We start from the raw sequence: 576,716 nt of genomic DNA, 5'->3' as shown, positions 1-576,716 counted from the left end.
AATAGGTTGTGTTTTTACTGCGGCGATTCTGCTCATGTTATTTCTGATTGCCCTAAGCGTACTGAGAGAATCGCTAGTTCTGTTGCCATCAGTACTATACAACCTAAATTTCTGTTATCTGTGACCTTGATCTGCTCATTATCATCATTTCCTGTCATGGCGTTTGTGGATTCAGGCGCCGCTCTGAACTTGATGGACTTGGAATTTGCCAGACGTTGTGGTTTTCCCTTGCAGCCTTTGCAGAACCCTATTCCTTTGAGGGGCATTGATGCTACACCGTTGGCTAAAATTAAACCTCAGTTTTGGAGTTTTGGGGTTGTCAGGGGGTTCATGATCAGGTTTCTTTGATGTCAATTTCCTCTTCCCCCTCTGCTGAAGTTCCTGAGTTTTTGTCAGACTTTCAGGATGTATTTGATGAGCCCAAGTCCAGTTCCCTTCCACCGCATAGGGACTGTGATTGTGCTATTGACTTGATTCCAGGTTGTAAGTTCCCTAAGGGTCGACTTTTCAACCTGTCTGTGCCTGAAGATGCCGCCATGCAGAGCTATATTAAGGAGTGTTTGGAGAAAGGGCATATTCGGCCATCTTCTTCACCATTGGGAGCGGGGTTTTTTTTTGTTGCCAAGAAGGATGGATCCTTGAGACCCTGTATTGATTATCGCCTCTTGAATAAGATCACGGTTAAATTTCAATATCCCTTGCCTTTGCTTACTGATTTGTTTGCTAGGATTAAGGGGTCTAGCTGGTTTACTAAGATTGACCTTCGAGGGGCATATAATCTTATTCGTATCAAGCAGGGTGACGAATGGAAAATTGCATTTAATACACCTGAAGGCCATTTTGAATACCTTGTGATGCCATTCGGACTCTCTAATGCCCCATCTGTGTTCCAATCCTTCATGCATGATATCTTTCGGAGTTATCTTGATAAATTCATGGTTGTATATTTGGATGATATTTTGATTTTTTCCAATGATTGGGAGTCTCATGTGAAACAGGTCAGGATGGTATTTCAGATCTTCCGTAATAATGCTTTGCTTGTGAAGGGGTCAAAGTGCCTCTTTGGAGTGCAGAAGGTTTCTTTTTTGGGTTTCATTTTTTCTCCCTCATCTATAGAAATGGATCCGGTTAAGGTTCAGGCCATTCATGATTGGATTCAGCCCACATCTGTGAAGAGCCTTCAGAAATTCTTGGGCTTTGCTAATTTTTATCATCGTTTCATTGCCAACTTCTCCAGTGTGGTTAAACCTCTAACCGATTTGACCAAGAAAGGCGCTGATGTGACGAATTGGTCCTCCCCGGCTGTTTCTGCCTTTCAGGAGCTTAAACGCCGATTTACTTCTGCCCCTGTGTTGCGTCAGCCAGATGTTTCTCTTCCATTTCAGGTTGAGGTTGACGCGTCTGAGATTGGGGCAGGGGCCATTTTGTCTCAGAGGAATTCTGATGGTTCCTTGATGAAACTGTGTGCCTTCTTTTCTCGGAAGTTTTCGCCTGCGGAACGCAATTATGATGTCGGCAATCGGGAGTTGTTGGCTATGAAGTGGGCATTTGAGGAGTGGCGACATTGGCTTGAGGGCGCCAAGCACCGTATTGTGGTCCTGACCGATCATAAGAATCTGATTTACCTCGAGTCTGCCAAACGGCTGAATCCTAGACAGGCTCGATGGTCCCTGTTTTTCTCCCGTTTTGATTTTGTGGTCTCGTACATTCCTGGTACTAAGAATGTTAAGGCGGATGCCCTCTCTAGGAGTTTTTTGCCTGATTCCCCTGGGGTTCTTGAGCCGGTCGGCATTTTGAAGGAAGGGGTGATTCTTTCTGCCATTTCCCCTGATTTGCGACGGGTTCTTCAGGAATTTCAGGCTGATAAGCCTGACGGCTGTCCTGTGGGGAAACTGTTTGTTCCTGATAGATGGACTACTAAAGTGATTTCTGAGGTTCATTGTTCTGTGTTGGCTGGCCATCCTGGGATTTTTGGTACCAGAGATTTGGTTAGTAGGTCCTTTTGGTGGCCTTCTTTGTCGCGGGATGTGCGTTCTTTTGTGCAGTCCTGTGGGATTTGTGCGCGGGCTAAGCCTTGCTGTTCCCGCGCTAGTGGGTTGCTTTTGCCATTACCGGTCCCCGAGAGGCCCTGGACACATATTTCTATGGATTTTATTTCCGATCTTCCTGTTTCCCAAAGAATGTTGGTTATCTGGGTTGTCTGTGACCGATTTTCTAAGATGGTTCATTTGGTGCCTTTGCCTAAATTGCCTTCTTCTTCTGATTTGGTTCCGTTGTTTTTTCAGCATATGGTGTGTTTGCATGGTATTCCGGAGAATATTGTGTCCGACAGAGGTTCCCAGTTTGTTTCTAGGTTTTGGCGGGCCTTTTGTGCCAAGCTGGGCATTGATTTGTCTTTTTCTTCTGCATTTCATCCTAAGACAAATGGCCAGACTGAGCGAACTAATCAGACCTTGGAGACCTATTTGAGATGCTTTGTGTCTGCTGATCAGGATGATTGGGTGGCTTTTCTGCCATTGGCCGAGTTTGCCCTTAATTTAATCTGGCTAGTTCGGCTACTTTGGTTTTGCCTTTTTTTTGTAATTTTGGTTTTCATCCTCGTTTTTCTTCTGGGCAGGTTGAGCCTTCTGACCTTCCTGGTGTGGATTCTGTGGTTGACAGGTTGCAGCAGATTTGGGCTTATGTGGTGGACAATTTGGTGCTGTCTCAGGAGGAGGCTCAACGTTTTGCTAATCGTCGTCGGTGTGTTGGTTCTCGGCTTCGGGTTGGTGATCTGGTTTGGTTATCTTCCCGTCATGTTCCTATGAAGGTTTTTTCCCCTAAGTTTAAGCCTCGATTTATTAGTTCTTATAGGATTTCTGAGATTATTAATCCGGTGTCCTTTCGCCTGGCGCTTCCGGCCTCGTTTGCTATTCATTATGTTTTCCATAAATCTTTGTTGCGGAAATATGTGGAGCCCGTTGTTCCCTCTGTTGATCCTCTGGCCCCTGTATTGGTCGATGGGGAGTTGGAATATGTTGTTGAGAAGATTTTGGATTCTCGTTTTTCGAGGCGGAAGCTTCAGTACCTTGTCAAGTGGAAGGTTTATGGCCAGGATGATAATTATTGGGTTTCTGCCTCTGATGTCCATGCCGTTGATTTGGTTCGTGCCTTTCATCTGGCTCATCCTGATCGGCCTGGGGGCTCTGGTGAGGGTTCGGTGACCCCTCCTCAAGGGGGTACTGTTGTGAATTCAGCTTTTGGGCTCCCTCCGGTGGTTGTAGAGGGTAATGCAGTTGTGCCTGGATTGCAGGAGTGGACATATGTTTCTACTAATTGCAGGACTGACTGGGGTACATAGCTTTGCCTGATCCTTTAATCAGTGCCAGTTGTCCATTGTTCTTGAAGGATTCACTTCCCTGCTGGTCTCTCCAGTTTGCTGTGTTTTTCTACAAATATAAGTCCTGGCTTTGTTTTTTCTGTCTACCTGCAGTGGACCTTATAGTTCTGTGCATTTTCATATTTTTGTCTTGTCCAGCTTGGTCTGTGAAGGATTTTTTGCAGTCTAGCTATTTCTCTGGAGATGCAGATATACCCCCCATGTCTTTAGTCAGATGTGGTGATCCGTATTTTCTGTGGTGGATATTTTCTAGTGTTTTTGTACTGACCGCATAGTACTCTGTTCTATTCTTTCTTTTTAGCTAGTATGGCCTCCTATGCTAAAATCTGATTTCATATCTGCGTATGTTATTTCCCTCTCCTCTCACAGTCAATATTTGTGGGGGGCTATCTATCCTTTGGGGATTTTCTCTGAGGCAAGATAGGTTTCCTGTTTCTGTCTTTAGGGGTAGTTAGATCTTAGGCTGTGCCGAGGGGTCTAGGGAGAGTTAGGTACCCCCCACGGCTGCTTTTAGTTGCGCTGCTAGGTTCAGGGTTTGCGGTCAGTACAGGGACCACCTTCTCCAGAGTACGTCTCATGCTGCTCCAAGGCCACCAGATCATAACAGCTACCTGTAATTCACATACTACTTTTTTGGAGTGCCAAACAGAGACTCCATTCTTCTGCTCAATGAGGTATCCAGAGATGACTACACAGAGCACCATTAGTACTTGCCAGTCCCAGCTTCTCAGCTGCTGCCACTCCTCTCTGTGTGTGGCTGCCACCATACAGTTAGGCTGCTTTCACACATCAGTTTTTTGCCGTCAATCACAATCCGGCAAATTTTGAAAAAACGGATCCGGCAAAAGTTGCCGCCAGATCCATTTTTTTCTCATAGACTTGTATTAGTGATGGATTGCGATGGATGGCCTCATGTTTCATCTGTTTATCGCCGGATCTGTCGAAAATTGGTTCTCCGGCAGCCGGAGAAAACGGACATAGTAACATTTTTTGTGTCCGTTGAAAAAACCGGATAGCAACGGATCCGTCGCCGTCTGTCATTTTCTAGAATGGAAGCCTATGGCGCCGGATCCATCAAATCCAGCCACAGATTCTGTTTTTTTTTTTAAATGAGCATGCTCTGATTTGTTTAGGATCCAAGTAGCTGGATCAGCTAGTCAGATCCGTCGAAAAAGCGGATCTGTTGCATCAGTTTTCGCAATCTGCGACGGATCCATTTTTTTCAACATTCGACGGATTGTGACTGGCAGCCTTAACCTGTCAGACAAGCATTTTTCTGTCCTTTTGGCTGGGGGCCACACAGAATGGCATTGTGGGCCGCATGTGTCTCCTGGGCTGCAGATTGTGCACCTCTGATCTATTATTAAGAGGTTAAACAATCCCACTAAAATAAACCAAACTGTGACTATTAACACCAAAGTAGCAATAACAAATTGAACACATCGGAAGAAAATTACAAATTTGGTACTTAGCCCACTCTAACAAAAACCACGATTAGGGAGAAAAAGAGGGGCAACAATGAACTGCCTGCATTCAGAAGCGGACACAAGCCAATCCAAACTGCATCTATTTATTCATTCAGTTTGCTCTACTCCAGGATATGCAGCCACATTGTCACGTTTGATTTGTCTTCGTAGGGTGCGTTTACATTAGACGATCTGCTGCGTTAACCAACTACAGATCAGTTGTTTATCGGCAATCATATAATCGCCTGTTTATGCAGGCGGAACACATTTATATGCGCGCTGAACGATCAGTAATAGCAATGACTGCGACTGACTCCTGTTGACTTCTATCTCTGTGGAGATAATCAACTATCAGCAATTAATCTACAATACAAATGTATCCTGTTCTCTGTTGCCTCATATCTCTTTCTTTCAAAGTGCAGTTATTTCTTACCATTTACTTAATCATGAAGTCGCATCTGACTTCAAATTAATTACTTTGATTCCAGTTGATCTCAGTCCATTCGAATGCTGTGTAGAATATATTAAGAGCAGAATTAAAACCACAGTGAGCAGTTCTGCTTTCTACGATTGTCCTTATAGTGTCCTTGGTTTTAGGTTATGTTCTGTTATAGGCACCATGCACATTAGATAAAAGTCAATACATCTAATGTTTATGGGGGCTTCCCAACTTTCCCCTGACAAATAACATCAAGGTAATGAAGGATCTGACCTTTGGACCTAACCACCTTTAGGTCAGAGCAGACATGACAATGGGTATCCGTGACTCCTGTGAGCTCTAATGTAAAACCCTTTACCTTACCTTATGACACCCCCGGTATAACGGCCACCTCCCCCTTTTCCTGCGGCAAAAGAATACCCCCTATTAAAACACACGACAATTAGGTTGGATTAATTGGCCACAGCAGCCGTTTTTTTAACATTTAACATACAACAATATTATAACAATAAACCCCGGAAGTGGATGATCCTCGAAGCCTGAAACATGTATTGAACATTTTCCAGCCAACCGTCCCACCTATTTTGGCCTTATATCCGCCTTACCCCCAGCCGCTATGCACCAGCTCGGAGGCAAACTCCACCCGCCAGGCCAAAACCGCCCACCTGTTTGTGGGTCCCCTAATAATCCCCTCCACGGGATTATCTATACCCCTTTTACCATTTCAAATCACCCCGGGGAGTCCAGGACCTATTGAGATCCCCCCCCATCAATCCGCCATTTTCCACTCCCACCAACTTCGAGGACCACCACCCCCTGCCATGCTGCCGCGACAGAAGATATTCCATACGTAAACCTACATAAGTACATTCATAATGTTAAGAACCCTAGCTCTGACCTCGTACTAACAACAGTTGATTCTAACTTTAAAACCTTAACTACAAAGGGAGGGAGGGTGGGTGGGAGCTTCTCTTCTCTGGCTGGTGAGTACCCAAATGATTGCCCCTCTCACGTGGCCACCCACTTTTATAAAGTCCCCCCCTGCCCTGTCTCCGACCCCTCCTTCCTTTTCAAATTCAAAAAACTCCGTCCCTCCCCTCAGCTCCTGTTAACCCTATAACCCCCAACCTTCCTATGAGCTCCCTATTGTCCCACGTCACCCTGTCATGGCGGCCTCCCCCAAGGGCCAGAGGCCCAGTACGGCCTTTCTTGAATTGCTACCATAGGCTGTGGCCATCTCATAAACACACAGACGGTCTCAGCATAAAGGGATCCCTTGTATGGAGGAGTGGAGAAATAGCTATCAGTTAAACTATTGTTCACCCAGTAGATGTATAGTATGAATGGCCATGTAAGGATGTAAATGGTCGCGTAGTCGATGGGAGGTATGTTCACCCAGAAGATGTATAGTATGAATGGCCATGTAAGGAGGCTAATGGCCACGTAGTCGATGGAGGTATGTCTCACAGAGATGGCTGCGCTCTGTGATGTAACTCGGAGTATCTAATTTAGTGCACGTAAGCACTAAGAGGTTCGTTTGGTACACCTGGGACTGGGTTGCGGGTAGCTATGAGAGATGGGCGGGTCTGGCTACCCACATACCTTACCTCTGGGTGTAGTTACAGCCTATATAATGGAGGCTGTTATTTGGCGCATGGTTCAGATCAAGTCTGAGAACTGGACACTAACCAAGCCTGTGTACCCACAGGCCTGACGGAGCATAGCTCTGTTTCGGACATTGTCACTTTGTTTTGCCTGACCTAAAGGCTCTTTATTTTCTGTTTGTGCTTCTGGGGTTTATGAAGTAATAAATCCCCAGGAAAATTTAAAAGGAACGAGCTTCCTGTTTTCCTCCCATCGCAGCCAAGTGAGTAAAACCCCTACAGGCCAGCTTTAATAATCTGTGTCATGTACATACTTCTCAGCACTTGACATGGGTGCGACTCCAAGGAGTTAATCCATCTCCACTCACGCAAGCTTGCACTCAGGCTGCAAATTAAGTATAAATCACATCTCAACACATTGCTGACACCATGCAACAAACAATCAGGGTGATGAACCCCCAAAATACACAATACCATCCAACGGTAAAAAGGCCAAACACTCTCTAAAAGGCTATGGATTCTTTAGAGCATGCAAGCACCACATTTCTTAACATTTTTTGGCTTTATTATAGAAAGGTCAGTGCTTATGTTACGCCCAAAGGTGGCACGTGGGTCGTGGACCAACTATGCCACAGATCGGACCTACCCTGAAGGAGCATAACTAAGCAGCTACCTTGGTGTTCACTGGAGCTTCTATTGGTGAGGTCATACTTGTGTGGCAGATAGCAGCTGCTAGGTGCCATTCCAGGGCAGCATCCGGCAGTAGCAGCTGACATTAAGGGTCTAAGCCATTAATCCAGACTTCTAGACAGGCAGGACGGCCACTTTGGACAGATTCAGACTGTTCAGACAGGACGACCACTTGGGACAGGTTCAGACTGGGCAGACAGGACGGTCACTTGGGACAGGTTTAGACTGAGCAGACAGGATGGACATTTGTGACAGATTCAGACTGGGCAGACAGGACGGCCACTTTGGACAGGTTCAAACTGTGCAGATGCAGTTCCCCAGGGTCCTGGTCATTGCAGTAATGTCATTTTCCTCTAGGGGAGAGTTATATTACGTTTGGAGGCAAAAAAGGACAACTGAATCCCGGTATCACAAACATGCAACACATTTCACACTCCAGGCCACCAGGGGGAGCTCTGCTCCTATTTATTAGGGCACTCTTCACACTTAGGTAAAACTGGTTGCCTGTGGAGGAAGTTAGTTAGTTTTTGGCTGAGCTTTACTCAGGTATTTGGTCCCTGGCAGCGGTGGGATCCTGTCAGAGATCGAGACAGAAGGACACGGAGCTGTGCATGCCCTGAGAGCTGCAGCTTCTAGAAAGAGACACTGAAGGAGAACTGTATTGCAGAGAGGGTGAAAAAAGTTGTAGCAAAGGAGTGGAATCCAGGAGGGGAACAGCCCTACACAGGCTGCCTCCTTCTGAGGCACAGGATCCCGGTAGCCAGAACACTGAGGGAGCAATGATCCTTTATGCCTTGCTCCAGAGACCGGCAGGAGAGCTAATTTCATGTTACCAGTCCGCCCCTACACCCAGGAGGCAAGGTGGCACCCCTTAGAGGCTGGGGCATGCTAGGGTCCCTGTAAAATGCCTCAAGCCACCTGTCATACGGGTTTGTCCTATCCATCTGGGGACAGAGAGAGACATAACATCTACAACATCTGTGAGGACCTTATGAGAAGCTTAGCAGTAAAGGACTACAATACCATGGCGCTAGAGGAAGGCTACTGATTTCTACCTGGACAAGGGGACTCTGGACTTGCCTCCAAACCAGCCGGACTCTGTCTGCCCTGTGATCTGGTGCTCTGGACTGTGGATGCTGAAGCCTTCAGTAAAGATAAAGAGACTGCAACCTTGTGTCCTCGTTCTTCACTGCGCCTCTCACCATCCAGCATCTACACACTGGGAAGCCCTGGGGACATACATCACCTGTGGGAAGGTATACCATCTAGCTGCCATAACATCACCCCAGGGGACCCTTTAAAGCAGCGTCGGTCACCCTGACCGAATACCACAGGTGGTGTCATGAACATTTCCCCTTTAAAGACCTTTCCCTTTTACACGGACATCCCAGGGCCATGGACCGGGTCAGCCACCGTGACATCCCCCTATGAACCAAAGGACCCGGTACCGAGTACCCCGCTGCCCTTGGGGAGCTCCACAGGCAGGATGATCACTTGAGACAGGTTGAGGCACATAGGTCTCTGGTTACAGTTCAGGTACGGCCGATGTGGCCACGGGGTACAGATTTCAAGGATACAGGAAACAAGGACAACCTATACTAGACTAATGGGACACAGGATATGGGAATATTTATAACAGACTATGGACGGGGGACCTGGCAACATACAGTTGCACTTACCAAATCACCTAACCATAACCATAGGGGCTGCTCGGGCACCTCCCTATTGGGGAGGGTACCCTTTATACAAGATGTCTCCCAGATATTGGGTATGAGACACCTTGCTGGTGTTTACTTTAACAAAGTGCCTCCCAGTTCTCAGCTGGGGGCATTTTTCCATGTGTGTGTGCTACCCCTTAAGAGTAAGGGAGCGTGCGCACGCGCTTACTAGGCACATCGCCGAGAACTGCAGTGTGCACTTAAACCATGAAGCAGGAGCACGCCGGGGCCAGTGCTGTGAGTAATCCGGCGTCCCTGAATGGAGGGAGAAGTGAACCCCATGCAGAGGCGCTGGCAGATGCGCTACAGCTTTTAAGAAAAATGAGTAAACGATCAAATAAGCAACATATATTGTAAATATATAAAATAAATATAAAATATCAAGCGAAAATAAAAGCAAATACCTAAAGGTTTCAATCTATAGACGCTCTTCTGTTTCTGTGTTAGGGTCTATAACTTGATGAAGTAAAAATGGACTGGTCATATGGAGCACAAGCGACACAGTTCAGCTAGTATTAAAAAGTCTTCATTTAATATTAACACAATGCGTTTCAACGGAATAGTTCCGTCTTCTTTAGGTGGCAGTTATCACCTGAAGATCTGCCACCTGAAGAAGACGGAACTATTCCGTTGAAATGCATTGTGGAAATATTAAATTAAGACTTTTTAATACCAGCTGAACTGTGTCGCTCGCGCTCCATATGACCTGTCCATTTTTACTTCATCCAGTCTTATCCTCTTCTGAGGCTTCCGGCCGAAGCTGCAGCCATTTCATAGCTGTAACTGGTCAGTCAATCTCAGCAATGACCCAGCCATAGGCAGGATCTAACAGTCTATCTACCTACAGTATGTAATATCACAAGTCTCATGCATTGCAGTACCTCTGCATTGCAATGCATGAGACCAGTGATCAGACTAATAAAAGTTAATATCCCATAGAGGGTCTAAGTAAAAAAAACGTTGAAAAAATTCTTATAAAACTCCCCACAAAATTTAGAACAAAAAATATTACACCAATAAATGCACATATTTACCGGTATATAAAAACAAAAATAAACCAAAAATACACATGCTTTGTATTGGCATATCCAGAACTACCCGATTTATAAACCTGTCACACTAGTCATTCCTTACAGTGAATGTCGTAAAAATGAAAATGTGGCAAAAAACTATGCTTTTTCATCATACCACTGGAAAAAAGTAAAATAAAAAGCAATAAAAAAACTATATAAATAAAAATAGTATGAAAGCAACATCTTGTTTTGCAAAAAACAAGTTCCCATAAAGTTCCATCAACACAAAAATAAAAAAGTTATAGCTCTCAGAATATAATGATGCAAAAACAATATTTTTTCTATAAAATTGTTTCTATTGTGTAGAAGCGACAAAACATATAAAATGATATAAATGTGGTATCGTTGTAATTATACTGACCCGAAAAATAAAGCTGCTTTATCACTTTTACCACATGGTGAATGGCATTACAAAATAAATAATAATAATCTTTGAGTTGCTGGCTTTTGTTAATGCTGTGTCAGAATAGAAAGTGATCCAAAAAACCTAGCCCTCATATGACTCTGTTGGCTAAAATATAGAAAAATTATAGGTTTCAAAATTTGGCGATGCAAAAACTTGTCTTAATAATAAAAAAAACAACAACTTTTTTTAGTGTGTGACAGCAGCCAAACAGAGAAACATGATTTATATCTGGTATCACTGTAATTGCACAGATCCAAAGAATAAAGTCATCTAGTCACTTATACTGCACAAGAAACAACATAAAAAAAAATAAAAAAATAAAACCAATTCTTCACCTGCTGTTGATCTGTTCATTCTGCCTCCCAAAGATCACAGTAAGGCTTTATACTGCGCTCTACTCTGAGCGCTTTCATCAGGGTTTCCATGTAAATCTCTGAATTACATGATTCAGATGGAAGATTCCCTGTAATGAGACAAATGTAGTCACTTTGGACTGTGACTATGTGGGGGCTCATATTGTATATAGGAGGTTATGTTGGGTCTCATACTTTATATAGGAGGTTATGTGAGTTTCCACATAGTATATAGTAGGCTATGTGAGGGTTCATACTGTATATTGGATTCTAAGTGAGGACTCATACTGTATATAGGAGGCTATGTGGGCTCATACTATATATAGGTGACTATGTGAGGCTCATACTGTATGTAGGGGCAGTGTGAGTGCTCATACTGTATACTGGGGCTGTGTTGATTTGTGCAAATCCTATGGACAATTAATCCCTATTCCCCACAGCGCTGTTACATGCAGTTTACCATATACAATCTGTCTGAAGAAGATCCTTTCGACCGAAACGTCACTGTTTTTGGATTGCTTTGCTAATAAATCTGATACTATTTTTCTGCAACTCGATGAGTGCCAGATTCTCTGTTCATTAGATTTGTCATCTGTTAACTGAAATATAGTGGGTGTTCACATTACTGGTAGCACAAAGGCTATAGAAAAATGATACGGCTCCCACCAAATGAAATCAATAAAAATCTAAGCTCCCAAATCCAAATCCTCCTCCTGAGCCCGTGTGCATTAACCGCAGTTAGCTTCCACATATTTGTCTTTACTGTAGCGAGGAGGGCTCACTTAATTTACATGGTCCATGTCTCCAGAAGCACGAGCTGGGCACAATGTATGGGCACTACAATGTACTGGGCACTACAATGGCATATTTGCATTTTCACTCAGCAACATCTATTTCTGCTTGTTTCTGGAAAACACCATTTGAGTCAAAATAATCACTACACCTGTAGATGAATTCCCAGTGGGGTGCAATTTACAAATTGGGATCAATTGAGGGAGGTTTCTGCTCTTCTGGTACTTAGGGGTTCTGTACATGGGGTTTGCAAACTATTCTATGAAAATTTGTTCTCCAAGAGTCAAATAGCCCTCAATCCCTCCCGAGTCATGCCCTCTGGCCAAACAGTACAGTACAGCCATATATGGGGTTGTGCATAGTGTTGAGCATTCCGATACTGCAAATATCGGGTATCGGCCGATATTTGCGGTATCGAAATTCCGATACTGAGTTCCGATAGTTTAGCAATATCGGATACCAGAATCGGAAGTTCCCATAATGCAAAGAGCCAGTTTCATTTAATTTAGCCAATGAGGAATGATTAAAGTGTGGGCACATCCTGTTCTGCATGGTAGGCATGTAACTACTCGCATGGCTGTGAGTGTCTGCTGAAATGATGTCATGATGCACTATAAAAGTCGCCGCCGCCATTTTGGGTTAACTCTGCTGTGAATTCAGTTAGGGACAGGACGCTGTGTTCTGACTGAGGGCCAGTTCTGAGATAGCGATTTGCTTCATTGTGCTTTACCCAGGCTAATTTAGCAACCGCAGTGTGAGAACCTTGTTTTTGCCTTGCAGCGCTGTTCACAGCTGTCTGCAAGGTCTGTTGTATGAGTGCAGCTCACGCTGGTGTCTGTAGCCACTGCTGGTTGTAGTCAGCTCAGCGTGCGTCACTGCCTCATACTGTTCAATTGTCCTTTTTTGCATTAGTGCTGCCTGCAGCACATTTTTCCTGTTTTTCTCCTATTAGTGGGTTTCCATCCGTATCCTGCTAGATTGTGGAAAAACACTATATAGGATTACATAGAGGAGCTTTTTTTGGCCTTACAGCACCGTTCACGGCTGTCTGTACGGTTTGTGTGTGAGGGCAGCTCACTCTGTAGTCTGTTCTGCGAAAAAAACAAAAAGTTAATAAAGTTCACCAAACACTCCACTTTACAGTTGTGTAGGCCACGTTAGCTCATATTAAAGTTTAGTCCACACTTTAGAAAATTAGTGTTTCTTATACCTGTTAGGAGCTGTTCATGAATAAGCACACTAAGCCCTTAGTACTTGTTACAACTGGTCCGGTCTCTGTACCTTTGCAGGGTTCCTGTCAGTAATCTTGCTCTGTGCTGGCTCCGAGATGTCAGGCTGCAGCTTCCCCTCCTCCTCCCTCTCCTGCTTCCTGGCGTGCTTCCAGCAGCTTCTCTGGTAGAGTGTTAAGAGCACACGCGCGCTCGTTCCCAGTCTCTTAAAGAGACAGCGCGCATTTTTAAAATATGCTTCTAGCCAATGGTGTGTTATCCTTTGCTATTTCTAGCTTCTCCACCATAGGGAGGGCACCGGAGCAACAAGTATCCATTGTTGTTTACTTCCGGTTCCTGTCTGCATGTGCTCCTGTTTCTGAAGTGCTTTCGCTTGTACTCCGCTTATACTGTCTGTTTCCACAGAACTTCAGCTACCAGTTACCCGGCGATCCTGGACTATGACTGTTCTATCTACGCAATCCCGTCTCGTTCTGCCAATCCGCCATTATCATCTCCGGACAACGCCAGTACCTTTGGAACCAGCTTCTACCCGTACATCCGGTATCATCCGGTTAGCTCTACATCTCCTGCTAACCCTGCTTGTCCGATTGTCCCGCTGGGACAGATGCCACGAGTCCGGGGTCTAACTGGAGGTAGTACCTGTGTCCTCCAGGCTTCCCAGTCTGTCCCTGTTTGAGGGGACTTACTACGGGTGTCTGGGGCTCACGTAGTCACGCCCCCTTCGGAGCCCCCCGGACTGTGGTCCCGAGGTTCCACATTAATCCTAAATAAAAATGAATGTGAACTTCAACTCCTATGTTTATCAGTATACCGAGATGAAGAAGGCAGGCAGTAAGGCATGTGGTCGTGGGCGTGGAGCAGGGAGAGGACGTGGGGATTCTGTGCCTGCTGCGGGCACCGGTGACTCATCATCCCCCCGTTTCAGCAGGGAACAGTCCTTCATGCGCAGCTTTGTAGGAGATTGCCGAACCCCGCTGCTGCGAGATGATCAAATTGAAGGCATTGTCGGATGGATGGCAGTTAACGCATCGACTTCAATTAGTGCCACATCCTCTCAGGCACAGAGCACTGAAGAGCACCCATCTGTCTCTTCACCACCTGCCAAATTGCCCAGGCAGTCAGATAGCCCAGGACAGGAGCCATCTCTACTTCTGTTCTCTGAATCTCTTGGCTTGGAAAGAGGGGGCCAGCCAAGCAGCATTCGAGAAATGGAAGAAGAGGCAGTATGCAGTGATGCCCAACAGCTTTGTCACTCTGAATCTGAAGAGGTGGGTGGGCCAGTGCCTCCAGTTAGCACACCTCAGTACACATCTGATGATGAGACTCAGGTGCCACTTTATGGTGCGTACTGTGCTGCCGAGACTACCCAAGAGAAGCAGTTGTTGGAAGAGGATAGTGTAGATGATGGGGTCCTTGATCCATCATGGCGTGAGGTACAGGAAGGTGGTGGGAACAGCTCTGAGGAATAGATTTCCCGAACGGCCCAAAGAGGGAGAGGGAGGGGGAAGACTGCGTTGCCTGTAGCCTCCACTTCGGCACCCATTAGGAGCATGCCTCTTCCAAAAGCCAAAACGGGTGCTCCCAAGACTTGCAGTGCCTGGTCCTTTTTTGACACAGTTGCAGATGACATTTGCTTTTGTCAAATGCAAGCTGTGTCATCATAAAGTCAAAAGAGGGAAAAGTGTCAGCGACCTCAATACCACAAATATGTGGAAACATGTGCGGACCAAGCACGTGGTAGAGTTACAAAAAAACACTGACCTAGGCCAACCAACAGTGGCACCTACCACCTCTTCAGCTCGTGTTGTTGCCTCTTCCTCCAGCTCACACACAGCTGGTTCGGCTTCCTCACAGGATCGCCATGGAAGAACCTCTGGCACTGTTGTCGAGAGACCCAGTGTAATTCCACCCACAGCACCACGTTCCCAGTCATCCTCACACTCTCAGCCCAGTCTACAGCCATCGGTAGCACAGGCAAGGGAGAAAAGGCAGCCATTCTCGGCAAACCACCCCCAAGCACAGGCTCTGAATGCTAGCATTGCAAAACTACTGTCCCTTGAAATGCTGTCATTAAGTCTGATGGAGACTGACACCTTCCGTAACTTGAGGGCATTGGCAGTCCCACAATACAACGTTCCCAGCCGCTTTTATTTCAGCAGGCAAGCCGTCCCTGCCATGCAAAAGCATGTGGAGGGAAACATTAAACATGAGCTACTAAACGCCGTCAGTAGCAAGGTCCACCTCACCACAGATGCGTGGACCAGTCACCATGGACAGGGATGATACCTTTCCCTCACTGCCCATTGGGTCATTGTTTTGGAGCCAGGTACAGATCTTGCGAGTGGCACTGTACGTGTTGTCATAAAAAAAAGAAGAGAATGTCCAGCTCCACCGAATCCGTAAAACAGAGTTTTCTTTATTCACAAACTTTAAGCATAGAGGATACAGACTTCAGGACGAACCATATGGGTAAGAATCTCAACGCGTTTCTGGAGACTAAGCTCCCTTAATCATGATGCATGGCCATGAATCCCAGCCCCGCAGTGTGAATAAATCAGAAGACACTGCGGGGCGGGATCTCGGGCAGCGCGCCCACACAGGTGCAGTCAGCCTGACAACAAATGATGTCAGAAGACAGACAGCGCTAACTGCGCATGCCCAAGGGATAACCTAACAGCGCAGGCTTCGAGACAGATTCAAACAATGCTCAGGAGGTGGCGCACGGTGCCAAGGGGTTATGAATGACAGCTGTGCCCCATCTGATTTGGAAGGAAAGTCCCACCTCCAGGACTTTCACGGTATGAGGGGACACATTTTATAAGTGTTTAGTACAGCGTGTGCAAGGTGCATAACTGAAAGAGCCACCTTTTCCATGTGCAGCATTACTGCTGCACAAGGTGGCTCCTTCAGTTACAAACGTCTGGTGGGGTTAAAGGTTCCCTTTCATATTGCTCCAATTAGGCCTCGGTCTACACTCTGCTTCTCCTGGATTCCCTGGGCTCCAACACCGCCAGTTGCTGCCCCGGAAGTGCTGTTGGCACAGTCAACAGTTGCTCCTCTGTTATTGGGGTTCAGTAATGCCAGCTATTCCCCTGCTGTGTGTGCGGCAAGTTCTCCTGCTCCCTCCACACTAAGACTACAACAGATATTAAATTTGCTCCAATTAGGCCTCTGCCTACACTCTGCTTCTAGCATTGACCCTGGGCTCCAACACCGCCAGTTGCTGCCCAGAAGTGCTGTCTGCACAGTCAACAGTTGCTCCTCTGTTATTGGGGTTCAGTAACGCCAGCTGCTCCCCTGCTGTGTGTGCGGCAAGTTCTCCTGCCAGTTTCTTGCATTAACCCTGGGCTCCAACACTGCCAGTTGCTGCCCGGAAGTGCTGTCCGCACAGTCAACAGTTGCTCATCTGTTATTGGGGTTCAGTAACGCCAGCTGCTCCCCTGCTGTGTGTATGGCAAGTTCTCCTGCCAGTTTCTTGCATTGTCCCTGGGCTCCAACACTGCCAGTTGCTGCCCGGAAGTGCTGTCCGCACAGCCAACGGTTGCTCATCTGTTAGTGGGGTTCAGTAATGACAGCTGTTCCCCTGCGTGTGAGCGGCAAGTTCTCCTGCTCTCTCCACACTAAGACTACAACAGATATTAAATTTGCTCCAATTAGGCCTCGGCCTACACTCTGCTTTTAGCATTGACACTGGGCTCCAACACCACCAGTTGCTGCCCGGAAGTGCTGTCCGCACAGTCAACAGTTGCTCTTCTGTTATTGGGGTTCAGTAATGCCAGCTTCTCCTCTGCTGTGTGTGCGGCAAGTTCTCCTGCCAGTTTCTTGCATTGACCCTGGGCTCCAACACCGCCAGTTGCTGCTCGGAAGTGCCATCTGCACAGTCAACACTTGCTGCCGTGTTATTTGGGTTCAGTAACGTCAGCTGATCCCCAGCTGTGTATCCGGCAATTGCTCCTGCTCCCTCCACACTCACACTACTACAGAAATTAAAGGGAACCTGTCCCCCCCAGGCGTTTGTAACTGAAAGAGTCACCTTGTGCAGCACTAATGCTGCATATGGACAAGGTGGCTCTTTTAGTTATTCTCCTTGCACACGCTGAACTAAACACTTATAAAATGTGCCCCCTAATACCTGAAAGTCCCGGAGGTGGGACTTTCCTTCCTAATCACACGCAGCACAGCCATCATTCATACCCCCTTGGTGCTGGGCGCCGCCCCCTCAGCACTGTTTGAATCTGTCCCGGAGCCTGCGCTGTTATGTTATCCCTTGACCATGCGCAGTTAGCGCTACCCATCTTCTGACATCATTTGATGTCAGGCTGACTGCGCCTCTGCGGTCGCGCTGCCCGAGAACCTGCCCCGCAGTGTCTTCTGATTTATGCACACTGCGGGGCTGGGATTCAAGGGCATGCGCAGTCCATATCTTCGCCTCTCACTCATCTCCTTCCGCCTTCTTCAGACTGTGCGGCGTCACAGCCGTGGCATGTGATTAGGGATCAGCTGACGCCGAACAGTCTGAAGAAGGCGGAAGGAGAAGAGTGAGAGGCAAAGATATGCACTGCGCAAGGCCATGAATCCCAGCCCCGCAGTGTGAATAAATCAGAAGACACTGTGGGGCTGGGATTCATGGGCATGCTCAGTGCATATCTTCGCATCTCACTCATCTCCTTCCGCCTTCTTCAGACCAGCGGCGTCACGGCCGTGGCATGTGATTAGGGATCAGCTGACGCCGCACAGTCTGAGAAGGTGGAAGGAGATGAGTGAGAGGCGAAGATATGCACTGCGCATGCCCATGAATCACGGCCCCGCAGTGTGAATAAATCAGAAGACACTGTGGGGCTGGGATTCATGGGCATGCACAGTGCATATCTTCGCCTCTCAGTCATCTCCTTCCACCTTCTTCAGACTGTGCGGCGTCATGGCCGTGGCATGTGATTAGGGATCAGCTGACGCCGCACAGTCTGAAGAAGACGGAAGGAGGTGAGTGAGAGGCGAAGATATGCACTGCGCATGCCCATGAATCCTGGTCCCGCAGTGTGAATAAATCAGAAGACACTGCGGGGCGGGGTCTCGGGCAGCGCGACCGCACAGGCACAGTCAGCCTGACATCAAATGATGTCAGAAGACGGGCAGTGCTAACTGCGCATAGCCCAGGGATAAGATAACAGCGCAGGCTCTGGGACAGGAACAAACAACGCTCAGGAGGCTGCGCCCGGCGCCAAGGGGGTATGAATGACGGCTGTGCTGCGTCTCATTAAGAAGGAAAGTCCCGCCTCCGGGACGGTTTCAAGGTATGAGGGGCCACATTTTATAAGTGTTTAGTTCAGCGTGTGCAAGGAGCATAATTAAAAGAGCCACCTTTTCCTTGTGCAGCATTACTGCTGCACAAGATGGCTCTTTTAGTTGCAAACGCCTGGGGTGTTAAAGGTTCCCTTTCAACTTTCTCCAATTAGGCCTCAGCCTACACTCTGTTTCTCATGTAATCCCTGGTCTCCAACACTGCCAGTTGCTGCTCAGAAGTGTCTTTGGCACAGGTACTCCCTCCTGACCAGCCTGGCTCCAGCATGCCAGCTGTTTCCGGGTAGTGTCAAGGTCAATTTGCCTCCAATACATTGTCCTGTCATGTTGCGGTCGGGTTAGCCGACTCTATGGTGCCTGCAGTTTAGGTGCTTCCTATGTGGGCTGCGGGAACTGGCAAACAAGGCTGGTTCCATATTGCCAATAGGACAAGCTCCCCCTGTAGGACTGTGGGTTTTCGGTAACTACGGCCGGCTCGCGGCCTAGCAATTTTTTTTTTCCTGTGGACCTTCTGCTGCCTATCTGAGTTCCAGCACCATTAGCTGGTTCTTAGGAAGACAATCTTGAATAGGTCCCCCTGGTTACAGTACCGTCAGCTGGTTGTGGGCAGAGCCTTTGGCTTAGGTACCTGTTATGATCCGGTGACCTTGGAGCTGCATGAGAACTTTCACTGGAGAAAGTGGCCACTATACTGACCGCAACCCTGAACTTAACACCGCAACTAGAAGTAGCCGTGGAGTGTACCTAACACACCTAGACATCTCGTCACAGCCGGAGGACTAAATTCCCCTAAAGATGGAAATCGGAATACTATCTTGCCTCAGAGAAAATCCCCAAAGGATAGACAGCCCCCCACAAATATTGGCGGTGAGTCGGAGAGGAAAAAACATACACAGGCAGAAAAAACAGGATTTAGCACAGGAGGCCACTCTAGCTAGATAGGACAGGATAGGACAGAGTTCTGTGCGGTCAGTATTGACACCCTTCAAAAAATCCACAGCAGGATATACAAAAACTTCCTACATCTAATTAAAGATGTAGGAGCGTATATCTGCAACTCCAGTGAATCCTACAAACAGAGCAGGAATAAACTGAAACAAGCACACAACAGTGTGCTACAGATACAAAAACAAAACACTTATCTTTGCTGAAATTGGCAGCTAAGCAGGTGAGGCCAGGCTGAGATCCAATACTTCCAAAGAAACATTGACAACTGGCCAGGGCTAAAGGATCCAGCACACCTACATATCCCAGTCAGAATTGTAATTATTCGATACACCTGGCCAGGACTGCGAGTCAGAGACAACTGCATTCCCAACAACAACCACTGGAGGGAACCCAAGAGCAGAGTTCACAACAGTACCCCCCCCTTGAGGAGGGGTCACTGAACCCTCACCAGGGCCCCCAGGACGATCAGGACGAGCCAGATGAAAGGCACGGACCAAATCAGCAGCATGGACATCAGAGGCAAAAACCCAAGAATTATCCTCCTGGCCATAACCCTTCCATTTGACCAGGTACTGAAGCTTCCGCCTCGAAAAACGGGAATCTAAAATCTTCTCAACAACATATTCCAACTCCCCATCAACCAAAACAGGGGCCGGAGGATCAATAGAGGGAACAACGGGCTCCACATATTTCCGCAATAAAGATCTATAGAAGACATTATGGATAGCAAAAGAGGCCGGAAGCGCCAGACGAAAAGACACCGGATTAATAATCTCAGAAATCCTATAAGGACCAATAAACCGAGGCTTAAACTTAGGAGAAGAAACCTTCATAGGAACATGACGGGAAGACAACCAAACCAGATCCCCAACCCGAAGCCGGGAACCAACACACCGACGACGGTTAGCAAAACGCTGAGCCTCCTCCTGAGACAACACCAAATTGTCCACCACATGAGCCCAAATCTGTTGCAACCTGTCAACCACAGAATCCACACCAGGACAGTCAGAAGGCTCAATCTGCCCAGAAGAAAACCGAGGATGAAAACCAAAATTACAAAAGAAAGGCGAAACCAAAGTAGCCGAACTAGCCGGATTATTAAGGGCAAACTCGGCCAATGGCAAAAAAGCCACCCAATCATTCTGATCAGCAGACACAAAGCATCTCAAATAAGTCTCCAAAGTCTGATTAGTTCGCTCGGTCTGGCCGTTTGTCTGAGGATGAAATGCAGAAGAAAAAGACAAATCAATGCCCAGCTTGGCACAAAAGACCCGCCAAAACCTAGAAACAAACTGGGAACCTCTGTCGGACACAATATTCTCCGGAATACCATGCAAACGGACCACATGCTGAAAAAACAACGGAACCAAATCAGAAGAAGAAGGCAATTTAGGCAAAGGCACCAAATGAACCATCTTAGAGAATCGGTCACAAACAACCCAGATAACCGACATCCTCTGGGAAACAGGAAGATCGGAAATAAAATCCATAGAAATATGCGTCCAGGGCCTCTCAGGGACCGGCAATGGCAAAAGCAACCCACTAGCACGGGAGCAACAAGGCTTGGCCCGCGCACAAGTCCCACAGGACTGCACAAAAGAACGCATATCACGCGACAAAGAAGGCCGCCAAAAGGACCTACCAACCAAGTCTCTGGTACCAAAAATGCCAGGATGACCAGCCAACACGGAACAGTGAACCTCAAAAATCACTCTACTAGTCCATCTGTCAGGAACAAACAGTTTCCCCACAGGACAACGGTCAGGTTTGTCAGCCTGAAATTCCCGAAGAACCCGTCGTAAATCAGGAGAAATGGCAGAAAGGACCACCCCTTCTTTCAGAATACCGACCGGTTCCAAGACCTCAGGAGAATCAGGCAAAAAACTCCTAGAGAGGGCATCAGCCTTAATATTCTTAGAACCCGGAAGGTACGAGACCACGAAATCAAAACGAGAAAAAAACAAGGACCATCGAGCCTGTCTAGGATTCAACCGTTTGGCAGACTCGAGGTAAATCAGATTCTTATGATCGGTCAAGACCACAATACGGTGCTTAGCTCCCTCAAGCCAATGTCGCCACTCCTGAAACTCCCACTTCATAGCCAACAACTCCCGATTGCCGACATCATAATTGCGTTCAGCAGGCGAAAACTTACGGGAAAAGAAGGTACACGGTTTCATTAAGGAACCAACAGGATCCCTCTGAGACAAAACAGCCCCTGCCCCAATCTCAGAAGCGTCAACCTCAACCTGAAACGGAAGAGAAACATCCGGTTGACGCAACACAGGAGCAGAAGTAAAACGACGTTTAAGTTCCTGAAAGGCAGAGACAGCCGCAGGGGACCAATTCGCCACATCAGCGCCCTTCTTCGTCAAATCAGTCAAGGGTTTAGCCACGCTGGAAAATCTAGCAATGAAACGGCGATAAAAATTAGCAAAACCCAAAAATTTCTGAAGGCTCTTCACGGATGTGGGCTGAATCCAATCATGAATGGCCTGAACCTTAACCGGATCCATCTCTATAGACGAGGGAGAAAAAATAAAGCCCAAAAAGGAAACCTTCTGCACCCCAAAAAGACACTTAGACCCTTTCACAAACAAGGCATTGTCACGAAGGATCTGAAATACCATCCTGACCTGCTGCAATCATCGGAAAAAATCAAAATATCGTCCAAATACACAATCAGGAATTTATCAAGATAATCCCGGAAGATATCATGCATGAAGGACTGAAAAATAGATGGAGCATTAGAGAGTCTGAATGGCATCACAAGTTATTCAAAATGGCCCTCAGGCGTGTTCAACGCAGTTTTCCATTCATCACCCTGCTTAATACGAACAAGATTATAAGCCCCCGAAGGTCAATCTTAGTAAACCAACTAGCTCCCTTAATCCTAGCAAACAAATCGGAAAGCAAAGGTAAAGGATATTGAAACTTGACCGTGATCTTATTCAAGAGGCGATAATCAATACAGGGTCTTAAGGAACCATCTTTTTTAGCAACAAAAAAGAACCCTGCTCCCAATGGTGAAGAAGATGGCCGAATATGCCCTTTCTCCAAAGACTCCTTAATATAGCTCCGCATGGCGGCATGTTCAGGTACAGACAGGTTGAAAAGTCGGCCCTTAGGAAACTTACAGCCTGGAATCAAGTCAATAGCACAATCGCAGTCCCTGTGTGGTGGAAGGAAACTGGACTTGGGATCATCGAATACATCCTGAAAATCAGACAAAAACTCTGGAATTTCAGAAGAGGAAGAAGGGGCGATAGACATCAGAGGAACATCATTATGAACCCCCTGACAACCCCAACTAGTCACAGACATGGACTTCCAATCCAAAACAGGATTATGTATCTGCAACCATGGAAAACCCAGCACAATAGCATCATGCAAATTATGCAACACCAGAAATCGACAATCTTCCTGATGGGCTGGCGCCATGCGCATGGTCACCTGTGTCCAAAACTGGGGCTTATTTTTAGCGAAGGGTGTAGCATCAATGCCCCTTAAAGGAATAGGGTTCTGCAAAGGCTGCAAGGGAAAACCCCAACGCCTGGCAAACTCAAAGTCCATTAAATTCAAGGCGGTGCCTGAATCCACAAACGCCATGACAGAAAATGATGACAATGAACAGATCAAGGACACAGATAACAGAAATTTAGGTTGTACAGTACTGATGGTAAATGAACTGGCGATCCTCTTAGTCCGCTTAGGGCAGACAGAAATGACATGGAAAGCGTCGCCACAATAACAACATAACCTATTGAGACGTCTGAAACCTTGTCATTCTGTTTTAGACAATCCTATCACACTGCGTAGGCTCAGGAATTTGCTCTGAGGATAACGCCATAGCGCGCACAGTTCTGCGCTCCCACAAGCGCCGGTCAATCTGAATGGCCAGAGACATAGAATCACTCAGATTGGAGGGTGTGGGAAACCCCACCATAACATCTTTAACGGATTCAGAAAGACCCTTTCTGAAAATTGCCGCCAAAGCATCATTATTTAATTTAGTCAATACAGACCATTTTCTGAATTTCTGACAATACAATTCTGCCGCCTCTTGACCCTGAGACAGGGCCAACAAGGTCTTCTCAGCTTGATCCACCAAATTAGGTTCATCATACAGTAATCCTAATGCCTGAAAGAAGGAGTCTACATTAAGCAAAGCAGGATCCCCAGATTCCAGGGAAAATGCCCAATCCTGTGGATCACCACGCAGCAGGGAAATGATGATTTTAACTTGTTGAATGGAATCACCGGAGGATCGAGGTTTCAATGCAAAAAACAGTTTACAGTTGTTTTTAAAACTCAAAAATTTGGACCTGTCACCAAAAAACAAATCAGGAGTAGGTATCTTCGGTTCTAAAGCAGGAGTCTGAACTATGTAATCAGAAATACCCTGTACTCTAGCAGCAAGCTGGTCTATACGAGAAGCTAATTCCTGAACATTCATGCTAGCACAAGGCTCTTCAGCCACCCAGAGATAAAGAGGGAGGAGAAGACAAAACAGACTGGAGAAAAAAAAAATGGCTCAAGATCTTTCCTCCCTTCTTCTGAGATGCAATTAACTCATTTTTGGCCAGTTGTACTGTTATGATCCGGTGACCTTGGAGCTGCATGAGAACTTTCACTGGAGAAAGTGGCCACTATACTGACCGCAACCCTGAACTTAACACCGCAACTAGAAGTAGCCGTGGAGTGTACCTAACACACCTAGACACCTCGTCACAGCCGAAGGACTAAATTCCCCTAAAGATGGAAATCGGAGTACTATCTTGCCTCAGAGAAAATCCCCAAAGGATAGACAGCCCCCCACAAATATTGGCGGTGAGTCGGAGAGGAAAAAACATACACAGGCAGAAAAAACAGGATTTAGCACAGGAGGCCACTCTAGCTAGATAGGACAGGATAGGACAGAGTTCTGTGTGGTCAGTATTAAAACCCTTCAAAAAATCCACAGCATGATTTACAAAAACTTCCTACATCTAATTAAAGATGTAGGAGCGTATATCTGCAACTCCAGTGAATCCTACAAACAGAGCAGGAATAAACTGAAACAAGCACACAACAGTGTGCCACAGATACAAAAACAAAACACTTATCTTTGCTGAAATTGGCAGCTAAGCAGGTGAGGTCAGGCTGAGATCCAATACTTCCAAAGAAACATTGACAAATGGCCAGGGCTAAAGGATCCAGCACACCTAAATATCCCAGTCAGAATTGTAATTATCCGATACACCTGGCCAGGACTGCGAGTCAGAGACAACTGCATTCCCACCAACAACCACTGGAGGGAACCCAAGAGCAGAATTCACAACAGGTACCTCCTTCTGGGTATCCGAGTTCCACCAACATCTGGTGGTCCTTGGTAGTGCTTTCTGGCACAGGTACCGCCTGCTTAGTAACCGGGTTCCAGTACCGTCAGCTGGTCCTCAGTAGTTCCATTGGCTCTTTTACCTTCAGCTACCCATCCGGATTCCAGTACCGTCAGCTGGTTCTCAGCAGTGTCTTTGGCTTAGGTGCCTCCTTCTGGGTATCATAGTTCCACCAACGTCAGGTGGTCCTTGGTAGTGCTTTCTGGCACGGGTACCTCCTGCTTAGTAACCGGGTTCCAGTAACGTCAGCTGGTCCTCGGTAGTTCCATCGGCTCTTGGACCTTCGGGTAGCCATCCGGGTTCCAATACCGTCAGCTGGTTCTCGGCAGTTGCTCAGCCTTCTTGTACCTTCTGCTACATTTCCAAGTTCAAAACCCTAAAGACGACGACCCTGAAGACCACCCCGAAGAAGACGATGACCCCGGAGACGACGACCCTGGAGACGACGACCCCAGAGACGACGACCCTGGAGACGACGACCCTGAAGACCACCCCAAAGAAGACGACCCCGGAGACGACTGTTGTGAATTCTGTTGTCGAACTCCCTCCTGTGGTCGTGAGTGGTACTTCAGCGAGTTCTGTCTATGGGCTCCCTCTGGTGGCTATGAGTGAAGCTGCTGTTTCTGAGGTTCCTTACACAGGTGACGTGGGTTGTCCTTTGGTTGGCTGCTCTATTTAACTCCTCTCAGATCGTTACTCCATGCCAGCTGTCAATGTTTTTGCATTTGTTCAGTTCGCTCCTGGATCTCTCTGGTGACCTGCCTTCTCCTGCAGAAGCTAAGTTCCTGATAGTCATTATTTGTTCACTGTTTTCTTGTCCAGCTGGTTATCATGATTTTGTCTTGCTAGCTGGAAGCTCTGGGATGCAGAGTGGTCCCTCCGCACCGTGAGTCGGTGCGGAGGTCTTTTTAGCACACTTTGCGTGGTCTTTTGTAGGTTTTTGTGCTGATCGCAAAGTTACCTTTCCTATCCTCTGTCTATTTAGTAAGTCTGGCCTCCCTTTGCTGAAACCTGTTTCATCTCTGCGTTTGTGACTTTCATCTTTACTCACAGTCAATATATGTGGGGGGCTTCCTTTACCTTTGGGGAGTTTCTCTGAGGCAAGGTAGGCTTTATTTTCTATCTCTAGGGCTAGATAGTTCTTAGGCTGTGACGAGGCGCCTAGGTCTGGCCAGGAGCGCTCCACGGCTATTTTTAGTGTGTGTGATAGGATTAGGGCTTGCGGTCAGCAGAGCTCCCACATCCCAGAGCTCGTCCTGTATGAGGTTTAACTATCAGGTCATTCCGGGTGCTCCTAACCACCAGGTCATAACAGACGACGACCCTGTAGACGACGACTCTGAAGACCGAGAAGCAGAAGAACAAGAAGCTGCAGAACAAAGAGCAGAAGAACATTAAGCATAAGACTAAAAATCAGAGCAAAAGATATTATCTAAATTATAAGCAGAAGAAGACTAAGCAGTGTATGGGGGTGAGTCCTTTCCTCCTTGTGGTGCCCCTGGAAAAAGCCTGCTGCTGCAGGCCAAACTGAACGTGGACAAATCCTGTTGTAACTCTTTTGTGACGGGCAGAAAGGAAGGTGTAATCTTCAAACTTTTATAGATAACAACTACAGGAATGCCTGTCACAAATAAGAATATGATGAAGAAGAAGAATATGAAGAAGATGAAGAAGTAGAATATGAAGAAGAATAATAGTTACTAAAACAACATTTTAGTAGAAAAAAATATTTTTACATTTTCACGGCCCAATGTTATACAATTCTGTGAAATACCTGTGGGTTTAAAATGCTCACTACACCCCTAGAGGAATTCTTCGAGAGGTTTTCAAAATGGGGTCACTTGTAGGGTTTTCTGCTGTTCTGGAACCTTGGCGGTTCCCCAAATGTGACATGACATCCTCAATCTATTCCAGCAATTTTGCATTCCACAAATCAATTAGCTTCGAAGCTCTGCCCAAACAACAGTTTCTGAGCACATATTGAATATCTCTATACTTAGGAGAAATTGCACAGCAAATTATGTGATCCATTTTCTCCTCTTACCTTTGTAAAAAATGAAAAATTTGGGACTAAAACAACATTTCTAGGGAAAAAAAATAATTTTGGCATTTTCAAGGTCCAAAGTTTTAAAATGCCGCAAAGCACTTGTGGGTTCAAGATGCTCAGCACTCCTCTAGATAAATTCCTTAAGGGGTGTAGATTCCAAAGGGCATCACTTATGGGGAGTTTCCACTGTTTAGGCACATCAGGAGCTTTGCAAACATGACATGGCGTCCGCGATCTATTCCAGACAAAAGTCAAATAGTGCTCTTTCCCTTCCTAGCTCTGCTGTGTGCTCAAACAGTCGTATTGTGCCACATATGGGGTATCGGTGTACTCAGGAGAAATTGCCAACAAATTGTATGGTCCATTTTGAAAATGAAATATTTGGGGCTAGAGCAACAGTTTCATGGGAAAAATGTATTTTTCCATTTTCATGGCTTATCAACTCATTATCAAATTCTGTGAAGCACCTTTGGGTTCAAGGTGCTCACCACAACTGTAGATAAATTCTTTGGGGATGTAGTTTGCATAATGGGGTAACTTGTTGGGGGTTTCCACTGTTTAGGCACATCAGGGGCTCTGCAAACGTGACATGGCATCCGCTTTCCATTCTAGCCAATTTTGCTCTCGAAAAGTCAAATGGTGCTCATTACCTTCCGTGCCCTTAAGTGCCAGAAGAACAGCATCCCCTCTCAAGTGACCCCATTTTGGAAACTACACTCTTCTGGGAATATGTGTACAGGTGTAGCGATGTTTTGACTCCATGGGTGTTTTCCCAAAACAAGCAGCAGTGGATATTGCGAAGTGAAAATTGTATATCTCCCATTGTAATTCCCAGTACGTTGTAGTGCTTATACAATGTAATGCCCATAGATTGTGCCCAGCTCATGCTTCTGGAGACAGGAACCCTGTAAATCAGGTGGGCTTTCATCGGTACAGAAATGCCAAATATGTGGGTTTCCACGGTTTAGGCACATTAGGGGCTCTGCAAATGCGACATGATGTCCGCTATCTATTCAAAACAATTTTTGCACTCTAAAAGTTAAATGGTACTCTATCCCTTCCGAACCCTGTTGTACCCCCAAACAGGAGTTTTCCACCACATATGGGGTATCGGTGAACTCAGGAGAAATTGCACAACAAATTGTGTGGCTCATTTTCTCCCCACACCCTTGTGAAAATGAATAATCTGGGGCTAAAGCAAAATTTTTGTACAATTTCCAATTTTTCCTTCCATATTATTTTGATTCATGTGATGCACCTAAAAGTTAAGCATACTTCTTGAATGTAGTTTTGAGCACTTTGAGGAGTGCAGTTTTTAAAATGGTGTCACTTTTGGGTATTTTCTGTCACATAGCCCCTCAAAGTCACTTTAAATATGCTGCTGTCACCTTTCTAACTTCCTAACAAAAGAATTATGTTTAACCCCATAGTGACCGAGCCAATTTGGTACTTAATGACAAAGCCAATTTTTACAATTCTGACCACTGTCACTTTATGAGGTTATAGCTCTGGAACGTTTCAACGTATCCCACTGATTCTGAGAATGTTTTTACGAGACATATTGTACTTCATGATAGTGGTAAAATTTCTTTGATATAAGTTGTGTTTATTTATGAAAAAAATGGAAATTTGGCAAAAAAATTGAAAATTTTGCAATTTTAAAACTTTTAATTCTTGCACACTTAAATCAGAGAGTGGTGTCACACAAAATAGTTAATAAATAACATTTCCTACATGTCTATTTTACATCAGCACAATTTTGGAAACTTTTTTTTGGTAGGATGCTATAAGGGTTAAAAGTTAACCAGCAATTTCTCATTTTTCCAACAAAATTTTTTTAGAGACCACCTCACATTTGAAGTGAGTTTGGGGGGCAATATAACAGAAAATACCCAAAAGTAACACCATTCTAAAAAGCGCACCCCTAAAGGTGCGCAAAACCACATTCAAGAAGTTTATTAACTCTTCAGGTGCTTCACGAGAACTAAAGCAATGTGGAAGGAAAAAATGAACATTTTACTCTTTTCACAATAAACAATACAATTTCTCCTGAGTATGCCGATAACCCATATGTGGGAAAATGCCACTGTTTGGGTGTATGACAGGGCTCAGAAGGGAGGTAACAACATTTGACTTTTTGAACACAAAATTGGCTGGAAAAATTGGCTGGAATCAAAGGTGGTGCCATGTCACGTTTGAAGACCCCCTGATGTACCTTAACAGTGGAACCCCCTCAATTCTAACTCCAACCCTAACCCCAACACACCCCTAACCCTAACCACAACCTAACCCCAACACACCCCTAACCCTAATCTCAACCCTAACCACAAACCTAACCCTAACACACCCCTAACCCTAATCCCAACCCTAACCGTAATCCCAACCATAACCACAACCATAACTTTAGCCCAACCCTAACTATAGCACAACCCTAATCCTAGCCCCAATAATAACCCTAGCCCCAAACCTAACCCTAGCCTGTTCCTAACCCTAGCCCAACCCTAACCCTAAGTTTAGCCCAACCCTAACCCTAACTTTAGCCAAACCCTAACCCTAACGTTAGCCCAACTCACTTTAGCCCAACTCTAACCCTAATGAAAAATTGGAAATAAATACATTTTTTTATTGGGTGCCCAAGTAAAAGGGATAGTTTTTAAAGGGAGTTTGTAATGCAATAAAAGTTCGTGACGCCACCTGTGGTTCTGGGTGAGAGGTGACCGACGCTGCTTAAAGGGGTCCTCTTGGGGTGATGGTGCTACAGCAAAGATGGTGTCACTTCCCACAGGTGAAGCGGGGTCTCCAGGGCTCCCTGTGTTCTTGGCAGGGATGGTGAATGCCGGCAAATAAATGGAGGACACAGGGTTGCAGTCTTTATCTGGTTTATTGATGTTGAACAGCCTCAGTCCAGGGTACCGGCAACAGGTGTCGATGGAGTCCAGGCAGCCTGAAGACAAGAGGAAATCCCTCTGCCAGGTCAGTTTGGGAGCCTTCCACTTTGCACTAATTACTAGTCCCTTGCTGCCTGTAGTGTCCTGACAAGGTCCTCGGTTATTCTCTGTCCTGGGACAGTCCCTGCATGATAGGTAACTTGAGCTGTTCCCTTGGGGTCTCTGTACACGGTGACTCTGGGCTCTAATTGTTGCTGTACCTCAGGTATTATGTGGGCAAGTCACTTTCAGCTTCTTGCCCCCCGGTTCTGCTGTGGGACTAGTAGTTGCACACAGCCTCGGGCTCACGGTGCACGGTTTCTGCACTCAGCTTAGAGGGGCCCAATCGCAGCCCTCCTCATGCTCTTAAGTTCTCCTGTGTTCGTTCACTGTCTCTTGTCTGCACCAGACTACTAACTCCTCCTCCACACCAGAATGTATATAGGGAAGTTCTCTCAGGGTTCAAAGCTCCCCCTTCTGGCCTGTAGTCAGAATGTGTTGAATGTACAGCTTACCTGCCAAAGGGACTCCTCCTGTCTCCAGGCATGGCATCACCTTCCCCGAGAGGAAGGCATTATCACTGTGGTAACTGAACCCCTGGGGTGCCACATGATCACATCAGAGAAGAGAGAAATTAAATGGAAAATCAGATTTTTTTTGCGGTCGTCGTTATACCATTAATAACGGCGATCGCAACACTGGGGTCGGTGAAAACTGACCCGGATCATGTTCTCTGGCAGAGGTGTGTCTAGGATTTCTGGCACGAATTCAGTTTGGCGCCCCCCCAGAACATATGCAATTTGCACACTTAGTCATGTACCCACGAGCTCCTCTCCCTAATGTTCAGTGAAAAACTGAGAGAAGCAGGAAGAGAAGCTCATTGTCACAGGACCATAAGTATGAAAGTCACATATGAGTGAAGTGTCCATGTGACGACTACTGGAACCTGCATGCTTCTGAATTCTAACAACTAATGCACTGCACACTTTTAGGATTCTCTCTTGCCGGTGGACAGTCATGTCAGCACAAGCATGCGATTTGTATGCTTCTGACCACATTCCAACTAGACATGCCCGGCCTCACTCAGTTCTTTTCATTGAGTGAGGCCACACATGTCTAGTCAGCATGTGACCACATGTATATAAATCGCCAGCGTGAGAGAATCCTGACATTTACATCCAGGTACCTTATAGATGATGTTGTCTCTGGAGCCATTCTTCTTTTCTTCATCTTGTCCAGATCCCATGATGCTTTTTCTCATCCACAGCTTGTCTCTGCAGACTTACATCTTCTCCGCTCTTTTGCGGAAAATCTCCACATGATGCCCTTAAAGATAAAAGTGTCATTATAATAATGCTCCTGAATAATAAATTGCCCCTCACTATATTGTCTGCACAAAATATGACCTCACACTGTCCCTCTTATGGTACATGCTCTTTACACTGACCTCTCCTTTCCATACCGGCCCCCATTTTCACACTGTCCTCTCACACTGTATCCCCCCTATAGGGCCCAGTATTTATACTGTACTCTATCATCACACTCCCCCTTCCTGGTATACTGTCCCCTCCTGGCTGTGCCCTTACACTGTCCCCTCATGCTACCCATGCCCACATCCCAACACCCTCACTCCCCGTACTCTGTCCACATATGTTTTTCACATCGCTACTCATACTGTGTCTGCATACATTCCCCCGTTTGCTCCCCAAACTGTCTGCCCCCATCCCCCATACTGTTTCCTCATATATGCCCCCCATTCCCCTGTACTGTTTCCTCATACATGCCCCCCATTCACCTGTACTGTTTCCTCACACATGCCCCCATCTCCCCCTTTGCTCTTCATTTTGTGTCCTCAAATCCCCCCCACACATTAAATCCCCCCATCCCCACTCCAAATATCACCCCACACATTAAACACCCCAATCCCCATGACAGATCTCCCCCACAAATTAAATCCCCCTATGCCCACTCCAAATATCACCCCACACATTAAATCCCCCATCCTCACTCCAAATTCCTCCCACACATATTAAATCCCCCATCCCCACTCCAAATCGCCCCCACACATTAAATACCCCCATCCCCTTGACAAATCTCCCCCACACATTAAACACCCCCATCCCCATGACAAATCTCCCCCCACACACATTCAATCCCCCATCTCCACTCCAATTCTCCCCACACACAATAAATCCCCCATCTCCACTCATATTAAATCTCCCCATCCAATAATAAATCCCCCCATCCCCACTCACATTAAATCTCCCCCCCACAATAAATCCCACCATACCCACTCACATTAAATCCCCCCCACAATATATCCCTCATTCCCACTCACATTAAATCCCCCCCTATCCCTGCACCTTCAGTGTCTTCAGCTCCACTTGAGCACTTTCCACCGATCTGCGTCTCTGACTCTGCTCTTCAGCGCAGGCGAGTGACGTCAGCAGCGTGATCACATGACCTGATCACGCTGCTGGCGTCGCTCTTACCCGGCAATCAGAGCTTCAATTGTACTCGCATCTCAGATGCAGTACAATTGAACACTGGGAGCCGGCGCGCTGCAGCTTCTCTGTGCTGGCTCTCAGCTTGACAGTTGGGACAGAGAACAGCAGACTCCCAGTCCGGGGGGCAGCAGAAAGCAGCCACCGGGAGAGACACTGCGGACCGCTGCTTTAGGTGGCCCGACTGCGCCCCCCTGCCGGCTGCGCCCGGGGCTCATGCCCCGGCTGCCCCCCTAGATACGCCACTGTTCTCTGGGGTCTCAGCTACCCATGGTAGCCGAGACCCCAGAGAAATTCTGACTCTGGGGAGCAATATATACTTATTTCTCAGCACCGTTAAAAAGCGTCGCTGAGGCATAAGTAACCGTAACTGCCGCCGTTAAAAGTCTTATCGGCTGTCGTTAAGGGGTTAAAAAATATTATTGTAAAGTAGACACATGGCAAATGTTAATTATAAACAATTTTTTGTGTGGTAAAACTATCTGGTTTGAGGGCATAAAAATATAAAATTTGAAAATTATGAAATTTTCAAATTTTTTGTCAAATTTTCGATATTTTCATAAATAAATACAAATCATATAGACCAAAATTTCCAGTAACATGAAGTACAACATGTCACAAAAAAACAATCTCAGAATCATATTTATAGTGTTGACCTTTATTTTTCAAGACTTCTAAAATTTGCGCTGGTAAACTGGATATCAGGACCAAATCATGACTGTTGGCAACTAGTGATGAGCAAACGTACTCGCCACTACTCGGTACTTGCCCGAAGATCACTATGCTCGGTGTACTCGGCGAGCACCAAGAATTTCCGGGATTATTCGGTGAGAGCTCGAGTCTCCGCCCTGCAATTCTGGCACTCTTTATAGCGCCAATGACAATGCAGGAATTGTCAGCCATGCACTGTAATGTCGCAGCCATCTTTGTTGTGGTATTGCAGTGATTGGCTGGCCGCACAGCGTCATCAGGTTTATAAGAAAACTGGCGCCGCCCTGCTCGCCGCATTCTGCTCCGGACTTAGCGAGTGTAGGGAGAGCTGCTGCTAAGATAGGGTCAGAATCGTCCTGTTAATAGTTAGTGTAGGTCTGTAACTGTTCGGTTCTCAGCTCCTGTGAAACCAACAGTCCTTTTTAAGGCTAATTTGCGGGTCCTGAGATTTCAGCGCTAGGTAGGCAGGGGAGTCTATGTGCACATATCCACATCAGTGCAAGGCCTGCAGGCACTGTATGTGAGTACATAGCTCTCACTACATACCTCCAAAAGCTCCATTACTGTCTGCTGCTGCTGCTTATTTACTATATACCTAGCTGCAGTTTTGTTTTTTTAACTTCACCGAAACCCCCCCAGTCTGTTATGTCTTTGTTTGAAAAATCATATTTTCGCAGGCATACATAGCATAGTTCTGTGGGCTAGCCTTGTTCAAAAAAATTTTTTTCTAAAATTCACCAAAAACAATTTATACAGTCTATGTCAGGCTGAGTCCTGGTGTATGTGTGTTTGAAAAATCGTATTTTTGCAGGCATACGTAGCATAATTCTGTGTGCTAGCCTTGTTCTACTCTTTTTTTTTTTTTATTCACCAAAAAGCCAAAAAAAATGTAATACAGTCTATTATGTCAGGCTGAGGCCTGGTGTTTCTGTGTTTGAAAAATCGTATTTCCGCAGGCATATGTAGCATAGTTCTGTGTGCTAGCCTTGTTCAAATTGTTTTCTTAAATTCACCAAAAACCAAAAAATAATTTATACAGTCTATTTCAAGTCCTGGTGTATCTGTGTTTGAAAAATCTTATTTTCGCAGGCATACGTAGCATAATTATGTGTGCTCGCCTTGAACTACTCTTTTTTTTTTCTTATAAATTCACCAAAAAGCAAAAAAAAATTAATACAGTCTGTCATGTCAGGCTGAGGCATGGTGTTCCTATGTTTGAAAAATCGTATTTCCGCAGGCATATGTAGCACATTTCTGTGTGTTAGCCTTGTTCTACTCTTTCTTTCTTTTTTATTTGTTTTTTTAAATTCATAGTTTCGTAGGCATACGTGGCATAGTTCTGTGTGCTAGCCTTGTTCTACTCTTTCTTTTTTTTATTTGTTTTTGCAAATTCACCGAAAACCAAATACATATTTAATGCAGTCTGTTATGTCATGCTGAGGCCTGCTGTTTCTGTGTTTGAAAAATTGCAGTTCCGCAAGCATATGTAGCATAGTTCTGTGTGCTAGCCTTGTGCTACTCTTTTTTTTTTTCTTTAAATTCACCAAAAGCAAAAAAAAAATTTTATTCAGTCTGTTATGTCAGGCTGAGGCTTGGTGTTTCTGTGTTTGAAAAATTGCAGCTTTGCAGGCATACTGATCAGATATGATTTAGCTCCAAATAAATACATTTGTGTTGAGCTTTTGAAATAGTGCAGTAGTCCATTTAACATGGGCAAGGCAAGGGGAAAGGGACAGGGAAGTGGACATGATGCTGATGGTGCATGCAGAGGACGAGGATGTGGCCAAGTTAAAAGTGGGACACAACAAAGACCCACATCTTCTCACTCGATCTTCCTGTCCCAGGTGCTAGGGGACCGCAGCACACCACTATTGAAGCCAGAGCAGTGGCAAATGGTTGTGGTTGGATAATGGATAATGCTTCCAGTCACTTGGCCACCACCACCACCACCATATCTTCCACACAGTCAAGTCTGAGCAGCCATGAGTGTGGACCGGATATTCCTCACCCTGATCCTCCTTCCTCCCACCATGCTGAGTGCCCTGAGACAACTGATCCCACACTTGGACATTCCAAAGAGCTGTTCAGTTTTCCCTTTCAAGATTCCAGACTCTCAGCCAGTCAACTTGAAGTGGGGCTAGATGGGATCGCATGTAGCGATGCCCAAAGCTTTGAACAGCTCCGCGGCTGCGGAGAATATACTCTGATGACATGGAATTTGAGAAACAGGCACTAATCTTGAAAGAGAGATTCATTGAACGTGGCTATAGCCGACGATCAATTAAAAGGGGCTATAATAGGGCTAAAAACACCATCCGGCATCAAGCATTATATGGTACGAAACCGCAGAAATCTAACCAGAAGGTGAGATTTATCACACAATATAATGGTCAAACAGAAATGATGAGATCACAATTAGTGAGATCGTGGGGAATTCTGAAAGCTGATCCTATTTTGTCACAATATGTGGGTGATAGACCCAACATTACATATCGCAGGTCAAAGACTTTGGGTGACTATTTGGTGAAGAGTCACTACAAATTTGAACCAACAACTACTACCTTCTTGGCTAACACTAAACGTCCATCTGGTTGTAGAGCTTGCGGCAAATGTGTAGCCTGCCCCAACATAGTAAGAGCTGAAACTTTTGTTAATTCCAGTGGGACTATCACCTTTAAAATTAAACATGCCATAACATGCGCATCAAAGGCTGTGATTTACTATGCCACATGCCCATGTTCTTTAATCTACATAGGCATGACAACCAGACAATTTAAAGTGCGATTTTGGGAACATGTACGTGGGATACAGGCTGCAAGAGAGGTTGAAGACATATCAGAATTAAAAACTATCCCGAAACATTTCAGGATTCATCATAACTGTGATCCATCTGGTTTAAAATTCATAGGTATTGATACCATTGTATTAAACGAGCGGGGTGGTAAAATTGGCAAACCACTTGCAAAAATGGAGACCAAATGAATCTGGACTCTAAATACAGTGTCACCCAAGGGACTGAATGAGAATTTGAGCTTTGTTCCCTTCTTGTAAACCACCAGTGTATATTTTAATAATTGTATATTTCTGTGCTATTGTAAATTCTTAGGCCTTTTTATATATTTTTTTAAACGATTTTATTATTTTTTATGTTTAACACATATCTTTTCTTATTTTACTGTTCTACTTACCTTATCATGCAACTCACTCTTGATTCCTTGTTGTGATGGTGTCGTGTGAATCGTATCTTTGGATCGGATTCTTGTGATTGGAAGAATCGGACTTCTTACGGATCAAACATGATGCTCTGTGTATTGATAATAGCTATATGGAAAATTTTGTATAATTAATTTTTATTGTTTGATACCTGTACCATAGTCTTTGGTACATTATTGACCACTATTATCATTTATTATATCTTATAGCATAATGTTTCGATATGTAATCTAATATCATCATTTTTCCAGTTTAATGTGCATATTTATCACTGTATATATTTTTTCTTTATATTTTTTCTTTATTTTTAGTTATTTGTATTTTTTCTTTTTTTCTGTATGTATACAGGATTTCTCTTTATATATGCTATATGTGTTTTTTTTATATATATATATGTAAAATATATCTGACCCATTAATAATTAATATATATCATATCCCCTCTAATCCTTTGTGAATTTGGGCATGAGTATCGATGATACAGTTTATATTTATATACATAAGTACACTCTTTATGTTTATATATGTTTTTTCATTCTGAGTGCTAGTATACAGGTCCCATCCAGAGGTAAAATGTGATCAAGACATAGTTAGCGTTATTATAGGTTTATCTTCTATCCTCCCTAGACTCCGTCCCTGGTTGTGCGCATGCCCAGTCTGCGGTTTGGAGCTCTGCCGCACCACGTCTCCGTGTACTTGGTAACATCGGGTACTCAGCCCCCGTACGTCCGGTCACGTAACGCGGGTGCCGGAAACTCCTGATCTGCTTGACCGCACATGCGCCGGCTATACCCGGGCCGCAGCATTAGGTGAAAGGATTATATATAAGGCTCCATCTTACAATAGCCACCCCCTGACGAAGGATTAAAGATCCAAAACACGCGTCGGGGTGCGCAATTATGGGACGTGGCTGACCCTGTTAATAAGGTAGTTATTGTGTATCTCCCTATTTTTTGCACCTTGCACTTTTGTTTGGTGTGTTCTTGAGCGGTTCTAGCTGCACTTTAATTGCAGGTTGCACATTGCACTTTGTACTCCACATTGCCACACATGTGGACACGTGGACATGCTGTATTAACATACACATATGTTAATATATAAGGCAATTCCTGGTACTTGCCTCCTTGCACATGATATATTGCAGTTTGCACATTTTACTACTTGCACTTCATATTTATATGAGGGATTTTCTTTTTCCTTTTCACATTATTTGATTATAGTATAGCACTAGTATATAATAAATAGCATATATAATTTTTTATATACATGGTTTTTTTTATATTTTTTTTGTATATATTTTTTTATACACACTATAATAGGGAAGCACTACTCCTATCTATATATATAATTGCCTAAGGGTTTTTCCGTCTGTCTGTCTGTCTGTCTGTCCTGGAAATCCCGCGTCTCTGATTGGTCGAGGCCGCTAGGCCTCGACCAATCAGCGACGGGCACAGCGACGATGATGTCATAAAGGATGTAGACATCCCGCGTCTCTGATTGGTCGAGGCCGCTAGGCCTCAACCAATCAGCAATGGGCACAGCGACGATGATGTCATAATGGTTGCCATGGCGACGATGATGTCATAAAGGTTGCCTCGACCAATCAGCGACGGGCACAGCGACAATGATGTCATAATGGTTGCCATGGCGACGATGATGTCATAAAGGTTGCCTCGACCAATCAGCGACGGGCACAGTCTGCCGCGAATTCTGGAATCATCATTGTCCATATACTACGGGGACATGCATATTCTAGAATACCCGATGCGTTAGAATGGGGCCACAATCTAGTGTATATATATATATATATATATATATATATATACAAACTGGGTCAGCCTTTACCATTTATTTTATATCTGATTTTAATTATGTGTAATTTTTAGTCCTGTTGTGCGCACAACTGTTGTATTTAATTAGCTATTCATATATAATAAAGGCATTTTATATCTACTTCTTGCTTGGTGGTTTTTCTGGGTATTTCCATATACTGGTTGTGTTTGCTTCCTCCAAAGCTTTGAACAGCTACGGTCACACGAAGGCGATGGTGGGAAAGTGTCAAAAGAGGTGGACGATGATGAGACACAATTGCCAGAAAGTCATGAGGAGGAGCAGGGTGCGGATGTGGAAGACGAGGTGGTGGATGACATAGTGACTGACCCAACCTGGCAGGAGGACATGCAGAGCGAGGACAGAAGCAGACATGGGGAAGGAGGCATATCACCCCAACAGGCAGGAAGAAGCAGTGTGGTGGCCACAGACAGAAGGTGTGCATCCGTTCCCCGTAACACCAACATGAGGAAAGTTGCCATTCCAACTGTTAGACCATCCCGAGTCTGGTTATTTTTTAAAGATTCTGCCAATAACCCCAAACAGGCCATTTGCAGCACCTGCCATGCCTGCATCAGGGGTAGCAAAACTACTAGCCTGACCACCACCAGCATGATCAGGCACATGGCAGCAAAGCACCCGACTTTATGGGCCGAACCCCAGGCTCCAGGAACACTGTCTGCAGGTGACACCACTGCTTCTTTCACTGTTTTGCATAGAAGCCAATCCCCAGTCCACCGTGCATGTGAAGATGCCTCTAGCCCTGCACCTGTGGTTGCCCACAGTCAAGCAGCACCATCATCAAGCCCGTCCACGTCCTTGTCCCAGCACAGCCTTCAGTTGTTTATACCCCAGTCATTGGAACGCAAGAGGAAATACCCAGCCAACCCCCCACAGACCACAGTCCTAAATTCTAACATTTCTCTTCTGCTTGTGCTCAAAATGTTGCCTTTTAGGCTCGTTGAGACGGAAGCTTTCCACAACCTGATGGTGAGGGCCATGCCAAGGTACTCGGTCCCCTGTCGCCACTATTCTTCCCGGTATGCCGTACCGGCATTACACCAGCGTGTGTCCCACAACATTACCCGTGCTTCAACAATGCTGTTACTGGGAAAGTCCACCTAACCACGGACACATGGACAAATGCTTATGGCCAGGGATGGTACATCTCACTGACGGCACACTGGGATAACATACTGGAAGCCGGGACCCAGTCAGACCTTGGGATGGAACACAGCCTCCCCATGCCGAGGATTGCGGGCCCTACGTCAATCAGGGTTGCCCCAACAGTGTACAGCTACTGCATCTCCTCCTCCTCTGCCTCCATCTCTGAAATCAACACATCAGTCAGAAGCTGGAAGCACTGCCTCAACCAAGTGGTAACAGGCTGTGCTGAAGCTAGTCTGCATAGGTGACAAACTGCACAATGCAGAAGAGTTGTGGACAGCGCTGAAAGAGCAGTCAGATATTTGGATGACACCGCTGAACCTACAGCCAGGCATGTTTGTGTGTGACAATGGCCGGAACCTGGTGGCGGCTCTGAGGCAAGGTGAGCTCACACATGTACCTTGCTTGGCCCATGTGCTTAACCTCATGGTTCAACGATTTCTGAAAAGCTACCCGGAGCTGTCGGATCTGCTAGTGAAAGTACGCCATCTGTCTGTCCAGTTTAGAAAGTCAGCTACAGCTTCAGCCGCCTTTGCCGTGCTTCAGCAACATTTACAGCTTATAGCTCACACCGACTGGTGTGTTATGCCCCGCACTCTACGCTGCATATGTTGGAAAGGATTTGTGAGCAGAAGAGGGCAGTTGTTGACTACCAACATCAACAAGGCCGTCGATATTCAGTTCAGACTCCACAAAGGACTGCACCAAGATGATGAGCGGCGATGATGCCATAATTAGCATCACCATCCCGCTTCTCAGTATTCTAAAAACCTCTCTGCTCACAATTAAAGGGGATGCATTGCAGGCAGAGCACGAGGACATGGATCAAGGAACCATACAGGGGGATTACACACAGCCCAGCCTCATGTCTTCACAACGTGGATTGGTAGGCAATGAGGAGGAGGAAGAACAGGAGCTACTTTCATGCGCTATAGACGGTACTACAAGCACAGCTGTCATACCGTGTGTTCAGCGGGGATGGCCTGAGAACAGGGAGGAGTAGGATGAGGATGAGGCAGAGGAGGAAAGCATGGTTAGTCGTCCTGTTGGTGAGGACACAGAAGTCTTGCCTGTTAGCAGTCTGGCACGCATGGCTGACTTTATGTTGCGCTGCGTTTCACGTGACCCTCGCATTATAAAAATTTTTGGTGACACTCATTACTGGTTAGTGACACTTCTAGACCCACGTTACAAGGAGAACTTTCAATCTCATCTGCCAGAGGCAGACAGGTGTACTAAAATATTACAGTACCAGCAGAGGGCCCTTATAGCAGAATTACTTAGAATATTCCCATGTGAGAACGCTGGCAGCAGATGTCAGAGTTTGTTGTACAACCAAGGAGTTCAAGCGAGAGAGACAGAAGTACAATCTAGCTCAGGCAGGGGAGGAATGGCAAAGTTCTGGGACAGTTTTCTCAGACCCTCCCATCGTGCCGGCACAGAGCCAAGAGGTGCTGTCACAAGAAGGGCAATATTTGGGAAGATGCTGAGGGAGTACCTTCCAGATCGTACAAACGTCCTCCAGGATTCCTCTGTGCCTTTTAATTATTGGGTATCCAAGCTGGACACATGGCATGAACTGGCTCTCTACGCCTTTGAGGTCCTGGCCTGGCCTGCTGCTAACATTCTGTCAGAGCGGGTTTTTAGTGCCGCTGGTTGAATTATAACAGATAAGCGCATCCGCCTGTCAACTGAAAATGCTGACAGGCTGACTTATAAAAATGAACAAAGGCTGGATTGGGCAAGACTTCTGTACACCACCAAGTGAAAACAGCGAAACATAACCTCTAATACATTCTCTTTTTTTGGGGAGGTGTATTCTCATGCATCTTTTGACAACCACACATGGGTATACGCTTCCAGATTTGGTCTATTTGTTGTAATCCTCCTCTTTATCCTCATCGTCATCATCTACAACCAGTAGAACACCAGGGTAAACGGATTCCGTGATGCCAAAGTCACAATTTTTTTTTTTTTGCAAGGGTGTTTTTAGGATGCCTGTCACTAATTAGAAACCAAAACAAATGTTACTCCCACAGGGGAAAATGTCATAAAAAAGAGATGTACAACAACTATTATTCCGATTTATTCTTATATTATCCATTTTCCCTTTCTCTTGACAGTCCTCTAATAAGGTAGTGTATACTTCTAAAATAGAAAATTATTCAAGGACTTTTATATTATACTAGCTATTGAACCCGTTCTACGCCCGGGTGGCGAGCATTTATATTGGTATATGGTCTCCATCCTGGTATGTGCTGCTCCATCCTGCGTCCCCATCCTGTCATGTGCTGCTCCATCCTGCGTCCCCATCCTGTCAGGTGCTGCTCCCATCCTGCGCCCCCATCCTGTCATGTGCTGCTCCCATCCTGCACCCCCGTTCTGTCATGTGCTGCTGCCATCCTGCACCCCCGTTCTGTCATGTGCTGCTCCCATCCTGCGCCCCTATCCTGTCATGTGTTGCTCCCATCCTGCGCCCCCATTCTGTCATGTGCTGCTGCCATCCTGCACCCCCATTCTGTCATGTGCTGCTTCCATCCTGCACCCCCGTTCTGTCATGTGCTGCTTCCATCCTGCACCCCCGTTCTGTCATGTGCTGCTTCCATCCTGCACCCCCATTCTGTCATGTGCTGCTGCCATCCTGCACCCCCGTTCTGTCATGTGCTGCTTCCATCCTGCACCCCGTTCTGTCATGTGCTGCTGCTATCCTGCACCCCCGTTCTGTCATGTGCTGCTGCCATCCTGCACCCCCGTTCTGTCATGTGCTACCCCCATCCTGCGCCACCATTCTATAATTTGCTGCTCCCATCCATATGCCCCATACGCTGCTCCATAAAGGTTTATGGCCCCCATAAGATGCTCCATATTATATGCCCCGTACACTGCTCCATAAAGGTTTATGGCCCCCATAAGATGCTCCATAGTATATGCCCCCGTACACTGCTCCATAAAGGTTTATGTCCCCCATAAGATGCTCCATAGTATATGCCCCCGTACACTGCTCCATAAAGGTTTATGGCCCCCATAAGATGCTCCATAGTATATGCCCCCGTACACTGCTCCATTATGGTTGATGGCCCCCATAAGATGCTCCATAGTATATGCCCCGTATGCTGCTGCGATATATAAAAAAAATACCATACTCACCTATCGTCGCTGGGCGCCAAGTGCTGGGGGGCCTGAGCAGGCAGGGACACCGGCGCGCTGTGGGGGTCAGGTGCCGGAGTCGCCGCTAGCTCAGGCCCCCCAGCACTTGCTATATTCACCTGTCTATCCCGTTCCAGCGCTGCGCACCGCTCCATGTTCCGGGTCCTCTGGTTGTGACTGTTCAGTCAGAGGGCGGCGCGCATTAAGCAGAGGACCCGGAAGATGGAGCGGCGCGCAGCGCTGGAACGGGACAGACAGGTGAATATAGCTATACATACTTACCCTCCTGCCACGTCCTTCCTCTCCGTTGGAGATCGCGGTGTGCGTTCAGTGCTTACGCATACCGTGATCTCCTGGGAGCGTCACTCTGTGGGGTCCAGACTGCGCCGGCGATTGCGCTTGCGCAGTCTATAAAGGCTTCGGACAGAGTGACGCTCCCAGCGTTATATTATAGATTTTTATTTATAGCCATCTTTGAGCTGTTGCTAGGGACAAACATATCTGGCTTCAAATCTATGAACCTGTGTTCGCCCCTCCCTTTTGTTATTTACTTTCATCGGTGGATCCACATTTTTTATTTCTTTGCTTGATTTCATTATGATTTATCTTTATGTCTCCTCATTCTCCACCACTAGATCACCAGGCTTAATGTCTTCTGTGCCGCTACATGTAGTCCAAGTTTTGATAAGGGTGTATTTTTTTTTAAAATGTATACGCCTTGGGGAAATGTTTGCAGGCCATGCACTGCGTGTATGGGCATTACAAGTCTAGGAGACACACTCCTTTACCTTGGGCCTAGTTTTTAATGAGGCCTTCAGCAATGTCTTCTCATTCTCCACAACTAGATCACCACGCTGAACGTGTTCTGTGCTGTTATAGGCAGCCCATTTTTTGGCAAGGGTGTCTATGATGCCCATAGTATATTTTAAAAAAATGTATCCCCCTTGGGGAAATGTTTGTCAGCCCATGCACTGCGTGTATGGGCATTACAAGTCTAGGAGACACACTCCTTTACATTGAGCCTAGTTTTCAATGAGGCCTCCAGCAATGTCTCCTCATTCTCCACCACTAGATCACCAGGCTTAACGTCTTCTGTGCCGCTACAGGCAGTCCATTTTTTGGCAAGGGTGTCTATGATGCCCATAGTATATTTTTTTAAAATGTACCCTCCATGGGGAAATGATTTTGGGGTTCCCTTCAGATCATAGGCATGCCACAATGAAAGCTTGCTCTCTTCCCTTTAGACCACTATCATAGTTCTTCTACACAAACAGAACACACTACAGGTGGAGCCCACGACTTGTCCTGATCACCTAGTTTTACACCAAAGTGTGCATAATACTGCGGCGCCCCAGTGTCCTGGTCGTTGCAGTGATGTCATTATCCTTTCAGGGGAGAAGTGATGTCATGTCTGAAGGCAATGAAAGACAACCACATTCAGGTATCACACACATGCAACATGTTCACACTCCAGACCAGAAGGGGGAGCTCTAAGCCTGTTTAGGGTGAGCTCCCCTACTTACATCCTGATCTGGAGGGAAAAGGAGTTCAGTTCCTGTCAGGCAGACAGAAGGAGAGGAGCTCTGCTGGCATGACGTGCTGCAACTCCTGGGAAAAGACACTAAAAGGTGAACATACTGCAGAGAGTGTGCAGGAGAGCAGAGCACAAGAGAGCAATACCAGAGGGAGATCAGCCAGGAACAAGCTGCTCCTTTCTGAGGCGCAGAAGCCGGTAGCCAGGAACACCGAGGGAGCAACTGTCTCTAAGCCTTGCTCCAGAGACCGGCAGGACAGTCAATTCCAAGTTGGCTGCCCGACCTTAAATCTAAGAAGACACGGTGGCAACTTGTGGGGGTCGGGCATCTCTAGGGTCCCTATAAACAAGCCTCAGGCCATCAGTCATATGGGTTTGTCCTATCCACACCATTTGGGGGACAGAGAGGAAGAAATAACATCTAGAATATCTACAAGAGTTGTGAGGACCTTATCGAGAAGCTCAGCAGGAAGGTACTACAACACACAGGCGCTAGAAGGAAGGCTACTGATTTCCATCTGGATAAGGGGACTCTGGAATTGCCTTCAGACTGACCGGACTCTGCCTGCCCTGTCATCTGGCGCTCTGGGCTGAGGATACCATCTGAAGTCTTCAGTAAACAAGGTAAAAGACTGCAAACCTGTCTTCTCGTTCTTTACTGCACCTTGCCCATATATAAACTCTTTTACTGGATACCCCTGAGGGCCACGGACCGGGTCAGCCACCATGACATCCCCCGAACCACAGGACCTGGTGCCGAGTACCCCATTGCCCTACTCTGGGGGCGATCCATTTTGGCATCACGAACAGGATGCACTCAAGCCTGAAAAATCGGGTCATGTGTGCCTAAGAACTGTGATTTGCTTAAAGACTGTGTTGCAAAAATTGCCGCCAAAATCCGCCATTGCCGCGCCGTGTGGAGTGCGAGGGGAGAAGTCATACCTTCATGGGTGGAGCCAGCCAAAAAGAGCGCGAAGCAAGAAGACGGGTGCCGTGCTGCTGCCTGAAAAGCCAGAAGTGGAGACGCCGTGCAGCAGAGCCGCTAGAAGAGACGCTGCAAACTGCCAATTCCGGAGAGGAGCCCCGACTTCCACCAGGTTAGTAGAGGGGAGGAATGGCCATGTCCGATACGGGAAGGGAAGTAGCGGCGGTCGCAGCCGCAGACCTGGAAGCGCCTCCAGGCCCCGCAATAGACGCAGCCGCAGGCCTTGTACCGTCGCAGGGTCTCACAGAGCTTGCCGCTTCCATCAGCCAGCCGGACACCACCACGGCTACAGCGGCCATAATGCCCTTCTCCATGCCATGCATCCCTGGTGCAGCCTGGCTCCTTCGATACTCTGGAGAATCGCATACATTAACTGACTTTAAAGAAGGGATCTGCAGCCTGCTTGAGGCTGACAGAGCCTCAGAAGGTTCACATGGTAACGGGCCAACTGTTTGGAGCGGCTCTGAGAGGGGTGAAGTCCTGGCCCGCTGCGGATAAAGGGAGCGTGCAGCAGGTGTTTGCAAAGCTTAAAACCACCTTTGACACCCGCACCGCTACAGAAATTAAATTGATGTTCTACGGTCGCAAGCAGAGGCCGCAGGATAGCTTACGGGACTATGCCCTTAATCTCCAGGAGGCACTGCGGGCAATCAAACAGGATGATCCAAATGGCATGCAAGATGAGGATAAACTCTTAAAGGAGTGGTTCATCGAGGGACTCCTGTGCAATAACCAAAGGGCCCAACTGCACCTCTGGCCATGCAGAATCCTGACCTGACCTTTGCGCAATTTAAGGACAAGGCCATCCAAGTGCTACAGGAGTGACAGCCCAGCCGTGCAGTACTTCCTAGGCATCAAGCCCTCACGAACCACCAGGAGGTGGCGCCAGATCCTCAAGTTTCTGCTGAGGCCCATGCCCAGATCCTGGAAGACGATTCCCCTGCAGGACTACGCCTCCAGATGCAGGAGCTGGCCAAGAGCGTTGCTGCCTTAGCTCGGACCGTGCAGTCCCTACAGGAGGCCCCCAAGGAGAAGATCCAGCTGGCTTCCAGACCGGAGGATGTTCCCTGGCGACGACAGAGGAGGATCCCGCCGACCAGAGGCAGAGATGACAATCGCTTTCATCAGGATGGACGACCCATCTGCCGCCACTGCAACCAGGCAGGCCACATTGCAAGGTACTGTCATTTAAACGAGCAATCCCTGGGGCAGAGGGCCAACCCCCAGGAGTAGGATGACCAGGCCCGCAAAACTGGAGAGCCAAGTACATTGGAGGACGATCTGTTCTCCCCATTGTGATCGACGGTATCCCCATGAACGCTCTGTTGGACACCGGTTCTCAGGTGACAACTATGCCTTACATCCTTTATAAACGTTATTGGGAGGACACCGACATTACTCGTGGCCCTGATGATGATTTTACCATAGTAGCCAGTAACGGTCAGCCATTGCCACAAGTGGGGTACAAAGAGGTCACCATTAAAGTAGGGCGGGTAGAATTGAAGGCCCAAGGAATTCTGATTGTTGATATTGACCGACGTGAATGTAACCCCATGATGACCATTGGTACTAATGTCATAGAAAATTGTCTTGCAGGGGTTATTGTCTTGTTACGGCAGGTGGCAGAAACAGCTGGTTACAGTGAACAACGTGCCCTGCAGAAAGAAATCCGAGCTCTAATGCAGAGACAACAGGTAGAACTAACTGGTGGAGAAATTGGCCGTGTCACACTGAGTGATTCAATCCCCATTACAATACCCCCCAGGAGTGAAATGTTAATATGGTGTCGGGCAGCAATAGGCCTCAGAGGTAAAGATTACCAAGCCCTGGTAGAACCTGTGTATTCAGATAGTAGGCCCACCCTCCTGACAGCCAGAGGGGGGGTTGAAGTCCGCAAGGGGAGGGTGCCAGTACGTGTCCTTAACTGTGGAGAGGAAGAGGTCCACCTAATCAAATTTGCCACACTTGCCAAATTGTTTGCTGTTGATAATAATGTGATACAGGCAACAGAACTAGTGTTGAGCATTCCGATACCGCAAGTATCGGGTATCGGCCGATATTTGCGGTATCGGAATTCCGATACCGAATTCCGATACTTACCGCGTATCAGATACCGGAATCGGAAGTTCCCAGAATTCAAACTGAACGCATCAGCCAATGAGGAATGATTGGAAGTGTGGGCACATCCTGTTTAGCATGGTGGGCATGTAAGTACTGGCAAGGCTGTGATTGGCTGCTGAAATGATGTCACTCTGCACTATAAAAAACGCTGCCGCCATTTTGCGCTCACTCTGCTGTGATTTCAGTTAGGGACAGGACGCTGTGTTCTAACTGAGGGCCAGTTGAGCTAGCTAATTGCTTTATTTTCCTTTCCAAAGGCTAATTTAGCAAAACGCTGTGTGTTCTTCACTGTTCACCTTGCTCTTGCCTTGCAGCGCTGTTTTAACAGCGTTCTGCAAGGTCTCTGTGTGTGTGTGTGTGTGCAGCTCACTCTGTAGTCTGTGTGCAGCCATATACCCGGTTGTATTCAGCTCAGGGGGGGTTCACACTGCCTCACACAGTTGTCCTTTTTTGCTCATAGTGCAGCCTGCTGCACATTTTTTCTCAAATTTCCTATTAGTGTTTTTCCACCAGTCTCCAGCTAAATTGTGGAAAAACACTACATAGGATAACCTAGAGGGGGGTTTTTGGGCCTTGCAGCGCCGTTTACGGCTGTCTGCACGGTCTCCGTGTGAGCCCTGCTCGCCCTGTAGTCTGTGTGCAGCCATAGCCGGTTGGATTCAGCTCAGGGTTCGTTACTGGCTCATACCTTGAGAAAAATTTTCCTTTTTTTCAAATAGTGCAGCCTGTTTAAAAAATTTTTTAAAAAATCCCTATTAGTGTTTTTCCACCCGTCTCCAGCTAAATTGTGGAAAAACACTACATAGGATAACCTAGAGGGGGTTTTTGGGCCTTGCAGCGCCGTTTACGGCTGTCTGCACGGTCTCCGTGTGAGCCCAGCTCGCCCTGTAGTCTGTGTGCAGCCTTAGCCGGTTGGATTCAGCTCAGGGTTCGTTACTGGCTCATACCTTGAGAAAAATTTTCCTTTTTTTCAAATAGTGCAGCCTGTTTAAAATTTAAAAAAAAAATTCCTATTAGTGTTTTTCCACCCGTCTCCAGCTAAATAGTGGAAAAACACTACATAGGATAACCTAGAGGGGGTTTATTGGGCCTTGCAGCGCCGTTTACGGCTATCTGCACGGTCTCTGTGTGAGCGCAGCTCGCCCTGTAGTCTGTGTGCAGCTATAGCCGGTTGGATTCAGCTCAGGGTGCGTTACTGCCTCATACCTTGAAAAACAATTTCCTTTTTTTCAAATAGTGCAGCCTGTTTAAAATTAAAAAAAAAAATTCCTATTAGTGTCTTTCCACCCGTCTCCAGCTAAATAGTGGAAAAACACTACATAGGATAACCTAGAGGAGGGTTTTTTGGCCTTGCAGCGCCGTTTACGGCTGTCTGCACGGTCTCCGTGTGATTTAAACTAGCTCTGTAGCCCGATCTGCACAAAAAAAAAAGTAAAGTTCACCAAACACAACTTAACACTTGTGTAGGCCACATTTGAAAAATAATAAAGTTTAGTCCACACTTTACAACATTAGTGTTTCTTACACCTGTTAGGAGGAGCATTTCAGGAATAAGCACACTAAGGCCTTAGTACTTTTCTGCTTATCTTTATCTGTCAACCAAGATGAAGAGGGCAGGGAGTAAGGCACGTGGGCGTGGGCGCGGAGCAGGGAGAGGAGCAGGGAGAGGACATGGTGATTCTGTGCCTGCTGCGGGCACTCAGTTTCAGCAGGGAACAGTCCTTCATGCGCAGCTTTGTCGGAGAGCGCCGTGCACCGCTGCTGCGTGAAGACCAAATTGAAGCCGTTGTCGGGTGGATGGCAGCTAACGCCTCGGCATCGACTTCAGTTAGTGCCACATCCTCTCAGGCACAGAGCACTGGAGAGCAGCCATCTGTCTCTTCACCACCTGCCAAATTGGCCAGGCAGTCAGAGAGCCCAGGACAGGAGCCGTCTCTACTTCTGTTCTCTGAATCTCTTGGCTTGGAAACAGGGGGCCAGCCAAGCAGCATTGGAGAAATGGAAGAAGAGGCAGTGTGCAGTGATGCCCAACAGCTTTTTCTCTCTGACTCTGAAGAGGCAGGTGGGCCAGTGCCTCCGGTGACCACAGCGCAGTACGCATCTGATGATGAAACTCAGGTGCCGCTTTCTGATGCGTACTGTGCTGCCGAGACTACCCAGGAGGAGCAGTTGGTGGCAGAGGGTAGTGGAGATGATGAGGTCCTTGACCCATCGTGGCGTGAGGAACAGGAAGGTGGTGGGAGCAGCTCTGAGGAAGAGCTTCCCCTTACGGGCCAAAGAGGGAGAGGGAGGGGGAAGACTGCGGAGCCTGTAGCCTCCACTTTGGCACCCGTTAGGAGCCTGTCTCTTTCCAAAGCCAAAAAGGGCGCTCCCAAGACTTGCAGTGCCTGGTCCTTTTTTGACACAGTTGCAGATGACATTTGTTTTGTCAAATGCAAGCTGTGTCATCAGAAAGTAAAAAGAGGGAAAAATGTCAGCAACCTCAATACCACAAATATGTGGAAACATGTGCGGACCAGGCACGCGGTGGAGTTACAGAAACAGACTGAAGATGTAGGCCAACCAACAGCGGCAGCTACCACCTCTTCAGCTCGTGTTGCCTCTTCCTCCAGCTCACGCACAGCTGGTTTGGCTTCCTCCCAGGATCGCCATGGAAGAACCTCTGGCACTGTTGTGCAGAGACCTTGTGTAATTCCACCCACAGCACCACCTTCCCAGTCATCCTCACACTCCCAGTCTACTCTACAGCCATCGGTAGTACAGGCATGGGAGAAAAGGCGGGCATTCTCGGCCAACCACCCCCGAGCACAGGCTCTGAATGCAGGCATTGCCAAACTGTTGTCCCTGGAAATGCTCTCGTTCAGGCTGGTGGAGACTGACAGCTTCCATGACTTGATGGCATTGGCAGTCCCACAGTACAAGGTGCCCAGCCGCTTTTACTTCAGCAGGCAGGCTGTCCCTGCCCTGCACAGGCATGTTGAGGCAAACATAAAACATGCGCTACTGAACGCCGTCAGTAGCAAGGTCCACCTCACCACCGATGCGTGGACCAGTCAGCATGGACAGGGGCGATACGTTTCCCTCACTGCCCATTGGGTTAATGTTGTTGAGCCAGGTACAGATCGTGCGAGTGGCGCAGGACGTGTCCTGCCCACTCCAAGGATTGCAGGAATCCAGTCTGTACGCATCGACTCCTCCTCTTACACCAGTTCCTCAGATTCCTCTCTGCAGGATCCGTCACAGTCCACCTCCACATGGACCCGTGAACGTTTACCTATGACCGACATGAGCACAGCCGTGGCCAAACGTCAGCAGGCCGTCTTGAAACTAGTTTCATTGGGGCATCGAAGCCACACAGCGCAGGAGCTCTGGAATGCCATCAAGCAGGAGAGCGATGTGTGGTTACTGCCAGCGAATCTCCAGCCAGGCATGGTAGTGTGTGACAATGGCCGAAATCTGGTGGCAGCTTTGGCCCTTGGCAACCTCACTCACATCCCATGTCTGGCACATGTGCTCAATTTGGTTGTGCAGAGTTTTCTGAGGGACTATCCGGATCTTGATGCCCTGCTGCACAAGGTCCGCCTAGAGTGTGCTCACTTGCGGCGTTCCAGCTTGGCCAGATCCCGCATTGCTGCTCTGCAGCGCCGATTCCGCCTTCCGGAACACCGCATCATATGTGACCTACCTACCCGGTGGAATTCCACGTTACATATGTTGGAGCGGTTGTGTGAGCAGCAGCAAGCAGTTATGGAGTACCAGCTGCATCAGGCGCAAAGAAGTCGCAGTCAGCGCCGATCAGACTTCACAACCACAGAGTGGGCCACTATGAAGGACATCTGCCAGGTTTTGCATCCTTTTGATTATTCCACGCGGATGGCAAGTGCAGATGATGCACTAGTCAGCATGACTGTCCCCCTTATCTGCCTGCTTCAGCAAACTTTGCAAGGGTTAAGGGATGATGTTGTGGAAGAGGTGGAGGATGAGGAGTCACCTTTTCCATCAGCTTCTGGAGAGTCAGCGCCACGTGGTTCCTCACAAAGGGGTACGCAGGGGCCAATTTGTGAGGAGGATGAGGAGGAGTCAATGGAGGAGGAAGAGCTCCGTCCAGAGGAGGGAGCAACACAATTGTCCAGTGGTCAGTGTGTACAGCGAGGGTGGGGTGATGACGAGCGGGCAGAGATCATGTCTCAAGCAGGGGACAGCGTTTCTGGGCCAGTTGGCACTCTGCAGCACATGGTGGATTTCATGCTGCAGTGCCTGAGAAACGACCGCCGCATCGACCACATTCTCAACATGCCTGATTATTGGGTGTTCACCCTCCTCGATCCTCGCTACCGGGACAACGTCCAAAACCTCATCCCAGCGTTGACCCGGGAGCGTAAATTGCGGGAGTACCACGACACACTGGTGAATTCCATCATCTTCTCCTGTCCAACTGAGAGGAGTGCTGCTAGTGCTTTACAAAGCAGCTCAGTGCGTCGAGGCAGTGGGGGAGGCTCTGCCCAAAGAGGGAGCAGAAGCAGTGCCTCTGCCCAAGGCAAGCCCAGTATGGCACAACTCTGGCACACTTTTGTGTGCCCGCCCCAAATGTCTACACCATCACCGGCGGCTCCAGTCAGCAGTAGGCAACGGTTCCGTCAGATGGTGACAGACTACATGGCTTGCCCTCTTACTGTACTCCCAGACGGCTCTTCCCCGTTCAAGTTTTGGGTCTCTAAGCTGGATACATGGCCAGAGCTAAGCCAGTATGCATTGGAGGTGCTGGCTTGCCCTGCGGCTAGTGTCTTATCGGAACGTGTCTTTAGTGCCGCAGGTGGTGTACTAACAGACCGTCGCATGCGACTGTCCTCCGATAACGTTGACCGGCTTACTTTCTTGAAAATGAACCAGGCCTGGATCTCGCAGGAATTTGCCACTCCTCTGCCTGATTAAGTAATTGGGTGTCATCCAGGTCTCCTGCTGTGTTCATCTTTCTACCACCTGAACTGCTATTCCTGGGCTCCAACACCGCCAGTTGCGGCTCAGAAGTGCAGGCTGCACAGTAAAAACATACGACCCAGTGTTATTGGGTTTCAGTAACGTCAGCTGATCCCCAGCTGTGTAGCCGGCAATGTGTCCTGCGACCGCCACGCTGGCACAACAACCTAAATGTAAGGGAACCTGTCCCCCCCCTGTTGTTTGCTACTGAAAGAGCCATCTTGTGCAGCAGTAACGCTGCACAAGGAAAAGGTAGCTCTTTTGGTTTAGCTCCTTGCACACGCAGAACTTAACACTTATAAAATGTGTTCACTGATACCGTTATACCGTCCCGGAGCTGGGACTTTCCTTCATTCCTACCCCCTTCGTGCCATGCGCTGCCTCCTCAGCGTTGTTTTAAGCTGTCACAGAGCCTGCGCTGTTCTGTTATCCCTTGGGCATGCCCTATTTGCGCTGCCTGTCTTCTGACTTAATTTGGTGTCAGGCTGGCTGCGCCTGTGCGGCCGCGCTGCCCGAGATCCCGCCTCGCAGTGTCTTCTGATTGAGTCACACTGCGGGCCTGGGATCCATGGGCATGTGCAGTGCATATACTAGCCTCTCACTCCCCTTCTTCACGCTTCTTCAGACTAGGCGGCGTCAGCTGATCCCTAATAGCATGCCACGGCCGTGACGCCACACAGTCTGAAGAAGCAGGAAGGAGGTGAGTGAGAGGCGATGATATGCACTGCGCATGCCCATGGATCCAAGGCCCGCAGTGGGATTACGTTAGACGAGACTGCGAGGTGGGATCTGGAGCAGCGTGGACGCACAGGCACTGACAGCCTGACACCAAATTATGTCAGAAGAAAGGCAGCGCTAATTGGGCATGGCCAAGGGCTAACAGAACAGCGCAGGCTCCGTGACAGCTTAAAACAACGCTGAGGAGGCAGCGCACGGCACCAAGGGGATAGGAATGACAGCTGTGCTGTGTCCCATTACGAAGGAAATTTGCACCTCCGGGACGGTTGAACGGTATAAGGGGACACATTTTTAGTGTTTACTTCAGTGTTTGCAAGGAGCATAATTAAAAGAGCAACCTTTTCCTTTTGCATCCTTAGTGCTGCACAAGATGGCTCTTTCAGCTACAAACGTCTTGGGGGGGTTAAAGGTTCCCTTTCAACTTGCTCCAATGAGGCTTCGGCCTACACTCTGTTCCTCTGCTCCTCCTGCTGACCCTGGGCTCTAACACCGCCAGTTGGTGCCTGGAAGTGCTGTGTGCACAGTTAACAGTCGCTCCTCTGTTATTGGGGTTCAGTAACGTCAGCTGATCCCCAGCTGTGTGTGCGGCAATACCTCCAATCTGCTCCTCCTGCTGTCCCTGGGCTCCAACACCGCCAGTTGGTGCCTGGAAGTGCTGTGTGCACAGTTAACAGTCGCTCCTCTGTTATTGGGTTCAGTAACGTCAGCTGATCCCCAGCTGTGTGTGCGGCAATACCTCCAATCTGCTCCTCCTGCTGTCCCTGGGCTCCAACACCGCCAGTTGGTGCCTGGAAGTGCTGTGTGCACAGTTAACAGTCGCTCCTCTGTTATTGGGGTTCAGTAACGTCTGCTGACGTTACTGAACCCCAATAACAGAGGAGCGACTGTTGACTGTGCAGACAGCACTTCCAGGCACCAACTGGCGGTGTTAGAGCCCAGGGACAGCAGGAGGAGCAGATTGGAGGTATTGCCGCACACACAGCTGGGGATCAGCTGACGTTACTGATCCCCAGCTGTGTGTGCGGCAATACCTCCAATCTGCTCCTCCTGCTGTCCCTGGGCTCCAACACCGCCAGTTGGTGCCTGGAAGTGCTGTGTGCACAGTTAACAGTCGCTCCTCTGTTATTGGGGTTCAGTAACGTCAGCTGATCCCCAGCTGTGTGTGCGGCAATACCTCCAATCTGCTCCTCCTGCTGTCCCTGGGCTCTAACACCGCCAGTTGGTGCCTGGAAGTGCTGTCTGCACAGTCAACAGTCGCTCCTCTGTTATTGGGGTTCAGTAACGTCAGCTGATCCCCAGCTGTGTATCTGGCAACGTGTCATGCGACCGCCACGCTGGCACACCTAAAATGTAAGGGGACCTGTCCCCCCCCCCCCTAGGCGTTTGTTACTGAAAGAGCCACCATGTGCAGCACTAATACTGCACAAGGGAAAGGTCGCTCTTGAAATTATGCTCCTTGCAAACGCTGAACTACACACTCATGTAATGTGTCCCCTCACACCGTCCAACCGTCCCGGAGGTTGGACTTTCCTTTGTAACGTGACGCAGCACAGCCGTCATTGCTACCCCCTTGCCACCGTGCGCTGGCTCCTTAGCGTTGTTTGATTCCGTCATGGACCCTGCGCTGTTATGTTATCCCTTGGCCATGCACAGTTTGCGCTGCCCGTCCTCTGACATCATTTGTTGTCGTCCTGGCTGCGCCTGTGCGTCCACGCTGCCCGAAATCCCACCTCGCAGTGTCGTCTAATGTGATCCCACAGTGGGCCTGGTATCCATGGCCATGCGCAGTGCATATACTAGCCTCTCACTCCCCTTCTTCACGCTTCTTCAGACTAGGCGGCGTCAGCTGATCTCTAATAGCATGCCACGGCCGTGACGCCGCACAGTCTGAAGAAGCAGGAAGGAGGTGAGTGAGAGGCGATGATATGCACTGCGCATGCCCATGGATCCCTGGCCCGCAGTGGGACTACATTAGATGACACTGCAAGGTTGGATCTCGGGCAGCTTGGACGCACAGGCACTGCCAGCCTGACACCTACATGATGTCAGAAGACGGGCACCGCTAACTGTGCATGGCCAAGGGATAACATTACAGCGCGGGCTCTGTGACAGAACCAAACAACGTTGAGGAGGTGGCGCACGGCACCAAGGGGGTTGGAATGACGGCTTTGCTGTGTCACATTACAAAGGAAAGTCCCACTTCCGGGACGGTTTGACAGTGTGAGGGGACACATTATATGAGTGTGTACTTCAGCGTTTGCAAGGAGCATAATTTTCGGAGCCACCATTTTCCATGTGCAGTATTACTGCTGTACAAGATGGCTCTTTCAGCAACAAATGCCTGGAGGGGGGGTTAAAGGTTCCCTTTCAACTTGCTCCACTGCAGGCTTCGGCCTACACTCTGCTCCTCTTTGATTCCCTGGGTTTCAACACTGTCAGTTGCCACCTGGAAGTGTTGTCTACACAGAAAAAACACTAGGTGATGTGTCAGTGGGGTTCAGCACCGCCAGCTGTTCCCCTGCTGTGTAGTCGGCAACGTGTCCAGCACAAGCCACGCTGGCACAACAGAACAAAAGCTGCCACCAGTGCAGGCTTCAGCCTACACTCTGCTCCTCTCCTCCTCCTGCTGACCCTGGGCTTAAACACCGCTAGTTTTTGCCCGGAAGTGCTAGCTGCACAGAGAAAAACACCAGCCAATGTGTTAGTGGGGTTCAGCACCGCCAGCTGTTCCCCTGCTGTGTAGCCGGCAACGTGACCTGCAAACGCCACGCAGGCACATGAACTGAAATTAAAGGGAACCTGGCCCCACCCCCCCAGGTGTTTCTATGTATAACAGCCACCTAGTACAGCAGTACTGCTGCATTTGTACAAGGTGGCTGTTTTTTTATCCTTGCCCACGTAGAATTAAACACGTAAAATATGTGTTTCATTACAGACCATTACAATGTCCCTGAGGTGTGACTTTCCTTTCTAATGATACGCAGCACCACCCTTGTTAGCGCTGCCCGTCTTTTGACATCATTGATTAGCTGGCTGCGCCTGTGCGTCTGCCCTGCTCGAAACAACGCCCCTCGGTGTCTTATTTTTTTGGACAACGAGGATGTGATTGATGGGCATGTGCAGTGCATATGTTTGCCTGTGTTCACTCATCTCCTTCCGCCTTCTTCAGACTGGGTGGCCTCATGACCACGGCATGCGATAAGGGATCAGATGAGGCCGCCCAGTCTGAAGCAGGTGTAAGGACATGTGTGAGCGGCAAACATATTTACTGCACAAGGCCACGAATCCCAGCCACGCAGTGTGATTTTTAGAAAACACACTGTGGGTCTGGGATTCATGTCCATCGCTAACCGCATCGGCCGACATGAAATGAGGTCAGAAGACAGGAAGCGCTCACAGCGCATGGCCAAGGGATAACAAGAGCGCAGACTCCTGTACAGCAAATAACAACGCTCAGGAAGCTGCACCAAGGTGTTATTTTCGACACCTGTGCTGCTTTTCTTTACAAAGAAAAGTCACGCCTCCACTACTGTTTTACAGTAGAATGGGCTAAATAGTGTACGTGTTTTATTCAGCGTGTGCAAGGAGAAAAATTAAGAGAGCAACCTTTTACTTGTGCAGCATTAATGATGCACAAGGTGTGGCTCTTGTACCTTGCAACACCTGAGGGGGGGTTAAAGGTTACCTTTGAAATTGGTTCAACTAGGCTTCGGCCTACACTCTGCTCCTCTCCTCCTCCTGCTGACCCTGGGCTCTAACACCGCCAGTTTTTGCCCGGACGTGCTAGCTGCACAGAGAAAAACACCAGTCAATGTGTTAGTGGGGTTCAGCACCGCCAGCTGTTCCCCAGCTGTGTAGCCGGCAACGTGACCTGCAAACGCCACGCAGGCACAACAGAACAAAAGCTGCCACCAGTGCAGGCTTCGGCCTACACTCTGCTCCTCTCCTCCTCCTGCTGACCCTGGGCTCTAACACCGCCAGTTTTTGCCCGGACGTGCTAGCTGCACAGAGAAAAACACCAGTCAATGTGTTAGTGGGGTTCAGCACCGCCAGCTGTTCCCCTGCTGTGTAGCCTGCATCGTGTCCAGCACAAGCCACGCTGGCACAACAGAACAAAAGCTGCCACCAGTGCTGGCTTCGGCCTACACTCTGCTCCTCTCCTCCTCCTGCTGACCCTGGGCTCTAACAACGCTAGTTTTTGCCCGGAATTGCTAGCTGCACAGAGAAAAACACCAGCCAATGTGTTAGTGGGGTTCAGCACCGCCAGCTGTTCCCCTGCTGTGTAGCCGGCAACGTGACCTGCAAACGCCACGCAGGCACATGAACTGAAATTAAAGGGAACCTGGCCCCACCCCCCCAGGTGTTTCTATGTATAACAGCCACCTAGTACAGCAGTACTGCTGCATTTGTACAAGGTGGCTGTTTTTTTATCCTTGCCCACGTAGAATTAAACACGTAAAATATGTGTCTCATTACAGACCATTACAATGTCCCTGAGGTGTGACTTTCCTTTTTAATGACACGCACCACCCCCCTTGGTAGCGCTGCCCGTCTTCTGACATCATTGGTTGGCTGCCTGTGCCTGTGCGTCCGCCCTGCCCGACACAACCCCCCTCGTTTCATATATTTTGGCTGCGAGGGTGTGATTGATGGGCATGTGCAGTGCATATGTTCGCCTGTCTTAACTCATCTCCTTCCGCCTTCTTCAGACTGTGCGGCCTCCTGGCCGTGGTAGGCGATAAGGGATCAGCTGAGGCCGCCCAGTCTGAAGCAGGTGTAAGGACATGTGTGAGCGGCAAACATATTTACTGCACAAGGCCACGAATCCCAGCCACGCAGTGTTATTTTTTGAAAAACACACTGTGGGCCTGGGATTCATATCCATTGCTAACCGCAACGGCCAACATGAAATGAGGTGAGAAGACAGGCAGCGCTCACAGCGCATGGCCAAGGGATCACAATAGCGCAGACTCCTGTACAGCTAATAACAACGCTCAGGAATCTGCGCCCACCACCTAGGTGTGAATTTTGACACCTGTGTTGCGTCTCCTTAAAAAAACAAGTCACGCCTCCACTACTGTTTGACAGTATAATGGGCTAAATAGTCTACGTGTTTTATTCAGCGTGTGCAAGGAACAAACTAAATAGAGCAACCTTTTACTTGTGCAGCATTAATGCTGCACAAGGTGTGGCTCTTGTACCTTGCAACACCTGAGGGGGGTTAAAGGTTACCTTTGAAATTGGTTCAACTAGGCTTCGGCCTACACTCTGCTCCTCTCCTCTTCCTGCTGACCCTGGGCTCTAACACCGCTAGTTTTTGCCCGGAAATGCGAGCTTCACAGAGAAAAACACCAGCCAATGTGTTAGTGGGGTTCAGCAACGCCAGCTGTTCCCCTGCTGTGTAGCCGGCATCGTGTCCAGCACAAGCCACGCTGGCACAACCGACCAAAAGCTGCCACCAGTGCAGGCTTCGGCCTACACTTTGCTCCTCTCCTCCTCCTGCTGACCCTGGGCTCTAACACCGCCAGTTTTTGCCCGGACATGCGAGCTGCACAGAGAAAAACACCAGTCAATGTGTCAGTGGGGTTCAGCACCGCCAGCTGTTCCCCTGCTGTGTAGCCTGCATCGTGTCCAGCACAAGCCACGCTGCCACAACTGACCAAAAGCTGCCACCAGTGCTGGCTTCGGCCTACACTCTGCTCCTCTCCTCCTCCTGCTGACCCTGGGCTCTAACAACGCTAGATTTTGCCCGGAATTGCTAGCTGCACAGAGAAAAACACCAGCGAATGTGTTAGTGGGGTTCAGCACCGCCAGCTGTTCCCCTGCTGTGTAGCCGGCAACGTGACCTGCAAACGCCACGCAGGCACATGAACTGAAATTGAAGTGAGCCTGCCCCCCACCCCCAGGTGTTTCTATGTATAACAGCCACCTTGTACAGCAGTACTGCTGCATTTGTACAAGGTGGCTGACTTTTTCTCCTTGCCCACGTGGAACTCAACACGTAAAAAGTGTGTCTCATTAGAGACCATTACAATGTCCCTGAGGTGTGACTTTCCTTTTTAATGACACGCAGCACCCCCATTGTTAGCGCTGCCCGTCTTCAGACATCATTGGTTGGCTGGCTGTGCCTGTGCGTCCGCCCTGCCCGACACAACGCCCCTCGTTGTCTCATATATTTTGACTGCGAGGGTGTGATTGATGGGCACGAGCAGTGCATATGTTCGCCTGTCTTCACTCCCCTCCTTCTTCAGACTGTGCGGCCTCATGGCCGTGGCAGGCAATAAGGGATCAGCTGAGGCCGCCCAGTCTGAAGCAGGTGTAAGGACATGTGTGAGCGGCGAACATATTTACTGCACAAGGCCACGAATCCCAGCACCGCAGTGTGACTTTATGGAAAGGCACTGTGGGTCTGGGATTTATGGCCATCGTTAACCGCACCGGCCAACATGAAATGAGGTCATAAGACGGCCTGCACTAACAGGGTATTGCCAAGGGATAACACAAGAGTGCACTCTCCTGTACTGCAAATAACAACGGTAAGGAGTCTGCGCCCAGCACCTAGGTGTAAATTTTGACACCTGTGCTGCGTCTTCTTCAAAAGAAAAGTCACGCCTCCACTACTGTTTGACAGTATAAAGGGCTAAATAGTGTACGTGTTTTATTCAGCGTGTGCAAGGAGCAAAATGAAGAGAGCAACCTTAGACTTGTGCAGAATTAATGCTGTTCAAGGTGTTGCTCTTGTACCTTGCAACACCTGAGGGGGGGTTAAAGGTTTCCTTTGAAATTGGTTCAACTAGGCTTCGGCCTACACTCTGCTCCTCTCCTCCTCCTGCTGACCCTGGGCTCTAACACCGCCAGTTTTTGCCCGGACGTACTAGCTGCACAGAGAAAAACACCAGTCAATGTGTTAGTGGGGTTCAGCACCGCCAGCTGTTCTCCAGCTGTGTAGCCGGCAACGTGACCTGCAAACGCCACGCAGGCACAACAGAACAAAAGCTGCCACCAGTGCAGGCTTCGGCCTACACTCTGCTCCTCTCCTCCTCCTGCTGACCCTGGGCTCTAACACCGCTAGTTTTTGCCCGGAAATGCGAGCTTCACAGAGAAAAACACCAGCCAATGTGTTAGTGGGGTTCAGCACCGCCAGCTGTTCCCCTGCTGTGTAGCCGGCATCGTGTCCAGCACAAGCCACGCTGGCACAACCGACCAAAAGCTGCCACCAGTGCAGGCTTCGGCCTACACTTTGCTCCTCTCCTCCTCCTGCTGACCCTGGGCTCTAACACAGCTAGTTTTTGCCCGGAAATGCGAGCTTCACAGAGAAAAACAACAGCCAATATGTTAGTGGGGTTCAGCACCGCCAGCTGTCCCCCTGCTGTGTAGCTGGCAACGTGTCCTGCAAACGCCACGCAGGCACATGAACTGAAATTGAAGGAAGCCTGCCCCCCACCCCCAGGTGTTTCTATGTATAACAGCCACCTTGTACAGCAGTACTGCTGCATTTGTACAAGGTGGCTGACTTTTTCTCCTTGCCCACGTGGAACTCAACACGTACAAAATGTGTCTCATTGAGACCATTCAACTGTCCCTGAGGTGTGACTTTCCTTTCTAATGATACGCAGCACCACCCTTGGTAGCGCTGCCCGTCTTCTGACATCATTGGTTGGCTGCCTGTGCGTCCCCCCTGCCCAACACAACGCCCCTCGTTGTCTCATATATTTTGGCTGCGAGGGTGTTATTGATGGGCATGTGCAGTGCATATGTTCGCCTGTCTTAACTCATCTCCTTCCGCCTTCTTCAGACTGTGCGGCCTCATGGCCGCGGCATGCGATAAGGGATCAGATGAGGCCGCCCAGTCTGAAGTAGGTGTAAGGACATGTGTGAGCGGCAAACATATTAACTGCACAAGGGCACGAATCCCAGCCACGCAGTGTGATTTTTTCCAAACACACTGTGGGTCTGGGATTCATGTCCACCGCTAACCGCATCGGCCAACATGAAATGAGGTCAGAAGACAGGAAGCGCTCACAGCGCATGGCCAAGGGATAACAAGAGCGCAGACTCCTGTACAGCAAATAACAACGCTCAGGAAGCTGCGCCCATGCACCAAGGTGTTATTTTCGACACCTGGGCTGCTTTTCTTTAAAAAGACAAGTCACGCCTCCACTACTGTTTTACAGTAGAATGGGCTAAATAGTCTACGTGTTTTATTCAGCGTGTGCAAGGAGCAAAATTAATAGAGCAACCTTTTACTTGTGCAGCACTAATGCTGCACGAGGTGTGGCTCTTGTACCTTGCAACACCTGAGGGGGGTTAAAGGTTACCTTTGAAATTGGTTCAACTAGGCTTCGGCCTACACTCTGCTCCTCTCCTCCTCCTGCTGACCCTGGGCTCTAACACCGCCAGTTTTTGCCCGGACGTGCTAGCTGCACAGAGAAAAACACCAGCCAATGTGTTAGTGGGGTTCAGCACCGCCAGCTGTTCCCCTGCTGTGTAGCCGGCAACGTGACCTGCAAATGCCACGCAGGCACATGAACTGAAATTAAAGGGACCCTGCCACCCACCACAAGGTGTTTCTATGTATAACAGCCACCTTGTACAGCAGTACTGCTGCATTTGTACAAGGTGGCTGACTTTGTCTACTTGCCCACGTTTAATTAAACACGTAAAAAATGTGTCTCATTACAGACCATTACAATGTCCCTGAGGTGTGACTTTCCTTTTTAATGACACGCAGCAACCCCCTTGTTAGCGCTGCCCGTCTTCTGACATCTTTGGTTGGCTGGCTGCGGCTGTGCGTCCGCCCTGCCTGAAACCACGCTCCTCGTTGTCTTGCTTATTTTGACTGCGAGGGTGTGATTGATGGGCACGAGCAGTGAATATCTTCGCCTGTCTTTACTCATCTCCTTCCGCCTTCTTCATAATGTGCGGCCTCATGGGCGCGGCATGCGAGAAGGGATCAGATGAGGCCGCCCAGTCTGATGCAGGTGTAAGCACATGAGGGACAGGCGACAAAATTTACTGCACAAGGTCACGAATCCCAGCTCTGCAGTGTGACTTTATTAAAAGACACTGCGGGTCTGGGTTTCATGGCCATCGCTAACCGCACCGGCCAACATGAAATGAGGTGAGAAGACAGGCATCGCTCACAGCGCATGGCCAAGGGATAACAAGAGCGCAGACTCCTGTACAGCAAATAACTACGCTCAGGAATCTTCGCCCAGCACCTAGGTGTAAATTTTGACACCTGTGCTGCATCTCCTTAAAAAGACAAGTCACGCCTCCACTACTTTTTGACAGTATAATGGGCCAAATAGTGTACGTGTTTTATTCAGCGTGTGCAAGGAGCAAACTAAATAGAGCAACCTTTTACTTGTGCAGCATTAATGCTGCACAAGGTGTGGCTCTTGTACCTTGCAACACCTGAGGGGGGGTTAAAGGTTACCTTTGAAATTGGTTCAACTAGGCTTCGGCCTACACTCTGCTCCTCTCCTCCTCCTGCTGACCCTGGGCTCATAACACCGCCAGTTTTAGCCTGGAAGTGCTAGCTGCACAGAGAAAAACACCAGCCAATGTGTTTGGGGGGTTCAGCACCGCCAGCTGTTCCCCAGCTGTGTAGCCGGCAACGTGCCCTGCAAACGCCATGCAGGCACATGAACTGAAATTGAAGGGAGCCTGCCCCCCACCCCCAGGTGTTTCTATGTATAACAGCCACCTTGTTTAGCAGTACTGCTGCATTTGTACAAGGTGGCTGACTTTTTCTCCTTGCCCACGTGGAACTCAACACGTACAAAATGTGTCTCATTGAGACCATTCCACTGTCCCTGAGGTGTGACTTTCCTTTGTAATGATACGCAGCACCCCCCTTGGTAGCGCTTCCCGTCTTTTGACATCATGGTTAGCTGGCTGCGCCTGTGCATCCGCCCTGCGTGAAACAACGCCCCTCGTTGTCTTATTTATTTTGTCAGCGAGGGTGTGGTTTATGGGCACGAGCAGTGCATATGTTCGCCTGTCGTCACTCATCTCCTTCCGCCTTCTTCAGACTGTGCGGCCTCCTGGCCGCGGCATGCGAAAAGGGATCAGCAGAGGCCGCCCAGTCTGAAGCAGGTGTAAGGACGTGTGTGAGCGTCGAAAATATTTACTGCTCAAGGCCACGAATCCCAGCACCGCAGTGTGACTTTATGAAAAGGCAGTGTGGGTCTGGGATTTATGGCCATCGTTAACCGCAGCGGCCAACATGAAATGAGGTCATAAGATGGGCAGCGCTAACAGGGCATTGCCAAGGGATAACACAAGAGCGCAGACTCCTGTACAGCAAAAAACAACGCTAAGGAAGCTGCGCCAAGCACAAAGGCGTTATTTGGGACACCTATGCTGCGTCTCCTTAAAAATACAAGTCACGCCTCAACTACAGTTTGACTGTAGAATGGGCTAAATTGTGTACGTGTTGCATTCAGCGTGTGCAAGTACACAAATTAATAGAGCAACCTTTTCTTGTGCAGCATTAATGCTGCACAAGGTGTGGCTCTTGTACTTTGTAACACCTGAGGGGGGGTTAAAGGTTACCTTTGAAATTGGTTCAACTAGGCTTCGGCCTACACTCTGCTCCTCTCCTCCTCCTGCTGACCCTGGGCTGTAACAACGCTAGTTTTTGCCCGGAAGTGCTAGCTGCACAGAGAAAAACACCAGCCAATGTGTTAGTGGGGTTCAGCACCGCCTGCTGTTCCCCCACTGTGTAGCCGGCAAAGTGTCCTGCAAACGCAACGCAGACACAAAGCTGACTCCAGTGCAGGCTTCGGCCTACACTCTGCTCCCCCTGCTTACCCTTTGCTCCAACACCGCTAGTTAGGGCTGTAGGAAGACAATGTTTGATAGGCAAAGCATCCGGGTTCCAGCACCGCAAGCTGGTTCTCGGCAGTGTTTTTGTCACAGGTACTCCCTCATGCCAAGCCTGGTTTCAGCACCGTCAGCTGTTTCCGGGTTGTGTCAAGCTCACTGAGACGCCTATGCTTGCCCCATCGTGGTGCGGTCGGGTTAGCCAACTCCAGGGTGCCTCCAGTTTAGGAGCTTCCTATGTGGGCTGCGTGAACTGGTAGTCAAGGCTGGTTCTGTAGTGCCAGTAGGCCCAGCTCCCCCTGTAGGACTGTTGGGGTTCGGTAACTGCGGCTGCCTCGCGGCCTAGCTGTTCTCTCCTCTCCTGTGGACCTTCGGGTCCACCACCTGGTTCCAGCACCGTCAGCTGGTTCCGGGCCGAGCCATTGGCTTAGGTGCCTCCTCCTGGGTATCCGAGTTCCGCCAACGCCAGGCGGTCCTTGGTAGTGCTTTTAAGCGCGGGCACCTACAGCTTAGTAACCGGGTTCCAGCACCGTCAGCTGGTCCTCGGTGCCATTGGCTCTTGCACACTGGGGCAACGCATCCGGGTTCCAGCACCGCCAGCTGGTTTTCGGCAGTGTTCTTGTCACAGGTACTCCCTCGTGCCAAGCCTGGTTTCAGCACCGTCAGCTGTTTCCGGGTTGTGTCAAGCTCACTGAGACGCCTATGCTTGCCCCGTCGTGGTGCGGTCGGGTTAGCCAACTCCAGGGTGCCTCCAGTTTAGGAGCTTCCTATGTGGGCTCCGTGAACTGGTAGTCAAGGCTGGTTCTGTAGTGCCAGTAGGCCCAGCTCCCCTGTAGGACTGTTGGGGTTCGGTAACTGCGGCTGCCTCGCGGCCTAGCTGTTCTCTCCTCTCCTGTGGGCCTTGGGGTCCACCACCTGGCTCCAGCACCGTCAGCTGGTTCCGGGCCGAGCCTTTGGCTTAGGTGCCTCCTCCTGGGTATCCGAGTTCCGCCAACGCCAGGCGGTCCTTGGTAGTGCTTTTAAGCGCGGGCACCTACAGCTTAGTAACCGGGTTCCAGCACCGTCAGCTGGTCCTCGGTGCCATTGGCTCTTGCACACTGGGGCAACGCATCCGGGTTCCAGCACCGCCAGCTGGTTCTCGGCAGTGTTCTTGTCACAGGTACTCCCTCATGCCAAGCCTGGTTTCAGCACCGTCAGCTGTTTCCGGGTTGTGTCAAGCTCACTGAGACGCCTATGCTTGCCCCGTCGTGGTGCGGTCGGGTTAGCCAACTCCAGGGTGCCTCCAGTTTAGGAGCTTCCTATGTGGGCTGCGTGAACTGGTAGTCAAGGCTGGTTCTGTAGTGCCAGTAGGCCCAGCTCCCCCTGTAGGACTGTTGGGGTTCGGTAACTGCGGCTGCCTCGCGGCCTAGCTGTTCTCTCCTCTCCTGTGGGCCTTGGGGTCCACCACCTGGCTCCAGCACCGTCAGCTGGTTCCGGGCCGAGCCTTTGGCTTAGGTGCCTCCTCCTGGGTATCCGAGTTCCGCCAATGCCAGGCGGTCCTTGGTAGTGCTTTTAAGCGCGGGCACCTACAGCTTAGTAACCGGGTTCCAGCACCGTCAGCTGGTCCTCGGTGCCATTGGCTCTTGCACACTGGGGCAACGCATCCGGGTTCCAGCACCGCCAGCTGGTTCTCGGCAGTGTTCTTGTCACAGGTACTCCCTCGTGCCAAGCCTGGTTTCAGCACCGTCAGCTGTTTCCGGGTTGTGTCAAGCTCACTGAGACGCCTATGCTTGCCCCGTCGTGGTGCGGTCGGGTTAGCCAACTCCAGGGTGCCTCCAGTTTAGGAGCTTCCTATGTGGGCTGCGTGAACTGGTAGTCAAGGCTGGTTCTGTAGTGCCAGTAGGCCCAGCTCCCCCTGTAGGACTGTTGGGGTTCGGTAACTGCGGCTGCCTCGCGGCCTAGCTGTTCTCTCCTCTCCTGTGGGCCTTGGGGTCCACCACCTGGCTCCAGCACCGTCAGCTGGTTCCGGGCCGAGCCTTTGGCTTAGGTGCCTCCTCCTGGGTATCCGAGTTCCGCCAATGCCAGGCGGTCCTTGGTAGTGCTTTTAAGCGCGGGCACCTACAGCTTAGTAACCGGGTTCCAGCACCGTCAGCTGGTCCTCGGTGCCATTGGCTCTTGCACACTGGGGCAACGCATCCGGGTTCCAGCACCGCCAGCTGGTTCTCGGCAGTGTTCTTGTCACAGGTACTCCCTCGTGCCAAGCCTGGTTTCAGCACCGTCAGCTGTTTCCGGGTTGTGTCAAGCTCACTGAGACGCCTATGCTTGCCCCGTCGTGGTGCGGTCGGGTTAGCCAACTCCAGGGTGCCTCCAGTTTAGGAGCTTCCTATGTGGGCTGCGTGAACTGGTAGTCAAGGCTGGTTCTGTAGTGCCAGTAGGCCCAGCTCCCCCTGTAGGACTGTTGGGGTTCGGTAACTGCGGCTGCCTCGCGGCCTAGCTGTTCTCTCCTCTCCTGTGGGCCTTAGGGTCCACCACCTGGCTCCAGCACCGTCAGCTGGTTCCGGGCCGAGCCTTTGGCTTAGGTGCCTCCTCCTGGGTATCCGAGTTCCGCCAACGCCAGGCGGTCCTTGGTAGTGCTTTTTAGCGCGGGCACCTACAGCTTAGTAACCGGGTTCCAGCACCGTCAGCTGGTCCTCGGTGCCATTGGCTCTTGCACACTGGGGCAACGCATCCGGGTTCCAGCACCGTCAGCTGGTTCTCGGCAGTGTTCTTTTCACAGGTACTCCCTCATGCCAAGCCTGGTTTCAGCACCGTCAGCTGTTTCCGGGTTGTGTCAAGCTCACTGAGACGCCTATGCTTGCCCCGTCGTGGTGCGGTCGGGTTAGCCAACTCCAGGGTGCCTCCAGTTTAGGAGCTTCCTATGTGGGCTGCGTGAACTGGTAGTCAAGGCTGGTTCTGTAGTGCCAGTAGGCCCAGCTCCCCCTATAGGACTGTTGGGGTTCGGTAACTGCGGCTGCCTCGCGGCCTAGCTGTTCTCTCCTCTCCTGTGGGCCTTGGGGTCCACCACCTGGCTCCAGCACCGTCAGCTGGTTCCGGGCCGAGCCTTTGGCTTAGGTGCCTCCTCCTGGGTATCCGAGTTCCGCCAACGCCAGGCGGTCCTTGGTAGTGCTTTTAAGCGCGGGCACCTACAGCTTAGTAACCGGGTTCCAGCACCGTCAGCTGGTCCTCGGTGCCATTGGCTCTTGCACACTGGGGCAACGCATCCGGGTTCCAGCACCGCCAGCTGGTTCTCGGCAGTGTTCTTGTCACAGGTACTCCCTCATGCCAAGCCTGGTTTCAGCACCGTCAGCTGTTTCCGGGTTGTGTCAAGCTCACTGAGACGCCTATGCTTGCCCCGTCGTGGTGCGGTCGGGTTAGCCAACTCCAGGGTGCCTCCAGTTTAGGAGCTTCCTATGTGGGCTGCGTGAACTGGTAGTCAAGGCTGGTTCTGTAGTGCCAGTAGGCCCAGCTCCCCCTGTAGGACTGTTGGGGTTCGGTAACTGCGGCTGCCTCGCGGCCTAGCTGTTCTCTCCTCTCCTGTGGACCTTCGGGTCCACCACCTGGTTCCAGCACCGTCAGCTGGTTCCGGGCTGAGCCTTTGGCTTAGGTGCCTCCTCCTGGGTATCCGAGTTCCGCCAACGCCAGGCGGTCCTTGGTAGTGCTTTTAAGAGCGGGCACCTACAGCTTAGTAACCGGGTTCCAGCACCGTCAGCTGGTCCTCGGTGCCATTGGCTCTTGCACACTGGGGCAACGCATCCGGGTTCCAGCACCGCCAGCTGGTTCTCGGCAGTGTTCTTGTCACAGGTACTCCCTCGTGCCAAGCCCGGTTTCAGCACCGTCAGCTGTTTCCGGGTTGTGTCAAGCTCACTGAGACGCCTATGCTTGCCCCGTCGTGATGCGGTCGGGTTAGCCAACTCCAGGGTGCCTCCAGTTTAGGAGCTTCCTATGTGGGCTGCGTGAACTGGTAGTCAAGGCTGGTTCTGTAGTGCCAGTAGGCCCAGCTCCCCCTGTAGGACTGTTGGGGTTCGGTAACTGCGGCTGCCTCGCGGCCTAGCTGTTCTCTCCTCTCCTGTGGGCCTTGGGGTCCACCACCTGGCTCCAGCACCGTCAGCTGGTTCCGGGCCGAGCCATTGGCTTAGGTGCCTCCTCCTGGGTATCCGAGTTCCGCCAACGCCAGGCGGTCCTTGGTAGTGCTTTTAAGAGCGGGCACCTACAGCTTAGTAACCGGGTTCCAGCACCGTCAGCTGGTCCTCGGTGCCATTGGCTCTTGCACACTGGGGCAACGCATCCGGGTTCCAGCACCGCCAGCTGGTTCTCGGCAGTGTTCTTGTCACAGGTACTCCCTCGTGCCAAGCCCGGTTTCAGCACCGTCAGCTGTTTCCGGGTTGTGTCAAGCTCACTGAGACGCCTATGCTTGCCCCGTCGTGATGCGGTCGGGTTAGCCAACTCCAGGGTGCCTCCAGTTTAGGAGCTTCCTATGTGGGCTGCGTGAACTGGTAGTCAAGGCTGGTTCTGTAGTGCCAGTAGGCCCAGCTCCCCCTGTAGGACTGTTGGGGTTCGGTAACTGCGGCTGCCTCGCGGCCTAGCTGTTCTCTCCTCTCCTGTGGGCCTTGGGGTCCACCACCTGGCTCCAGCACCGTCAGCTGGTTCCGGGCCGAGCCTTTGGCTTAGGTGCCTCCTCCTGGGTATCCGAGTTCCGCCAACGCCAGGCGGTCCTTGGTAGTGCTTTTAAGCGCGGGCACCTACAGCTTAGTAACCGGGTTCCAGCACCGTCAGCTGGTCCTCGGTGCCATTGGCTCTTGCACACTGGGGCAACGCATCCGGGTTCCAGCACCGCCAGCTGGTTCTCGGCAGTGTTCTTGTCACAGGTACTCCCTCGTGCCAAGCCTGGTTTCAGCACCGTAAGCTGTTTCTGGGTTGTGTCAAGCTCACTGAGACGCCTATGCTTGCCCCGTCGTGGTGCGGTCGGGTTAGCCAACTCCAGGGTGCCTCCAGTTTAGGAGCTTCCTATGTGGGCTGCGTGAACTGGTAGTCAAGGCTGGTTCTGTAGTGCCAGTAGGCCCAGCTCCCCCTGTAGGACTGTTGGGGTTCGGTAACTGCGGCTGCCTCGCGGCCTAGCTGTTCTCTCCTCTCCTGTGGGCCTTGGGGTCCACCACCTGGCTCCAGCACCGTCAGCTGGTTCCGGGCCGAGCCTTTGGCTTAGGTGCCTCCTCCTGGGTATCCGAGTTCCGCCAACGCCAGGCGGTCCTTGGTAGTGCTTTTAAGCGCGGGCACCTACAGCTTAGTAACCGGGTTCCAGCACCGTCAGCTGGTCCTCGGTGCCATTGGCTCTTGCACACTGGGGCAACGCATCCGGGTTCCAGCACCGCCAGCTGGTTCTCGGCAGTATTCTTGTCACAGGTACTCCCTCGTGCCAAGCCTGGTTTCAGCACCGTAAGCTGTTTCCGGGTTGTGTCAAGCTCACTGAGACGCCTATGCTTGCCCCGTCGTGGTGCGGTCGGGTTAGCCAACTCCAGGGTGCCTCCAGTTTAGGAGCTTCCTATGTGGGCTGCGTGAACTGGTAGTCAAGGCTGGTTCTGTAGTGCCAGTAGGCCCAGCTCCCCCTGTAGGACTGTTGGGGTTCGGTAACTGCGGCTGCCTCGCGGCCTAGCTGTTCTCTCCTCTCCTGTGGGCCTTCGGGTCCACCACCTGGTTCCAGCACCGTCAGCTGGTTCTCGGCAGTGTCTTTTGCTCTTGTACCTTCTGCTCCCCATCCTGGTTCCAGTACCGTCAGCTGGTTCCGGGCAGAGCCTTTGGCTTAGGTGCCTCCTTCTGGGTATCCAAGTTCCACCAACGTCAGGTGGTCCTTGGTAGTGCTTTCAGGCACGGGTACCTCCTGCTTAGTAACCGGGTTCCAGTAACGTCAGCTGGTCCTCGGTAGTTCCATTGGCTCTTGGACCTTCGGCTACCCATCCGGGTTCCAGTACCGTCAGCTGGTTCTCGGCAGTGTCTTTTGCTCTTGTACCTTCTGCTCCCCATCCTGGTTCCAGTAACGTCAGCTGGTTCCGGGCAGAGCCTTTGGCTTAGGTGCCTCCTTCTGGGTATCCGAGTTCCGCCAACGTCAGGCGGTCCTTGGTAGTGCTTTTTAGCACGGGTACCTCCTGCTTAGTAACCGGGTTCCAGTAACGTCAGCTGGTCCTCGGTAGTTCCATAGGCTCTTGAACCTTCGGGTAGCCATCCGAGTTCCAGTTCCTTCAGCTGGTTCTTGGCATTTTCTCAGCCTTCTTGTACCTTCTGCTACATTTCCAAGTTGAAGACCCTAAAGTCGACGACCCGGAAGACCACCCCGATGACGACGACGACGACCCGGAAGACCACCCCGATGACGACGACGACGACGACGGCGGAGGCGACGACGACGGCGGAGATGACGACACTGGAGACGACGACCCTGGAGACGACGACATGGAAGACCGAGAAGCAGAAGAACAAGAGGCTGCAGAACAAAGAGCAGAAGAACATTAAGCATATGACTTAATATCAGAGCAAAAGATATTATCTAAATTATATGCAGAAGAAGACTAAGCAGTGTATGGGGGTGAGTCCGTTCCTCCTCGTGGTGCCCCTGGATAAAGCCTGATGCTGCAGGCCAAACTGAACGCGGACAAATGTAACTTTTGTGACTGGCAGAACGGAAGGTGTAATCTTCAAACTTTTATAGATAACAACTACGGGAAATGAGAATATGATGAAGAAGTAGAATAGGAAGAATAATAACAGTGGAATAAAAAGAATATGTAGAATAGGAAGAATAATAATAGTTGAATAAAATGAATATGAAGAATGTAATAAAAAAAAAAAAAAAAAGGTAAAGGATGAAGAAGAAGATGAATAAGGTGAAGAAGAAGTTGATGTCAAAGATGCTGATGATGATGATGAAGATGAAAGTGTGGGAAAAGTAAAAAAAAAAAAGAAAAAAAAGAAGGGGAAGGGCGTGGAATAGTGAAACATCAATATCTGACAAAATAAAAATAAAAATTTACATAGTCAATATCTTTGTCACTCCGTACGTCTTAAAACAAAAAAAAAAAAACATGCTATTCTATTTGATTGGGATAAACCTCTATGACTTGAATGTCTTCGCCACCTCCCCAAATACATCCGGCATTATTCTTAGTTGTTTTCCTTCATGTAGAATGAACTTACAAGGCAAGAAAGGGTTTATTTTAATTCCGATATTTTGGTCCCATTGACTTGCATTGGGATCGGGTATCGGTATCGGCGATATCCGATATTTTTTGAATATCGGCCAATCCTATCCGATACCGATACTTTCCGATATCGGAAGGTATCGCTCAACACTAAACAGAACCCTTGTCCCGTCCAACCAGGCGGAGGACAATGGCTCTGCAGGACAAACGGAAGATTGGTGTCAGGAATTACACGTGGGCACTGACTACCCCATCGCACCAAAAACAAGGGGCTTACAGGGTGGTTCATGAGTATGAGCGATTATTCAGCAAGCACCCCCAGGTGCAGGTAAAAGGGATTCAACATCATATCCCCACGGGAAATCATCCGCCCATTAAAGAGAGATACGGTCCTGTACCCCCAGCTCATTATCAGTGTGCCAAAGACTTGTTGCGAGAGATGAAGAAGGCTGGGGTATTTAGAGACAGTTGTAGCCCCTGGGCAGCCCATTAGTCCTCGTCAGGAAGAAGGATGGCACGATGAGGATGTGTGTTGATTATAGGCAGATAAACCGCATTACACACAAAGATGAATACCCACTGCCTAGAATAGAAGAGTCATTAGCTGCTTTAAAATCTGCTAACTACTTCTCCACCTTAGACCTCACCAGTGGGTACTGGCAGGTTCCCGTAGCGGAGGAGGACAAGGAAAAGACGGCCTTTACCATGCCAATGGGTCTCTGTGAGTTTAACTACATGCCGTTCAGACTGTGCAACGCCCCAGGAACGGTCCAGAGGATGATGGAGTGTTGTCTGGGACACAATAATTTCGAAACCGTCCTGCTGTACTTGGATGATGTCATCGTCTTCTCCAAAACCTATGAGGACCACCTGAAGCACCTGGCAGAGGTGTTCAAAGCTCTGTCCAACTTTGGCCTAAAGGGAAAACCAACCAAATGTCATCTATTAAAGCCCAAAGTGCAGTACCTGGGCCATGTGGTGAGTGCCGAAGGAGTCGCCCCATCCCTGACAAGGTCACTGTGATCAGAGACTGGCAGAAGCCCAGCAACCTCCATGAAATCCGGCAGTTCCTTGGGTTAGTAGGCTACTACAGAAGATTCATCAAGGACTTCACCAAGAAAGCCGCGTCATTGCAAGACCTGTTAGTGGGCCAATCCAAGAAAACCAAGGGTAAGAATACCCCATTTGACTGGAACGACGGACTGGAGGGATCCATCACTTGTTTGAGGTTGGTGCTGATGGCAGAAGAGGTACTGGCCTACCCTGAATATGACCAACCGTTTGTGCTGTATACGGATGCCAGCAACATGGGACTGGGAGCCGTATTGTCCCAGGTCCAGAAAGGCAAAGAGAGGGTAATTGCTTATGCCAGCAGGAAACTTCGTCCCACTGAAAGGAACCCTGACAACTACAGTTCCTTTAAGCTGGAGTTCCTCGCCATCGTTTGGGCAGTGACGGAGAGGTTTAAGCACTACCTGGCCTCAGCAAAATTCACCATCTTCACGGACAACAATCCACTGACACGCTTGGACACAGCAAAACTTGGTGCCTTGGAGCAGGTTGTCCAATTATAATTTCACCATCAAGTACAGGGCAGGGCACAAGAAGGCGAATGCCGATGCATTGTCCAGGATGCCCAACTTGCCAGAAACGGGAGAAGACTCGGAAGCACTCGAAGAAATAGAGTTGCCAGCTTTCCATCGCCCCAAGGCCACTCAGTATTCCCATCATGTGAGGAACGGGCGCAGGAACAGGGAGGACGCCATGCTGAATCCCCTGCCCCACCATGGATGGGCAGAGACCCAGGACAGTGACCCCGCGGTCCGTCGGATGAAAGAACTCCTGACGCAGGCAGGTTCACACCCTGGCCTGGATGATCCACAAGAGACGCAACAACTGTGGAAGGGGAGAGGCAAGCTGTTTATCTACAATGGTAAGCTGTGCCGAAGAAGCATCGACCCATGCATCCATGAGTTGGTATGGCAGATAGTAGTCCCAAAGCAAGATGCGCCAATGGTTCTAGAAGCGTACCACGATGGAGCAGGACACTTCGGATGGAGGAAGTTGGAGAGTCTACTTTGTGGAAGGTTCTACTGGGTTGGCATGAAGAAACCCATTGAAAAGTGGTGCCGAGAGTGTGGCCCATGTAGCCTACGCAGGAAGGACCGTGACAGCCAAAGGGCTCCTCTACAGCCCATCATCACCAAACGACCGCTCGAACTGATCGCGCTAGATCATGTGAAGCTAACACCAAGCCGGTCAGGCTATGTCTACGACCTAACCATCGTGGACCACTACTCTATATTTCTGGTAGTTGTGCCTGTCAAAGATCTGACAGCAAGGACAGCAGCCAAAGCCTTCCAGCAGTACTTCTGTAGACAGCATGGGTACCCGGAAAAGGTACTGACTGATCAAGGACCAGCCTTTGAAGCAGAAGTGTTCCAGGAATTCTGCAATTTATACGGGTGTAAAAAGATCAGAACGACGCCGTATCACCCACAAACCAACGGAATGTACGAAAAGATGAACCAAGTGGTAATCAACTTACTGAAGACCTTGCCTGTGGAGGAACGGAACTTATGGCCAGCAAAGTTGCCTGACTTGGTAGACATGTACAACCACATCCCAGTGAATTCCACCAACTGTACCCCAGCATACATGATGAGAAGAAGATCCAGCAAATTACCTGTTGATCTAGACATGGGGGTCCTTACCCCAGAAGATACCTCGCCAGATGCAGATTAGGATACAGAAAGACAGCAAAGGTATCGCAACGTACAGGAATGCGTGGAAAGAAGTCTAGCCCAAGCCAGACAAAAACAAGAAAGGGACTACAACCAGCATGCTCCTGCAATTGCCTTGTCACCAAGTGAATAGAGTTGAGCAACCTTGACCTTTTTAGAGTCGAGCCGGGTTTCGCGAAACCCGACTATCTCAAAAGTCGGGTCGAGTGAAATCGGCCGATTATGACGTAAAGTCGGGATCGACCGAAACACGAAACCCAATGCAAGTCAATGGGGCAGCATAGTCGGCAGTGAGTGGGGGCCAGGAAAACACCTAGAGTGCCCATTTTAATGTCAAAACCATCCATTCTTCTTAATGAAGCTTGTCAAGCGTAATTTACCTTATAATAATTGGAAGGCATTTGAAATTGGGGGTCATTTGGCTAAAGTTGTGGTGGGTAGGGCTGGTTCAAGTAATTAGTGGGCCCAGGAAATCTGGACCACGTCACGGCAGTGGAGCAGGGAGAGGTGAGTATTTCAACTTTGCAAGTGCTGTGAACCTGGGGGGGCCCACTCGTTGGCATTGGCACTGGCACAGGGCCCCTCAAAGTACAGCGGTGTGTTTGCACGGCGGGGGCGCCTCCCACCGGCAGCAACACTTTTGCGTACCATGAGAGGCCCTGTGCCAGTGACGTCGCCAACTAGTATTCCTCCCCCCACCTGATGAAGGAACCTGCACTTTCATCTGCACCTTCCTGTTTGTCCCCGTGTAAGGTGGTATGGTATGCGGGAAGGGGGACCTGACTTTCAGCAGGGTCACAATCTTGCAGTGTAGCGTGCACGGGAAATGTTGCGTTATGGGTCAATGTACCAGCAGACTCATCTATCACTGGCTGGGCAATGGGCAGGATGAGGAGGAAACACAGATATAGGCCCAAAGAATAAAGTGGGCTAAATGCAGTTCAAAATTGGTAACACAGGACTAATCAGGGGGCATTGCAGTGGAGGACAACTGGAATGAGAGGCTGACACAGAGAGTAGGCCCAAATCAGTAAGTAGTCGAAATGCAGTTCAAAATTGGCAACAGTAGTAAACAGGCGGCACAGCTTTGTTCAGTGGAGGAGAACAGCAAGGAGTGGCAGACACCGATAGTAGGCCCCAACCCAACTAGTAGGCCAAATGCAGTCTAACATTAACAACTACTTAACGAGCGCCTGAAAACGGAATTTCAGGACAGGAAACCAGGAGAACAGCAAGGAGCGGCAGACACCGATAGTAGGCCCCAAACCAACTAGTACGCCAAATGCAGTTGTTCCGTTTAACGACAATTTAATGAGAGCCTGAAGATAGAAGTTCAGGAAAGGCAACCTGGAGAACACCTTGGAGTGGAACACACCATCTCTCTACACCCCATACCCAATTTGTAGGTCTAATGCAGCGTAGTTTCCAACAACTACTAAACGAGAGCATGATGATCGAAGCATTGGCGAGGAAACCTGGGGAACACCTTGGAGTGGAACATACCATCTCTCTACACCCCATACCCAATTTGTAGGCCTAATGCAGCGTAGTTTCCAACAACTACTAAACGAGAGCATGATGATCGAAGCATTGGCGAGGAAACCTGGGGAACACCTTGGAGTGGAACACACCATCTCTCTACAGTGGAACACACCATCTCTCTACACCCCATACCCAATTTGTAGGCCTAATGCAGCGTAGTTTCCAACAACTACTAAACGAGAGCCGGAAGATCGAAGCTCAGGAAAGGCAACCTGGAGAACACCTTGGAGTGGAACACACCATCTCTCTACACCCCATACCCAATTTGTAGGCCTAATGCAGCGTAGTTTCCAACAACTACTAAACGAGAGCCGGAAGATCGAAGCAATGGAGAGGAAACCTGGGGAACACCTTGGAGTGTAACACACCATCTCTCTACACCCCATACCCAATTTGTAGGCCTAATGCAGCGTAGTTTCCAACAACTACTAAACGAGAGCATGAAGATCGAAGCAATGGAGAGGAAACCTGGGGAACACCTTGGAGTGGAACACACCATCTCTCTACACCCCATACCCAATTTGTAGGCCTAATGCAGCGTAGTTTCCAACAACTACTAAACGAGAGCCGGAAGATCGAAGCAATGGAGAGGAAACCTGGGGAACACCTTGGAGTGGAACACACCATCTCTCTACACCCCATACCCAATTTGTAGGCCTAATGCAGCGTAGTTTCCAACAACTACTAAACGAGAGCATGAAGATCGAAGCAATGGAGAGGAAACCTGTGGAACACCTTGGAGTGGAACACACCATCTCTCTACACCCCATAACCAATTTGTAGGCCTAATGCAGCGCAGTTTCCAACAACTACTAAACGAGAGCATGATGATCGAAGCATTGGCGAGGAAACCTGGGGAACACCTTGGAGTGGAACACACCATCTCTCTACAGTGGAACACACCATCTCTCTACACCCCATACCCAATTTGTAGGCCTAATGCAGCGTAGTTTCCAACAACTACTAAACGAGAGCATGATGATCGAAGCATTGGCGAGGAAACCTGGGGAACACCTTGGAGTGGAACACACCATCTCTCTACAGTGGAACACACCATCTCTCTACACCCCATACCCAATTTGTAGGCCTAATGCAGCGTAGTTTCCAACAACTACTAAACAAGAGCCGGAAGATCGAAGCTCAGGAAAGGCAACCTGGGGAACACCTTGGAGTGGAACACACCATCTCTCTACACCCCATACCCAATTTGTAGGCCCAATGCAGCGTAGTTTCCAACAACTACTAAACGAGAGCCGGAAGATCGAAGCTCAGGAAAGGCAACCTGGGGAACACCTTGGAGTGTAACAAACCCTCTCTCTACACTACGGAAGGGCTGATTCTTAGGAAGGAAGGCTGTCGGAAAGAAGCAGGGCGCGTCCGAGGGTGATTATATTCTTATTAGGTATATACTCACCCTCGGACGCGCCCTGCTTCTTTATTTGTAATGAATGTTTATTTGCAATGTGGTTTTGACTTACTCTATTTTTTTGGTAAATAATGATTTTATTATTTTCATTGTTTTGCATCTTCTTGGCAATAATATAAAGAAGACGCGACAGGACAACACTCGGTGGATGCCATATCTGTGTTTAAAATTGAAAAAACCTTTCAGTTAACTACTTGCAGGAGAAAGTTATTGTAGCTGGTGGCCATTTTTAGTACTGTACCAGATTTTTGTTGTATGTGTTTGTTTTTAATGTTAAAATGTCTGCATTTGATATCTCTCCAGTATTTTCTTTTTTATAAGCAAAATACTTATTTTTATATTTTCTGATGTTGGTTCCAGGGGTACACGGGCAGCAGTGGTGTGGTCAGTGGAGGCCTAGTGGAAGGAGTGACCGCAGACAGGCATCGAAGACCTAAAATAATAACACATGGCTGTAGGCAATTTTAAATTGGTTCCAGGGGTACACGGGCAGCAGTGGTGTGGTCAGTGGAGGCCTAGTGGAAGGAGTGACCGCAGACAGGCATCGAAGGCCTAAAATAATAACACATGGCTGTAGGCAATTTTACATTGGTTCCAGGGATACACGGGCAGCAGTGGTGTGGTCAGTGGAGGCCTAGTGGAAGGAGTCACCGCAGACAGGCATCGAAGGCCTAAAATAATAACACATGGCTGTAGGCAATTTTAAATTGGTTACAGGGGTACACGGGCAGCAGTGGTGTGGTCAGTGGAGGCCTAGTGGAAGGAGTGACCACAGACAGGCATCGAAGGCCTAACATAACAAAAATGTCAATACAATGGTATTGTCAGTGGCAGGCATTGAAGGATGTCAGCGCATAGACTAAACATTGGTGGAGCTGTGAGATAATTTTGCAAGTGGTAGAGCACTGTTTGAGCTGGGGTGGGGGGAAACTGTCTTGTGGCCGGCGGTACAGGCCCAGGGCCCCTCATATTACAACGGTGTGTCTGACGTTGGGTGCGCACCACCACCGCCAGAGACACTTTATTGTACTAGGAGGGACCCAGTGGCAGTGCCGTCGACCAAAAGCGGGCTCACCCACCTCTTCAGACAAACTGCACTCTCACGGGTGCTGTCGCCAAGTGTCGATACCACGGCCCCGTGTGGGGAGTTTGGCCATTTAGTGAGGTGTAAACATGTCGTATGCTGGACAATCAGGTGCAGAAAATTACGAGATTGGAAAAGGCATTCAGAATAGTCCACAGGCAAGACCTTTTCATAGGAAAGCTAGGTGTCAGCCGGGCAAGGTGGGGCAAAAGATTTCGAAATCCAGTTGTGGTTCATTTTAATGAAGGTTAGATCATCTACATTTTGGGTAGCCAGACGAGTCCTTTTTTCTGTTAGTATTGAACCTGCAGCACTGAATACTCTTTCTGATAGGACACTAGCTGCCGGGCAAGCAAGCTCCTGCAATGCATATTCTGCCAATTCTGGCCAGGTGTCTAATTTTGATGCCCAGTAATCAAATGGGAATGACGGTTGAGGGAGAACATCGATAAGGGATGAAAAATAGTTTGTAACCATACTGGACAAATGTTGTCTCCTGTCACTTTGAATTGATGCTGCAGTACCTGTCCTGTCTGCGGTCATAGCAAAATCACTCCACAACCTGGTCAGAAAACCCCTCTGGCCAACGCCACTTCTGATTTCTGCCCCTCTAACTCCTCTGGTCTGCTGGCCCCTGCAGCTCGTGTGAGAACGATCACGGGTGCTGTGTGCAGGGAATGCCAGAAGCAAACGGTCAACAAGAGTTGATTGTTTGGTTGCTAATATTAGTTCCAAGTTCTCATGTGGCATTATATTTTGCAATTTGCCTTTATAGCGAGGATCAAGGAGGCAGGCCAACCAGTAATCGTCATCATTCATCATTTTAGTTATGCGTGTGTCCCTTTTGAGGATACGTAAGGCATAATCCGCCATGTGGGCCAAAGTTCCAGTTCTCAAATCTGCGGTTGTGCTTGGTTGAGGGGCAGTTTCAGGCAAATCCACGTCACTTGTGTCCCTCAAAAAACCAGAACCCGGCCTTGCCGCGCCACCAATTTCCAGTGGCCCCGGAAAAGCTTCCTCATTAAAAATATAATCATCCCCATCATCCTCCTCGTCCTCCTCCTCCTCTTCGCCCGCTACCTCGTCCTGTACACTGCCCTGGCCAGACAATGGCTGACTGTCATCAAGGCTTTCCTCTTCCTCAGCTGCAGATGCCTGATCCTTTATGTGCGTCAAACTTTGCATCAGCAGACGCATTAGGGGGATGCTCATGCTTATTATGGCGTTGTCTGCACTAACCAGCCGTGTGCATTCCTCAAAACACTGAAGGACTTGACACATGTCTTGAATCTTCGACCACTGCACACCTGACAACTCCATGTCTGCCATCCTACTGCCTGCCCGTGTATGTGTATCCTCCCACAAAAACATAACAGCCCGCCTCTGTTCACACAGTCTCTGAAGCATGTGCAGTGTTGAGTTCCACCTTGTTGCAACGTCTATGATTAGGCGATGCTGGGGAAGGTTCAAAGAACGCTGATAGGTCTGCATATGGCTGGAGTGTACGGGCGAACGGCGGATATGTGAGCAAAATCCACGCACTTTGAGGAGCAGGTCGGATAACCCCGGATAACTTTTCAGGAAGCACTGCACCACCAGGTTTAAGGTGTGAGCCAGGCAAGGAATGTGTTTCAGTTGGGAAAGGGAGATGGCAGCCATGAAATTCCTTCCGTTATCACTCACTACCTTGCCTGCCTCAAGATCTACAGTGCCCAGCCACGACTGCGTTTCTTTCTGCAAGAACTCGGACAGAACTTCCGCGGTGTGTCTGTTGTCGCCCAAACACTTCATAGCCAATACAGCCTGCTGACGTTTGCCAGTAGCTGCCCCATAATGGGAGACCTGGTGTGCAACAGTGGCAGCTGCGGATGGAGTGGTTGTGCGACTGCGGTCTGTGGACGAGCTCTCGCTTCTGCAGGAGGACGAAGAGGAGGAGGAGGGGGTGCGAACGGCTACAGCCAATTGTTTCCTAGACCGTGGGCTAGGCAGAACTGTCCCAAACTTGCTGTCCCCTGTGGACCCTGCATCCACCACATTTACCCAGTGTGCCGTGATGGACACGTAACGTCCCTGGCCATGCCTACTGGTCCATGCATCTGTTGTCAGGTGCACCTTTGTGCTCACAGATTGCCTGAGTGCATGGACGATGCGCTCTTTAACATGCTGGTGGAGGGCTGGGATGGCTTTTCTGGAAAAAAAGTGTCAACTGGGTAGCTCGTAGCGTGGTACAGCGTAGTCCATCAGGGCTTTGAAAGCTTCGCTTTCAACTAACCGGTAGGGCATCATCTCTAACGAGATTAGTCTAGCTATGTGTGCGTTCAAACCCTGTGTACGCGGATGCGAGGCTAAGTACTTCCTTTTTCTAACCATAGTCTCATGTAGGGTGAGCTGGACTGGAGAGCTGGAGATCGTGGAACTAGCGGGGGTGCCGGTGGACATGGCAGACTGAGAGACGGTGGGAGATGGTATTGTTGCCACCGGTGCCCTAGATGCAGTGTTTCCTACTACGAAACTGGTGATTCCCTGACCCTGACTGCTTTGGCCTGGCAAAGAAACCTGCACAGATACTGCAGGTGGTGCGGAAAATGGTGGCCCTACACTGCCGGAAGGGATGTTGCGTTGCTGACTAGCTTCATTGGCCGAGGGTGCTACAACCTTAAGGGACGTTTGGTAGTTAGTCCAGGCTTGCAAATGCATGGTGGTTAAATGTCTATGCATGCAACTTGTAGTGAGACTTTTCAGATTCTGTCCTCTGCTTAAGGTAGTTGAACATTTTTGACAGATGACTTTGCGCTGATCAATTGGATGTTGTTTAAAAAAATGCCAGACTGCACTCTTTCTAGCATCGGATACCTTTTCAGGCATTGCAGACTGAGCTTTAACCAGATGGCCACGCTGTCCTCCAACAGGTTTTGGCTTTGCCACGCGTTTTGGGCAAGATACGGGCCCGGCAGATGGAACCTGTTGCGATGTTGATGCCTGCTGCGGCCCCTCCTCCTCCGCTTCAGAACTGCTGCCGCCTGCACCCTGTTCCCCCAATGGCTGCCAATCGGGGTCAAGAACTGGGTCATCTATTACCTCTTCTTGTAGCTCGTGTGCAACTTCGTCTGTGTCACCGTGTCGGTCGGTGGTATAGCGTTCGTGATGGGGCAACATAGTCTCATCAGGGTCTGATTCTTGATCAGCACCCTGCGAGGGCAATGTTGTGGTCTGAGTCAAAGGACCAGCATAGTAGTCTGGCTGTGGCTGTGCATCAGTGCACTCCATGTCAGATTCAACTTGTAATGGGCATGGACTGTTAACTGCTTCACTTTCTAAGCCAGGGACGGTATGTGTAAAGAGCTCCATGGAGTAACCCGTTGTGTCGCCTGCTGCATTCTTCTCTGTTGTTGTTTTTGCTGAAGAGGACAAGGAAGCGACTTGTCCCTGACCGTGAACATCCACTAACGACGCGCTGCTTTGACATTTACCAGTTTCACGAGAGGAGGCAAAAGAGCTAGAGGCTGAGTCAGCAAGATAAGCCAAAACTTGCTCTTGCTGCTCCGGCTTTAAAAGCGGTTTTCCTACTCCCAGAAAAGGGAGCGTTCGAGGCCTTGTGTAGCCAGACGACGAACCTGGCTCCACAGCTCCAGACTTAGGTGCAATATTTTTTTTCCCGCGACCAGCTGATGCTCCACCACTACCACTACCCTCATTACCAGCTGACAATGAACGCCCCCGGCCACGACCTCTTCCACCATACTTCCTCATTGTTTTAAAAACGTAAACAAACTAACGGTATTTGTTGCTGTCACACAAATTACACGGTGAGCTATAACTTCAGTATGATTTAGCTACCCCTTTACAGGTGAGTGAGACCACAACGAAAATCAGGCACAATGTTACACACTCTGTTGTTGGTGGCAACAAATGAGAGCGATGCCACACACGCAGGACTGTCACTGAAGCACAAATGTAAATATTAATCTCCCACTGATTTGATTTTTTTTTTTTTTTAAGGGAGACTTTAGGGAAAAAAAATAATAGAATAAAATGATTTTTTCAGGAAGAATTTAGAAACCAAATAAAATAAAATGATTTTTTCAGGGAGAATTTAGAAAACAAATAAAACAAAAAAAGGCTTTCTATGGCCCACTGAGTGAGAGATGACGCACACAGGAGTCAGGAGTGGCACACAAGCCCAGAGGCCAATATTTATCTCCCACTGATTGATGTAGTGATTTCTTCAGGTAGATTTTGGAACCCAAATCAAGCTAAAAAAATAATAGGCTTTCTATGGCCCACAATTGGAGAGAGAGAGAGAGATGGCACACCCAGGAGTCAAGACTGGCACACAAGCAGAAAGGGCAATATTTATCTCCCACTGATTTGTTTTTTTTTTTTTTTTTTCAGGGAGACTTTATGAAAAAAAAAATTAGAATAAAATGATTTTTTCAGGAAGAATTTAGAAACCAAATAAAATAAAATGATTTTTTCAGGGAGAATTTAGAAAACAAATAAAACAAAAAAAGGCTTTCTATGGCCCACTGAGTGAGAGATGACGCACACAGGAGTCAGGAGTGGCACACAAGCCCAGAGGCCAATATTTATCTCCCACTGATTGATGTAGTGATTTTTTCAGGTAGATTTTGGAACCCAAATCAAGCTAAAAAAATAATAGGCTTTCTATGGCCCACAATTGGAGAGAGAGAGAGAGATGGCACACCCAGGAGTCAAGACTGGCACACAAGCAGAAAGGGCAATATTAATCTCCCACTGATTTGTTTTTTTTTGTTTTTTTTTTCAGGGAGACTTTAGGAAAAAAAAAAAATAGAATAAAATGATTTTTTCAGGAAGAATTTAGAAACCAAAGAAAATAAAATGATTTTTTCAGGGAGAATTTAGAAAACAAATAAAACAAAAAAAGGCTTTCTATGGCCCACTGAGTGAGAGATGACGCACACAGGAGTCAGGAGTGGCACACAAGCCCAGAGGCCAATATTTATCTCCCACTTTTTTTTTTTTGTTCCAGGGAAAATTTATAAACCCAATAAAAAAAATAATAAATAGGCTTTCTATGGCCCACTATCTGAGAGACAGAGAGAGATGGCACGCTTAGGACTGGCACACAAGCCCAAAGGCCAATATTAATCTCCCTTTTTTTTTTAAGGGAGAATTTATAAAACCAAAAAAAAAAAAAAATAGGCTTTCTATGGCCCACTATTTGTGAGAGAGATGGCACGCTCAGGACTGGCACACAAGCCCAGAGGCCAATATTAATCTCCCACTTTTTTTTTTTTTTCCAGGGAAAATTTATAAACCCAATAAAAAAAATAAAAAATAAATAGGCTTTCTATGACCCACTATCTGAGAGAGAGAGATGGCACGCTTAGGACTGGCACACAAGCCCAAAGGCCAATATTAATCTCCCACTGATTGATTTATTGACTTTTTCAGGTAGAATTTAGAACCCAAATAAAGCAAAAAAAAAAAAAAAATGGGCTTTCTATGGCCCACTGAGTGAGTAATGATGCACACAGGAGTCAGGAGTGGCACACAAGCCCTGAGGCCAATATTTTTCTCCCACTGATTGATGTAGTGATTTTTTCAGGTAGATTTTAGAACCAAAATCAAGCAAAAAAATAAATAGGCTTTCTATGGCCCACTGAGTGAGTGATGATGCACACAGGAGTCAAGAGTGGCACACAAGCCCTGAGGCCAATATTTTTCTCCCACTGATTGATGTAGTGATTTTTTCAGGTAGATTTTATAACCCAAATCAAGCAAAAAAATAAATAGGCTTTCTATGGCCCACTGAGTGAGAGATGACACAGACAGGGATGGCACTCTAGCAGAAATGTCAATCTTAATCTCCCACAAAAAAACAAAACAAAACAGGGAGTGTCCTTCAATTACTATCTCCCTGCAGTAATCTCAGCCAGGTATGGCAGGCAGCAATAAGGAGTGGACTGATGCACAAATTAAATAAAAAGTGTGTACAAACCAAAAAGATAGCTGTGCAGAAAGGAAGGAACAAGAGGATTTGTGCTTTGAAAAAAGCACTTGGTTTGCACAGCGGCGTACACACAGCAATGCAGCTATCAGGGAGCCTTCTAGGGCAGCCCAATGAGCTACAGCGCTGAGGGGGAAAAAAAAAAAAATGTAGCTTCCACTGTCCCTGCACACCGAAGGTGGTGTTGGGCAGTGGAAATCGCTACAGCACAAGCGGTTTGGTGGTTAATGGACCCTGCCTAACGCTATCCCTGCTTCTGACGAAGCGGCAGCAACCTCTCCCTAAGCTCAGATCAGCAGCAGTAACATGGCGGTCGGCGGGAACTCCCCTTTATAGCCCCTGTGACGCCGCAGACAGCAAGCCAATCACTGCAATGCCCTTCTCTAAGATGGTGGGGACCAGGACCTATGTTATCACGCTGCCCACACTCTGCGTTTACCTTCATTGGCTGAGAAATGGCGCTTTTCGCGTCATTGAAATGCGACTTTGGCGCGAAAGTCGCGTACCGCATGGCCGACCCCGCACAGGGGTCGGATCGGGTTTCATGAAACCCGACTTTGCCAAAAGTCGGCGACTTTTGAAAATGAACGACCCGTTTCGCTCAACCCTACAAGTGAACAGGTGCTCAAACGGAAAAGGAGACTACACAAACTTGACGGCCAATGGGAAGCAGAACCATATACCATCCTGCCATCCAACTTTGACAATACAAAGGTCTGTCTCATCAGCAAAGATGGAGGAGAAACTTCGACAGCAGTATCCAGAGACCACCTCAAAGTATGCCCTGACAAGTTGAGAGATAGAGAAACAGATCCAAGAATATCTCCACCCGTGGAAGAGGAGAAGGTGATACACACTGTTCTTGGAGATTTTCCCCAGTCTTGGACTCAAATAAATCAGGCCATCGTGGTACCTGTTTTGACGTTTCGTCAGCCGAAGCCGCCGGAACCAACTGTGATGCCAGATCATCTTGAGCCAAGAGAGACTCTTCACCAACAGATTCCAACAGCCAATGTGATCCCAGCCGTAACTCAACAACAGCAGACTCCAACAGAGGACGCCATGCCAATAGTTGAATCGGCAAGTCCACTCTCTGCTATCAGTGAATCTGCCATGCCTGCAGTTAATAGAAGCAGTCCTGAGAGCTCCAGCATACCAGTGCTACCTAGACTCACTAGACGTGTAGCCAAAAGACAGTGCAGTACACCAGCGTTAGCAAGCACAGCAGACCCTGTTAGGTCATTAGCAACCCCTGTACTGCGGAGGTCTACACGTAGCACTAAAAATCAAACCCCAATTCGCTACAAAACTTGGAAATACTAATGGTTGCTGCTGTTTGTTTGAAAATGTCTGTATATATATATATACAGTGGGGCAAAAAAGTATTTAGTCAGTCAGCAATAGTGCAAGTTCCACCACTTAAAAAGATGAGAGGCATCTGTAATTTACATCATAGGTAGACCTCAACTATGGGAGACAAACTGAGAAAAAAAAATCCAGAAAATCACATTGTCTGTTTTTTTAACATTTTATTTGCATATTATGGTGGAAAATAAGTATTTGGTCAGAAACAAAATTTCATCTCAATACTTTGTAATATATCCTTTGGTGGCAATGACAGAGGTCAAACGTTTTCTGTAAGTCTTCACAAGGTTGCCACACACTGTTGTTGGTATGTTGGCCCATTCCTCCATGCAGATCTCCTCTAGAGCAGTGATGTTTTTGGCTTTTCGCTTGGCAACACGGACTTTCAACTCCCTCCAAAGGTTTTCTATAGGGTTGAGATCTGGAGACTGGCTAGGCCACTCCAGGACCTTGAAATGCTTCTTAGGAAGCCACTCCTTCGTTGCCCTGGCGGTGTGCTTTGGATCATTGTCATGTTGAAAGACCCAGCCACGTTTCATCTTCAATGCCCTTGCTGATGGAAGGAGGTTTGCACTCAAAATCTCACGATGCATGGCCCCATTCATTCTTTCATGTACCCGGATCAGTCGTCCTGGCCCCTTTGCAGAGAAACAGCCCCAAAGCATGATGTTTCCACCACCATGCTTTACAGTAGGTATGGTGTTTGATGGATGCAACTCAGTATTCTTTTTCCTCCAAGCACGACAAGTTGTGTTTCTACCAAACAGTTCCAGTTTGGTTTCATCAGACCATAGGACATTCTCCCAAAACTCCTCTGGATCATCCAAATGCTCTCTAGCAAACTTCAGACGGGCCCGGACATGTACTGGCTTAAGCAGTGGGACACGTCTGGCACTGCAGGATCTGAGTCCATGGTGGCGTAGTGTGTTACTTATGGTAGGCCTTGTTACATTGGTCCCAGCTCTCTGCAGTTCATTCACTAGGTCCCCCCGCGTGGTTCTGGGATTTTTGCTCACCGTTCTTGTGATCATTCTGACCCCACGGGGTGGGATTTTGCGTGGAGCCCCAGATCGAGGGAGATTATCAGTGGTCTTGTATGTCTTCCATTTTCTAATTATTGCTCCCACTGTTGATTTCTTCACTCCAAGCTGGTTGGCTATTGCAGATTCAGTCTTCCCAGCCTGGTGCAGGGCTACAATTTTGTTTCTGGAGTCCTTTGACAGCTCTTTGGTCTTCACCATAGTGGCGTTTGGAGTCAGACTGTTTGAGGGTGTGCACAGGTGTCTTTTTATACTGATAACAAGTTTAAACAGGTGCCATTACTACAGGTAATGAGTGGAGGAAAGAGGAGACTCTTAAAGAAGAAGTTACAGGTCTGTGAGAGCCAGAAATCTTGATTGTTTGTTTCTGACCAAATACTTATTTTCTACCATAATATGCAAATAAAATGTTAAAAAAACAGACAATGTGATTTTCTGGATTTTTTTTTCTCAGTTTGTCTCCCATAGTTGAGGTCTACCTATGATGTAAATTACAGACGCCTCTCATCTTTTTAAGTGGTGGAACTTGCACTATTGCTGACTGACTAAATACTTTTTTGCCCCACTGTATATATATATATATATCTTTGTTACAGGTTTAAAGTGGACAATGGAGTAATGGACAGTGAATTACTCAAAAACTTTCATTATACTTTTAAAAGGGATCCCTTTGTTTACCCGGGATCCTTATTGTTTCAAGTTTGCACTCACTGAACTGGGAGTCATGAACTGTGCATGACCAAATTTTTGCAACATTCAAGTGTCCTCAATTCCCATAATGGGAAGCATCACTTTTGCACAAGTTGCATTTCAAAATTGTATGTCTTTTGCTAACATGTATTGTTGTTCTTCTTTTCCCAGTCCCGGAGTACTGGATTTAACAGGGGGGGGAGTGCGGCGCCCCAGTTTCCTGGTCGTCGCAGTGATGTCATTATCCTTTCAGGGGAGAAGTGATGGCATGTCTGAAGGCAATGAAAGACAACCACATTCAGGTAACACACACATGAAACATGTTCACACTCCAGACCAGAAGGGGGAGCTCTAAGCCTGTTTAGGGTGAGCTCCCCTACTTACATCCTGATCTGGAGGGAAATGGAGTTCAGTTCCTGTCAGGCAGACAGAAGGAGAAGAGCTCTGCTGGCATGACGTGCTGCAACTCCTGGGAAAAGACACTAAAATGTGAACATACTGCAGAGAGTGTGCAGGAGAGCAGAGCACAGGAGAGCAATACCAGAGGGAGATCAGCCAGGAACAAGCTGCTCCTTTCTGAGGTGCAGAAGCCGGTAGCCAGGAACACCGAGGGAGCAACAATCTCTAAGCCTTGCTCCAGAGACCGGCAGGACAGTCAATTCCAAGTTGGCTGCCCGACCTTAAACCTAAGAAGACACGGTGGCAACTTGTGGGGGTCGGGGCATGTCTAGGGTCCCTATAAACAAGCCTCAGGCCATCAGTCATACGGGTTTGTCCTATCCACACCATCTGGGGGACAGAGAGGAAGAAATAACATCTAGAATATCTACAAGAGTTGTGAGGACCTTACCGAGAAGCTCAGCAGGAAGGTACTACAACACAAAACAAACAGGCTCTCTATGCATGTGTAATGACTGTGGAAGCTCGGTTAAGAAAATCTTCTCTGCCCACAGCAGCCAATCGTAGCACTGCGTCCATTAATTTCTAACCTAATCTAATTACATCAAAATCATCCACCAAAGGTCACCCAAAGGAGTCAACATTCGGTGCAAAAAAAAAGCCTATGGAGTTAATGTTTGTTTAAAAACCTGTACGTGATTGAATTTTTTAAATATTTTTACTGAGTTCAGCGATTGCAAATATAGAAAAATCACTTATTACTTTTCAAACAAATTTACCCTTGCAGACCTGTGTAATTGTTTGTTAGCGGCGTTTCTTGTAAGCGTTTTCCCACATATTTGATGCATTTTAGGATCAGAATTTGAGTTTTTAATGCGTTTTAATACTACAATACTTTGATTCTGAGCTTAAATATGTAAAATCGCTTTTTTTCTCTTGTGTTTTTTTCAGTCTCCACATAAAAAATTCTAAAACTGCACAGCTCAGCAGCGTCTTTGGACGTAGCGAGGGCAAAGTTTTAATGAAATGAGATTTGGGTCTACACCCTGCAGTCTTAGGCGTCTTCTGAATGTCCCTCACTGCCACTGTCCCTTTGACATCTCCTCCTGCCAGGGGAGAAAGAAATGGTAAGTGGGCGTAGATTGGAGTGTAACTAGGGTCGTGGCCAAAATTGCCATACCAAACTACGTGCACCACATAATCTATCACTGGCTGGGCAATGGGCAGGATGAGGAGGAAACACAGATATAGGCCCAAAGAATAAAGTGGGCTAAATGCAGTTCAAAATTGGTAACACAGGACTAATCAGGGGGCATTGCAGTGGAGGACAACTGGAATGAGAGGCTGACACAGAGAGTAGGCCCAAATCAGTAAGTAGTCGAAATGCAGTTCAAAATTGGCAACAGTAGTAAACAGGCGGCACAGCTTTGTTCAGTGGAGGAGAACAGCAAGGAGTGGCAGACACCGATAGTAGGCCCCAACCCAACTAGTAGGCCAAATGCAGTCTAACATTAACTACTTAACGAGCGCCTGAAAACGGAATTTCAGGACAGGAAACCAGGAGAACAGCAAGGAGCGGCAGACACCGATAGTAGGCCCCAAACCAACTAGTACGCCAAATGCAGTTGTTCCGTTTAACCACAATTTAATGAGAGCCTGAAGATAGAAGTTCAGGAAAGGCAACCTGGAGAACACCTTGGAGTGGAACACACCATCTCTCTACACCCCATACCCAATTTGTAGGCCTAATGCAGCGTAGTTTCCAACAACTACTAAACGAGAGCATGATGATCGAAGCATTGGCGAGGAAACCTTGGGAACACCTTGGAGTGGAACACACCATCTCTCTACAGTGGAACACACCATCTCTCTACACCCCATACCCAATTTGTAGGCCTAATGCAGCGTAGTTTCCAACAACTACTAAACGAGAGCCGGAAGATCGAAGCAATGGAGACGAAACCTGGGGAACACCTTGGAGTGTAACACACCATCTCTCTACACCCCATACCCAATTTGTAGGCCTAATGCAGCGTAGTTTCCAACAACTACTAAACGAGAGCCGGAAGATCGAAGCTCAGGAAAGGCAACCTGGAGAACACCTTGGAGTGGAACACACCATCTCTCTACACCCCATACCCAATTTGTAGGCCTAATGCAGCGTAGTTTCCAACAACTACTAAACGAGAGCCGGAAGATCGAAGCAATGGAGAGGAAACCTGGGGAACACCTTGGAGTGTAACACACCATCTCTCTACACCCCATACCCAATTTGTAGGCCTAATGCAACGTAGTTTCCAACAACTACTAAACGAGAGCCGGAAGATCGAAGCAATGGAGAGGAAACCTGGGGAACACCTTGGAGTGGAACACACCATCTCTCTACAGTGGAACACACCATCTCTCTACACCCCATACCCAATTTGTAGGCCTAATGCAGCGTAGTTTCCAACAACTACTAAACGAGAGCCGGAAGATCGAAGCTCAGGAAAGGCAACCTGGGGAACACCTTGGAGTGTAACAAACCCTCTCTCTACACCACGGAAGGGCTGATTCTTAGGAAGGAAGGCTGTCGGAAAGAAGCAGGGCGCGTCCGAGGGTGATTATATTCTTATTAGGTATATACTCACCCTCGGACGCGCCCTGCTTCTTTATTTGTAATGAATGTTTATTTGCAATGTGGTTTTGACTTACTCTATTTTTTTGGTAAATAATGATTTTATTATTTTCATTGTTTTGCATCTTCTTGGCAATAATATAAAGAAGACGCGACAGGACAACACTCGGTGGATGCCATATCTGTGTTTAAAATTGAAAAAACCTTTCAGTTAACTACTTGCAGGAGAAAGTTATTGTAGCTGGTGGCCATTTTTAGTACTGTACCAGATTTTTGTTGTATGTGTTTGTTTTTAATGTTAAAATGTCTGCATTTGATATCTCTCCAGTATTTTCTTTTTTATAAGCAAAATACTTATTTTTATATTTTCTGATGTTGGTTCCAGGGGTACACGGGCAGCAGTGGTGTGGTCAGTGGAGGCCTAGTGGAAGGAGTGACCGCAGACAGGCATCGAAGGCCTAAAATAATAACACATGGCTGTAGGCAATTTTAAATTGGTTACAGGGGTACACGGGCAGCAGTGGTGTGGTCAGTTGAGGCCTAGTGGAAGGAGTGACCGCAGACAGGCATCGAAGGCCTAAAATAATAACACATGGCTGTAGGCAATTTTAAATTGGTTCCAGGGGTACACGGGCAGCAGTGGTGTGGTCAGTGGAGGCCTAGTGGAAGGAGTGACCACAGACAGGCATCGAAGGCCTAAAATAATAACACATGGCTGTAGGCAATTTTAAATTGGTTACAGGGGTACACGGGCAGCAGTGGTGTGGTCAGTGGATGCCTAGTGGAAGGAGTGACCGCAGACAGGCATCGAAGGCCTAAAATAATAACACATGGCTGTAGGCAATTTTAAATTGGTTCCAGGGGTACACGGGCAGCAGTGGTGTGGTCAGTGGAGGCCTAGTGGAAGGAGTGACCACAGACAGGCATCGAAGGCCTAACATAACAAAAATGTCAATACAATGGTATTGTCAGTGGCAGGCATTGAAGGATGTCAGCGCATAGACTAAACATTGGTGGAGCTGTGAGATAATTTTGCAAGTGGTAGAGCACTGTTTGAGCTGGGGTGGGGGGAAACTGTCTTGTGGCCGGCGGTACAGGCCCAGGGCCCCTCATATTACAACGGTGTGTCTGACGTTGGGTGCGCACCACCACCGCCAGAGACACTTTATTGTACTAGGAGGGACCCAGTGGCAGTGCCGTCGACCAAAAGCGGGCTCACCCACCTCTTCAGACAAACTGCACTCTCACGGGTGCTGTCGCCAAGTGTCGATACCACGGCCCCGTGTGGGGAGTTTGGCCATTTAGTGAGGTGTAAACATGTCGTATGCTGGACAATCAGGTGCAGAAAATTACGAGATTGGAAAAGGCATTCAGAATAGTCCACAGGCAAGACCTTTTCATAGGAAAGCTAGGTGTCAGCCGGGCAAGGTGGGGCAAAAGATTTCGAAATCCAGTTGTGGTTCATTTTAATGAAGGTTAGATCATCTACATTTTGGGTAGCCAGACGAGTCCTTTTTTCTGTTAGTATTGAACCTGAAGCACTGAATACTCTTTCTGATAGGACACTAGCTGCCGGGCAAGCAAGCTCCTGCAATGCATATTCTGCCAATTCTGGCCAGGTGTCTAATTTTGATGCCCAGTAATCAAATGGGAATGACGGTTGAGGGAGAACATCGATAAGGGATGAAAAATAGTTTGTAACCATACTGGACAAATGTTGTCTCCTGTCACTTTGAATTGATGCTGCAGTACCTGTCCTGTCTGCGGTCATAGCAAAATCACTCTACAACCTGGTCAGAAAACCCCTCTGGCCAACGCCACTTCTGATTTCTGCCCCTCTAACTCCTCTGGTCTGCTGGCCCCTGCAGCTCGTGTGAGAACGATCACGGGCGCTGTGTGCAGGGAATGCCAGAAGCAAACGGTCAACAAGAGTTGATTGTTTGGTTGCTAATATTAGTTCCAAGTTCTCATGTGGCATTATATTTTGCAATTTGCCTTTATAGCGAGGATCAAGGAGGCAGGCCAACCAGTAATCGTCATCATTCATCATTTTAGTTATGCGTGTGTCCCTTTTGAGGATACGTAAGGCATAATCCGCCATGTGGGCCAAAGTTCCAGTTCTCAAATCTGCGGTTGTGCTTGGTTGAGGGGCAGTTTCAGGCAAATCCACGTCACTTGTGTCCCTCAAAAAACCAGAACCCGGCCTTGCCGCGCCACCAATTTCCAGTGGCCCCGGAAAAGCTTCCTCATTAAAAATATAATCATCCCCATCATCCTCCTCGTCCTCCTCCTCCTCTTCGCCCGCTACCTCGTCCTGTACACTGCCCTGGCCAGACAATGGCTGACTGTCATCAAGGCTTTCCTCTTCCTCAGCTGCAGACGCCTGATCCTTTATGTGCGTCAAACTTTGCATCAGCAGACGCATTAGGGGGATGCTCATGCTTATTATGGCGTTGTCTGCACTAACCAGCCGTGTGCATTCCTCAAAACACTGAAGGACTTGACACATGTCTTGAATCTTCGACCACTGCACACCTGACAACTCCATGTCTGCCATCCTACTGCCTGCCCGTGTATGTGTATCCTCCCACAAAAACATAACAGCCCGCCTCTGTTCACACAGTCTCTGAAGCATGTGCAGTGTTGAGTTCCACCTTGTTGCAACGTCTATGATTAGGCGATGCTGGGGAAGGTTCAAAGAACGCTGATAGGTCTGCATACGGCTGGAGTGTACGGGCGAACGGCGGATATGTGAGCAAAGTCCACGCACTTTGAGGAGCAGGTCGGATAACCCCGGATAACTTTTCAGGAAGCACTGCACCACCAGGTTTAAGGTGTGAGCCAGGCAAGGAATGTGTTTCAGTTGGGAAAGGGAGATGGCAGCCATGAAATTCCTTCCGTTATCACTCACTACCTTGCCTGCCTCAAGATCTACAGTGCCCAGCCACGACTGCGTTTCTTTCTGCAAGAACTCGGACAGAACTTCCGCGGTGTGTCTGTTGTCGCCCAAACACTTCATAGCCAATACAGCCTGCTGACGTTTGCCAGTAGCTGCCCCATAATGGGAGACCTGGTGTGCAACAGTGGCAGCTGCGGATGGAGTGGTTGTGCGACTGCGGTCTGTGGACGAGCTCTCGCTTCTGCAGGAGGACGAAGAGGAGGAGGAGGGGGTGCAAACGGCTACAGCCAATTGTTTCCTAGACCGTGGGCTAGGCAGAACTGTCCCAAACTTGCTGTCCCCTGTGGACCCTGCATCCACCACATTTACCCAGTGTGCCGTGATGGACACGTAACGTCCCTGGCCATGCCTACTGGTCCATGCATCTGTTGTCAGGTGCACCTTTGTGCTCACAGATTGCCTGAGTGCATGGACGATGCGCTCTTTAACATGCTGGTGGAGGGCTGGGATGGCTTTTCTGGAAAAAAAGTGTCGACTGGGTAGCTCGTAGCGTGGTACAGCGTAGTCCATCAGGGCTTTGAAAGCTTCGCTTTCAACTAACCGGTAGGGCATCATCTCTAACGAGATTAGTCTAGCTATGTGTGCGTTCAAACCCTGTGTACGCGGATGCGAGGCTAAGTACTTCCTTTTTCTAACCATAGTCTCATGTAGGGTGAGCTGGACTGGAGAGCTGGAGATCGTGGAACTAGCGGGGGTGCCGGTGGACATGGCAGACTGAGAGACGGTGGAAGATGGTATTGTTGCCACCGGTGCCCTAGATGCAGTGTTTCCTACTACGAAACTGGTGATTCCCTGACCCTGATGGCTTTGGCCTGGCAAAGAAACCTGCACAGATACTGCAGGTGGTGCGGAAAATGGTGGCCCTACACTGCCGGAAGGGATGTTGCGTTGCTGACTAGCTTCATTGGCCGAGGGTGCTACAACCTTAAGGGACGTTTGGTAGTTAGTCCAGGCTTGCAAATGCATGGTAGTTAAATGTCTATGCATGCAACTTGTATTGAGACTTTTCAGATTCTGTCCTCTGCTTAAGGTAGTTGAACATTTTTGACAGATGACTTTGCGCTGATCAATTGGATGTTGTTTAAAAAAATGCCAGACTGCACTCTTTCTAGCATCGGATACCTTTTCAGGCATTGCAGACTGAGCTTTAACCGGATGGCCACGCTGTCCTCCAACAGGTTTTAGCTTTGCCACGCGTTTTGGGCAAGATACGGGCCCGGCAGATGGAACCTGTTGCGATGTTGATGCCTGCTGCGGCCCCTCCTCCTCCGCTTCAGAACTGCTGCCGCCTGCACCCTGTTCCCCCAATGGCTGCCAATCGGGGTCAAGAACTGGGTCATCTATTACCTCTTCTTGTAGCTCGTGTGCAACTTCGTCTGTGTCACCGTGTCGGTCGGTGGTATAGCGTTCGTGATGGGGCAACATAGTCTCATCAGGGTCTGATTCTTGATCAGCACCCTGCGAGGGCAATGTTGTGGTCTGAGTCAAAGGACCAGCATAGTAGTCTGGCTGTGGCTGTGCATCAGTGCACTCCATGTCAGATTCAACTTGTAATGGGCATGGACTGTTAACTGCTTCACTTTCTAAGCCAGGGACGGTATGTGTAAAGAGCTCCATGGAGTAACCCGTTGTGTCGCCTGCTGCATTCTTCTCTGTTGTTGTTTTTGCTGAAGAGGACAAGGAAGCGACTTGTCCCTGACCGTGAACATCCACTAACGACGCGCTGCTTTGACATTTACCAGTTTCACGAGAGGAGGCAAAAGAGCTAGAGGCTGAGTCAGCAAGATAAGCCAAAACTTGCTCTTGCTGCTCCGGCTTTAAAAGCGGTTTTCCTACTCCCAGAAAAGGGAGCGTTCGAGGCCTTGTGTAGCCAGACGACGAACCTGGCTCCACAGCTCCAGACTTAGGTGCAATATTTTTTTCCCACGACCAGCTGATGCTCCACCACTACCACTACCCTCATTACCAGCTGACAATGAACGCCCCCGGCCACGACCTCTTCCACCATACTTCCTCATTGTTTTAAAAACGTAAACAAACTAACGGTATTTGTTGCTGTCACACAAATTACACGGTGAGCTATAACTTCAGTATGATTTAGCTACCCCTTTACAGGTGAGTGAGACCACAACGAAAATCAGGCACAATGTTACACACTCTGTTGTTGGTGGCAACAAATGAGAGAGATGCCACACACGCAGGACTGTCACTGAAGCACAAATGTAAATATTAATCTCCCACTGATTTGATTTTTTTTTTTTTTCAGGGAGACTTTAGGAAAAAAAAAAAATAGAATAAAATGATTTTTTCAGGAAGAATTTAGAAACCAAAGAAAATAAAATGATTTTCTCAGGGAGAATTTAGAAAACAAATAAAACAAAAAAAGGCTTTCTATGGCCCACTGAGTGAGAGATGACGCACACAGGAGTCAGGAGTGGCACACAAGCCCAGAGGCCAATATTTATCTCCCACTGATTGATGTAGTGGTTTTTTCAGGTAGATTTTGGAACCCAAATCAAGCTAAAAAAAATAATAGGCCTTCTATGGCCCACAATTGGAGAGAGAGAGAGAGATGGCACACCCAGGAGTCAAGACTGGCACACAAGCAGAAAGGGCAATATTAATCTCCCACTGATTTGTTTTTGTTTTTTTTTTTTTCAGGGAGACTTTAGGAAAAAAAAAAAAGAATAAAATGATTTTTTCAGGAAGAATTTAGAAACCAAAGAAAATAAAATGATTTTTTCAGGGAGAATTTAGAAAACAAATAAAACAAAAAAAGGCTTTCTATGGCCCACTGAGTGAGAGATGACGCACACAGGAGTCAGGAGTGGCACACAAGCCCAGAGGCCAATATTTATCTCCCACTTTTTTTTTTTTGTTCCAGGGAAAATTTATAAACCCAATAAAAAAAATAATAAATAGGCTTTCTATGGCCCACTATCTGAGAGACAGAGAGAGATGGCACGCTTAGGACTGGCACACAAGCCCAAAGGCCAATATTAATCTCCCTTTTTTTTTAAGGGAGAATTTATAAAACCAAAAAAAAAAAAATAAATAGGCTTTCTATGGCCCACTATTTGTGAGAGAGATGGCACGCTCAGGACTGGCACACAAGCCCAGAGGCCAATATTAATCTCCCACTTTTTTTTTTTTTTCCAGGGAAAATTTATAAACCCAATAAAAAAAAAATAAATAAATAGGCTTTCTATGACCCACTATCTGAGAGAGAGAGATGGCACGCTTAGGACTGGCACACAAGCCCAAAGGCCAATATTAATCTCCCACTGATTGATTTATTGATTTTTTCAGGTAGAATTTAGAACCCAAATAAAGCAAAAAAAAAAAAAAAATGGGCTTTCTATGGCCCACTGAGTGAGTGATGATGCACACAGGAGTCAGGAGTGGCACACAAGCCCTGAGGCCAATATTTTTCTCCCACTGATTGATGTAGTGATTTTTTCAGGTAGATTTTAGAACCAAAATCAAGCAAAAAAATAAATAGGCTTTCTATGGCCCACTGAGTGAGTGATGATGCACACAGGAGTCAAGAGTGGCACACAAGCCCTGAGGCCAATATTTTTCTCCCACTGATTGATGTAGTGATTTTTTCAGGTAGATTTTATAACCCAAATCAAGCAAAAAAATAAATAGGCTTTCTATGGCCCACTGAGTGAGAGATGACACAGACAGGGATGGCACTCTAGCAGAAATGTCAATCTTAATCTCCCACAAAAAAAAAAAAAAACAACAGGGAGTGTCCTTCAATTACTATCTCCCTGCAGTAATCTCAGCCAGGTATGGCAGGCAGCAATAAGGAGTGGACTGATGCACAAATTAAATAAAACGTGTGTACAAACCAAAAAGATAGCTGTGCAGAAAGGAAGGAACAAGAGGATTTGTGCTTTGAAAAAAGCAGTTGGTTTGCACAGCGGCGTACACACAGCAATGCAGCTATCAGGGAGCCTTCTAGGGCAGCCCAATGAGCTACAGCGCTGAGGGGAAAAAAAAAAAAAAATGTAGCTTCCACTGTCCCTGCACACCGAAGGTGGTGTTGGGCAGTGGAAATCGCTACAGCACAAGCGGTTTGGTGGTTAATGGACCCTGCCTAACGCTATCCCTGCTTCTGACGAAGCGGCAGCAACCTCTCCCTAAGCTCAGATCAGCAGCAGTAACATGGCGGTCGGCGGGAACTCCCCTTTATAGCCCCTGTGACGCCGCAGACAGCAAGCCAATCACTGCAATGCCCTTCTCTAAGATGGTGGGGACCAGGACCTATGTCATCACGCTGCCCACACTCTGCGTTTACCTTCATTGGCTGAGAAATGGCGCTTTTCGCGTCATTGAAACGCGACTTTGGCGCGAAAGTCGCGTACCGCATGGCCGACCCCGCACAGGGGTCGGATCGGGTTTCATGAAACCCGACTTTGCCAAAAGTCGGCGACTTTTGAAAATGAACGACCCGTTTCGCTCAACCCTACTCTGCACCTTTATGGCCCCATAGGTGCTCCTTATAATGCTGTGCCCCATATATGCTCTGCACCTTTATGGCCCCATAGGTGCTCCTTATAATGCTGTGCCCCTTATATGCTCTGCACCTTTATGGCCCCATAGATGCTCCTTATAATGCTGTGCCCCATATATGCTCTGCACCTTTATGGCCCCATGGGTGCTCCTTATAATGCTGTGCCCCATATATGCTCTGCACCTTTATGGCCCCATAGATGCTCCTTAGAATGCTGCTGGTGCTGCCATAAAAAAAAAAAAATCACATACTCACCTCTCTTCTCAGGACGCCGGCGCTTTCAATAATTACCTGCTCCTCTGCGGCTCCGTCTCCAGCACTGACGCTCAGCAGAGGGCGCGCACTGACTACGTCACAGCGCCCTCTAACCTGAGCGTCATTGCTAGAGGACGCTGCAGCCGGAGCCGGAGCGAGGAGCAGGTAATTATAGCGCTGCGCTCCCCTTACCTGCTGCGGCGCGGTCCCTGCAGTCCCTGGCTTCTCCGGCGCTGCAGCTTCTTCCTGTAATTGAGCGGTCACATGGCACCGATCATTTACAGCAATGAATATGCGGCTCCTCCCCTATGGGGGTGGAGCTGCCTATTCATTTCTGTAATGAGCGGTGCCATGTGACCGCTCAGTGCAGGAAGAATCTGCAGCGCCGGAGAAGCCAGGGACTGCAGGGACCACGCTGGGAGCAGGTAAGTATGATTACACAGCCCCCGCTCCCCCTCCCCTGCTGACACCCGGGTATATGACTCGAGTATAAGCCGAGAGAGGGACTTTCAGCCCAAAAAAATGGGCTGAAAATCTCGGCTTATACTCGAGTATATACGGTATTATTCTGCCCTGCAGAGCATCTCACGTATACCTGCATACTATCCCCCTGTTCTGCAGAGCATTTAACCTATATCTCTTTGCTATTCTCTGTCCTGCAGAGCATCTCACCTATAATTCTATATTATTCTTCTGCCCTGCAGAGCATCTCACGTATACCTGCATACTATCCCCCTGTCCTGCAGAGCATTTAACCTATATCTCTTTGCTATTCTCTGTCCTGCAGAGCATCTCACCTATAATACTATATTATTATTCTGCCCTGCAGAGCATCTCACGTATACCTGCATACTATCCCCCTGTTCAGCAGAGCATTTAACCTATATCTCGTTGCTATTCTCTGTCCTGCAGAGCATCACACCTATAATTATTTATTATTATTCTGGCCTGCAGAGCATCTCATGTATACATGCATATACTATCCCCCCTGTCCTACAGAGCATTTAATCTATAATTCAGCCTATGGGCAATTTTCTGTGGGCATTCTTCACCTTGCACCTCAAATATCATGGATCTGAAACTTTGTGATGCTACATTTGGCAATTTTCTGTGTGGGCAATTTTCCGTGTGGGCAATTTTCGATATGGGCAATTTTCTGTGTGGGCAATTTTCCATGTGGGCAATTTTCCGTGTGGGTAATTTTCAGTGTGGGCAATTTTCCGTGTGGGCAATTTTCCATGTGGGCAATTTTCCATGTGGGCAATTTTCCTGTGGGCATTTTTCCTGTGGGTATTTTTCTGGTCACCTAGGGACACATACGGCAGCAGCGGCTCAGTATTGGTGTATCAGCAGGATGAGGAGTTTGTGCAGGTTGGTAATAGATGGTAATGGGGCTGGAATGTGAGAAGTGAAACGTGTCTTTATTTTAATCTCTGTGTCACGATTGGACTGGCGAGTAAACTGGGACCAGGGACACCTTTCCTGGCCCTAGCTCTAGGGGGCGCCCTAACTCGCCTTGTTCCCCGGCATACCTCAGATGGCGAGGATGTCAGGGCCTCCGCCCTTGCCCTGTCTCCTGACTGCCGCCCTGCGTCTGTCCCCCTCCCCACCCGGGGAAGAGAGGCGCTACCGTGTACAACAGTACACCAACCCGACAAACAGGGAAACAAAGACAAGTGTAAAAAGAAAACTCCACTCACACAAAATATGCTCTCACAAATAACAGAGGTATCCACCATGGTGTGAAGGACGGGGAGGGTAAATAAGGCAGGTAAGGATGAGGAATTTTCCAAAACAAACCATACAACTATCGCACAATAAATTCCTCCAGCTATCCAAACACCAGCTCCTCACTACTCCAGGTCTATCAAGCAAGTGCTATCTCACACAAGGATCTGGTCAGAAGGCCTAGCTTTTATAGGAGAGAGGAGTGGCTAACCGAGCACAGCTGAAAGCAGGAATTTCCATATGGCCTATTAACCCCTGTCCTGCTGAAAGAAAACAAAACACCTTTAATACACAGGAGAAGTGCTTCTTCTCAGCAAAGAAGCAGAAGCTGTCAGACGCCGTGGTCTTCTGGTACTGCTCTGTCACGGTAACTTCGTGACAGTACCCTCCCTTCTATGAGGGGCCTCCGGAACCTCAGGACCTGGTTTATCTGGGTGGGCCGCATGAAGGGCCCGAACCAGTCTGGTCGCATGAACGTCGGAAGCTGGAACCCACATCCTCTCCTCAGGACCGTACCCCTTCCAATGTACCATGTATTGAAGTGACCGACGAACAAGACGATAATCTAAGACCTTGGCTATCTGGAACTCCAGATTACCATCTACAATGACAAGAGAAGGTGGCAGAGGTGAAGATCCCGCAGATGCCACGCACTTCTTGAGAAGAGAACGGTGAAACACATTTTGGATTTTAAAAGTAGGTGGCAGAGCAAGGCGGAATGCTACCGGATTGACGATGGCTAGGATCTTATAAGGACCAATAAACCTGGGACCTAATTTCCAAGATGGAACCTTTAGCTTAATGTTCCTTGAGGACAGCCACACCAAGTCACCAACACTCAGGTCCGGACCCACCAAACGTCTCAGATCAGCCACACTCTTATATTTGGAGCCCATCTTTTGCAAATTATTAATCACCCCCTGCCAAATCGTAGAAATAGAAGAAGAGAACCGTTCCTCCTCCGGTAAACCAGAAGGGCAAATACCATTGAACAAACTAAACTGCGGATGAAACCCATATGCCCCAAAAAATGGGGACTTACCAGTTGATTCCTGACAGCGATTATTAACTGCAAATTCAGCCAACGGTAAGTAGGCCACCCAGTCCTCCTGATTCTCAGATACAAAACATCTAAGATATGTCTCTAAATTCTGATTAACCCGTTCAGTCTGTCCGTTAGACTGTGGGTGAAACGCTGAAGAAAAAGACAAATGGATCCCCAGACGAGTGCAAAATGCCCTCCAGAATTTGGAGATAAACTGCACCCCTCGATCAGAACCAATATCCGTAGGAATCCCATGCAGTCTTATTATTTCCCTGACGAAGATTTGTGCCAGAGTCTTGGCATTAGGCAAAGCTGGCAAAGCAATAAAATGAGACATTTTACTGAACCTGTCCACCACCACCAGGATTACAGTGTTCCCTGCAGACACAGGTAGATCCGTAATAAAATCGACCGACAAATGAGTCTAAGGTCTGCTGGGAATCTCCAAAGGTAGGAGAACCCCTGACGGACGAGTATGTGAAGTCTTAGAACGCGCACAGATATTGCAGGCGGCGACATACTCCTGAACATCCTTATATGCACCTGGCCACCAAAAACTAAAAGTAAGTAGATCCGCAGTAGCCTTAATCCCTGGATATCCAGCTAGCACCGTATCATGATGTTCACTGAGGACTCTAAGATGGAGATTGACTGGTACAAACAGTTTAACAAGAGGACAGGTAGCAGGGGCGTCCCCCTGAGCGTCCGCAACCTCTTTCAAGATTGGAGCATGAGCATATGGACGCCATTACTACCCCTTTTTGTAGTATAGGTACCGGTTTTCACTTATCGCCTCCCCCAGGAAAGCAACGGGACAAAGCATCTGCCTTAACATTTTTGCTTCCCGGCCTGAAAGTAACAAAAAAGTTAAATCTGGTAAAGAACAAAGCCCATCTTGCCTGATGAGGTGTAAGACGTTTTGCTGACTCCAAGTAAACCAGATTCTTATGGTCAGTGATCACCATCACAGGGTGAACCGCTCCTTCCAAGAAATGACACCACTCCTCAAATGCCCTTTTGATAGCTAAGAGTTCCCTATTACCAATATCATAGTTTCTCTCAGCTGGCGACAGTTTTTTAGAAAAGTAAGCGCATGGTTGCCATTTACCAGGAGATGCACCTTGTGATAATACAGCCCCCACTCCCACCTCGGATGCATCCACCTCCACAATGAATGGCTGAGTGACATCAGGCTGAATAAGAATCGTCGCAGAACCAAAACACCCTTTCAAAGTGTCAAATGCCTCACTGGCAGGACTGGACCACTTGGAGAAGTCCGTCCCTTTTTTAGTCATATCAGTGAGCGGTTCAGCTAGTACTGAAAAGTTCTTTATGAATTTACGGTAGTAATTGGCAAAACCCAAAAACCTTTGTAGGGCCTTCAAATCCTCAGGATGATCCCATTCCAATACCGTCCGGACTTTCGCCGGATCCATGCGAAAACCGGTGGCAGATAATACATATCCAAGGAAAGGGATCTCCTCAACCGAGAACATGCACTTTTCAGGTTTGACATACAATTTATTGTCACAAAGTATCTGTAGGACTTGTCTGACATGTTGCTGGTGTGACTCAAGGTCAGGTGAGTACACAAGAATGTCATCCAGGTAGATAACAACAAACCTGCATACAAGATGACTAAAGATGTCATTAATAAAGTGCTGGAAGACAGCGGGCGCGTTCGTCAACCCAAAAGGCATCACTAGATTCTCGTAGTGTCCTTCTGGCGTATTGAAAGCAGTCTTCCACTCATCACCCTCCTTAATGCGGATGAGATTGTACGCCCCCCTGAGGTCCATTTTAGAGAACCGTTTTGCCCCAACAATTTGATTAAAAAGGTAAGGTATAAGAAGTAGTGGATATGGATCACGGACCGTGATAGCATTAAGTTCCCGGAAATCCAGGCAAGGACGTAACCCGCCATCCTTCTTCTTTACGAAAAAAAACCCTGCAGCAAGGGGTGAAGAGGAAGGTCGGATATGGCCCATAGCCAGACTTTCTGTAATATAGTCCTTCCTGGCCTGCCTTTCTGGACCTGAGATGTTATAGAGTCTGCTCTTGGGTAGCTTGGCACCAGATTGATGGCACAATCATAAGGATGATGTGGGGGAAGCTCTTGGCTCCCCTGCACAGAAAACACATCCACGAAGTCTGACAGGTAATGGGGCACAGACTGGGTATCCACCCTTGCCAACCGGGTACCCAAACAGTGTCCTTGACAGTATGTACTCCACTTTACCACTTCCTGTGTCTGCCAATCAATTACTGGATTGTGCAGAGCGAGCCAAGGAAGTCCCAGTACCACAGGGGAAGGCAGTCCCTCAAGCACATAACATTTTAACACCTCAGAGTGTATGGCCCCTACCTGTAGCCGTAAGTCATGGACTACCTGAGTGAAGTGCCCCTGTCTTAGAGGACCAGATTCAATAGTTATTATGGGTATAGGTCTGGACAAGGTTTGTGAGACAAGGCCTTGGTCCCGGACGAACCCTGCGTCGACCAAATTAAACCCCGCCCCACTGTTCAAGAAGGCGGACACGTCAACCTTATTTTCACCCACATATAAAATAGCTGGAAGGAAAAAATGAGTCTTTCCCACAGAGGTTATGAGTACACCCGAGTTGCCTACCTCCCCGCAACCCGGGCTCTCTAGTTTTCCGACGGTTGTTTAAACGAGTGATGGGTAGGGCATGTGCTCACAAAATGACCTTTCTTGCCACAACAAAAGCACACTCCTGTTATGGCTGGCAATCAGGCAACACAGCGTGCAGTAATCAGCGCACATACAGAGATCTGGCAATAACCAAAAACAATAGGACGAGCTCTGAGACGTGGAATCTCTGTAGACTGCAGTACCTGATCTATCCTCACACAACTGGAAGCAGCAGTGGATTGCGCCTATCACTACCTATGCAACTCGGCACTGCCTGAGGAGCTGACTAGCCTGAAGATAGAAATACAAGCCTGACTTACCTCAGAGAAATACCCCAAAGGAATAGGCAGCCCCCCACATATAATGACTGTTAGCAAGATGAAAAGACAAACGTAGGAATGAAATAGATTCAGCAAAGTGAGGCCCGATATTCTAGACAGAGCGAGGATAGCAAAGAGAACTATGCAGTCTACAAAAAACCCTAAAACGAAAACCACGCAAAGGGGCAAAAAGACCCACCGTGCCGAACTAACAGCACGGCGGTGCACCCCTTTGCTTCTCAGAGCTTCCAGCAAAAGTTAATAGCAAGCTGGACAGAAAAAAACAGAAAACAAACCAGAAGCACTTATCTAGCAGAGCAGCAGGCCCAAGGAAAGATGCAGTAGCTCAGATCCAACACTGGAACATTGACAAGGAGCAAGGAAGACAGACTCAGGTGGAGCTAAATAGCAAGGCAGCCAATGAGCTCACCAAAACACCTGAGGGAGGAAGCCCAGAGACTGCAATACCACTTGTGACCACAGAAGTGAACTCAGCCACAGAATTCACAACAGTACCCCCCCCTTGAGGAGGGGTCACCGAACCCTCACCAGAACCCCCAGGCCGACCAGGATGAGCCACATAAAAGGCACGAACAAGATCTGGGGCATGGACATCAGAGGCAAAAACCCAGGAATTATCTTCCTGAGCATAACCCTTCCATTTGACCAGATACTGGAGTTTCCGTCTAGAGACACGAGAATCCAAAATCTTCTCCACAATATACTCCAATTCCCCCTCCACCAAAACAGGGGCAGGAGGCTCCACAGATGGAACCATAGGTGCCACGTATCTCCTCAACAACGACCTATGGAATACATTATGTATGGAAAAGGAGTCTGGGAGGGTCAGACGAAAAGACACCGGATTGAGAATCTCAGAAATCCTATACGGACCAATAAAACGAGGTTTAAATTTAGGAGAGGAAACCTTCATAGGTATATGACGAGAAGATAACCAAACCAGATCCCCAACACGAAGTCGGGGTCCCACACGGCGTCTGCGATTAGCGAAAAGCTGAGCCTTCTCCTGGGACAAGGTCAAATTGTCCACTACCTGAGTCCAGATCTGCTGCAACCTGTCCACCACATAATCCACACCAGGACAGTCCGAAGACTCAACCTGTCCTGAAGAGAAACGAGGATGGAACCCAGAATTGCAGAAAAATGGAGAGACCAAGGTAGCCGAGCTGGCCCGATTATTAAGGGCGAACTCAGCCAACGGCAAAAATGACACCCAATCATCCTGGTCAGCGGAAACAAAACATCTCAGATATGTTTCCAAGGTCTGATTGGTTCGTTCGGTCTGGCCATTAGTCTGAGGATGGAAGGCCGAGGAAAAAGATAGGTCAATGCCCATCCTACCACAAAAGGCTCGCCAGAACCTCGAGACAAACTGGGAACCTCTGTCAGAAACAATATTCTCAGGAATGCCATGTAAACGAACCACATGCTGGAAGAACAAAGGCACCAAATCAGAGGAGGAAGGCAATTTAACCAAGGGCACCAGATGGACCATTTTAGAAAAGCGATCACAGACCACCCAAATGACAGACATCTTTTGAGAAACGGGAAGGTCAGAAATGAAATCCATCGAAATATGTGTCCAAGGCCTCTTCGGGACCGGCAAGGGCAAAAGCAACCCACTGGCACGTGAACAGCAGGGCTTAGCCCTAGCACAAATTCCACAGGACTGCACAAAAGCACGCACATCCCGTGACAGAGATGGCCACCAGAAGGATCTAGCAACCAACTCCCTGGTACCAAAGATTCCTGGATGACCGGCCAGCACCGAACAATGAAGTTCAGAGATAACTTTACTAGTCCACCTATCAGGGACGAACAGTTTCTCGGCCGGACAACGATCAGGTTTATTAGCCTGAAATTTCTGCAACACTCTCCGCAAATCAGGGGAGATGGCAGACACAATGACTCCTTCCTTGAGGATACTCGCCGGCTCAGATAACCCCGGAGAGTCGGGCACAAAACTCCTAGACAGAGCATCCGCCTTCACATTTTTAGAGCCCGGAAGGTATGAAATCACAAAATCAAAACGAGCAAAAAATAACGACCAACGGGCCTGTCTAGGATTCAAGCGCTTGGCAGACTCAAGATAAGTAAGGTTCTTATGATCAGTCAAAACCACCACGCGATGCTTAGCACCCTCAAGCCAATGACGCCACTCCTCGAATGCCCACTTCATGGCCAGCAACTCTCGGTTGCCCACATCATAATTACGCTCAGCAGCAGAAAATTTCCTGGAAAAGAAAGCACATGGTTTGAACACTGAGCAACCAGAACCTCTCTGTGACAAAACCGCCCCTGCACCAATCTCAGAAGCATCAACCTCGACCTGGAACGGAAGAGAAACATCAGGTTGACACAACACAGGGGCACAGCAAAAACGACGCTTCAACTCCTGAAAAGCTTCCACGGCAGCAGAAGACCAATTAACCAAATCAGCACCCTTCTTGGTCAAATCGGTCAATGGTCTGGCAATGCTAGAAAAATTACAGATGAAGCGACGATAAAAATTAGCAAAGCCCAGGAATTTCTGCAAACTTTTTAGAGATGTCGGCTGAGTCCAATCCTGGATGGCCTGAACCTTAACCGGATCCATCTCGATAGTAGAAGGGGAAAAGATGAACCCCAAAAATGAAACTTTCTGCACACCGAAGAGACACTTTGATCCCTTCACGAACAAGGAATTAGCACGCAGTACCTGGAAAACCATTCTGACTTGCTTCACATGAGACTCCCAATCATCTGAGAAGATCAAAATGTCATCCAAGTAAACAATCAAGAATTTATCCAGATACTCACGGAAAATGTCATGCATAAAAGACTGAAAAACAGATGGAGCATTGGCAAGTCCGAACGGCATCACCAGATACTCAAAATGACCCTCGGGCGTATTAAACGCCGTTTTCCATTCATCTCCCTGCCTGATTCTCACCAGATTATACGCACCACGAAGATCAATCTTAGTAAACCAACTAGCCCCCTTAATCCGAGCAAACAAGTCAGAAATCAATGGCAAGGGATACTGAAACTTAACAGTGATCTTATTAAGAAGGCGGTAATCAATACACGGTCTTAGCGAACCATCCTTCTTGGCTACAAAAAAGAACCCTGCTCCCAATGGTGACGACGATGGGCGAATATGTCCCTTCTCCAGGGACTCCTTCACATAACTGCGCATAGCGGTGTGTTCAGGTACGGACAAATTAAATAAACGACCCTTAGGGAATTTACTACCAGGAATCAAATCGATAGCACAATCACAATTCCTATGCGGAGGTAGGGCATCAGACTTGGACTCTTCAAATACATCCTGAAAGTCCGACAAGAACTCTGGGATGTCAGAAGGAATGGATGACGAAATAGACAAAAATGGAACATCACCATGTACTCCCTGACAACCCCAGCTGGTTACCGACATAGAGTTCCAATCCAATACTGGATTATGGGTTTGTAGCCATGGCAACCCCAACACGACCACATCATGCAAATTATGCAGTACCAGAAAGCGAATAACTTCCTGATGTGCAGGAGCCATGCACATGGTCAGCTGGGCCCAGTACTGAGGCTTATTCTTGGCCAGAGGTGTAGCATCAATTCCTCTCAACGGAATAGGACACCGCAAAGGCTCCAAGAAAAATCCACAACGTTTAGCATAATCCAAATCCATCAGATTCAGGGCAGCGCCTGAATCCACAAACGCCATGACAGAATATGATGACAAAGAGCACATTAAGGTAATGGACAAAAGGAATTTGGACTGTACAGTACCAATAACGGCAGAGCTATCGAACCGCCTAGTGCGTTTAGGACAATTAGAAATAGCATGAGTAGAATCACCACAATAGAAACACAGTCTGTTCAGACGTCTGTGTTCTTGCCGTTCTACTTTAGTCATAGTCCTGTCGCACTGCATAGGCTCAGGCTTACTCTCAGGCAGTACCGCCAGATGGTGCACAGATTTACGCTCGCGCAAGCGACGACCGATCTGAATGGCCAAGGACATAGACTCATTCAAACCAGCAGGCATAGGAAATCCCACCATTACATCCTTAAGAGCTTCAGAGAGACCCTTTCTGAACAAAGCCGCTAGTGCAGATTCATTCCACAGAGTGAGTACTGACCACTTCCTAAATTTCTGACAATATACTTCTATATCATCCTGACCCTGGCATAAAGCCAGCAGATTTTTCTCAGCTTGATCCACTGAATTAGGCTCATCGTAAAGCAATCCCAGCGCCTGGAAAAATGCATCAACATTACTCAATGCAGAATCTCCTGGTGCAAGAGAAAACGCCCAGTCCTGTGGGTCGCCGCGCAAAAAATAAATAATAATCAAAACCTGTTGAATAGGATTACCAGAAGAATGAGGTTTCAAGGCCAAAAATAGCTTACAATTATTTCTGAAGCTCAGGAACTTAGTTCTGTCACCAAAAAACAAATCAGGAATCGGAATTCTTGGTTCTAGCATCGATTTCTGATCAATAGTATCTTGAATCTTTTGTACATTTACAACGAGATTATCCATTGAGGAGCACAGAGCCTGAATATCCATGTCCACAGCTGTGTCCTGAAGCACTCTAATGTCTAGGGGAAAAAAAAGACTGAAGACAGAGCTAAGAAAAAAAAATGATGTCAGGATTTCTTTTTTCCCTCTATTGGAAATCATTGAATGGCTCCTTGTACTGTTATGGCTGGCAATCAGGCAACACAGCGTGCAGTAATCAGCGCACATACAGAGATCTGGCAATAACCAAAAACAATAGGACGAGCTCTGAGACGTGGAATCTCTGTAGACTGCAGTACCTGATCTATCCTCACACAACTGGAAGCAGCAGTGGATTGCGCCTATCACTACCTATGCAACTCGGCACTGCCTGAGGAGCTGACTAGCCTGAAGATAGAAATACAAGCCTGACTTACCTCAGAGAAATACCCCAAAGGAATAGGCAGCCCCCCACATATAATGACTGTTAGCAAGATGAAAAGACAAACGTAGGAATGAAATAGATTCAGCAAAGTGAGGCCCGATATTCTAGACAGAGCGAGGATAGCAAAGAGAACTATGCAGTCTACAAAAAACCCTAAAACGAAAACCACGCAAAGGGGCAAAAAGACCCACCGTGCCGAACTAACAGCACGGCGGTGCACCCCTTTGCTTCTCAGAGCTTCCAGCAAAAGTTAATAGCAAGCTGGACAGAAAAAAACAGAAAACAAACCAGAAGCACTTATCTAGCAGAGCAGCAGGCCCAAGGAAAGATGCAGTAGCTCAGATCCAACACTGGAACATTGACAAGGAGCAAGGAAGACAGACTCAGGTGGAGCTAAATAGCAAGGCAGCCAACGAGCTCACCAAAACACCTGAGGGAGGAAGCCCAGAGACTGCAATACCACTTGTGACCACAGAAGTGAACTCAGCCACAGAATTCACAACACACTCCCCCCTTACGTCGAATTAATGCAAGTTTGCTAGGTTGGGATGTTGCACCCATTTTCATGGGTTCCACAGTAGAATCAGTACTGGTCACACTCAAACTTGGACCTCCTGGCCCCAGAGGTGTCTCCCTATGCCTCTGGCGAAGACGACGATCAACCCGGATCGCCAGAGACATGGCCGCCTCAAGGGAATCCGGAGTCTCATAGAGAGCTAAAGCATCCCTTACTCTTATGGAGAGACCCTTGCAGAACTGACTACGGAGGGCCGGGTCATTCCACCTAGTGTCGGTGGCCCACCGCCGGAACTCGGAGCAGTATTCCTCGGCCTGACGGTCTCCTTGCTGAAGTTGGCACAGAGATGACTCAGCCAAGGAGACACGATCAGGATCATCATACACTAAGCCCAAAGCCTGGAAGAAGCCCTCTACTGACTGAAGTGACTGTGAGTCAGATGGAAGAGAGAATGCCCATGCTTGCGGGTCCCCCTGTAGGAGCGAGATAACAATCCCCACCCGTTGCTCCTCTGTACCCGAGGATACCGGATGCAGCCGAAAATAAAGTTTGCAGGCTTCCCGGAACACAACAAACTTGTCCCGCCCTCCGGAGAACCTGTCTGGCAGCGCGACCTTGGGCTCCACAATGGTTTGTTTGGAACGCGAGATCCCCACACCAGACGTAACAGAGTGCTGTGAAACCACCGTGTGTAAATCCGCCACCTCCAGACTGAGCTGCTGCTACTGCCCTGTCAGCGCTGTAATAGGATCCATATCAGATCAGAAAATGCTTTCGGGTCTGAGATAATGTCACGATTGGACTGGCGAGTAGGGTTGAGCGACTTTTACTTTTATAGGATCGGGTCGGGTTTCACGAAACCCGACTTTCTCAAAAGTCGGGTCGAGTGATCTCGGCCGATCCTATAGAAAAGTCGGGGTCGGGGTCGGCCGAAACACGAAACCCAATGCAGTGCAATGGGATACTATGGTTCCCAGGGTCTGAAGGCCTCGACCAATCAGAGACATGGGATTTCCAGGACAGACAGACAGACAGAAAAACCCTTAGACAATTATATATATAGATTATCTTCAGTAACAGCGCAGTCATCTGCGGAGGTTCTCCTCCACTGTTAGGGTGCGTATAGTTGTATTAGGGTGCGCTACCCAGCTGTCCGATTTTACTCTGCTGGTTATAAAAATTATGCGGAAGCCCACGACATTTTTTGCAAGTAATTTATTTATTTAAAAATAAAAAAACGTGCAGAAAAAACACACACAAAGCACTAACTATGCACAAGCACAAATTAAAAAAAAAAATAACTTGCAATTTTATTTCATATACAAAGATTATCACTAACAAAATGCATAAAAGGAATTGCCTGATAAGACACCCCTTTTACTAACCCCATCAGCTTCCAGACTCTTTTGGTTTGGCGATCTTCAACCTTCTGTTCCCCTATATCTTCCCCTATTCTAACTGATGCAATTTTCACAAACAAGAGGAAGCCTCGCTGCTCTCCTCTGCACCAGCAACTCTCCCTTTTCTTATAGCCCTTCAAATTGAAAAGAAAATAACACTGTTTTCTATAGCGTAACCGGTATAGTAAAAAGACCAGTTTGTGCAATTGTGTAGTCTACTCACCTGTTTAGATTGTGCCAAACGAGTAGAATACTATGCTTGTTTCAACACAGCCTTAGAAGTTAAAGTATATGACATAAAATGCATATTATAAAACAGGAAAGATAAATATCTTGGTACCGTGTTAGCCAGTAGATAGAAAAATATTTAGAATTGATGAATAAACCAGAGTAGTCTCGAAAGCTTGCAATTTGTTACCATCTTTTCAGTTAGCCATTAAAAGGTATCAACCACTGAGGACTCTCAATTCTAAATATTTTTCTATTATAAAACAGTAACTTGACAATAAAATTAAGTTTTTGCCAGAAGATGGCACCAACGAGCCAGTTTAGTAAAATAAGTTTTGCAATATGGGACAGAATAGGATATACAAGGACAAAAAAAAGTGCGGAATTAGTGAGCTTAATTTTAAGTTTTTGGATTGTTTCCTTATCTAGTTTTTCAATAAATAATCAATATATACAGCTCACACTGCATATACCTCTGATACTAAAGCACAAGTGCTTAAATGGAACCTGTCTTGTGGAAAAACATTATTAACCTGCAGATATGGGGTTAATCTGCAGGTTAATAATGTTCTGAAAATGCCCAGCTCCGGCAATTAGACCCTCGCTGAAGGAAATTAACTTTATTCCCTCCGGCAAGGTTGGGTTTTCAGTCACTGGGGTGGCGCCAGCCCGGGTTCAGTCTCCACTGTGTATAGTAAGCGGTGTCTGTAATCACTCCCCTGGCACTGAAAATGGCACCATAGAATGAGCGGTGACTGAACCCGCATAGGCACCACCCCCACTGAAAACCGAATGCTACCGGTGGGAATAAAGTTATTTTCCTGCTGGCAGTGGGGCTCTAGGTGTGTGAGTGGGGCAGGCTCAGAACACTATTGACCTGCAGATTAACCCCATATTTGCAGATTAATAGAATTTTCACGTGATAAGTTAACAAAAGTATCGGGTAATTAGCTAGTAATAAATACAAAAAGAATTCCAGTTAAAATATAACTGTTAACCTCTTTCCGACATCGAGCGTAGTAGTACGCCAATGTCAGGGTCCCTCCCTTTGATGTGGGCTCCGGCGTTGAGCCCACATCTTTTCTGGCACATATCAGCTGTTTTGAACACCAGACATGTGCCGCTAACAGCTTCGGGAGGAATCACAATCCTCCCGCGGCTTCTAACCTGTTAAATGCCGCTTCAAACTCTGACAGTGGCATCTAACGCACGCAAGCAAGCCGGAAATCCCGCCCATCAGTGCCCGTATCACATGACCGCGGGTCGCCAATGGGTTGGCTTGACAACCAGAGGTCTCCAGCAGACCTCTATGGTTGTCACTGCCGGATTGCTATGAACATTGCCCTGTGGTGGGCGCTCATAGCAAGTCAGCAATTCTGCTACATAGAAGCGATCTGATCATCGCCTGTGTGTAGCAGAGGCTATCAGGTTATGGCAGCTTCTAGTCTCCCATGGAGTTAAAAAAAATGTTTTTAAAAATGTGGTGAAATATGCTGTGGTGAAATATGTGTATATATATATATCTATATATATATCTATATGTGTGTAGTGACATATGTCTAGGGTTATATGTGTGACTAGTGATAATGTAACACATGTCCTGAAGGCAAGTCGCACCTAGGTGTTAATAGGTACTTCCTTGGGACTAGTAGAAATTCTGTCTCCATATCACACCAGGAGGTCTAGATAGAGCCAAGAAGGTGGTAACATTTGGCACCTCTGAGGTCTTGGAGGGGAGATGCTAAATTGCAGCCTGAGGTGATCTATTCCTGGGAACCTGGTCACAAGTGTCTCAAGAGGAAAATAATATATATTCATTAGTAGAGCGGCCGTGGCCAATCAACAAGCCAGCAATTATGATATTAACTTGAGGGGCCGGTCTAGAAACCTGACCTCAGACCAAAGTTATAAATTTAGGCTGCAGACAGATAATTGTGTTCACATGTGAGGGCAGCCGAGAAGCTGGTGTGATCCAATCTACATCATCCTACCCTCAGGGAGCAGAAGGCAACTACCAGTTAGATAATTTTTGCAAGTTTCTCCTCTTTATTTTAATACTGTTTTGCACAAGTTGTATGTCTTTTTATTATCACATTTTTATACCCTTTTCTTATTGTAAGCATTGAACCTTTTGTTATTAAAGTATAAAACGTTAACAAGTTGAACCTTGAATGTTCTAAAAGAATCCAGAGCCTAAGGTGTGTGAGCCTTATGAGTGATAGACATATTTTTATTAGTATTATTATTAGTCCGGGACTCATCACCCGTGTATTCGGTGAGTGGTGGCAGCATGTATGAGCGGGTGTGTGGCCTGGGATGGTGTTTGATTTATGCTCCCATTACAGCATAGGACAGAGGTTGAATGCTGGACTGAGAGTGGGGAGATAGATTAACCCTTGCAGGCACAACCCCCAAGTCACGTGTGAGAGCAGGCATGTGACGAATAAGTGAGATCATGGAGTAGGGATCAGTGACAAAAAATATAAAAAAAAATTAAAAAAATATAAAAGTTCGAATCACCCCCCTCTTGCCCCATCCAAAGGTAAACAATAAAAGAAAATCCAACATACACATATTTGGTATCGCCACGTTCCGAATTACCCGATCAATATAAAAAAAGAATTAACCCAAATCGCTAAACAGCATAACGAGACAAAAAGTGAAAACTCCAGAATTAGGTTTTTTGGTCGCAGCAACATTACATTAAAATGCAATAACGGGCGATCAAGAGATCGTATCTGCACCAAAATGTTATCTTTAAAAATGTTTGCTCGGTGCGCAAAATATAAGCCCTCACCCAACCCGAGATCACGAAAAATGGAGACACTACAGGTATCGGAACATGGCACAATTTTTTCTTTTTTTTTAACGAACGTTTGAATTTTTTTCTCCACTGTAGTGCAGTGCTCACTGAATGTATTGAGGGACACTCAATTAGCAGCGGGATTCAGGCACACAGAAACAATTTTTCCACTTAACCAGTCCATGCGTTTTATTATACCATCATAAACCACTGTAGGCCATGTTTACACATCACAGATTTAACTTAAAGTCCACTCTCAACTGCGGTTGTGTCCGCACAGTTCATTAACTGACCCTTGTCAGTGCACACAGTCTCCCATGCTCAGGGTAACCTGCTTGGCAGTGTTGCAGGCTTCACAGGCTGGCATCACATGGGTCCTGACTTCCAGAGAAGCTGCCTTACTAGGATCACCAACTCGTACTATGACTTGTTTGACAAGCAAGCTCACATCCGACAGTTCCAGACCCACAGAAGAACGGTAGCTTCCCCCCAACACAGATAGCAGTCCCGGACTCTGCAAGCACATACACTTCCAGGGAAGCTGCCTTCATGGGATCACTGACCCGTACTATGTCTTGCTCGACAAGCTCACACCGTCAGTTCCAGAACCACAGAAGGACGGTAGCTTCCACCAAAGCAGATAGCCATCAAGGAGTCTCAGGCACATGCCTCCTCCATGTGCCTTCCAGGAAACCTGTACCTGTTTCAGGACCTTCCAACACAGAGACCATGTGACCAATCCACAGTCTCATTATAAAGTATGAGACTCACCCATTGATGGGTGGTGTGTGGTTAGTAAGACCCGCCCAGCTCTCCAACTAACCCTGCAAGCCCAGCCCCTTATACACTAAGCAAGGCTCGTGGAACTACAAGTACAAGAGAAACCTTCCAGGACCTCCTCCTCTGCGACACATACTGACCATTCACAACAATGGCGGTCACTGTCTCAAACAACAAACAATTGTGGAATTACACTTTTTTGTAATTTCACCTCACTTGGATTTTTTTTCCCGTTTTCCAGTACATGATATGGTAAAATCAGTAATGTCATTCAAAACTACAACTCGTCCAGCAAAAAACAAGCCCTCACATGGCCATATAGAAGGAAAAATAAAAAAAAGTTATGGCTCTGGGAAGAAGGGGAGCAAAAAATGAAAATGCAAAGAAGAAAATACCTCAGGTCAGGGGCGTAGGGGTTAATAGTCTCATTAAAAATAATTCATAAAATAGAATATCACAAGACAAAGAATTGAACCCCAATGTGGAAAATGCACTAAAAACTGGCTATTAAAGATAAAGCCAAAATTTATAGAAATTCGGGGTACTGGTTATGTAGTTCATCCTAAATGACCACTATACAGTTTCCATTCCTTGCTGCAGAGGTTGGCACCCTACCTTGGATGCAATACGGCCTCATCGATGGCTATTGAGGTGTTTGGTGGGCAGTTACCCACATAAATTAAAGGGAACCTGTCACCCCCAAAATCGAGGATGAGGTAAGTATTCTGGAATGCTGTAGATAAGCCCCCGATGTATCCTAAAAGATGAGAAAAAAAGGTTAGATCATACTCACCTGGGCGGGCCCCCCATCTTTATAGGATGACATCCTCTTCTGGTCTTCACGCTGCGGCTCCGGTGCGGGCGTACTTTGTCTGCCCTGTTGAGGGCAGAGCAAAGTACTGCAGTGCGCAGGTGCCGGGAAAGGTCAGAGAGGCCCAGAGCCGCAGCGTGAAGACCAGACGAGGACTTCATCTGATGAAGATAGGAGGTGCCGGACCCGGACCAGCAGCGGGAACACCCCTGGGTGAGTATAACCTAACGTCTTTTTCTCATCTTTTAGGATACATCGGGGGCTTATATACAGCATTCCAGAATGCTGTAGATAAGCCCCTGATGCTGGTGGGCTTACCCCACCCTCGATTTTGGGGGTGACAGGTTCCCTTTAATGATGAACCATTTCTACCAAGAAAAATACCGTACAGGACAAATAACAGATCATAGATACCAGTGGGACCCAGAGATTGAATAGAGCATGACAGACCAAAAGACAATTGCAAACTATGGATAATCAAACATGATATCTATTCATATTCAAGTCCAATAAACATGGCTTACAAAGACACATTGACAGGGCATATAAGATATGATCATATTAATTCAGCCTCAGTCAGGTAAAATAGCCTCTAAGAATAGGTACTGTAGATACCACAACAAATGATAGACACTAATAAAAAAGTATTATGCTTCAACAGTATTTATATGTACGTATAGTACACTGGAATCTATCTCACCATAGAGCATCTCTAAGTAAGTGTTCCTACCTTATAGCGAAGGTTGGCACACTAGCTTGGTCGCAATATGGTGCCCCAGCTCAACAACGGCTGCCCCTGATGGATAAACTATTTTATAGGAAAAATAATTATTTTTACATTGTATTTTTATAACTTTTTTTATTTTTCCTTCCATGCAAAAAAGAAAAAAGATGTGGAACTCACCAAGTAGTGTTGCGGTAAAAGTCCTTTATTTGCTCATATATGGCTTGAGGACATTAGGCGGAGACGGCAGGGAAAATCTTTTATTTTTCCCCTGATGGAGCTGTATGATGGCTTGTTCTTTGAGGGACAAGATGGCTTTTTCAGCATTACCATGTTTATTTATATTTGTATTTCTGATCGAGTTTTATTCCAACTTTTTTCGGTGGCTATGATGATAAAGCATTTTTTTTTGCCTTGTTTTTTTATGGTGTTCACTAAAGGGGTTAACTAGAGGGACAGATTCATAGGTCGAGTTGTTCCGGACGCGGCGATACCAAATATCTGTACTTTTATTGTTAATATTTTGTTTAATAAAAATATTTATTTATGGGTAAAATATATTTTGATTTTATACAATTTTTACAATTTTTTTTCAATTTTTTTTTAAACTTTCTTTAACTTTTTTTACTTTGTCCCACTATGGGACTTTCATTTTTGCAGGCTGATCACTTGTATAGCATAGGGATGCAGCAGCATCCCTATGCTATCCAAACTGTCAGTGCTGCACTGACAAAATTGCTGGTTATGCTCTGAGCATGATCGAGGAACTTTACTAGCTCTGGTGATCTGGATGTCATGACGACATCGGGTCACCATGGCAACCATCGGGGACCCCCGCAATGACGTCATGCGGTCTCCGATCCAAAGGCAGAGGGGCTGCCTTCCCTCTGCCTGCTCCCGAAATGCTGATACAGATTTAAATCGCAGCATTTAGGGGGTTATAGTGCCAAGATCGGTGCAGGACCACTCCTGGCACTGAGTGCCAGGTGTCAGCTGTCAGAATCAGCTGACACCCGGCAGTGATCGCGAGCGCACAACCTCTGTGAGTGCAAAATCACCCAGACTTTTCCAGATGTCCCAGGTCACGGGTGGGAAAGTGGTTAAAACAAAAAATTTGAAGAAAAAAATGAACACAAATTGTTACTCAGTGCTATTATTTTTTCCTACAAGAAAATTGGACGTCACTAACGCTGCGATGTCCGCTACTCTACTTATAGAAAAAAATCTCACGTTGTAAACATTGATCAGCAAAATTGATCAGAGCACTTCGATCGAGGGAGGTGCACACGTTAGTGTTGCAAAAAAAAAAAGTGTACCAAAAATTGAGCACAGATGCTCAGCGGAGAATGCAATCGGGTTGTGGAAATGAGACGCGCACACGTAAAAGGCACAAAAACAGTGTGACAAAAATGGAATTGGGGATGGGGGCTGGAGAAGGGATTTGGAACTGCTGCTGCGATCACAGATGAATCACACAGCAGAAAGCAAAGTAGACAATACAGAAGATCAGACGATTGTACGAGAATCGCATTTCCCACCAATAAACTCTCTCAGTTAACACACAGGTGGCATTCAACTGCTATGCATGCCAGACCTGAGGGAATTATGGGATGCAGAGGTGCAATCGTTATTTTGAATGAACTCTTTTGGTGCCGACTGTAGTCAGTACCTATTCATCAGTCAATCAACGCCAAAACGGTTAATAAACAGAGGTCACATTGTAATCACCCATCCATTTTGGCAGCTGTGATTGACCCTGCAGTAAATAAATAAATAGCAATAGTGCATGAATATAACATGAGGTACTTAGTTAACATAATTGTGATTAAAAATTCCACTGCGTCAAGGTGACTCTATTCAGGACGGTCCTAAACCAGTAGCATTAAAACCTTATCATATGTCATATGACGTAATTGTGAATAAGGGCTGAGCAGGACCAACACCCCGACTAATGGACACCCTGCCATGTAGCGCTATATAAAAGTAAAAAACTTGAGACAGGGATGAAGGTTGACTTTCCAGCCGGATGACCCTAAACATACCGCCAGAGCTGCAATGGAATGGTTTAGATCAAAGCATATTCATATATGTGTGTGAATGGCCCAGTCACAGTCCAGACCTAAACCCCCATTGAAAATCTGTGGCATGATTTCATAATTGTTGTGTACAGACGCCTCCATCCAATCTCACTGAGAAAGAGTGAGTGTGCAAAGAAGATTAGGAAAAATTGACAGCTTCTAGATGTGCAAAGCTGGTAGAGAGAAACCCCAAAAGACTTACAGCAGTAATTGCAGCGAAAAATGGTCCTACAAATGCATGTCACAATTTTAAGATTTATATATGTAAAATAATTAGAAAACCATGTACCATTTCCTTTAAACTTCACAAATACTAACTACCGTATATACACGAGTATAAGCCGATAATTTCAGCCCATTTTTTTTAGGCTGAAATTGCCTCTCTCAGCTTATACTCGAGTCATTCCCAGGGGTCAGCAGGGAAGGGGGAGCGGCAGCTGTCTAATAATACTCACCTGTTCCTGGCGCGGTCCCTGGTTCTCCGGGCGCTGACAGCTTCTTCCTGTATTGAGCGGTCACATGGTACCGCTCATTACAGTAATGAATATGGACCTGACTCCACTCCCATAGGGGTGGAGCCGCATATTCATTAATGTAATGAGCGGTACCGGTGACCGCTCAATACAGGAAGAAGCTGTCAGCGCCTGGAGAACCAGGGACCTGCAGGGACCGCACCAGGAACAGGTGAGTATAACGGGGGCATATTCACCTGTCCCATGTTCCATCGTCGGCGCGGCTCCATCTTCCGTGTCCTCTGCAGTGACGCTCAGGTCAGAGGACGCGATGACGCGATTAGTGGGCGCACCGCCCTCTACCTGAACAGTCAGTGCAGAGGACGCGGAAGACACAGCGGCGCAGAAGGTGGAACGGGAAAGGTGAGTATAGCAAGTGCCGGGGGCCTGAGCGACGAGAGGGGAGCATGTGATTTTTATTTTTTTATCGCAGCAACAGCATATGGGGCAAATATCTCTTTGGAGCATCTTATGGGGTCATGTGCAGCATTATATGGGGCAAATATTTCTATGGAGCATCTTATGGGGCCATGTGCAGCATTATATGGGGGCAAATATCTCTATGGATCATCTAATGGATCCATAATCAGCATTTGTGCAGCATTATATGGGGCAAATGTCTGTATGGAGCATCGTATGGGGCCATAATCAACATTTGTGCAACATTATATGGGGCATATTTTAATATGGAGCATCTTATGGGGCCCATCGTGAACTGTATGGAGCATTATATGGGGCCCATCATGAACTATATGGAGCATTATATGGGGCTCCTGATTCAATATGGATATTCAAAAACACTTAACCTACTGATGTCTCAATTAATTTTACTTTTATTGGTACCTATTTTTATTTTTGACATTTACTGGTAGCTGCTGCATTTTCCACCCTAGGCTTATACTCGAGTCGTTAAGTTTTCCCAGTTTTTTGTGGCAAAATTAGGGGTCTCGGCTTATACTCTGGTCGGCTTATACTCAAGTACTGTATATACTTTGTGTTGATATATCATATAAAAATAAGATCTCAATAAAAAAAAACATTTAAGTTTGTGGGTGTAACATAAAAAAATGTGGAAAAGTTCCTGGGGTATGAATACTTATTAAAGGTAGTATATTATATATATATACTGCTCAAAAAAAATAAAGGGAACACTAAAATCCCACATCCTAGATATCACCCACTTTTTTGGGCTGAAAGTCCTCCTCTCGGCTTATATTTGAGTCATACCCAGGGGTCAGCAGGGAAGGGGGAGCGGGGGCTGTCTAATTATACTCACCTACTCCTGGCGCGGTCCCTCCAGGTCCCCGACTTCCCAGCTTCTTCCTGTACTGAGCGGTCACATGGTACCGCTCATTACAGTAATGAATATGCGGCTCCACCTCCCATAGGGGTGGAGCTGCATAGGGAGGTGGAGCCGCATATTCATTACTGTAATGAGCGGTAACGGTGACCGCTCAATACAGGAAGAAGCTGCGAGGAAGCAGGGACTGCACCGCGCCAGGAGCAGGTGTGGGGAGCGCTGCGCTGCACTGCGCGATATTCACCTGCTCCTCGTTCCGGGCGCCGCTCCGTCTTCAGCGTCTTCTGCAGTGACGCTCAGGTCAGAGGGCGCGGTGACGTGGTTAGTGCACGCCCTCTGCCTGAATGTCAGTGCAGAAGATGCGGACGATGTAGCGGAGCCGGAACAAAGTCAGGTGAATATTGAAAGTGTCTGAGCGACGGAGAGGTGAGTATGTGATTTTTTTTTTTATCGCAGCAACAGCAAATGGGGCAAGTGTCTGTATGGAGCATCTATGGGGCCATAACGTTTGTACAGCACTATATGGCGCAAGTTTCTGTATGGGGCCATAACGTTTGTGCAGCACTATATGGGGCAAGTGTCTGTATGGAGTATCTTATGGGGCCATAATCAACGTTTGTGCAGCTCTATATGGGGCAAGTGTCTGTATGGGGCCATAACGTTTGGCAGCACTATATGGGGCATGTCTGTATGGGACCATAACGTTTTTGCAACACTGTATGGGGCAAGTGTCTGTATGGGGCCATGTTTGTGCAGCACTATATGGGGCAAGTGTCTGTATGGGGCCAAAATGTTTGTGCAGCACTATATGAGGCAACTGTCTGTTTGGGGCCATAATCAACGTTTGTGCAGCATTATATGGGGGCAAATATCTTTATGGAGCATCTTAAGGGGCCATAATCAACATTTGTGCAGCATTATATTGGGCAAATGTGTCTATGGAGAATCTTATGGGGCCATCTGTTGTGAATTCTGTGGCAGAGTTCACTCCTGTGGTCACAAGTGGTACTTCGGCTGATTCTCTCTGGGATCTTCCGTTTGTGGAGGAAAGTGGTACTGCAGCTTCTGAGTTTTCTCCCTCAGGTGATCTGGTGAGCTCGTTAGCTTCTTCTCTACTTAACTCCACCTGATGCTTTGATCCATGCTTCCTGTCAATGTTCCAGTGTTGGACTGGTTTTTTCCCTGGATCATTCCTGTGGCCTGCTGCTCTGCAAAGCTAAGTTTTGCTTTTGTTATTTTGTTGCTATTTTTCAGTCCAGCTTGCTTTATTGGTTTTTTCTCGCCTGCTGGAAGCTCTGAGACGCAGAGGGACGACCTCCGTACCGTTAGTCGGTGCGGAGGGTCTTTTTGTCCCCTCTGCGTGGTTATTTATAGGTTTTTGTGCTGACCGCAAAGTTATCTTCCCTATCCTCGTTCTATTCAGCTAGTCGGGCCTCACTTTGCTAAATCTGTTTCATCTCTATGTTTGTGTTTTCATCTTACTCACAGTCATTATATGTGGGGGGCTGCCTTTTCCTTTGGGGAATTTCTCTGAGGCAAGGTAGGCTTATTTTTCTATCTTCAGGAATAGCTAGTTTCTCAGGCTGTGACGAGGCGCCTAGGTTCTGGTCAGGAGTGCTCCACGGCTGCCTTTAGTGTGGTTTGATAGGATCAGGGATTGCGGTCTGCAGAGTTCCCACGTCTCAGAGCTCGTTCTTTAATTTTGGGTGTTTGTCAGATCACTGTATGTGTTCTGACCGCTATGTCCATTGTGTTACTGAATTGGTTAACATAACAGCCATCATAAACTTTATGGAGCATTATATGGTTGCTCTGATTCAATATGGATATTCAAAAACACTTAACCTACTGATATCTCAATTAATTTTAATTTTATTGGCACCTATTTTTACTTTTGACATTTACCGGTAGCTGCTGCATTTCCCACCCTAAACTTATACTTGAGTCATTAAGTTTTCCCAGTTTTTTGTGGCAAAATTAGGGGGGTCAGCTTATACTCTGGTCGGCTTATACTCGAGTATATACGGTAAATATTCCAGTTGTAAATCTTTATTCATTACATAGTGGAATGTGTTGAGGACATTAAAACCTAAAAATTATCAACGTAAATCACAACTAATGACAACTATTATCCCATGGAGGTCTGGAGCTGGAATGATGATCAAAATCAAAGTGGAAAATGAAGTTACAGGCTGATCCAGCTTGTGGAAATGCCTCAAGGCAAGGAAATGATGCTCAGTAGTGTGTGTGGCCTCCACGTGCCTGTATGACCTCCCTACAATGCCTGGGCATGCTCCTGATGAGGCGGTGGACGGTCTCCTGAGGGATCTCCTCCCAGACCTGGACTAAAGCACCCACCAACTCCTGGACAGTCTGTGTTGCAAAGTGACGTTGGTGGATGGTGCGAGACAAGATGTTCCAGATGTGCTCAATCGGATTCAGGTCTGGTGAATGGCCGGGCCAGTCCAAAGCTTCAATTTCTTCATCTTGCAGGAACTGCTGACACATTCCAGCCACATGAGGTCTGGCAAAGTCCTGCATTAGGAGGAACCCAGAGCCAACCGCACCAGCATACGGCCTCACAATGGGCCTGAGGATCTCATCTCGGTACCTAATGGCAGTCAGGTACCTCTGGCAAGCACATGGAGGGCTGTGAGGACCTCCAAAGAAATGCCACCCCACACCATTACTGACCCACTGCCAAATCGGACATGCTGAAGGATGTTACAGGCAGCAGATCACTTTCCACAGCGTCTCTAGACTCAGTCACATCTGTCACATGTGCTCAGTGTGAACCTGCTTTCATCTGTGAGGACACAGGGCACCAGTGGTGAATTTGCCAATCCTGGTGTTCTGTGGCAAATGCCAAACGTCCTGCACGGTGTTGGGCTGTGAGCACAACCCCCATCTGTGGACTTCGGGCACTCAGACCATCCTCATGGAGTCAGTTGCTAACCGTTTGTGCAGACATGCACATATGTGGAGTTCTGGAGGTCATTTTGCAGGGCTTTGGCAGTGCTCCTCCTGTTCCTCCTTGCACAAAGGCTGAGGTAGCAGTCCTGCTGCTGGGTTGTTGCCCTCCTACGGCCCCCTCCACGTCTCCTGGTGTACTAGCCTGCCTCATAGTAAAGCCTCCTGCCTCTGGATACTACACTGACAGACACAAAAAACCTTCATGCCACAACTCGCATTGATGTACCATCCTGGATGAGCTACACTACTTGAGCCACTTGTGTGGCCATCTCATGCTACCACGAGTGTGAATGCACAACCAACATTCAAAAGTGACCAAAACATCAGCCAGAAAGCATTGGTACTGAGATGTGGTCTGTGGTCCCCACCTGCAGAACTCCTTTATTGAGTGTGTCTTGATAATTGCCAATAATTTCCATCTGTTGTCTATTCCATTTGCACAACAGCATGTGAAACTGATTGTCAAACAGTGTTGCTTCCTAAGTGGACAGTTTGATTTCACAGAAGTTTGATTTACTTGGAATTATATTCTGTTGATTAAGTGTTCCCTTATATATAATATGATAATAGGCCAAGTGGCCAGATAACTTAGTTCAATAAAATAAAGTCCAAAAGTGGCTAAGGTAATAGTGCAGGTATAAGTATTAAATAATAAATAGAAAGGAAACCTAAGTGAAAATGGATAGAAGCCCCAAAGCGCCTTTCGCGTTAGCTTCTTAAAAGTCTTCTTGATAGTGATTTCTTTCTTGGATGGATGGATCTCTGTGTCTCGCATAGCTTTGATTACTTTTTTTAATTTTATCTATGCCATGTCGTCTGACTAATTATAAATAAAGACTGTTATTTTATTTGGATCTTTAATACACAAATTATATATATATATATATATATATATATATATATATATATATATATATATATATATATATATATATATATATATATATATATATATATATATATATATATACACATATATATATATATACACATATATATATATATACACATATATATATATACACATATATATATATACACATATATATATATACACACACACACACACACACACACACACAGTTACGTCCTCGTATGTTTGGACAAACATTTTTATAATTTTGGTTGTGGACATTACCACAATGAATTTTTTAATTTTAACCAAAACAAATCAGATGCAGTTGAAGTTCAGACTTTCAGCTTTCATTTGAGGGTATCTACATTAAAATTGGATGAAGGGTTTAGGAGTTTCAGCTCCTTAACATGTGCCACCCTGTTTTTAAAGGGACCAAAAGTAATTGGACAATTGACTCCAAGGCTATTTCATGGACAGGTATGGGCAATCCCTTCGTTATGTAATTCTTAACTAAGCAGATAAAAGGCCTGGAGTTGATTTTAGATATGGGGCTTGCTTTTTGAAGGTTTTGCTGTAAAGCAAACATGCGGTCAAAGGAGCTCTCCATGCAGGCGAAACAAGCCATCCTTAAGCTGCGAAAGCAGAAAAAAACCCATCCAAGAAATTGCTACAATATTAGGAGTGCCAAAATCTACAGTTTGGTACATCCTGAGAAAGAAAGAAAGCACTGGTGAACTCATCAATGCAAAAAGACCTGGGCGCCCACGGAAGACAACAGTGGTGAATAATCGCAGAATAATCTGCATGGAGAAGAGAAACCCCTTCACAACAGCCAACCAAGTGAACAACACTCTCCAGGAGGTAGGCGTATCAATATCCAAATCTACCATAAAGAGAAGACTGCATGAAAGTAAATACAGAGGGTTCACTGCATGGTGCAAGCCACTCATAAGCATCAAGAACAAAAAGGCTAGACTGGACTTTGCTAAAAAAAAAAATCTAAAAAAGCCAGCACAGTTCTGGAAGAACATTCAGAGCCATACTGTGTGCTCAGATCCAGCCAAATGCAGCGAAACTGATTGGTCGTCGTTTCATACTACAGATGGACAATGACCCAAAACATAAAGCCAAAGCAACCCAGGAGTTTATTAAAGCAAAGAAGTGGAATATTCTTGAATGGCTAAGTCAGTCACCTGATCTCAACCCAATTGAGCAGCATTTCACTTGTTAAAGACTAAACTTCAGACAGAAAGGCCCACAAACAAACAGCAACTGAAAACCACCGCAGTGAAGGCCTGGCAGAGCATCAAAAAGGAGCAAACACAGCGTCTGGTGATGTCCATGGGTTCAAGACTTCAGGCAGTCATTGCCAACAAAGGGTTTTCAACCAAGTACTAGAAATGGACATTTTATTTAAAATTATTTAACCCCTTAGTGACAGAGCCAATTTGGCACTTAATGACCGGGCCAATTTTTGCAATTCTGACCACTGTCACTTTATGAGGTTATAACTCTGGAACGCTTCAATGGATCCCGCTGATTCTGAGAATGTTTTTTCGTGACATATTGTACTTCATGTTAGTGGTAACATTTCTTCGATATTACTTGCGATTATTTATGAAAAAAACGGAAATATGGCGAAAATTTTTAAAATTTTGCAATTTTCAAACTTTGTATTTTTATGCCCTTAAATCAGAGAGATATGTCACGAAAAATAGTTAATAAATAACATTTCCCACATGTCTACTTTACATCAGCACAATTTTGGAAACAAATTTTTTTTTTGTTAGGGAGTTATAAGGGTTAAAAGTTGACCAGCAATTTCTCATTTTTACAACACCATTTTTTTTTAGGGACCACATCACATTTGAAGTCATTTTGAGGGGTCTATATGATAGAAAATAATGAAGTGTGACACCATTCTAAAAACTACACCCCCCAAGGTTCTCAAAAACACATTCAAGAAGTTTATTAACCCTTTACGTGCTTCACAGGAACTGAAACAATGTGGAAGGAAAAAATGAACATTTAACTTTTTTTTGCAAACATCTTAATTCAGAACCATTTTTTTTATTTTCACAAGTGTAAAAACAGAAAGGTAACCATAAATTTTGTTATGCAATTTCTCCTGAATACGCCAATACCCCATATGTGGGGGTAAACCACTTTTTGGGCGCACCGCAGAACTTAGAAGTGAAGGAGCGCCGTTTGACTTTTTGAATGCAGAATTGGCTGGAATTGAGATCGGACACCATGCCACGTTTAGAGAGCCCCTGATGTGCCTAAACAGTGGAAACCCCCCACAAGTGACACCATTTTGGAAACTAGACCCCTTAAGGAACTTATCTAGATGTGTGGTGAGCACTTTGAACCCCCAAGTGCTTCACAGAAGTTTATAACGTAGAGCCGTGAAAATAAAAAATCGCTTTTGTTTACACAAAAATGATCTTTTCGCCCACAAATTTTTATTTTTACAAGGGTAACAGGAGAAATTAGACCACAAAAGTTGTTGTGCGATTTCTCCTGAATACGTCGATACCCCATATGTGAGGGTAAACCACTGTTTGGGCGCACCGCAGAGCTTGGAAGTGAAGGAGCGCCGTTTTACTTTTTCAATGTAGAATTGGCTGGAATTGAGATTGGACGCCATGTCGCGTTTGGAGAGCCCCTGATGTGCCTAAACAGTAGAAATCCCCCACAAGTGACCCCATTTTGGAAACTAGACCCCCCATGGAACTTATCTAGATGTGTGGTGAGAACTTTGAATGCCCAAGTGCTTCACAGAAGTTTATAATGCAGAGTTGTGAAAATAAAAAATATTTTTTTTTTCCACAAAAAAGATTTTTTAGCCCCCAAGTTTTTATTTTCACAAGGGTAACAGGAGAAATTGGACCACTAAAGCTGTTGTCCAATTTATCCTGAGTATGCTGATGCCCCATATGTGGGGGTAAACCACTGGGCGCACGGCAGAGCTCGGAAGGGAAGGAGCACCGTTTTGGAATGCAGACTTAGATAGAATGGTCTGTGGGCGTTATGTTGCGTTTGCAGAGCCCCTGATGTACCTAAACAGTAGTAACCCCCCACAAGTGACCCCGTTTTGGAAACTAGACCCCCCCAAGGAACTTATATAGATGTGTGGTGAGAACTTTGAATGCCCAAGTGCTTCACAGAAGTTTATAATGCAGAGTCATAAAAAAATATATATATATATTTTTCCACAAAAAGGATTTTGTAGCCCCCAAGTTTTTATTTTCACAGGGGTAACAAGAGAAATTGGACCCCAGAAGTTGTTGTCCAATTTATCCCGAGTATGCTGATGCCAAATATGTGGGGGTAACCCACTGTTTGGGCGCACGGCAGAGCTCAGAAGGGAGGGAGCACCATTTGACTTTTTGAGCGCAAAATTGGCTGTCGTGTTTGGAGACCCCCAGATGTACCTAAACAGTGGAAACCCCCCAATTCTAGCTCCAACCCGATCCATAATCCTAATCACTAACCCTAACGATAATCCCAACCCTTACCCCAAAACAACCCTAATGTCAACCCTAACCATAACCCTAATCAAAACCCTAAATCCAACACACCCCTAATCCTAATCTCAACACTAACCTCAAACCTAACCCTAATCCCAATACACCCCTAATCACAACCCTAACCTTAAGCCTAATCCCAAACCTAACCCTAATCCCAGGCGTAACCCTAATGCCAACCCTAACCCCAATACCAACCCTAATCCAAACCCTAACCCTAATCCCAACTCTAACCCTAACTTTAGCCCCAACCCTAACCCTAGCCCTAAGGCTACTTTCACACTTGCGTCGTTTGGCATCCGTCGCAATCCGTCATTTTGGACAAGAAACGGATCCTGCAAATGTGCCCGCAGGATGCGTTTTTTGCCCATAGACTTGTATTGCCGACGGATCGTGACGGATGGCCACACGTCGCGTCCGTAGTGCACTGGATCAGTGTTTTGGCGGACCGTCAGCACAAAAAAAGTTCAATGTAACGTTTTTTTGTACGTCGCATCCGCCATTTCTGACCGCGCTTGCGTGGCCGTAACTCCGCCCTCTCCTCCCCAGGACATAGATTGGGCAGCGGATGCGTTGAAAAACGACATCCGCTGCCCACGTTGTGCACAATTTTCACAACGTGCGCCGGTATGTCGGGCCGATGCATTGCGACGGCCCCGTACCGACGTAAGTGTGAAAGAAGCCTAACCCTAAATTTAGCGCCAACCCTAACTCTAAATTTAGCCCCAACCCTAACCCTAAATTTAGCCCTAACCCTAACCCTAACCCTAGCCCTACCCCTAACCCTAGCCCTACCCCTAATTTTAGCCCCAACTGCTCTTCTCCTGCCGGCCGGCAGATGGAGACAGATGGCGGGCGCACTGCACATGTGCCCGCCATTTTCTTTTGCCCAGAAGATGCCGGCGGCCAGGAGGAGCAGCAGGAGGATCCAGGGACACAGGTGAGTATGATAGGGTCCCCGAATCCCCCTATTTCTCTGTCCTCTGATGTGCGATCACATCAGAGGACAGAGAATTACACTTAGCTTTTTTTTTTTTTTTGCGGTCGCCGGTAAACAGTTAATTACCGGCGATCGCAAAACAGGGGTCGCTAAAACCGACTCCCGATCATGCTCTTTGGGGTCTCGGCTACCCCCGGCAGCCGAGACCCCAAAGATTCTCGCGGGGCCGGCCGGCGGGCGCACTGCGCATGCGCCAGCCATTTTCAAGATGGCGGCGCCCACCGGGAGCCACGAGGACCATCGGGGGAGATAGGTAAGTATTGGGGGGCTACCTGGGACCCCTTTTCTCTATCCTCCGATGTGCGATCACATCGGAGGATAGAGAAATTAAAAAGAGATCGCGTTTTTTTTTGCGATCGCCGGTAAACGGTTAATTACCGGCGATCGCAAATGCGGGGTGGGTTTAAAAAAACCCCGAATCATGTTCTCTGGGGTCTCGGCTAACCCCGGCAGCCAAGACCCCGGAGAAAATCCGACTCTGGGGGGCGCTATTTACTTTTTCCACAGCGCCGTTAATTAACGGCGCTGTGGGTTAAGTACCCTTAGCGACCGCCGTTAAGGGGTTAATCTGTCCAATTACTTTTGGTCCCTTTAAAAACAGGGTGGCACATGTTAAGAAGCTGAAACTCCAAAACCCTTCATTCAATTTTAATGTGGATACCCTCAAATGAAAGCTGAAAGTCTGAAATTCAACTGCATCTGAATTGTTTTGTTTAAATTTCTTTGTGGTATTGTCTATAACCAAAATTATAAAAAGTTTTCTCTGTCCAAATATATACGGACGTAACTGTATATATCTATCTATCTATCTGTATATATATATATACAGGTCCTTCTCAAAAAATTAGCATATAGTGTTAAATTTCATTATTTACCATAATGTAATGATTACAATTAAACTTTCATATATTATAGATTCATTATCCACCAACTGAAATTTGTCAGGTCTTTTATTGTTTTAATACTGATGATTTTGGCATACAACTCCTGATAACCCAAAAAACCTGTCTCAATAAATTAGCATATCAAGAAAAGGTTCTCTAAACGACCTATTACCCTAATCTTCTGAATCAACTAATTAACTCTAAACACATGCAAAAGATACCTGAGGCTTTTATAAACTCCCTGCCTGGTTCATTACTCAAAACCCCCATCATGGGTAAGACTAGCGACCTGACAGATGTCAAGAAGGCCATCATTGACACCCTCAAGCAAGAGGGTAAGACCCAGAAAGAAATTTCTCAACAAATAGGCTGTTCCCAGAGTGCTGTATCAAGGCACCTCAATGGTAAGTCTGTTGGAAGGAAACAATGTGGCAGAAAACGCTGTACAACGAGAAGAGGAGACCGGACCCTGAGGAAGATTGTGGAGAAGGACCGATTCCAGACCTTGGGGAACCTGAGGAAGCAGTGGACTGAGTCTGGTGTGGAAACATCCAGAGCCACCGTGCACAGGCGTGTGCAGGAAATGGGCTACAGGTGCCGCATTCCCCAGGTAAAGCCACTTTTGAACCATAAACAGCGGCAGAGGCGCCTGACCTGGGCTACAGAGAAGCAGCACTGGACTGTTGCTAAGTGGTCCCAAGTACTTTTTTCTGATGAAAGCAAATTTTGCATGTCATTCGGAAATCAAGGTGCCAGAGTCTGGAGGAAGACTGGGGAGAAGGAAATGCCAAAATGCCTGAAGTCCAGTGTCAAGTACCCACAGTCAGTGATGGTGTGGGGTGCCATGTCAGCTGCTGGTGTTGGTCCACTGTGTTTCATCAAGGGCAGGGTCAATGCAGCTAGCTATCAGGAGATTTTGGAGCACTTCATGCTTCCATCGGCTGAAATGCTTTATGGAGATGAAGATTTCATTTTTCAGCACGACCTGGCACCTGCTCACAGTGCCAAAACCACTGGTAAATGGTTTACTGACCATGGTATTACTGTGCTCAATTGGCCTGCCAACTCTCCTGACCTGAACCCCATAGAGAATCTGTGGGATATTGTGAAGAGAAAGTTGAGAGACGCAAGACCCAACACTCTGGATGAGCTTAAGGCCGCTATTGAAGCATCCTGGGCCTCCATAACATCTCAGCAGTGTCACAGGCTGATTGCCTCCATGCCACGCCGCATTGAAGCAGTCATTTCTGCCAAAGGATTCCCGACCAAGTATTGAGTGCATAACTGAACATTATTATTTGATGGTTTTTTTGTTTGTTATTAAAAAACACTTTTATTTGATTGGATGGGTGAAATATGCTAATTTATTGAGACAGGTTTTTTGGGTTATCAGGAGTTGTATGCCAAAATCATCAGTATTAAAACAATAAAAGACCTGACAAATTTCAGTTGGTGGATAATGAATCTATAATATATGAAAGTTTAATTGTAATCATTACATTATGGTAAATAATGAAATTTAACACTATATGCTAATTTTTTGAGAAGGACCTGTATATATATGTTTTACAATATTTGTACCTGCGCTTAGCCTAACCGAATACTATAGTAGACATACACGATGGGTGGTTACCTGGTTGGTAGAAGGTTAGTGGTGAGTCAGTCTATGGGCGTGTATGGCAAATCTGAGATTGCTTGTGTGAAGGGACTGGAATGGGAAGCGGTACACAAATAAATAACAATATCAAAATATATAGATAAGATCACAAGTACTGAGCCACTAGAAATAGGATAATATCAATAAAAGCAAAAGCAAAATAAAGTGAACTATATGGGACTATTAAGTACCTATATAGTGAATCACTTATGTAGAGCTATAAAACGGGGGGCTAGTGAACTAACACCCTGGGAAGTGCATAACCTGACGGAAGAAAAAAGGTCACTAATATATATCTGTGTCTCCAGTTAGTGCACTAGATACAAAACAAGTGGGGATCCGGTACTTGTCATGTAACTAATCATGGGAAGAAACCAGGTGGAGTTGTACTTAGAATGTCCGTACACTCTTAGCAATACTGGCAGACAAAGTCGTTGTACTTAGCTTAGGTAAGCGCTGTCTTTGGAAGTTCTCAGGCGGCTAGTGCAGGCGCCGTCCCGGCCGGTGACGGACGCTCGCACGGCCTGTGTTGAATCCTATGCGATGCTGTGCAGGACCTGCGGTGACGTTCGGGTCACGTGCTCGTTCATCACGTGGTGCCCCTAGTGGTGCTACGGTGCGCTGTGGGAGCCAAAAACAACGCGTTTCGGAAATACTTCGGTTTCCTTCATCAGGGTATTTATTTACCGACAAAGAAAACTTGATGCACTTAAACTTTTGACCTGCTGCATATCTGATATAGCAAATTAAAGCGGAAATATATCCATGTCTAATTGATTGCTGTAAGATGTGAACAAAGTAGAGTGCCCACATTTACTATAAATGTATTTAGACTAAATGTACTGTATATGAACTTTGGACTCAACTTTATCTCTCTGTGTAATCATGCAATGTACTGTATATTGGGAAATTTATAATAAAGAATTAAATTATATAAAATACAGAACAATGTTTCAGGTTATTTTTTTTATTGTTAATTGCATTCAAAATGTACAATTAAATTCACTAAGTCCAAACCAATTTGAATAGAAAAAAGTGCTCATTTTAGATAAAATTTCTTACAAGACTGAGTGTTCACCTAAGATTTAAGAAACGGCCAATGTAGAATAGAAACTATGTCATCATTTATTTTATAGTTAGCAGTCTACGAGACGGACAGTTTTCAAACTTTTACATGTTATAAAGTGTTAAAGGCTCAGAAAAACAACACCCTTTGTGTCCATGTACAAAAACTATCAGAAAAGGACAATAAACAATTAAACAGTAAATCTACAGTACAAAATCTCTGCCGCGCTCATCCCATGCAGCTTCATAAATATCGGGTATTATCGCACAGTCACAAACACTGACGTCTCACAAACCAAATCCACATTTTATTTATCCCACTGTTTTTTTGCTACATGATAAATGGATTTTTCTAGAGAATATTTTTAATCAGGTAACACAAATGTAAGAATGAAAAAAATGCATAAAATCTAACAAGATGCACAACAATATACTGTTTATAGACTGTGGAATGATTAGGTGGGCTTTGCTTGTATTATTATGCATAGTAATGGGAACACACAAATCACTATATAGCTGTACGGTCCATGTGCAATAAGAGAGCTGGTAGGTTTCCTACAAAATTAATTCCCCTATCTGGGAAAATACAAATAAATTATCTCAAAATTTGCTCCATTGATTCCTAAATATTAAAAGTGAAGTCCAAGTGACAAAGGCAGCATATCAAGCCAAAACTTTAAAGGGAACCTGTCATCTGATTTATGCTGCCGAAACCACAAGCAGCATGAATTCAGAGCTCATCGGCACGATTGCACCCTAGTATATTTTACTCTGAAACATATATATGATGATTCAGAGGGAGTATACTTTAAAGAGGCTGTCCACTACATTTACACTGATGGCCTATCCATAGGATTGGTCATCAATGTCTGATCGGCGGGGGTCTGGCACCCCCACCAATCAGTTGTTATTGGTGGCGGTGGCCGCAGACTGGAAGTACTCACTTGCGGAGCTGGCAGTCTACTTGCAGTGTCCACCACAGGGTACTGTACATCCACCTCCTATACAAATCAATAGGAGGTGAATGTGCTGTAACGAACCCTCGGACACTACAAGTAGAAGTCCAGATCCGCAAGTAAGTACTTCTGGACTGTGGCCACCGATAACAACTGATCGGCGGAGAGTCAGGTGCCAGAACGGCAGCCAATCAGACATTAATGACCCAACCTAAAGATAGGCCATCAATGTGAAAGTAGTGGACAGCCTTAACCCCTTCATGACCTTGGGATTTTCCATCTTTCAGTGTTCGTTTTTCGCTCCCCTCCTTCCCAGGGCCATAACTTTTTTTATTTTTCAGTCAATATGGCCATGTGAGGGCTTATTTTTTGCGGGACGAGTTGTACTTTTGAACAGCATTATTGGTTTTGCCATGATGTGTACTAGAAAATGAGAAAAAAAATACCAAGTGCGGTGAAATTGCAAAAAAGTGCAATCCCATGCGTGCTTTTTTGCTAGGTTCACTAAATGCTAAAACTAACCTGCCATCATGATTCTCGAGGGCAGTACGAGTTCATGGACACCAAACATGTCTAGGTTATTTTTTATCCAAGCGGTAAAAAAAATTCCAAACTTTGCTATAAAAAAAAAGAAATTGCGCCATGTTCCGATACCCGTGGCGTCTCCATTTTTTGTGATCTGGGGTCGGTTGAGGGCTTATTTTTTGCGTGCCGAGCTGACGTTGTTTTTGATACCATTTTGGTGCAGATCACCCATTATTGCATTTTAATGCAATGTTGCAGCGACCAAAAAAACATAATTTTGACGTTTCTAATTTTTTTCTTGCTATGCCATTTAGCGATCAGGTTAATCCTTTTTTTTATTGATAGATGGGGCGATCATCAGATCGCTCCTATGTAGCTTAATTACAGGCTTGCTATGAGCGCCGACCACAGGGTGGCGCTCACAGCAAACCGGCATCAGTAACCATAGAGGACCTCTATGGTTACTATCATGATGCATCGCTGACCCCCGATTATGTGACGGGGGTCGGCGATGCGCGCATTTCCGGAAGCGGTAGTTAAATGCCGCTGTCAGCGTTTGACAGCGGCATTTAACTAGTTAATAGCTCTGGGTGGATCGCGATTCCACTCGCCGCTATTACGCGCACATGTCAGCTGTTCAAAACAGCTGACATGTCGCGGCTTTGATGTGGGCTCACCGCTGGAGCCCACGTCATAGAAGGGGATCTGACTTCGGACGCACTATCCCGTCCGAGGTCAGAAAGGGGTTAAAGCATCTAGCCGAGAACCATAGCAAGAATAGTCTGACTCGAATAGTCCGACTCTGCCACTGGCCGGATCATCCCAGTGCTGCTAGAGGTGATTTACAGGTCCATATGTACACAAGAATCATGTGAAAGTTATGGCATTTCAAATGGCAATGATGTTTCAAAGAACAATTAATAAATATAAAGTCTCATTCAGACGCCTTGTTTTCATGTACATGCATTTGCGAATAGAGCACGCACTCGTTATAGGCTTTTTTTTTTTTGCATATACATAAACAGAGACAACTCCAGTTCTGAACCAAGTCATGGATCAAAATAAATCACCCATCCATACAAGTCCATAGGTCCATTTTTAATATTGTAATGGATAGGAGAACTTTTGTACATGTCTTTTTTCACATATTTCTTTTAAGCATATGAGAAAATCAGATATGACACACTGATGGTAAAAACTGACAGACGGACCGAACACTGATGGAAATCTGATGCGATCACATGAAAATTAGGCAGTTTGAATGAGGCCTAAGTCTTAATACAAGATTTGTGCTTGTTAATGCATATATACTTTAAAGTTCATATGGTATTTACCCTAGTGTTACATACCACTGATACGGTTTTTAATTTGGTACCAATTTCTGTTAATGCTACAACCTCCTTAGTGCCTCCAGGGAAGATGCTGGGAGCCCAGGAGCCTCCCTACCTACTGGTTGAGAACCAGTATAAATAATATAGTATTGTAAAACATCATTTTAAGATGTCACATGGCATATCTCATGCCAAAATGCATAAATCCCTGCAAGAAAATAATTTCTATTGACTGTAAAATGTAATTAGGAAAAATAGATCAATGTGCCTTCAAGGGTTATCTGTGACTTTTATATTGATGGCCTATCCTTAGGATAGATCACTAATATCTGATTAGTGGGGTGCTCAGTTGTGGAGCCGAACTACACTGTTAATTGCATAGTGGCTACAGCTGGGTACTGCCCTCATGCCCCTTATTGATTGGAATAGGGAGCGTATGTGGAGTACCCGATCATGGCCACTATGAAGTTGATGGAATTGTGCAGCTCCACAACTGAGCATGTCTGGCTACCGCAGGCACCGGGAGTAGCTGATCGCTGAGAGTGCCAGATGTCGCAACCCCACCGATAGGATATTGCTGAATTATTCGATGGATAGACCATCAATGTAAAAGGACAACCATGTTCATGAAAGTAAGTTGCATAGATAAAATTGGAAACTGAAAAGTTGGCTTAGTGTTTGCACCAAGATTGGAAATAATCCCTAGTTGGGGATCTTGGTACATGTACAAACCCTTCAAGTCTTCATTTATTTATTTTGGCTTCAACTTCACAAGTTGATTTCAACTCACATTAAAATCATGGGAAACAGAGATTAGGTAATATGCCTAAGTGCTGCACAAAGGCAATTCTATTTTCTAACAGTCTGGTTCACACAACAGCCATGGCTCTACAAAGGCCTATTTATTAAAACATCCTCTTACAATTATAATTACCAATCTTGCTCTGGGAGAACAAGTTAATGTTATTTTTTGTGTTGTCTGATTGTTTCTGTTTGTCACAGTAATTTTTCCGTGCTTTTACCATTAGACATAAATTACTATGTAGCACACAATCTTCTCTGATAAGGCTGGATGTTGTTAGCATTTAGGACATTACCCAAGAAAGTTAAATATCCAGGTTTTTCTAATGATATGGTTGTCAAAGTTGCTTGAAGTTACTTTTGCCATTAAACATCCGATGTAAAATATTGTGGGAAAAGAAAGAAAACAACACATCGTGTATAAGCTCCGTGTCATGTACTAGTCTGGAATTGGATATCAGGAATGCTGGGGTTTCACAAATAAAGGATTTCAATGATCCCCAGATCATCATGCGAAATAAATGCTTAATTATACCAATTATTTTTATCAAACTGTGTAGACGACATCAATGCTATAACTTTTTTCAACCATTTTTTTATTTCATTTTTAACTCTTTATGTGCGTGTTTGTGGGATAAACATTTATAGACATGCATGTGCAGGTTTTAATCATTTCCAACAATGAACTTTAGACTTCCATGTTTTGACTTTGTCGGTTGTTCTACTTGAGGGTCTTGAAGAGGACCGGTCACTGGATTTTTAAAAAATAAACGGAGTAGCTCCACTAATTTTACTGCTCCACTGATTCAGGAACAGTTTTTCTTTTTCTTTTATACTCCTTCATTTCAAAGTTAGGCCCCACACAAATAATGCTGCAAATTTTTCCTTCATCCAAGTGGGCATATACCACAGGACTTCTATGTGGTTATTTGCTTTTCCTCCTTTGATGTTGGCCAATCAAAACTCGGCTACACCCACAAAGAAATTCTGATGGCCTACGCCCAACTGGCCGAAGGGAAAACTTCCATCATTATTACCGGAGAACAGAACTTTGGAACGGGTTAGGGTTACAGAGAATAAAGACTCCCAGAATCAGTAGAGCCGCGGCAATTGGTCGTGGTAGTCAGTTTAAATTATTCCAGTGAATGGTTCACTATTAAGGTCACTCAGGAAAGTGTTCATCTGAGCTATGGATCTACAGAAACAGAGGGAAGACACTTCATTGGTGCAGAGATCTCAAGTAATGAAAGTGTGATAAGGCATGTAGAAACGTCATCTGCGAGGTGTGGTTTTACCTATTTTTTTGTGACATGGACGCGTACACCTAGAACACTTTGTAAATCTGCAATTTATGACAGGTACCAAAACAGAGAAACTATTCTGAATATTCTTCTCCCAGGGTGAAGCAATCCATTACATTTCAAACTTCACAAAACCTGTTTGGCATAACCCACCTAAAAGGGGTTATTATAAGGTCAAATTATTTGGTAAAATTATGAACAATGGGATGAACCTGTTGTCAGTAATAAATATCATATACAGTAATTAAAAAGAAAGCTGATGAAAACAGTAAAATAAAATATTACTTTTTCAACCAGAACTAAAACCAAGACATATCTCCAATCCTTGTCCATGCAATCCAGTATGAATAGATGTGTAGTCCATATAAAAACCTCTACAGTCACACAGAAGTACCCACAACAAAAAAAAATATTCATGTGAGTATTAAATCAAGACACAGTAGATGGTAGGCCATAGGAGAACCACGGTCTTTGCTGATGGACATCTTCTATAAGATGTAAGACTCATAAGAAAAATTCTTGGACGTCATGTTCTTCAAGATGTATGTCACTGAACAGAATCTTCATTGATCCACCGACTGATTTATGCCTGGAGAAATAAAAATATTTTTCATCACCTTACTTTTGGCTATAATAGCTTATAAATACATGGAAAGAAAATTATACAACTGCCAGCTTGGGAATTCTGGGTTAGTAAATGCATAATGAAAAACATACATAATGATATTAAAGTAAATCTTTTTTGGAGATATTTTCTATTTAAATTTGGAGAAAAATGAGACAAAGCTGTACAGCCCTGAGAGCGCACAAAATACTGTACTATGATCATGTTGCCTTCAAATTAGAACGATGAACTATGTCAAATATAATGTGATTATAAAAAGCAGGGTGAAAAGAAGTGAAAAATAGGAATCATTAGACTCATCTGTTTGCCAGAGCTGAGATTGTCTACAACAATGTGACCCCAATGCTTTTCACATACAGCATTTTAACGGGAGCTCCCATGTGGTTAGGGCCAATCGGACTGAACATTTAGTACTGAATTTTTTGGCATACTACAGAAAATTGTTGGGGATCTCGAGCAGGGGAGGACCACCTAAAATCCTTATTGTCAGTAGAACATTCTAAAAATATAGCTGTGTGAATTGGACAAGTTTTAAATGGACAGCCATTTAAACAAATTATTCCAGAATTCTTTCCATAATATTGTAAAGTTGAGATTGGATTTTTAGTGATCTCACAATAGAGGACACAATGGAGGACTTTTAAAATCAGTCTTTTAAAAGAGAGCCATAAACTCACTGCAAACTGTGGAAGATACTCCTCCAAATATGGACTATTTTTTAATAATGAAAGGAAGGTTGAACTTGATGGCCCTAGGTGTTTTTTCAACCTATGTAACTATTTAATATATGACCCCATCCCTCTCAACTTCTCATAGACCTTCAAGGGCTCTGCACATAATTATTCTCACATTGCCTCATAATTAGTGATGATGTGTATATACTCGTTACTTGAGATTTTTCGAGCACGCTTCGGGGGTCCTCCGAGTATTTGTAAGTGCTCGGAGATTTAGTTTTCCTTGCAACAGCTGAATGATTTACATCTGTAGCCAGCATAAGTACATGTGGGGATTCCCTAGCAACCAGGCAACCCCCACATGCACTTATGCTGGCTAACAGATGTAAATCATTCAGCTGCGGAGATGAAAATTAAATCTCCGAGCACTTACAAATACTCGGAGGACACCCGAGCGTGCTCGGGAAATCACGAGTAACGAGTATATTCACTCATCACTGCTCATAATGTCACCTCGATTGTAGAGGAAGGCTTTCTAATTGGAACGTTTTGAATGTAATACAAAAATAAGAAAGTAGGCAATAGTTATTACATTGATTGCTATTGCTATTTCACGGACATAGACTTTGACTTGCCATGAGAGATCGAGAACATGTAGCCGTAGCATGGGTCAACAGAACTGGCATTACTGCTTGCTTTAACATTTTTTGGCTTTGGTTTGCAAACAAAAACCAAAAAATTATGCTATTCTAAAAGTTTCATAAACTGGACAAAATAATGAAAATTAGTTTTGAAAAGTCGAACTCCAAACAATTTTGCAGCTGTCAGATGTCTAAGCAGACAGCAAATGTGCTGAGCATGCAGCAAACACATGTACAAGATCTTGGCCTATTTATGTAGTCTACAGCTGCGTGAAGAGTGACGGTCTACATGACCTCCGCTTTTTACTAATGATGTCAATGTATAAAAAAGAGAAATGATAAACCTACAGATAAAGTATAAGTTATTTATAATGATAAGAATGACCGCTACAGTAATTCTTTGCAATAATAATAGCAGAAATGCTCATGTGAATGTAATATGTCAAGATATAACCATAAGACAAGCTTTCTGCATTAATTTTGGCAAGGTAGAGATATATTGGTCAAGCACCAGAATAGATGACTGCAGATGTCAGTTTTGTTTTTTCTCAATAGGAATGACGGATCACGCATTGTACATACACCAAACACATTAAACGGTCTCATCCGTATGCTTCTCAGCTGTTCCCAAAAGGTTCAGACAGATGTATTCAGCAGAAAGTACATTCTAGGACATTTTAGGAAATTGACAAATGGGGTGTAGTCAAAACCAGGAAATATATACAGTAGATAGATAGATAGATAGATAGATAGATAGATAGATAGATATAGATAAAAAGTAATGTACAAAAAAGGTATAAATGACCATTCCTGCTGACAGCTGCTTTAATCCCAAAGTGGAAACTTGACCCTGATTACAATAGTTCTGCAGATACACCCGATACAAGAAAATTCCTGCTGCCAGTCAGCCAATGCACCTAAAAATTTGCAAATAGCACCTCACTACAGTAACAATTAGGGTGGTCTTCTACAGCCCATATAAACAGTGCCATACATTGCCCAAATGAATAGTGCAATATTGTGCCACTATAAACATTGCTATAAAGTTCCAACTTTAATAGTGCTATAAAGTGTGCGCACTGACTGTCATACAGTATACACCCTCCCAGTATTGCCCCTTTAATGATCTGTCCTAGTTATCATTTTGTTATTTTTATGCTATAGACCTCATCTAGTCAATGGTTTGTGTAAGCACAAAGAAAGATTCAATATCAATAGTCAGGTCACAGCAAAAAAAAGTGCTCACCAAAAAACTAATACCTTTTAAAATATACCTTTTAATTTTAACCAATTAAAACAGTCACAGCAAACAAATAGTAACGCCTTATAATTATCTTGGACATTGGTCCTACCCTGGAGTTTGGTACTATCACCCCCTACCCCCTTCTTTGTGCCCCTATCACCCATTTCCATTTATGCACTGGTAGACATTGTCAGTTTAGCTGTGGTGAAAGGACCAGACGTGGCCTCAGGCTATCTTGGATAGTTCTTTTCTTGGTACATCTTTAAATAGTGAATTACAGGGTGAATCTAGAGGTAGCCATCGTTGAGCGGGGGTGCCAATTTGCGTTCAAGGTAGGATGCCAACCTCGTGGTAAGGTAGGGGTTTACTAGGGAATATCAGGGTTACCGAGGCTTTATCGTGGTTCCCCTAGCATACCATTATACTTATTCTGACATTTTTAGCCTCGTAAGGCGTTACTATTGTTTGTTTGATTTGTCTGGTTAAATTGGTTAAAATTAAAAGGTATATTTTAAAGGTATTAGTTTTTGTGCGAGCACACCAGCCTCCATCTGAAAATGGGCCCATGGTTTGTGCTTGCGCAGGTCAACCAATGTGTGTGGCCTGTTCAGTCTATGACCCCAAATCTCCTTAGCAGATGCCACTTCAGCCCAGGTCGACCACAACTTTGTTTTTGTAATATGATAAAAGATGACTATAATTATAGAAAAAGGGGACAGCCAGTTATACAAAACTTCCCTTGTTAAAATAAAAAATGTTTGTGATCAGGAAGGAAATGGTTCCCTCTAAAGACTTCATGCTTTCCCTTGATCCATATTGCCATTCAAAGTACTTACGATGTATCTATTTTCTCTACAAATGGTAAGGTATTATGTTATATCACTGATCAGCTAATGGTTATTTATCCCAAAATGATTTACTGAAAAGGCTGCCTGTTTCCGTGAAGATATGTCATCACTTTAAGATCAGTGGGGGTTTGAGAATAGAGGGTCCATACTGATGATCTAGAACTGAATTGAATATGGCTGGACTGTTCCTTCCCACACAGCAGGTTGTTCCCAGGATTAGATTCCCACCAATAAAGCCAGCAGCTATATATGTCATCACTTTATACACTGGGAATACCCCTTTAATAATAAAGCTATTGTAAATCTATTTTTCTTTTACATATTATAAACCATAACCATACATGCAGTCAACTCTCCATCACACCAAGACGACACATCTAACTTGTCTTTATAACATATCTTTATAACATAAATTCTCCCAAATGACTTTGTGGGTGGGTATGGTTGCCATGGACTATCTATTTTAAGGGGGCTATGTGGGGGCTCATACTGTATATAGGGGGATGTCAGCATACTTAATTCTGCTCAATTTTAAGTCATACAATTAATATTCCAATTATAATTAATATGTTAATACAAATATTGAGTACAATTTCAGCCTATTGGTGCAGCGTACACAAGTCATGGTCTCTCAATTGGCCCCTTGGGAAAATTAATCTCCCACCTCAGCTGTATTATGTATAGCGCAATGTTATGTATAGTGCTGTACATTAAATAAAAATTACACAGCAGATGTGCACCAGAGCACCTGTATATTATTCACATGACCTATCAAAGGGGATCATGTGACATGTCGCGTGATACATCGGGTACCTCGGGGGGGCGGCACGACTTCTACTCTGCCCGATGCCCTCACTATCTTAATCCACCCCTGCTTATAAGGGCTGGTTCACATGTATGTTAGGAAATTCCATTTTTCTTTCCATGTTTAGGAAAATACAAGTGAAATTATCCCTTTTTGCAACGTGACGTAACTATGTCACCATTAGGCCTCCTTCACATGTCCGTGTTTCGGTACGGTGTTGTATCTGTTTTTTTTACTGATACCATGTATACTCATTATAACCTATGGGGCTATTTAAGTTTATGCTATTAACCTGCTGATTAACCCCATATCTGTAGGTTAAAAGCGTTTTTTCAGCTGACAGGTTCCTTTAACATTGAATGTATAGGAGAAGCTTTGTAATTTCATTTTCCGTATCCATACTGGAAAAACACAGATGACACACATTTTTAAAAACGTACTCACAAATGGGTGATAAAAAATAAAAACGGATGGTCAAAATGGAGTCTATAAAAGCACATATGTGTGGCAGAGACATGTGAAGAGGGCCCAAGTATGCACTTGTATGTAGCAGGTTTAGGAGCTGAACCCGCTCCGTACTGAGCAGATATTGGCTCTTATTCATAGCCGGTATCTGCCTGTAACAGCAGTAATTAGAGCTTACCTCGGTTGCAGCTGTTTTAAAGCAGATATCTGGAACTTTATTAAAAAAAGAAAAAAATATATATGCCTAAGCTCTAACAGGCAGGTAGTTGCTACCTAAATGCCTATTGTCTGGCACAGAGCGGTCCCAGACTGTTCCTGCCTGCAATTCAGCAGCTTCCATCGTGTCAGAGTGGCGACTTCTTTTCCTCTCTGCTCTGTTGAACGGACGGGATTACCGTTGTCATTCAACAGCTGGCTCTCCGCTTTCTAACTGGGGGAGCCGGCTGTCAATCAGCATGACGACAACTGTTGTGAATTCCGCTCTTGGGCTCCCTCCGGTGGTTGTAAGTGGCACTTTTGTGAGTTCTGCTCTTGGGCTCCCTCTTGTGGTTTCAAGTGGTATGGCTGCTCCTTGGAGTTAGCTGTCATCAGCTGCCTCCACTTATCGTCTCTTCTGCTCGGCTATTTAGGCCTGGCTGTTCCTTCAGCCAGTGCCACTTGTAAATGGTTCCTGGTTGGATTCACATCTCTTTTGATTTCCCTGTTATCCTGACCAGTTCAGCAAAGCTAAGTTTTTGCTTGCGCTTTTATGTTCACAGATTGTGGACTTACCGTTCAGTGCTTTCTATGTTTGTCCAGCGTTATCAGTATGAATTAATTCTGTCTTGTTGGAAGCTCTGGGAAGCAGATTTACCCTCCACACCTTTAGTCAGGTGTGGAGATTTTTTTTGTAAACTCTGTGTGGATTTTTGTAGTGTTTTATACTGACCGCACAGTATTCCATCCTGTCCTATCTATCAAGCTAGACTGGCCTCCTGTGCTCATCCTGGTTTCATTCTGTATATGTCTTTTTCCTCTCCACTCACAGTCATTATTTGTGGGGGGCTAATCTATCCTTTGGGGATTTTCTCTGAGGCAAGATAGTTTTCCTGCTTCTGTCTTTAGGGGTAGTTAGCTCTTAGGCTGTGACGAGATGCCTAGGGAGAGTTAGGAGCATTCCACGGCTACTTCTAGTGTTGTGTTGAGCTTAGGGACTGCGGTCAGTACAGTTACCACTTCCCTCAGAGCTCGTTCCATGTTGCTCCTAGACCACCGCATCATAACAGACAACAGTCTGTCAATCACCATGATGACAGCAGTCTTTCAATGTCAAAAGTGCAAAAAGGAAAAAAAGCCGCCGCTCTGTTGACGGGATGGAAGCCGCTGAGTCGCAGGCAGGAGCGCGCTCTGTGACGATGAAGAATGCTGTTGGGCACAACAGGCAGGTAGACAGCAACTAGTGTTGATCAATCAGAAAGAAAACGGCAATCCTGCCCGTTCAACAGAGCAGAGAGAAAAAGAAGCTGATGCTCCATTGACATGATGGAAGCCTGTGAATCGCAGGTAGGAGCCATCTGTGACTGCTCTGTGTTGCACAGCAGGCAGGCTTGTACCAACTAACTATTAACCTATAAAGAAATCCTAATGAGAAAATAAAGAACCTAAAACAAATATGGGGATCGAGGGAATATCTACATGTAAAGCTTGAATAGATACAATACTATGCCAGAAAGGAGTCTCAAAGAAAACTAGGATAAATAAAGCAATATCAAATTTATCAAATTTTTTTATTACAAATATACAATAATCATAATAGTAGGTGAGATGGACAGCTAAAACAATAGATAAAGGGGGGAGACTCGTCTCCATCCAAGGGCCACACAGCCCAGGTAGGTGCTGCAGCAAAAGCAGGTGCAACTGACCAGTTCCAGCCAGTGAGCCATGTAACACAGGGTATAGGAACCCACATACAGCAGTTGCTATGGACCATTCCACAATTACACAGCAGTAAATAAAAGGTAAACAGTATGACCCAACTAGGGACACTAGGGTAAAAATCTAGTAATGCAATTGAGTAACTAGAGTATAAAGTGGAAAAAACCCCAGTGTCTTCAAATCACTCCTTGAGGCCGGGGTCACACTTGCGAGTGTGATGCGAGGAACTCGCGCGAGTCTCTCGCATCAATACCCGGCACTGCCGCCGGCACGCGGGACTGGAGTTTGCGGCTGCGTGTATTTCTATGCATCCACACGCTCCGGTCTGGTGGGGTGTTTAAGGCAGACAAGCTTACATGTAAGTAAGAGAGCCAAACAAATAGTCAAGCTCTTAAGATTTATCATAAAGTAGAATGTAAAGAATGAACAGAAATACTGACATGACAGATTGCTGTTAGGTAAGCATACCTTGTGACATGAGGTCAGTGCCTGGGTGTGTGGCCAGAGATGAGGGGAGCGAATTATACACACCCCTACTTAGGCTCCACCGTTCTTATCCCACACCACGCCTCCAGATGAAGCTATCCCAGGTGAAACGGGCATTGAGGCACTTCCCTCATCTCTGGCCACACACCCAGGCATTGACATCATGTCACAAAGTATATGCTTACCTAACAGCAATCTGTCATGTCGGTATTTCTTTTTACCAAAAAACCAAGGAGAAAGTTTCGACCCAGTATTCTTAATGTTTCAAGTAGACACATGAACATGTAACCAAAACAAACTACTTGAAAATATAACCAACAAGGAAATTATAATAAAAACATAATATTTTATTAAATATAAAGACACTAACAAACAAAAACACAGACAATCGGAGGAGGCACAAAATTGCATATATAATAATTCTGTACAAGGACCACTAGTAACAATATATATAACTAGCTATTGAACCCGTTCTACGCCCGGGTGGCGAGCATTTATATTGGTATATTGTCTCCATCATGGTATGTGCTGCTCCATCCTGCGTCCCCATCCTGTCATGTGCTGCTCCATCCTGCATCCCCATCCTGTCATGCGCTGCTCCATTCTGCGTCCCCATCCTGTCATGCGCTGCTCCATCCTGCGTCCCCATCCTGTCATGCACTGCTCCATCCTGCGTTCCCTTTCCTGTCATGCGCTGCTCCCATCCTGCGTCCCCATCCTGTCATGCGCTGCTCCCATCCTGCGTCCCCATCCTGTCATGCGCTGCTCCCATCCTGTGATGCGCTGCTCCCATCCTGCGTCCCCATCCTGTCATGTGCTGCTCCATCCTGCGTCCCCATCCTGTGATGCGCTGCTCCCATCCTGCGTCCCCATCCTGTCATGTGCTGCTCCATCCTGCGTCCCCATCCTGTCATGTGCTGCTCCATCCTGCGTCCCCATCCTGTCATGCGCTGCTCCATCATGCGTCCCCATCCTGTCATGCGCTGCTGCATCCTGCGTCCCCATCCTGTCATGCGCTGCTGCATCCTGCGTCCCCATCCTGTCATGCGCTGCTGCATCCTGCGTCCCCATCCTTATATCCTGCTCCATCCTGCGTCCCCAATCTTATGTGCTGCTCCATCCTGCGTCCCCATCCTTATGTGCTGCTGCAACCTGCGTCCCCATCCTTATGTGCTGCTCCATCCTGCGTCCCCATCCTTATTTCCTGCTCCATCCTGCGTCCCCATCCTTATGTGCTGCTCCTTCCTGCGTCCCCATCCTTATGTGCTGCTGCATCCTGCGTCCCCATCCTTATGTGCTGCTCCATCCTGCGTCCCCATCCTTATGTGCTGCTCCATCCTGCGTCCCCATCCTTATGTGCTGCTCCATCCTGCGTCCCCATCCTTATGTGCTGCTCCATCCTGCGTCCCCATCCTTATGTGCTGCTGCATCCTGCGTCCCCATCCTTATGTCCTGCTCCATCCTGCGTCCCCATCCTTATGTGCTGCTCCATCCTGCATCCCCATCCTTATGTGCTGCTCCATCCTGCGTCCCCATCCTTATGTTCTGCTCCATCCTGCGTCCCCATCCTTATGTGCTGCTCCATCCTGCGTCCCCATCCTTATGTCCTGCTCCATCCTGCGTCCCCATCCTTATGTGCTGCTCCATCCTGCGTCCCCATCCTTATGTGCTGCTCCATCCTGCGTCCCCATCCTTATGTGCTGCTCCATCCTGCGTCCCCATCCTTATGTCCTGCTCCATCCTGCGTCCCCATCCTTATGTGCTGCTCCATCCTGCGTCCCCATCCTTATGTGCTGCTCCATCCTGCGTCCCCATCCTTATGTGCTGCTCCATCCTGCGTCCCCATCCTTATGTCCTGCTCCATCCTGCGTCCCCATCCTTATGTGCTGCTCCATCCTGCGTCCCCATCCTTATGTGCTGCTGCATCCTGCGTCCCCATCCTTATGTGCTGCTCCATCCTGCGTCCCCATCCTTATATCCTGCTCCATCCTGCGTCCCCAATCTTATGTGCTGCTCCATCCTGCGTCCCCATCCTTATGTGCTGCTGCAACCTGCGTCCCCATCCTTATGTGCTGCTCCATCCTGCGTCCCCATCCTTATTTCCTGCTCCATCCTGCGTCCCCATCCTTATGTGCTGCTCCATCCTGCGTCCCCATCCTTATGTGCTGCTGCATCCTGCGTCCCCATCCTTATGTGCTGCTCCATCCTGCGTCCCCATCCTTATGTGCTGCTCCATCCTGCGTCCCCATCCTTATGTGCTGCTGCATCCTGCGTCCCCATCCTTATGTCCTGCTCCATCCTGCGTCCCCATCCTTATGTGCTGCTCCATCCTGCGTCCCCATCCTTATGTGCTGCTCCATCCTGCGTCCCCATCCTTATGTGCTGCTCCATCCTGCGTCCCCATCCTTATGTCCTGCTCCATCCTGCGTCCCCATCCTTATGTCCTGCTCCATCCTGCGTCCCCATACTGCCTCTGACCCGCTCGGCGCCGAGTGCTGGGGGGCCTGAGCAGGCGGGGACACCGGCGCGCTGTGGGGGGTCAGGTGCCGGTATCGCCGCCAGCTCAGGCCCCCCCAGCACTTACTATACTCACCTGTCCGGCGTTCCATCGCTGAGCGCCGCCATCTTCCCGGTCTCCTGGCTGTGACTGTTCAGTCAGAGGGCGGCGCCGGCGCGCATTAAGCGCGTCATCGCGCCCTCTGAACTGAAGGCCACAGACCGAAGACCGGGAAGATGGCGCCGCTCAGCGATGGAACGGGGACAGGTGAATATAGGCCGATACTCACCCTCCTGGCGGTCCCTGCTTCTGCGGTGGAGATCGCGGTGTGTTTTCAGTGTGAACGCACACCGCGATCTCCCGGGAGCGTCGCTCTGTGAGGCCCAGACTGCGCCGGCGCTTGCGCTTGCACAGTCTATAGAGGCTTCGGACAGAGTGACGCTCCCAGCGTTATATTATAGATGTATAGTAGTATTATATCCTTTCTTTTTTTGCTCAACAAATGTATATGAGACACGGCAGGGAACCACTATAAAAATAGGAAACAATATATAATAAGGTGCACTGTGCATAGTGCTGATAGCAATATCGGTGATTATATAAGGTATAATACCTATAGCGTATCCATATATTAATTTCTATAAAGTACAAGAAATCTAAAGTGCATTGTATATGTTTCCTTGTTGGTTATATTTTCAAGTAGTTTGTTTTGGTTACATGTTGGTATTTCTGTTCATTCTTTGCATTCTACTTCATGATCAGATCTTAGGAGCTTGACTATTTGTTTGGCTCTCTTACTTACATGTAAACTTGCCTGCCTTAAACACCCACCATGGTAATTGTGACCCATAAGGAGTGACTTGAAGACACTGGGTTTTTTCCACTAATTACACTAGTTACTCAATTGCATTATTAATTATTATATTTTTACCCTAGTGTCCCTAGTTGGGTCATACGGTTTACCTTTTATTTACTGCTGGGTAATTGTGCAATGGCCCATAGCAACTGCTCTATGTGGGTTCCTATACCCTGTGTTACATGGCTCACTGGATAGAACTGTTCAGTTGCACCTGCTTTTGCTGCAGCACCTACCTGGGCTGTGTGGCCCTTGGAGAGAGACGAGTCTCCTTAAGGGGGGTTTCACTTCCATCACCCTTCCCCCTTTTTCTATTATTTTAGCTGTCCATCTCACATACTATACTATCTGATATTGCTTTATCTATCCTAGTTTTCTTTGAGTCTCCTTTCTGGCCTAATATTGTATCTATTCGAGCTTTACATCTAGCTATTCCCTTGATACCCATATTTGTTTTAGGTTCTATGGTAGAAACTACCTGACTGTTAGTGCATAGGCACAATATTTTTTCACAAAGTCTCGGATATCCCCTTCAAGTTTTCAAAAGCTCTTGTGAGTCACTGACAGCAACAATTATTGCGATGACCGGTGCATGTACTCATCAGTTCCCATCAGCTCCCCTGACACAGTTGCGGGTTGCTGATGGGTTGCCATGTGTTGCTGCCATGTTGGTCATCCTATAAAGCCCAGCTGAAGGCTGGAGCTACTAGGAAGATCTCAAAATCAAAGTGCTGGGAAGTTATCACTGCACGCTCACTTTGCTGACTGGAACAGCTTCTAAACTGCCACTATGACTGGGAAAGAGTGGCGGCAGGGAGAATAAAACGCAATTTTCTCAGTGTAGCCAACACTTTTCCAGTAAGCCAACTAACCAGGCTTTAAACTCTACTTACCGGCACATTGACCCTACATCTGCAGATAGATAGTATTTCTAAAGGTGACAAGTTAACTTTTAAGAGGTATAAAAACTCTTGCAGAACTTCACTGACTCTTAACATTGTGTAATGTGTACGCATATGGAGCAGTGATGTGATGAGCGCAGAGAGTATGGAAACAGCCGTACCCTTAAACAGAATCTGAAAATATTTTTTGACGATGAAAATAATGTTTACAAAAGTCCAAAAAAAGAAACAAAGTATACCCGCACTGCTGTCATTCGCGATCACCTATCAGCGTTTTTTTTTTTCTTTTGCTTTTGAATGTTTACAAAAGGTTTTTCTTTTTTTTTTTTTTTTTTAAATATGGTGTTCAAAAAAATGCCCCACTAGGAAACTTTTGTATATGTAGTGAGCTGGGTTCTGGAACTGTATCTATGTAGTAAGCTTGGTTTTGCTCCCGTATCTATGCAGTAAGATTGGTTATGTTCCCATATCTATTAAGATCCGTTATGGCACCATATCTAAGCAGTAAGTTTGGTTCTGGTACCATATCTATGCAGTAAGCTTGGCTCTGTTACTGTATCTATGTAGGAGACCTGGTTCTGTTGCTGTATCCATGTAGTAGACTTAGCACATTTCTGTTCCCATAGCTCTGTATGGATCACTGAAATCAATCTTAAACACATGTGATAATTAGTTTTCCAGGTGATTCTAATTAAAGAAAAACTACTTAAAAATGATGTTCCACATTATTAAGCAGGCCACAGGTTTCAAGCAATATGGGAAATAAAAAGGATCTCTCTGCTGCTGAAAAGTGTTAAATAGTGCAATGCCTTGGACAAGGTATGAAAACATTAGATATTTCAGGAAAACTTAAGAGTGATCATCATACTGTGAAGGGATTTGTGACTGAAACAGAGCACAGACAGAGTTCATGCAGATAAAGGCATAATGAGGAAGATTGCTGCCAGACAAATTCATTGGATTAAGAGCAGTTGCCAAAATACCGTTACAAAGCAGCAAACAGTTATTTGAGGCTGCTGGTGCTTCTGGAATCCTTCGAACTTTAAGGTGTAGGATCCTTCAAAGGCCTGCTCTGGTGCATAAACCTACTATTCGGCCCCCCCTAAACAGTGATCACAAGCAGAAAAGGTTGCAGTGGGCCCAGACATACATGAAGACTAATTTTCAAACAGTCTTGTTTACTGATGAGTGTCGAGCAACCCTGGATGGTCCAGATGGATGGAGCAGTGGATGGTTAGTGGATGGCCACCATGTCCCACCAAGGCTGCAACGTCAGCAAGGAGGTGGAGGAGTCATGTTTTAGGCAGGAATCATGGGGAAACAGCTGGTAGGGCCCTTTAAGGTTCCTAAAGGTGTGAAAATGACCTATGCAAAGTATATAGAGTTTCTGACTGACAACTTTCTTCCATGGTATAAAAAGCAGAAACGTGCCTTCGGGAGCAAAATCATCTTCATGCATGACAATGCACCATCTCATGCTGCAAAGAATGCCTCTGAGCCATTGGCTGCTATGGGCATAAAAAGGAGATAAACTCATGGTGTGGCCTGAACCCTATAGAGTTGACCTCAACCCTATAGAGAACCTTTGGAGTATGATCAAGCAAAAGATCTATGAGGGTGGGAGGCAGTTCACATCAAGACAGCAGCTCTGGGAGGCGATTCTGACTTCATGCAAAGAAATACAAGCAGAAACTCTACAAAAACTCAAGTTCAATGGATGCAAGAATTGCACCTTTGCTGCTTTAATGCAGCGGCCAGAGATAAGCTGGCCAAAGGTGGGACACCGCAACTTGAGGGCCATTGACCACTCCTGCCGGTGATTCAGCTGCTACATGTCAGCAGAGCAATCTTAGACCACTCTGTTCCTGCAGAGATCAGATCAGCGCAGCACACATCAGGCAGGTATTAGCAGCTATCTGCCTGTTAGCTCTTAAGCATATAGTAAAAAAGTTAAATAGTCCTGGATAACCCCTTTAATTTGGAGAGATTACGAAACGAATACTAGATCTGACTGACAGTCTACAGTCCTACTATTAACCCCAGAAACCTAGACCTGTGGAGAAGCTTCCATGGCCTCTTTTGGCTGCGTCTTCATGTATAACATTTCTAGAGGTCTCAGAACCACTTAATAACAGGGTTAGAACATGCCATTCATTCCAGGGAGAGACAAATTTTGTCAGTGGTTAATTTGCTAATAAAATGTTATTTCCTTCCATTAGTCTAGACCTGGAACACCCAGTTTGTAGAGAATTGCTAACCCTGTGGATATGCTTGGGATTTCTTTTTAGGAAGATCTGCAAATTTTCATGTTGTACAGTAATGAAGTTGTGTATCCCCCACACGACGCCTGCGGTGGAGTTTATTTCCACAATGGGGCGGCTTATCTGTTAATAATAAGGGAAAAACAATGTACGAATGCTGGACTGTGGTATGGGAATCCCCAATTTTTTATATCATCAGATTCCATGGCTCTACCACTGGAAAGACACATTGGAGCACTATGCTGCTGTTCCTAATTAGCCATTAGTCAGGAATTGTCACCACATCCTAATATCTTACATATTTGTGACATTTTGTAAAAAAAAAACAAGCATATTTTCCTTTTTTTTGGTGTCAAAGAATACCGAATACATATGGAACTGACAGTAAGGATCACTCAGCTGCCATGTCTTCCGTGTTACCAGGAGTCATAATGGACACACAGAGAATTGACCACAAGTGGCTAAAAAACCGGACGGCCGCATGTGCCTGGATCTGGATTCACACTAATGCCTAAAAGCCGCATTATCCTGCAGGTAGTTATTAGTCACAGTTTACCTAGGAGACTATACGGGCCTAGGACCTTGAGGATACAATGCTTATTACCTTAATTATTTTTCAACTCAATTCAAAAGAATACAGCAAAGTGGAAGCTAACCGGCTCCCGTTTTGCTGTATTTTGGGGAACTGAGTTTGAAATTTGTGCCAGAAAAACATTTTTGGAAAATTCATAAAGAATTAGATGAAATACAAATTAATCTGCTCAGCTCTAGTACAAACAACATTCAATGGACACCATTCTGTTCTGCCGCTCCTTTGTTCCTGCCCTACAGCAAATATGTTGGACCGGTATGTCATCTAGTTGATCTGTGTGCCTCAAGTCTTCTGTCCAGCAAACGTTTCATATTTTTACTGCAAATCTGGAGAAGGACCAGGATGTTCGTCTAAATAGTGGACTGTAAAATGATGATAAAGTAAAAATGGTATTCATGGTTCCTACGGGCCTATAATACACAACTGTAGGATCTAGGGTCCTGATTCATAACGATTGGCATCATTCACGCTGGTCTTGATGAGGGGGCATGTAGGAGTTAGGCGCTCCCGATTCATTAACAAACTCACGCCTCTAAATGAATCAGGAGCATCTTAAGAGTGGTGAGTGCCTCCATGAGTCTCAGCACAAATCTTCTTCTGGCGTTATATAATATGTTCCATATATCGTCACTAATTAGAGGAGCGGGTGTCATCTGCCCCTGTTTCAACCAAGCTCTGCCCATTTTCGTGAAGCTAGCCAAAACTGGAGTGAAAAGGACAAATATCCACAATATTCTTGTGCAACCTTGCGTCTGCAAAAATGTTGGCGCAAAAGCTTTGATATATCGGGCCGATGTGTACTTCCATTTGTAAGCTTGTATGAATCACTGTATTCTTCAGCCATACTTCTAGGGGAGTGATATGGCATGCCTTGGAAGATGCCATTTTATTGTCTTACAAACAGGGTAAAAAAACTCTAAGGGGCAAATAACAGTTTCTACTGAAACATGTACAAATGACGACGCGTTTCAAAGTCGGACTGGGTTCTTCTTCAGGTGCCTACATGCAAAAATCACATAGAAAAGATGCAATATTTAAAGAAAAACACACCAGGGATCTATACGAGATATATAGCATGTTTATGTTTTCTATGTGGCCCCATCCCTGATGCCTTTATCCTTTATATCTTGCATCTTTTCTACTAGTGTGTTCTGTACAATATAAGGTTAGTGGGCTAACTACCTATTATCAGCCCTGTGTCCGTGGGTTATGTGCGATGTGGCCGGGTGTTTTTTTTATCCTTTACAGATAAATATAAAATTAGAGTCACATGGAAGAGGGCTCACAACACAAGTTGGGGTACTGATCCATAACACACATACACATCTCCTTTCTATCCGTGTGACACATGCTTGTTTACTGTATGTCAATGTCTCAGCTACAGCCATTAGACTTTCTACACTGAGATTTACTTGTTTAATTCATGGATTTAATAAAAATGCAGAATTTAATGAAATCCACTTGCTTTAATTAAAATAAACATTAGCAGGCTCAGCAAAGCTCATGGAAAAAAAGTGAAGGACCAAAGTAAATAACTGAAAATAGCAACACCAAAAGGTTTAAATTACCAAAATAGTGCTGCCAAATCGAACGGTAATTATGTTCAAATTATTACGCAAGTACGACCTCCCAACACCATGGATCCGAACACAACATGCCTGGATTCATAATACTGCAATTGTCCAAAACAACAATTTGTACGACCACAGCAGTGAAGTTTTAACTAAAGTACTACCGGTTCCTGTAATAATGATTATCTATTTTATCAAGTCACTTAAAGGGAATATCAGTCATTCAGGCCACCCAATCCACAGGCAGAGCAAGTCAGAGACTGTCGTCAGGTATGGTTTTATCGAAAACGCTCCGGAGTTTCAAACAAAAAATAAATTGAAGGGCCGGCTGGGGACTAAAGCGGGCGACGAGACTAGTTTGCTGTGACCCCTGCATGGATTGCCTCCTGCTCTGCTGCAGGTGATTGGCAGTACATACAGAAAGACCTGTCAAGCAACTAGAGCATTGTGGAATGAAGCCGTCCAGAGGTCACACTAGTTCCTAAGGTTCCTGGCCGGCCCATCAAACTATGTTTTCTCTGAAATGCCGTGAAGTTTCAAAGAAAAAGACACACCATCAGGGCGAAACACACACCATCAGAACCTTAGGGCGATGACTGAGTTTTTGCAATTAAAAGGTTTGTCTCAAATATCAGCACAGAATAGGTTTTAAATGCTTGATCACTGTAGGTCTATAGGCTGGGACCCCCATTTGTCCAGAGAACAGGGGTCCTCTTAGTAAATTAACCACTAATGAGCATGTGCTACCACTGCTCCTTTAAAGGGTTATTCCCAACATTTAAAGTTTTCCAACAGGATAGGTGACAATTTGAAGATGAGATTGGTAGAAGTCAGATCTTAAAGGGAAACCTGTCACCATGAAAATGCGGTCCTATCTGCAGTCATCATAATATAGAGCAGGGGGAGGTGAGTGCACTGATGTATAGCACTGTGAGAAAAGATTCAATATAATTTGTGCTTTGATCTTTTAATCTGCTCTTTCTGCCATTTTTGATCCATGGGCAGTCCCATCAGTGACTGACAGGTTTCACAGGTAGCTGTCAGTCACTGATAGGACCAACCATGGACAGAAAACCCCAGAAAGAGCAGAGGATTAAATGAGTAAAACACAGGTTATACAGAATATTTGATCACAACACTCTATCTCACCTCCCCCTGCTCTACAACATGCTGCCTGCAGATTGGACTGTACTTACATGATGACAGTTTATCTTTAAACGTCCTGTTAGAATGGGGAATCTACTATATAATTGTCTAAGGGTCACTTCCGTCTGTCTGTCCATCTGTCTTTCACGGTTATTCATTCGCTGATTGGTCTCGCCAGCTGCCTGTCATGGCTGCCGCGACCAATCAGCGACGGGCACAGTCCGGAAGAAAATGGTCGCTCCTTCCTCCCTGCAGTCAGTGCCTGTCGCCCGCATACTCCCCTCCGGTCACCGCTAACACAGGGTTAATGCCGGCGGTAACGGACCTCGTTATGCCACGGGTAACGCACTCCGTTACCGCCGCTATTAACCTTGTGTGTCCCCAACTTTTTACTATTAACGCTGCCTATGCGGCATCAATAGTAAAAAATGTAATGTTAAAAATAATAATAATAATCAAAAAAAAAAACCTGCTATACTTACCCTCCGTAGTCGCTCGTATCGGCCGCCATCTTCCGTTGCAGGTTTTGGTGGCAAAGATGGTATGGGAGAAGGACCTGCCATGACGTCACGGTCATGTGACCGCGACATCATCACAGGCCCTGCGCGAGAAGGACCTGCCATGACGTCACGGTCATGTGACCACGACGTCATCACAGGCCCTGCGCGCCTGCGCTAGAAAGACCTGCCATGACGTCACCGTCATGTGAATGTGACGTCATCACAGGTCCTGCGCTCATACCAACCCTGGGACCGGAAGCTGCTGTGGACTACAAGGGGCCCTCAGAAAGGTGAGTATATGTTTATTTTTTATTTTTTAACCTGTGACAAACCTGGCTGGGCAATATACTACGTAGCTGGGCAATATACTACATGGCTCTGTGCTGTATACTACTTCGCTGTGCAATATACTACGTGGCTCTGTGCTGTATACTACGTGGCTCTGTGCTGTATACTACGTCACTGGGCAATATACTACGTGGCTGCGCAATATACTACGTCACTAGGCAATATACTACGTAACTGGGCAATATACTATGTGGCTGGGCAATATACTACGTCACTGGGCAATATACTACATGGTTGGGCAATATACTACGTCACTGGACAATATACTACGTGACTGGGCAATATACTACGTGACTGGGCAATATACTACGTGACTCGGCATTATACTACGTGGCTGGGCAATATACTACGTGGCTGGGCAATATACTACGAGGCTGGGCAATATACTACGTGGCTGGGCAATATACTACGTGGCTGTGCAATATACTACGTGGCTGGGCAATATACTATGTCGCTGGGCAATATACTACGTCGCTGGGCAATATACTACGTGGCTGGGCAATATACTACGTGGTTGGGCAATATACTACGTGACTGCAATATACTACATGGCTGGGCAATATACTACGTGGACTGTGCAATATACTACGTGGACATGCATATTCTAGAATACCCGATGCGTTAGAATCGGACTACCATCTAGTATATATATATATATATATATATATATATATATATATATATATATATATATATATATATATATATATATATATATATATATATATATATATATATATATATACACCGTATATATATATATATATATTCCTAGGAAATAAATCACAGTGTGCATAGCCAAGTACAATGCCTATATCTGGCAGTCCCATAGAGAATGAAATGACTGGCAATGCTCCATTCCAATGGGGTATTTGCGACACCTTCTACTATAAGTGAAATAGGTGATAACACCTTTGGAGAGGTGACATCTTTAAATTTTATATATTGTATAACTTCTGGAGAGTTAATGGAGAAGTGGCCCAAATGCTAACTAATGCTCCATTCACACAGGGAACTTTGGGGCCCTCATTGTCTCCACTTGGTGGTGTCCAAGTAATAAGATTCCTAGGCATCATAGATTTATCACCAATCCTGTGGACAGTTGATATATGTAATTTATGAGATAACCTCCGACTCTTCAATTTCCCTGACTTGCGACTCCAACTCCACAGCACTGATCACTACTGAGCAGGTACATAAAGTGCAGCACAGATTCATCTCAACTAAAAGCAGAGCTCCTTAGATCAGGAACAGATATTTGTAGGACATTTCATAACTTTCCCAAATTATTTTACAGCACATCCTGCTTCGTACTACCGTACCAAAAAATAAATATATTTTAGAAGTCAAATTCGGTCCATTTTATATCGACTCCAAGGCCCTGCTTTCCATACCATCGATTTTCATGGGTCTACCACAGAAAAAAATGAATTTTTTGGCCCAGACTCATCAAGACCAGCAACTGTCTTGCCAGTTTTGATGAGGTGGCGTGTTGGAGCAGACGCTCTTGATTCCTTAATAGTTGCACTTGTCAATGAAACAGGCGAGGTGTGTAGTGGGTTGAGCCTCTGTGTGCATCTTAGCACAAATCCACAATTCCAGTGCCTGCCGGAGCAAGTTTTGTGGTGTGGTAAATGCCGCTTGAATGTGACGAGCGGTGGGGAGGGAGGAGGGACATATGACCTGTCCAGCCCCAGCTACGAAAAAGTCCCATTTGATTGCGCATTTTGGCGACACTTAGGGAGCAAACATTAAACCCAAGAGATCAAACTACATATCAGCTATAATATACGGTGCATAATGCTTGGCCTATTTTCTGATACTACTTTGCTCGCAATCACTGTGGGGCCCATCCCATCACTCCTATACATTTGTCATACATAGATATCTGAGTGTGCAGCACTTTCTCACTGGCAGTGATATTTCCGATCCATAGATCTAGATAATAAATCACAGAGGCCATTCCAAGGCTGAGTAGTAAATATAGGTGTAGGCCCAGCATGGTCATCACCTCAGCAGCCTTCCCGCCATAAATCTAGATTGCGCAGTACTATGAAATGTGTACTGCACTAAGGCAAAGAATGTAACACCTTCCTTCCCATCGTATAGGAGACTATAAATTCACCACTGACACACCATAAATGTAAACAGAATTTTAGAAGAAAAAACGTTGATTTTCCGGGCTCAGACTATACAAGATTGAGGCTTTTGGAGGTGACTTTCCCACACATGACAGGAAATGTAGTTTCCATACACATCATCTGTTAAATGACTCCTGCTCAACAGAGACTACATGCAATGCCAAGACGGAGCATGCGGCAAGATGGATTTATGAGAAGTCCTCTCTCTTTATAGGAGGCTTACCAGTGCAGCCAAAAGTGCATCGCTCGAGCTGTCAGCGGGATAGAGCATTAGATGTATGATGTTACTTGTAGTGATAAAGCTTGGAAAAACCTACAAAGTTAATTTACATCTCTAGTAAAGAAAAGAATGCAAGAAACAGAAAAAAGCAGTAGAGGAAAGAAAAAAAAAAACCACCACCAGCACCACATACCATGCATGATTAGGAACGAGGTCCTCAAGAAATGGCCTAGAGGACAGTTTTGCAGAGCAGGTGCAAGGCTCCTGGGAAAGTTCAATATACAGGTCAGTACATGCAACGTGCAACATGCTTATATATACCACAGTTACAGGACATTGAAGTAATTGTGTATACAGGCATATATAAACGTATATGACCTAAACTTAAAGGGATAGTCGGAGTTTTACCACTGGATGCACTGGGAAGGTGTCCTTGTTTTTTGGTTTCCATTTGTGCTACCTTCGCTTCACTGGATATCTATGAGATAGCTAGGGTAGTCAAAGAGCTGGCAAGAATTTACGGAGCACATTAATAGGAGCAAAGTGCAGTTGTATCACATTTCTTCGTGACACTACAACACTAGCACTGTGTGCACTCTTACTGATCACTCCTGCTTATTAAATCTGCAACATCAATGCCTGGAGCTGTGCCTGAGAAAAGCAAAACAATGCGGGTATAAAAGAGGCACACAGTGAATATAGAGCAAATAAGCAAATATAATTGCAATCAGATAAGGACAAAACACAGTTAAAACTACTTAACATGTATAGTAAGAATTTCCCCTTAAAAAATCATAGAGGGGATATAACGGAGCCAAAAATAACTGCAAGAGATAATAATTTGTCCAATGTATAAGGCTACTATACTATAAGCTATTATAGCTATGAAAAGATAGATAGCAAATACCGGCCTGCAGCGTACCAGAACATATCGGGCCTTCAATGTCAGTGTCAGGGAGTGATAAAAGTGTGTGCACTTTACAGTAAGCAGTGACCGTAACCACTCCTTGCACCACCCTAATGACTGGAAAAAATGTCACAGGGAGAATGCAAGTTCATTTTCTCCCTGTAGCTGCTGCTCCAATAAGGCAGCATTTTGATGCTATTTAACTGCAGATTAACCCTAGATCTGCAAGTAAATAGCGTTTCTGGACATGACAGGTTCCCGATAAACCCACCTGTACTATGATCACTTGTGAATAATTATGTATTTAACCTTTTATATGATGTTTGATATCCTGAGAAGTAAGAGTAAGAGAATGCTGTAACCCTGTCATAGTTTACCCCAAATACATGCAGGCATGCAATAATATAAAGAAAATCCTAGACACATGGAGGAATATAGGCATGACAAGGTACGATCCAAGGGTTTTTTGGAAGTCTTGTAATGTGAAAGCTAAGATTTACCATCACTTTATGATCAGAGGAGATTCAATCTGTAGGATCCTTCTCTGATCCGGAGAATGAAGGGCACTCGTGTAGGGAAAAACAGTGAAAGTTATGCTGAACTAAACTAGCTCTACAACTCCTTTATTCTCAAGACTGGTGGGAGTCCAAAAAGTAAGACTCTCACTGGCCATAAATATATGAAATATTCTATCAATATGCCATGACATTACAAGATAAGATTTGGTCCTTGAAGAATGGGGGAAGTACCATGGTTCCTTTACAAGCACTAAAATCACTCCTAAATCATCTCATCAAGGAAAGTAATTGTTCAGCTAATAAGATAATTGAGCTACAAATGGTTTGTTATTCAATGTAATAAATTCTGGAAAAAAAATTCCAATACAGGAACTAGTGCGTATACAATGACCTTGTTAAAACAAAACATTAATTGATCTTATGTTATTACTTACATTTTTGCTTTTTCCTTTTGTATTGTTCAAAGGTGACGCCTTTGTATCTCCTGCTTTTCTGCCTAATGAGGAAAATGACAGTGAAGTTGATGACGATGAAGTTTTCACAGGATTTGCAGAATGAGTATTATTATTGTTGTTTTGATTTCCACTGAAAGTCTCCATTATTGATCGAAAAGCACCAAACGGTTTTTTATGCTGCTCCCCGACGTCTCCATTAGATTGGGACTTTTGTGTCTTTCCGCCATCTTTCTCTTTAACGTCATTGGGATCTACTTCAGTCTGTTCCACTTGAACAATAGGGTCCTCAAAAGTTACCCTGAGTTTCAGATTTTGGGAAGTCCTGCGTTTTGAAGAAGGAGATTTTAAAGCACTTTTAGGGCTTGTTGTCTTTTGTGCTGAAGAAGAACTTGAGTCTGTTGAACCGGAAGACTGAAGTATGCTTCCCGTTTGGTACTGAGGTTCACAGTCTGGGTCACTACTTTCTGATGTTGGTGATGGACTATGGCCATCCACAGATTTAGATTTTAACCCTAAAACAAACCGTCGTCCTGCAGTGTTTGACTGTGTATGCTTTTTTATCATCAGCTGGAGAGCTTCAGAATTCTCCACGTTTTCCACTATAGGCTGTGGCCTTGGCTTATCAGCTTTTCTAATGGGTGTATGCTTTTGATCTTCTGAGTTATTGGAGTCTGTATCAGACTCGCTGAGAGACCTTTGCATAAGTTGCCGTAATCGAGCAAGCTTAAACTCTCTTTTCTCCAGCGGGATCCGTTTACCACTCCTGGATGATGTCCCATCCTGGAACTCCAGTGATAATTTTTCAGGACTAGAAACATTGTCTGCCAAGTCTTTTCCTAACAAGTGCCGCAAAATCTTATCAGACTCTTCATCTAGTGCTCTACACCTGAGTCTGCTGGGAGCAGATGTGCTTAGTGACTGATAGCTGTCGTGAAGGCCATTTAGTTTATTTTTCTGTGTAACATCATCTAATTCAAGTGACTTCCCCGGGAGACTGTCTGAAGCTGGGGACGATGGAGAACTGTGAAAAGAGAATCTAATGAATGCAAAGAACAGTCATTCTGAAAAACAAAGCCATAACAGCAAGGCCCTGATTCATCAAATCGTTTTCACCAGAATTCTGTTCTAAAACGGTTTGAAATCTTGAAAGTTTTTAGCGCAATTTGCAGTTGCAAAAAAAATATTGGCAACATATCTTTTACACACCCGTCTTGGCCATGACAGGCAATTTTTAAAAAATTAGCTGGAGCTTTAAAGTGAGAAGGCTTAGCATAACGCAGTCAGATGATTCATTATAATTTACACCAAAGTGGCGTAAATTATAACGAAAGTGCACTTCTGTCTCACTGCAGTAGATTGATTGCAGTGGTGCAAGTTAGCTGAAAGATGTGCCAAATTCATTAGGAGACACACACCTCTTAATTAATTTGTCTCATCTTATATGCTAAGTAATCTGAAGACAGCAGGTGATAGAGGCTGAAACACAGAATTCAGGGATGTGTCACTTGTGAAAGAGCGCACTATTGTTTACTAACTGTGAAGGATTCATCAATAAGAGCTTAACATTGCTGGACTACATTAGTTTGGCAACGCCCCCTACCCCTGTGATAAGCAGCTCACTGTCTACAGACTATGTACATACAGAGCCTGGAGTGGGCGGGGGCAGCTTTCTCAGCTCTGCTTCATTCTAAATCTAAAAGCTCTGGCTGTGTCAGAACTGCTGCACAAAGTAAACTAAGTGATACACTGTTGCATTCAGCTTCTCTTTTCCTAAATTATGAAGCTCTCAGATGAGGTGGCAAAAAACAGATGACAGATTCCCTTTTATCCAGCATACTATACATCAAAACAGTGCAAAAAGTTAGTCTAGATGAATTGAGGCCTTCTTTTAAAGGGCATTTAGGATATTTTTATGCATTACAGAATATATATTTGTTATAATAAAATTCTCATACACAAGCAGAAAAAAGGCAGAACCTAGCCTGCAAGGATTTCCAGTTCCCCATCTTCTATCCATGATCAGGGTCTAGATACAGGAGGGAAGGAGGTGCCTACTACAACGACACCCCATTGAACATCCAAAATAGAGAAACCAGAGTTAAAAATGACACCCAGCTTCTGCTGCTTGATAGGTACACATCAGTATTGTAAATGGAGGTACAAGTTACTCCTCTCACCAAAAATGTCACACTATGGTCTGATAATGGATTTGTAGTGAAAGTAGTGAATCTAATTTCTTCTTGGCTGGAATCTAAAACAACACGTGCCCTAAAATTAACATTATCTATTCTGTGTTCACAAAATTCGACTTTGCCAGAAGACAATATTGTTTGGGGTCCATGTGCTCAGACCTCTATACTCCTCATCACCTAATGGGAGGATGCAGTGCTCCACTTACAAGAGAAGCTTTCACGTAATAGACTATAAAAGCCCATCAACCTCTATCTCAAGTGTAAACTAACAAAGCTGCATATCTAGCCTAAATCTAAGTGATTGTAAGGTGATGTCTTGGCAATACCTCCATGATCTGACATTATTTGAGATTTTGGAATGAATAGCGTATAATACCACATTTCTCCTCCATCGGCCACCTACAGCTTCTCAGGTTTCAGTTAGGCTACTTTCACACTAGCGTCGGAATCTCCCCGTCACAATGCGTCAGGCAGAGATTCCGACGCTAGCGTTTAACGCACTGCACAATGGAGGCAGCGGATGCATTTCTCCGGCGCATCCGCTGCCCCATTGTAAGGTGCAGGGAGGTGGGGGCAGGGAGGTAACGTTTTTTGCTCCCGGCAGTCCGCCACAACACGGCGCAACCGTCGCACGACGGTTGCGACGTGTGGCAAAGCGTCGCAATGCGTCGCTAATGTTAATCTATTGGGCAAAAACGTATCCTGCAAACAACTTTGCAGGATGCGTTTTTTGCCATAAACGACGCATTGCGACATCTGGCAAAAAACGCCAGTGTGAAAGTAGCCTTACTGGACTGCGATCTGCTGATCATCAACAGGTCCTCATTAGAGAAGTGATTGTCTAGATAGAACAACCACTTTCACTGTAGAAATACGATATGTACCTCAAAATACATAGCTTTTAAAAAGTTACATCTTACGTTACTATTTAGCTGTGAAAAGTAAAATGTTCTCAAAATATAGAGCTGTTTTTGGTCATTTAAATCTAATTAATGAGTAGATGACAGGTTTGGCACCATGTCATGATAAGGAGTTGTGATACTGTGAAGTTCTTGAAGTAACAGTTCTTTAAGGGAGAACATAAATGATGAAAACCTTCTATTCCTAAAAATATTTCATGAATATGATTTACAAAATTAAATATATTAAAGTAGCAGTCTAGTGATTAAAAAAATACCAGTCTTAGTGCCCCAATGAATATATACAGATTGTTTTATTTTTTTTAGGTATTAATTTCTATCTCAAAACTCAGGAATTCCTTTTCCTCAGGTAGGACATATGATCTTATGGTGAGGTGACCCTTCTGGAATTTAATGGCATTACATTCTCTAAAGAGGGCTGCCATCGCAGTCACTAGAAGTTCATATATGATGAAAGTGCATGAAATGAACCACTGAAGTTCTCAACATGCAGTGACTGAAACTCCTATCACAGTTGCTGATGGTGACTAGACAGCTCCTGTCACAGACTTATAATGTAGGAGATCACAACTCAGCTTGCATGACTGTATACTTGTGATCTATTAGCTTTATTTAGAAAAGTTTAGGAGGCACAGGAGGCAAATCACTGATTCTAGTTGCCCAACTGATGCGTTGCTGATGTATCATGGTATTTACAGCAGGAGACAAAGGAGTAAAATGCACATTGGGAATCAAGATGGAGACTGAAGAACAGAGGAGGCTGAACTACATGTAAGTGCACAATATACAGCAGTAGTGCAGAGTGTGACAATCAAACGGTGGGGTGAGGGCAGAGATGGCTGGACTGTTCAGAATTTTTTTTATGTGTGTCCATTAACTTAATTTCTGATCTATAAAGAATAGGCTATTATACTAGAATTAGAAAATTCTTTCAAACATTGCAGCTTTGCCACCTTGCTGCAAAGCTTATGACCTCAGGTTACATTCTGTTAATGGGTTTTCCCTACACCTATAGCTTGCTTTGTGGTGGGAAATGTATATTCATCAAGTACAGATCTGTTCTGTAGCTTACTGATTATATTACACTGTAGCATGTTTGACGATGAGGTCCTTAGCTGATCACCATCACATAATAATGGTGTGCTACGATGGAAAGGCTTCTCCTGCATGAACGCATTACACAAATAGTCCGTGTATTACAAGAGCCGTAAGTGAATTTCAAGATGTGAAATCCTAGCCTGTGATAATGTACACATAATGCGCAAGACTTTGTGAATGAGGTAAAAATAAAACTAAGCACAGATCAATATTTGAGTATATAGCATTTGAGAACTCATCTATTATTCACAGCTCATAAAATATATACACTTCACCTCAAAGGGCCAAAGAATTGACAAATCAATCCAAAAATGTTAATTATTATAATACAAGTATTCATTTAAACATACCATGGCCAATGCATGACACCATTACGACTTTGGTTTAGGACCATTGTGATGAGTTTGTTTTCCAATGGATCCTGATAGACATGGGAGAACCAAGCTGACTATATCACAGTCTGATAAAGTTTAAAGGAGTTTTCCAGCCTTAGGCTACAAGTCTGCAGACTTGTGAATCGCTGCACGCTATGAGGATTCTATGGAACCAGCGGTGGACGCATGACAGCAAGTATGTGTTTTGCAAACATGTGGTCGCATGCTGACCAGATGGGCGCTACCTCGCTCAATGCAGTGTACTGAGCAGGGCCGGACCAAGTCTAGTCGGACTGTGGCCAGAAGTATGCAAATGACATAGTAAGACCACATGATCACCGTCTGCCTACAGTACCAGCATCGAAAAATCCTTAGACCATGTAGACCGTACAATGCGAGGATTCACAAGTCTGCAGTCACAGAGTGATAGCAGACTTGTAACCAAAGGCCGGACAACCGCTTCAAGTATTTTTAACTCAAAAATAACGAAAACATAACCCACAATGGACCCGCCAAACAATAGAGATGAAAGCTACAAAGTGAAAATGACAGCTTGAATTTGGCATTCTGGTACCTGGGGGATGTTGGCAGAGACCTCTGGGCTTCTAATAGTTGTTGGAGATGTGTCTGTAAAGTGATCCGCTCTGTTGTCTGCCTGTAATGAAAAGACCATGTTGGTTCTTGTAAAAAAAACAAACATTTTATTTGCAATTACTCATCCAATATATCTACAATGGAAAGAGAAGCTGCAATGGCAACCAGACTCCAGTCTGCTGGACACAGGTCCATCATGTCACCCTTCTTCTAGGTTTGCTTTCTGCATACCATGGACTAGAATTCACAGACTGCATGCCTGGCTGTATGGTAATGGCACGGATGATTGACCTCCGTGGTGTCTCCGCAGCTCCTCTACATGCATTTACATATTTGGGGGCAGTGTTCTGGATCACTGCGTTGAGAAACACGTGATGGTGTCTCCACGGTGTTGGATGTTTTGGTCTCCACAAGGTCAATCATCCGTGCCTTTATAGACTTTCTACTAGGCACTGCTCCTGATAGCCAGTTTCCTACTCCACACTGATGAGGGGCAAAAACCCCGAAACAGCTGTCTGTGGATGGATACCATGCTTGGCATAGGTGGCTTTCCTTTATTGGATGTTTTCCTTTATTGGATACTGCCCTTCCCGGGGAAAGGCCTGGCTATTCACTGCCTGCGTTGAGAAACACGCAATGGTGTCTCCGCAGCTCCTCTACATGCATTGGCCATATGGTAACACATTACCATAAGTTTGAATTGGAATATTTTCCCACATAACAGATTTAGAACAGAAATTTCTAAGAACAAAATGGAAATCTTGGAAAAAAGTTTGGCTAAATGTTAACAATTTTAATTACTCATGAATGTTTTTTATTAATTTATTTTTATCACCTACGGTAAATCATTTGTACTATATAGAAATCCTTATGACAGAATATAAAATGTTAGAGCTTATGCAGTCTGTCAGTAGGATCAACCCTCGGGGACATCTATATGGGCATGTGGGTCATAGGAAGCGCAATAAAATGGTACCTTGATATCTGCAATTTGATGTCTTATTTCAGAGAAATCCTTGTTTTTCTTATATGTAAATATGCTGTTAAGATCTATGGGCTGGACACTGGTTTATATGAGAATCTGCCTCCAGAGCTTAAATGAAAATGAAATGTTAAAAGAAACAGGGCATTACCACAGTGAGACATGTAGATCAGGAGAGCGTGCTGTCAGTCATTACATGTCTTACATTGGTAATGCCCTCTTTCATTTAAAATCAGATCTGGAGGCGGAGTCTCATGCAGATCATCTTAACAGCTCATTTACATTAAAAAAAACATTGATTTCTCTGGAATAAGACATCAGATCTCAGATATCAAGGTATCATTTTATTCAGCTTCCTATGACCTACATGCCCATATAGACGGCTTAGGAAGGATAATAATCTTTATTTTTATATAGCGCTAACATATTCCGCAGCGCTTTCCAGTTTGCAGGATGGAAGGATGATCCTACTAACAGATTGTCTTTAAAGAACTTCAAATTGAAAAATTCTTCCACTGGTTTTGCAGCTAAAATCCCTCTTATCTATATTCTAGATTGGCTATGGCAGGCCAGATAGTAATGTATTTTAGTAATTACGGTACTTCTACCAAGACCTTGTATCCCCAGTCCATGTAAACAATATTTCACATTCATTCTATGGAAAGCTTCCTAGCTTCTAAGAAACCTATTAACTTCAAACTGTTTTAGGTATCTCAGATTACAGCTGGCTGTAAATTACTACTTTGCCACACACTCTGATTTTTATCTTGTGTTTGGCTACAGAATACCATGTAAGCAATGGTTCTCAAGAAAGCCTGATTAACCTCTTCCCACCACGGGCATGTTTTCACTTTTATTTTCTCCACACCTATATAAATATTTGCGCCAAAATAACTGGAGCACATAAAATCAATCCAGAGCATGGGGGAAGAAGGTACTGGAGTACATTTGTGACATTTTCATTGTTGATGAATCAGCCAAAAAACTTCTGGAAAATAAAAACGAAGCCCACAATGACCATCATAAAAAACAACAACAATCAAGTGAACATATTCAGGCTGTGTTCACACATTGCATTTTTGCTGAGTTTTTATGCAAATTTATGCAAATTAAAGCTCTGTTTCACAGTACCAGCAAAATATGAAAAGCAAACCTAAAACTAGACAAAACGAGGCAAAAATCTAATAATGAATTGGGCACTAAATAGTTTACTGCTACCCCCCCCCCCCAAATAAAAAAAAAGAATAAATAATAATGTTCACAAAAAATTCTATTTGGCTAAATTTTGTAGTTTTTTCCTACATCTGCCTAAGTTAACTGGGGTCAGGAAACTGCAATTGTAAACTGTCAACTATTTTAAAGGCTATAAAAAGAAAAAAAGAAACTCATTTCACTTTTCACATTTTATTGCCTTCATTACCACCGCATGCCTATTGGGACAATTTGGGTCATACTCAAAAAGGCCATATAATAGCTAAAAACACATGGAACACAAACTTGTTGCGGGACCCCTTTATGTAAAATACATCCAAGCAATTGACCCCCCCCGTAGATAAGACGATAAGACGTAGAAAATCGTATCTCTGGTGTTTCCGATGGATGATCTCAGGTGTCCCGCACAGGCAATAGTTCTCAAGTAGATCTCCCGCTCTTACAAAAACACAGAATGGAAAGACATCTTGTAATTGTAACCTTGCTTACTCTTTAAGTTGCTTGGTCAGCTTGACAACTTGTGATGCCAATGACATGCAAGTCTCCACCACCACCAAGTAGCGGGAGCACATGCTGTGGCCTTGATGTTCAGCACTTTGAGATGGTTTCTCTCCAGCATGATTCTGAATGGTGACATTTGCTCCATATTCAACTAATGTCTGAAAAAAATAACATGAACAATTTAGATTGTCTTACAATATAGGATTTATTTTTCTACGAAAAATGATTTATTTTTACCAATTACACATATACTTCTACTGCCACCATCTACTCCAGCATCCATGTGTTAAAACCTTTGATCTTTATATCCTCAATATTTCCATTCTGACCACATGTATTGAGTAAAAGTGGAGAAATATTCACACCTCATCAGAGATGTGGCACTTCAAACATACTGCCCATCAAGGCACTAAAAACTATATATGAGCTAATAAAAAAATATATATATAAAAAAAAACAAATGAACAATTATGCTGTCAAAAGAGAGTATTTGCTATCTAAGCCATTTTTTTTTTGCATGAAAAACATCAGTTTATGATATTTGGCACCAAACATAAAGCATCTGAAATGTTGGCTCTTCCATTTCATATTAATGTATATTTTAGAGGACAGCTAGTGTTTTAGACAGTGCCAAAACTTGACTCATTACATTCAGACAACCTTTTGGCATTGGCTTTGGTACACGCTCAAAGATTTCGGCTTTTGATATGTTTTCAATTATAGAACACAGAAGAAAGAAATGTAGTAGGTGCTCCTCTCAACCGGTCTGAGGCTACCCATGAACTGCTTCTCTTTTGGGCTCAAGCTTCCCTGCCCCACTTTTTGTTGTGTGGAACTGACTTTATAAATAGAATTAAGAGAATTAAATTGAGATGTAATAAGACAATGTCTATTAGAGACATAAGGCGACATATAGAAGAGTAATTTTCTTAAAGGGGTTGTCCGGGACCTTAACATTGATGGCAACCCCATCAATCAGTTGCTTCTGGTGACGGCTGCCTGAAGTGCTCAGTTACGGAGCTGAGCAGCACAACTCCGTCAACTGTATAGTGGCCGCGGCCAGGTACTGCACATCCGCAACCTATTTGAACCAATAGGGGGTGAATTACAGTACCCGACCATGGCTACTATTCCATTGACGGACCCATGCAGCTCTGTACCCCAACCAATCAGACATTAAAGGGAACCTGTCACCCCCAAAATCAAAGGTGAGCTAAGCCCACCAGCATTAGGGGCTTATCTACAGCATTCTGGAATAATGTAGATAAGCCCCTGATGCATCCTAAAAGATCAGAAAAAGAGGTTAGATTATACTCACCCAGGGGCGGTCCCGCTGTGGTCCGGTCTGATAGGCGACGCGGTCCGGGGCCTCACATCTTCTTACGATGACGTCCTCTTCTTGTCTTCACGCTGCGGCTCCGGCTCCGGCGCAGAGCCGTACCTCTTGTGAAGACAAGAAGAGGACGTCATCTGATGAAGATAGGAGGCGCCGGACCGGACCGCGACACCCAGCGCAGCGGGAACGCCCCTGGGTGAGTATAATCTAACCTCTTTTTCACATATTTTAGGATACATCGGGGGCTTATCTACAGCATTACAGAATGCTGTAGATAAGCCCCTGATGCCGATGGGCTTAGCTCACCTTCGATTTTTGTGGTGACAGGTTCCCATTAATTACCTATCCTGAGGACAGGCCATCAATGTTAAAGTCCTGGACAACCTCTTTAATGACCAAAGTTAGGGCAAAAAGGATGACTGATGTCAAACTTTTACATGAAATACTTTTGCTGCTGTCCCAAGTAACTGTATGAGCAAACCTATGAAGATACAGAATATTCACAGTCACCATACAGAACAGATATTATCTATCATCTGTTTGTACCCAAATCTGCCTGTATGTTTGGATCCCAGGGCCGGGACATGGGGTAGGCAAGGTGGGCACCTGCCTAGGGTGCTAGCTTCTGCCTACCGGGGATGGGCACATTGAAGAAAAAATTGCTTAATGTTTGTGGTCACCCAGCATCTTCCTGCGGCCGCAGACATTCAGCATAGTGACCCCTCTCTCTTCCTGCGCCCTTGCCATTGCTCCCTTCCCGCAATTGATTGTATTCGCGTCAGTCAGATGTGAATACAATTGCTATGTGCGCTGCCCAGGACAGGAGCAGAGGAGCTGTCATCTCCCCTGACAGCAAGATGCAGGCCAGCAAGATTTTTTTTATTTTTCAAACCAAACTATATGTCTAACTAAAACAAAAAAAAGGCATATTATCCACAGTCATGCTACACCGCAGGCGCCGCCTGCTTGATGAATGTGATTTTTCAAACCATATTACATACAGTATGTAAAATACGGGACAGATCACCAAAGGATCACTGACCTATCATAAGCCATCAGCATGGATACCTAATCAGAGCACCACATAAAGCTCCCCCCACAAGCTGCCCCGGAGCACGGGCATATCACTACCTGAAAACTGCAAATAAAGATTAAACTACATTGTAATCAGTATAACAGCGCCAACCTGACACTGTCTGTAGTTTACTATGCACAATCCTGCTGATAGCTTCACTTTAAAGGGGTTTTCTATTTTTCATTGAAGTCAGTCAGAGCCAATCACTGAGCTCAGTGTCTCTCAAACCTTTAGTGTGCACCTTGCTGTATGAAATCATACTATGTAGCTCTGCAAAAGAGTCCAGCAACTTCTTTACATGGCCAGTCTGTTCTTCCCTTACGGAGACATCTGTGACTGACTGATATGCAGGTAAGACTGAAGAGCTGTGCTAGATCTGAAGCGTTTGTCACTCCAGCTTTATCCACTGCCTCCTCCTCCTGCTGACGGCTCCTTTGCGTGACGTCATATAGCATAGAGGCTGCCAGTCAAGCGGAGGAGAAGCCAGTGCTGGGCGGGCAATAGAGCTGGAGTGACAGAAACTTCAGAACTACAGACTCATTTGCATATCAATTAAACTTCTGATTTCTTAGCAATGGAGGAATGGACTGGCCATGTAAAGATATTGCTGGACCTGTCTTTGAAAGAGCTACACAAGCATATAACAAGTTTGGGGGGTGAGATCCTGCCGACAGACTCCCTTTGATATTTACTGAATTTCTCACAAGTCACAATCACAGGACGAGCTCCAGGTAACGAGAAGTTGGAAATGTCAGTTCTCCGTCTTACCTGCACACAGCCCAGATACCCATTCTGAGATGCTATATTCACTGCGCTGTTCCCACATCTGTCGGTTTCATCCAGAGAAATCCCTTGCTCTTGCATAAATTGAAGAAGCCACAATAGTATTTTTTCCTATGAAGGAAATCATGAAAGACAGTTCTCAGTTAATAGAGCTCATTTCGAGAGCAATGCTATGGAACAGAGGTATATTGGCAGAGGGAATGAGGCAATGTTTTATGAAGCCACTTAACAACTGTTATCCATTAAAGATTCGGCATTTCATATCCCCTCTGGTAGATGCATCAAGCTGCAGTAAAGCGGGAATGGCTTCTGCAGACGTCTCCACACTGCTGAGGGATCGGAACAGAAAGAGGCTTTTGTCGGGTCGGGATAAGAGTCTTACGCTTGACTTGTAATCTGTCAGGTACAGTGCAAAAACCGCAGGTCTCATATATACTGCTCATTAGTTTACTTCTACATGGACTCTACATGCATTTGGGGCATACTTTAAAGGGAATATCTTAACAAATTTTTGCTAGCCCACCTGAAAGCAGCATGATTTAGTGACGGAGACCTTGATTCCAGCAATAGATCACTTATTGGGCTGCTGTTTATAGTTTTGATAAAATCACTGTTTTATCTACTACAGATTTACCAGTTCTCTAAATGCCGAGATCTCTATACACCGGTCCACACTACTGAGTGACGGTTTTCTGTGTTTACTGTGCATAGGCAGACAGCTGCCAATCAGTGGAGGGGGCGGGGTTATACAGAGCTGATGAATATGTAGTACTACAAGCAGCAGGCTTACTAGTCATCTAGTGATAATCCCCTACTGACAAAAATGTGATTTTATCAAAACTACAGGAAGCAGCCCAGTAGGTTGCACATCGCTGGAATCAGGGATTCTGCCCTTACATTATGCTGCCTTTAGATTACACAGCAAAAACCTGGTGATTCCCCTGAATCACAAGCAATATTGGTGCAAACACAGGGATATATGCAAATTTATAGGATATGGAGATGTCTTCCTTTATCTTCTTTTCAGATCTACTCCATCATGTGTGATTCCAGCATAAAGGAGGACATACACATCAGATGGCCAAACACTTGTTCCCTCCCAAGCACGCATGACGTGGCCAAGGGAATATGAGGTCTGTATATGGGGAGATTAATAAGCCGTCACCAGATACCTCTATCATCAGCTTACCTCCAGGGAGAACAATGGAATCAGGGGTTAAAATCCAACATGCCTGATCCTTCTCTCCACAGAGGACATCATCTGGGAAAGTCAGGATACCCCATGCACATCAGTGTATGAAGGCCTTTAGTATCTATTCATACTATGTGGTCACATTGACATTTTTTAAGTTTTCTTAAATCTCCAAGGACATACTGATCAGGAAATTAGATTGCAAGCTCCAATGGGGTCAGTGATGATAATGTCAGTACAGCGCTGCAGAATATTAACTGCTTTATAAATAATAATAAAATTGCGGCAAAATTATAACGTTTTCCACAAATTAAGGAAAATTGCAGCTAAAACCAATATGACTGCAAATGAAGCACACGCTTATTATTTTACTGAACAACAAATATCAAAGCGCTTCAGCTTCAGCGCTCAGCGCTTTCAGGAGAGGTGACGACGTCAAGCCATGATCAACAAAATCATGGCGACAAGCTTGTGTTATTTCTGCAGCAGGAGAACATTATAAACTCAAGCATCATAATATAAACGATACAACTAGAAATGGGGCAAGAAAGGTTAATGGTGCAGGACAAATAGGTACAAAAATGGGAATAACTGGCAAATCATCTGGCCTGGGCCAAAATCTCCTGGAAGATATCAGAATTTGGGAAGACAGAAAATGGGTCATAGAAAGGAAGGGAAGGTAGGAAAGAAGGTGTGAATAATAAATAATAATCTTTATTTTTATATAGCGCTAACATATTCCGCAGCGCTTTACAGTTTGCACACATTATCATCGTTGTCCCCATTGGGGCTCACAATCTAAATTTCCTATCAGTATGTCTTTGGAATGTGGGAGGAAACCGGAGTACCCGGAGGAAACCCACGCAAACACGGGGAGAAAATACAAACTCTTTGCAGATGTTGTCCAGGGTGGGGCTTGAACCCAGGACTCCAGTGCTGCAAGGCTGCAGTGCAATCAGGAAATGTGCGCGGATGTGGGTGGTCACACAAAGGGGGCATGGCTACAGCAAAAAAACATTCCCCAACCAAATGGAGACTCTAAACAGTTGCCAAATATGACAGATACCTTGATTAGGTATATAAAGATCTTGCGGCAACAGACATGGTGACTCCTAGTCTATGCCACCTTCCTCTTGACAAGTGTAAAGTATGGTTAGCTAGGTAATGGTGGGCCGAACTATTATTCACCAATAATTAAATTATGGAACAAATTTGCCATTACATTTATTGAGTCTAGGAACTACATAATATACCTCACTTCAGGGGAGAGATCACGGCACCTGAGCTGCACTTGCGGAAATGAAAATAAAATGAAGTGTTTCAGCGCCGGACTGGCGCCTTTTCAAGGTAAAAAACATGTGATTAAGGTAGAAAAGAAAAATACATTGAAAAAGGCGCCAGTCTGGCACCAAAGCGTGTTGGTTAATAAAAACTTTTATTTTATACCATCAAGGATTCTTCTTTTTCGGAAGCGCAGCACAAGTACCGTGATATTTCCACTAAAGTAAATTGCTATCTGGAAGAATTTTTTCTCCAGCCAAGGGGCTGTATCCGTGGATCCCAAGGCCCTTATTATTATTATTTATATAGCACCATTAATTCCATGGTGCTGTACATGAGAAAGGGGTTACATCAAAATACAAATATCACTTACAGTAAGCAAACTAACAATGACAGACTGATACAGAGGGGAGAGGACCCTGCCCTTGCGGGCTTACATTCTACAGGATTATGGGGAAGGAGACAGTAGGTCAGGGGTTGCAGTAGCTCCAATGGTGTTTGGGTGGCCGTGTGATCATTACAGGTTGTAGGCCTTCTTGAAGTTTCTTGGGTTTTCAGGTTTCTTTTGAAGGATCCAAATGTGGTGGATAATCGGACGTGTTGGGGCACAGAATTCCAGAGGATGAGGGATATTCGGGAGATGTCTTGGTGGAGATTGGGTCAAGAGTAAATAAGTGTGGAGGAGAGAAGGAGGTTTTGGGAGGACCGAAGATTACATGAGGTAAGATATTGAGAGATTAGTTTGGAAATATACGGAGGAGAAAGGTTATGGATGGCTTTGTAGGTCAGTGTTAGTAATTTAAACTGGATATGCTGGGAAATTGGGAGCTAGTGAAGGGAATTGCAAAGAGGGGAAGCAGGAGTGTAGCAAGGAGAGAGTTTAATTAGTCGGGCAACAGAGTTAAGGACGGACTGGAGGGGTGCGAGAGTGTTAGAAGGTAGGCCACAGAGGAGGATGTTGCAGTAGTTGAGGCGGTAGATGATTAGGGCATGCATGTGGGTTGAGGAAAGGATGGATTCTGGAAATATTTTTGAGCTGGTGGCGACAGGAGGTGGCTAGAGCATTGATGTGCGGTTTGAAGAACAGGGCAGAGTCAAGCATTACTCCGAGGCAGCGGATTTCGGGGACAGGGGAAAGTGTGATTTCATTTATTTTGATAGCTAGATCAGGGAAGATATGTGAGATGGAGGAAAGATAATTCGTTCAGATTTGTCCACGTTGAGCTTGAGAAAGCGAGAGGAGAAGGAGGATAAGGCTGATAGACACTATGGGATTCTGGAGAGCAGAGAGGTGACATCTTTGCCAGAGGTAGATCTGAGTGTCGTCAGCATATAGATGGTACTGGAAGCCATAGGACTTTATGAGTTGTCCCAGGCCAAGTGTATAGATTGAGAAGAGTAAGAGTCCCAGGACAGAGCCTTGAGGGACGAGATGAAGAGGTAGTATGGGAGTAGGAAACACTAAATGTGCAGTTGGTAAGGTATGAGGAGATCCAAGATAGGGCAAGGTATTTGACCCCAAAGGAAGAGAAGATCTGTAGTAGGAGGCAGTGGTCAATTGTGTCGAAGGCAGAGGACAGATCTAGGAGGAGGAGTATAGAGAATTGTCTGTTAGGTTTGGCTGTAAGTAGGTCGTTAGTAATTTTGGTCAAGGCAGTCTCAGTGGAATGGTGGGGACAGAAGTCAGATTGTAGGTTGTTGAAGGGATAGTTAGATGCAGAGGGAGAGGAAAGTTCTGTGTCGACGTGCTGCTCAAGGAGTTTGGAAGCAAATGGGAGCAAAGGTATGGGGCGATAGCTAGACATAGCGTTTGGGTCAAGGGATGGCTTTTTGAGGATAGATGTGATTGTGGCATCTTTGAATGCAGTGGGGAAGGTACCAGAAGTTAGTGATAGGTTGAAGAGATGGGTTAGGGATGGGATTAGTTTGGTCGTCAGGTAGGTGAGGAGGTGGGATGGGATGGGGTCAAGCGCACAGGTGGTGAGGTGTGATTTGGAGAGAAGATGAGCAAGCTCCCCTTCAGTGATTTTGGAGAGGGAAGTTAAGGGGTTAGGGCATTGTTCTGGTATACAAAAGGGTTGTGGTGGTTTGTTATCAAAGACTTGCCTTGTTTGGTCTATCTTATTTTTGAAGTGTGTGGCAAAGTCCTCGGCAGAGATTAGGGAACTCGGAGGAGGCAGTGGTGGGCGGAGGAGGGAGTAAAAAGTGTTGAACAACTGTTTAAGGTTCTGGGATAAAGTAGATAAGAGAGATGCAAAATAGGCCTGTTTAGCAGAGGTGAGAGCTGATTTGAATGTGAGTGTTGCTTGTTTGAGTGCAGTGAAATCATCTTGCGAATGCGTTTTTTTCCAACGCCTTTCTGCAATTCTGGATACTTGCTGAAGCTTTTTAGTGATGTTATTGTGCCAGGGTTGTCTATTGATTTGTCACACTCTGCTATGCATGACAGGGGCAACCGAGTCGATGGCTGATGCAAGAGTGGCATTGTAGAAACTAGTGGCAGTGTCTGCGTCATGAAGTGAGGATATGGGTGCCAGTGGTAGGATAGTCAGAGAGCGTGTGGGTGTCAAGGTGTGCAAGGTTTCTGCGGGGGTGTGCATGTTGCTGGACCTGGGTGACAGGTGAGGAAGACAGGAAGACAGGGATGAGAAAGTGAGTAGATGATGGTCAGATGGAGGGAGAGGGGAGGTTGTGAAGTTAGATAGGGAGCAGAGACGGGTGAAGACCAGGTCTAATGGATGTCCGTCTGCATGGGTGGCTGAGGAGGACCACTGAGTAAGTCCAAAAGATGTAGTAAGGGACAGGAGTTTGGAGGCTGCTGACTGGTGGGTGTTAATGGGGATGTTGAAGTTACCCATGATGATGGTGGGAATGTCAACAGACCGAAAGTGAAGGAGCCAGGTGGTGAATTGGTCAATAAAGGCATTGGTCAGGCCCGGCCCCGGAGGTCGATATATTATGGCCATTTGGAGGATCTAGAGGGAGTAGATGCGGACAGAGTGGACTTCAAAAGAGGGGAGGATAAGGCAGGGTAGAGGTGGTATTGGGTTAAAAGTACAGTTGGAAGAAAGGAGAAGGCCCACTCCTCCACCATGTCTGTTGCCAGGGCAAGGAGTATGGGTGAAGTGGAGGCCACCGTAACAAAGTGCAGCAGGGGAGGCTGTGTCGGAGGGTGTCAGCCGTGTTTGATGCCCAGAAAGGAAAAATTACGAGAGGTAAAGAGGTCGTGAATCACGTGGAGTTTATTATTAGTGTGGTGTCCCTCACAACCATCCCAGGTGAGCACCACCATCACTCTCACCCTCTCTCACTTCTCTTGCAGTATTGCCAGATTGTGCGCTTCCGTCCTAACCAGACTCTAGCATATAATATGTCTCAACGTACATACTGTAGCTAAGGATATTTATATATCAATGAGATCAATTAATTAAAAAAACAACAAAATAAATCTTGTAGCATCTAACCATAACGACTTTTATCTGACCCCGCAGCTGAGGGTTTGGATTTTGTGCAGTCATTTTCAAAAGTTGCCCTTTAAACCAATGTAGATCACTGGGATAATGACAGAGATATTTGAGCTGTCACTGCTGGGTATGTAGGCTGTGACTATGAGGAGGGGTTTCTATTATTCTATTAGACTTGTACAATCCGGCAGCTTAGAGCAATTATTCAGTCTCACCAGGAGAATACGAGTGCTGTGTAATGTACTGACTGTATGTGATGATGGATCTCACCGACAGTCGCCGTACTGCATTTCTTCATTATTTTTTACACTTCACTAGCATTCATGCATTTATTCAGTTGTTTTGGTCAACGTTGATCACCAACTCAGAGGCACAATAATGCATGATGTATTTTCTACACATAGTACCTGCCCACAGTTGAAGTAACAATATTGCACCTCATCGTTCGGCGTCAGCGATCTGAAGTGTATGGGGGAAGCATGACATATTGATCACCTTTCTTTACGGCGGGTTTTCAATTTCAGTTAGGTGAGGTCCGATACCTGCACCTCCAGCAATCAGCTTTAGCGGTGGCTGGATGTGTACGCTGCACAGAGCCGTAATAGCACAGCTCCCGCCAATGTGGTAGTGGCTGTACCCTGGTACTGCAGCTCAGCTCCCACGAAAGTGAATGGTCCAAGAATGGCAATTACATAATGTTTGGAGTTGTGCTGTTTAAACTCTGTATAATGTATATATAAGTCCTAAAAATAGGCCATTAATATCAAAGCACTGAAAATCTCTTTTAAACCAGAGATAATCATTTACGTGTTATGTCTGTATATTTTCCCTTTTGGCATTAATGTGGCGCTGACATATTTCTGAAAGCAGAATGATATAAAGAATATGATACGATGTATACAAATGAGAGATATTTTCGTATTCCAATATTCCAGTTTCTCACCTGACCATAACTGGCTGCATAATGGATAAGGCTTGGGTGATCCTTCGAGCAACTTAGCTCAGCAATGGCTTCTGTTTCACTAACCATCCATCGAACACACTCCAGTTGACCCGTCTGAACAAAGAAAAATGAAATGCTCTGAAACATTTTAAAATATTACTTTTCATTCTAAATGCCATTATGTACAGGACAGCTTGACTAAATACACTTCAGCAACACTGATTTTTATATGTCTTATTTCTACTAGAATTTTTGCCAGAACTCACATATCATAAAACATTACCTACTGTTAAGGAATTGCAACCGTAAGGGCTTGCACCCAGACTGAAGAGTGCATCTGTTTCACTAGTTTAGTCTGTCCATATCAAAAGGGGAAATGAATAAAATACACTTCTGTTGTCCTAGCAAAAGGTTAGGTAAAGATAGCTTATAAGAGATGAATGCATTTTTTCACTTACATGAAACATTTAAATTAGAATGTGGTAATGTTTTTTTCTTTAAGGAGTAAAACCTTCTTGTGCAAAAATGGCATTTCCTGTAGATATAAATGTACGAGATAGGATACCCCACTTGGCTTGAAGGTGCGTGACCCAAGGGTTCAAAGAATGCCAGTCTATGAGGTTTTCCTTGAAAGGGTTGTCCAACTTTAGGATACAAGTCTGCAGTCATTCTATTCTCTGTTGCCGATGATTTGCCTACTTCCGGCCACATTCCAACTAGACTTGTCTGGCCTTGCTGAATACACTTGCATTGAGCGAGTCTGCAACCGTCTAGTCAGCACATGACCTCATGTACGCAAATCACATACTTGCGGTCACGTGCCAGCCGTTCCTGATGCCATCACCAGAGAATCCTCACAGCACACAAAACATGCACTGTGAAAGTTCACAAGCTTGGAGGCACGTAGAAAAGTAGAGTGACTGCAGACTTGTATCCTAAAACTAAGACTACTAGAAAACTTTGATCTGATGCTGCAATTACGCTACCTAGTGTCCATCTTCTTGCTAATTTAACAAAGGTAACATTATATTAAGAAAAAGCACAAAAAGCAGGGGACAGAAGGACGGTAGTATGACTTCAGGATCAGACTACTATGCTTTGTTTGTAGTCTGTTACCATGGTGACACAAAGGTTTTCCTAAAACCTGTGGTTATTTTTAAAGAAGAGTAATTGCAAAGTTGCTTTATTTTTTAATAATAAAAAACGGATCTAAATGTGTTCACGCCATAATTCGTTATGCTGAAATCTAAGGGTCTTTCCTGTAAGATTTGATGCACTATAAACGCCACCAACCACCAAAATATTATCTCTTGGCTTTATTTCTTTCAAGAACAATGAAAAAAGCTTTTGCAAATGGTGGAAAATATTATTGTTAATGACACAGAAATTATCTCTTGTTATGTAGGATAACGAATCTCCTTGCATAAATGTAAAAAAAAAAGTCAGTGAATTTGGTTTCGCAAATAACACGCTTGCATCATTTTGTATTTATTATCATAAATAAAAAGATAACAACATACACAAGTTTCACTTTTTCACAATGTGGCACCCCATGATCACGATAGTCAGCACCCTCCTACATGGAGATGTTGATAGTCTATCTTTTTCAGTATTTTGACTTTTCCTGTAGGATTACATTACGTACTGTGGAAACAATCCTTCAGTCTCCTAAGCAATTGTTACATTCTGAATCCTAATTGTTCTTGACCAGTTGGGCATTTGGAATAATATGATAGATGGTCCCTAAGAGAATATCTGATGAAATCTAGCCTAGGTGTCCATCCCAGGTGAGCTGTCCGGAAAACAAAATATAGTCAAATGAGTAATTTGAGGTTTCTTTTTCCATACTGCTACCCCAGAGTGGATGACAAATTCCGGTAGTTTGGTAGTTAGTATCACATACACAGGGAAAGGGTAGCAACTTTGAACGTTATATTTTCTTTCAAGTGAACCGCACGGAGCACTGGTTTGGATAAGCTGGTTGAGCCTTGGTTTACTATGACCATAGGAGGTAATGATTCGGATATGTTGGGTCACAGCAGTTATTCCTGTTTTTGTACCATGCGGAAACTGCAGAGTGCTTAAAATACACATCATTAATAAAAATCGCCAGCTTTTAAATACTCAAGTGCTTCAATTATAAATACGCAAGTGAACCAATTTGTAGTACTAATATTTAATAATGTTCCATTAATCAGTCATCCACAGACGTATGGAAAAAACCCCATAAATAAAACGAGTAAATTCCCTTTTTAAAATAGGTTGATAGCTCCAAAAGAGTCTTTTCCCCAAAAAACAAATCCCAAGTAGTGCTGCATCTACAGCACTCACTAACCTCCGCATGTGTTTGCTCGCTTTAGCGCCTTTCTTTTTTGGAAATTGCACCCACAGTAGATCCTGAGAAAATTGGAACAATTTCAATAGGAAACACATAGGAAGCAGGGGGAATAAAAGGGGTAAAACAGAGACAGGTTTCTCTTGTGGGGAAATCAACGTATTATTCAAGAAGGGATAAACTACTTTAGCTTATACAGACATATTCTGTATAAAAAGGTTATATATACATGGCTTGGTGCCAGATTAATTAATTGTTCAGATTATTACGAAAATATGATTTTATGCATTGGAAGACAGGTATAGTTTTGTTATTATAAATTATTACTTAACAGTAATACTTTAAGCACTCTGGACTTTCCAGTCATAGTCTTGTGATACTTTTGGAAAAGCAGATTATTATGAGGGAACCTCCAGATAAAGTTTTCCTATTTGAGGAACCCCTCTAACGACCTTGCAAAATAATAAAGACATCACTGAATGAACTGTGGAATTTTTATTATAAGAAGGCCCGTATTTGGCATTTCTGCTGGCTTAGGCACTAAGTGGTAATGCCCCCTATTGGTAAGTCAGACAAAGGCCTTGTGCAGCCATCAGTGTTACATGTACAAATTCTATCCATATTTTTCATGGCTACAACAGGTAGCCATTATGGTCTGTGGGGCACTTCACATATCCGTGTTTTTCTCATGGCGATATGTACCCGTTTTTTTTTTACAGTACAACATTTGAAAAGTGCTAATACAAGTCTATTGGTTCAGAAAAAAACACATATCACATGGATAGTAACAGTATACAGTCTGTGTGCTGCCTGTGATTACATTGCAAAGTCTAGGAGAAACTTTATCATTTATTTATTCATCTGTGAAAACCACTGACGTTAAGTGATGGTAAAAACAGACACATGGACCACATACTGATGATTGGTGGTAAAAACGGGCACACGGATCATATACTGATGATTGATGGCAAAAATGGGCACACGGATCACATACTGATGATTGATAGTAAAAACAGACACACGGACCACATACTGATGACTGATGGTAAAAACAGACACATGGACCACATACTGATGACTGATGGTAAAAACAGACACATGGACCACATACTGATGATTGGTGGTAAAAACGGGCACACGGATCATATACTGATGATTGATGGCAAAAATGGGCACACGGATCACATACTGATGACTGATGGTAAAAACAGACACATGGACCACATACTGATGACTGATGGTAAAAACAGACACATGGACCACATACTGATGATTGGTGGCAAAAATGGGCACACGGATCACATACTGATGATTGATAGTAAAAACAGACACACGGACCACATACTGATGATTGATGGTAAAACCAGGTATGCGGCCCCATCAGCGCATATCACTGAAAGCTGTTTTGTGGAGGTTTAGATCTAAGCTCCAACAGAGCCACTGAACACTTACACTGAAGAGGCTGTCAAGCATCCGAAGAACGAGCAAAATGTTAGTCCATTCAATGAAATAAGTTCTAAGCTTGCTTAAGGAGGTTGTCCACTACTTTAGCATTGATGACCTACCCTTAGAATAGGTCATCAATGTCTGATCGATGGGGGGTGCAACACCTGGCACCCCCATTGATCAACTTTTCTTGATGTCAGTTGCGGCTGGATTTGCTCAGTTACGGCGCTACACAACTCCGTCTACTGCAGAGGCGTAGCTAGGGTTTTGTTTCAGGGGAGGCGAAGCTTCTGAGTGGGCCCCTAACCAGGTAACCTTGATTACAACTCGGTGATGCGCCCTAATAGTGGAGGAGAACCTCAGCAGATGACTGCGCTATTACTGAAGATAATCTCTATACAAAGACCAACATGGATATTACCACCATATGGTCAGTGGTAGATACCAGCCCTACAGAACATAGATTACAGTACAGTTACAGATAATGTCTTACCGCTGACATTCTTTATGATGGAATCGTTCACTTTTCCCATCTGGCCCAGAACGACATGACAGCTTCTCCAGCCAGGACTCGGCTGCAGAGAAAACAACAAAGACACATTTCACTTCTCACATTCCAGCCCCATCATCATCTATTCCCAACCTGCACAAAATCCTCATCCTGCTGATATCACAATACTGAGCCGCTGCTGCCATATGTGTCCCTATTACTGCCCCTGATACCCCAATACTGAGCAGCTGCTGCCGTATGTCCCTATTACTGCACCTGATACCCCAATACTGAGCCGCTGCTGCCGTATGTGTCCCTATTACTGCACCTGCTGTGTGGTTCTGTGTGCCCTCTAAATTTTAAAGCACCCCTCTATAATATAGTAATGCTGGGCGCAAGTGCTCCAGAAAACAGTGCCCATATTTTGTCCCCTAGAAAGTAATATTGCCATGTGTGCTCCTTTGACAGTCACAGTAACCTGAGTTCCCCTATAACAGTAAGTGCCCACTTTACATTTAATAATGTCCCGAGTCTGCCTCCTGTACAGCTCCCCTATACACAGTATGATGATCTCTAATACACAGTATACTAACCCTTTAGTAGCCTTCAAACTGTTTGATGGCTCCAACACTGTAATCCCCACACTGTATGATGCCCCTCTAGATAGCCTCTTTATAGTATAATGCACCAGATAGTCCTCAATATAGTATAATGTACCAGATCGATCGTCCTCAATATAGTATAATGCACTCCCCATAGGCAGACTCTATAGTATAAGGCAGCACCCCATAGGCAGACCCTTAAGTATAAGGTAGCACCCCGCAGGCAGACCCTGTAGTATAAAGCAACACCCCTATAGACAGACCCTGTAGTATAAGACAGTACCCCCATAGGCACATCCTGTAGTATAACACAGCACCCCCCCATAGGTAGACCCTGTAGTATAAGGTAGACCCCCCCATAGGCAGACCTTGTATTAGGCAGACCCCCCATGGTCAGACCCTGTAGTATTAGGCAGACCCTCCCATAGGCAAACCCTGTAGCATTAGGCAGACCCCCCATATGCAGACCCTGTAGTATTAGGCAGACCCCCATAGGCAGACCCTGTAGTATTAGGATGACCCCCATAGGCAGACCTTGTAGTATTAGGCATACCCCCATGGTCAGACCCTGTAGTATTAGGCAGACCCTCCCATAGGCAGACCCTGTAGCATTAGGTAGAGTCCCATATGCAGACCCTGTAGTATTAGGCAGACCACCATAGTCAGACCCTGTAGTATAAGGCAGACCCTGTAGTATTAGGCTGACCCCCCATAGGCAGACCTTGTAGTATTAGGAAGACCCCCCCATGGTCAGACCCTGTAGTATTAGGCAGACCCTCCCATAGTCAGACCCTGTAGCATTAGGCAGACCCCCATATGCAGACCCTGTAGTATAAGGCAGACCCTGTAGTATTAGGCAGACCCCCCATAGGCAGACCCTGTAGTATAAGGCAGACCCCCCACAGGCAGACCCCGTAGTATTAGGCAGACACCCCATAGGCAGACCCTGCAGTATTAGGCAGACCTCCCCCCATAGGCAGACCCTGTAGCATTAGGCAGATTCTGTAGTATTAGGCAGACCCTGTAGTATAAGGCAGACCCTATAGTATAAGGCAGACCCCCCATAGGCAGACCAGGTAGTATTAGGCAGACCCCCCATAGGCAGACCCTGTAGTATTAAGCAGACCCCCCCATAGGCAGATCCTGTATTATAAGGCAGCATCCCTTAAAAAAACAAATACTCACCTCTCTTCTTCCTGGTTCCTGTGCTGCTCTGAGCTCCCGCTTGCCTCCTGACAGCGGGCGCCAGGCAGTGATGTCATCGCGCCCTCTGTCAGCATCGCCGATGTCAGACGCTGACAGGGGGATGATGGAGGAAGGAGCATAGCGCTCCTTCCCTCATCATTGAGGTCAGCTGTATCGGCTAAATGCCGGTACAGCTGACCCTGCAATGACAGGCGGGAAGGTCCACTGCTGGCACCGGACCCCCCCCCCCCCGCCTGCTCAGGGGCCCCATAGCGGCCGGCGGCAGAGCAGGGAGATCAATTCTCCCTGCTCTGCCGCAGAAAGCAACTGTATCGGCGTGCTGCGCGCGACGATACAGTTACAGTAGCGTAGCTCCAGATGGGCCCCCTCTGAGCACTGGGCCCGGGGTGCCCGCACCCTCTTCCCCCCCAGTAGCTACGCTACTGATCTACTGTAAAGTGGCCAAGTACTACACAACTGCCCCTGCGCTGTGCAGCTCCGTAACTAAGCAGTTCTGGCCGCCAACACAGAGAACAGCTGATCGCACCCCCACTGATCAGACACTAACCACCTATCCTAAGGATAGGTAATCAATATTGAAGTAGTGGACAACCTCTTTAAATATCATTCTCGGCCGCAAATACTTCTGTATAAACGTGCTGCCGATAACAATCCCTTTTTTACAATATGTGCATAGAAGGAGCATATTAAAGGAGATGTCAAGATTTTTCCACGTCATACACGTGAACTGAGGGAGGCAACGCACGTCTAGTTGGAATGTGGCCGGAAGTATGCATATCTCATACTTGTGGTCACATGACCAACTTCTCTCACCACCGGTACTGAAGTCTGCAGTCACAGCCTATTAAATACAATGCAAAAATTAACGATCCATCAGCACAATGTTAAATTTCAGAGATGTTGCTAAAATTATTTACAAAGTTTTGGAACATTTTGTTTGAGAATTTGCACACTTGAAACAACGGAAACTTTCTGTAGAGTTATGTCTGCAATGTATTTTTCAGACAAGTCATACAATTAAGTTATGGCTTCCATTTTATGACACTAACATTTATTGGGAGAAGCTCTGTGGTTGCTGAAATATTGACGTCTCCCAGTTACATGACTGCATCCTATGACTAGTAATACAACTAATCAATTATTAATATTGGGCTTAGGTCAAAATTTGTATAATAAAAAAGCAGAATATGTTAGCTGCACGGGCTGTATGTAGTCTTAGATGTATGTTTTATGTATTCTTTCCAAATGATTATGCTTTATTTACGACTGGAAGGTGTCTTAGAGAATTCCCTCTTTACTCTTTTTCCAAATATATTTAATCTTTCTTGAACCAGACAGACTCCACATTGGAAACCATCCAAAATAAAAAAAAAGTTCATCGTGACTGAACCTTATGGCAAAAGCATTAGAAAACCTGTCAGTCTGCACACGCTTGGGGTTATGAATCAAGCCCGTAAAGTAGACGTTTCTCCACTAAAATGACTTCAGACACCATTTATAAACAACATATTTTGCTTCTGCACATTTTTAATAGTTTGACATGAGTTGAAATACGGGATATATGTAAAGTTCATGGAATAAAGCAACCGTGGCATGTAAATTCAGCATCGAGCTAAGGTCGGGTTCCTATTTGCATCTCCCTTTTTTTTTTGCTTTATCATGGAAATCTAAAATTGTTGGCAATGCCACATCCATCTCACACAATAACGTTTTCCATAGAACTTTGTGGTGTATCTACCCGCTCTTGTTCCTCCTGGAAAATTCCATGAATCAATTTATTCATCTATTAACAGGAGGAATAATACATCAACTGTACAATTAATGGGCCCCGATTCATCAAAACAATGTTGCCAGAATTCTAGCATAAATTGCTTTGAAAATTTGAAAAGAACTTGAACTAAAGCAAAACTTGAGCCTTTTGGCATCTTCATGACAGTTTCTCTGAAAATAGGTGGAGCTGGGGGCAGGACATAGGCCTGGTGGGGGATTGACACCACAGCTTGTCAAATTCAATATGAACTATGGCGTTCCCTACACCAGAAATGTTACTCCAGTCACCAACTGGAGTAAGATTTGTGGCGAGGCGCATGGCAGCACGCCTCACTTGTTGGAGACTCCGGATTCAAGAAGTGGTGCTTCTAACTCCACCTTGCACCCTTACCAAGACCGACAAGAACATTTCTGATATTGATGAATCAGGGACAAAGATTAAGCTTTTACTAACTAAAACCCTCTCTTTAGAGGTGGTACCACATCATTTTTAACAGATTTCTGCCTTGATTAATCTTAATTTTGCGCTTTCATTTTTTCCCTCTATCTTTCAGGAGCCGTAACTTTTTATTGCTTGATATAGCCACAGGTCGGCTTGATATTTTGCAGAACAAGTTGTAGTTTTTAATGGCAGCATTAACTTAACCAAAGAATGTACTAAAAACAGGAACAAATCGAAATTGGGTAAAATGGTGAAAAAAAAACTTCATTCTGTCATTGTTATTCTGGAGTTTCAATACTAACAGAAAATGTTATTTTGCAGGTCAGTATGATCGCAAATGTGTACAGTTATTTAAAAAAAAAAAAAGGAATAATTGAAAAAAAACTTGGCTTGAATTACCATAAATTGTAATTTTTTTTCACTTTTGGATGGATGGACCCATCAGTGTAAAGGATTATTTTTAGGGTGAAGTAAGGTATGGGCAGCAGCATATGGGTGGCTCAGTGGTTAGCACCGTTGCTTTGCAGCGCTGGGATCCTGGGTTCAAATCTTACCAAGGACAACATCTATAAGGAGCCTGTATGCTCTCCTCATGTTTGCATGGGTTTCCTCTGGTTTCCTCCCAAAGACATAATGATAAAGAATCTAGATTGTGAGGCTCAAAGGGTACAGTGATGATAATGAATGAACTTCAGAGAACAGAGAATGAACTTCAATCCAATATTGCAGCCAGCGGGTAAGGAAAGGGTGAATCAAACACCCAAAAACCCCGCCCCTATGGCTGAAAATTGTTGCCTCCAAATTCAGGTGACAGAGTCCATTTAAGTGGCTTGGTAGTGAGAGAAATCCCTTCAACAACAACCAGGGCTAGCTCCAATCGCTGCTGTTTTGTTTTGGGCAGGTCCTGCTCCTGAGCTCGCTCTGTGCATCTGCACCAACACACACTCAATACTGTGTGTTTCTTTACAAATAATTGCAAGGCAATTTAAATGGTTGGCAATGTTAGGTCATTGTCAATTGTAGCTTAAGCTCAGTGGTGTGTTTACTCTGTTCTCTGTATTCTGATCTTTTGTTGCCAGACCTTGCATTAGCTCTCTTTTTGTCTTATCACTTTGTCTTTGATGTATCTTTCTGGCTTATGACCCTGGACCTCTGGACCACTCTGCCTCATGGCTATTCCATGAATAGTGACTAGCGTCAAACAGGCATAAATTTTAGTAACCTTGTCGGGTCATGGGATGTCTACCCACTATCCCTAAGCCCCAATACTTTTTTGAAAAAATGAGAGTGATGGCAAATCGTAAAAAAAAAATTTGTGCTGGGATATTATTTATTGGGACTTATTAATATATATTATTAGCCTTTTAGTTCTCCTTATGCACAAGTTAGTGCACAAATATCGCGTTCTCTTAATGCCAATTGATAGAGGGTCATGTGACCAGACCTGTCCACCAACCTTCATAGGCTACTGTCACACTAGCGTCGTACGACGCACGTCGCAATGCGTCGTTTTGGAGAAAAAAACACATCCTGCAAAGTTGTCTGCAGGATGCGTTTTTTCCCCATAGACTAACATTAGCGACGCATTGCCACACGTCGCAAACATCGTGCGACGGTTGCGTCGTGTTGTGGCGAACCGTCGGAACAAAAAAACGTTGCTTGCAACTTTTTTTGTGCATCGTGTCTGCCATTTCCGACCGCGCATGCGTGGCCGTAACTCCGCCCCCTCCATCCCGCAACTCACAATAGGGCAGCGGATGCGTTGTAATAATGCATCCGCTGCTCCCGTTGTGCTGCGTTGTCACAGGATGCGTCAGTACGTTGGCACGACGCACTACGACGGGCCGACGCTAGTGTGAAAGTAGCCTTAAATTGAATGTAGGAAAGTCTTTCAATTGGATGACACTGTAGGATGAGTCTGATCACATGACCCTCTAGCAGAAGGAGGTACTAATTAGCAGGTAGCATTTTACAAAGATCAAAGGTGAACCTGTAGTACCTATATCTTACAGTACAATACTTGTTTTCAGACCTATGTGGCCTGAAGGTCTTTTAAAGGGAGAAACAAAATGTATATAATCAATACTTGACATAAAAGAACCTCATGGAGCATAAAGTATGTTGGCGCCAGCCCTGGAGGACAGGAGGAAACTTCATTCCAATTCTCTAGTGTTATAGAAAAACAAATCATATTTTTCAGTAAAAGGAACATTGCTAAGCTTATTCATACAAAAAGTAAAATTAGTGGAGATTAAATCTTTGAAGACCTAACTGCAAAATATTTTATGTAACTATTTTTGCTAGGGCTATAAATTCAGAATTGCTAATTGCAGTTTTTATTAACATCACACACTGTAGAAGAAATCTGCCACCAACGTAGTTTCATGACGTATTAGGAAACACAACTGTGTAATTAAAAACAGTACATAAATGTGGTGTAAAGAACTCAACACGAGAAGGCTACTAAATGCAATGCTTTCAATATGGTTTTCCTTTTACATAATAGCAAACACAAAGAAATGGTCAGTGTATTAAGATTACTATTTTTTTTTTATTTCTTTTTTTAAAAAGGTTGTCCAGTGAAAACAAGACATCAAACAAGTCGATCGCTGGGTATCCAACCGCTGGGACTAGGACAGATTGGCAGAATGGAGATGTTTTATCCTCCTTCGAATGAAGTGGCACTGTGCACGATCGACCATCGCTTCATTCATTCTTTATGGGGCTGCTGATCAATGCTCTTGGCTCTCTAAGGCTACTTTCACACTAGCGTCGTTCGACGCACGTCACAATGCGTCGTTTTGAAGAAGAAACGCATCCTGCAAAGTTGCCTGCAGGATGCGTTTTTTCTCCATAGACTTTCATTAGCGACGCATTGCGACGGATTGCCACACGTTGCATCCATCGTGCAACGGATGCGACGTGTTTTTGCAGTCGGTCGGGACAAAAAACGCTGCTTAAAACTTTTTTTGTCCGTCGGGTCCGCTTTTTCCGACAGCGCATGCGCGGCCGGAACTCCGTCCCCTCCTCCCCGGACTTTACAATGGGGCAGCGGATGCGTTGTAAAACTGCATCCGCTGCCCACATTGTGATTTTACTTCACAGCATGCGTCAGTACGTCGGCCCGATGCACTGCGACGGGCCCGTATCGATGCTAGTGTGAAAGTAGCCTTAAGCAGCCCCATAGATAATGAATGGAGTGGTAGTTGGAGGTGCGACCTTTTATTTTTTAATGGGGATAAAAACTCTTCGTTCTGCCAGGTCCCAGCAGTGGTACATCCACAAATCAGCAAGTTATCACTGATCCTGTGGATAGGATCTGCAATCTTGTTTTCACTTTACAACCTCTAAGTTAGAAATTTTCAACTTGTAATTGTAGTCAATTTACTAATTTGTGGGTGGCTATTAGTTATGAGCAAATATACTCGTTGCTCGGGTTTTCACGAGCACGCTCGGGTGGTCTCTGGGTATTTGTTAGTGTTTGGAGATTTAGTTTTCCTTGCCTCAGCTAGATGATTTGCGACTACTAGACTGCTTGATTACATGTGGGGAATCCCTAGCAATCAGGCAACCCCCACATGTACTTAGGCTGGCTAACAGATGTAAATCAAGCAGCTGAATAAACAAAAACTAAATCTCTGAACACTAACAAATACTCGGAGACCACCCGAGCGTGCTCGTGAAAACCTGAGCAACGAGTATATTTGCTCATCACTAATGGTAATCCATCAAGGTGTTCAAGCATGTTAATCACTGAAGTGTTATTCAAATCAGTCTAGAAAAAAATCTGTGCTGTGTTTATGGCAATGTGGATTACCTATTGCAGATGACTGGAAAGCGTCATAGAGGCATAGGAACACTTCCTTACAAATAATAGTTTATTTTATTTCAGTTCATGAGTGTCTGGCACTCCGCTAAACTAGCACTCTTATAATGAACTACATTGCACAGTGCATGATTTCTCGTTTATAACTAGAATAATGGATTTTCCAATTCTATAAAATTGATAGCCTATCCTTACATAAGGCCAAAAATATTAAATGGGTGAGGATCTGATTCGCGGCATCTCCACTGATCTGCTGTTTGCATGTGCAGTGGCGCTATTGTGAGTGCCATATCTTTTTAATTGTTCTTTATTGTTGACACCGCAGAAACCTGAACACCGTACATTTAGTAGAGGCTTTGCGGGGTAATGCACTTTTGTCTTATTGACTTAGTAAATGTACAAATGCATCAAATGGGTACTGTGATGACACATTTATTCTTAATCATTCAGAAGTATTATTTCACTAGGTTCAGGGGCATGAGCTATTGTTCATATGAGACTGAAAGTAGAATTGTCAATTGAATTGATTATTGTTCAATGGCTGCTGCAACTTTAGCATTGTTCTACTATCCTTGGGAAACAAAGACACAGGATAATTGAACAATTGTTGTTAATATTTTGATTACGCATTGTTGCTCTGCAAATATGAAGGACAAACTATGCATGTTATTTGATCACTGGAGCAATGAGAAATAACCTACTTCCACCTTCCCCCAATCCTGTGGAGAAATGCCTGAATGAGAGCTGTGAACCATATAAGGAGGCTCTGTGTTATGTTTGCTAATGACAGGTGTTATGAAGGCAATCCAGAAACACAGTGTGCTTAGCGATCAGAGCGCACACAGTGATCTGACAAATACCCAAAAATACAAGAACGAGCTCTGAGACGTGGAAACTCTGTAGACTGCACACCTGATCCTATCCTAAACACAACTAAAAGCGGCTGTGGATTGCGCCTAACAACTACCTAGGCAACTCGGCACAGCCTAAGAAACTAGCTAGCCTGAAGATAGAAAAATAGGCCTGACTTGCCCCAGAGAAATTCCCCAAAGGAAAAGGCAGCCCCCCACATATAATGACTGTGAGTAAGATGAAAAGACAAAACGTAGGGATGAAATAGATTCAGCAAAGTGGGGCCCGATATTCTAGGACAGAGCGAGGACAGTAAAGCGAACTTTGCAGTCTACAAAAAACCCTAAAGCAAAACCACGCAAAGGGGGCAAAAAAACCCACCGTGCCGAACTAACGGCACGGCGGTACACCCTTTGCGTCTCAGAGCTTCCAGCAAAACAAAAGACAAGCTGGACAGAAAAAAAGCAACAAAAAAGCAAAAGGCACTTAGCTATACAGAGCAGCAGGTCACAGGAACAATCAGGAGAAGCTCAGATCCAACACTGAAACATTGAGAAGGAGCAAGGATAGCAGCATCAGGCGGAGTTAAGTAATGAAGCAGTTAACGAGCTCACCAGAACACCTGAGGGAGGAAGCTCAGAAGCTGCAGTACCACTTGTGACCACAGGAGTGAATTCAGCCACAGAATTCACAACAGCTCTGCCTCTGTTTTGAGAGACTTTACTTGACAGCAGTCATGGCATCATGGCTCCAACTGAAAAAATACAGAGATGCTCCATGGAACATCTCTGAACCTTCATAGACGTTTCGAGAATCCAGGTTGGGACAATCAGGTCACCTGGCCACGTTCCTCAATGGACTGTCAGCTTCCTAAGATTGTTGTTACCTCCTCTCTGTGGGTGCCAGTCACTGGTGTGGGCACTCAGCCCCGGAAGGAAATTACTGAAGTTGCAGCTGTTGTAATCCAGGCGAGTCAAAGGTGAGATTCTAATTTGCACCACCTTGGGTATTTGCTTGGACTGTGCTATATATTATTGTCTATTGGTGGTTCAATAAATTATTGCCACACTCTTCTACCCTCACCCTGTGTTGTCTGAGTAGTATTATGCCTACAGAAAAGGAGAGTGGGGGTTCAGTGGGATGAGCCCTGGACCGTGCGTTCTCGGGTCAGCGGACGAGAGCACCAACTGACCCCCATGTCTTCACAGGTACCAAGAGTTGAAGAACCACCAATCTAATATATTGTAGGCTGGCTACAAATAATCTAGTTCTGAAAGCCTCCTTAAAAATATGCCAAATTTCAGATATGATATTCTGAGATATAGAATGTTAGAGTGTAGGTGCCACACAGGAAAAGTCTCATAGAAAGCTTTTCTGCTGGTCTTTCCTCCATTTCTTCTACGCTGTATTATCTAATGTTTTCATATTTTTTTAAAAATGTTATTATGTTTACGCTTCCCCTTATTCAAAAGAAGAGATGTAAGCTTGGTGTTAAGGGTGTAATGTCACAAAATCTACACATTGGTGTACCCATTTGACCAATTATTCTGCTTACTACATTCATGATGGACTGAACCAGTTAACCAATCACTAAAGAGATACAGAGAAATGTTCAGTGACTGGATTATTTGGCAGGATCAAAAGCAAGGAAAGGACAAAGATATAATTATATAATTTTACAGATGAAGGAAAACTATTTTTTCCTAGTTTCAGGAGTGTTGACACATTGTTTCAGAGCTCTACAGTCTACTCTACACCATCACAATGGACAGACTAAATATGAAATATCAAACAGGAGATTGCCACAAATACTGTGATGTAAGTCATGGACCTGGTTAGCATGCCTTGTGCGTTATATACTGTAGAATAGCAGTAATATAGCAGAAATATACGAGTTTCATTTATTTTCTACTCCTTTCATAAGTTCTTTGGTTTATAGGGGTTTTATTAGGGAATGGCAGGTCTCCAATAACTTAAGTAATGCAGAAAATCAAATGTCAACACTTTAAATGGAGGTGATCGTTTTTTATTGGACTAAGTTAAAGAATCTGTTTTCAAAAGGCACAGTTTGGTAAAAATCCCCCATATTATTTAAGTCAAAAGTAAATATACACTTGCTAAGTTGTAAAACATATGAGAGTTAGGTGAAATGTTTGGCCTTATTTCTAATTATTACATCCATGCAATAACCAAAGTCCCAACTAAGCATTTTTAGAAAAGATTGCTGCTACATTTAAAAGGCAATACTAATGTAATTTGTGATGATTAACATAGGGGTGTAGCTATGGCAGGTGCTGGGGTAGAAGTAACACTGGAGCAAAGGTGCCTGAAGAAGCCTAAAGTCCCCTCTGTTACATAAATTACTAATAAGTTCTCTACTGTTGGGGAGGACAACACTACAGATTTCACAGGAGACAATGTTCAGAATCAGGAGAAAAATAAATAGCAAATGGGTCACTGCTTCTTTGTATTTGATTTGACAGGTGACATCCTTAAAAATCTGGTTTTTTTTAATATTTCTGTGAAAGTCAGTGCACTTTGGAGCAGAACCAGAAACTTCATAATACAAAGACATTTGATACTACACAAAAACAAAGGATCCAATCAATTTAGAAGAAGACTGGTCTCACATAATTACAATATGCCATTTCTACGGCTCTGGGACTCCAGCAAACCAGAAATGGAGAAACCATCGAACAGTGTTGAACCCTACCAGGAGTGGTTGACCTACTGAAATGTCACCAAGAACACAATAGCTTTGAATCCAGGAGATCAGAAAAGAACAAAGGCAAACACCAAAAGAACTGGAGACCTCACTTGTCTCAGTTAAGGTCAATGTACAGGATTCTGTGAGAAGCAAGACAATGGGCAAAAATGCCATCCATGGAAGAATTGCAAGACACAACCCACTGTCAGTCAAAAACAATACAAAGGATACTTTCGCATTTGCTAAAAAAACAACTAGATAACAACAAGACTTAGGACACGTAACATCTGGAGTAAAGCAGTCCACCATATGAACACCACAGTTAGACATGGACATTGTAGTGTGATGGTGTGGGGCTGCTCTCTATAGGAAAGACCTGTAGGAGAAGGTATGCCGGACAGGTCATGACCTAAAGCTCAAGTGCAATTGAGCTATGCAGAAAGGCAGAGATCACACATGCGAGAAACACGTCCGTGTCTCGCATGTGAAATCCAAGCTCTGGTGCCGGCACTTGGGAGCGGAGCGTGCGGCCGCATAGGAACACATGGAGCCGCACGCTCCGCTCTGGAGTGCCGGCGCCAGAGCTTGGATTTCACATGCGAGACACGGACGTGTTTCTCGCATGTGTGATCCCGGCCTAAGACATTACCACTGCAGGACTCAGAAGCAAAAAAAGAAAAGGGTTTTGGGGAAGCTCAGAACAAAACCCTCACTTGTATTGAGAAACTGTGGCAAGAACCTAAAAGGGCAGTATATGTCTGAAAACCCTCAAATGTAGCCAAATAATAATCAGTAAAGGGATGGATTATTTAAAAGATGAATTTTGTGGTTACTTGTTTTATCTTATACTAAAATTAATTGGAAGATCTGAGACATTTAGATATCGCAAGAATGGAAGAGACTGAGCGAGGAGCAAATATTCTTATACAGTGCTGTAAAAAAAGTATGTAGATGACATCACGACAACTAAAATAAAAAATAAGAATTTACAGTTTCATAAAAGAATCTTCTTGAACATTAGACAGAATGTGAGATTAGATAGGAACATATTCAGACTATCAATAATTGATAAAACATTTGGTATACCTCAGAGATAAGGGGTGTCTTATGCCAGCGCTGATTTTATGATCCAGCCTTTGCTTTCAGTCGGATGTTAAAACTGCAGATCGGCCATCCCTGCTTTCCACGTTCGCCCACGACTGTAATGTTATTTTGCTTCACTGACACAAACACTTACATGTTTTTTCCTTATCTTGACTATTACCTTTATTGCCAATCCAGCAGGCGTCAGCGTTTCTTCATTCCTCTCACTTAAGCAATCTTCCCCCATAAGTGAGGTGAGATGCTGCAAACACTCGGCATGTCCATAGGATGCTGCAATGTGCAGAAGATTATTTCCATTTTCATCATGGATTTGGTCTAAATTATCTACAGCAATGTGGGGCTGTGGAGAGAAAAGGACGAATATCAGTCAGCAAGGATTTACTAGCCATGTTCTCAAAAGTCAAGATTAGCTCTAAAACACAACATTGTGATATGTTCTGGAAAGTAAAGACAATGGCCTTGGGTCAAGGGATAACGTTATAAGACAGCAGCATTTCTTTATATATTTCTCAGTTTACTTTGTAACATAAGACACAACAGAGCAGGAGGAAGTTAGGTAAGTAGTGCTGGGATGTTAATTTGTAATTTTTTTGAGTTTGTGTTTTTTCTCTTTAAGCCTAACATATGTACATTCTCTTAAATATATATATTTTTTTTAACAAACTTATGATGGATATTGGTTTTTTACAGCAATTAGTCAAAATCCATGTTTAGCTGCCCTGCTGCAGTGAAGAAAATGGTAACAGAACTCTGGATGGTTACTTTGAACAATAAGAGCATATTAGGGGAATGTTACTAGAAACCCGTTCACTGAAAAGGGAATCTGTCAGCTGAATAAAATGACACCTTGAAATCTGCGATCTGATATCTTATTCCAGAGAAATCCATGTTTTTATTACAGGTAAATCAACTGTTAAGATCTAGGGGCCGGACACTGATCACGCTGAGAATCTGCCTCCAGAGCTTGTTGTAAATGAAAGGGCCATTACCAATGTGATACTTAATGACTGACAGTCTGCTCTCCTGATCTACATGTCTCACAATGGTGACGTCCCTTTTAATTTAAAATAAGCTCTGGAGGCAGATTTTCTGAGAGATCTGTGTCCAGCCCATAGATCTTAGCAACTCATTTATACATTAAGAAAAATGTAGATTTGTCTGAAATAAAACATCAGATACAAGAAATCAAGGTATCGTGTTATTCATCTTTTTAGAGCCAGACTCTAAGCGGTTTGGGCATCATGGATCACGTGACAGGTTCCCTTTAATTCTATGCTGTCTGCTTCTCCACATTTGACAGTCCTGGACATTTTCAGCTCAGGCATGCAGCACAACACAATTTGCTGTCCATCTTGTTCACCATAAATGCAAGATAACTGGTATCTCAGCTAGATAAGCTACACAAACTGTGACATCCAAAGTGACAAAAAGCAGCGGCTGCTTTAACAACAGGATGGCATTTGGCCAAAATTACATAGTTAATGTTACTATTGAACGTTTAATTCCAGTAATTCTTGAACATCACTTTAATTATGGTAATCAAAGTGAATACAGCTCCTTGTATAAATGTAGATAATAATAATTCAGAATTGTATTACCTCTATTATATTTACAGCTTAATTAAAAATAAAATTATTTTAATTTAATAGCAAATGGGTTGTCATTTGGTCTCCATCACCATTATGTAGGTTCTTGGTATTGCCCTTCTAACTCATACATTATTGACTTTACAGTATAAGGTGACATGTTTACATCCCTTTGATATAATCCCAAGGCACGGTGAAATGTTTGATGGAGGTACAAAAGGTGGTAGCGATGTGCTGAAGATGAGGACAGAGGTGCACTTCTATCCAGCAGCATTAATCCCATCTACCTACTATTGTCTTCCTTCCACTACTTGTCTGTTCTGATCCCAAATCACAGCAAATAAAAAAACATAAGCAAGTGTTCTTATAAGTGCCATACCTTCAGTGGCTTATTATCCAGAAGATCATTCAGTTATATACATGCACACTCAGCTCACCGGAATGTGTATGTGTTTTCAATCAGCAATGAAAAGCTCCTGCAAAACTCCTCTGGGGCTGGCTTAATCCCCTTAAAGGGAACCTGCCATGTAAAAAATTAATCTGCAGATATGAGGGTAATCATCAAGTTAATAGCGTTCTGAAGCTGCCCAGTGCCTGCCTTGAGAGCCCCGCCGCTGGCAGGAAATAAGCTTTATTCCTACCGATAGCGGCATGTTCTGCCCCACTACAACCATGCATTGAGCTCTTTGTCTACTTAAAGTACTCTATGTATCAGAAGTATGAGCTGGTAATATATTACCCTAGAAAGAAATCAAATTTGGTGCTTAAAAGGGGTGCCCACTCCTCGGATAACCCATTCTTAAATACTATATTCCCCTTTGTAAAATAAAAACACCACATACTCTCCTCCTGTACCAGCACTATTCCAGCCATGTAATAGTCGCATGACATGGTTATACCACATGAACACTGCCAATTAGCGGCCGCTGACGGACTACAGGGCTCACACTTCTCCCAGACGTCCGAGTTTAATCCAAGGGAGAACAGCAGCTGAATAGCGCCCGCTAGTGGGGGAGGGGAGTATATGATGTTTTTATTTTACAAGGGGGAATACAGCATTTAAGAAGTGGTTGTTCAAGTAGAAGAATGCTCCTTTAAGATTATTTCGACAGTGGTCAATGTTCTACTTTATCTCGTCAAATAACTTTCTCTTAAGAAACCAAACATAAAAAAGTGCAATAAATACCACTGGTGAGCCTGAATTCGTCATCAATAATCAAACCTTTCGCTAGTGAAGTCTAAAGAATGAGGATAAATGAGAGTCCCCTGTGGGCAAAAGTGTGGGAAAACTCCAGCTATATGCCGAGAAATGTATAGAGAGGAATTCATAAAGGTTAATGTCTAGTTATGAGAAATGCTACAATGGTATCACACATGAAAAAATAGCACCTCACGCTGTGAGTTCATAGACTGAGAATTACATGTCTGAAACAAATCACCACTCCTGACAGGCAAAGAATAAGTCTTTTCAATCAATTCTTGTAACATGATGAAAACTGTGTGAGTTCTGGATGTGAAATAAATGACTGCTGGAGTAATAATCTACTGGATGGCATGAACCCATGAAGGACAGAAAAGAGAAGAGAGACAGACACGTGTAACACAAGAATAAGGCTCAATGTCATCACATTGGCAGTTCCTGGTGACAGACATAATGGGAGGACAAAGCGTAAAACAACCTTAGGTTGATCGAGTACAGTACATTAGATACTAACTCATAAGTATCAAGCCACAGATACCCCACTGCCGTTCCTTCTCTGCTCCAAACCTTACTATAGAGGGAGAGGTGGGAGCAGGGGCGGACATATCATTGGTGCAACCTGTGCGGCCTGTGTTAACTTGACACACTTGCCCACACTAACACCACTACCATCACAAGCTCGCTTCGCAACAACAGTGGCTGATGCATAACACTCTCCTTGAGGCCTCCAAAATCGTTGGCGGCCATCATTTCTGCTCAACGTGAATTAACTTTCATAAGTGAACCGCACTGAGGCATACTGGTCCCTTCTCAGCATAGATTAAGCCTGAGCCTGGTCGTGTGGCCAGGTACCCTTGCAGGTCATCTAGCACAAAGACCATGCTGATGTAAATGGTCCTGAATGGTCTGATGTGACAATTGGTTGCCTCTCACCTCTCTTATATGTGCCTTGAGTTGTGTGGTATTCATCAACCACTTAAGAAGGGCACTGTTCACAATGAAGAGGTCATAAGTGTGGGATTTGGCCAAAGGACCTTCACTTCTGTACCTTTCTGTGACTCTTCCAGCCTCTCTGTGCCTCTGTTGCAACCTTCTGATTATACTGACCCTTTAAGCTCAGTTACCACTTCCACCTAAAAACATCTTGCTAGAAGCCTTGCAATGGATAGGTACTGTTGAACAATTGTTGGTGTCATCTTGGTCTCATGATGTCAAAATGTGAGCAGCATGATGTGGAGGATTGTTTAATACCAATTCTAATTGAAACTCAACATTTATTGGGCAATTTATCGATCAAACATTTGTTATGAATTTTGTCATTAAGCTCTTTGTTAGAAAACAGCAAATTGCACAAAAAGTACTAAAAAACCATAGTAACATAGTTTTTAAGGTTGAAGGAAGACTTTAAGTCCATCTAGTTCAACCCATAGCCTAACCTAACATGCCCCAATATGTTGATCCAGAGGAAGGCAAAAAAAACCCATGTGGCAAAGAGTAAGCTCCACATTGGGGAAAAAAATTCCTTCCCGACTCCACATACGGCAATCAGACTAGTTCCCTGGATCAACGCCCTATCAAGGAATCTAGTATATATACCCTGTAACATTATACTTTTCAAGAAAGGCATCCAGTCCCCTCTTAAATTTAAGTAATGAATCACTCATTACAACATCATACGGCAGAGAGTTCCATAGTCTCACAGCTCTTACGGTAAAGAATCCGCGTCTGTTATTATGCTTAAACTTTCTTTCCTCCAGATGCAGAGGATGCCCCCTTGTCCCTGTCGCAGGTCTATGATTAAAAAGATCATCAGAAAGGTCTTTATACTGTCCCCTCATATATTTATACATTAAAATAAGATCACCCCTTAGTCTTCGTTTTTCCAAACTAAATAGCCCCAAGTGTAATAACCTATCTTGGTATTGCAGACCCCCCAGTCCTCTAATAACCTTGGTCGCTCTTCTCTGCACCCGCTCCAGTTCAGCTATGTCTTTCTTATACACTGGAGACCAGAACTGTACACAGTATTCTAAGTGTGGTCGAATTAGTGACTTGTATAGAGGTAAAATGATGTTCTCCTCATGAGCATCTATGCCTCTTTTAATGCATCCCATTATTTTATTTGCCTTTGTAGCAGCTGCCTGACACTGGCCACTTAACATGAGTTTGTCATCCACCCATACTCCCAGGTCTTTTTCGTTTGTTTTGCCCAGAGTTTTAGAACTAAGCACATAATTATACATCTTATTACTTCTACCCAAGTGCATGACCTTACATTTATTCCCATTAAAGCTCATTTGCCATTTATCAGCCCAAGCTTCTAGTTTACATAAATCATCCTGTAATATAAAATTGTCCTCCTCTGTATTGATTACCCTGCAGAGTTTAGTATCATCTGCAAATATTGAAATTCCACTCTGTATGCCCCCTATAAGATAATTATTAAATATGCTAAAAAGAAGAGGGCCCAATACTGACCCCTGTGGTACCCCACTGCTAACCGCGACCCAGTCCGAGTGTGCTCCATTAATAACCACCCTTTGTTTCCTATCCCTGAGCCAGCTCTTAACCCACTTACACATATTTTCCCCTATCCCCATTATTCTCATTTTATGTATCAACTTTGTGTGACACCGTATCAAAAGCTTTTGAAAAGTCCATATACACTACGTCCACTGGGTTCCCTTGGTCCAGTCCGGAACTTACCTCTTCATAGAAATTGATGAGATTAGTCGAACAATTGGACATGTGTATTCAAAAGTTTTAAGACTTTCACATTCACCGGAAAGGTTAGAGTGCATTTTAGGATCATCCTGAAATTTCACCCGAAAGCCAAATAGCTTTAACTTTTTGTGAGTAGTGTATATAATATTTTACATGGATATGGTATGCAGATGACCACAGCAGACAATTGATGCCCTCAATGGTTACACCTGGATGAGTCACAAAACGGCTGAGTACAGTGATTGGATGCATCAGTTATGTGCATGTAGGCAACAAAGTTTACCAATGGAGCCAGTGGAAGAGTGGCATTAGAATTACAGACCCCGTTAAAGATTTGGTGAAATAATTGACCATCATATAATTTAGGAGGTCTTTAGATAAAAAAGTGAGGCAATGGGTACACGTTAGACTGCAGTTGCAGTGACCAGTTTAGAATTTTTGGCCATCCGGTTTTAACAGTCCCTGTATACAGGTCTCCTCATAAACCAAGAATGATGATCTGGCTAAAGCTCTTTGGAAATGTTCTTGTCTACGGCTGAATTATACTGTGACAAGTAACCACAAGCATGCCAGAACTCTGGAGCCATCCTGGGACAAAAAGAATAACATTTTAAGAAGAGACTGGTTATTTTCACTAAGCTCTGGAGAAAAGATTATGTCTAATCAAATGGTGATGTAGAAAATGTTCTCAGTCAAACGATTGTAAAGCAAACGCAGAATGACTGGGTACAGACAGGATCATGGCTCATTTGTAAAATATATAATGCTCTGTCTGGCTGACCACTGTTACTTCTTTATCATATTTTAAAGAAAAACATACCAGCCATATAACCAAGATGATATTCGATTGCACATAAGGAGTTATAAAATACCTGGAATGTGCCTAGGGACTCATCTTTTTCCAAAGTCATTTTCTCATTCTAGCTAAGTCTCTAATAATGAAAATCGCATAGTAAAGAATTATAGGATGCCCATGTGGTGCAGAGCGGAGTATTAGTCTTCAGTTCTGGTTCATGGATTTTACATCATCACCTCATGCTACTCAACAATTTTACCACCTTCATTTCATGGTACACACTACATGAAGAGATTGGGATTAGAATATAATATATGAAAGCACATTATTACCAGAAAATAGAAGAGAAAAAAATATGATATGATTATGCTATGTATATGATTATACTGGTATAAGATCCACAAGGTGAGTACATTTAGCACAAGTGTTTGTGACGGGAGCATCCGGACCACCAGGGTTGTAATAAACTGAACCCCAATCACTATAAAACTCTACAGAATTCTATTCTCGGTTTTGGTGATACAACTTTCATACTTTCCCAATAGTTTATGTACTTATGATCAACAACTGTTATCACTATAGAGAGTTGGCAATATCATGCGTTATCAGATTATAACTCACCAGGCTTTATACCCACAACCATCTTCGTATATGTCAGAATCTCCTAGCGTTCAAAAGCATGGCCATAAACTTTACTTGAAAAATTGGCAAACATATTCCAAAATGTGTCCTTTTAGCACGTTGTGTAGGGGCATATCAAGGTCATCTGTATTTAAAGAAGCACTCCCATAAAACTTTTTGTCCTCTTAATACATTGCATTCATCACATTATACAGCATGGTGTACATACAATTGTTCATTTTGCCTTTCAACCTACATAATTCTTCTCTTTGCTCTATGAAGAAATAGTCTCTTGTCCCTGCAGTTATCAACCAGTTCTTCAATTCCTGACCCAGCTGCTCTGCTCCTCCCGCTGCAGAGAAGATTCACTAAACCATCTCAGACAGATGTCTGTCCAGCCTCTGAGGACTTCTATTGAAGGAGAAATTACCTTCTCTCGTGGAAGCCTGTTCCAGTCATTGATCACCCTATTTGACAAAAAGTTTTTTCTAATACCTAATCTATATCTTCTCCAGTGGCGGATTATAATGAGGTCAATCTGAGCGGTAGCCCAGGGCCCCCCACACCACTGGGCTCAGATTGACCTCGGCCGCCATCAGGGCATTACTCCCCTGACTGGCGTATGTGCCCGGTAGGCAGAGGGGGCCCGCATCGGGCCACGTCTCATCTGCTCATCGGGCCCCCCTTACAGGCGCTGCGGCAGTAAGGCTATTGATGTATGGGTCCGCACGTCAATAGTTAACAGCCGCTAGCCAATCGGAGGCTGGCAGCTAATGTGTGCCGCAGCGTGCACGTCGCCGGCGTCTTACGTCATTGTCAGCCGCCGGCGAGTGCGCGCTTCACCTGAGTGGGGGAGGACGCTGGACACGATGGGGGCAATATGCTGGACACACTGAGGGCAGAGATGCTGGACACATTGGGGCAGAGATGCTGGACACATTGGGGGCAGAGATGCTGGACACATTGGGGCAGAGATGCTGGAGACATGGGCAGAATGTAGCTACGGGGCATGACTGGAGACACGGGGAAGTAGAAAGACATGGGGCAGGATTGGAGACAGATCGTGCAGGATCATGGGGCAGGATGGATACGATGGAGACTGATGGGGCAGAAACATGGGGCCAGGATGAGGGATATTATTATTACCATAGGGGCTAATTAAGGGATATTATTACTGCAGTGATATATTTATTTTATTATTTGAGGACACTGTTTTAAATGGGGGGGCGGTCCTGTTACTGTGTAGAGTGACACTATGTCACCTATTTTTCTTCATGTGGTGTAATGTAGAAGTTAGAAAAAATTAAGTAATGTGTTCTGCAAGCGGAGCTCGAGATAACTGTTATTTCTTGCAGAGAAGAGTCCTCTACACTGCGACACCTATTCAGATATTTGTAAACCGCTGATAAGTCTTCTCTTAGCCTTCTTTTTTGAAAGCTAAATATTCCCAGATCCTTTAACTGTTCCTCGGAGGACATACTTTGCAGTCTGCTCAACATCCTGGTAGCTCTTCTCTAACCTCCAGTTTTTCAATGTCTTTGTTTGGACACAGTGTTCCAGATGCGGCCTGACCAAGGAGATGTAGAGGGGGATTATTACTTCACATGATTTAAATTATGTTTCTCTTAATACAGCCTAGAACTGTGTTTGCATATTTTGCTGCTGCTTCACACTGTTGACTCATGTGCAATCTGTGATCTATTAGTCTACCCTAGTCTTTTTTACACGTGCTGTTTGTTTAATTCTATTCCCTCCATTCTGTAGATGTAATTTTCATTCTTCTTGCCCAGATGTAAAATCTTGCATTTCTCCCTGCTAAATACCGTTTTAATAGTCCCTGCCCATTGTTCAAGCTTATCCAGATCCGTCTGAATCCTTTCTCTGTCTTCTCTAGCATTACAGTATATCACAAAAGTGAGAACACCCCTCATATGTTTGTAAATATTGGAGGGGATCATGCTGTGTTTCAGTATGTCACAGTAAATGTTGGCACTCTTTTTCTCTCAATAAACTGTAGCCAAAGCCAGCAGCACTCATGCAGCCCTAAATCATGGCACTCCCAACACCATGCTTGACAGTAGGCAAGATACACTTGTCTTTGGTATCTGTTTTCCGCCACACATGCTTGACACTATCTGAAAAAAATAAGCTCATCTTGCTCTCATCAGACCACAGGACATGGTTTCAGTAACCCATGTTCTTACTCTGCTTGTCTTCAGCAAAGTGTTTGCGGGCTTGTTTGTGCATCATCTTTAGAAGAGGCTTCCTTCTTGGATGATAGCCATGCAGACCAATTTGATGCAGTGTGTGACGTGTTGGCTGAGCACTGACAGGCGGATCCCCCACCCATTTAACCTCTGCCTCAATGATAGAAGCACACATACGTCTATTTTGAAAAGACAACCTTTGAAAAATGATGCTGATCATGTGCACTCAACTTCTTTGGTCGACCATGGCAAAGCCAGTTACAGTATGAGTGGCACCTGCATTGTTAACGGACCTCACATATCAGACAATAGCATCCCTCAACTTGTGAAAATTCATCAGCTGTTGACTGTACACTATAGCTGACACCTTACTGTATCAGGCTTGACTGGTGTTGGCATCAACCATGGATTTATAACCCATTAGATGCAGCTGTCAATAGTGACTACGGTATGTAAATAGTTAACCGAGTGTGGGCACTCCCTCCTTAACCCCATTGGCATCCTGAGATCATCATTTTGTGGTTCTGATGTTTGCCATGGCAATTCACGGCCAAATAACGGCCTTAGAGTCTGCCGGCTACAGTAACCTGTTCAGAAGTTAGCAACATTTAGGTGGTAAAAATAATATTTTTCCTTCCTAGCATGCTACTTTGTATTAATTCTTGAAAAGCACCCGAATGGTAAAAAAACTACCTGACAGCAATTTTGAATACCTTGAGGGGTGCGGTTTATAAAATGGAGTCACTCTTGGGGATATTATGAATATAGGTTCGTCAAAGTCACTTCAAAGCTGAATAAGTCACTAAAAAAGTAAGTTTTGTAAAAATTGCTGCTACAGTTTTAAACCTAGCATCCTAACAAAATAAAAGGATACCATATTTTGCAGCTTATAAGACGCACCAGATGATAAGACGCATCCAAAATTTTGAGGAGAAAAATACTTTTTTTTAATAAAATGGTGGTGCTTCTTACAATCCATGCGTCTTATTGCTTACTGGGAGTGGTGGCTGCGGTGAAGCAGGGTCCCAGTGTTGCTGCTGGAGGAGGCAAGATTGAAGCCTTGCTGCAGGCTGCCGATGTGCGGCACTGACAGTGTCCGGTGGCGCGGGGGCTCCACCGACATTTTGTGAAAGGCCAGAGCCCCCGCGCTTCCATGGTTTACTATGTGTGGACTCTGGAAAAATGGCTGCCGGGGTAGCGCACGCGCAGATGGAGATCTTGGCGTTGAGATCTCACTCTCCACTCTTGCCTCCTCAACCAGCGACTCTGGGACCCTGCTCCACCATGGCCGGTAAGGTATATCCGCATTATGAGATGCACCCCCATTTCCCCAAAAAAAATTTGGGGAAAAAGTGCATCTTCTAATCCAAAAAATTATTTATTCAAAGTTTGAAAATTGCAAATGTTTTTAATTTTTTGACAAACTTCTGATAGGTTTATAAATAAATTCAGAAAATATCAAGTTTACTATTAACATATATTAACATAAAGAACAATGTGTCATGAAAAAACAATCTCAAAATAAATTAAATCTGTTGAAGCGTTCAAGAGTTATTACCATATAAAGTGACAATGGTCAGATTTGAAAAATTTGGCCTGGTCACTAAGGGGTAAACTGCTGTATGGTTTTGGCCACTGTGCTGCAGCTCAGTTTCAGGGTGTTGGCAATCTTCTTATTGCCTAGGTCATCTTTATGGAGAGCAACAATTCTGTTTTTTAGATCCTCAGAAAGTTCTTTGCCATGAGGTGCCATGTTGAACTTGCAATGACCAGTATGAGAGCATGTGAGATCGATAACACCAAATTTACCATACCTGCTCCCCATTCACACCTGAGAACTTGTAACGCTAATGAGTCATATGGCACCAGGTATGGAAAATGGCTAAGTTGGCACAATTTGGCCATTTTCACTTAGGGGTGTAGTCACTTTTACTACCAGCGATTTAGACATTGGCTGTGTGTTCAGTTATATAAAGGGCACACCAATTTTACACTGCTATACAAGCTGTACACTGACTAATTTACATTGTATTAAAGTGGCATATCTTCAGTGTTGTCCCATGAAAAGATATTACAAAATAATTACAAAAATGTGAGAGGTGTACTCATTCTTGTGATATACTGTAGCTATCCCTCCTAGCTATGCATCGTCTGCAAATTTGATTAGTTTACCTTTCTTTCCTTTATCTAGATCATTTATAAAATTGGTGAATAACACTGGGGCCAGAACACAGGCTTGTGGTAACCCACTTTAAAACACTCTTCCAACTGGATGTGCAACTATTTTTGACCACTCTTTGAGTCCAATCACTGAGCCAATTATGAATCTCCCTAATCGTAGCCTTGTCAATCCCATACGCAGTCACTTTTTCAATACGGATAGTATGAGATACTTTATCAAATACTTTGCTGAAGTCTGTATACTTGTATTCTATATCTACCGCATTTCCCTGATCCACCCAGTCAGTGATTTCACCACAGAAGGAAATTAGATTAGTCTGGCATGACTTGTTTGCTACAAACCTATGCTGGGTCTGGTAATTACTGTACTCTTATCCAAGTACATACATACATGCCATTTAATAATTTACTCAAAGATCTTTCCTGGTATAGAAGAAAGGCCCAGTGCCTGTAATTTCCAGGCTCCATGTTCTTTCCTTTTTTGAAGCTAGGGACAACATTTGCCCTTCTCCAATATTCTGGGACTTCTGTTCTCCTGGGTTTTTTAAAGATTCTGGCTAGTGGCACTGCAATTTCCTCTGCTAACGCGGTCTGTAACCTAGGATGTAATTCATCTGGATCAGGAGAATTAAATTAATATAAATTAGTTAAGTGCTCCCTCACCATCTCTCTGTTTAAAGTTAGTGTGGATTCTTTTATTCCTTCAATAGCACAGTGTAGATCAGTTAATGTTACATTTGCTTTCTTATATGCAAAATAAGATTCAAAATTGACCTCCTGTTTCTACATAGTGCTCAGGATTCATCTAGTCAGCCAGTGTTTAAGCATGTGATGTCATAAACCTAATGGAAAAGAAAATAACTAACTGGGTAGAAGGTAAAAATGAGCAATTGTAAGTACACAGTGCTACGTAATATGATGATTGTACTATATTAAGAGAATACAAATTTTGATGGGAGTGCTTCTTTAAAGGGGTAGTCGAGTCTAAAATGAAACGTCTGCAGTCACGCTGTGTGACTGCAGACTTGTGAATCCTCCCAGCACTCTGTGCTGCGAGGAGTCACCATTGTCTGTCCTGGGAATGGTGGTCAAATATGCGATATGCATACTGCAGGGCAGAACCAGTCTGGTGGGCGTGGACTCGGTCTATGCATGTGCGTGAACTGGGAAGATTCATAAATCTGCAGTCACACAGAGTGACTGCAGACTTTTCATTTTAGACTCGACTACTTCTTTACGTGTTCAGTTAATTTTAATTGTATAAAAAAGTTACCTTTTGGGATCTGTTTGTTTTCATTTCCGATAAGTAGCAGACCCATGCAACTGTATAAACATAACCGCATACCTACAGACATATGATTAGTGGGACACTAAAATGTCTAAAGCAGTGGTTGGCAATTGATTTTCCCAAAGGGCCACATGAGGCTGTGACAGTTTTGGTGGGCTGAACCAATAGGCTGAAATCAATTCTGCTAAATATCAACATATGAATCATAATTATTATTTTATATTATTAGTATCACTTAAAAGGGATATCCAGAACTTGTTTTTTTTAAAAAGGTGCCTAATCACTAACAGTCATCTAGTTGCTAACAGAGGCCTGTTGTACCTGCCTGTTGTACCTGGCGCCGGTCATTGACCGCTGCTGATAAAGATTCAGCAGCTCCTTGTCAAAAGAGCGGAGGTTTCTCTTCCTGTTGACAGGACGGGACTACTGGTGTCATACTGATTGACAGCCGGCTTCTCCCGGTTAGGCAGCAGAGAGTCGTTTGTCAATTAGCATAACACCAGTTGTCCCACCCTGTCAACAGGAAAAGAAACCAAAGCTCTGTTGATGTGATGTCAGCGGAAGTCTGTGACCACTCTGTGTCGGTGGGGAATGGCACCGTGCACAACAGATAGGTAGCTTAGGTACAAATTTTTTTTAAAGTCCCAGATATACCCTTTATTATTGATCAGAACTAAAGGGACCCTGTAATGTAAAGTAATGCTATTAACCTGCAGATATGGCGCTAATCTACAGGCTAATAGCATTCTGACATTGTTCGGCCATGGCACTAAGAGCCCCGCTGCCGGTAGAAAATAATCTTTATTCACCCAGGCAGCATTTGGCTTCCATCAACAGGAGTGAGGCTGGCATGGTTCCAGTTACCGCTGTATCTCAGTATGGTGGCTGTAACTGTGCCCCAGGATGGCCCTAATGATGAGCCTGCTGTCAGTCAGTGCTGTAAGTGTGGTTCCAGCCACCCCTCTCTATACATACAGCGGTGACTGAAGCCGCGCTGGCCCACCACTATGACTAGAAGCTGAACGATGCTGGTGGGAAAAAAATTAATATGCTCCTGGCAGTGCGGCTCTCAATGTGGCAGCCGAATGGTGTCAGAACGCTGTTAACCTGCAGATTAATTCAATATCTACAGGCTAATAGCATTAGTTTACACAACAGGTTCCCTTTATGTAAGTTAACATTCCCCTACACACCCTAGGAGCCTGCACATAGCCCCACTATATATCATATGAACCTACACACAGCCCGCCTATATAAATTTATAGTATGAGCCCCCACATAGCCCCTCTATATACAGTATGAGCACCCACAGTGCCCCCACAGTATGAGCCCCCCACACAGCCTCCTATACATCGGAGGAGCCCCCACATAGCTTCTCCATATACAATGAGCCCTCACATTGCCCACTAAATACAGTATGAGCCCCCACATAGCCCCTCTATATACAGTATGAGCACCCACAGTGCCCCCACAGTATGAGCCCCCCCACACAGCGTCCTATACATCGGAGGAGCCCCCACATAGCTTCTCCATATACAATGAGCCCTCACATTGCACACTAAATACAGTATGGGCCCCCACATAGCCCCAATATACAGTATGGGCCCCCACATAGCCCCAATATAAAGTATGCATTCCGCATAGCCTCTTTTATACAGTATGAGCCCCCGCATAGCCTCTCTATATTCAGTATGAGCCTTCACATAGCCTCCCTATATTCAGTATGAGCCCTCATACAACCTCCCTATATTCAGTATGAGCCCTTACATAGCCTCCCTATACACTGTGGCGACCAAAAATGTTTATTTTTTTTTTTTAAAGTGTGATCACTTTGCAGTCTGGTTGTTGTGATGTTATTTTCCTGGTGATTTTAGTAAACTGGAAGCAAACGGTTGTCAGCTATAAGGATGAAAATTGTGTATGATATTATTTTATCCCTTTATGTGTTAGTTTTCAACATTTGCTGGGCAAAATGTTTTGCATATTTTGTCATGGGTAGTTGTATTTTGCCTAAAATGTTTTTTGTTTGTTTGTGTGCTCATCAATTAAAACATAGCAAAAGACAAAGCTAAATTTATCACCAGCTATCAGGAAGTGTATTATCGAAAAGTGAAATGGCAAAAGCCAAAAAGAGATAGCCATGGAATTCAACAACTCTCAGAGTCAAGCGTATAATAAAGCATATAATAGTGTATATAGTCAAGCGTATATATAATAAGGAAAGAAAAACAAGGTTATGCAACAGCTGACAAACCTAGATGTGGACAACCACAGAGAATGGTGATCTACGGTGAACTCCGTGACTTTTTCTCACAGTGTTGAGGTGACTGCAGTTCAGCACCGGCTGGGAACACAGCAGCTCATTCCTCAGTCGTTATCAGACTGGATGGGTGCATCTTGGCACCGTCCAGGTTGAAAACTATTAATCCCCAAACATGGATTATGGTGTGGGACAGAACGACGGACAGGTGAGGGATAAGGTTGTTTTTTTTTTTTGTTTTGTTACAGGAGACCATGACTTCAATGGAATGGGCGTTAGGTGAGTATAAATGTTTTTGTTATTTTTAAAAATGTAAAAGTGTGCTTTGTTTTTATTTCAAATAAAAGACTGTATTGTGTCTTTATTTATCATATAACTATAGAATTAGTAATGGATAGGTGTCTAATAGACTCCTCTCCATTACTAAGAAGTGGGCTTGAGGTCACTGGACAATACAAAAGGTAACATTAACCCCACAAATATGAACCCCTCTTGCCACTGCTACAGATCAAGTGGGAAGAGCCGGGCAAAGCTGGTTATCAAAAATACAGAAAAACCCACTTGGAGTTTTCATTCATTCATTCATTCGTTCATTTATTCATTTATTTAGTGCAAGCAGCTGAGGAATACTCGCATCAGCCACCACCTCTCACTATTATTAGCAGCAGTAGGTGTAGGCTGATGGGAGTAGTAGTTACATCAGCTTCCACCTGCTCTCACTGTTATCAGTTGAATATAATTCTCAACATTCTCCCCTGCTAGCGCTGATCGCAGCACGAGCAGGGGAGAATGATGAGAGTGGACTTCAACACCTGGCGCCATGGAACAATGCTTTCAATACCGCTGCTTCCCAGGTGCCGGTATGTGTCACACTGATGACACATGGATGTCCACCACACGTAACGGACACACTGATGTGTGAAACAGGCCTTATACTTTGACGCTAATCCAAATCATCATAAAAATCTGCAAAGACTTGGTCAACTCTACACATCACACATCTGAACAGATATCTGGGACGTATAATGTAAACCCTTTTTCATTAGAGCTCGTTCCAAGTCTTTACTTGTATGAATACAATGCTCAAAAAGATTACGGAAGTCTTCATAACATCCTACTTAGTTACTGGGAACATGTACAAACTCTGGTGTGAGCCCCTCCATAGGTGCTGTAAACACCACTACTACTATTAGAGTCCAATAGACATCTCATCTTAGTGTTCTTAATAATAATAATTTTTATTTATATAGCGCCAACATATTCCGCAGTTCTTCTAAAATAATTCCAAGAAATAGTTGGTACAGCACAAAAAAATGATCAGCTAAACCACCAGGAGGATCTGTCACTAGATTTCATAATATAAACAGCAGACATTACTACAATGTCGTAGACCTGATGAAGCTGGCATACTAACTTTCAAAATTCAAGGCAGATTTCTTGTACAATACCCTTTGTACAATTTTTTCAGATATTACCGCTGTGGTTAGTAAAATAATAATTTCAGGAGTCTATCAGGAGGGAATCTTTTCCAAACAAAATTATACAGCCCTTCTGATATGACTTTTCATATCAAGTACACGAGCCAACAGATCTAAGAGATCCATTTAAAAATATATGCTGTTTGTATTGTAAAACCTGGTGACGGATCTACTTTAATGCAATTAATATATAATGGAAGACACCGTAATTGTTTAAATAAAGGCCCAATCAGACAAGCATGTTTTCAGTCTGTGTGCTGCTGTGTGTGGTCCGTCCTACACATGACCAGCACACGAATAAAAAACCACTCTCATAAATAAAGTGCTAGTGCACACGGGCCCTTTTCCTCATTGATTGATGGTCAGTGTGGAAAAATCGCATCATCCACTATTCTTAATATTAGGACTGTGAGCCTGGACTAACACTAGAAAACAGCTGTTAGCTTCTATTCACACCATGTTGGCGACACTTTGACAGACAATGTATTTTGCAGTATTGTTTTGGGTGGGGAAAGGGGGCTGAAAGCCTGGACATAAATTATGTATAAAGTATTTACATACTAAGTCTTTTGCATCGGGGCTTTTAAGGGTCAGTAATGTTTTAGCAAAAAAGCAGGAACCTGTAGTTATAATGTAATTTTCAGTTCTTTTTATCCATATGCCTTTCAACTGAACTTAAAAAACTCCTGGACAAGGTTTCAAAACCTCTAGAATATTTAAAAGAAGGGTAATTAAAAATCTATTTTATAAAATGCCATATAAATACTACAAAACAAAACCAGAAACTACTGCATTATGAACATCAAGGTTTTTCTCTGAAACACTGCGCGTTTCAAAGAGCATAATTCACAGCATGGCCTAGGTGACTAGTCCAAAAGGCAGGTCTTGGCCAGCTTCTCCCCACCTGCTCATCGAGTCTGACAGGTCTCATCATACATATATACAGTAAGAGACCTGTCAGGTTCGCCAAGAGGGAGGAGAGAAGCCAGTGCAATCCTGCCTTTTGGACTAGTCACCTTGTTCCCGGCAACACTTTGGTCTACGTTTATACTGTCAGTGGTTGGGGCAGCATGAAGCATCTGATAGGTTCCATTTAACTAATTCACCCAAAATGTGGAGTGACTGTAGTCCTACAAATAGGGAAAATATATACTTATCAGCTCTATAATGATGAAGAACCAATGTGGTTCGAAAGGCATAATCCACATGATTTTAATCACTTTTCTATTTTTTCACCATGTTTTTCAAGATTTTGGAATAAGTATGACTTTTACATTTTTTTCTGGGATTCTTATCTTGACTATGGTTCCGATTTCAGCAACCTGCAGTCACACCTATATTTTTCTGTATTAGAACCCGCTCACACTGCCATACTTTTGATCCACATAACATCCACATATTTTCACATGGTTTACCTCGATTACAACCAAATTTATGGCTAGGTGAATACACAATCAGTGTTCCCATGGGACTGGAAAAAATCCTTGCCTGTGCTGTAGGAAACAAGCCTGCAGAGATGTATGGATGGACTGTCAGTTGCAGAAGTCTCTGGAACACATCTGTCCTTTCACTTTAAACACACGTCACTGTGCATGTGTAGTTTTGGTAGAACTACAAGAACCATCATCTCCGTATTAGAAGTACAAGTCACATTATTTTCTGTACAACTAGCCAGCAGCTTTCTCACTAAGGACGTCATTCTGTAATGATGTAAATCTGCTCATTAAAGCAGAGTTTTCAGTAATCTGCTTCTTCAGTAACTTTCGATGGTCACCATAGCAGATGCTATGTAACGCTTTGCATGGGCCGCGGGACATTTCAGACTTTGTGTTCAGCTCCTGTCTGTGAATGGTTGCTACAAAAAGCTGGCAAAGAAAACTGCAGAATACTAATGAAGGCAAGAGAGTGTTCCCACGGTGAGCCAGTGACAAAAAGCTGATTGGAACCAGGCGAGCTGCAGGGCTTGGCGACAAATTAAAGAGTTAACACATTGTAAAGCAAGCGATGTACCCTAATACTTCCAATTCTTTACTTCTGCTAATAGACTGGGCATATACATTCAGTTATATAGCAAGAACGTTCATGGCAAAGCAGCATTGTCCTGTGTTGTATAAGCAGTCATTACCATCACTATGCAGCATGCAGTGACCGAAATACAGCTCCGTACGTGAGGAAATCAATGGCCGATCTGACCTGGTCTAATTGATTCATTATGTACTCACCAGTAAGGATATCTGTCCTTCTTTCACAATATTCAAAATGCTCTTGATTTTTTTCATGTCTTCTCCTTCTGAGTGATTCCAGTTCGCATTACCGTTTATGCCATCCAGTTGGGAGTCTGTCCCCGGCAGGTGAAATGCCCGGAGCTGGCAGTTAGGCATGGTCTTTTCAAGCTTCTGAGCATGGGAATCAGACAGAGCTCTATTCAGAAAGCTCTTGTTATGGTATTCAGCTTCATGGACCGAGCTGCACTGAATGTTAGACTGTGAAAGCTCTAATCCCCCAGATGAATGCCTGCTCTGATCAAGGATGGTAGCCAGAGTCGAGTTTTTAACCGGAGACAATACACAAAACTGAGTGGCATTTGGCGTCAGGTTCTCCAGGTTGCCCATAGAACCATTTTTGGCCTTAGACAATGGATATATGCTGGAACTCCTTTTTTCTGATGCTACTTTGGTAAACAAAGTTAATGGTTGGTTGGATTTGATGTAAGGCACATCCAAAATTTCATCCATATCAAGGTCATAATGTTCCAGCTCGCCAAGCAAAACGTTTGACTCGATGCTCTTACACTTAAATTCATCATCATCTCCAGGAGGGCCATCTTTTCCTGGATCACAGTTTTTCTCATTTTCTTCTTTTTCTTCTTTTTGATCATCACTTTCATTGAGTTTTGGACTCTCTGGCTGATGCTTCAATGGAGAAACCCTTTTAACGGGTCGAAATTTACTGTACACATCTGCAATCCCTGTTGGCTTCTGTGTGTTGCCAATAAGAGAAGACACTCCGCAGTTCCAGTTTGCATTGGGCACTGAAAGGTTAGAAAAAAAAACAGTGTAAAAAAAAAGATAGATGTCTTTAAAACAGAAGAAGCACGAATATCAATCCATTTTTCATTTTTTGACCAGATCTATGCTGTCACCTTTCCTGCAGAATTACCGTACCTGCTTCTTCAAACCTGATGGATGATAGTTCTTCATCATTACTCTATTTGCAGATCTCATTTTCATTGTGTAGCAGCCTTTCCATAAAGGTTAATTTATCACTAATTAGTCAATCAATTTTTAGGCATTTTTAGTAGAATATTTTTTACTAGGTTAACATTTACATGATTTAAATAAAAAGTTTTTCTTTACATACATATCATTAACTGTAATTTCTACAGGTTTTTTTCCACATATCTTTGAAAACTTTTTTCCGAGGCAATATGTTGTGGTGATTTAACCTGTTTACACCAGCTACGTCCCAAGCTTCAATGCAATCTGTTTGTAGAAAATGTATAGAAAAAAGTACCATCAAAAGGGCATAGCAGTTCCCGCCATATGTAGTGATCATTGTTGGCTTGCTGCCTACTAGTTACACCCATACTATTACATCAGGCGGTCTGCCTAGACGCACTTAAATGACATTTTTCAGTGGCTAAGCCAAAGTAAATATATTTGTATTGTAGTGTAAGTGTCGTAATATACTCACCGATTGCATCTACTCCGGCAACCAGCGCCACTTTGGTCTTCCTCTGAGTAATGTGACAGGTGTTCCGACTTTCTGGATCACACTGCGCTCTTCGCAACCCAGAAGTGGCTTTTAAAATGTAAACTTAAGGAGCATCAGAATGAGACTCCATAGGCTTAAACTGTAAAGTTGACTACTGGCTCACACAGATCTCAGTGTGATCCGGCAAGTCAGAATAGCCATCACATGACTGAGAAAAGGACTGGAGCGGCGCTACACCAAATTACTGATGCTTCAAAAACAGCATTCCAGCGGAGTTGAAATTTTTGGCCAAATATGTAACCTTACAGCAAGCATCAAGTGCATTTCTGTACCTGCACATTTAGCCGTTCTCAACACACGTAATGCTGATTGGCCAATGCCCTTGTATATTAAAAAATGATGCCAACCTCTAATAAATTGTGTGTACAAAAGTATTCTCAAGAAAAGTAAATGTAACATTATATGGCAACCAGTCAAAAGAATTTTCTTTGATGCAATGCATGGCTACACCAGGTCAACTAAAGTTGAAGCCTAAGGTCAGAGTTACACTATTGTACAACATGCCATCACCTGATGAAGGCGGCATTCAGCTGCCGAAACGCATTGTGTGTTCAGCATTTTAATAAAGGTTTGTACATTTTTTAACCCCCTGTCCTTATCCATATGCCCAGCTCTCCGCCTGACCGCACATTCTACTACATCTAGATGGCAGGCTGGTAAAATGGTGCCGTTCAAAAGTACAACTTGTCTCGCAAAAAATTAGACCTCACATGGCCACATTGACGGAAAAATAAAAAAGTTATGCCTCTGGGAAGGAGGGGAGCAAAAAACGAAAACGTAAAACCGAACAAAGATCCGGGGGATAAGGGGTTAACATTGGTCCAAGTGCAATCTGATTTTTTTATCGGATTGCACTCATCCATTTTACTCGTAGATGACTAGGAGCCCTTATAGAACAGCTCTATTATTGAACAAAAAAGGGTCCTTCTCCTCTGTGATGTCCAAATGTCCGAACAAAGAACGTGAAAAGGGGTTGCGATTCTGAAACAACCTCTTCAATAAATGTAACTTGCCATGTTAAGCTGTGTTTTGTTTTTAAATCATTTTAGCTTGTACCCGGAACCCTAGACATTGATACTTCTATTCTGTGTGCAAATCTGACCTCTGGAGTTTATATACTTTCCAGCAGGTGGCTGCAGTTTGCATAGACATTTGTGATACAATGAGCTTTAAGGTGCATTTAATGACCCATAATTGATCATTTCCTGACTTTTGAACTTCTGACCTTGTGCAAGTTTATTAATGCAGATTCAGTAGGAAAACCTTCTCGTATATCCTCTCATGTATTATGCATAGCTCAATGAGGTGCCTCAAAGAAAAAATGAAACCTGACATAGAAGGCGCTACAGTCAAATATTCTTGCTAAAGTGATAATGAAATGCCATGTTATTAATATCATAACAATATAGAGAAATTAAAATTGTATAACCCTCACATTAGGTTTATTAGCAAAATTTACAAACTTTCTACTGTTTGCAATAATCCACTCAAACAAGAACAATTTAAAGAGAATCTGTCAGCAGGTTGGGGAACGGAGACAGCTGAGGAGCTGCAGAATCACAGACAGGGAGGAGAAAACCCCATGTATAGTCCGGCCCATGTGCACCAAAATCGAATTAGCAGAAAACTAGTGATTAAAGAAGAACAAAGATGGATTTCCTTTCTAAATGTATCACTATAATCTGTATTACAGTACCATCACAGACATGTCTTTACTTTACATTACAAAATCATGCCGACTGGATCTCTTTAAATTGCTTAGCACAACTAAAAGTGGTTTCTCCAAAACAAAGAGTCTGCTACTTACAGAAGGAAAGACATTTTCTCCTAGGATTTCCTAAGGCTATGTGCACACGCAGTTTTGAGCTCTGCGGATTTTTCCGCAGCGGATTTGACAAATCCGCAGGTAAAAGGCACTGCGCTTTACCTGCGGATTTACCGCGGATTTTGTGCGGATTCCACCTGCGGTTTTACACCTGCGGATTACTATTATGGAGCAGGTGTAAAGCGCTGCGGAATCCGCACAAAGAATTGACATGCTGCGGAATGTAACCGGCAGCCTTTCCGTACAGTTTTTTCCACTGCATGGGCACTGCGGATTGCGTTTTCCATAGGTTTACATCGCACTGTAAACGCATGGAAAGCTGCTGTGAATCCGCATAAAAATCCACAACGTGTGCACATAGCCTAATAATTAATCGAATCTGACTTGCCCTCTATACGCTTTTAGGTTTCCAATGCCAAAGGACACAAAGTAGCCACAGAACATCACTGAGCCACCATCATGCTTCTCTGTAGGCAAGATGTTTATTTTATTTGACTCAGTTATATAGCGCCATTATTTACAGAGTGCTTTACAGACATTATCATTACTGTCTCCACAGCCTCACAATCTGAATTCCCTGCCAGTATATATTTAAAGTGTGGAAGGAAACTGGAGTACCCAGAGGAAACCCATGCAAACAAGGGGAGGACATACAAAATCCTTGCAGATGTGGTCTTTGGTGGGACTTCATCATAGGACCCCAGTGCTGTAAGGCTACACTGCAAACCACTGAGCCTCTCTGCTGACAACTTTCTTTTCAGCATATGTCTCATTCTTAATCCTCCAGACAAAATTCAGATTTACCGGCCTGAAAAGTTGCAGTTTTGTTTCGTCGCTCGACAAAACAGAATCCCAAAATTATTGTGGCTTATTTTTATGGTTTGGAGAAATATTTTTGCTTTTTAAGTTCGGGGTTTTAAACCTTAAGCGTTTAGTATGCAATTTACTGTGCAAACTGAAACCTTAGTATCTGCTGCAACCAGATCAAGCTTCAGGCCTTTTACAGTAACTTGAGATTTTTTGATCACTGCCTCCTCAGGAATTGGCTTCCCCTCTCTGCAACATTTATGAATGTAGCAAGTGTTCCTTTAACCCCTTCCCGACCTGTGACACAGCGTATGCGTCATGAAAGTCGGTGCCAATCCGACCTGTGACGCATATGCTGTGTCACAGAAAGATCGCGTCCCTGCAGATCGGGTGAAAGGGTTAACTCCCATTTCACCCAATCTGCAGGGACAGGGGGAGTGGTAGTTTAGCCCAGGGGGGGTGGCTTCACCCCCCCGTGGCTACGATCGCTCTGATTGGCAGTTTCACTTTCAACAGCCAATCAGAGCGATTTGTAATATTTCACCTAAAAAACTGGTGAAATATTACAATCCAGCCATGGCCGATGCTGCAATACCATCGGCCATGGCTGGAAATACTAATGTGCCCCCACCCCACCCCACCGATCTGTGCAGCGCTCCCCTCCGTCCTGTGCTCCGCTCCCCCGTCCTCCTGTCCGCTCCCCCCGTGCTCCAGTCAACCCCCCCGCACTCCGATCACCCCCCCCCGCACAGCGATCCCCCCCGTGCTCCGATCACCCCCCTAACAGCGATCCCCCACCCCGTGCTCCAATCCACCCGCACTCACACCGATCCTCATCCGTGCTCCGACGCCCCCCACCCCGTGCTCCGACGCCTCCCCCCCGTGCTCCGACGCCCCCCACCCCCGTGCTCCGACGCCCCCCCCCCAGTGCTCCGACGCCCCCCCGTGCCCTGATCTCCCCCCCCCCTTATACTTACCAAGCCTGCCGGTGTCCGTCTTCTTTCCTGGGCGCTGCCATCTTCCAAAATGGCGGGCGCATGTGCAGTGCGCCCGCCGAATCTGCCGGCCGGCAGATTCGTTCCAGAGTGAATTTTGATCACTGAGATATAACCTATCTCAGTGATCAAAATAAAAAAATAGTAAATGACCCCCCCCCTTTGACACCCCCATAGGTAGAGACAATAAAAAAAATAAAGAATTTTTTTTTTTCACTAAGGTTGGAGTTAGAACTAGGGGTAGGGTTAGGGGTAGGGTTAGGGTTAGGGGTAGGGTTAGGGGTAGGGTTAGGGCTAGGGTTAGGGTTCGGGATATGCACACGTATTCTGGTCCTCTGCGGATTTTTCCGCAGAGGATTTGATAAATCCGCAGTGCTAAACCGCTGTGGATTTACCGCGGTTTTTCTGCGCATTTCACTGCGGTTTTACAACTGCGATTTTCTATTGGAGCAGTTGTAAAACCGCTGTGGAATCCGCAGAAAGAAGTGACATGCTGCAGAATGTAAACCGCTGCGTTTCCGTGCTGTTTTTCTGCAGCATGTGTACAGCGATTTTTGTTTCCCATAGGTTTACATTGAACTGTAAACTCATGGGAAACTGCTGCGGATCCGCAGCGTTTTCCGCAGCGTGTGCACATACCTTTAGAATTAGGCTATGTGCACACGGTGGCTGAGGATTCACAGCGAATTGGCCGCTGCGGATTCGCAGCAGTGTTCCATCAGGTTTACAGTACCATGTAAACATATGGAAAACCAAATCCGCTGTGCCCATGGTGCGGAAAATACCGCGCGGAAACGCTGTGTTGTATTTTCCGCAGCATGTCAATTCTTTGTGCGGATTCCGCAGCGTTTTACACCTGTTCCTCAATAGGAATCCACAGGTGAAATCCGCACAAAAAACACTGGAAATCCGCGGTAAATCCGCAGGTAAAACGCAGTGCCTTTTACCCGCGCATTTTTCAAAAATGGTGCTGAAAAATCTCATACGAATCCGCAACGTTGGCACATAGCCTTAGGGTTGGGTTGGAATTAGGGTTGTGGTTAGGGGTGTGTTGGGGTTAGGGTTGTGATTAGGGTTACGGCTACAGTTGGGATAAGGTTTAGGGGTGTGTTGGAGTTAGAATTGAGGGGTTTCCACTGTTTAGGCACATCAGGGGGTCTCCAAACGCAACATGGCGCCACCATTGATTCCAGCCAATCTTGTATTCAAAAAGTCAAATGGTGCTCCCTCACTTCCGAGCCCCGACGTGTGCCCAAACAGTGGTTTACCCCCACATATGGGGTACCAGCATACTCAGGACAAACTGCGCAACAATTACTGGGGTCCAATTTCTCCTGTTACCCTTGAGAAAATAAAAAATTGCTTGCTAAAACATAATTTTTGAGGAAAGAAAAATGATTTTTTATTTTCATGGCTCTGCGTTGTAAACGTCTGTGAAGCACTTGGGGGTTCAAAGTGCTCAGCACATATCTAGATAAGTTCCTTTGGGGGTCTAGTTTCCAAAATGGGGTCACTTGTGGGGGGTTTCTACTGTTTAGGCACACCAGGGGCTCTGCAAACGCAACGTGACGCCCGCAGACCATTCCATCAAAGTCTGCATTTCAAAAGTCACTACTTCCCTTCTGAGCCCCGACGTGTGCCCAAACAGTGGTTTACCCCCACACAAGGGGTATCGGCGTACTCAGGAGAAACTGGACAACAACTTTTGTGGTCCAATTTCTCCTGTAACCCTTGGGAAAATAAAAAATTCTGGGCTAAAAAATTATTTTTGAGGAGAGAAAACGTATTTATTATTTTCACGGCTCTGTGTTATGAACTTCTGTGAAGCACTTGGGGGTTGAAACTGCTCACCACATATCTAGATAATTTCATTTCGGGGTCTAGTTTCTTGTGGGGGGTTTCTACTGTTTAGTCACATCAGGGGCTCTGCAAACGCAACGTGATGCCCGTAGAGCATTCCATCAAAGTCTGTATTTCAAAACGTCACTACTTCACTTCCGAGCCCCGGCAAGTGCCCAAATAGTAGTTTACCCCCACATGTGGGGTATCACCGTACTCAGGAGAAACTGGACAACAAATATTGGGGTCAAATTTCTCCTGTTACCCTTGGGAAAATTAAAAAATTCTGGGCTAAAAAATTATTTTTGAGGAAAGAAAACGTATTTATTATTTTCACTGCTCTGTGTTATGAACTTCTGTGAAGCACTTGGGGGTTCAAAGTGCTCACCTCACATCTAGATAAATTCCTTTCGGGGTCTAGTTTCCAAAATGGGGTTACTTGTGGGGGGTTTCTACTGTTTAGCCACATCAGGGGCTCTGCAAACGCAACGTGACGCCCGCAGAGCATTCCATCAAAGTCTGCATTTCAAAACGTCACTACTTCACTTCCGAGCCCCAGCATGTGCCTAAACAGTGGTTTACCCCCACATATGGGGTATCAGCATACTCAGGAGAAACTGGACAGCAACTTTTGGGGTCAAACTTCTCCTGTTACCCTTGGGAAAATAAAAAATTGCGGGCTAAAAAATCATTTTTGAGAAAAGAAATTTTTTATTTTATTTTCATGGCTCTGCGTTATAAACTTCTGTGAAGCACTTGAGGGTTCAAAGTGCTCACCACACATCTAGATTAGTTCCTTTGGGGGTCTAGTATCCAAAATGGGGTCATTTGTGGGGGATCTCCAATGTTTAGGCACATAGGGGCTCTCCAAACGTGACATGGTGTCCGCTAATGATTGGAGCTAAATTTCCATTTAAAAAGCCAAATGGCGTGCCTTCCCTTCTGAGCCCTGCCGTGCGCCCAAACAGTGGTTTACCCCCACATATGGGGTATCTGCGTACTCAGGACAAACTGGACAACAACATTTGGGGTCCAATTTCTCCTATTACCATTGGCAAAATAGGAAATTCCAGGCTAAAAAATCATTTTTGAGAAAAGAAAAATTATTTTTTATTTTCATGGCTCTGCATTATAAACTTCTGTGAAGCACCTGGGGGTTCAAAGTGCTCAGTATGCATCTAGATAAGTTCCTTGGGGGGTCTAGTTTCCAAAATGGGGTCACTTGTGGGGGAGCTTCAATGCATAGGCACACAGGGGCTCTCCAAATGCGACATTGTGTCCGCTAACAATTGGAGCTAATTTTCCATTCAAAAAGTCAAAAGGCGCGCCTTCCCTTCCGAGCCCTGCCGTGTGCCCAAACAGTGGTTTACCCCCACATATGAGGTATCGGCGTACTCGGGAGAAATTGCTCAACAAATTTTAGGATCCATTTTATCCTATTGCCCATGTGAAAATAAAAAAATTGAGGCGAAAAGAAATTTTTTGTGAAAAAAAAGTACTTTTTCATTTTTACGGATCAATTTGTGAAGCACCTGAGGGTTTAAAGTGCTCACTAGGCATCTAGATAAGTTCCTTGGGGGGTCCAGTTTCCAAAATGGGGTCACTTGTGGGGGAGCTCCAATGTTTAGGCACACAGGGTCTCTCCAAACGCGACATGGTGTCCGCTAACGATGGAGATAATTTTTCATTCAAAAAGTGAAATGGCGCTCCTTCCCCTCCGAGCCTTACCATGTGCCCAAACAGTGGTTTACCCCCACATGTGAGGTATAGGTGTACTCAGGAGAAATTGACCAACAAATTTTACGATCCATTTTATCCTGTTGTCCATCTGAAAATGAAAAAATTGAGGCGAAAATAATTTTTTTGTGAAAAAAAAGTACTTTTTCATTTTTACAGATCAATTTGTGAAGCACCTGGGGGTTTAAAGGGCTCACTATGAATCTAGATAAGTTCCTTGGGGCGTCTAGTTTCCAAAATGGGGTCACTTGTGGGGAAGCTCCAATGTTTAGGCACACGGGGGCTCTCCAAACGTGACATGGTGTCCGCTAAAGAGTACAGCCAATTTTTCATTCAAAAAGTCAAATGGCGCTCCTTCCCTTCCAAGCCCTGCCGTGCGCCCAAACAGTGGTTTACCCCCACATATGAGGTATCAGCGTACTCAGGACAAATTGGACAACAACTTTCGTTGTTCAGTTTCTCCTTTTACCATTGGGAAAATAAAAAAATTGTTGCTGAAAAATCATTTTTGTGACTAAAAAGTTAAATGTTCATTTTTTCCTTCCATGTTGCTTCTGCTGCTGTGAAGCACCTGAAGGGTTAATAAACTTCTTGAATGTGGTTTTGTGCACCTTGAGGGGTGCAGTTTTTAGAATGGTGTCACTTTTGGGTATTTTCAGCCATATAGACCCCTCAAACTGACTTCAAATGTGAGGTGGTCCCTAAAAAAAATGGTTTTGTAAATTTCGTTGTAAAAATGAGAAATCGCTGGTCAAATTTTAACCCTTATAACTTCCTAGCAAAAAAAAATTTTGTTTCCAAAATTGTGCTGATGTAAAGTAGACGTGTGGGAAATGTTATTTATTAACTATTTTGTGTCACATAACTCTCTGGTTTAACAGAATAAAATTTCAAAATGTGAAAATTGCGAAATTTTCAAAATTTTCGCCAAATTTCCGTTTTTATCACAATTAAACACAGAATTTATTGACCTAAATTTACCACTAACATGAAGCCCAATATGTCACGAAAAAACCATCTCAGAACCGCTAGGATCCATTGAAGCGTTCCTGAGTTATTACCTCATAAAGGGACACTGGTCAGAATTGCAAAAAACGGCAAGGTCTTTAAGGTCAAAATAGGCTGGGTCATGAAGGGGTTAAGTATGAACATGCAAGTTTTTTTATGATATTTGTTTCAGAATCCCAGTGCATTCTCGGATACTCAAACGAAGTGTCATGAGGAGGAAGAGGCTGCAGTCATCAGTGATGTTCATTTCAGGGGCTGGGCTAGTTCTTGCACAATAAGAGCGTGCACTCTGTTGCCGGCTCAAATCAGCAGTAACAAACCGGCAACAGAGCAATGTCAGAATACCCAGAATGCAGAGATCAGTGATGCCCCCGCAAGTCATACCACTAGTCTCTGCAAGCCGGGTATTCTGACAATACACATTATTGCCAGCTAGTTACTGCTGATCTGAGCCCGCAACAGAGCGCGCACTGTCATTTTGTTTAGTTGGGGAAGCTAGCAAAGGATAGGGAATATTTAATTCAAGTACATTAGAAAACAGAATAGATTATGGGACTATATAGATTGGGATTTAGAATGAAAATAAATAATAATAATCTTTATTTTTATATAGCGCTAACATATTCCGCAGCGCTTTACAAGTTGCACACATTATCATCGCTGACCCCGTTGGGGCTCACAATCTAAATTTCCTATCAGTATGTCTTTGGAATGTGGGAGGAAACTGGAGTACCCGGAGGAAACCCACGCAAACACGGAGAGAACATACAAAGATGTTGTCCTTGGTGGGGTTTGAACCCAGGACTCCAGCGCTGCAAGGCTGCTGTGCTAACCACTGCGCCACCGTGCTGCCCCTGTCTTACTTTGGACTTCGGCCCAACCCTTTACGGTCTCTGACAGGACTCTGAACATTTTTTATTACCTTTTGTGCATTACTGCCCTTTTCCAAGATCATCTTTGGTCTCATGTGCACTCTGTCTTCCTGCTATATAACTCCACCCCAGCCTTTAGTCTGTGCTAGAGTATTCTGCCTTGCATCCAGCTTCGGACCCTGGTGGCTTCCTGGCTTTGTACCTGCTCCTATGAATGAACCTGTGTGGTGATCCTGCTACTCAGCTCTGAGTTTCTGCTGCATACACTGGTTTCCAGTAATCCTCCTCCATCTGGCTGCTTGTGTTTGTTTCCATCTGCATTTGCTGGACATGTAAGGCTACGTTCACATTGGCGTTCCGCCAATGTGCGTCGCTGTTGCGCCGGCGACGCAGCGGCGACGCGCCCCTATGTTTAACATAGGGGACGCGTGTGTTGTTTTGGTGGCGTTTTTGTCACGTGCGTCGTTTCCGACGCTAGCGTCGGACGCAAGAAAACGCTACATTGTAGCATTTTCTGTGCGTCCGATTTTCGTCAAAAACGACGCACGCGTCGCAAAACGCGCGCGTTTTTGCGCGCGTTTGCGCGCGTTTTTACGTGCGTCGCGCGTTGCGTCGCCGACGCAGGGCGGCGCAACGCTAGTGTGAACCCTACCTAAGCTGTTGCTGCTCTGCTTAAACCTGAGATTATCACCCAGGCCTTCCTGGTTGAGCCAAGACATTATTTGAACTGGCTTATAAGTATATCTATCTGTGTTTGGACTAAACAAAGACTTACTCATGTCAAGTATCCTCAAGTACAACGGTGCATCATAGACTTTCTGCTTGATTGCGTTTTCCTCTAAAGTTCCTATAGACTGTTAAGCTGCATTTAATATTTACACCAAATGTTGTGGACTTGAGTTTTTCTCTGCACCTGTTTGAATCACCGTGTGATAATATAGACTTTACCACTTATAAAACTGTGTCCTGTATTTGTCTTGTTCCAAGCAAAGAGTCTCCTGAGTTATCCCCTATAATCATTACAGTCTCCCTACACATTCGATAAAAGTCAGATGAACCCAAAACAGGCATGGCCTACTATCTAATGAGTATGGGGGCTTCCCAACTGACCCCAGACAAATTACATCAGGGGACAGAAGTATCTGGTCTGTTGAGATAAACTGCTGACAGAATGACAGAAGCTCTCTTGGAACAATAAAGCACAGAAAGTGTCACAGAGTTACAGTGACAGAGCAGTGCCAGAAGACCGCAGCGTCTGATGGCTCCTGCTTTGCCGCTGAGAAGAAGCACTTCTCTGGTTTATTAAATGTGTTTGTTTTCTTTCAGCAGCACAGGGGTTAATCGGCCATGTGGAAATCCCTGCATTCAGCTGTACTCGGTTAGCCACTCTTCTCTCCTATAGAAGCTAGGACTTCTGGCCAGGTCGTTGTCTGAGTTAGCACTTGCTACATAGATCTGGAGAGTGAGGAGCTGGTGTTTGGAGAGCTGGAGGAGTTTACTGTTGCTTGGTTTGCACACTTGGAAATTCCTCATTCTTACCTGCCTTATTTTCTTCCCCCCTTCCTTCACACCTTGGTGAATACCTCTCTTATTTGTGAGAGTATATTTTGTGTGAGTGGAATTTTCTTTTACCCTTGTCTTTGTTCCCCTTTCTGTCGGGTGGGTGTACTGTGGTACACGGTAGTGTCTCTCTCTTCCCTGGGTGGGGGAAGGGGACAGGGCTGCAACTAGGAGATAGGGCAAGGGTGGAGGCTCCGGTATCCTCGCCATCTGAGGTATCCCGGGGAAGAGGGCGAGCTAGGGCCAGGAAAGGTGCCCCTGGTCCCAGTTTACTCGCTAGTCCTATCGTGACAGAAAGGATGAGTGTTTCTGTCCATGTTGCAGTCATAAGAGATACAGCAGCTGCTGGCCAAATGATAGTTCGTCAGTTGGCCATCTAATGTGTGTGGCCAGCTTTAGTCATATTTTTAACAAGTAATCAAATGTCACAGTCAACTATCTTCTTAGCCAGTCCAGGTATTTGATGTGCTTTACTATAGACATACCTGATGCAACTAATGAAACCCTTGATTAGCTGCATCAGTTGTGTTCAAGACAACACCTAATTTGCAATTATGTGCTCTTATGATGGATTATATTCCGAAGGTGTAATAATTATGAGGCTGCAGTAGTCATTAAAAGTGTCATTTTGAGTAGAATTTGTAGAAGCTACTTTTTATATTAGTTGTATTAAGCCATTTGAAATATTCTTGTTTGATTGGTTTATTGCAGCAGGTTTGTACATTTATTAAACCTACCGTAACTTTCACTGGGGGGGGCATAAATAATTTTGACTGTATATATTCATAATATAGTTGTATATATACAGTATAGTAAGAATACAGACCTCTAAAGTCCTGTATAGCCATTGTGATGCAGTGACCCCTGTGACAGCTAGGGTGCGCTGTGAGTGCTCCTTGGGATGTGCATGGAGGCATATCTATTGTGATAATCGTGGTGAAACAGTGACTGGCTGTGTTGTGAATGGCCGATATGTGTCGCAGAGGGAGTCTGCGTGGTAAGTCTGATGCAATGTTGTTGTTCTGGGACCTGTAGTCCCTCAAGAGTGTGTATATGTATGGTGCAGTTGTTATGGAGACTTACTAGGCTAGTTGTGTGAGATGGGTGGGACAAACTAGCCAATCATCAAAACTCCCACCCAGGGGAGTGGTTAAGGGTATATAATGTGGCCAGGGTGTGGGTCACATGTTCCTGTGTGGTTCCAGTGGAAAGTCCTGGAGAGCCTGTTTGTTGGGATGTCCTGGGAGTAGGACCGGATCCCTGAATAGCACACTAAACAACCTGATGTCCTGGGAGTAGGAGTCCTGAAGAGCACATGGTGGGGTTTTGGACTTGCTAGTGGTCTGGGGTGTTGGTCCGACGTCCTGAATAGCATCTGGACAGGTCATATGCCTGGGGTATTGGACTGATGTCCTGAATAGCACCTGGACAGGTTATATGCCTGGGGTGTTGGACGAGGTCCTGAATAGTACCTGGACAGGTCATATGCCTGGGGTGTTGGACGAGGTCCTGAATAGCACCTGGACAGGTCACATGCTGGTGTGTTGCATTTCCTGGGAGTAGGAGTCCTGAATAGCACATGGTGGGGCTTTGGACTTGCTAGTGGCCTGGGGTGTTGGTCTGACGTCCTGAATAGCATCTGGACAGGTCATATGCCTGGGGTATTGGACTGACGTCCTGAATAGCACCTGGACAGGTTATATGCCTGGGGTGTTGGACCAGGTCCTGAATAGTACCTGGACAGGTCATATGCCTGGGGTGTTGGACGAGGTCCTGAATAGCACCTGTACAGGTCACATGTGCGGTTCATGTTAGGAGGAGACGCCAGTGTGTTGGATTTCCTGGGAGTAGGAATCCTGAATAGCACACTGGGCAACCTGTGTTGGAAGACCTGGGAGTAGGTTTCCTGAAGAGCACATGCTGGTGTTTTGGGAGGTCCTGGGACTAGGACCGGATCCCTGAATAGAGCACAGAAAGACTATGATTCTGGATGGTCTATGTGGGGAAGCTACCGTCCTTCGGTGGGTCTGGACTGACTAAGGTTTTGCCCAGGCAGGTTGGTGATCTCTGTGAGGCAGTTTTCCCGGAGGAGTGGACTGACAAGGAGTCAGCAGGTGGAGCAGGAGCTCCCGTCAGGTACCTATACAGACTGTTGGTGCTTGTAATGTTCTAAGAACTGTGTGGTCTTCCACGGTGACTGAACGGAGTGATGTTCGGCGTGTTTAGAGACCGCAACCCAGTGTCATATGCGCTGTATGTGACTTGGGACATTGGTGAAGTGTACGGCGTACGGACACCCATGGTAACTGGGCGAAATGTGAGGTCCAGCATGTTTAGTGTCTGTGAGACAAAGCCGTAAATGAAGTGTTTAAGACAAAGCTGCAAGTTAATATCACCAGTTGGTGTCTGTTGTGTTTGATGAAATGTATAATGTGAACTGTGCGCAACCCGGTTTATGACACTTATAGACTGTGCTTAAGCGGAAAATCGTGCCTGACTACGTTAATCCCGTGCCAAGCGAGTGTCCCCCAATACACTTAGTGAGAGCAATCTTACACCATAGAGTTTAATGATTATTATTATTTATTTATATAGCACCATTAATTCCATGGTGCTGTACATGAGAAAAGGGGTTATGTACAGGGTTATAGACAGATAATGATTAAATACTATTTAGATTTTTTATAGTTCCAATTAAATTGAATTTAACTGTAATTGTCGTAAGGTAGCCTAAGTGATACCTATATGCAGGCAATCATTTATCATTTCATTAGGCTATAGAAGAAGCAATATCACAGCGCTCTTTGCTCACCGTGTCGCTGTCACATTTCCTTTAGCGCTCTCAACATCTATTATCTCCCCATCCAACACAATCCGCTCCATTCCGATGAAGGTCCAGGTTGTTGGATCGAAACATACATATATACATATATATATATATATATATATATATATATAATATATAATTGCCTAGAATACTACTTCCTGCAATTTGTGCCAACTTCCTGTCCGGAGCTAATGTCCGGAGCTAATGTCCGGAGATAAGTGACGTCAACAGTGTCCAGTGTCTGATTGGTTGCCGCCTGCTGCGAGCGACCAATCAGAAACGTGCCGTACTGTGACACACTCCGCCCGCCATTTTGGTGTGATTTTTGAATTTTTACCTCACAGCAAGTTTCTACTGCGTGGAGGCGGGCCCAGTGACGTTGCTCTTCAAGCTCCTGCCGAATTTCGTCAAAAAAATGATAATACCATTTACCAAAACTATATATATTTAGTTGTGAAGTGGTTCAGTGACATTTTCACACCAATTTTGAACTTTTGTTTGGTGTTTTCTCCATATACTGCCTATTATTTTTGTTCTTTCTTACTATTATTTATTAATTGTATTATTCTTACATTTGAATAAAGTATATATGGATTCTAGACTCCCGATTCTTTAGAATCGGGCTGCCATCTAGTAGATATATAATGTCCTGGACTGACCGGATTGTAAATAAAACTTCATTCTTGCTATAAAACCTGTGGAGTACCAAGTTCTACTTACATAAAGAAATAAAAAGGATACTTGTTGGGCGTGCCATAATATCCCGAGTAGGGCAAAGATTTTACATTCTTCATGGCCCAATGAAATGATAAAATTCTGGCGGCTTACAGACATAACTAAGGGGAAGCTTAGGAACTTAACACAAATAGAGTAATAACTCAATGTAATTGGAACTTTATAAATCTGGATAGCATTTCATCATTAAACTCTATGGAATGTAGGATTCTGTGCCTTTACCTCTATAAAGATGTATTAAGAAATCCAGCAGTATAGGACATAAAAATGAAACAATGTACAGAGTTACTATTACTGCAATATAAATCATAGTATATAAATATTTAAATCAATAAAGACAGAATAACACAAAGTCCCAGTGATAGTGAAAATATATTCATTACCTACATACTGCAGTCGTATTTTGCAATATGGCATAGGGAAACCACTCACACCAGTGCTTGAGCTAAGATGAGCTTGCACAATAAATTTTCCCATATATTTTACAGAAAGCATTTAGCCCAAGCACGTTTTCAGGTAGAAACTTAGATAAAGAGTGTTCAGCATTTTCTGATACAAGGAATACCCTCAGATTGTACCACTAAGTGCTGCATTAAGACTTAACCCCTTTCTGCCATTAGACGTACTATTGCGTCCATGTGGGGTGGGCTTTACTTCCCAAGGACGCAATAGTACGTCATATGCGATCGGCAGCGCTCACGGGGGGAGCGCCGCCGATCGCGGCCGGGTGTCAGCTGTTTATCGCAGCTGACATCCGGCACTATGTGCCAGGAGCGGTCACGGACCGCCCCCGGTACATTAACCCCCGGCACACCGCGATCAAAGATGATCGCGATGTGCCGGCGGTGCAGGGAAGCACCGCGCAGGGAGGGGGCTCCCTGCGGGCTTCCCTGAGCCCCCCGCAGCAACGCGATGTGATCGCGTTGCTGCGAGGGTCTCACCTCCCTCCCTGCTCCCTCCAGCCCCGGATCCAAGATGGCCGCGGATCCGGGTCCTGCAGGGAGGGAGGTGGCTTCACAGAGCCTGCTCAGAGCAGGCACTGTGAAGCAGCCTGCACTCCTATCAGATCAGTGATCTGACAGAGTGCTGTGCAAACTGTCAGATCACTGATCTGTGATGTCCCCCCCTGGGACAAAGTAAAAAAGTAAAAAAAAAAAATTTCAAATGTGTAAAAAAAATAAAAAAAAATATTCCAAAATAATGAAAAAAAAAAATATATATTATTCCCATAAATACATTTCTTTATCTAAATAAAAAAAAAAAAACAATAAAAGTACACATATTTAGTATCGCCGCGTCCATAACGGCCCGACCTATAAAACTGGCCCACTAGTTAACCCCTTCAGTAAACACCGTAAGAAAAAAAAAAAAAAAACGAGGCAAAAAACAACGCTTTATTATCATACCGCCGAACAAAAAGTGGAATAACCCGCGATCAAAAAGACAGATATAACTAACCATGGTACCGCTGAAAGCGTCATCTTGTCCCGCAAAAAACGAGCCGCCATACAGCATCATCAGCAAAAAAATAAAAAAGTTATAGTCCTGAGAATAAAGTGATGCAAAAATAATTATTTTTTCTATAAAATAGTTTTTATCGTATAAAAGCGCCAAAACATAAAAAAATGATATAAATGAGATATCGCTGTAATCGTACTGACCCGAAGAATAAAACTGCTTCATCAATTTTACCAAACGCGGAACGGTATAAACGCCTCCCCCAAAAGAAATTCATGAATAGCTGGTTTTTGGTCATTCTGCCTCACAAAAATCGGAATAAAAAGCGATCAAAAAATGTCACGTGCCCGAAAATGTTACCAATAAAAACATCAACTCGTCCCGCAAAAAACAAGACCTCACATGACTCTGTGGACCAAAATATAGAAAAATTATAGCTCTCAAAATGTGGTAACGCAAAAAATATTTTTTGCAATAAAAAGCGTCTTTCAGTGTGTGACGGCTGCCAATCATAAAAATCCGCTAAAAAACCCGCTATAAAAGTAAATCAAACCCCCCTTCATCACCCCCTTAGTTAGGGAAAAATTTAAAAAATGTATTTATTTCCATTTTCCCATTAGGGCTAGGGTTAGAGTTAGGGCTAGGGTTAGGGCTAGGGCTAGGGTTAGGGCTAGGGTTAGGGTTAGGTTTAGGGCTAGGGTTAGGGTTAGGGTTAGGGTTAGGGCTAGGGTTAGGGCTAGGGTTAGGGTTAGGGCTAGGGTTAGGGCTAGGGTTAGGGTTAGCGCTAGGGTTAGGGTTAGGGTTAGGGCTAGGGTTAGGGCTAGGGTTAGGGCTAGGGTTAGGGTTAGGGCTAGGGCTAGGGCTACAGTTTGGGTTGGGGCTAAAGTTACAGTTAGGGTTTAGATTACATTTACGGTTGGGAATAGGGTTGGGATTAGGGTTAGGGGTGTGTCAGGGTTAGAGGTGTGGTTAGGGTTACTGTTGGGATTAGGGTTAGGGATGTGTTTGGATTAGGGTTTCAGTTATAATTGGGGGGTTTCCACTGTTTAGGCACATCAGGGGCTCTCCAAACACGACATGGCGTCCGATCTCAATTCCAGCCAATTCTGCGTTGAAAAAGTAAAACCGTGCTTCTTCCCTTCCGAGCTCTCCTGTGTGCCCAAACAGGGGTTTACCCCAACATATGGGGTATCAGCGTACTCAGGACAAATAGGACAACAACTTTTGGGGTCCAATTTCTCCTGTTACCCTTGGGAAAATACAAAACTCGGGGCTAAAACATTTTTTGTGGGAAAAAAAAAGATTTTTTATTTTCACGGCTCTGCGTTATAAACTGTAGTGAAACACTTGGGGGTTCAAAGTTCTCACAACACATCTAGATTAGTTCCCTGGGGGGTCTAGTTTCCAATATGGGGTCACTTGTGGGGGGTTTCTACTGTTTAGGTACATTAGGGGTTCTGCAAACGCAATGTGACGTCTGCAGACCATTCCATCTAAGTCTGCATTCCAAATGGCGCTCCTTCCCTTCCGAGCTCTGCCATGCGCTCAAACGGTGGTTTCCCCCAACATACGGGGTATCAGCGTACTCAGGACAAATTGGACAACAACTTTTGGGGTCGAATTTCTCCTCTTACCCTCGGGAAAATACAAAACTGGGGGCTAAAAAATAATTTTGGGGGGAAAAAATTTTTGTTTTATTTTTACGGCTCTCCATTATAAACTTCTGTGAAGCCCTTGGTGGGTCAAAGCGCTCAGCACACATCTAGATAAGTTCCTAAGGGGGTCTACTTTCCAAAATGGTGTCACTTGTGGGGGGTTTCTACTGTTTAGGTACATTAGGGGCTCTGCAAACGCAATGTGACACCTGCAGACCATTCCATCTAAGTCTGCATTCAAATGGCACTCCTTCCCTTCTGAGCCCTCCCATGTGCCCAAACAGTGGTTCCCCCCACATATGGTGTATCATCGCACTCAGGACAAATTGGGCAACAAATTTTGGGGTCCAATTTCTCCTGTTACCCTCAGGAAAATACAAAACTGGGGGCTAAAAAATAATTTTTGTGGGAAAAAAATTTTGTTTTATTTTTACGGCTCTGCATTATAAACTTCTGTGAAGCACTTGGTGGGTCAAAGTGCTCACCACACCTCTAGATAAGTTCCTTAGGGGGTCTACTTTCCAAAATGGTGTCATTTGTGGGGGGTTTCAATGTTTAGGCACATCAGTGGCTCTTCAAACGCAACATGGCGTCCCATCTCAATTCCTGTCAATTTTGCTTTGAAAAGTCAAACGGCGCTCCTTCCCTTCCGAGCTCTCCCATCCACCCAAACAGTGGTTTACCCCCACATATGGGGTATCAGCGTACTCAGGACAAATTGTACAACAACTTTTGGGGTCCAATTTCTTCTCTTACCCTTGGGAAAATAAAAAATTGGGGGCAAAAAGATAATTTTTGTGAAAAAATATGATTTTTTATTTTTACGGTTCTACATTATAAACTTCTGTGAAGCACTTGGTGGGTCAAAGTGCTCACCACACCTCTAGATAAGTTCCTTAGGGGGTCTACTTTCCAAAATGGTGTCACTTGTGGGGGGTTTCAATGTTTAGGCACATCAGTGGCTCTTCAAACGCAACATGAGGTCCCATCTCAATTCCTGTCAATTTTGCATTGAAAAGTCAAACGGCGCTCCTTCCCTTCCGAGCTCTCCCATCCGCCCAAACAGTGGTTTACCCCCACATATGGGCTATCAGCGTACTCAGGACAAATTGTACAACAACTTTTGGGGTCCAATTTCTTCTCTTACCCTTGGGAAAATAAAAAATTGGGGGCGAAAAGATAATTTTTGTGAAAAAATATGATTTTTTATTTTTACGGTTCTACATTATAAACTTCTGTGAAGAACTTGTTGGGTCAAAGTGCTCACCACACCTCTAGATAAGTTCCTTAGGGGGTCTACTTTCCAAAATGGTGTCACTTGTGGGGGGTTTCAATGTTTAGCCACATCAGGGGCTCTCCAAACGAAACATGGCGTCCCATCTCAATTCCAGTCAATTTTGCATTGAAAGTCAAATGGCACTCCTTCGCTTCCGAGCTCTGCCATGCGCCCAAACAGTGGTTTACCCCCACATGTGGGGTATTGGCATACTCAGGACAAATTGTACAACAATGTTTGGGGTCCATTTTCTCCTGTTACCCTTGGTAAAATAAAACAAATTGGAGCTGAATTAAATTTTTTGTGAAAAAAAGTTAAATGTTCATTTTTATTTAAACATTCAAAAAATTCCTGTGAAGCACCAGAAGGGTTAATAAACTTCTTGAATATGGTTTTGAGCACCTTGAGGGGTGTAGTTTTTAGAATGGTGTCACACTTGGGAATTTTCTATCATATAGACCCCTCAAAATGACTTCAAATGAGATGTGGTCCCTAAAATAAAATGGTGTTGTAGAAATGAGAAATTGCTGGTCAACTTTTAACCCTTATAACTCCCTAACAAAAAAAAATTTTGTTTCCAAAATTGTGCTGATGTAAAGTAGACATGTGGGAAATGTTATTTATTAAGTATTTTGTGTGACATATCTCTGTGATTTAATTGCATAAAAATTCAAAGTTGGAAAATTGCGAAATTTTCATAATTTTCGCCAAATTTCCGTTTTTTTCACAAATAAACGCAGGTACTATCAAATAATTTTTACCATTGTCATGAAGTACAATATGTCACGAGAAAACAATGTCAGAATCACCAGGATCCATTGAAGCGTTCCAGAGTTATAACCTCATAAAGGGACAGTGGTCAGAATTGTAAAAATTGGCCCGGTCATTAACGTGCAAACCACCCTTGGGGGTAAAGGGGTTAAAGGAGATCTATCACAATGTTTTTGCTGTCACATCTGAGAGCAACATGATGTAGGGATAGAGACCCTGATTCCAGCGATGTGTCACTTACCAAGCTGCTTGCTGTTAATTTGATAAAATCACAATTTTCTCTGCTGCCGATCTAGGAGTTGCACGAATGCTGAGCTCTGTATAACCCTGCTCACACCACTGATTGACAGCTTTTTGCCCTTATATAGAGTGCATAGAAAGCTGCCAATCAGTGGTGAGTTATATAGAGCTAATTAAAATAGAGGACTACCTGCCAGCATGTGTACTAGTACTAGTGATAATCTCCTGCTAATAAAACAGACATTTCATCAACGCTACAGCAAGCAGCCCAGTAAGTGACATATCACTAGAATAAGAGTCTCTGTCTCTACATTATGCTGCGTTCTAATTAGGTGGCAAAAACCTAGTAACAGATTCCCTTTAAAAGAGTCATCCCATTAGATCAACTTCTAGAAAATCGACATTATATGCCATAAAGTGTCAATTAAGAGGGTCACTTGTTTTTCACTCTAAAGATGAGTCGAGGTAATTACATTGAAGGGACGACTATATCTGGGTCCTGATGGATGGGGGCTTCATAGAATGGCAATGCATGTCGCATGCAGACCCTGGAGTGCAGTATGTGCACCACTGATCTAGAGGGTACAAGCCTAAACTCACATGGATTAATTCAAACCACTGGCCACTCATCTACAGGACACAAACCTAAACCACTGGCCACTCATCTACAGGACACAAGCCTAGACCACTGGCCACTCATCTACAGGACAAAAGCCTAAACCACTGGCCACTCATGTATAGGGCACAAGCCTAAACCACTGGCCACTCATCTACAGGGCACAAGCCTTAACCACTGGCCACTCATCTACAGGGCACAAGCCTAAACCACTGGCCACTCATCTACAGGGCACAAGCCTTAACCACTGGCCACTCATCTACAGGGCACAAGCCTAAACCACTGGCCACTCTTGTATAGGACACAAGCCTAAACCACTGGCCACTCATGTATAGGGCACAAGCCTAAACCACTGGTCACTCATCTACAGGGCAAAAGCCTAAACTACTGGTCACTCATCTTCAGGACACAAGCCTAAACCACTGGCCACTTATCTACAGGGCACAAGCTTAAACCACTGGCCACTCATCTACAGGGCACAAGCCCAAACCACTGGCCACTCATCTACAGGGCACAAGCCCAAACCACTGGCCACTCATCTACAGGACACAACCCTAAACCACTGGTCACTCGTCTACAGGACACAAGCCTAAACCACTGGCCCCTCATCTACAGGACACAAGCCTAAACCACTGGCCACTCATTTACAGGACACAAGCCTAAACCACTGGCCACTCATTTACAGGACACAAGCCTAAACCACTGGCCACTCATTTACAGGACACAAGCCTAAACAATTGGCCACTCATCTACAGGACACAAGCCTAAACCATTGGCCACTCATCTACAGGACACAAGCCTAAACCACTGGCCACTCATCTACAAGATATAAGCCTAAACCACTGGCCACTCGTCTACAGGACACAAGCCTAAACCACTGGCCACTCATCTACAGGACACAAGCCTAAACCACTGGCCACTCATCTACAAGATATAAGCCTAAACCACTGGCCCCTCATCTACAGGACACAAGCCTAAACCACTGGCCACTCATTTACAGGACACAAGCCTAAACCACTGGCCACTCATTTACAGGACACAAGCCTAAACAATTGGCCACTCATCTACAGGACACAAGCCTAAACCATTGGCCACTCATCTACAGGACACAAGCCTAAACCACTGGCCACTCATCTACAAGATATAAGCCTAAACCACTGGCCACTCGTCTACAGGACACAAGCCTAAACTACTGATCTAGATGGCACAAGCCTAAATCCATATGGATTGATTCAAACCACTGGCCACTGACCTCCAAGATAGCAGTGCAAATCGCTGTGTCTCTATTATCTTTGAGGATGCAATATGTAATGCTAGAGGAGATGCTTAGAGGCCATAACTTCAGAATGTAAACGACTGTATGGAGTCAGGTTACAACTGGTATTAATTCTGTACTGATAATATAATATACGGTATGTGGCAGTAAAGATAACACTCAAACAGTGCTTATCTTAGGAGAAAACCTACTTCTAAAATATAGCACTCACAGTTATGAAGAAAACAGCAGGAGACTCTTGAAAAGCTTAAACTCATAAATATGTTAATATCACTGCCAAGAACTGGGCAGATTGAACTTTTCCACTGACTATACATAATAACACAGCTCAGAGTAGAAGATCCTGTACCACTGATGCCTTACAACTCACAAATCTATTCGTGCACTGTCAGCCCAATGTCTCCCCAGGAAACAAAATGTGCTGACCAAAGCGGACAGTTTGGTTTTTCGAAGATCTAAATTCCAAAGCTTCAACCTAATAAGATCCAAACAAGTTGCATTTTGAATTTCCATCTATAAAATTGAAATGAATGGGTTAGAAAGGAAGATTAATCCAGATGGGTCACTGAAATACCACAAAATTTGAGACATACTGTACATTTTCTTTACATTATACTGTATTCTGGGTCACTACAGAAATATGTAATAATGAGGGCAGACTCTGCCTTCATGGTTCTGGAGTAGGCAATTTCACCTTTAAATGCAAATACATTTCTAGGGTTGTCTCTGGAGTCCCAATTTGTTGACCCAAGGATGCCGGATGCGATGCCAGAGTTCGCTTTCTATAAGATGCAAGAACTTAACATTGTGAATTGAGTACAATTGTTTTGCAGATATATTTTACACTCTAAAAATAATGAAAAACAAAGTATTTTTTTCTGATCCGCAAGACTAGAAGACCCCTTTAACCTGGACTCACTATGCGCATGACTACATGTAAGCACTATGCCTCTCAGGGCAGTGACTTGCTTTGAGGTATAAGCAGAGAGGCATTCAGACTTATAGAAAGTACTAGCTATTGAACCCGTTCTACGCCCGAGTGGCTAGCATCTATATTGGTATATGGTCTCCATCCTGGTATGTGCTGCTCCATCCTGCGTTCCCATCCTGTCATGTGTTGCACCCATCTTGCGCCCCCATTCTGTCATGTGTTGCACCCATCCTGCGTCCCCATTCTGACATGTTCTGCACCCATCCTGCGCCTCCATTCTGTCATTTGCTGCTCCCATCCTGTCATGTGCTGCTCCCATCCTGTGCCCCCGTTCTGTCATGTGCTGCTCCCATCCTGCGCCCCCATTCTGTCATGTGCTGCTGCCATCCTGCGCCCGTTCTGTCATGTGCTGCTGCCATCCTGCGCCCGTTCTGTCATGTGCTGCTGCCATCCTGCGCCCGTTCTGTCATGTGCTGCTGCCATCCTGCGCCCGTTCTGTCATGTGCTGCTGCCATCCTGCGCCCGTTCTGTCATGTGCTGCTGCCATCCTGCGCCCGTTCTGTCATGTGCTGCTGCCATCTTGCGCCCCCATTCTGTCATGTGCTGCTCCCATCTTGCGCCCCCGTTCTGTCATGTGCTGCTCCCATCCTGCGCCCCTGTTCTGTCATGTGCTGCTGCCATCCTGCGCCCGTTCTGTCATGTGCTGCTGCCATCCTGCGCCCGTTCTGTCATGTGCTGCTGCCATCCTGCGCCCCCGTTCTGTCATGTGCTGCTCCCATCCTGCGCCACCATTGTATTATATGCCCCCATAAGATGCTCCATTATATATGCCCCGTATGCTGCTGCCATATATATAAAAAAAAAAAAAAAAATACCATACTCACCTATCGTCGCTGGGCGCCGAGTGCTGGGGGGCCTGAGCAGATGGGGACACCGGCGCGCTGTGGGGGTCAGGTGCCGGAGTCACGGCTAGCTCAGGCCCCCAGCACTTGCTATACTCACCTGTCTGTCCCGTTCCACCGCTGCGCGCCGCCATCTTCCCGGTCCTCTGGCTATGACTGTTCAGTCAGAGGGCGGCGCCGGCGCGCATTAAGCGCGTCATCGCGCCCTCTGAACTGGGAACGTCACAGCAGAGGAGCCGGGAGACGGAGCCGCATGCAGCGCTGGAACGGGGGACAGGTGAATATACTTACCCTCCTGGCGGTCCCTGACTCTCCGGTGGAGATCGCGGTGTGCGTTCAGTGTTTACGCATACCGCGATCTCCTGGGAGCGTCACTCTGTGAGGCCCAGACTGCGCCGGCGCTTGCGCAGTCTATAAAGGCTTCGGACAGAGTGATGCTCCCAGCGTTATATTATAGATATGATGTCTGTATGCTGCTATCCCCAACATTTCCAAGGAGAATGGTGCAAAGTTGTTACTCATGGAGGGGATGAATGCTTAGCATAGAAATTCGGAGCCTTCTATGAGTGAAGAGCTACCCTTAAAATGTTATTCCCAAAATCACAATGGGGTCCTACAATAATATACAAATAGTCCTCAATACTGATGTTGCAACACCAAGAAGGAAAAGTCGAGGTATGCAAGTCACAGGATCGACAGATATGTTAATCATATGCAAATTATATATTATTCAGTGTCAGGTAAAACTCATGCTACTACATGCCTTGACAGGCTATCAATGAGGTCATTAATGGTTGCAGAGGAAGGTTCTGCCATAGCCATTTCTCCAACCAGGCCTCATTTTGCTCGTGCTACTGTGAGCAGCCTGTGTGGCCCCCAATGTCCGGCCATGGCCTAAGGGTCGGCCTGCAGTGACTTCGGACTAGTCTACCGTTGAGCACATAAGGAACATCATTGATTGGCAATTACAAAGAGCTGCCAGCAACGGATACTGACGATCTCTGTGACCAAGTGCATTCAGCGAGGCAGAACTTTCCTCAAATCCTCAAAACCATTCATATTCTCACTGATAACATGTCAAGGTGTGTAATTGAATGAATTTCTGCATATGGCGAATCGAGATGTTTCTAAAATGTTGTTTGCATTTTTTAGTATTTTTCAATATTTGCATATAATTAACATGTCTATTGATCCAGTGATTTCCAAAATTCCTCAACTTTTTTTCTTGGTATTGCAATTTCATTGTTGAGGAGTGAATATATTTATTCATTTATACTGTATCTCATTTTAATAATCTACCCAATTTGCACATATTACCCTGTAAAGAAGCCCCTCACAACTCTATTTACCCTCCAGCTGACATTAGACCCATCTATAGCTCCAGATCTCTTGGTGGAGCATGCGCAGCGCAGTCTCAGCTAGATTCCTGTATAGCTCTGCTGTGCCTCCTCCACTGACAGATGTATTGTCTACGTTTCATACACATCTATGCATTGCATGATCCTGTGTAGTATTCTTCCAGATCAATTTATTCTACTGCTAAACACAAAAATATGGCATGGTTAAAATACAGTTATCATCAGTTATTGTTTTATCAGTGATGTTCACTAAAGAAAAAGCAAATAAATTACACAACTTCTCCTAAACACTGCAAGGTTAATCATGGCCAGTGCACAAATTCAACACTGATGCCGCCCAAATACTGCCCATGATATTCACTGACTCCCAGGGACTGATTAAGACTAGTGCTGCACACGTCAGTTTTTATAAAGGGGAATGGTAAAGTGGGATGCACCAAATTAATTAAAAGGTGAACACCCCTTATTGAATTCGGTGCAACTTCTCACTGGCGTGTGCCTCCATGCACCTTGCCTGAGAGACTGGAGTAACATTTCTGGCATACAGTCATGGCCAAAAGTATTGACACCCCTGCAATTCTGTCAGATAATACTCAGTTTCTTCCTGAAAATGATTGCAAACACAAATTCTTTGGTATTATTATCTTCATTTAATTTGTCTTAAATGAAAAAACACAAAAGAGAATGAAGCAAAAAGCAAAACATTGATCATTTCACACAAAACTCCAAAAATGGGCCAGACAAAAGTATTGGCACCCTCAGCCTAATACTTGTAATACTTGGTTGCACAACCTTTAGCCAAAATAACTGCGACCAACCGCTTCCGGTAACCATCAATGAGTTTCTTACAATGCTCTGCTGGAATTTTAGACCATTCTTCTTTGGCAAACTGCTCCAGGTCCCTGATATTTGAAGGGTGCCTTCTCCAAACTGCCATTGTTAGATCTCTCCACAGGTGTTCTATAGGATTCAGGTCTGAACTCATTGCTGGCCACCTTACAAGTCTCCAGTGCTTTCTCTCAAACCATTTTCTAGTGCTTTTTGAAGTGTGTTTAGGTCATTGTCCTGCTGGAAGACCCATGACCTCTGAGGGAGACCTAGCTTTCTCACATTGGGCCCTACATTATGCTGCAAAATTTGTTGGTAGTCTTCAGACTTCATAATGCCATGCACATGGTCAAGCAGTCCAGTGCCAGAGGCAGCAAAGCAACCCCAAAACATCAGGGAACCTCCACCATGTTTGACTGTAGGGACCGTGTTCTTTTCTTTGAATGCCTCTTTTTTTCTCCTGTAAACTCTATGTTGATGCCTTTGCCCAAAAAGCTCTACTTTTGTCTCATCTGACCAGAGAACATTCTTCCAAATCGTTTTAGGCTTTTTCATGTAAGTTTTGGCAAACTCCAGCCTGGCTTTTTTATGTCGCGGGGTAAGAAGTGGGATCTTCCTGGGTCTCCTACCATACAGTCCCTTTTCATTCAGACGCCGACGTATAGTATGGGTTGACACTGTTGTACCCTCGGACTGCAGGGCAGCTTGAACTTGTTTGGATGTTAGTCGAGGTTATTTATCCAACATCTGCACAATCTTGCGTTGAAATCTCTTGTCAATTTTTATTTTCCGTCCACATCTAGGGAGGTTAGCCACAGTGCCATGGGCTTTAAACTTCTTGATGACACTGCGCACGGTAGACACAGGAACATTCAGGTCTTTGGAGATGGACTTGTAGCCCTGAGATTGCTCATGCTTCCTCACAATTTGGTTTCTCAAGTCCTCAGACAGTTCTTTAGTCTTCTTTCTTTTCTCCATGCTCAATGTGGTACACACAAGGACACAGGACAGAGGTTGAGTCAACTTTAATCCATGTCAACTGGCTGCAAGTGTGATTTAGTTATTGCCAACACCTGTTAGGTGCCACAGGTAAGTTACAGGTGCTGTTAATTACACAAATTAGAGAAGCATCACATGATTTTTCGAACAGTGCCAATACTTTTGTCCACCCCCTTTTTTATGTTTGGTGTGGAATTATATCCAATTTGGCTTTAGGACAATTCTTTTTGTGTTTTTTCATTTAAGACAAATTAAATGAAGATAATAATACCAAACAATTTGTGTTTGCAATCATTTTCAGGAAGAAAATGAGTATTATCTGACAAAATTGCAGGGGTGTCAATATTTTGGCCATGACTGTAAGTAATGGTGTAAGATCTGATGAATTTAGCAGCCAGACACAACCATGCCCCATTCTGCCCATGCCAAATTCACTTTTAGACTTGTATGAATATTTTTTTGACTTTGTCGTTTTCACAGCTTTGCATTGTAGAAATATTTTGTGACTTTCCCAGTGTTTTACTCCCGAAAGCTGACGAAAACACTTTGATGAATTGGTCTCAGACTTATATGGGTAAATTTGATCTGTGACTCCATTCTAAAATGGACATGTTGCCTATATTTTTTATAGACCACTCGGTCTGGAAAAAAAACAAGGACATGTCAACAGCACCATACACAGGAATGAGTACATCTTCTATCCACGAAAAGCAGTGATAGAACACATACGTGACTCACAGACATCTGAAAGAGGTCTTCGAGAAAGCATATATGTCTGATGTAGGAGCTCATCTCGGATTCATGCTGCTCGTGGTTTTGGCAGAATGACTCAGTTGACCAGTTCCCTTCAATTTACAGTCAATCAGAAGATTCTCCGTTCAGCCCAAAACTAATTTTTGGAACGAATGTTTACCGTATAAGGAGGGAATAGAAATGAATAGAAAGTTGAAAGCTTTTTTGAGTAGTCTTATACTGACTCTCTCAAACATTAGAGAACCAAAACCACAACGGTTTAATTCCACATTGTTTATTTATATTGCTAATAATTTTCCTTCATATAAACCGATACCTTCCAGCAGACAATATTTATTTAGTACTAGGGCTTGCAGCTGGGAAGCCTCACCCTCAATTACACAAGAAATATGAAAGTAAGAAAAATTACACCCGGAATCATTGCAACTCACACTACACTAATACATTAATATATAGCTGATAATGACAATAATAGCAGTATTAATATTGATAGATTAGCACGAAGCAGGGTACGGACTGCAGTATTACCGTGGGATCAGACTACACAGTTTGTTCAATGTCTCTTATGGGGTCGTGTCATAAAATATAGTATCAATAACAGGGTTTATTTTCTTTTTTCCATGTTTTTCGTACAATTTGTTTTACATTTTTTAGAATATTTCTGAACTGGAATTTTTAAAGGACCATCTGACTATCAGTGGTACTACTAAGGCTCTATGCACACATTCGTTTTGCAGGGCTTTCTAATGAGAACCTAAGCAGAAGCTCCAAATTTCTGAAGATCTTTGAGATTTGGAGGAGCATTTGGAGATTTTCTACTCAGGTTCGGCTCATTTTGTGCTCCAAAAACTCTTTGAAAAATTAAGTGTGCACATAGCCTTAAGGTATGTGCACACAGCGTCTTTAGTTGAAGTCTGCCTGGAATCTGCCTGAAAAAATGACCCAAAAGTGGTCCATAGGATGAATATAATGCACAACCATGTCAAAACGACATTGCTGTGCACATGTTCTGTCTCCTGTCACTTGTTTCAACAGCTTCAGAGTTTGGAAAACCTGGATCGGTTAAAAAAATTGACATGCTCATTCTTTGGGTGGCTTCACCTAAGAAGCTGCCCACTCTCAATACTTAACAGTACTAAGTGAGAGCCGCCAAAGGTTTTCTGAAGCACCTTCACCTAGGAGAACTTGGTGCCTGAGCCGTTGTCTGAATGAAATACCCTTACGCTGGTTTCACATGTGTATAAGAGTCACCAACCACAACTGGCCTCATAAGTGGATGATCTATAAGGAAATGTCACTGTACAGTGGTCAAATATGGTGCTAATGTCGTCCCATAGCGCTATGCACACCACCATATTTTGTCCCTACATTGTCTTGCCAAAAGCAATTCATGAATTTGGTGTGAGCTGAGCCTAAACCAGGTCTTCTGTAAATGTGGTTGCTCTTTGTGTCACGATTACACCATATAAATTAAACTACAGTATAACATCTTCGCCCTGTGGCCTCCAGCACAGACAGAAGTATGTGACTCATTGGAGAAGAAAGCATTTAATTAGCTCATTTACGTCTGTAACTGGTAACTGAATACATTCTACCGCTGAGACACAATCCCACACGAAATGCCGGCTATGTTACTGATCCTCCTTCTTCATACCCACTTATATTTTTTTTTACAATTTTGTTTCTTCATTTTATGGAAATCGTTATATTTTTTTGAACATTTGACATCGTCACCTTTAACAATGATCAAATTTCTGCCAGTTTTCGAGATCAAAGCAAAGTCTGTCCAGACGAGAACTAGAAGATGGAATTTACTGTACATAGGCTTCCAGTGGATCATGATTTATGGAATAAAACTTATTTTACATGGCATACATACAGATATGTTAGTGGCAGAGTAAGAATAATAAACCATTGTCAGACATCTTTATTTAATGTTATTATCAGAGACCATTTTCAATTTCAGAACTTGCATAAAAGTGCGAAGTTGGGGATTTTTTCCACATTACGAAACCTCAGGGAATTTTCTGCCCTTAAAGAGAACCGATCAGCAGCGCAAAAATGCTGGCAGGGAGGGATGGATTGGAGAAGGGGAGATCTGCACAAACATACAGTTTGGATTATTTTTCATGTCTATGTGCAATAGGGGCAGACCACAGAGCAGCAATTATCTCCATTGTGGGTATTTACAGCAGCTTCTAAGCTTCTTTGTGCTGCTGCTCCACCTCATGAAGACGTGATTGATGATGAATCTTCTTAGGACACGTTTCTCACAAACACAACTTTAAGTTCAACAATCTTGAAACCTACTCAAACTTTTTCTAGTGTTAGGCATCTCAGGTAATTTTTTTGACATATAAGAAAATCCTTGCAATGTAGTTCTGCTCTTTTTAAAAGTATCTATTAGATGCTGGGACCAACGTCTCCGCTGAGCAGGCTCCACTGCGGCTGGAGAAGAATGGGACCGCAGCAGAGATGGTTCGAGATTTCCCATGTGCAGAGGCGGGAACTTGACCCCTAACATACAGAGTGTCATTGCTGAATTAGGGAATTCAATCAGGAAACCTCTTTCTCCATGATCTTTTTAAAAGTAGTTGTCAGGATGTAGGTCATGAGTAGTAGATCTGTGGGGGGTCAGACTCCTGACATATCCACTGATCATGATCAGCTATTTTTTTGCTCCGGCGGTAGCTACATGTACACAGTTAGAATAAAGCTACGCTCAGCAGTTCCTTTCAATCTGTAGGCTGCTTCAGCACAGCTTCCATGCTAAAGAATAAGAGCTTTGCTGTAGGATCCGACAACGGCCGGCAATAGCCATCACACTTTGAATAGATCTGCTGTTATCACCGAAAAAGAGTGTTTAGAAATAATATATAAGGATGGCTGAAGTAGAAAAGAAAGAAACACATAATTGAAATATACCTTTACAGAAGACACAATTTTGCTATAGATGAAATGTAAAACATTGCAAATAAAGTTACAGGATGGCTGTGCCAACTAATTTTCGTTTTAGGGTATATTCACACGTGGTTGAAATTGGGATCGTCTGTAGAAATCCATGTGCTTGGAATTGAAAAACTTAAGTCAGATGAATAGAACAGAAATTCAATCGCAGACATTCTGCAGCACATTAGGAACTTGTGATTACAACCTTGGAAATACACAAAAATACCCGGCGGAATACAAAGGATACTATGAAGGGATGTTCATGGCCACAAACAAAAAAAATCTAGCACTTTGAGATCAATTTGGGAGATGTTTGGGCGCCAACCTCCTCCTAACCCCCCCGAGCTTTGTTACAAGAATGCCCCCTGCTGCTAGTTTCACTACTAATTACAGCAGTCAGTTTAAGGGTACCGTCACACTATACGATTTACCTACGATCACGACCAGCGATATGACCTGGCCGTGATCGTAGGTAAATCGTAGTGTGGTCGCTGGGGAGCTGTCACACAGACAGCTCTCCAGCGACCAACGATGCCGAGGTCCCCGGGTAACCAGGGTAAACATCGGGTTACTAAGCGCAGGACCGCGCTTAGTAACCCGATGTTTACCCTGGTTACCAGCGTAAAAAAAAACAAACAGCACATACTTACATTCTGGTGTCCGTCAGGTCCCTTGCCGTCTCTGCTTCCCGCACTCAGTGACTGCCGGCCGTAAAGTGAAAGTACACGTCACCGCTGTGCTCTGCTTTCACTTTACGGCCGGCAGTCACAGTGCGGGAAGCAGACGGCAAGGGACCTGACGGACACCAGAATGTAAGTATGTGCGTTTTTTTTTTTTGTTTGTTTTACGCTTGTAACCAGGGTAAACATCGGGTTACTAAGCGCGGCCCTGCGCTTAGTTACCCGATGTTTACCCTGGTTACAAGCGAACGCATCGCTAGATCGCATCGCTAGATCGGTGTCACACACACCGATCTAGCGATGACAGCGGGAGATCCAGCGACGAAAGAAAGTTCTAAACGATCTGCTACGACGTACGATTCTCAGCAGGATCCCTGATCGCTGCTGCGTGTCAGACACAGCGATATCGTAACAATATCGCTGGAACGTCACGAATCGTACCGTCGTAGCGATCGAAATGGCAGTGTGTGACGGTACCCTAAGAGTTCATCTCCAGACCTATGTAATATGTGGTGTTTCAGGATAATGCCCCTAATCAGTGCATTGTAAGAGATTTGATTTGGCTAGGTGAGAGGCTCTGGACTGGGGTCTAAGAACACTGTGTCTGCAAATTGAGATTCTGGTTTTGTTTTTATCCCAAGTCATATTGCAAGGCTTGTTAATGAGTGGATACTGCCAATTTTTGGGTGGCGGTAAAGTTGTAGTCCTCTTCCTCTCTGAAGAGACAATTTGCATACTTAATTTCCCAGAGGAGTATAAATGACTTATAGGTCTCCTCACTCTGACATGCCAGGCTTGTCTTGTCCCTCTTCACAAGAAGAAATGTTAACCCTTAGACACCAGACCTATATAAAAAAAAAAGGCATATGCAGTCTGGGAATTAGGGAAAAAACCTTGAGTGCCTAGCATTGGTGTAGAAAATACTCATTAAATACACCAGAAATATGCCATGTCATCAAGGTCTGAATGGTCAACTAGTTAAATTCTTTTTCACTTCTGTCCAGCCTCTCTATTCACTGCCAGCGTGCCACAGACCTCATCTGGTACCTAGCTGTACATGAACTGCATTGTGCCACCCATCCAAGTCATCTGTAAGTAGAGTTGCTGCACAGCACCTGCCCCTCAGATCATCACTAGAATATTTTAGGAATTTGAACATTACAAGCTGAATATGTAATTTTCCAAATGGGAAAATATTTGGTTCATTGAAACTGAGTAACCCGTTTCAAGTATTTTAGTGAATGACAAACCACATATGGCTATATATGCATGAGCTAGAATAAGCTATTACAGCTGGATATGCCAGCGTCTACACCTGGGGGAAACCAAGCCAATATTTATTGGAATTATTCATTTTATTTAAAGAAGCTTTCCCATAGAATAAAGTGATGGTTTGTAACTTTCTGATCAGTGAGGCCGACGTCTACCCTCTCTAGGTAGGGTTGTAACTGCTCTGTACGACTGGGAAACACCAGATAGTAAGGCAGAAACAGACTTTCCATTGTAAGATCAATACGTTTAATGAGAGATGTAAAGATTAATAGGAAAAACAACAACCGTGTCTGTAATTTATGGGCTCTTCTGGGACACGTCTCAGTGAATGGGCCCCTCTGACATCCACATTACATCATATGTAGTATTTGCATTTGGCACATAAGGAATTTTACGTTCGTTTGACTTTTGATTGTTTGCGGTTACATCAAAGTATAGATGACGGAAGTACATGACATTTCCCATGGAACACAGTTAATGAAAATGCATGATTTACTTGCTCTTCAGTTGTCAGCAGACACTTTGGCCTTTACGTCTGATCTGACATATCTGTACACCCTCAGCCCGCCCTCCCCTGAGGGCTCCCACAACCATTATACACAATATTAATATTAGAACCTACATCTCTACCGACAGGCAACCAGAGATCTGTGATCACATCCGAACAGGGATGACGTCTGCATGAAGCTAGTATGTACTCCCCACATTTGTGTAGGTTTATTTCCACGCTCCAAAAATACACTCAGAGTTTATGCAAAATTGCCTTTAGGGTATGTGCATACGATAAGGATTTGCGTAAGACATTTCTGCCTCTTGGTAGGAAAAGCACTGCATAAAAAGCACAGGTTGTGGTCGCATTTTTGATGCAAAAAAACTGAAAGAATTGACATGCTGCAGCTTTAAATCTGCAAGGAAAAGAAGAAGAAATGTGTTCAAGAGATTTCACAAATCTCGTTCACTTTGTTGGGACAGTAAAATGCCTTGCTTTTCACAGAAAAAATGTCCCGGCATAAAAACCCTGAAAAAATGCAACGTATGAACTGATCTTAGGCAGCTCAACTTGAACTGGACTTTGACCATTACAGAACCCTGGTGATGGGGTCACAGATGTCCTGTTTCCGACATATTCAGAGGTCCGCTGTTTTTTCCATCTTGTGCGGTATTAAAAGGACAGAGGGAACGGAGGCCAGAACTGATTCTATAGATCCAAGTCATCCAATGCCTCAATTGTTGTGCCAGATGAGTCTTGGAGATGGATCAGAAAGCATTGTGTGCACAGCCAGTCATCAGTTGTGACCAGTTCAGGCATAAAACCACTGGCCAGACAACTGATAGAAGTGAACAGAGTCTAAAGGTAGCCATAATTGGACAATTTTTTTCACGGACTTATTAGTATTCTTAAAACCACAATACACATTAGACAAGTCAGTTGACCCAGCTGATATCAATGGAATTGGCCACCCATCTAATGTGTATTTGGGCCTCCCAACTCTCCACAGACAAATGATGCCGAAGAAGAGAAGGTCCTGACCTGCTGGATTTCCACTGAGTGATCCTGATCCCTGGTAGATGAGGAGTCTGGCAACAAACTCTCATAGAAAACACAGGAGGGCTTGACTGAGCCAAGCATTTCTGTGGGGATGTAGCTGTCGGCTGAACGATTAGGAACATAACGTGTATGGGAGCCTTTAACCAAACCAACCAATGGACAAGTAAAGAAGAATGAAGATGACCAAGATCAATCTTTACTGGCGCCAATCATCATCTTCAGCCTGATTCTGAGCCATAGAGGAAGATATACAGTACCTTTCTTCACATGATACATATTAGTAATATCAGTCTCCAGAAGTGTCACAGCTCAGGAAGTAGATAAATGAAGGTAACAAGAAACGTTGAGCATCCTACAAGATGTGCACAGATGCCTATGCTTCATGTTCTCCTGAGAAAAATGGAAATCACTCTTTTTCGCTTGTCCAGTACAGAGACACCATTGTGCCCATTTATTCATGTCTTATATAAGATTCCAGGTTCTTGGTCTCCACTTTTATGTAACTTCTATTTACATGTGAAATTTTTTCCAAGTGATACAGGGGAATGAACACCATATGCTCCCCAGCTGTTTTATTCTGACAGGAGCCATTAAAGGCAAAGCATGGAAATGAATTCTGTCTAAGCCTTATGAAAACACTTCTATCTGCACAATGGTCTAACCAGCAGGGAAGGCTCGGCTACACGTTCAGCCTCTTGTCAGCCGTGTAGACATGGGTCTGCTGTTCTGGCTTATAACCCGGACCTGAACTTAACTATCCAAACTTTTTTTGTGCTACTGTTTATTTACGGCATTGTTTGTTTGGAGGGTTGTGATGGATCCGCTCTACTGCACATGATGGAGTATTGTCTCTGTACCAAAATTAGATAAAAAAAATGAATTATGGAAATTGAGCCCAATATTCTTGCATCACAATTTTGACTGATGAATTGAGTCATTTCTTAGAAACCGTATTTTTGGGACTATGGGGCATCCAACATTTGCTCAACAGAAAAAAATGGAGGGGGTTATTGGTGGAGATGGTACAGTGACTAATGTTAGAGGCCTACACAGGTTTAATTATCTCAACATAGGGTTAAACCCCCTTTACCTGCCCGATACCTTGCTGGAGATATAGGTTATGGTTTTGACTGGCAGGTGGGCAGCAAACAGAACCACTGGGGATCAGACCCCACACCTACTCATTTGTAATCACAGCAGCTCTCTGATGCTGGTGCAGGTGTTTTTGTGATGGTTACATAGTGTTTTTTTGGAAACTGCCTCCCTGATGACACTTCTTTGCTTTCCAATCACAGGGATTACATATCAGTGAGGCAAAGCAGCAGCTGCATATCTCACAGGTGATCTGGAAGCAAGGTTGCAAGTGGCAAGGGCTCCTTCTAGCAGAGATAGCAACGGCAAGATGGCAGTGCGAGTCACCAGAAGAAACGCCGATGATCTGAAAAGAACCCACACAGTTCCCAAACAGAAGAGCCCAAGGGAATCACTGGGTAGAGTGTTTATGTGTCGCTCTCTGCCCGATCACTAAGGAGGAGGTTGGATGGGTCTGGCAATGTAAGGCCCCCCTGACTGCACACTTTTCAGGAGGATTTTTATGGTATACATGTTTTTAGAAAACTAGGTAGCAATTTTTTATATCTTCCACTGAGGTTTTAACCCAGCTTTGCTAAAGTCATTCTCTAAGACAAGAAACTTAAAAGGGTAATTTCAGAATGACAGACACTCATATGCACTATTAGGGCGTATGGACATGGTAGAGGAGAGTTTCCATTGTGAACCAGCGCAGGTATCTGCTAATGGCAAATTTGGTTCTGACGGACACAAGCGGTCCATATATTGCATGGTAAATAGTTCCTACCTGTAATACTACATTGTTTCCTGTAGTGGTCGCCACTGGGGAAATAAGTGGTTCTATTTGACATGTGACTTTAATGTCCATTCCAGCGGCTCACCTGCCCGTCTCGGGGAGCTAGAAATATGCTCGTCTAGACTGCTCCACTGATGATTTAGATTACAGTAATTCCCTCTTGTAAACACTTCCCTCGTGTTGGCACTGGAATGATTAACATTAATAAAAGCAGTCATAATGTTTGCTTATGTTCCGTGTCACGTTAAGCCTCTGCTTTTTGCTGCATAATTTATGCGCTGAAGTAATTGATATCTTAATAATCTCTTACAGCCTAGGATTTATGCGCTCATCGATCTGTCCTTTATAAATAGATTTGCTATTTCTAAGTTTAAAGTGAATGTGCACCCTTATTAATTTATAGAAGTTTAAAACCCGGGCAAATTAATTTCCTAATATATCTTTATAATACTCGGATCCAGGGCGCTTCAGAGACACGATATGCATTGCTGCCACTAGAGGGAGCTTACACGCTAACTGTATACATTAAAGCAGGGGTGGGGAACATCAGGCCCTCGGGCGATTTACAGCCCTTGATGACCTTTTATCCCCATGGCAGAGGTCTGGGATCCGCATTGCTTGGGCCAGAAGCAGTATTTTGTTCTTGCTCTGTGGGCACACGCTAGCATCGCTCACTAATGAATACAGAGGCCGTGTGCCATAAAAGATTACGTCCTGACACCAGGGCCAGCGTCAGGACGTACCTCGTGGGCGGAGTTAGCATGCAATTTGTACGGCCCCCAAAGGATGGTATAAATATCCAAATGGCCCTGGCCAGAAAAAAAAGATTCCCCACCCCTGTATTAAAGGAAACATGTCGGCAGCACTACCCCCTACAAGCAGAGGTAGAATCTCTCCTCACCAATACCAGCCTGTTTATTGTCTCTGCTGTCAATCACAAAAAGGGGGGCAGAGTAAAAAGCAGCCATAGACTGCAAGGGCACTGATTCGCCCACCAGTGTACTTACAGACCTATTTTGCATTTCAATAAATGCCAATTCTTGGTGCAACAGTGCAGGGGATGGTGGTGTAAGTTTTACCGTGCCTTATTCTGCACTGCCTCCATAGGGATAGACAGATTCTATTTAAAATCTATATTAAATAGTGTGTGATAAGCGTATAGGCTCCTTCTAGTGGTGGCGTCAGGCTTATGTAGAGCTATATTGTTTATATGCAGAGAATTTGGAGCTCTATATGACAGTAAATGGGCTCTGATCGCCATAAAAATGAATTAGAGAGGACATGTCACCAAATCACAGTTGTCCAGTTTTGTACTGGGATTCAAGCTTGAGGAGGCTAATTTGCATATTCCAGGTGCCTTCTGGGAAAAGCGAAGAGTCTCCCTAAGCTAGAAGATCGTTGCGTACAGCCGGGACCAGCTGCTTGGAAAGAATCACCAAACCAGGGATTCAAGCTTGAGGAGGCTAATTTGCATATTCCAGGTGACTTCTGGGAAAAGCGAAGAGTCTCCCTAAGCTAGAAGATCGTTGGGTACAGCCGGGACCAGCTGCTTGGAAAGAATCACCAAACCAGGGATTCAAGCTTGAGGAGGCTAATTTGCATATTCCAGGTGCCTTCTGGGAAAAGCGAAGAGTCTCCCTAAGCTAGAAGATCGTTGCGTACAGCCGGGACCAGCTGCTTGGAAAGAATCACCAAACCAGGGATTCAAGCTTGAGGAGGCTAATTTGCATATTCCAGGTGCCTTCTGGGAAAAGCGAAGAGTCTCCCTAAGCTAGAAGATCATTGGGTACAGCCGGGACCAGCTGCTTGGAAAGAATCACCAAACCAGGGATTCAAGCTTGAGGAGGCTAATTTGCATATTCCAGGTGCCTTCTGGGAAAAGCGAAGAGTCTCCCTAAGCTAGAAGATCGTTGCGTACAGCCGGGACCAGCTGCTTGGAAAGAATCACCGAACCAGGGATTCAAGCTTGAGGAGGCTAATTTGCATATTCCAGGTGCCTTCTGGGAAAAGCGAAGAGTCTCCCTAAGCTAGAAGATCGTTGGGTACAGCCGGGACCAGCTGCTTGGAAAGAATCACCAAACCAGGGATTCAAGCTTGAGGAGGCTAATTTGCATATTCCAGGTGCCTTCTGGGAAAAGCGAAGAGTCTCCCTAAGCTAGAAGATCGTTGGGTACAGCCGGGACCAGCTGCTTGGAAAGAATCACCAAACCGCGCGCCGCGAATTTTTGCCTGTAGGACATTATTGCAAGAGAGCTTGGCTGAGTAGATTACACAAGAAGGAAAACACACAGCAAGTCAGCAGGATCTAGGAGCAACATGGCAGATGTGACAACCTACATGGTGAGCTGCAGCATGTGCTACATGTTCACAGATCGACCAGAAGAAGAATTAAATTTCACCTGTCAGAAGTGTAGACTAGTGGCCCTTTTAGAAGAAAAGGTGCGGGGTCTGGAAGAAAGAATAGCAACTTTGAAACTCATCAAAGAGAATGAAGACTTTCTAGACAGAACAGAAGCATCTCTACTGGTCACAGAAGGTGAAAAAAGTGTCAGAGAACCTCCAAAAGCAGATGAGTGGAAGCATGTGACCAAAAGAAGCAAGAAGACCATGGAGAAATCACCAACCACACAACTGAAGAACCGATATCAAATCTTTGTAGAGGATGAAGATGGCACACCTAAGGATGAAGCAATACCAGCAAGCAAAAAAGAAAAGGGCACACAGCAACAAGTGACAGCAAAAAGTACAGCCAAGAAGCAACGAAGAGTGGTGGTGGTGGGAGACTCACTACTGAGAGGCACAGAAGCAGCCATCTGCAGATCGGACATAACTGCAAGAGAAGTATGCTGCCTTCCAGGTGCGATGATCAAGGATGTGACCGATAGGATACCAAAGCTCTTCAACTCCAAGGACGTCCACCCATTTCTTCTGATACATGTTGGCACCAGTGACACGGCAAGGAAGGACCTACCGACAATCTGCAAAGACTTTGAAGAGTTGGGGAAGAAAGTAAAGGAACTGGATGCACAGGTAGTTTTTTCTTCTATCCTTCCAGTAGACGGGCATGGCACCAGGAGATGGAACAGGATCCTTGATGCAAACAACTGGCTAAGACGATGGTGCAGACAACAAGGATTCGGATTCCTGGACCACGGTGTGAATTACTTGTACGATGGACTCCTCGCCAGAGACGGACTACACCTCAACAAACCTGGGAAACACACATTCGCCAGAAGACTCGCTACACTCATCAGGAGGGCGTTAAACTAGAAGAAGAGGGGACGGGAAGAAAAACATTAGACTTGAACAAAGAAGATCCAGGAAAACATACTCAGAAGGGAGGTAAGAACATTTCTAAAACAATCCACAGCGAGGAGATTGGAACAAAACAAAATCCTCTAAACTGCATGCTCGCAAACGCCAGAAGCCTGACAAACAAGATGGAAGAACTAGAAGCAGAAATATCTACAGGTAACTTTGACATAGTGGGAATAACCGAGACATGGTTAGATGAAAGCTATGACTGGGCAGTTAACTTACAGGGTTACAGTCTGTTTAGAAAGGATCGTAAAAATCGGAGAGGAGGAGGGGTTTGTCTCTATGTAAAGTCTTGTCTAAAGTCCACTTTAAGGGAGGATATTAGCGAAGGAAATGAGGATGTCGAGTCCATATGGGTCGAAATTCATGGAGGGAAAAATGGTAACAAAATTCTCATTGGGGTCTGTTACAAACCCCCAAATATAACAGAAACCATGGAAAGTCTACTTCTAAAGCAGATAGATGAAGCTGCAACCCATAATGAGGTCCTGGTTATGGGGGACTTTAACTACCCGGATATTAACTGGGAAACAGAAACCTGTGAAACCCATAAAGGCAACAGGTTTCTGCTAATAACCAAGAAAAATTATCTTTCACAATTGGTGCAGAATCCAACCAGAGGAGCAGCACTTTTAGACCTAATACTATCTAATAGACCTGACAGAATAACAAATCTGCAGGTGGTCGGGCATCTAGGAAATAGCGACCACAATATTGTACAGTTTCACCTGTCTTTCACTAGGGGGACTTGTCAGGGAGTCACAAAAACACTGAACTTTAGGAAGGCAAAGTTTGACCAGCTTAGAGATGCCCTTAATCTGGTAGACTGGGACAATATCCTCAGAAATAAGAATACAGATAATAAATGGGAAATGTTTAAGAACATCCTAAATAGGCAGTGTAAGCGGTTTATACCTTGTGGGAATAAAAGGACTAGAAATAGGAAAAACCCAATGTGGCTAAACAAAGAAGTAAGACAGGCAATTAACAGTAAAAAGAAAGCATTTGCACTACTAAGGCAGGATGGCACCATTGAAGCTCTAAAAAACTATAGGGAGAAAAATACTTTATCTAAAAAACTAATTAAAGCTGCCAAAAAGGAAACAGAGAAGCACATTGCTAAGGAGAGTAAAACTAATCCCAAACTGTTCTTCAACTATATCAATAGTAAAAGAATAAAAACTGAAAATGTAGGCCCCTTAAAAAATAGTGAGGAAAGAATGGTTGTAGATGACGAGGAAAAAGCTAACATATTAAACACCTTCTTCTCCACGGTATTCACGGTGGAAAATGAAATGCTAGGTGAAATCCCAAGAAACAATGAAAACCCTATATTAAGGGTCACCAATCTAACCCAAGAAGAGGTGCGAAACCGGCTAAATAAGATTAAAATAGATAAATCTCCGGGTCCGGATGGCATACACCCACGAGTACTAAGAGAACTAAGTAATGTAATAGATAAACCATTATTTCTTATTTTTAGGGACTCTATAGCGACAGGGTCTGTTCCGCAGGATTGGCGCATAGCAAATGTGGTGCCAATATTCAAAAAGGGCTCTAAAAGTGAACCTGGAAATTATAGGCCAGTAAGTCTAACCTCTATTGTTGGTAAAATATTTGAAGGGTTTCTGAGGGATGTTATTCTGGATTATCTCAATGAGAATAACTGTTTAACTCCATATCAGCATGGGTTTATGAGAAATCGCTCCTGTCAAACCAATCTAATCAGTTTTTATGAAGAGGTAAGCTATAGGCTGGACCACGGTGAGTCATTGGACGTGGTATATCTCGATTTTTCCAAAGCGTTTGATACCGTGCCGCACAAGAGGTTGGTACACAAAATGAGAATGCTTGGTCTGGGGAAAATTGTGTGTAAATAGGTTAGTAACTGGCTTAGTGATAGAAAGCAGAGGGTGGTTATAAATGGTATAGTCTCTAACTGGGTCGCTGTGACCAGTGGGGTACCGCAGGGGTCAGTATTGGGACCTGTTCTCTTCAACATATTCATTAATGATCTGGTAGAAGGTTTACACAGTAAAATATCGATATTTGCAGATGATACAAAACTATGTAAAGCAGTTAATACAAGAGAAGATAGTATTCTGCTACAGATGGATCTGGATAAGTTGGAAACTTGGGCTGAAAGGTGGCAGATGAGGTTTAACAATGATAAATGTAAGGTTATACACATGGGAAGAAGGAATCAATGTCACCATTACACACTGAATGGGAAACCACTGGGTAAATCTGACAGGGAGAAGGACTTGGGGATCCTAGTTAATGATAAACTTACCTGGAGCAGCCAGTGCCAGGCAGCAGCTGCCAAGGCAAACAGGATCATGGGGTGCATTAAAAGAGGTCTGGATACACATGATGAGAGCATTATACTGCCTCTGTACAAATCCCTAGTTAGACCGCACATGGAGTACTGTGTCCAGTTTTGGGCACCGGTGCTCAGGAAGGATATAATGGAACTAGAGAGAGTACAAAGGAGGGCAACAAAATTAATAAAGGGGATGGGAGAACTACAATACCCAGATAGATTAGCGAAATTAGGATTATTTAGTCTAGAAAAAAGACGACTGAGGGGCGATCTAATAACCATGTATAAGTATATAAGGGGACAATACAAATATCTCGCTGAGGATCTGTTTATACCAAGGAAGGTGACGGGCACAAGGGGGCATTCTTTGCGTCTGGAGGAGAGAAGGTTTTTCCACCAACATAGAAGAGGATTCTTTACTGTTAGGGCAGTGAGAATCTGGAATTGCTTGCCTGAGGAGGTGGTGATGGCGAACTCAGTCGAGGGGTTCAAGAGAGGCCTGGATGTCTTCCTGGAGCAGAACAATATTGTATCATACAATTAGGTTCTGTAGAAGGACGTAGATCTGGGGATTTATTATGATGGAATATAGGCTGAACTGGATGGACAAATGTCTTTTTTCGGCCTTACTAACTATGTTACTATGTTACTATGTACTTTTTTCCCCTTCGCTGACCCGAGTGTGCCGGAATGGCATGGGGAATATTACTCGTCTGCACACAAGATGGAGCGATTCTACAGAACTGTCAAATGAAGATTATGTATGATGGGATTAGATGCGTCTGGTTTAATGGACAGATTTGGATAAGAAGAATTAGCATGAGGCAGAGTCCAAGTATTTGAGTCGAGATAATGGGCTGTTTGTTTGTACTGAGAGTCTCCGCACACATTTATTACGCATTCATGCATCATTCCCCCTTACAGTGTTTACTAGTCAGATAGTTTTCATGATGCCCTAATCCTTCTAGATTAAGTGAGGTCTGACACAAAAGAAAAACTCATTTTTCTACTCTATAGCTCTTGGAAATGGCGATAAATTATGACTAATCTGCAGACGGCTGATATGTCACCTCACGTATTGTGTTCTTAAACATTTTTTGAACAAAGGGAGCAGAAATAGTTTGTTTCTTCTCTAAGAAAAGACAACGCAACGTACATAGATAAGATTCATAAGTAGGGATTAAACATTACAGCAAAGCTGACAACATATGTATACAAGGCTTTGTTCACACTGTTGTCAAGTCCTCTTTCTACTATGGATCTGTATTGTAGGGAAGAGACCCTGATTCCAGTGATGTGTCACTTTCTGCACTGCTTGCTGTCATTTTGATAAAATCACTGTTTTCTCCGCTGCAGATCAAGCAGTTCTCTAAATGCAGAGCTCTGTATAACCCCGCCCACACCACTGATTGGGAGCTTTCTGCCTATGCACAGTGTACACAGAAACCGTCAATCAGTGAAAGGGATTGGCATGTTATATAGAGTTCATGAACATGGAGGACTACCTGGCAGCAGATTTACTAGTCCTCTACTGATAAAATCACCATTTTATCAGCTGGAGATTATCAAAACTCCAGCAAACAGCCCAGTAAGTGGCACATTGCTGGAATCAAAGTCTCTGCCTCTACATTCGCTGCTCTCAGATTAAGTGCCAAAAACCTGGTGACAGATTCCCTTTAAGAAATACCACTGAGTTATAACATAAGTATTTGGAAATTTGCGCCTGTAGTACACGATTAATTGAATATGTATAAAATGCTTGCGATTTGGGCTGAGGCATCAAGAGTTATACCCTGGGGCAATTTTAGTACAAAGTGCAATACAGATACTATACACAGCAGCTATAAGGAATCAAAGGACATGGCATCAAGTCTCTCCGGCGATTCACTTCATCGCTTGGGGTTCCTATAAGCCGGGACAGAGACCGTGGCAGTGGCTACAGCTTAATACGTCCTTTCCCACAGCTGTTCTCGGCACATATGAGCCCCCACTACCACTGCTCAGCGAAATAGATGATGGCTTAACCTGAAAGATTCTGACCATTCAATTATCTGAATTTCTAAAACTTTATCCTTCAGCTTTTACGTGAATTGTATTTGCTGGATACAGGCCCCTCTGGAACAGCGAGTCGGTCTCTACCGACCCTGACACACCGTACATATTCATCCCAGTTCTTCAAGTTAACAGAAGGTAGAAATGAAGAAGGAAAAAGAAGAGTGACAGTAAGGAGATAAAACATCTGAAGGAGTAAGTAATTCTACGTGTACCGACTGCTGACTGCTCCCATTACATACTACAAAGACATACATCTGCATCTTCTGTTCTTAGCACGCACAATAAAGGCTAAAATATGATATCTGTCATCAACTTAAATGATTCAATGCACAACACAAAGAATGATAATAATCGTATCCATTGTTGCCAAAATATTTACCCTTATTAATGTCCTTGGCTGACCCACATCTTGAAGACAGCACAAGATATTGCGGAGAATCTTTCTCCTTCTCGAGGATAATTAACGACCGCGGACGTTTTTTGCTCATTGGAGACCTCTGAAGGTGACACCCTGTGAAAGCTGATGAGCACACAGGGCGAGAAGTGTGCAGGATGGACGGTGATCTCGGCTAGGATCTTCTATTTACCATCTCCACTTGACTAATATCCAACGTTAAGAGGAATCTTTCAGGTAATACCTCTCTGCTGTCAGTTCCCAATATAGTCTGTGCTTGGGGGGATCTAACAACCTCCTTTACACAACTGCCTATAATTCCAGTGACTGTGGGTGCGGTGAAAAGCAGGTTATGTGAACGAAAAAAAAAATCCAGAACTGCTGACTTGCAAACTACTTGATATACTATTACAGTAGTTACATACTTCAGAGCTGTACAAAGCATCACAAGCTGTTCTCAACCAACTGGTCAAAAATGCAGATGAAAAATAAATATAGGTCACCTACTCCATGACAGGTTTTTACTCCAAGAGGCCTCAAAATATCTCAGTGGTGGTAAGAATAGGTGGGAAGGATGAAAGAACCCTATCACTGGAGAAGAAACTCTATCCTTGCATGTGTAAACAATTAAATTAGGTTTAACGAGGTTGGCTACTACTTGTACATTGATGACTTGACCTTGGGATAGGTCATCAATGTCTGATCGGTTGGGGTCCGACAGACGGCACTCCCGCCAATCAACTGTGATCGATGTTAGCCTCCGGCTGGAAGTACTCGCTTGCCCATCTGCTTTGTCTGCTTGTGGTGGCCAGGGCTTGGTACTGCATATCCACCTCACATTCAAAGCAATAGGAGGCGGATGTGTAGTACCCTGCGGAAGCCACTCAAGTAGATGGAGCAGCTCGGCAAGTGAGTGACGACACCGATAATAGCTATGAGTGCTGGGTGTTGAACCCTGGCCAATCAGACACCGATGACCTATCCTAAGGATAGGTATCAATGTAAAAGTAGTGGACAACCTCTTTAAAAAAAATCCCCAGAATTTGCAATAGCATTGGCCTGCATTGCCTTGAGCTTACCTTTGGGGTCAGGCTGTCAGTAATCTAACATCCTTGATCAACTGATTGTGGATCCCATTGATAATTTAGTGGTTCAGTTTCCAGCAGTATCACATTCATGGTAAACTGGAAAACTTCAAAACCATGAAAGTGCAATAATCTTACCCAGCTAATACAGGAGGAATTTAGGAGTTAGAACCCCATATGCGATATGTCCTAGTGACTTGTCAAAAGTTGTGTTTGCGGCCAGAATGCTGAAACCCCTAACAATTGCTGGAACGATGGCGCAGAAGACTGAGTGCAGTGCTCCTTCAGCTTTTCTCTTGATCATCTAGGCCAGGGGTCCCCAACTCCAGTCCTCAAGGCCCACCAACAGGTCATGTTTTCAGGATTTCCTTTGCATTGCACAGGTGATGCAATTATTACCTGGGCAAGACTAAGGAAATCCTGAAAACATGACATGTTGGTGGGCCTTGAGGACTGGAGTTGGGGACCCCTGATCTAGGCAGCTTCAGAACTGCAAACCTCTTTGCTTGGATCTCCAAGGAGAACAAATGTTGATCAAAACCAAAAGGGTACAAGGCAGAGCTGAGGGTTTATGCTATGTCTTTCCAGCAATCACTGGAAGTCTCTATGACAAAAGTTTGTTTTGATGCAGAAAACAGAAAAAAGGTAATGTCAGCTCACCGTTGAAGTACATTGAAAAGCAGCGTGTATGGAACCACAAGCCAACCATTCGTGTTAGCAAATGTGAGAAAAGAGGAAAAGTTGCAGCTTCTGATAAAATTTGAAATATAATCTTCATTCCATCGAAATCAGTTAAAAAATTGTGGACAGGATGGTCAGCAAGTAACACATTGCCACCATCCTGTCCACAATTTTTTAACTGATTTCGATGGAATAAAGATTATATTTGATATTTTACCGGAAGCTGGAACTTTTCCTCTTTTCTCATATCAAAAGTCTACATGACATCAAATGTTTAACTAAATTGCAGGTAACTTTTAAGTAAAGATGGCTTACAAAAACATGGAAAGAGGGAATAAAATAATAATGCCCCATTAAGGGCGAATTCAAACATAGGAAATATGTAGCAATTTACAATTCAAAGCCCGGCTATGTACAATGGAAACCCTGATATGCCTTATGCTCATTATGTTGAGAAATTCAGCAGATTTTCATTGTGGATTTCACACACTGTGGATCTGTAGAAAAATTTTCACGCATGAATTGTTTCACATATCTGATATTCACAGTCTGAGTACGGATTGGGAGGACCTGACCAGCTGCGGGATCGAGAGGTCCTGACCGGCTGCAAGATTGGGAGGTCCTGACCGGCTGCAGGTCTCCTGCTCTTAACTCATCACTTTCATAGGCATATATGGGACTACAAAGCTAGGAGCAGGAGACTTGTGAGCAGTCTGGATACTGCAGTCCATACGCAGACCGTGAAAGTCAGATGTGTGAAACCGGTCCAGCAAGTATGCTACGTAGTCAGTATAGATTTACAGAATTTTTCCAATGTATGTGGACTTCGCCTTATAAGCCTCAATAATTCTTTTTAATGATTACTAGCTGAATAACCCGGCGTTGTCTGGGCATAGTAAATATCTGTGGTTAGTTATAGCACTTCACTTCTCTTATTTTCCCATCATGCTTCTCATTTTCCCTCTCACATCTTTCATTTTCCCCTAACACTTGTCATTTTGACCTCCCATCTGTCATTTTCCGATCACTCCACTATTTTCCCTCACTCCTCTCATTTTGTACTCACACCTTTTCATTTTCACCTCACACCTCTCATTTTCCCCTCAGTATATACATGTTTGTCATCTCCCTTATATATAGTATACACCTGTATGTCATCTCCTGTATATAGTATATACCTGTATGTCATCTCCTCTGTAAATAGTATATACCTGCTGTATGTCATCTCCCCCTGTATATTGTACATACCTATGTGTCATCTCCTCCTGTATATAGTATATACTTGTATGTTATCTCCAGTATATAGTATATACCTGTATGTCATCTCCCCTGTATACAGTATATACCTGCTGTATGTCATCTCCTCTTCTATATACCTATGTGCCAGCTCCTCTTTTATATAGTATATACCTGTATGTCATCTCCTCCTGTATATAGTATATACGTGTGTCATCTCCTCCTGTATATAGTATATACCTGTATGTCATCTCCTATATATAATATATACCTGTATGTCATCTCCTCCTGTATATAGTATATACCTGTAAGTCATCTCCTCCTGTATATAGTATATACCTGTGTGTCATCTGCTCCTGCATATAGTATAACCTGCAAGTCAACTCCTCCTGTATATAGTATATATCTGTGTGTCATCTGCTCCTGTATATAGTATATACCTGTGTGTCATCTCCTCCTGTATATAGTATGTACCTGTATGTCATCTCCTCCTGTATTAGACCTCGTACACAAGTTATTTGGTCAGTATTTTTACCTCAGTATTTGTAAGCTAAATTGGCAGCCTGATAAATCTCCAGCCAACAGGAAACTCTCCCGCCTGGCAGTATATATTAGCTCACACATACACATAATAGACAGGTCATGTGACCAGCTGCCGTATTTCCTATACGGCACATTTGTTGCTCTTGTAATTTGTCTGCTTATTAATCAGATTTAAATTTTTGAAGGATAATACCAGACTTGTGTGTGTTTTAGGGCGAGTTTCATGTGTCAAGTTGTGTGTTGAGTTGTGTGTGGCGACATGCGTGTAGCGACTTTTGTGAGAGGAGTTGTGTGGCGACATGCGTGTAGCAATTTTTTGTGTGTCGAGTTGCACGTCACGGGTTAGTGTGGCAAGTTGTGTGCAGCAAGTTTTGCGCATGGTGAGTTTTGCGCGTGGCGAGTTTTATGTGTGGTGCGTTTTGAGTATGTGCAAGTTTTGTGTGAGGCAACTTTTGCATGTGTTGCAACTTTTGTGCATGTGGCAATTGTTCCACGTGTGCAAGCTTTGTGTGTGGCGAGTTTTCCACGTGTGGCTAGTTTTGCGTGAGCCTAGTTTTGCATGTGGCGAGTTTTGCATGTGGCGAATTTTGCGCGTGGTGAGTTTTGAACGGTGACTTTTGTGTTTCGAATTTTATGTGGCGAGGTTGGTGTATGTGTGGTGAAATGTGTGCTGAGGGTAGTATACGTGTTCAAGCACGTGATAGTGTGTGGCGCATTTTGTGTGTGTGTTCATATCGCCATGTGTGGCGAGTATGCCATGTTGGGGCCCCACCTTAGCAACTGTATGCTATATACTCTTTGGCGCCATCACTCTCATTCTTTAAGTCCCCCTTGTTCACATCTGGTAGCTGTCAATTTGCCTCCAACACTTTTCCTTTCACTTTTTCCCATTATGTAGATAGGGGCAAAATTGTTTGGTGAATTGAAAAGCACGGGGTTAAAATTTCGCCTCACAACATAGCCTATGACACTCTCGGGGTCCAGATGTGTGACTGTGCAAAATTTTGTGGCTGTAGCTGCGACGGTGCAGATGCCAATCGCGGACAGGCACACATACATACACACACACACACACACACACACACACATTCAGCTTTATATATTAGACTAGCTGAAGAGCCCGGCGTTGCCTGGGCATAGTAAATATCTGTGGTTAGTTATAGCACCTCACTTTTCTTATTTTCCCCCTCACATCTCTCATTTTCTTCCTCACACCTCTCATTTTCCCCCTCACTCCTCTTATTTTCCCCCTCACTCCTCTCATTCCCCCTAACACTTGTCATTTCGACCTCACATCTGTCATTTTCCGATCACTCCACTATTTTCCCTCACTCCTCTCATTTTGCACTCAACTCTCATTTTCACCTCACACCTCATTTTCCACTCAGTATATACATGTTTGTCATCTCCCATATATAGTATTACACCTGTATGTCATCTCCTGTATATAGTATATACCTGTATGTCATCTCCCCTGTAAATAGTATATACCTGCTGTATGCCATCTCCTCCTGTATATTGTATATACCTATGTGTCATCTCCTCCTGTATATAGTATATACCTGTATGTCATCTCTTCTGTATATAGTATATAGCGACTTGTGGGAGATGAGTTTTGTGTGGTGACAAGTGTGTAGCAATTTTTTGTGTGTCGAGCTGCATGTGACAGGTTAGTGTAGCAAGTTGTGTGCAGCGAGTTTTGCACATGGCGAATTTTGCGCGTGGCAAGTTTTTTGTGAGGTGCGTTTTGAGTATGTGCAAGTTTTGTGTGAGGCAACTTTTGCATGTGTTGCAATTTTTGTGCATGTGGCAATTTTTCCGCGTGTGCAAGTTTTGCGTGTGGCGAGTTTTCCATGAGGTGAGTTTTGCACGTGTGGCGAGTTTTGCGTGAGCCTAGTTTTGCATGTGGCGAATTTTGCGCGTGGCGAGTTTTGAGCGGTGACTTTTATGTGGCGAGGTTGGTGTATGTGTGGTGAAATGTTGAGGGTGGTATATGTGTTCAAGCACGTGGTAGTGTGTGGCGCATTTTGTGTGTGTGTTCATATCCCCGTGTGTGGTGAGTATCCCATGTTGGGGCCCCACCTTAGCAACTGTACGATATATACTCTTTGGCGCCATCGCTCTCATTCTTTAAATCCCCTTTGTTCACATCTGGCAGCTGTCAATTTTCCTCCAACACTTTTCCTTTCACTTTTTATGTAGATAGGGGCAAACTTGTTTGGTGAATTGGAAAGTGCGGGGTTAAAATTTCTCCTCACAACGTAGCCTATGACGCTCTCGGGGTCCAGACATGTGACTGTACACAATTTTGTGGCTGTAGCTGTGACGGTGCAGATACCAATCCCGGACATACACACATACATACACACACATTCAGCTTTATATATTGGATTGATGTATACAACATTGATCACTAAGCTTACCTGATCTATCGTCATTCTGGACTTCACATCTCCGGCATAGTTCTGGAATTGTCTTCAGGGATGTTATGGAATACTGGGGAAGATAAAACAACATGGATTACACTCAACAATGCAAGTTGGTGCAAAAACAAGTTCCCAGGGCTAAGTTACTGCTTTAAATTGTAAATGCAATTTCCAGCTTTTTGTGTGGGTGGATGGGATTTGTAACCATCCAAACTCACATTAAGAATTAACATTGTGCGAGCCAGGCTAGTTAGCATACGATGTAACAAAAGGGAGACTCAGGAAGCAAGAGCCAACTTCTTTAAACATTACTCGGAGCCTGGTTATTTTTGCTCCCACAAGTTTACATCAAGTTACATGACACTGTATATACAAAATAGTATAATTTCAGAGAAATTAAGTTAGTCCAATAAAACAGCATCATCTAAACCATATGCAGGATGAATGAGAGGACTAGTAGTATTTCGGCACAAAACAAATATAGGCTATAACAATGGCTTCCTGCTCAGAACTAGAACAATATTTCTTATGCACAATCCTGTAATTTCTTTTGTGCCTTGTATGACTTTATACCTACAAGATCTGTGTGGACGACTAAGTGAGCAATAAGTGAGTAATAAGTGAGTAATAAGTGAGTAACAAGTGACAATTGCTACAACAGATTTAATGTATGTTATGCAACAAAGTAACAACTTCTTAGTGTTTCACATTTCTCAGTTTCAACTTTTTCTTTAAGAAAGAGGCAGCCGCTAAACATTCTTCTTAGTACAAATTTTATATCCAAAATTCATATATTAAGAAAATGATTTTAAGGATACAATTACGCACCTTACTTTTGGATTATCAGACTTTGAATTTTAGGCCTTGCACACGTTAAGTTAGTCTTACATTTCACATAAAGGCTGTGAAAGGCTCCTGTTGTAAATATGAAACATATCCATATGGCTCTATTGACTATTGTGAAAAGTGTCTTATAAGTTTCAGGTCAAGTATTTTAGCATAGGAGTCTATGAACAATTCGAAATTTCACAGTAAACTAATAAATGTAGTTTCTCCAAAAACAATAATTAAATCTCTGAGTGACTAATCCAATTGGAGTAGTCAGTGAAAGTCTATGAACAATGTACACCACTATATGCTTATACAGTGACATACACACTAGCATACTGTTAGAAGTAAAAATGGGGCAATATTCTCAACTGAGAGCTCCTTCACATGTCAGTGATGGCTCTTGTGCACACAAAAGGTCTGAGTTTCATTCGGATAACCAGTGTTTATCATCAGCATTTGATCCGTTTCAATACTTTTTTTTTGGCTAAAAAAAAAACCTGGTGGAGGGATCTGAACCTTCTTCTATCAAACAGTTGTTGAAAAACGGAAGCACAGAGATGGCGTCCGAGCACATTGGCAAGTTGGAGCTGACACTTGGTGCAATATTGGACAAGTCTCTCTGCTTTTCTGGACTATTTGGTCATAGCAAATAAACAAACACTTGACTACCCCATAGACTATCATAGGTACGAAAGCTATCTGTGAAAAACAGGCATAGCATTTGTCCAAAGAACCTGATGTGTAAAGCAGGCCTTACCATGTATGAGTGACAGACTGCCTCATAGAGGAGAAACCATTGCCATTTATAATAATGGAGTCTTTGTGTTTGTCCTAGCATGCCCCAAGCCCCAGGTGCGACTGCAAACTTTGCATTCCCTATACTTACATCCCTGTGGTCATGCGAACCTCTATCCATGTCAGGTCATTCTTTCTAATTTCATATGACATCACTGACCTGTTATATTTATAGTACAGAGTAAATTAATTTGGGTCAAGATGGCGCATGTAGAACCAGCCACAAAGATTGGCATATCTGAGAATACACTATTTCCTGAGACCCCCAGGTGGTTGAAGCCCCAATTTGGCCCTGAGTGCACTCTTTGTCGTCTAACACACATAAAAAAAACCCAACATGAATTAATTTTACATTTCTATACACCTTTAAATGGCAAAGAGCACCATAATGAAACCAATGCATAGGAATAAGTATGACCATCTGAGGGATATTTCCCCGATCAAGTGAGGAGGCTACGCCTCTGTATACGTTAGAGGACCTACATGGCTCTAGGCAATAATTAAAAGCACACAAAGTAGCCACTAAGTTTACTTTAGGAATCTGAAAGTGGTAGTCACTCCCGAAATATTAACAGACCCAGCGTCTCCACATTTTCACTCACAACCTTGTTATATAAACATTAAGTAATATTCGGCTGATCAATTATGGACACAAATTAAAATTCCTTACCAACCACACTCTGAAAGGCCAAGAGTGAAAACGTACTCTCCACTTCTAGATGTCATAACGAATATGCCAACCAAAAACAAATGTGGAAAAAATCAAACAGTGCAGCAACTGGAACAATGAGTAGATTTTACAAATAAAATATTTATAGCACATTGTGAAATAAAAGAGTAAAGCTGTGGCGAGCAACCACCAGCTCAACCACATTAAAGATGTTGCTATTAATATGAGCGTCTTGGTGCCAGCTTGGATTAGTGTCTCTTTGTTCTGTTTTCCCCATAGCAAAAATTCTTTGAAAGATTATTTGGTTGCATTTTTTGTAGTTTCCATTTCCGACTTTGCTCAAATCTGTTGGTTTAAGGTTATGATTTCTAAACACAACTGCTGAATAAATGATGACATTTTTTCCTATCTACAACACTTTACTAAAGGCCAATATGAAAAGTCATAACGCATAAAGCCTTTAACTTATGACAGCATTCTGGATCCATGTAGTATGGCCTATACATTGACTTTGTATGGCCGGAGACACACTAGCATTTGTGAAATTGATCCGATTTTGTTTCCGAAAAATCGGATGAGTGTCATATGTCATGCAGTGCCATGCATTTTTCATGCAAGTACAATCCGATTTTTTAACAATTATGTACACATAGTTTTCAAAGGAGACATTCTTATATATATATATATATATATATATATATATATATATATATATATATATATATATATATATATATATATATATATGTGTATGTATATATACAGTTAGGGCCAGAAATATTTGGACAGTGGCACAAGTTTTGTTATTTTAGCTGTTTACAAAAACATGTTCAGAAATACAATTATATATATAATATGGGCTGAAAGTGCACACTCCCAGCTGCAATATGATAGTTTCCACATCCAAATCAGAGAAAGGGTTTAGGAATCATAGCTCTGTAATGCATAGCGTCCTCTTTTTCAAGGGACCAAAAGTAATTGGACAATGGACTCTAAGGGCTGCAATTAACTCTGAAGGTGTCTCCCTCGTTAACCTGTAATCAATGAAGTAGTTAAAAGGTCAGGGGTGGATTCCAGGTGTGTGGTTTTGCATTTGGAAGCTGTTGCTGTGAGCAGACAACATGCGGTCAAAGGAACTCTCAATTGAGGTGAAGCAGAACATCCTGAGGCTGAAAAAAAAGAAAAAATCCATCAGAGAGATAGCAGACATGCTTGGAGTAGCAAAATCAACAGTTGGGTACATTCTGAGAAAAAAAGGAATTGACTGGTGAGCTTGGGAACTCAAAAAGGCCTGGGCGTCCACGGATGACAACAGTGGTGGATGATCGCCGCATACTTAATTTGGTGAAGAAGAACCCGTTCACAACATCAACTGAAGTCCAGAACACTCTCAGTGAAGTAGGTGTATCTGTCTCTAAGTCAACAGTAAAGAGAAGACTCCATGACAGTAAATACAAAGGGTTCACATCTAGATGCAAACCATTCATCAATACCAAAAATAGACAGGCCAGAGTTAAATTTGCAGAAAAACACCTCAAGAAGCCAGCTCAGTTCTGGAAAAGTATTCTATGGACAGATGAGACAAAGATCAACCTGTACCAGAATGATGGGAAGAAAAAAGTTTGGAGAAGAAAGGGAACGGAACATGATTCAAGGCACACCACATCCTCTGTAAAACATGGTGGAGGCAACGTGATGGCATGGGCATGCATGGCTTTCAATGGCACTGGGTCACTTGTGTTTATTGATGACATAAGAGCAGACAAGAGTAGCCGGATGAATTCTGAAGTGTACCGGGATATACTTTCAGCCCAGATTCAGCCAAATGCTGCAAAGTTGATTGGACGGCGCTTCATAGTACAGATGGACAATGACAACAAGCATACATCCAAAACTACCCAGGAGTTCATGAGTGCCAAAAAGTGGAACATTCTGCAATGGCCAAGTCAATCTCCAGATCTAAACCCAATTGAGCATGCATTTCACTTGCTCAAATCCAGACTTAAGACGGAAAGACCCACAAACAAGCAAGACCTGAAGGCTGCAGCTGTAAAGGCCTGGCAAAGCATTAAGAAGGAGGAAACCCAGCGTTTGGTGATGTCCATGGGTTCCAGACTTAAGGCAGTGATTGCCTCCAAAGGATTTGCAACAAAATATTGAAAATAAAAATATTTTGTTTGGGTTATGTTTATTTGTCCAATTACTTTTGACCTCCTAAAATGTGGAGTGTTTGTAAAGAAATGTGTACAATTCCTACATTTTCTATCAGATATTTTTGTTCAACCCTTCAAATTAAACGTTACAATCTTCACTTGAATTCTGTTGTAGAGGTTTCATTTCAAATCCAATGTGGTGGCATGCAGAGCCCAACTCGCGAAAATTGTGTCACTGTCCAAATATTTCTGGCCCTAGCTGTATATATTAGATAGATATATATACAGAAAGTTAGGTATAAATATGTGAGTGATACTTATTTTCCACCATAACTTGCAAAATAAATCTTGCCAAATCAGACAAGATGATTTTCTGGATTTGTTTTGTCATTTTGACTCTCACAGTTGTGGTCTACCTATGATGTCCATTACAGGCCTCTCACCTTTTTAAGTGGGAGAACTTGCACAATTGTGGGCTGACTAAATACCATACTTTTTTTCCCCCACTGTATATATTTTTTTTATGTCTTGGCGCTTCTACACAATGAAAAGTATTTTAAAAATAGTTTTGCATCACTTTATTTTCAGAGCTATAACCTTTAGATGGAGCTTTCTGGCGGGTTGTTTTATTCGGGACAAGATTATATTTTCAGAGATACCATTTTCATTTACATTTGACTTTTTTAATACGTTTTATTCAGCGGTATAATGAAAAATCATCATTTTTTTCCTACTTTTTTATGGTGTTCACTGAAGAGCTTAACTAGTGGGACAGTTTTAGAAGTCAAGTCGTTCCGGCCACGGCATTGCCAAAATATGTGTACTTTGTTTATTTTTGTTTTTACATACATTTACGTATTTATTGGATTCATATTTCTTGTTTTTGAATTCTTTATTTTTTTATATTTTTACAATTTAGTAAAACTTTTTTTTTACCTTGTCCCAGTATGGGACATCAACTTTCCCTGCCCTGATTGCTCATCTAATACTTTGCAATGTTTTTGCATTGCAGAGTTTAGATTAGTGTATGGCAAACAGGGAGGAGGTGTGCTTACAAGCCACTGTGTCTGGGTGACCGCACTGTCAACTTTTGGCCCAAGGTTACCATGGAGACTATCAGCACAATGTGTCTAATATAAGAAAATCAACCATCAGCACTCAGCTTGGAGGATGCACGCTCCAAAGTCCAAGGATCCAATCGGACCAAGTAATCACAAATAGAAAAGAAGAGCAGCATCCATACCGGGTGATAGAGATCCAAGAAACGATTTATTCTGCCATCAAAGGTTACAACGTTTCGGCCATGGTGGCCTTTGTCAAGTGCACACAATCTCAGTAATGGCCATCTTTAAATAGTGTGGAGCCCACATGGGCACCAATCACCATCAAGGGGCGGCCTTTATTAAATATACATAAACATAAAAAATTAGTGCATAAATCACTATCGACATCTAATCACAGACCCAATAATACCCCAATCACATAACCCATAACAGAAAATATATACAGAAACAGTACAAAAAACATAACATCCCTTCACAGGCCAATAGCTGTGTTCGTTGCTCCGTTGTCATGGTGAGGCTTCATCCAATCATATACATTTGATAGGGCAAACCCCTTCCTTGTCCAATCACCAAGCATTAGAGAAAAGGGCGCAAAGTCTATGGCCCTCCAATGATAACCAACCTGCAGGAGAAAATCCGCATGGCCATAGAACGCCGGCGCATGCGCACGAAGCACACCACACGGCCGATCATGTGACCGCCCCGTGGTGCCGCCCAGCGCGCACGCGCTAGAAATCACAGGCCAGGCGCCGGCGCCGGAGAGAGAAGGCACAGCGAACACCACATGGCCGACACCGGAGACAACACAGCGTATCAGCGCCAGGGTCTCCGGTCCGCCCACATGCGACACTGCGCCTGCGCTCCCAGGACAACCGCAAACATAGCCAAATCCATGGCAACTACATTCCCTGCTAACAATCAATGGTTACATAGCAATTCTGACAGACAAGGAACACAGGGAGGAAAAAACACCCAAAAAGAAGGGAGAATTTACACAATGACAGCCTCCGTCTGTTCCCAGGGTGCCAAATCACAGACTTATCTGTAAAAGAAGAAGGGAAAAAAGGGGGGAAAAAAGGGGGGGGGAAGGGGAAAAGGGATAAAAAGAGGAGAAGAAATATCAAAATTAATAAAATTTGCAAAAATTGCAAAAATAGCACACAATTAAAAATACACAGAGAGGAAACACATCCATTGAACATGCAAGAGGTTTGAGTGCTGTCGGTGTGGCGCTATCGGGCTCGGACGTGCCCCCGGATTGTGCACAGTTGGTCCTCACACTGCTGGAGTTCATCCTCGGGAGGAATTTTTTCCTCTTTGGGGATGAGTACTACCAGCAGTTACGGGGTACCGCCATGGGGTCCAATGTGGCCCCCACTTATGCTAACATCTACATGGCGGTACTCGAGGACCAACATCTGTACAGATCCATCTTCTGGCGGCACGTCCGGGCCTGGTGGCGCTACATCGATGACATTTTTTGTGTATGGGAAGTGTTGTGAATTCTGTGGCTGAGTTCACTTCTGTGGTCACAAGTGGTATTGCAGTCTCTGGGCTTCCTCCCTCAGGTGTTTTGGTGAGCTCGTTGGCTGCCTTGCTATTTAGCTCCACCTGAGTCTGTCTTCCTTGCTCCTTGTCAATGTTCCAGTGTTGGATCTGAGCTACTGCATCTTTCCTTGGGCCTGCTGCTCTGCTAGATAAGTGCTTCTAGTTTGTTTTCTGTTTTTTCTGTCCAGCTTGCTATTAAAGGGACTCTGTCACCTGAATTTGGCGGGACTGGTTTTGGGTCATATGGGCGGAGTTTTCGGGTGTTTGATTCACCCTTTCCTTACCCGCTGGCTGCATGCTGGCTGCAATATTGGATTGAAGTTCATTCTCTGTCCTCCATAGTACACGCCTGCGCAAAGCAATCTTGCCTTGTGCAGGCGTGTACTATGGAGGACAGAGAATGAACTTCAATCCAATATTGCAGCCAGCATGCAGCCAGCGGGTAAGGAAAGGGTGAATCAAACACCCGAAAACTCCGCCCATATGACCCAAAACCAGTCCCGCCAAATTCAGGTGACAGGTTCCCTTTAACTTTTGCTGGAAGCTCTGAGAAGCAAAGGGGTGCACCGCCGTGCTGTTAGTTCGGCACGGTGGGTCTTTTTGCCCCTTTGCGTGGTTTTCGTTTTAGGGTTTTTTGTAGACTGCATAGTTCTCTTTGCTATCCTCGCTCTGTCTAGAATATCGGGCCTCACTTTGCTGAATCTATTTCATTCCTACGTTTGTCTTTTCATCTTGCTAACAGTCATTATATGTGGGGGGCTGCCTATTCCTTTGGGGTATTTCTCTGAGGCAAGTCAGGCTTGTATTTCTATCTTCAGGCTAGTCAGCTCCTCAGGCAGTGCCGAGTTGCATAGGTAGTGATAGGCGCAATCCACTGCTGTTTATAGTTGTGTGAGGATAGATCAGGTACTGCAGTCTACAGAGATTCCACGTCTCAGAGCTCGTCCTATTGTTTTTGGTTATTGCCAGATCTCTGTATGTGCGCTGATTACTGCACGCTGTGTTGCCTGATTGCCAGCCATAACAGTACAAGGAGCCACACCAATGATTCCCAATAGAGGGAAAAAAGAAATCCTGACATCATTTTTTTTTTCTTAGCTTTGTCTTCAGTCTTTTTTTTCCCCTAGACATTAGAGTGCTTCAGGACACAGCTGTGGACATGGATATTCAGGCTCTGTGCTCCTCAATGGATAATCTCGTTGTAAATGTACAAAAGATTCAAGATACTATTGATCAGAAATCGATGCTAGAACCAAGAATTCCGATTCCTGATTTGTTTTTTGGTGACAGAACTAAGTTCCTGAGCTTCAGAAATAATTGTAAGCTATTTTTGGCCTTGAAACCTCATTCTTCTGGTAATCCTATTCAACAGGTTTTGATTATTATTTCTTTTTTGCGCGGCGACCCACAGGACTGGGCGTTTTCTCTTGCACCAGGAGATTCTGCATTGAGTAATGTTGATGCATTTTTCCAGGCGCTGGGATTGCTTTACGATGAGCCTAATTCAGTGGATCAGGCTGAGAAAAATCTGCTGGCTTTATGCCAGGGTCAGGATGATGTAGAAGTATATTGTCAGAAATTTAGGAAGTGGTCAGTACTCACTCTGTGGAATGAATCTGCACTAGCGGCTTTGTTCAGAAAGGGTCTCTCTGAAGCTCTTAAGGATGTAATGGTGGGATTTCCTATGCCTGCTGGTTTGAATGAGTCTATGTCCTTGGCCATTCAGATCGGTCGTCGCTTGCGCGAGCGTAAATCTGTGCACCATCTGGCGGTATTGTCTGAGAGTAAATTTGAGCCTATGCAGTGCGACAGGACTATGACTAAAGTAGAACGGCAAGAACACAGACGTCTGAACAGACTGTGTTTCTATTGTGGTGATTCTACTCATGCTATTTCTAATTGTCCTAAACGCACTAGGCGGTTCGATAGCTCTGCCGTTATTGGTACTGTACAGTCCAAATTCCTTTTGTCCATTACCTTAATGTGCTCTTTGTCATCGTATTCTGTCATGGCGTTTGTGGATTCAGGCGCTGCCCTGAATCTGATGGATTTGGATTATGCTAAACGTTGTGGATTTTTCTTGGAGCCTTTGCGGTGTCCTATTCCGTTGAGAGGAATTGATGCTACACCTTTGGCCAAGAATAAGCCTCAGTACTGGGCCCAGCTGACCATGTGCATGGCTCCTGCACATCAGGAAGTTATTCGCTTTCTGGTACTGCATAATTTGCATGATGTGGTCGTGTTGGGGTTGCCATGGCTGCAAACCCATAATCCAGTATTGGATTGGAACTCTATGTCGGTAACCAGCTGGGGTTGTCAGGGAGTACATGGTGATGTTCCATTTTTGTCTATTTCGTCATCCATTCCTTCTGACATCCCAGAGTTCTTGTCGGACTTTCAGGATGTATTTGAAGAGTCCAAGTCTGATGCCCTACCTCCGCATAGGAATTGTGATTGTGCTACCGATTTGATTCCTGGTAGTAAATTCCCTAAGGGTCATTTATTTAATTTGTCCGTACCTGAACACACCGCTATGCGCAGTTATGTGAAGGAGTCCCTGGAGAAGGGACATATTCGCCCATCGTCGTCACCATTGGGAGCAGGGTTCTTTTTTGTAGCCAAGAAGGATGGTTCGCTAAGACCGTGTATTGATTACCGCCTTCTTAATAAGATCACTGTTAAGTTTCAGTATCCCTTGCCATTGATTTCTGACTTGTTTGCTCGGATTAAGGGGGCTAGTTGGTTTACTAAGATTGATCTTCGTGGTGCGTATAATCTGGTGAGAATCAGGCAGGGAGATGAATGGAAAACGGCATTTAATACGCCCGAGGGTCATTTTGAGTATCTGGTGATGCCGTTCGGACTTGCCAATGCTCCATCTGTTTTTCAGTCTTTTATGCATGACATTTTCCGTGAGTATCTGGATAAATTCTTGATTGTTTACTTGGATGACATTTTGATCTTCTCAGATGATTGGGAGTCTCATGTGAAGCAAGTCAGAATGGTTTTCCAGGTACTGCGTGCTAATTCCTTGTTCGTGAAGGGATCAAAGTGTCTCTTCGGTGTGCAGAAAGTTTCATTTTTGGGGTTCATCTTTTCCCCTTCTACTATCGAGATGGATCCGGTTAAGGTTCAGGCCATCCAGGATTGGACTCAGCCGACATCTCTAAAAAGTCTGCAGAAATTCCTGGGCTTTGCTAATTTTTATCGTCGCTTCATCTGTAATTTTTCTAGCATTGCCAGACCATTGACCGATTTGACCAAGAAGGGTGCTGATTTGGTTAATTGGTCTTCTGCTGCCGTGGAAGCTTTTCAGGAGTTGAAGCGTCGTTTTTGCTGTGCCCCTGTGTTGTGTCAACCTGATGTTTCTCTTCCGTTCCAGGTCGAGGTTGATGCTTCTGAGATTGGTGCAGGGGCGGTTTTGTCACAGAGAGGTTCTGGTTGCTCAGTGTTCAAACCATGTGCTTTCTTTTCCAGGAAATTTTCTGCTGCTGAGCGTAATTATGATGTGGGCAACCGAGAGTTGCTGGCCATGAAGTGGGCATTCGAGGAGTGGCGTCATTGGCTTGAGGGTGCTAAGCATCGCGTGGTGGTTTTGACTGATCATAAGAACCTTACTTATCTTGAGTCTGCCAAGCGCTTGAATCCTAGACAGGCCCGTTGGTCGTTGTTTTTTGCTCGTTTTGATTTTGTGATTTCATACCTTCCGGGCTCTAAAAATGTGAAGGCGGATGCTCTGTCTAGGAGTTTTGTGCCCGACTCTCCGGGGTTATCTGAGCCGGCGAGTATCCTCAAGGAAGGAGTCATTGTGTCTGCCATCTCCCCTGATTTGCGGAGAGTGTTGCAGAAATTTCAGGCTAATAAACCTGATCGTTGTCCGGCCGAGAAACTGTTCGTCCCTGATAGGTGGACTAGTAAAGTTATCTCTGAACTTCATTGTTCGGTGCTGGCCGGTCATCCAGGAATCTTTGGTACCAGGGAGTTGGTTGCTAGATCCTTCTGGTGGCCGTCTCTGTCACGGGATGTGCGTGCTTTTGTGCAGTCCTGTGGAATTTGTGCTAGGGCTAAGCCCTGCTGTTCACGTGCCAGTGGGTTGCTTTTGCCCTTGCCGGTCCCGAAGAGGCCTTGGACACATATTTCTATGGATTTCATTTCTGACCTTCCCGTTTCTCAAAAAATGTCGGTCATTTGGGTGGTCTGTGATCGCTTTTCTAAAATGGTCCATCTGGTGCCCTTGGTTAAATTGCCTTCCTCCTCTGATTTGGTGCCTTTGTTCTTCCAGCATGTGGTTCGTTTGCATGGCATTCCTGAGAATATTGTTTCTGACAGAGGTTCCCAGTTTGTCTCGAGGTTCTGGCGAGCCTTTTGTGGTAGGATGGGCATTGACCTATCTTTCTCCTCGGCCTTCCATCCTCAGACTAATGGCCAGACCGAACGAACCAATCAGACCTTGGAAACATATCTGAGATGTTTTGTTTCCGCTGACCAGGATGATTGGGTGTCATTTTTGCCGTTGGCTGAGTTCGCCCTTAATAATCGGGCCAGCTCGGCTACCTTGGTCTCTCCATTTTTCTGCAATTCTGGGTTCCATCCTCGTTTCTCTTCAGGACAGGTTGAGTCTTCGGACTGTCCTGGTGTGGATTCTGTGGTGGACAGGTTGCAGCAGATCTGGACTCAGGTAGTGGACAATTTGACCTTGTCCCAGGAGAAGGCTCAGCTTTTCGCTAATCGCAGACGCCGTGTGGGATCCCGACTTCGTGTTGGGGATCTGGTTTGGTTATCTTCTCGTCATATTCCTATGAAGGTTTCCTCTCCTAAATTTAAACCTCGTTTTATTGGTCCGTATAGGATTTCTGAGATTCTCAATCCGGTGTCTTTTCGTCTGACCCTCCCAGACTCCTTTTCCATACATAATGTATTCCATAGGTCGTTGTTGAGGAGATACGTGGCACCTATGGTTCCATCTGTGGAGCCTCCTGCCCCTGTTTTGGTGGAGGGGGAATTGGAGTATATTGTGGAGAAGATTTTGGATTCTCGTGTCTCTAGACGGAAACTCCAGTATCTGGTCAAATGGAAGGGTTATGCTCAGGAAGATAATTCCTGGGTTTTTGCCTCTGATGTCCATGTCCCAGATCTTGTTCGTGCCTTTCATATGGCTCATCCTGGTCGGCCTGGGGGTTCTGGTGAGGGTTCGGTGACCCCTCCTCAAGGGGGGGGTACTGTTGTGAATTCTGTGGCTGAGTTCACTTCTGTGGTCACAAGTGGTATTGCAGTCTCTGGGCTTCCTCCCTCAGGTGTTTTGGTGAGCTCGTTGGCTGCCTTGCTATTTAGCTCCACCTGAGTCTGTCTTCCTTGCTCCTTGTCAATGTTCCAGTGTTGGATCTGAGCTACTGCATCTTTCCTTGGGCCTGCTGCTCTGCTAGATAAGTGCTTCTAGTTTGTTTTCTGTTTTTTCTGTCCAGCTTGCTATTAACTTTTGCTGGAAGCTCTGAGAAGCAAAGGGGTGCACCGCCGTGCTGTTAGTTCGGCACGGTGGGTCTTTTTGCCCCTTTGCGTGGTTTTCGTTTTAGGGTTTTTTGTAGACTGCATAGTTCTCTTTGCTATCCTCGCTCTGTCTAGAATATCGGGCCTCACTTTGCTGAATCTATTTCATTCCTACGTTTGTCTTTTCATCTTGCTAACAGTCATTATATGTGGGGGGCTGCCTATTCCTTTGGGGTATTTCTCTAAGGCAAGTCAGGCTTGTATTTCTATCTTCAGGCTAGTCAGCTCCTCAGGCAGTGCCGAGTTGCATAGGTAGTGATAGGCGCAATCCACTGCTGCTTATAGTTGTGTGAGGATAGATCAGGTACTGCAGTCTACAGAGATTCCACGTCTCAGAGCTCGTCCTATTGTTTTTGGTTATTGCCAGATCTCTGTATGTGCGCTGATTACTGCACGCTGTGTTGCCTGATTGCCAGCCATAACAGGGAAGGTAGCCACGAGTGCCTCCTGGACTTCTTGGCGGAACTTAATGGTATACACCCGGAGTTAAAATTCACAATGACTTGTTCGGTTGACCAGGTAGAATTTTGGACACTTTGGTCTATAAAAAAGATGATAAACTTTGGACTGATTTATTTACAAAAGTGACTGACAGGAACAGTCTTTTGTGTTATGATAGCTACCATCCAAGACGTATGATGGACTCATTACCTTGGAGCCAGCTGATTCGGGTACGAAGAATAGTTACTGACACAGAGATGTGTGACACAGGACTTGACGAAATGTGTAATAAATTTATTCAGAGAGGGTATCCAAAGGTGAAGGTGTTGGGTTATAGGGACAAGGCGACCAGATTGACTAATGATGACCTACAGACACATAACATGAGGGATAAACCAAAATGAGTGCCGTTTGTCTCTACGTATTGTCCAGCCAGTAATGGTATTGCCAATATTCTCAATAAACATTGGGGGATATTACATAGGGGTTTGCCCCACATTCAAGATTTTAGTCCACGCCCTATATTGTCGTATAGACGAGGGCGTAACTTGAGAGATCGTTTGGTGAAATCCGATATTGGGCCAGGCAAAGTTACCATCCAGGCGACATTTTGTCCTCCTCGGATGGGTAACTTTCCCTGTCTCAATTGTGCTTGCTGTGGAAATATGCTTAAGGGTGACAGCTTTTGTCACCCTCGTACTGGTAAAAAATTTATGATTAACGAACGGTACACATGTTCATCAAAATTTGTTATCTATTTAATAGTGTGCCCATGTGGACTAATGTACGTTGGTGAAACAACGAGAGAAATAAGAACAAGGATAAGTAAGCACAAGAGTACGATACGTACAAACTTACAGGATTTACCAATTCCAAAACATTTTAGTGAATGTAGACATTCCATCAATCAGCTGCGTTTTAGAGTCATTGATGGGGTTCCTGCTCTGAGGAGAGGGGGTGACAGGACACTCAAATTGAAACAGAAGGAGTTGAGGTGGATCTCAGTATTAGAGACGCTACAGCCCAAAGGCCTTAATGTAGATTATAACCTACAGATTTGCGTGACATAGTTGAATAACATAGTTGAATAGATGGATATCTGATATATGAGGTAGGTTGTAGATTTAATCTCAATTAATGATGTTCTTGCTCACCCGTACTCATTTAGGGTATGTGTTTCCTCTCTGTGTATTTTTAATTGTGTGCTATTTTTGCAATTTTTGCAAATTTTATTAATTTTGATATTTCTTCTCCTCTTTTTATCCCTTTTCCCCTCCCCCCCCCTTTTTTCCCTTCTTCTTCTACAGATAAGTCTGTGATTTGGCACCCTGGGAACAGACGGAGGCTGTCATTGTGTAAATTCTCCCTTCTTTTTGGGTGTTTTTTCCTCCCTGTGTTCCTTGTCTGTCAGAATTGCTATGTAACCATTGTTTGTTAGCAGGGAATGTAGTTGCCATGGATTTGGCTATGTTTGCGGTTATCCTGGGAGCGCAGGCGCAGTGTCGCATGTGGGCGGACCGGAGACCCTGGCGCTGATACGCTGTGTTGTCTCCGGTGTCGGCCATGTGGTGTTCGCTGTGCCTTCTCTCTCCGGCGCCGGCGCCTGGCCTGTGATTTCTAGCGCGTGCGCGCTGGGCGGCACCACGGGGTGGTCACATGATCGGCCGTGTGGTGTGCTTCGTGCGCATGCGCCGGCGTTCTATGGCCATGTGGATTTTCTCCTGCAGGTTGGTTATCATTGGAGGGCCATAGACTTTGTGCCCTTTTCTCTAATGCTTGGTGATTGGACAAGGAAGGGGTTTGCCCTATCAAATGTATATGATTGGATGAAGCCTCACCATGACAACGGAGCAACGAACACAGCTATTGGCCTGTGAAGGGATGTTATGTTTTTTGTACTGTTTCTGTATATATTTTCTGTTATGGGTTATGTGATTGGGGTATTATTGGGTCTGTGATTAGATGTCGATAGTGATTTATGCACTAATTTTTTATGTTTATGTATATTTAATAAAGGCCGCCCCTTGATGGTGATTGGTGCCCATGTGGGCTCCACACTATTTAAAGATGGCCATTACTGAGATTGTGTGTACCTGACAAAGGCCACCATGGCCGAAACGTTGTAACCTTTGTTGGCAGAATAAATCGTTTCTTGGATCTCTATCACCCGGTATGGATGCTGCTCTTCTTTTCTATTTATCAGCACAATGTGATCACAATCGTGTTGTGTCGATTGGAGCAGAGAGGGAGCTCCCTCTCTGTGCCATGCAAACTGATGTCACAGTCACTATTGACAGCGGCTTTAGAGGGGTTAAAAGTCCATATTCGGCGCTAGCACGGATAATGGGCGTTGCACCAGGGTGTCAGCTCTCCAATAGCACAGACACCCTCTTTTGATCACGGCAGTGCTCCGAGCAAGCCCGCAAAATCGTCACACCGTACATGTACAGTGGTTTGCCTAAATCACGCAGTGCCATATGGTGGCAGATGTCGTGAAGGGGTTAAAAGAAAATGACAAATAGCCACTCTGCTATAAAGGCGCAACTGATGGAGGGCTGCAGTGATAGTTGACTTTGTGGAACTTTCTCCCATCTCCCTACTGCATCTCTGGAGCTCAGCCACAGTGATTTCAGGCTCTTCTTTACTTCTCACCAAGGCTCTTCTCCCAAGATTGCTCAGTTTGGCTGGACGGTCAGGTCTAGGAAGACTTCTGGTGGTCCCAAACTTCTTCCACTTAAGGATTATGGAGGCCACTGTGCTCTTAGGAACCTTGAGTACTGCAGAAATTCTGTTGTAACCTTGACCAGATCTGTACCTAAAAAGAGGACTTGAAAATCCTCCAAAAATCTATAACAAACACCAAGAAAAGGCAAAGACGCTTACCTGTTAGTGCATTTGTTTTGAGGCCTGGACAGGTAAGCGTCTCAGATCTGTGCCTTGCCACAATTCTGTCTCTGAGCTCCTTGGCCAGTTCCTTTGATCTCATGATTCTCATTTGGTCTGACATGCACTGTGAGCTGTGAGGTCTTATATAGACAGGTGTGTGCCTTTCCAAATCAAATCCTATCAGTTTAATTAAACACAGCTGGCCTCCATTGAAGGCATAGAACCATCTCAAGGAGGATCACAAGGAAATGGACAGCATGTGACTTAAATATGAGTGTCCGAGCAAAGGGTCTGAATACTTACAGTTAGGTCCATATATATTTGGACAGAGACAACATTTTTCTAATTTTAGTTATAGACATTACCACAATGAATTTTAAACAAAACAATTCAGCTGCAGTTGAAGTTCAGACTTTCAGCTTTCATTTGAGGGTATCCACATTAAAATTGGATGAAGGGTTTAGTAGTTTCAGCTCCTTAACATGTGCCACCCTGTTTTTAAAGGGACCAAAAGTAATTGGACAGATTCAATAATTTTAAATAAAATGTTCATTTTTAGTACTTGGTTGAAAATCCTTTGTTGGCAATGACTGCCTGACGTCTTGAACTCATGGACATCACCAGACGCTGTGATTCTTCCTTTTTGATGCTCTGCCAGGCCTTCACTGCGGTGGTTTTCAGTTGCTGTTTGTTTGTGGGCCTTTCTATCTGAAGTTTAGTCTTTAACAAGTGAAATGCATGCTCAACTGGGTTGAGATCAGGTGACTGACTTGGTCATTCAAGAATATTCCACTTCTTTGCTTTAATAAACTCCTGGGTTGCTTTGGCTTTATGTTTTGGGTCATTGTCCATCTGTAGTATGAAACGACGACCAAGCAGTTTGGCTGCATTTGGCTGGATCTGAGCACACAGTATGTCTCTGAATACCTCAAAATTCATTCGGCTGCTTCTGACCTGTGTCACATCATCAATAAACACTAGTGACCCAGTGCCACTGGCAGCCATGCATGCCCAAGCCATCACACTGCCTCTGCCGGGTTTTACAGATGATGTGGTATGCTTTGGATCATGAGCTGTACCACGCCTTCGCCATACTTTTCTCTTTCCATCATTCTGGTAGAGGTAGATCTTGGTTTCATCTGTCCAAAGAATGTTCTTCCAGAACTGTGCTGGCTTTTTTAGATGTTTTTTAGCAAAGTCCAGTCTAACCTTTTTGTTCTTGATGCTTATGAGTGGCTTGCACCTTGCAGTGAACCCTCTGTATTTACTTTCATGCCGTCTTCTCTTTATGGTAGATTTGGATATTGATATGCCGACCTCCTGGAGAGTGTTGTTCACTTGGTTGGCTCTTGTGAAGGGGTTTCTCTTCACCATGGAGATTATTCTGCGATCATCCACCACTGTTGTCTTCCGTGGGCGCCCAGGTCTTTTTGCATTGATGAGTTCACCAGTGCTTTCTTTCTTTCTCAGGATGTACCAAACTGTAGATTTTGCCACTCCTAATATTGTAGCAATTTCTCGGATGGGTTTTTTCTGTTTTCGCAGCTTAAAGATGGCTTGTTTCACCTGCATGGAGAGCTCCTTTGACCGCATGTTTACTTCACAGCAAAACCTTCCAAATGCAAGCACCACACCTCAAATCAACTCCAGGCCTTTTATCTGCTTAATTGAGAATGACATAAAGAAGGGATTGCCCACACCTGTCCATGAAATAGCCTTGGAGTCAATTGTCCAATTACTTTTGGTCCCTTTAAAAACAGGGTGGCACATGTTAAGGAGCTGAAACTCCTAAACCCTTCATCCAATTTTAATGTAGATACCCTCAAATGAAAGCTGAAAGTCTGAACTTCAACTGCATCTGAATTGTTTTGTTTAAAATTCATTGTGGTAATGTCTATAACCAAAATTAGAAAAATGTTGTCTCTGTCCAAATATTTATGGACCTAACTGTATGACCATGTGATATTTCAGTTTTTCTTTTTTATTAAATTTGCAAAAATATCTACATTTTTGTTTGTTTTTTCAGTCAAGATGGGGTGCAGATTGTACATTATGAGAAAAAAATTAACTTTTTTGAATTTACCAAATGGCTGCAATGAAACAGAGTGAAAAATTTAAAAGGGTCTGAATACTTTCCGGCAACAGATCGGCTAGCGTTTGGCTTCTTTAGCACCTAGAGATCAGCTGTGATCACCGGTGGATTTGGGGTCTTAACTCAAACTGGCATTTCAAAACAGAGCTCTCTGATCTCACTTCTGAAATCTAGCACTGACCGCCAATGTAGCACACATCAAAGTGCTTCAAAATGGTTCAATGTTCTAAGTTATTTTCCCTACACCCAGTAGAATAATAAATATGCACAAAACTAATCAATTATGTTGCTTAAACAGAGAATGCTGCAACCAAGCAAGTGCCCATGAAACACATACTCATTCTTGTTATACTGACACCACAAATGTGGGGGCATCTCCCCAGTAAGACCCAACTCACAGTTTGGGAAGAATTCTTCTAAGCCACGGCAAACAACCGGACAATGCTAATGCAATCTGACTAAATATGAAGTCTATTTGGCCCTTACCCATCACCAGCTTGTTGTCTTTCTGTGATCTATACAATATTTTATTCTTCTCTAACTAGATAAAAAATTTCCAAAATGGACACATTGACTTCAGCATTTTAACTTTGCATTTCAGATGACCTGCAGATTTCAACTTCATCGTTCCAAAGTCAAGAAAAATAAATAAATACACAAGTCGTGAAATTTTTATCAAAACCTTACGGCATATTTTTCAGGTTCATCTAGGGAACTTCGGGATTTTGGCCTGGAGTTGCTCCTATTACTAGAATGTCTGCCAGCAGCAAATGATCTGATGATATCACTAACTGTGTGTCTGTGCAGTAACCATGTATCCGAGCGTTTCCCAGCACTGCAAGCTTCCTTTCACTAGGTGATACATCAAGCACTTGTACACCAATACGATGTCTTTTGGCCACGGGCCTTACTATATTTTTATATGAAACTTCTTTACATGCTGTAACTCTCAAAATGCAAAACTGCTACATAATAAATAGACATATGTTAAAGTTGGACGTATAGTCAGTAGGTCTCCTGGGGAAGGACTCCTATCATTGATGCTAACACTACAGCTGGCCATAGTGTCCACCTTTAGGCTATGTGCACACGTTGCGGATTTGTCGTAGGAATTTCTGGTGCGGATTCTGCCTCTCCTGGCATTAAACGCACCTGCGGATTTGTCGCGTTTGTGCGGTTCCGCGGCGTTTTTTGTGCATTTTTGCTGCGTTTTTTACCCCTGCGGTTTTCTATAATGGAATGGGAACAAAAACGCTGCAGATTCACAAAAAAGAAGTGACATGCTACTTCTTTTAAACCGCAGCGGTTCCGCAGCGGATTTTCCGCAAAGTGTGCACAGCATTTTTTTTTTCTCATTGATTTACATTGTACTGTAAATCAATCGCGGATCTGCAGCTTTTCTGCACTGCAAAAAATGCTGCGGATCCGCAGAGAATCCGCAAAGTGTGCACAGACCCTTACAACACACTTTTAATGGAGTCTGTCAGCACAAAACGACTGTTCAAACCAAGCACAGGTGCTTGATGCACCGTTGAACTGGCCAAACAGTTAAATGCAGCTTCCCACTTTGTTTTCCTTTTCCATTTATCTCCACACTTTTCTGGCTTAGGCCTCTTTCACACATCAGTGTCTCCGGTACGTGTACTGACAGTTTTCTCACGTACCGGAGACACTGACACACGTAGACCCATTCAAATGAATGGGTCTATGCACATGTCTCCGTGTGCAAAACACGGAGACATGTCCACTTTTCTCCGGCAGCACGTACTGCAATACGTTCCGCAGACATGCACATAGAGAACAGTGTGCACTCTCCTCCGTGTGCACGTACCGCCCGCAGGACAGAGCGCTACAGTAAGCGCTGTCCCCCCTGTGGTGCTGAAGCCGGCATTCATTCCTTCTCCCCAGCAGCGTTCGCTGGAGAGAAGGAATGAAAAATCAAGTTTTTGGGGGTTTTTTTGTGTTAAAAATAAAGTTTGTGGTTCCCCTTCCGCCTCCCATCCCCTGTGCGCCCGCCCGCTTGCCGAGAAATACTCACCCAGCTCCTGCGATGTATGCTCTCAGCGCTGGCAGCAGGTCCTATGTGAGCGGTCACATGGTACCGCTCATTACAGTGATGAATATGCGCATAGGTACTGAGCCTTGCTTGTCCACTGCCAGAGATCCAATATTTGGGGTAAGGACATACGCATAACTAGAACGATTTTTGTCAGGTCACCTATATCAAACCCAACAGTCGTGGATTTAAGGTACTATGTTGAATACTCTCTGCACTGTTTTGAATGGCCTGAACAACATGCATGTATACCTCAGTAATCGGGTTTGCACGTGTATCCAAATACTTGAGAAAAAGCAGGAGGGGTGCACCCAAAATCATCTCAAAAGTTCAGATGATCTTCTGCATTGTCTCCATGGGAGCACAGTTGTAAAGTCCATGGGAGCACAGTTGTGAACGTCCATGGGAGCACAGTTGTGAACGTCCATGGGAGCACAGTTGTGAACGTCCATGGGAGCACAGTTGTGAACGTCCATGGGAGCACAGTTGTGAACGTCCATGGGAGCACAGTTGTGAACGTCCATGGGAGCACAGTTGTGAACGTCCATGGGAGCACAGTTGTGAACGTCCATGGGAGCACAGTTGTGAACGTCCATAGGAGCACAGTTGTGAACGTCCATGGGAGCACAGTTGTGAACGTCCATGGGAGCACAGTTGTGAACGTCCATGGGAGCACAGTTGTGAACGTCCATGGGAGCACAGTTGTGAACTCCATGGGAGCACAGTTGTGAAGTGCATTGGAACACACTTGTGAAGTCCATGGGAGCACAGTTGTGAAGTTCATGGGAGCACAGTTGTGAATTCCATGGGAGCACAGTTGTGAAGTCAATTGGAACACGGTTGTGAAGTCCATGGGAGCACGGTTGTGAAGTCCATGGGAGCACAGTTGTGAAGTCCATTGGAACACAGTTGTGAAGTCCATGGGAGCACAGTTGTGAAGTCCATGGGAGCACAGTTGTGAAGTCCATGGGAGCACAGTTGTGAAGTCCATGGGAGCACAGTTGTGAAGTCCATGGGAGCACAGTTGTGAAGTCCATGGGAGCACGGTTGTGAAGTCAATTGGAACACGGTTGTGAAGTCCATGGGAGCACAGTTGTGAAGTCCATGGGAGCTCAGTTGTGAAGTCCATTGGAACACAGTTGTGAAGTCCATGGGAGCACAGTTGTGAAGTCCATGGGAGCACAGTTGTGAAGTCCATTGGAACACAGTTGTGAACTCCATGGGAGCACAGTTGTGAAGTCCATGGGAGCACAGTTGTGAAGTCCATGGGAGCACGGTTGTGAAGTCAATTGGAACACGGTTGTGAAGTCCATGGGAGCACAGTTGTGAAGTCCATGGGAGCTCAGTTGTGAAGTCCATTGGAACACAGTTGTGAACTCCATGGGAGCACAGTTGTGAAGTCCATGGGAGCACAGTTGTGAAGTCCATGGGAGCACAGTTGTGAACTCCATGGGAGCACAGTTGTGAAGTCCATGGGAACACAGTTGTGAAGTCCATTGGAACACAGTTGTGAACTCCATGGGAGCACAGTTGTGAAGTCCATGGGAGCACAGTTGTGAAGTCCATGGGAGCACGGTTGTGAAGTCAATTGGAACACGGTTGTGAAGTCCATGGGAGCACAGTTGTGAAGTCCATGGGAGCACGGTTGTGAAGTCAATTGGAACACGGTTGTGAAGTCCATGGGAGCACAGTTGTGAAGTCCATGGGAGCTCAGTTGTGAAGTCCATTGGAACACAGTTGTGAAGTCCATGGGAGCACAGTTGTGAAGTCCATTGGAACACAGTTGTGAACTCCATTGGAACACAGTTGTGAACTCCATGGGAGCACAGTTGTGAACTCCATGGGAGCACAGTTGTGAAGTGCATTGGAACACACTTGTGAAGTCCATTGGAACACAGTTGTGAACGTCCATGGGAGCACAGTTGTGAACTCCATGGGAGCACAGTTGTGAAGTGCATTGGAACACACTTGTGAAGTCCATGGGAGCACAGTTGTGAAGTCCATGGGAGCACAGTTGTGAAGTCCATGGGAGCACAGTTGTGAAGTCCATGGGAGCACGGTTGTGAAGTCAATTGAACACGGTTGTGAAGTCCATGGGAGCACAGTTGTGAAGTCCATGGGAGCACGGTTGTGAAGTCAATTGGAACACGGTTGTGAAGTCCATGGGAGCACAGTTGTGAAGTCCATGGGAGCTCAGTTGTGAAGTCCATTGGAACACAGTTGTGAAGTCCATGGGAGCACAGTTGTGAACTCCATTGGAACACAGTTGTGAACTCCATTGGAACACAGTTGTGAACTCCATGGGAGCACAGTTGTGAACTCCATGGGAGCACAGTTGTGAAGTCCATGGGAGCACAGTTGTGAAGTCCATTGGAACACAGTTGTGAAGTCCATTGGAACACAGTTGTGAAGAACACAGTCTACATGTGATCTAAAAGCCTCATTCATCATACGCATTATTTGGTAAAATAATGAGCTCTATTGGAAGAGGGATTCCCTATAACCCCAGATTTGCCTCTCTCATAGCATTGAAGAATATTTTTTTTGAGTGTTAATCTTTTTTGTGCATGTAAAACAACAGATGGCTGAAGAATTCCCCTTGCTTTTAGACAACCTGATAGTTTACAGGTCCAAGTGTGTTTTTATAATGGCAGGGATCATGTGAGAATGTTATAGCAGCAATTACTTTATGTTACAAAGCGACTCTCCCATCCAGAATGATGTTGAGTTACAGAGCAGTGGTTTGATACTTGTATGTGCTACGACAGTCTTCTACCTGGGAACAATAGCCACAATGTATGTAGAGAGGAAGTTGTAGAAAGTGATGTGTCAATTGAAGGAAAAAGGAAACCATTCTGAGCTCAGAAAATAGCTTTCCTGCCTACATTTTTGTGGGAAACATTTAGTGTTAAGGTCAATACAGCACTAAAAAACCCTTCTCCTATAACCTCTGTGTTCCCACCAGCACATTTTCTGATCAGTAGTGCTCATTAGAAATACTGCGTGCGCTCATTTATTTCCTCTTGGAACAATTTTAAACAAGACTATAAAACAATATATTAATGTGGTTCTGTATAACCAATAAAAATACACAATGCCCTCCGAAATGAGAAAACATCTGCAAGATCAACACAGCCAAGAGCAACATAATAACTTAAAGGGGTTGTCCGGGATTATAAAATTATGACTGCCTTTTTCCTAAAACAGCACCACCCTTGCCTACAGGTTGTGTGTGGTATTGCAGCTCGGCATCACTCCCTTCAATGGAGGTGAGCTGCAAGACCAAACACAACCTGTAGAGAGGAGTGGCACTGTTTCCGGTAGAAGGCAGCCATTTTTTGTTATAATTCTGAAGAACTATTTTAATTCAAAATGAGACTAACTTTCACTGTCATCTTAAAAGAAACATTACTAATTTTATATGCCTTAAACACTTCATATCAGCACCATAACTATAGCTGATAATTTTTCTGTTCTTCCACAAGTGGAAAAAAATTGCAAATAATTATCAACATTAATCAGAAAATTAAATTCACATTTACTAATTTACTCACTGTGAATCAAATGAGCCCAAAGAATAATAAACAGACAAGTCATGAAGGGGTTAAAAAAACAAATCATCATAGTCATCTAACCCCTCACTTGTCCCTGCTGACACAGGTCCTCAACGTTCCCTCACTGTCTTTTTTGGAAGACAGTATAGAGGAGTGGGTGGCCTGGGGGACAGGCAGGGAAATGTGGTGACAGGCACAGGTATGGGGGCAGGGGTGTACAGATTTTTGGTGTATTTTTAATCCCTTCCAGACAATATGAGTCCAAGCAAAATGGTGACCAGCTGGCTGCCATTTTGTTGGATTCACATGACTTGCATTTTCCCCAAAATTTGGATTCCCTTGAATGAGTGAATTTTGGGTCCACTGATAATAGCTAACACACATTTGGGGGGTTAGTAAGGAGGATGAATGGCTGAAGGATCGGACTGTGCAGGGTTTGTAGAAGGCCCGCAATGATAACGACACATAGGCCTGCATAGGAACTGCACATACATAATAATAACATTTTTTTAATTGTTTAACTATTCCCAAAGATGCATTTTTTTAATTGTACTGAAGAAATTAACATAGGTTTATACGCAATAGATTACATGCACACTGGGCAGATTAGATGTGAATTTTCTGGGTGGATTTTGTGACCCCGCCATTCTGGCCTACATTGCATTCATTGATTAGGGGTTTCCTGAATATTTAACTACCTTATCATTTTCGTCTGCACCTCTTTGCTCTGCATGCTATGTTGGCAGAGTGTTCCTCTGGGGTGGACATATCACCATTGCAGCCAGTGCAGCTGCTCCAGAGCCCGGAGGTGGAGGAGACCATCTGACACCAGCGACTATTTCAGCTGCATATGCATCACTGGACGAACAGGTCAGCAGATGACATCGGCGAGACTGTGCTTGGGGGCGCATGGCAGTGACGTGATGCGCAACGGTGAGGAGGACACCAGAGTCAGCTGCCATCTCCTGCACGGGCTGAAGAAGATGAGCCCACGCATCGTGGGAGCATGGGGGAGGGCAAGTAGTATTGTTTTTCTTTTTGAATGCATTGGAGATAACAGGGCCCATTATTCCAGGATGGGGCACATTAAAACAGGATGGGGCAAATTATAACAGGATGGGGCAAATTGTAACAGGATGGGTCACATTATAACAGGATGGGTCACATTATAACAGGATGGGGCACATTATACCAGGATGGGGCACATTATACCAGGATGGGACACATTATAACAGGATGAGGCACATTATAACAGGATGGGGCACATTATACCAGGATGGGGCACATTATAACAGGATGGGGCACATTATACCAGGATGGGGCACATTATACCAGGATGGGGCACATTATACCATGATGGGGCACATTATAACAGGATAGGGCACATTATACCAGGATGGGGCACATTATAACAGGATGGGGCACATTATAACAGGATGGGGCACATTATACCAGGATGGGGCACATTATACCATGATGGGGCACATTATAACAGGATAGGGCACATTATACCAGGATGGGGCACATTATAACAGGATAGGGCACATTATACCAGGATGGGGCACATTATACCAGGATGGGACACATTATAACAGGATGAGGCACATTATAACAGGATGGGGCACATTATAACAGGATGGGGCACATTATACCAGGATGGGGCACATTATAACAGGATGGGGCACATTATACCAGGATGGGGCACATTATAACAGGATGGGGCACATTATACCATGATGGGGCACATTATAACAGGATAGGGCACATTATACCAGGATGGGGCACATTATAACAGGATGGGGCACATTATACCAGGATAGGGCACATTATCAAAGGAAGGGGACCACAATGGGGAATCAGGATAGTGCATATCATACCAGGAAGAGGATGGGGAACATTATACCAGGCTAGGGAACCAGTAAGGTGCATATTATACCAGGAAGAAGACGTGAAAGCAGAACATTATACCAGGCTGGGGAACCAGTAATGTGCATATTATATCAGGAAGAGGACGAGGATGGAGAACATTTTACCAGGCTGGTGCATATTAAATCAGGAAAGGGAACCAGGATGGGGTTCATTACACTAGGAAGAGGACCAGAAAGGGGGACTATATCATAGGAAAGGGACCAGGATGGGGCACATTATATTAGGAAGGAGGCCAGGATGGGAGACCTGATACCAAGAATGGGCTTAGTATGGGGGACAATATTACTGGAAGGGGCATCCCTTATAACGTACCAACCTCTCTAGTTATGTATGGGGTGGTACCTAATTACATGCTATCCTCTGTTATGTACAGTACAGCGCTATCCCATTATTATATATCATCTCTAGTCAAGTAGAGCACGGTCACTTACATCACGTAGGTATTCTTGTTATTTCTGTTATTCACAGCACCTTGTCGTTATTACATAGAATCCTTTCTTGTTAGATATAAAATGACTGCTGATGGAGCAGCATCTGACTAGAAGCCCAGTCCATCAGCTGCATTCATCATAAAAAAAGATTTCTCATGCTCCATCAGCCATCATTTCAGTTTATATCTAAAACACAGCACAGTATGTAATAAAGGGTACTTATAAATAACAAAAATAACCAGAGAATCCAAAATGTAAGGAACGGTGCTGTACACAATAAGAGAGGGCATATTGTCATAAAGGACAGTAATATACATAAAGAAAGGAGACTATGTATTATGGCCTTTTATGGCAGCTAAGCTAAGATTTTATATATATATATATATATATATATATATATATATATATATATATATATATATACACAGTATAATATATATATATATATATATATATATATATATATATATATATATATATATATATATATATATATATATATATCTTAGCTTAGCTGCCATAAAAGGAGGGGAGCCCAAACACTTTTCTTGCGCAGGGGCTCTAAGGTGTCAATGTCCACCCCTGGTGTTCCCTATGACTGTTCAATGCAGTTTATGGATATGCTGATAAAGTGGTCAAACTATGAAATGTTCTACCCTGTGAGGGTGATGGCAGATACTATGTCATATATAAGGTGGTCTGGGGGTAAAAAATGACTGTGAAAGTGAAGTAGAACATGGAGATCGCACCATTAGGGTATGCGCACACAGCGTCGGTTAGACACGGGTGCAGCCGCCGAGATTTCCTAGGCAATGCCACTACAGGATACCACCGGCAGTCCTATTCCTGCAGCGGCTATGCAAAGGTTCTTGCGGCGGCTCTGACGCTACAGTTTTTCACGCTATACTGCTTCACTCACACTGTAAAGGGCGCATCTTGAGGCAAGGTGCCTCTTATCAACAGGTGATTTACTATTCTCTGGATACAGTGATATTAGCAAATCCTATACTAGGAATATGCGTTCACTCACACTAGCTGAGTGCTGTGATAATTTATCGGATAGTGCTCAGCTTAATGTTATTTTATGGGGTAGTGCAGATCTGCCATTATTTTTTCATGCCGATTCAGGACGCAAAAACAATTACTGCATCCGAGAATCGGATCGCTTCTCACCCATACAATTCTATGGGGGCGTATGACACACACCGGACTGTACTTGGATGCACAACAACAATTACACAGCAATGTTTGCAGTTTGGACCCAACACTACGGTATGGATGCATGGATAACGTATGGTATGTGCGGCGTATGTGGTCACACATCAGCGCTTGTGCTCTCTGGCATGCCAACAAGACTCATGTAATGGCCCTCCAAAATCACTTCTACTGATGGTCTGCAGGCAACCGGGTCTGACACTGCCTGTGAGTGATACAGCCAGGCTGCATGTCTGAGTCTGAGCAGGTAGCAGGACTAACAGAACCAGGATCTAGTATACAAGATTAAGTGCTGACGCTCAGCAATGTGTCCCTATGTGCCACTGTGCACTGCCATTATGTGGCTGAAATGAAAGTATATGTAATGGCAGCGGCAATCTGATCCTGGGGGAATTATTTATTACTAGATGGTGGCCCGATCCTAACGCATCGGGTATTCTAGAATATGCATGTCCACGTAGTATATTGCCCAGCGATGTAGTATATTGCACAGCCACATAGTATATTGCCCAGGCACGTAGTATATTGCCTAGCCACATAGTACATTGCAGAGCGACGGAGTATACAGCACAGAGCCCCGTAGTATAGATACTTAAAGAAATAAAAAACATATACTCACCTTCCGAAGGCCCGTTGAAGTCCTGCTATACTCACCATCCGCCGCCTTTCCCGCTCCTCGGGACGCTCCCGGGACCGCTCCATTGCAAGCGTCAGCTTCCGGTCCCAGGGCTGGTATGAGCAGGACCTGTGATGACGTCACGGTCACATGACAGTGACGTCACGGCAGGTCCTTGTCGCACACTAGCCCTGGGGCCGGAAGCTGCCACTTGCAATGGAGCGATCCCGGGAGCGTCCCGAGGAGCGGGAAAGGCGGCGGATGGTGAGTATAGCAGGTTTTTTGTTTTTTTTATTATGTTTAACATGACATATTTTTACTATTTATGCTGCATAGGCAGCATCAATAGTAAATAGTTGGGGACACACAGGGTTAATAGCAGCTGTAACGGAGTGCGTTACACCGCGGTCCGTTACCGCTGCCATTAACCCTGTGTGAGCGGTGAGTGGACGGGATTATGGAACGGGCGCCGGGCAGTGAGTGCAGAGGAGTAGGGGAGGGACTAATCGGGCTGTGCCCGTCGCTGATTGGTCGCGGCAGCCATGACAGGCAGCTGCCGAGATCAATCAGCGAATGAATAACTGACAGAAGGACAGACAGACAGACGGAAGTGACCCTTAGACAATTATATAGTAGATACCACAAAGGGAAGTAATTATTATTAGGGAAGAGCAGTATGTACTTGTACTTGCAGTGTGGGGCCATATTACTGGAAGGTATGTATATGTGTACACCCCCCGAGGACACGTTATGATTTACTGCAATGGTTATACGTGATCATACTCTGCGGGGAGGAGGGCATATTATACTGCAAGGTGTCAGCGTTCATACGTGTGTGTGTGTATATATATGTATGTGTAACAGTATGCTTATGAGTGTATTTCTTTGTGTACAGGGGCGCCAATGTGGTTATTAGGTGTCTCTATGAATAAATAGACGGGGGAACCTAGAGTGACAATACATGGCAAATAGGCATTTTTGTGTTTGACTTTTTCCTTTTCTGATGTTTTTTTTATAAAATAAAAATACACCTAATGCTATTTTCTTAGGCTATGAAGGATAGCACCCTGATCAAGCATGGACAAGGATCAATTCTGCACAGGGCACCAATCAGCCTAAGGCCAGCAATGACAGTACCAATCAGCTTAAGGCCAGCAATGACAGTAAGTAACCGATATATGCATGCATTTGTGTGAGGAGTGAAAAATATTGCAAAAAAATCAAAACTACTAAAATAAGGAATGACATCTACAGTAGCAAAGAACAGCCAATGCTGTAACAAATACGAACCAAGAGATCCTTATCAGAGCTCACGATCTAAAGAAGTGAAAAGTGACAACATCTGGAATGTATGAACATTTGGATTTAATACATTTATGTATTTTTTCCATTACACAAACTATGTAACCATATAACACACAGGATGAATATATAACCAGATCTACTTACAGATATATCATCGCTGAAATCGATCTCATCCAAATCGAGGTACTCCGGAGCTTCCATTATATGTCAATGATCATTTTTAGATGAAGAGTTACTTGGTCCTGTTATGAGAAAAATGAAACGCATGAGAGGAAGCCATGCCTAAACTGCCTAAGAGAGGCAGGAATATGCCCCTTGCTGAGTGTTAATAGTGTCATCAAACAGAGAAAAAGGATCAATGCTTGTGTCGGAGCCAAATAGTTTTTCTTTGGGCTGTTAAAAACAAATTAGAGCACAACTTAATTGAGCAGAACACAGCAATGTTGTTAGGCTGGATGAAAGACTTGTTAGAAAGCTATTACATTGCTAAGTATTTTAACAACCTCATCAAGTTTCACTCCAAGTCCTCGAGACATTTCTGACACCCAGAGAACTGACCATGTAGTGCGATTTATGTCCAGAATCTTTGCATTATGCTGATTTGGAACGTCTTCAAAGTAATGCTGCATAATGGATTTATTTGGGCTTCCTGGAAATAAACCCCACAGCGGTGTAACTGCAGCTTATAGATCCCATTAAGGCCTTATTTCATTCTGGGCATTGCCGTATGTACTGACTGCGGTAGTACAAAGCGCAGCATCTGCAAGGAGTTTGTATGTTCTCCCTTCCTTGTGTGGGTTTCCTCAGGGTATTCTGGTTTCCTCCCATACTCCAAAGACATACTGATAGGGAATTTAGGTTGTGAGCGCCAATGGGGACAGCGATACTGATTTATGTAGAGACCTGTGGAATTAATGGTGCTATATAAGCAAGTAAAATAAATCAGTGTCCATATAGGTTTGTATAACAGAACCATATTGATACAGGAAAGATATATCTTTGTACCGTGTTAGCCAATAGATAGAAAAATATTTAGAATTGTGGTTGATAAAAGGTATCAGCCACTGAGGACTCTCAATTCGAAATATTTTTCTAACAGAACCATAGGCACTTACTGCCATATACAACCCTATTAGCAAAGCTACCATCATATTGCCACATGTACTTTGTTTTAGGCTACTTTCACACTTCCGTCGTTTAGGGGCCGTCGCAATGCGTCGTTCTGTGCAAAAAAACGCATCCTGCAAAGTTGCCCGCAGGATGCGTTTTTTGCACATAGAATTGTATTACCAACGCATCGCGACGTATGGACACACGTTCCATACGTCGTGCACTGGAAGCGTCAGTATTTGGGGGACCGTCGGACTTTCAAGGGAACGTTTTTTCGTACGTCGGGTCCTGCAATTCCCACCACGCATGCGCGGCCGGAACTCCGCCCCCTTTTTCCTGGGACCAATTTCTTTGGAGTACACCAATACCTTACATGTAATCGGGACCTTCCCAACCTCGACATATGGATATGTCTAAGGTTGTGAAGAAGTTAATGAACAGGGGTGCAGAGCGGGTGCAGAGGACAAGCATTAAGGTGATCGTAATCTTAGGCTGAGTTCATATTGTGCTTTGCCGCCTGTTTAGAAGCTTCCATCTAAACACCCAAAAAACTATTCAGACATCCCCTTCAAACACACACTGGGTACAATTCTTCAAGACTGGCAAAGTGCATGCTTGCGCTCCACCAGTCTTGCTGGAGTAGAAGGCACCAAAGTCGTTACGGGATGCACGCTACTTAATGAATTTGGCACCTCTTCTCATTGGTTTGCACTTCCGTGCGCCGTGCCTAAAAAGCTACTCCAGTCACTTTTGACTAATTTCGGCGGAGATTATTCAAATTAGCATGAAAACGGTAAAAGTTGCAATTTTTGTTTTACACAACTTCCTTTTTTTAACTTGTCACCTACCCTTTTTTGAGCTGGCAGTTACGTCTTAGCAGCATTCTAGAAGCATTATATGTGCAGGTACTTCCTTTCCCTGTCATTCCTTTATGTACTGTATCTGCCATTTTCCAATCTGTTACTTTAAACTGAAATCCTCCTCATCTGTCTGTGTCATTATATTGCTGCTAAAGACATATTACACTTACTTTATAATTCTTAAAAGGGATGATTTGCAGATTGTCTATTACATTATCTATCATGAGACCAAGTTGTCTAAAAGTACAGTGACCATTTATCATTACATGTAAATTTGACCTGTTGTCCTACTTTTCAAATATTTTACCACTGAGCTATTAATTTCCAGACTCCTCTTCTTTCTCCTTCGGTTACGTCCCCATGGACAGGAATCGGTAGCGCTTTGGATGCAGCACATATCCGCTCTGTCCAAAGCACTGCCGGCTTTTGAACGCAGGTGATTCTGCATGCGTTCATTGAACCGTGCGGAATCATCGCATCCAATATAATGTATGGGTGACATTTATCTTGCAGAGACGGATAAATAGACATGCTGCGGTCTGGAAAGCCGCGCAGCATGTCCGTCCGGGAATCCGGAGGCATAGGTGCATGCATAGTGGGGATGGGATTTCATGAAATCCCATCCACTATGCTGTAACATCTGGATGCTGTGGCTTGGACGCTGCAGATGTACGCAGCATCCAACCCGCAGCGTTTAGTAACCATGGGAACGCAACCTAAGATGGACATAACACTCGTGTAAAGCAGCACAAAAGGCAAACATAGTTCTAGGATGTATTAAGAGAAGCATAGAGTCTAGATCACATGAAGAAATTATCCCCCTCTACTCCTTGGTCAGACCTCATCTGGAATACTGTGTGCAGTTCTGGGCACCACATTTAAAAAAAAAAACATATCGAAAAGCTGGTGCAAGTTCAGACAAGAGCTACCAGGATGGTGAGCGGACTGCAAACTATGTCTCACGAGGAACCGTGAAAGGATCTGGTTACGTTTTGTTTGCAAAAAGAAGGCTATAAGGAGACTTCATAGCGGTCTACAAATATCTCAAGGGCTGTCACATTGTAGAAGGATCATCTCATTTGCACAAGGAAAGACTAGAAGCAATAAGATGAAACTGAATGGATGAAATACAGATTAGATATTAGAAAAAACTTTTTGACAGTTAGGGTGATCAATGAGTGGAATAGGCTGCTACAAGAGGTGGTGAGTTCTCCTTCCATGGAAGTCTTCAAACAGAGGCTGGACAGACATCTATCTGAGATGGTTTAGTGAATCCTGCATTGAGCAGGGGCTGGACAAGATGACCCTGGAGGTCCCTTCCAACTCTACCATTCTAGGATTCTAGGATTCCTCTTACTAAGCATGTGGTGCACCTGTAATCTGAGATACTCACCCCGCTCTGAGATTAGCCAGCACATCTCATACAGAGTCCAAGTATCAGGTTTTCAATGGCAAAAAAGAAGTGAAAAGGATGTCAGCAGGTACATATATTCTACATTTCACAGCTAGTTTGATTATATATCTGATAGATAAAACCTGAGGGTTGCATTAGTCATTAATCAGTAGAAATCTCAGCATCAATGTTCTGTTCTGTCTGTCTATAAGGTCTTCCTCATCTGCCTATTATGCTATGCCCAAGGCCCTACTTATTGTCTTTTCCAAACCTGTTTTTCAGGCTACTTACGCATATAAATTAAATTGCAAAAAAGGAATAATATTTTGACAGCTAACATTTCTTGGCTTCTGCACCTAACAAACATACGTAAATTAAAGCATATTTAGCAAAAGCCATGAAATAGTCAGCTATTCTGTACATCCATGTGCTCCAAGCTAAAAACATCTTGTCAAAACAAAACGACTAATGAGCCAAATCACAAGGAAGCCATAGCTCATATCAAGCTCGTCAATATGTCAGAGGCAATTCATTACAACAGTTCATTTACTCAATGCTACACATGTACCCATTCGACAAAAAGATCATTTTGCATTCTCGGCTCCGCTGCAGCCATGAACTATTCTCCGAGGATGACTATAATGGATATATCAGATTAGGTCCAGAGTGGAAGTACGTTAACAGCACAGGGTATTGCTTCCGTTCTCGGACAATGGTAATAAACCACTGGGCACACATCCTTCACAGACACAAATGCCAGTGTTCATGGTCTTGTATTGTGACAGCTATGAAATATGTGCAGCTTCAGTATTTCCAGCAGAAAGGTGAGGATTATGAAATACTACATAGCTTCAGGAGCCAGCAGTCAGCATCTGATGTGTGACAGATGGTTTGTCCACATAGAGATGATCTAATGAATCCTACTGAGAAAACCAAGAAAAACGTACAAGGGAGTAACAATGGCAGTGCAGAGGTGGCATTCACACCTGAGCACTTTGTCTATGAGGGTCATAGGAGTCCCCTACAAGGTCAAGACACAGTGATGCTATAATGGTATTGGACAATAATCATTTATTACTGAAGGCGCTATCTCACAATAGAAATGTGCATCATTTTAAACTGAATATAGGCAAATAGCCCCTGCAGAGAGGAAGACGACGGAAACTAGAGTGCCCCCTCCTGGATGAAGCAATCCTAGAAGTCAATATCAAACTTTTAACATGTCTTGACACATGGCTTAGGTTAAGAAGCCAAAGTAGACACTCTGTTTGCAGACACGTGTTTTGGGCAGTTGCTCCTCATCAGTGCAAAGCAGGAGATCTGATTTGGTTGAGTGATAGGCTTCTGACGAGGAGTATAAGTGGTAATGTTATAGACAGTGCATATACAGTAAACAATACTGAAGGACCACAGTGGCAGAAACACCCAGATCTTTGTTAGCTGAACTACAGTGATGATGGGCTGACTATTAACACAGTACTCAGAAGCCATAACCTCACTGATGATGGCAGCACAGTTAGCATGTGACCGATGAGGCAAGTGATTGGCTGCAGCAGTCATGTGTGGATAGTCAGCATATCTCCAGGACAGATAAAGGCTGGCTGGAAGACATGACTGGAGTTTAAGGGTATGTTCACACATTCCTGATTTCCATCCTTTTTTTTTCAGGACTGAAACCGCAGCTCTTTGCAGAAAACGCAGGTCCTTTTTTTGGTGCTTTTTTGGTGCTTTTTTTGATGCGTTTTTTTGATGCGTTTTTTTATGCAGTTTTCTTTGCAGAGTCTGTGTGTTTTCTAGGAAGTTTTTTAGGGTTAAAATGGCTGAAAATACCCTAACCCTACCCCTAACCCTACCCCTACCCCTAACCCTAACCCAACCTTAGTGGAAAAAAAAAAATTCTTAATTTTTTTATTGTCCCTACCTATGGGGGTGACAAAGGGGGGGGGGGGGTGTCATTTACTATTTTTTTTATTTTGATCACTGAGATATAACCTATCTCAGTGATCAAAATGCACTTTGGAACGAATCTGCCGGCCGGCAGATTCGGCGGGTGCACTGCGCATGCGCCCGCCATTTTGCAAGATGGCGTCGCCCAGGGAGAAGACGGCCGGACGGACAACGGGAGGCCGGGTAAGTATAAGGGGGGGAGATTAGGGCACGGGGGGGGCATCGGAGCACGGGGGGGGGGGCATCGGAGCACGGTGGGGGGCATCGGAGCATGGGGGGGTGGGATCGGGGCAGCCACACTCCGCCCACGCACTTCCGCCCGCTTCCCCGCACTTCCTGCTGCAGCGGTTCGGCACCACAAACCGCAATAAAACCCGCAGATATATTTTTGATCTGCGGGTTTTACTGCGGGTTTGACCTCACAATGGAGGTCTATGGGTGCAGAACCGCTGCGGCTCCGAAAAAAGAAGTGACATGGTACTTCTTTTTTACCGCGGCTATTCAGCGCGGCTTTTTTTCCCGATTCCCGCATCATGTGCACAGTGGTTCCTGTTTTCTATAGGGTACATTGTACTGTACCCTGCATGGAAAACAGCTGCGGAACCGCAGCGGCAAAAACGCTGCGGTTCCGCAGAAAAAAACGCACTGTGTGAACATGGCCTAAATGGTGGGGAAATTCAAGGGTGAGTATATCTTTATTTCACAATGCACCCCTGGGTGAGAATATCTTTATTTCACAATGCACCCCTGGGTGAGAATATCTTTATTTCACAATGCCCCCCTGTTTAATTTCATGTAAATACTTAAAACCCTGTTTTCCATCTCCAATGACAATTTATTTTAACTTACCTAAAATATACCCTGTCAATTTTAAGCACATTTTCTAAACTTTAAACATTATGCATTATTGATTTAATAGAAATTATTTTTATTAACAACCATTTTCTTTTTAGACAATTACTTTACTGTAATTTTGTTTATGGAAAAGAAACAGCGCCACATATATTTCTGTGGCCTATCTCCTTCAGCAATTCTTTGTGTGTATAGCCTAGAGTAAGAACAGGTATTTGGGACCGTTACAACATAATATGTGGTATTACATGGGAGAACAGGGAAGATATTACAAGAATTACAAAATTTGTCTTACTCAACAGAATTTCTGTCATTGTCATTGATTTAAAAGTCTCCTTGATTATCTTCCAGATGTGCCTTTTCTGGGGTGGCTGGGGGCAGATGTTTTTAGCCAGGGGGGGGGGGGGGGGGGGCAATAACCATGGACCCTCTCCAGGCTATTAATATCTGCCCTCAGTCACTGGCTTTACTACTCTGGCGGAGAAAATTGTGCGGGAGCCCACGCCAATTTTTTCCGCCATTTAACCCCTTATTTTACTAGCTAGAACGGCCAAATTTTGCATAGACACACTACTAACATTACTAATCAGTTTAATACGGCAGATAGGAGCAGGGGCATAGAGAATAATTGTGCCGTATTTTTTGCGAGTTTTACGGACGTAGTTTCTGCGCTCTTACGTCCGTAAAACTCGCAAGTGTGACGCCGGCCTGAGTGTGGGGAAATCGAAGAGCCATTAACATGTTTTGGTGGAAGGAGGTTGAGAAGATGGTAAGAAAAATGATAACTTCAGTGTCTTCTGTGGGGAGTTTCAGAAAGTGGTGGAAATGAAGGATAGAGGGAGAGAGTTGAGTTTGTAAAGACATATTTGGCAGATGGAATTCTGGACAAAAGAGGTAAATTTAAGTGTCATTAGCATAAAGAAGTTCCGAAAAACCACAAGACCCTCTAAGATGCCTTAGGATAAAGGTATAGCAGGAAAACAGTAGGAGCATCAGGATAGATCTCTGAGAGACACCAACAGGGCCAAGTACTGTATGTACCGTAACACTGTGCTCAAGGAAGAGGACAGGTCTAGGAGGAGCACACAGTAATGTTGTGAGTGAGGCTTTGGCACATAGCAGATACTTAGTGACTTAATGTTTTGGAATCTCAAGCCAAATTGCAGCCCATTGAAGAGATAGAAGAATGTAATTGGGGAGGTTGGTTCAAGGTAGACTTTTCTTTTTTTTTTTTTTTTTTTTAAAGGCAAATAAGGACTAACTGCCAAAAAAAGGGTTAGTTGAAGGAAGGATTTTTAAAGATGGTGTGGCGATATCATACTTAAAGGAAGAAGGTGCTACTGTTTGTGGTAAGAAATGATAGTGAAAAAATGGGTTAATGCTCGCCACTAATGAGGAGCGAGAATGCTCGTTATTCGGGTTTCCTGAGCATGCTCGGGTGGTCTCTGAGTATTTTGGGCGTGCTTGGAGATTTAGTTTGTGTCACCGCAGCTGCATGATTTGTGGCTGCTAGACAGCCTGAATACATGTGGGGATTGTCTGTTTGTTAGGGAATCCCCACATGTATTCAGGCTTTCTAGCAGCCGCAAATCATGCAGCTGCGTGTACATAAACTAAATCTACGAGCACGCCCCAAATACTCGGAGACCACCCAAGCATGCTCGGAAAACCCGAGTAACGAGCATGCTCGCTCATCACTACTCTCCACCATAGGATTGAGAAGATGTAGAATGGATCACTGTCATGTGCAGATAATGATAATAATAATCTATATTTATATAGCGCCAACATATTCCGCAGTGCTTTACAGTTTAACAGTTTCAAACACAACAGTCATAGGTAACAACGTTAACAATACAATAATTAAAGCAAAATAAGACGACCCTGCTCGTGAGAGCCTACAATCTTCAATGAGGTGGGGGAGATACAAGAGAAAAAGCAAAACAAAGATCATGCCCACATATATAGGAACACCTCGACATATGAGAATATCAAAGTTGAATTTTATTAGCAAACCTCAGGCAATATATATACACATGTGAAGAAAAACAACACACAATACAATTAAAAGCACTTAAAAGCAGCACGGGAGAAGTCTTGGAGTCGGGAGTGGGAGAGATAATAAGATGTAATTGGGAGAGAAGGTTGGAAAGCTTTTCATTGGTAATGGTGAAGGAGTGTGCTAATAAAGAAAATCTCCGATGGTTCTGACTCATGTTCGGTTATTAAACTACTAGGTGGCGCAGTGGTTAGCACTGCAGCACTGGAGTCCTGGGTTCAAACCCCACCAAGGACAACAACTGCAAAGAGTTTGTATGTTCTCTCCGTGTTGGCGTGGGTTTCCTCCGGGTACTCCGGTTTCCTCCCACATTCCAAAGACATACTGGTAGGGAATTTAGATTGTGAGCCCCAACGGGGACAGTGATGATATTGTGTGCAAACTGTAAAGCGCTGCGGAATATGTTAGCGCTATATAAAAATAAAGATTATTATTATTATTATTAGGCCTATGTGGATTCGGTCATACTGGAACAAGTAGTTTCACAACAGCTAGGGGTTTTAGGTTGCAGAAGTCTATTGTGTCTATTATATATTGGAAACAAGACAAGTCAATGGTTGATCCTGTTAGAAAATGCAAATCTGAACATGGCATTAAATGCTACAGCTAGACAGCCAGAGAAAGACATATTGCCTTCTTCTGGCATAAAGTATTTCCATTACTGAAACCCAGGAGCACACAAAGTACACAGGACTATGAGAGACTACATTATTTCATGAGTTCAGAGACTTTGCATTAATATTGCGTTTGCCAATGACTCATCCAGGTGAAGCTGAGTTGACCGCCAGCTGCAGAGGAAAGAAAGCAAAACTCAGAGGTTGGGTTTCTATAAGGAAGGAAAAGGAACTGTTTGTGGCTGAAATAGAGAAGCATAACCCTGACTGAAGAATGTACTGAGGATCTTTAATTCCATTTCAGATTAAGAAAGCACTAAGATTTAAATTGTTCAGGAAACAGAAGAAACAGTCATCAAGGATGATGAAATCATAAAAAACGAGGAAAAGAGAACAAAGTGGACATCCAGAAAACCCATTTTAAAGTGTCGCTCACTGTCAGTAGCAAAGCATACAAGCTTAATAATATGAAAAATATATACAGTGGGGCAAAAAAGTATTTAGTCAGTCAGCAATAGTGCAAGTTCCACCACTTAAAAAGATGAGAGGCGTCTGTAATTTACATCGTAGGTAGACCTCAACTATGGGAGACAAACTGAGAAAAAAAATCTAGAAAATCACATTGTCTGTTTTTTTTAACAATTTATTTGCATATTATGGTGGAAAATAAGTATTTGGTCAGAAACAAACAATCAAGATTTCTGGATCTCACAGACCTGTAACTTCTTCTTTAAGAGTCTCCTCTTTCCTCCACTCATTACCTGTAGTAATGGCACCTGTTTAAACTTGTTATCAGTATAAAAAGACACCTGTGCACACCCTCAAACAGTCTGACTCCAAACTCCACTGTGGTGAAGACCAAAGAGCTGTCAAAGGACTCCAGAAACAAAATTGTAGCCCTGCACCAGGCTGGGAAGACTGAATCTGCAATAGCCAACCAGCTTGGAGTGAAGAAATCAACAGTGGGAGCAATAATTAGAAAATGGAAGACATACAAGACCACTGATAATCTCCCTCGATCTGGGGCTCCACGCAAAATCCCACCCTGTGGGGTCAGAATGATCACAAGAACGGTGAGCAAAAATCCCAGAACCACGCGGGGGGACCTAGTGAATGAACTGCAGAGAGCTGGGACCAATGTAACAAGGCCTACCATAAGTAACACACTACGCCACCATGGACTCAGATCCTGCAGTGCCAGACGTGTCCCACTGCTTAAGCCAGTACATGTCCGGGCCCGTCTGAAGTTTGCTAGAGAGCATTTGGATGATCCAGAGGAGTTTTGGGAGAATGTCCTATGGTCTGATGAAACCAAACTGGAACTGTTTGGTAGAAACACAACTTGTCGTGTTTGGAGGAAAAAGAATACTGAGTTGCATCCATCAAACACCATACCTACTGTAAAGCATGGTGGTGGAAACATCATGCTTTGGAGCTGTTTCTCTGCCAAGGGGCCAGGACGACTGATCCGGGTACATGAAAGAATGAATGGGGCCATGTATCGTGAGATTTTGAATGCAAACCTCCTTCCATCAGCAAGGGCATTGAAGATGAAACGTGGCTGGGTCTTTCAACATGACAATGATCCAAAGCACATCGCCAGGGCAACGAAGGAGTGGCTTCGTAAGAAGCATTTCAAGGTCCTGGAGTGGCCTAGCCAGTCTCCAGATCTCAACCCTATAGAAAATCTTTGGAGGGAGTTGAAAGTCCGTGTTGCCAAGCGAAAAGCCAAAAACATCACTGCTCTAGAGGAGATCTGCATGGAGGAATGGGCCAACATACCAACAACAGTGTGTGGCAACCTTGTGAAGACTTACAGAAAACATTTGACCTCTGTCATTGCCAACAAAGGATATATTACAAAGTATTGAGATGAAATTTTGTATCTGACCAAATACTTATTTTCCACCATAATATGCAAATAAATTGTTAAAAAAACAGACAATGTGATTTTCTGGATTTTTTTTTCTCAGTTTGTCTCCCATAGTTGAGGTCTACTTATGATGTAAATTACAGACGCCTCTCATCTTTTTAAGTGGTGGAACTTGCACTATTGCTGACTGACTAAATACTTTTTTGCCCCACTGTATATGCTGCAGTACACTATATCCTCTGGCTCCCATACATGTCGTAAATTACTTTCAAATGGAAAGCCATTTGCCATCACAATCAATGCGGATTTAAAATTGGCTCCTCCAGGTCTAAAAGTGGGTCCCAATGTATTTTTGTAATTCCCGATTACCATAGCGTCTATACCTAGAATTGTAGCATTTAAAAGGAACCTGTCATAAGGTTTTCATCATCCGGCACCACATTTTGTTCTCTCTAATTAACATTTTAACAATCCATTCCTCTCACCCCCGCAGAACTATTAACCTCCAAAAATGATCGCTGAACAGTCCTCTCAATATATGCTAGCCAGCATCATGAGCACCCCAATCTGAGAACCTGCTGTAAGACTGCTAACCCAGCCCCTACTGCTTTGATTGATGGTGCTAGTATCACTTTTGTCATCCGTCAAAGGCTGAGGGACTGGGTTAGTAGGCTGATAGCAGGCGCACAGGAAGGCTCGTCATTAACTAGCATATAGTGAAAGCAATGGTCGAAGATCATTTCTGGAGGTATGTAGGGCTGCAGGGTTGTAAGGGATGGACTGGTGGGAAGCTAACTAGAAGGCACAAAACAATGGCGGCAATTTAGAAGCAGGAAACTTAATGACAGAACCACTTTAACTTTCTAGTGGTGTGGAGGCAAGTAGGCAATGTGAAGCTCTGTATCAAATAAAGGAAAACCTATAATACTATGTTACAAAATTAATCACCACCACACAATGTTGGATCTAAAAATGACAGTCTTGTAAAATATGCCAATTCACTTTAAGGGCTTCAGTCACATATTGGTGTGAAAAAAAATGGACAAAGATATAATTGTGTCCAGTCTGTTGTTTTCACTGACCCATTCTTTAAAATGTGCTAGTTTAGTCCACAAATCGGACCCAAGTACGACACGTCTTCAATGTATACAGAATATTGAAAAATAAAACAGTTCTTTTCGGGGACCCTACGTGGTGGTGCCCGGTGGTTTTACACCTCCTCAGAACTGCAACAAAATGCTCTTTCTGTATGAGCATGGACATATTCTCCACTAGAAATCTGTGGCATGATTTATATTCCGCATGGAACAGCCACACAGAATGACAATAAACCTTGTTCAGATTGGCAGAGATAACCTTGGATTTTTTTAATTTTTGGATTCATAGATTCCTTGCAAAATGCATGGCCCATAGGCAAATCCAAAACATGTGACTGTGGAGACACGGGGATCAGCGGGTGCTGTAGTCTGCAGGCTCGAGACTGCATGGACCAGGTATCATCCCATTGAACGCCCACTCTGCTTTTACCGTGGGCATAATACGACTAGAGGGTGGCCCGATTCTAACGCATGTTACGCTCACGCCCTGACTGGTGGGCGTGAGCTCGGGGGTTTTGTGGCCCCACTGTGCCACAAACCAGACTACCCTGGAAGAGGCGTGACTATAACAGCTGCCTGGGTTTTCACTAGAGCCTCTGATGGTGAGGACAGGCTTGTGCAGCAGGCAGCTGCCAGGTGCTACTCCAGGGTGGTGTCTGGCTGTGGCTGCTGATCCCACTTGGGAGACAGGAACACCAGGATTGGTGCGGGCATTAGGCAGGACTGGCAGAAGAGCACGGCTGGAACATAGACGAGTAGGCTGGCACGGCTGAGACAGGGCTGGCAGAGACACGGCAGAGAACTCAGGGCTGGCAGAGACACGGCAGGAAACAGGACTGGCTAGGACAGCAGGAACACAGGACTGGAAGGCAGGGCAGGAACGGCAGGACTGGCAGGAACACAGGATTGGGAGGCACGGCAGAGAACACAGGACTGGTTGATGTGGTATATGAAGGAACAGGTAAGGGCCTGTTCACACTGGACGTGCAGGTACAGATATGTAGTTTGGAACACAGGGCTGGCAGAGACACGGCAGAGAACACAGGGCTTGCTAGGACGGCAGGAGACACAGGACTGACTTAGGACGGCAAGAGACAGGACTGGCTAGGACGGCAGGAAACACAGGACTAGCTGATGAGATATTAGAATCAGGCTGCACTCAGATGACACCCGAGTGCAGTCCAATTGTGAGTGAGATGAAGGAGCAGGTAGGGATATATAGTTTGGAGGAACAGGTAGGGACCTGTTCACACAGGAGAGGAGTGAAAGACTTCAGATAGGAATGGAAAAGCACCAAGCGGTAGCGTAGCGACAAAAGCTGAGCAGAGCCACAAAGAATGTGGAGAGAAGCTGCAGCAAGAGATACTGAAGAAGCTAAGCAAAGTGGAACCGCAAGGATTGCAGAGAGGAACTGCAGCAAGAAGTTTCTGCAGCAACGGGAGCGGAGCAGAGTAAGACGGAGCAGAACCGCAGAAGTGCGGAGCAGCGGTAAAGCCACCAAGATGCAGAGCAGGCAGAGCCGCAAGAGTGCGGAGTGTAAGCAGACTGGGAACACAAGGAAAGACACAGCAGGGAAGGAAGCCACACACAAGGAGACCGAGATAAGACTAAGTACAGACAAGGCTATGGAACAAGACACAAGGACAAAGACACAGGGACAAAGACACAGGGACCAGGATATACTGCCTCCTGGAGGGCAGACAAAGATCAAGGCAAATGCACAGAGAAAAGCCTCCAGAGAGGGAGTAACATAGAGCTAGACCTGGCAAACTCAGAAGCAAAACACTAACTGAGCAAACACATTGCACAGGCCCAGACCACAGGGTGGAGCTGCCCTATATACAGGAGGCCTCTTGGCAATTGGCCAGAAGCACCTTAGGGAGGTGCACACAGTCTCAATAAGAATCCGGAGTGGCTGGCGCCGCCCCCCTATGCACATGGCCAGGAAGTGTACACAGAGCAGGCCGCCATGAAGCACATGGCATGGAACCAGCAGCAGACAGATCTCACAGCATGGCACTGGGTGAGTGAGTAGATGTAGCAGGCAGGTGGGGAATGGAAGGCCATGCAGTGATGCCGACAGGGTTGTTACAACGCATCGGGCCTTCTAGAATATGTATGTAGTTTATTTATGAAGTTTTCAGAATAATGCAATTTATACACAGGATTCGGCCAGCCGGGCGCAAACAATTAGCGAAGCGTGGTTCAAATTCCGCGCCAATTCACGGGCGGACTGCGACTGTTGCTGATTGTTCGCGGCCGGGCGTGACCAGTCAGTAAAGCCGGGGCCGGCTCCAGGTTTTTGAGGGCCCCGGGCGAAAGAGTCTCAGTGGGTCCCCCTCTTTAACACACACCACGATTCATGATGCACAGATACAGCAGAGAAATATAGCACAGCCAAGTAGCATATAACACAGCCCACGTAGTATAATGCCCAGCCACATAGTATATAGCACAGCCCACGTATTAAATAGCAGACACGTAGTATATTGCCCAGCCACTTAGTATATTGCCCAGCGACGTAGTATGTTGCCCAGCCACGTAGCCCAGCCACGTAGTATATTGCCCAGCCACGTAGTATATTGCCCAGCCACGTAGTATATTGCCCAGACACATAGTAAATTGCCCAGACACGTAGTATATTGCCCAGACACGTAGTATATTGCCCAGACACGTAGTATATTGCCCAGACACGTAGTATATTGCCCAGACACGTAGTATATTGCCCAGACACGTAGTATATTGCCCAGACACGTAGTATATTGCCCAGACACGTAGTATATTGCCCAGACACGTAGTATATTGCCCAGACACGTAGTATATTGCCCAGACACGTAGTATATTGCCCAGACACGTAGTATATTGCCCAGACACGTAGTATATTGCACAGCCACGTAGTATATTGCACAGCCACGTAGTATATAGCACAGAGATGTAGTATATAACACAGACGTAGTATATAACACAGGCCACGTAGTATAGAGCACAGCGATGTAGTATATTGCCCAGCCACGTAATATATACCACAGCCACGTAGTATAAAGCACAGCCCACATAGTATACAACACAGCCCACATAGTATATAGCACAGAGATGTAGTATATAACACAGTCCATGCAGTACATAGCACAGCTCAAATAGTATATAGCACAGCCCACATAGTATACAACACAGCCCACATAATATATAGCAATGTGGGCACCATATCTCTGTAAAAAAAAAAAAAAGAATTGAAATAAAAAATAGTTATTTTTAACATTAGATCTTTTTACTATTGATGCTGCATAGGCAGCATCAATAGTAAAAAGTAGGTCACACAGGGTTAATAGCAGCGTTAACGGAGTGCGTTACACCGCGGCATAACGCGGTCCGTTAGCGCTGCCATTAACCTTGTGTGAGCGCTCATTTCGCTGATTGGTTGCACCGGCTGGGCGTGACCAATCAGCGACGAAGCGTGATTTAAATTCCGTGCCAATGTCATGGATTGGTCGTGCGGGCTGGGCGCGACCAATCAGCGAAGCGGGATTTAAATCCCATGGCAATGTCGCTGATTTGTCGCGCCGGCTGGGCACGAGCCATCAGCGAAGCGTGATTTAAATCCCACGGCAAAGTTGCTGATTGATCTCTCCGGCTGAGCGCGACCAATAAGCGAAGCGTGATTTAAATCCCGCGGCAATGTCGCAGCTGGCTGGCTGCGACAAATCAGCGAAGCGGTGGGACCGGAGCATTGCGAGCTGCAGGAAAAGCTGCTGCGGAGGCGACAGAAGGTGAGTATATAATGATTTATTTTTTTTTAAATTATTTTTAACATTAGATCTTTTACTATTGATGCTGCAGCATCAATAGTAAAAAGTTGGTCACACAGGGTTAATAGCAGTGTTAACGGAGTGCGTTACACCGCGGCATAATGCGGTCCGTTAACGCTGCCATTAACCCTGTGTGAGCGCTGAGTGGAGGGGAGTATGGAGCGGGCACTGACTGCGGGGAGTAAGGAGCGGCCATTTTGCTGCCGGACTGTGCCCGTCGTTGATTGGTCGTAGCTGTTTTGCCGTGACCAATCAGCGACTTGGGATTTCCGTGACAGACAGAAAGACAGAAGGACAGACAGAAAGACGGAAGTGACCCTTAGACAATTATATAGTAGATGTTGCAAAATCACAGAGTCTCACCCTTTCGCTGACTTGCTGGTATTAAAACCAGCTGTGACTTCCATGGCCGACCTCTCCTGCTTTTATCCCTCTCTTGTTAACTCCTCCCCCACCCTCCCCTTCTGCTGCCGGGCGCTGATCAGATACTTGATGGCTCATTTTTTGGCAGCAGAGAACTGATCAATGACACAAATCATTCATCAGCATCTGTGATTGCTTTTGGCCAGGACTTTTTTCCCCTGTCCATTTCCACTCATACCTCTTTGCACCACCTGCGTGCGTGCATCCTGCAGCCACTGAGCTGCTGATCAGTGATGCACATCACTGATCAGTGCATGTTCACTTTTGGCCAAGACCTTTTTTTTCCCCCCTTTTTGTACCACATCCGTGCGTGTGTCCTCTTTCTTTTACTCTAATAACAAAATAACACAGTCTGCACCAAACACTCACACAGAGACACATCACAATAAAATTTGGTTATTTTACACACACACATGAAAATATGTCCCACTCGTCCCAATCACGGTATTGAGCTGATGAGACATACACTTTCCTTTCTTCCGACACTGATTGTGAGGGAGGGGATGCCACCTTTTTTTTATTTTTCCTTGTACTCCTCCTCTTCCTCAAGTGATAATGAACCGTTATGCAGACTCCCCAGGACAGCAAATGAGCCAATGTCCACCATTGGTGACCCACTATGGACCTCACCTCCTGAAGATTGAGCCACAGAGTCCTGATTTTGTGGCACAATTACTAATTCAATTTGACACTACCGCCAAACAGAAATAGACCATTTCAAAGTATTTCTGTTAGGATTTTGTAAACCTCATGCTGGCTAAGACTAATCTGTAGTCCCAACAGTTTTTGCCACAAAACCACCCTTCATCATTTTCTAACTGGACTTCTATAAATTCAGTAGAAATCACGATATGCAGGCCAGACCGACACATTCCTTCAGCTCCAGGAGGAAGTGATCAAATCCCTAATATTTGGAAGTCAGGAAGGAGCAGACCTCAATACTTCTGTAACTGAAGGTGCCCATATCGTACCAGGGAAACATTTCCCAGGTAAGGACTCGCCAACTTCAAAGAAAGGAAAGTTGCAAAAAAGTGCAGTGTGTGTTACCGAAGGGGAATAAAAAAGGAAACAAACCTAGCCTGTATATAAAAGAATGTACCATTTATCCATGGACTACTAAATCTATTTCTGACTTACAGAAGCCAACATACATGCTACACAACTTACGTATACCACCACATTATAAAATTCACATACCAGAAAAATACTAGATCAATCCCAAAATAGGGTCACTTGTGGGTGTTTTTGCCACATCTGAACTCTCCAAAGCGACATGACCATTCCATTAAAGTCTATGTTCCAAAATGTCACTCCTTTCTTTCTGAGCACTATATTGTGCCCAAAAAGTAGTTTCCCCCATGTATGGGGTATTGGGGCAATCAGGAGAAAATGCACCACAAATGTTGGGGTCCATTTTCTCCTGGTGTTCAAGTGAGAAGGAAAAAATTGGGGGTTAAAACATTTTTTGAAGAAAAATTTTATTTTTTATTTTCACGACACAACATTATAAACTTCTGTGAAGCACCTGGAAAGTTCAAGGTGCTCACCACACATCTAAACACACTCCTTGAGGGGTCTAGTTTCCAAAATGGGTCACTTGTGGGGAAGTTTCCATTGTTTAGGAACATCAGGGGTTCTCCAAACGGGACATGGCGTCTGCTAATAATTTCAGCAAATATTATATTCAAAAAGCCAAATGATGCTCGTTCCCTTCTTAGCAAGTAGTTTTCTCCCTCATATGGGGTACTGGCATACTCTGGAGAAATTGCACTACAAATTGTTTGGTGCAATTTCTCCTGTTACCCTTATGAAATTGCAAAATTTGAGGCTAAACTCCATTTTTATGAGGAAAATTTGATTTTTTTTCACACATCCAGATAAATTCTGTCAGTGGTCTAGTTTCCAAAATGGGGTCACTCGTGGTGGGTTTCCACTGTTTAGGCACATAAGGGGCTCTCCAACTGTGACATGGCATCTGCCCTCGATTCCAGCCATTTTTGCTTTAAAAAAGTCAACCTACCCTTCCGAGCCCTGCTGTGCGCCCCAAATAGTAGTTTCCCCCACATATCGGTTGTTATTTTCTCCCGTTACCGCTGTGAAAATAAGAAAAAATTGGGGCTAAAGTCACATTTTTGTGAAAAAAAAGTAAAATGTTAATTTTTTTTCTTCCATGTTGCTTTAATTCCTGTGAAGCACCTGAAGGGTTAATACACTCATTGAATGTGGCTTTGAGCACTTAGAGGGGTGCAGACTCACTTCAAATGTGATGTGGTCGTTAAAAAAAATGGTTTTGTAAATTTTGCTGGAAAAATGAGAAATTGCTGATCAACTTTTAAGACTTCTAACATCCTAACAAAAAAAAGTTTTTATAAATTATGCAGATGTAAAGTAAACATGTGGTAAACGTTATTAACTATTTTGTGTGACATAATTCTCTGGTTTAAGGGCATAAGAATTAAATGCTTGAAAATTGCAAAATTAGCAAAATTTTCACAAATAAAGTCATATTGAACAAATTTTACCACTATCATGAAGTACAATATGTCACGGAAAAATAATCTCAGAATTTCTGGGATCTGTTGAAGCGTTCCAGAATTATAACCTCATAAGGTGACACTGGTCAGAATTGTAACATTTGGCCTGGTTATGAAGGTGAAAACAAAGTAACAGTTAAGGGTTTAATTGCACTCTTTGGTGTTGGTATGAGCTTCCTGAAGTATTCCTTATCGTAATTTGGCTTGGAAATTTTCTTGCATCTGTTTGTTTTGGATACTTTTAGCTTTGTTAGAATTTCTGTCTAAAAATCAGAAGACTTAATATTTTGCTTTTTGCTTTCAATTAGTGCCTAAAATGCTACTCTATCTCATTTATTCTTACATATGCTGTACAATAGTCTAGGAAATAGATGTTCCTATCATCCAATGAATAATATATCCTCACTTTGCAACACTGGGTTGTAAACAGCTCTTTTTAAAAGCTCCCTGCAGAGTTTATTGTATACATAATTAAAAGGCAAGGTTGTGAAGTCAATTACAAGCATTCATTTCAAAAGCCTCTACATTCTTTTTCATTAATTGCATGTCCAGTTCAGTATTTCCTACAATCTATTTCAGAAGAAAAGATTCACAGCAGAACAATATTCCTAGAAAAGAAAAAAAATGTGTAGGAATGTAAAATGCATTAGATGTATATGTTGAGGGGATATTCGTAGTAATCTACAGGGTGGGCCATTTATATAGATACACCAAAATAAAATTGGAATGGTTGGTGATATCAACTTCCTGTTTGTGGCACATTAGTATATGGGAGGGAGAAAACTTTTCAAGATGGGTGGTGACCATGGTGGCCATTTTGAAGTCGAATATTTTGGATCCAACTTTATTTTTTTCAATGCGAAGAGGGTCATGTGACACATCAAACTTATTGAGAATTTCACAAGAAAAACAATGATGTGCTTGGTTTTGACGTAACTTCATTCTTTCATGAGTCATTTACAAGTTTATGACCACTTATAAAATGTGTTCAAAGTGCTGCCCATTGTGTTGGATTATCAATGCAACCTTCTTCTCCCACACTTGACACACTGATAGCAACACTGCAGCAGAAATGCTAGCACAAGCATCCAGTATCCGTTGCTTCAGATGCTGCACATTTCGTATCTTCACAGCATAGACAATTGCCTTCAGGTAACCCCAAAGATAAAAGGGGGAAAGATTGGGAGACCTTGGTGGCTATTCAACTGGCCCACGATGACCAATCCATTTTCCAGGAAATTGTACATGTAGAAATGCTTGGACCTGACACCCATAATCTGGTGGTGCACCATCTTGGGTGGAAGCTTTCTGGAAGCTTTTGAAGTATGTTTGTGGTAGTTTTTCTGCTGGAAGACCCATGACCTAGGAGGCAAACCCAGCTTTCTGACACTGGGCACTACATTGCAACCCAAAATCGTTTGTTAATCTTCAGATGGCATGATGCCTTGAACACAGTCAAGGCACTCAGTGCATAAGGCAGCAAAACAACCACAAAGCATCTTTGAACCTTCACTATATTTGACTGTAGGTACTGTGTTCTTTTCTTTGTAAGTGCCATTTTGTTTCTGATAAACAATAAAATTATGTGCTTTACCAAAAAGCTCTATTGTCATCTTATCTGTCCACAAGATGCTTTCCCAGAAGGATTTTGGCTTACTCATGTACATTTTGGCAAACTGCAGTCTAGGTTTTTTATGTCAGTAGGGTCTTCTTGCGTTCTTCATTTCATTCAAATGTTGTCGGATAGTTTGCGGCAACACTGATGCACCCTGAGCATGCAGGATGGCTTGAATTTCTTTGGAACTTGATTAAGGCTGCTTATCCACTATCCCGACTATCCTGCGTCGTAGCCTTTCATCAATTTTTCTCTGCCGTCCAGGGAGATTAGCAACAGTGCAATGGGTTGTAATCTTAATAATAATAATTATAACAACAACAATCTTTATTTATATAGCACCAACATATTTTGCAGTGCTTTACAATAAATAGTAATAATCTTTATTAAACTTCTTGATTAAGTTGCGCACCATGGACAAATGAAAACCAAGATCTCTGGAGATGGACTTGTAATCTTGACATTGTTAACATTTTTCAACAATTTTGGATCTCAGGCCCTCAGACAGTCCTTTTCTCCTATTTCTGTTCTCCATGTTTACTGTGCCACACACAGACACACGATGCAAAGATTGAATCAACTTCTCCAATTTTGGAGAGGTGCCAACAATTTTGCCTTTTTTCTCAGTTTTTCTTTGTGTTGTTCCAATTCTGACCGTGTTTGTGTGTGTGTATATATATATCACGTGTGTGTGTGTGTATATATATATTATATAATATATATATATATATATTATATAATATATATATATATATATATATATATATATATATACATATACAGTGGCGTAACTACCACGGTCGCAGCAGTCGCCACTGCGACCGGGCCCGGGCGAAGTCAGGGGCCCCGGCAGGTCAGATGCACGCCGACACCAGCAAAAAGTTAAAAACTGTTGCCGTGCAGGTGATTCCTCCCGCACGGCAACAGACAGACCGGCCCTCCACCTGACCTGCCGGGCGCACACATCAGATCAGCAGCCGACGCCTGATCTGAAAGGAAGAGCTGAAGATCCTGTGGTGACGTCATCACTATCATAGGGCTTTCACCATTTATCAGCTCCGCCTCCTGATCACATGACGATGACGTCACCACAGGTCCTTCAGCTCTCAGCAGCTCAGTCCTGGTTGTGTGCAGCTCGTGTTCTCTGGTATCAACCAGCAGCAGATTTCCGGTTCCTGCTGTTCTGGTGAGATGTGGAGACAGGGGCAGAATGTGGAGACGGATGGGGCAGAATGTGGAGACGGATGGGGCAGAATGTGGAGACGGATGGGGCAGAATGTGGAGACGGATGGGGCAGAATGTGGAGACGGATGGGGCAGAATGGGGAGACGGATGGGGCAGAGTGCGGAGACGGATGGGGCAGAGTGCGGAGTCGGATGGGGCAGAGTGCGGAGTCGGATGGGGCAGAGTGCGGAGTCGGATGGGGCAGAGTGAGGAGTCGGATGGGGCAGAGTGAGGAGTCGGATGGGGCAGAGTGAGGAGTCGGATGGGGCAGAGTGAGGAGTCGGATGGGGCAGAGTGAGGAGTCGGATGGGGCAGAGTGCGGAGTCGGATGGGGCAGAGTGAGGAGTCTGATGGGGCAGAGTGCGGAGTCTGATGGGGCAGAGTGCGGAGTCTGATGGGGCAGAGTGCGGAGTCTGATGGGGCAGAGTGCGGAGTCAGATGGGGCAGAGTGCGGAGTCGGATGGGGCAGGAGCATGGGCAGGATGTGGATTTGGGTGAAAAATATTTTGGCGGGGGGGGCCCCATTTGAAAGTTCGCACCGGGGCCCATAACTTTGTAGTTACGCCACTGTATATATATATATGTATATATATGTATATATATATATATATATATATATATATATATATATATATATATATATATATATATATATATGTATGTATGTATGTATGTATGTATGTATGTATGTATGTATGTATGTATATATATATATATATATATATATATATATATATATATATAATGAGATAAATGTTGATTGTCAGTCAGCTAAAAAGGTTATCTCCTTCAGTCCACATTTGCTTTGCTTGTCCTGTCAGTCACATTAGGTGAACAGAGGAAAGCACGTTCACGATACCTGACAGGAGGCTGCCCTCACCTGACGTCTGTCTCAGCAGTCTTTATGCAGCAAATACTACCACCTCACAGCTGGGAAACTGCAGGGTGCTGACATATTTAAAATCCTGATAGTTCCCTAAATAAAGATTATTTTTTGCTAAAGAAATTTATTTTAATTATATATTTTTATTACATTTTTCGGAGTACCCCTTTAATTCCAAACCTCTCACCCAAACTCAAGTAAGTTTATCTTCAGGTTTCCATCACCTCATTCGATCCCATACACTCTATGGTCTTTGGTGGATAAATCACCCGACTGATAAATCCTTCCCGTTTTTCTCTCACCCGCATAACACTAGGCTACATTACTTTTTAGCTATATATAGATGACATTCTTAGTAAACCTTCCTTCTGTAGTGATTTCTCTTTCTCCCGAACCTCCTCCAAACAGATTGTGGATTAGGCAAATCCATAATCAAGAAGCTCACCACAAGAAGTTATTCGCAGCCATATTCAGTGATGTAAAAAGTTGTTTGCACCATTCCCGATTTCCTATTATTTGGCATGTTTGTCACACTTAACCCCTTAATGACCAAGCCAATTTTGACCTTACTAACCACGTCAAATTTTACAATTCTGTCCAGGGTCACTTTATGAGGTTATAACTCTAGAACGCTTCAAAGTATCCCACTGATTCTCAGATTGTTTTTTTCATGACATAGTGTACTTCATGGTAGTGGTCAAAATTTTCGATATGATTTGGGTTCGTTAATAAATAACATTTCCCACATGTCTACATTACATCAGCACAATTTTTGAAACAAAGTTTTTTTGTTAGGAAGTTAGAAGGGTTAAATTTGAACAGCGATTATTAATTTTTCCAACAAAATTTACAACACCATTTTTTTAGAGACCACATCACATTTGAAGTGACATTGAGGAGTCTATCTAAGGCTACTTTCACACATCAGGTTTTTGGTTTCAGGCACAATCTGGCGAATTTGCTAAAAAACGGATCCGGTGTAAATAGTGAAAAAACAGATGCAAACTGATGCACCGGATCCGTTTTTTAGCTGGATCCTGGAGCTGGAAGGAAAAAATTAACATTTAATTTTTCTCTCTAAAAATTTACTTTAGACTCAAACTTTTTTTTTTTTCACAAGGGTAACAGGAGAAAATGGAACCTATATTTTGTTGTGCAATTTCTCTTGAGCACGCCGATACCATATTTGTGGGGGAAATCTACTGTTTAGGCACACGGCAGGTCTTGGTAGGGAAGGAACACCATTGGACTTTTTGAATGTAAAATTTTCTGGAATTATTAGCGGACGCCATGTCCTAGATGTGCCTAAACAGTGGAACCCCCCACAAGTGACCCTATTTTGGAAACCTCACCCCACAAGGATTTTATCCAGGGTTACAGTGAGCATTTTGAACCCACAGGTATGACACAGAATTTGATAACAGTTTGTCATATTGAATATGTCGTCATGAATATGTAGTGTTGTGCACAAGTGCTCGCTACTCCAGTTTGTATCAGGTGCTCGGATATGCACCGAATATCGCAGGTGCTCGAGTGAAGTGCTCAAGTCCCTGCCTCGCATGTTTCACGGCTGTTAGACACCTCCCCAACAGAAAACATGCAGGGATCCGCAATACTCCGTGCCTACCAGAGCACCCAATGCAAACTCGAGTAGCGAGCACTTGAACTCAACACTAGCCATCAAATAATCAACCCTAAAACAACCTTAACCCAACCCTAACCCCAACTTCAAAGAATGGAAAAGATAAAAAATAAATAATGAAACAATTTTTATCTAACTAAGAAGGTGAAAAAGGGGTATTTTACTAACTTTTTTCTGTTAATGACTGATAGGAAAAATTTCCTATTGTTGCTGGGTACCGGCCGACAAATGTCGGCGGGAGCACTTTGCAGTCATTTTTTTTCCAGGAAGATGACGTCGGGCCGGGGATGGCGGAGGTATCAGGGTGTGTCAGGGGGGCATTATTTCTCTCTCCTCTCACATGTATGAAGGTCTTTATTATTAAAGGAAAAATAAATCCAAAATCTATAGGGCCCTGTGTGAAAAAGTGATTGCTCCCACCCTTAAAACATAAATTAACTTTGGTTTATCACATATTTGGGAAGCTGAGTTCAAATTCCCTAGCCACACCCAGATCTCATTACTGCCAGACTTGTTCTCAATCAAGAAATCACTTACAGAGGACCTGCATGACAAAGTGAAGACGACCAAAGGTTCCTCAAAAGCTAGACATCATGCCGCGATCCAAATAAATTCTGGAACAAATGAGAAACAAAGTAATTGAGGGCTATCAGTCTGGAAAAGGTTATAAATCCATTTCTAAAGCTTTCACATTCCAGTGAACCAGAGTGAGAGCCATTATCCACAAGTGGCGAAAACATAGAACAGTGGTAAACCTTCCCAGGAGTGGCGGGCCGGCCAAAACTACCCAAGAGCGCAGCAAAGACTCATCCAAGAGGTCGCAAAAGATGCCACAACAACATCCAAAGAACTACAGGCCTCATCTGTCTCAGTTAAGGTCAGTGTTCATGACTCCACCATAAGAAAGAGATTGGGCAAAAATAGCCTGCATTGCTGAGTTCCAAGAGAAAAAAAACACTGGTCAGCAATAAGAACAAAGGCTTGTCTCAGTTTTGCCAGAAAACATTTTGTTGATCCCCAAGAAAAAAGTTTAACTTTTTTGAAGGTGTATGGCCATTACATCTGGTGTGAAGTATCATTTATATACTCGAGTATAAGCTGAGTTTTTCAGCACATTTTTTTGTGCTGAAAACGCTCCCTTTGGCTTATGCCCGAGAGGGGGGGTGGCAGCGGTGGAGCAGCGGTTCACAGGAGGCAGGAGCCGACTGCTGCAGCTAAAGCCTCTGCCCACTGCTAAAGAGAAATGAATATTCACTGTGCTGGAAGTGAATATTAATTTTTCTGTAATAGCGGGCACAGTAGTCGTAGCCATGGGAGTGGAGAGAAGTGAATATTAATTTGTCTTAAGTAGAGGGCATATGTGACCGCTCGGGAGATGTGGCTAACACTGTGCGTGCTACTTAATAGCAATGAATTCTCACTGCTCTCCGTGCACACTGCGTGGAGAGCAGTGTGTACTCCGGCAGCTGTGCTGTGGCATGTGCTGCTTACAAGCATAAATTAGCTGCTTGCACCAGAACAAGACGCTGCAAGGGAGCGGAGGAAGATAAGTTGGATTTTTTTTTTTATGTTTTTTGATGAGGGCCATGCATAGAAAGATAGTATCCCTATCTTTCTATGCATGGCCCTCATCAAAAAACATTAAAAAAACATCCAACTTATCTTCCTCTGCTCCCTTGCAGGAACCATGCAGACCAGGATAGGGATGAGGAGCCATGCATACCAGGATAGGGATGAGGAGCCATGCACACCAGGATAGGGATAAGGAGCCATGCATACCAAGATGGGGACAAGGAGCCATGCGCACCAGGATGGGGATGAGGAGCCATGCATACAAGGATGGGGATGAGGAGCCATGCATACAAGGATGGGGATGAGGAGCCATGCGCACAAGGATAGGGATGAGGAGCCATGCATACCGGGATGGCGATGAGGAGGTTATGGTAGTGTGATATTCTGGACCTGTTTTGCTGCTTCTGGAAGACTTGCTGTGGTAAATGGAACCATGAATTCTCATGTCTACCATATTCTGCTGTCTACCAAAAAATCCTGAAGGAGAATGTCCGGCCATCTGTTCGTGACCTCAAGCTGAAGCGCATTTGGGTCATGCAGCAGGAAAAAATCTTTCACACCACAGTACACGCCTTCTTTTCGGTAAATGAGGCATCAATTCATTTATGACTTCACTCTTGACATTGTGAGAATTACAAATGGCTGTTCTAGGGGCTCACTGCATCACTTTCTTTCTAAAGGCGAACCTCCAAATTAAGTCGTAAGAATTTAAAACCCTTATGCCTGTCAATTCCCTGTTGTGTAGATTAACTGGCATCAGCGCAAAATTAATACATATACGTTACAAAGTATTATTATTTTGGAAAAATGCAATAAAGACCATACTAAGGCTAGAGCTTTAAGATATCATTCCAAAGATCTCTTTACTCTTTACAACGACTATCATTCTAACATTTATAATTTGCATATTAATCTAGTGGATGACCCAGCAGCATGCTCAACTTGCCTCCATGATTATTTAGCTTCCTGTCATGTCCCTCCTTATCTTCAGATCCAGTAAATTTTCTTAATTCTTTAATGTATTTAGAAGAACTTTATGATATCATTAATGAGCAGTGTTGCATGTACGCTACTCAGTATATGAATGTGATACAAAGGAAACGAGTTCCCTATGGAATCCTGGTAAAATCTTACTCAGGGCGACAATTATAATTTTTCACTGTAATTTTTCAGAGGTAACGGTTTACAGGCACACAGCTATGACCCAGTTCTGAGCTGGAGTTGATCACTGGGTTTTATTTAAGCTTCTTTTCATAATACAGAATCATTTCTCTTGATGTAATGCTTAATCAACATATATGAAGGTCTCTTCACAGATAACCCAAACATAAATGTACCTTGCTCATGCAGTGAGGCGGGGCCAGGGGGATGAGTCCGATGCTGTAACTCTCTCACTTCTATCTTGAATTAATAAAAATGCTCCTGGCTGTACTGACTACTTCTATGATTATAGCAATTGAGTCCCAGGAAGAACTAATGAATATAGCTTTCCTGATATCAGTCTAACAGGAGACTCTCTATTAAACACCTTACTCCTGGATGTCCAGGACACAATAGCTAACCACTCCCTGTCTACGATAACCATTTTAACACCTATAGTTGCTGGATGATTCTAAATCAACAGTGCAACTTTTATCTGTCATAGCTGCCTTATGGCAAAACCTATGGCCATTAGGAGTTCACTTATTTATGCTATAAAATATATAATGTGAGCTTCTCCACAGGATGATGAATCTGTTTATAATACCTTAAATCAATGGCCACCATATTCTTTCTACAATGCCAAGTTCCTATTTCACTCTTTCACAAATCTTTTAAAGGACCCTTAACATTGTATAAATTATGTGAACACTTATAGATCCAAATTTAAAACTGCTGGTGGCCCATAAGAATTGGCAAATCTGAAGAGCGGACTGCCTGTGTAAACAGGCTATTAAACATTTACTGATCAACATTCCTTTACTCCCACCAATTTTGCAATGTTAAATTCACCAAAGTCACATATAGTTAACTCCTAAGGTACCTTCACACTCAGCGACGCTGCAGCGATACTGACAACGATGTCGATCGCTGCAGCGTCGCTGTTTGGTCGCTGGAGAGCTGTCACACAGACAGCTCTCCAGCGACCAACGATCCCGAGGTCCCCGGGTAACCAGGGTAAACATCGGGTTAAAGAGACCCGTTTTCTAGAATACTTGATGGCATCTATTAATAATACTATTTATTCTTGACAATATTGGCTCGCTGGGGCGACCTGACTTCCTTTAGCTCCCATTAGGTCAAATCTAGTTTGCCCTTGTGCTACATTTATTGTAATAGTTTCTTCTTAGATCCCCGGCTCTACACCTCCCCTTCCCTCCTTTTCCTTTCTTTCTTCTTCTGTGTGTTCTGGGTTTTGTTTCTGACAAGTAATGCTAGTAATTTACTGATCAATGAACAATGGATTTTGGACACTAAAGATTTATACTTTTGGCATTTGTTTCTTGATTATTATTAGACATGGATAGTTTAAACTGCCTTTTAGAAGTCATTGTTCACTCATGTCTTATAAAATTGGATTGAAGCATATTGTAATTCTTTTGTTATGTGGATTTATGATTAAATACATTTTCTTGCTTACAACTCTTATATCTTTATCCTTGGAAAATGTAACAAAAGTTCCAAAAAAGTCCCTTTTAATCAATAAGGAAAACAGCCTCTGAGGCAACCATCGCAGAACCGGTCCAGGGTTCAAATCCCCCCAAGGACAATATTTGAAAGGAGATTGTATGTTCTCCTTGTGTTTGCGTGGGTTTCCTGCGGGTACTGCAGTTTCCTCCCCCACTCCAATGACATACCGATAGGGAATTCAGATTGTGAGTCCCAATGGAGACAGTGATCCCGATGTCTGTAATGCGATATGGAATTAGTGGAAATATATATGCTTGCAAAAATCAACAAAAAAAAAAAACCTCCATTTTCTGGTGTGGGTTTCCTCTGGGTTCTCCGGTTTCCTCCCACACTCCAAAGACATACTGATAGGGAATTTAGATTGATAGCCCCAATGGTGACAATGCCGATAATGTCTATAAAGTGCAGTGGATTATGATAGTGCTATATAAGAAAAGCATAATCTATAAATATAATCGTCTAAGGGTCACTTCCGTCTGTTTGTCTGTCTGTCACGTCAATCCCGCGTCGCTGTGAGGGGCAGTCCGGTCGCGAATTCGCCAAGTCCGTTAACGCTGCTATTAGCCCTGTGTGACCAACTTTTTACTATTGATGCTGCCTATGCAGCATCAATAGTAAAAAGATCTAATGTTAAAAATAATAAACAATAAAAAATCATTATATTCTCACCTCCCGTCGCCTTTCCCGCTGCTCCTCGCGAGGCCCCGGTCCATGCATTGCGGTCTCGCGAGATGATGACGTAGCGGTCAGTGTGGGGACCCCTCTATTATGGATAACCAGCCGTGCTATAGCTGAGAGTTGAGGGTTGCAGCCCCCAGATGTCAGTTTTGCCTGGCTGGTTATCAAAAATACAGGGGAAACCATGCCATTTGCTTTTTTAAATTATTCATTTAGAGTGCAGGCCCCAGATGATGAATACTCCCATCAGCCGCTGCCTGCTCTCACTGTTATTAGCGGCAGCAGGCGTAGGCTAAAGGGAGAAGTAGTCCCATCAGCCTGCGCTAGTAACCGGAGGTAAACTTTTACCTCCGATCACAGCTGCTGCTCACGCTGTCATTTGACAGTGTGGAAAATGCGGCTCTCTGACCAGCAGTAAAAATTTGACTGCTGATCAGAAGCAGTCTTTGCCGCGCTGTCATATGACAGCGTGTCAAACACTGGATGTTCGGGTCCCCTATTCAAGTGAATGGGGTCGGGGTTCGGGTACTGTTGTGGTAGCTGAACCTGAACTTTTTTTAACTGTTTGGCCGAACCCGCTGGACCCGAACATCCAATGGTCAGCCCATCTCTAATCAACATTATGCCCTTACACACTATCTATCAATCTTTACTACTATATTACTAAAAGTCTCCTATGTGCGTTGTGCTCAATGTATATGTTGGAAAAGATACAAAGCATGACGCCAAGGTCTGGTAACTTCCAGAAATCATGCTTGCAACAGTTCTAGATTACACTGATTGAACTCATATAAAGCTAAGTAACTACTGAACAGGAACATAAAACCGGAGAAGTGGCATGACATCACTTAGAGAAAATCACAAACATTTGTCAGTGAAAGCAAGAAACAATATTTTAGAGCATTTCTTTCCCTCACGCAAGGTCCAGTGAAATCTCTATTGAATAGCAGTCTTGTGCTGGAACACAAAGACAGATGATACACAGAGCAGAGGTCAATGGAGCCGCAGGCACAAGGCTCATGTAGATCTGTTAAATTGGAATAATGTCTTCTGAAGTGTGCTTACTGCCTAATATACGGTGACACCCTCTACTATGTGCTATAAGATGATCAATATGTTACAAATCCTTGAGGTATTAACGAAGGACATAATTAGATTACAGTACAATTTACTCAACTGTATGTATTTAGAAACCAATTTCCTTCAAATATAGTTGTTTTTGCGCCAATGATTTACATGCATTTTTTTCACTAGATTTTAATTTTATATACACAGTGGGAAAATAAGTATTTGATACACTGCCAATTTTGCAAGCTTCACCACCTACAAAGAATGGAGAGGGCTGTAATTTTATCGTAGGTAAGCTTCACCTGTGAGAGACAGAATCTAAAAATAAAAACCAGAGAATCACATTGCATGATTTTTACATAATTAAATTGCATTTTATTGCATGAAATAAGTATTTGATCACCTACCAACCAGTAAGAATTCTGGCTCTCACAGACCTGTTAGTTTTTCTTTAAGAAGCCCTCCTGCTCTGCACTCGTTGCCTGTATTAACTGCACCTGTTTGAACTTGTTACCTGTATAAAAGACACCTGTCCACACACTCAATCACATTCCAACATCTCCACCATGGCCAAGACCAAAGAGCTGTGTAAGGACACCAGGGACAAAATTGAAGACCTGAACAAGGCTGGGATGCGCTACAGGACAATAGGTAAACAGCTTGCTGAGAAGGCAACAACTGTTGACACAAACATCATACTTTGAGGGTGCTTTTCTGCAAAGGGGCCAGAATAACTGCACAGAATAGAAGGGAGGATTTATGGAGTCATGAATCGTGAGATTCTGGCCACCAACCTCCTCAGTAAGAGGAGTGGTGGCTGGTTCTTCCAGCATGACAATAACAAGAAACACATAGCCAGGGCAACGAAGGAATGGCTCCGTAAGAAGCATTTCCAGGTCCGGGAGTGGCCTAGGCAGTCTTCAGACCTGAACACAACAGAAAATCTTTGGAGGGAGCAGAAACTCAATGTTGCCCAGCCACAGTCTCAAAACCTGAAAGATTTGGAGAAGATCTGCATGGAGGAGTGGGCCAAAATCCCTGCTACAATGTGTACAAACTTGGTCAAGAACTACAGGAAAGTAGTTCTTGACCTCTAATTGCAAACAAATGTTTCTGTACCACATATTAAGTTCTTTTTTTCTATTGTATCAAATACTTATTTCATGCAATAAAATGCAAATTAATTATGTAAAAATCATACAGTGTGATTTTTTTAAGAGTTGAACTGTACCTGCAATAAAAATTACAGACCCCACTATTCTTTGTCGGTGGAAAAACTTGCAAAAAGGCAGTGTAACAAATACTTATTTTCCCCACTATACATATAGTGTTGCTTAAATGTTTGTGAACCCTTCATGCCCGATGCATACACTACAATTCAGACAGGACAGAGAGAAGTGCGCCTGCGCAGGAGCCCGATGGAGGACACTGTGTGGATGACGTAAGATGCGTCATCCACACAAAGCAAGAAGGAGGACGATTATCGAAAGAAGAGAGGAAGCGTCGGATCAAGAACAGGGACGCCCATCGGACCGGGCCGCACCGTAGGTGTGAATAACAGAAGATGTTTTTGTATTGTGCAGGGCACATTGGGGACATATATACAGCATTCTAGTGTACCGTAACAGGTAGGGTGGCCCTACTTTATAAGGGAAAAACCTGCTAACAGGTTCCCGTTACGAAAGTTGTTTAACTTTGCCTTAGGAAGTAAATGAACAATAAAAAAAAATTCTGTGCAATGTTCTACATAGCCCCTAAGTTAGCATTGCAGTCAAGTGTTTATAAACAAGGACTTTAATCTAAAAATTATTTTATGTTAATTCTAAAGTAATTGAATTACAAGTGATCCAACACAATAAAAATATATACGGTATACCTTACATATTATATGAAAGCATGCATGTAAGAAGCAGAAAGCATCGCTTAACATGCTTGGCAGAACCCAAGATCTGTGGCAAGGTCATTAACAAGGAAAACTGACTATACTTGATGTCCACATTCCGCCAGTCCTGTATGGAACCAGTTGAAGAGGAAAACAGATGCGTGAAATCAGTTAATGACCTTCACTTTGAAAACAAGGGCAGGAACATAACAGATTTATGATATTTTGGGATAAAAGAGTTGCCACTAATAATCCTCATTTATGCAAATTCAATAAAAGTTGGCTTCATGTAAGTTTTTGGAAAAGTGTGGAAAGTTTTTATTTTTAAATTTAGCAACAGATTTGTGTCATTTGATAGTTATACTGATCTCTAACTGAATCCATATTTACAAATCACCATGACAGGGAATATGAATTATTCCAACCTGAAATTGTAACTTAATGCATAATCTAAACACCCCTCAGGTGCTCTAAAAGTTGCAGAACGCATTCTTTTAATCATATAATTAAATTCACCATGGTGTCAAGTGACCGTCCAACCCATCTCACTAGCAATGAGCTCCTTCCCTAAGAACTCATCCCTTGGGGATGTTAACACCACAAACTTAAATCCTTTTCATATTTCAGCATTGTATTTCCGTTTCGCCTTGGACTAAGCTCTCTGCTTGGACATGGCGCTCTGTTGGGCAGATAGACTGAAAGTAAATCTGAGCATCCAGAAAATATTTTATGTCTTTGGCTGTGAAAAAACGCAGAGGCTGGCTCCAGGTTATAAACTACTACTGGATTCCAAAAATAGCGGACTCAGAAATAATGAGTTTTCCACTGAAACAGAAATACCTTAAGGTTCCAAATGAAGTAGTTTAATAAAATCGGGCCTTGGCTTTCTTATCCTGGAGCAAATTTACAATTAATTAAAAGAAATCTTATGTTACATTTGTACAAATAATGTGAAAAAAAATCTAAGACAGATAAAATACCTGGTAAGCCCATAAATAGTATTTACATCTGTGGACCATTTCCATTCACAACAGCATTGATCAGGGGTTTAAATACAGTGGTGAGCAAATAGTGAACAATAAACTACCGGTATACATCACAGGGACAAAGCAGGTCTTGATGTTAAGACCCCCATACACATTAGATAAAAACTGGCCAAACCTACCGATCCCAGTGGATGGCCCACTTAATGTGTGTCTTCTCTACTCTTTACCCGCAGATGTTATCAGAGAAGAGAAGGATCCGACCTGGTGAATTTCAGTGGCCATTGTTTTAATTTGGCATGCAGATAGACCGAGCCAGAGGTGTGGCTGTCTCATAGATAACACAGGAGACAAGCATTCCTGTGCCTGGGAAAGACAGGAGAGATAGCGGACAGCCAGACAATTGTTCGATTGACAGCTATCTAATTTGTATGACCAATTTTAGGCCAACAGGCTATTCTCTTGCTGGGTTCAACACACAGACATGCTGTTTTCTCAGAGGTTCATGCTTCAGTGCCTGCCATTACCCATATCCAAGGACTTAATATGTTCTTTTCGAAGGAATAAGTCATGTTCAAGGACCAGAGGGCACTCATTACAGATGACAGAAAGGCGATTCCAGCAGCTAAATGAGAAAGGGTTTTTTACAGTTAGAGCAGTGAGAATGTGGAATGCCCTACAACAAGAGGTAGTAATGGTAGACACTATAACAGATTTTAAAACAGAGCTGGATGATTTCCTCACTACACATAACATTGTGGGTTATAGTTAACTTTGTGAAAAAATATACAATTGGCAGAGAAAGGTTGAACTTTATGGGCTTAGGTCTTTTTGCAACCAATGTAACGATAGTTGCAAGTAGCCCTCTAGCTACACCTCTCCCTTTTTTGCTTAATTTTAAAACTGAGCGTGCTTGGTGGTCTTCATCATTTTTGGAATGCACACCATTGCTTGTGGTTACCTACAAACGTCACTTCCGGGTGGTCAGCGAACCGGTGACTTCACCTTGGGAAACTGTCTGGCCAACAGCTACTGATGTGCCTGGCCAACCTAAAGGTACCGTCACACATAGCGACGCTGCAGCGATACCGACAACGATCCGGATCGCTGCAGCGTCGCTGTTTGGTCGCTGGAGAGCTGTCACACAGACAGCTCTCCAGCGACCAACGATCCCGAGGTCCCCGGTAACCAGGGTAAACATCGGGTAACTAAGCGCAGGGCCGCGCTTAGTAACCCGATGTTTACCCTGGTTACCATCCTAAAAAGTAAAAAAACAAACGCTACATACTTACCTTCCGCTGTCTGTCCTCGGCGCTCTGCTTCTCTGGTCTGGCTGTGAGCGCCGGGCAGCCAGAAAGCAGAGCGGTGACGTCACCGCTCTGCTTTCCGGCTGACCGACGCTCACAGCCAGAGCAGGAGGAGAGCAGAGCACAGCGCTGGAGGACAGACAGCGGTAGGTAAGTATGTAGCGTTTGTTTTTTTACTTTTTAGGATGGTAACCAGGGTAAACATCGGGTTACTAAGCGCGGCCCTGCGCTTAGTTACCCGATGTTTACCCTGGTTACCAGTGAAGACATCGCTGAATCGGTGTCACACACGCCGATTCAGCGATGTCTACGGGGAGTCCAGCGACGAAATAAAGTTCTGGACTTTCTTCCCCGACCAGCGATCTCCCAGCAGGGGCCTGATCGCTGCTGCCTGTCACACTGGACGATATCGCTAGCGAGGACGCTGCAACGTCACGGATCGCTAGCGATATCGTCTAGTGTGACAGTACCTTTACTCTTATCTCCTCATTCAAAATGCATGCTCGGCCAGACACCCATAATAATGCAACCTTCTGAAAAGTCTTCATGATATAAGATAGAAAAATGTGCAAAAAGGTGCAGAAACTTTATACTGCTATACATACCTGGTAGCCTTTACTATCTAATCACCTTCACAACGTTGGCATCTATGAAATCTGCACTTACTGGAAAGCCCATACATATGTTGTAAGTTACTCTGAAATAGTAGAAACTCTGGACTAGGTCACAAAATCCAAGACCACATTTTTTTTTTTTTATTCAGACATTTGTGGTTACCATTAGCAAGGATCTATGAAAACCTGAACTTGCTTCCAATAAAAGGTATCATAGGCTATAAATAATTCAGCTTTCACCAAGACAATTTGACTAACAAGCGGAGTTAAGACAGAAGCAAATGCGAGAGGAAAATATGAAAATGTGCCAAATAATAAAATAACATTTTATTTTATAATATAAGCCTTTTATAACTATACCTTGGAAAGCATCTTATATATTTAATATGCAACAAATTTACAGTATAAAAATAGGTTACAGCACAATAATGGATTACCATATAGAATCGGTGTGAAATTCAATATGGGAGTGAGAATCAAAACTAGTTAGAATCAAAACTCTCACAACACACTTAGTCCCCAACTGATGTCTTCATGGGAAGCCAAAGTGTCTCATTTCATTATAGATTTGCTATAGGATTCCAAGGCAAATGGCCAAAATATATGAAACATAACACAGCAACAAATCACAGCGCAGAATTTAGTTTTCAGAAGCAAAACACAGAATGAAAGCTGTGCTGTGATTTATTGCTAAGGCAACATAGACAGCTTTGCTTTTAGACAGTTTAGTAAGTTTTAAGCCGACACATCCCATATTGGGCTATCAATACATCTGATTAAGATGGAAGTGTTGCCTCTTCTGGTGGCTCAAATAAACCATGAGCCACATTGGGATGTGCACTGGATCCCCCAGATTCGCACGGTGATGCTCAGACCACTTGTTTAGTTTTATAAATCTTTGAGTTGTCTTCTTTGTGGACTTCAGTAACTCGATTCAGTAGCTCATTATACCTGCTTTATCTGTATTACTGTGTCTACCATTGTACTTGACATCTAAGTTGACATTCAGATTTCCTACAGTTATGAGTGGCTAATCTAGCACATACCGAGATACCGAGATAAAATGTTGCCCCTAGGACAGGTCATCAATATCAATGGACAAGCTGCTCCAATCAGCCCATCCTATCCGAAGTCTTGAGGACAGGGGAATGGTGAGGCCAGGCAATTGATCCCACACAAATCAACAATTTTCTATTAAATCTTAATTTTTCTAGACTAGAATAATCATTTAACTGTCTGTGACACCATCCCGAATTCTATTAATCTTAGTGGACATCCTGCTCTGATATAATGGAAGCAGTTGTAATTCTAAATTATGGTAGCAGTGCAATAATTTAAAACAAATTGGTTTATTCATTAATTGAATATAATTACATATGTGCAAAACAATAACTAAGGCTCTGTTCGCTCCACTGCCATGGCTTTGCTTTTTAGATGATCCATTAGGGTATGATGGATCTGTCATGACTATCATCCCTTTGAGAACTGTATTGTAATTAGATTTTCCCTCACTGACTCATAAAAGACATGTCAGGTTTCCATTATTTGATGGGATACTACAGAACGCTACTCTATTCTGACCATCAAAAACCAGGGCAAATCTTAAAAATGTAAAGGCAAAGTAAACAAAACATGAACAGTAATATTACACTATATACATGCCTACTTGTGAGTCCAGACCATTGCATTTTTGTAGAATAGTTTGTTATGAATGCTACAATCTATAACAAGGTCAGTTTTCAGTGGCTAGTTCTTTGGGTATGGACTTTCGACTAGTAGGTGAAGTCTTGGGTTTATTGTTTGTGCAGCAGAAGGAGCTCAGTGACCTAATCTGCAAACTGATTTTGTAGTTAATTAGCATGAGTAAGTAGGGGCAAATGCTGGAGTATCCTGAAAACAGCACAACAAGAAGGGTTGAAGTTAAATACCATGACCTTATGTATTTCAACAGCAAGACGAGCACATAGTGGGCAACCCAAAGAGCAGTGACTAGGACCATTAACAACAATATCACTTTGGAAGCCCGCAGGACTTCAGTCTCCGAAGGGTCATGTCCAATCCAGATATTGCCATAGGTTGCTTTCTTTTGCTCATAAAAAAGAAAGATTATGTGAAAACAAACCAGAAGTAAACTCACTAACGGAAGTAGATCAGTGATGACCATGAAGATCTGGTGATAATAAAATTCAATGTCAGTATCTGGAAAATCAATATGACATTCTTCATGAAGAAAGCTGTGATGGAAGGAGGTTGTATCATTGAGGAGAGCTTGACTTTGCATAACATTCCCAAAAACTAGGTAAGGGCAACAAACTGCAATTCCTGTGACCCACAAGACAAGCACAGCTATGAGATGATGCTTGCGCCATTTGCCATTTGGAGGTGCCCTCAGTGGATGGACAACTCGATTGAGCTTCACACAGTAGAATACAGCCAAGTAAAATGTGAACCAGATCTCCAGCTTGGTAGTTAATGATGCCGTAAACAATCCAAATTTGCAGACGTGAGAATTAGGGATCAATCCAACATTGAAAATAATATTTAAGGCATTGATCACAATATTTTTCATTAAGTGAGCGAATGCAAGGCTGAAAATGAGGGCAAATGATGTTGGCAGACGTCTTGTGATGCACTTCCACGTACAATAAATCAGGATGGCATTTCCCAGTAAACTTACAAAGATCAGGATGCAGCAGGCAATAACTTCTATGCTACTTGATGAAAGCTTCATTTTCAGTATCAGATGAAATTCCACAGAGATCTTGTCACTTCTTTGTGGAGAAAAGACTCAAGGAAGGATCTTTACTCAAATTCATTGTGCTGATTAAATGAGAAAATCACCTCTGGCAGATAAGTATAATAACGAGAAAACCTGAGGTCTGCAAGTATACTGCAAGGCAGAGAAACGTATGTGGCAATACCATGGGACTCAATGATGGAAGAGAAAAACACATGTACACCTGTTAATTAAATCATCGAGAAGCCTGGTAACAGAAGACCAACATATAATCATTTCTCTTGAGATTTCTAGCGCAATCCACAATCTGCCACCGTTGCATGTAAAAAAGGAATTACCACTTTGTCATTATTCTTATCGATAATCAGAAAGACTGAGTTATTGTAACGTTTCCTGCATAACTTGTGGTCAAGTGACTATGTCTAATCATTAGATCAACTGATGGTAGATGATGCTCTTCACCACCATCACAGACAACATTCAGTGCTTCCATTAATAGCCTTCACAGGAAACATGAAAACCTCACTGGGATCTTTGATAAGCAACAAAGTCATGGCTCTTATTTATCTTATTTATATGTATCATCTTCTTTGTGAAACTGCACTGGTGGACTTTAAGTATTGTGGGTTTTAATTTATGTTGTGCTCAGCATAGTATGTGCTATTGACATTTCTTCTGATTAACCTCCTGGTGTCATGGGTGTGTCAGGTGTGACTGACAGTCATCCTGGATCCGAAGGTCATTGCGATTAGCTCTACAAGCAACTTCTTGATTTTTGCATCTGTATTATGGAGTGATATCCTTCTCCCTCTAGGACCCAACAGTTACCTCCACCTTTTGCTGCTAATTAACACACCTTTGCTGCAGGTTTAAATGCATTCAGTCTCTTCAGCAGGGTGCTGGGGTTAACTCAATTTCCCTTTGTCAGATTGGAAATACTAGCAGTTGGCTAGTGACTTCTTGGAGTACCCTTGGAGAATTGCTGCCGTGATATCTCGGTGGTCTTCTCAAGCTAAGTGTATCCCCTCATTCTTAGATCCCCTGTCTTTAGTTGTAGAGGGGATTGACTAGCGATTACCCCGTCCCCTCCCTATCCAGGGTCTATCGCTCAGGTCAGGCATTAGGTTCCTGCTCGGCGATAGGTGCGTAACCAATTTAGGGATGTTTAGGGCAGTAAGGGTGTTAAATTTGCCTTGGAGACTCCACTTCCCCCTTCCCTAGGGTTTGGGCTTCCCCTCCCTCTCCCCGTTATTGTGTGGTTGTGCACATTGCTTCTCCTTCACCCAGCGTGACACCTAGATGCCCTATTGATTTTACCTTAGAACTGCTTGACTCCTCTATTCCTCGACTCAGCCAGCTCTGTATTTAGATTGCAACTTGTTATCTCTTCAACCAACCAGATTTATTTGATTTATCCATCAGTTTGCTGCAACAGCGAGCAGCTTCTCATAGGTTGCAAACACAAAGAGACCAGATCCTTGTATAAAAGCTTAAACCATGAAAATTGGGGAGCTTCTTGTTCCTGATAAGCAGAGTTTCTTGCAATGAGTCTGCTGTTAGATGCTTCCATTGAGCTGGCATATTTGTTCCAAATCCATTCTTTCTATTATAGGTCTCACAATTATGAATAGCAGCTGAATTTATATGCTGCACATTTAGATTACCACTAAGATAACTTAAAGGAGTTGCCCATTACTGAACAACCTTTTCTTAACGGACAAATACCTAAAGTGTGCACATAGCCTTACAGTATTTTTTGTTACAGAATTGCAATATACCTGTAAAATTTGGATGCTATATTGGGCTCTGTATGGCATTTTTTTTTTTACGCACCCATAGACTTGAAATGGTGAGTCTCACCCGATTTATTGGTGCTTAAAAGCACTGTTCCATTGAATTGGATAACATTGGCCCGAGTGATGTCCGTTTTTCCACGGACAGCACGCTAACTGGAAATATGGTAGTGTGAACAAGCCGTAAAACAGATATCATTAGGATTGTGGTACTGGGACCTCCACACCCATACTACTAGTTACAATACAAACTATAACCAGAAAAAAGACAGAAAGAATGGACTAAAACAAGCTCGCACAACCCTGAGGTATAGAAAAAATAATAAACACGTTTATTGAATCACCACAACATGATCTAAAAACACTTAAAAACTCACAACAAGTGTGTACAAAACACCCCCATAACACAATAAAGTATCTATAGCAAATATACATATATGTATGAGATATCATGCATAGCCGGACATGTGGTTAAATACATTACAGTGGGGTAATAATCATGACCATAAATCAGGGAAATATATAAATGCATACAATCATTGCATACCCAACTGGTAACTAAATATCCCTAATGGACCTAAAATACTCTAAGGATCCAAATAATGCCCACTGTGTGATGTAAATGTGGAAGAAAAAAGTCAAAATAGAAAGATAAGACTTCTATGGAGCAAAAAACCAGACAGCATAACGCCAGAGATACTCAGCTGTGTCTAAGACGGTATAGCCGGGAGCAATATGCTGCTGGGCTGTAGATCGCTCCAAAGGTCCACATATAACACATGCCCGGCAAGGTCAAAAAAGAAGAAGAGGGGGTGTGAGGAGGAGACCCCACGCGTATCGCCGCCGCAGCGGCTTCGTCAGGGGAAGTGGGTCATGTGGTAAAACACTCACGTATATATAGAGACCATAATCAATCAGGCGGAGAGGACACCGGTGTGTCGCCAGGATGCAGGAGAAATAGACCGGAAGTCGACCGCCGGCCGTGGGAGGAGGGAGACAGAGCAGAGTAGAGAAATCTCCATGGAGAAGAGCGCATGCGCAGACGCGGCTCAAACAATGAGCCGCACTGCGCAAGCGCCGGGCACAGGCAGAGCCCGCAGACAATAAAGAAAGCAGTGGTAAACTCCCGGGCTAAGCGATGTGAATTGGGAGATAGAGTGCGACTCGATACAGAAATAACTCAAGCCAACTAGAGTGTGGCCAGAGGGAACCTGTATGGGACATAAATGTATAATTAATGCATATAAGATAAACAATACACATGTACAAAACTACACAGCGGGTCACACAATTGCCCAGTGATAACTCTAAGGCGAGCAAAGAGGCTGAAAAAGAACACATCAAATATCCCGGCAAAACGTAGATATCGAACAGACGCTGTTCGTTAATATGCCACAGTATAATCGGGCTGCAGAGATCCTCATATGTCAGTCCCGTAGTGGAAAAGAATAGATACATTCTGCTCCATATGAACCAGATGAATCTGTTGATATTTTCTATTTTATGGAAGCCAAATAGAAGTTCCTGAAGATCACTGCAGTGCAGTTCGAAGTAAAATCTCCAGTGTCCAACTTGATGTAGCCAAAGACAATGTCCGTCATGTGTTGATCCAATCCACTGTGATCCGAAGATATTGATCATAAATGTTCATACAGGGGGGGGGGGAAAAAACTAGCTTGTTGGTCCACTTATTATATGAAAATTCCAGTCACAGTGGCAACTAGTACACAAGAGGCTCTCTCGTATCACAGGTCATAGATAAGGTGAACCGTCCATCCAACGAAGAAGGGTTCATGGACCAGGGAATATCAGCCAACTGTAATCGAACATAACTCAATGTCCTGTTGATCCCCTCATATATAGGAAGGTGGAAGAACAAGAAAAGGTGCTAGTATGAAACGAATATTAATGATGAGTATCTGGAGGTCATGTACAGGAGAAGCCGTCCGTCCCGTTGCAGGGTCAATAGTATCCAAAGCGAGGAGGTCACATATTGGCAGGCAACTAAAGATGAAGAAAAATATATTTATGAATATGCAGAAAGTAAAAAGGGAATTAAAAATGGAAATAAAAGATAAGGAATGAAACCTGCTGCAGATAATGTCCCGAAACAATAAAGGGAATAGCCATTCCCCACAAACCTCTGTTAACCCAGAAACCCTGTAAACAGTAACTCCTCATTCAGGCCAAAGGGAGTCACTGATTGTAATGAAAAAATCCAACGGGATTCAAGTTGTAAAAGAAATTTGCGTTTGTCCCCCCCTCTCTCGTTGGGGGTAAGTTTTTGTAAACCGACTATTTTTAAATGAGTTGAGGAGCCTCCATGTTTGGCCAGAAAATGTTCGGCCACCGGTGTGAGGATTTTACCCTTCCTTAAATCTGAACCCGCTAGATGCACGGTGGAAATGTGCTTCTGGGCTCGCTTCCTCAACTCCTGGGTGGTCTGCCCAACATACACCATCTTACAGGGGCAAATAAGAGCATAGACCACATCTCTAGATTTACAATTGATGTATGTTTTTAGGGGATGGCTATTGGACAGGGTTGGGTGAATGAAGGCATCACGGGTCGGGACCATGTGGGGACACACAGTACAATCACCACATGGAAATGAACCCCGAAGTGTAATGCCTCTATTCAACCTCATCGTAGATCTTTTGAAATGACTCCTGGTAAGTAGGTCCCTCAAGTTAGGTGCCCGTCTTGCCGTCATGAGGGGTCTATTGCTGGTGACCTCCATCGTTTGGGTATCGGCTCGGAGAATTTGCCAGTGTTTAGATAGAATATCACTGACCTGTTTCCAGCTATTATTGAAATCCGTGATGAATCTGGTTTGCGTTTCCTGGTTTTGTCTACTGGAAGATAAAAGTGCCCTCTGGTTTTGTTCCCTCGCTCTTTGATAGGCAGTGGAGATAACCCGTTTAGGATAACCCCTTTTGGCGAACCGATCCGACAGCTCACGGGCCTCTACTCGTCACTTGTGATGTGGAATCACTTTATTCGAACATTGATCATAAGGATGGGACTGAGGCAGTTGCTCATTTTTTGAGCAAGAAACAGTCCACCGATAGGGGGCACGATTCGTTCCTCCTCGATTTATTAACATTTGTCCTCCATCATAACTTTTTTCTTTTTGACAGGGTCTATTACTTACAGCGATCAGGCGTGGCGATGGGCGCGAAATGCGCACCAGCCTATGCTAATATCTTTTTGGGCTGGTGGGAAGAAAAGTTTGTATATCCTCTAACATCTTTCGCTGCCCACGTACACGCCTGGTATCGCTTTATAGACGATGTGTTCATCCTGTGGAAGGGCACTAGAGAGGAATGTGTCTTATTTTTAGACCATCTAAACACCAATCCACATAACATCTTTCTCACGTATTCTATTTCCACCAGTGACATTACCTTTCTGGATCTAAGGATATTCCCACATGAGCAACATCTGGCGACGAATTTATTTCGTAAATCCACAGCAACAAACGCGCTTCTGGAGTTCTCAAGCTTTCATCCATGGCACACTAAGGTGGGTGTTCCCACTGGACAATTTCTACGCGTGAGACGCAATTGTACGCTTGATCGTGATTTTTCTATTCAGGCCCGTGAGCTGTCGGATCGGTTCGCCAAAAGGGGTTATCCTAAACGGGTTATCTCCACTGCCTATCAAAGAGCGAGGGAACAAAACCAGAGGGCACTTTTATCTTCCAGTAGACAAAACCAGGAAATGCAAACCAGATTCATCACGGATTTCAATAATAGCTGGAAACAGGTCAGTGATATTCTATCTAAACACTGGCAAATTCTCCGAGCCGATACCCAAACGATGGAGGTCACCAGCAATAGACCCCTCATGACAGCAAGACGGGCACCTAACTTGAGGGACCTACTTACCAGGAGTCATTTCAAAAGATCTACGATGAGGTTGAATAGAGGCATTACACTTCGGGGTTCATTTCCATGTGGTGATTGTACTGTGTGTCCCCACATGGTCCCGACCCATGATGCCTTCATTCACCCAACCCTGTCCAATAGCCATCCCCTAAAAACATACATCAATTGTAAATCTAGAGATGTGGTCTATGCTCTTATTTGCCCCTGTAAGATGGTGTATGTTGGGCAGACCACCCAGGAGTTGAGGAAGCGAGCCCAGAAGCACATTTCCACCGTGCACCTAGCGGGTTCAGATTTAAGGAAGGGTAAAATCCTCACACCGGTGGCCGAACATTTTCTGGCCAAACATGGAGGCTCCTCAACTCATTTAAAAATAGTCGGTTTACAAAAACTTACCCCCAACGAGAGAGGGGGGGACAAACGCAAATTTCTTTTACAACTTGAATCCCGTTGGATTTTTTCATTACAATCAGTGACTCCCTTTGGCCTGAATGAGGAGTTACTGTTTACAGGGTTTCTGGGTTAACAGAGGTTTGTGGGGAATGGCTATTCCCTTTATTGTTTCGGGACATTATCTGCAGCGGGTGTCATTCCTTATCTTTTATTTCCATTTTTAATTCCCTTTTTACTTTCTGCATATTCATAAATATATTTTTCTTCATCTTTAGTTGCCTGCCAATATGTGACCTCCTCGCTTTGGATACTATTGACCCTGCAACGGGACGGACGGCTTCTCCTGTACATGACCTCCAGATACTCATCATTAATATTCGTTTCATACTAGCACCTTTTCTCGTTCTTCCACCTTCCTATATATGAGGGTGTGGCACCCCTAGGGGTATTTGCCACAAAAATAGTTACTGACAGTAAGTACAAATACTAAAATAGCAAGACTGCACTACCACCTCCGGCCAGAAGGGGGAGCTCCAGAGACTCCCCTTGATCCATTCTGGTCTGAGAGAAGAAATGGCAGTTGGGCCAAGGAGCTGATAGTGAGAGGTCATACAGTTGAATCTCTAACAGCCCTGTGACTGTTACCAGGCCTAAATCACCGGCCTGAGGAGAAGAGGGATAGAGAAAAAGGACATTGTCAGAACCGGGTAGCATTAATCACTACCCAGAACAGGCGCAAAGACGGATACCGGATCCGTGGCTGTATTCATTATATATAATACAGCAACCGGAAAAACGTGAGGTGATATCAGCTTCACTAGGGTCGGATGCAGCAACAGACACAGAGTTCAGCGGTACTCCCAGAGGGGGTAAACCGATAAAAGGACTCGGGTTGCCCGTCGAACCAGGACCCGGAGGGGACAGATTGGGCCGGCAGCCAGTTCACATACAGCAGCAGGGCCACACAGAAATTGCGCACAATAAGAGGCGAAGACCCCGGCAGGGTCAAAGTAACTCAGAGTTCCCATACAGACTCCGGTGACAGGACTGGATTGTAAATCCTTTTATGTTAAAGTAAACTGGTTAAACGTTTCAGTGCCTCAGTCTTTCATTTGGACAATAGCCATCTATCCAGGATCGAGATCGTCACCGCTGGGAGAACCTGCTGCTGATCAAGTAAGTGCCTGTCCCCTCATGATACCCCTTACACTGTGCATTGCCTGAGGCCACAGCACCAGGTCAAGCCACCCGTGACATCCCCCTCAAGAGACAGACTCCATTGGTCCGGTGCTGGGTATCCCGGTCTCCTGGGCGTCACAATTGGCGTCACGAACAGGATCTAGCCAGCCCGTATACCGGGTATTGTGTGCCGTGATTGGAGCCCAAAACTGTGAAAACTGGGATGAAAAATCTTGAAAATTGACTTTATTAAAGAAAAATCCATTCCCCATTGAAAACTATTGAAAGTGACTTTTCCCCATTGGTTATAATGGAGTAAAGATGGCCGCCATCCCCTGAGGTAATCACTTCATAACCGTTAGGCACGAGACTGTTAATTGAGCTACGCCATCACCTGAGCCCCAGTCTAACTGAAAAACTTCAGAATCCGCCATTACAGAGCGCGGTGGGTGGGAGCAGCAGGGGGCGTGTCATTGTGGGCGGCACCAAGCTGAGCGCTCTGACATCAGAGCAAGGGGAAAATCGATCCTGCTGCACAGCGGAACGAATCTACACTATCCCGACGGAAGCGGAGGACCGGAAGGGTCCGGATTAACTAAGGGGGCACAGTATGTCGCAGCACGGAGACGCCGCAGCACTCGGCAACGCTAATGCAGCTGAAAGACAGAGTGTCAATAGAGAGTCCGGCAGCGCAGCGGTGCAAGGAGTGGCGCCCATCATGCCGGTGCTGATGCCATATACCCCGGGTGGCCCATGGCTTCCAATGTATGAAGGTGAGCCTAATACCCTTGACGATTTCAGAGAAAAGATGCTGGCCCATTTTGACATGTTCCCTGTGGGTGAAGTTCAGCGTGTTAGTCTCCTGATGATGCAGTTAAGTGGCCATGCTAAGCGAGAAGTCACAGCATGGGCAGCTGATCTAAAAGGTACTGTTGAACGCATATTTGCTGGATTAAAAGCTACATTTGAAACCACGGCCAGTAGCAAAGCTAAAATACGATTCTTTAGTTGCAAACAAAAAGCTAATGAGGGTGTGAGAGACTTTGCCTTAAACCTGCAGGAAGCCCTTAAATCACTTACACTGGCTGAACCCATTTTTAACACCGGAGCGGATAAACTGCTAAGAGATCAATTTATTGAGGGACTCTACACCCCTTCTCACCGGGGGCATGTGAGCATGCTTGTTTTTAAGAACCCTGAATTGACATTTGCCCAATTAAAGGAGAGCGCTATACGTCTCCAGCTGGCAGAGGCACCTCGGGATCAGGATCCTGCGCAACCCATGGCAGAGGCACCTCAACAACAGGGAGTGCCAGTGACATCAGCTATGTCTGGGGCCATTGCTAAGCCCCTGGGGCCCAGTACTAATGAGGCTCTTCAACAAAAGCTTGACTCTTTAGCTGATGTTGTTGCTTCAATGGCTAAAACCATGCAGGAGATGAGAGGACACAAGATGGAGTTGGCAAACTGTAGAGAGGATGTTCCATGGATGAGACCCCGGAGATACCAGACATGGAGAGGACGACCCCGCGACCGCTACCAACCGGATGGACAGCCTATTTGCCGCCGTTGCCAGCAGCCGGGCCACTTTGCACGAGATTGTGATTTAAACGGGAATCCCCTGGGAATGCGGGCCGCTTCGCAGGAATGAACTTTCAAGGCCCAACACCCTGGCACGACAGGTACATCGGAGGACGACCCATTATCCCTATCGTGCTGGACGGAATTCCCCTCAACGCTTTGCTGGACACAGGTTCCCAGATTTCATCTATACCGTATATCCTTTATAAGAGGTACTGGGCTGATGCAGATATTGATAAAGGGCCCTCTGATGTTGAACTAGATATATGGGCCAGTAATGGTAAGTTGGTACCGAAACTAGGATTCAGGGAGATGACCATAAAGATTGGTAAAGTAGAACTGAAGAAACAGGGTATAATTGTTGTTGATGTTGACCGGCGGAACTGTGAACCAACTGTATTGATAGGAATGAATGTGTTAGAGAACTGCTTTTCCGAAGTCATTTCTGCCTTACAGCAAATTGCTGAAACTGCCCAATCCTGCCAGCAGAGAGTTCTCCGGAGGGAAATAAAAGTATTGATGTTAAGGCAACAGGTAGAAGTTGCAGGTGGAGAAATCGGCAGTGTGAGGGTAAGTGATCCAACGTCTATTGTAATCCCACCAAAAACAGAAATGCTGGTATGGTGTAGAGCAGCCATTGGTACTAAGGGACGAGATTATCAAGCCTTAATAGAACCAGTGTACACCGACAGCAGGCCCACTATACTCACAGCACGAGGGATAGTCGAGGTACACCGGGGACGAGTGCCGGTACGACTTTTGAACTGTGGAGAGGAAGAGGTCACTTTGCCAAGGTATGCTACAATGGCAAAGCTATATACTGTTGACAACAATGCCATCACAACCATTGAGCCCTTAGAACCAACCTGTCAGGTGGAAGGCAATGGCTCAGATGGAGAAATGGAGGATTGGTGCCAACAGCTACACGTGGGCATAAATTCAACACCTACCCATCAAAAACAAGGGGTGTATAGGCTAGTGACGGAATATGAACAAGTCTTCAGTAAACACCCATTGGACTTCGGACGGATAGAAGGGGTAGAACACACAATCCCCACAGGTGACCATCCCCCAATAAAAGAAAGATATAGACCCATACCGCCCGCTCACTATCAATGTGCAAAAGATATGCTGAGGGAAATGAAACAGGCCGGGGTAATAAGAGACAGCTGTAGCCCCTGGGCGGCCCCTCTAGTGATTGTCAAAAAAAAGGACGGAACCATGAGAATGTGCGTAGACTACCGGAAGATTAATAACATCACCCATAAAGACGCCTACCCCTTGCCTAGGATAGAAGAGTCCTTAACTGCTTTGAAATCTGCTAATTATTTTTCCACCTTAGACTTAACAAGCGGGTATTGGCAAGTCCCTGTGGCTGAGAGAGATAAGGAAAAGACGGCATTCACCACACCAATGGGTCTATGTGAATTTAATCGCATGCCGTTCGGACTCTGCAACGCATCCGGTACCTTCCAGCGGCTGATGGAATGCTGCCTCGGACACAAGAACTTCGAGACCGTCCTCCTGTACCTAGATGATGTGATCGTCTACTCAAAGACTTACGAACAACACTTAATAGACCTGGCAGAAGTGTTCGAAGCCTTATCCAGGTATGGCATGAAAGTCAAGCCATCCAAATGTCACCTTCTCAAGCCAAAGGTACAGTACCTGGGACACATCGTGAGTTCGGAGGGAGTAGCACCAGATCCCGAGAAAATAAGCGCCATAAGGGATTGGCCAAGACCTACCAGCGCAAAAGAAGTGAGACAATTCCTGGGATTGGTGGGTTACTATCGCAGATTTATAAAAGGATTTACCAAGTTGGCAGCACCCTTGCAAGACACCTTGGTAGGGCAGACGAAGAAACCTTCAAACCGAAACCCTCCTTTTCAGTGGAACGACGAAAGGGAAGACTCCTTTGAACAACTAAAGAATGCACTAACCGGAGAAGAGGTTCTGGCATACCCAGATTACCATAAACCTTTCATCCTCTACACCGATGCCAGTAATGTGGGACTAGGAGCGGTGCTGTCACAAAAGCAAGAAGGTCGGGAGAAAGTCATCGCCTTTGCAAGTAGAAAGCTCCGGCCTACTGAAAGAAATTCAGAAAATTACAGCTCCTTCAAATTGGAACTACTGGCAGTAGTTTGGGCTGTGACGGAGCGTTTCAAACACTATCTGGCCGCTGCAGAATTTATTGTCTATACTGACAACAATCCGTTGACCCACCTGGACACAGCCAAATTAGGTGCGTTAGAACAGCGATGGATAGCCCGGTTATCTAATTACAACTTCATAATCAAGTATCGAGCAGGTCGCAAGAATGGAAATGCCGATGCCCTATCCCGGATGCCACACTTGAGAGATGTAGAAGAGGAAACGGGGGAGCTTGAAGAAATTGAACTACCAGCCTTCCATCGTCCCAAGGCAAAACATCATCAGTCAAGTACCTATCAGAAACAACAAGAGGTGAATTTTAATCCGTTAGCACACCATAGATGGGCTGACACCCAAGACAGCAATCCGGCTGTGAAGTTGGTGAAGGAACTGTTGACTGAGCAAAGTGCATATCCCTATGAGGATGCCCCAGAAGAGACGCATCAACTCTGGAAAGAGAGAGGCAAAATGTTCCTGTATCAAGGGAAGCTCTGTAGAAGATACACCAATCCGAAAACACATGAATTGGTTTGGCAGATTATTGTGCCTAAACAAGATGTGAAGATGGTCCTCGAAGCTTACCATAATGGTGCTGGTCACTTCGGTTGGAAAAAGTTAGAAGTACTTCTAAGAGAAAGATTTTATTGGGTCGGGATGAGAAAATCAATCGAACAGTGGTGCAGAAATTGTGGCCCGTGCAACCTCAGAAGAAACGATCAAAAGAACCAAAGAGCACCCCTGCAGCCCATAATCACCAAACAACCACTTGAACTTGTAGCCATGGACCACGTGAAGTTGACACCAAGCCGGTCCGGCTATGTCTATGCCTTGACCATCGTGGACCATTATTCACGTTTCTTGGTAGTAGTACCCGTAAAAGATCTGACAGCAAAAACAGCAGCCAAAGCGTTCCAAACGTACTTTTGTAGACCCCATGGATATCCGGAACAGGTTCTCACCGACCAAGGTACAGCCTTTGAATCAGAGATCTTCAGAGAATTCTGTAATATGTATGGTTGCAAAAAGATCCGGACGACGGCCTATCATCCACAAACAAACGGCTTATGCGAGAAGATGAACCATATTGTAATAGACCTACTAAAGACTTTACCTGAGACAGAAAGGAATCAATGGCCAGAGAAATTGCCTGACTTGGTGGATCTGTATAATCATGTCCCGGTGAGCTCCACCAACTGCACCCCAGCTTACCTTATGCGTGCAAGACCCGGCCAATTACCAATCGATCTAGAAACGGGAATTCTGAAACCAGACGCAGAAGTTCAAGACTCCAATTGGGATATCATACGGCAAAAGCAGTATCGCCAAGTGCAAGAGAGTGTGGAAAGAAGCCTTCAGCAAACTAGAGAAAGACAAGAGCGAACTTTCAACCAGAATGCTCTAGCGACCCCATTAAGACCGGGTGACCAAGTGCTCAAGAGAAATCGTCGAACCAATAAACTGGACAATCAGTGGGAAGCCGTACCCTACACAGTTTTACCAACAAGAGTGGATAATCCTAAAATGTGTCTCATTAGCAAAAACGGAGGCTTAACATCTGTACTAGTGTCAACAGACAATCTTAAATTATGTCCGGAAGCATTGAAAGAGCCAGACGTTGTCCAGCCAGAACCAGAAGTTATTCAACCCATACAGGTTCAACCAGTAAAGGAAAAAGAAGAGGAAGTGTATCACACCTGTATAGGAGACTTTCCCAAAACCCTACTAACATACCATGGTGCAGTAGTGGTTCCCATGGTGGCCTTTTACCCAACACCGAACCCAATACCAGAAGTCCCAAGACAGGAAGAGGCTGACCCCGTACTACAGGAGGTTCCAGGCCAGGAAGAACAGATTCCTGGTCAGAGTAATCCCATTCACGGTGGACTTGCCAACTCCATAGTCGTGGAATTATCTTTAGCAGAGCGGGCAGATACTACATCCGCAGTAGACAGTAGTACACCACATGAAGAGACACCGCTATTACGTAGATCACAGCGTAGTACCCAGGGTCAATTACCGGCCAGGTATGCAGATTACCAACTATAAAGCTCATAATGTGAATTGTATATATGTTATGCCGTATATAGTTAAACAGAAAATGTAGTATAGTCATTGCTATCAGTCTGCAACGTTTAAGCCCAGTGCCTACAGAGACTTGTCTGTATGAACTTATTGCATATTCTTGAACTTTTTATCAGCCCGGAGGCACTAAATCAAAGCTCCAGAAAGACTGCTTTTTGAACTTTGCTTTTTGCTCTTTTTGAACTTTCTTTAGACTTTATATTGATAACTCCGTTGGAAAAATGGAACTAAATTCCTGGACACTAAGTACAGTGCCGTTCCTAATACCTTCAAGGATAGAACTGTATTAATGGACGCTATTTGAAGTGACTTTTTACAGAACTCTATTTTTGTTTCCTTGAGTGGTTTTTGTAACTTTTCATTTTTAAGACTCTGTACATATTAATTGTTATTTCAAAATGTTATTGTCCCACAGTCCCGGAGTACTGTTCTTAACTAAGGGGGAATGTGGCACCCCTAGGGGTATTTGCCACAAAAATAGTTACTGACAGTAAGTACAAATACTAAAATAGCAAGACTGCACTACCACCTCCGGCCAGAAGGGGGAGCTCCAGAGACTCCCCTTGATCCATTCTGGTCTGAGAGAAGAAATGGCAGTTGGGCCAAGGAGCTGATAGTGAGAGGTCATACAGCTGAATTTCTAACAGCCCTGTGACTGTTACCAGGCCTAAATCACCGGCCTGAGGAGAAGAGAGATAGAGAAAAAGGACATTGTGAGAACCGGGTAGCATTAATCACTACCCAGAACAGGCGCAAAGACGGATACCGGATCCGTGGCTGTATTCATTATATATAATACAGCAACCGGAAAAACGTGAGGTGATATCAGCTTCACTAGGGTCGGATGCAGCAACAGACACAGAGTTCAGCGGTACTCCCAGAGGGGGTAAACCAATAAAAGGACTCGGGTTGCCCGTCGAACCAGGACCCGGAGGGGACAGATTGGGTCGGCAGCCAGTTCACATACAGCAGCAGGGCCACACAGAAATTGCGCACAATAAGAGGCGAAGACCCCGGCAGGGTCAAAGTAACTCAGAGTTCCCATACAGACTCCGGTGACAGGACTGGATTGTAAATCCTTTTATGTTAAAGTAAACTGGTTAAACGTTTCAGTGCCTCAGTCTTTCATTTGGACAATAGCCATCTATCCAGGATCGAGATCGTCACCGCTGGGAGAACCTGCTGCTGATCAAGTAAGTGCCTGTCCCCTCATGATACCCCTTACACTGTGCATTGCCTGAGGCCACAGCACCGGGTCAAGCCACCCGTGACATCCCCCTCAAAAGACAGACTCCATTGGTCCGGTGCTGGGTATCCCGGTCTCCTGGGCGTCACAATGGGATCAACAGGACATTGAGTTATGTTCGATTACAGTTGGCTGATATTCCCTGGTCCATGAACCCTTCTTCGTTGGATGGACGGTTCACCTTATCTATGACCTGTGATACGAGAGATCCTCTTGTGTACTAGTTGCCACTGTGACTGGAATTTTCATATAATAAGTGGACCAACAAGCTAGTTTCCCCCCCCCCCCTGTATGAACATTTATGATCAATATCTTCGGATCACAGTGGATTGGATCAACACATGACGGACATTGTCTTTGGCTACATCAAGTTGGACACTGGAGATTTTACTTCGAACTGCACTGCAGTGATCTTCAGGAACTTCTATTTGGCTTCCATAAAATAGAAAATATCAACAGATTCATCTGGTTCATATGGAGCAGAATGTATCTATTCTTTTCCACTACGGGACTGACATATGAGGATCTCTGCAGCCCGATTATACTGTGGCATATTAACGAACAGCGTCTGTTCGATATCTACGTTTTGCCGGGATATTTGATGTGTTCTTTTTCAGCCTCTTTGCTCGCCTTAGAGTTATCACTGGGCAATTGTGTGACCCGCTGTGTAGTTTTGTACATGTGTATTGTTTATCTTATATGCATTAATTATACATTTATGTCCCATACAGGTTCCCTCTGGCCACACTCTAGTTGGCTTGAGTTATTTCTGTATCGAGTCGCACTCTATCTCCCAATTCACATCGCTTAGCCCGGGAGTTTACCACTGCTTTCTTTATTGTCTGCGGGCTCTGCCTGTGCCCGGCGCTTGCGCAGTGCGGCTCATTGTTTGAGCCGCGTCTGCGCATGCGCTCTTCTCCATGGAGATTTCTCTACTCTGCTCTGTCTCCCTCCTCCCACGGCCGGCGGTCGACTTCCGGTCTATTTCTCCTGCATCCTGGCGACACACCGGTGTCCTCTCCGCCTGATTGATTATGGTCTCTATATATACGTGAGTGTTTTACCACATGACCCACTTCCCCTGACGAAGCCGCTGCGGCGGCGATACGCGTGGGGTCTCCTCACACCCCCTCTTCTTCTTTTTTGACCTTGCCGGGCATGTGTTATATGTGGACCTTTGGAGCGATCTACAGCCCAGCAGCATATTGCTCCCGGCTATACCGTCTTAGACAAAGCTGAGTATCTCTGGCGTTATGCTGTCTGGTTTTTTGCTCCATAGAAGTCTTATCTTTCTATTTTGACTTTTTTCTTCCACATTTACATCACACAGTGGGCATTATTTGGATCCTTAGAGTATTTTAGGTCCATTAGGGATATTTAGTTACCAGTTGGGTATGCAATGATTGTATGCATTTATATATTTCCCTGATTTATGGTCATGATTATTACCCCACTGTAATGTATTTAACCACATGTCCGGCTATGCATGATATCTCATACATATATGTATATTTGCTATAGATACTTTATTGTGTTATGGGGGTGTTTTGTACACACTTGTTGTGAGTTTTTAAGTGTTTTTAGATCATGTTGTGGTGATTCAATAAACGTGTTTATTATTTTTTCTATACCTCAGGGTTGTGCGAGCTTGTTTTAGTCCATTCTTTCTGTCTTTTTTCTGGTTATAGTTGTTATTGGACTTGGCCCTGCACCCCCTTTATACTGATATATACAGCTGGAGTGCACCCTCTAATTTGCATATTGTACTAGTTACAATACAAACATTTTATTCATAAGATTCCAATTCCAATGGAAAAAACATAATTAAATGGCTGATTGTGATCGGTGTCACAATCCATTGAGAAGTAGAGGAAAGAAGTAAAGTTGGTACAAGAGGCGATTAATGTGCTATGAAACGTTATGGTGGAGCGTGTATTCATAAAAATGACAAAAACACAGGTATTATATACAGAGCATGTCACATGATGGAAGCGTGAGAATACATGCAGACAAGCGAGATTTGGTGGCAGACTCATTTGCTTCTGGTTTTTACGTCAAGTGACATTTCCTGAAAATGATAATTATAATTGCTCAGAAAGGTTTTGGGTGAGCGAAAGAACAAAGGAAAAAGAAAAGAAAAATCCCAGGCACTGTTATTTTATTCGCTGCCTTTCCAGCTCATGACATATTTGATTTATGTAACTAAGAAACTAAGTTCCAAGCAAAGGATCACCATATCCCAACCGAGGCTTATTCAGAGTGTTCCCTTCTTATTAAAGTTCAACAGTTCAAAGCCGTCATTGTTAAGAGGCTCACTGCAGAAGACAGAGGAGTCTGCATGATTATCATCCATATGCAAAGAGAATGATCTTGCCACGACAAATCTTCTTTGAAGGATGGTCGGAAAAAGTTTTCTTCCTTCTGACAATCTAGACCGATAGACAACTACTTTGTGAGATGGGCGAGCAGGATCGTCGAGCCCCCGATCTCACAAACACCGTGTAAGAGCACACAATGGCTGTGTGCACGGTGTATGTCATACACCGTGGGCTGAATGTTACTAAATATACTGTCATCTGATGTTAACCACCGGGAGAAGCATCGGAGCACGCAAAGCAATGTGCTAAAGACATACAGAGTTTATATCAGTTTTTGTCGTGCCTATAAAAAGAGCAAATAAAATCGGTTTATTCCCCCAGGATTCATATAAAGGGAACTTGCCGCATTATTAACTGTGAACTGCTATGCACGTTAAAGGGGCAATATACATTTGTGACCCAGCAATGAAATGAGTTGGAACAGTAATAAATACTTTTAGGTATTCATGAAGAACAATGGACGGGATCTGCTATAACTATATACATACAGATTTCTTTTCTTGATCTTATTATTACCATTTTTTGACGATGTGGTGACTGACCAAATTTCTGTGCCATGTGCATTGATTTATCAGTTATCTGGAAGGTAATTCCACAGATCAATGATGTAGGCCGGGGTCACACTTGCGAGAGCAATGTGAGAAACTAGCGCGAGTCTCTCGCATCAATACCCGGCACTGCTGCCGGCACTTAGATATATTTCTATGCAGCCGCACGCTCCAGTCCAGAGTGCCGGAGGCTGTGCCGGGTATTGCATTGCACTCGCAAGTGTGACCCTGGCCTTGTAGGCAGAGTACATATGCCCCTCCACCCACCACTTTTGTTGCTGCTCCCAGAGCCAAGGAACATCTACACTGCAAGATAATTGTGAACGAGTGTGGTGAAACGCTTGTATCACGATTATCTTGCTGTGTAAACAAGATGCCGATCACACAGGGAGCGAACGAGCAAAACCATTGTTCGTTGGGGAAATGATCTTTTGCACAGCGTTTACTTTGGTCTGCCTGTCTTTACCGAATTGCTGTTTTATCAGGCCGCCAGTCAGTCCATGTAAACGAACCTTCAGGCTAAACAATCCCATTCATTTTAAGTTAAAGTTGGCCAAAACCATCAATTTTCGTGGGTCCAGCTGAATGTCTAATGAGTATAGGGCCTCCTTTCTCTCCCCTAAAAGATGAGGATGGGATAGTTTTAGTATAAATGCCTGATCCTTTTGTTCTCCCTCAAAATAAGAAGCTGACTCAACTCTCTTCATTGAAAACACATTGGAATTGGAAATTGGGAGCGACCACTCAGCTGATCGCTAGCTAAGATGTAGGACTAACCTTATACTCTGTTCACACAGATTTCACACTTGACAGAAAGTTTAGTACAGCATGCCGTGGTGTCCTTGATGCAACCGAATTGACTGTATTATATGGTTTTCATTACACAGAAACCACAACACAGATGTGAATAGAGCCTCAGTAAAAGTGAAAAAAATGGCAAAAACCAGCAACCGCAAAAGTCATAAAAGATCACAGTTATTAGTAGATTAAAACATGAAAAGGAACAATTTTAAAAACATGATAACGGTTTTTCTACCTCAGTAAAAGTGTTAGTGTCAACCCTAACCATAACCCTAATCAAAACCCTAAATCCAACACACCCCTAATCCTAATCTCAACCCTAACCTCAAACCTAACCCTAATCCCAATACACCCCTAATCACAACCCTAACCTTAACCCTAATCCCAAACCTAACCCTAATCCCAAGCGTAACCCTAATGCCAACCCTAACCCTAATACCAACCCTAATCCAAACCCTAACCCTAATCCCAGCTCTAACCCTAACTTTAGCCCCAACCCTAGCCCTAACTTTAGCCCCAACCCTAACCCTAGCCCTAGGGCTACTTTCACACTTGCGTCGTTTGGCATTCCGTCACAATCCGTCGTTTTGGACAAGAAACGGATCCTGCAAATGTGCCTGCAGGATGCGTTTTTTGCCCATAGACTTGTATTGCCGACGGATCGTGACGGATGGCCACACGTCGCGTCCGTCGTGCACTGGATCAGTTGTGTTTTGGCAGAGCGTCGGCACAAAAAAACGTTCAATGAAACATTTTTTTGTACGTCGCATCCGCCATTTCTGACCGTGCATGCGTGGCCGTAACTCCGCCCCCTTCTCCCCAGGACATAGATTGGGCAGCGGATGTGTTGAAAAACTACAGCTGCTGCCCACGTTGTGCACAATTTTCACAACGTGCGTCGGTATGTCGGGCCGACGCATTGCGACGGCCCCGTACCGACGTAAGTGTGAAAGAAGCCTAACCCTAAGTTTAGCCCCAACCCTAACCCTAAATTTAGCCCCAACCCTAACCCTAAATTTAGCCCCAACCCTAGCCCTAACCCTACCCCTAACCCTACCCCTAACCCTACCCCTAACCCTACCCCTAACCCTAATTTTAGCCCCAACTGCTGTTCTCCTGCCGGCCGGCAGATGGAGACAGATGGGGGGCGCACTGGGCATGCGTCCGCCATGTTCTGCTGCCGGCGGCCAGGAGGAGCAGCAAGAGGATCCAGGGACCTAGGTGAGTATGCTAGGGTCCCCGAATCCCCCTATTTCTCTGTCCTCTGATGTGCGATCACATCAGAGGACAGAGAATTACACTTTACTTTTTTTTTTTTTTTTTTTTTTTGCGGTCGCCGGTAAACAGTTAATTACCGGCGATCGCAAAACAGGGGTCGATAATACCGACCCCGATCATGCTCTTTGGGGTCTCGGCTACCCCCGGCAGCCGAGACCCCAAAGATTCTCCCTGTGCCGGCCGGCGGGCGCACTGCGCATGCGCCCGCCATTTTGAAGATGGCGGCGCCCACCGGGAGACACGAGGAGCATCGGGGGAGCTAGGTGAGTATTGGGGGGCCACCTGGGACCCATTTTCTCTGTCCTCCGATGTGCGATCACATCGGAGGACAGAGAAATTAAAAAGAGATCGCTTTTTTTTTTTTTTTGCGATCGCCGGTAAACGGTTAATTACCGGCGATCGCAAATGCGGGGTGGGTTAAAAAAACCCCGAATCATGTTCTCTGGGGTCTCGGCTACCCTCGGCAGCCGAGACCCTGGAGAAAATCGGCCTCTGGGGGGCGCTATGGACTTTTTCCACAGCGCCGTTAATTTACGGCGCTGTGGTTTAAGTACCCTTAGCGGCCGCCGTTAAAAGGCGTATCGGCGGTTGCTAAGGGGTTAATGTCACCTGTTTGTACTTGTTATCAGTATAAAAGACACCTGTCCACAACCTCAAACAGTCACACTCCAAACTCCACTATGTTGAAGACCAAAGAGCTGTCGAAGGACACCAGAAACAAAATTGTAGCTCTTCACCAGGCTGGGAAGACTGAATCTGCAATAGGCAAGCAGCTTGGTGTGATGAAATCAACTGTGGGAGCAATAATAAGAAAATAGAAGACATACAAGACCACTGATAATCTCCCTCGATCTGGGACTCCATGCAAGATCTCACCCCGTGGGGTCAAAATGATAACAAGAATGGTGAGCAAAAATCCCAGAAACACACGGGGGGGAACTAGTGAATGACCTGCATAGAGCTGGGACCATCGTAACAAAGGCTACCATCAGTAACACACTACACCGCCAGGGACTCAAATCCTGCAGTGCCAGACGTGTCCCCCTGCTTAAGCCAGTACATGTCTGGACCCATCTGAAGTTTGCTAGAGAGCATTTGGATTATCCAGAAGAATATTGGGAGAGTGTCATATGGTCTGATGAAACCAAAGTAGAACTGTTGGTAGAAACAAAACTCGTCATGTTTGGAGGAGACAGAATGCCAAGTTACATTCAAAGAACACCATACCTACTGTGAAGCATGGGGGTGGCAACATCATGCTTTGGGGCTGTTTCTCTGCAAAGGGACCAGGACAAATGATCAGTGTACATGATAGAATCAATTGGGCCATGTATCGAGAGATTTTGAGTGCAAACCTCCTTCCATCAGCAAGGGCTTTGAAGATGAAACGTGGATGGGTCTTTCAACATGATAATTATCCCAAGCACACCACCAAGGCAACGAAGGAGTGGCTTCGTAAGAAGCATATGAAGGTCCTGGAGTTGTCTAGCCAGTCTCCAGATCTCAACCCCATAGAAAAAATTTGGAGGGAGTTGAAAGTCTGTGTTGCCCAGCGACAGGCCCAAAACATAACTGCTCTAAAAGAGATATGCATGGAGGAATGGGACAACATACCACCAACAGTGTGTGCCAACCTTGTGAAGACTTACAGAAAACATTTGACCTCTGTCATTGCCAACAAAGGATATATAACAAAACATTCAGATGAACTTTTGCTAACGACCAAATACTTATTTTCCACCATAATTTGCAAAATAAATCTTTCCAAATCAGACAAGGTAATTTTCTGAATTTGTTTTCTCATTTTAACTCTCATAGTTGTGGTCTACCTATGATGTCAATTACAGGCCTCTCTCAGCTTTTTAAATTGGAGAACTTGCACAATTGGTGGCTGACTAAATATTTTATTTTCCCCCTGTATGTGACGTTTGTGTTTCGCAACAGTGTGGCATCAGAGTGCAGTCAGTTAGTTCGTGTTTCATATCCATGTGCAGCAGTCTGTGTGACTGCAGACCCGGGAAGAGCAGTAAAGTTCGCTCTGATCCCAGGTGCCGGCTGCTGAAGGCAGCTTTCATCATTGTTTTTTTAATCAGATACATTTTTATTAAGCATAATAAATGTTATCTACTTATACAACAAGTTGCATTTGTGTTTTATTTTAACAAGAAAATATACCCCTCCCCCCCCCCCTCCCTCGGATAACCAACCCCAACTATACCCACCCCTCCACGAGAAGATCTTCCTTTTTACAGACATATTGTATTATTAACATTGTTTTCCACAACCCCTCAATTATTCCCATTTAGCCATGGCTGCCATAGCTTTTGAAAAAACCCCATCCTATTCCTCTTGATATAAATGCTTTTTTCGAGCTGGACAATATGATTCGCTTGTGCAACAAACTCTCGTCTGGTTGGAGGTTCCTCCCTAATCCAGTATCTCGCAATCACTTTTCTTGCAATGAAGAGCAATCTAGCTATTGCCATTTTGGCAGTTTCGTCGGCTGACAATTCCTCCACATACCCAAGTATACAAACCACTGGATCCCTGGGAACCGCACATCCATAAAGCACCCCAATTTGGTTCAACACTGCTACCCAATACGAAAAGAGCCTGGGACACAGCCACAACATGTGAAGCATACCCGCCTCAGTCTGAGTGCACCTAGGGCACCTAGAATCAGATCTCACTCCAGCTCTAAACAACAAGTCGGGTGTCCTATAGGCCCTATTTACCACATACAGTTGCGACAGCCTCCCAGGCTCACTCATCGACAATCCGGGCACGTATTCTAGAATGGATTCCCATTTGTCATCGTCTATTTCCCCCAGTTCAGCCTCCCACTTCTCTCTAGCCTTAATCGGGTAATCCGCTAAAAATGTGTGCAGTAAATCCCCATATACTTCCGATATTGCCCCCTTTGTTCCATTATTATTTAGTATAAAGTCTAACATGAGATCTTTCTGAATCACTATGGGCCCCCTCCTCCTCTGTGCCTGAAAAGCGTGCTGAACTCTCCTATATTGATACCATTTTAACCCCAGGAACTGGAATTCCTGCTGAAGCGCATCGTAAGACTTAAGGCTCCCATTGTGAATCAATTGTCCTAACAACCTAATGCCTTTTTCTCTCCATTCTCCCATTCCTTCCATATGGTTAAATTCTTGAAGAGAGGAGTTATCCCAGATAGGTGAAAATTCCGTGAATCCCCCAACTCCCCTAATTCGCTTCAGCATCTGCCATACCTTATGAATTAAATTCATGGTGGGATAACCAGTCCCCAATTTCTTAAAGAGTCCTGCTTCCAGACCCAGACTCAAAGCTTTCATCATTGTTGCTTGGTCTCCCTGAGATCAGTGTGCCCAGGTGACAATGATGGGAGTTGTATTCAGCACCCGCTGTGTACTCCAGTGAAAAATTAAGAATTAAATTTAAAAAAACGGCGTGGGCTCCAGCACAATTTTCATAACCAGAGGGAAAACCCACAGCTGGGAGCTGAGGTTAATAATATGGGAAAAAGGGCAATATCCCAAAAGGTTCCCAGGCTATTAATAACAGCTGTTTGCTTAGCCTTTACAAGTGAATTTATGGGGAACCACAGAAACAAAATGACACAGGCTCCCAATATAAACTCAAACCATCAAAGGCTAAACAAACAGCTGTGGGTTCATATTAATAGCCTGGGAAGGGGCCAGAGATATTGCCCTCCTCCCAGGCTACAAACATCAGCGCTCAGCTATCCCAGAAATGCTGCATCCATAAGATTAAGCTTAGCCTCGCTCGTCCCACTTGCCCTGTGGCGAGGGCAAGTGGGGTAATAGGGTTGGGGGTTGATGTCATATTTGTATTGTCAGGTGACATCAAGCCCAGGGGTTAGTAATGGAGAGGCGTCTATAAGACGCAACCATTACTATCCCCATAGTAAGTATTGAAATAAACACACAAAAATACCCGGTTTTACACATTTATTTAAAAATAAAAAACACAGTTATATTCAACTTTTATCCCACCAATGACACCATCTACAAGGAGTTTGTATGTTCCCCCCATGTTTGCGTGGGATTCCTCCAGGTTCTCTGGTTTCCTCCCACATTATAAAGACATAGTGATGGGGCTCGCAATCTAATTTCCCTATCAGGGACAGCAATGATAATGTGTGCAAACTGTAAAGCGCTGTGGAATATGTTGGCGCTATATAAAAAATAAAAATTATTATTATTACCTTTACACCTAAAATATTGAAGCCCTTATCCCCACCTCACCGACATCTGATTTTCACAATGAATGGTGCCATGATGCAACTGTTTATGCTGAAAAGCAGGACACAATGAGCTGCTGCAAGCACAGTTCACCGAGTGGCCAAGTGAACTGCGATGATCTCAATGAGATCACTGTGAGAACCATGAGAAAGTTATCACTGTGATCGCATTAAGGTCACCGCAGTTCATCATTCTGGCTCACAGTGAAGTGATCCTGGGAATGCACCTTCAGTGACCGGTGGTAACCTCTATGTCACCGCTCATCACTGAAGCTGCGCTCGCAACACCTTATTGTTTCATGGTTTGCAACCTGTATGGTCACATCATGCCACTGTTCAGGTTATTAACCTGATATCGTAGAGATGGTTTATGGGGTGTGACAGTAGAGCTTATTTTCACTTCGGACAGGTGAGGGATATGGTTGATTATTATTTTCTGTTTTTTTACAGGGGACAAGGGCTTCAATTTAATAGGTGTAAGGTGAGTATAACTTTACTTTGTTTTTAATTTTTAAATAAATGTGTAAAATAGGGTGTTGATTTTTATTTCAAATAAAAGGATTTTATTCTTGCTGTGTGTTTATTTCCAAACTTACTATTTGTTAGTAATGGGGCCGTCTCATAGACACCTTTCCATTACTAACTCCTCTGCTTGATGTCAGCTGACAATATAAGGCTGACATCAACCCAACACATGTTACCATACTTGCCACTGCAGAAGGGCAAGTGGAAAGAGCGAGGCTAAGCACCAGATTTGGCGCATATTATGAATGCACCATTTCTGGGGTGGCTGAGGGCTGATGTTGGTAGCCTGGGAGAGGTGGGGGGCAATATCCATGACCCCTTCACAGGCTATTTATATCAACCCACAGCTGCCTGTTTAGCCTTTGCTGGTTTAATTTTATAGGGAGACCCCATGTCATTTTTTTTCTGGAGTCCTCCATAAATTCACCAGTAAAGGCTATGCAAACAGCTATGAGCTGTTGTTAATAGCCTGGGAACCTTATAGGGTATTGTCCATTGTCCCAGATTATTAACATCAGTCCCCAGCCGAGGGCTTTCCCTCTGCTAGCTATGAAAATTGTGCTGGAGCACACGACGTTTTTAAATGTAATTCTTTAATTTACACAGGATGGACACAGCAGGTGCTGAATATATCTCCAATAATTGTTTATTAAAGGGAATGCGCATGTAGGCAGAGGTAAGTCAGTCACTGTCAGAGGGTGGGGAGAAGCGACTGAGGACCCGCCTGTACAACTAGTCACCTGTGAGGCTCGATCTCCAGCAGTTATTAAAAATGTTTTTCTATTAAATGTGTCAGATTTTCATAGAAGCCTGTAATCAAGCATATATGCCTGTGATCGTACAGCCAGTGGCTGATTCAAGCTGCCAATGGTTTGGGCAGCATGTATCACCTGTCAGGCTCCCTTTAACGCATTCAGAACATATGATGTATATTTATATCATACTAGCTGAAGAGCCCGGCGTTGCCTGGGCATAGTAAATATCTGTGGTTAGTTAGAGCACCTCAATTCTCTTATTTTCCCATCACGCCTCTCATTTTCCCAATCACATCTTTCATTTTTCCCCTCACATCTCTCATTTTCTCCCTCACATCTCTCATTTTCTCCCTCACTCCTCTCATTCCCGCCTAACACTTGTCATTTCGACCTCACATCTGTCATTTTCCGATCACTACACTATTTTCCCTCACTCCTCTCATTTTGCACTCACACCTTTTCATTTTCACCTCACACCTCTCATTTTCACCTCAGTATATACATGTTTGTCATCTCCCTTATATATAGTATAAACCTGTATGTCATCTCCTGTATATAGTATATACCTATATGTCATCTCCCCTGTATATAGTATATACCTGCTGTGTGTCATCTCCCCTGTATATAGTATATACCCGTATGTCATCTCCTCCTATATATAGTATATACCTGTATGTCATCTCCTCCTATATATAGTATATACCTGTATGTCATCTCCTCCTATATATAGTATATACCTGTATGTCATCTCCTCCTGTATATAGTATATACCTGTGTGTCATCTCCCCTGTATATAGTATATATCTGTGTGTCATCTCCTCCTGTATATAGTATATACCTGTATGTCATCTTCTATATATAGCATATACCTGTATGTCATCTCCTCCTGTATATAGTATATACCTGTAGGTAATCTGCTCCTGTATATAGTATATACATGTGTGTCATCTCCTCCTGTATATAGTATATACCTGTATGTCATCTCCTCCTGTGTATAGTATATACCTGTATGTCATCTCCTCCTCTATATAGTATATACCTGTGTGTCATCTCTCCTGTATATAGTATATATCTGTGTGTCATCTCCCCTGTATATAGTATATACCTGTGTGATCTCCTGTATTAGACCTCGTTAACACGTTATTTGCTCAGTATTTTTACCTCAGTATTTGTAAGATAAACTGGCAGCCTGATAAATCCCCAGCCAACAGGAAGCCCTCCCCCTGGCAGTATATATTAGCTCCCACATACACCTAATAGACAGGTCATGTGACTGACAGCTGCTGTATTTCCTATATGGTACATTTGTTGCTCTTGTAGTTTGTCTGCTTATTAATCAGATTTTTATTTTTGAAGGCTAATACCAGACTTGTGTATGTTTTAGGGCGAGTTTCGTTTGTCAAGTTGTGTGTGTTGAGTTGTGTGTGGTGACATGCATGTAGCGACTTTTGTGAGATGAGTTTTGTGTGGCAACATGCGTGTAGCAACTTTTTGTGTGTCGAGTTGCATGTGACAGGTTAGTGTAGCAAGTTGTGTGCAGCAAGTTTTGCGCATGGCGAGTTTTTCGCGTGGTGAGTTTTATGTCTGGTGGCTTTTGAGTATGTGCAAGTTTTGTGTGAGGCAACTTTTGCATGTGTTGCAAATTTTGTGCATGTGGCAATTTTTCCGCGTGTGCAAGTTTTGCGTGTGGCGAGTTTTCCATGAGGTGAGTTTTGCACTTGTGGCGAGTTTTGCGTGAGCCTAGTTTTTGCATGTGGCGAGTTTTGCGCGTGGTGAGTTTTGAGCGGCGACTTTTGTGTTTCGATTTTTATGTGGCGAGGTTGGTGTATGTGTGGTGAAATGTGTGCTGAGGGTGGTATATGTGTTCAAGCACGTGGTAGTGTGTGGCGCATTTTATGTGTGTGTTCATATCCCCATGTGTGGTGAGTATCTCATGTCGGGGCCCCACCTTAGCAACTGATCGGTATATACTCTTTGGCGCCATCGCTCTCATTCTTTAAGTCCCCCTTGTTCACATCTGGCAGCTGTCAATTTGCCTCAAACACTTTTCCTTTCACTTTTCCCCATTATGTAGATAGGGGAAAAATAGTTTGGTGAATTGGAAAGCGTGGAGTTAAAATTTCACCTCACAACATAGCCTATGACGCTCTCAGGGTCCAGACGTGTGACTGTGCAAAATTTTGTGGCTGTAGCTGCGACGCCTCCAACACTTTTCATTTCACTTTTTCCCCATTATGTAGATAGGGGCAAAATTATTTGGTGAATTGGAAAGCGCGGGGTTAAAATTTCACCTCACAACGTAGCCTATGACGCTCTCAGGGTCCAGAAGTGTGACTGTGCAAAATTTTGTTTCTGTAGCTGCGACGCCTCCAACACTTTTCCTTTCACTTTTTTCCCCATTATGTAGATAGGGGCAAAATTGTTTGGTGAATTGGAAAGCGCGGGGTTAAAATTTCACTTCACAACGTAGCCTATGACGCTCTCGGGGTCCAGACGTGTGACTGTGCAAAATTCTGTGGCTGTAGCTGCGACGGTGCAGATGCCAATCCCGGACATACATACACACATACACACACACATACACACATTCAGCTTTATATAGTAGATGTCGGGTCCCTGACTTTAATACGGATTTTGACGATGAGCCCGCATCTTTCCCCGCACATGACAGTTGATTTAATCAGGTCTCATGTGCTTTAACAGTCGCGGGTGGAGCGGTGCTATATCTGGGACTGCTAACCTGTGAAATCTCATTGTCAAAATCTGACAGTGGGATTTAGGCAAGGTTCACATGGCGTTAGGTACCATATGTTAACGCACCTATTGCCATCTATTATCGTAACGCATCCTAACGCAGGCCAAAATGAGAATGCATTAGCGATGATGCGTTACTTTGTAACACCCGCTCGAACGCGGTCTCCCGCGTTTTCGGGTACATTAGGTCTAACGCACAGCGAACGGACGCTACCATGCTTTGGTGCATGCGTTAGTGCATTTGTAGAAAAAAGTGAATTTGGGAATCAGCGTTAGCGCATCTGTTTAACCGATACGTTAAACGAATGGCACTAATGTGATGTGAACCTAGCCTCAACATGCTCCGCGCGGGGTCCACGCCATTCCAAGCTCCCATCATTACGCCTTGTGACGTGTCTGCGAGGCACCGATGGATCGTCTTGATAGCCGAGGGTCTACTGAAGACACCCCTGCCTGGCAAGATACTCCTGTGAACGCCGACTCTTGACGATGTTCAAAGGAGATCATCAATTCTACTATACTTAGCAGTGCTGAAGCTCTGCTATCACTAATGATCCGCAATCTCCGTTTCAAGTTTCTTAAGGGGACTATTAAATAAAGTAGAAAGAAAAAAAGTTTCTAAAATATGAAGGAAAGCCTCCCCACAAAAGTTCACCCCCTTTTTCCTCCATTGAAAATAATTGGGAAAGAATACACATATATGGTACTGCTGCGTTCAGAAATGTCCGATCTATCAAAATATAAAATAAATTAATCTGATTGGGAAACAGAGAAACAAGAAAAAACGATAAAACGCCAGAATTATGTTTTCTTGGTTGCTGCAACATTGCCATAAAAAGAAATAAGAGGCGATCAAAACATCGTATCTACTGCAAAATGGTATCAATAAAAACAACTGCTCTGGGCACAAAAAATAAGCCTTCACCCTGCCCCAGATCACGACAAATGAAAAGGTTTGTGTCTCAGAAAATGGCGACAAAAGCAAAGAAAAACTTCAGATAAATTTCAAAATTTTTTTCAACAATTTAATAAAAAATAAACTTTACATGTTTGGATTTGGCATATTCATATTGACCCATTTAGTGAACATGGAAAATAAAAAAAACCATTAAACAATTGTGGACTTTTTTTGCACTTTCACTGCACTTGTCATTTTTTTTTTCAGTTTTCCAAGTACACTATATGGTAAAATCAATGGTGGAATTCAAAAGTACTACTCGTCCCGCAAAAAAAAAAAACAAGCCTTCATACTGCAATATTGACAGAAATATAAAAAGTTATGGCTCTTGGAAGAAGGGGAGGAAAAAACTAAAATAGAAAATGGCCTGGTGGTGACGGGGTGAAAGTGGTACTTTTAAAGAGGCAGTATCCCAATTGTGGACAGTGAATTTGAATGGTGTTAAAAAAGGGATGGCACACATGCTATGGTAGTCAATGAGATGCTAGGAATAGCCAACAAGTAGCAAGTGCAGGCCCTTCTAGGGGCAATAGTGACTGGTGCAATCCCCCAATTTAGCCACCCAGGTCCTTGTGACCTTCCAGGAGACGTAAAACCCATTTCATTACAGGTCTATAACTGGATAACCAGTTTTACGGACCTGCAATAGCTACTTTGTAAAGAACCCTGTTCACACTAATGACCTTAGGGAGCAGGAAATCTGCTGATGTAGTAAGGGAACATTACACCGCCGCTGTGGTAAGGGTGAAGGCATTCAATTAGAAGCAATAAGCACCGTCCAATGCAATTAATAATAAATGACTTCATTAATAGTAAGCAAGTAAACATGTCCGGCTCATCCTGCAGCCTTAGTTTATTAGCGTTCTTCTTTCTACTAAGATATAATAAGGAATACAACTAGAAAGTACACCTAGTGCGTCAATACGTCGAATCACACCAGTCATGTAAAGAATTACCAAAATGGATGAAAAGAGACAGAAAGGTCCATGAAGTGCCCACACTGAGCACTGGGCTGGAGCACATCCTAATGCCCGAGGAGGGCCGAGGGGCCTAGTCATGGAACATGTAAGGGATCCATGTGGAAACGATGGCAACCATAATCCGCCGGCGCCCACACTCGATTTTATAGGATGCATATTACATTGTTTTTTCTTAGAGGGGGCTATAATACAGCAGCTCATGAAAGTAAAAACCCCATAGTGGCACATGTAACACACACACCAAGAGGGCCTTTATAGGAGGACACGTAAACCACGAGAGACGACAAAAATGAGTCCAACAAGATCAAAATCCAGCAGAGTAAAGCAAACCATTGAAGAAAATACCCTAAGGGCACACCATGTCTTTTAAATGTCAGTGTACCCGCATTATTTTTCCTGTAGGAAAATGCCCGCCGTGTTTTTCCAAAAGCATCTTTTGTGACGTCCTTTTGCAGTGGCGTGGTTTTTTTTTAATTTTCTGTATATGAATCAGAGGCAGCTTCCCAGCGGAAAACGCCTAGGGAATGCACCGGTCCCTTCTTTTATATAGTCGATAGCAATCGAAGTCTGCAAGGGTTAAAAGGAGAGAAAAGGGCTGAAATGTACGTCGTTTTGACATTGCAATATATCAGTCCATTCTTTTTTTTTTAGCGCTTTTTCAGGCGGGTTCAGTGAGGTATCAGCGTGAAGATGACGCTGTGTGCACATACCATAAGACTGGCAAAATCTGCAAGCGCACACAATATCTGTTTAGGATGCTGCCACTAGTAAAAGCTAACAGATGACCAGCATGAGACTATGCAAATAACTGGAAAATGGCTGTATGGTCTAAGGGGCATTCTCTTTATTACCTCTGGACTGAAACATACGGCCTTTGGTCCAAGTGTCATGTGAAACCCCACACCGCTCTTTTTTAACATATACATTAGAAAAAGTAAATGGGGATGCAGATTTCCAAAGTTCTCCATCATTTTACGTTGTTTAAAGGGAATCTATCAGCAGGTTTTTGCTATGTAATCCGAGGACAGCATGAGGTAGGGGCTAAGACACAGATTTCAGGAATGTGTCACTTATTGGGTGATGTGCTGTTTAAATATAATGGATGTTTTATCACCATGAGATTATCACTGCCTGGACTACAGCCCCTGTGAGCCCTAGTCTGGCCACGCCCCCTCCTCTGATAAGCAGCTCATTGTCAATATACAATGTAGACAGGAAGCTGTGAAGTGGGGTGAGCTTTTCAGCTCTGCTACATCTAAAAGCTTTGATTGTATCATAACTGCTGCACCCAGTAAAATAAGTGATACATGGTTGGAATCAGTGTCTCTTTGCCTACATTATGCTATGCTCAGATGGGGTAGCAAACACCTGCTGTCAGATTCCTTTTCAGGCCTGCAGCTGATCTGGCAAGAGGACATCTAATCTAATGTGGGCAGCAATGAGGAAGGGAAATGGTGAGCTGACATTAGGAATACTCTCCCATTGAGTGAATTTCATTTTAACCAAAACAGACATCCACTTTTATAAACCCTGAATAAATGTGGCACATTTATAGGAGGAATAACGTAATGCCACTAGAAGTCTGAAATCTGGAAGGAAACTGTGAAATGTTAATAGTGATAGTGCAACGTTTGTTTTCCCAACCTCTGAAAACGAAGCAGCGTTTATGGGGCAGATGTCCTTTTCCCTCGAAAGTTCAAACAGATGTTAGGGATAAAAAACAGGATGGTCTTATTCCTAAAGTCCTATGAATTGCTAAATACAGAGCAAAAGTCTCCTGGGCGAACGTAAAATGCAGCTGCACACCTTTCACTTACTCGCTCTAGTCTCTTCCAACAAAAATATCATAAAATGAGAAAGGATTGTGGATGGATGTGCGCACTTGTGACTGTGTGCAGCGCTATAGCCTGGCCAATAGACACACAGACAGATACATAGAGACTGTAGATACACAGAGACTGTAGATACACAGACTGTAGATGCACAGAGACTGTAGATGCACAGAGACTGTAGATGCACAGAGACTGTAGATGCACAGAGACTGTAGATACACAGAGACTGTAGATACACAGAGACTGTAGATGCACAGAGACTGTAGATACACAGAGACTGTAGATACACAGAGACTGTAGATGCACAGAGACTGTAGATGCACAGAGACTGTAGATGCACAGAGACTGTAGAGGCACAGAGACTGTAGAGGCACAGAGACTGTAGAGGCACAGAGACTGTAGATACACAGAGACTGTAGATACACAGAGACTGTAGAGGCACAGAGACTGTAGATACACAGAGACTGTAGAGGCACAGAGACTGTAGATACACAGAGACTGTAGATACACAGAGACTGTAGATGCACAGAGACTGTAGATGCACAGAGACTGTAGATGCACAGAGACTGTAGAGGCACAGAGACTGTAGAGGCACAGAGACTGTAGATACACAGAGACTGTAGAGGCACAGAGACTGTAGATACACAGAGACTGTAGATACACAGAGACTGTAGATACACAGAGACTGTAGATGCACAGAGACTGTAGAGGCACAGAGACTGTAGATACACAGAGACTGTAGATACACAGAGACTGTAGATACACAGAGACTGTAGATGCACAGAGACTGTAGATACACAGAGACTGTAGATACACAGAGACTGTAGAGGCACAGAGACTGTAGATACACAGAGACTGTAGATACACAGAGACTGTAGAGGCACAGAGACTGTAGAGGCACAGAGACTGTAGATACACAGAGACTGTAGAGGCACAGAGACTGTAGAGGCACAGAGATAGTAGAGGCACAGAGATAGTAGAGGCACAGAGACTGTAGAAGCACAGAGACTGTAGAAGCACAGAGACTGTAGATGCACAGAGACTGTAGATGCACATAGACTGTAGATACACAGAGACTGTAAAGGCACAGAGACTGTAGATGCACAGAGACTGTAGATGCACAGAGACTGTAGATGCACAGAGACTGTAGATACACAGAGACTGTAGATACACAGAGACTGTAGATACACAGAGACTGTAGAGGCACAGAGACTGTAGATACACAGAGACTGTGAAGGCTCAGAGACTGTAGATGCACAGAGACTGTAGATACACAGAGACTGTAGATACACAGACTGTAAAGGCACAGAGACTGTAGATACACAGAGACAGTAGAGGCACAGAGACTGTAGAGGCACAGAGACTGTAGATACACAGAGACTGTAGAGGCACAGAGACTGTAGAGGCACAGAGACTGTAGATACACAGAGACTGTAGAGGCACAGAGACTGTAGAGGCACAGAGACTGTAGATGCACAGAGACTGTGAAGGCACAGAGACTGTAGATACACAGAGACTGTAGAGGCACAGAGACTGTAGAGGCACAGAGACTGTAGAGGCACAGACAGTAGATGCCCAGATACAAAGACTGTAGAGGCACAAACAGTAGACACACAGAGACTGTAGATGCACAGACTGTAGATGCACAGATAGTGGAGGCACAGACTGTAGATGCACAGAGACTGTAGAAACACAGACCGTAAATGGACCTTGTCACAAAGCTCTGGTTTGTACAGCACAGAGGTCAGAAGGTGACAGTCACTGATTAAACTTAATTGTTCCACAAAACATCTAATATGCCTCTATTACTATCTGCCACAGACATATTAGGATGTGAATACAAATAATTATCCTTTATCTGAATCCAATATTCCTTTTATCTACCATCTCTATAGTCGTCATTTAACACTGTGCTAAATACGACCAAGTGCAGCTGTGCAAATACATAGATGTAGATGCACAGAGACTGTAGAGGCACAGAGACTGTAGAGGTACAGAGACTGTAGAGGCACAGAGACAGTAGAGGCACAGAGACAGTAGAGGCACGGAGACTGTAGAGGTACAGAGACTGTAGAGGCACAGAGACTGTAGAGGCACAGAGACAGTAGAGGCACAGAGACAGTAGAGGCACAGAGACTGTAGAGGCACAGAGACTGTAGATGCACAGAGACAGTAGAGGCACGGAGACTGTAGAGGCACAGAGACTGTAGAGGCACAGAGACTGTAGATACACAGAAACTGTAGAGGCACAGAGACAGTAGAGGCACAGAGACAGTAGAGGCACAGAGACAGTAGAGGCACAGAGACAGTAGAGGCACAGAGACAGTAGAGGCACAGAGACTGTAGATACACAGAGACTGTAGATGCACAGAGACAGTAGAGGCACATAGACTGTAGATACACAGAGACTGTAAAGGCACAGAGACTGTAGATGCACAGAGACTGTAGATGCACAGAGACTGTAGATGCACAGAGACTGTAGATACACAGAGACTGTAGAAGCACAGAGACTGTAGATACACAGAGACTGTAGAGGCACAGAGACTGTAGATACACAGAGACTGTGAAGGCTCAGAGACTGTAGATGCACAGAGACTGTAGATACACAGAGACTGTAGATACACAGACTGTAAAGGCACAGAGACTGTAGATACACAGAGACAGTAGAGGCACAGAGACTGTAGAGGCACAGAGACTGTAGATACACAGAGACTGTAGAGGCACAGAGACTGTAGAGGCACAGAGACTGTAGATACACAGAGACTGTAGAGGCACAGAGACTGTAGAGGCACAGAGACTGTAGATGCACAGAGACTGTGAAGGCACAGAGACTGTAGATACACAGAGACTGTAGAGGCACAGAGACTGTAGAGGCACAGAGACTGTAGAGGCACAGACAGTAGATGCCCAGATACAAAGACTGTAGAGGCACAAACAGTAGACACACAGAGACTGTAGATGCACAGACTGTAGATGCACAGATAGTGGAGGCACAGACTGTAGATGCACAGAGACTGTAGAAACACAGACCGTAAATGGACCTTGTCACAAAGCTCTGGTTTGTACAGCACAGAGGTCAGAAGGTGACAGTCACTGATTAAACTTAATTGTTCCACAAAACATCTAATATGCCTCTATTACTATCTGCCACAGACATATTAGGATGTGAATACAAATAATTATCCTTTATCTGAATCCAATATTCCTTTTATCTACCATCTCTATAGTCGTCATTTAACACTGTGCTAAATACGACCAAGTGCAGCTGTGCAAATACATAGATGTAGATGCACAGAGACTGTAGAGGCACAGAGACTGTAGAGGTACAGAGACTGTAGAGGCACAGAGACAGTAGAGGCACAGAGACAGTAGAGGCACGGAGACTGTAGAGGCACAGAGACTGTAGAGGCACAGAGACTGTAGAGGCACAGAGACAGTAGAGGCACAGAGACAGTAGAGGCACAGAGACTGTAGAGGCACAGAGACTGTAGATGCACAGAGACAGTAGAGGCACGGAGACTGTAGAGGCACAGAGACTGTAGAGGCACAGAGACTGTAGATACACAGAAACTGTAGAGGCACAGAGACAGTAGAGGCACAGAGACAGTAGAGGCACAGAGACAGTAGAGGCACAGAGACAGTAGAGGCACAGAGACTGTAGATACACAGAGACTGTAGATGCACAGAGACAGTAGAGGCACGGAGACTGTAGAGGCACAGAGACTGTAGAGGCACAGAGACTGTAGAGGCACAGAGACTGTAGAGGCACAGACAGTAGATGCCCAGATACAAAGACTGTAGAGGCACAAACAGTAGACACACAGAGACTGTAGAGGCACAGAGACTGTAGAGGCACAGAGACTGTAGAGGCACAGAGACTGTAGAGGCACAGAGACTGTAGAGGCACAGAGACTGTAGAGGCACAGAGACTGTAGATACACAGAGACTGTAGAGGCACAGAGACCGTAGAGGCACAGAGACCGTAAAGGCACAGAGACAGTAGAGGCACAGAGACCGTAGAGGCACAGAGACTGTAGATACACAGAGAGTGTAGATACACAGAAACTGTAGATACATAGAGACTGCAGATGCAGACTGTAGATACACAGATAGTAAATGCACAAACAGTAGATACACAGACTGTATATGTGTAAGGAGGAATACCGGGCTGCGGGTACCTGTGCTGCGCTGGTTCTGGAACTGTTGAGGCTGCATCCCATATTGTCCGGGGGAAGGCAAAAAGGACCGGACCAGGGCTCTGACCAGGGGCGCGGTTAAAAGGGAAAGTGCATACGCAGCATCAAGGATTTTCCCACCAGCCATGAGAGAGGCAAGGTGCGTGCGCAGCATGCTCTGCAAGGTGCTCAGATGGGCCGAGACGAAGCGGGGCCAGCCATATGCCAGGACACTGCCAGAGCCTACCACAGTGACCGGAAGAGCCGGGAGCCCTGTTCAGTTGAGCGCCGCTCGTTAGCTTAAGAGCCAGGGCAGGGTGCAGGACTGTTTGTTGCTGCCCACATTGCCGGACGTTGCCACACCGTTCGACCAGGACCCTGATAGTATTGCAGCCTTGCCTGCATTGGCCACAGCCACTTATGGACTAGGGGCCCAGTGGAAGGTACCAGACACCAACCACTGCCGCCAGAAGACAAACCACCATTACCAGCAGGACCTAATTGGACAAGCACAGCGCTAGCTGTTGTCGGCGCTACTGACTTTCAAGCAGCATCTACAGTCGGAAGAACTACTGCCACGTAAAGTGATTCACAAGAACTGCCGTTATCCGATTCATTGTTCCTTAACGCTGCATATCCTTTACAATTGAACTGTTATTTTCCCCATTTAACCCTGCACCTCCCTGTGAGGAGTTAACCCCCTGTTAAATTAAAACTGTTATATGTGTTAACCCTTGGTCTGCCTTCTGTCTGTCACTGCATCCCGCAACCTGCTCACACTCACACACACAGCAGATACACAGCGACTGTAGATGCACAGACTGTAGATGCACAGAGACTGTAGATGCACAGACTGTAGAGGCACAGAGACTGTAGAGGCACAGAGACAGTAGAGGCACAGAGACTGTAGAGGCACAGAGACTGTAGAGGCACAGAGACTGTAGAGGCACAGAGACTGTAGAGGCACAGAGACTGTAGAGGCACAGAGACTGTAGAGGCACAGAGACAGTAGAGGCACAGAGACTGTAGATGCACAGAGACAGTAGATGCACAGAGACAGTAGAGGCACAGAGACTGTAGAGGCACAGAGACTGTAGAGGCACAGAGACAGTAGAGGCACAGAGACTGTAGATACACAGAGACTGTAGAGGCACAGAGACTGTAGAGGCACAGAGACTGTAGATACACAGAGACTGTAGAGGCACAGAGACTGTAGAGGCACAGAGACTGTAGAGGCACAGAGACTGTAGATGCACAGAGACTGTAGAGGCACAGAGACTGTAGAGGCACAGAGACTGTAGAGGCACAAAGACAGTAGATGCACAGAGACAGTAGAGGCACAGAGACTGTAGAGGCACAGAGACTGTAGAGGCACAGAGACTGTAGATGCACAGAGACTGTAGATGCACAGAGACAGTAGAGGCACGGAGACTGTAAAGGCACAGAGACTGTAGATGCACAGAGACTGTAGATGCACAGAGACTGTAGATGCACAGAGACAGTAGATACACAGAGACTGTAGAGGCACAGAGACTGTAGAGGCACAGAGACTGTAGAGGCACAGAGACAGTAGAGGCACAGAGACAGTAGAGGCACAGAGACAGTAGATACACAGAGACTGTAGAGGCACAGAGACTGTAGAGGCACAGAGACTGTAGAGGCACAGAGACTGTAGAGGCACAGAGACAGTAGAGGCACAGAGACTGTAGAGGCACAGAGACTGTAGAGGCACAGAGACTGTAGAGGCACAGAGACTGTAGAGGCACAGAGACAGTAGAGGCACAGAGACTGTAGAGGCACAGAGACTGTAGAGGCACAGAGACTGTAGAGGCACAGAGACTGTAGAGGCACAGAGACTGTAGATGCACAGAGACAGTAGAGGCACAGAGACTGTAGAGGCACAGAGACTGTAGAGGCACAGAGACAGTAGAGGCACAGAGACTGTAGATACACAGAGACTGTAGAGGCACAGAGACTGTAGAGGCACAAAGACAGTAGATGCACAGAGACAGTAGAGGCACAGAGACTGTAGAGGCACAGAGACTGTAGAGGCACAGAGACTGTAGATACACAGAGACTGTAGATGCACAGAGACAGTAGAGGCACGGAGACTGTAAAGGCACAGAGACTGTAGATGCACAGAGACTGTAGATGCACAGAGACAGTAGATGCACAGAGACAGTAGATACACAGAGACTGTAGAGGCACAGACAGTAGATGCACAGACAGTAGATGCACAGATACAAAGACTGTAGAGGCACAAACAGTAGACACACAGAGACTGTAGAGGCACAGACTGTAGATGCACAGATAGTGGAGGCACAGACTGTAGATGCACAGACTGTAGATGCACAGATAGTGGAGGCACAGACTGTAGATGCACAGAGACTGTAAAGGCACAGAGACTGTAGATACACAGAGACAGTAGAGGCACGGAGACTGTAGATGCACAGAGACAGTAGAGGCACAGAGACTGTAGAGGCACAGAGACTGTAGAGGCACAGAGACTGTAGAGGCACAGAGACTGTAGATACACAGAGACTGTAGATACACAGAGACTGTAGATACACAGAGACTGTAGAGGCACAGAGACTGTAGAGGCACAGAGACTGTAGAGGCACAGAGACAGTAGATACACAGAGACTGTAGATACACAGAGACTGTAGAGGCACAGAGACTGTAGATGCACAGAGACATTAGAGGCACAGAGACTGTAGAGGCACAGAGACTGTAGATGCACAGAGACTGTAAAGGCACAGAGACTGTAGATGCACAGAGACTGTAGATGCACAGAGACTGTAGATGCACAGAGACTGTAGATGCACAGAGACTGTAGAGGCACAGAGACTGTAGAGGCACAGAGACTGTAGATGCACAGAGACATTAGAGGCACAGAGACTGTAGATGCACAGAGACTGTAGATGCACAGAGACTGTAAAGGCACAGAGACTGTAGATGCACAGAGACTGTAGATGCACAGAGACTGTAGATGCACAGAGACTGTAGATGCACAGAGACTGTAGAGGCACAGAGACTGTAGAGGCACAGAGACTGTAGAGGCACAGAGACTGTAGAGGCACAGAGACTGTAGATACACAGAGACTGTAGATACACAGAGACTGTAGATGCACAGAGACATTAGAGGCACGGAGACTGTAAAGGCACAGAGACTGTAGATGCACAGAGACTGTAGATGCACAGAGACAGTAGATGCACAGAGACTGTAGATGCACAGAGACTGTAGATGCACAGAGACTGTAGATGCACAGAGACTGTAGATGCACAGAGACTGTAGATGCACAGACTGTAGATGCACAGAGACTGTAGATACACAGAGACTGTAGATACACAGAGACTGTAGATGCCCAGAGACTACAGATACACAGAGACTGTAGAGGCAGAGACTGTAGAGGCACAGACAGTAGATGCACAGACAGTAGATGCACAGATACAAAGACTGTAGAGGCACAAACAGTAGACACACAGAGACTGTAGAGGCACAGACTGTAGATGCACAGACTGTAGATGCACAGATAGTGGAGGTACAGACTGTAGATGCACAGACTGTAGATGCACAGATAGTGGAGGCACAGACTGTAGATGCACAGACTGTAGATGCACAGATAGTGGAGGCACAGACTGTAGAGGCACAGAGACTGTAGCTGCACAGACTGTAGATGCACAGACTGTAGATGCACAGATAGTGGAGGCACAGACTGTAGAGGCACAGAGACTGTAGAGGCACAGACTGTAGAGGCACAGAGACGGTAGAGGCACAGAGACTGTAGCTGCACAGACTGTAGATGCACAGACTGTAGATGCACAGATAGTGGAGGCACAGACTGTAGAGGCACAGAGACTGTAGAGGCACAGACTGTAGAGGCACAGAGACTGTAGAGGCACAGAAACTGTAGCTGCACAGACTGTAGATGCACAGACTGTAGAGGCACAGAGACTGTAGAGGCACAGAGACTGTAGAGGCACAGAGACTGTAGAGGCACAGACTGTAGATGCACAGACTGTAGATGCACAGATAGTGGAGGCACAGACTGTAGCTGCACAGACTGTAGCTGCACAGACTGTAGATGCACAGAGACTGTAGAAACACAGACCGTAAATGGACCTTGTCACAAAGCTCTGGTTTGTACAGCACAGAGGTCAGAAGGTGACAGTCACTGATTAAACTTAATTGTTCCACAAAACATCTAATATGCCTCTATTACTATCTGCCACAGACATATTAGGATGTGAATACAAATAATTATCCTTTATCTGAATCCAATATTCCTTTTATCTACCATCTCTATAGTCGTCATTTAACACTGTGCTAAATACGACCAAGTGCAGCTGTGCAAATACATAGAAAAGGCACTCCGTAGCAGAACGTATGTGCTGTGCCAAATCCTAAAACAACACAAGTAGTGATGGCACAGCACATTTCTGTATTTTACCATCTGAAAGACTTACAGGTCACGCTTCATACTATTATTACCATAATTTCTGGCCTGAAATTCCAGTTAATAATATCCTACATATGTTCTAATCATAAATCCATAAATAGCATCTGATAATATTCAGCCCGTATTTCTGATACGCCATTGTCAGCTTTTTTATGCCAACCATCTAAAATATTCACAACAGGGAACGTTAATGAGGGTCATTCACCAAGGGCACATGCCAGGTGCTAAGAGTGCCCATTGCAGTTACAAAGTCTAGGCCACCACAACAGTTTACAGATTACCACTACACGATGGCTGACGCCCTCATAGTGCACTCAGTAGCCCTACTGGCCTTCAACGTCTACTCATTAGCCACCTGGGCCTTGGAGTGGGGATCTCCAGCCTCAAAAATTCCCAAACGCACACTCCAAGATCTTATAGAAGGCCTCCCCATAAGAGTGGAGGCTGATAGGGCCGTAAAGGGGAAACCAACACCAGATAAAGTTCCTAAGTGTCTGAATAATCAGAGGCAAATACAACATGGGCTTTTTTAAAAGAACTTTTAGTAGAAATCCAAGCTGAAGACTCGGATATCTTCCATAGATGGCTTATCTGTGTGCAGGACATCACATTGTAATTAAATAGGGTGAGCTGTAAATTTTTCATGCACAATCTGTAGCAATAAAGAAAACGTTGTGGATTTTGCTGCATGCAAATAAACGCTTTATGCATTAAATGAAGACTATCACTGGATTTTGTCAGGATTTAGGGCTGAATCGGCTGACTCGGGATTAGGGCCAACTTAATCATGTACCAAAAATTCTATGAAAACTATTTGTATAAGTAAACAGTAAGATAAGTGAGTGAGATCAGGGAGATTCCTAACTCTACCCTTTAATTTTTGATCCAAGTTCATATAATTTCCAAAATATCAAAATATTGGTAACAAAAAAAGATGTAACCGAGCCATATGATACAGCTAAATCCAACTACAAAGGGCCAACCATGAAAAGAACAGTTATCATTAGTAATGGGTAATACATCATGCGACTACGTTAACCCCGTTTGGTGGCTGCAGAATGACAGGGTCAATGGCAGGCATTGCCTCATAATAAATGAGCTTGCTGGAAAATGTGGCACATTGTAATTAATCCAAAATGTAAAAACAAAAATTTAATGGAAGGAGATCTTCAAAGGAACATTTGGGTGTAATGCAAACAAATGAGGGCCTAGGAGAACTGCTGCGTAATTGCATATGAAAGGCTCAGGCACACCATAAATAACTTTATGAGATAAAGCCACAAGGTAAAGAATATTTATTTTCCCTGGTAATGTCTCATATGCCAGACAAAATAAATATTGTTGTAACAGAAAATAAGCCTATAATATTGTTTATGGTGTGCCTAGGCATTAAATATGTCATTAAAATGTCCTTTCCATATTTAGATTAAAAGCTATATTTCCCCATATGTTCATCTCCTAATTAGCAGTAAAATATGGTTCTGGCCGGCAGGCTTGTAGGATAAGCAGTAATTGACTTCACACAAACACTGCTATAAGAGGTGTTACTTTCTCAGCATTTAATTCTGAGAAGAAAATGGAATTTGGTTCAGGCTTTAGGCCTCACTTGTCTGGATTTGTCACAGATAGAACATGTAACAACCGTAACTTACGGCGTCTTTCATATGTCACGGTTGTTCATCGCAAGTCCGCAACTGACCAAATACTAATGAAAATCTTATCGAAAAACACTGATGAAAATCGGTCCCTTTTTTCACATACGAGCATATAACAGATGTGTGAATGAGGCATTAGGTATACATACATTGCCTAGTACTATTCACAATCTAAGGAGTGTTGAAATCGGCATCGATCCCAACAACCTGTGCTTGGATAGATGGGCATGGACGTCTGGATGAGGCCACGTTCACATGCTCAGTGTTTGTAAGCCAGAACCAATCAGAGAAAAATAGAAACATGTCACCCTCACCACTTCTGTATTTATCACCCACTCCTGGTTTTGGATTACAAATACTGATGTAAAATACTCACCAAATACTGAACGTGTGAACGTGGCCTAAGCCCTAAAATATGAAGGGTGGGGTTCTTTTCTTCCCAGTTCCAGGGAACTAGAATCACGGAAAATGTTTTGCTGCCTTTGGACTTTCACATAATTATGACGAAATTAATAAAAAGTGTAAAAATGTTCTTACTTTTGTGCAGTTTTTCCACCAGAACAAGAACCTAGGAAAAAACAAAAAAACAGAAAATTTATGAATGATGAATGAAAAGATTATCTCAACTCCATCTGCTTAAGAAAACGAAGATTATAACGGATACTTTGTTCTGCTACTATAATACATAATGCACTTGAATACTCTGATTCATATGGACCCAGTGATCCACCTGTACACCTGTATACAAGGACACCTTCTGATTTTTCATCTCTCTCCCCCTCCAAATATGTTGTGCATTGTACGTTCCTACTCTAACCACACACCTGACATGTGCCTCTAACAGCCGCGGGTGGAATCGCGATCCACCCGTGGCTGTTAACCTGTTAAATGCTGCGGTCAATCTCTGACAGTGGCATTTAACTCGCGCTTACTGGAAGCGCTTCTGAAATCCCGTCCATCGGTGACCCCGTCAAGTGATCACGGGTCACCGATGGGTTGGCATGACAACCAGAGGTCTCCAGCAGAGCGCCGCCCGGTGAAAGGTGCTCATAGCAAGTGACCATTTCTGCTACACACAGGCAATCAGATTGCCTGTGTGCAGCAGAGCCGATCGGATTATGGCAGCTTCCAGTGTCCCATGGAGACTACTGAAGCATTCCAAAACAAAAAGTTTTTTAAAATATTAAATAAAAAAATATTAAAGTTCAAATCACCCCCCTTTTGCCCCATTCAAAATAAAATAAAAAAAAATCAAACATACACATATTTGGTATCACCGCATTCAGAATCAGATATATCAATATAAATATAAGGTATACTGCTAAACGGTGTAACAAGAAAAAAATTCAAAAACGCCAGACTTCCTTTTTTTTGCGTCACTGCTACATTGCAATAAAATGCAATAACGGGCGATCAACAGATTGTATCTGCATCAAAATTGTATCAATAAAAACATCAGCTCGGCGTGCAAGAAATAAGCCCTCAGCCAACCTGAGATCACAAAGAATGTAAATACTACAGGTCTCGGAAAATGGCACTTTTTTTTTTCCACCAAAATTTGGATTTTTTTCCACCACTTAAAGGGAAGGTGCCGCAATTTTGTTTTTGTATTAAAAATAATTGTTTATATAAACAATTATTTTTAATACAAAAATTTTTTTTTTAACTTTAATATATTTTTTATTATTAATTATTTTTGCAGCCACTGGGCGCCGCCATTTTGCTTTGCAGCAGTGTAAGAGTCCCAGCACGACATTTAGGCCGGCTTCACACTTGCGAGTTTTACGGACCTAAGAGCGCAGAAACTACGTCCGTAAAACTCGCAAAAAATACGGCACAATTATTCTCTATGCCCCTGCTCCTATCTGCCGTATTTTACTGATCAGTATTATACGGCTTTCTACGGCCGTACAAAATCGCAGCATGCTGCGTTTGTCACCATACTGCGCAAGAAATACGCCAATGAAAGTCTATGGAAGCGTGAAAAATACGGATTTCACACGGACAAGCAGTGTGACTTGCGAGAAATACGCAGCGCTGTTAGAAAGAAAAGCCGGTAATTCAGTGCGGTGTACAGTAAAATCACACTGACAGCTTACAGTAGAATAGGTAGAATAAATGTGTACACATAGAATAGGTATATATATATATATATATATATATATATATATATGTCAGTGAGACACATATATGTATATACAGTGGGGCAAAAAAGTATTTAGTCAGTCAGCAATAGTGCAAGTTCCACCACTTAAAAAGATGAGAGGCGTCTGTAATTTACATCATAGGTAGACCTCAACTATGGGAGACAAACTGAGAAAAAAAAAATCCAGAAAATCACATTGTCTGTTTTTTTAACATTTTATTTGCATATTATGGTGGAAAATAAGTATTTGGTCAGAAACAACATTTCATCTCAATACTTTGTAATATATCCTTTGTTGGCAATGACAGAGGTCAAACGTTTTCTGTAAGTCTTCACAAGGTTGCCACACACTGTTGTTGGTATGTTGGCCCATTCCTCCATGCAGATCTCCTCTAGAGCAGTGATGTTTTTGGCTTTTCTCTTGGCAACACGGACTTTCAACTCCCTCCAAAGGTTTTCTAAAGGGTTGAGATCTGGAGACTGGCTAGGCCACTCCAGGACCTTGAAATGCTTCTTACGAAGCCACTCCTTCGTTGCCCTGGCGGTGTGCTTTGGATCATTGTCATGTTGAAAGACCCAGCCACGTTTCATTTCAATGCCCTTGCTGATGGAAGGAGGTTTGCACTCAAAATCTCACGATACATGGCCCCATTCATTCTTTCATGTACCCGGATCAGTCGTCCTGGCCCCTTTGCAGAGAAACAACCCCAAAGCATGATGTCTCCACCACCCTGCTTTACAGTAGGTATGGTGTTTGATGGATGCAACTCAGTATTCTTTTTCCTCCAAACAAGACAAGTTGTGTTTCTACCAAACAGTTCCAGTTTGGTTTCATCAGACCATAGGACATTCTCCCAAAACTCCTCTGGATCATCCAAATGCTCTCTAGCAAACTTCAGATGGGCCCGGACATGTACTGGCTTAAGCAGTGGGACACGTCTGGCACTGCAGGATCTGAATCCATGGTGGCTAGTTGTTACTTATGGTAGGCCTTGTTACATTGGTCCCAGCTCTCTGCAGTTCATTCACTAGGTCCCCCCACGTGGTTCTGGGATTTTTGCTCACCGTTCTTGTGATCATTCTGACCCCACGGGGTGGGATTTTGCGTGGAGCCCCAGATCGAGGGAGATTATCAGTGGTCTTGTATGTCTTCCATTTTCTAATTATTGCTCCCACTGTTGATTTCTTCACTCCAAGCTGGTTGGCTATTGCAGATTCAGTCTTCCCAGCCTGGTGCAGGGCTACAATTTTGTTTCTGGTGTCCTTTGACAGCTCTTTGGTCTTCACCATAGTGGAGTTTGGAGTCAGACTGAGGGTGTGCACAGGTGTCTTTTTATACTGATAACAAGTTTAAACAGGTGCCATTACTACAGGTAATGAGTGGAGGAAAGAGGAGACTCTTAAAGAAGAAGTTACAGGTCTGTGAGAGACAGAAATCTTGATTGTTTGTTTCTGACCAAATACTTATTTTCCACCATAATATGCAAATAAAATGTTAAAAAAACAGACAATGTGATTTTCTGGATTTTTTTTTCTCAGTTTGTCTCCCATAGTTGAGGTCTACCTATGATGTAAATTACAGATGCCTCTCATCTTTTTAAGTGGTGGAACTTGCACTATTGCTGACTGACTAAATACTTTTTTGCCCCACTGTATATTAATATTTATTCCAGCGCTATACAGCTTGAAAGCCGGTAATTCAATTACCGGCTTTTTCTTTCTCCTTCCAAAAACCCGACATGATTTGAGACATGGTTTACATACAGTAAACCATGTCTTCTCTCCATTTTTTTTGCAGATTCCACACTACTAATGTCAGTAGTGTGTATCTGCAAAATTTGGCCGTTCTAGCTCTTAAAATAAAGGGTTAAATGGCGGAAAAAATTGGCGTGGGCTCCCGCGCAATTTTCTCCGCCAGAGTAGTAAAGCCAGTGACTGAGGGCAGATATTAATAGCCTGGAGAGGGTCCACGGTTATTGGCCCCCCCCTGGCTAAAAATATCTGCCCCCAGCCACCCCAGAACAGGCACATCTGGAAGATGCGCCTATTCTGGCACTTGGCCACTCTCTTCCCATTCCCGTGTAGCGGTGGGATATGGGGTAATGAAGGGTTAATGCCACCTTGCTATTGTAAGGTGACATTAAGCCTAATTAATAATGGAGAGGCGTCAATTATGACACCTATCCATTATTAATCCAATTGAATGAAAGGGTTAAATAAAACACAAACACATTATTTAAAATTATTTTAATGAAATAAAAACAATGGTTGTTGGAGTATTTTATTCTACGCCCAATCCAGTCACTGAAGACCCTCGTTCTGTGAAAGAAAAAACATAATAAACCAACAATATACTTACCCTCCGCAGATCTGTAACGTCCAACGATGTAAATCCTTCTGAAGGGGTTAAAACATTTTGCAGCAAGGAGCTTTGCTAATGCAGGCTGCTCCTCGCTGCAAAACCCCGGGGAATGAGTCTAAATATAGATCAATGAGCTATATTTAGCTTCATTTGCGGTGAGGCGCCCTCTGCTGGCTGTTTATAGATCGTGGGAACTTGCCTAGAAAGCCTGGGAGCTTTCTAGGAAATTTCCCACGATCTATGAACATCCAGCAGAGGGCGCCTCACCGCAAATGAAGCTAAATATAGCTCATTGATCTATATTTAGACTCATTCCCCGGGGTTTTGCAGCGAGGAGCAGCCTGCATTAGCAAAGCTCCTTGCTGCAAAATGTTTTAACCCCTTCAGAAGGATTTACATTGTTGGACGTTACAGATCTGCGGAGGGTAAGTATATTGTTGGTTTATTATGTTTTTTCTTTCACAGAACGAGGGTCTTCAGTGACTGGATTGGGCGTAGAATAAAATACTCCAACAACCATTGTTTTTATTTCATTAAAATAATTTTAAATAATGTGTTTGTGTTTTATTTAACCCTTTCATTCAATTGGATTAATAATGGATAGGTGTCATAATTGACGCCTCTCCATTATTAATTAGGCTTAATGTCACCTTACAATAGCAAGGTGGCATTAACCCTTCATTACCCCATATCCCACCGCTACAAGGGAATGGGAAGAGAGTGGCCAAGTGCCAGAATAGGCGCATCTTCCAGATGTGCCTGTTCTGGGGTGGCTGGGGGCAGATATTTTTAGCCAGGGGGGGGCCAATAACCGTGGACCCTCTCCAGGCTATTAATATCTGCCCTCAGTCACTGGCTTTACTACTCTGGCGGAGAAAATTGCGCGGGAGCCCACGCCAATTTTTTCCGCCATTTAACCCTTTATTTTAAGAGCTAGAACGGCCAAATTTTGCAGATACACACTACTGACATTAGTAGTGTGGAATCTGCAAAAAAAATGGAGAGAAGACATGGTTTACTGTATGTAAACCATGTCTCAAATCATGTCGGGTTTTAGGAAGGAGAAAGAAAAAGCCGGTAATTGAATTACCGGCTTTCAAGCTGTATAGCGCTGGAAAAAATATTAATATATATACATATATGTGTCTAATGACATATATATATATATATATATGTATATATATATATATATATATATATATATATATATATATATATATATAGACAGTATATATATATATATATATATATATATATATATATATATATATATATATATTTTTCTTTTTGGGACACATGGATCATTTCTATAGCGGTATGTTGGTTTTGCAAGCCTGCGAGAAAACCACGCAGTACGGATGCCATACGGATTACATACGGAGGATGCCATGCGCAAAAAACGCTGACACACCCTGCCTACGGAGGAGCTACGGACCACTATTTTCGGGACATTTCAGCGTATTACGGCCGTAATATACGGACCGTATTTTCATACGCTGAGTGTGAAGCCGGCCTTACACTGTGCAAAATACGGCAGCCCTGGACATAGGAGGCTGCGGTCGGGAGGCGACCCATTAGCTACAATTATAAGCTCAGCTTCTCTCTGCTGTGATGTGGCCACGCCCCCTGGGCTGTCTCCACATCACAGCAGAGGCAGGAGATCGGCGCCATCTTGCTTCAGCCACAGTGGAGTGTACCTGTGAGCTCCACTGTGACTGAGAGCCGTGCTGTTAGAGGGGCAGCTCCATCTGTCTCCCCTCACACTCAGCGGCGTTCCCTGTCCTCTGCCTGGTGTGTGGCTGTAATCCCTAGAGAGGGTGAAGGAGTGCTGCCATCTGATGTCCTCTATCTGGAGCTGCAGAGAGGTAACAGAGGGGGATGGGGGAGGCTCTGTGCTGCTCCGACCTCACTGCAGCTCCTCACAGGACATCAGACCCTGCATCTCTCACTATACTGTGCTGAGCCATGTATCTAATCCTCTCCTGTGTAATACTGTCTGCTGGCCCCTGTATCTAATCCTCTCCTGTGTGATACTGTCTGCTGAGCCATGCATCTAATCCTCTCCTGTGTGATACAATGCTGAGCCATGCATCTAATCCTATACTGTGTGATATTATACTGAGCCGTGTATCTAATCCTATACTGTGTGATATTATGCTGAGCCGTGTATCTAATCCTCTCCTGTGTGATACTGTCTGGTGAACCGTGTATCTAATCCACTTCTATGCACTCCTCTCCCCCCTGCATATCTTTCCCCATTGCACACACAACTCAATGCGTGCGATAACAGGAGCTGCGGGCGTCATGCTGTATTATGGCATTACGTGAGATCTATATGACGGTATTATGTGATCTGTATGGTGGTATTATGCTTGATCAGTATTGTGAAAATTATATGGTGGTATTGTGTGTGATCTATATGGCGGTATTGTGAAAACACTGGCAGTATTATGTGTGATCTATATGGCGGTATGTGAACACTGGTGGTATTATGTGTGATCTATATGGCGGTATGTGAGAACACTGGTGGCATTGTGTGATCTATATGGCGGTATTATGTGAGAACACTGGCAGTATTATGTGTGATCTATATGGCGGTATGTGAGAACACTGGTGGTATTATGTGTGATCTATATGGTGGTATTATGTGAGAACACTGGCAGTATTATGTGTGATCTATATGGCGGTATTATGTGAGAACACTGGCAGTATTATGTGTGATCTATATGGCGGTATGTGAGAACACTGGTGGTATTATGTGTGATCTATATGGCGGTATTATGTGAGAACACTATGGCAGTATTATGTGTGATCTATATGGCGGTATTATGTGAGAACACTGGCAGTATTATGTGTGATCTACATGGCGGTATTATGTGAGAACACTATGGCAGTATTATCTTCAGAAAGCGGGTCTGGGGTAATAGAGGGGGCAGCATGACCTCCAGTTAGGTGTAGTCAGGGGAAGGCTGGTGAGGCAGCTGAAGAGAAGCGTCTCATTTTTATTGTTACTATATGGCTACATTTCCTTCCCAGCGTCACCCCGACTGTGCCTGTCACCTCGCTTTCACACATCGCCAGGACAGGATGGGGAAGACAGGATCTGAGGAGGGGAATGGGGTCTGCATGCAAAGTCTGGATCAGACCAGGCCATCAATCCGCAGAAATGTTTCCTGGATTTTTGTGGAGCAGACGGTCCATCCATGTGTATAAAAGACAGCGCTCTATGTACAATCCCTGGCTGCTCCGCGCACCAAACAGGGGGCCCCCATAGACCAGCACACTGCTCTCCTGAAATACTCTGTGCTGCTGTCACCCTGCTCCCTCCACCACATATCTCCCAGAATCCTTGCTGCCTGCCATCCTCGGTGACTGTCTACTTGTCAGTATAAGGCTGCTTTCACACTAGCGTCGGTACGGGCCCGTCGCAGTGTGTCGGGCCGACGTACCGACACATGCTGTGAAAGAAATGTCCGACGTGGGCAGCAGAAGCAGTCTTACGACGCTTCCGCTGCCCCATTGTTAGGTCTGGGCATGAGGGGGCGGAGTTTCTGCCGTGCATGCGCGGGCGAAAATGGTGGACTCGACGCACAAACAAACGTTACATGTAACTTTTTTTTGTGGCGGTGGTCCACCAAAACATGACGCAACCGTCGCACGACAGTTGCGACGTGTGGCAATACGTCGATAATGTTAGTCTATGGGGAAAAAACGCATTCTGCAGACAACTTTGCAGGATGTGTTTTTTCTCCTGAATGACGCATTGCAATGTACAGCCAACAACGCTAGTGTGAAAGTAGCCTAAGGCTGCCGTCCACGCTCAGTATTTGGTCAGTATTTTACCTCAGTATTTGTAGCCAAAACCAGGAGTGGGTGATAAATGCAGAAGTGGTGACATGTTTCTGTTATACTTTTCCTCTAATTGTTCCACTCCTGGTTTTGGCTTACAAATACTGAGGTAAAATACTGACCAAATACTGATAGTGTGACGGCAGCCATACTCTGCAGTCACCAACAAAATGGCTGCTCACTGGGTTCCTGAATATCATCCTCTCTAATCCCTTAGCAAACACCCAGAAGGGGAGGAGACATCACACACGTCAGCAGACTCCGCCCATAATTTCTGCAGTGCAGTAATGTGAGCTAGTTGTACACTAGGTTTTTCTGAAATTTCAGCAGCTGCTCCCCCTAGTGTTTAAAAGTGGAAATTCCAAAACTTTTAATTATTTTTCATATTTTACTAAATTATAAACAAATAATATTTTTTAAGAAAATGTAATCATTAATTCTTTACATTTTTACAATTTCTGAAAAAAACATTTTTTGGATGGCACCTTCCCTTTAAATAAAAAAGAACCTAGACATGTTTGCTTTCTTTGAACTCATAATGACCTGGAGAATCATAATGACAGGTCAGTTTTAGCATTTAGTGAACATAGTAAAAAAAAAAAAAAGGAAACAACTGTGGAGTTGCACTTTTTTTGCAATTTCACTGCACTTGGAATTTTTTTCCTGTTTTCCAGTACAAAATAGTAAAACAGATAAAACCAATGGTGTTGATCAAAAGTACAACTCGTTCCACATAAAACAAGCGCTCACATGGCCATATTGCCGGAAAAATAAAAAAACATTATGGTCGTGGGAGAAGGGGAGCAAAAACCGGAAATGCAAAAACAAAAATACCTCCGGTAATGGAGGGGTTAAAAATATCAAACCCTGCCAATGGGTACAACTACAATTCTTCTCAATAACTTGATTAGAATATTGCGATTTACGGCTCATTCACAAGACTGGATTTTCAGGCAGACTGATGTCTGTTAAAAAAAAACTTATCGCACTTGGACCAATGTCATTCAATGGGGCAGTGCAAATGAAAGATTTTTTTTCACTAACAATCTGCATGTGAGAAAAAAAATTGTAGCTTGCACAATTTTCCACTGGGAATCAGAGGAGACTCACCAATTCAAGTCTATAGGTACGTGAAAAATAATCGGATTCCATACAAAGCCACAGTAGAACATCTGATTTTTACAGATACATTGCATTCTGAGATATAGGAAACTATAAATGGTCTTGTAAATTATTATTAGCTCTGCTGAAAAAAAAAAATAATTGTACATGGACTGCAGTGCACACGGACGACAAGTGAGAAAAAAAATTGTCCCGCTTTTCTGGATGAAAGTTGGACTGATTTTTTTTTTCTCTTTAACAGCCATCTGACTCTAGCCCAGTGGTCCCCAACTCCAGGCCTCGAGGGCCGCCAACAGTGCAGGTTTTCAGGATTTCCTTAGTATTACACAGGGGTTGGAATCATCACCTGTGCAGATGATCACATTACCACCGATGCAATCCTAAAGAAATCCTGAAAACCTGCACTGTTGGCGGCCCTCGAGGCCTGGAGTTGGGGACCCCTGCTCTAGCCTATCTATGAGGGCAAGACTTTTCATCATCCCCCTTCACACATTCCGGAGTAACCCTTGACTCTGCCCTGTCCTTCAAACCGCACATCCAAGCTTTTTCCACCTCTTGTCACCTCCAGCTCACAAATATTTCCAGAATCCGTCCTTTCCTCAACCGACAATCTACTAAAATGCTTGTGCATGCCTTCATCATCTCCCGCCCCGACTACTGCAACATCCTATTCCGTGGCCTCCCTGCTAACACCCTTGCACCTCTCCAGTCCATCCTTAACTCTGCTGCGCGACTAATTCATCTCTCTCCTCGATACTCCTCAGCTTCCCCCCTCTGCAAATCTCTTCACTGGCTCCCATTCCCTCAGCATATCCAGTTAAAATTACTAATACTAACCTACAAAGCCATCCATAACCGGTCTCCTCCATATATCTCTGAACTAATCTCCAATATCTTCCCTCGATATCTTCCCTCACGTAATCTCCAGTCCTCCCAAAACCTCCTTCTCTCCTCCACGCTTATTCGCTCCTCACCCAACTGCCTCCAAGACTTCTCCCAAATATCCCTCTGGAATTCTTTGCCCCAACACACCCGACTATCAACCACATTCGGATCCTTCGAACGGAACCTGAAAACCCACCTCTTCAGGAAAGCCTACAGCCTGCACTGACCCCGCTGCCTCCTCACCACTACCGAAGCTCCTGCAACCCCCAACCTATTGTCTCCATCCTCACCATCCTGTAGAATGTAAGGCCACAAGGGCAGGGCCCTAGCCCCTCTGTATCAGTCTGTCATTGTTCCTTTGTTTACTGTAAGTGATATCTGTAATTTCTATGTAACCCCTTCTCATGTATAGCACCATGGAATCAATGGTGCTATATAAATAATAATAATAATGTGTGAAAGGGGCCTTAGTACAAGAAGTCAATGCATAGGAAATAAGGCTTGTGGCTCCTCAGGTGAAAGCCTCATTCAGATGTCCATTTTTCAGGTATATATTCCCAATATAGCCTACAGTGCTGTTCACATGTTGGTGCCTATAGGATAACGCTTATTTCTTGTGCACTTTCTGGTACAACTTTGGGGAACCGTTGAGCCCTAGCCTCTCTGTAGTGCTAATACTGACTGATCAGTATCTACAGGTCCTGACATATTTTCATGGCTGCGCATTGTATGTATGTTACTTCCATGTATGGTAATGAGCTGTCAATAGATTTCTTTCAAGCATTCATTGGCATGGGCTTTCAAAGAGGATAGGAATGTCCAGATTCCAGTCATGTGGCATATATAATCTGGAATATACCAGAGAAAACAATAACACCATGAATAGAGATCAAAAACAAGTCTGCCGTCTTATGTTTGTTGTCTCATGCCCAGACTACACTTTTATGTTTTCTGTTGCTGTTTTCCTGCTTTTGGCATTTCTACTGACCTGAGTAAAATGTGTAAGAATAGAAATACATTTAAGGGGAACCTATCACATCGCATAACTCCAATCTGCAGATGTAGGATTAATCTGTAGGTTAATACAGTTATGAAGGTGCCAGGCCGCTGTTATGAAAGTGCTGCTTTCGGGGGAAAATTAATTGTATTCCTTCCGGAAGCCACCGGCATTCAATCAGAGGCGTGCACTGACTCACAGGGGGCTCTGACGCAGAGGTTTTTCTCACTTTTGTTCTTTCCGTTTTAACTCACGTGATGACAAAGGCCTAATGGAAAACAGAAGAATTAATTGGGCAGCAGGGCAAAATGTATTTATTATGCTTTGCTTATATAGCTTTATCTTATTCCGCAGTGCTTTACATATATTATCATCACTTTCCCCATTAGGGCTCAATCTAAATTCCCTATCAGTATGTCTTTTGGAGTGTGGGAAGAAACAGAAAACCCAGGGGAAGTCCACGCAAACCCGGGGAGAACATACAAACTCCTTGCAGATGTTGTCCTTGGTGGGATTTGAACCCAGGAACAAAGCGCTGCAAGGCTGCATTGGTAACTACTGAGCCACAGGTTGCGGTGAAAAGAATATTTACATTTCTATCACTAAAATGTTATTTTAGCCTCAAGTTTTTAATTTTTATAAGAGTTAATAGGAAAAAATGGACCTCTCAATTGTGCAATTTCTCCTTAGGCTAGGTTCACATTACGTTATGTAAACCCGTTAAACGGACTACGTTACACTGCGGCATAAAGCGGTGTAACGTAGTCAGTTAACGCCGCCATTGCTTGTAATGGCGAACGCATCGCTAGCGCACGCCCAAATTGGGCGTGCGCTAGCGATGTGCCGTCATTTGAGTGACGGACCTCGAACGCTGCTCGCAGCGTTCGCGGTCCGTTCCTCGCTAGCGCAGATCGGACATCTGTGCTAGCTGGATCGGCAAACGCAATCCCTTTTGGGACATTGCGTTAGCGCAGTCCGTAGCGCTATTCGCTAAGCGGACTGCCCTAACGCAATGTGAACCTAGCCTTAGTGCGCCGATATCCTACATGTAATCAGGAACTACTTTTCAGGCACAGTAGAAAGCTCAGGGAAGGGAAGGAGCGCCACAGTATAGAACAGATTTTAGGGGGTTAAACTTCTGGAAGCAGTGTGGGCACTGCTCCTGGCATTGAAAGCTGGATGTCAGCTGTGATGTACCCTGAACATTGGTCATATATACTGTATTTCAAATGTCGGGAAGGAGCTACGGTCACATGCACACTATCAGTATTTGGTTAGTATTTTACCTCAGTATTTGTCAACCAAAACCAGGAGTGGAACAATCAGAGGAAAAGTATAATAGAAACACATCACCATTCCTGCATTTTTTGACCACTCCTGGTTTTGGCTTACAAATACTGAGGTAAAAAACTCATCTAGTACACTACGTGTGCACGTGGCTTTGTTGTTCCAGTCCTGTGTGGGTTACATACATTTTTTATCTTTGTATTTTCTGCTAGGTTTATAAAAGAAATGTATCCAAGAATCGGATGCCAAGTGGATGTTCCGTGAAAGTTCCGATTTTTTTTTTTTTAACACACCCATATACTTGAACGAGTCTCATACGGAACTTCTCCTCAAGAACAGTTGATCTGAGAGAAAAATCACTCATATGAACAGCACTATTGAATAACATGGGTCAGTGTGCGGTCCGATCAAAAATCAGATAGCATGCGTCCGATTTATACACTCCTCTGCTTCAGCCCTTAGTGTGGAGATTGATGGAACCTGAACTATCACAGTCCAAAATGCAGAAAAGTAACGCATAAATGTAAATATTCCACAGAAACATGATCGCGCAATGGAAAGCGATCACTTTAGGATATACAAATGGTTTTCTGTTTAAATTGGGCAGAAATCAGCTTACTGTACTCGGAGTCTATAAAAATAAGAAGAGCCGCAGTCGTTCCAAAAGACTCTCTGGAAAGATTTATCGACGTTCAATCTGAAGTCAACATTTGAGCAAAGTCAGTCAAATAATATGCTTGAGGAAGGAAGAGAGATGACATATTCCTAGGAAAGCGTTGAGCTTGCAAATTACAGAACTGGGTTACTGCATATGGTGCCACGTGTCTGATTCAGCCCAAGGCTGTAGTCACACTAAACATATGAAAAATCGGTCCGAGTCTCCCTGCCGGAAGGCACACCAATGCAATGCGAGTGTCATTTGAGAACAATCTGATTTTTCACACCTAGCATCCAATTTACTTCTGAATGCATGCGATTGCTATGCGATTTCAACATGAGCTTTTACATAGAGCAATTCTCTATGTCATTTACACATCATTTTCAAAGGAGAAATTCTTCAAAACACATTTTATATATATCTAATATATAAAGCTGAATGTGTGTGTGTGTGTATGTGCGTATGTCCGGGATTGGCATCTGCACCGTCGCAGCTACAGCCACAAAATTTTGCACAGTCACACGTCTGGACCCCGAGAGCGTCATATGTTGTGAGGCGAAATTTTAACCTCGCGCGTTCCAATTCACCAAACAATTTTGCCCCTATCTACATAATGGGGAAAAAGTGAAAGGAAAAGTGTTGGATGCAAATTGACAGCTGCCAGATGTGAACAAGGGAGACTTAAAGAATGAGAGCGATGGTGCCAAAGAGTATATACCGTACAGTTGGTAAAGTGGGGCTCCGACATGGGATACTCACCACACACTGGGATATGAACACACACAAAATGCGCCACACACTACGACGTGCTTGAACACATATACCACCCTCAGCACACATTTTACAACACATACACCAACCTCGCCACATAAAAGTCGAAACACAAAACTCGCCGCTCAAAACTCGCCACGCGCAAAACTCGCCACATGCAAAACTAGGCTCATGCAAAACTCGCCACACGTGCAAAACTCACCTCATGGAAAACTCGCCACATGCAAAACTTGCACACGCGGAAAAATTGCCACATGCACAAAAGTTGCAACACATGCAAAAGTTGCCTCACACAAAACTTGCACATACTCAAAAGGCACCACATATAAAACTCACCACGCGCAAAACTCACCATGCACAAAACTTGCTGCACACAACTTGCTACACTAACCTGTCACATGCAACTCGACACACAAAAAGTTGCTACACACATGTCGCCACACAAAACTCATCTCACAAAAGTCGCTACATGCATGTCGCCACATACAACTCAACACACACAACTTGACACATGAAACTCGCCCTAAAACACACACAAGTCTGGTATTATCCTTCAAAAATAAAAATCTGATTAATAAGCAGACAAACTACAAGAGCAACAAATGTACCATATAGGAAATATGGCAGCTGTCAGTCACATGACCTGTCTATTATGTGTATGTGTGAGCTAATATATACTGCCAGGGATGAGGGCTTCCTGTTGGCTGGGGATTTATCAGGCTGCCAAATTAGCTTACAAATACTGAGGTAAAAATACTGACCAACGTGTGAATGAGGTCTAATACAGGAGGAGATGACATACAGATATGTACTATATACAGGAGGAGATGACACAGGTATATACTATATACAGGAGGGGATGACATACAGGTACATACTATATACAGGGGAGATGACACACATATACAGTCATGGACAAAAATTTTGAGAATGAGACAAATATTAATTTTTCCAAAGTCTACTGCTTCATTTTTTCTAATGGCAATTTGCATATACTCCTGAATGTCAGAGTGATCAGCTTAACAGCAATTACTGTACTTGCAAAGTCAATATTTGCCCAGAAAATGAACTTTAACCCCCAAAACACATTTCAACATCATTGCAGTCCTGCCTTAAAAGGAGCAGCTAACATCGTTTTAGCGTTTTAGTGATTGATTCATTAACACAGGTGTGGGTGTTGATGAGGACAGGGCTGGTGATCAATCAGTCATGATTAAGTAAGAATGACATCACTGGACACTTTAAAAGGAGGCTGGTGCTTGGTATCATTGTTTCTTTTCAGTTAACCATGGTTATCTCTAAAGAAACACGTGCAGCCATCATTGCACTGCCCAAAAATGGCCTAACAGGGAAGAGTATCGCAGCTACAAAGATTGCACCTCAGTCAACAATCTATCGCATCATCAAGAAATTCAAGGAGAGAGCTTCCATTGTTGTCAAAAAGGCTCCAGGGCGCCCAAGAAAGACCAGCAAGCGCCAGGACCGTATCTTAAAACTGTTGCGTATCTTAAAACAGCTGCGGGATCGGACTACCAGCAGTGCCGAGCTTGCTCAGGAATGGCAGCAGGCTGGTGTGAGTGCTTCTGCACGCACTGTGAGGTGGAAACTCTTTGAACAAGGCCTGGTTTCAAGGAGGGCAGCAAAGAAGCCAATTCTTTCCAGAAAAAACATCAGGGACCGACTGATATTCTGCAAAAGGTACAGGGAGTGGACTGCTGAGGACTGGGGCAAAGTTATTTTCTCTGATGAATCCCCTTTTCGATTGTTTGGGACATCTGGAAAACAGCTTATTCGGCGAAGAAGAGGTGAGCGCTACCACCAGTCTTGTCTCATGCCAACTGTAAAGCATCCTGAAACCATTCATGTGTGGGGTTGCTTCTCAGCCAAGGGAATCGGCTCACTCACAGTCTTGCCTAAAAACACAGCCATGAATAAAGAATGGTACCAGAATGTCCTCCAAGAGCAACTTCTCCCAACCGTCCAAGAGCAGTTTGGCGCCCAACAATGCCTTTTCCAGCATGATGGAGCACCTTGCCATAAAGCAAAGGTGATAACTAAATGGCTCATGGAACAAAACAGAGATTTTGGGTCCATGGCCTGGAAACTCCCCACATCTTAATCCCATTGAGAACTTGTGGTCAATCAATCATCAAGAGACGGGTGGACAAACAAAAACCAACAAATTCTGGCAAAATGCAAGCATTGATTATGCAAGAATGGACATGCTATCAGTCAGGATTTGGTCCAGAAGTTGATTGAGAGCATGCCAGGGAGAATTGCAGAGGTCTTGAAGAAGAAGGGTCAACACTGCAAATTTTGACTTGCTGCATTAACTCTTTCTAACTGTCAATATAACCTATTGGTACTCATAATATGATTGCAATTATATTTCTGTATGTGATATAAACATCAGACAAACACTAATAAAAACCAGAGGGCAGCAGATCATGTGAAAATATAATTTTGGTGTCATTCTCAAAAATTTTGGCCATGACTATATATAACTATTTTTTATTTTAATTATTTTTTTAACAGGGATATGGTGCCCACACTGCTGTATACTACGTGGGCTGTGTTAGATACCGCGTGGCTGCTATATACTACATAGGCAGTGTTATATACTATGTGGGCTGTGTTCTATACAGCATGGGGTGTGCTAGATATTACGTGGCCACTGTTATATACTGCGTGGGCAGTGTTATATACTACGTGGCTGCTATATACTGCATGGCCTGTGTTATATACTACGTCGCCTGTGTTATATACTGCGTGGCTGCTATATACTGCGTGGGCTGTGTTATATAGTACATGGCTGTGTTATATACTACGTGGCCACTGTTATATATTGCGTGGCCTGTATTAACGCATCGGGTATTCTACAATATGTATGTATACAGCAGCCACATAGTATATAGCACAGGCCACGTAGTATTTGTCTGCTATATACTACATGGCTCCTATAGCCACATAGTATATAGCACAGGCCACGTAGTATTTGTCTGCTATATACTACATGGCTGCTATATACATACATAAATGCATATTCTAGAATACCCTATGTGTTAGAATCGGGCCTTTTTTTTCCACACAAAACAGACCAAAAGTTCGGACACACCTTCTCATTTAAAGATTTATCTGTATTTTCATGACTATGAAGGTGGAATTATATACTTAACAAAAAAGTGTGAAACAACTGAAATTATGTCTTATATCCTAGGTTCTTCAAAGTAGCCACCTTTGGCTTTGATGACTGCTTTGCACGCTCTTGGCATTCTCTTGATGAGCTTCAAGAGGTAGTCACCGGGAATGGTCCTCCAACAATCTTGAAGGAGTTCCCAGAGATGCTTAGCACTTGTTGGCCCTATTGCCTTCACTCTGCGGTCCATCTCATCCCAAACCAACTTGATTGGGTTCAGGTCTGGTGACTGTGGAGGCCAGGTCATCTGGCGTAGCACCCCATCACTCTCCTTCTTGGTCAAATAGCCCTTATACAGCCTGGAGGTGTGTTTGGGGTCATTGCCCTGTTGAAAAATAAATGATGGTCCAACTAAACGCAAACCGGATGGAATAGCATGCCGCTGCAAGATGCTGTGGTAGCCATGCTGGCTCAGTATGCCTTCAATTTTGAATAAATCCCCAATAGTGTGTTAGGGCTGGCGGAACGCACCGAGTATATTTAGATATTATTATTGGTGCGTTCGCAGCCCGGGGTCCACCGTGCAGGAGACCAACCTGCTGCTAGCAAATGGTGGCACAATATGGCGGTAGAAGCAAACTCTGTTACTTCACAGAGTCGAACAGAAGGGAAAACGCTGTGCCCTGTTAGCATCACAGGGGAACACAGCTGCCTAACAGAGTAAACGCAATCAGTGGTCAGGGAGTAGGAAGCAAACAAACACCTCCTCTCCGGTGGAGCCAGAATTCTAATGGCTTTACACCATCCCTGAATTCACCAAACTCCTAACCGGAGGTGCCGGTATTCTAGTGGCTTATTTCAGTCGGACCCTGACCACAAGCAGACAAGACCACTGAGTAGCTAAAGCTCATAACATAAGCTGATAGTAGGGCATGGCTGTGCAGCCATGCGAACCTTTTATAGCTGTTGCAACTTCAGGACCTTCCTAGAGGACCAATGGGAGCTGCTACAGTACCTGAGCAACTTCAGGACCTTCCTAGAGGACCAATGGGAGCTGCCACAGTACCTGAGCATGTGATCCCCGAACTCCAATGAGAGGTCTTACCCCGGGCATGCTCAGAAGGAGAGAAGCAGGACTTAGTCCCAGAGACGTCTGCTCGCCGCTGACCAGTACTGGCTACAATGGCTGAGCCTGGAAAGGCAGCAGTAACCATCCACACAGTATCAGGCTGAGCCAGACGCTGGGACAGACTGTGGCTGGAGAAGAATGGGAGACCGCAGACTGACTGACATTCATTTCTTAAAATAATGATGGCCACTCGTTTTTCTTTACTTAGAATTTGTATTATGGCAAGAAAAAACAGCTAACAGTCTATTCAGTAGGACTATGAGCTGTGTATCCACCAGACCTGTGCACAACACAACTGATGGTCCCAACCCCATTTATAAGGCAAGAAATCCCACTTATTAAACCTGACAGGGCACACCTGTAAAGTGGAAACCATTCCCTGTGATTACCTCTTGAAGCTCATCAAGAGAATGCCAACAGTGTGCAAAGCAGTCAAAGCAAAAGGTGGCTACTTTGAAGAACCTAGAATAGAAGACATAATTTCAGTTGTTTGACACTTTTTTGTTAAGTATATAACACGACATGTGTTAATTCGTAGTTTTCATGCCTTTAGTGTGAATGTACAATTTTCATAGTCATGAAAATACAGAAAAAATTTTAAATGAGGTGTCCAAACTTTTGATCTGTACTGTGTGATATATATATATATATATAATATATGTATGTATATATACACATTAGATAGAACAAAAGCCGGCAATTAGTCTGCCGCGTACAGTAAAATCACAGCTTGACAGGTTAGAATAGGTAGAATAGACATATACACATAGAATACATAGATATATAGATGTCAGTGACACACACACACATACAGCATATAGATAGATGGATAGATAGCTAGATAGACAGATAGATAAGAGGGCAATTCAGCAGCCACGTACTGTAAAATCACAGCAGGAGCAGACAGGATAGAAGAGATGGATTACATACAGTAAATACACTTAGGATAGATATGTAGATGTCAGTGACAATGTACAATTAGTACACAGTATATGCAGCTTACTGTATTTAACCCCTTCAAGACCTTGCATTTTTGCATTTCTGTTTTTCGCTCCCCTTCTTCCCAGAGCCGTAACTTTTTTTATTTTTCCATCAATATGGCCATGTTAGGGCTTGTTTTTTGCAGGACAAGTTGTACATTTGAATGACACTATTAGTTTTAGAATATCGTGTACTCAAAAACGGAAAAAAAGTGTGGTGAAATTGCAAAAAAATGCAATTCCACAACGGTTTTTGGGATTTTTTCTAGCATGTTCACCAAATTCTAAAACTAACCTGTCATTATGATTCTTCAGGTCACTACGAGTTCAGAGACACCAAACATGTCTAAGTTCTTTTTCATTTAAGTGGTGAAAAAAAATCCAAAATTTGTTAGAAAATGGCGCAATTTCTTAATTGTTTTTTTTTTAGACCCATAGCATCTCCATTTTTCGTGATCTCGCGTTGGTGAGGGCTTATTTTTTGCATGCCGAGCTGACATTTTTATTGATACCATTTTGGTGCAGATACGATCTTTTGCTCGCATTTTAATGCAATGTCAAGGTGACCAAAAACAATGTAACTCTGGCGTTTTGACTTTTTTTCTTGAAAGGAGGGTGATATAAACTTCTATATCTTTTTTATTTTTTTAATATTTTTAAAAGCAATTTTTTTTTTTAACTTTTGGCAGGCTTCAATAGTCTCCATGAGAGACTAGAAGCTGCCATAACCTGACCGGCTCTGCTGCATACAGGTGATGATCAGATCGCCTCTTTGTAGCAGAATTACTCACTTGCTATGAGCCCCAACCACCGGGTGGCGCTCATAGCAATCCAGCACTGACAACCACAGAGGTCTCCAGGAGACCTCTGGTTGTCATGCCGACCTACCGGTGACCCGCCATTCCAATGTCCGGCAGCGTGCGTTAAATACTGCTGTCAGACAGTGGCATTTTATGAGTTAATAGCCACAGGTGGTGCTGCGGGGGTGTCCGATGCTGCGGGGGGCTCTGTCGACATTTTGTGAAAGGCCAGAGCCCCCCGCAGCTCCATGGTTTTGGGGGGCTCTGGCCTTTCACAAAATGTTGGCAGAGCCCCCCGCAGCACCGGAGACATCCGTAGTAGCACCGGACACCCCCGCGGCAGCATCAGACACCCCCGCAGCAGCGGACACCAGCAGAGGCAAGCGGCACATCGGAACACCCCCTCATCCTAGCCTGCAACCTGCAGCATCACCCCACTGCTGCCTCCTGCATTAGCGACCCTGGGACCCTGCTTCACCGCAGCCACCACCCCCGGAAAGCAATAAGACATGGATTATAAGAAGAACTGCCTGTTTATTAAAAAAAAAAAAATTCCTATTTTTCTCCTCAAAATTTGGGGTGCGTCTTATAATCTGGAGCATCTTATAACCTGAAAAATACGGTATATTTTTAACACGAAAAACTAGTTTTTGCCCTAGATTCTATATTTTCACAATGGGAAATGGGTAAAAAAAATGACACAAAAATTTGTCACACAATTTTTGCTGAATGTGGCAATACCACATATGTGGCTATGACCTATAATTAATTGCACAAGTCAGACCTCAAAATACAAAAAATTCCAAAATGTTATTAAGAATAATACAAAACAAAAAAGACAGCAGTGATGGAAATGTTACCAATATAGAGACACCCCAGGCCAGAGGCAAGCTTATTACAACAATAAAATCCACCTCTTGTGGATCAACAGTCTCTCTTGCCATATGGTGTAGTTCTATTGTACTTCCATAGATACATCGTGGCAAATGCGGCATAGTAGAGAATACCAATAATGTATAGCACTTACATTACCTATGGTCCGATGGTGCCACAACCCCTACGCGTGTTTCGGCCGCATGTGCCTTCTTCCGGGGGAGTGGCATCATCAGATCCAATACAGGATTAAATAGTGCTGCAATCCAATCACAGTTTAATAAAATTAGCTGCGTCATACAGTCGCCGCCTTGTTACATATGTCACATATGTGGCTGTACAGTACTGATTAACCACACGACGAGATGAGAGCAGGGAGAAGCGCTATTTGACTACTGGTGAACAAATGTTCGCAGAACAGGTTGCAAACGCCATATACAGAGCTCCAAAGTGGCAGAACCACAGAATACTCCCCTTTCGGAAATTACACCTCACTGGGAATCCATCTACAGGTGTAGTGACTATTTTCATTCTATGGGTGTTTTCTAGAAACAAGCAGTAATGGATGTTGCTAAGTGAAAGTTGCCAATCTGCAATAGTAGTGCCTGTACATTGTAGTGCCCAGCTGGAGCGGGCATGGCTTTGGTGCAACATGTGGGCCCAAGATGTAAGGGGGTCCACAATCACCTCTAAAGCAGGTGGAATTGTGCATTATGATGAGCCACTTGGCTGAAAGGAGCTCATATATTGTTCTTGCACACAGGCTCTTTTCTGTCTGTATCCGCCAGTACATTGTAGTGCCCAGTACATTATGCCCAGCTCGTGCTTCTGGAGACATGCACCTGTAAATTAGGCGGGTTCTTATTGCTACAGAAAAGTCAAATATGTGGGCGCTAAATGTAGTTCAGGCATACTGGGATTCAGAAGGGAAGGGGGCATTTGGATGTTTAGAGCAGAATTCACTAGAATTCTTCGGGGGCACGAGGGGCTATATCGCTTTTCCAGAGCCTTTGTACTACCAGTAACGTGGAAGCCCTCTATATTTCCATTGTCACACGGTAATTTTTTTTTTTTTTTAAACAAGTTTTTGCATCGCCATATTTGGGAGTTACAATATATCTGCCGACAGTCATTTGAGGTCTTGTTTATTGAAGGGGTTAACGATCCATGTTTTTGAGTAGTATTTTTTTTTGCATGTGTCAATACAGTTAATCGATTCCTATATGGTAATGAAATATGGCAAAATATATAATTAAACAAGTCTGTGTTCAATGTTGGCAAACATATAAAATCTATACAATGATTGTTGAATAATAAAACTATCATACTGCGCTACACACAGGTGTACCGTAATATACCAAACGTAAGGACATAACCGGATCTCCGGGGTTTAGTCTCTCTCTGGTGTTTATCTGTAAATCAGGTTGCCTTTTCTTGTTTTCTTTATTTACAAATGTGGTCTCTTGTGTTTTTTTTATAACCTTTTTGTAGTTTTCCTTTTATTTGTTGTTTTTACGAAGCTCTTGCAGAAAAAGCTCAGTCCCATCTATTCCTGGTATCTTATTTAAAGACAATGGGCGGGAGCAGATGTCGAGAGTACAGAGATTCAAATGATTAAAATGAATGTAGATTTACGCGCTCTTATAATGATAATCACGAGACTGAAATAGAGGCGCTACAGTCCAAGGGCAATAGTCCGCTCTTAGATTTAGAATTCACAGTTCCGGAACACAGAATGTCAGATTTTCAATTACGGTATTCAGTTCTGACATTTTTGTTGTGGGCATCAACTGATCCTAAGGGTTGTCCAACCTTACATAAAGTCGTTTCGTTGTGTCTGAAATACAAAGTGATTAAACTTACAATTTTAGCTCTGGTTCTGCCTCATTTTGACCTGCATAAAGTGGATTAGCTAAACCAACCCCCATCTAGGCCTCTGCGTCAGCTGTAATAATGGGTGTTGGATTAGCTACTATTCACTGGTCAATACTGTATTTACTGATATGTTTAGACATAACGAGTTTCACCCAGTAATCCACAATCACAGTCAAGCACATAAATTGTACTGGTGTTCTAGCACATGTTGAACACCATGCACCTTGCTTTGATTTTAGGGTTAAACCGTTATTTATGTGTTGGCAATAACCTATCCTCAGATGACATCTAAATAGGACTCTGTAAGCCCACAGCATCTTAGCTTCAATTCTTCAAATGTTCACACAGATGTTCATATTGGAACATCCAGTATTCAACAGGAAACAATGTTTCCTAATCCCATTACAGCAATTAACATATTAGTAGTCAGTTACAGCAACAGCTCCTAAACACTACTTGTATGTAGTACTTCATGAAAGTAACCTAATGCTATTTATGAAACATTTGTAATTGATATGTCAATGTTTGAAGCACTTTGTGTTCCCCAACTCCTTATCTGTATGGAAGTCACCCAATCACTGCCACCGTTTCCTTTGCAACTAGATAGAGCCAAACTAAGCACTCCAACAATTCCTTGGAAGCACATTATCATTTTATGCTCGTTAGTGATATATCTGGGAATTATACTAAATATTTTATTCTCATCTGTAAAGATACTAAGGCTATGTGCACACGTTCAGGATTTCTTGCAGAAATTTCCTGAGCAAAACAGGACATTTTCTGCAAGAAATCCGCATGCGTTTTTCTTACGTTTTTACCGCGTTTTTGGTGCGTTTTTTATTGCGGAATTTTCCGGAGGTTCCCAATGCAATAATATAGTGAGAAATCCGCAAAATTAATGAACATGCTGCGTTTTTTACCGCATCATGTGCACAAAAATTGCGGAATGCATTCTAAATGATGGGATGTATAATGTATGTGTTTTTTTCGCGTTTTTATAGCGAAAAAACGCAAAAACACGAAAAATCTGCAACGTGTGAACGCAGCCTAAATGTTCTATATGATTGCGCATTTAATATACTGTAGTTATATAGGGGTATTCCCATCTCAAAGATTGTATTTCAATATGTAGTAGGTGTCATAACAATAATATTAGCAAATACCTCCAATTAGAAATGTAGTATAGTTCTCCAGATTTCCTATGTCACTTATGTGCAGGCATTGCAGTAGCTTAGGTATCCATGGTTACTACCATTAACAACTAATTGTCACTATATGAGTGGTCATAACCATGCATACTGGGGTGCGTGCACTCCTAGCAGGTCTCCAGACACTGTGCTTAGGGTGTGTGCACACTTCCCCTTTCTTAAAGGGGCTGCACGCGTTCCTCTAAAGTGTCCCCAACCAATAGCTGGAGGTCATTTAGTATTTAAAGTGCCTCCTCCAACATGGAGGTGCATGTGCAATGGTGTGAGTTTGTTACTATTATGCATGTCAGTTATCAGGTCCCAGTACTTGAATCTTAGCCTGCTACACCCGCCAGTACTTTCTGCATCGGTAGTCGAGTCTGCTGCACCCGCCAGTGCTCACCTCCACGGTAGCCGAGCCAGCTGCACCCACCAGTGCTCCCCTGAACAGCAGCCAAGCCAGCTGCACTTGCCATTGTGCATCTCTCTGTGAGAATTTCATGTCTGCACCTGTGGTTCCTGTCATTTTCTTTGCCTACCTGCATCTGCTGAACATTCCCCAGGCCATACCAGCTATCCCGTCCTAGGGGTCAGCCGCCATCTACCCAAGGTCAGTCCTGGAGTAGCACCTTGATCACCTCCCTTGTCTCTCCACGGACCGTGGTGTCGTTAGCTGCTGCATGTCCGTGGTCAGATTGGGTGAGGCTCCTAATCACGCCACTCCAGGTCTTCCTTGGGCTTTAGCACTGTGGTTCCACCACCGAGACCGTCCTGCACATGGGTTAGTGATTCAAAGAACTATACTATATTGCTAATTGGATTCATTTGCTAATATTATTATTACACCTATTACATATTCGAATAGGAGTTTGGAGATGGGAAAACCCTTTTAAAGCTAAGTCAGTTGTCCCAAGACAGCAGGTTAGAAAACTCATTAACATTTCACATGCGCCGTACTAGCACCGCTCTGCGGAAACTGAGTTCTGGAAACCGCAGTACTAGTACGGCGGCACGATTGAGCGGCCTCACAGTGAGCGCTGCGGCAATCGTGTGCGGGTGTCAGCTGTATATGACAGCTGACACCTCGCACCAATGCCCACGATCGGCGCTAGCTAGTGACAGCGACAGAGGGGCAACGCGTAGGGACTGGGGCTCCCTGCGCTCCCCCACTGGAACAACGCGATGTGATTGTGTTGTTCCGGAAGGAGTCCCCGGATCCAAGATGGCCACGGCACTCCTTCCGGGTAATGAAGTGAGGTGGCTAGCAGGCGCCTGCTCACAGCAGCCGCCGGAAAGCCTCCTGCACTGCCTGTCAGATCGCTGATCTGACCCAGTGCTATGCACAGTGTCAGATCAGCGATCTGATCTAATATAGTGATGTCCCACCCTGGGACAATGTTAGAAAGTGAAAAAAAAAACGGAATGTACAAAAAAAAGAAAATACCCAAATAAAGAAAAAATAAAATATAATTATTTATTTATGTAAATAAAAAAAACAATAAAAGTACACATTTGGTATCGCCGCTTCCGTAACGACCCGCTCTATAAAACTATCCCACTAGTTAACCGCTTCAGTGAACACCGCAAAAAAAAAAAAAAAACTGGCAAAAAACAACGCTTTATTATCATACCGGTGAACAAAAAGTGGAATAACACGCGATCAAAAAAACGGATATAAATAAACATGGTACCGCTGAAAACGTCAACTCGTCCCGCAAAAAACAAGTCCTCACATGACTGTGGGCCAAAATATGGATAAATTATAGCTCTCAAAATGTGGTGATGCAAAAACTATTTTTTGCAATAAAAAGCGTCTTTTAGTGTGTGACGGCTGCCAATCATAAAAATCTGCCCCCCCAAAAAACGCTATAAAAGTAAATCAAACCCCCTTCATCACCCCCTTAGTTAGGGAAAAATAATAAAATTTTAAAAAAAATGTATTTATTTCCATTTTCCCATTAGAGTTGGGGCTAAAGTTAGGGCTAGGGTTGGGGATAAAGTTAGGGTTGGGGTTAGGGCTAAAGTTAGGGTTGGGGGTTAGGGCTAAAGTTAGGGTTGGGGGTTAGGGCTAAAGTTAGGGTTGGGGCTAAAGTTAGGGTTGGGGCTAAAGTTAGGGTTTGGATTACATTTACGGTAGGGATAAGGATTGGGATTAGGGTTAGGGGTGTGTTTAGGGTTATGGTTGGGATTAGGGTTAGGGGTGTGTTTGGACTAGGGTTTCAGTTAGAATTGGGGGGTTTCCACTGTTTAGGCACATCAGGGGCTCTCCAAACGCGACATGGCGTCCGATCTCAATTCCAGCCAGATCAGCGTTGAAAAACTAAAACAGTGCTCCTTCCCTTCGGAGCTCTCCCGTGCGCCCAAAAAGGCGTTTACCCCCACATATGGAGTATCAGCGTACTCAGGACAAGTTGGACAACAAATTTTGGGGTCCAATTTCAAATTTTGGGGTCGCAATAAAAAGCGTCTTTTAGTGTGTGACGGCTGCCAATCATAAAAATCTGCCCCCCCCCCCCCCCAAAAAAAAAACGCTATAAAAATAAAAAACCCCTTCATCACCCCCTTAAAATTAAAAAATAAATGTATTTATTTCCATTTTCCCATTAGGGTTGGGGCTAAAGTTAGGGCTAGGGTTAGGGTTGGGGATAAAGTTAGGGTTGGGGTTAGGGCTAAAGTTAGGGTTGGGGCTAAAGTTAGGGTTGGGGCTGTTGGGAGTCGAGTTTCCTCTGCTGCACAGGGGGAATCTCGATCCGTGTCTGCTGCGGTCTCCCATTCGGTATCGGCCGCAGTGGGCTCTGCTCAGCGGAGACGTCGCTCCCAGCGTCTTGCTGAGGCTGATTCGGTGCATAGGGTCACTACTGCCTTTTCTGGCTTTCCTATGGTACCCTGCACTGATCTGCGGCGAGCGAGCCTCTCTGGGACTAAGTCCTTGTTTACTCACACTGAGCATGCCCAGGGCAGGGTCTCCCATTGGAGGTCGAGGGCCACATGTTCGGTCACATGCTCAGGTGCTGCAGTACATTCCATTGGTCCTTCTGGAAGGTCCTGAAAGGGCAAAAACTTCAGTAGCAGCTTCCTGTGCTGCAACTATATAAACTGCGCATGACCGCACGGCCATGCGCTAGTATTGTCTTGAAAATATATGTGTGTGTGTAGATGGATGTATGTCGAAGGATGAAAGCTCCTAAGTATCCCTCCCTAGTGTTGTTGTCTGTTTGCGGATGATGGTAGCTATCTAGCGCCCGACTAGCCATCAGCACAAAACACACATAACAGCGTCTAGTTGCTGTGACCGCCTGTACGGCGCCGTGCGCTTTCCTTACCCAAGACTGGGTGGTTAGCGACGTCCCTTAGTGCGGCACCGCATGCACTCTCGTGCCTTTATTTACTATTTCAATAGTTTCATTACACACCCAGTTGCGGTGATGTGCCAGCAGTGGTCTAATCGGACTTCAATCCTAGTTGGGGTTGTGTTCGCTGACTTATTGCTCGCGCTCTATGTGCGGTACCGCGGTCCTGTGACGCAACAGGATCGCTTCCTTCACGCAGGGTGAAGTTAACCCCTGTATGTATACTTATAGTACCGCCATATAGTCCGTCTTACTTAGCAGCAGGTACTTTCCTGCACGGTGGATCCCGGGTTGCGAACGCACCAATTCCATCTAATAAACTATATATTTGGTGCGTTCCGCCAACCCTAACAGAATACTAGCGCCAGGATCTGGCTAAGTAATGGCGGATGAACAGCGATTGCAGGGGTACATCCAGCTGCTGGAGGGCCGGTTGGCGTCTCTTGAGCGTGCAACCTCGGCGGTGGATGTTACCGCAATAGCTGTTCAGGCTGCTAGCGTGGCTGCAGCAGCTTTACCCACTGCCACCTCTGTTCCGACCCTATCTCACCTTCCTTTGCCTGAGAGATACTCTGGGGACAGTAAGTCCTGTAGGGGTTTCGTGAGCCAATGTGGTATACACCTCGAGCTCCTGGCTGCACGTTTCCCTACTGAGCGGGCAAAGGTGGGATTCATAATCTCCCTCTTGTCGGACAGAGCGTTGGAGTGGGCTACGCCGCTGTGGGAGCGCAACGATCATGTGGTGCGGAGTGTTCCTCGGTTTCTGGACTCTCTGAAACAGGTCTTTTTAGGACCTCAAGTCACCCATGATACAGCGCTCCAGCTGCTGGCTTTGACTCAGGGTTCAACCATGGTCAGCCATTTTGCTGTTCTCTACCGGACATTAGCGTCTGAGTTGGAATGGTCAGATAAAACCCTCATTCCCGTATTTTGGAGGGGGCTGGCTGACCATGTGAAAGACGCTTTGGCTACTAGGGAGATTCCCGCCACACTGGAGGAGCTCATAGCCATATCTACTCGCATAGACCTTCGTTTTCACGAGCGAAGGTTGGAGCGAGCCCAGTGTAGGCAGAGGTTTCGGCTGGCTCCCACCTTCGCCAAACCTTTGGAATCTCCAGTCCAGGCGTCCGAGTCACATGAGGCCTTAGAGGTGACACGAGCGGGATCCAAGTCTCAGTCCACCCGTGCACATAAGGTCCGTCATGTTTACCGGCAGTCAGGACATCTTGCCTCCAAGGGTCCTCAGCGGTCGGGGAAACGTCAGCGTTTAGTGGCAGTTTGAGGAGGTACACTAGACACGGCGACGTTTGCCTCAAAGTTGTCCTTCAAGGGGACAATTACCATAGGCCCATCCACTCTTATGGTCGAGCTATGCGTGGATTCTGGGGCAGAGGGTAATTTTATGTCTTCCTCTTTTGCCCAGCGTCACGCAATACCCTTGGTGATGCTCGCCAAGCCTGTGACCGTTCGAGTGGTAAATGGGTCAACACTACCCTCACAGATTACCCACCAAACCATTCCTTTCACGCTTTCTGTGTCTCCATCACATCAGGAGATAATCTCCCTATTAGTCATTCCTGAGGGAATTGATGAGGTCCTGTTGGGGATACCATGGCTTCGCTACCATTCTCCTCATATTGAGTGGTCCTCTGGGAGAATTTTGGGATGGAGTAAATCCTGCGAGGGTAGATGTCAGAGGGAGTGCGTTCAGGTTGCTACTACACAGGTACCCACAGATCTTTCCTCTCTCCCCAAGCACTATTGGCCCTATGCAGACGTGTTCTCCAAAAGAGCTGCGGAGACCCTTCCGCCTCACCGCCCCTATGACTGTCCTATTGACCTCTTGCCTGGTGCTGAGCCTCCCCGGGGTCGAGTCTATCCGTTATCTCTCCCGGAGACGGAGGCAATGTCTCAGTACATCCAAGAGAATCTGGCAAGAGGATTCATTAGGAAGTCAGTGTCACCGGCAGGGGCTGGGTTGTTCTTCGTACAAAAGAAGACTGGAGACTTACGTCCATGCATAGACTACAGGGGTCTTAACGCCATCACCGTTAAGAACAAGTACCCATTACCCCTGATATCTGAGCTGTTTGATAGGCTACGGGGAGCGAGGGTATTTACGAAGTTAGATCTGCGGGGTGCCTACAACCTGATTCGCATCCGTGAGGGGGATGAATGGAAGACGGCTTTTAACACCAGGGATGGGCACTATGAATATCTGGTGATGCCCTTTGGGCTCTGTAATGCCCCAGCCGTTTTCCAAGACTTTGTGAACGACATCTTCCGGGATATGCTCACCACCTCGGTCGTAGTCTATCTGGATGATATTCTCATCTTCTCTCCAGATATTGACTCCCATCGGAGAGATGTGCGCAAAGTCTTCGACCTCTTACGGGCAAACTCCCTCTACGCCAAGTTGGAGAAGTGTGTGTTTGAGCAGGAGTCCTTGCCTTTCCTTGGTTATATCATCTCTGCCCAGGGTTTGGCTATGGATCCTGCCAAGCTACAGGCTGTAATGGACTGGCAGGTACCCCATTCTCTTAAAGCGGTGCAGCGCTTTATGGGGTTCATAAATTATTATCGCCAGTTCATTCCACACTTCTCAACTTTGGTAGCTCCCTTGGTTGCCCTCACCAAGAAGGGAGCAAATCCCAAGTTGTGGTCAGAGGAGGTCTCCAAAGCCTTTCTCTCGATCAAGTCACACTTCGCTAGCGCTCCCATCCTACATCGCCCCGATGTTGATAAGCCATTTATCTTGGAGGTGGATGCCTCATCCGTTGGTGCTGGAGCAGTCCTTTTCCAAAAGGATGCTCAAGGTCGGAAGCATCCTTGCTTCTTCTTCTCCAAGACCTTCACACCAGCGGAGAGGAATTATTCCATCGGGGACAGGGAGTTGCTGGCCATGAAGTTGGCTTTTTCGGAGTGGAGACATCTCTTGGAGGGAGCTCGCTTTCCCTTCCAAGTCTTCACTGACCACAAGAACTTGGTGTATCTGCAAACGGCCCAGCGGCTGAATTCTCGCCAGGCTAGATGGTCCCTGTTCTTCTCCCGGTTCCATTTTACTCTCCATTTCCTCTCCGGGGAGAAGAACGTTCGTGCTGACGCTCTCTCCCGCTCCGTGGTGTCATCGGAGGAGGAGGAGGAGGAGCCTCGGCTTAGTCCCTTCTGAGAGCCTGAGAGCTGTAGCTCCGGTTTCGCTAGAGTCTGTGCCCCCGGGCAAAACTTTCGTACCAGCTAACTTGCGACCGGAGGTTCTCTCTTGGGCTCACTCCTCCAGAGTGGGTGGGCATTTTGGGACCAAGAGGACATCTGAGCTTCTGGCGAGAACATACTGGTGGCCGCATATGGCCCGAGATGTCAAGGACTATATTCAGGCGTGCCTTTCTTGCGCCCAGAATCGGTCTCCTCGGCAACGGCCTGCTGGGTTGCTTTACCCTCTACCGGTGGCAGACAGGCCCTGGGAGATGGTCGGGATGGACTTTGTGGTGGGTCTACCCAAGTCGCGTGGCTGCTCCATTATTTGAGTTGTCACCGACCATTTCTCCAAGATGGTGCATTTGGTGCCGCTTCCTCGGTTACCCTCAGCACGGGCCTTGGCGGTGTTGTTCATTAAACACGTTTTCCGATTGCATGGTATGCCTGATAAGATTGTCAGCGATCGGGGTCCCCAGTTCGCATCTCGGTTTTGGAGAGAGCTCTGCCGTTTACTCAGCATAGAGTTAAATCTCTCCTCTGCATACCATCCCGAGACGAATGGGTTGGTGGAGAGAACCAACCAGACTCTGGTGACATATTTGCGACATTTCGTCTCTGCTAGGCAGGATGACTGGGCATCTTTGCTACCTTGGGCGGAATTTGCCTTGAACAATGCCGTAGCCGAATCCACTGGTCAAACTCCTTTTCTCCTTAATTACGGCCAGCATCCGCGTGTCCCTGTGCCCATGCCCATGTCATCCACCGATTCTAGGGTGGCAGACTGGGCGGTGGAGGCACGTGACATCTGGGACCGCACACAGGATGCCATCCGGGCCTCCAAGGAGAGAATGAGGGTTTCGGCTGATACACACCGGCGCCCCGCTCCGGTCTTTGCTCCTGGCGACTTAGTGTGGCTCTCCGCCTGTAACATCAGGCTGCGAGTTGAGTCCACTAAGTTTGCTCCTCGCTACATTGGTCCGTTTAAGGTTCTGGAACAGGTCAACCCTGTGGTCTACCGTTTGGCTATTCCTCCACGCCTTGGTATCACCGATACTTTCCACGTTTCCCTCTTAAAGCCCGTTCATTTGTCCTGGTTTTCTGAGTCATCTGCTGGGACATCGGGTTCATCCACGGATGAGTTTGAGGTGAATGCTATTGTGGGGTGCAAGGTGGTACGTGGCAAGAAATTTTATCTGGTGGACTGGAAGGGTCACGGCCCAGAGGATAGAACCTGGGAGCCTGTGGAGCACATTCGGGCTCTGCTGCTTATCGCAGCTTCTGAGCGTAGTGAGGCTCAAAGAGGGGGGGGCCCTAGGAGGGGGGGGTAATGTTAGGAGTCGAGTTTCCTCTGCTGCACAGGGGGAATCTCGATCCGTGTCTGCTGCGGTCTCCCATTCGGTATCGGCCGCAGTGGGCTCTGCTCAGCGAAGACGTCGCTCCCAGCGTCTCGCTGAGGCTGATTCGGTGCATAGGGTCACTACTGCCTTTTCTGGCTTTCCTATGGTACCCTGCACTGATCTGCGGCGAGCGAGCCTCTGGGACTAAGTCCTTGTTTACTCACAATGAGCATGCCCAGGGCAGGGTCTCCCATTGGAGGTCGAGGGCCACATGTTCGGTCACATGCTCAGGTGCTGCAGTACATTCCATTGGTCCTCCTGGAAGGTCCTGAAAGGGCAAAACATGCTCAGGCACTGCAGCACTTTCCATTGGTCCTTCTGAAAGGTCCTGAAAGGGCAAAAACTTCAGTAGCAGCTTCCTGTGCTGCAACTATATAAACTGCGCATGACCGCACGGCCATGCGCTAGTATTGTCTTGAAAATATATGTGTGTGTGTAGATGGATGTATGTCGAAGGATGAAAGCTCCTAAGTATCCCTCCCTAGTGTTGTTGTCTGTTTGCGGATGATGGTAGCTATCTTGCGCCCGACTAGCCATCAGCACAAAACACACATAACAGCGTCTAGTTGCTGTGACCGCCTGTACGGCGCCGTTCGCTTTCCTTACCCAAGACTGGGTGGTTAGCGACGTCCCTTAGTGCGGCACCGCATGCACTCTCGTGCCTTTATTTACTATTTCAATAGTTTCATTACACACCCAGTTGCGGTGTTGTGCCAGCAGTGGTCTAATCGGACTTCAATCCTAGTTGGGGTTGTGTTCGCTGACTTATTGCTCGCGCTCTATGTGCGGTACCGCGGTCCTGTGACGCAACAGGATCGCTTCCTTCACGCAGGGTGAAGTTAACCCCTGTATGTGTACTTATAGTACCGCCATATAGTCCGTCTTACTTAGCAGCAGGTACTTTCCTGCACGGTGGATCCCGGGTTGCGAACGCAACAATTCCATCTAATAAACTATATATTTGGTGCGTTCCGCCAACCCTAACAGGGGCTAAAAAAAATTCCTGTGACGCACCTGAAGGGTTAATAAACTTTTTGAATGTGGTTTTGAGTACCGTGAGGGGTGCAGTTTTTGGAATGGTGTCACTTTGGGGCATTTTCTGTCATATAGACCCCTCAAAGTCTTCAAGTGTGAGGTGGTCCTTGAAAAAAATGGTTTTGCAAATTTTGTTGTAAAAATGAGAAATCGCTGGTCAATATTAATCCTTATAACTTCCCAACAAAAAAAAATATGTTTCCAAAATTGTGGTAATGTAAAGCAGACATGTGGGTAATGTTATTTAACTATTTTGTAGGATATGACTCTCTACTTTAAGGGCATAAAAACTAAAAGTTTAAAAATTGCAAAATTTTCGCCAAATTTTCATTTTTTTCACAAATAAACGCAAGTCAAATCAAAGAAATTTTACCACTATCATAAAGTACAATATGTCACGAGAAAACAATCTCAGAGTCACCAGGATCCATTGAAGAGTTTCAGAGTTATAACCTCATAAAGTTACAGTGGTCAGAATTGAAAAAAATGGCCTGGTCAGGAAGTTGAAAACAGGCTTCGGGTGAAGGGGTTAAAGCCTACTCACAGGCAAATCATAGTCCATAGCAGGGACATTCGTTAAAGAAGAAACATTCAGAGTGTTATGTGATGGAATCTAGCCCCAACCACAATAGCTAATGCTGTCCCCAAATGCTGTGCAGAATATGTACCATATCTGGTAGCTCTCTTATTCTCTCCATTACAGGACCTATTTTAGTTAGAAATCCACAGAAAGCCAAGTTCTTAACAAACATATCCCAAGAATCCCCAGACACGCCCCAACCCTTATCTCATGTATATTTCTAATGAGCAAGCAAATTAATGAACAATTATGGAAACAGGAATGGGCTCCTCGGAAGCTAGGGGGTTTCTCTTCCAGTGCATGATTAAACAAAAAGACGTAATTACTTACCTGTAATATTTTTTTCAGAACCCATGACAGTACCACAGAGAAAGGGGATTCGCCCACCAAGTACCTAAAACCTACAGGATGAAAGGTCGAACCCTCTCTAACACATCAGCTACATTACAAAGCATGAGAGATCCTCCATATTGTCATTTACAAAAAATATTCAAACACCAACACTGCATATTTTATGGAAAATCCAAATTCAATTCTCCATAAAGGATTCCTTTAGCTTGGACCACCTATGTACAATACTTTGGACCTTTACAATGCATTGCCTTAGTCGCTAGAGTTGTCCACTTTTTGGCTCTCATAATTTACGACTATAGTCGGGCACAGTATTGCAAGTAAGGTTTATTTGTACATTTGGCTCCAACGAGTCTCCTCCTATAATTTACCGTACCTATTTCAATTGAAATGTATTTGCTCATTTACCTGTAACTCTTTAAAACTCACTAAAAATTTAAGATATAAAAAATGAACATTTAGGCCCCCTCTCCATCATCTTCCTGCAGAAGGTTATAATGCTTATACCTCTATACCTGGGTATGATACTAAACGTTCTATACTACTCTAATACTCTCCTATACTTGGGTGTGGTACTAAGTAGTTTATGTTTATCTGCAATACCCCTCTATACTTGGGTAGGATATGAAATGTTCTATATTCCTCTGTAATAGCCAGATATACTTGGGTATAATAAGAAATATTCTATACTCCACTATAATAATCCTCTGTGATTGAGTACGATACTAAATATTTTATACCTGTCTGTAATACACCTCTATTCTTGGGTATGATATGAAATGTCTTAGGCCATGTGCACACAATGCGTTTTTGATGTGTTTTCGCTGCATTTTTTCCATTCGGAAATGGACAAAAAACACTATGGAATACTTATGCAAGCTTATTCAATGACAATCCTGAAGTGTTGTGCACATGATCAGTAAATTTCCGTGGGTATTTGCAGTGCGTTTTTTTCTGCAGAATGTCAATTCTTTTTGTGTTTCTCCAGCGTTTCTGCACCCATTGACTTCAATTGTGTCAGTCAAATCCGCAGCAAAAACACAGGTCTAAAAATGTTTGCGGAATTGGTGAGTTTTAGTTTTGCGTTTTACCGTCTTCCTGTGGTGTTTCCCACGCTGTCTTTTGTATGACAGCAAGGGAAACACCGACATGACGGTTCTTATCGGCGGTTACGCTAATGCCGGTAAGACTGTCGGTCAGAGCACTGCGGGATCATGCTGGCAGATGTCAGCGTGACCTCGCAGCTGTGACTGTCACCCATGGTAATGCAACAGCCGGTATTGTCGATTGCAGCTTTGCGGGATCATGCTGTCTGATGTCAGCGCAACCCACAGCTGTGACCCGCAGGCATGGGCCGATGAGACTACTGCTCCCATCGGGCTGCATCTGCTGTCACTGATAACAGTGACAGCAGATGCCGCTGATGGGATATGTAGTTTCATCTGCTGGCGACTGTGCTCACAGTTAAAAAAAAAAAAAAAAAATAGTAAAACTACATACATATTCAAATAAAAAACCATTAGGCTGTGTGCACACGATGCAGATTTGGTGCAGAAAAATCTGCTGCAGTTCTGCACTAAATCTGCATCTCCTGGCAGAATCTGCAGGTGCATTTTTTATGTGTTTTTAATGCGTTTTTTTCAGTGCAGTTTAGGTGCAGATTTGAAGTGCGTTTTTTATGCGTTTTATCATGCAGTTTTGTAAGCGTTTTTTAAAGCTAAATTAATAAAGTTAAAAAAAAAAAAAATTGTCCATGTCATGATGTCATTTCCTAGTCCTAACCCTAGCCCTAGCCCTAACCCTAACCCTAGCCATAACCCTAGCCCTAACCCTAGACCTAACCCTAGACCTAACCCTAGCCCTAACCCTAGCCCTAACCCTAGCCATAACCCTAACCTAACCCTAGCCATAACCCTAGCCCTAACCCTAACCCTAGCCCTATTCTAACCTTAGTGGGGGAAAAAAAAATCTTTATTTTTTTATTGTTCCTACCTATGGGGGTGACAAAGGGGGGGGGTCATTTACTATTTTGGAAGATGGCGGCACCCAGGGAGAAGACGGACGAACCCCGGGAGGAACGGTAAGTATGATGAGGTGGGGGGGGGCATGGGGGGGATCGGAGCGCGGGGGGGTGGATCGGGCATGGGGGGGTGGATCGGAGCGCGGGGGGGTGGATCGGGCACCGGGGGGGTGGGGCGGAGCACAGGGGGGTGGATCGGAGCACGGGGGGGTGGATCGGAGCACGGGGGGGTGGATCAGAGCACGGGGGGGTGATTGGAGCACGGGGGTGAGCGGACAAGAGCACGGGGGGAGCGGAGCACAGGACGGAGGGGAGCCGGAGCAGTGTACCGGACAGATCGGTGGCTTGGGGGGGGATCGGTGGGGTGGGGGCACATGTTATATGTTGTATGTAATATGTGTGTTTGTGTTTTTAACCCATTGTAGTCAGTCGCCTGACGATGGGACAACTCTCCCATCATCACATGTCGATGGGAGAAGTAGTCCCACCCGACGAATGACTACAATGAGTCACTACTGACAGAGAGACAGACACACAGACCGACACACAGACCGACACACACACACACAGACACTACATACTATTTCCACCATGCGCTTCACATTGATCCCCATCCGACGGTACAACTCCATTTTCACTACACTCCGCCCACACACTTCCTCCACATCACTGACGTCACTTCCGTCTGCTGCGGTTTTGACACCCAAATCCGCATAAAATCTGCAGATGGTTTTTACATCTGCAGTTTTTATGCGGATTTGACCCACAAAATGGGAGCCTATGGGTGCAGAAACGCTGCAGAACTGCACAAAAGTAGTGACATACACTTCTTTGAAATCTGCAGCGTTTCTGCACGGATTTTTCTGCACCATGTGCACAGCTTTTTTTTTTCTATTGATTTTCATTGAATTGTAACTCACTCACAGTGCAGTTCTGCAGCGTTTCTGCTGCAGAAAAAAACGCTGCAGAACTGGAATAAATCTGCATCGTGTGCACATACCCTTATACTCACCTTAATGCCCAATCCCCGATGCCCTCGTCTCCTAGAAATAATGTAAAATAATAAACCACTATATACTCACTTGTCCGCCATAGTCCACGTAATCCTGAGTTTCCCGCGGCGATCTCACGTGTAGAACAGTCACATCAGGAGATATGACTGCTCTACCCAGCTGCCGGCGATACAATGACAGGAGGTAATCGCTCCTACAGTGTATCACTGAGCTGCCATGAGAGTTCGCCGAAGTTCATCAGCTCCGATGCGCTCATGGCACCGCTGAATGAGAACTATCCCACTCAGCAGTGGTGCCATAAGGGAGATCACCTGAGCTGATCAGCTGACGAACTTCGGTGAACTCTCTCACGGCAGCTGAGTGATACACCGCGAGAGTGATGACCTCCTATCAGTGTATCGCCAGCTGTCCGAGAGCAGTCACATCACTGATGTGACTGCTCTCAAAGTGATCAGGATCAGGACAGATGAGGAATATTGTGATTTATTATTTTATTTTTGTTGCAGAAGACGTTGGCTTCGGTGGATTAGGTGTGTTAGGGCTAGCGGAACGCACCAAATAATAAGACTGATAGTGTACGGTGCGTTCGTAGCCCGCGGTCCACCGTGCAGAGATGGAACCTGCTGCTGAGTAATGACGGACTATATGGCGGTACTCATAAGTATACTCGCGTGGGTTAAACTTCACCGAACGTGAAGGAAGCGATCCTGTTGCGTCACAGGATCGCGGTACCGCACATAGAAGGCGAGCAAGCAGTCAGCGAACTTAACCCCAACTAGGATTGAAGTCCGATTAGACCACTTGCTGACACAACACCGCAACAGGGTGTGTTAGGCAAATCTTATAATTAGAGCACCGAAGTGCGAACTGTGCTGTGCTGGCAGGCACCACTAAGCACCCAGAAGTGGGTCAGGAAGCGCACTACTGGCGCGTGGCGCCGCACTGGCGGTCACAGCAATAGACGCTGATACGTGTGTGACGTTGAGTGATTTGTCGGGCGCTAGATAGCAGCCATACTCCATACGCGAACAGTCATACAATAGGGTAGGGGTATTTAATGAACGACTTGCACTCACAACAAACACACGTATTCAAATGTACACTAGCGCATGGCCGTGCGGTCATGCGCAGTTTATATAATTGCAGGACAGGAAGTGGCCACAGAAACTTTGCCCTTCCAGGGCCTGCCAAGAGGACCAATGGAATGCGCTGCAGAGCCAGAGCACATGATCCTCGATCTCCAACGGGAGATCTTGCTCTGGGCATGCTCAGTGTGCGCAAACAAGGACTTAGTCCCAGGGAAGTCCGCTCGCCGCTGACCAGCACTGACTTTAATGGCAGGAGCTGAAGAAGCAGCAGTAACTCTCTGTACAGAGTGAGAGCGAGCAAGACACTGGGAGCGACGTCCCCGCTGAGCAGACTCCACTGCGGCTGGAGGAGAATGGGAGACCGCAGCGGAGAGGGATCGAGATTCCCCCTGTGCAGCAGAAGAAACTCGACTCCTAACATTACCCCCCCCCCCTCCTAGGGCCCCCCCCCCTCCTTGGGCCTCGCTATGCTCGAAGGCAGCAATGAGCTGTGGGGCACGAATGTTTTCAGCAGGCTCCCAAGACCTGTCCTCTGGACCATGACCCTTCCAATCCACCAAATAAAACTTTTTGCCGCGTACCACCTTGCACCCCAAAATAGCGTTCACCTCGTAATCGTCCGTAGACGAACCCGATGTCCCGGCAGATGACTCGGAAAACCGGGACATATATACGGGTTTCAAGAGGGACACATGAAAGGTGTCGGTGATACCCAAGCGTGGAGGAAGAGCCAGGCGGTAGACCACAGGATTAACCTGTTCGAGAACCTTGAAGGGACCCAAGTAGCGAGGAGCAAACTTAGTGGACTCAACTCGCAGCCTGATGTTACGGGCGGAGAGCCACACCAAGTCGCCAGGGGCAAAAGTCGGAGCGCGGCGCCGATGAACATCGGCGGAGGACCTCATTCTCTCCCTGGAGGCCCGAATGGCATCCTGCGTGCGATCTCAAATATCCCGTGCCTCCACAGCCCAGTCTGCCACCCTGGGATCAGCGGAAGACACAGGCATGGGCACAGGAACACGCGGATGCTGGCCGTAATTTAAGAGGAATGGAGTCTGACCAGTAGAGTCGGCTACGGCATTGTAAAGTGCAAACTCTGCCCACGGTAGCAAGGATGCCCAGTCATCCTGTCTGGCAGAAACAAAATGTCGCAGATATGTGACCAAGGTCTGGTTGGCCCTTTCTACCAACCCATTCGTCTCGGGATGATATGCCGAAGAGAGATTTAACTCAATACTGAGTAGACGACATAGCTCCCTCCAGAATCGAGACGCAAACTGGGGACCCCGGTCACTAACAATTTTGTCTGGCATACCGTGTAAGCGAAAGATATGCTTGATAAACAAGACAGCCAACGCCCGTGCAGATGGTAGCCGTGGAAGAGGCACCAAATGCACCATTTTGGAAAAATGATCGGTTATCACCCAGATAATGGTGCAATTACGAGACTTGGGTAAGCCAACCACAAAGTCCATCCCGACCATCTCCCAGGGCCTGTCAGCCACGGGCAGAGGATAAAGCAACCCAGCTGGCCGTTGCCGAGGAGTCTTGTTCCTGGCGCAAGAGACACACGCCCGAACGTACTCCGCGACATCACGAGCCATATGCGGCCACCAGTATGTCCTCGCCAGTAACTCTGATGTCCTGTTAGTACCAAAATGTCCACCCACCCTGGACGAGTGCGCCCAAGAGAGAACCTCCGGTCGCAAACTAGATGGAACAAAAGTCTTGCCCGGGGGCACAGACTCCAGCGAAACCGGGGCCACGGTTCTCAAACTCTCGGTGGGGACAATAAGCCGAGGCTCCTCCTCCTCCTCCGCAGATGACACAACGGAGCGAGAGAGAGCGTCGGCCCGAATGTTCTTCTCCCCAGAAAGGAAATGGAGGGTGAAATGAAACCGGGAGAAGAACAAGGACTATCTGGCCTGGCGAGAATTCAACCGCTGAGATGTCTGCAGATACACCAAATTTTTGTGATCTGTGAAGACTTGGAAGGGAAAACGTGCTCCCTCCAAGAGATGTCTCCACTCCGAGAAAGCCAACTTCATGGCTAGCAACTCCCTGTCCCCGATGGAATAATTCCTCTCTGCTGGTGCGAAGGTCTTGGAGAAAAAGAAGCAAGGATGCTTCCGACCTTGAGCATCCTTTTGGAAGAGGACTGCTCCAGCACCAACAGAAGAGGCATCCACCTCCATGATAAATGGCATATCAACATCGGGGCGATGAAGAATGGGAGCGCTAGCGAAGTGTGACTTTATAGAGATAAAAGCCTTGGAGACCTCCTCAAACCACAATTTGGGATTCGCCCCCTTCTTGGTGAGGGCAACCAAGGGAGCTACCAAAGTTGAGAAATGCGGGATGAACTGGCGATAATAATTGATGAACCCCATAAAGCGCTGCACCGCTTTAAGAGAATGGGGTTCCTGCCAGTCCATCACAGCCTGTAGTTTGGCAGGATCCATAGCCAATCCCTGGGCTGAGATGATGTAGCCTAGGAAAGGTAAGGACTCCTGCTCAAACATACATTTCTCCAACTTGGCATAGAGGGAGTTTGCCCGTAGGAGGTCGAAGACTTTGCAAACATCTCTCCGGTGGGAGTCAATATCTGGAGAGTAGATGAGAATATCATCCAGATAGACTACGACCGAGGTGGAAAGCATATCCCGGAAGATATCGTTCACAAAGTCTTGGAAAACGGCTGGGGCATTACAGAGCCCAAAGGGCATCACCAGATATTCATAGTGCCCATCCCTGGTGTTAAAAGCCGTCTTCCATTCGTCCCCCTCACGGATGCGAATCAGGTTGTAAGCACCCCGCAGATCTAATTTAGTAAATACCCTTGCTCCCCGAAGCCTATCGAACAGTTCAGATATCAAAGGCAAAGGGTATTTATTCTTAACGGTGATGGCGTTAAGACCCCTGTAGTCTATGCATGGACGCAATTCCCCACTCTTCTTCTGCACGAAGAAGAACCCTGCCCCAGCAGGTGACACTGACTTCCTGATGAACCCTCTTGCCAGATTTTCCTGGATGTACTGTGACATTGCCTCCGTCTCCGGGAGAGACAGTCATAGGGGCGATGGGGCGGAAGGGTCTCCGCCGCCTTTTTGGAGAATACGTCTGCATACGACCAATACTGCTTGGGGAGAGAGGAAAGATCTGCGGGTACCTCAGTTGTAGCTACCTGAACGCACTCCCTCTGACACCTACCCCCACAAGATTCACCCCATCCCAGAATTCTGCCTGAGGACCACTCGATATGAGGAGAGTGGTACCGTAGCCAAGGTATTCCCAACAGGACTTCATCAATTCCCTCTGGAATGACGAGCAGGGAAATAATCTCCTGATGAGATGGCGACATGGACAGAGTAAAAGGGATGGTCTGGTGAGTTATCTGTGAGGGCAGAGTCGACCCATTCACCACTCGTACCGTTACAGGTTGAGCTAGCATAACCAGAGGTATTGCGTGGCGTTGGGCGAAGGCAGAAGACATAAAATTGCCCTCCGCCCCAGAATCCACGCAGAGCTCTACCGAGTGGGAGAATGAGCCTATAGTAATTGTCCCCTTAAAGGACAATTTAGAGGCAAACGTCACCGTGTCTAGTGTACCTCCACCTACGACCACTAGACGCTGACGTTTCCTCGACCGCTAAGGACATCTGGTGGCTAAATGTCCAGACTGCTGGCAAACATGACAGACCCTGAGTGCACAAGCGGTCCGGGACTTAGGTCCCGCTTGTGACCCTTCCCTGGCCTCATGTGACTCAGGAACCAGGACCGGAGATTCCAGAGGTTTGGCGAAAGTAGGAGCCAGCCGAAACCTCTGCCTACACTGGGCTCGCTCTAACCTCCGCTCGTTAAAACGGAGGTCAATTCGAGTGGAGACTGTTATTAACTCCTCCAGTGTGGCAGGAATCTCCCTAGTGGCCAGAGCGTCCTTTACATGGTCAGCCAAGCCCCTCCAAAATATGGGGATAAGAGCTTTATCCGACCATTCCAGCTCAGATGCTAAAGTGCGGAATTGGACGGCAAAATGACTGACCAAGGACTCACCCTGAGTTAATGCCAGCAGTTGGAGCGCAGTGTCATGGGTGACTTGAGGTCCTAAAAAGACCTGTTTTAAAGTGCTCAAAAACAGAGGAGCACTCTGCACCACATGATCGCCACGCTCCCACAGTGGCGTAGCCCATTCCAACGCCCTGTCCGACAATAGAGACACAATAAATCCCACCTTAGCCCGCTCTGTGGGGAAACGTGCAGCCAGAAGCTCGAGATGAATAGAGCACTGACTCACGAATCCCCTACAAAATTTGCTATTACCAGAAAATTTTTCTGGCAGCGGGAGGCGAGAAAATGTCGGAACAGGGGTGGCAATGGACAAAGTTGCTGCAGCCACGCTGGCAGCCTGTACAGCAACTGCGATAACATCCACAGCTGAGGTTGCGCTCTCGAGAGCCGCCAACCTACCCTCCAGCTGCTGTATATACCGCAGGGATTGCTGTTTGTCCGTCATCACTAGCCAGACCCTGGCGCTAGTGTAATGTTAGGGCTAGCGGAACGCACCAAATAATAAGACTGATAGTGTACGGTGTGTTCGTAGCCCGGGGTCCACCGTGCAGAGATGGAACCTGCTGCTGAGTAATGACGGACTATATGGCGGTACTCATAAGTATACTCGCGTGGGTTAAACTTCACCCAACGTGAAGGAAGCGATCCTGTTGCGTCACAGGATCGCGGTACCGCACATAGAAGGCGAGCAAGCAGTCAGCGAACTTAACCCCAACTAGGATTGAAGTCCGATTAGACCACTTGCTGACACAACACCGCAACAGGGTGTGTTAGGCAAATCTTATAATTAGAGCACCGAAGTGCGAACTGTGCCGTGCTGGCAGGCACCACTAAGCACCCAGACGTGGGTCAGGAAGCGCACTACTGGCGCGTGGCACCGCACTGGCGGTCACAGCAATAGACGCTGATACGTGTGTGACACGTTGAGTGATTTGTCGGGCGCTAGATAGCAGCTATACTCCATACGCAAACAGTCATACAATAGGGTAGGGGTATTTAATGAACGACTTGCACTCACAACAAACACACGTATTCAAATGTACACTAGCGCATGGCCGTGCGGTCATGCGCAGTTTATATAACTGCAGGACAGGAAGTGGCCACAGAAACTTTGCCCTTCCAGGGCCTGCCAAGAGGACCAATGGAATGCGCTGCAGAGCCAGAGCACATGATCCTCGATCTCCAACGGGAGATCTTGCTCTGGGCATGCTCAGTGTGCGCAAACAAGGACTTAGCTCGCCGCTGACCAGCACTGACTTTAATGGCAGGAGCTGAAGAAGCAGCAGTAACTCTCTGTACAGAGTGAGAGCGAGCAAGACACTGGGAGCGACGTCCCTGCTGAGCAGACTCCACTGCGGCTGGAGGAGAATGGGAGACCGCAGCGGAGACGGATCGAGATTCCCCCTGTGCAGCAGAGGAAACTCGACTCCTAACAAGGTGTTTGGTGAGTATGGTTTAATTAAGATTCATTAAAGAAGCCAGAGTCATTGTTTCAAATAAAGGACTTTATTCTGGCTGGCTGTTTTTATACAACGTTACTAATGGGTAGGTGTCTTATAGACGCCTCTCCATTACAAATTTGTGGGCTTGGGTTGAGGTCACCCGATAATACAAAGGTGACATGAACCCCACAAATATGAACCCTACTTGCCACCGCTACAGGGCAAGGGGGAAGAGCGCCTTTTCTCGGGTGGCTGAGAGCTGATGTTTGTAGTCTGGGAGGAACCAATACCCATGGCGCCTTCCTAGACTATTAATATCAGCCTGTAGCTGTCTGCTAAGTCTTTGCTGGTTAGATTTTATAGGGGGCCCTATGTCAATTTTTTTCTAGGGTCCCTCTGTAAATTAGCCAGTAAAGTCTAAGCAGACTGCTGTGAGCTGATATTAACAGCCTGGGAACCTTTATGGCTATTGGCTACTTCCCAAAATATTAACATCAGCCCTCAGCCATCGGCTTTCCCTCTGCTGGTTATTAAAATTACACAGGAGCCCATGCAATTTTTTTTTTCTTTAAAATTAACGGTTGCTGTCTGTTTACAGCCTATGTACGTTGTTCTGTTAACCCTCCTACATAGGCTGGTGACAATGTGTGTGTTTGTCTTTACTTATCAGCCTAGTAATGAGGGGGTCGGGCTGACATCTTTTCATTACTAAGCCTAGAGCTAAGTGTCAATGACAGCTGCTGTCACCAAGCCATACTACTGCATCAACATGAAAAAGGTGGTGGTGCACGAAGAAATTTTATCACAAAACTTTAAAAAAAAAAAATATCTTTATTTAGCTCAAAAAAGCATTCACAAACACATGGAAAAACACATACAAAAACGTGCGTTTTTTCCGCAGCATTTTTCCAGCCAAGTGATGCAGAAACCTTGCAGAAATTTCTGCAAGCAAATACTCAGCATGCACAGATAGCCCAGGATACTCCTCCTCCATACTTAAGTATGATGCTAAATGTTGATATATGTTAAATATTGAACACTTGCAACCCTCTATGCTCTCTACCTTCATCTTCATCAGTGTGGCCTTAACTGCTCTTATACTTGATATTTCCCTGCACGTTGCTGAATGAATTTTCCCAGTTAGGCTACGTTCAGATTAGCGTTGCGCGCCGCTGCGTCGGCGACGCAACGCATGACGCACGCAAAAACGCGCACAAACGCACGCAAGAACGCTGCGTTTTGCGACACGTGCGTCTTTTTTTTACGAAATCGGACGCAAGAAAAATGCAACTTGTTGCATTTTCTTGCGTCCGACGCTTGCGTCAAAAACGACGCACGTGTCGGAAAACGCAACAAGAAAAACGCATGCGTCCCCCATGTAAAACATAGGGGCGCATGACGCGTGCGTCGCCGCTGCGTTTCCCGACGCAGCGTCGGGAAACGCTAATCTGAACGTAGACTTTGAGATGGTCAATCTAAATAAAAAAATTTCTCCAACTATTATAAATGAAATTAAAACTTAATGAAGGATGTTTCTTATGGTTTCTCCAGTCACTGATCCATTAAATTATAGACTCTGTTCCAAATACTAAATGAAAGGGTGGTAATATATCCAAGCTGAGTGAAAACTTGGCAAACCATTACAAGCCTGCAAAAAAAAGCCAAAAACAGACTGGTAATAAGTCAGTAAGTGCTGCTTACCAATGTAAAGACATGAGACAGGCTGGCTGAAATAAAGTAAGTACAGAGCGTATCTATCACAAGTGACCCGCAGTTCAATATCACTATCTGGCTTGTGTTTCTAATTCACTGAATAAGACACAAAGCCATTATTCATCTCCAATAAAAAGGCAAATACACGGAGCATGAAAAGTCCTTTACTAATGTAATGCACATCTGCTTCCATGGTCTGGCACAGAGTTTCAGGTGGCGTACAATGCAGAAAGCTGGGACTAGAAAGATAATAACCTGAATGAATTCTCCATGTAGCACTGGACATCTGCACATCCTTTTGTATCAGATTAAGCCAGGAACGATATTGAACTCTGATTGTCATTACATACTGCAATTTATGCATAAGCCAGGAAGCGTGTGCAACGTTATATAGCCACCGCATGCAAATAATCAGAACAAGCAGCTGTGGAAACAAGCAGAAACAAGCGGTTTTGGGCACGCTTGTCAGGTAGCCGAAACCGCATGGACCAGAGTTCATCCCACCGAACGCCTACTCTCCTTTTACCATGGGCATAATGCTACTCAGACAACACAGGGTGAGGGTAAAACTGGCAATACTTTATTGAACCACAAAATAGGCAAATAACACGTAGAATGGTCCCAGCAAAATACTCAAGATGTTGCAAATTAGAGTCTCATACTTCTGCTGACTCGCCAGGATAAAAAAAGCTGTTACTTCAGAGCTTCCAGGGCCCACTACCCCACCTGTGGCACACACACAGAGAGGAGGTATCTACAAGTTTAGGAAGATGACAGTCCATTGAGAAACAAGGTCAGGTGACCAGAGGGTCACAACCTGGCTTCTATGAACATCTCCATGGAGCCAGGTGATCGGTGGGTCCTATTCCTGGCTTTCTCAAACGTATCCATTGGGCTCAGGTGACCGGTGGGTCCAAATCTTGACTGCACCAAATGTATCCCTGGTTCAGCGATGGCCAATGTAGCATATCTGTATTCTTTCAGCCGGGGCCGTGGTCCCCTAGGCTGGCATCCTGTAGAATAACAGATCTGAGTCCCACGTGATGGAGCCATGATGTCTTTGCCGCTGTCCTGTAGAGAGCCTATGGTTCTTTGGATGTTTGGATCTCTTGGCTGTCTGGATGTGTATCTGTATAATGTTACAGAGGCACATATATCCTGTTTTTATAGTTAAAAATAGGTAAAAACTATCCTTCAAGCCAGGATTCACAAGTAAAGGGGACGAATGGTGACAAGATCAACTCGCATTGTTTGATTCTGTAATCTATTTGCATAGTTTCTCCTCCTCTGTTTTGCAAGTCAACAAAATAGCTGGCCTTGACAATGTGTAATCAATATATCAGCAAACATCATTGTTCAATTATCCTGTGTCTCCATCATCCAGGATAGCAAAACAATAAGTTATAAGGAAAGCCAACTTACAAGTCAATATTACAGGCTTATACGAACAAAACTCTGTTTTCTTTACCAACAGAAAGAAACAAATTCAAAAGTCAACATATATATAACAGTCTATTCCTCCTGGCTTGCTGAAAGTAGACATCTGGTTAAATAAAATAAAATGCTTTGTCGTCACAGCAGCTAAATTGCCTTTTCTTGCATTGAAGTTTCAAGTGGTCATTAAGATAAGTGTTCATTTCATCGGAATATTTAATAGTACAGAGGTGCCAGCGACATCCAGGCCCTGGTAATGGCGTCCACTGTCTTAGGCCGTCAATAAGCTCCTTGACCTTTCCACCCAACCATGCTATTTCGCTTCTGTACTTTCAATAGCTGTTGTAATAAACCATACAAGGAGCTAGTTTTTGAAAAAAAAATTAAGACCTTTCACGCTTGGCACATATTACTTGCCTAGAAAAAACAAAGCACCAAAAGACAGTTTTTATAGTCCAAAAAGGTGAATTAAATTGAATTTATTTTTAATTGTTTATCAAACAGATAAAAGGCACAGCGGGAAAGAGTCACACAACAAAGCAGCACATATAGACAAGGGCAGTTAAAAGCACAGGGAGTTAGTCTTGGGAATAAGTATCAAAATAATTCCAGCAATAATAATACAAATCAGACATGGTCGGTACACATCGCAGCCTACAATGGGCTACCATCTGAACATATGTGCTAACGCAGCAGTACGAGGAAGGAATCATTCCGAAACGCGCGTCAGGGTGGGCTGTGGACAGCGCGGGGTTTGGAGTCTGTACTGATGGTATATTTACTATTAATTCCCTTTTATTGATTTTTTTCGTACTGCTGCATTAGAACATATGGTCAGATGGTAGCCCATTGTAGGCTGCGATGTGTACTGACCATGTGTGATTTGTGTTATTATTGGTGGAATTATTTTGATACTTATTCCCAAGACTAACTCCCTGTGCTGTTAACTGCCCTTGTCTATATGTGCTGCGATGTTGTGTGACTCTTTCCCGCTGTGCCTTTTATCTGTTTGATATACAATTTAAAATAAATTAAATTTTATTCACTTTTTTGCACTATAAAAACTGTCTTTTGGTGCTTTTTGTCTTATTGAATTATGCAGTTAGTCCTGTATTTGTCCATGTATGCACTGGGGACACCATCTAGTTGTATCACTTGTTTGATTCCCCTGTGACTCACCATTTCCCAGTCTAATGTTATCTCTAACTGGTGCTCGAATATTACTTGTCTGCAGTCAAGGAGGTGGAGTCTCTGTGCAGATAAGCATGCTTAAACCACCATATAATCCTGCCCAATCTGGCTTGACCCATGCAGAGGTCTTTATCAAGAGTAGATAAAAACCCTTGAGTAGTATTTGGTGTTTGTGTTCTGATGATCAATGTCAGCTATTCTGTAGATGTTGGTATACTGCAGATGTTTCTGGACTATTAAAGGCCTCTATGGGAGAAAGAATTATTTCCACTATGCAGTCATTTCAACTTTATTTTAATACTAGTGTGGTGTGAGATTTTTTGTTTGGCCTGAAGACCAGGTAAGTCTTCCAAGTTCAATCAGACCACACTGGGTGGGTTGAGAGCACCCACTGACTAAGAGCTTGGGTTTTTTTTTTTTTTAGTTTGAAAGGTGTTTGTGGTTAGACACCATGTTTTTTTTTTAAACTTTGTTATAACAAAATTCCTGCTTTTATGGATAGGTCATGGTGCATGGATCTTCTGAATCATATCCCATATCTGTGTCATGCAATGTGTCCATTGATTATTGCAGAGGTAGAAAAGTATGCAAATTAGCTCTCGTATATCAAAATCTGGCCAGTACCACCTTGAAGAGATGGCGAAAAGTGTGTCTGCTGTAGATGAGATTTTGCATTGACATCTGTCTCTAGTCACGTTGCAGGGTTTGCTAAAGGGTCAGACACTGACGTAAGCCCCCTATACACATTAGACTAATGACAGCCTTAACCACCAATATTAACAGGCGAGGCAGGTGCTCTAATGAATCTAGGGAAACTTACCAACTGATTGTAGGCAGAGATGTTGATCAGGCATGTCCAATTTCAGACTGCTTTGCTCTCTTGGAGATACGCTGCCAGCAGAAATATCTGTTGGCAACTTTCTCATAGAGAATACAGGAATGCTTGGCCAAACAAGCTCTCCTGTCTATGAGAGAGAAAGCATCATTTGTCTGACAACCATCTATGGGGGTCTTAACAGCTTAGCTACCTTTCCTAGGTGGTATTTACAAGACAGTTTATTTCTGCAATGGAGAATAATTTGCCTAAGGTTCCCTTATGTAAAGGCCTTTAAAGTGAATCTGTTCGTAAGATCAACCCTTCTAAGCCAACTATATGGGCATGTAGGTCATAGGAAGCTGAATAAAATGATACCCTGTCATCTCTGATCTGATATCTTATTCCAGAGAAGTTCACATTTTTCATATATGTAAATGACCTCTTCCAGACTATGGTGAGGACGCTGCCTGGAAGATAACTCTGCCTCCAGAGATTATTTTACATGAAGGGGAGTTACCAGTGTGACAAGTAACTAACACAGGACAAGCGAGATTAAATGTGTCTTCTTGCAAACATTTTTGTTCTTCTCATTGAGCTCTGCTGTATCATAACAATATTGCAGCCCTGTCTGCCTGCGAGATGGAAGCTGAGAGGAACCTGCAGATGTGTCAGGTATAATCACACACAGCTCTGCAGTGATAGCAGAGAATGTCCATCACACTGGTAGCAGTGGTAACCATTACACATCACACTGGTAACTCTCCCTTCATATAAAATAATCTCTGGAGGCAGAGTTATCTTCCAGGCAGCATCCTCCCGAAGCCGGGAAGAGGTAATTTACATAAAGGTTATTTCAAATCAACAAGGCACCTGATAGGAGACACACAGATAGGGCTTTTCTCAGCAGTCTATAACCTGTATGCCCATATTAATAGTTCAGATAGGTAAAATGCAGTGACCGATTCCCTTTAAGACTCCATACTTGTCTCTTGCTACAATATGCTGGCAGTTACAGGGTATAAGAAGCCTCAGAGGGATAACTATGACTTCCAGTAATGTACTTTTTCCACATTGTAGAAGTAGAGTCACTGGTGCAGTTTGTCAGACGGAACTGGCAACATGAGCATAAGACAAGACCAAGACAGATTTTCATCCTACATAAATAAATAACAATGGTTCCAATTTGATGATTGTAAAGCCACATTCAGATGTCCACATGTATTTTTTTTTTCAGAACAAAAAAAAGATTAATTAAAAAAGGATGGCTCCAGTGTGTCATTTGATTTTAAAGAAGCACTCCAATTAAAGTTTTTATCCTCTTAATATATTGCAATCATATTATATGGCACTGTGTACATACAATTGCTCATTTTGCCTTTCTACGCAATTAATTCTTCTATTTTCTCTGCTTTATGTAGAAACAGGACGTTTCTTGTCCCTGCAGTTATCATTCCCCTCTTCAACACCTGACCCAGCTGTTTCCTCCTCCCTCTGCCGGGGACTTTTGATTATTTATGACGTATGATTCATACAGGGACATTTGACCTCCTGTTTCTACAGACAGAAATCTTAGAAGGATTCAACTAGTCAGTTTTTAATCACGTGATATCATAGACCTAATAGAAAATAGAAGAACTGGCTGGGTAGAAGGGAATAGCAGCAATTGTAAGGACACAGTGCTATACAATATGATGACTGCAATATATTAAGAGGATAAAAACTTTGGGAGGAGTGCTTCACTAAGGGGGCCTCATAAATAGTGATCCACAAAAACGGACCAGAATAGGACATGCATGGAGTTGTATGGAACAGATACACCGATTTGTTAAAAAATGAATATATGAATAGATTCAATAAATTCTATGGGTACTATTGCTTTCCATTGTTGCTTTCCAAAAGCATACCCTAAATAGAGGTCATCAAAAGAGTAAGGAATTGATACAGAGAGAATAGTGAGAAACTGTAAAATTTACCACATAATCTGGCCTTCTAGCTGGAATCATATTCATTAAGCACTTTTTCAAATTTTCAAATCATTATTCTGTATAGTTGACTAAATTATTTTCTTTTAGCATGTAATCCACACAATTGCTAACTTACGCCCCCCGGAAGAAGGCCAGGGTTTGAGCACATGTAGGTATGTGGAGCCTCTAACGTTACTGGATTTTACCTACGGTACTTCATTCACTCTATTATGATAATGTGTTAGCGGTATACTGGTTACTGGCACTTCCTGCACTTTATAGTCCTACTGTAGCACTTTCTTATTATAGCATTAGTTACACTATTTATGGGTACAAGTGCAATTTAATTATTTATATTGTGCAATGTTAGTCTATTAGTGTCATTGCAATTTTTGCACTAATTTCACTTTTTCAGCATTATTGCACTTTGCTCTGGATTGATTACAGTTTTAAAATTCTCTTTTTTTTCAACCATTATTGCACACATTTTTATGGCGCTTCTTGATTTTTTTAGTTGCTGTATTAATTGTTGCAAATTTTTTTGCATTTTTTGCACTTTGTATTTTTGAGTGTTTTTTTTTCCCTTTTTTATTTTGTGCATTTTTGTGAATAGTGCTAGGATATATCATATTAGTGTGGAGGTTAATATATTATTTTTGTAATATTTTGGTTGGTGTCCCATCATATCATTATATTGTGCTCACATTTATCAGCTATATTTTGTGATTATATTAGTTTTTTATACTTTATATTACTTTTAATAAAAATAATTTTATACGCTGTCTTTTTTTGCACTTTTTATTTGGGAGGATTTATGTACCGTATATACTCGAGTATAATCCGAGATTTTCAACCCATTTTTTGGGACTGAAAGTCCCCCTCTCGGCTTATACTCGAGTCATACCCGGGGGTCGGCAGGGGAGGGGGAGCGGGGGCTATCTAATTATACTTACCTACTGCTGGTGCGGCCCCTGCGGGTCCCTGCTTCTTCCAGCACTACAGATTCTTCCTGTGCTGAGCGGTCACATGGTACCGCTCATTACAGAAATGAATATGCGGCTCCACCTCCCGTAGGGGTGGAGCCGCATATTCATTACAGTATTGAGCGGTAACTGTGACCGCTCAATACAGGAAAAAGATGCAGCGGTGGAAGAAGCAGGGGCTGCACAGCGCCAGCAGTAGGTGAGTATATGGGGAGGGGAGCGCAGCGCTGTGCAATATTTACCTCTCCTCGTTCCAGTGCGGCTCCGTCTTCAGCGTCCTCTGGCTGTGACGCTCAGGTCAGAGGGCACGGTGACGTAGTCAGTGCGCGCCCTCTGCTGAACGTCAGTGCTGAAGACGGAGCCGCACGAGGAGCAGGTAAATATTGCCAGTGCCGGGGTCCTGAGGGAAGGGAGGTGATTATGTGATTTTTTTTATGGCAGCAAAAGCATAAGGGGCAAGTGGCTGCATGGAGCATCTTATGGGGACATAACACTTGTGCAGCACTATAAGGGGCAAGTGGCTGTGCGGAGCATCTTATGGGGCCATAACACTTGTGCAGCATTATAAGGGGCAGTGACTATATGGAGCATCTTATGGGGCCATAACACTTGTCCAGCACTATATGGGGCAAGTGGCTGTGCGGAGCATCTTATGGGGCCATAACACTTGTGCAGCACTATAATGGGGCAAGTGGCTGTGCGGAGCATCTTATGGGGCCATAACACTTGTGCAGCATTATAAGGGGCAGTGACTGTACAGATCATCTTATGGGGACATAACGCTTGTCCAGCACTATATGGGGCAAGTGACTGCACGGAGCATCTTATGGGGCCATAACACTTGTGCAGCACTATATAGGGCAAATATCTCTATGGAGCATCTTATGGGGCCTTTATTACCCTTTATGCAGGATTATATGGGGCATATTTTAATATGGAGCATCTAATGGGGCCCATCAAACTTTATGGAGCATTATATGGGGCTCCTGATTCAATATGGATATTCAAAAACACTTAACCTACTGATGTCTCAATTAATTTTACTTTTATTGGTATCTATTTTTACTTTTGAAATTTACCAGTAGCTGCTGCATTTTCCACCCTAGGCTTATACGCGAGTCATTAAGTTTTCCCAGTTTTTTTTTGCCAAAATTAAGGGGGTCGGCTTATACTCGGGTTGGCTTATACTCGAGTATATACGGTATTTATTGGTGCATGACATAGCATTTTTGCATACAAGTGGTTACCTATCTGATTAAACAATTGCTAACTTGTCTTACAGGAAAGATACAGTGGGGCAAAAAAGTATTTAGTCAGTCAGCAATAGTGCAAGTTCCACCACTTAAAAAGATGAGAGGTGTCTGTAATTTACATCATAGGTAGACCTCAACTATGGGAGACAAACTGAGAAAAAAAAATCCAGAAAATCACATTGTCTGTTTTTTTAACATTTTATTTGCATATTATGGTGGAAAATAAGTATTTGGTCAGAAACAAAATTTCATCGCAATACTTTGTAATATATCCTTTGTTGGCAATGACAGAGGTAAAACATATTCTGTAAGTCTTCACAAGGTTGCCACACACTGTTGTTGGTATGTTGGCCCATTCCTCCATGCAGATCTCCTCTAGAGCAGTGATGTTTTTGGCTTTTCGCTTGGCAACACGGACTTTCAACTCCCTCCAAAGGTTTTCTATAGGGTTGAGATCTGGAGACTGGCTAGGCCACTCCAGGACCTTGAAATGCTTCTTACGAAGCCACTCCTTCGTTGCCCTGGCGGTGTGCTTTGGATCATTGTCATGTTGAAAGACCCAGCCACGTTTCATCTTCAATGCCCTTGCTGATGGAAGGAGGTTTGCACTCAAAATCTCACGATACATGGCTCCATTCATTCTTTCATGTATCCGGATCAGTCGTCCTGGCCCCTTTGCAGAGAAACAGCCCCAAAGCATGATGTTTCCACCACCATGCTTTACAGTAGTTATGGTGTTTGATGGATGCAACTCAGTATTCTTTTTCCTCCAAACACGACAAGTTGTGTTTCTACCAAACAGTTCCAGTTTGGTTTCATCAGACCATAGGACATTCTCCCAAAACTCCTCTGGATCATCCAAATGCTCTCTAGCAAACTTCAGACGGGCCCGGACATGTACTGGCTTAAGCAGTGGGACACATCTGGCACTGCAGGATCTGAGTCCATGGTGGCGTAGTGTGTTACTTATGGTAGGCCTTGTTACATTGGTCCCAGCTCTCTGCAGTTCATTCACTAGGTCCCCCCGCGTGGTTCTGGGATTTTTGCTCACCGTTCTTGTGATCATTCTGACCCCACGGGGTGGGATTTTGCGTGGAGCCCCAGATCGAGGGAGATTATCAGTGGTCTTGTATGTCTTCCATTTTCTAATTATTGCTCCCACTGTTGATTTCTTCACTCCAAGCTGGTTGGCTATTGCAGATTCAGTCTTCCCAGCCTGGTGCAGGGCTACAATTTTGTTTCTGGTGTCCTTTGACAGCTCTTTGGTCTTCACCATAGTGGAGTTTGGAGTCAGACTGTTTGAGGGTGTGCACAGGTGTCTTTTTATACTGATAACAAGTTTAAACAGGTGCCATTACTACAGGTAATGAGTGGAGGAGAGAGGAGACTCTTAAAGAAGAAGTTACAGGTCTGTGAGAGCCAGAAATCTTGATTGTTTGTTTCTGACCAAATACTTATTTTCCACCATAATATGCAAAAAAAAATGATAAAAAAACAGACAATGTGATTTTCTGGATTTTTTTTTCTCAGTTTGTCTCCCATAGTTGAGGTCTACCTATGATGTAAATTACAGACGCCTCTCATCTTTTTAAGTGGTGGAACTTGCACTATTGCTGACTGACTAAATACTTTTTTGCCCCACTGTATGTATCTTGGTACCCTGTTAGCCGGTAGATAGAAAAATATTTAGAATTGAGTGCTTAGTGGTTGATCCCTTTTAATGGCTAACTGAAAAGATGGTAGCAAATTGCAAGCTTTCGAGACTACTCCGGCCTCTTCATCAGGCACAGACTAAAGCAAATTCTGAAGAATCACATATTTATACACAACACATCACAGAACTGTCATTATGGGAGAGTGATAAGTGATAAACAGTTGTGTTCATAAATATTGGAAACTTCCTACATCAATTAAGGAATTTGCACTTCAGACCATGTGGGGTCATCAACAGAACCAGACCCCAATCAGAGGACAACAAAACATTCACTCCTAATGTAGGAACTTTCCAATATTTATGGACACAACTGTTTATCACTCTCCCATAATGACTGTTCTGTGATGTGTTGTGTATAAATATGTGATTCTTCAGAATTTGCTTTAGTCTTTGCCTGATGAAGAGACCTGTGTAGTCTTGAAAGCTTGCAATGTGTTACCATCTTTTCAGTTAGCCATTAATAGGTATCAACCACTGAGGGTTGACTCTGAAATCTGAAATTGAGGTCCTTAAACAACCCCCAAAATGTTTGAAGCTTCATTGCAAATCCCACAGCTTTTTTTGTAATCATTTTTTCTTTTTTTTAAGAAAAAAATATGGTTGGCTGAGGTTTGATTTTTTTTTCCTTCTCCCTTTCAGAATAACCACATTTAAATTATACTTTGATGGACTTGAAGTCATTTCTTTTCCACTAAATGAGCTATGTAATGCAACTACAGTATGGAAAATTTTACTAAGTCATCAGCCACAATTCAATAATTTAGTTCCCTGCTTGCGATCTACAGAAATGTTAATTCTAAGCGAGATATTAAAAAACAAGATAACATGCTACTTTTTTTTGTGCTGATTATGGAAAGTAACATATGAAAATGATCAAAAACGCAAAAAAGTCATTGTTTGAACATTTTTTCAGATGGTGGTTCGAACAAAATTTATGATTTTTTTTTTCCCTTCCTAAGACTAGTTAGAAAAATATTTAGAATTGAGTCCTATCATACCGACATGAATAGCCAAACCAAAAGCAACATAAACATGATGGCAAAAAAATGATCAAGAAAACACTGATTGTAACACAATGTCCCCCAATCTTCAGTAGCTTTTGAGGAAGGATTGATGTATAATTACCGTAATGAAGATGAATGAAGCCTATTAACAACACGAAAAAGTACTAAGCAATATGTAGATGTTGAGTGTGCCAACAAACCACTCAGAATTAGGGCTCATTCACACATATAATTTTCCACGTACGAGAAAAACGGACCGATTTTTCTGATCAGACTTTGATCAGAGTTTAGTTTGAGTGTCTGAGTGTCATCTGTTTTTTCTGTAGTTTCTCCATCACCTATTGATTTGCATTGACGTTTTTGATCCAACCATTGGATCAAAATTAGACATGTCTTTGCGATTTTCCATGGACTTGTGAATGACTCCATGACTATCACAGGTACGAATATTATCCATGAAAAAACACAGCTAGAACTCGTACGTGATGAATATGGGGCAATGGGATTTAGATGCTAGAAGTTGGCAAATGGTGCCATATCTAAACTGCAAATATAGATTTAAATATTTATTTGTATAGGTGTTTAATTAAAAAATTAGATATAGGTCTGTAATATTGAAAGAGTCGTGCTGGCATTCTAACCACCTTTTATTGCTATTTTCTTGCTACAGTGATTATAAATGAACTGTTAAATTGAAAAGTGTTGGTTCTCCCCTGTCACATGAGAACAATTGACCTCTGAAAATGTTAGATGCTCCAACAATATGCTAGCAGTTAAAGGGTCTGTGCAAGAAACCCCTAAAGAGGGATAACGATGATGACTTCCAGTAATCTACTAACATTTCAAAAACACTAGTGATTTAAGTCTCTGCTTGGCAAATACCATAATTTGGTGGGCGTAGATACCTTATAGTAAGCTTAGATGTAAAACAAGCACAAGAGAAAAAAAATAAAAATACATGTGTAGCTGTACGAATGTGTAACTCAATTAATTGCAGTTAAAGTCAACTTAGGCCAAAAGGCGCTCTCTCGTATCATCCACAGTACATTTATGTCATACACAAGTAGAAGTCTATGTGTCAACTTTACTCAGTAACGTGGAAACTAAGGGTAAATATGAAGTAAAAGCAATTTTCAAAGACTTTATTAAAAACACATGTGAGAAGAATATACGTTCATTAAACCCATCTTTCTTACAATACTGGCATTAAACATTTTGTCATTTCCACTTTAAAACTCATCAGAACCTTTCATTCATTGCCTACACATTGTAACATTGATCTCATACGTTAACTTAAGTCTTTTGTATAAAAATAAAAGGCTTTAGGCAAATGTCTAAAAACAAAACTGCAAAGTAAGAATTGATTAAAAATTAGAAGTGTTAAAGAGGACCTGCTATTTGGTCAATAAAATGGAGTTAAATACCTTCTAAAAATATCTGAGCGCCAGATTGAGCAGTCTTTTCCCATTTTGCGCTACGTTGCTCCATTGCAGAGACATTCACATTTGTTTCTTGTAGTTCAACTGGGCATTTCTTCAGAGTATTCTTTAGTGGAATAAGCCTTCATCCCTCCCTTCCAGATGCTACTAATCATAGCTTGGCATTCAATCTTGCAGTCTATAAGTTTCAGGGTCTGCCGAGCTGTCATTGGCAGCATCTGGGAGGGACGAGTGAAAGCACATGCCTCCCAGAGAAAACGCTGAAGAAACGCCCTGCTGAACTACAAGCAGAGATCTCACATACTGTGCTGCAGCCTGCAGGAGAAATAAATGTGAATGGCAGAATCAAGGTAACTCAGGGATCTTAAAAAGGTACTTAATTCAATTATTTTGAGCAAATGACAGGTCCACTTTAATAGCTTGTTTTTAGCAATTAACTAAGTGCTGAGTAGATGAACAAATGAGTAATTTAAATCAAAATCAATATTAGGTGTGACCACTCTGCTTTGAAAACAGCAACAAGCATCATTTTTTGTGAAGATATGCCCCCATATATGTCCTCTCATCCTGTGCCCACATATGTCCTCGCATCCTGTGCCCCATATATGTCCTCGCATCCTGTGCCCCCATATTTGGTCACTATGTGGTGGTAGTATGTAGTCTGGTCATGTCCCAGTATTTGTCCCCTGTATGTAGTATTATTTGGTCACTATGTGGTGGTAATATCTGGTCCGGCCATGGTGTGACGATATTAGTCCCTTGTATGTGGTAATATTGGTCATTTTAAAAAGTGTATGTGACACATTCCCTTAAAAGAAAAATATACCTAAAAAGAGTATTGGATATTTTCAGAATTGTTTAATAGGTTAGAGTAGGGCCCACCCAAAAGAGTCTACCTTGTCGTGGTGGTGGTGGTGGTTTAAAAAAATCTTTTGTCCAAAACAGAAGCTGATTTCTGTATATGTGATATGTTTGATGGGAATTGTTAATGTCCGATTGGTGAGGATGTGGTGCAGAAGTGGAGGAGTTTTTCCAAGAGTGGGTGATAGGACTTTGGAAGAGTCAAGGGGTGGAGGCGGAGCAGGAGTGGCGCTTGGGCGGAGTCTGAAGGGGGCCTGAAAATGTTGCCAGTATAGGGCCCTGAAGTTCCCGGTGGCAGCCCTGCATATACAAACAAGAGTATAGTCACTGCTACTCTTCTCCATATTCCTAAAAAAACCTTCCTCTCTTCTATTATTTCTCCAGTTTTATGCAATCTCATGAACCACACCAACCCTCCTAAAATCATCTGTAACCTTCACTTAGGTATTCATCTAACACAAAGTGATCCACTTTGGCTCCATTTAAGATCTGTTGCACCCAGAGCAATATGCCAAAATAGACCATTCTGAAGCCAATTAATGCATTCAGCCCACACTGTTTTAGCAGCAGCTCACTACAAAAACGAAACAAATGTCCAGATCTCCATGACCCTCAGAGAAATTAAGATCACAACCCTTGCCTAATGGGTCTCCAAAGACCACTCTAGATGACTCACTATGCAACATATCTACATGCCATGAGTCACGTACTTCAGTCTCCAGTCTAAAACTAAAAATATGCACGTAGTGTCTCATTCTTTTCATAAAGTAGATCAAATAGTTTTTTTTTCAATAGGTGTAGATGGTTATAAAATAACAAAATGAGGGTTTAACCCCGTTTCTCCAGCTCTGGCCATTCCAGCTGTTGCTGCTTGGTCATGATGCAATAATGTCCTATTGTTTGCTTAGATAACCGCTGAGGGCTGTGACTGGTTGTAGTGGTCAGGTGACATTATTACATGTGCCTTGGATGAGATTCTGTTCCAGTCACGTGACCGTTGCATCCACTCATATGCCTCAGCGAGCAGATCACTGAAGAACAGGAGGTCATCGATTCCTGTGTCAATGAACATCACAAGAGTAGTCAGGATTAGGACAACACGGTCTAGAGCAAGTGAGTATTTATGACTTTATTATTTTTAAACTATTTTTGACATTTGAAAAAAAAAAATTGGAAGTCAAATACCTCTTTCAATCTTTGCAGTCAATGGGTCTTTGTAGAACCCCAAGTAAGCAAGTTGTGGGATTTATTGGTCCACTTTTCTACAACATTATGAACAGATACACTTTATATGAGATATAATGTTTTAACCTAGAGATGCCACTGTAATTGTCTGACAGTTTTGGTATTGCTGAGGACAAATTGTGTCACCACTCACTAGGACTATCGCTGTACTTCAATGGACAATACAGATCGACCCTTTTAGTGGCTTGTCGTTAATATCATGTTTTGTCATCTCATTTGTGTACATCAGACAAGAGAAGCAAAAATTCTTGACTCAAGACCAGGTATCGAGAATAATCTTTTGACATGCCAAGGATATTTTTAGCTTGGCTCCTTAATGAAAAAGAGTTTGAGGGCTTAATTTATGGAACATCTCACTAACATTTTACTTCTTTTTTAAGTACGAAAGGAAAACAGCCAGATATCCATCACGAGATCTGATCTACGCAACTTCCAACAAACATTCTGTAAGAAACCAGAGTTGTAATAAAATACACATTCATTTATAGAGGAAAACCACTAGAAATTGGATAAGGTTCACAGGCAAAAGCATTGTTTTGCGGGGCTTTGTTTCTGACACCCCTTCCATAAGACAGAGTTTAGAGCACAAAGAGCATCAACTACTACTAGACAACTACCCTCACCACCCAAATGACTGGAAGCAAGAAGAGGCATGAAAAATAAAATTTCATTTTTAGATATGTTTAAAATGGTATTTACCTGCAAATTACCACAAGGCATATTGTCCCAGGATTACTGTGACAGAGAGGTGCCAGAAGACCACAGCCTATATAAACACTTGACTCGGACTATGAGTGTTTGTTTATTGCTGTCTGCTTCTGGAGTTGTTGAGGAGGCATTTGGAGTGTAGATCTAAAGACTGTTTTCTTGGTGATTTGTCTGTGTGCATGTCCTCAACCTCTCCTAGTTGTTTTTTTCCTTCCTTCACTCTCTGATGTTCCACTTTGTTGTTTGTAAGTGCATATTCGTGTTTTTCGTAATTTCATTTTCCCTGTACGTATTCCATTGTTAGTCTGGTTTGAGTATTTTCATACACTACTACTACCACCCACTTCCCTGAGTGGAGGAAGAAACAGATTAAGGGCGGAATCAAGAGCTCAGCAATGTATGAGACGCCGACATCTTAACCATTAGAATCCGGGTAGCAGGGATAGCTAGGGAACCTCTAGCGCTAGGGACAGGGAAGGAGCCGCTGACCCCGAGATATCCAACAGAGTCGTGACACAAACACAGTCTTATTTGATAATAGGTTCCCTTTAAATGTACAGCTACCCTACAAGCCCCTGTACATAACACTCTGGATAGGATGACCACTCAAACCATGTTTCTGGCAATTTGACGATATACAGGCAGCTCTCCACAACACTACAGTTATGAATGAAGTCACAGTTTGGCATGGCTATCGGAAGGAATAGTCATTCTGGAATAGATGATGGATGAAGACTCACTAGTAAAAATAGCAGGCCAACACGACGGGAATTGATTATGTTAAACACATGCTAAGAGTATTTAGGAAACAATCTATTAGGACAGCAGCCTATAAAGGTATAAACCAGTCAGTGCTTATGACTTTTATGAGATAGTTCACAAAACAATCACATAAAAGGGAAAACTTTTAATCTGTTAAAATGATTTTAATACAAAAGAAAGGTGGATCCAAGGATCTTTGCTTAGCTTTTTGCTAGTGGGGTTTTCCATCTATATAACATTTTTAAAAAAAAGCTTAATTATCATGGACAATGCCGGTTCCAACACTTCTATAGTCTCCACTGTATCAGAAGTGTTGATGTTACAATCGCCAGTGATTTGACCACCGAGGTCATTGAATGACTTCAGGGTCATGTCAGGGCGTCTGGTCCAACAAAGATTATCAGAGAGATTCAGTGAGGGGAGGATGAAATCTGGTGGAAAGTATGCTTCTTTTTTCTTTTATAGGGATTGCTTCCCTCTGTTATTTTTAAGGGGAACATATCATTTAACTATGCTGTTTGAACCCCAGGCAATGTGCATCACAGGCTATACAGGTCCTTCTCAAAAAATTAGCATATAGTGTTAAATTTCATTATTTACCATAATGTAATGATTACAATTAAACTTTCATATATTATAGATTCATTATCCACCAACTGAAATTTGTCAGGTCTTTTATTGTTTTAATACTGATGATTTTGGCATACAACTCCTGATAACCCAAAAAACCTGTCTCAATAAATTAGCATATCAAGAAAAGGTTCTCTAAACGACCTATTACCCTAATCTTCTGAATCAACTAATTAACTCTAAACACATGCAAAAGATACCTGAGGCTTTTATAAACTCCCTGCCTGGTTCATTACTCAAAACCCCCATCATGGGTAAGACTAGCGACCTGACAGATGGCAAGAAGGCCATCATTGACACCCTCAAGCAAGAGGGTAAGACCCAGAAAGAAATTTCTCAACAAATAGGCTGTTCCCAGAGTGCTGTATCAAGGCACCTCAATGGTAAGTCTGTTGGAAGGAAACAATGTGGCAGAAAACGCTGTACAACGAGAAGAGGAGACCGGACCCTGAGGAAGATTGTGGAGAAGGACCGATTCCAGACCTTGGGGAACCTGAGGAAGCAGTGGACTGAGTCTGGTGTGGAAACATCCAGAGCCACCGTGCACAGGCGTGTGCAGGAAATGGGCTACAGGTGCGCATTCCCCAGGTAAAGCCACTTTTGAGCTACAGAGAAGCAGCACTGGACTGTTGCTAAGTGGTCCCAAGTACTTTTTTTCTGATGAAAGCAAATTTTGCACGTCATTCGGAAATCAAGGTGCCAGAGTCTGGAGGAAGACTGGGGAGAAGGAAATGCCAAAATGCCTGAAGTCCAGTGTCAAGTACCCACAGTCAGTGATGGTGTGGGGTGCCATGTCAGCTGCTGGTGTTGGTCCACTGTGTTTCATCAAGGGCAGGGTCAATGCAGCTAGCTATCAGGAGATTTTGGAGCACTTCATGCTTCCATCGGCTGAAATGCTTTATGGAGATGAAGATTTCATTTTTCAGCACGACCTGGCACCTGCTCACAGTGCCAAAACCACTGGTAAATGGTTTACTGACCATGGTATTACTGTGCTCAATTGGCCTGCCAACTCTCCTGACCTGAACCCCATAGAGAATCTGTGGGATATTGTGAAGAGAAAGTTGAGAGACGCAAGACCCAACACTCTGGATGAGCTTAAGGCCGCTATTGAAGCATCCTGGGCCTCCATAACATCTCAGCAGTGTCACAGGCTGATTGCCTCCATGCCACGCCGCATTGAAGCAGTCATTTCTGCCAAAGGATTCCCGACCAAGTATTGAGTGCATAACTGAACATTATTATTTGTTGGTTTTTTTGTTTGTTATTAAAAAACACTTTTATTTGATTGGATGGGTGAAATATGCTAATTTATTGAGACAGGTTTTTTGGGTTATCAGGAGTTGTATGCCAAAATCATCAGTATTAAAACAATAAAAGACCTGACAAATTTCAGTTGGTGGATAATGAATCTATAATATATGAAAGTTTAATTGTAATCATTACATTATGGTAAATAATGAAATTTAACACTATATGCTAATTTTTTGAGAAGGACCTGTATATGTTTCACTCTGAAAAGCTGAATATTTCGGAGAAAACATGCTTTGAAATGGATGTGATTAAGATGACAAATTAAAGAGGCAGGTATCTGGAGGTTTCTCTTCCCTAACATATCTCTCCCACACACAGACATAATAAGTCAATTGGAGCAGGGCTAGGAGAAAGCACTGGGCATCTTCCTCTTGAACTATTCATCCGAGTCATGCTGCAGCTTTTCAGAGGGAAGCATATACAGCTGCAATAAAGGAGCTGGTCTCAATCATGCTGCCCGGAGTTTGAGCATCGTGATTCAGGTCCTTAAAAAAAACAAAAATTGAGAGAAGACAGAGAGAAGAGAGACCAAGAGAGAGACCAACCAAGAGAGAGAGACCAAGAGAGAGAGACCTAGACTGAGAGAGAAACTGTCAAAATTACAAAATGACCATTAAAAATCAAGTAGAGGAAATCTTTAATATAGTTTTACAAGTCTTCTTCCAAAACTGAAATTAGACCTAACATGGTCTAGGCCTATGGATGGGGTACTACAGTCTTTCTATTGTACTCATGGAAATATACTTTCAAGGGCAACAATACCAGAGATTTACAACACATGATCCATTTTCTCCTAAAATACAAATAATGTTTTAGGCATCTGTACAAGACAGCTTGGTGGATTTTGCCAAGTCAAACTGGAGTAAATGTGAAAAGTTAATCCCTTGCCATCACTTTCTAGCATGGGAACAAATAAAGACTTCATATGTTCAGTAGCTGTGGGCTATCTACATTGAGGGAAAAAGTCATAGCCAAGATTCCTTTGTTAAAGAGGTTGTCCCCAGTTCTTAAATGGATATAATTACAAAGTACTTGTAACAGCAAGCAACGTTACAATTTGCCCCTTATTAAAATCCTCTCCGTTCTCAAGCCCGTTGCCTACATTACTGGGCACCTCTGAATTTTCTAAAAATGGCTGGTTGCCTAGATTAGGAGGTAGAGCTTCTAGCGGGCTCTCTGCTTTAGAGCCTATTTTCTCCTCTGTGAAGCTGGCTGAGTCTGACCAGCCTCCTTCCCCTTGCACTCCTCCCATGGTGCGGAGGAAAACTTGTCTCTGCTAGGAGCCTAAAGGTACCTTCACACTGAGCAACTTTAGAACGATAACGATAGCGATCCGTGAAGTTGCAGCGTCCTGGATAGCGATATCGTTGTGTTTGACACGCAGCAGCGATCAGGATCCTGCTGTGAAATCGCTGGTCGGAGCTAGAAGGCCAGAACTTTGTTTCGTCGCTGGATCACCCACTGACATCGCTGAATCGGTATGTGTGACGCCGATCCAGCGATGTCTTCACTGGTAACCAGGGTAAACATCGGGTTACTAAGCGCAGGGCCGCGCTTAATAACCTGATATTTACCCTGGTTACCAGTGTAAATGTAAAAAACAAACAAACACAACATACTTACATTCCAGTGTCTGTCGCGTCCCTCGCCGTCAGCTTCCCGCACTGACGTCACCGCTGTGCTCTGCTTTACGGCCGGCCCTCACAGTCAGTGCGGGAAGCTGACGCCAGGGGACGCGACAGACACCGGAATGTGAGTATGTACTGTTTGTTTGTTTTTTTACATTTACAATGGTAACCAGGGTAAACATCGGGTTACTTAGCACAGCCCTGCACTAAGTAACCCGATGTTTACCCTGGTTACCCGGGGACTTCAGCATCGTTGGTCGCTGGAGAGGTGTCTATGTGACAGCTCCCCAGCGACCACACAATGACTAAACAGCGACGCTGCAGCGATCGGCATCGTTGTCTATATTGCTGCAGCGTCACTTAATGTGACGGTACCTTTAGAGACTTCTCTGTTCCTTCCAGCAGCATAACCCTGCCGCTGAACCAGACTGTCAATCTTCAAGAGTGCAACCAGGAAGCTGGGCGCAAAGGACAGGTGCGCTCCTAAAGGCTTAAATGCGGAAACAACTTAAGAGTATGTTACATAGATTAATGGTTTTAGAACACACACACATATATTATATATATATATACATATACACACACACACACATACATACATACACAGTATATATAATTTAGTTCTATTTAAAATATAGGTCAAAGTTTTTATAATTCCTGTAATAATTATTAAAAAAAAATTTTTTAACTAGTCTCAATAAGCTGATATCTACCGCTTTCTGTAGCTTAGGTGATAGCATTAGTGTCCCAATGTGCAGGCCTAAAGTAAGGGGGAGGAGCCTGCAACGGTGCTTGCAGCTGGGGCCCCCACCATCCCTGTCTCACGGGTACTCTTGATGGTAGAGAGGCCTGGGTCTCCAACCATACTATGCTCCCAAATAGACACTGAACTAATCCCTCTCCCACCCACGGAGGTATAGTAGGAGAATGATGAGATACGGATAGCACAAACCAGACATACATGGGAAACAGACTGGGATGAAAGGAAACTGCAATCATACAAAACACTCAAGCAACAAACAAAGTGGAAAACAAGGGAACACTAAAAGCTACCAACCAAATGGGAGAGGAAAGGAAATACACACACTACAAAAACCATGCAGAAAACTCCTAGCGTAAACACCAACTAATTGTCACAAATAAGGACTACTCCACCACCAAACTGAGTAGTTGGAAGCCATCACCAGCAGAGAACAGAAAAAGCAATGATGTTTAAATAGAAGGCCCTGCAGAGTGATAGGATAGGCCAAAGAGCAGATGGAAAACACCTGCTGTAAGAACGGAGCGACAAAAGGGAAAGGGAAATCAATGGATAGAGATGCCAGAAGACAACCAACCACCGGATTGAATCCTGAGGAAAGACAATTACTGTATATAGAGGCACATGATCTTCTTATATGAGAGGATAAGCAAGTTAATGGCAGCTCTGTTGTACTTCTCAGTCCCTAGATAAGGAATGGAGATAAGGCTGAGTAAAGCCCCTTTAATCACCTGTTCTCTAGGTAAAGGGGCTTTATGCCATTGCCACTGCCTCCCATTCGTTTCAGCTGCCATAAAGTACACTAATGCCCTCAATTTGATAGGGGGAAGGATTTAGGATATAATATATATATATATATATACACACACACACACACACATATACACACACCTACCTAAGTACACCCTAAACATTATTTATTATCTGTTGTATATAAGTCAATGAAATTAACCCCTTCAGGACCATGGGATTTTTCATTTTTCCGTGTTCGTTTTTCACTCCCCTCCTTCCCAGAGCCATAACTTTTTTATTTTTCCGTCAATTTGGCCATGTGAGGGCTTATTTTTTGCGGGACGAGTTGTACTTTTGAATGACATCATTGGTTTTAGCATGTCGTGTACTAGAAAACAGGAAAAAAAATTCCAAGTGCGGTGAAATTGCAAAAAAAGTGCAGTCCCACACTTGTTTTTTGTTTGGCTTTTTTGCTAGGTTCACTAAATGCTAAAACTGACTTGACATTATGATTCTCCAGGTCAGTACGAGTTCGTAGACACCTAACATGACTAGTTTATGTTTTATCTAAGTGGTGAAAAAAAATTCCAAACTTTGCTAAAGAAAAAAAAAAATTGAACCATTTTCCGATACTCGTAGCGTCTCCATTTTTCGTGATCTGGGGTCGGTTGAGGGCTTATTTTTTGCGTGCCGAGATGGCGTTTTTAATGATAGCATTTCGGTGCAGATACGTTCTTTTGATCGCCCGTTATTGCATTTTAATGCAATGTCGTGGCGACCAAAAAAACGTAATTCTGGTGTTTCAAATTTTTTTACCGCTACGCTGTTTAGCGATCAGGTTAATGCTTTTTTTTAATTGATAGATCGGGCGATTCTGAGCGCGGCGATACCAAATATGTGTAGATTTGATATTTTTTTTATTGATTTATTTTGATTGGGGCGAAAGGGGGGTGATTTAAACTTTTATATTTTTTTTATTTTTTTAACATTTTTTTCAACTTTTTTTTTTTTTACTTTTGCCATGCTTCAATAGCCTCCATGGGAGGCTAGAAGCAGGCACAACGCGATCGCCTCTGCTACATAGCAGCGATCTGCTGATCGCTGCTATGTAGCAGAAATGGAGGTTTGCTGTGAGCGCCGACCACAGGGTGGCGCTCACAACCACCGGCGATCAGTAACCATAGAGGTCTCAAGGACCTCTATGGTTACAATGGAGACGCTTCGCCGATCCCCGATCATGTGACGGGGGTCGGCGATGACGTCATTTCCGGCCGCCCGGCCGGAAGCGGTAGTTAAATGCCGCTGTCTGCGTTTGGCAGCGGCATTTAACTAGTTAATAGGTGCGGGCAGATCGCGATTCTGCCCGCGCCTATTACGGGCACATGTCAGCTGTTCAAAACAGCTGACATGTCCCGGCTTTGGTGCGGGCTCACCGCGGAGCCCTGCATCAAAGCAGGGGATCTGACCTTGGACGTACTATCCTGTCCAAGGTCAGATAGGGGTTAATGTAACTACCGTAATTTTAAATTACAGTAATACCAGAGTCCCACTGGTTACACTTTTTTAGACCAATTATTAAAAAGGTAACTAGGCATTATCTAATGTTAGGGGTGCAACTAATTTCAGAAAAATATGATGATGTCACAATACCATTTTCATATAACTATATAATATTTTCTAATATTCTTGTAATAGCATAAGTAAAATGGAAAAATTAAGCCATCCAACAAAAAGAGAGACATGACCTTTACTAATATACAGTAGTTTCAGGCAAAGCTTCAAAACTCTGGACTCCATATTGTACATCTTTAGATTTAGCTTGCCCTTTAGTATTACAGCTGGGGTGCCTATTTCTTTTTTACTTTATGGCAGCAACCTTCAGGATATGTCACAATAGGTTTGTTCCCCAGAGTGCCCAATAACCTTCTTAAGGCCGGGGTCACACTTGCGTGAGATTCGCGCAAGTTTCTAGCATTGAACTCGCAAGTGTGACCCCGGCCTAAATTTGTATTTTTGGTTTGAGTCAAACCAAGTGTTACTTTGGAAAGGAGAGACAGACGTTAGCAGAACGACAGATTGTCTGTCAGCAGGAGCACAACTAGAAAAGGCTGAGCTCCTTAGCAATTTTTTTATGTCCTCCTCCTCACCCCAAACATTTAGATTTTTTAGCAGTAAGGGAAGCAATGGCATGGACACACTTTCGTGCTGAGCCAGATTTTTAAAAAAATAAATATGTTGGCAATTGTGCCCTTACTGCTACAGGTTGGGGAATAAAATACCGTAACTAACACTAATATGTTAGAATTTTCTATATTACTTATTTACCCTTAAGTGAAAATGCATCTAATATTTTCTTCAGTAATATCATAGCAACACCAAATTTCTATAATTTGTGCCATGCCTTACAAACTTTCTATACTTTGAGGTACAAAAAGAAAGGTAGAAAAAGATTTTTTTTTTGCTGTCATATGCTGAAATCCACACTTTAAAAAAACAAAATTTCCACTGACAGAGCTGTGTGAGGAGTCTGACTTGTTATTTTCCTTTATTTATTAACACCTTTTTGATCACTTTTTATTCCATTTTCTTGATGGCAAGGTAAAAAAAAAGCATGGTGGCATTTTGGGTTTTTTATGACTTACTATACTGGTTTAATTATACCAATTATGTTTCGTTTTTATGGAATCAGTTAAAGGGGTTTGGAAGGATTTTAATATCTTGGGTTGTTTTCTTGAACATTTTATTGCACTGTTTTAACCTTTTTGTTAGGCCAACTGGGGGACTTGAACAGGTCATCCTTGGAGCACTTACCGTACTTAATATGCAGCTACATACTGTTGTATTGTATTGTCATGTCAGTGTAATCCTATTACACCCTGCCTCTGAGACGAAATTGGATTGCTAACATGGCAAACCTGGCCTGGCCGGGGGCCCCGATCACATTGCAGGGAACCAAGGGGGTAGACACAGGTCAATTATTGATTTTCTGCAATCACTGCCACTGCAATAACAAGTGGAAAACAGGTAGTGACCCTATGTGTAATAGTATCACACATCGCCCTTATTGTATTGCACAGCAATAATTCACACCTAAAGCTCCAATCACGTTAATAAAGTCCTCTATGTTTGGCACACAGTAATAGTGTCCCCCACACAGTACCAATATATCTTATGTAATTTAATTCTCCCACACATTAATAGTGTTCCTATTGTGCCACACGTAGTAATAGTGCCCCACACACAGTATCTGTGCCACATATGGTTATAGTGCCCCTATTAAGGCTAAACACAGTACAGTTACCCCATACAGTAACAGTGCCACCAATGTGACACACACAGTATTAGTTTCATAATAAAGTAATGATATCAGCATTTCTTCTCTCATCACAATGAGAACGAAATCTCCGGCCACACACTGAGTGTTAGGGTTGGCGGAACGCACCGAATATATTTATTAGATGGGATAGGTGCGTTCGCAACCCGAGATCCACCGTGCAGGAAAGAACCGAAGCAAATTAGAACAAACGAACGATGTTACTTCACAGAGCCCGTAGTAAAGAGAACGCTGTGCCCCATTTAGCTCACAGGGGACACAGCTAGTGTGTAGAGCCGACAGTGGTCATGCAGTCCAACCAACACGCAGCTCCTCTCCGGTGGAGACAGAATTCTATTGGCTATTAGCCAGCCCTGAATTCACAAAAACTCCTCGCCGGAGGTGCCAGCATTCTAGGAGCTTATTTCAGCCGGGTCCCTGACTGCATACACAAAACTCCTCGCCGGAGGTGCCAGCATTCTAGGGGCTCATTTCAGGTGGGTCCCTGACAACACACACGACCACACTGGTGCTGAGCTCGTACATATTTGACACTAGCACATGGCCGTGCGGTCATGAGAACCTTTTATAGTTGTAGCACCTTCAGGACCTTCCAAGAAGGACCATTGGAAGGCTGCCACAGAACTTGATCAGGTACAGGACCTTCCTGGAGGACCAATGGAAGTTGCTGCAGTACCTGAGCATGTGACGCTTGATCTCCACTGAGAGGTCTTACCCTGGGCATGCTCAGTGTGTACAAAGCAGGACTTAGTCCCAGAAAAGCCTGCTCGCCACAGATCAGTGCAGGGTACAATAGCAGAGCCTGGAAAGGCAGCAGCAACCCTCTGCACAGTATCAGATTCAGTGAGACACTGGGACCGACGTCTCCGCTGAGCAGGCTCCACTGCGCCCGATGCAGAATGGGAGACCGCAGCAGACATGGTTAGAGATTCCTCCTGTGCAGCGGCGGGAACTCGGCTCCTAACACTGATGTGCTGATTTTTTGCTGTGCTCATCTGGCAGCATGGTGGCTCAGTGGTTAGCAGAGATGCTTTGTATCACTGGGGTCTTGGGTTCAAATCCCACCATGGACAACATCTGCAAGGAGTTTGTATGTTCTTCCCTGTGTTTGTTCCTGTCAAAGAAGCATGTCCCCCAAACTATTCCCCTCTGTTATTGGAAAGCTGAACCTTATAAAAATGGTTCTTATGCCGAAATTGCTCTATGTCCTAGACAACGCACCTGTGTGGACCCCAATTTATAAATTTAATCATATCAACGCCTTATATAGAGAGCGTGTCTGGAAAAAAGGTCATATTAGAATCCAACATGAGATACTGCAGAGGAACAATGATTATCGAGGCTTGGCCCTCCCAAACACATGGTTGTATTATCTGGCTGTACAATACCAACACAGGGTTGGGGAGAGCAAGTCCTTGAGATGATGGCAGAAGATACTAAAACAATGTCTTGGAAGTACAAATCTGCTTCATTCCCTATAATCGAAATTTATAAGAGGGATGGGGAAGGGAAGAAATATATCTATTATCGTCCTCTCATGAGATCAATCAATATGAGCCAAAACAAAAAAGATAAGATGTATCTCCAACTACATAGAGTTTACACTGGTATGGTGAAACTCAGATCTACTGGAACTAACTAAGCTGGGAGACTTAGTAAGGTGTTGTGAATTCTGTGGCCAAGCTCCCTCCTGTGGTCGTGAGTGGTACTTCGGCTGGTTCTGTCTATGAGCTTCCTTTGGTGGATGAGAGTGGTACTGCAGCTTCTGAGTTTCCTTCCTCAGGTGTTGAGGTTAAGTCGTTACGTGCTGCTCTATTTAACTCCACCTAGTGTTTTGATCCTGGCCTCCAGTCAATGTTCTAGTATTGGTCTTGCTTCCTCCTGGATCGTTCCTGTGGCCTGTCTGCTCTGCATAAGCTAAGTTTTGCTTGTGTTGTTTTTTGTTTGCTATTTTTTCTGTCCAGCTTGCTATATTGGTTTTTCTTGCTTGCTGGAAGCTCTGGGACGCAGAGGGAGCACCTCCGTACCGTTAGTCGGTGCGGAGGGTCTTTTTGCCCCCTCTGCGTGGTTGTTTGTAGGGTTTTATGTTGACCGCAAAGCAATCTTTCCTATCCTCGGTCTGTTCAGTAAGTCGGGCCTCACTTTGCTAAATCTATTTAATCTCTGCGTTTGTATTTTCATCTCAACTCACAGTCATTATATGTGGGGGGCTGCCTTTTCCTTTGGGGTATTTCTCTGAGGCAAGGTAGGCTTATTTTTCTATCTTCAGGGCTAGCTAGTTTCTCAGGCTGTGCTCGAGGCGCATATGACTGGTCAGGAGCGCTCCACGGCTACCTCTAGTGTGGTTGGATAGGATTAGGGATTGCGGTCAGCAGAGTTCCCACGTCTCAGAGCTCGTCCTGTGTTTTTTGGTAATTGTCAGATCACTTTGTGTGCTCTCAACTTCAAGGTCCATTGTGGTTCTGAATTACCTGTTCATAACAGTAAGGGTATAAAAAACTTAACTCATCTTCTGACAAATTACACTCAAACTATTGACATTGTTAAAACTATTAACAAACAAACTAAGATTGTCAACACTATGAAAGTGAGCAACAGCATAGTGGTCAAGGCCATACAGCGGTTTAATAAGACAGTCCTACTCATAACTGCCTTCCCCATGATCTACCAAAGAAGTTGAGTGTACATGCTCAGCATCTTATCCAGGGTTTGTCTTTTCAAAACAGATGCATGAGTGCTGCCAGCATTGCAAGAGAGGTTAAATGGGCGGGTGGGGGGGGTCCAGCCTGTCAGTGCTCAGACCATACCCCGAACACTGCATCAATCTGGTCTGCATGGCTATCATGCCAGAAGGAAGCCTCTTCTAAAGAGGATGCTGTTGTGAATTCTGTGGCAGAGCTCCCTCCTGTGGTCACAAGTGGTACTTCGGCTGATTCTCTCTGTGAGCTTCTGTTGGTGGAGGGAAGTGGTACTGCGGCTTCTGAGTTTCATCCCTCAGGTGATCTGGTGAGGTCGTTAGGTGCTTCTCTACTTAACTCCACCTAATGCTTTTATCCTGGCTTCCTGTCAATGTTCCAGTGTTGGACTTGCTTTTCCCTGGATCATTCCTGTGGCCTGCTGCTCTGCATAGCTAAGTTCTTCTTTGCTATTTGTTGCTATTTTTTCTGTGCAGCTTGTCTAATTTGTTGCTGGAAGCTCTGGGACGCAAAGGGTGTACCTCCGTGCCGTTAGTTCGGTACGGAGGGTCTTTTTGCCCCCTTTGCGTGGTTTTCTTTAGGGTTTTGTGTAGACTGCAAAGTTACCTTTTCTATCCTCGATCTGTTAAGAAAGTCGGGCCTCACTTTGCTGAATCTATTTCATCTCTACGTTTGTCTTTTCATCTTAACTCACAGTCATATGTGGGGGGCTGCCTTTTCCTTTGGGGTATTTCTCTGAGGCAAGGTAGGCTTATTTTCTATCTTCAGGCTAGTTTCTCAGGCTGTGCCGAGTTGCATAGGCAGAGTTAGGTGCAATCCACGGCTGCCTCTAGTGTTGTTTGGAGAGGATTAGGGCTTGCGGTCTGCAGAGTTCCCACGTCTCAGAGCTCGTTCTAAGATTTTGGGTTATTGTCAGATCACTGTATGTGCTCTGACCGCTATGTCCATTGTAGTACTGAATTGCCTTTCATAACAGGATGCACAAGAAAACCTGTAAATACTTTGCTGAAGACAAGCAGACTAAGGACATGGATTACTGGAACCATGTCCTGTGGTATGATGAGAACAAGATAAACGTATTTGGTTCAGATGGTGTCAAGAGTGTGTGGCGGCAACCAGGTGACGAGTAGAAAGACAAGTGTGTTTGCCTACAGTCAAGAATGGTGGTGGGACTGTTATGGTTTTTGGCTGCATGTGTGCTGCCAGCTGTGGGGAGCTACAGTTCATTGATGGAACCATGAATGCGAACATGTACTGTGACAAACTGAAACAGAGCAGGATCCCCCTCACTTCAGAAATTGAATGGCAATATTACAACAGGATAACTATCCCAAACATACCTCCAAGACAACCACTGCCTTGCTAAATAAACTTAGGAGAAAGGTGCTGGACTGGCCAAGCATGTCTCCAGACCTAAACCCTATTGAGCATCTGTGGAGCATCCTCAAATGGAAGGTGGAGGAACGCAATGTCTATAACATTCACCACAACCGTGATGTCGCTGAGTGGAGATGGAAATGATCCTGCTCTACTGAGCATTTCATCGCATACAAGCAGTCCCTCGCCAGATTCAAGTCCACACTCACTGCCGCAAAACAAACTTACTTCTCATCTCTCATATCCTCCCTGTCTCACAACCCTAAACAGCTTTTCAACACATTCAATTCTCCACTCTCTCCCCCGGCACCTCCCCACTCTCCTCTCATTTCTGCTGAAGACTTTGCCTCTATTCTTTAAGCAGAAGATTTATACGATCATAGAAAGCTTTGGCCCACAGCCCCAAATGCCCCTCTTAGCTGCTCAACCCTGTTCCCCCAAAACCAACTTCTCCACCATGACAGAAGATCAGCTCTTCACCCTCCTGTCAAGATCACATCTCACCACTTGCACGCTTGACCCGCTCCCGTCCCACCTCATCCCTAACCTTGCCACAGTCTTCATCTCAACCCTAACACACCTCTTCAACCTCTCACTCACAACTGGTGTCTTTCCCTCATCCTTCAAGCATGCCAAGATCACGCACATCCTCAAAAAGCACTCCCTTGACCCATCCTCTGTGTCTAGCCATCGCCCAATATCTCTTCTCCCTTATGCCTCAAAACTACTGGAACAGCATGTCCATCTTGAACTGTCCTCCTACCTTTCTTCCTGTTCCCTCTTTGACCGGTTACATTCTGGCTTCTGACCCCATCACTCAACTAAAACTGCCCTAACTAAAGTCACCAATGACCTACTAACCGCCAAGAGCAAGCGACACTACTCTGTCCTCCTTCTCCTGGACATGTCTTCTGCCTTCGACACTGTCAATCATTTCCTCCTGCTACAGATCTCTCATCTCTTGGCATCACAGACTTGGCCCTATCCTGGATCTCGTCATATCTAACAGACTAAACATTCAGTGTCTCCCTCTCCCACACCACCTCCTCACCTCGCCTTGTCTGTCGGTGTTCCCCAAGGCTCAGTCCTTGGGCCCCTGCTCTTCTCCATATACACCTTCGGCCTGGAACCGCTCATAGAATCCCTCAGTTTGCAGTATCATCTCTACGCCGATGACACGCAGATCTAACTATCTGGACCCGACCTCACCTCCTTACTCACCAAAATCTCGCAATGACTGTCTGCAATTTCAGCTTGCTTTTCTGCTCACTTTCTAAAACTGAACATGGACAAAACAGAATTCATCATCTTTCTCCCTTCTTACTCTACCCCTCCACCAAACCTATCCATCAATGTCAATGGCTACTCACTTTCCCCAGTCCCGCATGCTCGGTGCCTCGGAGTGATCCTCGACTCTGCCCTCTCTTTCAAGCCTCATAGCCAAGCCCTTGCCTCCTCCTGCCGACTCAAACTCAAAAATATTTCCTGGATCCGTGCATTCCTTGACCATGAAACCAAAAAAACGCTAGTGCATGCCTTTATCATCTTCCACCTTAATTACTACCACCTCCTACTCTCTGGCCTCACCGCTAGCACTCTGGCACCACTCCAATCCATCCCGTGCTTCCCCCATACTCTGGAACTCTCTACCCCAACACATCAGACTCTCGTCTACCACGCAAACTTTCAAAAAGAACCTGAAGACCCACCTCTTCCGACAAGCCTACAATCTGCAGTGATCCTCAGTCTGCTGAACTGCCACACAACCAGCTCTACACTCTACTAGTGTATCCTCACCCATCTCATGTAGACTGTTAGCCCTCGCGGGCAGGGTCCTCTCTCCTTCTGTACTTATGTGTGTCTTATATTGCTTATGTTTATTGTGCTTGCCTATATTTGCCCTTTCTCACATGCAAAGTGCATTGGAATAAATGGCACTATATTAATGTATAATAATAATACTAATAATAATAATAACAACAATAGAGAAGTGGAAGAGGATGCCAGTGGCAACCTTTGACGCTCTGGTGAACGCCATGCCCAAGAGAGTTAAGGCAGTGCTTGAAACCATACCTAACTCTTCTTTCTCGTGCACTGAAGCCCCTGTATTAGTACAGGACCACTGATTGACTGCAGTGGTTTCAGTCATTTGTAATGTCAATGCTGGAACTTTGGAGACAGAACATTTGTAACGTTTTCAGTTTTTTTAAATCTCTTTTTTAAATGCATTAAATGCATTACATTAACTATAGAAAACCTCCAACAGGTCAACAAGGCAGACAGGAATTTTCTTGCATTAGAAGGTGGCTATTATAAAGAGCCATCAAAATGGGCATCTTGAGTGTGCTAAGCTGGGGGATGCCATATGACATCCATGTACCACCATATAGTATATGGACAGGGCTTGTCTTCATGAGACAGCCTTTTAAATGTCTTTGAACTCAGGATTGGAGCTTTCTGAGCTTTAGCATTTCAGAACAAGGTACACAGAGCTTGTAAACTTTCATTGCACGGTGTCACTGAGGGATATAGTCACTTAATACTGTAATATAACAATCAGAAACAGGCATGTTAATCTTTTTATAATTAAACTTTTCAGATCAAACACAAAGCATTATGGTAACATTTTGGCACCCAGCAAACATTTATTAACCAGTTAATTTAGCAATCATGGTGATCACTGTGGCAAATCCTGCAAACTCATAAATAAATATACCGTAATTTAGAAAAGTAGGAAATGTTGGCGAGGAAACTATAGTAGAATCTTGAAATATTTTTGTAGGTCTGGAAATTACAAGATTGTTTAAAAGGCTTACATGCTAGCTTTTATATGGAGATAAATCGCACTCCACTCCTAACGCTGGGTGTTTGATGGGTAGAACTGGATAGTCTGAAAAGAAGAATGTTAATGGATTAAAAGTGTAATTTTCTGCATACCCTTTAATCATTATATATTCAGTAAGGCTCGAATGAGATACGGAGTTCAATACATATCATGTTTGTGCAAAAACAATACAATTTACTTGGAGCATAGTTCCAGATACATTTTATCACTTAACACTTCCTAAAAACTTTCTCACTTATTCAAATGCAATTACTTAGGCTAAACAGTTATGAATTGGCAGGGAGCCTGGATTTATATTTGGGCTGGGTTTCTATTCTAGGGTGTATTTCACACATAGAGGCCACAGGTTTCAAGTTTTAGACAAGAAATATTAATACTTTAAACTTCAGGTGTTATAATTTAATGAAGGAAGATAAAAATAGAACATAAACTAAAGATACAATCCGATAACATACATCTTTGATAGTACCGTAATTTGCTCTTCTCTAATTCTATTTTTCGTTCAGTCAAACGTTTTCATCAAGGGGATGATATTTTAGTTGAAAGAGCTCATGTTGGTAAAAGAAATTAGGGAAGTTATTCTCACACTCACCGATTCCCCCGTAAGTCTCTTTTCAACTTACCATGACCTCACCAGTCTCTACTACCTGGTCCTACACAGGAAATGGCCAGGAGTGACTGTGTGGCCAATCAATGGTTGAGGCTGGTCACCGCTGAGGCCAGTGATTGGCTGAGTGGACATTTCCACCCACTTTTTATGTGCTAAGACAGGATCAGGTAGTAGAGACCAGTGGGCCTAAGTGTCAGAATTGGACAGTAAGTGTCAGAATTCCTACCAGTCTAAACCATTTCAACAAGTGTGTAATTCCCTTGACAACTCTTTTTTTTAATCTTTTTAATGTTACTTTCTTACTCTCATTATAGAAGATTTAGAGCACATGATGGTTATTTAAGGCATACTGTTACTGCTATAGAGTTGTCAGCTTTTTAACACCTGTTCTGTGTTAGACATGTTGGGCTATAGGTTTTATTTGTATTATTTTTCAGAAGATACTATAAGCTTTTCTGATTTGGACATACCTATCTCATATGGTGGGTTCCATAGCCTTAAGGTACCTTCACACTGAACAACTTAACAACGATATCGCTAGCGATCCGTGACGTTGCAGCATCCTGGATAGCGATATCATTGTGTTTGACACGCAGCAGCGATCTGGATCCTGCTGTGACATCGTTGGTCGGAGCAGAAAGGCCAGAACTTTATTTCGTTGCTGGATCTCCCGCAGACATTGCTGAATCAGCGTGTGACGCCGATTCAGCAGGGCCGCGCTTAGTAACCCGATGTTTACCCTGGTTACCAGTGTAAATGTAAAAAAAAAAAAAACACTACATACTTACATTCCGGTGTCTGTCGTATCCCCCGGCGTTCTGCTTCCCTGCACTGTGTCAGCGTCGGCTGGCCGTAAAGCAGAGCACAGCCGTGACGTCACCGCTCTGCTTTACGGCTGGTGCTTACACAGTGCAGGGAAGCAGAACGCCGGGGGACGCGACAGACACCGGAATGTAAGTATGTAGTGTTTGGGTTTTTTTACATTTACACTGGCCCTGCGCTTAGTAACCCAATGTTTACCCTAGTTACCCGGGGACTTCGGCATCGTTGGTAGCGGGAGAGCTGTCTGTGTGACAGCTCTCCAGCGACCACACAGCGACGCTGCAGCGATCGGCATCGTTGTCTAGATCGCTGCAGCGTCGCTAAATGTGACGGTACCTTTAGACTAAGTGTACTAACCCGGACACTAAAAATTCAACAAGCCTTTAAAGGGCAAAAAACTACTTTTGTTGCAACTGAAGATGGAAGCCTTTAAGAGTTTGTCACTTTACATTAGGCCTTAACCATTTTCATTCAATCCTCTAATAATATAAAAAAACAGGGTGAGTTTTTCAATGAGAGTTCAGCATCTGTGCGTTTTTTTTGGCTGCATCCTGCATGAAAGAGCACGAAACCCTTAGTTCCAGATAATGGATAGCAGGTCTGTTTCTGGCACATCAAGGTATTGCAATGTCCAACTCCCGTCTCCACTTGTTTGACTTGTTTTGAAGACTTGTGTCTGTCTTATGTTCTGCAGTAATTGGAAGTCTCATATACTTTTAATGAAAATACCTCTGTATTGAAATGTGTTCTCAGATATAAAGCCAACTCCTAACCTGATTGCAGTGGCTATTTATTGCCAACAAATCCCCTTTGAGATACAGTATCTCCACTGTCTAAATTAAATCAGAAGTGCCTTCAAGAACAAGAAGGTCAAACACAACAGGTTTAGGCCCATGATGCCAAAAGATATCAGCCACTAAGGACTTGTACTGTTTCTTTAAACCTATGGAAATTCCTTAACTTATGAACTCTTGTTAATATGTCACAGACTTGACTCCTTGTTCCTTATGGTTGTAAAAAGCAGTTAAGACTCATCCAGGACATCTGACAACCATTTGTGCTATTGCTCAGCAGATAGTAGTTGGTGTTACATTTGTTTAGTAAGCAGAGGTGCTAAAGACAGATTGGAGGCCATATGCAGAATATCAAAACCAGCTGAGGGATAGTGATTCTGAAGCCATAAAGTGGCGCTCCTTGCAGTGAGGACAGAGCGCAGAGGGACTACATGGTTGTGTTAGAAACTACGGTAACTTCTTATGCAAGTTTATTATCCGAAGCTCCTTCCTATAAAGGGACAGATACTGAGACTTGTAACATATAAAAGGGCTTGTTGAGAACCGGACAACCTGAGCTTAATAAAATCAGATCCTTAGTTAAATGAAAACCTGTGGATATTTACCTCCTGCATCGGCATCATTCCATCGATGTCAGCGGTGATGTGACATTATTGTGTCACGTGCCGGCCGCATCCAATATGTGGCAGCTCATCGGCTGTATCTCATCAATATTTTGTCATGATGGATGCTGCTCTGGTGAAATAGTAAAAGCTGTAGCTGTCGAGAAGCCACTCATTGGGTGCAACCGACAAGAGACCATGTTACATCACCTTCGAGAACAATGGCACCGATATCGCTGGAATGGCGCCGCTGCAGGACGTGAGTATAGAGTGTGTTTATTTTAACTTGGGTCCTGAATTGATTAAGATGCGGTTGTCCAATAGTGGACAACCCCTTTAAGAAACTAATATTTCTGCAATAACATAATGGACTCTTGAGAACTTCTGTAAATAAATGTGCACATATTACCTAAAATGATTTTATAAATATTTAAAGGGAAACAAGAAATTAATTCTGCCCGAACCACAGGCACACCAAATTAGACATTGACTGCGATATTGCAGCCATACATTTTGTACTCTAAAACACTGTGGTGTTTCCGAGAATACATACTTTGAAACGTTGGTAAGGACTATACATCTTGGATTAGCAGCCTGTGGCCAGACCCTTGCAAATATTCCATACCCCATTACCCTTGACTGACATGTCTCTTATTAGGAGTGTATAGGGGGAGATTTCTCAGTCTACGACAGCGGGGCAGAGAGGAGATGCCGGAGATCGGCCTCAGACTTGTCATTGGAGATGCATTGTCTGTGGCCAGCTGCTTCACACTGAAAAATATATGTCTGTTATAAACTATATTACATATATATAGGCAGGAGTGACGTCACACCCATGAAGTCATATGACAAACTGATGTCATTGATGGGTTTTACCCTGTAGATGTCAGCTAGTGATGCAGTCACAGACTACACAAGGATGATAGTGGTTGTACTTTCTGCTACACATGTGGTTGTGGAACCACTGTGCCACAGTGCGATGAGAGCCTTGAGGGGCATATATAAGCACGCTCCTGACTCTTCACTAGAGCCCCCGATGGTGGGGTTAGACTTGGCTCCAGGTGAACACCAGGTGCTACTCCAGGATAGACCCACAGAGCAGTAACAGCTGACCCCCACGGAGGACAGGGAAGCATGACTGGCCAGTAACTGGTTAGCGAGGTGGTACGGTCTAAGCAGGACTGGAACAGGAACACATGACGGCCACATTACGGGATCAAGATGCAGGGTCTCAGGTACAAGTTCCGTCTGGGTAGATTTATAAATAAATAATAATAATAATAGGTGGCACAGGAACAGGACAGACGAATCAGGATCAGGAATAGGAACAGGCAGGATAGATTCGGGTATAGGGAATAGCAGGGTGGACTGGAACAGGAAAATACAGGGCGGAACGGATCAAGAGCACAGGGACCTTATAACTGACTAGCAGAATCATGAGGACTAACTAAGTTGGTAAGGCACCTCCCAACAGGGTAGGATGCCTTATATACAAGAGGTCTTCCAGCTATTGGCTTGGGGCGTTTTTAGCAGCACGTGTGCTAAGCACTTTAAGAATCAGGGCACGGGTGCGCCCTATGCCGACTCCCAGGAAGTCCTGCATGCTGTGCAAAGGTCCTGGGTGCAGACAGACACCGAGAGAGTACGAATGGGTAAGTGCACATGTCAGAGTCCCTGCGTGGACATGTGCAGAGGCGCCAGTGGCATCCTAACACTTTCGTCTAACTGTAAGTAGTCTTTGCTAACAAACTGATCAAAACAGTGAAAGATATAGCAAAAAAAAAACAAGAAAAGAGCCACCCCAGGCTGAATTCTATGTTCAGAACAGATGTCATTGCTAAGCAAAAATGACTTTATTTCATTTTTACTTTAAAGCAACAGAGCCAAGACAACTTCAAGTAAGAAAGTAAACTGACACATCTGCACACATGTTCTTAAAAGGAGTCATCTGTCAAGGTAAAAACTTATGCTATTGTCATTATGTAAAACAATAAAAATTACTAATGTATTTTAAATCTACCTTTGGATTCCCATGATCAAGGTGGTGGAGTCGGTAAGCCAAACCTCTGACTACGACTCCATGGTTCTAACTCCACACACTGGTCACTACTGAGCGAGATGACGAGATCCTTAGATCAGGGACCGAACAGACATTTATAGGACATTTCATAACTTTCCCAAATTATGAAAACATTTTCAGCACATCCTGCATTGTACTACTGTACCCAATTTAGTATATATTTTTGGAGTTGGTCCATCTTATACAGACTCCACCAGGGTGGACTCTGACTGACGCCACAGCCCTGCTCATGAGGACTTATCTGTCCGTGTATTTCCTGAACCATTAATAGACTAAACAAAATACCTGACCATACCTTCCTCGGGCAAAATCAGCTGTTTGCCGGCGTGTGGCAGATATTGGGACCCATAATGACAGTCACATTCTGAAAAGTGTGGTCTCTTATAAGCTGTCCCTTTTTATTATGATTAATAGCTCTTAAATAGACAACTAAAATCATTTCACACCTAGAATGCCATTTGTGTCTTGTCCAAATGTTGTATACATTAGATTTAATGTTATTCGTGTGCATTTGTGGAAGCCATGTGTCATTTTTATACTGTTACATGTTTTCCTCAAAATCTGGTCTTCATGATGCCACACCAAGTTTTCACTAGTATCATGCACTCTAAGGCCACACGTGTTTCAGGTGCGTTATAATCCGTTTTTTTTTTTTTTGTTTTTTTTTAAGGAAACCTCAAGTACCCACTATAATCTATGGTCATGTGCACATGACCGACATGTGACAAGTCTATGTGTCTGTGTAACACAAGCACAGCACACAGATGACATCTATGGGTCATTCATTGCGGTCCGTGTTTAACATTGCAAAGTATAGGAGAAGCTTTGTAACAGATTTTTCTTAAGCCATACCAGAAAAAAAAAAAACGGATGGCACACTGTTCAAAACACTGATGACACTGGTACCGTTTTTTTCCGCTACCGGTATTATAAAATTGTGTGAAGGGGGCCTAAGCTAATACATTGTGGACTGATTATTCCCCATACAAAACTGACAACAGCTGTGTCTGGAAACCAAAACTCAAAAAAGAAAAAATATATAAAGACGTTCATAAAATCAATATATTAATATGCATGTGAGCACATAGACCGATACTGAAGGGTCCCTGAGATTTGGGTCCTGAAACAGCATTCATCGCATTGCCCATTACAAAGTGGACAATTTTTGGACAAGCTCTTGGAGGAGAGTGTCTCAGGAATAATACACTGTACATACAGTGTAAAGATGTAAGAAAAAAGATCCAATATGCCTGTTATTTCCAGCCTCTTTTGGTCAAATGTGATCATTTTCTTCCAACAATACGACTCCCCCATTTCTATACAAGCTTTATTTTGTCTATTTCCTCCTCAGTGATGAATTTCAACTGTGTCCCAGTAGGTGTTTGACTCTCTAAAAGCAGGCTGGTATGTACAAGACATCAGCCAGGTTACCATGACAGATCGAGCTATGTCTACAACCAGTACACTAGACATAATACTAGCCTTGTGTTTTACATTATCTGCACTTAGTGGGAGATATTAAAAGGAACCGTAGTGGCCACGGACTCCACTCCGAACATTTGTTGAAACAAAGAAAATAAAATGAAGCTAAAACAGGATTCCTCTGTATGTAGAGGCAACAAAATCAATAAGAAAAGAGATCAAACAGGCAGCTAAAGAAAAGCAGGAAAAAGTTTTGGCAGAATGACTGGAACAGATTGACTAAAAATTCTGTAAAGTAAATACATTGAAAAAAATAGCCCATATATAATAATAATAATAATAATAATAACAGTAGCTACACATTTGTATGATTTGCATTACACATAATGCATCCTCAGAAATAAGCTGAAGAATTTTAGTGAATTTGAACTTATTTCTTGTTGTAGCCCCTAGATAAGCAACTATTGTGAGATAGCGCTCACTAACGGGTAGGGGAATACTCGCTTAGCAACGGGATTCCAGGTACACAGAAACACTTTTTTGCACATAACAGTCTATGCGCCGTTTGCCCGAAAAAGGAAAGCACAGCGCAGGCACGTTACTGAAGGCAGAGGAGGCGGCGCCTGTTGCACGGAGGGGCTGAGTGATGGCTGGGAGGCGGTTGGGTCCGGGGGGAAAGACGTGCCCCCCGACAGACTGAAGGTATGGCCCGCAAATTATAAAAAGTAATATTGCAGTGTTGGAAGGGACCATCAAAAGAAGAGCTACCTTCACAGAATGCATCACTAGGGCTGCACAAGGTGGCTCTTTTAGTTAAAAACACCAGAGGGGTGACAGGTTACCTTTAAAGATGCAGAAAATAAGGGAGCCTGCAATTGTCATCCCTGTAAGCTTAAAAGGTACGGTAAATTATAAATAAATAAAACATTCATTGCTATATCTGCCGTATACTGAGTACACCCTACATTATCCCAAATCATATTGGCATACTGATCCAAATGCCCACTTGTCGCATTCTTCCTGACCCCATACTCTAATTTGATTTGTCCTTTGGATCAATCTCCAGCGTTAATCTGATGGTTGCAAATATTGATTTAATTCCATTCAATTACCTAAGTTTTACTATGAACCTTTTTACTCATATAGTAACATAGTTAGTAAGGCCGAAAACAGACATTTGTCCATCCAGTTCAGCAGTTTAGCAATGAATTCCATTTTAGCCATACTGCTAGACCAACATCTGTCATCTATTTTCTAAAGTAGGGTTGTAGATTCCTAATAGTATATGAGAGGATAGGCAGTATTTTTATTCATGAAAATGGGATCACAGGTCTACCCCTTTTTCCTGTGGCCAAATTTCATAGGTGTCCCCCAGAATCACAATTTTGGAGCACAGTGGGGGAAGAGGGGATGGGTTATGACTTATTTCAGTAAGCAGTTCTAACCTAATCTAAAGGGTGTTGGGAGCAGGGAATGTCTCACAAATGAAATCTGTCACCAGGTTTTCATCACCTAATCTATTAGCAGCATGATGTAGAGACAGAGACACTGATTCCAGCAATATGTCACTTATTGGGTTATTTGCCACAGTTTTGATAAAATCACAGCTTTATTAGCAGGAAATTATCACAAGAGGACTACGAAGCCAGTTGCCAGGCAGTCCTCCATATTCATGAGCTCTGTTCAACCCCGCCCCATCACTGATTGGCAGCTTTCTGCCTTTGCACAGTGCAAACAGAAAGCTGCCAATCAGTGCCGTGGGTGGGGTTATATAGAGCTCAGCATTCAGAGAACTGCTAGCTCTGCAACAGATAGAACAGGGATTTTATGAAAACTGCAGTAAGCAGCCCAGTAAGTGATTCATCGCTGCAATCGGAATCTGTGTCCATACATCACGCTGCACTCAGACGGGTAGCAAAAATCTAGTGACAGATTTCCTTAATACACTATAGGCTGTTTGTGTAGCAGAAAGTCAAATCTACTCCAGGGATCTGCACTATAATTTCTATCAAATTCTGGTGTAATTGGCTTCATGTCATAAGGGCGCTCTCTCCTTTATGCTCACCTGTTTTTAAACCATTCAGCCCATAACATATACGGTACATGCTGTAATTCTGCCAGTGCAGCCATTTTCAGCCATAGCACAATGCGATCCTGCCTAACTTCCCCTGGACAGGCTGACGTTTGCACTGACTGACACCTGCTTTCTCTCACACTGTTAGTTTGGGGAAACCATTGCCAAGATGAACTTCCAGTTCCCCACTTCCACGGACGTTAATTGATGCCTGAATGAATCACCCCCAACTGATGCCTAAATCATTCCAGAGAGAGGGGCGGTGATGGAGCTCTGCTAAAGATTAACTCTGACAGACACCTGGATTCCCAGCCTCAGGATCATGACGTGGTCATATAAACAAATAGGAAACAACCATGTGCTCATTGTTATGACTAGAGCTCAAGAATAGACACTTCCTTTAAGAAAAAACACGCATACCATCTATTAATCTGACAGTATTTGAATACAGGGCAAAGAAATCATAGGTCTCCCATCCCAAAATTCATATGGCCCCATTGACAGCTCCAATAATAACGGTAGGAGGTAGCAGGAGGAGGAGAACAGCATGAAGCCCCTCTCATCATGGCCCATAGCAGTGATGTGGTCTCCTCTATGGAGACTAAGCGCATTCAAAGTTTGTATGTTCTCCCCGTGTTTGCGTGGGTTTCCTCCCGGTTCTCCGGTTTCCTCCCACATTCCAAAGACATACTGGTAGGGAATTTAGATTTTGAGCCCCAACAGGGACAGTGATGATAATGTGTGCAAACTGCAAAGCCCTGCGGAATATGTTTGCGCTATATAAAAATTAAAGATTATCATTATTATTAAAAGGCATCTGTCAGTAGGATCAACCCTCCTAAGCCAAATGATACCTTAAAATTTGTAATCCAATGTCTTATTCCAGAGAAAGCCACATTTTTTTCTTATGTGTAAATGAGTTGTTAATATCTCGGGGCTGGACATACAGTTAGGGCCAGAAATATTTGGACAGTGACACAATTTTCGCGAGTTGGGCTCTGCATGCCACCACATTGGATTTGAAATGAAACCTCTACAACAGAATTCAAGTGCAGATTGTAACGTTTAATTTGAAGGGTTGAACAAAAATATCTGATAGAAAATGTAGGAATTGTACACATTTCTTTACAAACACTCCACATTTTAGGAGGTCAAAAGTAATTGGACAAATAAACATAACCCAAACAAAATATTTTTATTTTCAATATTTTGTTGCAAATCCTTTGGAGGCAATCACTGCCTTAAGTCTGGAACCCATGGACATCACCAAACGCTGGGTTTCCTGCTTCTTAATGCTTTGCCAGGCCTTTACAGCCGCAGCCTTCAGGTCTTGCTTGTTTGTGGGTCTTTCCGTCTTAAGTCTGGATTTGAGTAAGTGAAATGCATGCTCAATTGGGTTTAGATCTGGAGATTGACTTGGCCATTGCAGAATGTTCCACTTTTTGGCACTCATGAACTCCTGGGTAGCTTTGGCTGTATGCTTGGGGTCATTGTCCATCTGTACTATGAAGCGCCGTCCAATCAACTTTGCAGCATTTGGCTGAATCTGGGCTGAAAGTATATCCCGGTACACTTCAGAATTCATCCGGCTACTCTTGTCTGCTCTTATGTCATCAATAAACACAAGTGACCCAGTGCCATTGAAAGCCATGCATGCCCATGCCATCACGTTGCCTCCACCATGTTTTACAGAGGATGTGGTGTGCCTTGGATCATGTGCTGTTCCCTTTCTTCTCCAAACTTTTTTCTTCCCATCATTCTGGTACAGGTTGATCTTTGTCTCATCTGTCCATAGAATACTTTTCCAGAACTGAGCTGGCTTCTTGAGGTGTTTTTCTGCAAATTTAACTCTGGCCTGTCTATTTTTGGTATTGATGAATGGTTTGCATCTAGATGTGAACCCTTTGTATTTACTGTCATGGAGTCTTCTCTTTACTGTTGACTTAGAGACAGATACACCTACTTCACTGAGAGTGTTCTGGACTTCAGTTGATGTTGTGAACGGGTTCTTCTTCACCAAATTAAGAATGCGGCGATCATCCACCACTGTTGTCATTCGTGGACGCCCAGGCCTTTTTGAGTTCCCAAGCTCACCAGTCAATTCCTTTTTTCTCAGAATGTACCCAACTGTTGATTTTGCTACTCCAAGCATGTCTGCTATCTCTCTGATGGATTTTTTCTTTTTTTTCAGCCTCAGGATGTTCTGCTTCACCTCAATTGAGAGTTCCTTTGACCGCATGTTGTCTGCTCACAGCAACAGCTTCCAAATGCAAAACCACACACCTGGAATCCACCCCTGACCTTTTAACTACTTCATTGATTACAGGTTAACGAGGGAGACGCCTTCAGAGTTATTTGCAGCCCTTAGAGTCCATTGTCCAATTACTTTTGGTCCCTTGAAAAAGAGGACGCTATGCATTACAGAGCTATGATTCCTAAACCCTTTCTCCGATTTGGATGTGGAAACTATCATATTGCAGCTGGGAGTGTGCACTTTCAGCCCATATTACATATATAATTTTATTTCTGAACATGTTTTTGTAAACAGCTAAAATAACAAAACTTGTGTCACTGTCCAAATATTTCTGGCCCTAACTGTAGATCTCCCTGAAAATCTGTCTCCAGAGATTATTGTAAATGAAACTAAAAGGGGGAGTTACAAGTGTGATCTACATGTCTTACACTGGTAACGACCCCTTTCATCTATCTATATAATCATCTATGGGGTACTTCCATCTGTTTGTCTGTAACGGTAATCCCGTGCCGATGATTGGTCGCAGCCGGCCGGCAGCGACCAATCAGCGACAGGCATAATCCGGCCGCGAATTGGCCCCTCCCTACTCTCCTCAAGTCAGTGCCCCCTCCCTACTCCCCTCCAGTCAGTGCCAGTGTGTCGCCCCATCCCGGACCAACTTTTTACTATTGATACTGCCTATGCAGCATCAATAGTAAAAAGATATCATGTTAAAAAAAAAAAAAAAAATTGTGCTATTTTCACCTCACCTTCCACCGTCCACCGATGCGCACGATGCTGCCACCAGCTTCCGTTCCCAATGATGCATTGCGAAATTACCCGGATGACTTAGCGGTCTCGCGAGACCACTAAGTCATCTGGGTAATTTCACAATGCATCATTGTGAAAGGAATCTGGCGGCAGCATCGCACGCATCGAGACAGCTTCGGTGTACGCCAGAAGGTGAGTGTATAACTTTTTTATTAAAATTTTTTTTTTTTTTTTACAGGGATATGGTGCCCACACTGCTATATACTACGTGGGCTGTGTTATCTACTGTGTGGGCTATGCCATATATTATGTGGCCTGTGTTATATACTGCGTGGCCTGTGTTATATACTATGTTGGCTGTGCTATATACTACGTGGACTGTGCTATATACTACGTGGCATGTGTTATATATTACATGCGCTGTGCTATATATTACGTGGCTGTGCTATATACTACGTGGCTGTGCTATATACTATGTGGCTGCTATACTACATGGCTGTGCTATATACTACGTGGCTGTGCTATATACTACATGGCTGTGCTATATACTACGTGGCTGTGCTATATATTACGTGGCTGTGCTATATACTACGTGGCTGTGGTAAGCGCGACATACATACATACATATTCTAGAATACCCGATGCGTTAGAATTGGGCCACCATCTAGTATAAAATAAGCTCTGGTGGCAGATTCTCGGGGAGATCTATGTCCAGGTCATAGATATTAACAGCTCTTTTACATATCAAAAAAAAAATAGGGATTTTTCTGGCATGAGATATTACATCCCAGACAAAGGTAACATTTTGGTATACTTTCTATGACTTGCATGCCCATACAGATGGCTTAGGAGGGTTGATCTGATTGGGAACACTCCTTTATAAGTATATCACAATAGACAATTAGGCAATAGACCGTTTTGTGCATTATGACACTTGAAAAATTACATTTTTGCAGATATTAAGTGGCATTTTATATTTACTAGCAGACAAAATATCCTAATTTATTATTCTTATGGGGAAAACCTATCCACTGTTTGAACTTCTTTCTGAGGGTCAAAAGGATTTACTTGAAATTCCATAACACAATTTACAGCCCATCACTATAATCTACTAGGATTTTCTCTTTTCTTGGCTTAAGTACCAATCTGGGCTATGCACTGGCTTAATAATTTAGTGCTGACTCCTTCTAGGATAGCAGATGCATCTTAAGAGCCTTTCAAAAAAACATTACTGTATAAAATAATTTTTTGCATAAAACTTTGTTATATTATTACGGTAATAGAAAATGAAGGAAAATAAAGTCCTCCTTATCTTACCTAATTTATTAATTCCTTTATTTTTTTTACACAATTCAAATACCATATGTGAGTGACTGGCTTCAATGGTCACTTGCTGTACTCCTGACGGCACTACCACCACAGTATCAACAAAGACCAGAGTGTTGAGACCCGTGAAGTGAACAATCTGTCAATTTCAGTGTTCTTAGGTAAAATGGTAAGTCAGTCCACTCCTATGAATAAAAAGGAACCCCACACAAATGGTCTCAGGATGCTTTACCTTTGGCATGGCACAGGATTCGTGGCAGTTCTCTCCGTGTCTTCTCTGGAAAAATATTCTTCCCGATCTCCCAAACAGTCTGAAGGAGCTTCATCAGAGAAAATATGTTTTGAAGAAAGTACAAAGATTGGACTACAGAGGACTGAGGTTGAAGAGACTGTTTTGGACATCTAGAAGAATGATGGTCCTGAGAAGGTGAGGGCTCATGTGTGGCGGCTTTTAATACAAGGGGTTGGGCTAACTAACAATTTTGCCTAAAGACACTACCATGAATAAAGAATGGGATCTAAACATTCTTCAACAACATCTTCTCCCAACCACCCAGGAGTAATTTAGTGAGATACAATGCTTCTTCCAGCATGATGGACAACCATGTCACAAGGCAAAAGTGATAACCAAGTTGCTCGGTGAACAAAACATTGAAATTTTGGGTCCAAGACCAGAAAACTCCCCAGGTCTTAATCTCATTGAGAGCCTGTGGTCAATCCTCAAATAGCGAACGGACAAACAAAAAAAAACACAAATTAAACCTGTGATAAAAGCACTGAATAGGCAAAAATGGGTTGTGAACAGTCAGGATTTGGCATAAAAGCCAATATCCAGCTGCCAGTACGAAGGGCAGAAGTCTTAGAAAATAAGGGTCAACACTGTGCCAATTGAGTCCTTGTAAAAACTTGATGTATTTGCAAATAAACGTGCAAAAAATTAATGAAACACTTATATTTTTACTACAGTAACCATAGAAAATGTGACTATGGGTACATTCATGCATCTGCATAAATTTCTCTGAGATAGGACCACAATGCAGGGACCCGAGCATAAGAGCTTCATATTTCTATTGAGCTGTCTCAGACCAATTTATACGGATGTCTGACTGCACCCAAAAATATATGAAAACACTGACGAAGAACACTTTAATGCAGAACTTGTAGAAATCTCAAAACTTTTGGCCACAACTAAGTGAACTTTTTATCCTTTTCTAAATGCTGGGTCCATTTTATACTAAGCTACATTATTTCTTTTTGGATACACTTTTCCTACAACCTTCTTATCACTTTAAGGAATGTGATCCCTTTTCCGCAGCATTCCACTTTATCTTTCTACTTTATGTAGTCTTTTATGTGAAAACGAAAAAACTGATATTAACCTTCAAGGACGGAAAATAAATAATGGACATGAAGGAAACCCAGCAATTTACAAAGTGAGATAATCTCCCACAGAAAGCAGCTGTCCTCCGGTGCAATATCCTGTGCAAGTTAACCTCTTGTGCGCTTGAGGTGCCTCACCGGCAGCTGTCACCTCTCCTAGCAAGTCGGCTTTAGTACAAGAGTTGTTCTCCATTGTAATACCAATTCCAAATCATCATTTTTACAGAACTCAATGTTGTGCCATTTCTTTATTTTTCCTCTAGGAAACCTACGATTAAATTGTCAAAAAGTTGTGTCTCCGCATAGTTGACACGATCAGCACTGATTGGACAATGTCAGACTGTTCAGGACACACCCCCAACTGAAAACTCTCTCAGTTAATTAAAGGGAACTTAACAGCGGATACATGCTGCCCAATCCACAGGCGGCAAGTAATAGGCACTGGCTGCATGATTTCAGCTAAACACCGTATGTTTGACATGGAAACACTGCGGCATTTCATATAGAAACATTCTCTAAAAGCACCGGGTTCTGATCCGCACAGGAGATTAGTTGGACAGGCAGGTCCTTGGCCGCTTCTTACCGCCCGCTCCCCACGAGTGACAGGTCACTGGCAGCAAGCGGGTAGAAACCGCCAGAGACCACCTGTCCAACTAGTCTCTCATGCGGCTCGATTGGTATGTTTGTCTCTGAAACGCCGCAGCGTTTTAAAAACAAACATACATGGCTGAAATCATTCCGCCAGTATCTACATATGCTGTCCATGGATCAAGCACCATTTATCAGATGTCAAGTCCATATAATGCATATCCAGTAGGAAGAATGGCGGAATAGCACAATGACCAATCTTGAGATATTTTTTCTATTACATATTATACCTTGTGCCTTGAAAATGATCGTGGAGAGCCAAATACCCATATGGCTATACAGTGTATGAGTATTTGGTGCCCATTTTTGGCGCTATATTGTGAGGCAAGACTAATACAGTATTGATTATTAGATATATTTGGGTAGATTCACAGGTAAACACGGAGAAGTCAATTGAATTTTATGTAAAATCAATGCTTCATAGTAGATAATCCATATGGCAAGTAATTCATATCCTCTAATGTCCCAGAAATTGCCCATAATGTATAATATGTCTGAGGGACCCCTCGCCGCCCCTCACCCCAGATCTGATATCAAAAGAGCTTAGGCAGCTTGAATGTTTCCAGCCTGATTCTCTTGTCTTTCCGTAGATGAATAGTGGTATATTAGGCCCTTCACCCAGGACACATGAAATATTAATGAGGGCATAAACCAGTTACTTGTCTTAAAAACTGGCAGGCACTTGACTAGATCCAGCTTTATGGCACAGATAGTATTATAAAATTAGTACACGTTAAATAGGTTTTCCCAAGAAAGTCATTTATCACCTATCCCTCGACCCCAGAGTTCTAGTGGTGGAGGGATCCCAGTGGTGGGACCCCCATCAATCAGATATTTATCACCTAGATAGTATATACAGTACATGTCATGCATGAGAAAACCTCTGAACTGCACAGAGTGACATTTTGCTTCACGTCATAGTAACAGTTATTAAGGTTGAAGGAAGACTTTAAGTCCATCTAGTTCAACCCATAGCCTAACCTAACATGCCCTAACATGTTGATCCAGAGGAAGGCAAAAAAAAACCCATGTGGCAAAGAGTAAGCTTCACATTGGGGAAAAAAATTCCTTCCGACTCCACATACGGCAATCAGACTAGTTCCCTGGATCAACACCCTAACAAGGAATCTAGTATATACAGGTCCTTCTCAAAAAATTAGCATATAGTGTTAAATTTCATTATTTACCATAATGTAATGATTACAATTAAACTTTCATATATTATAGATTCATTATCCACCAACTAAAATTTGTCAGGTCTTTTATTGTTTTAATACTGATGATTTTGGCATACAACTCCTGATAACCCAAAAAACCTGTCTCAATAAATTAGCATATTTCACCCATCCAATCAAATAAAAGTGTTTTTTAATAACAAACAAAAAAACCATCAAATAATAATGTTCAGTTATGCACTCAATACTTGGTCGGGAATCCTTTTGCAGAAATGACTGCTTCAATGCGGCGTGGCATGGAGGCAATCAGCCTGTGACACTGCTGAGATGTTATGGAGGCCCAAGATGCTTCAATAGCGGCCTTAAGCTCATCCAGAGTGTTGGGTCTTGCGTCTCTCAACTTTCTCTTCACAATATCCCACAGATTCTCTATGGGGTTCAGGTCAGGAGAGTTGGCAGGCCAATTGAGCACAGTAATACCATGGTCAGTAAACCATTTACCAGTGGTTTTGGCACTGTGAGCAGGTGCCAGGTCATGCTGAAAAATGAAATCTTCATCTCCATAAAGCATTTCAGCCGATGGAAGCATGAAGTGCTCCAAAATCTCCTGATAGCTAGCTGCATTGACCCTGCCCTTGATGAAACACAGTGGACCAACACCAGCAGCTGACATGGCACCCCACACCATCACTGACTGTGGGTACTTGACACTGGACTTCAGGCATTTTGGCATTTCCTTCTCCCCAGTCTTCCTCCAGACTCTGGCACCTTGATTTCCGAATGACATGCAAAATTTGCTTTCATCAGAAAAAAGTACTTGGGACCACTTAGCAACAGTCCAGTGCTGCTTCTCTGTAGCCCAGGTCAGGCGCCTCTGCCGCTGTTTATGGTTCAAAAGTGGCTTTACCTGGGGAATGCGGCACCTGTAGCCCATTTCCTGCACACGCCTGTGCACGGTGGCTCTGGATGTTTCCACACCAGACTCAGTCCACTGCTTCCTCAGGTTCCCCAAGGTCTGGAATCGGTCCTTCTCCACAATCTTCCTCAGGGTCCGGTCTCCTCTTCTCGTTGTACAGCGTTTTCTGCCACATTGTTTCCTTCCAACAGACTTACCATTGAGGTGCCTTGATACAGCACTCTGGGAACAGCCTATTTGTTGAGAAATTTCTTTCTGGGTCTTACCCTCTTGCTTGAGGGTGTCAATGATGGCCTTCTTGACATCTGTCAGGTCGCTAGTCTTACCCATGATGGGGGTTTTGAGTAATGAACCAGGCAGGGAGTTTATAAAAGCCTCAGGTATCTTTTGCATGTGTTTAGAGTTAATTAGTTGATTCAGAAGATTAGGGTAATAGGTCGTTTAGAGAACCTTTTCTTGATATGCTAATTTATTGAGACAGGTTTTTTGGGTTATCAGGAGTTGTATGCCAAAATCATCAGTATTAAAACAATAAAAGACCTGACAAATTTCAGTTGGTGGATAATGAATCTATAATATATGAAAGTTTAATTGTAATCATTACATTATGGTAAATAATGAAATTTAACACTATATGCTAATTTTTTGAGAAGGACCTGTATAACCTGTAACATTATACTTTTCAAGAAAGGTATCCAGTCCCCTCTTAAATTTAAGTAATGAATCACTCATTACAACATCATACGGCAGAGAGTTCCATAGTCTCACTGCTCTTACAGTAAAGAATCAGCGTCTGTTATTATACTTAAACCTTCTTTCCTCCAGACGTAGAGGATGCACCCTTGTCCCTGTCTCAGGTCTATGATTAAAAAGATCATCAGAAAGGTCTTTGTACTGTCCCCTCATATATTTATACATTAAAATAAGATCACCCCTTAGCCTTCGTTTTTCCAAACTAAATAGCCCCAAGTGTAATAACCTATCTTGGTATTGCAGACCCCCCAGTCCTCTAATAACCTTGGTCGCTCTTCTCTGCACCAGCTCTAGTTCAGCTATGTCTTTCTTATACACCGGAGACCAGAACTGTGCACAGTATTCTAAGTGTGGTCGAATTAGTGACTTGTATAGAGGTAAATTTATGTTCTCCTCATGTGCATCTATGCCTCTTTTAATGCATCCCATTATTTTATTTGCCTTTGTAGCAGCTGCCTGACACTGGCCACTAAATGTGAGTTTGTCATCCACACATACACCCAGGTCTTTTTCATTGACGGTTTTGCCCAAAGTTTTACAATTAAGCACATCGTTATACATCGTATTACTTCTACCCAAGTGCATGACCTTACATTTATCCCCATTAAAGCTCATTTGTCATTTATCAGCCCAAGCTTCTAGTTTACATAAATTCTCCGGTAATATGTCCTCTGTATTGATTACTCTGCAGAGTTTAGTGTCATCTGCAAACTTTGAAATTCTGCTCTGTATGCCCCCTACAAGATCATTAATAAATATGTTAAAAAGAAGAGGGCCCAATACTGACCCCTGTGGTACCCCACTGCTAACCACGACACAGCCCGCGTGTGCTCCATTCAGGGCCGCCATCAGGGCATTACAGCCATTACTGCTGTATGGGGCCCGGTCAGCAGCAGTACACAGAGGGGCCCGCAGATCCGGGGCCCCACTGTTGTGCTTCTACTGATCGGGCCCCATCATGCAGTAAAATACTGTGCACTGCGGCGCTGGGGCCCGGGAGCCTTTTTGGAGCTGTGCATGGCCGTCTCACCTAGTCGGCTGCACAGCTCCTGCTCGGCTGTGGCTAGAATGTATGGGCTCCCTGCAGGTCCTGACTACAGCCCATACATTCTAGCCGTCTCAGTAGTGAATGTGCTAGAATGTAGGGGCTCCTGTCAGGTCCTCTCAGCAGCCCATACATTCTAGCTGCTGCTTCACTGCTGGAAACACTAGACGCCCCGGGAACGACTGAGGTAAGTATAAAAAACATTTTTGTTTTTTTAATAGGTGAGGTGAGGTGGGGGTGAGTGAGACTGCAGATGATGGGGTGTGTTTTAGGGAGTACTGTACATGATGAAATAATAGGGGGCTGCAAATGATAAAGTGTATTTGAGGGGGTACTACACATGAAATGATTGGGGCTGCAAATGAAGTAAGGGGGACTGCAGATGAAGTGAAGGGGGGATAGGGGACTGCAAATGATGATGTGGGGGTGATGGGGACTGCAAATGATGTGGGGGGACTGCAAATGATGTGGGGGGACTGCAAATGATGATGTGGGGGTGATGGGAACTGCAAATGATGTGGGGATGATGGGGACTGCAAATGATGATGTGGGGGTGATGGGGACTGCAAATGATGATGTGGGGGTGATGGGGACTGCAAATGATGTTGGGGGACTGCAAATGATGATGTGGGCGTGATGGGGACTGCAAATGATGTTGGGGGACTGCAAATGATGATGTGGGGGTGATGGGGACTGCAAATGATGTTGGGGGACTGCAAATGATGATGTGGGGGTGATGGGGACTGCAAATGATGTTGGGGGACTGCAAATGATGATGTGGGGGTGATGGGGACTGCAAATGATGTTGGGGGACTGCAAATGATGATGTGGGGGTGATGGGGACTGCAAATGATGTTGGGGGACTGCAAATGATGATGTGGGGGTGATGGGAACTGCAAATGATGTGGGGATGATGGGGACTGCAAATGATGATGTGGGGGTGATGGGGACTGCAAATGATGATGTGGGGGTGATGGGGACTGCAAATGATGTTGGGGGACTGCAAATGATGATGTGGGGGTGATGGGGACTGCAAATGATGATGTGGGGGTGATGGGGACTGCAAATGATGTTGGGGGACTGCAAATGATGATGTGGGGGTGATGGGGACTGCAAATGATGATGTGGGGGTGATGGCAACTGCAAATGATGTGGGGGGACTGCAAATGATGATGTGGGGGTGATGGGGACTGCAAATGATGTGGGGGTGATGGGAACTGCAAATGATGTGGGGGTGATGGAGACTGCAAATGATGATGTGGGGGTGATGGGGACTGCAAATGATGATGTGGGGGTGATGGGGACTGCAAATGATGTTGGGGGACTGCAAACGATGTGGGGGTGATGGGGACTGCAGATGATGATGGGGGGTGATGGGGACTGCAAATGATGTGGGGGGACTGCAAATGATGATGTGGGGGTGATGGGGACTGCAAATGATGTGGGGGTGATGGGGACTGCAAATGATGATGTGGGAGATGGGGACTGCAAATGATGTGGGGGTGATGGGAATTGCAAATGATGTGGGGGGGATGGGGATAGGTAATGATGTGGGAGTGATAGGGACTGCAGATGATGAAGTGTGTTTGAGGGGGTTCTGCACATGATGAAATGATAGGGGGCTGCAAATGATGAAGTAAGGGGGACTGCAGATGAAGTGACGGGGGGATAGGGGACTAAATGATGATAGGGGACTAAATGATGAAGTGGGGGTGATGGGGACTGCACATGAAGTGAGTGTGAGGGACGTGGACAGCAATTGAATTGAACTTGGGGGTGGGAAGAGCAAATGATGTATTGAAGGTGGGGAGAGCAAATAATGAATTTTGAGGGTGGGGAAGATCAATTGATAATGAATAGAGGGTGGGAGAGAGAGAAGACGTGGCAATGAATTGAGGCAGAAGGGGCATGTAACTATAATGAATTGGGGTAAGGGTTAGAGCGGGAGGTAAATAGTGGGTTCGTTGAGGATAAAGTAACTGGTAATAAATTGGAAGAATACAGGTGCTAATTAATTTATATATTAAATGAGGAAAGTGGCTATATACAGATAGTGGGGGCACAGTGGCGGATTATAATTTATATTTGGAATGGTGGGTTGCATAATAACCAATTATATATTAATGGTGGGTGAACGTCTGTAGTCAGATGTGTAGTGTAGAAGAAAGGGAAAAAATGGGGAATGTGCTCTGGAAGCGGTGCTCTAGATAACTGTGTTATTTTATGCAGATGAGACGAGTCCTGGCAGAAAGAAGTGATAGCGGTCTGCGCTGGATTAAAAAGAAACGCAAAGATGAAGGACTTTAGCTAGAGACGTCACTGGTGAGTATGTTACCTGTACACTGACACCATACACTGTATACTGTATACAGTGCTCCTGTGTATAAGGTCACTGGTGATCACTATACTATCTGTACACTATACACTATATACAGAGCTCCTTTGTATAATGTCACTAGTGATTGCTGTATTACATGTACACTGTACCCTATATACAGAGCTCCTGTGTATAATGTCACTAGTGATCACTATATTATCTGTACACTATACACTATATACAGAGCTCCTGTGTATAATGTCACTAGTGATCGCTGTATTACATGTACACTATACACTATATACAGAGCTCCTGTGTATAATGTCACTAGTGATCGCTGTATTACATGTACACTGACACTATATGAAGAGCTCCTGTGTATAATGGCATCGGCGACCACTGTATTACCTGTACACACACTGCATACTAAGTACAGATCTCCTGTGTATAATGGCACTTATGGTGATAGTATTTTTTTTTTTATTAATGATCAGTATTGTACTATTCAGTCACAATGTGGTGGTAATATGTTGTCCGGCCATGGTGTAGCGGTATTTGTTCCTTGTATGTGCTATTATTCGGTCACTGTGTGGTGGTAATATGTGGTCTGTTCATGTTGTGTTGGTATTTGTTCCTTGTATGTAGTTGGTCACCATGTGATGGTAATATGTGGTCTGGACATGCTGCGGTGGTATTTGTCCCTTGTATGTGATATTGTTCAGTCACTGTGGTGGTAATATGTGGTCTGCACATGGTGTGGCGGTATTTGTTCCTTGTAGATAGTATTATAGGTCACTATGTGGTGATAATATGGTGTCTGGTCATGGTGTTGTGGTATTTGTCCCTTGTATGTGGTATTATTGGTCAATTGAAAAATAAATAAAAATACACCTAAATTGTATTGCATATTTTAACAAATGTTTAATAGATTAGAGTAGAGTAGGGCTCGGCCAAAAGAGTCTACCTTGTTGTCGTCTCAAATTTAAAAAAACCTTTTGGCCAAAACAAAAGCTGCTGGCTATGTGTTTGATCTGGTAATGGGAACTGTTAATGTGTGATTTGTGAGAAGTGGAGTTTTGGCAAGAGACAGCGGTGGGGCTGTTGACAGTTCGAGGAGTGGAGGCGGGGCTGGGGTGGAGCCTGGGCGGAGTCTTAAGGGGCCCTGAAAATTTTGCCAGTATGGGGCCCTGAAATTCCTAGTGGCAGCCCTGGCTCCATTAATAACCACCCTTTGTTTCCTATCCCTGAGCCAGCTCTCAACCCACTTACAAGGATTTTCCCCTATCCCCATTATTCTCATTTTATGTATCAATCCTTTGTGTGGCACCGTATCAAAAGCTTTTGATAAGTCCATATACACTACGTCTACTGGGTTCCCTTGGTCCAGTCCGGAACTTACCTCTTCATAGAAATTGATCAGATTAGTCTGACAGAAATGGTCCCTAGTAAACCCATGCTGATATTGGGTCATGAGGTTCTTCCTCTTCAGATACTCCAGTATAGCATCCCTTAGAATGCCCTCCAGGATTTTACCCACAGTAGAGGTTAAGCTTACTGGCCTATAATTTCCGAGTTCAGTTTTTGTCCCCTTTTTGAATATTGGCACCACATTTGCTATATGCCAGTCCTGTGGTACAGACCCTGTTATTATGGAGTCTTTAAAGATTAAAAATAATGGTCTATCAATGACTGTACTTAATTCCTGCAGTACTCGGGGTTGTATCCCATTCGGGCCCGGAGATTTGTCAATTTTAGTGATTTTTAGACTCCGACGTACTTCCTGCTGGGTTAAGCAGGTGACATTTAATGGGGAATTTTTGTTATCCCTGATCATATTGTCTGCCATGGGATTTTCTTGTGTAAATACTGATGAAAAAAAGTCATATAGCATATTGGATTTTTCCTCATCCTCATTCACCATTTCACCCAGACTATTTTTAAGGGGGCCAACACTATCATGTTTTAGTTTCTAACTATTTACGTAGTTAAAGAATATTTTGGGATTATTTTTACTCTCTCTGGCAATGAGTCTCTCTGTCTCAATCTTAGCTACCCTGATTTGCTTTTGACAGAATTTATTTAATTTTTTGTATTTATTTAATGCCTCATCACTACCTACAGTGCCTACAAGTAGTATTCAACCCCCTGCAGATTTAGCAGGTTTACACATTTGGAATTAACTTGGCATTGTGACATTTGGACTGTAGATCAGCCTGGAAGTGTGAAATGCACTGCAGCAAAAAAGAATGTTATTTCTTTGTTTAAGTTTTTTTAAATTGTGAAAAGTCTTTTCAGAGGGTCATTTATTATTCAACCCCTCAACCCACCAGAATTCTGTTTGGTTCCCCTAAAGTATTAAGAAGTAGTTCAGGCACAAAGAACAATGAGCTTCACATGTTTGGATTAATTATCTTTTTCCATCCTTTTCTGACTATTTAAGACCCTCCCCAAACTTGTGAACAGCACTCATACATGGTCAACATGGGAAAGACAAAGGAGCATTCCAAGGCCATCAGAGACAAGATCGTGGAGGGTCACAAGGCTGGCAAGGGGTACAAAAACCTTTCCAAGGAGTTGGGCCTACCTGTCTCCACTGTTGGGAGCATCATCCGGAAGTGGAAGGCTTATGGAACTACTGTTAGCCTTCCACGGCCTGGACAGCCTTTGAAAGTTTCCTCCCGTGCCGAGGCCAGGCTTGTCCGAAGAGTCAAGGCTAACCCAAGGACAACAAGGAAGGAGCTCCGGGAAGATCTCATGGCAGTGGGGACATTGGTTTCAGTCAATACCATAAGTAACGTACTCCACCGCAATGGTCTCCGTTCCAGACGAGCCCGTAAGGTACCTTTACTTTCAAAGCATCATGTCAAGGCTCGTCTACAGTTTGCTCATGATCACTTGGAGGACTCTGAGACTGACTGGTTCAAGGTTCTCTGGTCTGATGAGACCAAGATCGAGATCTTTGGTGCCAACCACACACGTGACGTTTGGAGACTGGATGGCACTGCATACGACCCCAAGAATACCATCCCTACAGTCAAGCATGGTGGTGGCAGCATCATGCTGTGGGGCTGTTTCTCAGCCAAGGGGCCTGGCCATCTGGTCCGCATCCATGGGAAGATGGATAGCACGGCCTACCTGGAGATTTTGGCCAAGAACCTCCGCTCCTCCATCAAGGATCTTAAGATGGGTCGTCATTTCATCTTCCAACAAGACAACGACCCAAAACACACAGCCAAAAAAACCAAGGCCTGGTTCAAGAGGCAAAAAATCAAGGTGATGCAGTGGCCTAGTCAGTCTCCTGACCTTAACCCAATTGAAAACTTGTGGAAGGAGCTCAAGATTAAAGTCCACATGAGACACCCAAAGAACCTAGATAACTTGGAGAAGATCTGCATGGAGGAGTGGGCCAAGATAACTCCAGAGACCTGTGCCGGCCTGATCAGGTCTTATAAAAGACGATTATTAGCTGTAATTGCAAACAAAAGGTTATTCCACAAAATATTAAACCTAGGGGTTGAATAATAATTGACCCACACTTTTATGTTTAAAATTTATAAAAATTTAACTGAGCAACAAAACTTTTTGGTTTGTAAGATTTATGCATCTGTTAATAAATCCTGCTCTTGTTTGAAGGCTCTAACTTATTTGCATCTTATTAAACCTGCTAAATCTGCAGGGGGTTGAATACTACTTGTAGGCATTGTACTTCCTTTAATTCTCTAAATGCTTTCTTTTTGTCACTTATTGCGCCCCTTACAGCTCTATTTAGCCATATTGGTTTCCTCCTATTTCTAGTATGTTTATTCCCATAAGGTATATACTGTGCACAGGTCCTATCCAGGATGCTAATAAACGTCTCCCATTTTCTTTGTGTATTTTTATGTCTCAGGATATCATCCCAGTTAATTGCACCAAGATCCTCTCTCATCCGTTGGAAACTTGCCCTCCTGAAGTTTAGTGTCCTTGTAACCCCTCTACTACACATCTTATTAAAGGATACATGAAAACTTATTATTTTGTGATCACTATTCCCCAAGTGACCCCCAACCCTCATATTTGATATGTGGTCTAGCCTGTTGGCGGGATATGCCTGTTGCTTGGCTTCTACAATACAAGTTAATGGGTTGTGCACTGTTGGACAACACCTTTTTAATAGCTCCAGTCTGCTGAAAAAGGTAAAAAAGTGCAAACGTAACTCGCCGACCGGCGCTACGACCATCTCCAGACTGGCGGTCATGTGAAATTATGTCACACATCTGCTGCAGCCAGTCAGTGACCTCCATCAAAAAGGAAGTCCGCTCTCATGTAATGGAGAAGGCTGAAGCAGTCACGTGACAAAGGGGACAAGTAATGGAAAACCCCTTTAAAGATGAGAATGGCGTAAGCACAATATGATCATTCATTAGTGAAAAAAACAAACACTCTGAAGATAACAGTATGGCCCAGATTCCTCATTGCCTTTGTGCCGGTTTTTTGTCTAGTTTTATGTGTTTTGCGCTTGTTTGCATCCAATTCATGATTCTATTTGTGCGTTTTTAGAAGCCCATCTTATATGCGCTCGTCTGTTTTTTGTTTTGTTTTCCGCTTTGTGGGTGGAATCTTGCAATTCTGGATGTTTTAACTTGATTCATCAATTGCAGCATTTTAAAAAGTTACAAAATTTGGTGCAATTTCACTTCAGTCCCCCTCTTGGTGTATTTTTGAGCACATCAGTATATTAGAGCAATTTGAGACTTTTAGTGCCAAAAGTCACAAAAACAGTTCAATATAGGAAGAAAGAGGAATTTTTGACTTTGTGCCCAATTTATGAATCACGTGAGGCAAGTAATACTACAAGACAAAAAAGGAAAGGGATGTTATTAAAAAAAAAATCATAAAACAAAATAAATCTTAGTGAACCAATTCATCATTTGGGTAATTTTTTTTAAACCTTATAAAGGCTCGTGCACACAACTGATGTTCTGGCATGAATGTCATCTGTGGCTTTTAGGCTGCCGTCACACTAGTAGTATTTGGTCAGTATTTTACATCAGTATTTGGAAGCCAAAAACAGGAGTGGGTGATAAATACAGAAGTGGTGCATATGTTTCTATTATACTTTTCCTCTAGTTGTTCCACTCCTGGTTTTGGCTTACAAATACTGATGTAAAATACTGACCAAATACTGCTAGTGTGACGGCAGCCTTATGGACATCACTTGTACCCATGATATTCTGTGGAGCTGTGCACATATCAAATTTTTTTCTTTGAACAGAGTGGTTAGAAAAAAAAAATTGGACATGTGTCAGAGTTTCATGCGTTTGATGACGAGTGCGCATTTTTTTTTACCTGTAGAATTTCCGCATGTAATGCAAATCTATGTGAAACGTCTTCACACAAAATTCAGGTTACCCGCAAGTGAAATTGATGTCCTGTGGATTTGAAACCCGCATTGCAGGTCAGTTTACGCTGCGTTAAAGGGTAAAGAAAAAGTTGGACTTTAAAATAAAGTAAAGTAGGACTTTTATAAATCCCATTCACGTTACTGGAAATGTAAGACGCAGCGTTTTTGACTCCGCAACTGCAGCGCCCCAGAGTCCTGGTCGTTGCAGTAATGTTGTTCTTCCACCAGGGGGAGTGATGTTATGTCTGAGGGCAATGAAGGAGATCTTCTGTCCAGGTATCACAACCACAAAACACACTTCACACTCCAGTCCGCCAGGGGGAGCTAAGCTCTAACTATTAGGGCACTCCTCACATATAGGTAAAACTGGTGGGTTGGTTAGAAAGTTAGGGAGTCGAGAGACAGAAGCTGACTGGAGGGAGTAGGAGATAGTCAGTGAGTCCCGACCGAGTTTGGCAGAGGCTGTTTGGAGTGGGTTCCAGCCAGCTCTAGACTTCGGCCTGCGGAAGACAAGGGTAAACGGAGCTGCGCCTGCATCCCATGCGGCAGCATTCCAAGAAAGAGACATTGAAAGGAATTGTGTTGCATTGAGTGAGCAACGAAGTCATAGCAACAGGAGAATATCAGAGGGGGACCAGCTAGAAGCAGGCTGCCTCCTTCTGAAGTGCAGTGCTGGTAGCCAGAATACCGAGGGAGTAAAGATCTCTATGCTTTACTTCAGAGACTGGCAGGACCGTTGATTCTACGTTGGCTGCCCGACCATATACCCAGGAGGCAGGGTAGCAACTTGTGGGGGACGGAGCGTCTCTAGGGTCCCTGTAAAAAGCCTCAGGCCACCAGTCATACAGGTTTGTCCTATCCGTCAGGGGGACAGAGAGGAAGAGACTTAACATCTACAATAGTTGTGAGGACCTTACCGAGTTGCTCAGCAGGGAGGTACTACAACGCCCAGCGCTAGAGGAAGGCTATTGAATTCCACCTGGATAAGGGGAACTCTGGAATTGCCCTCAGACCGGCCGGACTCTGCCTACCCTGTGGTCCCTACCGTGGACTGTGGAGGCTGAAGCCTTCAGTAAAGGTAAAGAGACTGCAACCTTGTGTCCTCGTTATTCACTGCACCTTACATCATCCACCATCTACACTTCTGGGAAGCCCTGGGGAAACACTTCACCTGTGGGAAGGTACACCATCTGGCTGCCATAACATCACCCCAGCGGACCCCTAAGCAGCGTCGGTCACCCTGACTGAATACCACAGGTGGCGTCACAAACCTTATCCCTTTAAAGACCTTTCCCCCCATTTATTCAACGGACCTCCCGAGGGCCACGGACCGGGTCAGCCACCATGACATCCCCGACGAGAACCGAAGGGCCCGGCTCCGAGTAACCCCTAGCCCTCTGGGGGTGGGCCGCTGCACAACAAATATGCAGCGTCAAAACGGGAACATAGCCCAAGTCTAAGGAACCTTTTAGTCTTACCAGTGCCAATCTTCCATAAAGGCTGCAGCCCAATGATCACTATTACTAGGGAGCGGTAATACTAATTATTCTATAAAGAGCGCCCCGCGCAGGAGACACGGCTGACATGGAATACCACGAGTCCTCGCGTCAGAATCCTACGCCAGGCATGTGACACAAGTCATCATTAGGGCTGGGAGTCTGCCCGTGGGCGATGTTCACACTGGTAATTTTAGTTCTAGGAGGAGATAAAATTAGTTGTGTGGTTTGGGAGTGTGGAGGAGATGAGACCACGGGGGACAGAGATATGGCTTCTATATGGGAAGGTTTTATAGGGCCAACAATTTACATTACAGGTAAAGGAAGACAAAGAGCAAAGATCTGCATGTGAGACAAAATAGTCTGTCAGGATGGATTGGAAGGGTCTCCTTATGGGACAGCAGTGTACATTACAGTGACTGGGATACAGCCGTGAGGATGTGGTTGCCATTCGTCCTTCATTTACAGGGATCCTCCCAGGTCTTACAGACTTGTCCCTAATTATTTTCTCTGCTTATCTAACCTTGGCCAAATGTACTTTACATCCAACATATAACAATGGCTGAATGTAATCACTGAAAACCTTTCCTACAGGATCTGACAGATCTAGCTGCACAGTCCTGACAGGATTATCAGGGGTCTAGGTAGCTTTATATCAGGATTACCGTAGATTCTGTACTAGAAAGGTCCGGAAAAAAAATCTAAAGTGACCCTGATAATATAACGTAAGGAAATGAGGAGCAATGAGTTCCTGAAACATCTCAAAACTGACGGGAGATTCATTACTGCAGCAAAGGATCCGAATTGAATGCTCCGGCCATAAAGTGACTTCTTTATGAATAGAAATCAGTAGAACAGGATGACCGAATATTTTTTCGATAAAAATAGGTATATTTCATCTTATTTGTGGTCACTGAGAGGATGAGGGGCCATTCTCCTCTCTTCTTTAATGCATGATGCCCAGAGATTGAAAAAGTCGATCACACGGCGACAGTATGACGCAAATAGAAAATGAGAACTTTCCCTGTAGCTATTAATGCCCCGTAGGAAATAAGATCAGAATTAAATTTGGATCATATACCCAACGACAACCCGCATCCTACGCATGTGACCGATGTTTTTAGAACTCCATTACCATCCAATAGGAAACATCAGCACAGAATATTTTTGAAAAAAAAAACCCTACGTCACAATGTAGGGGGTGGGGAGGATTTTTTATGTATTTTTTAAGGACATTTGCGCCACATTCAAAGAGGTTTTTGACATGGATTTAGACGGGGTCATGGCCCAAAGTTCGCACCAAAATCCTCTTTAAATACTCTTTGAATAAATTCCTATTAATTTCAAGGTGAAAACTACTTTGCTGTCTATACGACATGCTTCTAAGGGTATGTGTCCACGTTCAGGATTGCATCAGGATTTGGTCAGGATTTTTCATCAGTATTTGTAAGCCAAAACCAGGAGTGGAACAATTAGAGGAAAAGTATAATAGAAACATATGCACCACTTCTGTATTTATCACCCACTCCTGGTTTTGGCTTACAAATACTGATGTAAAATACTGACCAAATCCTGATGCAATCCTGAACGTGGACACATACCCACAGGTGAAGCCTTGAAAAACTGCCCTGCAGGAAAAAAAGTGCTGTCATATGTCTATGCTGCAGATTCCAAGTGAAATCCACAGCAAAAAAATATCATACACAAAAAAAAGCCTTCAAAAACCACATCAGAAGGGAAACTACATTGAAGAAAGAATGAGTTCCTGACAAGGATTTTTTTTTTATAAAACAATGCTGTATTTTTTCACACTGAAAGCAACGTTGTGTACTATGTGGAATAGTTGTAAATGTGAATATACACAAACCAAACTTCAGCCTTTATGGACATATGACTTTTTCCTCTATAGTTTCCATTCCATGATCTATATATGCAAATTGCCTCTTCAGAGAAAAAGAGAACTTAAACTCTATAGCGCCACCTGTTGGAAGTAGCAATCCTACAAGTCACAATCAACCCTTTAAAGAGTCGTGCAATATGACTTAGGATAACAGGTGGCGCTATAGAGTTTAAGTTCTCTTTTTCTCTGAAGAGGCAATTTGCATATAAAATTTCCCAGAAGAGCACTGCACGGCGAATAAGCCCCTTACCTTGACAAGCCGGAGCTGATATGTCACTCTCCACAAGGAGAAACCTTACCCCTAAGACCCCATTCCATGATCTGTCATTCATCCCATTCTTCTCACACAATTCCGCTGAAACCATTCTCAGACAGGCTTCATCTTAGGCCCGAGTCACACTTGTGAGTGCAATGTGAGAAACTCGCACGAAACTCTCGCATCAATACCTGGCACTGCCGCTGGCACGGGATAGAAAGACACGCAGCCACACGCTCCGGCCCTGAGTGCTGGCGGCAGTGCCGGGTATTGATGCGAGAGACTCGCATTGCACTCGCAATAGAGATGGCCTTACACTGGAGACGGACAGAGGTTGAGGAGAGGAGACTAGAGCCATGCTCCCCCCATACACAGACTAATGTCCGCGAAACCCCCGATATTGACGCGTATGGCTGACAGTCTAATGTGTATGGGACCCCGCTAGTGATGAGCGAGTATACTCGTTGCTCGGGTGATCGCCGAGTATTTGTGACTGCTCGGAGATTTAGTTTTTGTCAAGCAGCTGCATGATTTATCGCTGATAGACAGCTTGAATACATGTGGGGGTTCCTTAGCAGCCAGGCAACCCCCACATGTACTCAGTCTGGCTAGCAGCCGTAAATCATGCAGCTGGGGCAACAAAAACTAAATCTCCGAGCACTCACAAATACTCGGAGACCACCCAAGCAACGAGTATACTCGCTCATCACTAGACCCCGCACAATTTATGGTCGGGGGAAATATCAATCCCAGATATTCTCCATGATAATCTGCCATTAGAGGAATTGGCAAACAGCTCGCTTGTATGGATCACTGGGACGCTCAGCAGAGTGCTCACTCAATATGATGGGCACCACTGTCAAGAGTTTTAAGTAAAAGGTCATTAAAGGGAAACTTTCACAACATTTTTGCCACCTAATCTGAGAGCAGTGTGATGTAGGGAAGAGAGACACTGATTTCAGCGATGTGTCACTTACTGAGTTTCTTGCTGTAGTTTTGATAAAATCACTGTTTTAGTCAGGAGATTTTAACTAGCGAACTAGTAAGCCTGCTGCCAGATAGTCCTCCATATTCATGAGGTCTGTATGTATGGGCCTAGACCCTGATTAAAGCGATGTGTCACTTACTGAGCTGTTTGCTGCAGCTTTGGTAATATCACTGTTTTATCTGCAGCAGATCTAGCAATTCTCTGAATGCGGAGCTCTGTATAACCCTGCCCACACCACTGATTGGCAGATTTCTGGCTAGTGTACACAGAAATCAGTGGTGGGGGTGTGATTATACAGAGCTCAGCATTCAGAGAAATGGTCGATATGCAACAGATAAAACAGGAATTTGATGAAAAATGCAGCAAGCAGCCCAGTAAGCGACACATTGCTGGAATCAGGGTCTCTGCCCCTAGTTCATGCTGCTCTCAGATAGAGTAGCAAAAACCTGGTGACAGATTACATTTAAGCATTTGTTGCACGGTATAATACAAGAACGGGCTGGAGTATTTTGCACCTCGGGCTCAGAGAACCTTGTATCTGCTCAGTATTTGTCATTCGCTGATTAAGCAATTGTTTAATTTCTAATTTCTTCTAATCAACAGATAAACTTCACAAATACACTGAACATTCCCAATAGTTTCCATTGTGCATAACTCAGGGGATTGCTATTCTTAACCCTTTTGATTCTATGACATGTGATATCCTAGAGGACAGCTGAGTAAAGGGGGGCAGAATTTAAGATGGTATTACCATATTATTTTAATCCAAACATTCTGCTAAGCCTTTTACTAAAAATTCTGTTTCGGATTATGTGTCTTATTAAGCAAATGAAGACACAAAAATCCCCAAACCCTCCAGGAACTAACAGAAAAACATATGCTCCAAACTTAACTCTTTATACAGCAAACTACCACCATTACCAGGCTGGTTACGAGATGAAGGAAACACACACACCTCTCAAGGGACCTGGCAGGAGAAATATTACCATATTATCCTGCAGCGCTGCCCCATGATGGAAAACACTGGTGGGAACTGGAAGCAAAATATCATCCTACATATGATGGAAACCCTAATGCAATGAGGCTATTCAGCGCCTGGCTACCTGCCATGTTTTATTTAGATTGGCTAGATATGCAATTCTAGGACACACTGACCATGAAGGCTCCCTGGCCCTGTGTGTGAGATGGTTAACGTGCTGGGATAAGGTGTTATCTGAGCATGCTCGTGTGCTAAGTGTCTTCCAAGTGCTTGAAAAATATGTTTGAGTCCTTGTGCCCGCATGTCTCGTGGCTGTTCGATTGCCTAACAAACAGGAAATCCATGCATGTGTTGTGGCTGGCGAACAGCCACGGGATATGCAGGCACAAGGACTCAAACATATTTTTGAGCAGGACGATGACACTTGGTTAGCACCTGAGCATGCTCAGATAACACTCATTCGCTCATCACTATTAACTACCAGGACATCAGTATAAAAGCAGCTCATTCAACAGTGGTTTTCAGCCGAGACGGTCGCATCTTGGCACCGTCCTGGTAGAAAACTATTTAGCCCCCAGACATGGATTACGGCATGTGACACAACGACGGACAGGTATGGTATATTGTTGTTTTTTTTATTATACTTTTATTACAGGAGAACGAGGGCTTCGCTGGAATTAAGCGTTGCAGTAAGTATGGTTTAATTGAGATTAATAAAGGAGTCTGTGTAATTTTTACAATTAAAGGATTTTATTCTGGCTGTGACTTTATTTAACATATAACTATAGGATTAGTAATGGATAGGCATCTTATAGACACCTCTCCATTACTAAGCCGTGGGCTTGATGTCACCTGACATTACAGAGGTGACATCAACCCCACAAATATTAACCCCACTTGTCACTACTACAGGGCAAGTGGGAAGCGCTGGGCAAAGCGCCAGAAAAGGTGCATCTAATAGATGTGCCTTTTCTGGGCAGCTGCGGGCTGCTGTTTTTAGGCTGGGGGGCCTATATCAATGGCCCCTTACCAGCCCGAGAATACCAGCCCCCAGCTGTGAGCTTTAGCAAGGCTGGTTGTCAAAAATGGGGGAAACCATTAAATAATTTAAAAAAACAGTGTGGGGACCCCTCTATTTTTGATAACCAACCTTGCTGAAGCTGACAGCTGAGTGTTGCAGCCCTCAGCTATGAGTTTTGCCTGGTTGGTTCAAAAAAATAGGGGGAAACCCATGTCAGGTTTTGTTCATTCATTTATTTCCTTTGATCGTAGGCGGTGGCTGAGGAATGCCCTGATCATCCTTTCCTGCTGTCACTGTTATTAGCGGAGCAGGTGTTGGATGAAGGGAGTAAGAGTCCCAAAAGCCCCTACCTGCTGTCATCGATCGGACTTTAACATAACTCTCATCATTCTCCTCTGCTCACGCCGATTGCCGGCAGAGCAGGGGAGAATGATGAGAGCCGTCTTCAGCACCTGCCACCGGGGAACAGCGCTCACTGTAGCGCTTCTTCCCCGACGGCCGTCCGTGTGACACTGTGTTTATACGGACCCAATGACTTAAATGGGTCCGTGTGATCCGTGCAGCTGCACAAAAACAGACATGTCCACGTGTGGGTCACTCAGACATACGGTCCATGGAAAAAAAGAAAAAACACAGATATGTGCACATACCCATTCATTTGAATGGGTCTATATATGTGTCAGTGTCTCCGGTACATGTGAAAATTGTCACCACACGTACTGGAGACACCGACGTGTGAAAGAGGCCTAATTGAGAGGATGTCACAGCAAAAAACTGGCAGAAAAACAATGATGAATGGGGGCCATGTGTTTACATCTATCCATCAACTTCTAACACCTGAGCATTGGCGGTACCTGGGGTCTGACCCGCGATCTGACTCTGATGACCTATGCCTTAAGAATAGGGTAACTCATCCTGATCTGACCATCGCTTTAGGCTCGTTCTTACATGGTCTCAAATATTGCAGTTCGGTTTCCTTTAGGATATTTTATACTGAATCCATTTTAGACTTGTAGCCTCCCCCTACATGACTGGTGGCCCTCTACATGTGACGTAAAGCTTACCTTAAATAATACCAGAGCACAAACCCAGCAATCTGAAACCACAGAAGCCGCTATTACCAAATTTGGTCTCGAGAAAAGCATGGCAATGAAAATCTAAAATCGATTCCAGAATAATTATTCCAGGCGATTCATGTCAGAGCCAGCTGTGAGCGGAGACGTCAGAACGCCAGGACTATTGAATTAAGACACACTGGTGGTATTAGTCTTGCCCCGGGCTAGATACAATTGTACTCACTCAGCCAGTAAAGAACACAGGTCAGTGTCCCAGACTCTCCGCTACGGAGGGAGAAGCAGTGGAAGCTGTGCACTGGTACCGTCATTGCTGGCCCGCTGCCAGCTCCTCAGGGATTAACAACGCTTTTCATTTTCTTTTCTTGTAAACTCTTTTTGAAGAAAAAATAACTCATTGTTCTTACATTATTCTGTGCGCATAGATTTCATCAAAAGAATTACAATCCTCTTATTTACCCAGTAGGAAAGCACTTTTATGTTCGAAAAGAGTCCAGACAGAATGACTTACGTGGGCCGTAATGGACGAGGACCCGTCCGCTCTCCTGACATTGTGCTGCATGCAAATAATTGCATTGCCCATAAAATTGCAATTCTTACCACTCTACACTGCACTGCTCCTCTAGTTTCTCCCGGAAATGTATGAAAAAACATTTTTCGGACTATAAGATGCACCCCAAATTTTCAGAAGGAAAATGGGGAAAAAAATGAATGCGTCAAATGGGGGTCCAGCCCTGAAAGTAAAGACTAGGGACTATTTGGACAGACAACGAGCGTGTGTCTCTCTGATTATTGCTTCATCGCTTAGGTACATATAAGACAGAACACCCGAGTAGGTTAGAAATCCCTTCTCTAACAGTCTTACAGTCCGAATTCAGCTTAGGCCCCTTTCACACATCAGTTTTTTGCCGTCAGTCACAATCCGTTGGCTCAATTGTGAAAAACTGATGCGACAGATTGTTTTTTTCGATGAATCCGACTAGCGGATCTGGCTAATTGGATTGGAGCATGCTCAGTAAAAAAAAAAACCGGAATCCGTCGCCAGATTCCGTCATTTGACGGATCCGGCGTCACAGGCTTCCATTCTAGCAAACGGACAGTGACGGATCCGTCGCTGTCTGTTTTTTTGACGTACACAAAACGTTACTTTGTCCATTGTCTCCGGCCGCCGGAAACATTTTTTTTCAACAGATCTGGCGAACAACGGATGAAACGTGAGGCCATCCGTCGCTAATACAAGTTATGAGAAAAAAACGGATCCAGCGGCATCAGTCGCCGGATCCATTTTTTTTTCACAATTCGACAGATTGCGACTGATAGCTAAAAACTGATGTGTGAAAGGGGCCTTACCCGGGGGGGGATCGGTAGCACTGGTGGAGCGAAGTCACAGGGGGTGTTTGGTGGTCCGGCGATGATATGACCCAGACTGGTGCACGGTGTGGGGGCTACGGCGACATTTTGTGAAAGCCCAGAGCCCCCGCACATCCATTGCTGCAATGCGGTGGTCTCCGGGAAATCCCATCCCAGTCTGGTGTTGCGCGGGCTACGGGGACATTTTGTGAAAACCCGAAGCCCCCACATTTCTATTGCCTTGATGCTGTGCCCTCCGGGAAAATGGCCACAGGAGGCAGAGCATGCGCAGATTGAGATCTTGGCAACGAGATCTCATCCCGAGGTCTCGGGAGATGAGATCTCGGAGCCGAGTTCTGCACATGCATGTGCTTCAAGAACCTGTTCTAGCTTCTTTTTTTTTTGGCGGATTACAGCCTATGATCAAGTTCACATGTCGGTTGTGAGTTGCGGACCATTTGTCAACAAATTAGAACGGATGCATGTCCAATTTGTATACAATTAATTGTAAGATCAAAATGGCCTATTCAAGTCAATGGAAAAAAGGCGAGCACACAGATGCCATCCATGTTGCTTCCATGTGCTTTCTGGCTTTCACAGTCTTCAGGCTCATTCAGACAAGCAAGTGTCCGGGCCGTGTGCGGTCCATGTGGGAGATGAACAAGACACGGACGGCACAAAGGCCATTACCTAGCATAGAGGGGCATTTTTCCAAACAGACAGATGATCCACATGGGAAAAAAAAAATCACAGTATTCACTATTCTGCTCCGTTTTCTCTTTTCCTGACCAGAATAATTCATTTAATTTACATTGTTCTTCTGCATCTTATGGACCAAAATAATGCATATATTAGGGCTCACTCACACTGCCACCTAACATTGCCAAGTGCTACCTGATGTTTTTCGGCTAGCACTCAGCTCAATGTGGATCTGGGGCAGTACAGATCATGCCAAATTGGCATGGGAAAACATGCTGGGTGCATCCGATGGTCTGATCATGTGCACCCATACAAGTCTATGGGTGTGTTTGAAACTTTGGACTGCACTTAGGCTACGTTCACATTTGCGGTGCGTCGGGTACAACCGCGGCGACCCATGCGCCCCTATATTTAACATGGGTGCGCATGGACATGCGTTTTGTTGCGTTTTGTGACGCATGCGTTTTTTTGGCGCAAGCGTCAGGGCACAGAGGACGCTGCTTGTTGCATTTTTTTGAACTAGAAAAATGAACGCATGCGTCACAAAACGCAGCGTTTTGTTGCGTTTTTGCGTGCGTTGTGTGTTGCGTCGCCGACGCAGCACACAACAACGCAAATGTGAACGTAGCCTTAGATGTCATCCGTGTGCAGTCCGACATCTGCTGACACAGAGAATGCAATTCTCCCATCTGAACGCATCAGATCACACTAAACTCGGAACAAACAATGGCAGAATTTAATTGTTTAATCTGAGTGACATTAAAGGGATTGTCCACTACTTAATAATAATCTTTATTTTTATATAGCGCTAACATATTCCACAGCGCTTTACAGGTTGCACACATTATCATCGCTGTCCCCGTTGGGGCTCACAATCTAAATTCCCTATCAGTATGTCTTTGGAATGTGGGAGGAAACCGGAGAACCCGGAGGAAACCCACGCAAACACGGAGAGAACATACAAACTCTTTGCAGATGTTGTCCTTGGTGGGGTTTGAACCCAGGACTCCAGCGCTGCTGTGCTATAAATTGCGCCACCGTGCTGCCCATACTACTTAAACCAAATGTTCGGCCCTGATAAAATAATAAAGCCTATACTCCCCTCCCGTGCCGACTCCATTCCTGTGGTGTCGGCACTCACGCTCCCTGAGGCCTTGATGTGGTGTTGTGACACCGGCGCCCAATCAGCGATGGCGTCACTGTTTCTGCCGTTGGTCAAACTGCCAACACTGCGGGAACGGAGCAGGCACGAGAGGGGAGTATAGGTGTTATTATTTTATCAGGCCTGAACATTTGGTTTAAGAAGGGGTTGTCCTTGATTCTCTCGCATGAGAAAATTGACTGCCGTGTGACCCCGGCCTAGGAAGGCAGCTTCTGCAACCATCCGAAACAAGTACAAGGAGCCAATCACCTCAGCATTTTATAGATGTGACTGAAGCGTTTTGTACCTTTCTCTGAGCTCATACTATTGGGTAGGAAAAGATTGAGATAAAATAAAAAAAGATGTCACCCTACAGGTAGAAAGTGACACATTAACGAAAAGAAGAGATAAAAATTGGATAAAAAGCCAAGAGCAAAGTGGCTCCTTTTTTTCTTGTGTAACGTGAATCCAGCCTAAATTGATTGCGGACTGACACCATTCTCCTTGTCAGACGGAGACCATGAAATGGGAACGTGTTCTGTCCGTGATAGCTACAGACACCAAACATATGTGAAAAGCGGCGTCTGAATAGGGCCCAGCCTGAGGTTACACAGTCACTTTGGCCATGACACAGGTAGTAAAGCCAAAGATTGCTGTATCCCACTGCGACATTGTAGCATAGTGCAAGTGATTGGGGTCACACTGTAACCAGGACAAGAAAATAGCAAAACATCCAACTGATACAGACTTTTGGGGTCTTGCTTGATGTAGTAGTTTGCAAGTTGCAATGTGACCCTATTCACCTGTGTCACGGCCAAAGTTGCTGTGTAGCCCCAACCTAATGCCCACAGTGTCAGATCTAGGGGCACATTCTATAGACAGTTCACCATATGATAATAGGTCACAGCTATTCTCCAAACTTCCATTTTTTTAAAGGTCTTTACAGCGTTTGTCCCAATGCTGTAGCTTATTAGCTGTTGTAAAAAAACAACTTACTACCTACCATGTCAGCCAGGGCAAGCCGAGAGTTGTACTTTTATAGCAACTGGGGTGATTCAGATCAGGGACCACTGTCATAGATAAATGCTTTGCTTGATCAGCTGGAGAGCAGCCTTCTAAAGCCATTTTCACATGCTGTTCTGTGGCTCAGTGCAGGATGCATATATACCAACGATACAGGTCCACAAAATGGGTTGTGGCTAAACAAATCCTTGCCGAAAAGTGGGATCTTGTTCTGGGTGTATTCCCTTGCCAGAATGTAGTATTATAAATGAAGGTAAGTGCAGCGCCCCAGAGTCCTGGTGGTTGCAGTAATGTTGCTCTGCCACTAAGGGGAGTGATGTTATGTCTGATTGCACTAAAGGAGTTCACCTGACCAGGTATCACAAGCACACATTACACTTCACACTCTGGCCACCAGGGGGAGCAAAAGGCACTATGTATTAGGCCACTCCTCACACTGGTAAAACTGGGGGTCGGATAGGAAGTTAGAACAGAACGCAGCCTGGGAGAGCTCCAGGGAGGACCTGTCAGGGGTGGGTTCCTGACAGGGGCCTAGCAGAAAGGATAGAGAGTGATGGAACCGCGCCTGCACTACCTTGCGGCGGTATCCCAAGGAAGGACACGAAGAGAAGGATATTGTGGAAAAGTGAGAAACGAGATCAAAGCACAAAGGAGAGCCAGTAGGAGTCGTGCCCCGAGAACGGCAACATCCTACTGAGGCGCGTAGCCGGTGACCGGAACACCGAGGGAGTAACTGACTTCAAGCATTACTTCAAATACCGCAGGACAGTTGATTATAGGTTGGCTGTCTACCATACATCACCTAAGAAGACATAGGGGGCAACCGTGGAGAGGGGCATCTCTAGGGTCCCAGAATAGCTTCGAGCCTTCCCGTCAAACGGGTGCGTCCTATCCAGATAAACTTGGGGGACAGAGAGAGAGAGAGAAAGAACGAACACGAGAGTTGTGAGGACTATCCCGAATGCTCAGCAGGGAAGAACTACAACGCACAGGTGCTAGTGGTAGGCACTGATTTCCACCTACAAAGGGAACTCTGGATGTGCCTTCGGACCGGCCGGTCTCAGACAGCCCTGTTGAACGTGCTCTGGATTGAGGATCCCGAAGTCTTCAGTAAAAGGTAAAGAGACTGCAACCCTGTGTCCTCGTTATTAACTGCGCCTCGCATCATCGCCACCTACACTACTGGGAAGCCCTGGGGACACACTTCACCTGTGAGAAGGTATACCATCTAGCTGCCATTCCATCACCCCAGCGGACCCCTGAGCAGCGTCGGTCACCCTGACTGAATACCACAGGTGGCATCACGAATTCCATGACAAACTTACACCACCCTTTCATTGGACGCCCCTTAGCAGGGTCACGGACCGGGTCCAGCCACCGTGACAACCCTAGAACCGAGATAGAGAGGACCGGTACCGAGTAACCCGCAGCCCTGTGTCTGGGGGCGCTCCATAAGCATACATGATGAGGAAATCTGTCAGCAGGCTTTTACTATATAATCTGAGGGCAGCATGAGGTAGGGGTTAAAATACAGATTTCAACCATGTGTCCCTTATCAATCTCTGTGTTGTTTACTTATAATGAAGGATTTATCACCAGGGCATTATCATTGCTGTGACTAGCTGAGTACTCCTTCAACCACGCTCCCTCCTATGATAAGCAGCTCACTGTGCATAGACAATGTACGGTACATACAGAGCCTGGTGTTGGCGGGGGCAGCTTTCTCAGCTCTGCTGCATTCTACATCTAATAACTCAGATTGCACCCTGCAAACTAAGTGACCCATTGTTGGATTCAGGCTGTCTTTTTCAACATCATGCTGCTCGCATATGTAGTAGCAATAACCTTACGGTTATTCAAAATTAAAATTACGGTCTTCAGGATGGAGCCTTAGGCTGTGTTCACAAGTTGCAGTCAGCAGGATTTTTTTTTTTTTTGCCGCAACGTTTTTTTCCTTCAATTTTTGGAAAATCGTAGAACAGCATTACGTTTTTTGGCTGCAGTTGTGGCAAAAAAAAATAATTGCAAAGATAAAAGGTAACACATTGTGTGAGCACGGCCTATCGTATGCGGAGTAATTTCATGCCCTTCTCTCCTCTATCAGATTAATTTAAGGTAATCAGAAGAGAGGATAATGCCAACATGAAAATCCTGAGGAGCTGGATAAGGAGGAAGGTGCCGAGATGCATACGAGAATCCTGGCCATTGTGATAACTGCTACTCTTAACGTACCGTCACACTCAGCAACTTTGCAAAGAGAACGACAACAATCCGTGACGTTGCAGCGATCTGGATAGCGATCTCGTTGTGTTTGACACGCAGCAGCGATCTGGATCCCGCTGTGCCATCGCTGGTCGGAGCTAGAAGGCCAGAACTTTATTTCGACACCAGGTCGGTGTGTATCGTCATGTTTGACATCAAAAGCAACGACGCCAGCAACGAGCATAGGGCCCCTAGATATGTGTCGGATCAGTACACTCCGGCTGTTTGACATGGAGCTAACAACTAGCGAGAACGAGAAGTGAGTCACCGTTACGTCACTGGATCGCTCCTGCATCGTTCTGGAGTTGCTGTGTTTGACGTCTCTACAGCGACCTAAACTGCGACGCTCCAGCGATCGGCTCGTTGTCTATATCGCGGCAGCGTCGCTGAGTGTGACGGCACCTTTAGGCCACATGTCCATTTTTCATGATAGTACATCTGCCTATTAAAGTCTATGGGCTTGGTCATAGACCAGAAAAGCAGAGGTATCATGACTCAAAGCTCAAACTCACCCATTCATAGTGATGGCTTTGTTTTTATAGTTTAATAGGTTGGAGAAGCTTGAAATTTTACTTTTACTGCATCTGGGAAAATTGATGCCACACTGACAGTAAAAAGACACACGGACCAAAAATGGATGAGAATCAGATAAAATCTGCACGTTTTTTCTCATATGCAGAAAAAAAGTTAACGTCTAAATTAAGCCAAAAATGAATATATCTGGATATTTATGAAAGTTCCATAAAACAAAACGAACAAACAAAAAGTCTGTTGTCCAAATCTATATGATGAAAGGCAGTTAAGTGCTACTAGCAACGTCTGGGAGAGATTTACTTGGAACATAGGAGAGAAAAGTAATTGCATATAAATTGTAAAAAGTGTCGCCAGCTTCATTATAAAGTACTCCGCAGCAGATTTAAAGGGTCTGAGCTTTACGTGGGCAACTTTCCATATCCCAAGTGTTGATGACTTACATCTTCCATAATCCTCAGCCTGTCGCTGGCTGCTAGCACATCACGTGAGACCTAATAGCTACAGATCTGAAAAAGCCAAAATTACAGTGAAAATGGGCCACTGGTTATGGAGCTTGTTATATCCCATGAAATTGCTGTTTTTAATCAATTCGATAACATAACGTTTGGTAAAATGTTCTGTTCAACAACAGTTAAATATTTTCTGCAATATTACCTTTAAAAAACAGTGGTACATGACACCGGTACTCAGACAGCACAGTGGATGGTACATGACACCGGTACTCAGACAGCACAGTGGATGGTACATGACACCGGTACTCAGACAGCACGGTGGATGGTACATGACACCGGTACTCAGACAGCACGGTGGATGGTACATGACACCGGTACTCAGACAGCACGGTGGATGGTACATGACACCGGTACTCAGACAGCACAGTGGATGGTACATGACACCGGTACTCAGACAGCACGGTGGATGGTACATGACACCGGTACTCAGACAGCACGGTGGATGGTACATGACAGCGGTACTCAGACAGCACAATGGATGGTACATGACAGCGGTACTCAGACAGCACAGTGGATGGTACATGACACCGGTACTCAGACAGCACAGTGGATGGTACATGACACCGGTACTCAGACAGCACAGTGGATGGTACATGACACCGGTACTCAGACAGCACAGTGGATGGTACATGACACCGGTACTCAGACAGCACGATAGATGGTACATGACACCAGTACTCAGACAGCACGGTGGATGGTACATGACACCGGTACTCAGACAGCACGGTGGATGGTACATGACACCGGTACTCAGACAGCACAGTGGATGGTACATGACACCGGTACTCAGACAGCACAGTGGATGGTACATGACACCGGTACTCAGACAGCACAGTGGATGGTACATGACACCGGTACTCAGACAGCACAGTGGATGGTACATGACACCGGTACTCAGACAGCACGATAGATGGTACATGACACCAGTACTCACACAGCACGATGGATGGTACATGACACCGGTACTCAGACAGCACAGTGGATGGTACATGACACCGGTACTCAGACAGCACAGTGGATGGTACATGACACCGGTACTCAGACAGCACAGTGGATGGTACATGACACCGGTACTCAGACAGCACAGTGGATGGTACATGACACCGGTACTCAGACAGCACAGTGGATGGTACATGACACCGGTACTCAGACAGCACGATGGATGGTACATGACACCAGTACTCACACAGCACGGTGGATGGTACATGACACCGGTACTCACATGGCATGGTGGGTGGTACAGGACATGTGATACTCTGCACTGATCAGATGATGTATGTGATATTCTGCACTGGTCATATAATGTATGTGATACTCTGCACTGATCAGATGATGTATGCGATACTCTGCACTGGTCATATGATGAGTGTAATACACTGCACTGGCTATATAATGTATGCGATACTGGTCACATGATGTGTGTGATACTCTGCACTGGTCATATGATGTGTGTGATACTCTGCACTGGTCATATAATGTGTGCGATACTCTGCACTGGTCATATAATGTGTGCGATACTCTGCACTGGTCATATAATGTGTGCGATACTCTGCACTGGTCATATAATGTGTGCGATACTCTGCACTGGTCATCATATAATGTGTGCGATACTCTGCACTGGTTATATAATGTATGCGATACTCTGCACTGGTCATATGATGTGTGTAATACTCTGCACTGGTCATATAATGTATGCGATACTCTGCACTGGTCATATGATGTGTGCGATACTCTGCACTGGTCATATACAGTTGTGGCCAAAAGTATTGACACCCCTGCAATTATTATTATTATTATTTATTTATATAGCACCATTATTTCCATGGTGCTGTACATGCGAAAGGGGTTACATACAGGGTTATAGATATCGTTTACAGTAAATAGGTTTACAGTGACAGACTGGTACAGGGGGGAGAGGACCCTGTCCTTGCGGACTTACATTCTATGGGATAGTGGGGAAGAGACAGAAGATAGGGGTGAGACGGCGGCTCTGGCAGCGGCAATTCTGTCAGATAATACTCAGTTTCTTCCCGAAAATGATTGCAAACACAAATTCTTTGTTATTATTATCTTCATTTAATTTGTCTTAAATGAAAAAACACAAGAAGAATAAAGCCAAATTGGATAGAATTCCACACCAAACATAAAAAGGGGGTGGACAAAAGTATTGGCACTGTTCGAAAAATCACGTGATGCTTCTCTAATTTGTGCAATTAACAGCACCTGTAACTTACCTGTGGCACCTAACAGGTGTTGGCAATAACTAAATCACACTTGCAGCCAGTTAACCAGGGCCGGCCCAAATGTATAGGCGAACTAGGCAGCCGCCTAGGGCGCCGACCCAAAGGGGGCGCCAGAGAAAAAACAGAAAAAATTATAAAAAATCTTTTCAAAAGGCAAAAAGTTTTAAGGATGGAAAGAAAAGTGTACATAAATTTTTTTACCATAAATTTAAAAGAAAAACCGTTGAGCTTCAATTTACGCACGGAAAGGAGGCGCTAAACTACAGACGTGAGTCGTTTGCATCGTCTGCTGACAGGTGTTTGATCCCGCGCGCTTATTTTGCGCCTAAAGGTACCGTCACATTTAGCAACGCTGCAGCGATATAGACAACGATGCCGATCGCTGCAGCGTCGCTGTTGAGGTCGTTGTGTGGTCGCTGGAGAGCTGTCACACAGACAGCTCTCCAGCGACCAACGATGCCGAGGTCCCCGGGTAACCATTGGGTTACTAAGCGCAGGGCCGCGCGTAGTAACCCGATGTTTACCCTGGTTACCATTGTAAAAGTTAAAAAAAAAAAACACTACATACTTACATTCCGATGTCTGTCCCCCGGCGTCAGCTTCCCTGCACTGAGTCAGCGCCGGCCGGCCGTAAAGCAGAGCACAGCGGTGACGTCACACACGCCGATTCAGCGATGTCAGCGGGTGATCCAGCGACGAAATAAAGTTCTGGCCTTCTAGCTCCGACCAGCGATGTCACAGCAGGATCCTGATCGCTGCTGCGTGTCAAACACAACAATATCGCTATCCAGGACGCTGCAACGTCACGGATCGCTATCATTATCGTTGTTAAGTTGTTCAGTGTGAAGGTACCTTAAATTTTCAAATACTGGCAAAGCAAACAACCAAAAATGCACACTTAGCATACACTACACTAAGGGGGCGCCCGAGAGAAAAAAATATGTATACTTAAATTTAATTTATATCCCAAGTTTTCATCTACTGCCAAGAATAGTAGGGGCGCAACAAAATAGTTTCGCCTAGGGCGCCGTAATCTCTCGGGCCGGCCCTGCAGTTGACATGGATTAAAGTTGACTTAACCTCTGTCCTGTGTCCTTGTGTGTACCACATTGAGCATGGAGAAAAGAAAGACCAAAGAACTGTCTGAGGACTTGAGAAACCAAATTGTGAGGAAGCATGAGCAATCTCAAGGCTTCAAGTCCATCTCCAAAGACCTGAATGTTCCTGTGTCTACCGTGCGCAGTGTCATCAAGAAGTGTAAAGCCCATGGCACTGTGGCTAACCTCCCTAGATGTGGACGGAAAAGAAAAATTGACAAGAGATTTCAACACAAGATTGTGCGGATGTTGGATAAAGAACCTCGACTAACATACAAACAAGTTCAAGCTGCCCTGCAGTCCGAGGGTACAACAGTGTCAACCCGTACTATCCATCGGCATCTGAATGAAAAGGGACTGTATGGTAGGAGACCCAGGAAGACCCCACATCTTACCCTGAGACATAAAAAAGCCAGGATGGAGTTTGCCAAAACTTACCTGAAAAAGCCTAAAACGTTTTGGAAGAATGTTCTCTGGTCAGATGAGACAAAAGTAGAGCTTTTTGGGCAAAGGCATCAACATGTTTTGGGGTTGCTTTGCTGCCTCTGGCACTGAACTGCTTGACCGTGTGCATGGCATTATGAAGTCTGAAGACTACCAACAAATTTTGCAGCATAATGTAGGGCCCAGTGTGAGAAAGCTGGGTCTCCCTCAGAGGTCATGGGTCTTCCAGCAGGACAATGACCCAAAACACACTTCAAAAAGCAACAGAAAATGGTTTGAGAGAAAGCACTGGAGACTTCTAAGGTGGCCAACAATGAGTCCAGACCTGAATCCTATAGAACACCTGTGGAGAGATCTAAAAATGGCAGTTTGGAGAAGGCACCCTTCAAATATCAGGGACCTGGAGCAGTTTGCCAAAGAAGAATGGTCTAAAATTCCAGCAGAGCATTGTAAGAAACTCATTGATGGTTACCGGAAGCGGTTGGTTGCAGTTATTTTGGCTAAAGGTTGTGCAACCAAGTATTAGGCTGAGGCTGCCAATACTTTTGTCTGGCCCATTTTTGGAGTTTTGTGTGAAATGATCAATGTTTTGCTTTTTGCTTCATTCTCTTTTGTGTTTTTTCATTTAAGACAAATTAAATGAAGATAATACCAAAGAATTTGTGATTGCAATCATTTTCAGGAAGAAACTGAGCATTATCTGACAGAACTGCAGGGGTGTCAATACTTTTGGCCACAACTGTAATATATGCAATACTCTGCACTGGTCATATAATGTGTGTTATACTCTATACAGCTCACAGCGCAAAAATATATTTCCTGAAGCCAAACATCTGACTTATTCACATGATAGATGATAAGTGTCCGTTACCTGTTCTCCATAATAATGGGGCGGAGGGGCAGTCGGACATGTGCTCCCCCACCACAGTAGAATTATGCTGGCTGGGTGGACATAGCCCGTGTAGTGTTTACATCCATTATACCGGACTGCGCCTGCATTCAAGTGGGCACAGGGGACCTCTTCTCTCATGGTCAGTGGGGGTCCAGTACTTACATCTTGATTACTATGTAAGCCCAGTAAGGGAGGAGAATCCACAGATCGGCACACTGGCCGTCCCACCTTTCCACAGTCCAGAGGAGGCACCGGGCTCCTGGTGGGATCTGCGCTATGGGGCCATCTTCCAGTGATGATGATATGGCCCCTGTCAGACGGCACATGACATACCCCACTGAGGGACTTGGGAAAAATCCCTTGTCCTCCACAGTCCTGAAAGCACCGTGACCTCAGCACACACACTTTGTTCAGACAAATGGAATAAGCATCCTGCTGCATCAGTAATGGAAAATGACAAGGGGGCTCCCACCGATTGTCAAGGGGTCCGGAAAAAAGTCCTACATGCAGAACTTTTGCTTCCATTGTAAAAATTGGAACGGAGGAGGACCCCAGAATATTCAATGGGCCCCCTCTGCTTCCCTTCACATGACTGATGCAGCAGATCACTTACTCCATGTCTGCTCCTATAGCGGACGGATGAGCCTGACGGACCCGTGACCGACCTGAGGGCATCCAGGGTGACGGACACTGCGGGAGGCGTCTCAGGTCCTTGGGTGGCACACGAGCCCGTGGTGGGGTCAGGCCAGATGCCAGACCTGTTCTGGTGCCCCCAGTAATCAGGGCCCCTGGCGGGCCACACGTCACTCATCACACCTCAGCCTGGTGGGCGAGTGACCTTCACACCCTACAGGATCCTGGGCCAGACCAGGGCAGCTGTGCCCCAACAGTGGGGGGCGGCGGACTGCTCTAGGGGGGCAACAGTCACCCCATCACCTCAGAGGGCAGCCATCATAGCCAGTGCTGGCCCCGGGGCTGAGGGCGAGCAGCCATCACTACACACAGCCGTACACTGACAGCCCAGGGCGCAGGATGCAGCAGAGCTCGCCCCGCCGATATTACGTGATATTACCCCGCCGCAGCCCAGGTAGGAGGATGGGACCAGCCTGCATCACCCGAGAACAAAGCTCCGGGCGGCGTTACCATGGATACAATCAGCCAGCATCTGCTGCCGGGGCCTCACACTGGACCAGCCGCACACATCCCGCCAGCAGCAGTCACCCGCACCAGCGCGACCACAAGTCACCTTTGTCTCCTCTGCTGGAGGGGTCCCGGCTCCGTCTGTAGCGAGAAGCACATCCACAGCTCACAGCACAGCGGCCTCCCCGGCACTGAGCGGCCGCCGGCCCCAGCGTGCACGCAGAGGGTTAATCCTGGCAGGAGGACACGCCCCCGGTGACTGATTGGCTTCAGCTGTGTACTAGAGTCCCGCCCCGCACTGTTCCAGACCACGCCCGCCTGGAGTTTGATGCTGCAGAACTAAAACCAGTGAAGAGACATCGTGTGTGTGTGTGTGTGTGTGTGTGTGTGTGTGTGTGTGTGTGTGTGTGTGTGTGTGTGTGTGTGTGTGTGTGTGTGTGTGTGTGTGTGTGTGTGTGTGTGTGTGTGTGTCAGACACAGTGTCTGCCAGTGAGTGTGACAGTGTGTGTATATGTGAGTGTGTGTGGCAGTGTATATATGACTCTGTGTGTGTGACTGACCATGTGTGAGACAGTGCGTGTGTGTGAGTGACCGTGTGTGAGATAGTCTGTGTGTGTGAATATGACAATGTGTGTATATGTGTGTGTGACCGTATGTGTGTGTCAGACACACGTTTCTGTCTGGTGCAATCCCCATTAGGAAATGTGCTCCACTCTTGTTAATGCCATCCAGTGCACATCTTGCCACATGTATGCAGTCCTTGAGCAGCCGGTCGAGGGTGCATACTGCTGTGCGAGATGTGAGCACGTTGTGCATTTGGAAGCAATGATTTTGAATCTAAATGTGCAGCTGGCAACACTGAGATCCATAGACAATATGGAGAGGAGTCTTCTGCTCACGGAGCAGACGCTCAATGGGATAGATGAGGGGGGGGATGGTAGGATGGAGCCGCAGGACAGTGAAGTAGCAAGGTGGGTGACAGGAAGCAGGTTAGAGGGAAGAGTGCCAGGGAGGCTAGTCCTGATCTGACACACCCCAATAAGTTTGCTAAGTTGGCAGATGAGGGGGGGTGCCAGTACAGGGGTAGCACAGCTGCAGCCAGGCATTTCCTCTGAAAGCCGGAGGAGTGACTGCTCCAGTAAGGAGGGAAATAGGAGAGCAGGGCAGGCCAGACAGGTGCTGGTAGTGGGCGACTCAATTATTAGGGGAACAGATAGGGCAATCTGTCACAAAGACAGGGATCGTCGAACGGTGTGCTGCCTTCCTGGCGCTCGAGTCCGACACATCGCTGATCGGGTGGACAGATTACTGGAAGGGGCTGGTGAGGACCCAGCGGTCATGGTGCACATTGGCACAAATGACAAAGTTAGAGGTAGGTGGAAGGTCCTTAACCCCTTAGTGACCGAGCCAAATTTTTTAAATCTGACCAGTGTCACTTTATGTGGTAATAACTCTGCAACGCTTCAACAAATCCCAGTGATTTTGAGATTGTTTTTTCGTGACACATTATACTTTATGATAATGGTAAATTTTGTTCAACATTTTTTGTGTTTATTTATAAAAAATATCAAAAATTTGAGAAAAATGTTAAAAAATTAGCAATTTTCTAAATTTGAATGATTATCCCTTTAATCCAGATAGTCATACAACAGCAAACCATTAATAAATAACATTTCCCACATGTCTGCTTTACATCAGCACCATTTGTAAAATGTTATTTTATTTTGTTAGCATTTTAGGAGGTTTAAAAATGTAGCAGCAATTTTTCATTTTTTCAAAGAAATTTACAAAATTTATTTTTTTAGGGACTTATCCATGTTTGAAGTGACTTTAGGGGTCCCATATATTGGGAAACCCACAAACGTGATACCATTTTAAAAACAGCACCCCTAAGCATATTGAAAACTGCTGTCAGGTAGTTTATTAACCCTTCAGGTGCTTTACAGGAATTAATGCAAAGTGGTATGACAGAAATGAAAATGTGTATTTTTACCACCTAAATGTTGCTAACTTCTAAACAGATTACTACAGCCGTCAGACTCTAAGGCCACTATTTGGTCATGAATTGCTATGGCAAACATCAGGACCACAAAATCATGATCTGAGGGCACCAATTGTGACAAAGAAGAAGCCCCCACACTCTGTTAACCATTTATAATGATGTAGTCACTATTGACAGCAGCATCTAATCCACAAAGCACTCCATGGCTCAGCACCACCCTACATCTCCTCCCTGGTATCAGTCTACCACCCTACCCGTGCCCTCCGCTCCGCTAATGACCTCAGGTTAGCATCCTCAATAATCAGAACCTCCCACTCCCGTCTCCAAGACTTTACACGTGCTGCGCCAATTCTTTGGAATGCACTACCTAGGTTAATACGATTAATCCCCAATCCCCACAGTTTTAAGCGTGCCCTAAAAACTCATTTGTTCAGACTGGCCTACCGCCTCAATGCATTAACCTAACGATCCCTGTGTGGCCTATTTATAATAAAAAAAAAATTAAAAAAAAAGGTTCCTCGCATCATGTTCTCATACACTTTATGCAGTATTAGCCCTCTGTGTCTGTACTGCTACATACTTAGGCAGGTAACTGGTTCATGCAGCTTTACATGAACACCTGAGCCTTACACTATAGCTGGTCCGAATAACTAAAGCAATTGTTACCATCCACCTCTCGTGTCTCCCCTTTTCCCCATAGTTTGTAAGCTTGCGAGCAGGGCCCTCACTCCTCCTGGTATCTGTTTTGAACTGTATTTCTGTTATGCTGTAATGTCTATTGTCTGTACAAGTCCCCTCTATAATTTGTAAAGCGCTGCGGAATATGTTGGCGCTATATAAATAAAATTATTATTATTATTATTATCTAAGGGGTTAAACAGATTTAGATGGTGCAAATACTGATCGTGGCTGGTACAGCAAGTTGTCAGCTATAGTGTACAACCGACAGATGCTGGATTGTCATCTGTATGGGGAGGCTATTCTCTTATATCTCAGGTCAGTTAACCCCTTCACCCCAAAGCCTGTTTTCACCTAAGTGACAGGGCCAATTTTTACAATTCTGACCACTGTCACTTTATGAGGTCATAATTCTGAAACGCTTCAACGGATCCTGGTGATTCTGACACTGTTTTCTCGTGACATATTGTACTTCATGATAGTGGTAAAACTTCTTCGATATGACTTGCATTTATTTGTGAAAAAAACAAAAATTTGTCGAAAATTATGAAAATTTAGCAATTTTCAAACTCTTAGTTTTTATACCCTTAAATTAGAGAGTTATATCACATAATATAGTTAATAAACAACATTTCCCACATGTCTGCTTTACATCAGCACAATTTTGGAAACATAATTTTTTTTTGTTAGGACGTTATAAGGGTTAAAAGTTGACCAGCGATTTCTCATTTTTGCAACAAAATTTGCAAAACCATTTTTTTACGGACCACCTCACACTTGAAGTGACTTTGAGGGGTCTATATGACAGAAAATGCCCAAAAGTGACACCATTCTAAAAACTGCACCCCTCAAGGTACTCAAAACCACATTCAAAAAGTTTATTAACCCTTCAGGTGCTTCACAGGAATTTTTTGAATGTTTAAAAAAATTGAACATTTAACTTTTTTTTCACAAAATTTTTACTTCAGGTCCAATTTGTTTCATTTTACCAAGGGTAACAGGAGAAATTGGACCACAAAAGTCGTTGTACAATTTGTCCTGAGTACGCCGATACCCCATATGTGGGGGTAAACCACTGTTTGGGCACATGGCAGAGCTCGGAAGGGAAGGAGCGCCATTTGACTTTTCAATGCAAGATTTGCTGGAATTGAGATCGGAGCCCATGTCACGATTGGAGAGCCCCTGATGTGCCTAAACAGTGGAAACCCCCACAAGTGACACCATTTTGGAAAGTAGACCCCGTAAGGAACTAATCTAGATGTGTGGTGAGCACTTTGAACGTCCAAGTGCTTCACAGAAGTTTATAATGTAGAGCCGTAAAAAATTTTTTTTATTAATTTTCACAAAAAATGATCTTTTTGCCCCAAATTTTTTATTTTCCCAAGGGTAAAAGGATAAATTGGACCCCAAAAGTTGTTGTGCAATTTGTCCTGAGTGCGTCGATACTTCATATATGGGGATAAACCACTGTTTGAGCGCATGGCAGAGCTCGGAAGGGAAGGAGTGCCATTTGACTTTTCAATGCAAAATTGGCTGGAATTGAGATCGGACGCCATGTCGCATTTGGAGAGCCCCTGACGTGCCTTAACAGTGGAAACCCCCCACAAGTGACCCCATTTTGGAAAGAAGACCCCCTAAGGAACTTATCTAGATGTGTGGTGAGCACTTTTAACCCCCAATTGTTTCACTAAAGTTTAGAATGTAGCATTGTGAAAATTAAAAAATCATTTTTTCTTTCCACAAAATGATGTTTTAGCCCGCAATTTTTTTTTTCCCAAGGGTAACAGGAGAAATTGGACCCCAAAAGTTGTTGTCCAACTTGTCCTGAGAACGCTGATACCCCATATGTTGGGGGGAACCACTGTTTGGGTGCACGGCAGAGCTCGGAAGGGAAGGAGCGCCAGTTGAAATGCAGACTTAGATGGATTGGTCTGCAGGCGTCATGTTGCATTTGCAGAGCCCCTGATGTACCTAAACAGTAGAAACCCCCCACAAGTGACCCCATATTGGAAACTAGACCCCCAAAGGAACTTATCTAGATGTGTTGTGAGAGCTTTGAACCAACAAGTGTTTCACTACAGTTTATAACGCAGAGCCGTGAAAATAAAAAATATTTTTTTTTCCACGAAAATGATATTTTATCCCCTATGTTTTTATTTTCCCAAGGGTAACAGGACAAATTGGACCCCAAAAGTTGTTGTCCAACTTGTCCTGAGAACGCTGATACCCCATATGTTGGGGGGAACTACTGTTTGGGCACACAGGAGAACTCGGAAGGGAAGGAGCACTGTTTTACTTTTTCAAAGCAGAATTGGCTGGAATTGAGATCGGACGCCCCCTGATGTGCCTAAACAGTGGAAACCCCCAATTATAACTGAAACCCCAACCCTAACCCTAACCCTAACCCTAGCCCTAGCCCTAGCCATAACCCTAGCCCTAACCCTAGCCCTAGCCCTAGCCATAACCCTAGCCCTAACCCTAGCCCTAACCCTAGCACTAATGGGAAAATGGAAATAAATACATTTTTTTACATTTTATTATTTTTCCCTAACTAAGGGGGTGATGAAGGGGGGTTTGATTTACTTTTATAGCTTTTTTTTGGCGGATTTTTATGATTGGCAGCTGTCACACACTAAAAGACGCTTTTTATTGCAAAAAATAGTTTTTGCATCACCACATTTTGAGAGCTATAATTTATCCATATTTTGGCCCACAGAGTCATTTGAGGTCTTGTTTTTTGCGGGACGAGTTGACGTTTTTATTGGTAACATTTTCGGGCAGATGACATTTTTTGATCACTTTTTATTCCGATTTTTGGGAGGCGGAATGAACAAAAACCAGCAATTCCTGAATTTCTTTTAGGGGGGGCGTTTATACCGTTCCACGTGTGGTAAAATGGATAAAGCAGTTTTATTCTTCGGGTCAGTACGATTACAGCGATACCTCATTTATGTAATTTTTTTTATGTTTTGGCGCTTTTACACAATAAAAACTATTTTATATAAAAAAATAATTGTTTTTGCATCGCATTATTCTGAGAGCTATAACTTTTTATTTTTCTGCTGATGATGCTGTATGGCGGCTTTTTTTTTTGCGGGACAAGATGACGTTTTCAGCGGTACCATGGTTATTTATATCCATCGTTTTGATCGCGTGTTATTCCACTTTTTGTTCGCCTGTATGATAATAAAGCGTTGTTTTTTGCCTTGTTTTTTTTTTTTTTTTTGCGGTGTTCTCTGAAGGGGTTAACTAGTGGGATAGTTTTATAGAGCGGGTCGTTACGGACGCGGCGATACCAAATATGTGTACATTTATTTTTTTATTTTTTTTTTACATAAATAAATGGATTTATTGGGAAATGTTTTTTTTTTTTTTATTTGGGGATTTTTTTTAATTTTTTTTTGCACATTCTATTTTTTTTTTTTTTTTACTTTCTAACATTGTCCCAGGGTGGGACATCTCTGTATTAGATCAGATCGTTGATCTGACACTGTGCATAGCACACTGTCAGATCAACGATCTGACAGGCAGCTTAGCTGGTTCTCCAGCGCCTGCTCTCAGCAGGCGCCGGCTAGCCAGGTCACTTCATGACCCGGAAGGAGTCCGGCGGCCATCTTGGATCCGGGGACTCCTTCCGGGTCACCGGAGCAACGCGATCTCATTGCGTTGCTCCGGTGGGAGAGCGCAGGGAGCCCCCGTCCCTGCGCGATCCCCCTCTATGCCGCTGTCACTACTGACAGCGGCATCAGAGGGGTTAAATGCCCGCGATCGGCGATAGCGCCGATCGTGGGCATTGCTGCGGGGTGTCAGCTGTCGTATACAGCTGACACCCGCACCCGATCACCGCGGCGCTCAGCGCGAGACCGCGGTGATCGGTGCGCCGTACTAGTACTGCTGCTGGCACTAATGCAGTGTCGGCAGCGCAGTACTAGTACGGCGCATGTCGCGAAGGGGTTAAAAGATGTATTGGCGGTCATTAATTAAAGATGATTTCAGGGAATTAGGCTGCAAGCTGAAAGCAAGGACCTCCAACGTGGTATTTTCTGAAATACTGCCTGTACCACGTGCCACGCCAGAGAGGCAATGGGAGATTAGGGAGGTTAATAAGTGGCTCAAGAATTGGTGTAGGAAGGAGGGGTTTGGGTTCCTTCAGAACTGGGCTGACTTCTCAGTTGGCTACAGGCTCTACGCTAGGGACGGGCTGCATCTCAATGGGGAAGGGGCAGCTGTGCTGGGGAGAAAATGGCTAGAAGGTTGGAGGAGTGTTTAAACTAGGGATTGGGGGGAGGGGAAGATAGTGCAGATAGAGACCTGGGCACAAATAAGGAAGATGGGGGTGGCGGTGGCATGGGGGGTGGGGTTAGAACACTTAATAATTTAAGAAAGAATAGAGGTACAGAGAGATACATAAAATGTATGTATACTAATGCCAGAAGCCTCGCCAACAAAATGGATGAATTAGAATTAATGTTGTTGGAGCATAATTATGACATGGTGGGGATATCTGAAACGTGGCTGGATGAGAGCCATGACTGGGCTGTTAACTTGCAGGGCTATTGCCTTTTCAGAAATGACCATACAGATAAGCGAGCGAGGAGGAGGGATGTGTTTATATGTAAAATCGTCCTTAAAACCCATCCGGCGTAATAATATAGGTGAATTTAATGAAAATGTAGAGTCCCTGTGGGTGGAGATAAGGGGAGGGGGAAAAATAATAAATTACTGATAGGGGTTTGTTATAAATCTCCAAAAATAATGGAAGCAATGGAGAATATTCTCGTAAAGCAAATAGATGAAGCTGCGACTCAAGGAGAAGTCATTATTATGGGGGACTTCAACTACCCTGAAATAGATTGGGGAACAGAAACCTGCAGTTCCAGCAAACTTAATCGGTTTTTGACAACTATGAGAGACAATTACCTTTTACAACTGGTTCAGGAGCGAACAAGAAGGGGGGCACTGCTAGACCTAATATTAACCAACAGGCCAGACTGCATATCAAATATAAGGGTTGGGGGTCACTTGGGGAATAGTGATCACAAAATAATAAGTTTTCATGTATTCTTTAAAAAGATGTGTAATAGAGGGGTTACACGGACACTAAACTTCAGGAGGGCAAATTTCCAACGGATGAGAGATAATCTTAGTGCAATTAACTGGGACGATATCCTGAGACATAAAAATACACAAAGAAAATGGGAGACGTTTATTAGCATCCTGGATAGGACCTGTGCACAGTATATACCGTATGGGAATAAACATACTAGAAATAGGAGGAAACCAATATGGCTAAATAGAGCTGTAAGGGGCGCAATAAGTGACAAAAAGAAAGCATTTAGAGAATTAAAGGAAGTAGGTAGTGATGAGGCATTAAATAAAAACAGAAAATTAAATACATTTTGTAAAAAGCAAATCAAGGCAGCAAAGATTGAGACAGAGAGACTCATTGCCAGAGAGAGTAAAAATAATCCCAAAATTTTCTTTAACTACGTAAATAGTAAGAAACTAAAAAATGATAGTGTTGGCCCCCTTAACCCCTTAGTGACAGAGCCAATTTGGTACTTAATGACCGAGCCAATTTTTGCAATTCTGACCACTGTCACTTTATGAGGTTATATGTCATGATCCCAATGGCAGGGGATCACAAAAATGACAAGCACAGATACAAACAAGCTCTAGGGCGATGGAACCTGAGCTGACCGCGACCCTGAACCTAACACACAAATAAAAGTAGCCGGGGAACGTGCCTACGATGATCCTAGACGTCTCGCTCCAGCCGAAGATCTAACTTCCCCTATCAGAAGAAACACAGACCTCTCTTGCCTCCAGAGAAATACCCCACAGCAAATAGCAGCCCCCCACATATAATGACGGTGAAATGAGAGGAAAGCACATACGTAGTATGAAAACAGTTTCAGCAAAATGAGGCCCGCTAAAGCTAGATAGCAGAGGATACAAAAGTGAACTGCGCGGTCAGCGAAAAACCCTTCAAAAAACCATCCTGAAATTACTTGAACTCATGTGCCAACTCATGGTACATGAAAAGCAATTTCAGCCCACTAGAGCAACCAGCAGCAGAGAATCACATATCTGCAGGCTGGACTAAAAACCAAATTAAGCAAAACACAAAACAGGAAAATCCAAACTTAGCTTGTCCAGAAGGTTCTAGGAGCAGGGAGCAGAGGTAACAAGACACACTGGATACATTGATAACCGGCGAGGAAATGCCAGCAAAGCCAGGTTAAATAGGAAACTCCCATAAGCTGATGGAACAGGTGGAACCCAGAAACCCAGGAAAGACAAGTCACCCAGTACCATCAGTAACCACCAGAGGGAGCCCAAAAACAGAACTCACAACAGTACCCCCCCCTTGAGGAGGGGTCACCGAACCCTCACGAGAACCACCAGGGCGACCAGGATGAGCCCTATGAAAAGCGCGAACCAAATCATCAGCATGAACATCCGAGGCAACCACCCAAGAATTATCCTCCTGACCATAACCCTTCCACTTGACCAAATACTGGAGTTTCCGTCTGGAAACACGAGAATCCAAGATCTTCTCCACAACATACTCCAATTCTCCCTCCACCAGCACTGGAGCAGGAGGCTCAAGCGAAGGAACAACAGGTACCTCATACTTCCGCAACAACGACCGATGGAACACATTATGAATAGCAAACGATGCCGGGAGATCCAAACGAAACGACACAGGGTTAAGAATTTCCAAGATCCTATAGGGACCGATGAACCGAGGCTTGAACTTAGGAGAAGAGACCTTCATAGGAACAAAACGAGAAGACAACCACACCAAGTCATCAACAAGAAGTCGAGGACCCACGCGGCGACGGCGATTAGCAAACTGCTGAGCCTTCTCCTGGGACAACTTCAAATTGTCCACCACATGACTCCAAATCCGATGCAACCTATCCACCACCATGTCCACTCCAGGACAATCAGAAGGTTCCACCTGACCAGAGGAAAAACGAGGATGAAACCCCGAATTACAAAAGAAAGGAGAAACCAAGGTAGCAGAACTAGCCCGATTATTAAGGGCAAACTCGGCCAGCGGCAAAAAGGTAACCCAGTCATCCTGATCAGCAGAAACAAAACACCTTAAATAAGTTTCCAAGGTCTGATTAGTTCGTTCAGTCTGGCCATTCGTCTGAGGATGGAATGCAGACGAAAAGGACAAATCAATGCCCATCTTAGCACAGAACGTCCGCCAAAATCTAGACACAAACTGGGATCCCCTGTCAGAAACGATGTTCTCAGGAATCCCATGCAAACGAACCACATTCTGAAAAAACAGAGGGACCAACTCAGAGGAGGAAGGCAACTTAGGCAAGGGTACCAGATGAACCATTTTAGAAAAGCGATCACACACAACCCAGATGACAGACATTTTTTGAGAGACAGGGAGATCCGAAATAAAGTCCATGGAAATGTGCGTCCAAGGCCTCTTCGGGATAGGCAAAGGTGACAACAATCCACTGGCCCGAGAACAGCAAGGCTTAGCCCGAGCGCAAACCTCACAAGACTGCACAAAAGAACGCACATCCCTCGACAAGGAAGGCCACCAAAAAGACCTGGCCACCAAGTCTCTAGTACCAAATATTCCAGGATGACCTGCCAACGCAGAAGAATGGACCTCGGAGATGACTCTACTGGTCCAATTATCCGGAACAAACAGTCTCTCAGGCGGACAACGATCAGGTTTACCCGCCTGAAACTCCTGCAAAGCACGTCGCAAGTCTGGGGAGACAGCAGACAAAATCACCCCATCCCTAAGGATACCAGAGGGCTCAGAATTTCCAAGGGAGTCAGGCACAAAACTCCTAGAAAGAGCATCCGCCTTCACATTCTTTGAACCTGGCAGGTATGAAACCACAAAATTGAAACGAGAGAAAAACAGTGACCAACGAGCCTGTCTAGGATTCAGACGCCTGGCAGACTCAAGGTAAATCAAATTTTTGTGATCAGTCAAGACCACCACACGATGTCTAGCACCCTCTAGCCAATGACGCCACTCCTCAAATGCCCACTTCATGGCCAAAAGTTCCCGATTACCAACATCATAATTCCGCTCAGCCGGCGAAAACTTTCTAGAAAAAAACGCGCATGGCTTCATCACTGAGCCATCGGAGCTTCTCTGTGACAAAACCGCCCCCGCTCCAATCTCGGAAGCATCAACCTCAACCTGAAAAGGGAGCGAAACATCTGGCTGACGCAACACAGGAGCAGAAGAAAACCGGCGCTTAAGTTCCTGAAAGGCCTCCACAGCCGCAGGAGACCAATTAGCAACATCAGCACCCTTCTTAGTCAAATCCGTCAAAGGCTTAACAACACTAGAAAAATTAGTTATAAAACGACGATAGAAATTAGCAAAGCCCAAGAACTTCTGTAGACTCTTAAGAGATGTAGGCTGCGTCCAGTCACAAATAGCCTGAACCTTGACGGGATCCATCTCAATAGTAGAAGGGGAAAAAATATACCCCAAGAAAGAAATCTTCTGGACTCCAAAGAGACACTTTGAGCCTTTTACAAAAAAGGAATTGGCCCGCAGGACCTGAAACACCTTCCTGACCTGCTGAACATGAGACTCCCAGTCATCAGAAAAAACCAAAATATCATCCAAATACACAATCATAAATTTATCCAGATATTCACGGAAAATATCGTGCATAAAGGACTGGAAGACTGAAGGAGCATTAGAAAGTCCAAAAGGCATTACCAAATACTCAAAATGGCCCTCAGGCGTATTAAATGCGGTTTTCCACTCATCACCTTGCTTTATTCGTATAAGATTATACGCACCCCGAAGATCAATCTTAGTGAACCATTTAGCCCCCTTAATGCGAGCAAACAAATCAGTCAACAATGGCAAAGGATACTGATATTTTACGGTAATCTTATTCAAAAGACGATAATCTATACAAGGCCTCAAGGAACCATCCTTTTTGGCCACGAAAAAAAAACCTGCTCCCAAAGGGGACAAAGATGGACGGATATGTCCCTTTTCCAAGGACTCCTTAACATAATCCCGCATAGCAGTATGCTCTGGCACTGACAGATTGAACAAACGACCTTTAGGAAATTTACTGCCTGGAATTAAATTTATAGCACAATCACAATCCCTGTGAGGAGGAAGCGAACTGAGCTTAGGCTCCTCAAAAACATCCCGATAATCAGACAAAAACACAGGAATCTCAGAAGGAGTAGATGAAGCGATAGAAATCGGAGGTGCATCATCATGAACCCCCTGACAACCCCAGCTTAACACAGACATTGATTTCCAGTCAAGGACTGGATTATGAGTTTGTAACCATGGCAGACCAAGTACTAGAACATCATGCAAATTATACAGTACCAGGAAGCGAATCACCTCCTGATGAACGGGAGTCATACGCATGGTCACTTGTGTCCAGTACTGAGGTTTATTCATAGCCAAAGGTGTAGAGTCAATTCCCTTCAAAGGAATAGGGACTTCCAGAGGCTCCAGACTAAACCCACAGCGATTGGCAAATGACCAATCCATAAGACTCAGGGCAGCGCCTGAATCCACATAGGCATCGACGGAAATGGATGATAATGAACAAATCAGAGTCACAGACAGAATGAACTTAGACTGTAAAGTACTAATGGCAACAGACTTATCAACCTTTTTTGTGCGTTTAGAGCATGCTGATATAACATGAGCTGAATCACCACAATAAAAGCACAACCCTTTTTTCCGCCTATACTTTTGCCGTTCACTTCTGGACTGAATTCTATCACATTGCATTATCTCAGGTGACGGTTCAGACGACACCGCCAAATGATGCACAGGTTTGCGCTCCCGTAAACGCCGATCAATCTGAACAGCCATAGTCATAGACTCATTCAGACCAGCAGGCGCAGGGAACCCCACCATAACATCTTTAATGGCCTCAGAAAGGCCATCTCTAAACTTTGCAGCCAGAGCGCACTCATTCCACTGAGTAAGCACCGACGACTTCCGAAATTTTTGACAATAAATTTCTGCTTCATCTTGCCCCTGAGAGAGGGCCAACAAAGCTTTTTCAGCCTGAATCTCTTGGTTAGGTTCCTCATAGAGCAAACCCAATGCCAGAAAAAACGCATCCGCATTAAGCAACGCAGGGTCCCCTGGTGCCAATGCAAATGCCCAATCCTGAGGGTCACCCCGCAGGAAAGATATAATAATCTTGACTTGCTGAGCAGGGTCTCCAGAGGAGCGAGATTTCAAAGAAAGAAACAACTTGCAATTGTTCCTAAAATTCAGAAAACGAGATCTATCTCCAGAAAAAAACTCTGGGACAGGAATTCTAGGTTCAGACATAGGAGCATGTACAACAAAATCCTGTATATTTTGAACCTTAGCGGCAAGATTATTCAGGCTGGAAGCCAAACTCTGGACGTCCATGATAAACAGCTGAGATCAGAGCCATTCAAAGATTAAGAGGAGGAGGAAGTAGCCAGGCTGCAATAAGGCTAGGCAGCAAAGTCTGAGGGAAAGGGGGAAAAAAAAAAAAAACTTCCTCAGACTACTTATCCTCCTACTTCAGCCAATACAATTAACACTTTGTGGGCCGGTTATACTGTCATGATCCCAATGGCAGGGGATCACAAAAATGACAAGCACAGATACAAACAAGCTCTAGGGCGATGGAACCTGAGCTGACCGCGACCCTGAACCTAACACACAAATAAAAGTAGCCGGGGAACGTGCCTACGATGATCCTAGACGTCTCGCTCCAGCCGAAGATCTAACTTCCCCTATCAGAAGAAACACAGACCTCTCTTGCCTCCAGAGAAATACCCCACAGCAAATAGCAGCCCCCCACATATAATGACGGTGAAATGAGAGGAAAGCACATACGTAGTATGAAAACAGTTTCAGCAAAATGAGGCCCGCTAAAGCTAGATAGCAGAGGATACAAAAGTGAACTGCGCGGTCAGCGAAAAACCCTTCAAAAAACCATCCTGAAATTACTTGAACTCATGTGCCAACTCATGGTACATGAAAAGCAATTTCAGCCCACTAGAGCAACCAGCAGCAGAGAATCACATATCTGCAGGCTGGACTAAAAACCAAATTAAGCAAAACACAAAACAGGAAAATCCAAACTTAGCTTGTCCAGAAGGTTCTAGGAGCAGGGAGCAGAGGTAACAAGACACACTGGATACATTGATAACCGGCGAGGAAATGCCAGCAAAGCCAGGTTAAATAGGAAACTCCCATAAGCTGATGGAACAGGTGGAACCCAGAAACCCAGGAAAGACAAGTCACCCAGTACCATCAGTAACCACCAGAGGGAGCCCAAAAACAGAACTCACAACAGTTATAGCTCTGGAACGCTTCAACGGATCCCACTGATTCTGAGAATGTTTTTTCGTGACATATTGTACTTCATGTTAGTGGTAACATTTCTTCGATACTACTTGCGATTATTTATGAAAAAAATGGAAATATGGCGAAAATTTTTAAAATTTTGCAATTTTCAAACTTTGTATTTTTATGCCCTTAAATCAGAGAGATATGTCACGAAAAATAGTTAATAAATAACATTTCCCACATGTCTACTTTACATCAGCACAATTTTGGAAACATTTTTTTTTGTTAGGGAGTTATAAGGGTTAAAAGTTGACCAGCAATTTCTCATTTTTACAACACCATTTTTTTTTAGGGACCACATCACATTTGAAGTCATTTTGAGGGGTCTATATGATAGAAAATACCCAAGTGTGACACCATTCTAAAAACTACACCCCTCAAGGTTCTCAAAACCACATTCAGGAAGTTTATTAACCCTTTACGTGCTTCACAGGAACTGAAACAATGTGGAAGGAAAAAATGAACATTTAACTTTTTTTTGCAAACAACTTAATTCAGAACCATTTTTTTTATTTTCACATGTGTAAAAACAGAAATGTAACCATAAATTGTGTTATGCAATTTCTCCTGAATACGCCAATACCCCATATGTGGGGGTAAACCACTTTTTGGACGCACCGCAGAACTTAGAAGTGAAGGAGCGCCGTTTGACTTTTTCAATGCAGAATTGGCTGGAATTGAGATGGGACGCCATGTCACGTTTAGAGAGCCCCTGATGTGCCTAAACAGTGGAAACTCCCCACAAGTGAAACCATTTTGGAAACTAGACCCCTTAAGGAACTTATCTAGATGTGTGGTGAGCACTTTGAACCCCCAAGTGCTTCACAGAAGTTTATAACGTAGAGCCGTGAAAATAAAAAATCGCTTTTGTTTACACAAAAATGATCTTTTCGCCCACAAATTCTTATTTTCACAAGGGTAACAGGAGAAATTAGACAACAAAAGTTGTTGTGCGATTTCTCCTGAATACGTCGATACCCCATATGTGAGGGTAAACCACTGTTTGTGCGCACCGCAGAGCATGGAAGTGAAGGAGCGCCGTTTTACTTTTTGAATGTAGAATTGGCTGGAATTAAGATCGGACGCCATGTCGCGTTTGGAGAGCCCCTGATGTGCCTAAACAGTAGAAATCCCCCACAAGTGACCCCATTTTGGAAACTAGACCCCCCATGGAACTTATCTAGATGTGTGGTGAGAACTTTGAATGCCCAAGTGCTTCACAGAAGTTTATAATGCAGAGTCGTGAAAATAAAAAATATTTTTTTTTTCCACAAAAAAGATTTTTAGCCCCCAAGTTTTTATTTTCACAAGGGTAACAAGAAAAATTGGACCCCAAAAGTTGTTGTCCAATTTGTCCTGAGTATGCTGGTACCCCATATGTGGGGGTAAACCACTGTTTAGGCGCACGGCAGAGCTCGGAAGGAAGGAGCGCCGTTTTGGAATGCAGACTTTGATAGAATGGTCTGCGAGCATTATGTTGCGTTTGCAGAGCCCCTGATGTACCTAACCAGTAGAAACCCTCCACAAGTGACCCCATTTTGGAAACTAGACCCCCCAAGGAACTTATCTAGATGTGTGGTGAGAACTTTGAATGCCCAAGTGCTTCACAGAAGTTTAGAATGCAGAGTCGTGAAAATAAAAAATATTTTTTTTTCACAAAAAAGATATTGTAGCCCCCAAGTTTTTATTTTCACAAGGGTAACAGGAGAAATTGGACTGCAATAGTTGTTTCCAATTTATCCCGAGTACGCTGATGTGCCATATGTGGGGGTAAACCACTGTTTGGGCGCACGGCAGAGCTCGGAAGGGAAGGAGCGCCATTTTGGAATGCAGACTTTGATAGAATGGTCTGTGGGCATTATGTTGCGATTGTAGAGCCCCTGATGTACCTAAACTGTAGTAACCCCCCACAAGTGACCCCATTTTGGAAACTAGACCCCCCAAGGAACTTATCTAGATGTGTGGTGAGAACTTTGAATGCCCAAGTGCTTCACAGAAGTTTAGAATGCAGAGTCATAAAAATATATATATATATTTTTCCACAAAAAAGATATTGTAGCCCCCAAGTTTTTATTTTCACAAGGGTAACAATTGAAATTGGACCCCAGAAGTTGTTGTCCAATTTATCCCGAGTACGCTGATGCCCCATATGTGGGGGTAACCCACTGTTTGGGCGCACGGCAGAGCTCAGAAGGGAGGGAGCACCATTTGACTTTTTGAGCGCAAAATTGGCTGTCGTGTTTGGAGACCCCCTGATGTACCTAAACAGTGGAAACCCCCCAATTCTAGCTCCAACCCAACTCCAACACACCCCTAACCCTAATCCCAACCTGATCCATAATCCTAATCACTAACCCTAACGATAATCACAACCCTTACCCCAAAACAACCCTAATGTCAACCCTAACCATAACCCTAATCAAAACCCTAAATCCAACACACCCCTAATCCTAATCTCAACCTTAACCTCAAACCTAACCCTAATCCCAATACACCCCTAATCACAACCCTAACCTTAACCCTAATCCCAAACCTAACCCTAATCCCAAGCGTAACCCTAATGCCAACCCTAACCCTAATACCAACCCTAATCCAAACCCTAACCCTAATCCCAACTCTAACCCTAACTTTAGCCCCAACCCTAACCCTAGCCCTAAGGCTACTTTCACACTTGCGTCGTTTGGCATCCGTCGCAATCCGTAGTTTTGGACAAGAAACGGATCCTGCAAATGTGCCCGCAGGATGCGTTTTTTGCCCATAGACTTGTATTGCCGACGGATCGTGACGGATGGCCACACGTCGCGTCTGTCGTGCACTGGATCAGTTGTGTTTTGGCGGACCGTCGGCACAAAAAAAGGCCAATGAAACGTTTTTTTGTACGTCGCATCCGCCATTTCTGACCGCACATGCGTTGCCGTTACTCCGCCCCCTCCTTTTTGGACATAGATTGGGCAGCGGCTGCGTTGAAAAACTACATCCGCTGCCCACATTGTGCACAATTTTCACAACGTGCGTCGGTATATCGGGCCGACGCATTGCGACGGCCCCGTACTGACATAAGTGTGAAAGAAGCCTAACCCTAAATTTAGCCCCAACCCTAACCCTAAATTTAGCCCTAGCCCTAACCCTAGTCCTAACCCTACCCCTAGCCCTAACCCTACCCCTAACCCTAGCCCTAACCCTAGCCCTAACCCTAGCCCTAACCCTAGCCCTAATCCTACCCCTAGCCCTAACCCTAGCCCTAACCCTAGCCCTAACCCTAACCCTAGCCCTAACCCTACCCCTACTCCTAACCCTAGCCCTAACCCTAGCCCTAACCCTAGCCCTAACCCTACCCCTAACCCTAATTTTAGCCCCAACTGCTGTCGGCCAGCAGATGGAGACAGATGACGGGCGCACTGCGCATGCGCCCGCCATTTTCTTTTCCCCGGCAGCCAGGAGGAGCAGCAGGAGGACCCAAGGACACAGGTGAGTATGCTAGGGTCCCCGAATCCCCCTATTTCTCTGTCCTCTGATGTGCGATCACATCAGAGGACAGAGAATTACACTTTACTTTTTTTTTTTTTCCGGTCGCCGGTAAACAGTTAATTACCGGCGATCGCAAAACAGGGGTCGGTAAAACCGGCCCCGATCATGCTTTTTGGGGTCTCGGCTACCCCCGGCAGCCGAGACCCCAAAGATTCTCCCGGTGCCGGCCGGCGGGCGCACTGCGCATGCGCCCGCCATTTTGAAGATGGCGGCGCCCACCGGGAAACACGAGGAGCATCGAGGGAGATAGGTGAGCATTGGGGGGCTACCTGGGACCCCTTTTCTCTGTCCTCCGATGTGCGATCACATCGGAGGACAGAGAAATTAAAAAGAGATCGCGTTTTTTGGGGGTTTTTTTGCGATCGCCTTAAACGGTTAATTACCGGCGATCGCAAATGCGGGGTCGGTTAAAACCCCCCCCCCGAATCATGTTCTCTGGGGTCTCGGCTACCCCCGGCAGCCGAGACCCCGGAGAAAATCCGACTCTGGGGGGCGCTATTCACTTTTTCCACAGCGCCGTTAATTAACGGCGCTGTGGTTTAAGTACCCTTAGCGGCCGCCGTTAAAAGGCGTATCGGCGGTCGCTCAGGGGTTAAAAATAGTCTGGGTGAAATGGTGGATGAGGAGGAGGAAAAAGCCAATATGCTAAATTACTTTTTTTCATCAGTATTTACAAAAGAAAATCCCATGGCGGACAATATGATCAGTGATAACAAAAATTCCACATTAAGTGTCACCTGCTTAACCCAGCAGCAAGTGCGGCGGCGTCTAAAAATCACTAAAATCGACAAATCTCCGGGCCCGTATGGGATACACTCCCGAGTACTGCAGGAATTAAGTACAGTCATTGATAGACCATTATTTTTAATCTTTAAAGAGTCCATAATAACAGGGTCTGTACCACAGGACTGGCGTATAGCAAATGTGGTGCCAATATTCAAAAAGGGGACAAAAACTGAACTCGGTAATTATAGGCCAGTAAGCTAAACCTCTACTGTGGGTAAAATCCTGGAGGGCATTCTAAGGGATGCTATGCTGGAGAATCTAAAGAGGAATAACCTCATGACCCAGTATCAGCACGGGTTTACTAGGGACTGTTCATGTCAAACTAATTTGATCAGCTTCTATGAAGAGGTAAGTTCCGGACTGGACCAAGGGAACCCAGTAGATGTAGTGTATATGGACTTTTCAAAAGCTTTTGATACGGTGCCACACAAAAGGTTGATACATAAAATGAGAATAATGGGGATAGGGGAAAATATGTGTAAGTGGGTTGAGAGCTGGCTCAGGGATAGGAAACAAAGGGTGGCTATTAATGGAGCACACTCGGACTGGGTCGCGGTTAGCAGTGGGGTACCACAGGGGTCAGTATTGGGCCCTCTTCTTTTTAACATATTTATTAATGACCTTGTAGGGGGCATTCAGAGTAGAATTTCAATATTTGCAGATGACACTAAACTCTGCAGGGTAATCAATACAGGGGAGGACAATTTTATATTTCAGGATGATTTATGTAAACTAGAAGCTTGGGCTGATAAATGGCAAATAAGCTTTAATGGGGATAAATGTAAGGTCATGCACTTGGGTAGAAGTAATAAGATGTATAACTATGTGCTTAATTCTAAAACTCTGGGCAAAACCGTCAATGAAAAAGACCTGGGTGTATGGGTGGATGAGAAACTCATATTCAGTGGCCAGTGTCAGGCAGCTGCTACTAAGGCAAATAAAATAATGGGATGCATTAAAAGAGGCATAGATGCTCATGAAGAGAACATAATTTTACCTCTATACAAGTCACTAGTTCGACCACACTTAGAATACTGTGCACAGTTCTGGTCTCAGGTGTATAAGAAAGACATAGCTGAACTGGAGCGAGTGCAGAGAAGAGCGACCAAGGTTATTAGAGGACTGGGGGGTCTGCAATACCAAGATAGGTTATTACACTTGGGGCTATTTAGTTTGGAAAAACGAAGACTAAGGGGTGATCTTATGTTAATGTATAAATATATGAGGGGACAGTACAAAGACCTTTCTGATGATCTTTTTAATCATAGACCTGAGACAGGGACAAGGGGGCATCCTCTACGTCTTGAGGAAAGAAGGTTTAAGCATAATAACAGACACGGATTCTTTACTGTAAGAGCAGTGAGACTATGGAACTCTCTTCCGTATGATGTTGTAATGAGTGATTCGTTACTTAAATTTAAGAGGGGACTGGATACCTTTCTGGAAAATTATAATGTTACAGGATATATACACTAGATTCCTTGATAGGGCGTTGATCCAGAGAATTAGTCTGATTGCCGTATGTGGAGTCGGGAAGGAATTTTTTTCCCCAATGTGGAGCTTACTCTTTGCCACATGGGTTTTTTTGCCTTCCTCTGGATCAACATGTTAGGGCATGTTAGGTTAGGCTATGGGTTGAACTAGATGGACTTAAAGTCTTCCTTCAACCTTAATAACTATGTAACTATGTGTGAGTGTGACTGTGAGTGACAGTGTGTTTATGTGACAGTGTGTGTGTCAGACACAGTGTCTGACAGTGTGTGAGTGTGACAGTGTATGTATATGTGACAGTGTGTGTGAGAGTATGTGTGTGACCATGTGTGAGACAGTGCGTGTGTGTAAGTGACCATGTGTGAGATAGTTTGTGTGGGTGACAGTGTGTGTATATGTGACAGTGTGAGTGACAGTGTGTGTGAATATGACAGTGTGTGTATATGTGTCCGTGTGTGTGACAGTGTGTGACATTGTGTGTGTGTGATAATGTGTATGTGACAGTGTGAGTGACCGTGGTGGTTGCAAGTGAGGTAATAGGGTTGGGGTTGATGTCATCTTTGTATTGCCAGGTGACATCAAGCCCAGGGGTTAGTAATGGAGAGGATTCTGCGCTCGCAGCACCTCATTGTCCCCATATAAATTCAAACCAGCAAAGGCTAAACAGACAGCTGTGGGTTGATATCAATAGCCTGGGAATGGGTCAGGGATTGCCTCCCCAAGCTACTAACATCAGCCCTCTGCCAGCTTAGAAATGGCGTATCCATGAGATGTACCAAATCTGGTGCTTGGCCTCGCACCTCCCACTTGCCCTGTGGCCGCGTAAGTGGAGTAATAGGGTTGAGGTTGAATTCTCCTTTGTATTGTCAGGTGACATCAAGCCCAGGGGTTAGTAGTGGAGAGGCGTTTATAAGGGTACTAGATGGTGGCCCGATTCTAACGCATTGGGTATTCTAGAACAGGGGTCCCCAACTCCAGTCCTCAAGGCCCACCAACATGTCATGTTTTCAGGATTTCCTTAGTCTTGCCCAGGTAATAATTGCATCACCTGTGCAATGCAAAGGAAATCCTGAAAACATGACCTGTTGGTGGGCCTTGAGGACTGGAGTTGGGGACCTCTGTTCTAGAATATGTGTGAATGTATATATGTATATAGCAGCTACATAGTATATAGCACAGCCCACGTAATACAGACAGCCATGTAGTATATAACACAGCCACGTAGTATATAACAGCCACATAGTTTATAGCACAGCCACGTAGTATATATCACAGCCACATAGTATATAACACAGCCACGTAGTATATAACAGCCACATAGTTTATAGCACAGCCACGTAGTATATAGCACAGCCACGTAGTATATAACGCAGCCACGTAGTATATAACCCAGTCACGTAGTATATAACACAGCCACGCAGTATATAACACAGCCCACGTAATATATAGCAGCCACGTAGTATATAACACAGCCACTTAGTATATAACACAGCCCATGCAGTATATAACACAGCCCACCTAACACAGACAGCCACGTAGTATACAGCATAGCCACATAGTATATAGCACAGCCACGTAATATATAGCAGCCACTTTGTATATAACACTACCCACGTAGTATACAGCACAGCCACATAGTATATAACGCAGCCCACGCAAAATATAGCACAGCCCACATAATATATAACACAGCCCATGTAGTATATAACACAGCCCATGTAGTATATAACACAGGCACGTAGTATATAACAAAGCCCACGCAGTATATAACAATGGCCACTCAGAATATAACACAGCCCACGTAGTATATAACACAGCCCATGTAGTATATACCACTGCCCACATAGTATATAACACTGCCCACGCAGTATATAACCCAACCCACGTAGTATATAACACAGGCACATAGTATATAGCACAGCCCACGCAGTATATAACACTGCCCACGCAGTATATAACACTGCCCACGTAGTATATAACACAGCCCACGTAGTATATAACACAGGCACGTAGTATATAACGCAGTCCACGCAGTATATAACACTGCCCACGTAGTATATAACACTACCCACGTAGTATATAACACTGCCCACGTATTATATAGCACAGCCCACGCAGTATATAACACAGCCCACATAGTATATAACACTGCCCACGTAGTATATAACACTGCCCATGTAGTATATAACACAGCCCACGTAATATATAGCACAGCCCATGCAGTATATAACACTGCCCACGTAGTATATAACACAGCCACGTAGTATATAGCACACCACGTAGTATATAGCATAGCCCACGTAGTATATAACACTGCCCACGTAATATATAGCACAGTCCACGTAGTATATAACACTGCCCACGTAGTATATAACACTGCCCACATAATATATAGCACAGCTCACGTAGTATATAACACAGCCCACATAGTATGTTGCAGCCGCGCAGTATATAACACAGCCCAAAATAGTGCAATATGTAAGAGCGGCACCTCCGCACAGCTGTGTTCTCTCAGACCACCGTGTCTAAATGCCAAACAGTGCTGCGGTGTTGTAGTGGAACGTATGTTGCAGACGGTCTGGTGCAGTATCCGAAAAAGATTCAACATATAATGTCCAAAGCAGCAGATTATCCTCCGCACCCCTCCCTGCTAAGTCTGTCCATGTTCGAATAAAGGATCAGAATCATCAGACCGGTGAGTGCGTTCCACTTTCTTCTGCTGCTTATAACAAAGCCCAAGTACTATGTAGCAGTGTGGGCACCATATCCCCGTTAAAAAATAAATAAATAAATAAAAAATAGTTATATACTCACCTTCCAGCGGCCCCCGGATCCAGGCGAGGCGTTCAGCAATGCTCCACGCGATGTAGATGACCGCCGGAGATAACTACTCTGCAGTCCTCACGATCAGCTGATCAGCTGATCGTGAGGACCAGCCTAGTGACCGGAGATAACCCCGGTGGTCACATGCATGGCAGTTCTTGCAGTGAGCTGAGTCATCACGAGAACTGCAGTGGACATGTGACTAATAATTAGATGATGTTTTACCACATCTAATGTTAGTCTATGGGAAATTTATGCTGCAGGGACAGAACATCTCCGCATCGTAAATTGACATGCTGCGGTCTGGAAAGACGTGTCACATGTCCGGATACGTAGGTCTGCCGCCTGCATCTCCGAACGCATAGTGGAGATGGGATTTCATGAAATCCCCTCCACTATGCTATAACATCTCTATGCTTTGCACTACCTAGGTTAATACGATTAATCCCCAATCCCCACAGTTTTAAGCGTGCCCTAAAAACTCATTTGTTCAGATTGGCTTCAGCACATTATCCCTGTGTGGCCATTCAAAAAAAAAAAAACAACATAATCGGGTTCCTCGCATCATGTTCTCATACACTTTATGCAGTTAATAGCCCTCTCTGTCTATACTGCCACATACTTAGGCAGTTAACTGGTTCATGCAGCTTTACATGAACACCTGAGCCTTACACTATGGCTGGTCCGACTAACTAAAGCAATTGTTACCATCCACCTCTCGTGTCTCCCCTTTTCCTCATGGTTTGTAAGCTTGCGAGCAGGGCCCTCATTCTTTTTGGTATCTATTGTGAACTGCGATTTCTGTTATGCTGTAATGTCTATTGTCTGTACAAGTCCCCTCTATAATTTGTAAAGCGCTGCGGAATATGTTGGCGCTATATAAATAAAATTATTATTATTATTATCATTATTAACATCTGGATGCTGCAGGTTTGACGCTGCTGCTGTACGCAGCGTCAAACCCGCAGCGTTTCATGACCATGCAAGCATACCCTAAGACACCCACATTACTAACTGCATAGTAAGTTTGGAACTAAAAACACAGCAAGAATAAAATCCTTTATTTGAAATAAAAATCAATACACTGTTTCACACATTTATTTAAAAAGACAACACAAAGTTATACTCACATTACACCTAATCTATTGAAGCCCTTGTCCCATGTAAAAGCCAGAAAGTAATAACCATAATACTCACCTTATGCCTAATCCATTGAAGTCTTTGTCCCCTGTAAAAATAATAGAAATAAAAAATAAACAACTATATCCATCACCTATCCGAAGTGAAGATTAGGAATACTGTCCCACGCTGTAATCCATCTCTGCAATATCTGGTTTACAACCTAAACGGTGGCATGATGTGACCGTCCAGCCTGAAAACCATGAGACAATGAGGTGCTGCGAGTGCAGAAGCCTCTCCATTACTTACTCCTGGGTTTGATGTCACCTGACAATACAAAGATGACATCAACCCCAACCCTATTACCCCACTTGCCAACGCCACAGGGCAAGTGGGAAGAGCAATGCTAAGCACCAGATTTGGCACATTTTATGGATGCGGCATTTCTGGGGCGACTGAGGACTGATCTTGGTAGCCTGGGGGGTAAAAACTCTGACTCCTTCTCTTTCCCTATTAATATCGTAGAAACAAAAAAAGTTCTTTGTTCCAGCTCCTTAGATAAAATCTTCAAAATTTATTTCATCAATTAAAAATGACAAAAGGCATGTGTTGTGAATTCTGTTGTCAAGCTCCCTCCTGTGGTCATGAATGGTACTTCGGCTGGTTCTGTCCATGGGCTTCCTCTGGTGGTGGTGAGTGGGGCTGCGGTTTCTGAGGTTCCTTCCACAGGTGACGAGGTTAATTCGTTAGCTGGCTGCTCTATTTAACTCCACCTAGATCATTGCTCCATGCCACCTGTCAATGTTCCAGTATTGGTCTAGTTCACTCCTGGATCGTTCTTGTGACCTGTCTTCCCAGCAGAAGCTAAGTTCCTGCTTGTTTTTCTCTGGTTTGCTATTTTTCTGTCCACCTTGCTATTTTGATTGTTGTCTTGCTTGCTGGAAGCTCTGGGACGCAGAGGGAGCGCCTCCGCACCGTGAGTCGGTGCGGAGGGTCTTTTTGCGCCCTCTGCGTGGTCTTTTTGTAGTTTTTTGTGCTGACCGCAAAGCTACCTTTCCTATCCTCTGTCTGTTCAGTAAGTCGGGCCTCACTTTGCTAAATCTATTTCATCTCTGTGTTTGTAATTTTCATCTTTACTCACAGTCATTATATGTGGGGGGCTGCCTTTTCCTTTGGGGAATTTCTCTGAGGCAAGCTAGGCTTTATTTTTCTATCTTTAGGGCTAGCTAGTTCCTTAGGCTGTGTCGAGTTGCATAGGGAGCGTTAGGAGCAATCCACGGCTATTTCTAGTGTGTGTGATAGGATTAGGGATTGCGGTCAGCAGAGTTCCCACGTCTCAGAGCTCGTCCTATATTATCAGTAACTATCAGGTCATTCCGTGTGCTCTTAACCACCAGGTCCATTATTGTCCTTACCACCAGGTCATAACAGTACAGGTGGCCCAAAGTATTAATGCATCTCAATAGAGGGATAAGAGAAGTTCTGAGACCATTTTTTTTTCTTTGCAGTGTGTTTTGTCTCTCTTTTCCCCTTTACCTCTGGGTGGTTCAGGATACAGGTGTAGATATGGACATTCAAGATCTGTCCTCTTGTATGGATAATCTCACTGCAAGGGTACAAAACATTCAAGATTTTGTGGTTTAGAATCCTATGTTAGAGCCTAGGATTCCAATTCCTGATTTGTTTTTTGGGGATAGATCTAAGTTTCTGAATTTCAAAAATAATTGTAAATTGTTTCTTGCTTTGAAACCTCGCTCCTCAGATGACTCTGTTCAACAAGTGAAAATCATTATTTCTTTGTTGCGTGGTGACCCTCAAGACTGGGCATTTTCCCTTGCGCCAGGAGATCCGGCATTGCGTGATGTTGATGCGTTTTTTCTGGCGCTCGGATTGCTTTATGATGAACCTAATTCAGTGGATCAGACAGAGAAAATCTTGCTGGCTCTGTGTGCAGGGTCAGGATGAGGTAGAGATATATTGTCAGAAGTTTAGGAAGTGGTGTGTACTCACTCAGTGGAATGAATGTGCCCTGGCAGCAATTTTCAGAAAGGGTCTCTCTGAAGCCCTTAAGGATGTCATGGTGGGATTTCCCATGCCTGCTGGTCTGAATGAGTCTATGTCTTTGGCCATTCAGATGATCGACGCTTACGTGAGCGTAAAGCTGTGCACCATTTGGCGGTATTATCTGAGCATAGACCAGAGCCTATGCAATGTGATAGGACTTTGACCAGAGCTGAACGGCAAGAACACAGACGTCGGAATGGGCTGTGTTTTAAAAAAAAAAAAAAAAAAAATGTTCTCATTCACTTTATGCAGTTAATAGCCCTCTGTGTCTGTACTGTTACATACTTAGGCAGTTAACTGGTTCATGCAGCTTTACATGAACACCCGAGCCTTACACTATGGCTGGTCCGAATAACTATAGCAATTGTTACCATCCACCTCTCGTGTCTCCCCTTTTCCTCATAGTTTGTAAGCTTGCGAGCAGGGCCCTCATTCCTCCTGGTATCTGTTTTGAACTGTATTCCTGTTATGCTGTAATGTCTATTGTCTGTGCAAGTCCCCTCTATAATTTGTAAAGCGCTGCGGAATATGTTGGCGCTATATAAATAAAAATTATTATTATTATTATATTACTGTGGTGATTCCACTCATGCTATCTCCGATTGTCCTAAGCGCACTAGGCGTTTCGCTAGGTCTGCCACCATTGGTACGGTACAGTCGAAATTTCTTTTGTCCGTTACTCTGATCTGCTCTTTGTCATCCTATTCTGTTATGGCATTTGTGGATTCAGGCGCTGCCCTGAATTTGATGGACTTGGCGTTTGCTAGGCGCTGTGGTTTTTTCTTGGAGCCCTTGCAGTATCCTATTCCATTGAGAGGAATTGATGCTACGCCTTTGGCCAAGAATAAGCCTCAGTACTGGACCCAATTGACCATGTGCATGGCTCCTGCACATCAGGAGGATATTCGCTTTTTGGTGTTGCATAACTGGCATGATGTGGTCGTTTTGGGGTTGCCATGGCTACAGGTCCATAATCCAGTATTGGATTGGAAATCTATGTCTGTGTCCAGCTGGGGTTGTCAGGGAGTACATGGTGATGTTCCATTTTTGTCTATTTCGTCATCCACCCCTTCTGAAGTCCCGGAGTTTTTGTTGGATTACCGAGATGTATTTGATGAGCCCAAATCCAGTGCCCTACCTCCTCATAGGGATTGCGATTGTGCTGTCAATTTGATTCCTGGTAGTAAGTTTCCTAAGGGCCGACTGTTTAATTTATCTGTGCCAGAGCACGCCGCTATGCGGAGTTATATAAAGGAATCCTTGGAGAAGGGTCATATTCGCCCGTCGTCGTCACCATTGGGAGCAGGGTTCTTTTTTGTGGCCAAGAAGGATGGTTCTTTGAGACCTTGTATTGATTACCACCTTCTTAATAAGATCACGGTCAAATTTCAGTACCCTTTGCTGCTGCTGTCTGATTTATTTGCTCGGATTAAGGGGGCTAGTTGGTTCACCAAGATAGATCTTCGTGGTGCGTATAATCTTGTGCGTATTAAACAGGGCGATGAATGGAAAACAGCATTTAATACGCCCGAGGGCCATTTTGAGTACCTGGTTATGCCATTCGGGCTTTCCAATGCTCCATCAGTATTTCAGTCCTTTATGCATGACATCTTCCGAGAGTACCTGGATAAATTCCTGATTGTATATTTGGATGATATTTTGGTCTTCTCGGATGATTGGGAGTCTCACGTGAAGCAGGTCAGAATGGTGTTCCAGGTCCTTCGTGCGAATTCTTTGTTTGTGAAGGGGTCAAAGTGTCTTTTTGGAGTTCAGAAGGTTTCATTTTTGGGTTTCATTTTTTCCCCTTCTACTATCGAGATGGACCCTGTTAAAGTCCAGGCCATTTATGATTGGACTCAGCCGACATCTGTGAAGAGTCTGCAAAAGTTCCTGGGCTTTGCTAATTTTTATCGTCGCTTCATCAGTAATTTTTCTAGTGTTGCTAAACCGTTGACTGATTTGACCAAGAAGGGTGCTGATGTGGTCAATTGGTCTTCTGCGGCTGTGGAAGCTTTTCAGGAGTTGAAGCGTCGTTTTTCTTCTGCCCCTGTGTTGTGCCAGCCAGATGTTTCGCTTCCGTTTCAGGTCGAGGTTGATGCTTCTGAGATTGGAGCAGGGGCTGTTTTGTCGCAAAGAAGTTCTGATGGCTCGGTGATGAAATCATGTGCCTTCTTTTCTAGAAAGTTTTCGCCTACTGAGCGCAATTATGATGTTGGCAATCGAGAGTTGTTGGCCATGAAGTGGGCATTCGAGGAGTGGCGTCATTGGCTTGAAGGAGCCAAGCATCGCGTGGTGGTCTTGACGGATCACAAGAATTTGACTTATCTCGAGTCTGCCAAACGGTTGAATCCTAGACAGGCTCGTTGGTCGCTATTTTTCTCCCGTTTTGATTTTGTGGTTTCGTACCTTCCAGGCTCTAAGAATGTGAAGGCTGATGCCCTGTCAAGGAGTTTTGTGCCCGACTCTCCGGGTGTTCCTGAGCCGGCGGGTATTCTCAAAGAGGGGGTAATTTTGTCTGCCATCTCCCCTGATTTGCGGCGGGTGCTGCAAAAATTTCAGGCTGATAGACCTGACCGTTGCCCAGCAGAGAAACTGTTTGTCCCTGATAAATGGACTAGTAGAGTTATCTCTGAGGTTCATTGTTCGGTGCTGGCTGGTCATCCGGGAATCTTTGGTACCAGAGATTTGGTGGCTAGACGGACTGAATAGACGCAATTAAATTATGTTTCATTATCAATGAGTGTGTCTTTTATTCATTTGTTTTGTATATTGTCTTTTGTAGGAGTATTTTTGTATATTCTGTTTGTTCATAATCATTGTTGTAGGACCATATGTGTCATGTGATTTGTGACTCTGAATGGATTGGTTTAGTCTGTATATATACAGTATATCCTTCATTTGTAGCATATAGCAGCTTTGATAAAGATCGCTCTTGCGATTGAAACGCGTCGCCTGCTGTTTCTGTGTGCAAATGGTGCAGTCTTGGGGCATGCCTTTTGTCATTTTTAATTGATGAAATAAATTTTGAAGATTTTATCTAAGGAGCTGGAACAAAGACCTTTTTTTTTTCTCTGCTATATATCGTCTCATCAGGAAGGAGTTCCCGTGCACCGGGAAGGTCGTGAGCTGGCTCTATTTTCTTGTTGACTTCATATTAATATCATACTTGTAGAATCATAGAATCACAGAACTGCTGTCTGTTTAGCCTTTGCTGGTTTGAATTTATAGGGGGACCCAACATCATTTTTTTACTTGGGTACCCAGTAAATTCACCAGTAAATGCTAAACAAGCTGTTATTAATAGCCTTGGAACCTTTTGAAATATTGCCCCTTTTCCCAGATTATTATACAACTCCCATCATTGTCACTTTGTTGTGCTGATCTCAGAGCTGCCTTTAGCCGCCGGCACCTGGGATCAGCGAGAACGGTACTGCTTTTCCCAGGCACTGGTACATGTCACACGGACCGCGCACATATATGAAACATGGCCACACTGATGTCTCACGGATGTCACATACGTACATATGGAAGGCACATGGACAGAGATCTCACCAGGACTGTTGTTTCCTGTACAGGAATCACCAGGATGTGTAAAGGAGGCCTACGTGTGTGACAATGTGTGTGTGAGTGACCATATGTGAAAGAGACGTCTAGTGTGTGACCGTGAGCATGACCGTGTGTGTGTGTGTCTATCCATCCATCCATTTATTATCCACAAAACACTAAAGGAGGAGTCACTGAGACAGGCTCGGCACATGCCAGTCTTACTGCAGTACACTGACCCAATTAAGTGGCGTTCATCACTTAATGACTCAGGCACGTCTTGTACCAAGCGTGCACATCTCCAGAAATGTACGTCATCCGGGGACTGGTGTACTGTAATGGGAGTGGTGGAACCACTGTGCAGTGGTGTGAGGAGAGCTTCGATTGGTGTGACCAGTTAAACACCTGACTCTTCACTAGAGCCCCTGATGGTGGGGTTAGGCTTGGCTCCCGATGAACACATGGTGCTACTCCAGGACAGACCACAGACGCATGGCAGCTGACCCCCAAGGGACTGAAAGCTGGAATGGCCTGGATGGAGGGACAGCAGATGCAGTCAGGTACTGAAGGAACACAAGAGCCACGGATGCAGATGGGTCCTGCTGGTAAACAGGCACTGCCAGGTGTGGGATGGACCAGTTGACATACAGATGGGCACTGGCAGGTGTGGGCTGGACCAGTTGACATACAGATGAGCGCTGGCAGGTGCAGACTAGACTGGCTGATATACAGATAAGCACTGGCAAGTGTGGGGAAGACCGGCTGATGTACAGATGAACACTGGAAGCTGTGGGCTGAACTGGCTGAGTTACAGATGAGCACTGACAACCCAGCATAGCCAGCCACTAGACTCTAAAACTTAACATTTAATATGTATACCTCTAAAATGGGACTGCCTTATCCTCACATGGAGGACGCCGCTGAATGAGGTTATGTCTGCCACTGCAGAATACCTCCATTAACCTGGACATTTAACCTGGACATTTTATTCCCCTGATGAACCCCCGTAACGGGGAGGGAAACGCGTTGGGAAGAGAAAGAGGACATATCATCCAGGGTGGTTATACTAACCAAAGGGCTTCATTAAGTAGGCTCAAACTTGGGGACTGCCCTTGTTAGGGCGGGAGTCTTATACACGGGGCACGACAGGGAAGATAGCTTTAAACCCTTCCCCCCCACCTACCTATAATTTTTTTTTTTTTTTTTTTCTTCTCCCCCCCATTGGAAAAGGTTTATTGGTCTCCATCCCATGCCGTGCTCTCAATAAGCACAAGAATCTACAACAAGAAGAGAGACAGCAATTGGGTGAGATCATGCCATTTTTCTTGTCTAGTGCACGTTTAAACATGAGCACCTAATTGTTTTTAAAGTACACATAATTTTAGAGGTATACATATTAAATGTTAAGTTTTAGAGTCTAGTGGCTGGCTATGCTGGGTTGTTAGTTAAAAGTGGTCAGACGTGATTAGGAACGATACGTTCTGGTTTCTTTCTTTTTTCCTGCTGAATTCACAGATGAGCACTGGTAGATACGGATTGGATCGGCTGGTATGCAATTGAGCACTGGCAGGTGCAGACTGGACCGGCTGACATACAGAAGAGCACTGGCAGGTGCGGGCTGGACCGGTTGACATACAGATGAGCACTGGCAGGTGCGGACGGGACCGGCTGATATACAGATAAGCACTGGTAGGTGCAGATTGGACCAGCTGATAAGCACTGATAGGGGTGGACTGGATCAGCTGATATACAGACGAGCACTGGCAGGTGCAGACTGGACCGGCTGGTATGCTGATGAGCCCTGGCAGGTGCAGACTGGACCAGTTGGAAGGCAGATTGAACCATGACCTAATTCCTTGAGTATCCAGTATGTCTTTACATCAGATACATGGCCATATATTTAAAGGCATAGTACATGTAATAACCTATGTACATAACAGTATAAAACATAATGAAAATACATTAACAAGAGACAACTTCTTTCTGACAAAAAGAGCACATAAGATGGTAAAGTAGTTAACAATTTCTAGGAGTGGGTCTCTCAACACCTAACAGATGTATTTAAAGGGATGTTCTCAAGTTTGGAAGTTATTCAGTTATGCCCTATTTTCAGAATAGTGCATAACTTCCCAATTACTGGTATACTCACTGATTCCGACCACTACCCCCCACTCCCAGTGAGAATTGAGTGTTGGACAATCATGCACACTGCCACTCCATTTATTCTTATACGAGTGCAAAAGACTAGCCCACCAACATTTGGCTATCTCCCTTGTTGCCATTGAGAATGAATGGCACAATAGTTCATATGATCGACCACCTCTCTATTCACATTCAAAAGAACCTGGCTCATGGGATTGGGGGGTCCAAAAGGTCCCTTGTGCAAAATGAGAATAAAAATACTATTAAAGGGAACCTGTCAGGCTGAATACAGTATCTGCTCTGCAGGCAGGATGTGAGAGAGCTGGAGGAACTGATTGGATAGATATATGTTTTTGTGAGAAAAGATTCAGTACTTAATTAATTGAAAGTCCTGGTGTCTTTACGCATTAGAGTCCAGTGGGCGGTGCTACTAGTGATTAACAGTCCCCTCTGTATGACTGTGCATGCAGACATAGCTGTCGGACTCTAGTAGGACTGCCCGCTGGACTCTCCTACATAGAAGTACCAGGGAATACACTACCAGTCATTCTTAGTGTTTTCCCACAAGCCGATTTATCATTCTGCTCAGCTTCTCCTTCTCTGGACCCCGCTGTCCACAGATCGGAGCACACATACAACATAACAAGTTCCCATTAAAGCCTGTGATAGTTGGGGGGGCCATCTTGGAGATTTTGCATTGGAACCCCAAGCCCGTGATAGTTGGGGACCATCTTGAAGATTTTGCATTGGAGCCCCAAGCTTTACGTTACACCACATATCTTAGATTTTCCACCATTTAGACTTGTGTGAATAAAGTGCATATTCTATAAGTGGAACCGTATGCAGCTAGTAATATCCCAGATTTCCGGGAAAACCTCTGCTGTATAACATATACACATGTGATTATTTCACTTTATTACATTTTTGGTATATGAACTATATCCTGTAAAATAAAATTATTTTACAATATCCCCCAAAAAGCAATTAAAATTACCATAAGTTTATACCTCCCCCAAATTCTACAATTAACCATACCTATGTCTATGCATTGGCTTTACTTCATAGCCACATTCCTCAGCTATATGGTCCCTTTTTTATACTATTTAAATTTTGTACAAGATTAACTTGTGCCCCGTAACAGATTCCAGATACAACGTGCGGCTCAGTGTAATGTGTGTTCTCATTTTATCACAGAATGACTACTTTATAGGTAAATGCAACTAACTTAGACTTTAGTCCATAATCATTATACTGGAATATAAGTGTCTGCAAAATACATTTAGAAAAATAGGAACAGTCATAAAATTGCTTTTTACTTGAATATTTTAAGGGTCTTAAGATGACTTTCCCCCATAGACACATCTGTATATAAATCCCAAACAGTATTAGATGGGGTCCTCTGTAAGGGTTCTTTCACACTGTGCTTTGTCCCATGTTCGTTGGTCTCATCGAGACTTGCGTACAAACCCCCTGAAAAACAGGATTCGAGATAATCCTATAATGATGCCGACAAAATCACCGTGTACTCGGTCGTGCATCATTTTCTGGCGGATGCGCCTGAAAATGATGCACAACAGATCACACGCTGACTCTCTCAGCACCATTATAGTCAAAGGCCTCATAGGCGCATACGCCCGAATCCCATTTGGGGGAGGGGGGAAGGGGGGTTGGACATAAGTCCCAGTGGTGGTGAAGCGGGACTGGGGTACAAGTCTCTTTGTTTGCTGTGGGCCAGAACTGAGTTCTGATTGTCCTGCAACCACTCTTCTAAACGGATGTCTGGGTGGAGTATGTGGAGTAGTGGAGTACATTGTTTACTCACTTTTGCTTCAGGAGCCCTCGTTACCTCCTCTTCCATGGGACCGCTTTCGGTTACAAACAAGACAGAAGACCTTGGGTCCAGGTTAACAGGTTTGACTTTACTGTTAAATTCATTTACACACGGCTGCAGCATACAGAATAAGACAAAGTCTCTTTTTAGTAATGTTCCCTTGGTTTTGTGATCCATCAGTCCTTGTCTCCGTCCTGTCCTGAGACCCACCATCTTCACCTCACTCTGCGACCCGGCTGACATCTTCCTCATCAGGGAGACAGAGGCATGACTCTCTATACCTCTTCTGGAACTTAGGTCCAAGACGGTCCAGACGTGACCGAAGCTGGGTCCTCATTCTTCTAGGAAACTTATACTGACCTGACCTGTTCTCTTCTGCTGCAGCTTAGCTGCACTAGAACCAGCTATGTTTAGCCTTGCCCTTCACTGCACACAGAACTTGCACTTGATGAGTCCTAGAATCTGACTAGACTGACTTACTGTCTCTGACACCCTGTAACCTGAAACAAATTTTCTATAAAACCCCTTCTAACCCTTGTTGGCTAATCCCAATTTTATTATTAGATATTAGAAAAAATTTTTTTTTAACAGAGAGGGTGATCAATGAGTGGAACAGGCTGCCACAAGAGGTGGTGAGTTCTCCTTCAATGGAAGTTTTCAAACAGAGGCTGGACAGACATCTGTCTGAGATGATTTAGTGAATCCTGCATTGAGCAGGGAGTTGGACACGATGACCCTGGAGGTCTTTTCCAACTCTAACATTCTTTGATTCTATGATTCTATGACTACTATCTATTCCCTAGTGTAGTGCAATCTGTATCTCTATCTACTTTATGGTTCCCCTTGTGGACAGACCTCCTGCCCAGGGACGGCCTTAGGCATAGCCTGTAGGAGTGTAGGAGAACCGAACATACAGCACAGGCCATAGGGATAAAATATAACATTGCATTATCACACATTAATGCATAAAACTAAATAACACCGTCACAGCCCCACTGTTGCCACGTCTTCTTCAACCCAGCCTCCCTCCTACAGTGGAGCTGTGTGCAAGGGCCCTGAGGTGGCCCTCTCATTAGGTCTGCTATTCTTTTCCTCCTCAATTAAACAATGACAAAGAGCATGTACCCATACTGTGAAAAAATAATGATGACAATCAAATAGCTCCCATTACAACTATGACAGCTTTCTAGGGGGTACTGTTTCTCCTTCTGAAAACTGCCAAGCAGGGGTAGGGAAACCGATAGCCAGGCAAATTTCCTGGGAAAGGGGTAAAAACCAGGCTCACTTGTGACACCATGGGCAGATTGGAGTTGAACCCAGCTCAGGAGCCTAAAGTGACCCAAATCTTCCCTTTGGATCATGCGACAGCAATAATAACGTTAAGGACTCTAGATAGTAAGGGGCCCTGTTGGAGAGTTTGAATTAAGGCCAACAGGCTTCAACTTACGCCACTGAGTGACACCAATTAGAGGTAGCCATATACTATTTGTTGATTTCTCACCCTTTAAGAAGCCATGCTTCATGACTAAGGATATATATCCAAAGCAAGGCGTTCTCCAAAAAGAAAAGACAATCACCAAAGGGTAAGTACTCCAAAACAGCTGTATGTGGATAAGCAGCTTTTTTTTCAATGACTCTGTTACATCACATGGCAAGGTTCTTTAAAGGTTCAGACATTGATTCATTTTGCAGCTACCTCCAAAGGATGGCACTAGAGAGTAGCTGCTACATATCAACATAAGGATCCATCTTCTTATCCCATATTGCTGCTAAACTAGGGAAGATGTGTCATTCAAAAATTCTAATGCAAGCAATATATTAGTCATGTTTTGTATTCTTGTTAAGTCCATTTGTGCTATAGAAAAATCCCATTTGGCTAGCAGAGGTTTCGTCTTTCCACTTTTCTTGAAAAAGATCAAAAAACCTTCCCAGACACTGCAATACTAAGGAAAATCATCTCAAAGGTCATGGGTCATAAGGGCAAACAAGCACCAGGCCCTTATGTTGTTGGAGAGCAGTGTGGTGTGAGCAGTCCTACCCTTATATATGCCTTGGTACCCTCTTCACACCATGTACTCGGACTGTAATGAGAGGGGTTATGAAGTGCCACAGACCTGGACTCCATATGGTAATTTCCTGCCCTCTGAAAATGACCTTGTGAAAATATGCAGAGAATTTTTATTGGAGCACTGGATGTAGTGTCACCTTTAACACCTAAGCCTGTTCTGTGTTAACTTGAAACGATGTATATTACGTTACTGACCATTTAACATTTGCCTCAAGCCTAACCCAAAGACTCAGGATATGCAATATGACTTGGAAAATGAAGAGTTCTCCTTACTGTTCTGCTCTAAAAGAGACAGAAGAGACTCAGATCCCAAGTGAATTGTTTTGATTTTTAGGAATCTCATAGGTTCCAATGAAATAGAACAGTTTGGAAACTGATTTGTGCGCATTGCCAAAATAATACTGCCCAATCACATTTTATCATAATGCAGAAGATTGCATGAGCCAGAGAAGGTTCTCAAGATGCAGGTCTAGGACCAGGTACCTATAATGACCCGTAGCTAAAAAAAAATGAAACCAGCACTCCATCAAGAATTCAGGAAAAACTGTGATGTAATAGGTCACTGGGGCTCAGCAATGTTCTGGTTCTGTTGAGAACCTTTCTCAAGCAATGTACAAGTGATAAAACAAGGGTTTTATAGGTGCATCCATTAATATCAATACAGGTACTAAAGTGCAAAAAGTGCTTAACAGTAGTTCACTTCCAGTGTCAGAGTCAATGCATTCATGAACACTTAATAAATAATAATAATCTTTATATAGCTCTAACATATTCCGCAGCGCTTTACAGTTTGCACACATTATCATCGCTGTCCCTGATGGGGCTCACAATCTAAATTCCCTATCAGTATGTCTGTGGAATGTGGGAGGAAACCGGAGTACCCGGAGAAAACCCACGCAAACACAGGGAGAACATACAAACTCTTTGCAGATGTTGTCCTTGGTGGGATTTGAACCCAGGACTCCAGCGCTGTAAGGCTGCTGTGCTAACCACTGCGCCACCGTGCTGCCCTTGACATTTATATAATTTCATCAATAAAATGCAATATAGTGAATACATCAAGGGCCAGCTTCAGGTTTGCATGGGCCCCAGGTGAAAGAGTCTCAGTGGGCCCCTTTAACCCCTTCCCGACCTTTGACGCATACGCTACGTCATGAAAGTCGGTGCCATTCCGACCCATGACGCAGCATATGCGTCATGGAAAGATCGCGTCCCTGCAGATCCGGTGAAAGGGTTAACTGCAATTTCACGCGGCCTGCAGGGACAGGAGGAGGTGTACTTTAGCCCAGGGGGGGGGGGGGGGGTGGCTTCACCCCCCCGTGGCTACGATCGCTCTGATTGGCTGTTGAAAGTGAAACTGCCAATCAGAGCGATTTGTAATATTTCACCTAAAAAACTGGTGAAATATTACAATCCAGCCATGGCCGATGCTGCAATATCATCGGCCATGGCTGGAAACACTGATGTGCCCCCACCCCACCCCACCGATCGCCCCCCCAGCCCTCCGATCTGTGGTCCGCTCCCCTCCGTCCTGTGCTCCGCTCCCCCGTCCTCCTGTCCGCTCCCCCCGTGCTCCAATCCCACCCCCCGTGCTCCAATCCACCCCCCCTGCACACCGATCCACCGGCCCGCACACCGATCCACCGGCCCGCACACCGATCCACCGGCCCGCACACCGATCCACCCGCCCGCACACCGATCCACCCCCCCGTGCTCCGATCCACCCCCCCGTGCTCCGACGCCCCCCCCCCCGTGCCCTGATCTCCCCCCCTTATACTTACCTAGCCTCCCGGGGTCCGTCCGTCTTCTTTCCTGGGTGCCGCCATCTTCCAAAATGGCGGGCGCATGCGCAGTGCGCCCGCCGAATCTGCCGGCCGGCAGATTCGTTCCAGAGTGAATTTTGATCACTGTGATAAAACCTCACAGTGATCAAAATAAAAAAAAACAGTAAATGACCCCCCCCTTTGTCACCCCCATAGGTAGGGACAATAATAAAATAAAGATTTTTTTTTTTCCACACTAAGGTTGGAGTTAGAACTAGGGTTAGGGTTAGGGGTAGGGTTAGGGGTAGGGTTAGGGGTAGGGTTAGGGTTAGGAATGTGCACACGTATTCTGGTCCTCTGCGGATTTTTCCGCAGCGGATTTCATAAATCCGCAGTGCTAAACCGCTGTGGATTTATCGCGGATTTACCGCGGTTTTTCTGCGCATTTCACTGCGGTTTTACAACTGCAATTTTCTATTGGAGCAGTTGTAAAACCGCTGCGGAATCCGCAGAAAGAAGTGACATGCTGCGGAATGTAAACCGCTGTGTTTCCGTGCAGTTTTTCCGCAGCATGTGCACAGCGATTTTTGTTTCCCATAGGTTTACATTGAACTGTAAACTCATGGGAAACTGCTGTGGATCCGCAGCGTTTTCCGCAGCGTGTGCACATACCTTTAGAATTAGGCTATGTGCACACGGTGCGGATTTGGCTGCGGATCCGCAGCAGTGTTCCATCAGGTTTACAGTACCATGTAAACATATGGAAAACCAAATCCGCTGTGCCCATGGTGCGGAAAATACCACGCGGAAATGCTGCGTTGTATTTTCCGCAGCATGTCAATTCTTTGTGCAGATTCCGCAGCGTTTTAACCTGTTCCTCAATAGGAATCCGCAGGTGAAATCCGCACAAAAAACACTGGCAATCCGCGGTAAATCCGCAGGTAAAACGCAGTGCCTTTTACCCGCGGATTTTTCAAAAATGGTGCTGAAAAATCTCACACGAATCCGCAACGTGGGCACATAGCCTTAGGGTTAGGGTTGGGTTGGAATTAGGGTTGTGGTTAGGGTTAGGGGCGTGTTGGGGTTAGGGTTGTGGTTAGGGGTGTGTTGGGGTTAGGGTTGTGATTAGGGTTACGGCTACAGTTGGGATAAGGGTTAGGGGTGTGTTGGAGTTAGAATTGAGGGGTTTCCACTGTTTAGGCACATCAGGGGGTCTCCAAACGCAACATGGCGCCACCATTGATTCCAGCCAATCTTGTATTCAAAAAGTCAAATGGTGCTCCCTCACTTCCGAGCCCCGACGTGTGCCCAAACAGTGGTTTACCCCCACATATGGGGTACCAGCATACTCAGGACAAACTGCGCAACAATTACTGGGATCCAATTTCTCCTGTTACCCTTGAGAAAATAAAAAATTGCTTGCTAAAACATTATTTTTGAGGAAAGAAAAATGATTTTTTATTTTCACGGCTCTGCGTTGTAAACGTCTGTGAAGCACTTGGGGGTTCAAAGTGCTCACCACATATCTAGATAAGTTCCTTGGGGGGTCTAGTTTCTAAAATGGGGTCACTTGTGGGGGGTTTCTACTGTTTAGGCACACCAGGGGCTCTGCAAACGCAACGTGATGTCCGCAGACCATTCCATCAAAGTCTGCATTTCAAAAGTCACTACTTCCCTTCTGAGCCCCGACGTGTGCCCAAACAGTGGTTTACCCCCACACATGGGGTATCAGCATACTCAGGAGAAACTGGACAACAACTTTTGGGGTCCAATTTCTCCTGTAACCCTTGGGAAAATAAAAAATTCTGGGCTAAAAAATTATTTTTGAGGAAAGAAAACGTATTTATTATTTTCACTGCTCTGTGTTATAAACTTCTGTGAAGCACTTGGGGGTTCAAAGTGCTCACCTCACATCTAGATAAGTTCCTTTCAGGGTCTAGTTTCCAAAATGGGGTCACTTGTGGGGGGTTTCTACTGTTCAGCCACATCAGGGGCTCTGCAAACGCAACGTGACGCCCGCAGAGCATTCCATCAAAGTCTGCATTTCAAAACGTCACTACTTCACTTCCAAGCCCCAGCATGTGCCCAAACAGTGGTTTACCCCCACATATGGGGTATCAGCGTACTCAGGAGAAACTGGACAACAACTTTTGGGGTCAAATTTCTCCTGTTACCCTTGGGAAAATAAAAAATTGCGGGCTAAAAAATCATTTTTGAGAAAAGAAATTTTTTTTTTATTTTCATGGCTCTGCATTATAAACTTCTGTGAAGCACTTGAGGGTTCAAAGTGCTCACCACACATCTAGATTAGTTCCTTTGGGGGTCTAGTTTCCAAAATGGGGTCATTTGTGGGGGATCTCCAATGTTTAGGCACACAGGGGCTCTCCAAACGCGACATGGTGTCCGCTAATGATTGGAACCAATTTTCCATTTAAAAAGCCAAATGGCATGCCTTCCCTTCTGAGCCCTGCCGTGCGCCCAAACAGTGGTTTACCCCCACATATGGGGTATCTTCGTACTCAGGACAAACTGAACAACAAAATTTGTGGTCCAATTTCTCCTTTTACTGTTGGCAAAATAGGAAATTCCAGGCTAAAATATCATTTTTGAGGAAAGAAAAATTATTTTTTATTTTCATGGCTCTGCGTTATAAACTTCTGTGAAGCACCTGGGGTTTAAAGTGCTCAGTATGCATCTAGATAAGTTCCTTGGGGGGTCTAGTTTCCAAAATGGGGTCACTTGTGGGGGGAGCTCCAATGCATAGGCACACAGGGGCTCTCCAAACGCGACATGGTGTCCGCTAACAATTGGAGCTAATTTTCCATTCAAAAAGTCAAAAGGCGCGCCTTCCTTTCCGAGCCCTGCCGTGTGCCCAAACAGTGGTTTACCCCCACATATGAGGTATCGGCGTACTTGGGAGAAATTTCCCAACAAATTTTAGGATCTATTTTATCCTATTGCCCATGTGAAAATGAAAAAATTGAGGTGAAAAGAAATTTTTTGTGAAAAAAAAGTACTTTTTCATTTTTACGGATCAATTTGTGAAGCACCTGAGGGTTTAAAGTGCTCACTAGGCATCTAGATAAGTTCCTTGGGGGGTCCAGTTTCCAAAATGAGGTCACTTGTGGGGGAGCTCCAATGTTTAGGCACACAGGGTCTCTCCAAACGCGACATGGTGTCCGCTAACGATGGAGATATTTTTTCATTCAAAAAGTCAAATGGCGCTCCTTCCTTCCTGAGCCTTACCATGTGTCCAAACAGTGGTTTACCCACACATGTGAGGTATCGGTGTACTCAGGAGAAATTGACCAACAAATTTTAGGATCCATTTTATCCTGTTGCCCATGTGAAAATGAAAAAATTGAGGCTAAAAGAATTTTTTTGTGAAAAAAAAGTACTTTTTCATTTTTACGGATCAATTTGTGAAGCACCTGGGGGTTTAAAGTGCTCACTATGCATCTAGATAAGTTCCTTGGGGCGTCTAGTTTCCAAAATGGGGTCACTTGTGGGGGAGCTCCAATTTTTAGGCACACGGGGGCTCTCCAAACTTGACATGGTGTCCGCTAAAGAGTGCAGCCAATTTTTCATTCAAAAAGTCAAATGGCGCTCCTTCCCTTCCAAGCCCTGCCGTGCGCCCAAACAGTGGTTTACCCCCACATATGAGGTATCAGCGTACTCAGGACAAATTGGACAACAACTTTCGTGGTTCAGTTTCTCCTTTTACCATTGGGAAAATAAAAAAATTGTTGCTGGAAATCATTTTTGTGACTAAAAAGTTAAATGTTCATTTTTTCCTTCCATGTTGCTTCTGCTGCTGTGAAGCACCTGAAGGGTTAATAAACTTCTGGAATGTGGTTTTGTGCACCTTGAGGGGTGCAGTTTTTAGAATGGTGTCACTTTTGGGTATTTTCAGCCATATAGACCCCTCAAATTGACTTCAAATGTGAGGTGGTCCCTAAAAAAATGGTTTTGTAAATTTCGTTGTAAAAATGAGAAATCGCTGGTCAACTTTTAACCCTTATAACTTCCTAGCAAAAAAAAATTTTGTTTCCAAAATTGTGCTGATGTAAAGTAGACGTGTGGGAAATGTTATTTATTAACTATTTTGTGTCACATAACTCTCTGGTTTAACAGAATAAAAATTCAAAATGTGAAAATTGCTAAATTTTCAAAATTTTTGCCAAATTTCCGTTTTTATCACAAATAAACACAGAATTTATTGACCTAAGTTTACCACTAACATGAAGCCCAGTATGTCTTGAGAAAACAATCTCAGAATCGCTAGGATCCGTTGAAGCGTTCCCGAGTTATTACCTTATAAAGGGACACTGGTCAGAATTGCAAAAAATGGCAAGGTCTTTAAGGTCAAAATAGGCTGGGTCATGAAGGGGTTAACACATACCACAATTCATGATGCACAGATACAGCAGAGAAATATAGGAATAGTACAATGCCAAAGATTTCACTTACATTACACGAGTAATATCTATTGTACATTCTACAATAGGTCAGAAACTGGACAGTATAGTCATTCATATAGTATTATTGGCACCACATAGCTCTGCATACAGAATAATGAGCCCCATATATTGCTCCATACAGAATGAGCCCCATATATTGGTCCATACAGAATAATGGACCCCATATATTGCTCCATACAGAATAATAAACCACATATAATTCTCTATATAGAATGGCCCCATATAATGTTCCATACAGAATAATTGGCCCCATATAATGTTCCATACAGAATGGGCCCCGTATAATACTCCATAGAGAATGGGCCCCATATAATGCTCCATACAGTATGGGACCCATATAATACTTCATGCAGTATGGGCCCCATATATTGCTCCATACATAAAAAATAAAATACTTCTCCTCGCTGGATGCAGGTCTGGACTCCTCAACGTCATGGTCTTCCGGCTCTCTGCACTGTGACTGCTCAGAGCAGAGGGCGCACAGTAGTGACGTTATTGTGCCCTCTGACCTGAAACGTCACAGTCAAAAGACTCAGAAGATGCCGCAGCGCACCAACGGGGAAAGGTAAGTATCGCAAGCATCGGGGCCCTGAGCAGGCAGGGGGGCCCACTTGCGGGCTCTGACACTGGCACAAACACCAGGCCCCCATATCATGTCTTTGTCCCCAGGGGCTGGCTGGCACTTTTCAGCCTGGGGGGCAATCACAAGGCAGTAGCCCTTCAGTTGCGGTGGCCCTCCTTTTTCCTGCTTACCTCTGGCCATTGCATTAAAGCAGCAGACATAACAGGCTTTAAAAACATGCTGGTACAGAGATATGGAAACAGAACTGAGCTTGCTGCATAGATATGGGAGCAGAACTGAGCTTTCTCCAGAGATAAGGGAGCAGAACAGAGCTTACTACAGAGATATGGGAGCAGAACGGAGCTTACTACAGAGATATGGGAGCAGAACGGAGCTTACTACAGACATATGGGAGCAGAACAGAGCTTACAACAGAGATATGGGAGCAGAACGGAGCTTACTACAGAGATATGGGAGCAGAACGGAGCTTACTACAGACATATGGGAGCAGAACAGAGCTTACAACAGAGATATGGGAGCAGAACGGAGCTTACTACAGAGATATGGGAGCAGAACGGAGCTTACTATGAGATATGGGAGCAGAACTGATCTTACTCCAGAGATAAGGGAGCAGAACAGAGCTTACTACAGAGATATGGGAGCAGAACGGAGCTTACTACAGAGATATGGGAGCAGAACAGAGCTTACTATGAGATATGGGAGCAGAACAGAGCTTACTATGAGATATGGGAGCAGAACAGAGCTTACTACAGAGATATGGGAGCAGAACCGAGCTTACTACAGAGATATGGGAGCAGAACCGAGCTTACTACAGACATATGGGAGCAGAACAGAGCTTACTACAGAGATATGGGAGCAGAACGGAGCTTACTACAGAGATATGGGAGCAGAACGGAGCTTACTATGAGATATGGGAGCAGAACTGATCTTACTCCAGAGATAAGTGAGCAGAACAGAGCTTACTACAGAGATATGGGAGCAGAACAGAGGTTACTACAGAGATATGGGAGCAGAACAGAGCTTACTATGAGATATGGGAGCAGAACAGAGCTTACTACAGAGATATGGGAGCAGAACAGAGCTTACTATGAGATATGGGAGCAGAACTGATCTTACTCCAGAGATAAGGGAGCAGAACAGAACTTACTACAGAGATATGGGAGCAGAACGGAGCTTACTACAGACATATGGGAGCAGAACGGAGCTTACTATGAGATATGGGAGCAGAACTGATCTTACTCCAGAGATAAGTGAGCAGAACAGAGCTTACTACAGAGATATGGGAGCAGAATGGAGCTTACTACAGACATATGGGAGCAGAACAGAGCTTACTACAGAGATATGGGAGCAGAACCGAGTTTACTCCAGAGATAAGGGAGCAGAACAGAGCTTACTACAGAGATATTGGAGCAGAACGGAGCTTACTACAGAGATATGGGAGCAGAACAGAGGTTACTACAGAGATATGGGAGCAGAACAGAGCTTACTATGAGATATGGGAGCAGAACAGAGCTTACTACAGAGATATGGGAGCAGAACAGAGCTTACTATGAGATATGGAAGCAGAACTGATCTTACTACAGACATATGGGAGCAGAACAGAGCTTACTACAGAGATATGGGAGCAGAACAGAGCTTACTACAGAGATATGGGAGCAGAACAGAGCTTACTATGAGATATGGGAGCAGAACTGATCTTACTCCAGAGATATGGGAGCAGAACAGAGCTTACTACAGACATATGGGAACAGAACGGAGCTTACTACAGAGCAGTGGCGTAACTACAAAAGTTATGGGCCCCGCTGCGAACTGTCAAATGGGGTCCCCCCATGCCAAAATATATAGATGAATTAGAAATGGCGACACACGCAATTGTCATCTGCATTAGTAATACATGCACCATTACATAATTAGTTGTAGGCTGGGTTCACAAGAGTGAAGTTTACATTCTGTATACACACCACAACCTCCAGCCTCGCGGAGGGTATCCCTCCTGTAAACCCAGCCTGACGGGGTCAACCCCTTATAAATGGAAGTGTGCTCCTCTAAACCAGGGGTCCCCAACTCCAGTCCTCAAGGCCCACCAACAGGTCATGTTTTCAGGATTTCCTTAGTCTTGCCCAGGTAATAATTGCATCACCTGTGCAATGCAAAGGAAATCCTGAAAACATGACCTGTTAGTGGGCCTTGAGGACTGGAGTTGGGGACCCCTGCTCTAAACCATGTAATCACTGCCAATCCTCCAACCGTAAGTGGTGAATTTCCAGAGCTGGGAAATGGGAGCTCAATATTAGAACACGTCAACTTTAGTTCCCATCCCGCCTCAAGGAAGTATGGCAGACAGATGTGATAAGACTATTAGAAAAACTACTGCCACACACACAGCAGTACGTACTGGCAGAAGTGTGAGGGCATTAGTGCCTGTGTATGGACATGTTAGTGCCTCTTAGCTTCTGGCAATGTTTTACCTCAGCTCACATTTGGGCCATACCATTGTAAAACAGGTAGACACATTTACCCACTGACCCTACTATTCATAAGGAACTGCTGTCTACCCCTTAGTTGCCACTGTATATAGTCAGGGTGGGAATGTGGGCTACAGAACAACACAGGGCGATGACACTGCTACCTGAACCCTTCAGCTGCCCTACTATGTGCAGGGAATAAAACCAGTACAAAGTAAGGCAGCCTCCCTGCAGAGCTGTCCAGGGCCGTACTGGAACAAAAAAGGAGCAATGCCACACAAACCCCACCAGCCCACAGACTATAACACTCCCCGACACCCGATCAGTGGATTTTCCTATACTGTGTTGTGTTCTTCAACGCTCCTCTTAAAGGCGTTATTGGAAGAGCTATGTTTGAATGCCGTCGCAGTGCGCACGATTGATCGCTTCTTTAGAGCGCCGGTTCTCGAGATCATGGGGGTCCCAGCGTTCGGACCCCAGCAACTACAAAGTTCTCGGGAAAGGGAATTACTTGGTATAATCCATTTAAGGGTATGTGCACACGTCCGGATTTCTAGCGTTTTTTTTGCGGAATTTCGCTATAAAAACGCTATAATTCCGCATCAAAAACGCTAAAAATATGCATCCTATCATTTAGAATGCATTCCGGATTTTTTGTTCAGATGGATGCGTTTTTTACCGCAAAAAAAACGCATTCCGCAAAAAAAATGGACATGCTCATTCTTTTTGCGGATTTTTTGCGGATTTCTAAGCCAAAATGACTTTCAGGAAAAAAAAAAAAAAACGCAAAAAATCCGCAAAAAATCCGCGCAAAAAAAACGCGCAAAAACCGCGAAAAATCCGCGTGAAAAAAACGCGATTTTCTTCCAGAATTCTCCGGATTTTGTCAGGAAAAAAACCTGACGTGTGCACATACCCTTAATGTGTTTTCCAATATATATATATATTTTATTTTCCCATAGTATTCCTGAAAATAATAAACCAATATTAACCCTTCCAAAGACCAATGTCGCCTATCCGAGAACAGGACAGGAGGAGTGGTACTGTGCATTGTATATATACAGGACAGGAGGAGTGGTACTGTGCATTGTATATATACAGGACAGGAGAAGTGGTACTGTGCAGTGTGTATATACAGGAGGAGTGGTACTGTGCAGTGTATATATACAGGAGGAGTGGTACTGTGCAGTGTATATATACAGGACAGGAGGAGTGGTACTGTGCATTGTATATATACAGGACAGGAGGAGTGGTACTGTGCATTGTATATATACAGGACAGGAGGAGTGGTAGTGTGCAGTGTATATATACAGGAGGAGTGGTACTGTGCAGTGTGTATATACAGGAGGAGTGGTACTGTGCAGTGTATATATACAGGAGGAGTGGTACTGTGCAGTGTATATATACAGGACAGGAGGAGTGGTACTGTGCAGTGTATATATACAGGACAGGAGGAGTGGTACTGTGCATTGTATATATACAGGACAGGAGGAGTGGTACTGTGCAGTGTATATATACAGGACAGGAGGAGTGGTACTGTGCATTGTATATATACAGGACAGGAGGAGTGGTACTGTGCATTGTATATATACAGGACAGGAGGAGTGGTAGTGTGCAGTGTATATATACAGGAGGAGTGGTACTGTGCAGTGTGTATATACAGGAGGAGTGGTACTGTGCAGTGTATATATACAGGAGGAGTGGTACTGTGCAGTGTATATATACAGGACAGGAGGAGTGGTACTGTGCATTGTATATATACAGGACAGGAGGAGTGGTACTGTGCATTGTATATATACAGGACAGGAGGAGTGGTACTGTGCAGTGTATATATACAGGAGGAGTGGTACTGTGCAGTGTATATATACAGGAGGAGTGGTACTGTGCAGTGTACAGGTCCTTCTCAAAAAATTAGCATATAGTGTTAAATTTCATTATTTACCATAATGTAATGATTACAATTAAACTTTCATATATTATAGATTCATTATCCACCAACTGAAATTTGTCAGGTCTTTTATTGTTTTAATACTGATGATTTTGGCATACAACTCCTGATAACCCAAAAAACCTGTCTCAATAAATTAGCATATCAAGAAAAGGTTCTCTAAACGACCTATTACCCTAATCTTCTGAATCAACTAATTAACTCTAAACACATGCAAAAGATACCTGAGGCTTTTATAAACTCCCTGCCTGGTTCATTACTCAAAACCCCCATCATGGGTAAGACTAGCGACCTGACAGATGTCAAGAAGGCCATCATTGACACCCTCAAGCAAGAGGGTAAGACCCAGAAAGAAATTTCTCAACAAATAGGCTGTTCCCAGAGTGCTGTATCAAGGCACCTCAATGGTAAGTCTGTTGGAAGGAAACAATGTGGCAGAAAATGCTGTACAACGAGAAGAGGAGACCGGACCCTGAGGAAGATTGTGGAGAAGGACCGATTCCAGACCTTGGGGAACCTGAGGAAGCAGTGGACTGAGTCTGGTGTGGAAACATCCAGAGCCACCGTGCACAGGCGTGTGCAGGAAATGGGCTACAGGTGCCGCATTCCCCAGGTAAAGCCACTTTTGAACCATAAACAGCGGCAGAGGCACCTGACCTGGGCTACAGAGAAGCAGCACTGGACTGTTGCTAAGTGGTCCCAAGTACTTTTTTCTGATGAAAGCAAATTTTGCATGTCATTCGGAAATCAAGGTGTCAGAGTCTGGAGGAAGACTGGGAAGAAGGAAATGCCAAAATGCCTGAAGTCCAGTGTCAAGTACCCACAGTCAGTGATGGTGTGGGGTGCCATGTCAGCTGCTGGTGTTGGTCCACTGTGTTTCATCAAGGGCAGCTTCCATCGGCTGAAATGCTTTATGGAGATGAAGATTTCATTTTTCAGCACGACCTGGCACCTGCTCACAGTGCCAAAACCACTGGTAAATGGTTTACTGACCATGGTATTACTGTGCTCAATTGGCCTGCCAACTCTCCTGACCTGAACCCCATAGAGAATCTGTGCGATATTGTGAAGAGAAAGTTGAGAGACGCAAGACCCAACACTCTGGATGAGCTTAAGGCCGCTATTGAAGCATCCTGGGCCTCCATAACATCTCAACAGTGTCACAGGCTGATTGCCTCCATGCCACGCCGCATTGAAGCAGTCATTTCTGCCAAAGGATTCCCGACCAAGTATTGAGTGCATAACTGAACATTATTATTTGATGGTTTTTTTGTTTGTTATTAAAAAACACTTTTATTTGATTGGATGGGTGAAATATGCTAATTTATTGAGACAGGTTTTTTGGGTTATCAGGAGTTGTATGCCAAAATCATCAGTATTAAAACAATAAAAGACCTGACAAATTTCAGTTGGTGGATAATGAATCTATAATATATGAAAGTTTAATTGTAATCATTACATTATGGTAAATAATGAAATTTAACACTATATGCTAATTTTTTGAGAAGGACCTGTATATATACAGGACAGGAGGAGTGGTACTGTGCAGTGTATATATACAGGACAGGAGGAGCGGTACTGTGCAGTGTATATATACAGAAGTGGTACTGTGCAGTGTATATATACAGCAGGAGTGGTACTGTGCAGTGTATATATACAGGACAGGAGGAGTGGCACTGTGTGGTGTATATATACAGGACAGGAGGAGTGGTACTGTGCAGTGTATATATACAGGACAGGAGGAGTGGTACTGTGCAGTGTATATATACAGGACAGGAGGAGTGGCACTGTGTGGTGTATATATACAGGACAGGAGGAGTGGCACTGTGCGGTGTACATACACAGATACTTAGATTTACACCACGCAGGCTATATACAGTATATAAAACTGAGCAGCACCAAATATTTAAGGGCTTGTCCACTACTAGGACAACCCCTAAATGTTCGGCCCCGATAAATTAATAAAGCCTATACTCACCTCCTGTGCCAGCGCTGTTCCCACAGAGGCTGTGATGTGGTGTTGTGACACGTGATGCCCGGCACCAATCAGTGCTGGTGTCACTGTCTCAATCTTCGCACAATCTGAACATGAAGAGGACGTCCGGGATCAAGCAGCTCACCCTGCACGTCCTCTTCATGTTCAGTTTGTCTGAAGGCGAAGACAGTGACACCAGCACTGATTGGTTCCGGGCATCACGTGTCATAACACCACATAACAGCCTCTGTGGGAACGGCGCTGGCACGGCAGGTGAGTATAGGTTTTATTAATTTATCGCGGCCGAACATTTAGTTTAAGACGAGGTTGTCCTAGTGGGAGACAATCCCTTTAAGCAGTGGACTCTTTATTAGCCCATATTCTCGGCCATATTCTCGGAGTCCACCGCACACACACAGGGAACCGTGGAATTACTGGGGCTCTGGCCTGTCGCAAAATGGCAGCGCCGGACACCCACGCAGCACTGCTGGGCACCGGAGACACCCGCAGCACCGGCCAGCAACCGCCAGGCATCCAGAGACACCCAGCAGCAGCACCAGACATGCACCAGCACAAGACCCCCCACACCATCACGCCGCACATCAGTGCCCCCCTCATCCTGGCCTGCAGCATCACCCCACTCCTGCCTCCTCCAGCAACGACCCTGAGACCCCCCTTCACTGCACCCAGTAAGCAATAAGACGCATGGATTATAAGAAGCACCACCATTTTATTAAAAAATATTTTTTTCTTATTTTTCTCCTCAAAATTTGGGGTGCGTCTTATAATCCGGAGCGTCTTATAATCCAACAATTACGTGTATATATATATATATGTATCCAAAAACGAGGCAGCACTCCATAGTTCAATATAAAAACGTGCAGGGTTTAATTTACCCACATATTCTAGCAACGTTTCAGCTCACAATGAGCTTTTCTCAAGCCTTGAGAAAAGCTCATTGTGAGCTGAAACGTTGCCAGAATATGTGGGTAAATTAAACCCTGCACGTTTTTATATTGAACTATGGAGGGCTGCCTCGTTTTTGGATACTTGCAATTGTGGATGATCGCTGGACTGATTGTCTTGGGGCCCTGCACCTGAAGATAAGTATTTCTGTGCTGTTCCCTTTTTCTACTCGCTATATATATATATATATATATATATATATATATATATATATATATATACACACATATATATACACACACATACACACATACATGCACGCACACACGTAGACACACACACACACACACACATACAGACACACACACACATATCTACAGTGGGGCAAAAAAGTATTTAGTCAGTCAGCAATAGTGCAAGTTCCACCACTTAAAAAGATGAGAGGCGTCTGTAATTTACATCATAGGTAGACCTCAACTATGGGAGACAAACTGAGAAAAAAAAATCCAGAAAATCACATTGTCTGTTTTTTTAACATTTTATTTGCATATTATGGTGGAAAATAAGTATTTGGTCAGAAACAAAATTTCATCTCAATACTTTGTAATATATCCTTTGTTGGCAATGACAGAGGTCAAACGTTTTCTGTAAGTCTTCACAAGGTTGCCACACACTGTTGTTGGTATGTTGGCCCATTCCTCCATGCAGATCTCCTCTAGAGCAGTGATGTTTTTGGCTTTTCGCTTGGCAACACGGACTTTCAACTCCCTCCAAAGGTTTTCTATAGGGTTGAGATCTGGAGACTGGCTAGGCCACTCCAGGACCTTGAAATGCTTCTTACGAAGCCACTCCTTCGTTGCCCTGGCGGTGTGCTTTGGATCATTGTCATGTTGAAAGACCCAGCCACGTTTCATCTTCAATGCCCTTGTTGATGGAAGGAGGTTTGCACTCAAAATCTCACGATACATAGCCCCATTCATTCTTTCATGTACCCGGATCAGTCGTCCTGGCCCCTTTGCAGAGAAACAGCCCCAAAGCATGATGTTTCCACCACCATGCTTTACAGTAGGTATGGTGTTTGATGGATGCAACTCAGTATTCTTTTTCCTCCAAACACGACAAGTTGTGTTTCTACCAAACAGTTCCAGTTTGGTTTCATCAGACCATAGCACATTCTCCCAAAACTCCTCTGGATCATCCAAATGCTCTCTAGCAAACTTCAGACGGGCCCGGACATGTACTGGCTTAAGCAGTGGGACACGTCTGGCACTGCAGGATCTGAGTCCATGGTGGCGTAGTGTGTTACTTATGGTAGGCCTTGTTACATTGGTCCCAGCTCTCTGCAGTTCATTCACTAGGTCCCCCCGCGTGTTTCTGGCATTTTTGCTCACCGTTCTTGTGATCATTCTGACCCCACGGGGTGGGATTTTTTGTGGAGCCCCAGATCGAGGGAGATTATCAGTGGTCTTGTATGTCTTCCATTTTCTAATTATTGCTCCCACTGTTGATTTCTTCACTCCAAGCTGGTTGGCTATTGCAGATTCAGTCTTCCCAGCCTGGTGCAGGGCTACAATTTTGTTTCTGGTGTCCTTTGACAGCTCTTTGGTCTTCACCATAGTGGAGTTTGGAGTCAGACTGTTTGAGGGTGTGCACAGGTGTCTTTTTATACTGATAACAAGTTGAAACAGGTGCCATTACTACAGGTAATGAGTGGAGAAAAGAGGAGACTCTTAAAGAAGAAGTTACAGGTCTGTGAGAGCCAGAAATCTTGATTGTTTGTTTCTGACCAAATACTTATTTTCCACCATAATATGCAAATAAAATGTTAAAAAAACAGACAATGTGATTTTCTGGATTTTTTTTTCTCAGTTTGTCTCCCATAGTTGAGGTCTACCTATGATGTAAATTACAGACGCCTCTCATCTTTTTAAGTGGTGGAACTCGCACTATTGCTGAATGACTAAATACTTTTTTGCCCCACTGTATATATACACATACATAGACACACATACATACACACACACACACACACATACATACATGCACGCACACACACACATAGACACACACACACACATACGGTATATATATACATACATACACATACATACATGCACGCGCGCACACACACACATACATAGACACACACACTCACTCACACATACATTATATAGGTGAAACCGCGACTGCGGTATGTACATTATATAGCTGATATCACTGTGTGTAATATACTGCGACCGCTATGTATAGCCCATAAAGGCCAGACGCTGTGTGTGCACAAATGTGTGTGTGTGTGTCTGTGTATGTATATATATATATATATACACACACACACGCACATAAACACTGCGGCTGACCTATATGGCCTATACACAGCGGTCGCAGTATATTACACACAGTGGTATCACCTATATAATGTACGTACCGCAGTTTCACCTATATAATGTACATACAACAGTATACAATATACATTAGACAGGTCAAACTGCAAATGCTGCATATACTTACAAAAGGTTTCATCTTGGTTCTCACCTGAGATAGTGGAGGATGAGGAGGGTCCACTGTCCAGCCGGCATCGGAGGTGCTAAGGACGTGGGGCGGATGCCGGACGGGGATTGGTGAGAAGAGCCCTGTTCTCTGATGCTGGTTCTGGCCAGGGTCAGACACGGTGAGGCTCAGGTGTCTCTGCGTGTGGTGGAGGCCTTTTCAAACCTTTGCACAGGCCCTGGTGCGTGCGCTCTCCTGTTTGCCTTCACTGACAAAAGCTGCAGCCGTGTACACAAGCACAAATGAGGGCTGTGCTCATGTGGGCCGCCACGGCCTTGGTCAGCGCGTTCAGCAAAAGAGCACGCACCAGGGCCTGTGCAGAGGATTCAGGGTCTGTTTCCACGTGCAGGAAACGCTGCGTGTCTGACACTGCATAGAGCCGCAGCGTCAGACACGCAGCGTCCAGATGTTACAGCATAGTGGAGGGGATTTAATGAAATCCCGTCTCCACTATGCGTGGTAACACGCACGCGGCGGCCCTGCGACTCCGGACATGCTGCGCGTCTTTTCAGATCGCAGCATGTCCGTATATCTTGCGGCGACGCTGCGTCGCCGCAAGATATAGCACAGGGCCCTATGGTGGGGAGCGATGATGCCGGATGTGTGCTATGAACACATCCGGCATCATCGCGTCCCAGAAAGGGGGCGGGGCTTACCGCAGAGCGGCTAAGCCGCTCCGACGATACCGCCGGCCATCCTGATCGTGGACACATACCCTTAGAGGGCCGGTGGCCCATTTTGTAGCTCTGCGTGCTTAGGGGTCCCTTAACACTCCGGGCCCTGCTGCAACCTCTGTAGTTACGCCCCTGATAGTGGTATACCATAGGCACAGATATACAATGTTATATACACTGGATGGATCAATCCTGCACCTGGCCCTGGACATACATGCACTGTATATATACAGGGCCATGTACATAGCATGTGATGTCTGGTCACCAGCATCAGGCTTGATCACTCCAGTGCTGGATTCTGTAGACAGTCTGTGCTCACTCTCGGTATAGGGAGATTTATTGCAGGAGGCTGAACTTTCCTGCAGTCTGGTGACCCTGGAGCCGATGATCTGGCACTGACAGGGTGACAGTTCAGACCCCTGCAATAAATCTGTGAGCATCAGCAGAGCGGCCACTGATACTATAGAGACCGGCCCTGGACTTATCGGGAGGTGAGCAGCAGCGTTCTGTAATGACCAGAGGTCCGAATAAGATCCAGTGAGTCACAAACCAAGACCAAGGCAGAAATTTCCAACGGTATTTACTCAAAGGCAAATTAATCAAGGTAATATGGAGAATATTAAGGCAGATGCACCCCAAAGATACACTAATTCAGCAGCAGCTGAAATCACTGTGCCACTCAAAGGTCTCCTGAGAACTGTATACTACAACAGACTAGTAAGAAATTTACCTAACAGGCAACTAAAAACAGGAACAAGTGTAAATTGAATGTAGTGTTATTATGGGAGCCCCTGGAATGGCACATTGAGTATAACTTACACAACTCTAATATAAGATACACCTCTAAAGTAACAATTTAACACTCTGAGCAGAGATACCCGGGTATCTATAACTATGGTACCGTATCCTGAGATGGATTTCCTCTCAGGCAGGAATCCGCAGAGGCTGTAGCCAGTTCATATCTTCAGCGCCAATAAGTTACAGCAAGCTCCTCTTGTCTTGTCGGCCGATGCCGAGCCCAAACGCCGGGGACTTAGTTAGTGGTCTCACGATGTAGTCTCTGCTTCTGTAGCTCCTAGGAATGGTTCCACGACAATCCGTCCGTCTCTGTATCAGCAGTCTGTCCAGACTTGTTCCTCCACTCAATGCACAGGGAATCCACAGACTTCCAAATTCGTACTGGGTTCTTAGCAAAGTCTCCGTCTTTTCTTAGATAAAGACACAAGTCTCTCACAGAGTTAAACAAAAGGTTAGTCCTTCTCCAGGGGAACGTTAGCAACAAAAAGTCTCTCAAAAGCTTCTTTTCCTCCAAAAACACTTGCAGTAAATCCACACAGTCTCTTTTTAAGATCTCACAGCAGCTTCTCCTTTTCTTCCCGCCTTTTCTCTCTCAGCTCTCACTTCCTACTCTCACTTTACACTCGAGACACTAGACCCCACCCCGCAGCACACATTGTCTCTGGGAGGTCTGTCCTCTGCTGCAACAGGCAAAAACCACAGGGTCCTAGTGCCCTCTCAGTGGGACTACAGTTCACCCTCTTACATGCCACCCTACTAGAGGTTGGCGTCCTCGACATACCTTCCCACTCAAATTCATCTTGAGCATATCGCTGAGGCGGTATGCCTGCCGTAGATCGTGTAGTTCTCCTGAGTCCTACATCAACAGGTGCGACCTTAGAGGGAGCTAGAGTCTCTTCCGTGGTCGTGTTAGTGGGCGTAAGTGGAGTTGTCTCCTCCTGCGGCTCGATGTCCCGTGATACAGCATCAGGACCAAGCAGTTGACCTGATGCACTCTCCTCAACAACATCCTCCATATCCCCAACATTCTCATCACCCGAGGCCAGATCGGTCACAGGGGGCAAATAAGCAGGCGCAGGAGTAAGCACACCATCAAACTCAAGATCATTCAGAGCTTCCGCCCCTTGGAACATGGCCTCTGGCTCTAGGGGGGTAGGCGCCGAATCTTCAAACCAGCACCGTTGTAACATGTTACGATGCAAATTACGGGTTGGCCCCCCTGTCCCCACCGGTTTGACCTCGTACACTGGAATCTCAGGGTTCACCTGTTTTTTTATCAGATACGGTATCGCCTCCCATCGGTCACTCAGCTTTCCTGACCGTCGTTTTGTCCTCACCAACACTCTGTCCCCCAGAGAGAACAGCTCTGTTTGTACAGGTCGCGTGTCCTTATGGACCACCTGTCGAAGGCGGTCGCCCACCACCTGATGCACCACCCTCAACCGCCGCCGATGCTCTCGTACCCACTCGGATGCAGTCCGAAGGGGGGCGGAGGAGGGATCTGGCATGTTCAAATCCTCAATGTCTCGGTCAGGTCTACCAAACATCAACATGTGTGGTGAGTAACCAGTAGTACTGTGCACCCTGTTATTGTAAGCCCACATCAATTCGGGGAGATACTCAGGCCAGCATGTCTGTTGCTGACTCTCTAAGGACCTCAACATTTGCAACAGGGTCCGATTAAAACGCTCACACGCCCCGTTACCTTGAGGGTGGTAAGGCGTTGTTCTCGACTGCTCGATACCATAGAGCTGGTGCAACTCTTTCATCAGCGTCCCCTGAAAGCAGGCCCCTTGATCTGAATGTATTCTCTGCGGACACCCGAACACTTGGAAGAAATGTCGGCACACTGCCTCAGCCGCCGACTTGGCCGTCTGATCTCTTGTCGGCACCGCTACAGCATACTTGGTAAAGTGATCTGTCATCACCAGGCAATAGGAGTACCCTGACGTAGAGTACCCTATCAACATGTAGTCAATCATGAGTAGCTCCAGTGGAGCTGAAGTCTTAATAGACTGTGTGGGAGCCCGCTGCTCAGGGCTTTTGTTGAGCCCACAAATTCGGCACTGCCGACACGCGTCGGCCACCATCCCTCCCAACTCAGGGCAGTAGAGGACTCGCTGCAACCACTGAAGTGTCTTTTCACTTCCAAAATGGGCCCCCTTCTCATGCGCCTCACGAGCGACCACTGGCCCCATCCCCACAGGAATTATCAGTTGGTACCGATGCTGCAGCTCCGATGGCAGGTACACCTTACGATACAAAAGACCTTGCTCCACACATAATTTATCCCATTGTCGAAGGAGTTTCATTCCTTCCATGGACAACTGAGCCTTGTCCTCTGCACTGGGCCAGGCCTTGTTTTGTACCCAACGGCGCACAAGTGCAATGTCCGGACACTCATCCTGGACTCTTGTCCAATCTGAGGGTGTTTTACCCAGGACACAGGGCATCCCGGTGGCCACCCCACTTGAGTGTACCACACTTTGGAAGATAGGTATCTGCCCCAAAGCTGGAGTTTCAGTATCCTCAAGTTGTTCGTCAACATCTTCCCCGGATGACCCAAGGGGCACCCTTGACAATGCATCTGCATTGCCGTTCTCTTGACCAGAGCGAAATTTAATGCGGTAATTGAACTTGGCCAGTCTGGCGACCCACCGCTGCTCCAACGCCCCCAGTTTTGCATTCTCTAAGTGAGCTAGCAGGTTGTTATCTGTCATGACTAGCACCTCAGCCCCTGTTAGATACTCGGCGAAGCGTTCTGTCATTGCCCACACCAGGGCCAGCAATTCCAGCCGGAATGAGCTGTAGTTAGCCGGATTTCGCTCGGAGTCTCTTAAAGATCTGCTGCCATAAGAAATCACTCGTTCTCGGCCGTCCTGCACCTGTGCTAGTACTGCCCCCAACCCATGAAGACTACCATCGGTATACAACAAAAAAGGGGTGTCAAACGGGGCGTAGGCCAGCAATGGGGCACTCGTTAGGGCGGTTTTCACTCCATCAAATGCCTTTTTCTGTAGGGGCCCCCATGGAATGGGGCGATTTCGAGGACCCAGCGCTGTCCCTCTCAAAAGTTCATTCAAGGGACTCGCCACTTGTGAGAATTTAGGCACAAACCGCCGATAGTATCCTGCTAGGCCCAGGAAGGCCCGCACTTCTCGCAGGTCACAAGGAGGTGGCCACTCTTGTACCGCCTTAATCTTACTGGCTAAAGGTAGTACCCCGTCCGGGGTCACCAGATGCCCCAAATATTCAATCTGGTTTCGTAACAGTTGACATATTTTTGGCTTTATTTTCAGGCCGTAGCTCTTGAGCCGCCGGAGAACTTGACGCAGCTTCTCCAGATGATCTTCAAATGAGGTTCCGAACACCACAATGTCGTCTAGATATATCAGGACTGATTCCAAATTTAGATCGCCCAAGCAATGTTCCATCAGGCGTTGGAAGGTTCCTGGGGCGGTAGCGAGGCCAAAGGGCATCCGGTTGAACTCAAAGAGCCCCATTGGCAAGACAAACGCCGTCTTGGCCCGATCTTTTTCAGCCATTGGGACCTGCCAGTACCCGCTTGCCAAATCCAACGTTGAGAAATACTTGGCCCGACCCAGGGCCGACAGGGATTCTTCAATACGGGGTAAAGGATATGCGTCCCGTACGGTGTGGGCATTCAATTTCCGATAGTCCACACAAAATCGGAGTGTCCCATCCTTCTTGCGGACCAAGACTACAGGGGCCGCCCAGGGACTCCGGCTCTCTCGGATCACTTGGTTGTCCAGCATACTGGCCACCATGCTCTTCACCTCTTGATAGAGCGCCGGAGGAATTTGACGATATCTTTCTCTAATGGGTGGAGTATCCCTCGTTGGAATCTCATGCTCAATCGTCTGGGTACACCCGAAGTCCTCTCCATGTCGGGAAAATGTCTCTTGATGTTCCCACAAAACTCTCTCCAACTGCTCCAACTGCACGGGGGTCAGCTTCTCCCGATCCACTCCCATCTGCTCCATGATCACATGAACATTCCATTCCTCCATAGGAGGTTCAGTCCGGCCTACCTCGACCGCGAATGTCCAGGATGACTGTTGGTCTGGTCGCAATTCGAACCCTGCATTTTCCGGCACCTTCTCTGCCGGCACGAACAGTTCAGCCAGTATGGTCCCAGCGGGAATTGCAACAGCTTCATCTAAAACATTGATGCATCGGACCGGCACTCGTCCATTCTTCACAATCGCCAAAGACCGGGCCACATGTACCTTGGCAAATGAGGAACCCTCTCGGGCGGGCTCAAGTAGCACTTCAAGCCCATTCAATCTCTGTGCAGCTCCCACAGGCAGCATTAAGAGTTCCTCTTGTCTGGGTCCCAGCAGGATCGGGGCCCTCGAAGTCACTCGGACCCGGCCCACCCGGCAACCTGGGACCGCACTTTTCAGCAAGTCGCAACTCAGCACTAGACGGTGTAGAATTCTCTGTGTGGGTCGGTGTCTTGTCGCACGGGCCCAGTATCGGGGTCCTTCACTGGCATACATCTGGTGATTCAAATCTCGCAGCACGTTCATTCCGAGCGTCACTTCCATCCCTCTTCTAGGGGGGTGATCCACCAGTACTACCCCTTTCTGCCCCAGCTCTTGACCAAACATTTTTAGTTGCATCCACATGATCCCTTTGACTGACAATTGACCATTATTTGCGGCGGTCAGTCGTATCACTCGGCCATCCTCTGGAATCACTAGTCGACTGAAGTATCTCTCATATACTTCTAGAGGCATTATAGTACATTCGGATCCCGTGTCAACCAAGCACCTCATCTTCCGCCCTTCAAACTCTGCTTCTATCACTGGACTACATGCAAACAAATCTTGTTCATTCCGTCGAGGGCTTTGTGTGGGTGGGGCCGCTGCTGCTTGCCCTCTTATGGCAGCGGCCGGAAGTTTAAAGCCGGCGACGGGGTTTCTGGGGCTGTAAGCGCCCGGCAGTAACGCGAGATGTGTCCCTGGCGGCCACACTTCCAGCAGGTGATTGTTCCTCGTGGGCGAGGGCTTGACTCATTCTGATAGGACGACCTGGCCATTTGCGGGGTCACCGTTCCAGGGGGTGGGGCAGGAGGTTCCCGTGAGGTGGTAGAGGCGGGATCAACTGTCAGTTGAGACAATTTCAGCTTCAACTCCTTCACCTCAGCACGCAAAGCTTGTACCACGCTTACAAGCCCCTCTCCCCCCAACCCTGATGACACACCTTCCTCCAGCTGGGCACTGTTCACTGACCCCTCGGGAACATAGGCTGATTTCTCTTCCCTTTCCACTGCAGCTCGGTAAATCTGCCAGAAAGATAACTCTGGTGCAACCCGGGCCATTTCCAACAGCTTGTCCCGGAGAAGTCTATGGGCTAAACCGGTGATGAATTGGTCCCGGAGCAAGCGGTCTACCTCCCGGAACGCCCCCATGGCCCCCGGGTCTAGTCGCTGCATCTCATTCAACATCTCTTGTAAAATATTAGAGTACTGCATCAGGGACTCACACTCTCTCTGGGGACGATTAAAGAATAGGGACCGAAGCTGGGCCACACGCGCTCGGCCCCCCAAACTCCCCTCTAACAGTTCCAAAATCTTTTCTAATGTATCCCTCTCTGATTCTGGGCGCACCATCACCATACGCCTAATATCACCCTCCAGTGCATTTAATGCCAGCTCAGCGCGTAACGCGGGGGTCAAATTACACATGCGCAGAATACTCCGGATTCTCTCAGCCCAATCTTGCAACGCCATATTGCGCCCATCGTATTTCGGCATGTGCTGAAGTAAAGCTCCTACAGGCACATACCCTCCCGGAGTCGCAGCGGCTGCCAGGGGAACCCCAACCCCCGAGGAGGATGCGGATACAGCGGGGTCATTTCCACCCTCGCCCTCGTCAATGACAAACACTGGATCCTGCCGACTACACCAAAAATGTAATGACCAGAGGTCCGAATAAGATCCAGTGAGTCACAAACCAAGACCAAGGCAGAAATCTCCAACGGTATTTACTCAAAGGCAAATTAATCAAGGTAATATGGAGCATATTAAGGCAGATGCACCCCAAAGATACACTAATTCAGCAGCAGCTGAAATCACTGTGCCACTCAAAGGTCTCCTGAGAACTGTATACTACAACAGACTAGTAAGAAATTTACCTAACAGGCAACTAAAAACAGGAACAAGTGTAAATTGAATGTAGTGTTATTATGGGAGCCCCTGGAATGGCACATTGAGTATAACTTACACAACTCTAATATAAGATACACCTCTAAAGTAACAATTTAACACTCTGAGCAGAGATACCCGGGTATCTATAACTATGGTACCGTATCCTGAGATGGATTTCCTCTCAGGCAGGAATCCGCAGAGGCTGTAGCCAGTTCATATCTTCAGCGCCAATAAGTTACAGCAAGCTCCTCTTGTCTTGTCGGCCGATGCCGAGCCCAAACGCCGGGGACTTAGTTAGTGGTCTCACGATGTAGTCTCTGCTTCTGTAGCTCCTAGGAATGGTTCCACGACAATCCGTCCGTCTCTGTATCAGCAGTCTGTCCAGACTTGTTCCTCCACTCAATGCACAGGGAATCCACAGACTTCCAAATTCGTACTGGGTTCTTAGCAAAGTCTCCGTCTTTTCTTAGATAAAGGGTTAGCTCCTCTCCAGGAAACGTTAGCAACACAAGTCTCTCACAGAGTTAAACAAAAGGTTAGCTCTTCTCCAGGGGAACATTAGCAACAAAAAGTCTCTCAAAAGCTTCTTTTCCTCCAAAAACACTTGCAGTAAATCCACACAGTCTCTTTTTAAGATCTCACAGCAGCTTCTCCTTTTCTTCCCGCCTTTTCTCTCTCAGCTCTCACTTCCTACTCTCACTTTACACTCGAGACACTAGACCCCACCCCGCAGCACACATTGTCTCTGGGAGGTCTGTCCTCTGCTGCAACAGGCAAAAACCACAGGGTCCTAGTGCCCTCTCAGTGGGACTACAGTTCACCCTCTTACAGTTCACCTCCTCACCGCACACAGAGCTGAAGGTACTCACTGATGTCTGGGCCATCCACATGCAGATCTCCAGCAGTTACATGCAGCAGTGTTCCCTCTCTACCTCTGCAGCCGGCGCACACAGGGAGCAGGGGGCGTGTCTGCAGCTCCACTGTGAGGCAGCTGCCAGGACATAGAGAACACAGCACCGGCCACCAGCAGCCCGAATCAGCTGCTTGGTGATCGGCCCGGGGGGCACATGCCCCTTTTCCACCCGGCCCAGCCCACGCCTGTTTGTCCCCAACAGCGACTAGCCCCACCACCTGCTCAGGGCCCTGCCACTTGCCTGGGTGCGCAGGGTTACCTCTTGGGTAGGAGATTTAAGCTTGTGTCAGATAATGCCACACTAATGTGGATGAAACATAATTAAAAAAAAAGTGACAAGGTGGTTTCTCTTGCTGCAGAATTGTAATTTCTCCATAGAACATAGACCAGGGAAATCACAAGGGAATGCAGACACGTTTTCATGAAATTATTGTAAATTTACTACGTAAATAGTAAGAAACTAAAAAATGATAATGTTGGCCCCCTTAAAAATAGTCTGGGTGAAATGGTGGATGAGGATGAGGAAAAAGCCAATATGCTAAATGACTTTTTTTCATCAGTATTTACACAAGAAAATCCCATGGCAGACAATATGATCAGTGATAACAAAAATTCCACATTAAATGTCACCTGCTTAACCCAGCAGGAAATGCGGCGGCGTCTAAAAATCACTAACATTGACAAATCTCCGGGCCCGGATGGGATACACCCCCCTGAGTACTGCAGGAATTAAGTACAGTCATTGATAGACCATTATTTTTAATCTTTAAAGATTCCATAAAAACAGGGTCTGTACCACAGGACTGGCATATAGCAAATGTGGTGCCAATATTCAAAAAGGGGACAAAAGCTAAACTCGGAAATTATAGGCCAGTAAGCTTAACCTCTACTGTGGGTAAAATCCTGGAGGGCATTCTAAGGGATGCTATGCTGGAGTATCTGAAGAAGAATAACCTCATGACCCAATATCAGCATGGGTTTACTAGGGACCGTTCCTGTCAGACTAATCTGATCAGCTTCTATGAAGAGGTAAGTTCCGGACTGGACCAAGGGAACTGTTATGATGCGGTGGTCTAGGAGCAACATGGAACGAGCTCTGAGGGAAGTGGTAACTGTACTGACCGCAGACCCTAAGCTCAACACAACACTAGAAGCAGCCGTGGAATGCTCCTAACTCTCCCTAGGCATCTTGTCACAGCCTAAGAGCTAACTACCCCTGAAGACAGTAGCAGGAAAACTATCTTGCCTCAGAGAAAATCCCCAAAGGATAGATTAGCCCCCCACAAATAATGACTGTGAGTGGAGAGGAAAAAGACATACACAGAATGAAACCAGGATGAGCACAGGAGGCCAGTCTAGCTTGATAGATAGGACAGGATGGAATACTGTGCGGTCAGTATAAAACACTACAAAAATTCACGCAGAGTTTACAAAAAATCTCCACACCTGACTAAAGGTGTGGAGGGTAACTCTGCTTCCCAGAGCTTCCAGCAAGACAGAAAATACTTCAAACTGATAATGCTGGACAAACAAAGAAAGCACAGAATGGATAAGACCACAAACTATGGACAGAAAAAGTAAGCAAAAACTTAGCTTTGCAGAACTGGTCAGGATAACAGCGAACTCCAAAGAGATGTGAATCCAACCAGGAACCATATACAAGTGGCACTAGCTGAAGGAACAGCCAGGCTTAAATAGGCGAGAGAGGAGAAGATAAGTGGAGGCAGCTGACCACAGTTAACTCCAAGGAGTAGCCATACCACTTGAAACCACAAGAGGGAGCCCAAGAGCAGAACTCACAAAAGTGCCACTTACAACCACCGGAGGGAGCCCAGGAGCAGAATTCACAATAGTACCCCCCCCTTGAGGAGGGGTCACCGAACCCTCACCAGAGCCCCCAGGCCGATCAGGACGAGCCAAATGAAGAGCACGAACCAAATCGGCGGCATGGACATCGGAGGCAACAACCCAAGAATTATCCTCCTGGCCATACCCCTTCCACTTGACAAGATACTGAAGCCTCCGCCTCGAAAAACGAGAATCCAAAATCTTCTCAACCTCATATTCCAACTCCCCCTCAACCAACACCGGGGCAGGAGGGTCAACCGAGGGAACAACGGGCACCACATATCTCCGTAACAAAGATCTATGGAAAACATTATGAATGGCAAAGGAGGCTGGAAGAGCCAAACGAAAAGACACCGGATTAATAATTTCAGAAATTTTATAAGGACCAATAAACCAAGGCTTAAACTTAGGGGAGGAAACCTTCATAGGAACATGACGAGAAGACAACCAAACCAAATCCCCCACACGAAGCCGGGGACCAACACACCGACGGCGGTTAGCAAAACGTTGAGCCCTTTCCTGAGACAACGTCAAATTGTCCACCACATGAGTCCAAATCTGCTGCAGCCTGTCCACCACAGAATCAACACCAGGACAATCAGAAGACTCAACCTGCCCAGAAGAAAAACGAGGATGAAAACCAAAATTACAAAAGAAAGGTGAAACCAGAGTAGCCGAACTAGCCCGATTATTAAGGGCAAACTCGGCCAACGGCAAGAAAGCCACCCAGTCATCCTGATCAGCAGACACAAAGCATCTCAAATACGTCTCCAAGGTCTGATTAGTTCGCTCAGTTTGGCCATTAGTCTGAGGATGAAACGCCGGAGAAAAAGACAAATTAATGCCCATCCTAGCACAAAAGGCCTGCCAAAATCTAGAGACAAACTGAGAACCTCTGTCAGAGACAATATTCTCCGGAATGCCATGCAAACGAACCACATGCTGAAAAAATAATGGAACCAGATCCGAGGAGGAAGGCAACTTAGGCAAAGGTACCAGATGGACCATTTTAGAGAACCGGTCACAAACAACCCAGATAACAGACATCTTCTGGGAAACAGGAAGATCCGAAATAAAATCCATGGAAATATGTGTCCAGGGCCTCTCAGGGACCGGCAAAGGCAAAAGCAACCCACTAGCGTGGGAACAGCAAGGCTTGGCCTGGGCGCAAGTCCCACAGGACTGCACAAAAGCATGCACATCGCGCGACAAGGAAGGCCACCAAAAGGACCTAGCAACCAAATCTCTGGTACCAAAAATCCCAGGATGACCAGCCAACACAGAACAATGAACCTCAGAAATAACCTTACTTGTCCATCTATCAGGAACATAGTAACATAGTAACATAGTTAGTAAGGCCGAAAAAAGACATTTGTCCATCCAGTTCAGCCTATATTCCATCATAATAAATCCCCAGATCTACGTCCTTCTACAGAACCTAATAATTGTATGATACAATATTGTTCTGCTCCAGGAAGACATCCAGGCCTCTCTTGAACCCCTCGACTGAGTTCGCCATCACCACCTCCTCAGGCAAGCAATTCCAGATTCTCACTGCCCTAACAGTAAAGAATCCTCTTCTATGTTGGTGGAAAAACCTTCTCTCCTCCAGACGCAAAGAATGCCCCCTTGTGCCCGTCACCTTCCTTGGTATAAACAGATCCTCAGCGAGATATTTGTATTGTCCCCTTATATACTTATACATGGTTATTAGATCGCCCCTCAGTCGTCTTTTTTCTAGACTAAATAATCCTAATTTTGCTAATCTATCTGGGTATTGTAGTTCTCCCATCCCCTTTATTAATTTTGTTGCCCTCCTTTGTACTCTCTCTAGTTCCATTATATCCTTCATGAGCACCGGTGCCCAAAACTGGACACAGTACTCCATGTGCGGTCTAACTAGGGATTTGTACAGAGGCAGTATAATGCTCTCATCATGTGTATCCAGACCTCTTTTAATGCACCCCATGATCCTGTTTGCCTTGGCAGCTGCTGCCTGGCACTGGCTGCTCCAGGTAAGTTTATCATTAACTAGGATCCCCAAGTCCTTCTCCCTGTCAGATTTACCCAGTGGTTTCCCATTCAGTGTGTAATGGTGATATTGATTCCTTCTTCCCATGTGTATAACCTTACATTTATCATTGTTAAACCTCATCTGCCACCTTTCAGCCCAAGTTTCCAACTTATCCAGATCCATCTGTAGCAGAATACTATCTTCTCTTGTATTAACTGCTTTACATAGTTTTGTATCATCTGCAAATATCGATATTTTACTGTGTAAACCTTCTACCAGATCATTAATGAATATGTTGAAGAGAACAGGTCCCAATACTGACCCCTGCGGTACCCCACTGGTCACAGCGACCCAGTTAGAGACTATACCATTTATAACCACCCTCTGCTTTCTATCACTAAGCCAGTTACTAACCCATTTACACACATTTTCCCCCAGACCAAGCATTCTCATTTTGTGTACCAACCTCTTGTGCGGCACGGTATCAAACGCTTTGGAAAAATCGAGATATACCACGTCCAATGACTCACCGTGGTCCAGCCTATAGCTTACCTCTTCATAAAAACTGATTAGATTGGTTTGACAGGAGCGATTTCTCATAAACCCATGCTGATATGGAGTTAAACAGTTATTCTCATTGAGATAATCCAGAATAACATCCCTCAGAAACCCTTCAAATATTTTACCAACAATAGAGGTTAGACTTACTGGCCTATAATTTCCAGGTTCACTTTTAGAGCCCTTTTTGAATATTGGCACCACATTTGCTATGCGCCAGTCCTGCGGAACAGATCCTGTCGCTATAGAGTCCCTAAAAATAAGAAATAATGGTTTATCTATTACATTACTTAGTTCCCTTAGTACTCGTGGGTGTATGCCATCCGGACCCGGAGATTTATCTATTTTAATCTTATTTAGCCGATTTCGCACCTCTTCTTGGGTTAGATTGGTGACCCTTAATATAGGGTTTTCATTGTTTCTTGGGATTTCACCTAGCATTTCATTTTCCACCGTGAATACCGTGGAGAAGAAGGTGTTTAATATGTTAGCTTTTTCCTCGTCATCTACAACCATTCTTTCCTCACTATTTTTTAAGGGGCCTACATTTTCAGTTTTTATTCTTTTACTATTGATATAGTTGAAGAACAGTTTGGGATTAGTTTTACTCTCCTTAGCAATGTGCTTCTCTGTTTCCTTTTTGGCAGCTTTAATTAGTTTTTTAGATAAAGTATTTTTCTCCCTATAGTTTTTTAGAGCTCCAATGGTGCCATCCTGCTTTAGTAGTGCAAATGCTTTCATTTTACTGTTAATTGCCTGTCTTACTTCTTTGTTTAGCCACATTGGGTTTTTCCTATTTCTAGTCCTTTTATTCCCACAAGGTATAAACCGCTTACACTGCCTATTTAGGATGTTCTTAAACATTTCCCATTTATTATCTGTATTCTTATTTCTGAGGATATTGTCCCAGTCTACCAGATTAAGGGCATCTCTAAGCTGGTCAAACTTTGCCTTCCTAAAGTTCAGTGTTTTTGTGACTCCCTGACAAGTGCCCCTAGTGAAAGACAGGTGAAACTGTACAATATTGTGGTCGCTATTTCCTAGATGCCCAACCACCTGCAGATTTGTTATTCTGTCAGGTCTATTAGATAGTATTAGGTCTAAAAGTGCTGCTCCTCTGGTTGGATTCTGCACCAATTGTGAAAGATAATTTTTCTTGGTTATTAGCAGAAACCTGTTGCCTTTATGGGTTTCACAGGTTTCACTTTCCCAGTTAATATCCGGGTAGTTAAAGTCCCCCATAACCAGGACCTCATTATGGGTTGCAGCTTCATCTATCTGCTTTAGAAGTAGACTTTCCATGGTTTCTGTTATATTTGGGGGTTTGTAACAGACCCCAATGAGAATTTTGTTACCATTTTTCCCTCCATGAATTTCGACCCATATGGACTCGACATCCTCATTTCCTTCGCTAATATCCTCCCTTAAAGTGGACTTTAGACAAGATTTTACATAGAGACAAACCCCTCCTCCTCTCCGATTTTTACGATCCTTTCTAAACAGACTGTAACCCTGTAAGTTAACTGCCCAGTCATAGCTTTCATCTAACCATGTCTCGGTTATTCCCACTATGTCAAAGTTACCTGTAGATATTTCTGCTTCTAGTTCTTCCATCTTGTTTGTCAGGCTTCTGGCGTTTGCGAGCATGCAGTTTAGAGGATTTTGTTTTGTTTTGAACGAACAGCTTCCCCACTGGACAGCGGTCAGGCCTATCAGCCTGAAATTCCTGAAGCACCCTCCGCAAATCAGGGGAGATGGCAGAAAGAATCACCCCCTCCTTAAGAATGCCAACCGGCTCAAGGACTCCAGGAGAATCAGGTGAAAAACTCCTAGAGAGGGCATCAGCCTTAACATTCTTAGATCCCGGAAGATACGAGACCACAAAATCAAAACGGGAGAAAAACAGGGACCATCGAGCCTGTCTAGGTTTCAGCCGCTTGGCCGACTCGAGGTAAATCAGATTCTTATGATCGGTCAGGACCACAACGCGGTGTTTAGCACCCTCAAGCCAATGTCGTCACTCCTCAAACGCCCACTTCATAGCCAACAACTCCCAATTGCCGACATCATAATTGCGTTCCGCAGGCGAAAACTTTCTGGATAAAAAAAGCACACGGTTTCATCAAAGAACCATCAGATTCCCTCTGAGACAAAACAGCCCCCGCCCCAATCTCAGAAGCGTCGACCTCAACCTGAAAAGGAAGAGAAACATCCGGCTGACGCAACACAGGGGCAGAAGTAAATCGGCGTTTAAGCTCCTGAAAGGCCTCAACAGCCTCTGAGGACCAATTCGTTACATCAGCGCCTTTCTTCGTCAAATCAGTAAGGGGCTTAACCACACTGGAAAAATTGGCAATGAAACGGCGATAGAAATTAGCAAAGCCCAAAAATTTTTGAAGGCCCTTCACAGATGTGGGTTTGATCCAGTCATGAATAGCTTGGACCTTAACAGGATCCATTTCTATAGACGAGGGAGAAAAAATAAAACCCAAAAAAGAGACCTTCTGAACTCCGAATAGGCACTTAGACCCCTTCACAAATAAAGCATTATCACGAAGGATCTGGAACACCATCCTGACCTGCTTTACATGAGACTCCCAATCATCGGAAAAAATCAAAATATCATCCAAATATATGACCATGAATTTATCAAGATAATTGCGGAAAATATCATGCATGAAAGACTGGAACACAGATGGAGCATTAGAAAGCCCAAATGGCATCACAAGATATTCAAAATGGCCTTCAGGCGTATTAAATGCAGTTTTCCATTCGTCACCCTGTTTAATACGAACAAGATTATATGCCCCTCGGAGGTCAATCTCAGTAAACCAACTAGCCCCCTTAATCTGAGCAAACAAATCCGTAAGCAAGGGCAAGGGGTATTGGAATTTGACCGTGATTTTATTAAGAAGACGATAATCAATACAGGGTGTCAAGGAGCCATCCCTCTTAGCAACAAAAAAGAAACCCGCTCCCAAAGGTGACGAAGAGGGCCGAATATGCCCCTTCTCCAAAGACTCCTTAACATAACTCTGCATGGCGGCATGCTCCGGCACCGACAGATTGAAAAGTCGTCCCTTAGGGAAATTGCAACCAGGAATCAAGTTAATAGCACAATCACAGTCCCTGTGCGGAGGAAGGGAACTGGACTTGGGCTCATCAAATACATCCAGGAAATCTGACAAAAACTCAGGAACCTCAGGAGAGGGGGAAGAGGAAATTGACATCAAAGGAACGTCACTATGTACCCCTTGACAACCCCAACTAGTCACCGACATAGTTTTCCAATCCAGCACCGGATTATGTTCCTGTAACCATGGGAAACCTAGTACAACAACATCATGCAGGTTATGCAACACCAGAAAACGGCAATCTTCCTGATGTGCTGGAGCCATGTACATAGTCATCTGTGTCCAGTACTGAGGTTTATTCTTGGCCAGGGGTGTAGCATCAATACCCCTCAAAGGAATAGGGCTTTGCAAAGGCTGTAAGGAAAAACCACAGCGCCTGGCGAATTCTAAGTCCATTAAGTTCAGGGCAGCGCCTGAATCCACAAATGCCATTACAGAAAAGGACGACAATGAGCAAATCAGGGTTACAGATAAGAGAAATTTAGGCTGTATGGTACTAATGGTAACAGACCTAGCGACTCTCTTAGTACGCTTAGGGCAATCAGAGATAATATGAGTAGAATCACCACAGTAGAAACACAGCCTATTCTGACGTCTGAATTCCTGCCGTTCTATTCTAGTCAAAATCCTATCACATTGCATAGGTTCAGGACTTTGCTCAGAGGATACTGCCATATGGTGCACAGCTTTGCGCTCGCGCAGACGCCGATCGATCTGAATGGCTAGAGACATAGATTCGCTCAAACCGGCAGGCGTAGGAAAGCCCACCATAACATCTTTGAGGGCTTCAGAAAGACCCTTTCTGAAAATAGCAGCCAGAGCCTCTTCATTCCATTTAGTGAGCACAGACCATTTTCTAAATTTCTGGCAGTATAACTCTGCCTCTTCCTGACCTTGACACAGGGCTCACAGGGTTTTTTCTGCATGATCCACAGAATTAGGTTCGTCGTACAATAATCCGAGCGCTTGAAAAAATGCATCAACATTCAATAATGCCGGATCCCCTGTTTCAAGAGAAAAAGCCCAGTCTTGAGGATCATCCCGCAGCAAGGATATGATGATTTTTACCTGTTGAATGGGATCACCAGAAGAATGGGGTTTCAAAGCAAAAATCAATCTGCAGTTATTTTTAAAGTTCAAAAACTTGGATCTGTCCCCAAAAAACAAATCAGGAGTAGGAATTCTAGGCTCTAAAGCCGGAGTCTGGACAACATAGTCCTGGATGCTCTGTACTCTTGCAGCAAGTTGATCCACTCGAGAAAACAAACCTTGAACATCCATGCCAAAGCATATATCCTGAACCACCCAGATATCAAGAGGAAAAAAAAAGACAAACTAGAACACAGAAAAAAAAATGGTTCAGAACTTTTTTTTTCCTTCTTTTGAGATGCAATTAATTCATTTTTGGCCACTTGTACTGTTATGATGCGGTGGTCTAGGAGCAACATGGAACGAGCACTGAGGGAAGTGGTAACTGTACTGACCGCAGACCCTAAGCTCAACACAACACTAGAAGCAGCCGTGGAATGCTCCTAACTCTCCCTAGGCATCTCATCACAGCCTAAGAGCTAACTACCCCTGAAGACAGTAGCAGGAAAACTATCTTGCCTCAGAGAAAATCCCCAAAGGATAGATTAGCCCCCCACAAATAATGACTGTGAGTGGAGAGGAAAAAGACATACACAGAATGAAACCAGGATGAGCACAGGAGGCCAGTCTAGCTTGATAGATAGGACAGGATGGAATACTGTGCGGTCAGTATAAAACACTACAAAAATTCACGCAGAGTTTACAAAAAAGCTCCACACCTGACTAAAGGTGTGGAGGGTAACTCTGCTTCCCAGAGCTTCCAGCAAGACAGAAAATACTTCAAACTGATAATGCTGGACAAACAAAGAAAGCACAGAATGGATAAGACCACAAACTATGGACAGAAAAAGTAAGCAAAAACTTAGCTTTGCAGAACTGGTCAGGATAACAGGGAACTCCAAAGAGATGTGAATCCAACCAGGAACCATATACAAGTGGCACTAGCTGAAGGAACAGCCAGGCTTAAATAGGCGAGAGAGGAGAAGATAAGTGGAGGCAGCTGACCACAGCTAACTCCAAGCAGCAGCCATACCACTTGAAACCACAAGAGGGAGCCCAAGAGCAGAACTCACAAAAGTGCCACTTACAACCACCGGAGGTAGCCCAGGAGCAGAATTCACAACAGGGAACCCAGTGCACGTAGTGTATATGGACTTATCAAAAGCTTTTGATACAGTGCCACACAAAAGGTTGATACATAAAATGAGAATAATGGGGATAGGGGAAAATATGTGTAAGTGGGTTAAGAGCTGGCTCAGGGATAGGAAACAAAGGGTGGTTATTAATGGAGCACACTCGGACTGGGTCGCGGTTAGCAGTGGGGTACCACAGGGGTCAGTATTGGGCCCTCTTCTTTTTAACATATTTATTAATGACCTTGTTGGGGGCATACAGAGTGGAATTTCAATATTTGCAGATGACACTAAACTCTGCAGGGTAATCAATACAGAGGAGGACAATTTTATATTACAGGATGATTTATGTAAACTAGAAGCTTGGGCTGATAAATGACAAATGAGCTTTAATGGGGATAAATGTAAGGCCATGCACTTGGGTAGAAGTAATAAGATGTATAACTATGTGCTTGATTCTAAAACTCTGGGCAAAACCGTCAATGAAAAAGACCTGGGTGTATGGGTGGATGACAAACTCACATTTAGTGGCCAGTGTCAGGCAGCTGCTACAAAGGCAAATAAAATAATGGGATGCATTAAAAGAGGCATAAATGCTCATGAGGAGAACATAATTTTACCTCTATACAAGTCACTAGTTCGACCACACTTAGAATACTGTGTACAGTTCTGGTCTCCGGTGTATAAGAAAGACATAGCTGAACTAGAGCGGGTGCAGAGAAGAGGGACCAAGGTTATTAGAGGACTGGGGGGTCTGCAATACCAAGATAGATTATTACACTTGGGGCTCTTTAGTTTGGAAAAACGAAGGCTAAGGGGTGATCTTATTTTAATGTATAAATATAGGAGGGGACAGTACAAAGACCTTTCTGATGATGTTTTTAATCATAGACCTGAGACAGGGACAAGGGGCATCCTCTACGTCTGGAGGAAAAAGGGTTCAAGCATAACAATAGACGCGGGTTTTTTACTGTTAGAGCAGTGAGACTATGGAACTCTCCGCCGTATGATGTTGTAATGAGTGATTCATTACTTAAATTTAAGAGGAGACTGGATGCCTTTCTTGAAAAGTATAATGTTACAGGTTATATATTATATATACTAAATTCCTTGATAGGGTGTTGATTCAGGGAATTAGTCTGATTGCCGTATGTGGAGTCGTGAAGGAATTTTTTTCCCCAATGTGGAGCTTACTCTTTGCCACATGGGGTATTTTGCCTTCCTCTGGATCAACATGTTAGGGCATGTTAGGTTAGGCTACGGGTTGAACTAGATGGACCTAAAGTCTTCCTTCAACCTTAATAACTATGTTACTATGTTACTATGTATGATGGCCCAAAGTACCCAGACTTCTGGTCTGGAAAAAGGGAGGGGGTATGGTGGCAGCCGACAGGGATGATACTGGACAGAGTGAATATTCCTCCCAGAAAGTTAGGCTGGATGAGATCTTAAAAGCCAGGTAGTACTGGTTGGTGCAGAAGCTTAGGTGCTGTGCTGTTGTAACGGGAATGGTGGAACCACTGTGCGCAGTGGACAGAGGGAAACCTGGAGGGGCATAACTAGGTGAGCACCTGACTCTTCACTAGAGCGCCTGGTGGTGGGGTTAGGCTTGGTTCCCGATGAACACCAGGTGGTACTCCAGGACAGAACACGGACGCATGACAGCTGACTCTCAAGGGACTGATAGCAGGAACAGACCGGAGGGAGGGACAGCAGATGCAGGCAGGCACAGAAGGAACACAGGGACCACTGATACAGATGGGACCGGCTTGTATACATATAGGCAAAAGCAGGTGGGTATACAGAAGTATTGGCAGTTGTGGGCAGCTATACCGGCTGGTAGACAGATGAGCGCTGGCAGGTGCAGACTGGACTGGCTGATACACAGGTGAGCACTGGCAGGTGTGGGCTGGACCAGCTGATATACAAATGAGCACTGGCAGATGCGGATTGGATCGGCTGGTATGCAATTGAGCACTGGCAGGTGCAGACTGGACCAGCTGACATACAGAAGAGCTCTGGCAGGTGCAGGCTGGACCGGTTGACATACAGATGAGCACTGGCAGGTGCGGACTGGACCGGCTGATATACAGATAAGCACTGGCAGGTGCAGACTGGACCAGCTGATAAGCACTGATAGGGGCGGACAGGATCAGCTGATATACAGACGAGCACTGGCAGGTGCAGACTGGACCAGCTGGTATGCTGATGAGCCCTGGCAGGTGCTGACTGGACCAGTTGGAAGGCAGATTGAGGGACTGATGTCAGGAACAAACCGGAGCAAGGGACAGCAGATGCAGGCAGGCACAGAAGGAACACAGGGACCACTGATACAGATAGGACCGGCTTGTATACATATAGGCAAAAGCAGGTAGGTATACAGAAGCACTGGCAGGTGTGGGCAGCTAGACCGGCTGGTAGACAGATGAGCGCTGGCAGGTGCAGACTGGACTGGCTGATACACAGATGAGCACTGGCAAGTGTAGACTAGACCAGCTGATATACAAATGAGCACTGACACGTACTAACTGGACTGGCTGATGTACAGATGAGCACTGGCAGGTGCAGGCTGGACCGACTGATATACAGTTGAGCACTGGCAGGTGCAGACAGGACTGGCAGATATACAGATGAGCAATGGAACGTACTGACTGGACCGGCTGATATACAGATGAGCACTGGAACGTACTGACTGGACTGGCTGATGTACAGATGAGCGCTGGCAAGTGCAGACTGGACTGACTGATATATAGATGAGCACTGGCAGATGCAGACTGGACTGGCTGATATACAGAGGAGCACTGGCAGATGCAGACTGGACTGGCTGATATACAGAGGAGCACTGCAGGTGCAGGCTGGACCAACTGTTATATAGATGAACCCTGGCAGTTACAGACTGGACTGGCTGAGACTGTGATAGACAAGCAAGACAGGCAGACAGATAGGTAGACTGACTGAGTACTGGGGATCTGACAAGTAGAAGGAGGATGTGAGGGACGGAGGCCGCAGTGGTGAGTAAGCCAGCATCTCTGCTGGAAGAGGGGCAACATGCAGATACATCGGCGCTACAGCCGCTTCATTCATGGTAGTTCCGGGCCGGTTTTTATTGGAGTGATGAGTATCATTTAGTAGTTGGGCTCATCACTCCTACTCCCGCTTCAGTAAGGGAAGTACTGGAGGCTTAGCCAGCTCAGCTGAGAGAGGTCGTCTTTTTACAGACACAGAAAAGACTGAAGGAAAAGCTTCAGAGAGACACAGACAGCCTCTGAACTGATGTGGTGTATTTCTAAGATGGATATGCACAACGAATAAATATGCTAAAGATTGAGTTACTGGAGAGCCAAGCCCCGCACACATCCCAGATAGCATGAGTCAGAGGTATGATGTATTAGCACCTAGCTGGGCAAGTCTTTGTTGTTTTTTAGTTGCTTTATTGTTTGCTGCATTTTGTCTGAAAGTAAAAGCCCCACATTTCCTTTATATGGACTGTTTCCTTCTATGTCACCGCCATGCCCCCTGTACAACAACCCTAGCGTGTTACAAGCGACAGGCAGTTAGTGGTCATAACCATGGATACCTAACCTACTGCAATGCCTGCACATTGGAGGTATTTGCTATTATTATGATTACCACTATTACATACTGGTATAGGCTCTTGGAGATGGAAATACCCCTGTAATGACTAAGTTTGATCTACAAAATAGGATCAGAAAAAGACCTGATCGGATCCGTGATTTTAAATGATTTGTGAATAAATCCATTCCGTTAAGACATGGACCAGCACTTGGATGTTTCACATGAATGTGTGAATGCAGCCAAATATGTGCACCAAAAATAGCGTTAACTTGTTGTGGGCTGCAAATCCATGCTTTTTGTCTGGATTTAAGAGAGTTGAGTATGTGTGTTTAATGTGGGAATTTAATGTAATGTCTTATTGTGTGAGAGTATGTACTGTAGGAAAACCTCGCAAGTCTTAAAATGCTTCCCAGGAATTTAAGCATTTTACTTTTTGGTGGAGAGCAGCTGTTAAACTGTGAAAGGACCAGTAGAGGATCCAAAATATACACCAAACAGGACAAAGTTTAATTGACTTGGATGGATTACACAGACTTAAAGTAGTCTTTTCCTTTTTATGGCACTATATAGTAAAATATTACTGTCTTAGGGAATCATGGCTTCTCTTTAAGTGCTTATTATAACACATAATTAAACGAAAGCATTAATGAGATAGATGAATTTTACAGCACCTGGGATATCCGCTGTACAGTAGTTTGAAGATGGAGCTTGTTTGCTCCTTTTGTTACAGCCCCTGGTGAGGCACCTTGTGTCCATTCCAACAACAGCAGCCTACCTGAATGGAGCTTCAATGAATAATACCTGAAATGTCAGTTGCTAATATTTGCTTACTTGGGGTATAGACAAAGAGTGCAGCGGAGCTCCCCTTACCCACCACATGCCAATGGCCACATGATTGTAAAAAAATAGTGAGGAAATTGTCAGTTGCGGTGAGCAGCATGTCAACCATTTGTGGCCGACTGCCAGACTAGGCCTACCCATACAGAGTTATAACGCTACCTTGTGTGATGTGTGTACTGTTTAAAATGTTGAATTGTTTAATGCCCACCGCTATGTCCCTTACATACTAAAATACCCTCTAGATGGTAAAAATATTAATGAACTGTTCTAGTGTCTAGAAAACAGCGTCCACATTTTGCCCCTAGAATGTAATATTGCCCCATGTTCACCTATGACGGTCACAGTACTTTGAATGCCCCTATAATAATAATGCTTACATCCCCACTTAACGTTTATATAGGTTATACACTACTAATTTAACCACCTTTCATTTGTCTTAACTCTTCCTAGCTAATACTTAACTAATACACTTTCATTACCTGCCCTACTCCTGTAAGCTCATCTCTCTGTGGGTCATATATCCTTCTGTTTTGCTTCTGGCTCTGCTACTTCCGATCTGGGGACCGGAATCAGACGAACAGAGCAATGCACGTGACTGTTGGGGTCGGGCCTACATCTTGGTGAGTGACAGCAATCTTAGCACACATGCTCAAATCCCGTGATGAAGCAGTGAAACGTGCATCGGGTCGTTGGTGGGTGAGACTGCACACAAATAGCTTTTTACCTATTTGTCCTTTTGTTTGCATGTACATTATACAGGTGTTTCTCACAAAATTTGAATATCATCAAAAAGTTAATTTATTTCAGTTTGTCAATACAAAAAGTGAAATGCATACATTATATAGAGTCAATACAAACAGAGTGATCTATTTCCATTGTTTATTTCTGTTAATGTTGATGATTATGGCTTACAGCCAATGAAAACCCCCAAATCATTATCTGAGTAAATTAGAATACTTTATAACACCAGTTTGAAAAATGATTTTAAAATCCGACATGTTGGCCTACTGAAATGTATGTTCATTAAATGCACTCAATACTTGGTTGGGGCTCCTTTTGCATCAATTACTGCGTCAATGCAGCGTGGCATGGAGGTGATCAGTCTGTGGCACGGCTGGAAGCGAGGCCCTCTTCAGTGAAAAAATGGAAGAGAAAAAACCTGAAGCAACTAGGATGACAGCTGAGAAAAAAATCAGTCCGATTCTCTCGGATTGTAACACACAGATGTGTGAATCTAGAACCTGCCGTCTGAACCTGATGACATCGGCAGGTTTGTCCGACCTTAGGCTAATGTGTATGGGACCTTGACTACTATCTAAAAGGAATGAGCACTTTTAGGCCTCATTCACATGTCTATGTGTGTAAAACATGGTTCCAGTGTCAACAGTGTATGGTACGTGTGCCCATTTTTACCATCAATCATCAGTGAACAGTCTGTGTGCCCGTTTTCACCATCAATCAATAGTGTACTGTCCGTGTGTCTGTTATTGCCATCAATTAATAGTGTACTATCTGTGTGCCCATTATTACCATCTGCCATCAGTGTACGGTCCATGTGCCCCTTATTACCATCAGTCATCAGTATACGGCCCATGTGCCCCTTATTACCATCAGTCATCAGTGTACAGTCCATGTGCCCGTTTTTACCAACAATCAATAGTGTACTGTCCATGTGTCCGTTATTACCATCAATCAGTGTACAGTCCGTGTGCCCATTATTACCATCAATCATCAGTGTACGGTCCATGTGACAATTATTACCATCAGTCATCGGTATCCGGTCTAAAATGTTGCCACTTTTGGCGGTGTCATGACATTTTTCCCCAGCTATGAATGGTGGCGTTTCTTATGCCACAAATCTTACTCTAGTCGCTGACAAGGTGCCTGCCACTTTTGCAGACATGCCAGATTCATTAAGAGGCGTGCGCATCTTAATAAATCAGGAGTGTGTGATTCCAGCACTTCTCGTCATTAAGACGAGCATGAAAAACACAAACCTTGTTATATCAGGGCTGACAAGTTATAGAGATATAGAGATTGTTAGAGATTAGATAAAATGGTTAACTGTTTCCCAAAAGCAGCCCTAGTTTTGACAATGGTTTGCTTATTGAATTTTCAAAACCTAACACTTGAATGGGATTGCACTGCAAAATGAGGCCCAGCACTTGGATAAAAGTGGCATTTGCAGAATTAAACTTCAAGCTAAATAATTTCACAAATTTAAAGCAGAGCCTGAGCACAAGCAGAGCCTAAGCACAAGCAGAGCTCAGAGCCTAAGCCCAAGCAGAGCCAAGCAGAGTCTTTTGTATTCTGTACAGCATGTGTTGCCATCTACTTTATTTTATGACATAAAATAATGGTTTTTTTTATTACATTGGTAGCCAAATAAAGATTCATTAATTCTTACCTGTTTCGTTTTTGGAGGATCTTTGTTTTCTCTGCTGGTTTTAAACCCAAGCAGAGCCTAAGCACAGGCAGAGCCTAAGCCAGGCAGAGCCTAAGCACAAGCAGAGCCTAAGCACAAGCAGAGCCTAAGCACAAGCAGAGCCAGAGCCTAAGCCCAAGCAGAGCCTAGGCACAAGTAAAGCAGTATGCCAAACAAGAAAATTATAATGGAGACCGCTAGTAATGAGCGAGTTTTTCGAGCATGCAAGTATCTTGGGCATGCTCGTAGATTATGTTTGAGTCCCCGCAGCTCCATGATATGCCTGAATACATGTAGGGAGTCCCTAACAAACAGGCAATCTCTGCATGTGTTCAGGTTGTATAACAGCCACAAATCATACAGCTGCAGGGACTCAAACATAATACACGAGCACACCCAAGATACTCTGAGAACACCCAAGCATTCTCGGAAAACTCGAGTAACGAGCACACTCGCTCATCACTAGAGACCACTAATGCAAAGCGGATTTTAATGGTGGTTTGTTTTATATCAACACAAGTAGTTTGGAGAGGAAATAAATTTCCTCATTATAATCTTTACATACCAAGCAGTGAAAACAGCAAGTTCCTGTGCAACAATGCATTCATTCACACTGAGTTTAAGAGTTTCTTACAAACCAGATAGTTGAAAATTTTCCATTTCTCAATAAAATGTATGAACTCTTCCTAGCAAAGTAAAAGTAATGTAGCAGTACCTGCTTGTCATTATTATTCTGTACTAGTAGTGGCATAACGTCAGACTAAAAGAATGTTCATTTGCCGAGATGATACTTATGTGCACATGAAGTGCTAAATAAAACGCTCAAAAGAATGAACATACAGTATGCATTTCTATGTAAAAATCATTTTCTATTCATTAATTAAGTTTTTGATCATATTTTAATTGCTTCACGTTGCCAAAGATGAAGAGAGTGGACCATTTCTCTGGAAATTTATTTATTTTTTATTTAACCCCTTTCCAACATTGGACATAATAGTATGCCCACCTCAGAATAACTCCCTTTGATGTGGGCTCCCGTGCTGAGCCCACATCTTTCCCGTCACATGTCAGCTGTTTTCAACAGCTGACATGTACCGCTAACAGTTGCAGGAGGAATCGCGATCCACCCGCGGCTGTTGAATGCCTCTGTCAATCTCTGACAGCGGCATTTAAGTCGCCCTTCAGGGAAGCGCGTCGGAAATTCCACCCATCGGTGACCGCATCACGTGATTGCGGGTCACCGATATGTTGGCTTGACAAGCAGAGGTCTCCAGTAGACCTCTATGGTTGTCATAGCCGAATTGTTATGAGCTCCGCCTGGTGGTTAGCGCTTATAGCAAGTGAGCATTTCTGCTACATACAAACGATCTGATCATTGCCTAAAAATATTTTAAAAAATAAAAAATATATAAAAGTTCAAATCACCCCCCTTTTGCCCCATTCAAAATAAAACAATAGCAGAAAAAGCAAACATACACATATTTGGTATCGCCAAGTTCAGAATCGCCCAGTCTATCAATATAAAAAAAATTAATCTTATCAGTAAACGACATAACAAAATGCCAGAATCAGGTTTTTTTTGGTCGTCGCTACAATGCAATAAAATGCAATAACAGCCGATCAAAAGATCACATCTGCACCAAAATGCTATCAATAAAAATGTCAGCTTGGTGCATAAAAAATAAGCCCTCAGCCCTTTGATTCTTCACCAAAAATTTACATTTGGTATCTTTATGTTTGAAGTATGGTATATGGGAAAAGGTTGAAAAGTTCCAGGGGGCTGAATACTTTCGCAAGGTACTGTATATACGTTACAATACAGGTCAATGGGGTAGCACAAATATTTTATGTAAAAAAAAGTGTTCAGGAAATTACCAAAAACATGTAAGAAAAGACACTTTACAAATAAATACAATGGTGTTTCCTATTGAAAAACTTGGCAATTTTACCTGCTGAGTTAAAATGTTGGGTTCAAATGCTCTTATCAGCATAACTGGCTCCTTACACAGATGGTTGTGGACACGCCATCATGGTCATGGCATGATGTGGAAAGAGCCACACCATATACTCACATCACCCAGTTACATGATGGTTGTGAAAGCGCCATAGTCATGATGCTGCCGCGTCACGAAGGGTGCATATGTTGACTTTGACAATCACAATAGATCACAATTATAATTATGAGAAATGTGTAAAATACATGATTTTGGACATAAACAACCAGATCAGAAAAATGTATCATGATATAGGATGATTGTATATAAAGTGACTGAAGTGCTGATAAACCGTGTATGATGTGTGTAAGGCAGCTGTATAAGAAAGGTGCAAATTGACTGCTGGATGCCATCTAGTGATCTGGCTACAATGGCTCAGTAACCTTCCGTTCACCCTTAAGTTTTCTTTACACCTAGCACGCCCCCTTTCCCTTTTTTGCCCTGGCTATGTGGTTCAGCCTGACCCTATATAAATCCCTCTCAGCCTCCCACTCTTCCTCTTTGTACTGGAGATGAAAACACATGGCATATTTGTGGAGGATAGTTTTTCCTCATAAGATCGTGGGTTACATACATGGAAGTACTATGTTTTTATGTGTTGTAAGGAGGCTAATGGCCATGTGGTCAATGGGAGGTATGTGTCGCAAAGATGGCTGCTCCTTGCGATGCAACCCGGAGTATTTTGCTCTAGTGCATGTGAGCACTAAGATGTCGTTTAGTGCACCTGGGTCCGGGTTGCGGGTAGCTAAGAGAGATGGGCGGGTCTGGCTACCCACATACCTCACGTGTGCGTGTGATTACAGCCTACATAATGGAGGCTGTTGTTTGGCACATGGTCTGTGTCTTGGGAGGTAGAAGGCCTCTTGTGTGTGGGGCTCCATACCGAGCCTGCATGCTGAATATTGCCCAGCCTGTGTGCCCACAGGCCTGAGGGAGCAAAATCTGGCTAAGGACATTTGTGTTGTTTTAATTGCTCTAAAGGCTGTGAACCTTTTGTTGCTGCTGCCGGGTTTATGAAACAAATAAACCCACACGGACTTTGAAGAGAATGTGCCGCCTATTCTCCTCCTGTCGCACCTGAGTGAGTACAAAACCCTTAGGGTATGTGCACACGTTTCGGATTTTTTCTAGCGAAAAGCCGGCAATTCAGTGCGGTGTACAGTAAAATCACACTGACAGGTTGGAATAGAATAGCCTAAATGTCTACACATAGTATAGGGATATATATATATATATATATATATACATTTCATACAGCGCTAGATAGCAGAAAAGCCGGTAATTCAGTGCGGTGTACAGTAAAATCACACTGACAGGTTAGAATACAATAGTTAAAATAAATGTCTACACATAGTATAGGGGTATGCACATATATATATATCAGTGAGACACATATATGTATATATATTAAGATTTCATACAGCGCTAGATAGCTTAAAAGCCGGTAATTTAATTACCGGCTTTTGCTATCTCCTTCACAAACCCGACATGATGTGAGACATGGTAAACCACCTCATATCCCTTTTTTTTTTGCATATCCCTCACTACTAATGTTAGTAGTGTGTATGTGCAAAATTTAAGTGCTCTAGCTATTAATTTAAAGGGTTAAATCGCGGAAAAAAATTGGCGTGGGCTCCCGTGCAATTTTCTCCACCAGAGTAGTAAAGCCAGTGACTGAGGGCAGATATTAATAGCCTGGAGAGGGTCCATGGTTATTGGCCCTCCACCAGGCTAAAAACATCTGCCAACAGCCACCCCAGAAAAGGCACATCTGGAAGATGCGCCTATTCTGGCACTTGGCCACTCTCTTCCCATTCCCGTGTAGCAGTGGGATATGGGGTAATGAAGGGTTAATGTCACCTTGCTATTGTAAGGTGACATTAAGCCAGGTTAATAATGGAGAGGCCTCAATTATGACACCTATTCATTATTAATCCAATCGTATGAAATGGTTAAAAAACACACACACACATTATTACAAAGTCTTTTAATGAAATAAATACACAGGTTGTTGTAATATTTTATTATACTGGTAATCCACCTGAAGACCCTCATTCTGTAAAAAAGGTAAAATAAAAAAACAACAATATCCCATACCTTCCGTCGTTCTGTCATGTCCAACGATGTAAATCCATCTGAAAGGGTTAACTAATTTTGCAAGTAGAAGCTCTGCTAATGCAGCTGTGCTCCTGCCTGTAAACCCCCAGGGAATGAAGGGAAAGTAGGTCAATGACCTGTAGTTACCTTCAGTTGCGGTGATGCGCCCTCTGCTGGATGTCTTCAGATGAACTCGAGCGTGGGAAAATATTCAGAAAAGTTAGCCCGTTTTCTTTAATTTTTGTGCTGTTTTCCTTTTTTTATCTCTATTATTGGAAGCCATTTGAACATTGGTTGGGAAAGCGTTGCACAACAACTGCGGTAATACGTGATGCTGTTCCAATTTTGACTCATATATATGTATATACATATAGACAGTATATATGTTTTTACGATTTTTTGAGCACATGGATCCATTGTATGTCCGTATGTCGGTTTTGCAAGCCTGCGAGAAAATCGCGCAGTACGGATGCCATACAGATTA

The 576,716-nt window shown here is 44.5% G+C and overlaps 2 protein-coding genes across 3 annotated transcripts; both read right to left on the bottom strand.

Moving 5' to 3' along the window:
• Positions 1–131,045: 131,045 nt before the first annotated feature.
• Positions 131,046–495,039, bottom strand: SNCAIP (synuclein alpha interacting protein). Of its 2 annotated transcripts, XM_069753545.1 has the most exons (13): positions 494,936–495,022; positions 371,966–371,996; positions 292,452–292,549; positions 263,175–263,247; positions 211,980–212,788; positions 193,576–193,755; positions 176,636–176,749; positions 169,741–169,866; positions 166,550–166,719; positions 163,847–163,927; positions 158,668–159,709; positions 157,002–157,072; positions 133,650–136,662 (listed from the first exon to the last, which is right to left on the bottom strand). In XM_069753545.1, the coding sequence occupies exons 3-13, from the start codon at positions 292,506–292,508 to the stop codon at positions 136,578–136,580; spliced, it is 2,808 nt and encodes a 935-aa protein (XP_069609646.1). In that variant the 5' UTR covers positions 292,509–292,549; positions 371,966–371,996; positions 494,936–495,022; the 3' UTR covers positions 133,650–136,577. The 2 variants fall into 2 exon arrangements, with proteins under 2 accessions (XP_069609654.1, XP_069609646.1); XM_069753553.1 differs by lacking the exon at positions 157,002–157,072 and having other exon boundaries at positions 131,046–136,662; positions 494,936–495,039.
• Positions 328,746–329,857, bottom strand: LOC138660384 (taste receptor type 2 member 1-like). The gene has a single exon (XM_069745981.1). It carries the CDS (start codon positions 329,742–329,744, stop codon positions 328,746–328,748), a length of 999 nt encoding a protein of 332 aa, XP_069602082.1. The 5' UTR covers positions 329,745–329,857.
• Positions 495,040–576,716: the final 81,677 nt, after the last annotated feature.

This window comes from Ranitomeya imitator, chromosome 1 (genome assembly GCF_032444005.1).
Source record: "Ranitomeya imitator isolate aRanImi1 chromosome 1, aRanImi1.pri, whole genome shotgun sequence".
Classification (NCBI taxonomy): domain Eukaryota; kingdom Metazoa; phylum Chordata; class Amphibia; order Anura; family Dendrobatidae; genus Ranitomeya; species Ranitomeya imitator.
Note: the sequence above shows the minus strand (reverse complement) of the source record. Positions and strands in the feature narration are given on the sequence as shown.

What these genes read in the sequence shown, in the direction of transcription:
- SNCAIP (XM_069753545.1), bottom strand. Translation starts at nt 292,508, where the DNA reads ATGGAAGCTCCGGAGTACCTCGATTTGGATGAGATCGATTTCAGCGAT. An exon ending in CTGCTGGATTGGCAATAAAG is followed by an intron (nt 176,750 to 193,575) that starts GTAATAGTCAAG and finishes TTCTTTGTTCAG; the next exon opens with ACGGGTCAACTGGAGTGTGT. An exon ending in TCTCTGCCAACATCCCCCAG is followed by an intron (nt 159,710 to 163,846) that starts GTACCAGAATGC and finishes CTCTTTTCACAG; the next exon opens with TTCTCCATCGTCCCCAGCTT.
- LOC138660384 (XM_069745981.1), bottom strand. Translation starts at nt 329,744, where the DNA reads ATGAAGCTTTCATCAAGTAGCATAGAAGTTATTGCCTGCTGCATCCTG.